Source organism: Rhipicephalus microplus, chromosome 10 (genome assembly GCF_043290135.1).
Source record: "Rhipicephalus microplus isolate Deutch F79 chromosome 10, USDA_Rmic, whole genome shotgun sequence".
NCBI classification, from domain to species: domain Eukaryota; kingdom Metazoa; phylum Arthropoda; class Arachnida; order Ixodida; family Ixodidae; genus Rhipicephalus; species Rhipicephalus microplus.
In genome coordinates, this window is record NC_134709.1 from 1,166,085 (window position 1) to 1,742,800 (window position 576,716).

Consider the following 576,716-nt stretch of genomic DNA (forward strand, 5'->3'; position numbering starts at 1 on the left):
CGCAGTGTTTGCATGACGGCTGATATTTCTACTGAATCAAACGCCTTCTCGTAATCTATGAAGGCTATGTATAGGGGTTGGTTATACTCTGAGCATTTCTCTATTACCTGCGTGATAGTATGAATGTGGTCAATTGTTGAGTAGCCTGTTCGAAATCCTGCTTGTTCCTTTGGTTGATTGAATTCTAATGTTTTCTTTACTCTGTTAGCAATTACCTTTGTAAATAGCTTATATACTACAGAGAGCAAGCTGATCGGCCTGTAATTCTTCAAGTCCTTGTCATCTCCTTTCTTATGTATTAAGATGATGTTAGCGTTCTTCCAAGACTCTGGTACCCTTCCCGTCAGGAGACACCTCGTAAACAGGGTGGCTAGTTTTTCTAACACAATCTGTCCTCCATCTTTCAGCAGATCTGATGTTACCTGATCCTCACCAGCAGCCTTGCCCCTTTGCATGCTCTCCAAAGCTTTTCTGACTTCTTCGATCATTACTGGTGGGGTGTAATCTGGGTTACTGCTAGTTCTTATAGTATTAAGGTCGTGGTTGTCTCGGCTACTGTACAGATCTCTGTAAAACTCCTCCGCTATTTTAACTATCCTATCCATATTGGTAGTTATTTTGCCTTCTTTGTCCCTTAGTGCATACATCCGACTTTTGCCTATCCCAAGTTTCCTCTTCAATGCTTTGACACTTCCTCCGTTTTTCAGAGCGTGTTCAATTCTCTCCATGTTATACCTTCTTATATCGCATACTTTACGTCTATTAATCAACTTCGAAAGCTCTGCCAGTTCTATTTTGTCTGTTGTACTTGACACTTTCATGATTTGACGCTTCTTAATTAGGTTCTTCGTTTCCTGGGAAAGCTTGCCAGTGTCCTGTCTAACTACCCTGCCTCCAACTTCCACTGCACACTCCGTAATGATACTCGTCAGATTATCATTCATTGTATCTACGCTAAGGTTGGTTTCATCACTAAGAGCCGAGTACCTGTTCTGCAGCGACACTCTGAATTCCTGTACTTTCCCTCTCAGTGCTAGCTGATTTATTGGCTTCTTGCGTATCAGTATCTGCCGTTCCTTCTTCAAGTCCAGGCGAATTCGAGACCGCACCATTCTATGGTCACTGCATCGTACCTTGCCAATCACTTCCACATCTTGCACGATTCCAGGGTGTGCACTCATTATAAAGTCTATTTCGTTCTTATTTTCGCCATTAGGGCTCCTCCATGTCCACTTGCGGTTTTCTCGTTTTCGGTAGAAGGTATTCAAAATCCGTAAATTATTGCGTTCTGCGAATTCTACTAGTAGCTCTCCTCTGGCGTTTCTACTACCAATGCCATAATCTCCTACTGCCTGGTCTCCAGCCTGCTTCTTCCCTACCTTTGCATTAAAGTCGCCCATCACTATAGTATACTGTGTTTTTACCTTACTCATTGCAGATTCCACGTCTTCATAGAAGCTTTCAACTGAAGCGTCATCATGGCTGGATGTAGGCGCGTAAGCCTGTACTACCTTCATCTTGTATCTTTTATTCAGTTTAATTACGATACCTACCACCCTTTCATTAATGCTATAGTATTCCTCTATGTTGCCAGCTATGTTTCTGTGAATTAGGAACCCCACTCCCAGTTCTCTTCTGTCTGCCAAGCCCCTGTAGCAAAGGACGTGCCCATTCTGTAGCACCGTAGCTAGTCCACCTTACGACAAAATAAATATTGCTTTTCTCTCTGAATTTTGTGCGCTGTAATGGATTACGGTTGCTTGTGACAACACGCGTGTGCGAAAATCAGGGAAAGCTGCCGGAATGGTTGCGACTGGGTAAGCGGTGCTCTCAGAGGTCGACTATACCATTTTAACCTCATCACATGCAACGACCGAGCTTTATTGTGTGGATAAAACGTTTATCTTCAAGAATTCAGGCGCCGCAGTTGGTTCTGTTCCTCGTACTCAGCGCTGTTATGATGGCCATAGCGCTGTGGCGCGCACACTGCGCCCGTGAACGCGCCTGGAGGCGGCGGAGCAACAGTGGTCTAGCAGCGCCACCCCAAACTTGCGGCGGCAGGCAGCAAAACGCCCCAATGCAAAGGCCGTAAGGGGAGCGCCGGGGAAGGAGTCGAGTCCGGCCGTGCTGCAACTGAGAATGGAATACCAAGTAGATGGAGAGGACATCTCTCCAGAGGATTGCACGGAAGAAATGGGTTGGAAGGAAGCCGAAACGAGACGCTCAAGGAATAAGCAAGCCGCGGTTAGCGTTCCTGCTGCCAAGGGTTCGACCGAGGCCGGCGTTGCGGGAGACGCTCGAGCCAGTCCTAGTAGGTATGACACCAAGCATACAATCGTGCGAGCTGGACGCATGCCGCCACTACCTAAGGACTTCAGCAAAATTGTGCTACGACCACGTGGAGGATTAAATATCTCGAGAATTGGCACTGGAGCCGTGGCAGACGCGATAGTACTGGCGGCCGGCGTCAAAGAGGAAGAGGCCATGCAGGACATCATCTGTTCCAACTTGCAGCAGAACATTATTGTGGCAAGCACTCCGGACCAAGACAGAGCTTCAAGATACCTCAAGGTCAAGCAAATTGACATTGGAGGCAAAGTTTTCGAGGTTAGCGCGTACTCCGCGGCACCCCACGACACTTGTAAAGGAGTGATTCGCGGGATCCCCGTAAGCGATACTCAGGACATTTTGACCCGAAAGATTGTGAACGCGAACAACCCGCTCGCGCTGCAGGCCAAGAGAATCAAAGACACCGGGACAATCGTCATAGCGTTCGAAGGACACAAGGTGCCCAGATTCGTCAGATATGGACCTTCACTTTTGCAGTGCTCCCTTTACCGCAAGAACATCGATATTTGTTACGTCTGCGGAAAGCTGGGACATCGGTCTGACGTCTGTCCGAACCCAGCTGAAACAATCTGCAGAGGCTGCGAAATCAATAACCCAGATAGCCTGCACCAGTGCAATCCAAGATGCAGGCTGTGCGACGGTCACCATCCCACGGCAGACAAGGAGTGCAAGAACAGGTTCTTAGTGCCATACGTCGTCAGACGCAGACGTTGGGAAAGATCGCGAGCAGCCGCAGAAGCCCGGGACGCATCAATCACATCGAGTCCGGACATCAATGACAAGCAGCTTATTCCAGCCTACGGGACCCAGAGCATCCAGACTACACAAGAACAGCAAAGGCGGCCCCACTCCAAGGGGAGGTCGCGTTCCAGAAGAGGTTCTAGACCCAAGGCCCGCTCCCAATCACGGGGGCGCCCGAGTTCTCAAGGTCACCATCAGGGTCGGGAGCAGCCTGGGCGGCACCCGAATGGCCAGCTGCCTGGCGTTCAGTTCGAGATCACGGCTTCACACCCGGGGAGGACGCCTGCAGTTACTTCGAAAGGCAGCTGGGCTGAGCGAGTGCGCAACGGCGGGGCAGAGGTGATGACAGGTGAGCTGCCAGAGCATGATAGAATTGCACAGCTAGAGCAAGAAAACGCGAGACTTACAAAATCGAATGAGAGGCTATCAGCTGAGTTAAAGGAAATAAAAATTCTTCTCACTAAGCTAACCAGCGCGCAATCTTCACAGCTAATGCCTCAGCCAGTTGATGTCCCTGTGACTGAAAACGTGGGGGACTCGAGAACCGCGAAAAAGAGGGCAGTCATGGCAGAACACGTGGAAGCCAACCAAACGACCATGTCAGATATGAAAGAGGTGTTTGACATGCTCAGCAAAGTAGTAGCCAATCTTAGCGAGCAGATGGGTAGGCTACAATCAAGCGTGGCGGCACTGGAAGAGCATATGACTTTGCGCATTACAAAAGTCGAAGCATATCTGCACAACACAGCAAGGCCTCCTCATGCACCAAGCTCACCCCTTCGGCCACCAATACTAGTGGTACCAAACCTGTCGACAGGTGCAGAATCAGGCTCTGGCCGCCCATGTAATAACCATGATGGCAGCGCTACGTGAAGCATTTCGTATCTGGCAATGGAACTGTAGAGGTTACCTTAAAAAGAAGGCAACCCTGCAGCAGTATATCAGGAGCAGCCAAGAAAAGCCTCATATTATATTATTACAAGAGACCCTTTCACCGCAAGCAACGTTGCCTGGATTCCGGCCTGTAATAGGGGATACTGAAGGGAGGGGAGTCTGCACCTTCGTATGCAACAAACTAACGCACGTAACCCATGACCTCAAGATAGAAGCAGGCCGATTGGAACACGTCTTGGTAGAGATCGTGCCGGGTACCAGCAACCGTCAGAGCATTTTCATTCTTAATATATACAGCAGTCCAAATGAACAAAAGCAAGGGTTCAAGACGGTTCTAAAGAAAGCTGTTAATATCGCCGGGGAATGTCCACTCGTCATAGCAGGTGATTTCAACGCCCCTCATCATACATGGGGTTACAAGTACAACACTAGGAAAGGAAATCGACTTTGGCAAAGTGCCAGTGAACTTGATCTCACCCTAATCACAGACCCCAGCCTACCAACAAGGCTTGGTACATCTTGCTGCAGAGATTCCACCCCGGACCTTACATTTGTAAGGAACATCAAGAAGGCCCAGTGGATGAACCTTGCTGTAGACCTAGGGAGTGACCTTTGCATTCTTGCCACTACCTTCTCCGTGGAGCGTAAAAAGCAGAGAGAATTCCACTTCACAGACTGGGATAAGTTCAGGAAGATAAGGATGGAAAGGGAACAAGATGGCCACAGACAAGGCTTGAAGCAGTGGGTCAAACAGATTAAAGATGACATCAAATCCGTCTCCTCCACCATTACCACAGATCTTCCGGTTGAAAGAATGGATAGCCGGCTTGCTCATCTTCTTGAGGCAAAGCAAGCACTACTGAACCGTTGGAAGGGTTAGCGCCTGAACCGAAGACTGAGGAAGAAGATAGCTGAGGTAAACAGATCAGTCGAGGAACATTGTCGCGCACTATCGAGGCAGCAATGGGACGAAATCTGCAACTCCGTCGATGGTCAGATGCGCAATGGCAAGACATGGAATATGTTAAAGCATCTCCTCAACGAAAACACCACCAAAACAAATCAAAAGCATGTTATCGCTCGAATTTTGCATAAAGAGATAGGACGCACTACAGAACAGCAAGTTGTCCAGCAGCTCGTGCATAAGTACCTCCCAATCAAAAGAGGATTGGCACCACCAAGTAGACAGTACCAGGGCACGCCAAATCCAGGTCTTGAGGGCGACTTTAACATCGAGGAGATCAGAAGAGCCTTGCATGATCTCAACGGCAGGTCGGCCCCTGGCCCGGACGGTATATCAAACAAGGCCCTGCGTAACCTTGATAATGATTCAATTGAAACCCTGAGGGATATGATCAATTCAGCATGGAAAGAAGGCAGGGTGCCAGAGCAGTGGAAGCTGGCCAGCACGATCCTTATTCCTAAGCCAGGAAAGCCCCCTAACTTGGACAACATGATGCCAATATCCTTGACATCATGTATCGGCAAGGTCGCAGAACATGCCATACTGCACAGGATAAACAAGTAGCGCATGCATAATACAGCCGTCGATTAATAAAGATGAAATTAAACGCCTTGACAGTTCTCGTACGCATGACCCTCGCGCGTGTCGGATCGACAAGTTCGTTGATTGCAGATAAGTCCTGCTTTACATACCCCCGTTTTAGTCGTCGTTTGTAATGTCTTGACTTCCTTCCGGCATCCGTGTTTGCATCTCTTTGAAAATGAACACGTACCAAATATAGCTCCGTTGTCACCTTCAGGCATGAATTCAAACTCACGTCACACATTTTCAAAGCGCCAGAAAAAAAAATCAAGTAATGCAGCGTGTTGTGTGAGTTTTAGCAATTATTTGCAGTTAGCATGCAATTAAACACTTTATTATTCCGCAGTCATTCGTGTGTCATTTTGACACATGAAGAATGCAATCATATACTTCTGATGCGTGCGCAACTAGTTTTTTATTGCATCAATTTCGAGGAAAGAAAAAGTAATTCTCTTGACGTCAAAATCAACAGGAAAATGTTGGGAGAGAACAAATAAGTGAGAAGGAGGGTCGGCCTAAGCTCGCAAGGTCAGAGGTTCGAAACCATGCCATTTTTTTTTTGTTTAGTTGGAAATATCAACTTTTAAACGGTTAAACAAAAGCCGCGCGAGCTACGAAGAATGTGAAGTTAGAGAGCTGATATTCGACAGCACTAAGGATAGCGCAGCATGCAATGACAAAATTTGGTTGTAATGCTGGATCACTCATTATCGTATATTTACTTAAAACGCATGATGCCTGCGCGGAAGGCGTAGCACAGTCACAGCGAAAGCTAGATGAGCGGCCTTTCAGAGCCTATTCTAAACAGTCATTGGGTAACTGCTGCAACCATACTTGCTTGATACCCACTAGGACATTATTAATAAAAATTTTACGTTAGTAGGCCGGCATTCACTATGCTATTTTTCGTCATTCTTCTGAGAAGCGTGGTATCGCTAAACTATTGCGAGGAATTTCGTGGCAATTCTTCATTCAGTGGCTGACAATATTGGGGAATTATGCCTGTAGTTATGCATCACAGTTAATAGCGGAACAAAAACAAGCTTTTGTGATGGGTTGGAGCATAGGACGATCCACTCGTTACGCTATTTACATTGTGTGACGCCTATGGTTGTTGTTTTGCTGTTTTAAAACTCTTTATAATTCGAATAAACACGATTTCTTTCCCGACATCAAACCTGTCTGAGGCAAGTTTGCCAACAAGTCCGAAGCACCGGCATAGCTCAGCAAATAAAAAGAAAAAAAAACGGCATAGCTCAGTGGTAGAACACTCGGCTGGCACCCAGCGGGCTCGGGCGGGAGATCCACTGCGTTATTGGTACTAGTTTTTTTTTGTTTAATTTCGCGCTATGTGGTTACGGACCCCGGCAGCGGCGGCGGACAACTACGGCACTGCGCGAGACCCGAGTTGTGATCTCATAACAGAGTTCACTGTAAAAAAAAATCACAGCATATCCACGGAAAGAGTGATGATGAGTGGGGCGAAGCGTCCATCAATCCGTCCGTGCTTCCGCCCGTGCGTAAGTTCATACCTTCGTCCGTCCCTCCGTCCGTACGCCGATCTAGTGAACACTTCAAGTACCGCCATCTCGCTTACTTTTTATCATATCGTCATCATATACAAGTACCGCTATCCAGCGGACAATCCAAGGACTAAACGAGAGTAGGTGCCACATTTCTGCTGTCAGCGCTTTGTTAACCCCGAGTGCGTGATAAAAACGCAGGGCCACGTTTTTCGTAACATGTGGATATGTGCCACAGGTCACGCACGACAACGACGGGGGACGCGACGCACAAGAAACGCCATAAGGAGGTTCGCCCCTAAAAAAGAAGAGATCTCGAGCGAGGCCTCACTCGCGACCACCTGCCGAAAGTGCCCTTCCTGACCAGAGCAGGATTGGCCACCCTGGTGCCGTACTTGGTCAGTACACCTCTCTCATGGAAGTACCAATTAACGTTTGGCCCTCAGTCTCCAGCAGCTGCGAAGCAACTGCCCAAGGTCAGACCTGCGACGCAGTGGAGGGTGCCAAGAATGTCTGGTTCCGGAGAGGCCGCAATAGGAATCGGAACTTGACTACGTTTAACGCGAGAACGCTATCTAGTAAGGCTGGTCTAGTTGCGTTATTCGGGGAATCGGAGGCTGTTGGCTCGGCGAAGTTCAGAGGACAAGTGAGGCTTATACAGTGCTGAAGAACGGACACGTCCTATTCTACCGTGGATTAGTTGACAGAAAAGAACTATAGGGGTGGGGTTTATTACACACAAGAATATCACTGGTAACATAGAGTAATATTACAGCATTAGTGAGAGGGTGGCAAGTATCATAATTAAGTTTAACAAAACATAGAAAATGAAGGTGGTACAGGCCTACGTGCTTACATCGAAGCATGATGGTAATTTTGCTGAACGCTTTTGTGAGGTCGTAGAGTCAGCCATTAATAAAATAAGTCACAGTATACTATTCTGATGGGCGGCTTTAACGCCAAAATACGCAATAAACAGACCGGAGAACAGGCAGTGGGGAATATGTCATCGGCTTGAGAAATACCAGCGGGGAGTTATTAGTAGAGTTCTCAGAATGTAATATTTACGGATTTTGAATACCTTCTACAGAAAACGGGCTTACCGTAAGTGGACGTGGCAAAGCCCCAATGGCGAAACTAAAAATGAAAAAGACTTCATTTTGTGTACACACCCAGGCATTGTACAGGATGTAGAAGTAGTTGCCATGATCAGATGCAGTGACCATAGAATGGTAAGAGTTATCATTTACCTAGAATCAAAAAAGCGAAGAAAAAAACTGATACGCAAGAAGCCAATTAATGAACTGACGGTGATAGGGAAGATACAGGAATCCAGAGTTTCACTTCAGAATGGATCCGAGGCTTTAAACGAGGTAACCAATGCTAGCATTGACACAATGAACGATAATGTTACTAGTCACCATCAAAGAGTGTGCCCTGGAAGTCGTAGGTACAGTCAGGACACTGGCAAACTATCTCAGGAGACTACAAACCCTGAAAGCGTCAAATGTGTGGGAAACACGCGCACTGGCTATCAAGTGAAAACGCCACGTGTTGCGCGGCCCTTTTCAAAAGGGCCAGCCTGCCCTGGGGGGGAAGTGCCGAGGCTGCCACGAGGAACGGGCAAGGTGTATTTAAATGGATTGCGAAGGCTCGGGCAAAAAGCGGTTCGGAAGCATCAGCATGACGATTGAAGCGCGTGTGGAGGGAACAAACACTAATAGTGAGATTTCTTTTGCCCAGCAATATTACGTAGGTGTAATGAGCAAAACATTGTGGCTGTTCTTATTATTCTCGCGCCCTCTGCCCACGCTATTATTACTCAGTGCAGCCTTTGCACTGCATAGAAGGCAAGGCTCGCTCGTAAAATTCGTTTTAGTGTTCTGCGCTTGCTTGCGTTCTCTGTTGTGCGAGAAATTGTTAGGCGCATTTTATCGTCGGAGAAAGTCTTCAGTGCAGTATCAAACGGGCGGCGGAACGATGCGAATATCATTTAACACCGAGTGCTTTCGTCGGTAGCAGCGATAATGGTGTGCTCTGCAAGGGTGCAATAGCAACAGACGTATGCCTGGTGACCCATGTCTTCAAGATAAGAAACAGGGACAATGGTTCAGAATGCACTGCTCGCTGGCCTTTCATCCGCCAGTATCTCTGCAGCACGGCTTCCTTATTGGGCATGCGGTTCCTACTATTAGTGTTATCAGTGAGCAAATTGCGAAGTTATCTATCACGGTACTATTCGCATGTCTTCATTCGCATACGTAGCGGTAATTTATCGGAGCACAACGCAAAAAAAAAAAACAACAATGTAACGCAGAAAATGAGCGTATATTATTTGTTCTCGTTACTATTTTGTGCAGTGTAATAAATGCGCGTTATATTGAACATTGAATAAAACTAATATGTCATCATTTAGGCGTGACTAGGCGTAGTTTTTTCCTTTTAAAAGAGAAGCTCACAAGCATTGTGCATGCTAAGTGCCTGCGTATGTGTGAAACAAATAAGCCACGCTGCGTATATCACATGTATACGCTGCTACGCTGTTGTTTGCCTTATAATCCATCGGCGGCCCCGCCGCGGTGGTCTAGTGGAAGGTACTCGGCTGCTGACCCGCAGATCGCGGGTTCGAATCCCGGCTGCGGCGGCTGCATTTCCGATGGAGGCGGAAATGTCGAGGCCCGTGTGCTCAGATTTGGGTGCACGTTAAAGAACCCCAGGTGGTCAAAATTTCCGGAGCCCTCCACTACGGCGTCTCTCATAATCATATGGTGGTTTTGGGACGTTAAACCCCACAAATCTATCATCAATCCATCGGCGAAGGATGCCACGAACGGCGAATAAAAGTTCGAAGAATAAGTTTCTTTGTAGAAGCGAGGCGAAATGAACGGTAGCACACTTAAACATCACTATTTAGTCACGAGTTCGTATTAGATTAGCTGGCGTTGACTTGATGCGTACTTGTGGATGACTCGTCAGCAAGCGCCTTAGCGCGAGTCCTTAGCAATCAGGGGCCCATGAAAAATAATTTGAGATCAAATTTCGCGCTAGTGCACACAAAATGACGTCTCTTGTTTACAAGCTATTGCGTCACATCCACTTTATTTTTTTGTTCCGCCGGAAGTGTTCTCTCCTCATAGAGATGGCGCTAAGCCCCATGCGCAGCTGATCAGCCGCCATTTTCTGAACGTATGGGCTTCTATAGAGATTTCGCTACCAGTCTATATATACCTTGGAACGGATGCTATCAGCCAAGCTGGCTGATTGCAGCTGCCCGAAGATCATGGGCGCCACGCCGCTGTCTCGTCCCAGGGCCAACCGTGCCATATACCGCATTTAGGTAACGATTGTTTTGACTTGGAGCCTCTGTTGCTGATTGCAGCTGCCCGAAGATCATGGGCGCCACGCCGCTGTCTCGTCCCAGGGCCAACCGTGCCATATACCGCATTTAGGTAACGATTGTTTTGACTTGGAGCCTCTGTTGTCCTTGCTTTAACTACGAACGGGGCGCAGCAAGCCGGATACCAACCGTTGGCGCCCAACGTGGTTTTTGCTCCCATCCGTAGAAATGGCACGGCGGACTTTGGTTTTGGTTGCAGAGCTTTCATCTGCAGGAACCTTTTTGTGCGCGTGGTTTTGTTGCGCGTTATTGTTTTTTCCCATGGCGCGGGCAGACGGAAAGCGACTCCGTTCCGAAACGACCTTGCCTACTGGCGACAAAGAGGATTCATTTCCCCAGCCGGAGGAACAAGTGCTGGCACATCACCTGGACACATTTCAGCGTGTCGCTGGGTTGTCCAACACGGTCACAGACCGCGTGAGCACTCTGGCCGTGGAGCCACAAAGGGTAAGGGAGCTCCGACCGCAAGTCGAGCTATCCACGTATACGGGCGACGAAGATCCTAAATCAGTAGGTGACTTCCTAGACGGAGTAGACACCTATGCCAGAGCTACTGGCACCTCGGAAATGTACGTGATGATTCAAATCCGGCGGTTGGCTTTCTGGGATGCCGCAGGACGATGGTGGAAGGAAGGAAGGAAGCAACAAAAGGGAGAAGGCGGGGAGGTTAAGCAATAAGACACCCGGTTGGCTACCCTACATTGGGGAATGAGGGGACACTTTCTTGGCTCTTTCTCGTGGTGATGGTGGAGGCTACAATCGCCTTTCACCACATGGGCAGACTTTGAAAAGCGTTTCCCACAAAAATTTCTACCCCCTGGGTACGAGCAAAGCTCGACTTGAGAACCCCGCATCCGGATCAAAGTTTGCTCGATTGCATCCCTAACAAAGTCGCTCGGGTCATCGCAGATTCAGGCTATTCTTTTACGGGCGCACATTCGAAGCCCTTGATCATCTCGCACGGGAGGCCGGCCTGTCCCTGCTTTTGAGCCGTCACTGGGGCTTGCCAGGTCGCATGAGGGGCTCACCAGTTCCTCGTGCGACCTGGCGAGCCCCGGCGCAGTCACGACTGCCTGCTCCTGTGCCTTGGACCTCTTCGCGTATGAGCAGCGCAGGTCCCGATTCAACACCGTATCACGGTCAACGCAAAGTATTTCACCAGCAAGCTGTTCACGGATTCCTGTGACGCCCTGATAATTCGTCGAACGTCTGTGTATCACCCACAAGCTAACGTCACCGAAAGGGTAAACCAAACTTTTAAATATATATGCTTCTCACACATACCGAGCATCACAAGCATTGGGATCTGGCAGCATTTGCGACTGAAGTGCCAGTGTCAACAAGTTTCACTTCTGCACAACTTAATCTGGGCAAAGAATTCAGTTTTCCGCAGGACAACGCTGAGAGACCTTCTGAGAGACCTTATGCAAAGTTTGCAGATGAGGCACCGGTTGGCCGTGCGGCACAACAAGCCAGAGAGCACCCGCATGAAGCAGGCCGGAAAATGCGATAAGTGTCGGAAAAATATTAATTTTGAGCTTGGTGATTTGGTGTTACACACTCATTCGGTCATGCTCTGAAAAGCTTTTCAGCTTCCCAAGCAAACAGGTGGGACGGGCCTTATAGAATAACTCAGAAATCCTAACTTTCGTACATGTTAACAGAGCCCACGACTAAACAAGTGTATGGCCGTAATCATGTCTCCGATCTCAAACCGTTTTTTTTGCACGACAAAATTCAGCTGCTGGAAATCCAGACATCTCTCATCGAAGCCTGGCCACCCAGTCACTAATACCACCGAGCAAGTGGTACAATCTGCGTCCGCAGTAGCGTAGCAAAAAAAGGGTTTTAAAGATGGCACATTTCATTTCCTTTGTGCCTACTTTATTATTTTCCTCCTTGGGCCGTTATAAGTCGTAGAGGAATTTGCCCACTTAGGGCAGGTTGTAACCGCGGAGCCGAACCATGAGCCTGAAATAACAAGAAAAATAAACATGGGGTGCATCACATTCAGAAAGTATTTTCGAATCATGAATGGTAATCTGCCACTAACCCTTAAGAAGAAGGTGTATAACAGCTGCATCTTACCAGTGCTCACCGACAAAGCAGAAATCTCGATGCTCACAAAGAGGGTTCCGCTTGAATTGAGGACGACTCCATGCGTAACGGTAAGGAAAATGACAAGTGTAACCTTAAGCGACAAGAAGAGAGCAGAGTGGGTCAGGGAACAAACCGGGGTTAAGGATGCCATAGTTCAAATCAAGAAGAAGGAATGGACATGAGCCGGGCACGTAGCACGTAGGCGTGAAAACCACTGCTCATTAAGCGTAACTGACTGGATTCCCAGGGAAGGCAAGTGGGTGAGAAGGAGGCAGAAAGTTAGGTGGGCCGATGAGATTGAAAAGTTCGCGGGTATAACGTGGCAGCAAAAAGCACAAGACCGGGTTGATTGGCGGATCATGGAAGAGGCGTTTGCCGAGCACTAGGCGTAGTCAGGCTGATGATGATGACTATTAACGTTGGTCCTGGAACGCGACCCGACGAACATCGCAGTGCCTCCACCAGCGATCGTCCATATACACGCAGCACGCGAGGTTAAGTCATGCCGTCCATTCATCTCGTGATCTCGCTCTCTTTTAGCCACAAGAACAAGCAGAAATAAGGTGCGTACACAAACATCGCCGCTGTCACTGAAGGGATAGCAAAGTGTGCTACTGCCCAACGCTTTCTTATCTTTAAAGCAAACCTCGCATCTCATTAGAAAATACTAAGCCATTATAAAAATAACAATTAAATATTTTTATTTTTTTTAAGGAACATTTGAGAAAAAATATTGCATGTAAAAGGGTGACATCTTTTCTGGATTTACATGTGCCCAGGATTATCCTTGTGAACTAAAGACTAAATATAAGTATGGTTATTCTTCAGTTAAAAGTTTAGATGCTTGATGACTTGAATTTTAGGGCCTTTTGCTTGAGAAATTTTTGTAAAAACCATTCTGGTGAGAATACCACTTTTTTGGTTCACTAAAGGTGCATGTTATTCAGAAAATAGTCACAAAAGGTTGCACTTGATAGCTGCGGTGGTTACTGTGAAAACATTCTTTTTCTGGCGAAAACTAGTGCTTGGAAAAACCATCTCTTAAAGTTGGAGTCTCCACAGTTCAGTCACGGGATGATGTACATTTGGGACCATTTTTAAATGCTTTACTCTGCGCATAGAAATGCTACACTTCGTGGAAGCACTTGTCAGAAACGCAGGAATATCGAGCTATGAAAAGTGGAAAATCGCATTTTCAGTCGATTTCGCCTCTATCCCCCCCTTAAGCTTCGCGTATGCCTGCACGCGGTCCCGAATTTCTTAGTCCTCCCTCCTGCCTGGCGTGACAAAGCGCTTTCAGGAATTATGACACCGAGGTAACCTTCGAGAAACATTTAATGAATGAAGCTGCGGATACTGTGTTCCAGACTGCCACGCCACCATCGCAGACGCAAGAGACTTCCGCAAAGAGGAAGGCAATTAATAAAGGCCACGTCTGCGCCAGGAGCCTCCTTGGTTGGATGGAACTGCTCGTTCGCCGGATAATAAGCGAGCCAGGATTAATTGCTGTCGCGTTCCGCAGGTTGGTTCTGGCTGTTTTGAAGCACGCCCTGGTTGTTGCGGAAAACGCACACACTGTCGTTTTCTTTCGCATATGACTCTCACAGCGACACATGTCCGCGGTGCGGGGCAACACCAACATTGGGCCATGTCCGGAGGCTGCCTTTGTTGAGTGCCGGAAGCCCGGACCGGCAAGCCGCAGTGGGGCACCCACGGCAAATTTCATGTCATTCGTTTCTTTGCTGTCACACAGGGATGTCAATTGATGAAAATGACATTTTCGGTCTAATGAGTTCCTGAAACACATTCGCATTCGATTTCGGACCGAATGAGTAGTCTCGACGCCGGGACTTTTAAGGGGACGACTGTTAACTTGAGTAACTTTTATCATTTGTAAATATATTGCTCCTTACCAGATCCCCTTATCACTGGTCTGATGACATAACAGAACGCACGAAAGTTTCTAAAAAAAGCTACTCTCATCTACAGCGGCTGGATGCCGACCATGTTTGATTTTCGCTCTTTTTCTTGAAAAAGAAAATAAACGAAGGAGTTTTTGTCACCGTTACTTGGCGACGGCTACACCTTTCCGCTTGAATGTTACAAATAAGGAAAAAAAAAGCAAAATAGCTCTTTCATTCTCGTTGCCTGAATCGTCAATGTTGATCGTTCGATTGCACGTGTTGTGGTTACAGAAGAGGCGACTACACGAAGACGCTGCCGCCGTCTCATTTCTGCATTCAGGAAGTCAGTCGTGCGCCTCGCTTCAGCTGACTGTTTAGCGCCCGATCGCGCATATTGTCGGCCACGTTGGTTTTCGAGTGTGTTCTGCAGCTGTGGCAAGGTGTGTAAAACAGCCACGTTTATATTTTATGAGCACCTTTTTGCGTGTATCCAATAAAATAAATTTTATTGAATACACGCATGTTGCATGCAAGTTTCAGTTTATTCTTTTCTCACATCTATGGCTCAGTAAGGCTAAGGTCATGGTCATCATTTCAAAATGAAATTTATTTTCGTCGTGTGACAGCGCGCAGGTAAAATGACATTAGGTCCGCCTCATTTGTTGTAAATGACATTAGCTTTGTCGGGTGACAAAGGTGACGGTGTGCTCCACTAACACGGACGAAGACGAGAATTAGGCTGGGCGCAGCGCTGACTTGACACTGAATATTTTATTGAAAAAAAAAAAAAACAGCGCACACAAAAATATCCAGTGACGACTATACGGTACTGCCTACAGTGACTACGGTACGAAGTGAACTCGAGCCGGTTTATTCATGATTATGATAGTGTTTGTTCGCGACTTACGGTCTTTCTTGGAAATTAAACAAAAACAGTTCTCGATTATATTGCTACAGGACCTTATGTTTTAACAGGACTTCACTACACTTTGCTACACTGCTTATCTTTCCATCTTACTTTACTCATTTCTGTTTATCTACGTTCTACGTATGCTCTTTACAAACCCTCGTTGCAATTTGTACACTGCTTGTGAAGACCTGTAACGTTGATCGGTTTTTGTAGTACCCCTGGTCACGGATCGACAAAAAAAAATGTAGCTCACTCAATGAATGCATTTCTTCTTTGTACCTCAACCAGACTGACTCCAACTCACAATAATTTTTCTCAGCGCACTCTGGCCAGAACATTACTCATTCGAGATCTCGACATGAATTAGTCGACTAATGCGTGAGTTTGCCGACCTCCACAAATATCAAACAATGCCGCAAAGAGCACGTACAGCTGGCAGTCAAGAGAAGAATATGGCATTGAATTTGTCTTTGCTTGCTAGGTTGTGCATTGCTCACATGCATTCTGTTTGATGCAAGTGCTGTGTTGTTAGCAGCACAGCGATTAAACAATAGCTGTGTGCAGTTGGTTAAAGCAAGCAAAACTATTTATTGTTCAACAGTTCTCAAGCGCGTCGCCAGTTTTAATATTCGTCCCTTAGAAACCACTAAATAGAAAAATAAACTGCATTCTTTTGCCAGAAAAATGTTTTATAAGGTGGATATCAATAAGCTGAACCGGAGTGTTGCAGTTGCGACCTCCCAACAAACACCCAATATCTGCTAATGAATGCATAGGTATGTGAATCTACCGGCGTCAAGAACTAATAAGTATAAACAAACGTAGCCTGTGCAATTGAACTGCATCAGCTGTTGGGTGCGGATAGCAAGGCAAGACTGAGGGTGAAATTACGCCCCGCGCGTGTCAAGGGCGGAAGAACAACAACAACTAAAAAAGTCAGGGCTGTTCCCACCTTTTGCAAGGCGGCAGCAATGTGCCTTCAAAGATTGCCAGGCGATGTGATGCCCAAGGTGATTTCGGGAAGCAGTCCGTCGCAGCCAGTTCCTTGTCCCGATGGAAGACAGCAGAGGAAGGCTGCAATGAGTAACGGCAGCATTCTTCAATGGACCACGTCCTGGCAAAGAAGTAGCGCGATATCCTCTTAGAGGCACTATTTGTGAAGTACGCCAGCTGTTTGTTCACGTGACGTCAAGACAGAATAAGCTCTCGATTGGTCGATATACAAGAAGTATCTGTTTTGAATTGCAATCGCATGCCAGCTCTGCCTGGTGTCGCATCACTATCGTGCGCGATCTCACTGCGTTTTAGACTGCGCAAGCGGAGAAAGCCGCACATAGCGTAATCCTGACTGGCTCAATGTGTAGTTCTGACAATCCAAACGTGTTATGACGAGACAAGCGGCGAGGGGACGCTTTGTAGGAGTGAAGGCTGTCTTGCTTTTCAACTTTTTGGGCACAGCATAGACATGGGACTCCCTCCTTCAGACCAGCCACTCAATCAGGAAGTGTTCGACGCAAACACTTCCGGGTACTCGGTCAGGGACGGCACATCTGAAGGGCTGAACGGGTGCAAAAACCACCTGTTAAACAGTGGCAATGAAAAAAAAATCACCATGTCCAGAATAGTGACTAACTCGCCAGCCTGGAACGCCATTTCACTGGCAATTTTGGGAATAGTAATCACCGCAGTGACGATGGATGCTCGGATGATTTGCCGCGTGCTCAGACACCTTAAAGGAGCGCTCTTTTAGAAATACGAAAGTAGGAACCTTGGGAGGTTTGCACGCGTTAAACAAAGTGGGCAAACACACACAGAGCAACAAGATTGACGAGCACTCGCATTGGCGGTGTTACGAAGGCGCACCGCCGACGAGGTTACGAAGGGTGATGATGATGATATCTGGTGTTTTTTGGCGCAAGGGCCATTTGATGGCCAAAGAGCGCCAGTTCATAGGACATGGGATGTGGAAAATGATTGTGATTAGCGGCTGTATAAGGGCCATAAAATTCCTCGCGGTAAGGCGGGTAAGAACATACAAGTAATAAAATCATGACCATGCCGTGGAAGATGTGTGTGGTGTGAACAGATAACAAAAGTTGGTGATAATAAAAGACGATGGTGGATATGTATGGCTTTAGCACAAGTGCCTCACTCGTTCATACCCTTGCGTCCAAGGGCCGTGAGGCAAGTGCTTTCTTGTGTAGCCACCGCAGCGAAAACCTCTCTAGAGAGGTCGTGCTACGGAATGACCGGGTATATAATATGAAAACTATGAATTTCTTTTAAAAACGCTAACAACAATTTATGACTAAAAAGCGGGTCCCTACCGACGAACATTGCAGGGTGTAAAGGTATATGTTGTCGGTAGGGTAATGGAAAATGTTGTTTTCTTATAGTGTCCAATTGTTTGCACTGAATTAAAATGTGAAGAACTGTTAGTGCTTCACCACATCTGTCACACAATGGTGGATCGCCACCTGATAAAAGATATGAGTGTGTCGTGTATGTGTGTCCTATCCTCAGCCTCGTTAATGTTACCTGTGTATGACGTGATTTTGATACTGGTAGCCAATGGCCAAGGTGTGGCTTGATAACGTGTAGTTTGTTTTGTATGTGTGTATCCCACTTGCTCTGCCAGTAGTCTCTGAGCTTTCGTTTGAGAGACGGCTTAAGATCAAGGGCCGGGATTGATGTGGGTGTAGTGGCGGTGCCTTCGTGGACGGATGCAGCAAGCTGATCCGCCATCACGTTGCCTTGAATCTCACGGTGCCCTGGCACCCAGCACACTACAACATGTTGGTTGAGTGTGTAGAGTGTGCATAAAATGGAGTAAAGTGAGACGAGAACAGAGTTTTTTTTTTGTTTTTTAAGACTGTGCAGAGCCGTTACCACACTGAGGGAGTCTGTATAAATTACTGCTTTTTGTATTTGATATTGTTTGATGTGTTTAGCAGCCACAAGTATCGCGTAAGCTTCCGCTGTGAAGATACTTGTGCCTGGATGTAGAGGGCCAGCATCCGAAAAGGAAGGGCCAACAGCAGCGTAGGACACAGAGGAGTTGGACTTAGAGGCATCTATAAAAAACTCAGGACGTGTGTATTTGTGTTGAAGTTCCAGGAAGTATGTTCGGATATGGGCAATAGGCGCATGTTTTGTAACTTCTAGGAACGACACATCGCAGTCTATAATCTGCCACTGCCACGGTGGCGGGTATGCTACAGGAGCCATTAAACTGTGTTCAAGTGACACTCCAGTTTCTTCAGCTAGACCCTTCAGGCGTACTGAGAAGGGCTGCCTCATCGAAGGCCTGTTTTGGAAATGAATGGAGCTCGACAGATCATTAATAGTAGAGTATGAGGGGTGCTTCTTGTCTGCTTTCACCTTCAGGAAATATACAAGGGACATGTAAGTTCTCTGCAGATGAAGCGACCACTCATTTGACTCAACATAAAGGCTTTCTACGGGGCTGGTGCGAAAAGCACCCGTAGAAAGGCGGATGCCCAAATGGTGCACGGGGTCCAGCATCTTCAAAGCACTTTGTGTCGCTGACTGATAAACAACGGCCCCATAGTCTAAGCGGGTGCGAATGAGGCTTCTATACAGGTTTATGAGACATTGCCTGTCACTACCCCACGTAGTACGTGACAACACTTTTATAACATTTACGGCTTTTAAACATTTTGTTTTTAGATACTTGATGTGCGGTACGAAGGTCAACTTGTTGTCCAAGATTAAACCTAGGAATTTATGCTCCGCATTGACGGACAGACGTTGACCGTTCAGTTCAATGTCAGGTTCCGAATGCATGCCTCTCTTTCGAGAGAACAAGACACAGGTGCTTTTTTGTGGGTTAAGTCGAAATCCGTTTTCATCTGCCCATTTGGAGACCTTGTTTAAACCCAGCTGAACCTGCCGCTCACACATTGCCAAGTTGCATGACTTGAAGCCAAGCTGAACGTCGTCGACATATGTACAATAAAACATATTGCGGGGGATGGACAAGTGCAAGGAGTTCATTTTGATAATAAAAAGTGTGCAACTAAGTACACCACCTTGTGGCACGCCTGTTTCCTGGACAAATGTTCGGGAGAGAACACTGCTCACACGGACACGGAATGTTCGGTTTGACAGGTAACTTTCAATTATGTGAAACATTCTTCCGCGCACACCAAGGTGGCACAGGTCTCTTAGAATTCCAAAACGCCATGTTGTATCATAAGCCTTTTCGATATCGAGGAACACAGAGAGAAAATATTGTTTATGGACGAAGGCGTCTGTGATCTGTGCCTCAATACGAACAAGGTGGTCTGTGGTGGATCTACTTTCTCGAAACCCGCACTGAAATGGGTCGAGCAAATTGTTTGTTTCTAAGTAGTGGAGTAAGCGGCAATTAATCATTTTTTCAAATAGCTTACAGAGGCAGCTTGTTAACGCTATAGGTCTGTAACTTGATACAGTAGAGGGATCCTTTCCCTGCTTCAAAATTGGAATTATAACAGCCTCCTTCCAGGAGGAGGGGATCACACCTGAAAACCATATGCGATTATAAAGAGAGAGGAGGGTTTCTTTAGTTTCGGAGGGTATTTCCTTCAGCATCGCGTACATTACGTTGTCAGAACCTGGGGTAGATGTATTACAGCAGCTGAGTGCTGTTTGCAGTTCTGCTAAGCAGAATGGTGCATTATATGCCTCATTTCTTGGGGATTTTCTTTATAACTTTTGTTTTTCTATTCGTGCCTTGTAATTCTGGAAGGATTCGGAGTAGTGTGAGGAGCTCGATATGTGTTCGAAATGTGTGCCAAGAAAGTTGGCTTGATCCTCCAAGCTTTCCCCGAGGCTATTTACTAGTGGAAGAGAATACGTTTGTTGGCCCTTAATTTTCTTTACCTTATTCCACACTTTTCCCTCATCTGTGTACGAGTTGATACTCGATATAAACTTTGTCCAGCTCTCTCGTCTAGCTTGTCGACGCGTTCTCCGTGCCTGCGATTTGACCCGCTTGAAATTTTCCAGGTTTTCTGCTGTAGAGGAATCGCGAAGCAACGCCCATGCTTTGTTCTGAGTGGTCCGTGCTTTCCTGCATGCGTCGTTCCACCATGGGACTCGCCGTTTAGAAGACATGCCACTCGTTTTGGCAATACATTTAGATGCGGCATCAAGTATAAAAGCTGTAAAATACGTGACAGCGTCATCTATGGTCAGGGCAGACAGCTCAGTCCATGTCATGTGTGTAAGAGTTCTATACCCTTCCCAATCAGCTGAGTCAATCTTCCATCGAGGAACCTGCGGGGGTAGTTGATCTTTGTTCGGCGCACTCAGGATGATTGGGAAGTGATCACTCCCATAAGGGTTTTTAAGAACGTTCCATTTAAAAACAGGTAAAAGGCACGGTGATGAAATGCTAAGATCTATGGAGGAATATGTGTTGCTTGCAAGGCTAAAATACGTAGGCTCCTTCATATTTAAAAGACATAAACTAGAAAAGAAAAGGAGCTGCTCAATGAGACGTCCTCGCGCATCACAGTGAGCATCGCCCCACAGGACATTGTGTGCATTAAAATCACCTAGAACCAGAAATGGCTCTGGGAGTTCATCTATTAATGATTCCAGATCACGTCTGTGTAGCTGTTGATGCGGTGGTATGTACACAGAACATATGGTAATGAGTTTGTTAAAAAGTACAGCTCGAATGGCCACTGCCTCCAGGGCCGTTTGGAGCTTCAAATGCTGGCATGCTATACTACGATCGACTATAATGGCTACACCGCCAGATGGTACGACAGGATCCTCCCGGTCTTTTCGGAAAATAATATATTGTCGTAGGAAGTCCTTGTGCTTAGGAGTTAAGTGCGTTTCTTGCACACATAGCACTTTCGCGTTAAACTTACACAGAAGTTCTTGGACGTCATCTAAATTTCTAAGTATTCCCCTTACGTTCCACTGTATGATTTTGTCCATAGTGGAAAAAAAGGGAAAAAGTGCTGTGTGCAAAGAAGACGGGGATTAACTCATTTTACAGGGCCTTTGTCAGGCCCTGTAATCGGCGTTCTGTCCTTTTTGGGGCGGTCGAGCGAAGCTCGCCGCTCCTTCGGCGCTTCCTGCGCCGTTTGGCTTGAACTGGTGTCCATAGCCTCTTGCGAGGCACTGGACACCCGCTCTAAAGAGCGATCTGTGCGTCGCTTAGACTTCGCCTCGATCGACGAAGTCTTTGTCCCCACCGAGCTGGGGGTTGATGGAGCCCCCTTGGCCTCGTGATTGCCCTGGCTGCTGCCAGAGCTTGTAGAGGTCACTGGTGTGGACAGGCTGAAAGTGGGCAGGGCAGCGCTGGCTGCTCCCGCCGCAGGGGCGTGTGGCATTGGCCTCGGCACGCTAGGCGTGGTCCGGGCAACTGCCAAGGGCTTTTGTGGTGCCGCCCCTCGTTGCACCACTTCGGCAAAAGGTGTTTTTAGTGCTAATGATAACGAGACTCGTTGTCTTGCTTCCCTGAATGTGATATTTTCCTTAACTTTTATAGTTATTATTTCTTTTTCTCTTTTCCAGGCTGGGCACGCTCTGGAGTATGCGGGGTGGCTACCTTCGCAGTTTGCACAGAGGATCTCGTCATGACTACATTCATCAGCACTGTGGCCGGTTGTGCCACACTTAGCACACATCAGCTGTCCTCGGCAGCTCTGGGATGCATGACCAAATCGCTGGCATTTAAAACAACGCCTCGGGTTTGGAATGAAGGGTCGGACATGGAGTTTTACATAGCCAGTTTCGAGAGTCTCGGGTAAAGTGGTTGAGCTGAAGGTGAGTATCAAGTGCTTTGTTGCTATTTCATTGTTGTTACGTCTGATTTTGATGCGCTGGACTTGTATTACACCTTGATCCTTCCATCCATCAAAGAGCTCTTCTTCACTCAGTGTCATCAAATCTTCGTCCGACACCACGCCCTTCACTGTATTCATGGTACGGTGTGCGCTCACAGAGACAGGGATGTTACCAAAGGCCACGAGGTGCGAGAGTTTATTGTACTGTTCTTTGTCTTTTAATTCGACAAGAAGATCTCCACTTGCCATCTTCGTGGCCTTATAACCGGTTCCAATGGTCTCTCTCAAGCACTTGGCCATAAGGAAGGGTGAGATTGCTCTAGCTTTTGTAGATGATTGTTCGCAGTGGAGGACATGGTATTTTGGAAAAGTTTCTCTGTTTTTGGGCCAAAGTAGGAATGTTGCATCGGTGCGTACCCTTTTCGAAGCACGATCAGTTAAAGAGGGGGTCGGGGATCCCATGAGAAAATGTGTATTTTTCGGTAACGGCGCCTACCACCCACCACGGAGTCCAACGAGGGACGTGGCAGATCATGTGGGCATGTCTGCGCAACGCCAGCAGTACGCAGTTACTATAACCCAATATGGTTTACCCGCCAGGAAAAATTGGAAGTAAAATGAAGTGAGGAGAAGACAGGAAAGATGTAAAGTGAGAACAAAAGACGAAGATATAGGGAGAGAGAGATAGGAAAAGGCGACTGCCGATTTCCCCTGGGTGGGTCAGCCCAGAGGTGCCGTCTACGTGAAGCCGGGGCCAAAGGGGTGTGTTGCCTCTGCCGGGGGGCCTTAAAGGTCCAAGCACCCAGCGTCGGCTCAACCCCCAGGATCCCCTTTTCCCCGGACACGGCAAAGCCACGCACGGCTAGGCGTGGGAGGGAGTTAAAACTCCCCCGTTAGCTCGGGTCCGTGGTGTCGCTACACACCAAACGCCTGCTTGCAGAGGCGCCCCTGCGGGGAGGTTACGAAGGGTGCCACGAAACTCGCCGCTTACAAGGACACCGGCCGCGCCGACAGCGAAAGGGCCCGAAGAAACGAGATGTCTTCTTTCACACGCATCCGTCGGCTTCTCTCAGCCGCATAGGTCAACTACTGGCGGCGCGCCGCAGGGCTTTTTTATAGGCACCGGGAGGATCTTTTGAGTCACCAACGTCCAACCAGAAGCGCCACTGGCCGTGATGTCAGAATCCTCCAATGAGGCCCGCCGCTGGGCCGCGTCATGCTCATCAAATCCGGAGCCGCTGCTCGTGGTTGCATCCAAGGACGAGTGACATTGCCACGCATTGCGCAAGACTCGCCAGACTGGAAGGCGCCGATTGCTTCAACGGGCTCGCGGGCTGAGGGAGCTCGCTGTGCGTTGCGTCAGACCGGCACCGCCGCTTGATGACATCGTTGAGTTGATCGCGTCAGGCGGGTTCGATCGCTGGCCTTGACACAGATTGCCTTTGCAGAGGCATTGACGTTCGGTGTGGACCCCCAGCCGTAACAGCACCCCCGCCGCCAGAAATACACCCGAAAGACGAGCTGCTTCCACGTGGCTTGGATGTCAGGCGCGCTCGTTAGCCAGGTCCTTCCAGGTTTGCCTCCAGGGCCATGGGGAGAATGTAGCTCTAGGCTCAATTCCGTGAACACATCCATTCCTTGAGGACGGATCCCAGCTCCGCTGGCTTGTCGCCAGAACTTGTCGGCCAGCTTTACTTGTCTCTTCTGACGATTTTCGGTTTCAGCACTTGTTGATGGTTATGCAACTTGTCAAGAACGGTTCGACAACAGACAACACACGACACAAGCAAGTGCCATCAGTCGCCCGACCTAACACCGTACAAATTATAGTACAACATATACCTAGCTACGTGTCAATCAGAATTTCGTTCCCTCTACATCAAGAGGCACATGTGGGACACAAGACTCTTAAAATGAAAACTCAAGTTCTCACACGTACAACAACGTAACGAAATAGAATACAACATAAAATTCGCCCCTTGAGATTACTCTGGACGAGAGCGCTCAGCTAAGGCCGTGATGAGGACAAAATGTTGCTCCGAATCACCAGCGAGAAACCGAAAGGTGGAGAAGGTACTAACTAAAACGCACGGCTCAATGCGTCTGCATTAGCGTTTAGCTTTCCTTTTTTGTAGCGAACGTCAAAGTTGTGCTGTTGGAGTATCATGCTCCACCTCAGTAACTGGCCACTTTTAGGCGACATGTTATTTAACCAGGTTAGAGAACAGTGGTCCGTTTCGACCACAAACCTCGAACCGGAGACATAACAGACTAGCTTTTGAACGGCGGATTTTTGTTTGTGTTTTTCCGAAATAATCGAGACCCATTTATACGTACTTTTATACAGCTTAGGCTTAAAAGACTGTTGCCAGAATTTGTGGTAGCATCTAGTGACATGAAAGCAAGCATTAGTAGTTTCCTAAAAGAAGTTATTGATTCATGTCTCATTATAAAAACGCGTTTTTCATTGGAATACCTCAGTACGGTTTCGCGTAAAAAGTTAAAAAAAAAGTCTAGTAGAAGTTGCCCTATATAGAACATTATACCGTGTTGGCCCAGGCCAGAATGTCTTCCACGGTAATAAGGGTTGCAGCGCAAGCACGAAGGCGCTAGAAGAAACGTGAAACGAAAGGCGAGGCAAGGAAAGCAAAGAGGACAACACGATTGATTTGTGGGGTTTAACGTCTCAAAACCACCATATGATTATGAGAGACGCCATAGTGGAGGGCTCCGGAAATTTTGACCACCCGGGGTTCTTTAACGTGCGTCAAATCTGAGCACACGGGCCTACAACATTTCCGCCTCCATCGGAAATGCAGCCGCCGCAGCCGGGAATCGAACCCGCGATCTGTGGGTCAGCAGCCGAGTACCTTAGCCACTAGACCACCGCGGCGGGGCAAGAGGACAACACGAGTGCTGTGTTGCTAGAAGAAACGTGAAACGAAATGCGAGGCAAGGAAAGCATAGAGGACAACACGAGCGCTGCTTTCCTTGCCTCGCCTTTCGTTTTACGTTTCTTCTAGCACCTTCGTGCTTGCGCTGCAACCCTTATTACCATTGAATTTAACCAACTAGCCCAAATAGCCGTTCTTCTTCAATGCAGAATGTCTTAAGCCGAGTAAAAAAATGGAGGTATCACCTGGAGCTAAATCTTTTTTTCCTTTAATTGCACACTGGGACCTTGCCCGTAAAAACATGAATGCAAGAAAAAGGCTTATTCGTTCTTTGTGGTGTTGATTGCCTTCTCTGCAAAAAGTCGGAAACAATCGAACATGTTTCCCTGGACTGCTGGGATGCAGTCTTTTTCTGGGATGTTCTCCAAAGGACTTTGAAAAAGGATCTGCCTCTTGATGCCTACGGCATCAGACTTCTACCAGTATCAAATGAAGAAGGAACACCTTTCGACATAGTTATGTTACTGGACTTACACAGTATATGGCAATCTAGAATGGCGGTGCGCCATGCTGATGTTAATGCACGTCCGGATAGGCAACACTTCTTTCAATCTATCTGTTTATTCATGCAATAATAAATTTTCAACAATTAAGGTGTGCCTGAAAGACTTTATCAAGTAGGAACCCTACATGAAGAAAGTTCAAAAAGCCTGTTAAGTTTGATGATTTTTACCTCTTTTCTTTGTTTCATGTTTGTCCTTTGTTTGATGTATATTTGTTTGTGAATGTTGTATGTACACAGGCAATAAATAAAGGAAAAGGAAAGTTTGTAGCCTAGTGGTAAAGACAATCGCTTTCGAAACATGAGGGTACAGGTTCAAATCCCAGCATCAGGAAAAAAACATTTTTGTTAATTTATTTATGTTGAAGACATTATCAGGTCTAACCAGCCACTCGTGGCGCTGAAAGCAGCGAAGTAGCTCGGCCTCAGGGCCCCTACGGGAGTGTCCGTTCTTTACGTAAGTATGTTTCCCTATGCGCACGGCATCTCGAATCGGCAGACGGGCACCGTAGCCCACAATTCTATGCGTGAGCCACGATTTTGCTGTCCACCTATTTTGAGAGAGCGCCCGAGGACTACACCATTTGCGCAGTGAAACATTGCTCCATAAAATAACGAAACACTTCCATCTGTAAAAAAAAAAAAAGAACATGGTAGAGCTCATGTACCTTCGAATACGGCTGTGCTTTAAGCAGAAATCGATTTTTTTTCAGTGATAACTTACCGTCCAAAAACATTTTTAAACTACTGCACGCGACCTAAAAAGATATCACGAGTGGTACCACAAAGCCCCAATCTCTACATCTTGACTGCGTATACGTGCACGCACGCATTGTTCACCTCTGGCTAATATTGCAGGATTTTGGAGGCATGCGAACGCGCTATTAGGCACGCACACACGTTTTTGACACGTGCACACGATCTTGGCATGCGCACGCGCATTTCAGCTAGCGCACACACAAATGCATTTGGGAATGTGCGCGCATACGCATTTTGGCACGCGCATCGCAATTGGGCATGCGCACGCGCGTGCGAATTTGGGCACGCGCATACGCGCTTTCGTATGCGCACTCGCGCATGCATTGTATCATGCGCATGCATTCTAATTTCAGCATGCGAACGAACATGTGCATTTTGGCATGCGCACGCTCAAACGTTTCTTGGCATGCGCAGGCGCACACGCATTGCCACACGCCCACGCACATACGCATGCGCACGCGCACACGTTTTGAAAAGGCGAGGCTCCCTCGCGCGCCCTTGTCTCGCGGAAAGGATCGTACGTCTTGGCTGGCCTCGGGCTTTGCCTGTAGCGATTCTGTAGTAGTTACCGGGCACACAAATGTCAGTGCAATCATTCAAGTCTTCGTTTGCGAAAAGCGCGCGTTTTTCAGACACAGTGAAGTAACAACTGAGACGCCTATTCACGCGCATCTGTACCTGTGAGTACGCGAGAAACGCGGGGCACGTTTAGATCTGCCTTCCATTCTGCGCGTGACCTTCCAATTTGTTGCTATCGCAATGATTGCTTCGCCTTTGCGGCAAAGCTGTGACTTTTTATCGGAGGTCATAGCCAAGATCTTGCAGTACTGTGAAACGAAGCGCAAGCTCACTACCAGCGTCATACCATCCGCAGACCAATGAACTCACGGAGCGTCTGAATCAAACTATATCAGACTTGCTCGCTAAGTTTGTTTCTTTCGAACACTCCGGCTGGGATATTGCTTTGCCGTATGTCACAGTTGCCTACAATTACTCGCGCCATGACACTGCCAGCTATTCTCCATTTTTTATGTTGGTTGGCCGGGAACAAACATTCCCTCTGGACACCGTTATCCCGACCCCTGAAGTACCAACCAGCGAATATGCCATGGACGCTATCACTCAGGCCGCCCACGCACGCGACACACCCGTACTCGCCTTCTGTTCTCTCGAAAGAAGCAACGTCTTATGTATGATCCACGACACCGCGACGTGCACTTTTCACCCGGTTCTTCGGTCCTTGCTGTGGTCTCGTCAAGGTGGCTCGTCAGAAAAACTTCTTTCTCGCTGCACAGGTCCACGCCGAGTCCTTCGTGCGGTTAATTCTGTGACATGAAAATTGTCCTGCCGCACCGTCGCCTTCATCTGCCTACCGATGTCGTACGTGTGGCGTGCCTGAAGCCCTACCACTCTTCTAGTGACGTTCACATATAGATGCGCCTAGATGGCGCTTCTGCCGCCAGGTATTTTGTTACATGCATTTATGTTGACATTACATGCGGCGTCCGCATATAATGTCTTATATTGACATTACATGCGGACAACCACGCTGTGCGTCTCTGGCTGAGAGGTCGCCGGCGCCCAAATCAACGCCAGATGATCAAGCACGTGCCATTAAAGTTGCCTGACCTGCGGCCACCGTTCGACAGTGTGGGTGGTTGGCCCGAGCAGCGACACGACGGACTTGTCGCGTCTCGTTCGCTGGCGGCATGATTCCCCAGATGCGACAGCGTAGCTAGAACAATACATGTGTGTGTGTGTGTGTGTGTGTGTGCGTGTGTGTGTGTGTGCGCGCGCGCGCGCGCGTGTGTGTGTGTGTGTGTGTGTGTGTGTGTGTGTGTGTGTGTGTGTGTGTGTGTGTGTGTTCGGGGCGGTGCCGGAAAAATGACCCTCGACAGTGGTGACCTGATTGGTTGAAAACGTCTTTCCCTGTTTCCCCAGGCCTGGCGTCTACGGACTGCGAAAGGATAAAAAGCGGCAGGCGACTGCCTGAGACGATCCCTGTTTCGAAATCTCTTCTGTAAATATGTAAATAAACCTCTCGTACTCTTCTTCAGCTCTTCAGTCCGGTTCCCTCCAACAGCAGCCCTTCGAGAAGGTGAGGTTCACGACAGCCTGCCTGGCAGCGAGAAGACCTGGGCGGTCGGCAAGACCTCAACTTCAATAATGTGGATGAACTCTGATTTATCTGGGGCACATGGCACGCCATTATCTTCAAAAAAACTCGCGTTGGTTGTTTCTTGTAAGATTTGCTTCTTTTTTTCCCTGTGAGCCTTTATTGACCCACAGAGTGATATTATCTCCATAGAGCGCGATTTCGAGGTTAAGGATTCGCTCCAGCTGCTTTGCTAGTCTATTCATTGCTATAATAATGAGGAGTGCGGAAAGGACTGCCCCTTTATTTGGCATTAGAAATTTTTGGGAGCGTATGTTCTCGATGCGAATCGTTTCTGTGCAGTTAGAAAGAAATGATTTGATATAGCAAAATGTTCGAGCGTCAAAATTAATGATTGAAGTTCTTCTAGTACAGAAGTTTATGAAATATTGTATCCAATGCCTCCCCAGCGCTGCGACCACGTTATCCCCTCCAGTGGTTACGTTTTGAAGTGCTTCATCTTCTATTCGAAAGGACATATTCTGTGTAAATAAATGCTGTCTGAATATATGCATGTTGTCGGACAAATAATTCCCTTGATTTAATCGGAAAGCCTCGTGTTAAAAAAGATTGCCTATAGGCATGATGTCAACGATATCGGGCGAATGTTGTCGAGCATTTTAGCCTTTCCGAGTATTGGCTCGGAAAGGCTAAAATGCCCGACAACTTTCTCGACAAGGCTAAACCCAGACGGCATGGCGCCATTGAGTCAGAGCGAGAGGGGTGCAACGCTCTCGCCTGTAGCGGAAAGTTGGTGTGAGCTGTCGAGGGTTGATCGAGAAACGCTCATTCGAGAGCAGCGTGAGGACCTCTCGATTAAAGCGCTAATGGAAAGCATACACTTGGGAAAAAAGAAAAAGAATGTTTCCTTTTTTGAGAAAGCAGGGCTCCTGTTTCGGAGCTACACAAATGCCCAATGTCGCAAGTATAGACAGCTCTTGGTGCCACAAAAGTATCGTCACTAACTATTAGATTTGGCGCATGAAAACGCGTGGGCAGGGCATCTCGGCATAAAAAAGACCAAAGCTAGAGTTTTCCTTGAATTTCATAGGCCGAAATGCTGCAAGGATATCGAAGACTTTGTACGCCCATGCGACACTTGTCAGAGAGCAGGGAAATCCATGGACAACTAGAAGGCACCCATGAAGCTTGTGCCAATCATCACAGAACCTTTTCGGCGCCCAGTAATTGATATCGTGGGGCCATTGACAGAGTCAAGGCAAAGTTTTCGGTGCATCCTGACGGCCATCTGTGTAGCCACAAAATTTCCAGAAGCGATACCACATAAGGAGCTCAATTTCCCTTATGTCGTGGATGCTCTCCTCTCTATATTCGCACGCGTCTGATTTCCTTCTGAAATCCAATGCGACAACGGTAGTGTCTTCACCAGCTGCCTTACCTCTACCTTTCTGGATAAATGCCGAATAAAAGTAGTGCACAGCTTGATAAGTCACCCGCAGTCTAATCCGGTAGAGCGTATGCATTTTTTTAAACGGATAATGAGAGCTTTTTGCTAAGAGCACAAATGCGACTGGAAAGCGTGTATTCCTCCCGCTATGTTCGCTTTGAGATCAGCTCCTCATGAGAGCACTGGTTTTAGCCCTGCAGAGCTTGTGTATGACAGGAGTTTGAGAACACCATCGCGACTGTTACGTGAGTCCTGGGAAGGATTCGATGAGGACCCTAATGTAGTTGCGTATGTTCTAGACCTCCTTCAGAGGCTTGGAAAAACGAAAAATCTTGTGGAAAGCCACATGAAGGCTGCAGAAGTGTTGTCGAAGGAGTACTACAACAAATCGGCGAAGAAGCGCACCTTTTAAGTATGTAGACAGGTAATGCTGTTGCGGCCGTCCAGAAAGAACAAGCTCGAGGTTCATTGGGAAGGGCCCACCAAAGTAATATCGAAACTTTCTGATAGCAATTATGAAGTGAAATTAGGAAGGCGGCCGAACAAAATTCACCACAATAACTTGATGAAACCATACGTTCGACGTCAAGCGGTCGTAAATCTGCTTTTGAATGCTTCAGAGGAAGAAGGAGCAGAAATTTTCAGCTCTAGTTATGTAATCGAAAGGAGATCGGAGGTAATCTTGGAGCAGTTGAACCTAGAGCCTAGGTTAAGCGAAGTCCAGAAGGAGGACATGAGAAGGATTGTTTCCGAGTATGAAAACGTGTTTTCGGACCGTCCCGGAAACACGACGGTGATTGAACACGATATCGAGCTAACTTGTGAGGAGCCAATCCGTATATAGCAAGCCGTATCGACGTTCCCCTGTGCAAAAGCAGATCATGAAAGAGGAGATCGATAAAATGCTGGAGTTGGGAGTCATAGTACCGGGCGAGAGTGACTATACATCCCCTCTAATATTGTTTCAAGTGCCAGGAAAAGATCCGAGGCCATGCATCGATTATCGGCGTCTTAACGCCATAACTCGAGACCAAACTTACCCGATACCAAACCTAGAGGAGATGGTAGAAACTGTGTCACAGTCTAGTTATATTTGCACGTTAGACCTCATGCGAGGGTATTGGCAAGTCCCCCTTACGGAGCGCGCTAGTCGCTATGCCACATTCGTTTCTCCATTCGGAACGTATCGTCCACTTAAGCTGAGCTTTGGATTGAAAAATGCGCCCTTTTGTTTTTCCCGCTTTATGGACCGCGTTCCTAATGACCTATCTGAGTACGCTCTGCCGTATCTTGACGATGTCGCCATCTTCACAAATAGCTGGTGCAGAGAGGAAGATTATGTGCCGCAGTGGGTCACGCCTTTAGCGGAGCTGAGCGCGAGCCGTTGCCCCGAGTGCTGTGATTCCTGGGTCGGTTGCTGCCGCCTGCTTTCTGCATCAATAGACCTGCTGTGCAAAGCACTTGTCTACGAATTATAATATAGTTAAACTCACAGTCAAGTAGTGATAATGACGGATGGCTGATACAATGATTCTTATTTCTAGAAATGTTATATGCTTCGGAAATTTCACGCGTGGTTTGAACCGGATGCCGGAAAAGTACACTTGTTTTTTCAAACAACGGTTGACATTTTCAGGAATTGCAATGAGAAGCTAAAACGGAAAAACGAATGAACGCCACACTTGCTGCTCACACTATCATCTTATTTCTGTTGATATGCGCACCCTTGTGTATTTATATGTCCTTCAAACGTGAGAATAAACCAGTTGTTAGTTGAGCGCTCGTGCTGTGTGCCTCGTCTTTGCTTTGTGTCTGTGTTTACCCCGCGCTCCCAGTTCGCTGAACCATCAAGAATTACCAACTATCCCACCTTTCCATCCTATTGCGTTCAGGTTACTGGCCGGTTCCAATGGCAGAGTGTGACCGTCCCAAAACAGCGTTCGTTACGCCGGATGGCCTATACGAATTCACAATTATGCCATTCGGTCTGTGCAATGCAGCTGCAACGTTTGAACGAATGATGGACAGCATTTTGCGCGGCCTTAAATGACAGATAAGCTTGTGTTACCTAGATGATGTTATCGTATTCTCTCCTGATTCCCCTACCCACGTCGACCGTCTGCGCAATATTCTTCAGTGCCTTACTAAAACAAACCTCCAACTTAACTTGAAGAAGTGCCACTTCGGGGCTCGCCAACTTACTATACTTGGTCACGTTGTGTCAAAGGATGGAATTTGCCCTGACCCGGACAAACTTCGAGCCGTAGCTGACTTTCCGAAGCCGACCTCACTCCAACAACTTGGGAGATTAATCAGCTTGTGCTCGTATTTTCGCCGTTTCGTCCACAACTTTGTATCAATAATAGCCCCCCTTACGTAACTACTGAACGGTCCAGCAAATCTTCATAAGTGGACCCCGGCATGTGACGAAGCCTTCCTTACACTGCGACGCCTGCTTACGTCATCACCCATTCTACGCCATTACGACCCAAGTGCCCCCACTGAAGTGCACACAGACGCCAGTGGCGTTGGTCTGGGAGCAGTAATAGCGCGACGAAAGCCCGGTATTCCAGAGTACGTCGTCGCATATGCAAGCCACGCACTCACGAAAGCGGAAATGAACTACTCACTAACTGAGAAAGAATGTCTCGCAATCGTTTGGGCGTTAAGCAAGTTTCGTCCTTACTTGTACGTACAGAGTTTCGACGTTGTGACAGACCACCACGCACTTTTTTGGTTGGCGTCGCTAAAAGATCCTTCAGGTTGCCTTGGACGTTAGGCTTTTCGCCTACAAGAATTCGACATTCGTGTCGTCTGCCACTCAGGACGAAAACACTCTGATACAGACGTTCTCTCACGATCACCAGTGAGATCCAGCGCAGACCTGCATTCGGACGCCAACTTCCCCATCGCTCCCATTTCCGTCTCAAGCATGTCGTATGAACAGCGGAAAGACCCATGGATAAAATCTCTCCTCAACATTCTTTCCGACTCCTCAACGTCTGCGTACCCACGCGCTCTTTGCCGCCAAGCCACACATTTCGAGATACGGGACGCGCAACTATACCGCAGAAACTACCACGCAGATGGTCGTAAATGGCTCTTGGTTATACCACGCCACATGCGATCTGATGTATGTGCGTATTTTCATGCCAACCCACAACATGCTCACGCTGGTGTGTTAAAAACATATCGCCGGATCCGCCAGCGTTACTACTGACGTGGTATGTACACCTTTGTGCAAAAATACATTCGGCCCTGTTCATTATGCCAACGACGAAAGACAGCGGCTCATTCACCCAGATTATTACAGTCTATACCGTGTCCAGCGCACCCTTTCGTCCGCGTTGGCATCGATATATATGGTCCCCTTCCATAACACTGCCGCTGGAAAACGATGGATCATTGTCGCCGTTGACCATCTGACGAGGTATGCTGAAACAGCTCCACTACCTACGGCTGGTGCACGTGACGTAGCCAATTTCGTCTTGCGACGCTCCGTACTGCGTCACGGGGAACTACGTGAACTACCGAGTGATCGAGGGCGTGTCTTTTTATCCGAAGTTGTACAACTCCTTCGGGCATGCCGCACGGTTCACCACACATCTACAGCCTACAGCCTACCACCCGCCGACCAGCGGTCTAACTGAGCGCTTCAACAGAACGCTAGGAGATATGCTCGCCATGTATGTCAATTCCGACCAATCGAACTGGGATGTCATTCTCCAATTTGTGACTTATGCGTACGACACCGCGAAGCAGTCAACCACAGACTTCTCACCTTTCTTTCTTCTATACGGGCGCGAGTCATGCTCCACCCTTGACACCATTTTGCCGTATCGTCCCGACGTCTCAGAGTTCAAGCCTCTTTCTGAAATTGTGCACCACGCTTAAGAGTGTCGTCAGTTGGCCTGATCATTCACCTCGGACAAGCAAGCACTCGAAAAAGATTACCACGACCACGACCAGCAAGTCGAGACTTTTGCCGTGGGCTCGCTCGTCTGTCTCCGACTGCCCTTCTACTCCCCAGTCCTGTCCTCTAAGTTTGCCCCCACGTATCACAGTCCTCATCGCGTCGTCGAACGTCGATCTCATGTCAAATACGTGATCGAGCCGGTCACGCCATCTACAGACAGGCAACGTCTTGGTCGTGAGACTGTCCACGTGAGTCGTCTCAAGCCCTATCACGACACCCTTCTACTCTTGCCACCTTGACTTGCCAGGATGGGTTGTCTTCATCGCCGGGGTATTGTAGAGGGGAAGAAGATTATGTACCGCAGTGGGTCACGCCTTTAGAGAGGGGAGCCGAGCGCGAGCTGTTGCCCCGAGCGCTGTGATTCCTTGGTCGGTTGCTGACGCCTGCTTTCCGCATCTATAGACCTGCTGTGCAAGTAATACTTACCCCGATAAATCCCGTTTCACTGGGAAGAACATGTGGAGCATTTACGAGTCGTGCTCAACAGGTTGAAAGAAGCTGGTCTTACCGCGAAACCAACTAAATGTCACCTAGGGTGCGGCGAGGTGTCTTACCTGGGACACGTTGTGAGGCATGGCCGGCGTAGATCTTGAGAAATTAAAGTAGCCGTCGTGAACTATCCACGACCAACCACAAAATCTGAAATAAGGGCATTCTTGGGCCTAGCTGGATACTATCAGCATTACTTGCAAAACTACTCTAGCATTGCCAGCCTTCTAACTGACGCACTTCTAAAGTCCGAGCCGGTTAAAGTGGTGTGGGACCCAGAAAAAAAGAATGTGTTTTGCAAGCTGAAACAGGGCCTAAGCGAAAAGCCCGTTCTCATGGCACCCGATTTTTCTAAGGGCTTTGTCATTCAATGCAACGCGAGTGATCGCGGCATGAGAGCTATATTGTGCCAGGAAGACAGCGCTAGTAACGAAAGGCCAGTTTTGTATTTAAGTCGAAACCCGAGCTGCAGGGAAGAGGCATACAGCACTTCTGAAAAGGAATCCGCTTGCCTCGTGTGGGCCGTTCAAAAGCTAGCCTGTTATGTCTCCGGTTCGAGGTTTGTGGTCCAAACGGACCACTGTCCTCTTGCCATGTCGCCTAAGAGTGGCCGGTTACTGAGGTGGAGCATGCTACTCGAACAGCCCAACTTAGACGTTCGCTACAAAAAAGGAAAGCTAAACGCTAATGCAGACGCATTGAGCCGTACGTTTTAGTTGGTATCTTTTCCGCCTTTCGGCTTTTCGCTGGCGAGTTGGGGCAAAACTTTGTCTACATCACGGCCTTAGCTGAGCGCACTCGTCCAGGGTGATCTCAAGGGGCCAACTTTATATTATTTCTATTTCATTACGTTGTTCTACGTGTAAAATTTGAGTTCTCCTTTAGGAGTCTTGTGTCATACATGTGCCTTTTTATGTAGAGGCAACGGAATTCTGATAGACACGTAGCTAGGTGTATCTTGTACTATATTTTGCCTGGTGTTCAGTAGGGTAGCCGAGGGCACTTGCTTGTGTCATGTGTTGTCTGTTGTCGAACCGTTCTTGACAAGTTAAGAACCATCGACAAGTGCTGAGACCTAAAATCGTCAAAAGAGACGAGCGAAGCTAGTCGACGAGTTTTGGCGACAAGTCAGTGGAGCTGGGATCCGTCCTCGAAAATGGGATATGTTCACGGAACTAAGCCTGGAGCTCTACCCTCCCCGTGGCCCTGGGGGTGATTCTGGGGGGACCTGGCGAACGAGCGCCCGACATCCGAGCCACGTGGAAGCAGCTCCTCTTTCCGGCGCATTGTCTGGCGGCGGGGGTGTTACGCCAGGGAGTCCAGAGCGAACGTCATTGCCTCTGCAAAGGCAATCTGTGTCAAGGCCAGCGAACGAGCCCAACGGAGCCGGTGTGTCTTAAACAACGCACGGCGAGCTCCCTCAACCCACGGGCCCGATAGCAGTCCGATGATGCAAGCTGTGCCATCCAGTCTGGCGAGTCTTACGCAATGCGTGGCAACATCACTCATCCTTGGGTGCAACCCAGCGAAGCAGCTCTGGATTGGAGAATCATGATGCCACCCAGCGGCGCGTCCTGATTTGAGGAAGCTGACGCCACCAGCGGTGGTTCCGATTGGACGTTGCTAACGTAAAGGATCACCCGGGGCTTATAAATAAGCAAGCAGCGCGATGGCAAGCAGCCGACGCATGCGTCAGAGAGAAAACATTTCGGCTCTTCGAGTCCCTAAGCTGTCGGCCCCAGTGCCGAATATGTAGCGCCTCTATTTCTATGCTGTACATAAACCTAGCCTTAACTCACCGTCGTCTTGTCCACTCGTCTATCAGCTCTGCGCAGAAGCAGCCGCGAGCTCAGAAACACGCCCCGGAACAACCGTGGCGGCCCGTGACCTCGCCGCACTACCCAACAGTGTCTGCGGCGGTGCGAGTCGTAACAGCGCACGCGCGTACGCATTTTTGCATGTACAGTCGGGTGCGATTTGAAGGTTATCACGTGAGCGTCAACCAGCCAAGCATCCAGAGGCCCTAGCGGAACGTTTAGGAAGAATAAAAATGAAGATTTCGTTTTCTTCTCTCCCTAGTTGGCTGTTCTATGCTACGACAATCACCCCTTTGACGAACTCGTCCCCCCCCCCCTTTTCTCTCTAAGTGTTCCATTCGTTGCGATCAAGCGTTACTTGGTAGGCTGTTATCTTTCCGCACGACAACAACGTTGGTGGGAAAGCTCTTGTCAACCTTCATTTGAGTGACGTGCTATGTCACGCAAAATATAAGCATCGCATCGTAATACTGACTTCACCAGCCAATAGAATTGTGCCAAACGTTTTCGCACAGAACGTCAATGCTGCAATGCTGGATGTGACCCCAGACCACATGTCGCAAGAAAATTCCTCGACAGGTTACATTAGAGGAACGCCGTGAAATTATTCTTTTGGGAAGGTTTATGTCCCAGCGAGAGATTTCCCGTAAGCTGAAGCGGCCACAGAAGGCAATCAACCGCATTCTTCGAGCATTTTACCAGGAAAACCGCTTGGAAGATGCACCACACCAAAGGAGGCCTAGAAAAACAACTGAGGAAGATGCCTTGATAATAGCTGCCGTGGTCAAAGACCCTTTCTCGACAACAAAGAAAACTAAAGAAGAGCTTGGCCTTTCCCTCAGTCTTTCGGCTATCCGAAGAAGACTTCGTGCTGCCGGTCTGAAAATCCACGTGGCGGCTAGAAAGCCGCTTTTGACCAGTGAAGGAAACGTTTGGACTTCGTGCGTCAGCACGAAAATTGGAGGGCTGAAGACTAACAGAAGGTCATCTTCAGTGATGAATCGACGTTCACCTCTTGCTGGAACCAACGACTTCGTGTTTGGAGAGTCCATGGCAGCCGGTGAGGTTTATATTGCTTGTGTATCATTTCACACAGGCAGCGGCTCAGCACCGCTCTTAGGTTTAGGAGCGTACTCATAATCATCATAATCCGCAGACATCACCCTGACTAACCTAACTGCAGCAAAGGTCTCTCCCATACTACTCTAGATAACCCGGTCCTGTTGCCGGCCATGCACCCGTAATTCACTCGAGCTTCTTAATCTCATCCGTCGAACTGATTTTCTGCCGTGCCGAGCTGTGCTTGCCTTTTCTAGCAATCCACTCTGCTACCATTATTTACGATTGATTATCCTTCTCTCTCATGTTATGTTCGGCCCACTTCCCCATTTCGACTAGTCAGTAACTCACGTTTTTCTCTGACCCACTATGCCATTTTTGTGGCTCGACGAAAGGGTTTTTACATAGTTACCACGCTGTGAATGTTGTGCGTAGAAAACAGATTTATCGCTTTTATTGCAGGTACGAGCATAAAAAAATTCGCAATGTCGGTGCAAGCGGCCGTGTATCGGTCAACGTCTGGGGCGCAATAACATATTGCCACGTCGCTACAAGGGTGTCGACAAGGTTTATTGACGTCTGAGCAACAGGGCTCTAACCAAGCGCGTCGGTTGGGCTTGTTTGCCAGAGCGGGGGCCCACGCACACTTCTTTCTTTTTTGTGGTGTGAGCCTTCGCCTTGGCATACGACCCACTACTAGAAGTAGGTGGCAATATTCCTCCTCACAAAAAAGGAAGAGCATCGTCCCGATGCTGTAAACTTATTGCAAAAAAGAACAAAACAAAGTAGGTTAAACAATGAAAAAGGGTACCAATAATCAAATGTTACACGCGATAAGTTCACCAATGATGAGGCAATTGTCGGAGCACAAATAAACAAACACAGGAAAAGTGGTCTTTTAGGAACGTGCAAAATAAGGCTTCATGCGCACCACGTGAACTATGTCAGAGGTCAGTTGTCTTCGTTCTACCCATCGTGACGACGTAGCATCCGGAACCACTTCGTAGTTTACGTCACTCACGTGGCGTAATACTTTATACGGATTGAAGTATCTGCTGAGCAACTTTTCGGAGAGGCCACGGCGACGGACAGGGGTCCAAACCCAAACTTGGTCTCCCGGACTGTAAGATACGTCATTGTGACGCATATTGTAACGTCGTGCGTCGACCTGTTGCTGCTGACCAATGTGTAGCCGGGCGAGCTGGCGAGTTTCCTCGGCACGCTCTGCAAATTCTTCTGCGTCAGTTGTTAATTGATCGGCGTCTTCACAAGAAAGCATCTCATCCAGCATCGTCTGAACTTCGCGGCCGTAGAGAAGGCGAAACGGTGTAAATCGGGTTGTTTCTTGAACGGCGGTGTTATAAGCGAACGTCACATAAGGCAAAATGCAATCCCATGTTTTGTGTTGGACGTCGATGTACACCGAGATCATGTTTGTGACTGTCTTATTTAGTCGCTCGGTTAAGCCGTTGCTCTGCGGATGGTAAGCAGTCGTCGTTCGATGCCTAGTGTTACTTAGTCGAAAACCTTCATCAATAAGCTGTGCAGTGAACGCTATTCCTCTGTCAGTTATCACTGTAGATGGAGCACCGTGGCGCAGAACAGTGGCACATGAAGAGCTGTGCTACCTCAGAAGCCGTGGCTCGTGGTATCGCCTGTGTCTCAGCATAGCGGGTCAAATAGTTAGTTGCAACAATGACCCATTAGTTGCCGTCGGACGAAGAAGGAAATGGGCCGAGAATGTCCATGCCGACTTGGTCAAATGGCTTGTGGGGTGGATCAATTGGCTGAAGTAATCCAGCCGGCTTGCTTGGTGGCGACTTTCGACGCTGACATTCACGACAGCTTTTAACGTACTGCTTCACGCTTGCCGAAAGTCCGGGCCAGTAGTACGCTTCACTTACTCTGGCGAGCGTTCGCGAGTAACCTAGATGACCAGATGTGGGCTAGTCATTACACGCGGAGAGGACTTCGTCCCGCATGTCCTTCGGAACGACGAGGAGGTAAGCACGGCTCGTAGAACGGGCGTTTTTTTTTACAGCTAGGACATTATCTCGGAGGCAGAAAGACGTCACGACGCGAGATAGATGGCGAGGTATAACGGTGCTATGACCCTGCAGATAGTAGATGAGCGGTCGAATCTCTTCATCCTCTCGCTGGCGTCTGCTCAAGCCAGATGAGCTAAGGGCGCCCAGGAAACCGTCATCATCCTCTTCTTCTTGATTGACTAAAGGTATGGGTGCACGCGACAGTGTATCGGCGTCTTCATGCTTCCGTCCAGACTTATATACGACGGTCACATCAAATTCCTGTAGACGCAAGCTCCATCGGGCCAGTCGTCCAGAGGGATTGCGTATGTTGACCAACACGCAGAGGGCATGGTGGTCCGTCACCGTGCACTTTAAATGGACGACCATAGAGGTACGGGCGAAACTTGGTGATCGCTCACACTACTGCGAGACACTCTTTCTCTGTGGTCGTGTAATTCACCTCGGTACGGGACAGTGAGCGGCTGGCATAGGCTATGACTCGTTCTTTGCGTGTTGATGCTGGACGAGCACTACGCCGAGGCCGATGTTACTGGCGTCAGTGTGCACCTTTGTGTCAGCATCATCGTCAAAATGCGCAAGAACAAGGGCTGACTGCATCCGCTGGCGTAGCTCGGCGAAAGCAGCCTGTTGCTCGGTAGCCCATACAAACGGTGTGTCGTCGCGTGTAAGGCGAGTCAAGGGTTCAGCTATCTTCGAAAACCCTCTCATAAATTGTCGATAATAGGCGCACAAGCCCAGAAAGCGCCGAACAGCCTTTTTGTCTGTAGAATGCGGAAACGCGGCTCCAGCGGCAAATTTTTCGGGGTCGGGTTGGACTCCTTTCGCGTTGACTACATGGTGTTGGGACTCCGGGTCCTGCCGGTCTCGTTTTCGGTAGCTGGCCCCGTCGCAGGATCCATCGTCCAACAATTCAGCGAGAAAAAGGCGCCCGAACAAACGACAGAGATTTATTTACATGTGGAGAAGTGATCAACTGATCCAAGGAGAGAAGAGTGAGAGATACAAAACGTCTTCGGCATTTTATAGCGCCGCGTTGCCGACACTGGGCGCACTGTCCGCATCGTCAGCCAATACGGTGGCTCCGGCACCTCGGCCACGAGAGAGGGGGAAAAACACCTCACAACACATGGAGTGGCACAACCTAACACGAGGTCCATATATGGTCACGGCGCCCTAAAATGTTGCCAAACATGGTCACGAACGCACAGCAGATTCCGGAGTTCTCCCGGCGAGAGGGGGAGCCTGAATGGGGAGGTGGGGGTGGACGACACAGTCGGTCAAGAACCGGTTCTCCCCCAAACTCCTTTTGCTTGGTTTCCTAGGGCCGGTCGTAACAATGGCCATGGAATTTGAGCTCTTCATAACCAAAGTGACACTTCTGCGGTTTGAGTGTAAGATCTGCTGATTGAATAGCCTGTAGCACACTCTTGAGGCGGTGAAGGTGTTGCTTGAAGGTTTCAGACAAAAACGACAACATTATCAAGGTATACGAGACAAGGTTGCCACTTCAGACCAGTAAGCACAGTGTCCATCATTCGCTGCAAAGTTGCGGGCGCTGAGCACAAACCAAAAAGAAGGACTCGAAATTCATACAGGCCATCAGTGGTCACAAAGGCCGTTTTCTCGCGGTCTCGCTCGTCAACCTCAATCTGCCAGTACCCGCTCTTTAAATCCAAAGAGGAAAAATAGTGGGCGCGGCGTAATCTGTCTAACGAGTCGTCAATGCATGGCAGCGGGTACACGTCCTTTTTAGTCACGCTGTTCAGCTTCCGGTAATTGACGCAAAAACGTAGCGTTCCGTCTTTCTTCTTGACTAGGACGACCGGGGAGGACCACGCACTGTTGGAAGGCTCGATGATGCTGTCGTCAAGCATTTCTCGAACTTGCGTACGAATGGCTTCTCGTTCCTTCGCTGACACACGGTAAGGCTGTTGCTGTACTGGGCGGGCGTCGTCTTAAGTCATGATTCTGTGCCTGGCAATCGAAGTCTGGCGCACCTTAGAGGAAGTAGCAAAGCATAACTTGAATTCAAGCAAGAGTTCTCGCAGTGCTGTCTGGTTTTTTTGGTGTGGGGTTAGAATTAATATCGATATTGTTTAGAGACGTATCGGCGTACTCCACTGCGTCCGACGAGAAGCAGATGGGAACGGTTCCTAATTCATCTGCAAACGCTAACGAAGTGCCGCGAAAAAGGTGTCGGTGTTCGTTGCTGAAATTTGTAACGAGCAGTTAAGATCGGCCATCACGTAGCTGTATGATACTCCTAGCCACACAAACACCTTGAGTCAGCAGGTGTTCAAAATTACTTTCTGCAAGCGCTTCACCATTTCGCAATCCACAGCATGTGACGTCGACAATAACACTGGCTCTTGGAAGAAGCGTTATACTTTTAGCAGAAACACGACGAACGTCGGCACGTTGTTGGTCGTCCTGCTTGTCGATTGCTCGGTCGGCTGAGAAGGTCATGCGATTCTCTTGAAGGTCAATGACAGCTCCATACTCGTGCAGGAAGTCAACACCAAGAATAACGTCGCGTGAACATTCACGGAGCACAAGGCAACTTGCTACAAAAGTATAACCGCCGACCCGAACTCTACTCATGCAGGTTCCAAGCGGAGAGACGGTGTGGCCAACCAGCCGTTCAAATCACGGAGCCATGCCAGGGCATGATTACCTTCTTTAGTAGTCTGGTCATTTTCCCGCTTAGTATCGAATAGTCAGCCCCGGTATCAACTAAAGCACCTACTGCATAGCCGTCCATCAGCACCGGTATATCCAGAGAAAGCCGCACATATCGCTCAGTCGAATCTACACCCTTTCCTGTTAGCGTCAATCGGAGGTCTTCAGCACGTCGACTGCCAGTGACCTCGCCTCCAAGGGCCGCTTGCGTTAGTTTTTCGGCAGCACGTCGCTGCGGCAAGAGGAAGCTAGGCGCTTCAAGGCTTCTGCATAGGTCGCACGGTGTGGCGTTATCCCCACCGTGCGGGTGTGGCGGGTGTGGCGTTAGCCGGGGCGGGTGTGGCGTTATCCAGACTCACAGGATCACGAAGGGCATGATGCAGCTCGTCTGTGACGATGCTTGCAATGGAACTCACCGTAGGTAGTGGTGGTGCGGCAGCATTTTGCAGCTCCTCGCGTACTATGGAGCGGATAAGGTCACGCAGACATTCGGTGTTGCTCCCAATAGTCGTGAGAACTTGAGCAGTGGACGTGTTCACTTGCCGCTCATACAGGGTGGATCGATGCTGAAACATCTTTTCCATCGTGACGGCTTCGGACAAAAACTCGGCGACCGTGTTCGGAGGGCTCCGTACAAGGCCAGCGAAAAGCTGCTCCTTAACTCCCCGCATCAGGTGACGCAACTTCTTTTCTTCCGTCATACTCGGATCAGCCCGTCGGAACAAGCGCGTCATATCTTCCACATAGGTCATGACAGTTTCATTGGGCATCTGCATGCGGGCCTGGATCGCTCGCTCCGCTCGTTCGTGGCGATCAGCACTTCTGTAAGTATCCAACAGCCAGCGGCAGAATTCGGGCCACGATGTCATCTGTTCCTCATAATTCATGTACCAGGTAAATGCTCCATCCTCCAAATAGAAGTACACACGCCGTAGTTTGGCCGCGTCGTTCCACTCGTTCAAAGCAGCCACGCGCTCGAAGTCGACCAACCAGTCCTCGACGTCTTCGAGCTCGGTGCCATGAAACGGTGTCGGAACCTGTGGACTTTTGAGGGTGTACCGAGTCACCGTGGGGTTTTCCGTACCTGTTAAAGTGGTTTGAACGGACGTGCTCATCATACTGGTGTGGACTGTAAGGTCAGCTTCGGGTGGTAATAACCTGATCCTGCGGCTTGTCCGATGAACGGGAGTGTTGACTCGCACTAGGCTTGTGGTGCCGCTTTCAGGAGGGGTCTGAAACATCCATGAGGGGCTACCCAGCACCTCCACCAATTGTCACGTCGCTCCAGGGGTGTCGACAAGTGTTTATTGACGTCTGAGCAACAGGGATCTAACGAAACGCGTCGGTTGGGCTTGGTTAGTTGGTTGGTTCCTCAACTCCTTGGCGCAACCCACCTAGGGGGATAGGCCATGAATGGGACGGTGCTTTGCTTTTTAAATTAATTCACTTCTTGAAAGATAGGGTTGGATTAATTAGGTAATATAGGTAATAATAAAAAGGTGTTAAATTTCTAAAAAAACTTTGAAAAGAAAACATAATCAACATACAAAAAGAAAAAAATTATACATAAAACAACTGAAGTTACTTATTTTTAGCATTCCATTCTTTCACATTCTCGTAAGAAATTTGCTTGTTTGCCAGAGCGGGGGCCCACGCGCACTTGTTTCTTTTTTGTGGTGTGAGCCTTCGCCTTGGCATACGGCTCACTACTAGAAGTAGGTGGCAATATGCCGGTCTGGGTGTGCTCTTCTGCATCCCCGGAAGACTCACAGCCGAAGTCTACAATGAGATCATCGACGATGTTCTCCTACCTTTCGCTATCAATGGACCATTTCCTGACGGATGCTTTTATTTCCAACACGATCACTGCCCTGTTCACAATGCATCCACAGTGGAAGAAAATTGGAATGCTCCTGGCATTGCACGCTCTGCTGGCCTCCTACAAGCCTCGACCTTAATATCATCGAGAATGTTTGGGGACTAATAAAGGCACGATTGGCTCGCGCTAATTTGACAAACAATGACGCAGACACTTTGTGGAAACATGTTGAGATGGAGTGGAATGCTCTCAGACAAGACCCTGATTTGGTGAAATCTTTGTTTGCTTCTATCCCGAAAAGGCTAATCGACGTGAAGGAGAGCTCGGGCGGCGTATCGAAGTATTGATTAAGTTGTAAGCACTAGATGTACTATAACAGGGTTTAGAGATACCCCTGAGTTTTTTCGTCTCCAATAAAGAATATTGGATATTAATTTCTGTAGTGTCTGCAAAAAACATGTCATTTTCAGATTTCCGATGGAGGCGGAAATGTTGTAGGCCCGTGTTTTCTGATTTGGGTGCACGTTAAAGAACCCCAGGTGGTCGAAATTTCCGGAGCACTCCACAACGGCGTCTCTCATAATCATATGGTGGTTTTGGGACGTTAAACCCCACAAATCAATCAATCAATTTTCAGATGTTCTTTTGTTATGATGATATAAGATAAGTCATGCTCTCTCGTCCGAAAATTGCGATGCCCTGAGTCCCTCAAACTTCTCGCCAACCATGAACCAAAAATAAATCATGTTTCAAACAATCCTTCTTTCTATTTTTTTGTCAAGTACGTGACTATGCGAAATAAAAAGCAAATTTAAAACTGAAAAGAGCCTGCACCTTATGTAGTCATCACGAGCAGTGTTTGCCACGGCAGCAGTGACGTAATGCACACGCTAGATGCAGCCTTCATGCCGTCCGATTAATGATAATAGCGAAGAATGCGTTGCATGAAACACCATCCCCTTCTATTATCGGAAGCCAGTAAAGAAAAAAAGAAATAAAAAACACTTTCCCCGGACGATAGTGACTGCAGCTTCAGGAACAGCAAAAAGAGTGAGGGAAGTTGCCTACTGCTTCCCTCTCCTGAAAAAAGAATTCTGGGCGGTAGCGCTGTTCTCGCTCTTGGTCGACGCTCCCGCGATTACCTTCATATCGCACCCGACTGTACATGCGCACGCGCATACGCGATTGGGATGCGCCCGCGCTGGCGCATCTTGGCATGCGCAGGCGCACACGCATTTTCACACTCCCTCACGCATACGCGTTTGTGCATGCGCAAGCGCATACGCGTTTTCGCTAGCGCACGCACAATTTCGCATTTGCACGCACATTTTTGCATGCGCGCGCAAATACGCATTCTTGCTTGCGCACGCACATGCGAAGTTTTGCGTGCGCACACGTTTTGAACATGGTGTTTAGAATCAGGTGTTGACACTGAGCGCGCCTGAGCGGCCAGATAATGTTCGGTCTCACGGGCGCACTCTATTGTTAGCCGTCAGATGACGCCGCGGCCAACGTACCGTACGAAGCGGTGCTGGCGCATTGAAATTCATCTGCCTGTCCAACGTTATCGTTCCTAGTGGCGTTACTGACACACAAAGCGCGAAGAAAATTTGTCATTTTAAATTCAAATATAAAGGTTCACCAGGTTTAAGGATTCATTAACACGAAAATGTCTTGTGTATAGGCGGTGACCGTCGTCAACACGGATTGATCGGAAAATGCTTAAAGCTAAGTTCAGCTCGCCTGCACCTGTATATTTGTCTTTTTACAGCATTCCTCAATGTAAAGAGAAACAAACTAAGAAACAACGTTAGTCAGCGTGCTAGTCCATCAAAATATTTCCCTTTGGGGAAAAATGCAAGGAGCTACCACGTTCTTACATGCAGTTGCATGTGAAACAGCCCCGGATGGTCAAGATTATTTAGGAGCCATCGACTAGGGCCGTCCCTCGTAATCGAATCGCGGTTTTGACCCGCAACCCCCAGTAATAATTGTTACTTCACTATCAAAAGAGAATAGTTGCTGCACCAGAAACTTATTTCATGCATATCGCTGACTTCATTTACACAGGAAATTGTTGAACCACAGTTGCGTTTGTTTCATGTGAACGCGATATAAATAATTACTTGAAACGCGCAATCATTCCCTACAAGCACACAAGAGCAATGGAGTTGTTCTGCGAAATATATAAAGATAAAGATTTGAACCACTTAAGTATTTCATAAGACACGGAGAGAGAGAAAGGTAGCACGGGAGGGCATCCGGTTTGCTACCCAATACTGGGGAGTGGGGAAATAGGGGCAAGAAAGAGGGTGTAGGGAGAAAGAGAGAAAAAAACGCACGTGCAGTTAATAGAAGCTAGCACACTAAAGCAATGCGGTTGTTCATGGCTAGATGTTACAATGAAAATTAACATATTCATGCCAACGATCACTTTCAGATGGCACTTTGAATAGAAGCACACGCTCTGCACAAGTCCGATAGCCAGAACGGTAGTCAAGTACAAAACACGTTCTACTCATTCGGGACCTCTAAACAATCTGACGTCACCTTCGTCGATACAATATCGTTAAACAAACGCGGACAAAAAAGAAACCTGGCTTCGACTCTGCGTGGTCACACATGCCAACAAGATCGGCAGAAAGCGCGTTTCTGCCGAGCGTGCCGCAGAGACGGCTGACCCCGCTCGCTTTAGGAAGGCACCGCTGAAGCTGCTACATAACCGATAACGGCCCGAACATTATCTGGTCGCGCTGGGATTGCGCTTTTCAGTACGTTGCGGGGAAAGTGTCAGCATCTGTATATTTTTACACCTTGCGCAGAAGAGAGCGAAAAGTGTGGTCGTCACCGTTTCGATAATCACACGCTTTTAACTCCCCTACTACTGCACCGTTTCAAAACATTCTCAAGGCTCCGTGTTCGTCGTACACTCGTGCACAATTTCCTCTCCACAACTGAATTTCGACCTCTCGGTGGTTTACAGGCCGGACCCCTTAAAGGCCAACTCCAGCGGTTTTTTCGACCATGTCAGGATAATGGTACTTTAATGTTCCTCAAACACTCTTCTCACGCGCCCGATAACTGAAATGCTCAAAAAATTCGAGAATAATTTTAAATTACCGAAAAACCGCAATACCGAAACCCAACTGAGGGCGCTTCTACGTGTGACGTAAACATTTGCCAGACGCTGCCGGAACCTGCCTGATTGCACACATTGCCTGCCTGATGGCATTACCTGTTCACATCGTCCGCAGTGATCGGCTAAAACGCTTACGGTGTTATGGTGAATCTATTGCGAATAATGTGTGGCTCACAACGCAACACCACTTGGCACCTATCGCACGCCCACCAACACGGAAAAGGAAATCGCACGCTCAACCAAGGAAGCGCCGGCCAAGCCCACACAATCCATAGCAGACAAGCGGACGCTGCACTAGCAGATCAGTTCGTTACTTCCGCCAGGCAAACCTCGACGTCGTGCACACACACACAATGTTGCCACTAATTCTAAAAAGTGAGGCGAGCGTTTCGAGGCAAGCTACAAAATTCATTTGAAAATAATCTGCGAAACTCTCAAGCCTGCAATTTGGCGTGAATGGCGCAAACGTGCGGGTGAGCGTACCCAGTGAATTTCATTGAGACCCACTGACCTCGAAAAATCACCGGAGTTGGCCTTTAAGGTGGTTTTTGACAAGCCTAATGAAGAAGCTGAACCAGAAACGTACGTGAAGGCAACGGTGCGATCTAGGAATAAGCTCCACTGTTGTGAGTAAAGCGTTCATGTGTCCCTTACTAGCTCTTCTATGTGTACACCGAGATACTGCGTTTTATCGTAACTCATCTGCAGGGAACAGCACGCACGGGAAGTTTGTAGCTTCGCTTCCAATTAAATTCTCGCATTAGTGAATATCCACTTAAGCGAGCTCGAGACGCTGCCACTGGAGAAGCATTCCGCGCCTTGCTAACAGAGCCAAGAAAGAGAGGGCCCACGCAAAAACGACGGGGGCGGCACACAGGGCCAATCAAACAATGATCGTGCGACAGGTGGTCGTTTTCGCAGCAACCTCGCCTCACCTCCGGAAAGAAAACAACGCGTGCTGTGCGTCGTTTGCGCCCGGGTTCGCTCATCTGCGGTCGCCATCATTGTTGCAGCGGCACCAAACTAGGCATTCTACGGCCGGGAAAGAAACAGAAAAACGGGAATCGCTCAACAGCACACGCGATGCTCCGCCGAGCACTACGTCTATTGGAGCTGGATCCCCAGCTCCAACAGGCGAACATATTTAACAAGAAAGTTGACCATTTCAGCCATGGATTTTTTTTTTGGTCAGTGACTTTTTTTGTGGGCATTTTAATAAAAGTTAACACTTCAGAATACCTTCGCCATTCATTCATGTCACGTAATACAAAATTTGGTATATGTGGAGCAAGCGAAACGGCTGCGAGCAAGCTATTGTCGTGGCATGTAGTCATGTTTCACATAACAGGCATGATGATTATCATGTTTGCACCAGTCATATACCTTCGTCATCCATTCCCTTCGGTAACATAAAATTTGGTATATGTGAAGCTAGCGAAACGCCCGCGAGTAACTTCTAACTTTCTAGATTGACTCCACTGAGGTTTCTAGTGATATCTGATGTGCTGATAGTCTGTCCAATTAGTAATACTCTCTATCACATCTGTACAAATGGCCAATTTTCTATATCTGATCGATGTTATGTATTTTATTTCTGGGAGTACCGAAACCACAGGACCATCAAGCGAAGCTCGGGCTTACGAATCGGCCAGTTCGTTTAATTGTATGCCACAGTGGCCTGGGACCCACACTAACGTTAGGCTTTTCAGTTGAGGCGAAACTAACGTGCGCAAAGTGAACAGGGCTCTTGATTGTTCCGAAGCTGTACACACCGAAAGAGAATCCGTAATAATGATTTCCCTGGCTTCGTTTGGACGCAGTTTCCGAAGCGCCAAAATAATAGCCCTGAGTTCAGCTTCAAAAACAGAAGTGAAGTCTGGAAGCCTCACTAAGAATGGCCAGCCGAGGTAATTAGAGGCAATTCCTGCCTTTTCATTATTCACAGAAGCTTCTGTCGCCATTAACTATATATGTAATCTTTTATTCTGCCATTCAAAAATCTCAGAAATTGGAACATAGATTATGGGGGGAAATTTTCATCATATATTGTGATTTAATCCAGTGGTTTCAATAACCGATCTAGTGTCCACGTTTATGCTTTCCCTTTAGACAAAAACAATCTGGGGAGTACGATATCGCGGACAAGAAAGAAGGTGTAGGGTTGACTAATAAAGAGATACTTCCAGCCGATAGGCTGTAAAACTTGAAGAAATTTTGCACAGTTAGGATACGGAATCGGCAAAAAATAGTTGGCGTGCGAGCTTCTTGATACAATAGCCACGAACATCTCAAACACAAACGTTGATTGATTGATATGTGGGGTTTAACGTCCCAAAACCACTATATGATTATGAGAGACGCCGTAGTGAAGGGCTCCGGAAATTTAGACCACCTGGGGTTCTTTAACGTGCACCCAAATCTGAGTACACGGGCCTACAACATTTCCGCCTCCATCGGAAATGCAGCCGCCGCAGCCGGGATTCCAACCCGCGCCCTGCGGGTCAGCAGCCGAGTACCTTAGCCACTAGACCACCGCGGCGGGGCTCAAACACAAACGTTCTCTTTCGCTGTTCGTGCCTTCTTTTCTGACAATACATTATCGCGGTGTCGTGACGAAGGGAGCAGAGATCGAAGATGAAACGGTTTATTTGGGCTGAACAAACGAAAAGTAAGATTACAGTGACACAACAGCGAACAGAGCCTTCGATCAACTGACAAGCGGCGTCGAATTGATACACGTGCTGTGGAATACTACCGCCAGCGCTCACGTAGGTGCTGTAATGCTCGCGGAGTGGGCGTAATGAAAATATCTACTACAGTCCTGAAGCAGGAGTAAGCCCAAATACTGAAAATACATTATGGAGACTGCACAATAAATCAAGAGAACCTCAAAAGGAAAGCATACACAGTTTATCAGTGAACGAAATTCGGCAATTGTTTCTCAAATTATTCATTACACAACTTGCGCAGGGAGCGGCCGAGACCATCCTAGTAGGAGGAAAACTAAGCAATCCGTGCAGGATTGCAAGGGAAACAATGTTATCTTCTCTTGGTGAGTCTAAAAAAAGAGTTGCATCGATGTTTCCCCATGAGCGTTGAAACCTACTTGAAAGCTCTGCCCTCTCCTGGCTGACCCAAAGCCGGCCTACCCCCAAAGCACTTTAGAGCCCCCAAAATCCCTGTTACATTCTGGCATCCTGCGCCTCGATCATTAAATCCGGACGTTCAAAAATTCCTATTCGCCACCCGAATATACAGAAGCCACGTCATTTTACCCACCGCGCGTTACCAACCCTTTAGTTAGAGCTTGTCGAAAGGACGACGTCGGCGGCGTGAATCCGGAAAAAATTCAAGACCGACACATCGGCGTGAAGGCCAATTTGTTTTTAGAAAAGTAGGCTTTATTTTACTTCTGTAACAATTAAAAATAAGCTTTCAAATCAAATTGAAAAAATGAACAAGGGTTCCCAGCTAGCGTGATTACATCGCTTTATCTATAGTCCTCTCTGAAGCCGGTCGAGCGGCTCCAGTTTAGATTTCGATATTCTCACACGCTGATCGGCATTGACCACACGCAGGCACTATAACTATAACCAAGCCATAGAGACGTTGAATGTGTTATACATAACCGTCAAGTAATTCAGATATATGATGACCGGGACCACCTGACCCCCCCCCCCCCCCCGTGATTTAAGCTAGACAGCATCATAGGATCAATTCATTATTATTTTACCCAGTTAACTGCAATGCAGCAGAGAGTGCTAAGAATCTCGGGATCCGAACAGCGCACCATTGGAACCTGAACTTGGCAACGTTTAACGCTAGAACCTTATCTAGTGAAGGAAGTCTAGCTGTACTATTCGAGGAGCTAGAGGGTGTTGAATGGGATATAATAGGGCTCAGTGAGGTTAGGAGGACAAATGAGGCCTACACGGTGCTACAGAATGGGCACGTCCTTTGCTATCGGGGCTTGGCAGACAGAAGAGAACTGGGAGTGGGGTTCCTAATTCACAGAAACATAGCTGGTAACATAGAGGAATACTATAGCATTAATGAAAGGGTGGAAGGTATTGTAATTAAACTGAATAAAAGATACAAGATGAAGGCAGTACAGGCTTACGCGCCTACATCCAGCCATGATGACGCTTCAGTTGAAAGCTTCTATGAAGACGTGGAATCGGCAATGAGTAAGGTAAAAACACAGTATACTATAGTGATGGGGACTTTAATGCAAAGGTAGGGAAGAAGCAGCCTGGAGACCAGGCAGTAGGAGATTATGGCATCGGCACTAGAAACGCCAGAGGAGAGCTACTAGTAGAATTCGCAGAACGCAATAATTTGCGGATTTTGAATACCTTCTACCGAAAACGAGAAAACCGCAAGTTTACATGGAGGAGCCCTAATGGCGAAAATAAGAACGAAATAGACTTTATAATGACTGCACACCCAGGAATCCTGCAGGATGTGGAAGTGGTTGGCAAGGTACGATGCAGTGACCACAGAATGGTACGGTCTCGAATTCGCCTAGACTTGAAGAAGGAACGACAGAAACTGATACTCAAGAAGCCAATCAATTAGCTAGAACTGAGAGGGAAAATACAGGAATTCAGAGTGTCGCTGCAGAACAGGTACTCGGCTCTTAGTGAGGAAACCAACCTTAGCGTAGATACAATGAATGATAATCTGACGAGTATCATTACGGAGTGTGCAGTGGAAGTTGGAGGCAGGGTAGTTAGACAGGACACTGGCAAGTTTTCCAAGGAAACGAAGAACCTAATTAAGAAGCGTGAAATCATGAAAGTGTCAAGTACAACAGACAAAATAGAACTGGCAGAGCTTTCGAAGTTGATTAATAGACGTAAAGTATGCGATGTAAGAAGGTATAACATGGAGAAAATTGAACACGCTCTGAAAAACGGAGGAAGCGTCAAAGCAGTGAAGAGGAAACTTGGGATAGGCAAAAGTCGGATGTATGCACTAAGGGACAATGAAGGCAAAATAACTACCAATATGGATAGGATAGTTAAAATAGCGGAGGAGTTTTACAGAGATCTGTACAGTAGCCGAGACAACCACGACCTTAATACTATACAAACTAGCAGTAACCCAGATGACACCCCACCAGTAATGATAGAAGAAGTCAGAAAAGCTTTGGAGAGCATGCAAAGAGGCAAAGCTGCTGGTGAGGATCAGGTAACATCAGATCTGCTGAAAGATGGAGGACAGATTGTGTTAGAAAAACTAGCCACCCTGTTTACGAGGTGTCTCCTGACGGGAAGGGTACCAGAGTCTTGGAAGAACACTAACATCATCTTAATACATAAGAAAGGAGATGACAAGGACTTGAAGAATTACAGGCCGATCAGCTTGCTCTCTGTAGTATACAAGCTATTTACAAAGGTAATCGCTAACAGAGTAAAGAAAACATTAGAATTCAATCAACTAAAGCAACAAGCAGGATTTCGAACAGGCTACTCAACAATTGACCACATTCATACTATCAATCAGGTAATAGAGAAATGCTGAGAGTATAACCAACCACTATACATAGCCTTCATAGATTACGAGAAGGCGTTTGATTCAGTAGAAATATCAGCCGTCATGCAGACACTGCGGAATCAGGTCGTAGATGAAGTATATATTAACATTCTGGAAGAAATCTACAGGGGATGAACTGCTTACATAGTGCTTCATAAAGAAAGCAACAGAATACCAATCAAGAAGGGTGTAAGGCAGGGGGACACAATCTCCCCAATGCTATTTACCACGTGCTTACAGGAGGTTTTCAGAAGCCTAGAATGGGAACAGTTAGGGATAAGAGTTAATGGAGAATACCTTAGTAACCTGCGCTTCGCCGATGACATTGCATTGCTGAGTAACTCACGGGACGAATTGCAACTCATGATTACGGAGATAGACATGGAGAACAGAAAGGTGGGTCTTAAAATTAATTTGCAGAAAACGAAAGTAATGTACAACAACCTCGGAAAGGAGCAGCGCTTCGAGATAGGTAATAGTGCACTTGAAGTTGTAAAAGACTATGTCTACTTAGGGCAGGTAATAACCGAAGAGCCTAACCACGAGATTGAAGTAACTAGAAGAATAAGAATGGGGTGGAGCACATTCGGCAAACACTCTCAAATTATGACAGGTAGATTGCCACTATCCCTCAAGAGGAAGGTATATAACAGCTGTATCTTGCCGGTACTTAGCTACGGAGCAGAAACCTGGAGACTTACAAAGAAGGTTCAGCTTAAATTGAGGACGACGCAGCGAGCAATGGAAAGAAAAATGGTAGGTGTAACCTTAAGAGACAAGAAGAGAGCAGAGTGGATTAAGGGACAAACGGGGGTTAAGGATATCGTAGTTGAAAAAAAGAAGAGGAAATGGACATGGGCCGGGCATGTAGCGCGTAGACAGGATAACCGCTGGTCATTAAGGGTAACTAACAGGATTCCCAGAGAAGGGAAGCGGGTTAGGGGGAGACAGAAGGTTAGGTGGGCAGATGAGATTAAGAAATTTGCGGGTATAAATTGGCAGCAGCAAGCACAGAACCGGGTTAACTGGCGGAACATGGGAGAGGCCTTTGTCCTGCAGTGGACGTAGTCAGGCTGATGATGAACTCATGACCAGAGTTGCCAATTTATCTTATTAGGAATATATTTATTATTATTAGGAATAAGTATTAGGAATATTTATTATATCAGGAATAAGTGAACTTGGACATCTTTTTTTCTCCCGTAGTCACTTGTGGATCTGCCAGTGACCTGCAGCGTTTTTTTATTTGTTTGTTTTTCTTGGTGGGGGGGGGGGGGTATTTGCATTTTTTCAGGAAATGTAGTGCATCACGTCTACTAATATCGTGTATATAGTTGTTCGCTAATAGAACGTACGTTTATCGATGACCATTACTATAGTGCGTTATGTGAAGTCAAACATCACTGGAAATCATGCTCCACAGCTGCAAAAAGAAGCATGCGCGGCTGTTCACGAAGTGCACCACTGAAGTGGTCTACGCAAGCGCCTTGTTGGGGCACTGCATCAAAGTTCGATCGAGGGAACGCTCTCTCGCGGTAAAGAATGGTGCGCATTTAAGCGCACATGTCCCTTCATGTGGATACGCGTCGGGCACATTAGGATGCTGGTATAAGCAAGGCATCACAAGAAATTTTGGAGGCTTTTGACATAAGGAAACGGGGTGTTAGCGAAACTTCGCGCTTAAGACGCTTAAGTCTAGGTGCTCTCGTGATCAACCCCCTTAACTTGGCGTAAGCCAAAATTAGTATGGGAGAGTGGTGGCGTATTTGGTTGGCCGCTCTGGCTCAGAGTCGCCAGATGCAGCGGCAACTCGCAATCGGAGCGCGAGAGGCAGCGTACCAACCGAATATATCGGCGATCTCAGAGCGCGCATAGCAACCAAGAGCAGCGCGCCTGCAGCGCCACCGCTCAGCGAGCGTAGGAAGCTGCCGGGTAAATATTGCTGCGCCTCGACAACAAATGATGCCGACCAGTTCAGTGGACATCTAGTTTGACCTTTCTGAAATGTCTGGGTGCAGCGAAAACCTCCTGAGCACAGCGCATAAATCTGGCAATCATGCTCGTCCGAGCTGCTAGGCAAACCACGAGGCTTCTGCGAGCTGCTGTAACGACCGCATTGACGTTTGCTCCACCTTTGCTAGCCGCCTTGTTATCAACACCGTGCATTTATGGCTTCGTAGATGTGTATTCGCCCCACAAAAGCGCAAAAACGTCATTAACAAGGCACGTGTACGAAGTACACCCCCTTCCGAAATGCCTCACCTCGTTCACCTGCCGGCAGCAGCGTGAATGGCTGGCTTGTGTCACGTGATCTGTCCTCCCAGTCAGGTCGCGCCACGCTCCCACATCGAAGCCAGAGCGGTCGAGAGCGCTCTGAGTCAGAGGCTGACGCTCTGAAAGAACCAACCGAATGTATTCGGAGCACTCGAATTCCGCCAACCGAAGGCACAGCTACTTCTCAGAGCACTCTAGGGCGCTCGAAAACGCCCAACTGAATACGTCATAAGATAGTTTGGCGAATATAACGCGCTGGTCAAGATACGAATTGTGTCACAATCTTGTCGCGCACGACCTCAAACACTTGCCACCAGCCAGTGGCACATAACCGCGGGAGGATATGTGCCACTGGTATGCGGGCCTTAGGTGATTGACGCTTATTATGTAACTAGGAACGACGAGAACACACGTGAGCATTTTAGCGCGTCAGCGTTATGAAACAACTGACATCGGCCGTTAAGCCGACGGATGCAAAGCATCAATGTCCGGTTCCAAGTAGGAATCGAACCCAAGCATTCTGCGTGGAAATCAAGCATTCAATCGCAAAGCGACGCTCTCGAAACTACTTTTTTAACAGACCCTAATGTTCGTGAAACGTCAATTGTGGTTGCAGTGCTGGCTATACAACTTCATAAACATTAAATATGTGCTCCTACAATACAGCCGTGACGTAGGGTTAACGTCTATTGTAGTCAAATGTCACGCACTGAAGTTCATTTATGTAGCAGCGTCCAGGACTATGATCCTCACGAGCATCAGCGCTTCACATCAGCTTATCGCTTCTGCATGGTGTTGCTAATATTCATGTTCCTGCTGGCACCATTGCACGGAAGTGCAACCAACTGGTAATATAAACATTTTCAACTGAACATATGACTGTGCGTGCAACATTTCTACATATTTTCAGAGTCATTTCATGGCGTGTCGCTATATAAATATTGCAACACGGTCATCCTCCGCGTGCTTCGCATATCGTTAATTCCCGTGGGATCTGCCAAAATTTTCATGTTTTGACCAGCGCGTCATATTTGTCAAACCAGCTCACCATACTAATTTTAGTTCACGCCAAGTTAAGGGGGTGAAGACAACGGCCCCAAGACGTAAACGGCTAGATTAGAATAGAATAGATTAGATTAGACAGACAGACAGACAGACAGAGAGACAGACAGACAGACAGACAGACAGACAGACAGACAGACAGACAGACAGACAGACAGACAGACAGACAGACGGACGGACAGACAGACAGACAGACAGACAGACAGACAGACAGACAGACAGACAGACAGACAGACAGACAGACAGACGCCAAAAATGCTTGCAGTTTGCAGAGAAATGCCTCGCATCGTTTTCGAGAATAGGAAAATTCATAAAGCTTCTGCTTCTTTTCTTATGATTATTTGCTTGTTAGCTCGGTATGACCTGGCAACTCTCTCTTACTGGCTAGATTCGAACCAACTACAATTGAGTGTTAGTAAAACTAAATTTGTTTTAAGAGCAAAAACAAGTGCGAATACTACAAGATTTCTCTCTGGTTTAAAAATAACAAAATCCAACGAGTCCCTTTGTTCAAATTTTTAGGCGTACGTTTCAATGAGCATCTGAGCTGGACACCTCAAATAAATAAAGCACACGAGAATATGTCTCGATCGATTTCTGTTTTAAACAAACTGAGGTACCTGGTTTCAAACTGGTTAAAGCTCCAGTTATATTATTTTTAGCTCATTCCTATCTACAATACTGTCTTTTGATTTGGGGCACAACTTCAAAAACCAATCTAGGCTGGCTGTTAGTTTAACAAAAAAGGTCTGTACGCTACATCGAAAATCTGCAACCTAAGGAACATAGTCCTTCATTTTTCGGCAAGCTTCAGATACCCACTGTCTACCAATTATACAATTTATATGTCTTTAATGAAATAGGAAACACAATAGGCGGTTATATGAAGCATTGCTACCGGAACGGCACTCTCTATGATCAACGCTTTCATCGTTTTCGATTGCCTTTATTCAGGACAACTTATGGTAGGGGCGTAGCCGGAACTTTGTTTTTTCGGGAGGGGTTCACTCCGACCCGACGGGGGGCACAAGCATCCGCTTTCCTTTATGACGTGACTACAGGCGGTAGTTTGAGCAGGCTGTTTACATGCATATCAAAATCATGAGACTCCCCCCACCCCACTCCCCATGCGTATGCTTGTAAAGAGAGTAAGTAAAAGTAAAGTAGTCGCAGTAAAATACAGCAAATAACAGGTACAGTGACTGTTTGGAGCAACGGCCTCTCGTCGCATTGATATGTGGGGTTTAACGTCCCAAAACCACCGTATGATTATGAAAGACGCTGTAGTGGAGGGCTCCGGAAATTTCGACTACCTGGTGTTCTTTAACGTGCACCCTAATCTGAGCACACGGGCCTACATTTCCGCCTCCATCGGAAAGGCAGCCGCCCCAGCCGGGATTCGATCCCGCGACGTGCGGGTCAGCAGCCGAGTGCCACCGCGGCGGGGCGGCCTCTCGTCGCACCATTTAATGAACTTGTCTGCGAAAACGCATTATTACCATGACCCGGCCAATCGAAGAAGACGTCGCTTATCTACTCCTCGTTGGGGCGAAGTGTGTTTCACAAGTCAGTGACGGCTTACAACGAGGATCGAGAGGTATACACATCTTTTCGTACATTCATAATTACATTTCGGTTTTGTTATACTTTGCTGAGCGAATTTTCTACTGTTGCTGTTTGAGACTGCATGCCTCTGGGAATGATGTTTATGTTACGCTCTATATGTCAAGCAGTCCTGACTGACGCAGTAATAGCTTTCAGTCAACTTTTCTTTTTTACTTTACTGGGCGCGTCCCCACATGCTTGCGATATGCATCAAGTAATTTTTGTAAGTTATGCTGCACGTACGCAACACGATTTCGGAAATCGTGTTGCGAACATGCAATCGAAAATCGAAAATGCACCTGAGACCACACTGTACGTACTCACACAGAAGTAGCTTGTTCGCCTAGTATATGCGCTAGAAAACTTAAATATGCGCAAGAAGGCGTAATGTCCACGTTTTTTTTTGTTCTCGTGCATTTCGTTGCTCTGTTGTCTGAAACGATAGTGTCCCGGCAAGGTTTCTTCCGTAGTTTTCAAGCGTGCAGCCATGTCACGGGTCCCGTTAATTAGGGAGGCGATCGCCGGGCTAATTCCAAGGACCGAAGTATCGGCCCCCCGAACCGCACCACGAAAGCGTGTACAATTTAGAAGTGGTCCTATTTGGCGCGCCAGCGGACACCGGCTGTGGCCCAAAGAACAAGTCAGAGCCGAGAGTTGATAAACAAACGAAACTACATTCTCAATAATGGCAGATCAAAACAACACACAAGTATGCACACTCCACAATAGTTGAGTGCAATATGTCACCAAACAAACAACGTACTACACAGTACAATCAGCCACACTGGAAACAACGGACACAGACAACAATACGCACTACAATACAGTCGCATGCATTGAACAACCAAGACACTTAAAGACTAAAGAGATAGGAAACCTATTCAGTCTAAAGTTCTTGGAGCAAAAGTCTGGATGATACTCTTCCGAGAATCACTCACTCAAAGTCCAGCGTTGTTGTCGTTCCGCTGCCCTTGAAGTTTCTCTTCCAGGAAACCTCGCGTCTTCAATTTGGCCACTCTCCAAGCTTCAAACTTCTTCGCCGGAAACACGCCGGCTTCACACACGCAGCTGTTGCCACGCGTCTTCGCTCGATAGCGGTAAACACACACTCTTGCCTGTAGCTCGAGTCGTCACCCCTCAGGTGGAAATCATCTTCTTCTCCCGCTTTGTCTCTACGGACAAAACCTTCGCCGACTACACGGCGGAATCCCTAAGCGCTCTGGCGCTAACTTCCGTCTTCTCCTGATCTTTCGTCTCGACTGCTCGATTAACCGCGCGAGATTCCAGAAAGTTCTCGTCATTTCGTCGGCGCGATGCGCAGCGAAGGCTGGGGGAAAGGTCGAGACGATACGAAGGCCGTCCGCGACGGATGACTCATCCCGGCATCACCACGCCCCTTTCCATCTAGAAATTTCGAGGGCTTGCTCGGCCGCCGATGTGGGGTGAGGAGGTTCGTCGCGAACCTACGCTTCCGAGGGGAGAAGGTCGCGCGCCCGGGGAGTTTTTCGATGTTTTTTTCTTTCTTTTCTCTTTTTTTTAATCGTTGACCTCGCGGCGTCACTCCGGCGTTTCGTCGCGAGAATTTGGCGGCGCGCCCTTTTTGAGCGCTCGTTCTGTGACACTGCCCCCCACTTCAAGAATATTATCTCATATTTTCAAAACCACACAAACGAGCGCGAACAGTCACCACACACTCTGAAAGACTGTAACATAGTCCGTCGCTCATGACACGTCACAGTCACAATAGAACACTCAATACAACTGTACATTGCAATTCAATCTAACAACACATAGAATATAGCCACAGGTACATGAATACAATACTCCATCACATATTCCAAACAATACAAATATACAAAGTTCTCTCATTACCACAATTGCACAATAATATACATCACATCACCGCAACAAAGATTTTGATTCACTCGACATACAGTTGTGGCACAGGAAAACAACCACATTAACTTAGCATATAGCACTGTCAAACACATTCCGAATCGACTTTGACACCTATCCTGTGCATTTCGAGCGGCGCTTGCGCCTTTTCTTGCGGTGCTCTCTCGATCTCTTCTTATTGTTTTTCCTCGTTTTGTTCCGGCGAGCCCCTTCCAACGACAGTATCTGAGGCGGCGTCTCAGCCATCGTTGTCACTTCCGACATTGTTAACGTGTCATGACGCTCAACTGACCCTGCCCGGTTATTCACCCGCTTGTTCATGTCACGACATTTGGCCTGGCTGGCCGACTCCGTCACCTTTACATTGTCGCTCGGTTGAGGTCGTGCCGACGTAAGTCCAGCTGCCCAGCATGTGAACTCATTCAATACGATGATGTTCTCATTCACTGTCTCTTGCGCCCAGGCTTCACCTTGGGCTCGAGTGAGATCCTTCACGGGATTTTTCTCCGCTGTATCTCGCGGCCCCTGCGTCGGCGGGGGCTCCATCTTCGGGTCTTCCCCCGAACATTCTGGTTCATACGGCCCTCGCGCCCCGTCGATGTTTCCGATGACGAGGCCGTACAGGGGAGTCGTCATACATAGAGCGGTAACCTTCCCGCTGAAGCACGGAGTTTCAACCTCAATTTCTGCTTCGGGAAGCATCCGAACCGTACGGTCAATTAGGCAAACCGGTCTCGTTCTGCTTGTAAACTCACTTTTCCGTACCGAATTTCTCCGCACGATAACCGTGGAGCTACCGGTGTCTCTCAACACCGTAACCTTCTTCTCCGCAACTTTTCCAGGCAGCGTTGGCATTCCCTTCGTAACACCGGTTGGCTGTTTTGTCATTATAGCACCCACAATAGGAATTTTCTCCCCATTTTTCAACTCTACGAATCCATCGGTGACGTCATCAACGGTTTTTGGTGCCACTTGCGCACAGGATACCTGGTGAGTTTGACTCGCTCCGTTCCGACAAGCGTCTGCTTTGTGCGCAGTCTGACCACACTTGAAACATTTTACTACCGTAGGGCTCGTAAAGTTAGTACGACAGTTGTTCGCGCGATGACCCACTCGGTTACACAGAAAACATCGCGAAACACTCTCCGGTGCGCGCTTCTTTTGTTCGGGTGCCGATTTCTTCGAATCTTCAGGACACTCCTTCTTGACTCTGGCCAAATTTGTGCCACCTTGCGCTTCCAAGAATTGATCAGCCAATTCAAGCATGCCTTCAAGTGACTCAGCCTTCCTCTCTTTGAAGTACAGCGACAGGCTTGGGTGGCAACTAGTAAGAAATTCTTCTCTAATTAGGACCACTCTAAGCTCATCGTACTCCTGCGCTGTCCCTGAAAGTTCAATCCATCTGTCGAAATAATGGCAAAGTCGGGCGGCATACTGCGTAGCCGTCTCACCATCAGCTGGCTTTCCTGCCCGAAATCTGTCCCGGAATCCTTCCACAGTAAATCTAAATCGCTTCAGCAAAGCAGTTTTCACCTTTGCATAGTTGGCTGCATCGGTCGGCGTCAGCCTACCGTACACACTGAGCGCTTCAACACTCAAGCAAGTACTCAAAGCAGTTGCCCATTGATGTTCCGGCCAGTTCTGGCTCCTCGCAATCGTCTCAAATCGGTAAAGGTACGCGTCAAGGTCGTCCTTCCTTTCATCAAACGCTACGAGCAGCTTGCTTGGGTTCAAGCGGAAGCTGTGGTCCTCCCGTTCGCTGCTTTCAACTCTAGCTTGGACCGGAGTTTCACTTCGCTGTTGCAAACGGAGCCGCTCGAGTTCCATCTCGTGCTGCTGCTGCCGTTCCCTTTCAGCCATCTCCGCTTCTCTTTCTACTTTCAGCTGTCGCTCCTTTGCTTCTCTTTCTTCTCTCGCCCTTTCAGCTGCCAACTTTTCTCTCTCCAACTCAAACTTCAATTGTTGCTCTCTTTCTTCCTTCGCTCTCTCAGCTGCCAACCTCTCTCTCTCCAACTCAGCTGCTTTTTCTTCCTTGGCTCTCTCAGCTGCCAACCTCTCTCGTTCCAACTCAGCTGCTTTTTCTTCCTTGGCCCTTTCAGCTGCCAACCTCTCTCGTTCCAACTCAGCTGCTTTTTCTTCCTTGGCTCTCTCAGCTGCCAACCTCTCGTTCCAACTCAGCTGCTTTTTCTTCCTTGGCTGTCTCAGCTGCCAACCTTTCTCTCTCCACCGCCTCTTTCTCCTTCTGGCTTACCCATTTCCGTAGTTCAGCGCCAGAAAGACCCACCTTCTCACCAAGAGCTACTAACTTTTCGAGATCCGTGGTGTCTCGCAAATAAAGTCTTGCTGCGTGCCAAAAAGTATCTGCCTAAATCAGTCTATCGGAACACTCTCCTGCACTCGTTAACGAGAACACTGCGCAACACATAAAATCGTTCCGATAGAAGTATCAACAACTCGAGGCTCTTTCTCACTACTTTGGACACACGGTGCACCAAAAGGTCCTCGTCGCGAACGCCAGATTAATTGTCACGGGTCCCGTTAATTAGGGAGGCGATCGCCGGGCTAATTTCAAGGACCGAAGTATCGGCCCCTTGAACCGCACCTCGAAAGCGTGGAGAATTTAGAAGTGGTCCTATTTGGCGCGCCAGCGGACGCCGGCACAGGCCCAAAGAACAAGTCAGAGCCGAGAGTCGATAAACAAACGAAATTATATTCTCAATAATGGCAGATCAAAACAATACACAAGTATGCACACTCCACAATAGTTGAGTGCAATATGTCACCAAACAAACAACGTACTACACAGTACAATCAGCCACACTCGAAACAACGGACACAGACAACAATACGCACTACAATGCAGTCGCATGCATTGAACAACCAAGACACTTAAAGACTAAAGAGATAGGAAACCTATTCAGTCCAAAGTTCTTGGAACAAAAGTCTGGATGATACTCTTCCGAGAATCACTCACTCAAAGTCCAGCGTTGTTGTCGTTCCGCTGCCCTCGAAGTTTCTTTTCCAGGAAACCTCGCCGAAGTTTCTCTTCCAGGAAACCTCGCGTCTTCAATTTGGCCACTCTCCAAGCTTCAAACTTCTTCGTCGGAAACACGCCGGCTTCACACACGCAGCTGTTGCCACGCGTCTTCGCTCGATAGCGGTAAACACACACTCTTGCCTGTAGCTCGAGTCGTCACCCCTCAGGTGGAAATCATCTTCTTCTCCCGCTTTGTCTCTACGGACAAAACCTTCGCCGACTACACGGCGGAATCCCTACACGCTCTGGCGCTAACTTCCGTCTTCTCCTGATCTTTCGTCTCGACTGCTCGATTAAATACCTTCCGCGCGAGATTCCAGAAAGTTCTAATCATTTCGTCGGCGCGATGCGCAGCGAAGGCTGGGGGAAAGGTCGAGACGATACGAGGGCCGTCCGCGACGGATGACTCATCCCGGCATCACCACGCCCCTTTCCATCTAGAAATTTCGAGGGCTTGCTCGGCCGCCGATGTGGGGTGAGGAGGTTCGTCGGCGAACCTACGCTTCCGAGGGGAGAAGGTCGCGCGCCCGGGGAGTTTTTCGATGTTTGTTTTCTTTCTTTTCTTTTTTTTATCGTTAACCTCGCGGCGTCACTCCGGCGTTTCGTCGCGAGAATTTGGCGGCGCGCCCTTTTTGAGCGCTCCTTCTGTGACAAGCCGTCATTCCCTTTTACGAGCGCGACCATACCAGCATCTGAATGGAAGCGGAGAAAATGTTCACCCGCGAATTTTTCCACCAGTGGAGAAACGAGCGCTAGTGTTTAAGTCGAAACTTTACTAGCCGACATGTATCGTCGCTTAGAGTTCTCGTTCCTTGCATTTTGTGTCGCTGCCTGAACATTGCTGATCACCTTTAACAGTGCGAAGTCACCCCCTTGAAATACGCTGCCTATACGTATTGCTGCGTAGTTCGTGTTCTGTACCAACCAGCGCCCTCCAATGAGACTCGATGGCCACGCCGTAAGGTGACGCTTGATTATTTCTCGAAAGGTGACGCTGCTTCCAGTACACACTCAAAAATTGGCGGAAGAACTGCAGCGGTCAAAGAAACGGTTCCCAGCTGTAGTTCTACACTGCCTGAACACGACTCGTGTGCCAAATGAACTCCTGAAAACCCATTGGAGCATGATGCATGTACGGAAACCGCGATTCCTGACGACATTGGTATTTACGTCTTTAACGAGTGGAGACGCCAGGAGTTGCTGGACTTTGAGACTAGACGACGTTTGCTAATTATGCCATGAAAACCAGGCACTAAATACAGTTTTGCTTCACTTAGTAAGTGCAGTTCCAATACCTCTGGCAAGAAATGCTTTCCTGGCTGGTGTATTCAAAAAATCAGGAGGGAGCTCTCTGCAAGATACGTGCGCTTTTTCGAAAAAAAAATCAGGCTAGGCAACTCACCAATTTATTAGTGCCTTGGTTCTCTTTCCGTTCACGCGTTGGAAGAACGTGCTCGAAAATTTAAAAAGACCGTAGCTCTATACGCGTGTCAGTCTTGAAAGATGATGTCTCTTTGCTGCATAAAACATTGCTTGCACAAAGTTTATTTCATTTCTTGTAAAAATTATGGTTTTTACCTTTACATAACATGTTCACCCATGTTTCTAGATTCTATTTATTTCTTCAGCATTGTATCACTAGTGGCAGAAATCGCTCGGTGTGTTCTTCCTGATCATGTAAATGTAAAGGGACGAACAGATGAGGCGAATCAATACATCTATTTTGAATTTGTATATTTTTTCAGCATTATGTTCCTTATTCTTCCGCTGTTTGCCACGCTGCTGAGCAATAAAGCTTGCTCTTACTACAACTGCCCACACTTTATGACCATCGTCTTCTTATTAATCAACCTAAATTACATGAAAAGTATGTCAGTAGGCCTTTCTAAGGTTGTCATTGGCCTGCACTTTTGCCTGTGATGCACCTTCATCACTAGATACTTCGGAGTGCCTTTAGCCGTTAGGCCATAGTAAAGATATGTATCACTATATTCTACACTCGCATACAAGCGAAGTTCGGTGGATAAACCAAATATTCTGTCGCGCGCGTGTGTGTTATCTTAGCATACGTACGAAGGATCACACCGAAATATGCTTGAACGTGTCCTGTCACACCTGGGAACTGTGTCTGACTTTTATCAATCAAACAAATCTTTGCCAAGTGAAAATTATCGTAGTGATCGACTCCGACAAGATCTGTTCCGGCGGGTACAAGTATGACCACCGCTGCAGCATTAATTCCATCGCCAAGACAACTTAAAACGCTCTTGGCCGAGATCCTTGCCTAAAATCTCGCAGAGTGCCAAAGCCTTGCAAAACACGTTTTTTTTCGTTTGCAGACATTATTCTCTGCAAAAGCACCCAGAAATGATACTGTCACAGTAGCACTGCTTAGTTTCTAAATCTTTTCAACGCGATTTTGGGAGGGGGGGGGCCTAGGCTACGCCACTGACTTATGATAAGCAAACAATGTTATGTCAAATACCTTATTTACACCACAAAAATAGCTATGTCCGTGAACTTTTAAAAGCAAAACAGTGTGACGAAAAAGTTAAGATGTACTTCCTTACTTTTAATCAGCCATATATATATATATATATATATATATATATATATATATATATATATATATATATATATATATATATATATATATATATATATATATATATATATATATATATATATATATATATATATATATAGTGTCAAAACAGGGGAAAACGAGCCCTTAACACTTCTTTTCCTTATTCATTAACGAGGGTCTCGTACTGGCAGACTTAGTGCCGTTAGGTTGTATACGAGGGACTATTGGTCAGCTGCCCGCTCGTAATAAGTTCACGTGCTACGTGACGCCACACAGGCTCATTAAAGGATGGTCCACACTCGCCGCTTGGCTACAGATGGCGCTCACTGACACTCCCACGTTTTAATTCACATATAAACCCCCAAAAACGTGGTTGGGGGGATGGCCGCCATGATTGCTCAATGGTCAGAGCATCGAACGCGTTATTCGAAGGTCGTAGGTTAGATTGCTGCTCCTGGCAGGTTATTTTTTCACCCACTTTTCTTTCTTCTTATTTACATTACAATTGTTCTAATAACTTCCCCTTGTGAAGAAGAAGATGTGCCTGCAGCGAGCAGCATCGCCAACGCCCGGCTCTCTCGGCTCGTGCTTCGGTTCGTTGCTGTGCCGATCGCTGGACGGTTGTTCACGCTGTCTCGTCGCTGTCTTAAACGACTCATAAACCTCCTCACATTTGGTGGAGGTGCTGTTAATCCCCGTCGCTACACCCTGGAGCTGCGAAGCCGCACGCTACCACCTGTCATGACTGCCAACGCCACTACATCGACGCCTCCGCTCCAGTTCAACTGCCCTGGCCATCCTACGCTACGGGAGCCGAAGGTCTTCAGCGGTGCAGATGGGACCGACGTCGAAGACTGGCTCGAGCACTACGAACTGGTGAGCGCCAACAATAAATGGGATGAAGCCGACAAGCTGGGCCACGTGATATTTTATCTCACTGGCGTCGCCGAATTGTGGTTTAATAACCACAAACACAACATCCCCACATGGAGCGTCTTCAAGACGTCATGTGCTGAAGTGTTCGGTCGGCCGGCTGTCCGCAAGCAGAGGGCAGAACAGCGCCTGCGCGTCCGTTCTCAGCAGACTGGCGAGACCTTTACCAGCTATATTGAGGACGTCGTCGACCTTTGTCGACGTGTGAGTGACACCATGCCCGAATCTGACAAGGTGAAAAACATCATAAAGGGCATCGACGACGGCGCATTTCAAATGCTCTTGGCAAGGAATCCAAGCACAGTTTCTGAAGTCGTCAGCTTGTGTCAGAGCTACGACGAGTTGAAAAAGCAACGCACTCTGACTAGGCAGCCTAATCCTGGTGGTGAGTCGCTGTCCAGTTTCGACTCCATGCCGGACAATTCACCATTGCTCCAGCAAGTCCGAGCCTTCGTCCGTGAGGAAGTCGCCCGCCAACTTTCCCTAGTGCCCTTTACTCACGAGACCACCACCCGTCTACCTGCCCCGCTTCGCACTGCTATATCGGAAGAGGTTGCACAAGCTGTTCCTCTTGCGCACTACGAGCCACCTCTACCTAGCCGTGGTCCCTGCCCGGGTGGCGCACAGCCGGTAGGCGCTCCTGTCGCCTATCCACCAGCCGTTCAGCCTGTGGCCGCGCCCCTAACGTATGCAGCGCAGCCTGTGGCTCCTCCTGTCGCCTTTTCGCAAGAGATGCAGCCCGTAGCCGCGCCACTCACATATGCAGACGCTGTACGTAGGCTCCCGCAACCACCCTACACCACGCGCTCACAGCCCGCACACCCAGCTGCTTATACTGCACCTTGGGCGGCAGCACCAGTCGCCAATCCCTGGAGGACGCCCGATAACCGACCGATTTGCTACGCTTGCTTCACTCCCGGACACGTTGCTCGCTACTGCCGCCGTCGACCTCAGACGTTCGGCAACTATGCCCGGTCGTCGCATCCCGGCAGCCAACCCTTTGTCCAATACGGGCCCGTCTCGCCACCTCGCTACGCGCCTACTGACCACCTTGACTTCCAGCCGCAACGCGCACCCTCTCCTCGTCGGCGATCGCCCTCCCCCATGCGTCGCCGGCCCGGACCCTCCGAACAAGAAAACTAAGCAACGCAGTTCAAGAGGCAAGAACTGCGCCGTTTTCGAACTGTCTAAGCCCTCGCTCCTCTCCTGCTAACGTGGTCTTAGTAACTGTTGAAGGTTATTGTACTTTCGCCCTTGTGGACACTGGCGCCGCTGTTTCTGTTATTGCCGCTAATCTCTGCCGTTTATTACGCAAAGTAACGACGCCGCTTTCCGGACTGTCGCTTCACACCGCAAGCGCACAGCAGGTAACGCCTCTCGCAGCCTGTACTGCAAGAATCTCCATCGAAGGCATTCTTTACATCGTGGAGTTTATTGTTCTTCCTGTCTGTTCGCATGACGTCATCCTCGGGTGGGACTTCCTATCCCGCCACAATGCCGTCATAGACTGTGCACGCGCCGAAGTTGAGTTTTCACCCTTGTGTGATGTCCCATTACTGGACGCTCCTCATCAGCCGCCGAAGTTGCTCGTTCATGAAGATACCGATATTCCGCCTGAAAATTGCGCCCTTGTTCCCGTTTCATGCAACGCCTACACTGACGCTACAGTTCTTTTTATGCCTTCCGATATCTTCAAATGTCGTCGAGCTTTGCCGCTGCCTTTCGCAACAATTGACCTTGCCGCCGGAAGAAGCAACATGTTCGTAAGCAATCCGCTTTCCACACCTGTCACATTGCTTGCGGGGGAATGTCTCGGCCGCGTGCAGGATCTCGACCCTTCCTTTTTGTTTGATGTCCCGGACGACTACTGCGACCACCCAAAAGCACTGTCAGCACTCGGGGAGTCATACAATGATACGTTTTCCAGCGCCATCGCCGACACTCTCACTCCCACCGAACATGCCGACCTGCTGGATCTTCTGCATGAGTTCAGGAGTTCGTTCGATGTGTCGCAACCTCAACTGGGCCGCACATCACAAGTCAAACATCATGTTGACACCGGCCTACACCAGCCACTGCGTCAAAGACCATACCGTGTCTCTGCTGAAGAGCGCCGCGTCATCAACGATCAAGTCGAAGATATGCTTCGTAGAGACGTCATTCGACCATCTCACAGTCCCTGGGCGTTTCCCGTCGTCTTGGTGCGTAAGAAAGACGGATCTATTCGATTTTGCGTGGACTATCGTCGTTTGAATAAGATAACCCGCAAGGACGTCTATCCTTTGCCGCGCATTGATGACGCCATTGACACACTTCACGGAGCGGAATTTTTCTCGTCGCTAGATTTGCGGTCTGGCTACTGGCAGGTCCCAATGGCAGAAGCCGATCGCCAAAAAAACGGCATTTATTACACCAGACGGACTATATGAATTTAACGTCATGCCCTTTGGGCTTTGTAACGCGCCTGCCACGTTTGAACGTCTTATGGATAATACGCTACGTGGCCTCAAATGGAATATGTGCCTCTGTTACCTCGACGATGTCGTGGTTTTCTCCCATGACTTTCCTACGCACCTCCTTCGCCTCAGGCACGTTTTGAGTTGCCTGACCAACGCTGGTCTCCAGCTTAACCTGAAAAAATGCCGCTTCGCTGCACGCGAGCTCGTCATCCTGGGCCACATCGTGTCCAAACACGGCGTATTACCAGACCCAGCAAAACTTCGAGCAGTCGCAGAATTTCCCAAGCCGACGACCATGAAAGAACTTCGCAGTTTTGTAGGCCTATGCTCTTATTTCCGGCGCTTTGTTCGCAATTTTGCATCTATCATGTCACCGTTAACCCAGCTTCTTCGCGGTGACGTGAACCTCACCTCCTGGTCCCCTGCATGTGACGTTGCCTTCACTACTCTGCGCCGTCTGCTCACTTCCCCACCTATTCTTCGCCACTTCGACCCGACGGCTCCTACCGAAGTGCACACCGACGCCAGCGGCGTCGGGCTAGGCGCGGTCCTCGCTCAACGAAAGCCCGGCTATTCAGAATACGTTGTAGCCTACGCTAGCCGCACTCTGACGAAAGCCGAAACTAATTACAGCGTGACAGAAAAAGAGTGTTTGGCTCTGGTGTGGGCGCTTGGAAAGTTCCGGCCGTACTTATACGGCCGCCCGTTCGATCTAGTAACTGATCACCACGCGCTTTGCTGGCTCTCCACGTTGAAAGACCCTTCTGGCCGCCTTGCGCGATGGGCACTCCGCATCCAGGAGTACGACATTCGCGTCGTATACCGTTGCGGACGCAAACACTCTGACGCTGATGCTCTGTCCCGCTCACCTTTACCACCAGACCAGACGTGCGGAAACACTTGCCTCCAGACCTTGTCATCACTAAATCTCGACTCGATTGCAACCGAACAACGTCGTGACCCGTGGATCGCCTCTCTTATCGAATATTTATCTGGCACGCCCAACCTTCCAGTATCTCGATCCCTCCGACGTCAAGCTTTCCATTTCGCCATCCGCGATCAACTTCTTCATCGACGCAACTACGCTCCCGATGGCCGCCGGTGGTTGCTGGTCATTCCACGCACTTTACGATCGCAAGTATGTGCCTCCCTTCACGACGATCCGCAATGTGGCCCCGCCGGAGTGTTCAAAACATATGAACGCCTTCGCCATCGCTACTACTGGCGCGGCATGTACAATTTTGTACGTAAATTCGTGCAGTGCTGTCCTGACTGCCAGCGACGTAAATCAACACTGCCACGTGCGACTGGCGCATTGCAGCCACTTCCACGCCCTGCCAAGCCATTTGATCGCGTCGGCGTTGACCTCTACGGTCCCCTTCCATTGACACCAGATGGTAATCGGTGGATTATAGTGGCGGTTGACCACCTGACACGCTACGCCGAAACAGCCGCTTTGCCGAGCGCTACAGCTCAGGATGTCGCCTCTTTCATTTTGCAACGCTTTATCCTCCGACATGGTGCACCTCGAGAGCTCCTTAGCGACAGAGGCCGCGCTTTCCTTTCCGAGGTTGTCGAAACTCTGCTTTCGGAATGCCACGTCATTCATCGGAAAACAACAGCATACCACCCGCAGACTAACGGACTAACGGAACGGTTCAACCGCACGCTAGGTGATATGCTCTCAATGTACGTGGCATCTGATCATAGCAACTGGGACCGTGTTCTCCCATACGTCACGTTCGCGTATAACACCGCAATACAAACCACCACGGGATTCTCACCTTTCTTTCTTCTTTACGGACGCGAGCCTTCCCATACAATTGATACCCTACTTCCTTACCGTCCTGATGCTTCCGAGTGTCCACCTATCTCCGATGCTGCTAGACAAGCCGAAGAGTGCCGCCAGCTCGCCCGTGCGTTCACCTCGGAAGAGCAACAACGCCAGAAAGAAACCCGTAGCACCTCTCTTCCGGATCCCATCTATGCCCCAGGGTCTCTTGTGTGGCTTGCCATCCCACATCAAACACCGGGACTCTCCTCGAAACTTGTCCCCCGATACGAGGGGCCTTACACCGTTTTGGAGAAAACATCTCCGGTTAATTTTCTAATTGAACCAGTTTCCCGATCGGACGACATGCGCCGGCGTTCACGTGACATCGTCCATGTTTCCCGACTGAAACCGTACCATGAGCCTCTGCCTGAAACTTCTTAAGTCGCCAGGATGGCTCCTTTTTCAGCGGGGGCGATTGTGAAGAAGAAGATGTGCCTGCAGCGAGCAGCATCGCCAACGCCCGGCTCTCTCGGCTCGTGCTTCGGTTCGTTGCTGTGCCGATCGCTGGACGGTTGTTCACGCTGTCTCGTCGCTGTCTTAAACGACTCATAAACCTCCTCACACCGTATACATTCCTTGGCATTATCGTTTGGGCCAAGGCGCTCAACCGACAAGGAATAGGGGATAGACAAAGACAGGACGTTTATACAAGTTAGACATAATTACATACATGAACTAAAACTGCATACATGTACTCCTAACTAGTGCTCGTCCAGTTCGCTCTACAGGTTTAAAAAACGTAGTCACGGTTCATGCGGCCCTGACACAGCGAATCTAGTTCGCGCACCACTCGACGTCAACCACTCACGCCACTGTCGTCGAGATGGTCCGACGTGTCGCCGCGTCTCCTGGATTTGGGAAGGTCTCGGAGTTGCCGACGCACCACGGCCGTCGCTGGGACAGCTGCTCGCTGTGCGGTGGCTGGTCAGATCCGTGCTCGGCCACGCCCGAGAACACCCGATAGATCGGCCCAGCACGCCTCAGCTTCCTTGACTCGGCAACCCACGTAGACGCCGACTCGCCAGCAGGTCTCGACCGTGACCACGAGCACCATCGTTGCCTGGCGTAGCTCGTAGCCCGAGCAGGGGCGGCGCCAGGGTTGGGGGGGGGCAAGGGTGGGCTGGAGCCTCCCCAAAATTCTCGCTTGCCCACCCTATGCCCACCCAAGTGCCCGGAAGCATATATTGAAAACCTAGTAGGAGCAGAGCTAGCTTGCCCCCCCCCTCCCGGAGGAACTCACTTTTCGTGGTTGCCCCCCCCCCCAGTAAAAACATCCTGGCGCCGCCCCTGCGCCCGAGGTCGTCTGCAGTCCAGTCGTGACAGGTTGCGCGCCGTAACGGGCCGGTAGCCGCCACAACCCTCGTTCTGCCACTGCTGCCCGACTGCTTCGGTCCGACTTTCTTCTTTAATGTTCCGAAGAATCTCACGCGCCCGCTCACGAGCGGCGCCGCCACGCACCACACACGCACTTTCGTCTTCCTCTATCTTCCCAGGTCCCGTTTTCACTAAAAAACGTCCCCGAATCGTCACCCTCACCCCGCTTCCTGAACGTCGTGCCGCGTAGGTAAGCAGTCTGTAGAGCGGCACACGGCACACACACAGTAATCACAGTGAAACATGACTAGCACAGGCACATAGATTGCCCTGTTAGCGCAGCGAAGATTAAACACACAGGGTAGCTATGTGGTAGGTCGGCTCAGGTAATCTGCGCCTACATTTTCTGAGCCTCGTATGTAACTAACTGTAAAGTCATATTCCATCAGTCGCATACTCCAACGGAGTACGCGTTAAGATGTTTGGCGGATTGAATGTATGCCAGTGGTTGGTGGTCACATAGCAATATAAATTGTCGACCATAGAGGAAGACATGGCATTTTTTAATTGCCCACACTACGGCGAGGCGTTAGTTTTCGATCGTGGAATACGCTGCCTCGCGGGGCAGCAGTTTCATACTGGAATAGGAGACAGGGTGGGAGCGACCTTCATGTTCTTGAAGTAAGACCGCGCCTAAGCTGCGTGACTATGCGTCCGCACGCAAAACGAACGGTTTTTGCAAATCGGGGAATCGCGATACAGGTTGCGTTATGAGCACGTTTTTCAACTCCTGGAAGGCCACTTCATGCTCATCATTCTAGACGACTTTGTTTGACGCCCCCTTCTTTGTTAGCTCCGTTAAGACGTGCGTCCGTTCTGCATAATTGGGTACAAAATCTCTGTAGTACCCGGTGAGGCCCAGAAATGCTCGCACGTCTTTTTTCGTTTGTGGCCTTGCAACCGTTTGGATCTTGTCAGTGGTACTTTTCACCGTCTGTAGTTTCCCTTGGCCGACGACATGACCCAGAAAACTTGTTTTAGGGAGGCCCACTTCACTCTTCTTGGGTTTTATGGTAAGCTTGGCCTGCCGGAAACGTGTGAAGAAAAGCTGTAGAGTGTCGACGTGCTCTTCCCACGTAGTTGTAGCGATAAGCACATCGTTGAAGTAATGGAGCACGTTTGGGATATCTCCGACGACCGCACGCATCAGTCTGTTAAACACTGCTGGCGAGGTTTTAATCCCAAACGGCATGAACTTGAACTGGTAGAGGCCAGAGTCGGAGGAAAAAGCTGTGAGTTTTTTCGACTCGTTGGCCATGGGTACTTGCCAGTATCCCTTTGTGAAGTCGAACCGCGAGGAGTAGCAGCAGTTTGTCAGCTTAGCAAACATCATGTCAGTGCGAGGAATCAGCTCACAGTCTGGAACCACAGCCTTGTTCAATTGGCGGAAATCAATACATAACCGTATTGTCCCGTCTTTCTTCTTGACGACGACGATAGGCGCGTGGTACGGGGAGTCAGATTTTTCAATGATCCCGAGGCGCAACATCTCTTGTATTTTTTCCACGTCCTCTTTAATAGCGAAAGGTGCAGGGTACTGTCGAACTTCAATTGGTATCTGCGTTGTTAGTTTTAACTGGCACTGAACGAGGTCAGTTTTCCCTGGTAGGTCGGAGAAAATATCATTGTGGTCTGCAAGAAGTGTGGTTACCTGGGTTCTCTGTCCCTCTGTTAGTCCAGGAGCTATATCGATGTCTCGCCAGTCTTGAGTCTGCTTCAGTGAGACGTGACCATCTTCCCCGCGGAAGTTGTCCAAGTCGTCAGTTTCGGCTTCGACAGCTGCAACTACAGCCATCAAAGGCGGGTCGGCGTTGTCGCGTTCTTCATATTTTTCAACATGTTAATGTGAAATACGGTTATTTTATTTCCAAGGTTAACGGCGTAGTCTAGTTCATTACGCCTTTCGACCACAGGGAACGGACCTTTCCATGACAAGATTAACTTGTTTTTATCCGCCGGCAACAAAACGAGAACTTTAACTCCTGGAAATAGGTCTTGTTTCTTCGCTTTTCTGTCGTGATATCCTTTTTGCAACAAGTGCGCTTTCTCAAGTTCTTCTCTTGATATATTACATGTCTTCTCTAGACGTTGGCGCAACTCCATCGTGTATATGTACGTCGCCTTAGTGTCCGGATCCAGATGTGTGTTTGTCCACAACTCCTTTACCACTGTCATGTGTCCTCGGATATATCTGCCATACAAGAGCTCGAAGGGCGAAAACCCTGTACTACTTTGTGGGAGTTCTCCGTAGGCGAAGAGCACAGGTCCTAGATAACGGTCCCAGGATCTTGGACACTCCTGGCACATACGCCCCAACATTCGTTTCAATGTGCCATTGAACCTCTCTACCAAGCCATTGGCCATGGGGTGGTAGGGTGTAGTTGGCATTTGCTTCATGGATAGCAAGCGCCTCAACTCTTTCATTATGGCCGACATAAAGTAGGATCCCCCATCACTGACTATTTCTTTGGGGATTCCCACGCGGGAAAACATTTCAAGAAGGCCTTCTGTCACTTGTTTTAAATCAATGGTCGGTAAAGCGACCACGTCCGGATATCTGGTTGCGAAGTCAACCATTGTTAATATGTACCGGTTTCCCTTAGATGATATGGGTGAAATCGGTCCAACAATGTCGATGCCCACCCTTGTGAAAGGAGTTACGATTACGGGCATCGTGCTTAGGGGTGCTTGTCCTATTAAGTGTAGCGGCACAGTCCGCTGGCACACATCGCGTGACCTTACGAAACGCTTCGTAGAGGACTGCAAACCTGGCCAATAGAATTCTGCGACGATCCTGTTCACCGTTCTGGTCACTCCTTGGTGTCCCGCTAGAATTCCTTCGTGGGCCATTTTTAACACGATATTCCGTAGCTGTTTTGGTACCACCAGCTGTTTCAACTCTTTCTGGTATGGTAGTCGGTGTTTCCGAAACAGAATGCCGTCCTTCAGAAAGAATTCTGTTTCGTGGGACTTCGCAATCACCGTTTTCCCGACTGCGTTGAAACAGGGATTCAACGAGGAGTCCTCTTTTTGACAACGCCGTAAGGTGTTGATATCTATACTGGCAACAGAAGTCGCAAAAACCGGGAGAGGAGCGTCGCTAAGTTTCATTGCGCCCGTTGCTGATATCAGGTCGTCTTTTGTTGCTACCGATCCGTCCCATGAATCGTTATTGTTGTGGAGGTTTGTCTTCACCCCTCCTTTTCGTACTTCACCCTTCTCGACATCATCGCTACTGCAGTGTACCTCCTGTTCAGTGACATCAATGGGGTGATGAGACGCATCCGTTTGTTTTACGTTGTCTTCCTCACCTACACGAGTGGCTCCGTTCTGGGTCCTTGTCGATGTGTCTAGTGCCACAGCTCCTGGGATGTTTCCTAAGACTACATCGTACAAGGGGTCTTGCATGCACTTTGCTCGAACTTCACCACTAAAAAATGGTGTCTCCAAGAAGACCACAGCTTCTGGTAAATATCGTACTGTGCGATATAGGAGCGATACCGGACTATAAGTCCCGGTCATTTTTCCCTTAGCTACCAGCGCCTGTCGCACTACAACAGTGAGTGTTACAGCCTGTGTCTCGCAGCACTGTAACTTCATGTTTATCCAAGAGCCCTTTCGTCACTGGCATGTCTCGAGGCCCACCAGCAGTAACTCCTCGGCTCACCGTCGCATTCACGATTGGGATTTTCTCTCCGTCCTGTAAGACGACATAACCCTCGTGATCCGTCGTGACTTCTGCTTTATCTACTGAGACCGCGCACGAGTCCCCTCTCTTGCCCTCTCCTCCGGGGGATAACTTGTCCCTGTTAGGACGCAACGTCTCGCCTGTTCGACCTTAGTCTCTGTAATTCCCTTTCGTGCGAGACCAACGTCGCATAGGAAACAGCGATTGTCTCCTCGAGGTGTTTTCTTCGTTTGATCCGCTCTCAAGCTGGGCCCTTGGGTCGCTTCCTTCTCTTGTCGCTCTCAACCAAAGTTCAGCAAAGTTTGGGCCTCGACGAAATTGTCGGCTGCCTGAGAGAGTTCCTGTATGGTTTGGCAATTTCTTTCCTCCAGGAAAACCCTTAATGCTGGGGAACAGCCCTTGACAAATTGCTGAGCAATCATCAGTTCTCTGAGTCCCTTAAAGCTTTTCTCCGCGAGCTCCAACCTATGATCGAAGTAACCCGAGTGCCTCGAAGCGTACTGCTTGGCGGTTTCTCTATCTTCGGGCCTTGCATAACGGAATTTCTCCCAGTTCTCGTCTGCCGTGTACAGGAACCGTTGGAGGAGTGCCCTTTTGAGCGTGTCGTAGTTCAAGGCTGCAGTCGGGTCCATGCGTCCGATTACAGTCAAAGCTTCCCCGGTCATACAAAGGCTTAATGAAAGTGCCCATTTCTCGCGCGGCCATTCCTGACAGGTGGCGACACGTTCGAAGAGTTGTAGGTACGCGTCTAGGTCGTCCCTCTTGTCATTGAACGGAGGTATGAGTTTGTGGGGACTGCACACGTTCGATGCAACGGACGCGTTCGTGCTCACAGCATTTATGTTATCGGCGGCCTGCGGACTAGCGGCACTCTCTTAAAGCCGAAGCTTCAGTTCGAGAATCTTCATTTCTTATTCTAGCAGCTGCTGTTGCCGCTCCGCTTTCTCGCGAGCTGCAGCGCGCTCCTCTTCTATCACCTGCTACTTCAGTGCCATTTTCTCTTTTAGAGCATTTCGGTCTTCAGCGCGCTCGTTGCGTAATCTTATACGATCTTGCTCCACCCATGCCCTCAGTTCAGCATCTTTTAGTCCTAGCTCTTTCCCACTACTGGCGACGCTGTTGTCCATGTCTCAGCCCTGTGTCTGAGCGTTGGCTACAGATGTTGTTAGCCCATCCTGGCAGGCTCACCAATTGTGAGAGGTTCGTTTGGGCATCGGCGCTCAACCAACAAGGAATAGGGGATAGACAAAGACAGGACGTTTATACAAGTTGGACATAATTACATACATGAACTAAAACTGCATACATGTACTCCTAACTCATGCTCGTCCAGTTCGCTCTACAGGTTTAAAACACGTAGTCACGGTTCACGCGGCCCTGACACAGCGAATCTAGTTCGCGCACCACTCGAGGTCAACCACTCACGCCACTGTCGTCGACATGGTCCGACGTGTCGCCGCGTCTCCTGGATTTGGGAAGGTCCCGGAGTTGCCGACGCACCACGGCCGTCGCTGGGACAGCTGCTCGCTGTGCGGTGGCTGGTCGGATCCGTGCTCGGCCAAGCCCGAGAACACCCGATAGAACGGCCCAGCACGCCTCAGCTTCCCTGACTCGGCAACTCACGTAGACGCCGACTCGCCAGCAGGTCTCGACCGTGACCACGAGCACCGTCGTCGCCTGGTATAGCTCGTCGCCCGAGGTCGTCTGCAGTCCAGTCGTGACAGGTTGCGCGCCGTAACGGGCCGGTAGCCGCCACAACCCTCGTTCTGCCACTGCTGCCCGACTGCTTCGCTCCGACTTTCTTCTTCAACGTTCCGAAGAATCTCACGCGCCCGCTCACGAGCGGCACCACCACACACACACACACACACACACACACACACACACACACACACACACACACACACACACACACACACACACATATATATATATATATATATATATATATATATATATATATATATATATATATATATGTAGTCCAGTAGATCCTCCGTGAGCGGTCCCAACGTGGTTTATTTCGACGTTTCGGCCTAGAGTCTGGCCTTCATCAGGATTGTATATATATATATATATATATATATATATATATATATATATATATATATATATATATATATATATATATATATATATATATAGTGGGAGTCATAATTCAATGGGCCAGTTAGTCTTCGTGAAGGTATGGCACAACGGGAGCGTTGTCAACAAGGATAAATATATTTATTTCCGAACAGTTTCGGGAGGGGTCCTCCCTTCATCAGGGGATGAGTTATACTGACATGAACTTCCAAACTTCGTACTGCCGCGTCCCACTCGCCTTGAAAGATGTTTGCTTGCGAGAGTGAGAGAGAACTAAAAAAAGGAAAAACAAAAAAAAACAAAAAGAAGGGGGAGAAAACAGACGAAAAAGAAAAAGAAAGAAAAGAAAGAAAGTAAAAAAGAGGAAAAGCCAATGTCAACACTGAGAACGAAACCAACTGTCCGTGTACGTCCACATACGGTTCTTATCACGTGATGTTCAGTTCTCGACGTGTGTCGGGCCACCCAAGATTGTCGCTGCGGTGCCGTGAGGGTCCGTGACGGCGTGGGTAAAGAAAGGGTTTCCCCGTATTGGGTCGGTCGGCGTGCGTAAAGGAAGGGTTTTCCCTTAATGGGTCGGTCGGCTCTTTGCCTTTAATCTTCGTCCGTTTCCCTTCAATGGTCATCAAGTGGTAGGCGAACGTAAACACTTTGTATGTGCATGTGGAAAAAAGAAAAAAAGGAACAAAAGGAAGAAAAAAGAAAAACAAAAAACAAGAAAGGTTCTTATCGTAATTGTTATCACGTGCTGTTCAGTTCTCGACGTGTGTCGGGCCACCCAAGATTGTCGCCGCGGTGCCGGGAGGGTCCGTGACGGCGTGGGTAAAGAAAGGGTTTCCCCGTATTGGGTCGGCCGGCGTGCGTAAAGGAAGGGTTTTCTCTTAATGGGTCGGTCGGCTCTATGCCTTTAATCTTCGTCCGTTTCCCTTCAATGGTCATCAAGTGGTAGGCGAACGTAAACACTTTGTATGTGCATGTGGAAAAAAGAAAAAAAAAAGAAAAACAAAAAACAAGAAAGGACAGTGTACACGTACGAGTCAGTCAGAAAAAAGCATGGTCTCCAGCGATCAATCTTTGTCACCAATTTCCTCCTGGCTTACTTCTCGGAGGCAGTTGAGTTTTCCGGGGTTCTCGTTGATGCCGGCTACTAATGTTCGAAGTTTGAAAATAAAATATGCCTCACGCTGTTCACGCTCGCGTCTGTTTGAGAAACCGGACTGCAAAAGAGTTACGCTGATATTTTCAAAACTGTGGTTTGGCAGGCGCAGATGTCTAGATAAAGGTAGCTTCGCCAGTGAAGTGGCGTGGTACCGGTGATTATTGAACCGCAGCCGAAATGGCGTGTCTGTTTGGCCGATATATTCTTGTCCGCAGATGTTGCAATGTAGCATGTATATTACGTTACTGGAGTCACCATTAAGGCTTTCAGTTATGCAGAATTTGAAATCCGAGAAGTTCGCTTTGGATTCACGTGTTGTGACCATCTGTGGGCATACCTTGCATCGAGCTTTTCCGCAGGGATGGCATCCTGATTGAAATTTGGGGGTGTTTGTTTTTGCTCTGACAAGAATGTCCTTCAGATTTTTATCCCGGCGGTACACCACGTAAGGTGGCTTCGCGAAAATAGAAGTTAGTCGTTTGCTTTGCCTGATTATGTTGAAATGGCGGGAAAGTATGTTGTTGATTCGTGACGCTGATAAGGAGTAAGTTAGTACAAGGTTCGTTTGGGAAGTCGTTTTAGATACTCTGTTTGGTCCCTTAATTATATCATTCCTGTTCACGTTGCGAGCACGTAGTATGGCATTGTCAATGTCTTCCGGATAATTTTGTTTCAATAAGGAATGCTTTAGGTGTTCCGCGTGTCTGTCAAATTCCCGCATATCGGTGCATATTCTTCGATACCGGTAGGCCTGAGAATATGGGATACCCGTTTTGCAATGCTTTGGGTGGCTACTGTTGAAATGTAGGTACATTTGACGGTCTGTAAGCTTTTTGTAAAGGTTTGTTGACAAGCGGTCATTTTTGACCGTGACAGTGACGTGCAAAAAGTTAATGCTAGTTTTGGAAATTTTGTGCGTGAATTTTATTGACGGGTGGCACTTGTTGAAATCCTCTATGAAGCGGAAAAGACTTCCCTCATCATGGTTCCATATCATAAAAATATCGTCTAAGTATCTTCTGTAGTAGAAAAGTTTCAAGGTGCGTCCCTCAATGAATGGGATTTCAAGTGAAGCCATAAAGGTGCTCGCGAAGTTTGGGGCCATTTTCGTGCCCATTGCAGTGCCACTGACCTGAAGGAAATGCTTGCCATTTAACTCAAAATGGTTATAATTTAGTACAAGTTCAAGAAGTGTAAACAGTACCTCGCCACTTACACTAGTTGATGAGTCAGGTTTTACATATTCAGAAACCATAGCCGCTATTCCGTCATGGTGGGGTATGTTGGTGTACAGTGAGCAGACGTCCATGGTCACCAGAAAACTGCCGCCTGGGATGTCGAGACTTGAAGTTACGCAGATGAAGTGGTTTGTGTCCTTTAGGTAATAGGGAAAATTTGGGGGGATGTTTTTTATTAAGGAGTTGATGAATTCTGATATATTTTGTGTTGAGGTGCTGTTACTGGATACTATCGGACGTCCCGGATTACCTGCCTTGTGTATTTTGGGGAGCAAATAGAATCAACCGGGAACAGAATGGGCCGGTAACATTGCTTTTAACACTTTGCCGGTAATTTTCTCGTCCCGGCGGAGATTGTTTAGGGTTACTTTTATCTCCCTTTCAAATTCGGGAGTCGGGTCTGTTGGAAGTTCTTTGTAGAATTTTGTGCCTGATAGCTGTCGTTCCCCTTCATTTGAGTAGTCCGACGTGTTTAGAACTACTATGCAGCCCCCTTTATCAGCTGGTTTGATAGTAATTCCAGTGTTTTTTCGTAGTTCATCGAGTGCCCTTCGTTCTGACTTTGATATGTTGTTTCGAAATGGCCGATTTTTTTCATACGCTCTGATGATATCTTTTTGAACTGCTGATATATACATATCGAGGTGTTTGTCCCTCTGCTCACTCGGACACCATGACTTGTCACCACCAATCACTCTATTCTCGTCCGTACAGTCCCTGCGATCATGAAAGTATTCACGGAGGCGGAGATTACGCGCAAAGTTATCGAGGTCTTGGTACAGTTCAAATTCATTGAATCTACCGGATGATGGACAAAAGGTTAAGCCTCTCGACAAAAGTTGAAGCTGAGCGGGTGTGAGTGTTGTGTTTGACAGATTGAGGACATTTTTCTCATAAGTTTTCGGCTGCTCTTGGCTATCAAGTGGCACGGGAGTGTCAGCGTCATATTCGAGAGTAAGGATGTTTTGATTAGGATTGCACTGTAGTTTCGAGTTACCAATTTTCTTCTCAAAGTTAGGTTGTGGTACGGGTGGTCCCTGGCGTTCTTGTACGGCCTCATTCCTATTTTCCTGTTGCAGAGCAGTGGAGCTACTGCAGTCCCGCTTGAATTTTCTATCTTTAACTACTGAAACTTCGCCTCTCTTCTTTAGTTCATATCTTTCCAGTTCTCTTGCCTCATGCTCTCCGAGATTAGATACCAATTTCTGCGTGGCCTCCGTGACACTGTATTCGGCGGCCTTACGCTCACTATGGTCCGCAATGACCCGTGTCAGTTGCAAGGACGCTTCTAGTAATATTTTTCCCCACTTCCCCCTTTCTGCTTCACTTAGTGTAGATATTGAGGGGTTGCAGGCAAGGCGGAGGCCCTTAGGTGCAATTTCGTGAGATAGATATTTGGTTAGTTGTTCCGCGTGTTTTTCGTATTGCACCCGCTTTTCAATGATTTTCTTAATCGATAGAAATGAGTGGGACCATGCGTGCTTAAGACTGCCCGTACCTTTTGTTTCCCCGTGTCATTTGGAAGCCGCCGCCTTGGTCTTCGCCGCATTCGTCCGCCTGGTGTTGTAAGGCCTCGCTGGTGGGAGTGGCGACGTCGTCACTGCTGGGACCCTGGATAGTTCTTTGTGTCCCTCGGCTCCCTGTTGTTGAGTGGGTTTGGCACTGGAGTTTGTTGTGCAAGCCGTTGCCGCCGATATATATATATATATATATATATATATATATATATATATATATATATATATATATATATATATATATATATATATATATTGTTACGAGACAGTGCCCCACTTAAACAGTGAGATAGGCGCTGAGGAAGACGAGGTGACTTGTGTGTGTGCGCGCTCTCGCTTGTTCGCCATCTTGGCTTGCGCGTTGGCGCTGTGTAAATATATTTTAAAACGCCTAGTTTCCCTTGTGCCTTCACGCAACATTTTGGTGGAAGGTGCTGGGTACAACGCACGACGGAGTTACGCAGCGGACGCCTAGTCTCTGCTCCCAACATGTCCACCGGCAGCGACGCTTCCTCAACTGCTACGCCCACTGCATCAATGGCGCCGACCTCTCCTGTTTATCTCGTGGCCGCTCCACCCCGCGATCCCGGCAACTTTTCGGGAACGGACGGCGAGGACGTGGATGAGTGGCTTAAACTCTACGAACTCTTCAGCACAAATCACAGGTGGGACCCAACCTTAATGCTGGCAAACATCATCTTTTATTTACAAGGAACGGCCAAGGCGTGGTTTAATAACAATGTGGACGGTATCACAAGCTGGGACGTATGCAAGACCAAATTACGCGAGTTGTTTGGTCAATCTGCCGGCTGCAAGCAGGCCGCTAGGAAAGAACTTGGCACACGTGTTCAGACGTCCACGGAGTCCTACCTGGCGTATATTCAAGATGTGCTGACCCTTTGCCGTAAAGTTGACCGAACCATGGCTGAAGCCGACAAGGTAGCGCACGTGCTCAAGGGCATCGCAGACGATGCATTTAACCTCATTGTGTGCAAAGGCTGTTCCACCGTGCAAGATGTTATCTTGGAGTGCCAACAGTTTCAAGAGGCTAAAAGCCGTCGCATTGCTCACCACTTTACGCGCCTTCCCAACACTGCTGCGACGTCAACATGTGCGGATCTCCATGTACCGACCCTGCCCAATTCACACTCCAGTGACATCACGAGAATTGTACGCCGTGAAATCGAAGCCATCTCACCCGCCCCCTTGAGAGCACTGGCACCGAGTGATCCTCAGCCGACCATATCGCTAATACAGACCGTTGTTCGCCAGGAACTAGCCAACGCGGGTGTTCACACAGTCTGTTCTGTGCACCGTCCCGGCGCTGTCAGTTCGTCTACCCCGAGCCACCCACAGCAGTATCGCCGCCCTGCTCCACGTAATCGTGACCCAAATGCGTGGAGAACGCCTGATGACAGGCCGATTTGCTTCCGATGTGAACGAGTGGGACACATTTCCCGTCATTGCCGAAGCACGTGGACCTCACCGTATCGGGCAAACCCAAACTTCTCCAACCCCCATTCACCGGCCCACCTCTATGACCAGGAACCACCACGGCGTGAGGGCTCAGCTAATTACGACCCGACCACTACGACCACTGCCCAGTACAGTCGCTCACCTTCACCTCGACGTAGATTTTCCCGATCTCCACCACCACCTCGTTCCCCGTCCCCGTCCTCTGCCCGGCGGTTTTCTTCGGAAAACTAACGGCTGCAGCTCCTGGAGGTGACGCTGCTGATACGACTTGCTCTCCAATTCCTCTGTTGACGCTCCCGACCAATCAGAACTTGATCGACGTTGAAGTGGACGGTTTATCTGTTAAAGCCTTAGTAGACACTGGCGCCCATATTTCTGTGATGAGCCTGCACATTCGAGACCGCTTAAAGAAAGTACTTACTCCAGCCCCTTCACGCAGCGTTCGCGTTGCTGATGGTAGTACGGCTGCTGTTATTGGCGTCTGTACTGCACGCGTTACTATTGCCGGCCGTCAAACTTCAGTTCTCTTCACTGTTCTTTCTCACTGCACCAATGATGTGATCCTCGGTCTTGACTTTTTGTCCACTCATTCCGCTCTCATCGACTGTTCAGCCGGTACTGTGCAACTTGACCTACCGTGTCCGATTGATCCGCCCAGTCGACCGCAAGCCCGTATGTGCTCTGCTGAACATGTCCGTTTGTTACCGCAAACCGTGACCTGCATCACCGTTACGCCCTCGCCACCTGTATCCGATGGTGACTATGTGCTCGCGCCCATCACATCCCTTCTCTTGACCCACAGTGTTACCTTACCACACACTGTTATTCAGTTACGTGCAAACCACGCCTGCATTCCTGTGCTCAACTTTGCTCTGTGTCCGCAAGTGCTTCCGCGCGGAATCGCCCTCGCCATGCTGACTCCTTCTGAAGAATGCGTCATATCAGCTCTGTCTTCGAACGAGGCTCGACACTCCAGCTTCACACATGCTCGATCTTCGCAAGGAAGCCCGTCTCCTGATGTTAAAAAAATGATCGCGTCAGACCTTTTGCCGCATCAAGCTGACGAACTCCTTCGCGTTCTTGAGTCATACTGGGACGTATTTGACTTTTGTGATCGTCCACTAGGTCAAACCAGTGCGGTAAAGCACCGCATTGACACCGGCGATGCCTCCCCTGTCCATCGACGGCCATACCGCGTATCTTCGACCGAGCGTCACATAATTCAAGCAGAAGTCGACAACATGCTCGCCAAAGACATAATTGAACCATCATGTAGTCCATGGGCTTCCCCTGTTGTTCTTGTCAAAAAGAAGGACAACACTTGGCGATTCTGTGTTGACTACCGACATCTGAACAAGATCACTAAAAAAGACGTCTACCCGCTACCGCGCATAGACGACGCCCTAGATTGTCTTCACGGCGCTAAGTATTTTTCTTCTATTGATCTAAGAGCAGGTTACTGGCAAATTGCTGTCGATGACATGGACCGCGAGAAGACCGCTTTTGTCACCCCCGATGGTCTTTACCAATTTAAGGTCATGCCCTTCGGATTATGCAACGCTCCAGCCACCTTCGAGCGGATGATGGACTCTCTTTTGCGTGGGTTCAAATGGTCAATTTGTCTATGCTACCTTGACGACGTTATCGTCTTTTCCCCGACCTTTGAAACCCACCTCGACCGCGTTTCCTCAATACTGGCCGTATTTCGCAATGCCGGTCTCCAACTGAACTCGTCAAAGTGTCACTTCGGACGCCAGCAACTAACAATGTTGGGCCACCTTGTCGACTCCTCTGGTGTACGTCCTGATCCCGATAAAGTGCGAGCCGTGCGTAACTTCCCTGTTCCGACCTGCACTAAAGAAGTACGCAGCTTTCTCGGTCTGTGCTCGTACTTTCGACGTTTTGTGAACAACTTTGCGGAAGTCGCCCGTCCTCTCACAGACTTATTGAGAAAAGATGTCTCATTCACATGGGGCGCTGCGCAGGCTACGGCGTTCTCTACACTTATTGAATCGCTAACAAAACCACCTGTTCTGGCCCATTTCGACGTTTCTGCCCCTACCGAAGTACACACAGATGCCAGCGGTTACGGAATCGGTGCTGTTTTGGTTCAGCATCAAAGCGGCTGCGCCCGCGTTATCGCCTATGCCAGCCGTCTCCTCTCGCAGGCGGAAAGGAACTACTCCATCACCGAAAGGGAATGCCTTGCTCTCGTTTGGGCAGTAGCAAAATTTCGGCCTTATTTACATGGTCGACATTTCACTGTCATAACCGATCACCACGCACTTTGCTGGCTCTCGTCCTTGAAGGACCCCACTGGGCGCCTTGGTCGATGGGCACTACGGCTTCAAGAGTATAACTACTCGGTGTCCTACAAATCTGGCCGTTTACACCATGACGCTGACTGCTTATCTCGGAATCCAGTGGACCCACCTGAAGCGTTCGATGAATCGCCATGTGTGCTGTCTCTCTCCGCTTTAAGCAACATCCGTGAGGAACAGCGCCGAGATCCTGCCTTGCGTAACATCATCGAGAAGCTTCATTCTGCGGCACCCGATCCTTCTACTCGATTGTTCGTGCTTAAGGATGACACATTGTACCGTTGCAACGTCCGCCCTGATGGACACGAACTGCTCCTTGTGGTACCTTCCCACCTACGTGCGAGCGTGATCGGCCAGCTTCATGACGCTCCCACTGCCGGTCACCTCGGACTGTCTCGGACGTATGACCGCGTACAGCGTCGATTTTACTGGCCCAGTCTTTATCGCTCGGTCCGCAGCTACGTCGCCTCATGCGATCAGTGTCAACGCCGCAAAAAACCTTCTATGAGTCCTGCCGGGTTCCTCCAACCACTTGACGTTCCCTTTGATCCCTTCTTCCGACTTGGTCTTGACCTCCTAGGCCCTTTCCCTGCATCCACTTTGGGGAACAAGTGGATAGCTGTCGCGACGGATCATACAACCCGGTACGCTATCACGCGGGCTTTGCCAACCAGCTGCGCCACAGACGTTGCCGATTTTCTCCTGCACGACGTCATACTTCACCATGGCGCCCCACGCCAACTCCTAACAGATCGTGGGCGCTATTTCCTTTCCCGAGTTATCGACGACCTGCTTCGCTCCTGCGAGACGAAACATAAATTTACGACAGCTTACCACCCGCAAACTAACGGACTCACTGAACGATTCAACCGGACTTTAACTGATATGCTCGCTATGTACGTATCGTCCGACCACCAGGACTGGGACGTTGCATTGCCCTTCGTTACGTTTGCCTATAATTCTTCACGCCATGATGCAGCTGGTTTTTCACCTTTCTACCTGGTGTTTGGCCGTCATCCAACTTTACCTTTCGACACCATCTTTCCGACAGCCGTCGACTTTACGACTGAATACACCCGTGATGCTATCACCAGGGCTCGCAAAGCACGAGAAGTTGCTCGTCAGCGCCTTTTAGCATCGCAAGATCACCAGCGGCATCGTTACGACTCACATCACCGCCAAATTTCCTTTACACCAGGTTCTCTTGTGCTATTGTGGACTCCGACTAGACGCGTCGGACTTTCTGAAAAACTGCTTTCCCGGTACTCGGGACCCTACCGCGTATTGCGCCAGGTGACAGATGTGACATACGAGATAGCCCCGCTCGAGTCTTCCTCCGCCTCCGCTTCGCTGTCTACAGACATTGTCCACGTATCCCGCCTTAAGCTTTACCACTCGGCAACACAATAGAAAGCACCGAGACGGTGCTTCAGCACCCGGGGGTTATGTTACGAGACAGTGCCCCACTTAAACAGTGAGATAGGCGCTGAGGAAGACGAGGTGACTTGTGTGTGTGCGCGCTCTCGCTTGTTCGCCATCTTGGCTTGCGCGTTGGCGCTGTGTAAATATATTTTAAAACGCCTAGTTTCCCTTGTGCCTTCACGCAACAATATATATATATATATATATATATATATATATATATATATCGATTTCTGCTCACGGCTGGTTTTTTCACCCACTTTTCTTTCTTCTTATTTACATTACATTTGTTCTGACTTTCCCTATAAATTTCTTGGCATTATTGTCTGTTAGATCTCATAATATTGTGTCAAAACACGGAAAAGCGAGCCCTTAGGTACAACACACCTCTTTCCCTTATATATATATATATATATATATATATATATATATATATATATATATATATATATATATATATATATATATATATATATATATATATATATATATATATATATTGTTACGCACAAGGAGGACCAGGACGTATCCGGCTGAAGGGGGCTGTTTATTTTGGTCGCGAAGAGAAGCGCCGGAGCGGCCAACAGGTTGATGATCGCAGTGTCGTCGTCTTCTTTCTTCCTCCAGCTTCGGGCAGCCAGCCTGTTCACCCATCTTCGTTTTCTTCCCAGGCATGCGCAACATTCCTTCCCTCGCAGACGAAGCCCGCCGGGCGAGGTAACTGATTCACCTTGGTGTGTACAACTTCAGTCGAGCGACATGGACTGCTTGGGTTTTAGCGGCTCTTCTACCACTTCTCATGAGGCGAGCTATTATGTATGCGACTCCCGTGATTTCGTCGAGAACAACAAACGGTCCGTCGTATGTGGCCAAGAACTTTTGGCATAACCCGCATCTTCGTACCGGAGTTCACAGCCACACTAAGTCGCCTGGATGGTAAGTTACAGGCCGGTGGCGGATGTCATAGCGTACCTTCGATTTTTCCTGCGATGCCAAAGTGCGTAGACGAGCAATACGACGCGCCTCTTCTGCAAGGCAGAGGATTTCGGTGACTGAGAGGTTCTCGTGCGCCGAGAATGGCAAAACTGTGTCGAGTGTGTGCCGTGGCGGTCGTGCGTACATCAAGAAAAAGGGGCTATAGCCTGTTGTCTCGTGCTTAGCGATGTTGAACGCGTACGTTATAAATGGTAGCACGTCATCCTAGTTTTGTGGTCGGATGCCACATACATAGAGAGCATGTTTACAATTGTTCGGTTGGTGCGCTCCGTGAGCCCATTTGTTTGCGGATGGTATGGCGACGAGTGACGAAGGCGGGACTCACTCAATCGAAGCAGCTCTTTTACTATATCTGCCGTAAATTGTCGCCAACGATCACTGATGATCACGTGAGGTGGGCCATGTCGGAGGATAACGTGCTGCAGCAGAAACACAGAGACATCGCTGGCAGTTGCGGTTGGTATGGCCGCCATCTCGCAGTAGCGCGTGAGGTAATCGACACATACAATTATCCAGCGATTTCCCTTAGCGGACTTTGGCAAAGGGCCCACGAGGTCAATGCCCACCTGTTGGAAAGGTGTGCTTGGAGGTGGCAAGGGCTGTAGAAGCGATGATAGCCTAGTGTCCTTTCGCTGTTCATCTTAAAAGTACTGAGGTCGGGAAACTTTGGTGACACAGAAGCTACGAGGTGATCGAGGTCAACGGCGTCACACTCAGTGGCATGCGCGAAAGGTAATCTGCGTCGGCGTGTCGTCGACCACTTTTGTACGAGACTATGGAGTTATACTCTTGGAGCCGAAGTGCCCAGCGCGCTAGACGGCCGCAAGGATCCCGAAGGTTGACGAGCCAACACAATGAGTGGTGGTCGGTGACGACTGTAAAAGGGCGTCCGTATAGGTAAGACCGAAACCACTGAATCGCAAATACTACCGCGAGGCATTCTTGTTCTGTGACAGTGTAATTCTGCTCGGGCCTACTCAAGGAGCGACTTGCGTATGCAATCACGTGCTCGCGGTTACCATAGCGTTGAACTAGGACGGCACCAATTCCTATGCCGCTGGCATCCGTGTGCAGTTCGGTTGGAGCTGATGGGTTGAAGTGTTGAAGAACAGGCCGCGACGTCAGGAGGAACTTCAGTTGACGAAAAGAGGAGTCGCACTCCGGAGTCCACTCGAAGGGAGTATTCTTCCGTAGCAAACATGTCAGCGGATACGCGACATCGACAAATTTATGTATAAAGCGGCGAAAATAGGAGCAAAGCCTCAAAAAACTGCGGAGCTCCTTCACAGAGCGCGGCACATTGAACGTTTCAACGGCTGCTGTCTTCTGGGGATCTGGACGGATGCCCTCCTGATCGACTAGGTGTCCGAGAACAAGGGTTTGTCGGTCTCCGAAGTGGCATTTATTTGAGTTAAGAACAAGGCCAGCGTTTCTTATGCAAGTCAGTACAGTATCCAGACGTGAATTGTGTTCGCTGAAGGCGCGGCCAAAGATGACGACGTAGTCGAGATAGCACATGAAAATGCTCTACTTCAAGCCACGAAGAACAGTGTCCATAAATCGCTCGAACGTCGCCGGCGCGTTGCACAGTCCAAATGGCATCACGTTGAATTCAAAAAGGCCGTCAGGGGTTACAAAGGCTGTCTTATCTTTATCTTCAGGATGCATGGGAATTTGCCAGTAGCCCGATCTTAAGTCTACAGAGGAAAAGTAAGAGGCCGAATGCAGACAGTCTGTGGCATCAATACGTGGAAGTGGGTACAGGTCTTTTTTTGTTACAGCATTCAATCGGCGATAATCGACGCAAAATCTCCAGGATCCGTCTTTCTTTTTAACGAGAATTACTGGAGCTGCCCATGGACTTACCGACTCTTGAATGATACCATTTTCAATCATTTCGTTCACCTGCTCATTAATAATCCGCCGCTCGGATGGCGAAACACGGTATGGCATTTGTCTAATCGGATTGGCCAAACTCGTGTTGATAGTGAGACATGTCCGAGAAGCAGGGATCAGGGGCGCTTTGTCTTTCTGCGCAAAGTCGAATGCAGAGACGTGCTTCGAAAGTACATTGACCAATGTTCGGCGTTCACCCGTGCTCAGCGACTTATTCACCATTGACAGAAGAGCCGTTTAAAAACTGTGACTACGATGCTCTTCCGGCGCATCTCTAAGCTCGGTCACCAGTAAGGCCTCGTGTTGTCCACTGACGACGGCTAACTTTAGACCATCTGGTAAAATCACGGGTTCTGTAGAGCAATTGACAGTCCATAAACCAGCGCGTCCACGTCTGATCGACACCACACAATGCGGGATCAACACATTCTTTTTCATGCAGTTGGTGTACACTGGTTCTACGTTGGCATCAAAGTTGGCGGAATAGCTGTCGCTGCAACCAACAGGTACACGAACGGTTGATAACGGTGGTATGATAGTGTCGCCACAGACACATAATGCCGTCTCACCATCTACAGGGTTTTCCAAGAGTGCTGGCGGAACGTGATCATTCAAGACTATTGTCCCTGTGCGGCAGTCGACAGTCGCACCACACTCCCTCAAAAAGTCCATATTGAAAATAACATCATGTGTCGCCTGCGGAATAATCACGAACTCCGTTGGGATAACGCGGCCTCCGAGAAACACCTCAGCTTGACACACAGCAACAGGATGCAGTGCCTCACCACTTACTCCGCAAAACTTCGAAGCTTGATTCCACTTAAATAAAACCTTCCGCCCCAAGGTATCTTTAAAACACGCACTCATGACCGAAATGGTTGCCCCCGTATCCACCAAAGCCATCACAGGCACATCGTCAACAAAAACGCGTACTTTGTTCTTGAGCATCAACACAGAAGGTATTTCTCATATTAGCACGTCTCCGGCGGCCTCACCTCTATCGGCCGCGCATGCTAGTTTTCCTGTGGCAAATGAGACGTGTTGCGACGCCGTGGTGAAGGAGAACGGGGAACACGAGGCGGTGGAGGCGTCAAGCTCCTGTCAGATGTAGGGGAGTGGTTCCGGAAGCTGCGTGTCCAGTAGTCTTCACGAGGCAGCAGGTGTGTTGCCCTGGGGTCGTCGTGCGGTCGATCATACGATCGTCTGGAGTGTTGTGGTGGGCCATAGTACGTTGCTCGCGGGTCGTCGCGAAGTCGTTTGGAAGGCCGAGCAAAGTGTGGTGGGTGGCCATACCGTGGGGCTACACGTCGACGGTTGCAAAATCGCAAAATATGTCCTGGAACACCACAGGAGTAGCAAACCATGAGAGGTCGAAATTCTGTTTGTTCGTCAATGAATCGAACATCGTCTTCCCTGGCGTAGTGGTTTGGTTCGTCCCGTATATCATAAGCATAGACCGAGCGTCGCGAAGAAGGCGGACGCTGAGGGCGCCGGTCATGGCGAGGAGCTGGCAAGCGTGGTGCTCTCCTTGGTTGTGGGGGTGCGCTGTACTCAACAGCTGCTGCACTGACCATCGATTGCCAAGGGGTCGTAGAAGGCGGCGGCGCACGCACAGCCTCACGTGGCACATATACCGAATCTTGGTCGTTTATAGAATGGTGATCAACTGCTGAGTGTGTCTGTTCTCTATAGCGAAAAGTTCTTCGCGAACGATCTGTCGAATCGTCGAGGACAGGTCTGGGCAGGAGCTCGTATCGATGCTGGCAACCGTTGTAATATTAGCGAGCCGGCCGAACTTTGGAGCAATCTTGCGCATTTTCAGCTGTTCGAAAGTTCGGCAATGCCGAATCACGTCGGACACCGAGCTCAGGTGCTCTTTTCCGATGAGAAAATTATAGACATCTTCGGCTATGCCTTTCAGCAAATGCCCTACTCTGTCTTCTTCTGCAACCTGATCATTGACCACTTTGCAGAGCTTCAGCATATCCTCTATATACGTGGCTCATGTCTCACCTGGTAGCTGCGCGCGTTGAGACAATGTCTGCTCAGCCCGCTTTCTTTTGATGCTCGAGTCGCCGAAACACGCTTTCAGCTCCGCAACAAAAACGTCCCACGTCGTCAGTGTGTCCTCGTGGTTGTCGTACCACACAAGCGCAGTATCCGTAAGGCAGAAGACCACATTACTGAGCTGAGCGGCGGCATCCCAGCCGTTGGACTTGCTGACTCGCTTGTACTGGACGAGCCACGCGTCGAAATCTTCTCCCGATTTTCCTCCGAAGGTTGGTGGGGCTCGGTAGTAGGGCACGGAACCCACTGTAGTTGGCCTTGAAGGGTTAGATGACTGATCTTGGGCCATTACGACCGGCGCAGGCGGGAGTCCGGCAAGGCGACGGCTGCGGCGAAGCCCTGGAAGTGAAGCTCCCGTCGTTGGATTTGTCTTACCCAGCATCTCCACCAATCTGTTACGCACAAGGAGGACCAGGACGTATACGGCTGAAAGGGGCTGTTTATTTTGGTCGCGAAGAGAAGCGCCGGAGCGGCCAACAGGTTGATGATCACAGTGTCGTCGTCTTCTTTCTTCCTCCAGCTTCGGGCAGCCAGCCTGTTCACCCATCTTCGTTTTCTTCCCAGGCATGCGCAACACACACACAAACACACACACACACACACACACACACACACACATACATACATATATATATATATATATATATATATATATATATATATATATATATATATATATATATATATATATATATATATATATATATATATATATATATATATATATATTGTGAGGAACCGGTTTATGCAGCCAGGCTCGAGCTAAATCACGCTGGTGATGATATTTTCAGATGAAGAAGATATACAGGTGATGATGATATCAAAGAGAATAAAGAGTCATTCGCTTGTCGCGCTCACACTAATTCCCCCGCGCGGTGAAAGCGGCCGCCTGGTCGCTTGACAGTATTATGAAATGCGTCGCGCATAAGGCTTTAAACGAGATACGTGCACTATCTCTGTTCCTCGGCAACGATGATCAGGACTAGCGCCAAGAGGAGAAACGCGGTAATTGACAGGAGATGTCTGTTCGACCACCGTGTACGGCCCAATGAAGCGACTGATGAATTTGTCGCATAGGCCGGGGACGCGTAGTGGGGTTCATAGAAGAACGTCACCAGGGGAAAAACTGACAACACGGCGAGACGAGTCGTAGCGAGATTTCCGAGTGTCTTGAGAGAGACCGGTGTTAACACGGGCCTGGTGACGGCAGTGTGCGAGACGAGATAGGAATTCTTCAGAGAAAGGAGCCGTCAAGGGTGCAGGGCCGAAAGGAGACATCCAGAGCGAAACTCGGCGAGCGACCATGGACGAGAAAAAATGGAGAAAAGCCGGTAGTGCGTTGAGCAGCCGTATTATAGGCGAATGTTACCTATTATAGCCGTATTATAGGCGAAAGTTATAGGCGAATATAATCTTGTAAGATGGCGTCGAGTACCCTCAAGACTTCTTTACTGTCTCGAGTATGTGCCCCACAACCTAAACTTGACTGGTGATGATGAGTATGTACAGATGAAAAAACGGGACACATAAATAATGCTCACACTTATTTTCCCCGCGTACTTGAGCGGCCGGCCCGGCCGAGACTTAGGCGGGAAAGGTACGGCGAACAAAGGGTTTGGGACGTGAAACGTGGACTATCTCGGAGGCACGGTAACGACGGTCCGAGGAACCCTCGACGGGAGTAACAAGGTAATTGACAGGAGATGTTCGTTCACAAATAACGTAAGGTCCCAGAAAGCGTGACTAAAACTCTTCATACAATTCGGGTGTGCGAACAGGCGTCCAAAGTAATACTTCATCTCCAGGGCGGAAGGTGATGTCTCAACAAAAGCTGTCATAGCGTTGCTTGCGGTCTTGTTGACTGGCCTCCGTGTTGAGTGTAGCACGTTGCCGTGCCTCAGCAAGCCTGGAGACGAAATGTTCTGGCGTAGTCGTGGACGTTTTTGTCGTTACATTGAAGAAAGAGGCGTCAATGGTGAATGTCGGCGCACGACCAGGGAGGAGCAGGAAAGGTGAATACCCGGTGGTTCGTTGAACAGCGGTGTTGTGTGCAAATGTTACGAACGGCAAGATTTTGTCCCAGTTATCGTGATTCGGTCCGACGTACATGGATATCATGTCGACTAGAGTCCGGTGGAATCGCTCTGTCAGGCCATTTGTCTGCGGGTGTTAAGCGGATGTGGTCTTATGAACTGTGCCACACGTTTTTAGGATTTCGTCGAGAATTATGGACAGGAAGGCCTTAATTGCCTCGGTCACTCAACAACACGCGAGGTGCACCATGACGCAACACAATGGCTTCTAAAAAGAAGGCGGCAACGGCTGTGACGATCCAGCAGTAGCCCGCTGGCGTTACGGAAAGTGGCCCGACGACGTCTATTCCGACAACGACAAAAGGTGTATCGGGACATGAAATGGGTTGTAATAAGCCAGCAGGAGCTGAAATTGGTCGTTTCCGGCATTGACAAAGTGCGCAAGAAGCGACATAATTAGCCACAAAGGTAGAAAGACCAGGCCAGAAGAAACGGCTCCTAACGCGGTTGTAGGCCTTTTGAAAGCTTAAGAGTCCAGCTGATGGGTCGTCGTGCAATGCTTCGAGAACTTGTTTTCGCAGCGAACGGGGAAGTACTGGCACCCACCGATGCCCATCCGCATTGTAAGTATAGCGGTGCAGGACATTATTCTCCAGCTTGAACTGCCGGCTATGGCCGTAGCTGACGACGTAGTCTGGCATTAGGTGGAGAAGACGAGCCATTCAAGTATCCGATGATGCGGTTACAGTATGGGTCGTCACGTTGGCACGCGGCAAACTGGGCGCTGCTGTTTAAAGATAGTGACCCAGCAACTGCCAGGGGTGATAACGTGAGTGAAGAGGAAGCCGCTTGATCACCTGAAAGGCATTGAGGATGCGTGGTGGGAGATAAAAGTAGCAGAGGGCATTGAGAGAGAGCGTCAGCATCCTGATGCTGTTTGCCAGACATGTACACAACGTCAAAAGTGTATTCTTGCAAACGCAGTATCCAGCGACCGAGGCGCCCAGACAAATTCTTCAGCGAGGACAACCAGCATAGGGCATGGTGGTCGGTAATCACAGTGAAGTGGCGTCTATACAGGTAAGGTCGAAATTTCTGGATGGCCCAAACGACAGCGAGACACTCCGTCTCTGTTATCGAGTAGTTCTGCTCTGAAGGTGTTAGTGCGCGGCTGACATACGCAAATACTCGCTCACGTGATGTATCGTCGCGCTGGAAGAGGACAGCACCGATTCCGTGGCCACCCCGCCACGGTGGTCTAGTGGCTAAGGTACTCGGCTGCTGACCCGCAGGTCGCGGGATCAAATCCGGCTGTGGCGGCTGCATTTCCGATGGAGACGGAAATGTTGTAGGCCCGTGTACTCAGATTTGGGTGCACGTTAAAGAACCCCAGGTGGTCGAAATTTCCGGAGCCCTCCACTACGGCGTCTCTCATAATCATATGGTGATTTTGGGACGTTAAACCCCACAAATCAATCAATCAATCACCGATTCCATGGCCGCTGGCATCTGTGTGCAGGAAAGTGAGTGCACTCTCATCGAAGTGGCGGAGGACGGGGTCTGATGTCAGAGCACGCTTAAGGGTTTGGAAAGCACACTCGCACTTGTTAGTCCATGTGAAAGCCGTTCCTAACGTCAGAAGCTTGTGTAACGGCCCCACAATGGCAGCAAAGTGACGGATGAAGCGGCGGAAGTAAGACGCCAGGCCCAAGAAACTTCGAAATTGTTTTTGATTGTCCGGACGTGGAAAATTAATTACGGCAGCAACCTTGTCGGGGTCGGGTCGAACGCCATCTTTGCTGACAAGGTGACCCAATACTTTGATGCTTGTGCTGGCGAAGTGGCGCTTCTTTGTATTGAGCTGTAGACCAGCGTTCGAAATGCACGTTAGAACTTCGTCCAAACGCTTAAGGTGCTGAGGAAAAGTAGAAGAACAAATTACGATGTCGTCTAAGTAACATAAACAGGTTTTCCAATTGGGACCACGTAAGACAGTATCTACCATGCGCTCGAATGTTGCTGGAGCGTTGCATAAGTCAAAAGGCACGACGTTAAACTCGTAAAGCGCGTCAGGCGTCGCAAACGCTGTTTTCTCCTTGTCTGCTTCGCGCATAGGTATTTGCCAATACCCTAATCGGGGGTCGAGGCTGGAGAAATATTCTGCGCTTTGTAGGGAGCCCATGGCATCATTTATTTATTTATTTATTTATTTATTTATTTATTTATTTATTTATTTATTACAAGTACCTACATCGCCCATTGGACATTGTTGTAGGGGGGTTACAGTAGAAAATAGAATAGAAAACAGCAAAATTAAAAGCAAATAAATCGTGCATTACAGTATACAGGAGAAATCAACACTTGTAGTACAGCATTAGAACAAAAGTACAAAACACAGGATTATACAACGAAAGCAGTAATTATACATATAAAAAATCAACAACCAAGAGAAGTACAAAGCCAACGTTAAATATATGGGTTATTTCATGTATGCGTGGCAACCGATATACGTCTTTTTTCGTGATCTAATTGAGCTGATCTAATTGAGCTCTGTAATCAACACAAAAGCGGACAGAGCCATCCTTTTTCCGGACCAACACCACAGGAGACGACCAAGAGCTGGATGAAGGTCGAATAATATCGCGTTTGAGCATGTCGCCGACGTTTCCCTCAATGATTTGCTGTTCCGCCGAAGACAGACGATATGGGCGGCGGCGTACAATGGAGCTGCCTTCGGTTTCGATGCTGTGCTCTGCAACGGAGGTGCGGCCCAGAACTTTGGAATGCACGTCAAACGAAAGGCTGTGCTTTTGGAGAAGGTCTAAGAGGTCTCTCTTTTGCTCGGCAGTGAGGTGAGGACTTATGGTGTCATTCAAAGCAACAGTGGTAGCCTTTGTATATGTTGTAGCAGACAAAGGCGTTGATTCTGCAAGAAGGGGAACCAGCGAAAAAGGCTCGCTGTCAGCGAAGCAGCTCACATCAGTGCCCTGGGGCAGCATCACTGGCGAAGAAGTTGGGTTCAAGGCGGTGACCAATGCTTTACTGTCGTTAAACCGCACAAGACCGGGTGCTATGGTAAGCCCCGCAGGTTTGGAGCGAACTGATGGAGCTATGAACACGTCACCGTTAATTATAGTATCCGAAGCGACCGTGAGAATTCGTTCATCTCCTGGCGAAATGAAACAATGCGCGGCAGCAACGAAACGGAAGCTGTATGGATCGACATCGGATGAACTCTCAGAAGCTGACATTTGAATTATTCATTGACAACACGATATGAAAGCTGATGCCGAAGAAAGGAAGTCCCATCCTAAAATTACCATGAGAGTGTACCAAGGAAGTACGAGAAACTGAATGTGGTGAAGGATGCCATCTATGAAAACGCGGACTGTGCAAACACTTGAATGCTGGATAAGGACTCCATCTGCACAACGAAGGCGAGGGTCATCGTATGGCGTCCTAACTTTTTTCAAGCAGGCACAAAAGTCTGCATGAATTACGGAAAGCAATGCGGCTGTGTCTACCAGTGCCTCTGTCTGTATACCTTCAACATACACCAATAAAACATTCGATGGGCGGTCCGGAGGAGTTTGACGTAGTTCGAAAGATGCAGCTTTTCCTCCCGAAGCTGCACTGTTTAGTTTTCCAGTTGGCGGTCGGGAATTGAAGTAGAAGGTCGGAGAGGAGAAGAGGAACGCCGCATCGGTGAAGGTGAGCGACGACGTGAAAAACGGGAACTGCCAACTGAGCCAAAGTTCTGCGGAGACGGCGCCCGACGTGTGCTGTTCTGATACAGTCGGCGATAGGGTGGTCCAGTGGGGTAGAAGTCGTCTCATTCAAAGTTATCGTAGCTTCGTCTTTCGTCTCGCTGACGGCGTCGGCAAAACCTTGAAATGTGACCACGGATGCCGCAATAGAAGCAAGGCGGCCGTGAAGTGCGCCTGTCGTTGTAAGGCTGGGAAGATGGTCGCGGTGCGAGTGAGTTGAGCGAACCATGCAATTGGGGCACTGGTAGCTGCATTGGGCTTTGCTAGGGTGCAGGTGTCCTAGCAGCAACTTGAGCATAAGTTGGCATGGCCACAGGATATGAGCTCGGAACAGGTGTGACTGTCATCGAGGCCAGGCTTTGCTGGGCGCAGGTGTCGTTGCAGCAACGTGAGCATAACTTGGAATGGGCACGGGATGTGAACTCGGAACTGGTGTACCAGGGATCAAGGCCAGTTCCTCCCTCACGACATCGCGTAAACTATAGTAGCAGGGGGCGTCGTTCAGATATCGAGGTGGTGAGATGAAGCCTGTACATGAAGTTCCTCGCGGATGATAAAGCGGATCAATGCACGCAGCTCTGTTGCGTCACGACTCGAGCTCAGATCAGACATATCAGGTTGCACCCTAGTGGTCTGAAGCTCCTCAAGGCGCTGACAGGTAGCGACAACATCGGCTACGGTCTGGGGATTTTGCACCACATGCGCATTAAAAGCGACAGTCGCAATGCCTTTTAGCAGGTGGCGCACACGGTCGTTTTCCGCCATATAGTTGCCGATGCGGCGGCAAAGGGCGAGGACATCTTCGATGTAAGAAGTGTAAGACTCACCAGGGCATTGAACACGTGCACCAAGCCTCGTCTTGGCGATCTCCGAGCGCACTGACGGGTTTGCGAAAATCTGACGGAGCTGGCGTGTAAAGGCGGGCCATGTCGGAAAATATGTGGCGTGGTTGAAAAACCACGTTTTTGCGATGCCGCTCAAGTAGAATGCAACGTGGGTGAGTTTCACAGGCTCATCCCAGTTGTTGATAACACTCACGCGGTCATACTGCTCCATCCAGTCTTCAACGTCTTCCCCCGGAAGCCCTGCGAACAGCGGAGGATCCTTTTGAGGGCTAGTGACCAGGTGAGAAGGGTTTTTTGGCGGTGGGAGCGGTGGCGAAGCTGGCGCGCTGGGCTGGTCGGCTTGCGACATTACCGAACCCAGGTCGTTTAAGCGGCGGCTTGAACGGAGCTCCAGGGATGTGTTCTAGAAGAAGCTCAGGTTGTCCGAGATCGCGAGAGGACGCAGGAACCGGGCAGCACTCTCTACCACTTGTAAGATAGCTTCGAGTACCCTCAAGAGTCTTCTTTATTGTCTCGAATATGTGCCCCACAACCTAAACTTCACTGGTGATGATGAGTGATGAGTATCTACAGATGAAAAGATAGGACACATAAATAATGCTCACTATATATATATATATATATATATATATATATATATATATATATATTATGCGCCTTTCGCACTTCTGTATATTTGATTAAACTTGCTCATTTTCTTTCTTTCTAAAATTTCTTATGGTTGTATTTTTCATGTATTTTTTATCTTGTTACTGCAAATTGGTGATGCGTTATTTCATAACATATGTTTCGACATGTGTTGTATTTTGGAATTTGATTTTTGTGTCCCCCTTAATGATTCAAAATAAGAATACATTTTGTATATTTGTTCCACTTCAGCTGAGCAAATGTATGGGTGGAGGGACCTTAGTCAGACAGAGGTAATCTGCCTGACTAAGGTCCTTTCATAGTCCTTTCAACCAAGGCAAACCGTTGTTTTTGTTTAAATAAACAGTGAATGAATGAATATTTAATACCCACTTCGTTAAGAGTTGCGCATACAAAATAATTAAAATATTTTTTCAATCCCCCTTCGTGGTCAATCTACAAGTCGTTATCGTAATTAAAGAGATTTTCAAGAATAGGAAAATTCACAGTTTCTGCTTCTTTTCTGATGATTATTTGCTTGTTAGAAGCTCGGTACGACCTGGCAACTCTGCTCCATTGATCAGAACAGTATAATAAGAAAACTCACACAACCCAGAAGAGCTACGATCTGAAGCATACAGGGCAGACGGGCTATAGATACACCCTAGCATCGATGACCACCATCCCGCTTTCCTCAAAATGCACGGATTCGGAATGAAATACGGACAGAGCTCATCACTTCAGCGTAGAAAGGATGGCGCACATCGACGATCGCTCGGCTGATCGCACGTCTCACAAAAGCGCACTCCTTCTTCACACAAAGAAGCTTGGACGAGCGAACAAAGCGGCGCCCCTCTATTCACGGAGCGGTGCGGTGCAAGGGTGGAATAAAGGACGAACATTCTCGAGAAGTGCAACTTTCTATTTGAGGACAGTCCATTTATCACGACAGCTGCAAAACATATCGACGTGTCCTAACATATATAGACTGCCGCCTAGAGACCGAAACAGCGACGCTAGGAACAAACCACTAAACATTTAAAGGAAGAAATGCTACTCAACGTAGCCTCCTTGGCAGAGCAAAATGAAACCATTCGAGAATGTGCAAACTGCAGCGCCGGAAGCAAACCTGGCTGAGGCACAGAATGTACTTTCGTACTCGAACTCAGCCAGGCCCCGGACACCATATTATATATATATATATATATATATATATATATATATATATATATATGAGCACGCCACGCAACCAGAACCCGGGGCCCTGATGGATGCCGTGGAAAACGTCCCAAAACACTACACAATTCTCAGCGCAAACCGCGCCTGCAGTTTTCGAGAAGCTTCCGGACTGTAGTAGATCATTTCGATAAGATCACGCCTACTCTGCGAACTGTACAGATTATTCTGGAACCTACGCCACCGCCAGCAATAACGCTGGAACATTCGACGGCAAGAGTATAAATGCTGACGCGCTTCGCCGCTTGTCAATAGTTGATCGACGACCGAAGCTCCGTTCACTGCTTAACGCCTCTTAACGGCTCCGAGCAAGCCTTTTTTCGTTCGGCCCGGGTCGCGTCACGCCGACGCTGACCCCCGGGAGCGTAATCAAGCGGAAAAAGAAGTGCCTGCTTCAGCGCATTTCCGCGCGAAGCACCGAAGGAGGCGGTCCCCGGTTATCCAGCCGGTGACCCCCCCCCCCCCTGTCCACGAGTGCGTAGCAGCAGCTGCGCGTCACCAGTTTTACGAGACACGCCCACGGCCCTGCTGCCGGCGCGACGGAAAGATTACGCCCACCATAATGGTGTCTGTTTTTGCACCCCCGGTGAGGGAAAACTGTTTCTTATTTAACGCTCCAGAAGGAGACGTTTCCGTAGATGAGCTTATAGATGCTATAGAATTTACGGCAGGTGATGATAGTGTGCTGGTCCTCCAGCACATGGGAGGCTCCAGATTTTTTATCTGTACGCGGAACGCTAGGCAGGCAACCAAACTGATGGTAGCAGAGGGCTTCACCGTTAATGGCACGAAGGTGCGAGTAAAAGCAGTAGGGCAACCTGTCACATATGTAAACGTCTACCGCTTGCCGACGTATGTACCGGATGAAGCAATAACCTCGGTTATGCAACAATTTCGTAAAGTTAAGAGCGTGACGTTCGCCACGGTACCGACCCGGCACACTAAACTGAATGGAGTTCGGGTGGTGAAGATAAAAATGAGCAAGCCGGCTCCTAACTTCACCTCGATTCAGGGCCATAAAGTAATGCTGGAATACCGCGGCATGCGACGCGTGTGCGCACGCCGCCAGGGTGAGGGGCACACGGCCACCGCATGCACCACTCCTTATTGTAAGAGGTGCGCCGCTTTTGGCCATAGCACGGAAGGGTGCGAAGAAGCGTGCAAGCGATGCGGCGGGCGACACGGCACGCGCGAGTGCTTTCGGCGCCGCTCGTATGTGGCTGCCACGCGCGGTTTCCCACCAGTCCATGATGAACCAGCAAACGACGAGCAGAGCGGTCACCCCGTGACCTCGCACAGCGCGGAACAGACGACGGGACGGACTCCAGGTCCTTAAACCCAGATCTCCGGCGCCTACCACCAGCAGAACACCCAACTACTGGGACAACGCCGCAGAACACGAGCGGGTCGATGAGCACGCCACGCTACCAGAACCCGGGGCCCTGATGGATGCCGGGGAAAACGGCAGTGAGTCGAGCCATGATGGCACTGATACGGAGCAGGCGGCGAGCAGTAGCCCTGAAACCAGCTCTGCCGAGACCTCGAGGGAGTCATGGGTGGTTTCGTTGTCGGAGGGCGAGGAGCAAAAAGTACCAAACCACGAGAATGGTGAGAAGTTGGCGCAACTGCTCGTCGACGACGCACACTTCCCGCCTTTGGACGTCGGCAACGCCCCACCTCGTGATACCAGCATTACGCCTAGAGTTGGTAGCGACCATGCCAGGACACCTAACCCGTTGCAACCGGTAGTTAACCCCAGCCCGGCAGACACGACACCGCCAGCAGGCCACGCTAATGAGGCCGACAAAAGCTTTCCTACGAACACGACGCAGCCCGCTCGCGGGCGCAGGGACAGCTCGCGCTCACGCTCGCCTCGGGCGCAGAACAGGCCAGAGTATTCGGGACAGGTCATACCTCAGGGCTCCGACAATATACATCGCCGACAGACCCCTAAGGTATCGAGTAGCGACAGCGATGCCCCTCCCGGAGCAAAGTCTCAAAGACTAGCTAGAAGCCCACATGGGAGAGGGAAATCGCCTGTCAGAGAGGGCGGCGATAGGCCCTGACGCGTCACGAAGTCTCATGCACACCTTAGCGCAAGCGCGCTTGAGGTGCCCCCTCTCCACCTTCCCTCAAAGCAGAGGCCCGAGATTTTTTTTATGCGCAACCTAGCGCAGGTTAAACCTCGACGCACCCCCCCCCCCCTCTCTCCCCGAAGCACCGGTTTGAAACGAAGCGATATGGCGCTCCGAGTTGCTAAATGGAACGTCCACGGGTTCCGTGATAAGATAAAGCAGCCCGAGCTTCTAGCGGTGGCCCAAGCACTTGAGATTGACATCCTCTTTATTCAGGAGACCAACTTTAGGTCCCCACTTGATGTCGCTGTCTTTAAAAAAGAATGCCGCGTCGACGCTTTTTTTTCCCTGACGAGTGCCAGGTCATGCGGTGTTGGCGCCATCTTTATCTCAGGAAGATTCCGTCACAAGGCCCACTGTATCTTTGGGGAGGATGGGCGCTCCCTGATGCTCGACGTCTACATCAACGGCAAGAAGGTCAGATTCGTGTCTATTTACGCACCAGTCACGCGACCGGACACGAATGCCTTCTTCAGAGGGCTGCACGACAACCTGCAGGAACCACTACCCCACGTTCTGTTAGGCGATTTTAACTGCGTGGTGGACCCGACACGGGACATCAGAGGCCCGGGCAGTGGGAAGTCTACTTTTAATGCTAAGGAATTAGTCAGAATCCTGCGTCATCTCAGGCTCACGGATGCTTGGGTACACCTTCATGACAATCTTATTGTACCGACCCGTGTATCCAGGACCACCGCGAGCAGGATCGACAGGATTTATGTTCCAGACTTCCTGCTACCTTCAGTGGTGTCATGCGAAACAGCAAACCTATCCTCCAGGGTAGAAAGAATGACGGATCATGCCCCGGTCGTGTTGACAGTCAAAGAGACAGCCGGACCTCGTCACGACGACTCAGCATGGCGACTTGACCCCCCTCTGTAACAGGACAAAACCAGCCTGCACAATATCAGGTCCTTCCTAGAAAAGTCGGCACAGAAAGCCCCTTCTGTAACACTAGATGTCTGGGAGAGCTTGAAAAAAGAGTGGAAGGGGTTCCTGCAGAGCGAAGGAAGGATAAGAAAGCGCCGCCTGACGGCACAAATGGCCGAAGTGTTACGCAAAATGCGAATCGTTAAAGGCGCAGAGACCCTTACCTCCTGCACAAGGGACTACTTGGCATCCCTGGAAGTCGAATACAAACGACTCCTACAAGAGAGGACGCGTAGGACGTCAGGAACGCATGGATCATTGGGCGAAACGGACGTGACGGCTGACTTGCGCGAGGTTTGCGGTAACGGAAGCTCTAGAATAACACAGGCCATGCGTCCGGACGGGTCGACCACGGATGATCAAGCGGAAATTGCTGCCATTTTCCGAAGCTATTTCAAGTCGCTCTTTCAAGAAGTCGACCCTGAAGATGGCTATTCTCTCTCTCTCTCAACCGGTCGCAGATCTCTGCCGGAACCTCCGCAGACTTGGCGAAGGCGCTTACGAGACCCTGTGCGGCGAAGCGCCAATTGAGGAGGCGCGATACGCAGTCGCCCACATGTCCCCGAACTCGGCCCCGGGAACGGATGGCATTACGGCCGGATTTTACCAGGTCTTTCTTGCCCTCTAAGGGGAACCGCTTGTATCACTTGTGAACGAGGTGCTAAAACAGCACCGGAAACCAGCCTCGTTCGGTGTAGGTCGAATTGCGCTGCTGCTGAAGGATGGGGCCCCCCCGGCCCTACCTTAATCTTGGCGCCCCATAACCCTCCTCAATGTTGACTACAAGGTTGTGGCCACAGTTATTAACAATCGTGTGAAATGGTTCCTACCAGAAATCATCTCTCCGAGCCAGACTTGCGCTGTCCCCGGAAGATCCATGTTCGCAAACCTGACAGTAACTAGAGATGCCTTTGAGTATGCGGCCAGCAAGAGACTCTCGGGTGCCGTCCTGTCACTCGACCAGGCAAAGGAATTCAACAGAGTCAGGCACGAATACCAGTTTGAGGTCTTGCGAGAATTTGGCCTACCAGAGGACTTCATCCACGTTATCAAGTTGCTGTATAGTGACCTGACATGCTGCGTGGCCGTCAATGGCATAGCAACGGCAAGCTTTGCCTACACCAGAGGCATAAGCCAGGGGTGCCCGCTGGGCCCCATGGCATAGCAACGGCAAGCTTTGCCTACACCAGAGGCATAAGCCAGGGGTGCCCGCTGGGCCCCACTCTTTTTGTCCTATCTATCGAGCCGTTGCTGACGAGCCTATCAGGTGATGCGCACTTCAGGGGACTACCACTGACTGGAGATGAGGAGTTGAAGCTACTGGCCTATGCCGACGATGTCTCCTTGTTTGTTAGAAATGGAAGCAGCCTTGAGCGGTTTCGACAGACCAACAGCCGCTATGCCGAAGCGTCGGGGGCCGGAATCAACGAGGAGAAAAGCAAGGCTTTGACTTTCGGTTCGTTTCCATCGAATGCAATGGGTAACATGGAAACGGTTGCTACAGTAAAGGTCCTGGGTGTTTATTCTCAAGGGAAGGCGTAGCACCCACAACGTGGCAGAAAGCCCTGGAGAGAGCTCAAAGCGTTGCCGAAAGAGGCAGCCACTTAACGCTGACCCTCCGAGAAGAGGCCATTATTGTAAAAAGTGCCATGTGTGCCTTCGCGTTCTTCGCGAGTAGAGTGGCAGTGATGCCAGCGGCAACCGCAAGTAAGCTGAACAGCATCATCACAGGCTTCCTGTGGGGAGGAAAGCCGGCACTGGTAAAAAGAAGCCTCCTATAGCTTCCCGCGAAGGAAGGGGGCCTAGCACTGGCACACGTGCTAACTACCAGCAAAGTGCTCGCCTTAAAAACGGCACGCTCCCTGCACCAGATGGGAGACTACATGGGGAAAAATCTCCTTCTGTACTGATCCAGTACAAATAATGGCTTTCCAGGAGCCGACAGGCACCCAGGTCCGTTGGCGGAAAACCCCTCCCCCTCCTACAAGGCTGCGGCGAACACCAAGAGGATGCTCGACAAGGAGGTCGCGGGGTGCGACGTCGACAAAGAACCACCAGTCCGTATAGTGGAGGAGGTGACGAGACGCCAGATGTCGGAGGAGGAGAGAAGCAAAGTACGGAAATGGCGAAGGAAACAGGCGAAGCTTGGGGGCGGCCTACCAAAGGAGATCCAAGATTTTGTTTGGAAGAGGAATTGGGGGGTCCTCTCAACAAGGGACAGACTCCATCGGTTTGGGGTAGTCCCATCCGCACGCTGCCCTAACTGCCGTGCTGACGAGTCAGCGCAGCACACACCCCTCGAATGCCCTGCGGCCAGGCCTATCTGGCGACTGGTGACAAGGGATTTCCACATACGGCCACTGCCGGCTCTTGACCGTAACAAAGGCGCATTCGCTAGGTTGGTGGTCGCTTGCACGCTTTACGTAATATGGCAAAGGCGATGCCTAGCGGAAGCCAAGCACAGGACCATTAGAGCGGCCTACCGAGCGGTATCCCGCATTAGACTTATGGTGTGGCAGCACCTCACAAGAGAGCTCGAGACCAGCGGCGAGAAGTTCCTCCGCCGCTGGCATACCAGGTTTTTCTTTTTAAAGAACGGCAGACTTGAGACCAGTCACGCCTTATTAACCCCTTTCCACCTGGCTTTTCATTTTCTTTCCTTTTTTTTTGGGGGGGGGGGCAAAAGAGTTGCAAACCCACCTTTTACTATGTCTAAATTAGTTAGCCATAAGGTAGTGCATGAGTGTACTCTGCGGGGTGAACATTGTTAAGAGAAAGGGCATGCTTGCATGCTAAGCCGTTATATACATGTTTGCCGTTGTATAACGACAAACTCCAATATATTGTATCAGTATGAATCGCCAGTGCCTATCCGCTATTTTGTACCATGTCCACAATCACAATACATACCCTGTTCATTTGAGCAACAATGTTTGGCCACAGCGCCCCTGTCAATATTCCTGATAAGTTTTTAAAAAATAAAATATGTGCAATGTAATGAGAAGTGTATGTGTATATTTATTACATGTTATTCGTTGAATAAAAATTCCCTTTGTGCTATCTGTGCAAGACTGCTACTGTAATCGAACTTTCGGTTTACCGGGCACAGGTTCGCTCAAATAAACAGTTAAATCCCAACATAAAGTCACCTGTCTTCGGCCACGTCAGGACCCCGTGACATCTGGTGGAGGTGCTGCTTCGTTCATGTACCGGACGCCCCCGTCAAGCCGTGAACGCAGCCCAAGTCGCGGAGAAGACACCGACGCCAACCAGGAGCAGCGAACAAGCCGCCGACAGCAAGGGCTACCACCGGAGTACGGGCTTCTACAAGACATGGCGCGGAAGACCAAGGCCATGACCGCGAATGCAGCGACAACGACAACCGCAGCGTCCCTGCCCACGATGGTCATGCATCAACCCCGGGAAGCACCAATTTTCCATGGGTCATCGTTCGAAGGCCCGGAGTCCTGGCTAGAAACATACGACCGTGTGGCCGCCCTCAACCACTGGGACCATGACGAAAAGCTCCGTCGTGTGTTCTTCTATTTGGAAGACACCGCAAGGACCTGGCTCGAAAATCGGGAGTCCACGCTCCGAACGTGGGATGTTTTCTGCGGTGCATTCCTGCAAACGTTCGCAAGCGTCGCTCGCAAAGAGAGGGCCGCTGCTTTATTGAGACCCGGGTTCAGCAACCAAATGAAAATGTCGCCATTTTCACAGAAGAAATGACCTGCTTATTCCGTCACGCTGACCCAGGCATGCCTGAGGAGAAAAACGTTTCCTCATGCGAGGGGTCAAACAGGAGCTCTTCGCGGGACTGATGAGAAATCCACCAAACACTGTCCAAGAATTTGTAGCCGAAGCGACCGCTATCGAAAAGACCCTGGACATGCGCACAAGACAGTATAATCGTCGCCTGACTGCAGACTGCGCTGCTGCTCAAGCAAGTAACTCCGAAGACCTGCGTGAAACGATCCGAGCGATCGTGCGGGAAGAGCTGCGCAAGCTGTTGCCTTCGGCGCAGCCTAATGTGGATTCGATCGCCAACATTGTGCGAGAAGTAGTTCGGCAATCGCTTCGAATTCCCCAAGCACCGCTGCCCGTGCCGGAAGCTATAAGCTACGCCGCTGCAATGCGCCACAACGCTCCTCCCCGTCCACGCCAAAACGCCGCCCCATCGCACTTCCTTCGACAGACGCCACCGCCGCCAGCACCACCACCGACGTCATACCATTCGCCAGCGGCCCAGCGCAGTGCGCCGAAGAAGACTGACGTCTGGCGCACCCCTGACCACCGCTCGCTCTGCTACCACTGCGGCGAGGCCGGACACACATACCGCCATTGCCAGTACCGACAGATGGGACTGCGTGGCTTCACCGTCAATGCACCGCATCCACAGCCAGGAGAACGGCCACGTGACATCGCCGACTACCTGACAGGAACTCAATGGACACCACGAAGCCCTTCGCGTTCGCCGTCGCCCAGCCGCCGCATGTCACCGCACCACCGGTAGTACTCTGGCCCAACGCGGCGCCGGTCTCCTAGCCCGTATCCGGAAAACTAAGGGCAGCAACCGGTGGAGGTGCGGTTGCTGTGCGACGAACTACCGAAGATCCTCCGACGACGACGACGACGACGCCGCGACAGAGCTTTCCGAACACAACGCCAACCAGGCAAAGCCCTGACCGCGTTGGAAGCAGCGGAACAAGCCGACGCAGCCGTGACCCGACGCCACGCCCTAACTGTAATGCGAGACGGCGAACGAGCGACTTCGACGTTCTTATCGACGGCCACGGTGTGACCGCTCTCGTCGATACTGGAGCCGACTATTCTGTCATCAGTGGGTCGTTCGCCGCGAAGTTAAAGTTCGGACAGCTTGGCAAGGCCCTGAAATCCGCACAGCCGGAGGTCATCTCGTAACGCCTGCAGGAATATGCACAGCGAGAGTCACCATTAACGGCCGTATTTATCCTACAGACTTCGTAGTCCTACAGCGTTGCTCGAGAGATGTCATCCTTGGCATGGACTTCTTATGCCTCCATGGTGCTGTCATCAACCTAAAAACAAAGTCGATAACGTTATCCACAGAAGAAGCACTACCGCCGCGCACGCCGTCAGGACACCATGCCTTGAATGTGCTGGAAGAACAAGTCACCATTCCGCTTCGCTCAAGCGTCATTATTTCAGTCGGCGCTCCTAAATCACCTGACTTGGAAGGCGTCGTTGAAGGCATCTGTTGAAGTCATTGAAGTCAGCATCTGTTGGTCACCTGAAATATTTGCGTCGCAAGAGGAATTGCAGAGCTGCGGGGAGGCAAAGCAACGGTTATGCTCACGAATTTCAGCAATGAGTACAAACATGTGACCAAAGGAACAACGGTCACATACATCGAAGAAATTGTCGAAGCCACCAGTGCTTTCGCCCTCGCCGATTCTGCGGAACCTGCTCAGAGGAACCAAGCCCCTCCCATAGCTCTCGACGTGAATCCCAGACTTCCCAACGATAAGCAAGAACAGCTCAAGGCCCTGCTCCTACAATACGATGATTGCTTTTCGTCGTCATCGAAAATTTGGCAGACCCCAATCACGAAACATCGCATCATAACTGAAGAAAATGCCAGACCACTCCATCAGAGTCCGTACAGGGTTTCGACGCGAGAACGTGAGGCCATGAAGAGACGAGTTGACGAAATGCTGCGGGATGACATTATCCAGCCGTCCAAGAGTCCATGGGCATTCCCCGTGCTGTTAGTGAAGAAAAAGGATGGGACCCTACGTTTCTGCGTCGATTATCGCCGCCTGAAAAAATCACAGGAAAGGATGTGTATCCTTCCCGGCGAATAGACGACGCACTTCATCGGCTCCATAACGCCAAGTACTTTTCGTCAATGAACCTCAAGACTGGCTATTGGCAAATCGAAGTCGACGAAAGAGACCGAGAGAAGACGGCGTTTATAACACCGGACGGCCCCTTCGAGATTAGGTGATGCCCTTCGGTCCTTGCTCAGCGCCTGCAACTTTTCAACGCGTTATGGATACAGTACTGGCAGGATTAAAGTGGCAGACTTGCCTTGTGTACTTGGACGACGTCGTCGTGTTTTCCTCGAGTTTCGACGAGCATCTTTGGAGCCTTAAAAGCTGTACTTCAAGCCATCAAGACTTCCGGACTCGCACTGAAGCCAGAAAAGTGCAGATTTGTGTATGAGGAGCTCTTGTTTCTGGGGCAGGTTATCAGCAAGTCTGGAGTTTGTCCCGATCCACGGAAATCAGCTGCCGTTGCCGACTTCCCGTCACCCACTGACAAGAAAGCCGTGCGCCGATTTCTGGGCCTGTGCGCCTATTATAGGCGGTTCGTGAAAAACTTCGCCCGCATCGCCGATCCTCTCACTAACCTTAGCAAGGCCGACGTGGAGTTCAAGTGGGAAACGCCACAGGAACACGCTTTCCAGGAGCTTAAACATCGCCTCCAGACGCCTCCGTTTCTTGCCCATTTCGACGAATTCGCCGTGACAGAAATACATACAGACGCAAGCAGCGTAGGTCTTGGCGCCGTTCTTGTGCAGAGGGCTGACGGACTTGGAAAAGGTTATTAGTTACACCAGCCGATCGCTATCCAAAGCAGAAGCAAATTATTCCACAACAGAAAAGGAGTGCCTCGCCATCATCTGGGCTACGTCGAAATTTCGCCCCTACCTCTACGGCAGACCCTTCAAAGTTGTGAGCGACCACCACGCCTTGTGTTGGCTAGCCACCTTGAAGGACCCTTCAGGTCGCCTCGCACGATGGAGCCTGAGACTTCAAGAATATGACATTACTGTCATTTACAAGTCCGGCAAAAAACACTCCGACGCCGACTGTCTCTCTCGTTCGCCTGTCGACCTACCGCTACCCGACGACCCGGATGACGACTACTTCTTGGGAACGATAACTACCGACGACTTCGCTGAACGACAGCGGGCCGACCCGGAACTTAAGGTCCTAATAGAATACCTCGAAGGCAGGACCACTGAAGTCCCGAAGGTATTCAAGCGCACACTTGCGTCGTTCTTTCTACGAAACGGTCTTCCACAAGAGAAAAACTTTTCACCGCTTCGAGCTAAGTACCTCCTTGTGGTGCCTTCTGCTCTGCGACCAGATCTCCTGCAGGCCCTGCACGACGATCCGACGGAAGGGCACCTCGGTGTTTCTCGCACGCTCGCGAGGATACAAGAAAGGTATTACTGGCCACGTCTTACCACCGACGTCACTCGTTATGTGAGGACATGCCGGGACTGCCAGCGACGCAAGGCACCGCCGACAAGGCCAGCGGGACTTCTGCAGCCAATCGAACCACCTTGCCGACCTTTCCAGCAGATTGGTATGGACCTACTGGGGCCGTTCCCGACGTCGGCTTTCGGAAAAAAGTGGATCGTGATAGCTACCGACTACCTCACCCGCTACGCCGAGACAAAAGCTCTTCCAAAAGGCAGTGCATCCGAGGTAGCTAAGTTCTTCGTCGAAAATATCGTCCTACGTCACGGCACCACGGAGGTCCTTATCACCGACAAAAGAACGGCATTTACTGCCGACTTAACTCAAGCGATCTTGGCATACAAGCAGACAAACCACCGCCGGACGACAGCGTACCACCCACAGACCAACGACCTCACCTAGCGGCTTAATAAGACGATCACCGACATGCTGACAATGTGCGTCGATGTCGAACACAAGACGTGGGACGCCATTCTTTCGTACGTGACCTTCGCATACAACACGACGGTGCAGGAGACGACGCAGATATCTCCACACAAATTGGTCTACGGAAGGAGCCCGGCAACGACGCTCGATGCCATGTTACCCGACGTCACCGATGAAGAAAACATCGATGTGAGTAAGTACCTTCAACGCGCCGAAGAAGCCCGACAACTCGCGCGTCTCCGTATCAAGAATCAACAGACGACCGAAAGCCGCCGTTACAATCTTCGACGACGCTTCGTGGAATACCAGCCCGGTGAACGTGTTTGGGTGTGGACGCCGATACGCCGACGTGGACTAAGTGAAAAGCTTCTGCGACGGTACTTCGGACCGTACAGGATGATGCGACGTCTCGGCCCACTTGATTACGAGGTTGTCCCCGACGGCATCACGAACTCTCAACGACGCCGATCGCGACCTGAACTCATCCATGTCGCGCGCCTCAAGCCGTTTCATGCGCGTTGACAAACTGAAACAGTGTTTTTTTTATTATTATTGTATCGTAATTTATTCATTGTACTTTCTTGCATTATTGTTGTACCTTCATCTTTAGTTTAAGCATCGGGACGATGCCTTTTTCAGAGGGGGGCAATGCCACGTTCCATTTCCTAAGTTTTGTTATCGTCGCAAAACACTACACAATTCTCAGCGCAAACCGCGCCTGCAGTTTTCGAGAAGCTTCCGGACTGCAGTAGATCATTTCGGTAAAATCAAGCCTACTCTGTGAACTGTACAGATTATTCTGGAACCTACGCCACCGCCAGCGATAACGGTGGAACATTCGATGGCAAGAGCATAAATGTCGACGCGCTTCACCACTTGTCAGTAGTTGATCGACGGCCGACGCTCCGTACACCTCTCCGACGCTCGTCGGAGAGGTGTACGGAGCGTCGGAGAGGTGTATGTCTCATCGGAGCGTCGGCCGACGCTCCGACGGCCGACGCTCCGAGAGTGAATGTTCTGCGGCTTTCGATTCCTTTTTCACGTCAGTATTCACAAGTGAGGATAGCTCTGCGGTACCGCTTGCACACGATTTCGATTATAATCACATGGCACCAATAGATTACGATTGAGGGCATTGCTTCACAAAGAAAAAATCTTAAATTATCTTCATGGTGTGGGATTGATAGAATAAATTCTAAGATACTAAAAAACACCATATCTATGTCAAGCATCATCCTGTTTCACATCTTCAGGCAGTCCTTATTGTCCGGTGTCCTTCCTTCTGACTGGAAAGTAGCAAAAGTAGTGCCTATCTAAAAAAATGGAAGTAAAAATGCATGTGAGAACTACAGGCCCATCTCACTTACCTGCATTTGCTGCAAATCGCTGGAACACGTCATTGCTTCGCATGTTTACAAACATCTCGAGTCGATCAACTTTTTTTTCTCGAATCAACACGGTTTCAGAAAAGACCTTTCTTGCGAGACAATATTACTCGATTTTACAACAGATATCCACATTAACATGAATCACTTCTTACAAACAGACTGCTTATTCCTTGACTTCTCGAAAGCGTTTGATCGCGTTGCACATAGCCGCCTCATATCAAAACTTTCAGCTCTAAAATTGGACTCCTCTACATGGTCATGGCTACGTAACTTCCTATTCAATCAAGAGCAATTTACTTCTGTTAATGAAGTCGATTCCTCTAAATCTATCATTTCTTCCAGTGTGCAGCAGGGTAGCATCCTTGGGCCTCTGTTGTTTTATAAATGATCTGCCTATTAATATTAACATCACCTCTCGCATACGAATATTTGCCGATGACTGCATAATTTATCGCCCAATAACCAACATTGATGATCATATCACGCTTCAATGAAACCTAGAAATAGTAAACCAGTGGTTTAACACATGGCTCATGAAACTACATGTGTCGAAGTGTAAAATTATGTCTTTCACTCGCAAACCTGTTAATTCACAGTTTTCTTATCACATCAACAGTAGTGTCATATGGCCGACCGCTACCCATAAGTATCTAGGCGTGCACTTTACACCTAATCTATCATGGACAAAGCACATAACTTGCGTATGTGCCAGTGCATCCAAACCATTAGGATTCTTGCATCGAAACATGCGCAGTGCACCCTCCCCCTAACGAAAACTTGCGTATCTAACTTTTGTGCGACAGCAGCTTGAGTATGCGTTTCCGATTTGGTCACCCCATCAGAAATACCTTATTGAAGCATTAGAAATCATTCAGGATAGGGCAAGCTCTTTCATTGCTCACAACTATAGTAACCTGTCTGGTATCACAAATAAAAAAATAAACTATCATTACCGTCGTTAAGTACCCGTTGTAATATTGCATTGCTGCCATTGTTCTATAAGGTTATTCCCTCTGACGACTTATCACTACCCTGTTTGAATCATCAAGTCTATACGTCGCGAAGATTGCACAACACTCTCAGTTACGCCCGCCTATATGGTGTGACGCAATCATTCAATTTTTCCCCGCTACCTCCCGCTATTCGTCTCTGAAACAGCTTACCAGACAACATTGCTTCACTTGAAAGACCATGACGCTTTTTGTCTTCAGTTGAACAAACATTTTTCCACACACTTGGCTTAGTATCCTTGATTTTTTTTATTTATAAACCTTCTTTTTGATAAGCTATTGTAAGGGAGCTTTTCAAACTGATCGCGTCTGTCTTTTCATACCACTGTAACACACTTTTTTGTTTCTTTTACAATGATGCCATTGTATAGTGGCTGTTACAATGTGTGTTGTGTCTGTACTTTGTATTATATTACTGGCATGCAATACTTACTATGTCGTGCGCAAATAATAATTTTCTTGCACGTATAAATATCTGTTAATATCTTTTTACTTGTTATTTTATTCTATGTTATTATTCTATGTTATTTTATTCTACTGCCCTGAAATTGTACTCTGTGGAAATTTTCCTTTACAATGTGTTGAATTCTACTCTATGCCCCCTCACCCTATGCCTCTTACAGGGTCTGTGAGGTATTCTTACATATATATATTCAGCGCAGTCAGCGACTTTTGTTTGGCTGTGTTCCAATTAAAGACAGCATCGTAGACAGTCTACGCTGACAGCTTAAAAGACAGCATCTAACCCATGTTGTCCGAGAAATGAAACACGTCTGGACGACTTCTACGCAACGAGACGGCACTTCGCGTCAAGGAAAATAAAGCCAAGACAAACAATTGTAACTGTAATTTTCTTAGCTTATTGCATGTTGAAATCTACGACACTTTGAACGTTATTCACACTAAGCATTTAAAAAATCGTCTGCTTGTGTTCAGACGACCATTCCGCCGAAATTCAGGCCATCCAAGCAGTGCACCGAGCCGCCATCTTGTTTGGACAGAAATGTCTTCTCGATGCTGTCTTCTCGAAGCTGTCTATTTTGCCAGCTATAAGAGAATTGAAATGGGACTTAAGATGGCCGCTGTCCACTTAGCTGTCTATTTTATTTAGTCATCTACGGTGAGTGTAAAAACACACCCTTTGGCAACTGGTTGTGTTATTATTTGTGTAACTTCCTCTCAGTGATGATTACCCCATTTACAATTTCAAGCAATTTTCGGAGCAGGAAAAAGTCTGTTTTGGAACAAATTTGGAGCAGGAGGAACTGTGTTTTGGAGCAGATTCGGAGCAGACAAAACGAAATTTAGTATCACTTGGCACAGAACATATCTAATGTTTCAGTGAATATTCTTACTAGTGTTTAAACTGGAAATGCTGCTACAATGTAAACAAGGAGACAAGGCAGACATCCAGAAAGCAGCCATTAATCAGGTTCTCAGCACCAAAGTGTCACATTCTGGTTTCACTGCACTGCACAAGATGTGCAAAAGTGAAGCGTTAGTGACAAGAACAGTTACATGTGTTCATGACAAGGTAAGTATGGGGCATACTGTCTCTGCGAAATGACAGGTGTGATAAGGTCATTCCGAAAAATAAAATCTAATCAGAAAACCAGCAGTCTAACAATTCTGAACAGGGAATAAACACCCCGCCCGTCCTTAACTAGCGTCAAAAGACGCGAGGGTGAAGGCAAAGGGGGGGGGGGGTCGTTCTAGCACCAACTGCGACCTTTGATTTTTACAAGCGCAGTCGCCACTGGAGCGCGTTATCTCGCCAGCTCGAAGAATGTTCCTGAGGCAGCCATACTTTGTTAAATTGAACCAGTATTTTGCAGATTTGTGTGAGATCGGGTCTTTAAAAGTGTGCTGCCAGCCTCACTTCGTATAACATTGCAATTTGTTTCTATCACATTAATCGCTTCACTCATGCAGTGAAACTGCCTTTTTTTTTTTTTTCGGTGGACTGACGACAACACCAATTGTTCTAACGGCATTAAGGAGGCATGAGAGCATTTGTTCTTTTTGTGGCTGAATTCGCATCTCAATAACTATGTGTGCTGGTTTAGATCCGTCGGTCTGAAAATCAAGACGCGTGACAAGCCCTTGCACACTTTATAATAGACATAGCGAAGAACATTGCGCAGCGTGATCAAGAGGAGTATACTGTATTTTCAAACGATCTAGGTGATGAATTTTATATGGAGGCTCATTCGGAACAGATCGAGCTTGTTTCTTTTGAAGGAGTTTTTGAAATGCTTCTGCGATTAGATCCTAAGTGCACTACTGGCCCGGATGAAATCCCGAACGCCTTTCTGCGTCGCTATGCAGAATCTTTAGCTCGGTTTTTGACGGTGATTTTTCGTGAGTCTTTTCGGACGTCCGTGCTGCCCCATGATTGGCTTATGGCTAGGGTAATTCCAGTTTTTAAAAAAGGAAACCGTTTCCATGTTGACAATTATCGACCAATTTCCTTAACGTGCTGTTGTTGCAAGATGATAGAACATATTGTAGCTAACCATATTCTTAATGTACTGGAAAAAAATAAAACATTGAGTCCCTTCCAACATGGTTTTAGAAGGGGATTTTCTACCGTTACGCAGTTGGTCACCGCCGTTCATAGTTTTAGTTCAATCTTAGATCACTCCGGGCAAATTGATGTTTTGTTTTTAGACTTAAGCAAGGCATTCGACAGGGTTCCTCACGGTAGCCTTCTTTTAAAACTTAAACAAGCAGAAATTCCTTCTACACTTGTAAATTGGGTTAATTCGTATTTGAAAGATCGAACGCAATTTGTAGACATCGATGGTACTTATTCCTCCTCTCTAACAGTGACATCAGGTGTGCCCCAGGGAAGTGTGCTGGGGCCCCTGCTTTTTTTGTTGTATGTTAATGATTTAGTGTCTGTGGTTGGCGATACTGTGAATATTGGAATGTTCGCGGATGATATCATGATTTATACTGAAGTGCAGTCTGCTTCTGATCAACATCGGCTAGATAGGGCTTTATGTGACATATCATCTTGGTGCGACAAATGGGGCATGAAAATTAGCACTACAAAAACAGTTCTTTTACGTATAACCAGGAAACGAAACCCCATAATTTTCCGGTACAAAATTAAAAACACCTTAATCGAGGAGGTTAGTAAGTTTAAATACCTAGGTATCGTATTGAACTCCAGATTAGATTGGAACGACCACATTCAGCAGGTAACTTCTTCAGCGCTAAAAAAACTTGGTCTTTTACGGCATAAACTTCGAGGTACACCTAGTAACGTTAAGCTTTTAGCGTATAATTCCATAATTAGGCCTAAACTGGAGTATGCAGCGGTTGTTTGGGACCCGTACACAAACAAAAACATTAACGAATTGGAGAAGGTTCAGAGGAGGGCTGTCCGTTTTATTTATAATAAATATAAAAGAAGTGATTCTCCGTCAGGTATCATGACACTCAATAAAATCCAACCACTACACATTAGACGCCAAATTGCCCGCTTAGCTTTTATGGAATCCCTAATTAAGTGTAAGACTGGATTATCACCCACTCCATTCATTAGTCCGTCCACCACGAGGAAAACACGACACACACATAGCCACAGTTTATCCCCATTCTTTGCCCGAACAAATACCTTTAAGTTTTCATATTTTCCACGCACGGTAGATGACTGGAATAAATTGCCAGAAAGAATTTTTAGTGGAAATTTTATGACAGCCCTACACGATCTTTTTAGAAACTTTTAATTACTGACGATCGGGTTTTTAGCAATGTTACTTGAAGTTGTGCGTGATTTTCTAGTTTTATTTGGATTGGAAACCCTGCTATGTTTGTGCGAAAAGTCGGTTTCACCGTGGCTTGTTTATTTTGTAGTTCTAAGTGAATTCTGCGTTTTGTTGCTTCATTGTTTTTTTTTGCATTGCATTGTATGTGCATGAACATTCTTTTTTTCTGCCCGTCCTGCTTGGACCATTAAATTGGTCTGCAGTATTGTATAAATAAAATAAATAAATACTTTTTTTGCAAAATATCAAACAAAACGTTTCACGGCCGAAATTTAATTTGCGGGAATACAATGTTTCTAGCACGCAGTGCCGATACCTGCTGCCCATTGGCTATGGTCACTACATTACAGTACTCAAGGTGACTTTTCTTTGCGTTATCACCAGTTTCATAACAAATAAGAGAGGCTATTTATGGCGTGCTGAACTTTCAACAACGAGACACACGCAGAGAGGCAGGCACTTTGGTTAGCAGCAGCATTATGAAAAAGCTCTAGTTGTGTTTGTTCTAACCAAAAATAGTTTTGTTGCCAAAAACGGTCCAACGCCGTGTGCAAAGGCAGACTAGCGAACTTTGGCGCAGTTGGCACAAGCTGTCTTCGAGCGTGGGCAGCAAGGCGCACAGATATAAAATTGTAGCGAAATGGCGCAATTGCCACAGTTGGATCACCACTGTCATCTGTATATAACATCATCAGCGTGTCAGCTCGAGCTCGTCTCGAATAAAGCGCTTCCTTATATTAAATATTTGAAGTGGCAATTCTAACGTGGCTTGGGCATGCCACTTTAGCCTTGAACTTTATCATTACACACCGTGGTGGCCTAGTGATTATGGCACTTAAATGCTGATCTGAAAGTTGGAGGTTCGAATCCCAGCATTGGCTTTCACACTTATATGCAGGGGTAAAAACGTGCATTTAGGTTACACGTAAAAGAGACAGGGTAAGCAAAAGAGTAAAGAAAAAGAATTTTTTTTTCTGTGCACTTTAAAATCAGCAGCCTCTTCTGAACAAGGATTGGTCATAACTACTACAATTCATGACCGAAATTGATTTTTTTGACAGCTTCCATTTCCTTTTGGATGTTATAACATCCATATATAATACTTAACGTTTAAAAAGATTAGTTCGATGTAATGTCATGGCATGCACCATTCTTGTGTGTCATCTATGTTTGTTGGGGCCGCACAATTTCTCAGCAAAATTCTATTTTCAGATGAATCGGTTAGCTATGGCCTCTGCAAATCTTGTATACTTTTATTTTTCACTGTTGTCGCATTTTCATGAAGTCCAAAATATTATTTACTTTCCATCATGAACCTGCCACAGGAACCCTACTTCCAGCTTTGACAAAACAGAGTTGCACAATGTTGCAGTCATCACTGCAGTTTCGGTATGTGGGTGCCAGCTCCAGCACATTCAAGGAGTACAGTGCCGCCCTCCTGTGGGCAAGGTTTAAACTTGGCCTGTCGAGACAACACAAAGCACACACACCATCACTATAACAGTAGACAAAACTGTAGCAAATTAGTGGTAAAAATCAGGGTTGCCAGGCTTGGCTACATTGTGGCAATTTGGCTACTTTTTAAGGCCTGTGGCAGCATAGAAAGGTATAGACTACTTCTTGGCTAGTTTCTTGTCGACCCATTTTTTTAATTGCAAAAGTTTGCCCAGTGGCATTTATACATATATACAAAAATTGTTCAGTTGCATTTCCTTCATAAAGTCTTGGAAGGACCAGTTGTTCAGACCGTAAATCTATCGCTGCAAGTCAGGCAGATGGCATTGACGAGCCGCTTGAAGCCCGTTCAGGTCTGCTCCCCGCATCAGCGCAGGGCAAAGTGCAACACAACCTCAAGGTGAATCAAACATCTTGCATAAGTATGGAAGCTTGATTGACTTAGTCCATCGTGGTTGACGGAGCACACACGACAGCCGCTGTCCTGTGAGCATACTGACGAAGGCTGTTGGAAATGATTGATTTGAGCGTTAATCTGCAGGATAATCGTTTTGAAAAGTTTTCGCAGTGAGTATCTGAGTTTCCACCAGATGGATCTTGAATTTAGCCACAATTGAATAACAGCATCATAACATTTTTCCCAAACGTATAGCTACTCTTGGCACAAACTGACTCCTTTATGGCTCAATTTTTTAATTTCATGGCTTTTGTCATTTTGACCTGGCAACCCCGGTAAAAAATGCTGTGACAAAGCTTTAAAACGTGGTACCAGCAAATACACACAAACACATGCACAAGAAGGCGGTACACACAGACAAACATTGGCCTTTCAACTGTGCTTTGTTTGAAATCACATTGCCGTACAAGATTTCTCATACATGTGCATTGCATCACTTCCCACGTCACGTGACAGCTCACACTTACTTTTCTGCTAAGTGAACACACTATTTCGAAATCAGTGACAAGGCCTTTATGATTAAGCAATGTAAAATGCTTCAGTGAAAGAAGCCAACAGTCCTAGATGTGAATTAACTACAATGCAGAGGAATTGTTGTCCAAGGTAAAATAGTTGATAGCGGGACATTATTTCTTAAGCGTTTTGTCGCAGAATAGAGGCGAGGATGCTGGAGAACCACTCGGGATTGATTCAGGCTGATCAGACAGTCAAGACGTGAGAATAGTTACAGAATGGGCAGACACCTCTATCTGTAGATAAAATGCATATAAAACAGTCTAGGGGCGACTTGGAGAGGATCGAAACATAAGCGCATAGGCCTGGAGAATTGAACTAGGTTGTTTTGTGCCTGGCTACTAATAACATCACCTACACTTGCCTTGGCATCACTGCATGTCAGTTCTCATTATTATCATGTTGTGTTATGTGCGCACAGGCAACAGGTGCGGTGCAACAGATCACAAAATTTACAATGCAGAACTTTTTAGAGCCTCAAGTAAAGAAAAAAGACAAATTATACAAACGCAATCGTATCTTCCATGCACCAAAAAAAAGGCCCGGACTTTCACCATAGTGTACTGAAAAAGTTAAGTGCACGGTAGGCAAACACATGGAAACATACACAATCGAGGTTTGTATGCATTATCTTGTGTCATTTTCCGTGTTTAATACTGAGTAAACAATGAAACTCTAGTCCTACATGTGCTAAGAAAAAGCTTAAAACTTTTAAGCAATCTAGTGCGATAGAAACAAAAAAAACACACAATTGCCAAACTACATTGCAATGAGCAGTTGCTAAGAGTTTTCTAGCCCCTTTTGTAGACATTGCTTGAGCTGTGCAAGTGGTTGAGTAATTCTATTGTTGCCAGTTTTGCATGTGATATCCTAGCTGTCATGTAGCACCATAAATGACATGGTACGGATTCACTCGCACGCGGAGTGCTGTCAAGGGGCAAAGGCTGTATAGGAGGAGTGAATGTTGAAATAGCACGGTCCCCAATGTGCCACGTATTCAGAGCTTCTTCCCCACTATTCCCATTCATAGATAGCGCAGCTCATTTTAAACCATGTTTAGTTTCCTACAATTTCTACTAGAGGGAACTCTGGTGCTGCGATCGTTCAGCCACCACGAAAATGAGGGGTAGCAGTATATAGATTTGCCCAATCTTTGTGCTTGCAGCTTAAAACACACACTTGTGGCTTCATTTATTGTTGTCTCGGACAAAGACTGAATCATTGTGAACTTCGCAAACTGATGCCTCAAAGGTGGCAAAGTGAAATTGCTCAACATTTGCTAATTTTTGTCTTTTGACAAAGTGGTTTCAGGCCAAACAAAGCCCAAAGAACGAAGTTTAGACATATCCGTGCACTACCCATTATTCCCATGCTGGCTGAAGCGTCATGCATTGGAGCTCCTATAGAGTTCCTTTCTGTATATTTATAGAATGTAAACATGGTATGTAGTTGAAAAATTACGTATATGCCCGGATGAACTTTCATTAAAGCGCTGAAGGTTAGAACAAGCTTACCTGTGTTAATAGATGGGCAACATAGATGGCAGTTTCAGTGTGCGATGTCAGAGGTCCACAGAGAATTCGCGATGTTCCATTCGCAAGTGCCATTAACACAATCAACTAAAATGGAAGACAGCACATCTGCATTAGGCTTTGGCTGGCCCTTTTGAATGACAGTTATGACATAGAAGAAGCTTGCTTTTAATACGAAAGTGTTTTATGCCAGGGCCCACCAAGATTTCAGTGCGTATTTCCATCACAGAAATGACAGCAAAAAAACACACATGATCAGAAAGCAAAAAAAAAAAAAATGTTCTGTCGACGAGAATCGAAACAACGACATTTACGTCTGCAATAACAGAGGCTGAGCCCGCTAACCACTGCGCTACGCCCACATACGCTGGAAGCTTTACAGATATGCCTTTTATATCTAACATTGTCATTTCACAGCGCTCATGATGAAGTGAAGTAATGCATGACGACCGTGACATCCACAATTAGTTCTTCAATGCCTCTTTTTTACGTGTCTGTCCAACCCAGCACGTTTACAATAGAATAAGTGCAATTTCGTCAATGCATTAACGTAGCATCAGATGGCGACATTACAATTAGCATTGGCTTTGCCCATAAAATTCATACCAAATAGCTCCAAGTCTGGCTGTAGCAACATATTTTCCACTTACATTCGCCTCGCTAAATATCTCAGTCAGCCAACAGCGTAGAAACGATGCACCATGTGTTGCTCTCTAGTTGGGCAGGCGCATTCAATATTCTAGCATGCCGCCAGTAGGCAATTTTAGAGCAAGCCCAGCATCCATTCACTTACGGCTCTCCTGGCTGTCACACTGCTTTCCCACATTATACTCTCACCGCGAACTACTACAGCTACCACAAGAGTCTGTGACCTGAAGGGCTTGTTTAATCACTGATCATTAACATTAGTCATCGAAATAGAGACGCATTACTAAGCATCAATGTGGGCGCACTCCCGTTAAACAATGGTATAGCGGTCAAAAATAAAGAGACTTTGTGGAAGCTCTCATATCAATGTACCGTAAACACTCAACTACTTCTATAAGGACAAGTTTCGTTTTCGCGTTATGCCGATTTCTGCGAGGGATAAATGAACTACACACAAACATTATAAAAAAGTTGCATCTTGTGGGAATTGAGGCTAGCCCGCTGCATTTGCGCGGGATTTGCCCCCTCTTTCTCCACTCTCATGTCCCGACACGACTCCCCTCCTCTGCTGTCTGCCACGCTGGAAGAGCGGAGTGGCGTTTAACCCCTCTCACCCGGTAGCGGATGTCGACTGTGCCGTCGCGTGCAGGTCAGAGACTTCTCCGGGGCGACATGGCGAAGTCCGAACAAGCGCCACAGGGGTGCTGGGGCTCGTTCCAACGGGGTGGTGGTAAGCACCCCCATGTCGTCCCACCACCCCGTGGGGATGACATGGGGGTGCTTACCACCACCCCGTGGGAACGAGCCCTACAACCCCTGTGGCGCTTGTTCGGACTTCGCCAACAGCGCCTTGCGCTCGTGGCGAACGCTTACCTCATGTCGCCCCCCCCTACCAAACGCTGGGCTGAGGAGTGGTGCGGGTTCCTAGTGCGTGGCCAGGCTACGCCGACCCGTATCTCTCTGAAGCCAACACGAACCTTTGCCCTTGCTCGAGCAACCGGGCCTTGGTCTCAGTGTCTCCGTGAATCACTTTTACCATGGAGACGTGCTCGTGGCACTCTGTGTGGTACTTTGCGCCCGTGGCGTGGGTAAGCCCATTTGCTTTCTCGCCGCGCCTTTGCAACGGGCTGTACTGCGTTTTGGTGTTGCCACAGAAAATAAAGTGTTGCGACCTTGAGCAGTACTGTGTTCTCACCATGGCAACGGTTAACGCGTGCCCTGCGGCTCGCTAAGACTGGACCCACGCTAGTGGCTGTACTCCTTCGGGATATGTGTCACTACACTGGCGCCCAACTCGGTATCAATAGCGCAGGCTATTACGTAGGGGTAATAAATCTTAGATGCTCTCTTTGAGTTACTTGTATGTTAGATTCATGTGGTCAAGTTAAAAAAAAAAAGACAAGCCACTCGAACAAAAAAATTTATAGTGTGGGCCTAATCCCAGCAGATTCGTAGCTTTGCATGGTAGAACTCGTGGCAGGTGAAAAAGAGATACGGACAAAGAAAGTGGTAATGCGCTTACTTCCAACAGAATCTGTTGGAAGTAATGCTGTGATGTCACATGGTCAATTTTGTTTACGATCAGTGCCGATCGCAAGCAAAATTTCATTGATATCTTTGCAATTGACTAAAAGTTAACTGATATCTTTGCCAAATTAGACACTGATTAATTCCTACCGTGTTACAGTGACCAACTTTCATAGACACAAGAGACGGCACCCTTTGCTACGGGACGAATGTTCATCTGACCTTGTCTTCCTATGCTTCTCTCTTTTCATCTTGTTCATGGCGCATACCCGCTGCCCATTTTAAGCTCAAGCCCTTGCGTTGCTCCTTGTCATTACACTCGGCCCCGACCGTGAGCCTAGTGGGCTGCTGACAGCGTCTTCGGCGGGCGGCATTGACTAATCCGGCGCGGCCGGGCTGTACCATGCTCGTACTTCACCTGAAAATTTGCCAAAGGAGGTTTTGGTGGCCAAGACTGGCTGTGCCTAGCGGTTGCAGGTCTGAGACACCCGGGCTGTGCCCCTGCTGCTGGTGTTGTGTACGTCTCACCTTGTCGACGTTAACAGTGGAGTGGTGAATTTTAGAAGACGACACTAGCTGTGACTGGGTGATAGGAGCACGCCTCGTCCACGCTGGGGTCGACGTTATTGACTTGGACAAGAAGGAGCGAGCGGCAGATGCAGACCCATATAAAGTGGCTGCATTAGTTGCAACTCGTTGGTCTCGTTATATCGTCGCAGTTGTATAGGCAGTGCTGGAAATTTTGCACGCTGTACCACCACCTGGTGCACTGAGCGGCGGCCTCTGCGCTGCTTGCGATGTGTCAAGGAATGTCGAGGTGTCTGCCGCAATCGTCGTTTGGTGCATGGTCGTTGGTCGTTGGGTGCAAGAGAGCAAACCTCAGGTCCCAGTAGTTTGTCTTTAATGTCTACAGCCGTGTTGGTAATTCGAGCCTCCATTAACGTGGCATCATTGAATGGTACGGGAACGTCGCTGTATGCAACCACATTTTGGAGCCTGTCTGCGAGACGCTAAAGCTGTCGAATGGGGAGTCAAGGCTGTGACTGTCTTGTTGCAGATGGCATTGTTCTCAGTTGGGACGATACTTGGCAAGTAGTGGACATATGCACACTCGGCCAATGACTGTGCCGACTGTTCGGCTGATTTCGAGGAAGCTGGAATGGTTTCACTGTAAGCCGACGCGTTTAAGCACTCCTGCGCTGGCCAGCTTAGAGGCAGGATCACCGGCTGCTGTGACTTGAATGTGGTTTCAGTCTGGGTCATGTCAAGACAGGAAGTCGATCACAAAGCGGAGTTTGGGTTTTTGGCCGCTAAACCAAGCTTGCTGCCTTTATCGTTCTTTGGTGTTGGGTGTTCCGCAAAGCTTGCTGTGAAGGTGTAACAAGACACAGGTGGATCATCACAGCCGTTTCCCTCAGGAACTCGGTATCTAAGAGTGCGTACGTTGTTACAGGGTGCAGCTGTATTGCCAGCACGGCGCCCTTCACGGTCATCGAGAGATGGGAGGGTGGTAGAGGCCCCAGCTGTCCCGCTGTGGCTTTGTGCCTTACAGCTCCCATGAGTGGTGCACAGAGGGTTGGTAGCGAAGCGGCTGCAGGCACATGAGAGTGGCCAAAAAACAGTAGTCAGTTGGGCATATCATTGAAACCAAGACTGCTGTTGCTCACCTTCAAAATAGTGCCAGGCCTTGCAGCCTCGCGAAGGTGGTCGATGACCACCAGCCATTTTCGATGTTCTGGCCAGGCATGGAGGGTGCCGAGCGTGTTCAGTCTCGATCTACCTGAAGATGTCGTCCTGAATGCCGCGGAACAACGGTAGTTTGAAGACAGGCGGTCAGGGTGACACGGCAGGCGAAGCTCCAGGAAACTGCAACGCCAGACAGCCGAATTGGTGTGAAAGGACTGCGAGGGTATACTGGAGCTTGCTGCGTCTCTCCGGTGAGGTTGTTGCATGGTCTCGCCAGGCGGCTACGGCCAACGCCTCATCGAAGGAGTGCAGTCCTGGCAAGGCTGCAGGGAACAGTGCAGAACTCCATGCTGTTAAGGCGCTGATTGCGAGGTGGAGTCACGCGATGGTGCGGGACAGCTCGGCGGGGCTTTCAGGCAAACTGCATGCAAAGCCAGGGTTGACGTTTGAATATGTGGAGTACTCCCCCTATTAGCATACACACTGCGGCGGTATTCTTGGCCGAGAGGGCCTAGACAGCACTCCTGAGCGGCTGAGGTGCCGATGGAGTATGGAGTGGGAGGTCAGCACGGAACGTGTGGGCACCGGTGCCTGGCAACAGGAGTCTGCGTGGTGTCTTGATGGCAGCGATATATGCCTAGAAAGCCTGAACGGCATCAATTCAAGGCTCACTGTTTGGATGAGTCTTGAGGCCAAGATCGGCGTCACGGGGAGCATACGTGACGTTGCTGAGCGAATGGAGCCCGTACACCATCTCAGACGCAGGTGGTAGTGATGTTCCTATCAAGTGGCATCCTAGAACCATCAAAGAGGCACTGACGCCATCCGTGTATGGTTTGATAAGAAGGGGCTGCAGCGCTCGGGTCGTGGAATCCATGACCAAGGAAGCGTAGATAGCGTCCTACTTGACTCGTGCTGCTGAAGACCTCCGAGGACACGGGCAGGTGGCTGCAGCCGCAAGGTTTAGTTGTCGGACTGTGACATTGTCGTACAATGCAACAGAGAGACGCAAGAAACGGCACCCTTTGCTATAGCCTGGCTGTTCAAGGTTACCTAACCTTGTCTATCTCTGCTTCTCTTTTTGCTCGTGGCACATACCCATTGCCCAGTTGGAGCTTGAGCCCTTGCATATATATATATATATATATATATATATATATATATATATATATATATATATATATATATATATATATATATATACACACACATACATATATATATATATATATTGTAGGTATTGAGGCGAGCCCGCTGCCTTTGCGTGAGCTTTGCCACCTCTTTCTGCATTCTCATGTCCTGACATAACACTCCTCTCCTCTGTGGTCTGTCATGCTATGGGAGCGGAGAGTGACGTTTCACCCATCTCACCAAGTAGCAAATGTCAACTGTAGCGCTGTGCGCAAGGTCTCTCTGGACATTTCGCACGTGCATAAGGATTGAGGGAGAACCTCTTCGGGACAACATGGGGTAAGCATGCACTTCTTTTCCGTCCGTTGCCTCTTTTTGTTTGGGGCTCGTTCGGACTTCGCCAACGGCGCCTTGCACTTGCGGCGAACGCTTCCCTTTTGTCGCCCCTTCCGAACTCTAGGCCGAAGAGCTGTGTGGCGTCCTAGTGCCTTGTTAAATTACGCCGATCCGTACCTCTCGGAAGCCATCGCGAATGGAGTTTTTGTCCTCGCTCGAGCGACAGGGCCCTTTGTCCTGGTGTCAACTTGAATCACTTTTACCCACGGAGATGTGCTCGTGGCACCCTGTGTTAGTACTTTTCGCCTGTGACGTGGATAAGCTTATTTGCTTTCCCACTGCCCCTTTTGTAATGGGCTCTGTACTGCGTTTTCGGTGTTTCCGCAGGCAATAATGTGTTGCGACCTTGAGCAGCATCGTGTTCTTGCAACCCTGCGCTCGGCGCCATGGCTCTCCGAACGTGCGTGTGCAGAGGCGATGGTTATAGCGTTGCCCTGCGGCTCGCTAAGACCGTACCCACGCTAGTGGCCGTAATCCTTCGGGATACGTGTACACTACACTGGCGCCCAACACAGTATCAAAAGCTCTAAGCTTATGACTGCTCTTAGCAAGTCAGTTCGCCTGCACGATTCCGGCTCGTCGCAACATGCCTGATTTGTGGCATTTTCGTTTGCTGACCTTTTTAGGCGGATGCCGCGTTGCACAAAGAGGCCATTGCCTCTATCGACGGGCACCCTTCGGCACCCTTCTGTGTCGTCACCCCCCTTTTGTGATGAACGCACAACCAAAGTGGTAGCTGACGCGCTATCTCGTGGCCCCTGTTGTGTGCCAAGAACCATGATCCCATCGCGACGGCCGCATGCAGTTCCTTTGCATATCCAAGCGTCAGGGGCAAAACAGCGGCGAAAAGGGGTCGTCTCTATGCGGACGACCTTGGCTGCTATTCAGGTAAGCTACGCACCGTGTAGCGGCCGAGTGGGGAAGCTTTCCGAAAACCACAATGTCGAGAGCGAACCCGTGACGCCAATGCATGCAACGGTAGCAGAAACCTTGAGTGGGCGCAATACGAGACTCCCCCCCCCCCCCCCCCCCCTTTGGGAGAATGGGAATCGCCTTCAGCAGCGAAGAGCTGAACCTTCAGCAGCTTATGACTGCTATTAGCAAGTTCAGCAGCTCTTCGCTGCTGAACCTTCAGCAGCGAAGAGCTACTGAAGGTTCAGCAAAGTGCAATATTGGAGAGACAAAGCGCCGTATACTCTGCTTGCTCTGCAGCGGGCGCTGATAACGACTGTCTGGAAGAGATGGAGCGCCGTTACGCTGCTTGCTCTGCAGCGTGTGTTAATAGGAGGCTGAAACCAGCGTGTGTCGCTGAGTCCCCGGCGGATTCATTTTGCGGGACCATGACGGGCTCCTGTTGAACTATATAGCCACCGACAAGAAGTCTGCGGATCTGTTTAAGGTGGCTATGCCCAAAAAGTGTGAGCCGCACTGTTGCGATCTTTTCAAGAGGAACTCATCGCTGGTCACCTGAGTGGCTCCAAAGCTTTCGCAAACTGAGCAACATTTTTACCTGGCCTGGCACGAAGCGTGATATTTATCGCTATTCCATGCCTGCCACGTCTGACAAATAGTGGAACCAAGGGTTGGCAAGTCGCCCAGTTTTAGGAACCGATTGTCAGTGAGCGTCCGTGGCGCATACAAGCTGAAAGATCCCCTTTTGGAAAACTCAGCCTGGCCCACATCGCAGACCTGAAAACCCTTTGTCACGGTCTGACGAGCTCGTGCCAGCGCCCTGCGGCACTTCGCGCAAGAAACGGGCACGCCCTGAGCGGCGGACCGCATTCGGACCCCCGCGCCGGTATAATCTGAGGAAGCGGACACCTTTGTGATTTCGCGCCGGACGGCGGACTTCTCCCCAACCGATGGCCCTCAGTTTACTGTCTAGCCTCAGTATAGATTCGCTTCTTTTCAGCCTTTTCTGGTAAAGAAGTTGACCCCGCCCAGTTTGCTGCCAGTGTTTCTTTTAGTGTTCATGTGTATTTTATGTTCCTTCTGTCTAATATTAAGTGTTATTTGTATTTTATGTTTTTATTTTTTTTTTGGCCAGAGATTGAGTGTCATTTTGCTCTGTTTTACTTTTTTCGTGTTTATTTCGTATACCGTGAAGGGAGCTGTGACCTTGAGTATCGGTGCGTATGCGTGGGGAGACAAAGGACGCTTTGCGCCTACACTCACGCAGCCGTCGGCAGTGTGTATGCGTGCATGCTTCTGTGCATGTGTAAGTGCGTGATGCTTCAGTGCGTGCCCGTGAAGAGTGCGCATCGTGGCTTCGCCTCATCGTTGTGCACACTAGAGATGCTCGGGGCACTGATCTACTGACGCTGTGCTCTGCTAAGGCTGTTGACAAGAAACCCTGCTGCCTTTTCCACCTTGGCTCCTGCGCGAGGCCAGCTGACAGCAGCTATATACTGCCGGTCAACGCCTGGGCGCATCACAGCCAATTCCAGTTCGGCCTCCCTGATTACTGGAGAGGCCCGGCTTCCCGCAACGTCCCAGCTCCGTCATCGAGCCAGAAATGTGGGGCCTCCAAACCACAACTGAAGCGGCGTCCGTCAAACTCGCGGCTAAACAAGAGCAGCAACGAGCCATCAGAGAGCCCTCTTCCGCGCCTCTGACCTCGCACTCGGGCTTTGCAACCAGCGGACATTGTCACGCTCTTCCGCCACTCTGCGCGGTGGACGCCATCCCGCTTCAGCACCACGAATACTACTCTTACTTTCCTGTGCTCCCTTTTGCAATTATTTTTATAGTGTCATGTGTTTATTTTGTTATTATATGTTTTTTTCTCCTTTGTCATCAATTTTTTAGCAGCAGTTACAGGGCTGGACTGAGGTTAGCTGTCGCTCATAGCAGTGCCATTTTAACTGCATGAGTGACGTCCGGCTGCCTTTTACAGACCGGTAAGGGGCAAATTTAGGAGAGGGGGATGTGGGGATTGAGGCTAGCCCGCTGCTTTTGTGCGGGCTTTGCCACCTATTTCTTTATTCACATATCCCAACATGGCTCCCCTCCTCCTCTGTCTGCTGCGCTGGGAGAGCGGAGTGTCGTTTAACTCCTCTCAGCCAGTAGCGGATGTCGACTGTGGCGCCGCGCGCAGGGTCTCCAGAGAGGTTTTGTGCGCGTGCTTCGGGAGCGGGTCAGAGATCTCTTCGGGGACGACATGGGAGTAAGCACGCTTTTCTTTTCTGTCCGTCAGCTCCCTGTGGGGCTCGTTCGGACTTTGCCAACAGTGCCTTGCGCCCGTGGCAAACGCTTACCTCATGTCGCCCCCTATTCCTAACGCTGGGCTGAGGAGTGGTGCGGGTTCCTAGTGCGTGGACAGGCTACGCCGACCCGTATCTCTCTGAAGCCAACGCGAGCGCCTTTGCCCTCGCTCGAGCAACCGGGCCTTGGTCTCAGTGTCTCCGTGAATCACTTTTACCATGGAGACGTGCTCGTGGCACTCTGTGTGGTACTTTGCGCCTGTGGCGTGAGTATGCCCGTTTGCTTTCCCGCTGCGCCTTCGCAACGGGCTGTACTGCGTTTTGGTGTTGCCACAGACAATAAAGTGTTGCGACTTTGAGCAGTACTGTGTTCTCGCCATATCGACGGTTAACGCGTGCCCTGCGGCTGGCCAAGACCGGACCCACGCTAGTGGCTGTACTCCTGTGGGATACGTGTCACCACAATCTTACACCAAAATAACTTTTTTATATCCAAAAATCCATTATAAAGGTTTATACCTAAAACTATAGACGATTTCCTGCAGCTGGTTTGTTCATTCAAGGCTAGATGACGCCACGACACTGCGGCCGTCTCCTTACCATGGTCGACCTCCTACCGTGTTTTACAGCACTTGTATAATGTCCAATGTTATATTTTTGAAACACTGAGCTAAATTGATGCAAAAGTCTTATTATTGCAACAGAAACTATGCAGACACTCTTGACGAGTTTTCGCTGTCATTGCCATGGTCCATCCAAACTGATAACATATACCCCATTACATCGTGTTTTAGTGTGTGTATGCAATAACATCACCTAGGGTACCTTGATGTAAATGCCCTGGCACCCTAACATCATCCAGCTCGGGAGCATGAAAATACGGGAGAGTGGGATTGATGTTGCTGAAGCAGCAACTGTGAATTTAGCTTCGAAGGGCGGGGTCGTGATCACTGGTGCACGCGCTAGCTCGGCAGCCAATAACAGGCGACTCTAATGCACATCGATGTGCAATGCTGTCATCGTCTGTGCAAAAAATGTTGATTTTCCTGACGTGGCTGTATTCTCTTACACCAGCGTTTTGTAGAGTTATGTGAAACAGATCCAAAAGAGTTAGCCTTACTTCATGCATTATAATTCGTTGATATCACATTCGAAGCTGACCCCTTGCTGGGCAACCGTGACTTATTGAGTTATGTACAGCTGCCCATTTTTTTAAAACCTTATTGTGCAAGCATCAACTGTCGAGTCTGTAAGCTTTGCAAACGGCAAAATGAACGAGAACATGCACACGCGCAAGATGAGCAGTCCTGTACACCTGTCTCTATTAGGCTGCTTCGGGAGCTTGACACCAGCCCCGCTTCTCTTGAACACTGTTATCGTCATTATTACTTTATTTAAGTTTTGGGGAAAAGATCTGTTTCACTACAGGAGCGAAAGGGATTGCATTTTTTAAGTTTTGGGGAAAAGATCTGTTTCACGGCAGGGGCGAAGGGGATTGCAATAGCAAAAAATTATGAGGGAAAGAGTTGTAAATTTAAAGGCTCATTTTATTTTGTTAGGCACAATGCCAACAGGCACAAAACTAACAGAATGACGCGAAGAGTTCATTTCAAATGTGAAGAAAGAGAAGTAATCTAAGAGATAGTTGGCAGGAACAACACCTTCGAGTTGAAGCCCGAAGCTCTACCACTTGGCTGCATCATCCCTTTGTTCACAAATGTGCATTTAAACGTAATGCACAACATACCCTACACTTTCCTTGGCAACAGTGCCTATTGATTATGAGCCTTTAATTTTACACTTCATGATTTCTTGCTTCACCCTTGCAGTGCAACTGAGCTCTTGTGGTGAAACATTGCAATAGCAGTGCCGACTGATGCTCCCACATTCGAATTCACATATATACCCCAATAAGGTGGACGGAAGAATTACTTCTACTGTAACTCAGTGGTAGAGCATCGGACATATTATTGAAAGGCCGCAGGTTCAGAACCTTCCAATGGCAACTTATCGTTTCGTCCACTTTTCTTTGTTCACATTTGCATTACAATTATTTGTGATAACAGCCCCTATACTTTCCTTGACGTCACTGTCTATAGAGAAAGTTGGTCTAGTTGGCGGTTCATGCTTGGAATGTAAAAACACTGCAAAAAAAAGGAGACAAGGACTAAAATGAGGTGACACAGTGCCGTCTCATTTTGAGTCCCTGCCTTTACTGCGCTGTTTTTTACAACCCAAGCATTGCCTGTTCCTTCTCAGTGACAAATTCTGTTATACTACAAAATAAGGCTAGCAGCTGGCTCTTGGATCTAATATCGCGTAACTGTACAAAGCACTGGAGGGATACTCAGTCTCTTTGCGTTGAGAGTGTGGCATGTAGAAGGGTTTACGAGCTATTTGTGCAGATGTCTGCTGAAATAGCGTGCGCAAGCTATCTGCACCTTACAAAGTTCACAGCTGCTGCTCGAGCGACGAGCCTTCATTTTTTATTTATTTATTTATTTATTTACACTCATACCCACAGCGTCATTCAGGCATTACAGTGTGGAATAATTTATACATCATACATTTCAAAACAATGGCATAGAAAGGGAAAAAAAAACAGAACTAGAACCATGATTACTATGGAGGAATACAGTCGAACCCTGGTACAACGAACGCCGCTTCAACGAAATTCCCTCTACAAAAAAAAAAAAAAATTCACTGTTTTCCATCAGTAGTCCATAGCAGTCAATGCATAAATATTGTCGCCACAACGAACAGTTTTTCTTCTGCCGACCCGCTTCAAATAAATTTCATGATGCGATTCCAGGCTCAGCTATTTATTGCTATACAGTAAACCCAATCTTTAACATTTTGATGCATTTTCAGAACCTGAAAATACGTCGACAAAGTCTAAAACACGCGTTGGCACCACTAAGAACCACCGCTGTTCAGCAAGCAAGGGCGTCGCCATCGCTACCGAGCAATAGCCGCGCCCTTGCTTGCTAAACAATGGTGGTTCTTGGTGGTAGACTTCGTCGACGTATTTTCGGGTTCTGAAAATGCATCAAAATGTTAAACATTGCGTTTAATGTATAGCCACAGACGATCCAAAGCTGAAGCTCAGTTGCTTTGTTCATGGTTTCCTTCGCTTAGCTGCTGGGTGCATCTGCAGAACGATGCCTTTTCCGATTCCAATGCTTATCATTTCGTTCGCGCTTGGCCAGTGTGGTAACTAATCAGAGCAGCTGTTCGTCCACATTATAAAAAAAATCAGCTAGCCACGAGTGATAGATGACAAAAATGGCATAAAATAAGGCATAAGTCACCGCTCCACGATACCTTGCTGCCATCTCGGCGTTTTGACAGCGAAAAGCTGCTGGTGTTAACGTGTTAATGCAACTGTTTGGTTCGTTCACGAAGGCGGTTTTAGGCGTTGTTTCAGCGTGCTTTTCACCATGGCATCGCTATGCACTTGTGACAATCCCATCGCGACATTGCTGGGAAAGGATAGGAAGCAGTGGAAATTTTTTTTAATTTTGAGAATAAACGTTCCTTTGTTTTGCTAGTTCAGATCGGCTATATTTTTGCTATTTCACTACAATAAAATTTTTGCTTCAACGAAATTTTTTCCGCGCCCCTTCAGTTTCGTTGTAGCGGGGTTCGACTGTAGTGGCATAAACTGTTGTCAATGCACATGAATGACAAAGATTATCTAACCTAGATGAAAAAACAAACATGAAGTTATACTGTACAAACATTAAAAAATACAACTATGTGATAAAAACTAAACACTGGATAAATTCGACTTCAGCCAAAGCAGAATGAGATGTCAAAGACCAGCCGCAAAAGCTTCATTATTTGGTATGCTGACTCGGAAACTTCACTCAGTATTTCACTCAGAAACTGTCTTGGGGGAAAAACAGTACTTCCAAAAAAATTTGTCCAGCAGCTATATTCTCTAACCATGATCTGTTCGTCTTTATATACGAGGCTGTAGAATGTACTGATTCAAGTGTGGCCATGATGTATATTGCCAAAAAGCTTCAAGCGCAAAATTTGCCTTCTTTTTCTCTAGAAGCTTTAATGTTTGCTTTGTAGCAGCAATGCTAAAGTTTCTTTCATAGCTGCCGATAACATACCCTGCACCCATTCTCTGAACTCCCTTGTCGCAATCGGCATTTGTGGGAGAGTTCCACACAGTGCAACCTTACTCTAAAATTGGTCTGACGTAGCACTTGTAAAGAAGATCGCAGGCCTGCTGAGGAAACAGCTTGACGAAAATGCAATAATAACAGTTTCGATGAAACTGAAAACAGGACGTTTTTGGGCACAGGCCACCTTGCAGCTGAATTCAGGGACTGTGGCGCAGTACGACGACGCAGATAAATGAGTTCGGTGCAACAGGAGTGGTTCAGCGCAGGATAGCGCAGGTAAACAAGCTTAACACACAATGGCGCAAATGGGGCAGCTGTTCCACCTCATCATAGCCACCCAGACACAAACCATCGACAAAAACCACTGTAATATATTGCCATGTGTGGTTATCAAGTGATAAAAACTATCTTTTCCCTTGCTTTATTCATGCTCGCTCGGAGTAGTCGCATTAAATTATGACGTGCCTGTCTTATTGAATTTCACGGTAGACGTTAGGTGGGCAATGACCGGTCTCGCGCCACTCACTTTAAAAATGAGCTGCGGGCAGTGAACAGATTCGATTTCTTCTTTTGGGTAGATGGGCGCTCGCTACGCTTGCGGCGAAGCCGTTGCACTGTATTTTTTTCGTTGAGGAAGCACAAGTTCACTCCGAATAAACTATCTTGTTTTCTTGTACCTGCATCGTCTGTCAACTTTACGTAGGTGCTGTATGTCACACATCTGGTGGAGGTGCTGGGTATGTTGGAGCCTGGTTCTTCAAGCAATAAGCTTAATTCAAAGTGCGACGAAGGAGAGCTGGGCAGAAGTTGCCGAAACAAGGGCCTGCCGCCTGAGTACTGACTGTTGCCAGAGATAATCCAAGCAAGGACGAGCACAGCCACAGCTGAAATGAGTGAGCCTTCACAACCAACTGCCTTTCTATTAAGGCAGCCACGAGAACCTCCGACTTTTCATGGCGCGCCATGCGATGACCCGAAAGACTGTCTTGAGACGTTTGAGCTTGTGGCAACACACAACCAGTGGAATGAAGATGACAAGTTGCGTCGCGTATACTTTGCTCTCGACGGGCCCGCGCGTACGTGATTTGAAAACCAAGAGTCCACAATTACGTTGTGACACTTATTCAAGAGCAGCCTCCTGCTCACGTTTGCTAGTGTGGTACGGAAGGAGAGAGCGGGAATGCTACTCCAGTCGAGGCTCCAGTAGCCGAACCAAAGTGTAGCAATATTTGTCTAAGAGATGAAGTGCCTCTTTAACAAGGAGGATCACGCGATGCCAGAGGGGGAAAAACTTCGATACCTGCTCAGAGGAGTGAAAGAAGAAATTTTTTGGGGGCTGATGCGAAACCCACCGAACGGAGTTGAAGACTCCATTACAGAGGCCACAATCATCAAAAGGACGCTTGACATGCAAAGAAGGCAGTATGGTCGTCCTGCACAAGTCTCTTCAATTTCTGCGGCTGAATTTGGTGCATAAGGTGCGGATAGTCTTCACGACAACATCCGTGCAGTCATACAAGAGGAGCTCCGAAAGTTGCTTCCGGCACCGCAGCCTCAGGTCGCAACATTAGGCGATACAATTAGGCAACAAGTCCAGAAAATCATTCGTCAAGCTCCTCCGGCCTTGTCTAACTCAGAGCTTCCTTCAACTCAATGGCGCCGCAGCTATTCTACGCCGCTGTACCCCATAGCCCCGAGAAAGCACGAAATCTATAGGACACCTGACAACCATTTTTTTTTTTCCACAGAGGCAAAGCCGGCCACATGGACCGCCACTGTGACCTACTGTGACCTAGGCCTTCGCGGTTTTCCTGTCAACGCCCCCTGGCAAGGTGAGAGGCCACGCGAGGTCGAAGAATATCTTTTTCGAGATAAAGATCGGCCCCATCACCTTAATTTCGGTGCCCATCTCAACGTGGCTATGTAGGAGTGGCACGGGGCAAATTTCCGGGCCCAAGTATGAGAAACTGAAGACAGCAACTGATGGAGGTTCAGATGCTGCTCGTTGGACTGCTGAAGAGCCTCCCCTAGTACAGAAAAATCTACTAAGAGCACCTGCGACAGCCGTACAAGATGTATCCCTTGGTTTGGACGGCAATGTGTCGACGAGGAAAGTAAATATTGCCACGTTCCATTTCCCAAGTTTTTGTTATCATCCCAAAACACCACACGATTCTCAGCGCAAACCGCGCCTGCAGTTTTCGAGAAGGTTCCGGACTGTAGTAGATCATTTCGATAAGATCACGCCCACTGTGCGAAGGGTACAGATTGTTCTGGAACCTACGCCACCGCCAGCGATAACGTTAGAAAATTCGACGGCAAGAGTATAAATGCCAATGCGCTTCGCCGCTTGTCAGTTGTTGATCGAAGGCCGACGCTCCGTTTGCCGCTATCAGTCCGAGACTGCTATCTGTGCAAGACTGCTGCAGTAATTGGACTTTCCGTTCACCGGGCACAGGTTCGCCCAAATAAACAGTTAAATCCCAACACGAAGTCTCCTGTCTTCGGCCATGTCACGACCCCGTGACATCTGGTGGAGGTGCTGCTTCGTTCATGTACCGGACGCCCCCGTCAAGCCGTGAACCCAGCCCACATCGCGGAGAAGACACCGACGCCAACCAGGAGCAGCGAACAAGCCGCCGACAGCAAGGGCTACCACCGGAATACGGGCTTCTACAAGACATGGCGCGGAAGACCAAGGCCATGACCGCAAATGCAGCTACAACGACAACCGCAGCGTCCCAGCCCACGATGGTCATGCATCAACCTCGAGAAGCACCAATTTTCCATGGGTCATCGTTCGAAGGCCCGGAGTCCTGGCTAGAAACATACGACCGTGTGGCCGCCCTCAATCACTGGGACCATGACGAAAAGCTCCGTCGTGTGTTCTTCTATTTGGAAGACACCGCAAGGACCTGGCTCGAAAATCTGGAGTCCACGCTCCGAACATGGGATGTTTTATGCGGCGCATTCCTGCAAACGTTCGCAAGCGTCGCGCGCAAAGAGAAGGCCGCCGCTTTATTACAGATCCAGGTTCAGCTACCAAATGAAAATGTCGCCATTTTCACAGAAGAAATGACCCGACTATTCCGTCACGCTGACCCAGACATGCCTGGGGAGAAAAAAGTTCGTTTCTTCATGCGAGGGGTCAAACAGGAGCTCTTCGCGGGACTGATGAGAAACCCACCGAAAACCGTCCAAGAATTTGTAGCCGAAAAGACCACTATCGAAAAGACCCTAGACATGCGCACCAGACAGTATAATCGTCGCCTGACTGCAGACTGCGCTGCTGCTCAAGCCAGTAACTCCGGAGACCTGTGTGAAACGATCCGAGCGATCGTGTGGGAAGAGCTGCGCAAGCTGTTGCTTTCGACGCAGCCTCAAGTGGATTCAATCGCCGACATTGTGCGAGAAGAAGTTCGGCAATCGCTTCAAATTCCCCACGCATCGCTGCCCGAGCCGGAAGCTATGAGCTACGCCGCTGCACTGCGCCATAACGCTCCTCCCCGTCCATGCCAAAATGCCGCCCCATCGCACTTCCGTCGACCGACGCCACCGTCACCAAAACCCCCACCGTCATACCGTTCGCCAGCGGCCCAGCGCAGTGCACCGAGAAAGACTGACGTCTGGCGCACCCCTGACCATCGCCCGCTCTGCTACCACTGCGGCGAGGCCGGACACACATACCGCCGTTGTCAGTACCGACAGATGGAACTGTGTGGCTTCGCCACCAACGCACCGCGTCCACAGCCAGGAGAACGACCACGTGACATCGCCGACTACCTGACAGGAACTCGGTGGACACCACGAAGCCCTTCGCGTTCGCCGTCGCACAGCCATCGCACGTCACCGCACCACCGGCAGTACTCTGGCCCAAGGCGGGGCCGGTCTCCTAGCCCGTATCCGAGAAACTAAGGGCAGCAACCGGTGGAGGTGCGGTTGCTGTGCGACGAACTACCGAAGATCCTCCTCCGACGACAACGACGCGACGGAGCTTTCCGAACACAACGTCAACCAGGCAAAGCCCTGACGGCGAAAGCTCACTTACTGAAGGTGGCCTGACGACGCAACATGGAAGCAGCGGAACGAGCCGACGCAGCCGTGACCCGATGCCGCGCCCTAACTGTAATGCGAGACGGCGAACTAGCGACCTCGACGTTCTTATCGACGGCCACAGTGTGACCGCTCTCGTCGACACTGGAACCGACTATTCTGTAATCAGTGGGTCGTTCGCCGCGAAGTTAAAGAAAGTTAGGACAGTTTGGGAGGGCCCTGAAATCCGCACAGCCGGAGGTCATCTCGTAACGCCTGCAGGAATCTGCGCAGCGAGAGTCACCTTTAACGACCGTATTTATCCTACAGACTTCGTAGTCCTACAGCGTTGCTCGAGAGATGTCATCCTTAGCATGGACTTCTTATGCCTCCATGGTGCTGTCATCAACCTAAAAACAAAGTCTATAACGTTATCCACACAAGAAGCACTACCGCCGCGCACGCCGTCAGGACACCATGCCTTGAATGTGCTGGAAGAACAAGTCACCATTCCGCCTCGCTCAAGCGTCATTATTTCAGTCGGCGCTCCTAAATCACCCGACTTGGAAGGCGTCGTTGAAGGCAGTCAGCATCTGCTGGTCACCCGAAATATTTGCGTCGCAAGAGGAATTGCAGAGCTGCGGGGAGGCAAAGCAACGGTTATGCTCACGAATTTCAGCAATGAGTACAAACATGTGAACAAAAGAACAACGGTCGCATACATCGAAGAAATTGTCGAAGCCACCAGTGCTTTCGCCCTCGCCGATTCTGCGGAACCTGCTCAGAGGAACCAAGCCCCCCCATAGCTTTCGAGGTCAATCCCAGACTTCCGAACGATAAGCAAGAACAGCTCAAGGCCCTGCTCCTGCAATACAAAGATTGCTTTTCGTCGTCATCGAAAATTCGGCAGACCCCAATCACGAAACATCGCATCATAACCGAAGAAAATGCCAGACCACTCCATCAGAGTCCGTACAGGGTTTCCACGCGAGAACGTGAGGCCATGAAGAGACAAGTTGATGAAATGCTGCGGGATGACATTATCCAGCCGTCAAAGAGTCCATGGGCATCCCCTGTGGTGTTAGTGAAAAAAAAAGGATGGGACCCTACGTTTCTGCGTCGATTATCGCCTGAATAAAATCACAAGAAAGGATGTGTATCCTGTCCCACGAATAGACGACGCACTTGATCGGCTCCGTAACGCCAAGTACTTTTCGTCAATGAACCTCAAGACTGGCTATTGGCAAATCGAAGTCGACGAAAGAGATCGAGAGAAGACGGCGTTTATAACACCGGACGGCCCCTTCGAGATTAAGGTGATGCCCTTCGGCCTTTGCTCAGCGCCTGCAACTTTTCAATGCGTTATGGTACAGTACTGGCAGGATTGAAGTGACAGACTTGCCTTGTGTACTTGGACAACGTCGTTGTGTTTTCCTCGAGTTTCGACGAGCATCTTTGGCGCCTTAAAAGCTGTATTTCAAGCCATCAAGACTTCCGGACTCGCACTGAAGCCAGAAAAGTGCAGATTTGCGTATGAGGAGCTCTTGTTTCTGGGGCACGTTATCAGCAAGTCTGGAGTTCGTCCCGATCCACGGAAATCAGCTGCCATTGCCGACTTCCCGTCACCCACTGACAAGAAAGCCGTGCGCCGATTTCTGGGCCTGTGCGCCTATTATAGGCGGTTCGTGAAAAACTTCGCCCGCATCGCCGATCCTCTCACTAACCTTACCAAGGCCGACGTGGAGTTCAAGTGGGAAACGCCACAGGAACACGCTTTCCAGGAGCTTAAACATCGCCTCCAGATGCCTCCGTTTCTTGCCTATTTCGACGAATTCGCCGAGACAGAAATACATACTGACGCAAGCAGCGTAGGTCTTGGCGCCGTTCTTGTGCAGAGGGCTGACGGACTTGGAAAAGGTTATTAGTTACACCAGCCGATCGCTATCCAAAGCAGAAGCAAATTATTCCACAACAAAAAAGGAGTGCCTCGCCATCATCTGGGCTACGTCGAAATTTCGCCCCTACCTCTACGGCAGACCCTTCAAAGTTGTGAGCGACCACCACGCCTTGTGTTGGCTAGCCACCTTGAAGGACCCTTCAGGTCGCCTCGCACGATGGAGCCTGAGACTTCAAGAATATGACATTACTGTCATTTACAAGTCCGGCAAAAAACACTCCGACGCCGACTGTCTCTCTCGTGCGCCTGTCGACCTACCACTACCCGACGACCCGGATGACGACTACTTCTTGGGAACGATAACTACCGACGACTTCGCTGAACGACAGCGGGCTGACCCGGAACTTAAGGCCCTAATAGAATACCTCGAAGGCAGGACCGCCGAAGCCCCGAAGGTATTCAAGCGCGCACTTGCGTCGTTCTTTCTACGAAACGGTCTTCTACAAGAGAAAAACATTTCACCGCTTCGAGCTAAGTACCTCCTTGTGGTGCCTTTTGCTCTGCGACCAGATCTCCTGCAGGCCCTGCACGACGATCCGACGGCAGGGCACCTCGGTGTTTCTCGCACGCTCGCGAGGATACAAGAAAGGTACTACTGGCCACGTCTTACCACCGACGTCACTCGTTATGTGAGGACATGCCGGGACTGTCAGCGACGCAAGACACTGCCGACAAGGCCAGCGGGACTTCTGCAGCCAATTGATCTACCTTGCCGACCTTTCCAGCAGATTGGTATGGACCTACTGGGGCTGTTCCCGACGTTGACTTTCGGAAACAAGTGGATCGTGGTAGCTACCGACTACCTCACCCGCTACGCTGACAAAAGCCCTGCCAAAAGGCAGTGCATCCGAGGTAGCTAAGTTCTTCGTCGAAAATATCGTCCTACGTCACGGCGCCCCGGAGGTCCTTATCACCGACAGAGGAACGACATTCACTGCCGACTTAACTCAAGCGATCTTGGCATACAGCCAAACAAACCACCGCCGGGCGACAGCGTACCACCCACAGACCGACGGCCTCACCGAGTGGCTTAACAAGACGATCGCCGACATGCTGTCAATGTACATCGATGTCGAACACAAGACGTGCGACGCCATTCTTCCGTATGTGACCTTCGCATACAACACGGCGATGCAGGAGACGACGCAGATATCTCCATACAAATTGGTCTATGGAAGGAGCCCGGCAATGACGCTCGATGCCATGTTACCCAACGTCACCGATGAAGAAAACCTCGATGTGAGCGAGTACCTTCAACGCGCCGAAGAAGCCCGACAACTCGCGCGTCTCCGTATCAAGAATCAACAGACGACCGACAGCCACCGTTACAACTTTTGACGACACTTCGTGGAATACCAGCCCGGTGAATGTGTTTGGGTGTGGACGCCGATACGCCGACGTGGACTAAGTGAAAAGCTTCTGCGACGAACTCTCAACGACGCCGATCCCGACCTGAAGTCGTCCATGTCACGTGCCTCAAGCCGTTTCATGCGCGTTGACCAACTGAAACAGTGTTTTTTGTATTATTATTGTATCGTAATTTATTCATTGTACTTTCTGACATTATTATTGTACCTTCATCTTTAGTTAAAGCATCGGGACGATGCCTTTTTTCAGAGGGGGGCAATGCCACGTTCCATTCCCCAAGTTTTTGTTATCGTCCCAAAACACCACACGATTCTCAGCGCAAACCGCGCCTGCAGTTTTCGAGAAGGTTCCGGACTGTAGTAGATCATTTCGATAAGATCACGCCCACTGTGCGAACGGTACAGATTGTTCTGGAACCTACACCACCGCCAGCGATAACGCTGGAAAATTTGACGGCAAAAGTATAAATTCCGACGCGCTTCGCCGCTTGTCAGTTGTTGATCGAAGGCCGACGCTCTGTTCGCCGCTATCAGTCCGAGACTGCTATCTGTGCAAGACTGCTGGTGTAATTGGACTTTCCGTTTACCGGGCACAGGTTCGCCCAAATAAACAGTTAAATCCCAACACGAAGTCTCCTGTTTTCGGCCACGTCACGACTCCGTGACAATATCAATTTACGACGAGGCCGTGACTCCAGACAAAGCTGCACCTGCAACGTTATGCCACATTCTTTAGATCTGCAAGTGCTCTTAGATAACCAGAACGTATCTGCACTCGTCGACATTCGCGCCGATTATTCCGTGAGCGCTGAACTTTGTGGAGATAGGTTTGCACTAAGCTTACCTACTAAACGCAACCTTGTAGGGATGCGACGTCCTCCACTGCCGCTGCGTGCGAAGACGCTGCAACCGGGTTCGTCGATTTCTCCGGCACAGCGCAGAAACCAGGCACGAGGCAGGATAACAACAACAATGGGTTTATTAGCTCAAGATGCAGCACAGTGCGACACTCACGGGCTTGCAGGCCGTATAGGGTACTCCGCAAGACCGAGCAAGTATGCTTGCCTAGGGCGCGACGACTCCCGCACAAGAGCCGAAGTCGAACGCACGAACGAGAAGCCGCCTGCTAAGCAGCGCATCAACCTCTCGTGGAGGCCTGAGAGCGTCTGCCGCGATGAGCGAATCGTCGTGCGCAACATTGCTCGTAGGAGAGGAGGATGTCACGCGCGGCTCAAAGGGAAATGGCGCTGCGTTGCGACATAGGCCCGCGCAGCACGCCAACGCAGCGTGCCCGGACATGCCAGCGCGGGAAGGAGCCGACGGTTGACTGGCCCAGACCAAGAGGCGCCCTGGCAGCCATCTTGGTGGATGCCGGTGCTTATGCGCGCCCAAGCTACGCTGTCGGCGCGCACGCGGCAGCACGAGGCGCCAAGTAGGAGGGCGCTCTCGATTCCCACAACTTGCAGCTAGACTGTAGACGGTCCTAACAAAATGGGATGGTCCACAAATCATAACTGCCAGTGGCCATCTGGTGCTACCAGAAGGGAGGTGCACTGTCAGAGTGACAGTTCAAAAATCACGTATACCCGGTTGTCTTTGTCGTATTAGGTCGGTGCTCTCGTGAGGTTATTCCCGGCACGACTTCCTTCAAGCGAACAAAGCTGTCATCGACCTAGACGCAGGGACAGTTAACCTCGCAGCCGACAACGCCAGTAACGAAGATCCGAATGCTTCCATGTGCATCTCACTTGCAATCCTCGATGACCCCGTTACACTGCCACCATTTTCAGGTGTTCTAGTTCTTGTGGGCAACGCTGATTCTACAGACCTTGTTGGCATAGTTGAGGTTCAGTGTAACTTACTTCTCAATCAGGACATTTCTGTGGCGAGAGGCCTCACTCACTTACCCGGTGAGAAATGCAACATCACAATTACAAACTTCGGGCCTGAATACCGGCATCTCAATCAAGGCACCATCGTAGCAACATTTCAGACTGTTCCAGGCATCGCCTATGTCATCACGCTCAAAGAGCAGAAACCTCGAACAGCAAATATGTTCGATGTAAATTCTTCACTACCCCTAGATAAACAAGGATGTCTTCGATCTCTGCTCATCTTCTACTAGGATTGTTTTTCATTATTGTCAAAGGTCTGTCAAACAGCGCTTGGAAAACATCACATCAATACAAAGGGAACAGTATGACCCATACGGCAGTCCCCATATCATTGTCCATGAAATAACATGACGCTATCAGCAGACAGGTGAAAGAAATGCTCACAGATGACATAAACATAAAATTGTTAAGGCAAATGACATATACAAATTCGGGTTTTTACAATCCTATATTAGCGCAAACAACTCGACGCATTCCTGACACTTACAAATCTTGAACATACACAAACCATTTACTTCCATCGATATAAACCCCCGTGGAAAATTCTGTTATCTCGCACCAATTACGGCACCCAAAGGCTTAGCCACATGCTACCTACTATACTGAACTCATGCAACAGCAAGACATAAAAATTGACACAATAAACAATATCGATGTGCAAACACTATTCTTGTAGATTTGTATTGTTTACATAGGTCACTCTGTATTGCTTTGCATCATTTATTGTGTACCTTTATATTTTTTTTCTTTATTATTTCTTTTGTGTAACCTCATTGTGTACCTTTCTTATGTACGAAAGCGATGATACATACTCTGCAAATTACTGTGCTCATGTGTTTATGAAATATTCCTTTTTGTTTGTATACCTTGGCCTGTCATTTACTTTGTCTTCTGCTTGTATTGTTTTCTTGCTTTATAATATTTGTTTTTTCATTTTATTGTATTTCGTTTTTACCCTGTCATTGCTGACGTAGGGTGGACGATGCTTAGTCAAGCTGCAATAACTGCAGCTTTTTTGCCGTCTCCCTATTTTTCGCCTTTGTATCTGTTTTGGTGAAAATAAAAAATAAAATAAATAAAAAATAATTAAAACACCGAGCTGTCTAAAAGTCCATGGTCTTCTGCAGCAGAAAAAAGATGGTAGCTTATGATTCTGCATGGACTATCGCTGGCTCAACAAAATAACGAAGAAGGACGTCTACCCTATTTAGCGAATAGACGACGCATTGGATCGGCTGTGCCATGCAAAGAACTTTTCATGTATGGATCTTAAAACTGGCTACTCGTAGATTGAGGTGGATGAAAAGGACCAAGAGAAAACTGCATGCATCACACCAGATGGTCCGTACCAATTCTAGGTTATGCCATTTGGCCTTTGCTCCGTACCTGCCACTTTCCAGCGTGTCATGGATACAGTGCTAGCTGGGCTAAAGCGGCAAACTTGTTTGGTGTACCTTGACGATGTTGTAGTGTTTGCAACCAAATTCGAGGAACATCTTTGGCGACTGGAGGCAGTATTCCGCGCTTTAAAGACTTCTGGACTGACGCTAAAGAGAGAAAAGGGCCGATTCGCCTACCGCAAGCTCCCGTTTCTCGGCCATGTTATCAGTGATGCAGGAGTTCTGCCAGATCCGGACAAGACTGCCACTATTCGCAAATTGCCGCAGCCCCGCATAAAAAAAAAAGTGTTCAAAGTTTCTTGGGACTGTGCACATACTATAGGCGTTTCGTTAAAGGTTTCTCCAAAATGGCCGAGCCGCTCGCACGCATCACAAAAAATGACGTCCCGTTTGTGTGGCAAGAATCACAGCAGCAAGTTTTTTACGAGCTGCAACGTTGCCTACAAGAACCACCTGTTCTTGTGCACTTTGATCATAACGCTGAAATCGAGATTCACACTGATGCCAACAGTACTGGGCAGCAGCAAGTTTTTTACGAGCTGCGACATCGCCTACAAGAACCACCTGTTCTTGTGCACTTTGATCATAACGCTGAAATCGAGATTCACACTGATGCCAACAGTACTGGGCAGCAGCAAGTTTTTTACGAGCTGCGACATCGCCTACAAGAACCACCTGTTCTTGTGCACTTTGATCATAACGCTGAAATCGAGATTCACACTGATGCCAACAGTACTGGGCAGGGCACTGTCCTTGAGCAAAAACAAAACGGCCAAGAACGAGTGATCGCTTACGCCAGCGGCTCCTTGGTAAATGAAGAAGTAAATTGTTCTACAACGGAGAAGGAATGTCTGGCAATAGTGTGGGCCTTATCCCGATTTCGACCACACATCTACAGCAGACCATTCAGCGTCGTTACGGATCACCACTCACTCTGCTGGTTAATGAACATAAAAGACCCGGCAGGATGTCTTTACGCCTAGAAAAGTTTGACATGACTGTTGTACACAAGAATGGTACAACACATTTCAACGTGAACTGTTTGTCACGTGCACCGACAGAGCAGCCTTCGTCCAACGGCAGCTGGAATTTTCTCGGCACAGTAACAAGCTCAAGCCTCGCCGCAGAACAGCGTAATGACCCGAAACTACAGGGCATCATCGAGTATTTTGGAAAGAAGCAGAGGAAATATTCCACGACTTTTCAAGCACAATGCTTCAACGTTCTGTTTACAGAATGGTCTTTTAGTGAAGAAGAACTTCAAATCGATCAGTACAGCGTACCTTTTGATTGTGCCATCGTCCTTGCGGTCGAAAATTCTGCGGGCCTGTCATGAAGGGCCTGTATCTGGACACCTCGACGTCACACGGACTCTGTCCCGGATTTGAGCAAAATACTACTGGCCTCACCTTGCAGCAGACGTTTCCCACTATGTGCGAACGTGTCGGGAATGCCAACGTTGAAAAACACTCTCCACCAAACCAGCCGGGATCCTAAAACCGATAGCACCTGCTACAAGACCATTTCAACAGATCAGAATGAATTTTCTTAGGCCATTTCAGACGTCGTCGACAGGAAAACAGTAGATCTTAGTGGCAACAAATTATTTGACATGCTACACAGAAACACAAGCACTTTCAAGAGCCACCGCTCAAGAAACTGCCATATTTTACGTCAATAGCATCATCCTGCGTCATGGTGCACCAGAGGTGATCGTTACTGACCGAGGAACAGCCTTCTGCAGTGACCTTATGCAAGCAATATTGCAGTAAACCAGACCAGTCACCCTAGAACGACCGCATACCATCCACAGACTAACGGCCTTACAGAGCGGCTCACAAGACAATGGCTGACAGGCTGTCAATGTGCGTAGACAATGAGCACAGGACATGACACCAAGTGCTACCCTACGTAATGTTTGTCTACAACACGGCGTTGCAAAAGACCACAAAAATGAGTCCGTTTATCCTTTTGTATGGGCGAACACCTACAACACCTGATGCCATGGTGCCTCATGTCAATGACAGTGACGTGAATTCCGAGGTAGCACAATATTTGTGTCGTGTCGAAGAGGCTTGCCAACTCGCCTGCCTATAGTTAAAGAGGCAGCAAGAAGTAGATGCTCAACAATACAATTTTGGACGACGGCAGCAAGAGTACGCTCCCGGTGAGCTTGTGTGGCTGTGGACACCTAATCGCCGGCGCGGACTGAGCCAGAAGCTCTTTTTACGTTACTTTGGCACATACAAGGTCCTACGTCATTTCAGTGAGGTGAACTATGAGACTGTCCCCAAAGGTGCGATGAAGCGGCAGCGGCGTTGTTCGCGACTTGAGGTAGTTCAGGTTGTGCGACTGAAGCCTTTTTACGTACGGTAGAGAACCGATTTATTTGTGTGCCAAATCTCTGTGAGGAACCTTATGCTCGTGTCCGCAAGCACTAGTCTGAATTCATTTTTTAGTGCGTTTCTTCTACAGCAAAAGCTGTTACGAGATCACTTTATGGGTCACGCACAGTTGTTATTGTCCGCTGCCGCAGCAGGTGTCCGTAACCACATCGCACGAAATTACAAAAAAAAACTTGCACTAATGACACGGTGGGGCTTGAACCCAGGTCCACTGGGTGCCAGCCCAATATTCTACCAATGAGTTACGCCGTAGCTTGTACCTTGTTGTCAAACTTGCCTTAAGCAGGCATGACCTAGCACCGATGGCACAGTGGGGCTCGAACCTTGGTCCGCTGGGTGCCAGCCCAGTATTCTACCACAGAGCTACACCGGTGCTTGGGACTTGTTGTCAAACTTGCCTTATGTAGGCTTGATGTTGAAAAAGCAATTGCGTTGATACGACTTATAAAGTGTTTTACAACAGCGAAAAAACAACCATGGGAGTCACACAATAAAAATAGCGTAACGAGTGGGTCGTCCAATGCTCCAACCCATCACAAAAGTTTGTTTTTGTCCCGCTATTAACTGTGACGCATAACTTCAGGCATAATTCCCATCGTCCTCAGCCACTGAATGAACAACTGGCACGAAATTCCTCGCAATAGTTTAGCGAATACCACGCTTCTCAGAAGAATGACGAAAAATAGCATAGTGAATGCCGGCCTACTACCCAAAAGTTTATTATTAATGCCCTAGTGGGTACCAAGCAAGTGTACTTGCAGTAGTTACCCAATGAGTGTATTGAAAAGGCTCTGAAAGGTCGCTCTTCTAGCTTTCGCTGTGACTGTGCTGTGCCTACCGCGCAGGTCTGGCGTTTGTTTGCACTGCCCATTTATTTTTTTTTCTTGTGAATGTGCTTTATTATCTACTTGCATCGAGGCAATGCTGTTTTTTTTTTTTCAGGAGGGATAGTGTCACGTGTGTATCCTTGGATGGGTTGTCAAGTGATAAGGACTGTTTGCCATAAATTGTGACCTGCACATCTTATCGAATTTCGCGATAAATGATAGGTGGGCTCGCTAAATGAGCTGCGGGCAGTGAAAAGATTCGATTTCTTCTTTTGGGTAGATGGGCGCTTGCTAGGCTTGGGGCGGTGCCGTTGCACTGTATTTGCTTTTCGTTGAGGGAGCACAAGTTCGCTCCGAATAAACTATGTTGTTTTCTTGTACCTTCATCGTCTGTCAACCTCACGTACGAGCCGTACGTGACAATATGCCTTCATTTCGAGTGGCTTGATCGCTTGTACAGGAGATTGGGAATAAAAAGAACACTATATTAAAACAACTTTATAATTTTTCAATATATAAATGATGGAAGTTACCAACAAAAAAAACAATAATTGCAAAATTTATATTTTAAGTATGCTCTTTTTGCCTGTTTTATCTTAGGAAGAGCCTTAGGCTTTGATACTATGAAGCATATTTTTTTACATTACATTATATTTCATCAAGAATAAAGTGTATGATTCTATCATTAGAACACTCATGATGTTATGAAGTGTCTAATGGCCATTTCGAACCAAGTAGTAGCACAAAAGACTCGATAGCCTGATTAAAAAATCGGCAAATTTCAGTTGTATGTACAGAAGCCCAGAAACCCTGTACAGATAAATATGCAGAGTTGCTTGGATCGTAGAAGTCATGATGATAATATTAATTGTAAACAACAAATGACCCAACCACATGACCTAAGCATAGCAACGCAATTCGTTCACAAGAACTATGCTTTTCAGAGTGCATTTCACCCAAGAAACAGCACATTTAGTTCTCATCCACCGAAATCGGATCATTACCATACCTGATCTTGGAGATGTTTGTCAACACAAACATTGTGTTTCAGTTCCTGGCAGAGCTCTTCCGCTGCTGCTTGTCCAACAGCTTCAGCCATCACACCTGCATACAAATCACAATAGGCTCACTTGTTACAAGTAAAGGACCCACAACCACGGTGTAAGGTTACTCGACACGGTGAGTGATCGTGGCAAAGCTTTGTACGGTAAACAGGGACAGCCAAATATTAAGGGCACTCATGCAATTCATAGCGACAGCCACATCATAGTTTCATGAAGAAGACGCTGCCCCATCGTCGCGAACAAAGTGAAGTGGCGTCCAGCGAATTTACACATGGTATATTGGCCCTCATGTGCCTGGTGGTGGTGGTGAACCTTATTTATTTATTTATTGGACATTTTTTCCAGAGAAGCTCCGGGGAGGTTCTTGGCATGCGGTGAGGGGAGGGGCCTTAGTTTAGGGCTTCGCTTGCAGCAGCTGCTCGGCGGGCCGGCTCGATCAGACTCGGCTGATCTTCCAGGTTCTCGCTGGCCAGCAGCCATTTCCATTGCTTTGCTGTGGTGTCTGTATTGGCGCTAAGGCTGTAATAGCTCCCCCGTGACGTGGTACAAGGTGGCTTTAGCTGAGCATCATGGGCAGTGACGAGAGTATGCCGAGGGATGCATTTTACTTAGGGTGTGCAAATTTAGAAACGTGCCAGTTTGAGTTTGCCTCCAGCTGACCGATTCCTCTTTATTTAGAGTCTGGCGCTGTAGGGAATAAGCTTGCCTAACTCATCTGTAATGGTTTATAATGGCTGAAGAGTCGCAGTATAATGGCTGAAGAGATGGGAAATGGTTCCACAGGGACGGAGTTGGAAGGAGCTCGGCTCAGATACCCTTGAGCTACCCTATTCACTGCCTAGTTTCTCGCCAGTCCCATGTGACCCAGGGTTCATATAATCCGATGCCAAATTCTGGGTGGGTGTGTATTGGGATGCTTACCAGTGTCTATAGCGCTCAGGATAATATTAAAGGTGGGTTGGCTGATTGTGAGCCAATGTTTTATCTCTCCTTCACACAACGTGCCCACAAAAGAGGTATTGGTTACAGCCAAAGTTGCCACATGCTACAGAGCTATCAAACAGAGTCCCCCCCCCCCCCCCCCCAAAATGCCCCAAAAAAGCGCACAACTTTTACAAAGCTCGAAAAAAATCAGCAATCTACATAATTAATTTTTGCATTTCTTAAATTTTTATAATTATAATATATAAATTTCACTCAAATACACTCAAACCATGCAACAAACATAAATATAACGAAATATAAGTTAAAACAAAGTAAAAGAACAACACTTTAGCCATACAATGCTTCAAATATAAGTATGTGTTTATAACAAATTTTTGGATATAACCAATTACAGTGGAAACTCGCAGTTACGTTCTTAACTGCTGCGTTTTCTCGTCTGTTACGTTGTCTTTCATCGCTACCGGCATAGCTCTCATAGAATCCCACGTATTGCGATCACTGCTCTTATGTCGCAACTGTGAGAATGTTCCTGCATGATGCATCGCAACCTAGCCCGACGAACCCGCCTGGGCACAGGCGATGACTGCCATCTTTCTTAGGCACCAAAACAATTGGAGACACCCAGGAGGTAGACAAGCGACAAATAATGCCAGCCACATGCATGTCATCTAGCAACCCGTCGATAATCTGCTTTTGGCAAGACTGACGGGCCTGGGGTTAAACTTCAAAGAAAGTATGTCGCCAGTTTCGATCACGTGGCTCACAAAATCGGTGCAGCCTGGTTGATCGGTGAAGAGCTCATCGTACCCACGTAACAGTGTCGACAGACGAGCCTTCTGTGTATCATCAAACTGAGTCGCGCAGGCGACCAAAGGATCTAGTGCCTCTTCGTGTCGTGTCTGTCGATCCAAACAGGGGTTTCGAGCTGAAGGGCGCGGAACGCCAGGGTATGACCCCGAAGTTGGCACACGACTCGGCTTGTGCCGTGCTTCTCGCTCCCGAAGGAGGCTGTAAGAGGACGAATGCATTGAGCAGCGGCTTGGCCCTGAACTCTGCGCAGGGCACGTTTCCGACGCTTCTGCGGCAAAGGCAACGGTAAGCGCCGGTGGGCTGATGAACAGCTTGAGCTGGCAATAAAGGCCATCACGATAGCCGCCATTCGCAATGTCCACAACAATCCCGGGTTTAGGGAAAAAGTCCCGACAGAGAATCACTGGAACATTAAGCCCTGGAAGATGAACAAGAAGGCAGCGTCTCATTCGGTCTCCCCATCTGATCTGACAGTCAACCTTGCAGCGCCTGCCGAATGGGCCACGCCTTTCGCTAGGGTGAATGTCGTTCCGCTGTCCCGCAAGCGCACTCAGTGCTTCTACAAGTGGGACAACACCTGTTCGCCGAACAATGAGGCGCTAGCGCCCGTGTCCAGCAACGCCGAAAACGCACAGCCGGCAATATTGACCAGAATGAACAGCACGTACGCATCAGCAAGAAAAGTGCTTGCCCTGCACGCAGAGGGAATAAGCAAAAGTTCGGTCCCTCATACCTTCACGAACAACCCGCAAACCCGTTTCCCTGCCTTGCAGGGGGCCTGAATCCGGTGCACTTCTTTGCTATGCGCCCTCGTTCATGGCAGCGGTAGCAGCGCACTCTATCACGGTCTATTTTCCCAGACAGAGTTGCCACTAGCTGTCGTAATCGTCTCGCTACGTTATCGCAGGATACGTTTCTGTGAGCGTCACCTCCCACATTACGTTGGGTTGGTAAGCGTCCCTGTGTGAAGGTTTCAAGGGGAGCAGCGCAGGCTGCCCGCCTTTCATGGTATAGGGATCGAGAGCGCGATCGCTCAACTCCCACGCGTAGCCGGTGGTAACCGTAAAGGCGGCGTCGAGAGGCTGTTGCCATTGGGGAAGGGTCATGGCCCCTCTCCAAGCGCAGCGCAGCTCAAGGGCATCGCTGGCTGGCGGCGGCGGGCGATAGGCACACGCAGCGTGAAGGTCGCCTTGAATGCGCTTCGATTGATTGATATGTGTGGTTTAACGTCCCAAAACCACCATATGATTATGAGAGACGCCATAGTGGAGGGCTCCGGAGATTTCGACCACCTGGGGTTCTTTAACGTGCACCCAAACCTGAGCACACGGGCCTACAACATTTCCGCCTCCATCGCAAATGCAGCCGCCGCAGCCGGGATTCGAACCCGCAACCTGGGGGTCAGCAGCCGAGTACTTTAGTCACTAGATTACCGCGGCGGGGCCTTGAATGCGCTTCGTCTCGGTGGCTAACTCCTCCGAATCGCCGAAGCAACCGTCGCGCAGGTATGCCGAAAAATGCGAATGTGCCTGCCATACCACCCGTTCGATGCGCTCCTCGTTCTAGGCTCGGGGCTCAGCGATAGAGTAAAGTTCATCCATCGCGCATACATACTCCTGTAAAGACTCATCAGGAGCTTGTGTACAGAGCTTGAGCTCTAGCCGCATCCAACATTCGTAGTCAGGGGGTAGGAATTTGCGCAAAAAGCTTGTGCGGAACTCTTCGAGGGTTGCTGCACGGTAACCGGTAAGCCGATACCATCTCGCCGCCGTGTCAGTCAGCGCAGCTGGAACAACGCGTTTGAACACCACCCGATCATCCAAACCCATTGCTCTCTGATAACGGGACAGAGGGTCGAGGTAATCTCAGGCAGTGAGCTGATCACCGTATCCGCTGTAAGTTGGCACACCCAACATAACAGCGGTGTGACCGCTTTTCGGACTAGCCGAAAACATTCGCACGCCCCCCAGAGAGTGCTTGGATTATCTGCACCACGTTTTGCAGCTACGTCTGCATCGTCGAACCGGCTTCGCAAGAAGCCGTCGGCGCGGTGGAGCGAAGGTGAGCAGTCTCCCAGCTCGATCAGAGTGGCGGTTTCAAACGGACCACCGCCTTGCGCGCCACTCCCAAAGCAAAAGAGGCTGCTTGTGGTATTTGCCTGCTATCGAACATAATGCCCACTTGGAGCGGCTACCGACGAATATTCAGGCACCTGCTCAGCGTGCTGATTGATTGATTGATATGTGGGGTTTAACGTCCCAAAACCACTATATGATTATGAGAGACGCCGTAGTGGAGGGCTCCGGAAATTTAGACCACCTGGGGTTCTTTAACGTGCACCCAAATCTGAGCACACGGGCCTACAACATCTTCGCCTCCATTGGAAATGCAGCCGCCGCAGCCGGGATTCGAACCCGCGCCCTGCAGGTCAGCAGCCGAGTACCTTAGCCACTAGACCACCGCGGCGGGACACCTGCTCAGCGTGCGTTCGAAGTGTCGGTTGCACGGCTGACAGCGGACAAAAGTCGGCGAGGGCCAAAGCCTGCGCTCCGACATGTTGGCGAGCACTTTGCAGACGAACTGACATGCATGCTGAAGGGCACATTAGCAGTCGGAGGCGCTTGTGCGTACCAATCGGGTAGGGCAAGAGGGCCATTTCGAAACGATGCACCATCTTCAAATAAGCGGATAGGCGCCTCATGTCTTCACTGCAATAGGGGATGGCGACACGGATGAATGCCGAAGGGTTCCCGTCAATAGAGGCAATGGCCTCCTAGTGTAATGCGGCATCCGCTAAAAGGAGCAGTGAACCAAAATCCCGCGAAGCAGAGATGTTGAAATGAGCCTGAATCACACAGGCTAACTGACTCGCTAAGAACAGTCAAAAGCTTTGAGCTTTTGATACCGCATTGGGCGCCAGTGTAACTGGCCCACGTTGGGCACCAGTGTAGTGTACACATATCCTGAAGGAGTACAGCCACTAGCATGGGTCCGGTCTTAGCAAGCTTGAGGGCACGTGTTAACCGTTGCTATGGCGAGAATACGGTACTGCTCAAGGTGGCAACACTTTATTGTCTGCGGCAACACCAAAACGCTGTACAGAGCCCGTTGCAAAAGTGCGGCGGAAAAGCAAATGGGCTTATCCACGCCACAGGCGAGAAGTACTACACAGGGGTGCTGCAAGCACGTCTCCGTGGGCACGGAGACACCGGGACAAAGGGCCCGGTTGCTCGAGCGAGGGGCAATAATGGCATCGCATAAGTCGAAAGCGTTTTCCCTTGAGGAAAACTTGGACGTACTTAAAGCAATTGACAAGCACAGCGAAACTGACTGTCACAGTGAAAGCTAGAAGAGGGGCTTTTCACAGCTTTTTCTAAACAATCTTTGGGTAACTGCTACAAGCACACTGCTCAGTGATCACTACACCATAATCATAATTTTTGTGTAGTAGGCCAGCATTCACTATGCTATCCTTCGTCATTCTTTGGAGAAGTGTGGTATCAGCTACACACTTGTTAGGATTTTGTGCAATTTCTTGTGCAGTGGCTGACGACAATGAATTATGCCAAAAGTGGGTATGTGCCACAGTTAACAGGTGATAAAGAACAAGTTTTCTAATAGGTTAGCGTATTAGACAACCCACTCGTTCCCAATTTACATCGTGTGATGCCTGGCTGTTCCTTTCATGTTCAAAAATGCTTTCTTACTCATATTAACAAGACCCCTTTCCCGACATCAGGCCTGCCTAAGGCCAATTTAGAAACAAGTTTCAAGCCCTGGCATAGCTCAGTGGTATAATACTGGGCTGGCATGCAGCGGGAATTTTTTTTTTCTTTTGATACTGGTTACCGACACCGGCGACAGCAGTGGACAACTACCGCGCTGTGCGTTACCCGTGTTCTGATCTCATAACAGCTTTCATTGTAAAACGGTTAAACAGAGAAAAAGCAAGTATGAACGCGGAAACAGCCGATGATTGGAAGTCCAGATTATCTGCTTTAATTGAGAAGTACGAGCCTCATGACATTTGCAACGCTGACGAAACAGGCCTCTTCTTTTGTGTGCAGCCATCGAAATTGTTAAGCCCGAAAGGCGAAGCATGCCAAGGAGGCAAATGCAGAAAAGACTAGTTGACGGTACTCCTTCGCTGCAATAAGGGAGATCGACAAGTGTAAAAACCCATGGTGCTGGACAAACATACACCTGCTGTTATGCCACTACAGAAGTAACAGTCGTGCCTGGATGACGTGCACTTTGTTTGAAGAGTTTCTTTGATGCTTCGATAATAAGATGGGTTCACAGTGCAATTTTGCTGCCCACCCGAGAGATCTTGTTTTGTTTTTTTCCACCAAATACGACAAGTCACTTGCAGCCGTTCGATGCAGGGGTCATAAAATGCGTGAAGCATTCATACAGAAAAAGCATCAATATGTGCTGTCTCGCGCGTGTTGATCGAGCACAGCAGGCTACAACAACTTCTGTACTTGACGCCATGCGTTATGTCGTATCAGCACGGAGTGCAGTGAGCGCGTCAACTGTAAAGCACTGCTTTGCGAGGTGTGATTTCAGTATGGACAGCGAAGGGGACCCTGCCATCGAAGCTCAACAATCGGAAGCAGCCTCTTGTGAGCAGAAGCTCAATGAGGCGATGAATGCACTGGGTGCCATGGGTACGACGTACAAGGACTACGCTGTGGATGCTGCTGTCGTGACGTCGGAGTGCCAGACAATCGCAGAGATCCTTGCAAACTCGATCGCAACTGAAGATAGGGACATCGATGACGATGTCGAGTACGAGCCACACGATTTTGAAGAGTTGACAGTGGAGTTGGCCGATCTTAACTTTGGAGAAGCCGTCGTGGCCCTGGACTACCTTTGCTGGTATGCCCCTCACCATAACGACACTGAAAGCAATGCGGCCTTCCAAATTATTGAGAAATGGGTGGTGCTTACCAGCGAGCGAAAGAAGTGGCAGTCAACTATCTCCAAATATTTTAAGTCTTAGGCTCACTTTCCCGAAATAAATTGTTTGTAGTCAAAGTGCCTGTGCTCTCATTCATTTTCGCAGCTTTCCTCACTCTTGCGTTTTCTCGGCTGTTAGGTTTTTCCTATCCAGTCTGCTGAAAAATGTAGGAACAGGGTTCCGCTAATTTTTATGGCAGGTTCAATTTCGTTATGACTCCCGAGTACACGAAGAGGAGCTGAAAATATCACTAATTATATTGTGCAACAAAATTATGTTTAACAATGAATGAAAGCGCATGTTTACTTGTTAATATTGAATGACAACACCTTGGAATTAGTTGTGGTGTAGTTTGTGAGCTTGATAACCATGTCACAACGCTGGCATGTTCCTCTTTCTGTTTCAAACTCCCGCTCACAATATTCTTCACCCAAATAATTAGAAAAGTAACTATGTTACACATCTTTTTGCCCCAGATTACTGAGTGCTTGCTTCATTTCATAGAGGACCTGCGCTTCCCTTGTATGTGCATTTCTAATGGGTTGACACTGCTGAAAAATTCAGGAGTGCAACAGCCAAAATAGAATTTAGAGCAATTTTTAGAGCAGTAAAATGTTGCTATTGGAACACGAAATCCAAATTAGGAGCAGGTTAGGGAAAACAAAACATTCATTTTTATCGCAAAAAAACAAATTTGAAGCAATATGAACAAGAAGTCTTACATTTAGAAAAAAATTATGCACAAATCATTCACACAGGGCAGTCCGGGCTTGGAAACACTGTGGGGCTGCGCCTCTGCCGGTCCCCCTTTCACCCAAGAGGAAATGAAGCGACTCATTAAGGCCCAGGACCAGACCTCTCAAATCCTGGCCGTCCAGAGGGCCCGCGCGAGGGCCGTCAGGTTTAACCTGATGGTCCCCGAGTGGGCCTAGCCAGGTGACGCTGAGTTTACTCGCGTCTATTGTGGACCGAATAAAGTTGTTTCACTCACTCACTCACAAATCATTCAAAATGCTCTAAATCGTGTGTGTAAGAGCACTGCTATTTCAATAAAATTTGTGATACGAACCTCCTCACTGAGTAAGTAATGATAACTTCCACATTAACATTTGCCGCGTCTGACTCTGCGAATTCACATCTGGATATGCCAAGCTGGCAAGCTTGAAATTCAGATTTGTAGGGGTGGCGAAAAAATAAGAACTGGCACATTTGTATCAGGGCATCAAAAATGTCCTACACTGCACCAAATAATTGTCAGTAACTTTTTCAGACATCATCTATTGTACTAGTACTCACAATTATGCGCCATATACAAGCATGAGTAGTTGAACAAAATGTGCCGAGTCCTGTGATTAACGCTAACAGCCCTTTCAAAATCAATCGCGCTTTTCCGCAGGGCACCTCTGTACTGCGGCGAAGGTGGATTAAGCAGCATTCTGCATGAGTTAGAACAAGTCGTAAAACATTGATAAGCCCCCCCCCCCCCCCCGCCCCCTCTCTTTCTTTCTTTTTTAAAGACGATAGACTTTCTTGGGGACCTTCGACGCAAAAATTTCGGTCTGTCTGTCTGTCTGTCTGTCTGTCTGTCTGCCTGTCTGTACATTTGTCTGTTTGTCCACTCTTACCGGCATCGTGAACTTGAAACGGCCGACCCCATCCACAGCGACCACCAATGTTGCTCAAGGTTGAGCGTTCATGCTTAGCAATTGTCAATTAAAAAGCAATTATTGCGCATGTCTGGGGCACCATAACAACAAGCATATATTATGCATATGCATCTCTTACTAGAAAACGCATACATAAGTAATTTTAAGGACCGTAGCGCTTATCACGCTGTGCTTACCATGCAAGACTTGCACGGAACGGGGAGAGTTTCCAACACTTTGCTAAGACGAGATGGTGGTAGCACCTACTCGTCGCCTCGCGTTTTACAGCTTATCACCTCTGAGACGGGCGTGCACGGCAACGCGCTGTTTTTCGAAAAGAAACTACCAGATGGCGCTCATGTCTCACGTGTGACGTGACTTGATCTGTTCGCGCGCAGGAAACGCGGCATATACTTCAAGTTTTAGTTGATAACATGCCATAGCCATGTTTGCCGACTAGGAAGTACATATTTCCCGCGAAGAGTTGGTGGTTACAGGAACGCTTTTTTGTTTTCAAGATGTGTCGCCCTCTGATAGGTATCCGCAGTAGTGAGCGGACCGATGGCGCGCCGCTTTGATACCTTATCTAATTGATCGCGAAAGTGCCAAGTGCCCTGACCTAATGGGGATATATCTTACACCGTGGTTTAGGGTTAAGGTCTGAGCGCTTGGACTAATTAACGCAAACTGCAACCAGATAGCTAACGTGGCCGCCGTTTCTCGCTGAAATTAGCGCAACTGAGAAAACTTTAAGGCTGGTTGGCAGCATTTTAGCTGGCTGGGAACTTAAGCGAACTTCATGGTTTTGGCGCAGCTATGCGCAAGAATGGGGAACTGTATCAAATCAGTGCAATTGATGTAGCTGTTGCACCCCTGCAAATCTATTGTATATAGAAATGGCTGTGAGCAAGTGTGAGGTTGACAAATACTGGTAAGATATTTTGTTGTGATAATAAAGCCAACTTTTTCATGGCGCACATACCGACAGTGTCACTAGCTTGACGTCAGGCCACAGTACGAATTCTGGCAACTTCACGCAGCAGTATGGCTAGCTGTGGTGACATCAGGCCCTAAAGCTTTCAAAATGGCCACTTGCGTGTCACAAACAGAGCCACGGTGTGGACCAGCTGTGGAAACGTCTATATCTTTCCAGAGCACACAACAAGAAGCTTAGAAGAGAGCTGAGCTAGTTGATACGTGTTTGCTCTAAAAAACAAGGCATTCAAACACAAGAAAAAAGTCATGCTTTGGCGTCCCGACTTTCTTCATGTGTCCACTTGAATAAATTCATACCTTGTAGTGACGTCAGGGTACAGTAGGAACCAAAACTAGTTTCATAAACACACTGTCAATACTTTCGTTAGTGTGCACTAACACTTATCAGGACATTTTCTTAGCCCTTGAAGGCTTAGTCTCTCATTTGACACAAGAAAATTAGCCCTGAAAATTTCTGCGACAGGGTGCCTTAAAGCATGTCCTGAAAATTGTCAATGCAGTCACCCTACCTCGTTTCATAAACGCACTGTAAATACTTTTTTTAGTGTGCACTAACAATTAGCAGGACATTTTCTTAGCCCTTCAAGGCTTAGTCTCTCATTTGACACAAGAAAATTAGCACTGAAAATTTCTGCAACAGAATGCCTTAAAGCATGTCCTGAAAATTGTCAATGCAGTCACCCTACCTCGTTTTCCAAGTGCACTGCCAGCAAGCTTCATCCCAGTTGAAGACTCTGCAACCAAACTGTGGATAAAAAAAGTAATAAACACAACACCTAATATTGGTGATTGTATGTCAACACACAGAAAATAATAAATGACAGGGTTAATGTCCCAAAACTACGATACGATTATGAGAGATGCCGTAGTGCAGGGCTCCGGAAATTCCTACAACCTGAGGTTCTTTACCTAAATCAAAGCACACAGACCATTGTTGGCGACATTAGAAATGCACAGCTGGGATTCGATCCCTGCAGTGAAGCACCATAACCACCGTGACACACACACACACATTTGGTTTGACATCCAGCAAAAGGAAGCCCACAAGCAGAAAGGCCTCACACCACAAGCTCAACATTATTGGGCTTAGCTTTTTGAACTACAATCAAATCTAAGCCATCAACAGTATGTATGTTGAATTCTCATAGACAAACGATGACATGTTCAAGTATTACCGTAAAATTCCAAGCAAGCGCCCCCCCCCCCCCCCCCCACTCGGAGATGGTGATAATGACCGAGGTGAAGGAAAGGGGCGCTTACACAGAAATGCTGCAGAATTCAAGACTGCGGCCGGTCGTTTTTTTTTTTTTTCTAAACAATGATAATGGCTTCTTACAACGATGTACAGAGTGAACAAAACCTTTATTGGGTATTCACTTTCAAATCCATCAAAGGACTCGTCAGAGTCGGTGTCAAACAACAGACTGTAGCAGCCGGCAGTTCCTCGGGACGTTGTGGACGAATGTGGCCAACGTCAGACAACCAGCTGTGTAGAAGGCCCTGCTCAGATTCGTCCAGTGCATTCAATGATTTGCAGTTCTTGAAACTCTGAATAATGCTCGCCTCTGGTACAGCATCCATGCTGCGTCCACAAAATTCAGTACGTCCTGACGCGACAGTTCCCGTAGATTTCCTTTCGGAGTTCTTTCTGCTCTGCGCATGAATTCCTCTCAGATCCTTCGAAGGCTGGCTTTGAAGAACCGGTTCCAGTACACGTTGGCTGGCTGCAATAGGTGCATTCAGCCGGCACATATGCAATGTCTATCTCGCTCCTTCACGGCATTCTTTCCTGCCTGCGTTTCGTGAATAGGAGCATGGTCTGATACCAACAACCGCCTAATGTCTGGTGTTTGGACCCCACACCTGTGACAGCCACTCCTGGATTTTTTCGGATGTCCTCCGCCCGTTCTTTGATGCTGTCACATGGACGTTCACTATAAGAAAAAAATAACAACATAGCATGATCTTGCTACCCCCACTAACAAGAAAAAAAAATAAATAAATAGAAACCCACCTGGTACACGGATTTTCGTGAAAGCTTTCGTTGAAATCCTGCCGCTCGGCTCCTTCAAAATAACGAAGGGCGGAAGTTTGTGGCCTGACGCACAAGCAGCGAGCGCGACTGTGAATCCTCACCTTGCACATCCAGCATTGGCGATCCGGACAGAACTTTCCCGATGATGTTTGTTCGAGATGACGGGCACTCCATGCGGACCATTGTCTGGTCCGTGTTGGCCATATTGAAAGGCATGTAGTTGTGCATCAATCGCAACTCGTTCACGGACAACCGAAAAGGCACATGTGGCTTTTGCGTAGTCATCCGGCGTCTTTTGGCTTTCATTCGTTGCCTGTCGCATGGAGATGCCGAAACGCTTCTTCCATCTGGCAATATAATGGTCCGACGCTACGAAGTTTTCGAGCTGCAGGCTCCTGGCTACCTGCACAGCCTCTTCTGCAAGCAACCTGTTGCTAACAGCGCACCCGGCACTGCGCTCACATTGAAAAAACTCAAAGAGGGCATCGTCGACTTCTTCGCTTAATAAGGGAGCACTGTTGCTCAGCTTGCGCTGTGACTTCGACTTGCCGAATTTTTGTTGCAGCAAGCTATATACTTGCTGTCTCACTCACGAATCCTCCTGCGATCGATGTTGAAGTGTTGCGAGGTCGCGTGCACATTGCTGCCACCTTGGCGATGCCACTGAACCACCTCAACTTTCTTCGTAACAGTGTAAGAACGCATCGACGGCATCGTGCAGCAAAGCCGACCACAAGGAACAACGAAAAAATACCGACTGGCTACGTTAACACATCGCACACACTCCAAGCCTAACGGCTATGGCTAAATCCAGCAATGGCTAAAGACGGAGCAAGGGCGCCAGTTTTTATAGGGGGCACTTTCTCAGAAGTGGGCGGCAAATTCAAATTCCCTAAACAAGAAGGAGGGGAGGGCGCTTGCTCGGGTTTGGGCGCTTGCTCGGAATTTTACGGTACATACATCTTCTCACACATTCAAGTACACATGTTTTTATACAGTAATCAGTAATCACAGACCTGCTTATTTTTCTTTATGATACAGTCGCCGACCAATAATTCGGACACCAATTCGGACCAGCTCAGTTATGCGTTACAGCAGCCAGTCCCACACAGAAGTGGCTCCTGCGCAGCACAGAAATGGCGTCGCATAAAAAGTTATCTGAAAGCTATTTGTTTAAATATACAAATTACTTTTGTTGAGAGAGGGATAAAGCCCATCGTCCACCTCCTCTTTCTTCGAAAATCGGGAACATCAGGGCAGAGGATGTTGGAAATCGTACGCGGCGCCAACGTAAAAATGAAGAAGAAGGGTAGTGGAGTTGAGGCAGGATGAGTGGACTGAGTTTGGGTATGTTCGAATAAAGAGGAGGTGGACGGTGGGCTTCACTATGGGGATGAAGGCTCGTCCTTTTCTCATCAACTATTGCATAATGCATCGAACCTGCAAAAATGTTGCTAAATAAGTGTTTGACGAATCTGTTAACGTATATTTGTTAATTAAACACATATCGCAAGCATTTAAATCTAGGAGGTGCCATGGGACGCTGCGGCTGCGAAAGGCAACAGTCGCAAAGATGGTAACTGCAATGTGTTGATGATGTTTGATGTTTTGTGGCGCAAGGGCCATTTCATGGCCAAGAGTGCCAGTTCATCTTACTAGAAATATAATGATTGTGATAAGCGGCTGTATAAGGGCCTTAAAATTCCTCGCCCTAAGGTGAGTAAAAACGTAGAAGTAATAAAATCATGACCATGCTGTGAAAGGTGTGTGGTGTTAATGGATGACAAAAGTTTGTGATAATAAAAACGATGGTGGACATGTATGGCATTAGCACAAGTGCCTCGCTCGTTCACACCCTTGCGTCCAAGGACCGTGAGACAAGTGCTTTGTTGAGTGTAGCCATAGCAGCGGAGACCTCTCTAGAGAGGTCGTGCTATGGAATGCCCGGGTATATGATATGAAAAGTGCGAACCTATCTTAAAAAAGCTAACAATGATTTATGTGTAAAAAGTGGTTTCCTTCCGACAAACATTGCAGGGTGAAGTGGTATTTGCTGTCAGTAGGGTAATGGGAAGTGTTGTCTTCTTAGCGTGTCTAACTCTTTACACAGGATCAGAATGTGAAGTAACGTTAGTGCTTCTGGACATCTTTCACACAAAGGTGGATCATCACCAGACAAAAGAAATGAATGTGTAGTGTATGTATGTCCTGTTCTTAACCTTGTAAATATTACTTCTTGTGAAGTAACGTGAGTGCTTCTGGACATCTTTCACACAAAGGTGGATCGTCACCAGACAAAAGAAATGAATGTGTAGTGTATGTATGTCCTGTTCTTAACCTTGTAAATATTACTTCTGTGTGACGTGATTTTGATACTGGTGGCCAATGACCAAGTTGCGACTTGATGACAGGCAATTTATTACCTCTGTGTGTGTCCCATGTGCTCTGCCAATAAACCCTGAGCTTTCGTTTTAGAAAAGCTTTCAAGTCAAGTGCAGGAACTGGTATCGATGTATTGCTAGCCGTTTTGTTGGCGGATCCAGCTAGCTGGTCCGCCAGAATGTCACCTTGTATTTCGCGGTGTCCTGGCACCCAGCAGACTACAACATGCTGCTTGGATGAGTACACTGTAGTAGTAACAACTCTATTGAAAACTCCAGCAAATTCGTGGCCTGTAAATAGGCCACCACCGAGGACCGGAGGCCCTGTCTCCTTGCCACCTCACGGTCTATCAGGATTGCGCACAGTTGGCACTGGAGGTTGGAGCTGCGCAGCGTGGCCGTGCACTACGCTGCACCTTCATCTGGGTGTGTGCGCCATAAAGTACTGCTGTTGGACGTATTGCATTTTCTAGATTGCTATGTGTGAATGCAATATGATTGCAACGTGGTGTTGTCAAAGGTGAAAGTGTCTTTGCTGCCAAGTACCTCATTTTGCTTGTCCCGAAGAGCAAAGTTGATGATGAAATAAATGTTTTTCCACTGTTCATGTGGGAATGTCCGGATCCACATGACACCCAAATGCGGCTGCGAAGTGTTTTTACGAAGCCTGTGATCTCTGAAAGCCAAAGCTTCTGCATTGCAGGCTTTTTCACTAAGCGAAAACACGTACAGCCGTTCTCATAATTTGTAATGTGAATGCTGCCGTGCTGTCACAAACCTGTTCGACACTGTTTTATAGGTAAGTGGGCTAATGCAGTCGGCACTTGCCCTTGGGCATCGTTTATCAACTGCTGATCGCCTAGAGCATTATGGTGGCATGTCAGTATTTTGAAGCGGCCTACCGATTACCTTGTGAGGTGGTGACTGTGCGCTGAGTGACATAAAAAGGTTTTCTGTTGCATATTCTGCATAGCTACGGTGCAGTGCGCCTTTGTCATCAAAACTTGGATAAACCGTGCAAATCAACATTCTTGATGCGTGTGCCAGAGAAACCGATGCAGCCAGCTGCATTCAAAATCAGCGCCGCTGAGGACCATTACTTCGCAAAACAGTTTATCATAATAATATAGCCACTTCTGTAAGAGTCCTCAAACATCCAATATAAAAGGACCTGTAGACAGGACCACGAGCAGCGCAGCAGCAGCAAGTCAGGCTGACGGGAGGCCAATGGGGAGGTGCACTGAAAGTACTGAAAGTCGCGTCGTGGAGTCATTGCATGCTGACTCGGCCAAGTCATGTCTCATTCGAACTATTCAAACAAAGCAACTAACCGGAAAAATGCATGATGTCACTTCCCTGCGGCGTAGCAGCCGTTCCTGTGTGGAGGTGGCTCGTGCGCTGCACGACACAGCAGTCTCTGCCTAATTCGGACAGTCGCATGGCACTGCCAATGGCCCCATAAAACTACTGTGTAAAGACTACCGATATTTCAGACTGCTTCCAGATCTGCACTCGATAATCTGCGCGCACACCGAATTGGCAGCCATTATCTCCTGATACCACACTAAGTATGGTCTTGGAGATGAAAAACGAAAGCAAACTGGTGATTAATGAGGCTTCCCGATCTTGGAGGCACTGCTCAATTGTGGGAGGCAGTATCGCGAACATCCTATGTTCCGGTATTCCCGTGCTGCTACTGGCGCCATTCTGTCGCATGTGTCTGCGGTACTCCGTCCTGCTAAATTCCGCGTGCGTTCAGTTTTGTCTTGAGACCTGCTTTATTTTGCCTTCTGCTGTCCCGAAATGTCTGTGTTAAATGACGTCAACGATGCCCTCACAGCCAGCGCCGCCGCCGACAAAACGCGGCAGACATACACAACGCTAATCATGGCAAGGAAAGATGCCAAAGTAAGGTTCTGTTTGGCGTTCATAAGTTTGTTGCCAGATTGAGAGGTCAATGTTGCCAGACTGCCACCATATATGGCAGATAATTTGGTCCCTGTAGCTGTGCCTTTCCTATGAAGGCTTTGTGCCGTCCACACTGCATTTCACGAGTGCCTGTGCAACGTTCGCCGTTTTAATTAACAAGATGAATGGACAACACACGTTGCAGAAGTTCGGGCATGTTATCTTGCTGTGTGCGCAGCTGTGTAATTAAGAAGTCAGCCTCGATAGTGTCTCAGAATCAGGGAATCAACCCACAATGACGCGTATGAGTACACGCTCAAGGGGAACTGAATTTGTGTGCCGCGTTTCAATACATTGGACACGTGTCGCCGAAGCTTGAAATATCTCCGCAGCTGTGAATACCTAGTCAACAACACACAATGACGTGTTTTCTGAGGAAATTGAATAGAGTTGCAGCTGGCAGTGCGCTTCTTCCAACAGATTGTGCATGTCTCAGAAGTAGGATCTCTCTGCACAGCTGATTATGCCGCGTCGACCACGAGCAAGAATGGGGACGCTACGTCGCTTCCCCTCGCTGTGTCAGCACAATTCATATCTTTTGTACTCGTGTATATACCGAAGGCTCTACTCGCACGTACTTGAAAACAGGATCACGCCCAGTGAACTGGCATTGCCTGCGGGGGGACTCACACACTGTCAATACGTTGAGTGTTGGCTCCTGTTACAGGGTCGATGAAGTTGACAGTACATGTGGTTTACGGTGTGCCAGTCAAAATTTAGCAGCCTTCTATTGGCATCCACAATGGTGGGTATGCCCTGGTACGTGGTCAAGCATGGCCGCATCCCTGTTGTTAACCTCGGAACAGGCTCCCTTCGTGGACACGCACAGCATACCGAAAATCTACAAGCCCTTGTTCGACAGACCGCTGCATGAATTATCCATCTTTGGCATGTTTAAGCCGAGTTCGAACGATATGTATTGTTTTGACACAGCAGGGGAAGCTTAAAATCCCTGTTGTCGCGCGTCATCGACGTGACACGATCAGATATGGAGAGAAACTCCCTACTTCTGAGACACGATCAGAAAAAAAAGGGAAGCAAACCACCTGCTATGGCTATTCAGTTTCCCCAGAAAACGCGTCGTGCGTAGTCGACTAGGTATGCACAGCTACGCAGATATTCCGTGCTTTGGCAACACGAGTCCGATGTATTGATAAGCGGTGCACTAATTCAATTCCCCTTGAGTGAGTACTCTTACGCATCCTTATGCGTTGATTCCCGATTCTTAGGCATGATCGAATCCGACCTCTTAATAGCACAGCTGCGCTGTGCACACAGCAACAGAACGTGCTCTGACTTTTCGGACCACGTTCTCCGTAAACGTACAACGAGCAATGCACGTTGCACGTTTGTTCTCTTAATTAAAACAACCAGCGTCACACACAAACTCTGGAGACGCACCGCAGGCAACACAAAGCCGTCAGGAACAAGGCACAGCTATAGAGGCAAATTTATCCGCCATATCTGGTGGCAGTCTGGCAACACTTATGCAACGCCAAAGAGAACCCTGCCCTGCCATTATTCTGCAAGTGCTCAGTGGTGGCTTGCAAGTCAAGGTTGCCTGAGAGTTCAGCGTTTCAAGATTGAGGAACCAAACCTGCAACTGAAGAGCCGAGCCTGCCGCCCAGCGCAACGAGCTCAAGTTCAAACATTACTGACGACCTAGAGGCTGCTGTGTGCAGATTTCTGATGCAGTTATGTTTGAAGACTTCCGAAACGTCAACAGTGCTGTGTTGTCATAGGCCAAACTTAATATGATGACGTAATTGAACAGGTTCTGCAGCCGCCAAACAGTAAATCCAACTCTGATGATGATGATGGTGTGCTCCGGAGCCGTTGCATGCGGCTCTTTCTCGAGCTCTCGCAATCCTTTCGTCGTCCTACCTGTGGTTCGACAGCGAGCATACCCCACTGGCGGAAATACAGACGGACTTGGCTGCACGTAAGTGGAAGCGTGTGCAGCAACGCATCGACAGCTATTCCTGGCCTTCAGATCACTGAAGCATCAACAAAAGTACTTTTTTCTAACGCGTTAGTTTTATCAGACATTCGATAATTCCGACTTATTTGTGTTCCCCGTGAAATCTGAATTATCAGTCTTAGACTGTATGTTACATATACTACTCAAATTTGATTAATAACAAAGTTCATCTAACACAAAAATTAATTTGTTATATATGAAAATTCGTTATAAAAAAGTATTCTTAACACTATCTATTAAAAAATTACATATTCATTACTTCATTATAACCAATATTTCGTTATATATGTTTATTATATTTAGATTAGAGTGTACTTGAATTCAACTCAAAATTATTTGACCAAACTACCATTAACTTCAAATTCACTTCAAACCAAGAACGCCAGGCCTGCACGGATGGCACAGCACAGTCACAACGAAAGCTAGAAGAGCAGCCTTTCAGAGCCTTTGAAAACATTCATTGGGTAACTACTGCAAGCACACTTGCTTGATACTCACTAGATAATTACTAATAAAATTTTTTGGGTAGTAGGCCAGCATTTGCTCTGCTATGTTTCATCATTCTTCTGAGAAGCGTGGTATCCGCTAAACACTTGCAAGGAACTTTGTGCCAATTGTTCATGCAGTGGCTGACAACGATGAGGAATTATGGCTGAAATGGGTGTGTGCCACAGTTAATACAAGAACAAGAACAAGCTTTTGTAATGGGTTGGAGCATTGCACGACCCACTCGTTACCCTATTCGCATTGTGGGACGACTGGTTGGTCTCTCGCTGTTTCAAAATGCTTTATAAGTTGTATAAACGCGATTGCTTTTTTGACATCAAGCCTGCGTAAGGCAAGTTTGCCAACAAGTCCCAAGCACCGGTGTGGCTCAGTGGTAGAATACTGGGCTGGCACCCAGTGGACCCTGGTTCGAGCTCCACTGTGTCATTGGTGCTAGTTTTTTTTTTTTTTTCTAATTTCATGCGATGTGGTTACGGGCACCAGCGGTGGTGAACAACTGCGCGTGACCCGAGTTGTGATCTAATAACAGCCTTCGCTATAAAAAAAAGCCTAAAAAGAATACAGGTGATAAAAAGCACGCACATTATACCGTTTCCTGTGCCAAAAGCCTTCTCCTCGGGTTCTTTGAGGCGTTCCACAGACACAGGGACAGACGACAGGAGTTGCTCCCTCAGAATGTCCACCGCCCGATCGGCCATCATGTGGGCCACCTATGAAGCAAGAGCATTGGCTGCTAAGTTTACAGCAGGGCAAAGGCCTCTCCAATATTCTGCCAATTAAACTGGTTCTCTGCTGCCACGCTATACCAGCTAATCTCCTCTGCCCACCTAATTTTCATTGTCCCTCTCCCACATTTGCCTTTTCTTGCTATCCAGTCTGTTACCCTGATAATGTTGTTACCTCTACTGCTTTTGTTTTCTTCAAAAACACCGCCAAGTGGCGCAGCTTGGCTTGTTCACGTGCTGCTGCACCTGCACATCCTGTGTTTTTATTGCATATAGCTCTCTTCGCATCTTAATAGAATTTGTTGAGTTGGTGTTTTTTGATGTTTTCATTTATGTACAGCATAGGTCGGCAAAATTTGTGGAACTCACTTAGACTCACTGAAAGAGTATATCTTGTGCTTTAGACTCGCACTGAGGAAAAGTTTCTTGAACTAGACTGACTAGGACTATAACTCACTATTATGCTACTCACCCAGACTCCAACTTAGACTCAAGACTGGATCTGAGTGAGTCAAAACATGAGCAAGTTTATCGACCTATGATAAGAAGTTAGCAATGTGAAGTGATGTTGCATGAATTGTGATCACTGTTTATGCTGAAAATATGTATTTTGTAAATGTGTGTGACAATATGCATTATATTTAAAAGTACCATGTTTACTTACATAATAGACACACTTCTTTTCCAGAAATTTCAGCTCCGAGTTCAGGCTGTGCCTGTTACGCGGGGTAACATTTCTGAAAATTTTATTTTTGACTATGGCATAGACTGCTGATAACATATGTCACCGAAGTCACACATATTCGCACTACAGCCAAAACAACCTGCTTGTAAGGCTACACTTGCACAAAACGTGTTGAGCATGCAGTCTCACATGTCCACGAATCACGGCATGCAACACGGTGCGATTTCAAATTTCAAGAAGCTAAAATCGAAAGATCTGTGGTGCCAACCAAAAATAACGTGAAAAAAAAAAACTACATAAAGAAAACGCCATCGCAGAAACTGATTATATTTCAGGCCACCTAGATTATGTGCATTGTCCCGACCGAAATTTTGTGCACTGAACCGAACCAATTGTTCGATTTCACGGGCTCACACACCCTATATCCTGGACATCACAATCTAATTGCAAACCACTAATCGGGAGTTACAAGTGCCACCCAAGCCCTATTTCCTTTAAGTAGGGCTACCGAAACGAGTTTGATTCCACACAAAAGCGCAACTTTGATCGCCCGCGACAGTCACTGAAAAGCACCAACAGTGGTTAGATCTAGGTAGCCTATGTTTCGGCATTCTGTGACGGGAAGTTTGTACAAGACAACATAAAGGTTTAGCGACGGAAAGACCACATACAAGCAACTGATTCAAGAGCAGCGCACATAATATAATGTTTAGGTTCGTGGCCAGGAAATCAATGCCGACAAAAGTCCACTGAGCTAGTGCAAGTTCGCGTAGCGGCAGCAAGGGCGAATGCTTGCGTCAGAAAGCCAAAAAGCTTTTAAATTTGAGGATTATGTAGCAAACTTGACAATGGCGACACTTTTCTGGACAGGAAACTCAATGCGCATTTGACAAAAACGCAATCGCATATTCCATGCGAAGTGCGCGCGGCCAAGCTAGTAGCCAGAGCCACACCGGCACCAGTGCAAAGGTTACTAGGACACCCAAGCAACCTCCCTTCTTCCACACTCGACGAGCCCACTGAGCTGGCATAGCGATGCCGAAATATTTTTTCTTTTCTTTTTTTCTTATTTCAGTTAGCGTAAAAGGGCATCAAACAGCAACCGTGCAAATACAGTACAGAACTACTGATAAAGGCCAAGTTCGGGGTGTACCTATTATGCTCGGAAATAAAAAAACTAATTTCTAGGCACCAAACTGGGGGTGCGCCCTATTATGGGAGTAAATACGGTATGAGACCGTACATTGCCCATCACAGAAATTTCGAATGTCACCAGTGAATTTTTGAGAGCAGTAAATCACAGTGAGGGTTAGAATTGTTAAATTACCTTACTTGGAGAACCAGCTTTTGCGGGCACTGAATTTTTTTTACATGCATTGGCTTTTGAAAAGAGAATGACAATAACATAAAACAGATGTTGAGGCTCGTTATGTCTTGCATCAAAATTGGTCAAGGACTACGTTGACAAACTGACTGAGGTTCAAATCGGTTGTTGGAACAAACCTAGTCATGAAAATTGGAGCCCGCTGTTGAGCGGTCACCTCCGCAATATCTGGGTCAGGTGACCACTCACCATATCCGGTCAGTTTCAGTAAAGGCCATGCCTTTTGGAACAAGACACATTTGGCAGCAAAGCCTGACCTCTCATACACAAGAGCATGAGCTCTTGTGTATGAGAGGTCAGGTGTATGAGAGGTACGAGAGGTCTGTTGTTGGGTGCCCTCAAGGTGATTTTGAATGCTTATGCCAAGGAATTCTTTTTTTTTTTCAGAAATAGAAATGCTTAATGCACCCCCATTGTTTTATTCTTCACCACCCGCACATCGTCCTATTTAAAAAAAAGCGTACTCAGAGTTGCCAAATCTTGAATGCACGTAGTCTCAGGTAGTGCCCCGCTGGCAGGCACTAATTTCTTATGGTATTTAGGCGTTTCAAACTGACGCAAAATCGTTCTGAGATAATGACTTTAGCATTAATTATATGATGCATTAGAACTTTTCAGATTTTTTTTAGCATTACCAGACATAAAGCTGTTAATTACCGTAAAAAAGTCGCGAACAGAAGTTTTGCTGCCAGGAGTTTTTTTCCTCAATGGCTGCACCAGTTTTATTTTTTTACAAGAGTTTTCCTGAATATTAGCAATTGATTTCATTTATTGATTCCCATTTACCACACAAGAAGAATGTAGCCAGAAATGAAGGTGAATGAGGGATCAAATCAAATCAAATATTTGAAAACCCAGGAGTGCTCAGAAGAGATGTATGGAAGTACTAGTGCGCTTGAAATTTTGCAAAGAAAAGTGTCATTGGCATGAGTGAAATGACAAAAAATGACAGGGTGTGGAAGATGGAAGCTTGTAATGAACAAATCTGTACGCAAGCTAGAGCTGACGTTTCAAAACGTCTGCTCAACGTCGACAGCGGAGCACACAACCCTTGTTCTCAGGTTCTCTTCCGCGAGTAACGACGCACCTTGAGGGGGAGCTGACCTGCGACGAAAGACCTGCCCGTCACTCTGACCACACGGCCAGGTTCAGTGAGGACTAGTGGTTGAAGGACCCCTGCAAGCGGCTGGGCACACACCTCGACCAGGCCACCTCCCTTAGGGTAGTAGCCCCTGTGCAGAGCAGTCAATCAGCTCATTTTGTCCACCCAGTGTAAACTAGGCTTGTGAAGCTAGCAAAAAATTTTAGATTCAGAGTGAATAGCGCAAATAGAACACATCACATAAAGAAACTAACATAAGTGTCATAAGCCAACCACTCCGCACATTTATTCATTTTCTAAATCAAGGCATGTGCAAATGTGATTCTTTTTGGTTCAAGGGAAGTAGAAGCAATATTGAAGAGAAGTGGTAGAGTACAAGCGATAACCGGTAAAATATGTTATATTTTGACAATTCCTATACTTTAGAGCATATAAGCTGGTATAACAAGCTTTTGAATTTCAAAAATGATGAATGAATGCAATGGTAATATGCTGATTTATTCTTGAAGTGAAACTTTGTGGCAGTGTGGATTTCACCCTGGAAAAGTTCTCCTGGAATATTCCAAATATTTGCACAAGCCTGACACCTAACACACATACACAGTGCTAACCTTCAACAATACTGCTATGCCCAGTGCTTGCTTTATTTTTATGTACTTGAGTTTCACCCACAAAAACTGTTAGCAATGCTCAGCACGAACTGCACGACAGTGTTCGTGAAGCTTCACAATTTTCTGAGATCATTCCGTCAAGATTATGCCCAAGACTCAAATAATCAAGTTTTTTTTTAAGATTGCTCGCAAGTACCAGCAATGATGCCACGTGCACAATTACCAATGTACATTACAGCAGATCAGGTTATTGACAACCTATCCTTGTAGAGAGTGAATCGCTTGTACCTCGTCTTTTCAGTTCCTGGGCATAGGTTCATCCAAAGAAAAAGCTCCGCTCTGGCACATATGCTGCTGCCTTCGTCAACATCACAACCATGTGACAATACGTAATATTAAAACTTAGCCCTGCGTATGTGTGTTACATGTCTTTCTTTACACCCTGTCTTAGATTGTACGGTGGCAAACACATGCCGAAACATGTGCTGAATATGAGAGCAGCATGGTCATTCACGATCAGTAGTCTTATGCGAACATTTGAGCACTTGAAATATTTGAACTTGCTTCGGTTCAAATTTAAATTATTTGAAATATATATATAAAAAACAAGTGTGTTAATCTGCACGTAGCTCGCCTGTAAAAATGGTTTCACTACAATAATAGGGTGCTATAATGTGAATACATCTATCCATAGGATATTGCACTGCCGCGATGCCCCACTTTAAGGAATCTACAAATACCATCACATTGATTCCACATTTTTTAAGGGGAAACGTGGGTTCTAAAATTTAAAAAAAATTTTTTTTGCTCAATCTTAACCAAACTTCACTACCTAAGCTAGTTTTTCATGCTGATTTCAAATCTCTAATTTGTTTCTTAATATTTCAAGTGGCTTAGAAAATATGAAGGTCTGAATCTTAATTATTTGCGTACTTCTTACGCGACTTCTTGGCAATTTATTCTTGCTAAATCCAAAAAGTGAATGCATAATCCCAATGCTGGAGACTTGCTGTAAGGGGTGATGCTATTTTTATCCATTTGAAGGCATTTTACAAGCAAGAAAACGTACGCACTATATTACAATAAATTTCTCTCACTAAAATCTTCAATGGTAATTTTTGAAGTGATGCTAGAGAAATAGAAATAGCACCACCCTCTAGATCATGTCAAGGCGAATAAAATGATACCAACTTTGTCGCATTCACTCAAGTTTAACATAGGAAAAACCCCCGTAAAGCCGAGTGCAATGTGCAAAAACAACGAACTGAAAAAAATGCGTTTGAAGTTTCTAGCAACTTTAACTTTTGCTAAAGTGAAGCTACAGCGATATTAATGACATCATTTTGTAGCTCTATATTATAGGATAAATGACCATGCTAAATTTCACTGTACCCACCCAGAATACTGCTCACAGCTTGTTCTAAAACTATAAAATAGTCATTGACTCAGCATGAGAATTATTATTTTTTTACTTTGTGGTCATTCCAGTGCCTTGCAAGTGAAAGGAACAAAAAAAAATCATGTAATAATGTTGTCCTTGGATAGACAATAGATTTACACAATGTTTAGGTCTAAAACCAAGACTAGTTATTTTTGCGAAAATTCTCACTATTTGCCATCATGACTCTTTACAGCAGACCAGGGCTGTAAGCAGAATCCCCTGCTGGCTTGTGACGCTTTGAAAGTCTTTCCTTTATTCAACTGCTGTCGAGATGCTCTCTTCGCGATTTTTGCAGTTTGCCCTTGTCCTTCTCAAGGCTGCGACGCACCAAGTTATTGCCAGCGCTGTAGCCCAGCTTCTCGGCAATTTCCACGTTGCTCTTGGTTGTGCCTTGGTTGAAGCGGCTGATGGCTTCGGCAACTGCCCTTTCAATGCTCCGCAAAGATGCATGCTGAGTTTTGGGGGCCTGCTGCCAAATCATAGCGTGCAGGCTCTCACTTGCGTTCTGGGTGATCCCATCGCTGCACCTTTCCAAGAGGGCATTGTCGCTCAGCCGCCTAAACACAGGCTCCAATGCCTCAGTTACGAAATCAAGCAGGCTGTCCTTGTGTGGTGGTGGCTTCTCATTTTTCGCAAGAGCTCTCTGAAATTTGCACCAGGATTCAGGGCCTTCAGGGCAAAGGTCATGCTTTGGTGCCTCGTCAGTTGAAGACATGTGGTTCAATGTTGCTAAACAGCCTTCTGCATACCTGGAACATCGTTCCTGTGGCTTCTCAATGCGTAGCCATAGTATGATGTGATATTCTTTCTCGTTTGTTGCGTAAGTCTACCCTTTCCACCAAGTGAGCCAGCCACCTTGAGCTTTTTTTTTCTCTACAAGGGTACGTAAGGCAGCTCCCATATGCTTGTGTACATGATTTATGCAGTCATTTTTGGCCACCTTTATGAAGCCGCACACCTCTTTTTCTGTGAGTGCATGGAATGTCCTGCTATCGCCGTCCGACAGCATTGTCGTATAACGAAGCTTTTGCTTTTCAAGTGACCGCTCAAAAGCGTAGGGCTGCCTCCACTTCCATCTGGCCAGCATTACAATCAACATTCTTCTGGCACAGAGGGGCAAGCTGAATGAGCCAGGCAGAATGTCCTGCTTCTTCTTCCTTGTGTCCTGTGGTGCACGCCAGGCAAAAGTTCGATAGCACGATATGGTCTATCACGAGGCCACTATACATATCAACAATGCAACCAACACATATATGCGAGCTATGTCCACGCGTAAGCCAGGTGCCGTCATAAATGACGTCGACGTTTTCGGGCGCGTTGCCGAACTCCGCATAGAGCTCCTTGACGTGAGCACCGCTCGCCGCTTCGCATTCCGCAGCAGTCGCACAACAGGCTTTTTTCATTATATTCATGTGGCTTTGGTAACTCCTGTGGTGAAGCCCTCGATCCGAAATATTCATCCCGGCGAAGAAGTCCGACAGAGCCGTTGCCCCCTTGCCGGTACTGTTGATAGCCTTCATGGCACGCATATTAACTTCGAACTGCCTTATTTTGGCGTCGGTCTCGTCGGCTAAACGTGGGGACGAAAAACGCCCTTCGCGAAAGTCACAACTGCCGCACGTGACTATGAGCTTCAAACACAGCCCGTACTCTTTCTTGGCCTTTGAAATAGTGACGCTTCTTTCACCGCATTCTGGGCACGGGACAAGTCCAAATAACGAGTGTATCGCTGCCAGATCAACAATAACGAATTCTGTCCCGTTTTCTTTGCCACCATCCTCCAGATCAATATTTAGTAACTCGAACTTACGTTCCGTCACGCACTGTGATGCGAGAGATGCCTTCAAGCCCGCTGCATGTCTCGCGCACTCAGCAAACTCGTCCGCCGAATAAAACGTCGTGTCAATGCCGTCTAGGATGCTGCTGGAAGTGCAAGGTGACGATCCGACGACGACGCAATCCGATAAGGTGCTGCTGCAAGGCACAGGAAAGTGCACCGCTTTGGACACAAGCGGCCGCCGTCGTCGGAATGCGCCGCTTCGGCGGCATCGGGCGAAATCAGCTGCACATTGTCGGCTGCTTTCTTCTGGCGGGCGTTCCACGGGCACCTCCGTTTCTTGCCGTACGCTTGGCACGTCTTCTTTAGACGAGCGTCTCCAATCATGCCGGCAAAAGACGGAAAGTCGGTGCGTCGGTCGCGTAGCACAAGCAGGTACGTGTGGGAAGCAGACGAACAATGTGCGCGAACGGGAACCGGTGGCAGACGAACAATATAAAAAAAAAGCGCGGGCAACTTTGGCCACATCGGCCAATGGGAAGCGAAGAACAGGGGGTGCGCGCTCCGGCCAATCAGCGGCCCAGAAGGGGGCTCCGGAAAAGGGGCGAGAGTAGCCGTTCTGTTTAAGCGACGCCATTTTGAAGGCTGGCAAAATGCGCACAAAGGAATCAGCTTCAAAACAAGCCCAAGATGGCGGCGATCGGCCGACTGCCTTGCCGGCGGCGCGCGCGGGAAGCTTGAACGAATTCGACCTGCCGTGGGTTGTTTTGCGGCTCCCGTGGCGACTTCATAATCAATTTTAATCCATTTACTGATCGAATTCAGCATTCACAATTTGAGGACACGTGCTTATAGGTCTAAAAATTTCAAATATCGCATTTTCTCAAAATCGACTTTTTGGCCATTTTACACCATTCTAAGACCTGCGTCCCCCTTTAACGTTCAAAGGCTTGTTATACCAGCTTATATGGTCTAAGCAGGATAAATTTGGAAATGTAACATATTTTACAGGTTATCACTTGCGCTCTACTGACAGTCAAAACCTGCAATTATTTAAAGTTGCTTACATTTCCTTTGAGCCAAAAGGAATGAAACTTGCATCCCTAACCTTAGCCACCAAAATTTGTATTCCCCCTCCCCAGTAATAAATGTCCCCCTTAAGTTCATCCCCTGCAGTCCCGCTAATCGACATCTGGCGCCTCCTCACTCATTGGATCTCTTCCATTTTTCATTACTGTGCCGACCCCCCTCAACCATCTCGGCTTGCTTTCTCTCCTCTTTCGCCAGTTGCCACATGCGGTATTGCTTTTCTTTCTGTATTCGCACGGCACAACCTCCGTCTTAAGGGCGTCCTGCAACACTTTTTGAGCATGGTCAGAAAACGCTGCCGATCGGTAGTAGAGGCTCCCGACAACACGGGAGCCAAATATTATAGCACAGCACAGAGTCAGAAATTCACAATAAATTACCAAAGTCAGCTAAAAATTGCTTTCTCTTCTCTTGGCCAATGGCGAAATATGCCCGAAAATCACACGTGAACTACCCACCTATCAGCCATTGGCTGATTTGAAAACAACGCGCGCGCGCTCGTTACAGAGATCGCTGTGGGAGGCCGCAACTTGTCCTCGCATGCGTGCGCATGATCACACTGAAAAAGCGGCGCATTCGAAGAAAAAAAAAGAAGAAAAAGTGCTCAAGACCACGAGGCGCATGTGATGTTTTTCTGTGGTCCTGCCATCCTTCCCTGCTTAGCTTCCAGCAATTTCATCGGGAGGAGAAAAGAGAGAATAGAATTGCAGCATGCGACAAACCTTTGTAACTCCACTCGCACAGGACGGATTCTTGAAATTTTTGCAGAGTTGAATTCGTAAGGCAATAAGCTTTTCTGGTGAAGTCATTCCATGGTTACTTGAAAAAACATTTCAGGGCATCTTTAACTGTGCGCCACAGCGGGGTTCACAAGCGGTGCGAGTGTAGAGACATCGCAGCTGATAAGCACACAGCGACAGAAGCTTCACAAAACTGACCGCGCCAACTGACATCGGTCGCTTCCTGCTAATACCAAAAAGCCCAGCCATGTCGCGATTTTCGAGCGACGACGACAAGATTTGCTGTCGCGAATGGTCATTCGTTGCTATCACTTCGCAGGTTTCTGGAAAAACAGAGAAACTCGCTTATTGTCCAGAGAAGATCGTGACAAAATCCACAACATGGCAGCACCCCTGATTTTCGCTTCGCTTGAGATCCACGCGTAGAGGCACACTTCTGATGCAGAAGCGAGGCGGCGGCCTTATTTTCTCGTTAATCTTTTTATCGACCGTTTGTTTTGATGCTTCGGGGGTAGCTTGCTGCAATGTTGGTTACTTGCTACCATGACCTAGTCGTGCTTGTTACTACGTTAACTGTTAACGGCGTCGTCACAGTCATCGTGCAAGGTTGCCGCAAAGTTGGCAAAAAGCATTGTAGCCTCGTAGCGCACGCTTTTGAGCGCCCCTCCAGGTCACAGCAGATACCACTGTTGCAGGGAAAGATAACCGCAAAATGGTTTTATAGCATGCGCAGGTGGCCCAGGGACAGCTCGCAGAAGTTAGCGCCATCAACCACCGAAGATGAGTAAAGTGCAACAAAGAAGCTGTTTCCAAACAGTGGACGCGTATGTCAATTGCGAAAGGCTAAGCGACCAAACTTTTTTTTTGCAATACCGCATTATTGCTCCTCCCGAGAAAGTTTTCACAAATTGTACCACATAATGAACGCACCCCCCAACTTTGCTCCATTTTTTCGAGAAGAAAAGTATGTTCATTACGTGAGTAAATATGGTATGTCCCACCTTGGTTGCAATGGTGGCAAACACACGTTGAAAATGAGAGGAGCATGATCATTCGTGATCACATGCGTACACAAGGCACACCCCTTCAGGCAGGAATTATGATGCACTGTCTACAAATGTGTCATATTCACATAACATCTTTCTAAGGCACACACTGTTACTTTTCAAGGAAAAAAGTGAAATAATGTGCTATTTTAATTGAGTTTCTATAATCAATTGTAATAAGCATGTAACAAAATACCTCATTGTTTTCCATTCAGCCATGCTTCACATTGCCATAAAAATGATGAAATCATGGGCTCTAAATGTGTGCCCAATTACTTTTTGGTTGCATTCATTTCGAAAAAAGAGAAGTAGCGACATCTACTGTGGCTTCTGGAATGCTGCACACCAAACAACATGTTTAACATGATTGTGCCTTCATCAAAATGAGAGGCTACAGAGCTTAAGTCGGGGCATATTGACTATGCAAAAGACTCGAATCATCCAGTGAGCAACGTATACCCCTCTCTTTTGGCCACAAGTTGACACAACTAGAAAAAACAAGTTGCATACACAAACGCCGCCACCTCAGGAAGGGATATACGCACTTACAAGAGGCTTTGTGAGGTCTCGTGATGGGGCACCGCTCTCAAAGCGGACACAGTAGACGCGATTGAACCAAACCAAACATTGTGTACATTTACTTAACTATTTTTACAAAAGATGACATTAACAGCCAAATCAATTATGTCACTAGTCACACGCTAAAACAACCTTATACAATATTCCAACGCACTGGATTGACATTCGACTCGCCGACCTTTAACTCGCCATTCACAGGGTCGACCCACAGTGCGCCTCCATGGAGCTACCGCAGGAGACGTCTGTTCGCGGCAGCCTACAATCGGTCAGTTCCCAATCTTTTCTGTGTGGGCCACCTAGCCTTGCCACTGGGTGGCACTGTTACCGCGCTAATCATAACGAAGATAATTGTGAACTCGTGTGAGCACTGCGCTACCAACCGCTCGGCGCACCACCTACCCCACAAAACATCCAGCTTGCATCTTGCAGACTCATTTTAGGGGGGACACGGGTCTTGAAAGGACAAAAATCGCAAAAAAAATTGACTTTTTGAAGCTGACATTTTCGAAATCTGCGCCTGTTTTTGCACTTATCTGAGAAGTTTCTAGCTTCTCGCGTCATTATTTCTGGCGCAAAATCAATTTATAACATCCCTGTGAGATGAATGTGAGCGCAAATTGACGCTCGTGCTTTTTTCGCGCCAAACTGTTGCCATTAAACACGAGCTATCATGTTCATCTTGGTCTCGTTTGGAAGGGTCGTTCTTCATCTTCAATTTCAATTTCCCGCCACCACTGGCTTACCTTGCTCATTGGTTTTTTAGCAAAAACGCGTCATCGAGAAGCACTAGCGCGCGATTCAATTGGCTGCTTGGGTCACGTGACCAAATTTAGGCATTCGTATGACCAAGGGGCGCTTTCGGCATCTGCTTCACGGTAGGTGTTCTATGGCTTCACCATCGTGACGCGCACGAACATGCGCCATTTTGTGACGGTGCTACTGACTGCTTGCGGCAGTAAAGAAGTTCCGTGCTACAGTAATTTGTGAAGCTGGTGTGGCGGTCGTTCGTTCGCTGTGAACTTCAGAAAGATCCCCGCTATGGCTCAGGACGAGGATAACGAACTCGACGCGGTCAACGGCGGTCGCCGAGTCACTAGTGTAGGCCTAACTCACGTACGAGCCCGTTGGTTGCCGACAACGTTACTGAGAACGGCTGTGTTTTGCAGCCTCATCAGTTAGAGGACGGCAAGTAAAAAGCAGAAGTGAAGCTACCAGAGATATCAATCTTTGTAGTGACGGAACGGAAGTGCAGTCTTATTGCTAAACCCGTCAATGTTGTGGTTCTTCCCGCTTGACGAAAGGACCTTGAACTGCGCGACGGGTCGTCAGAAAGGAGTACGCCGCGCGTCGACCAACAACAGAAAGTCAATCCGTTCTCAGTGAACATGCTCGCGGCCCTCGCAATAAAGGCTACTGGCAACACGTAGACTGCTTTTAACAACGTGTTCGCAACGTTGTCGCGATCTCCACTCGAAAATGCGGCAGTCTTACGTGAAAAAGAAACTAACGCCTCGGCACTCGTGTAGCCTCAAAATTGATGAGTGAGGGGGCAACTTTGGTTCGCAGGGTAACTTATTCTGGACAAGCCGGAAAACATCGCCGCGTTATTCGACGAATCGTGGATGACGCACGCATATTTGTCGCACATCGCCGTCAGTACAGTCACGGAACTGATAAGCGGCCTCGTGGCAGACGAGCACAAGGCGACAACTTGCTACAGGACTAGAAGAAACGACACGCTTGTACAAACAATCAGTCCTATTACATTCCCAGTGCATATTAACTGACTAAAAGTATGTGTGCCATGATATTTTCCGTCGGAACGGCGAAATTAAGTTTAGCAGCATTATTCTCGAAGCACAGATTTTGACCACTTTCTTTTGCTTGTTCGGTAAAAGTGGACCTAGGACAGCTAAAGCTGTAATTTTTTTTGCACAATGTAGCTAAATGTGCACAAAAAACAATGCTGGGAGCCTATTTTTAATGGGCAGCTTCATTTTTTTTATATAAAAATTTCTGTATTTGGTTACATGCAATGAACTTTACTATGCTGCAATTCGAGAAGTACTCGTTCAATTTTCAATCAGCTTGCAGCATTGCACTCCTTAGGCTTTCTAGCATTCATTTATATGTCAATGGCTATGTAAATATAAGTGCATACATTTTTACAGTTAAAAATATTAGAAATTTTTGTTTTCTTCATTTTCTCAAAATGGCATTTTTGTACACCCTGCATGAAAATTACAGCAATATATCTGAAAATATTACAGATAGCAGAATATTTTATTTTGCAGCATGAAGCTATATGTTTGGAGCACACAACATAGGAAGCAGATTTTGATTTCTCTTGGTGCAAGTTTTTCAAACTAGTCTTTTGTGTGGCCATACAATGGCCACATTCAGGGCTGTGAAGTTTAGTGTACTGTAAAGTTAGAAATGATGACCCATTCAAGAAAGTGCTTCTTATATTGCATGTCTTATGCTCTCTACTGTCAATCCCTATGTTAATTAAAATTTTTGACAGGTGCTTATTTTTCTATTATGGTAAGAAAAATAGAAATTATTATCTTGATTATTTATTTACCAATGAAGCTACAGAAAAAATAACTACATTTTTAGAATCTGGAGAACAAACTAAGTAAGCATGCCAACTTTTGTCACACTTGGTTCAGAAATAAATGAGAGAGCCCTAAGAACCACGTCCCCCCTTAACAAATTTTTCTCTGAGGTAGGGCACAGTCAATTTAACGCTTTTTAGGCGACAAACTAATACCATCCATATTTTTTGCACCAATCGATGAAACAGCTATTGGGAGTGAAGCTCCATATGTCGTGGGGCGTGCGTCGGCGATGTATGTAGTAGTCGTCATAGTAGTAGGTAGCCACCTGTACACTGGACTAGAAGAGGAGCAGCACGCACTCACCCTTTTCAATTGAGAAGGAAACATGCGCACATTAATCATAAATAAAATGACAGTTGTTTCTGATGAAATAACTTACATAGACGAGTATTGTTGACTTCATCTCCAATGAAATTTGCCTTGAAGATGATGCTTACTAAAAAAAAAACTAGTATCAGAAGGACGCACTTTAAGCACTATCTGACTAGAAAGGGTTGCCACATTAAACTCGGTTGACGTAACCTCCTTGGTTTAGCAAGATGAGTTGGGCCGCAGTGCTATCAATATTGTGAACTAGTATATAGCCATGAACTAGAGACGGTGAAAGGTGTGAAGTGCTGGCCGTAATAAAGTGCGCGAGTGCCACTTCTCGTTTAGTCCTTGAAATGTCCGCTGGATGGCAATACTTCTATATGCTGAATATATGATGAAAAGATGCGAGGTGGCGGTAGTTGGAGTGTTCACTAGATGGACGGACGGATCAATGGACGGACAGACACACAGACAGACAGATGCACGGTCACACGAACGGATGCACAGAGGGACAGACGCACGGATGGATGCATGGACGGACGGATGCTTTGCCCCACTCATCATCATGCACTCCGTAAATAAGCTGTGATTTTTTTTTTTTTTCAATGTGTAGAAATCTAAATGATACCAGTAGCCTCGATGCGCACAATATTCAAAATCAGCCAGTGAGATATGTTCTCGACACAATTATGCCATGTCTAACATACACATAAAACATCACACTTACAACAGCTTAATTGCTAGCAAGCGTGGCCATGATTTAAAAAAAAAAAACAAAGAGATGCGGACATTTTGGGAAAGTACAGGCCAATGTGTCTGCTTTCGTATTTTTCTAAGGGTTTAGAGTAACTAAGCCGTATTCGTCTCAACGGCATTTTTCTCAAACATTCCATAATAACTGACGGCTAATATGGTTTTACACAAAACAGGTCAACGGAGCATGCACTACTTGTGCCACAAAAATATATACTAAAGAATGTTGAGGCACAGCTATTGGTACTTTTGTTGGTTTCAGCAAAGCCTTTGACTTTAAATCACAGCATTCTTTGCCTCAAATTAGAGCACTATGTTGTACGTGGCCAGGCCTTTAACTCTTTCATTACCACACTTATTCAAATCGATCACCGGTTATCGACGCTTTGTATCATAGATTTTAGCATGTTAAACTTGTTCCTCAAGCACCCCGCACTTTTTAGTAGTTAGTCCAACTACCCAACTTTCAGAATCAATTAGAATTTGGCCGTTTGGGCCACATAGTGACTTTTGGCAGACCTATACACTAACCAATGTGCGTGTATTGTTGGAAAAGTGCACTAGGCTGGCAAACTTAACAGAAGTGCGTGCCCCTCGTGATTATGCTACAGTAACATCGAAGTTCTGTAATGAAAAGAACCTTTGCAAGCCAAACATCGAGTTGAAGCGATAGCTTTGCAATTTGATAGTGTTTAGCAGTAATAGTTGCCAGAAATTTATGCGAGCTTTTAAATAGATCATCATCATCATCATCATCATCAGCCTGACTACGTCCACTGCAGGACAAAGGCCTCTCCCATGTTCCGCCAGTTAACCCGGTCCTGTGCTTGCTGCTTCCAATTTCTACCCGCAAACTTCTTAATCTCATCTGCCCACCTAACCTTCTGTCTCCCCCTAACCCGCTTCCCTTCTCTGGGAATCCAGTCAGTTACCCTTAATGACCAGCGGTTATCCTGTCTACGCGCTACATGCCCTGCCCATGTCCATTTCTTCTTCTTGATTTCAGCTATGATATCCTTAACCCCCGTTTGTTCCCTAATCCACTCTGCTCTCTTCTTGTCTCTTAAGGTTACACCTACCATTTTTCTTTCCATTGCTCGCTGCGTCGTCCTCAATTTAAGCTGAACCCTCTTTGTAAGTCTCCAGGTTTCTGCTCCGTAGCTAAGTACCGGCAAGATACAGCTGTTATATACCTTCCTCTTGAGGGATAGTGGCAATCTACCTGTCATAATTTGAGAGTGCTTGCCGAATGTGCTCCACCCCATTCTTATTCTTCTAGTTACTTCAATCTCGTGGTTCGGCTCTGCGGTTATTACCTGCCCTAAGTAGACATAGTCTTTTACAACTTCAAGTGCACTATTACCTATCTCGAAGCGCTGCTCTTTGCCGAGGTTGTTGTACATTACTTTTGTTTTCTGCAGATTAATTTTAAGACCCACTTTTCTGCTCTCCTTGTCTAACTCCTTAATCATGAGTTGCAATTCGTCCCCCGAGTTACTCAGCAATGCAATGTCATCGGCGAAGCGCAGGTTACTAAGGTATTCTCCATTGACTCTTATCCCTAACTGTTCCCATTCTAGGCTTCTGAAAACCTCCTGTAAGCACGCGGTAAACAGCAGTGGGGAAATTGTGTCCCCCTGCCTTACACCCTTCTTGATTGGTATTCTGTTGCTTTCTCTATGAAGCACTATGGTAGCAGTTGATCCCCTGTAGATTTCTTCCAGAATGTTTATGTATACTTCATCTACGCCCTGGTTCCGCAGTGTTTGCATGACGGCTGATATTTCTACTGAATCAAACGCCTTCTCGTAATCTATGAAGGCTATGTATAGTGGTTGGTTATACTCTGAGCATTTCTCTATTACCTGATTGATAGTATGAATGTGGTCAATTGTTGAGTAGCCTGTTCGAAATCCTGCTTGTTCCTTTGGTTGATTGAATTCTAATGTTTTCTTTACTCTGTTAGCAATTACCTTTGTAAATAGCTTGTATACTACAGAGAGCAAGCTGATCGGCCTGTAATTCTTCAAGTCCTTGTCATCTCCTTTCTTATGTATTAAGATGATGTTAGCGTTCTTCCAAGACTCTGGTACTCTTCCCGCCAGGAGACACCTCGTAAACAGGGTGGCTAGTTTTTCTAACACAATCTGTCCTCCATCTTTCAGCAGATCTGATGTTACCTGATCCTCACCAGCAGCTTTGCCCCTTTGCATGCTCTCCAAAGCTTTTCTGACTTCTTCTATCCTTACTGGTGGGGTGTAATCTGGGTTACTGCTAGTTCTTATAGTATTAAGGTCGTGGTTGTCTCGGCTACTGTACAGATCCCTGTAAAACTCCTCCGCTATCTTAACTATCCTATCCATATTGGTAGTTATTTTGCCTTCTTTGTCCCTTAGTGCATACATCCGACTTTTGCCTATCCCAAGTTTCCTCTTCAATGCTTTGACACTTCCTCCGTTTTTCAGAGCGTGTTCAATTCTCTCCATGTTATACCTTCTTACATCGCATACTTTACGTCTATTAATCAACTTCGAAAGCTCTGCCAGTTCTATTTTGTCTGTTGTACTTGACACTTTCATGATTTGACGCTTCTTAATTAGGTTCTTCGTTTCCTGTGAAAGCTTGCCAGTGTCCTGTCTAACTACCCTGCCTCCAACTTCCACTGCACACTCCATAATGATACTCGTCAGATTATCATTCATTGTATCTACGCTAAGGTTGGTTTCCTCACTGAGAGCCGAGTACCTGTTCTGCAGTGACACTCTGAATTCCTGTACTTTCCCTCTCAGTGCTAGCTGATTGATTGGCTTCTTGCGTATCAAGTTCTGTCGTTCCTTCTTCAAGTCTAGGCGAATTCGAGACCGTACCATTCTATGGTCACTGCATCGTACCTTGCCAATCACTTCCACATCCTGCACGATTCCAGGGTGTGCACTCATTATAAAGTCTATTTCGTTCTTATTTTCGCCATTAGGGCTCCTCCATGTCTACTTGCGGTTTTCTCGTTTTCGGTAGAAGGTATTCAAAATCCGTAAATTATTGCGTTCTGCGAATTCTACTAGTAGCTCTCCTCTGGCGTTTCTAGTACCGATGCCATAATCTCCTACTGCCTGGTCTCCAGCCTGCTTCTTCCCTACCTTTGCATTAAAGTCGCCCATCACTATAGTATACTGTGTTTTTACCTTACTCATTGCCGATTCCACGTCTTCATAGAAGCTTTCAACTGAAGCGTCATCATGGCTGGATGTAGGCGCGTAAGCCTGTACTACCTTCATCTTGTATCTTTTATTCAGTTTAATTACGATACCTATCACCCTTTCATTAATGCTATAGTATTCCTCTATGTTGCCAGCTATGTTTCTGTGAATGAGGAACCCCACTCCCAGTTCTCTTCTGTCTGCCAAGCCCCTGTAGCAAAGGACGTGCCCATTCTGTAGCACCGTATAGGCCTCATCTGTCCTCCTAACCTCACTGAGCCCTATTATATCCCATTTAACACCCTCTAGCTCCTCGAATAGTACAGCTAGACTTCCCTCACTAGATAAGGTTCTAGCGTTAAACGTTGCCAAGTTCAGGTTCCAATGGCGGCCTGTCCGGATCCAGAGATTCTTAGCACCCTCTGCTGCGTTGCAGATCTGACCGCCGCCGTGGTCAGTTGCTTCGCAGCTGCTGGGGACTGAGGGTTGTGAGTTATTTGACGTAATCATGTGGGAGGTAGTGGCCAGATACTGCACCAGGGTGGCCAATCCTTCTCTGGTGAGGGAGTGCGTTCTCGGCGGTGTTTGCCGGTGAGGCCGCACCCCAGGCCTCTTAATGCAGTTCCATCAACACGCGGATTTTTTTTTTTTTTAATCCGGTTGGGAACTGCGCGGTACCGGGATTTGAACCACGGACCTCTTGCATGCGAGGCGGATGCTCTAACCACTACGCCATCGCCGCACCTTGTGGATGGTAGGCCGTCGTAAATTAATGTTTCGTTTCGCAAGAGCGAAGCAGGTCGTCAATAACTCGGGAGAGGAAATAGCGTCCACGATCTGTGAGGAGTTGGCATGGAGCACAATGATGGAGGATGACATCCTACAGAAGAAAATCAGGCACATTTGTGGCACAGCTGGTTGGCAAAGCTTGCGTGATGGCGTACCAGGTTGTATGATTTGTAGCGACAGCTATCCATTTGTTTCCGGAGGTAGACTGATGGAACGGGCCTAGGAGATCAAGACCAACTCGAAAGAAGGGGTCAATAGGAATATTAAGTGGCTGGAGGAGTCCGGCAGGACTCATAGGGTTTTTTTTTTTCGATGTTGGCACTGGTCGCATGGGACGACGTAGCGGTGCACGGAGCAATGAAGCCTGTGCCAGTAAAATCGACGCTGCACGTGGTCGTAAGTCCGAGAGAGACCAAGGTGACCGGCGGTGGGGGCGTCATGGAGCTGGGCGATAACACTCGAACGTAGGTGGGAAGGCACCACAAGGAGCAGTTTGCGCCCATTTATGTTGACATTGTAGCGGTACAAGGTGCCCTCTTTAAATACGAACAGTCGAGTAGACGGATGGGGCGTTGGAGAGTTCAGTTTCTCAATAATATCACGCAAGACGGGATCTCGGCGCTGTTCATCATGGATGTTGCTCAAAGCAGAGAGAGAGAGCACACATGGCGGCGCTTCATCTAAAGTCTCAGGAGGGTCCACTGGATGGTGGGACAAGCAGTCAGCGTCATGGTGAAAACGGCCAGATTGGTGAGACACTGAGTAGTCATATTCTTGGAGCCGTAGTGCCCAGCGACCAAGACGCCCAGTGGGATCCTTTAACGACGAGAGCCAGCAGAGGGCGTGGTGATCAGTTGTGACAGTGAAACGATGACCATGTAAGTAGAACCGAAATTTGCCAACCGCCCAAACTAGAGCAAGGCATTCCCGTTCAGTGATAGAGTAGCTCCGCTCGGCCGCAGAGAGAAGACGGCTGGCATATGAGATAACAAGGGCGCAGCCGCATTGATGCTAGACCAAAACAGCACCGATTCCATGGCTGATGGCATCAGTGCGGACTTCTGTTGGAAAGACATGTCAAAATGGGCCAGAATAGGTGGTGTTGTGAGCAACGCAATGAGATTGGAGAATTGACGACGCGCATTGACGACGCGCATTGACGACGCCCTGGATTGCCTTCATGGTGCTGAGTATTTTTCCTCCATCGACCTTCGCTCAGGGTACTGGCAAATTGCTGTCGATGACATGGATCGTAAGAAGACTGCTTTTGTGACCCCTGATGGTCTTTACTAGTTTAGGGTCATGCCGTTCGGAATATGCAATGCTCCAGCCACCTTCGAACGAATGATGGACACTCTCTTGCACGGGTTCAAGTGGTCAATTTGTCTGTTACCTCGACGGCGTCATTTTGTTTTTCTCGACCTTTAAAGCATACCTTGACCGCCTTTCCTCCATCCTTTCTGTTTTTCGTAACGCAGGACTGCAACTGAACTCATCGAAGTGCCACTTCGGACGCCAGCAAATAACCATGTTAGGCCATCTTGTGGACTCCTCTGGCATTTCCCCTGATCCTGATAAAGTTCGAGCTGTGCAAAACTTCCCCGTCCTGACCAGCACTAAGGAAGTCTGAAGCTTTTTAGGTCTATGCTCTTACTTCCGACATTTTATAAACAATTTTGCGGACGTGGCCCGACCTCTTACGAACTTGCTGAAGAAGGATGTTTCATTCTCTTGGGGCACTGTGCAAGCTTCGGCGTTCTCCAATCTCATTTAAATAGATAGCTGTGGCTAGGTGTCGGAGAAAATTTATTTCGCAAAAAATATTTACGATGATCTGCCGCATGTTTAAAGTGTCGAGCTGGCCTTCTCAGCATGTTTCCAACAGCACTGGTTTTGCTTGTATCATTATATCAGCCACAGGGTCGCATATAGTGTCATTAGTCGCTCCTATGGTGTAGTCATCACGCACGCATGAGTGCGCAACAACGCTGCAAAACACAAGCGCTGCTTGAAACTGGCTTACAAACCCACCTGAATTGAGTGAGGGCGAACTTGGAGTTCGAGGATGACAGCCCTCAGCTTCAAGTTTTATGGAGACAATGTTTTACGTCAGCCTGAGACATCCACAGCCATTCATGGGTTTGTTTTGTTTACCACCTTAAGTTGTCTCCTCCGCCGCAAGCACGCAGCTGCTACCCTTTGTGCACAATTATATAGCTACTCTGCATGGTTACCTGTGAAATCCACACAACGCTGGGGCACAGTGTGCTGGCCCCGGCGGCTGAATTTCTCCTAACACAAAGCACATCTTGGCCCTGACTACGAAACAGCGCAAAATGATTTAAAACTGCGTGCGATATTCTTCTTTTTGTAATACGATTTGCAATATATAGAGAAATATGCTTGGATGCATATATATGAATGCCAACCTTTCGTCTAGCGTCACGCTAGACGAAATAGCAAAGTTCATTAGACATCTAATTTATAGAATAAGGGTTAACATCACGGGCATCTACCTATATTGGAACACCTGGAGGCTCTTATCTCAAGAAAACAAAAACTTACTCAGAAATGTGTACAATTTCACTTGTGTCTCACGAAAAACCAGGCAATGCTTCACTGCATGGCTCGAGTAATGAAGCAGCACCTCGGTTTTGATTTTCTTCGTCTATGCGAATGGAAACATTTTGCAACACATTTATTTTTTTTACACTGTTCCTTTGTCATTTTACTTCAAAATGTTACTTCAAATGTTTATTCCGAATTTTCTTTGTTTTGAATATTTTTTTCACATATAGTGTTTTTTATTGCTATGTTTACTAGCTGGCAACCAAAAATTACACAATGTTTTTTTAATTGCAAAACATTTTTGTAGCCCTATAACCTATACTTTTTCGAAAGAGCATTTCATTGCACAAAAATTGGTATGCTGCAATGCGTGCTGGAGTACGTTTCGAACTGGCAAAAACGATCTTCCTGAGAGATATGAAAAATAACCATTTTCGTAGGGTAACGAAAAATTGACCTAATAAAGTCACACCTGGTTACGAAGTCTCAATACATAGTCATTAAACACTACGCTTCACAGATGCCAAGTATTTCAAATAGCGCCCCTCAGGGTAGCATCTTGGGGTCACTGCTGTTCAATTTATATATAAATGATATTCCTAATGTAGCAATGGTATATGGCACAGGCAGGAGCGCCAGTGGAAGAAGAGAAGGAAGAGTGTTGTTGCTGCTCGGTCTTGCTCTGCTTGACAGCTTGTTGGCTTTACCTCTGCGTTTCCCTCAATAAAAGTGCCTTCGGCTCACTGCTAAAGACGTACTAACAAGCGGTTGAGAGTGCTGGATCCATTTTCCACCCTGGAACTCCACAACCGAACTCTACCTTTGCCATCAACTATGTCCACCGACGCTGCACAGCAGACCATTCCTACATCCCCACCTGCCCGCTGTCCCGGTGTCCGGAGAGAGCGAGACCTAGTCATCTTTAGCGACACCGACTAGCAGGACATCGAGGACTGGCTCTCGTCGTACGAGAGAGTAAGCGTCAATAATAGGTGGGACGAAAAACGACAAACTTGGCCGCGTCCACTTTTGCCTGAGAGGAGTAGCGGAGCTTTGGTTCAACAACCATGATGCTGAGCTTACCGACTGGGCCACTTTCAAGACCACCTTCGCGGACGTGTTTGGCCGACCAACAGTGCGCAAGCTCCGCACAGAACAGCGCTTGCGAGATCGCGCCCAACTGTCTAGAGAGGGTTTTACGTCCTACATTGAGGATGTTGTGGGCCTCTGCCGTCGCTACGATCCCGACATGTCCGAAACAGCCAAGGTCAAACAAATTATGAAGGGCATTGAAGATGACGCCTTCCACATGCTGGTGGCGAAAGACCCGCGAAGAGTTGCAAAAGTTATTCAGCACTGCCAAAACTACGATGAGTTGCGGAAACAGCACGTTTCAATGCGACGCTCTACTTTCGACATGACCACCACGTCACCATTGACCGTAGGTGAAATTTCACCGGAACAGACGTTATTGATGCCGCAAATACAACAATCCATCTGGGAGGAAGAGGCTCGCCAGTTGTCTTTTGCGCCCTTCCTTTCCAGCAATACTCACGGGCTGACCTCGTCGCTGCGCCAAACCATCGAAGAGCAAGTCTGCGAGGCATTCCCGCTTACGTACCAGCCACCGCCTGTGTCCGCTCCCCTGACTTACGCTGACGTCCCGCGAAGGCCGGCACATGTGCAGTCAAACGTCGTCGACTCTTCCCACCAAACGAACGCCTTCTACGCAACACGCATGCCAGAAGGTTCGTATGTTTCCCATTCCTGCTGTCCTTCAATGCTTCCCAACAATCCTTGGCGCACACCGGACAACAGACCCATCTGCTACTACTGTCGTCTGCCTGGCCATGTTGAGCGCTTCTGTCGCCGGCATGGCCCTCATCCAGGTACCATTGATGAAACCTACAGCTACGCCCACAAAGAGCCACCACAGATGCAGCCTCTCGATGCTACTTCGGACACCCCTCCACCGAGCCGCCACACCTTCAAACAGCACCGATCGCCCTCCCAACGCTGACGTTCGCCTTCACCGATGCTTCGGCGTGCACCACCTTCCCAAACGGAAAATTGACCATCACAGTTCCGGAGGCAAGAACTATGCCACCGTCGAACTCTACAACTCCTCGTCCCCTAGCCACTAACGAAATAACTGTTTTTATTGAAGGTGTTGCCATTCAAGCATTAATCGATACTGGAGCTGCCGTGTCTTATTGAGTGAAGCAATGTGTCGCAAGTTAAAGAAAGTTACGATTTCACTTTCTGGCTTCTCCCTGTGTACGGCAATTGCGCATCAAGTAAACCCTTCCATGACGTGCACAGCTCGGCTACTCATCCAGGACGTTCTGTACGTGGTCGAATTCATCAATTTTCTACACTGCTCGCACGACGTGATATTAGGCTGGGACTTTCTTCCCACACATCATGCCGTTGTTGATTGTGTCCGGGCCGAACTAGAATTATCATCACTCGCCGAGGACGATTCTAACAAGCCTGCCATTTCTCGTGTTGTCGCCGCAGACACGGATATCCCACCTATGTCTTTGGTTATTACACCAATCTCCTGCGACCATGCTGCTTTTTCGAACGTCATGTTCACGCCGTCTGAAGACTTCACTTCTCGAAAAAACGTTTTTCTTTCTTTCTACCTTTTGCTCTTGTGATGGTTGAAAACACTTCTGCAACCATTTACGCCACAAATCTCCTTTCAGTGCCAGCCAGATTATTCAGTGGCGAATGCATCGGCCGTTTTGAGGACATCGATTGTGTTTGCGCCAGTCAACTGCTCGGTCGCGCAACAAGCCTTCAGATCGCCAGTGTTACTCCCGCTCCCACGTCCACCACATCTTCCCTAGACGCCTTCCTTCCATCGATTGATTCGGACCTTCCTGTTGTCCAACGGACCCAACTCTTGACACTCCTCGACCGCTTCCGGATGTCTTTCGACTTCAAGCAAACCGATATGGGCCGAACATCTGCAATTGTTCATTGTATAGACACCGGCACCCACACACCATTGCATCAGCGTCCATACCGGGCCTTTCACGCTGAATACTAAGTTATTGACGAGCAAGTGTCTGATATGCTCAATCATGGCGTCATACAGCCATCCAACAGTCCGTGGGCCTCCCCAGTGGTACTGGTCAAAAATAAGGACGGGAGCATCCGATTCTGTGTTGATTACAGGCGCCTTAACATGATCACGCGCAAAGATGTTTATCCGCTCCCCAGAATTGACGTTGCTCTCGACTGCTTGCAAGGAGCAGTGTTCTTTTCCTCTTACCAGAATATTGGCAAGTACCCATGGATGAATCTGATCGCGCCAAGGCTGCATTTGTAACTCCGGGCGGCTTGTACGAGTTTAACGTGATGCCGTTCGGTCTTTGCAACTCCCCTGCCACCTTCGAGCGTCTGATGGACAACATACTTCGAGGCCTCAAATAACAGACGTGTCTTTGCTATCTGGACGACATCGTTGTTTTTTCAGAAGACTTTGATACCCATCTTCTGCGCCTCGCAAGTGTCCTGGAATGCCTAACGTATGCTGGGCTCCAACTAAATTTTAAAAAGTGCCATTTTGCCGCCCATAAGCTCACCATCTTAGGGCATGTTGTCAGCAAGGATGGTGTTCTACCTGGCACTGTGAAACTCTGTGCCGGCGCCCAGTTTCCGAAGCCATCGATACTAAAGGGACTCATGAGCTTTATCGGCTTATGTTCATACTTTCGCCAATTCGTCCGTAATTTCGCATCCGTAATAGCCCCTTTAACACGGCTACTTTCTGACAGTGAAGGAATTTCGACGTGGCCTTCCGCTTGCGATGACGCATTTGCCAAACTACGTCATTTGCCGACATCTCCACCTATTCTGCGTTTCTTTAACCCTGATGCTCCTACCGAAATCCACACCAACGCTAGTTGAGTCGGCCTTGGCGCTATTCTTGCTCAACGCAAGTCTGGCTTCGACAATTAAGTGGTTTCTTATGCCAGTCGCACTCTTACTAGGGCTGAGGGGAATTATTCGGTCACGGAAAACGAACGTCTGGCCATCGTTTGGGCAATAAGAAAATTTCGACCCTACGTCTATGGCTGTCCATTTGACGTTGTGACTGATCACCATGCCTTCTGCTGGTTATCGTCACTAAAAGACCCGTCTGGCCGTCTGGCTCGTTAGGCATTGCGTCTCCAAAACTATGATATTCGTGTCGTCTACAGGTCGGGCTGCAGACATTCAGATGCCGAGCTATTTCCCGCTCTACACTTCTCCACGAACATGTAAGTGCGTCTGTTTCCAGTCTCGATGCTGCGGCACCTTCGTTCACTAACATGCACTCCGAGCAGCGCCAAGACGCTTGGATAGTCTCTATGATAGACGTACTGTCTCAGCCACCCCAAGGTACCACCAATCGTTCACTACGACGTACAGCTCGTAATTCCCCATCTGCGATGGACTCCTGTACCTTCGCAACTACCTTTCCGACGGCCGCAAGTGGTTGCTTGTGAGTCCTCGCCACCTACGTGCTGCTATTTGCAACTACTTTCTCGCCGATCCTCAATGCGGCCACACCAGTGTGATGAAAATAGATGCACGCCTCCGGCTGCGGTACTATTGGCACGGAATGTACCGATTTGTCCGACAGTACGTATGTTCGTGTTCGAAATGTAAACGCTAAAAAAGCCCACTGAACATAGCCGATGGACTACTACAGCCATTGCCTTGCCCATCTCGACCTTACGACCACATCGGAAATGACTTGTACGGTTCCCTTCCCTACACTCCTAATGGGAACCACTGACTGGCTGTCGCTATCAATCACTTGACACGCTATGCTGAAACTGCTGCGCTGCCAGAGGCCACATCACATGAAGTTGGCTTGTTTACCCTTCACAATCTTGTTCTTCACCATGGCGCGTCTCGTGAGCTACTCAGCAACTGCGGACGTACGTTTCTTTCTGAAGCTGTACAAGCCTTTCTTCGTGGATGCAACGTTGTGCATCAGACAACCAGCTCGTACCATCCACAAACGAATGGAATGACCGAACGGTTTAACCGCACACTGGGCGACATGCTGTCTATGTAAGTGTCCGCTGACCACACCAACTGGGACCGCATACTCCCCTTTGTTATTTACGCTTACAATAGCGCCACTTAGTCTACAACAAGATTCTCTGTGTTTCCCTCAATAAAAGTGCCTTCAGCTCAGTGCTAAAGACGTACTAACACTAACATCAAAACTCACGCAAAATACATTTTATATACGGATGACACTACCCTATTCTTTCCTTCTAATTATATACAACACTTAGCAGATATCAAGAACAATGCACCCTAATCCCTTGCCACATGGTCATTGGTTGATTCACTGAAAAATCACCAGGCCTGCGGGAAACGCACAGCACAGTCACAGCGAAAGCATGAAGGGTGGCCTTTCAGAGTCTTTTCTAAACACTCTCCTTTCAGAGTCTTTTCTAAACACTCTTTGGGTAAATGCTAGAAGTAGACTTGCTGGGTACCCATTACGCCTTAAACAATCATAATTTCTGTGCAGTAGGCCGACATTCACTATGCTATCCTACGACATACTTTGGAGAAGCGTAATATCCGCTAAACACTTGCAACTGATTTTGTGAGAATTTTGTGTTGCATTTAGTGGCTGACAACGATGAAGAATTACGCCTCAAGTGGGTATGTGCCACAGTTAATAGGTGATGAAGAACAAGCTTTCGTAATGTGTTGGAGCATTGGACGACCCACTCGTTATGCTATTCACGTTGTGTGACGCATGGTTGTTCCTTTGCTATTTAAAAATGCTTTATTACTTATATCAATGCGATTCCTTTCCCAACATCAAGCCTGCCTAAAGCCAGTTTGCGAATGTGTGCCAAGCGTCGGCGTGGCTCAGTGATAGAATACTGGGCTAGCAAGTGGTGGACCCGGGTTCAAATCCAACTATGTCACTATGTGTCTTTGGTGTTTTTCATAAGAGTTTTTTTTCCTATTTCGTGCGGAAGTGGTTACGGACGCCGGCGGCGGTGGACAACTACCCGCGCCGCGTGTGACCTGTGTTGTGATGTCAAAGCAGCTTTTGCTGTAAAATAAACAGAAAACAAAAGCAGTGCTCTTTCTTCCGAAAAGAAAAGTATTTCTACGGCCCTTCTTATACCTAAGTGATACTGTAATTGAGTACATGGACACGTTTAAATCATTAAAAATAACCTTCAGCAGCACAATGTGATGGGATGTACATGTCGATAATCTTTCTTCACCCCTCATGAGAATCATAGGAATCACTTCACGTAACGGATATATTTTTCCCACCAAAACCACCCTTACTTTGTATTATGCGTTCTTTCATTCCCACACTAGCTATTGTCTGTTCGTCTGGGGCAACACAACTTCATCAAACAAACTAAAACTGCAAACTCTGCAGAAGAAAATACTCGATACAATTTTTAATGGGTCTCATGATTTCCCCACTGAGCATGTTTTTTTACAATACAATATTGAACCTATAACAAAATTATTTGACTACAGGTTTGCATACTTTTAAAAAACAACAAGAAAAAATTATTCATTTCTTTCTAAAATTGTTTCACTTGCACTTCGCCATTCACTATATGATACCAGAGTACAAAATAGTTTCGTACTACCAAAGTGTAGAACAAACTATGGTTTTCCTATGTTAAATTATATTGTGCCAAAGTTCTTGAGTACCTCATTTTATGACTGCCTAAATACTTTGTGTTATCGTGCCATCCACAAAAGCACTATTCAGCAACCTTTGTTGTCTTAGTCACAATGTGGTTTCATGTCTTCACACATTGTATCACTATGTCTTATTGTTTTGTACTCGCAGTAGTGTTACTAATGAAGATACGTACATATCTCTTTTGTACTAGATTTATTATTTTTTTTGTAACTACATAGTGGTGGTGTGTTTTCTTTCTTTTTTTCTTTCTCTCTTTTATTTGTATTTTTAATGAACCTCCTGTGCAGCAATTGTTTTCTGCTTGGTGCCTACTGCTGACATGTACAGATGATGAAGCACATCAAGCAACGTTAAATTCACTGCTTTTTTTTCTCGCTTACCGCGGTTTGTGTGTATAAGCTGAAGTGCAGACTTGATTGGCTAGTTGTTGAACCTAAATTCACCCTATATGCATGACATGTGCGTGCCACGAGGCACAAACTACTTCACAGGGAAGTGATAGTACCCCCGTACAACTCCTACGGGAGTCTGTCCTTTGTACTGTGAAAGAAAAAAACACATTTATACTCACCTTTTGATAACTTTGATGTCGCATGAAGCTCCAAATTTTCTTGCTACGGGCAGAAACACCTGCATAATGACACAAAACATGTTGCACAATGAGCGTCTATATCAAAGATTCCAGATTCTACCAAGCTATAATGATGATGAATGGGGCTTTGTGGCGCAAGGGCCATAAGTTGCCACAGAGCACCATGTATTTTATGTGGTATTAGTGGTCACCAATGTTTGCGATGACAGGGTGTATTTACGGCTGTATAGAGGCCTAAAATCACTTGCTCAAATTTAGTGTAAAATCTGTGTATAGATAGTAAAATTATGGCAATAATATACAGGAAAAAGATGGACAATAGGACCTATGCCTCCTCAAGGCCTTTGTGGCTAAAGGCAGGGATGATGGTGCTCTCTCGAATAAAAAAAATCACAGCATATCCACGGAGTGAATGACGATTGGTGGGGCGAAGTGTCCGTCCGTCCATCCGTCCACTTGTATTTTCGTCTGTTTAGTGAACACTCCAAGTACAGTCATCTCAAATCTTTTCATCATGTATTAATCATATACAAGTGCTGCCATCCAGCGGACATTCTATGGACCGCTCTTTCGGGTATGTACCGCCGGTGGTTACGCACTACAACGAGGGACGCACAAGCTACGCCATAAGGAGCTTCGCCCCTAAACTATTACAGCAGCAGCCTCTCTTCAGAGGTCGTGCTACGGGTTGCCTGCATATGTGACGTGAAAGTTCTCAACTTCTTTCAAAAACGCAAACAATGACTGAGGTTTAAAACTGGTTCGCTGCCTATGAGCACCAATTAATGAAGTGGCACTTGTTCTTCGAAGATAGATGGGAAATACTTTTAAAGACGATAGTCTTTCTTGGGGACCTTGGACGCAAAAATTTTGGTCTGTCTGTCTGTCTGTACATTTGTCTGCCCACACTTAACGCTAACCTAAACGGCACCAAACTGACCAAACGATACTTCAAACGGCTGACCCCATCCGCAGCGCCCACCAATAATGCTCAAGGTTTATCGTTCATACTTGTGCGATTGTCGATTAAAAAGCAATTATTGCGCATATCTGAGGCACCATAACAACACGTCAATATAATGTATGTGTATTTTTTTATTAGAAAAGGCATACATAAATAATTTAGGGATCGTAGACTTTAAAACGCTGCGCTGGCCATGCAACACTTGCACGAAACGGCAAGTGTTTCAAACGCTTTGCGAAGACGACAGGGTGGTGGCACCTACACGTCACCTTGCGTTTTACACCTTATCACCGTGCGCCACATTTTTCAGGATAACTGCCAGATAGCGCGCATGTCTCATGTGTGACGTGACTTAATGCGCTCGTTCACCTCTGCTGTACGCTCGAGGCACTCTAACGCAGCACTTCCAGATACTAGTCACAGATTTTCTTGCGCAATACATCAAATAAACGTTTTGTTCACTCTCTCCAGATGCAAGACTATAATCTTTCGATGACATTTGCAATGTAAACATGCAGATACGGGGCCTATTTTTTCCTGATGTGATCAAGTTAAGTGTATTGGATAAGAAAATGTGGCACAGCAAGTGGTTCCCAGCACTTATCACACAGAGGTGGATCGGCACCGGACAAAAGGTAGGAGTGTATACTGTATGTTTGTGTCCTATCTTAATCTGGTAAGTGTTACTTCTGTGTGACGTGATCTTGATAGTGGCGGCCAATTCTCAAGACGCGGTTTTATGAAATTAAGTTTATCCTGTGTTTGCCTGTTCCGTGATCACTCCCAATGATCCCTAGGCTTCCCTTTAGGATAGGTTTTCTAGTCAATTGCAGGGACAGCTATAGGTGTATTATGAACGCTTTCATGGGCAGATGCTGATAGCTGATCTGCCAACACATTACCATAGATCTTGCGGTGCCCTGGCACACAGCCGACCACGACATGTCTGAGCGTGTAAACTTCGCATAAGATTGCATATAGTGAAGTAAGGACTGACTTTTTGGGTATTTTCATTGTTTTTAAAGCTTTTACCGCACTCAAGTAATCAGTGAATATTACTGCCTTCTCTAGTTTCAGTAGTTTGATGTGTTTTATGGCTGCAAGTATAGCATGAACTTCTGCTGTGAGAATACTTGTACAGTTGAGCCCACATATAACGGCCCCACTTAAAACGAAATTTCATTTAAAACGAACAATATTCGCATGACCGTGAAAACATACATTGGTTCAATGGCACAAAATCGCACTTACAACGAACGTCTCTGAGCGTCGCTGATCGGTTACAGCAAACGAAATCGGCGGTCTGCCGACTTCCCAGGAAACCAATTTCGACCACCGATCAAGAATAGGCGAGTTGCCCATACATTCTTATTGTTAAACGCCGACCCTGCCTCCGCGAGCCTCTAGTTGCCGCTCTCCCCAACCCATGGAGAAGGGAAACCCGTTTCCTTCCTCCTGCCACGACTGCTTTTTCTTACGCACCCCTCCATTCTTTGTCCCCCCCCCCCCCCCCCACAACTAGTTCTAAGCACCCCACATCGCCAGATGAGACCCGTGTTTTCACAATGGCCACCGATCTTTCGAAGACCTGTCGGCCATCTACCCTGTTTTCGATCGCTGGTACTGTCGTTGGCATCGCAAGCCTGGAGTGACCAGACCATTTGCCACCATCGTTAGCCACCGACTGTATCCGATAGTCTCCGTCTAATGCACGCGCATACGCTACCCCGCCGACTCTGATAATTTGCGATTTGTTTCGTGTTTAGGACTTGTTCTCACTAAGTTCGCACTCGGCTCAGCATGCCTTCCGCTGGCGTGTGAAAGCCCGAAAACGGTTGTTAATTTGCGCAGAACAAATCGCAAAATATCAAAGTTCGTGAGGCCACGCAAACTCTCCGGCGCAACAACAAAATTCTTTCACCACGGCCACCGATTTTTCTAACACCGCCGCGCACACCGATCCAGGTGGCCATGCTTTGAATTCTGCGCGTGCAGGCTCTCTTTCGAAGTTTCTTACATGCGAGTTTCGCGGACCTTTCAAGCAAGCTACCCAACCTGCCTCCTTCCTGTGTGTTTTGGTTTTCAAGGTTGCCTTCTCGCCGCATCCTCTCCTCTCTTTATCGCAACTCCTTGCCCTTCTCTCGCATGTCTGCTCTTCTCTCTTGATCACAACTGTTTCGCTTGTCTCCTTCGCTCCGCGACGCCCGCCACGCTGGCTCGAATTAGTTTCGTTTTCTTACTGGAAACGGGCCCAGAGCTGTTCCACGCGTTCTGGCATGTGTCGCGTGTGTACGTCTTACTCGCTCTTGGTGTGCGTGTGTAGTCACGATGGCCGACGGGAGGACTAGCACGCTTTTTCCCGCCGCTCAACAAAACGTTGAAAGTGTGACCGCTTGGCTTGAGCGTAATCCGCGCGTTAGGTGCCACGTTGCGGAGCGCTTGCTCATAGCTGTTGACCACCTGGCAGCCAACTTGCCGCTTCAGGCGTCCCGGTATTCAGCTGTGGAAATGGCGAATATTTCGTGGGTCGCGGTGACGGCTACATGCGCGCGAAACTGTTTTTGCGAGGTCGACGTCGGGCCCGATCCCGAGCCTGAAGCTTCCGAACAGGATTACTGCGGCGGCAAATTTGTGGCAGCGCGTTGTCGACCCCGACCTGGGAGAGTGGGTGGGACATCTGTTGCGATGGTTTGCTTACAGCAGATGATGGTGCCGACACTGCGGAATCGTGCACAGATTGGGGCATTGTGAATGAAGAATGTGGCGAGAGCGATGTGGACGAATCGGATTGCGAGAACGACGAAACTTTGGAGCCAGTGCCTCATGCAGCTTATGCCACGGGCCTCGGCGAACGAGCACTCTGCCGTTTTAAATGAACTCGAGACCGCCCTTATCGCTTCTGCTCTTCGGAACACATGCATCACGAACTTTTTGGGGCAAAAAAAGTTTGTGTTTTCAGTCGCAACTTTTTTAAAAAGCTGTGTTTCATTTACTACGAACTTCGGGATACAGCGAACAAATGCCACGTCACGCTCAGGTTCGTTATAAGCGGACTCGACAGTATAAGTGTGCAGAATGCTGACATCTGAAAAAGACAGACCGACTGCTGCGTATGACACAGACGTGTGAGATTTAGCGACATCCGTAAAGAATTCAAGACAGATATACTTGCACTCAAGTTCAAGGAAGTATGTATGAGTTATGTCCAAAATAAATGCGTTTTGGAATTTCTCCGAAGGACACATCAAAATCTATTGAGTGTCACTGCAACGACGGAATATTTGTAGCAGGGACCGCCAAACAGTGTTCCTAAGTAGGCACACTCATTTCTTCGGCTAGGCCCCTTGCTTGTACTACGCAAGGCTCTCCCACAGAAGGACGGTTATGAAAATGGGTAGAAGTGGATAGTTCTTTGACAGCTGAGTGCAAAGGGTGTTCGTTGTTTGAGTTTACCTTGAGAAAATATACAAATGCTAAGTAGGATCTCAGCAGATTGAGCAATCACTCATTCGATTCAACGTAGAGGCTCTCTACAGGGCTTGTGCGAGATGCACCTGTAGAGAGGCAAATGCCCAGATAATGGACCGGATCCAGAATCTTCAGCGCACTCGGTGTGGCCAACTGGTAGATTGTGGTTCCTTAGTCTAGTCGCGTGCGTGCAACAATTTTGTACAGGTTAAGGAGACACTGTCCGTCACTGCCGCGTGATGTACGCGGCAGGACCTTTAAGACATTGTTTTCATACACTTGTTTTTGATATATTTTATGTGTGACACAAACGCTAGCTTCGTGTCTAAAATCAAGCCTAAAATTTATGATCTGTTTTTGCAGATAGACGTTGACCTTGTAGGTCTATATCGGGTTTGGATGCAAGCCCTTTTTTCTCATAAAAAGTACACGTGTTTTTTGAAGATATATGCGGAAACCATTTTCACCACCCAATTCCCCACTTTGTTTAAGGGAACAGGTTCAGCCTTATACCCGCCATGTATTTTATTTAGGCTAACTTTATGTACCTCTTTCTCCATAACCATAAAAGTTGAAGTAATTATTTTACTATGATTGTGATCATAAGCATTCCTCTTTTCACTGAATCACAATTATCCCTGACACTTGTAATACTAATTTTTAGTTTTTTTTTACTTGAGGTACCTAATTATCACCCATTATATGGTATTAAATGTGATGTTAATAAAGTACTTCCTCAAACAAGAATAATTCTGCTTCAGTATACTCTCTAGCATGTTCTCTAAATACTGGCTGAAATCTATCTCTAGATACAGTGGTTGCTGAAAAAAAGGTACATAAGTACAAAAAAGGCAGATTTTGAGATAATCGCGTTTAAAGTGGAAAACATGCTTTATTTCATAAGTGCCACGAAATAACCACAAATTGAACGACATTTTTAATAGGCACCAGCCATATACTCAGCGCCAACATCACTTTATCTTCTTGAGTTGAGGCGTCTGACCTGGCGGGCCTCCTTTGTCACCTGCTTCACAGACCTGTCAGTGAACTACTTACTGTGAATGCAGCTCAAGTGTGCGTAGGCCCTGCACTGAGTAGCGACCTGGCGAAGCTCCAAACGAGTTCAGCACATTTACACGAGTTATATTGCCGTCATTAAAGGTAATTACAGTATCAAGAGTGCATATTTTCAGTGTTATATGTCCGAGAAACACTTTTTTTAGAACATGTTCCCACACGACATTGTTGAACGTTGCCTGCACATAGCGATAAAAATTATCACTGGTGCTTGGAACAAAGTCAAGTAAAACACTGTGGTCACGGTGTAAGAATAAGTTAAGTGCTGACACTCGCTGCTCCGCGTAGGGCGAGGGCACGGGCAGATTGTGTTCGCCGATGACCTTGAGCTACATGTAGTTGCCGTCACGCTAGTTGAGATGGCGCCACTGTATGGCGTGCCAGGAAATCAAGCTCATTTGGGGTCCGGGGCGCTGTGGGAACTCAAGAAATGAGGCCACTCACCAGACAGCCCGAGGGAACATAAACCAGGCAGTGGTGCGGTCCCAGGAATCGAATCCGAATGACCTGGCAGTCAGCTACGGAGACCGGCTCAGCCGGCACCAAGAACAAAGAAGGCTTTATCCACCTCCAGATGAAGCATTAACCCGGGCACAAGCGACTACACTGCGAAGGGCTCAGACTCATTGTATACTCAGCCCAAGGAGGCTGGCCGCAATAGTGAAAGATGAAAAGCTACACAAGTGTGATAACTGTGGCCTAGCACAGGTAGGACAAGACCACGTATTATGGGGTTGCCCCAACAACCCTCCACCCGAGGAGCTCCTGCAGCCATCTCCCTCACTGGAAGCCTGGGAGAGGTCCTTAAGGAGCCGGAATTCGCATATACAGGCCAAGCTGGCCGACTGGTCTGCTAGTGTTGCGGCCCCTTGGGCCCCAACCTAGCCCCCGTCAAACTTGGTTTCCCCCATTTCCCCTTCCCTTTATGAATAATAAAGTTTATTCTTCCTCCTCACACAGTGCTCATTCTGAAATACACGCGCCAAAGAACATCTTCTTGAAAGCTTTGAGTGCATGAGATTTCGTGATTTAGAAACGCGTCACCTTGTGTCTGTCAGCCCTGCCAGTGCATTTGTTCAGCTGATTCGCGCTTTCCGATTCAGTGCACGTATACCTCGGCGCTGAATACGACTCCGAGTGCGCGTCAGTGGCCTTGTCGCTGGCGGCGCCCGGAAGTGGGCAAAAGGTGTTTTCTCTCAAATTCCAAATCGGGGTATCAAATTTGTGTGGAGCGTGTGTCACTTTTCAAGGCTCTGCGTGAACCAGAGTGCTTGGATAAGTGGTGACGGGCAATTCCGAAAGCGAACGGAGCCTTGCAGCCTACTGACCATATAGGCGCGAAGCATTTCCCGGTAGAAGCGATCCCTGCCATATATCGTGCAGAATACAAGAGAAATGTCCTGTTGCACGCACCAAAGAAACCTACGCTCACTTTAGATACTGAGCCTGCAATTTTACCGGGCTGTCCAAAGTACCTGACCGCATGCTGCGAAAAAAAAAAAAACACAGAAAAGCTCAGCAAATACGGCTGCCTCTACTTCCGACTTTTTGGAAGCGACGAGGCCAAAAGGTTCAACTGCACCTTAAGTGCCTGATACGGCCGCTGGAAGAACACCAAATTTATTGCGCGTAGAGAGTTTTTCCACAGAATGGTGATGAATCAGCAGGTACACATGCAAAAGGTAGCACTTTGACTTCAGCAGAGGCGGGCCTCCTACACGTAAAGACGAGGTTGCTTCTCAACACGACACTGATAGTGTGGGCCTATGCATTACCAACTCAGTTCTTCATCATGCCAGAAAATTTCTTGTTTTAAATTGAGATGCCACATTTTTTAGCTGCCTCATGCCTATTTGGACGAAGCAAATATGAACGCAGAGTAACCAGTGAATGGAAATCATTGTACATACTAATTCTGTGATGCAGCTGTCGAGATTATAATTAGTTTTCTATACTTGATGTGGTCAAGCCATATTTTCTCGTTTTTTGGATGTCTCTAGTGCTTCAAGGTCACCATCTTTGAACATTGCAGGCACACTTCCGACCGCGGCACTTATGACACAACACATTTTAATTAATGAGGCGAAGACCTTATATAGATATCCTTAGATGCCTTATCATATGTGGAACATGATTGTTGGCATTCCGCTTCGGCGTCGAGCTGCACAAAATAAACTGCTTTAGGTAGAGCGCTCGCTTCCCCTGTCTCATAAGTACTTCATCAAGTTTAACTCCGCAAGGCCTAATAAAATAGTGCAAAGTATGGCTGATGACGCTGGCCCAACAGTCCCGACATAAGTGTGGTACGGGTTAACCCAGGGTCGACTTTCGGGACCCAATGAAGTTTTCCCACCATATCATGCTGCGTACAATGCCAGAGGCCAACATATGCATAAAGCTAAAAGCTAACAGTAATACTGCCAATGGTAGCGTGTCAACTTCACTTCTTAATGTAATGCATGTAAGTTTCATGATACATTAGATGAGAGTTTTCTGACGAAGTTTTTCATTCATTTTGCTGAGCAACAGAATGCAACATTAATATTCGTGCACGCAATTACACAAACATACACACACGCACATGTGCACACGCACGCAGACCATCGCCTTCTTAATAGCTAGCACGCCTTTGCCCTCCAACTGCAAACACCTCAAATTGCAAACACCTCAAATTATTGCAAACACCTCAAATTTTCTCTCGCAAACAATGTTTCATTTTTGTTCTGAACCAAGGACACCCACACCACTGACACCAGAATTTCAACGAAACGAGATATTTAATGCTGGTGCGTCAAAATGCAACCGCTTTCCATAGGCAACATTATCTGCTGTCGGTGCATTTATATCAGAAAGACACTGTTAGCAAAAGAGCTGCACATAAAATTACGAAATTAATTTCGTTACAGCAGAATCACAGGGTATTCATTTATTGACATCTATGTACATCTGTATATCGAGCATATTAAACCAGCGAGGCTCCGCAGCAATAACCTCCACACGCGGATCGAGTCGCTCACCAGTGAGTGCCTTGGACCACCCTTCGCTGCGAGCGTCATCTGTCACATCAAACGGAAACATCTTAAGTGGCGAACACAATCTGGACGTGGCGCCGGGCACAATGTCATCACCAAACTTATTCTTACATCGTGCCCGTGGTGGAGAGAGAAAGAATAAGGTTGAGTGAAAGGCAGGGAAGTTAACCAGAAGAAAATACCCGGTTTGCTACCCTGCACTGGGGAATGAAAAAAGGGCATGAAAAGGTAAGGTGGCAAAAGAGAGGAAAAGGGATGGTCAAAGAAAAGAAAACATAAAACATGCACACTCAAGCAAGGGAATGTCACAGTCGTTTAGAGAGTCCTGTTGACCACAGGAACTTGCGCAGTGCCTTGGTTGCTTTCTGGCTGGAAGGTCAAACTTTCCGGTACTCTAAATTTGACTGCCCCAAAAGTGGCCGGTCGTTAAGCCATGCTAACGTTGCCGAAAGCTGTTGTCTTTGGGAGCTAAAATAAGGAAAGTCATAAAGGACATAGGCAATGGTTTTCTTAATGCCACAGTGATCACACGTAGCCCTGTCAGTCATCCTGGTCTGGTAAAGGTGCACTCAGACGACAGACCAAATCCGGATGTGGCCGGACGGACAGCGGGTCACGTGTCCTCACATTAGCCATTCCCCTCGTCCGCGCAGCTTGTGGACAGATGACCCCCACTTGTTTCTCACATCGGAGTTTCTGGCAACTAATACACGTTTTGTTCGCTCTCGGCATTTCCTCAATGGCTCGCGGACAGCTGCATGACCTGTCGGCATCATCTATGTTTGAGCATGGTTTACTTAGTTTCCGGAGGCTTTGTACTCACTTTTGGTGATGCCACCGCCATCGCTGGACACGCGAGATGCTTAGCTACCATGGTGGTGAACTATTTTAACTTCTGCAGCCGGTGACGTTCCGCTTGTAAAAAAGGGACAGGAGACGCGTTCAGAAGTGCCACACGTGGGGGAACAGTGTAGTTGTAAGAACGCCTAATTCTTTCCTTCCCATCCAGTCCATCTGCCAGCAACTCCGTTTTCTTCTGAAAAAATAACACTCCTCCTTCACTTCACACAGCGCGACAGCCATCGCAGCCAAGCATCGCTTCCTGTCGGCATCCATGTTGTCGAATACTCTCAAACCGGCCTGCTGCCAACGGGAGCAGGTGAGCGCGGAGTCTGCAGTCAAGAGTAATCCAGCTGTTTTCTCTTAGGATACCGTCCGTCATGTAGATGCACCTGCAGGCAGATCATTTGGGGATAAGCCGTCCGCATTCACGACAAATATGGATTCGGTCCGTCGTCTGAATGCGCCATAAGCAAAACTGTTCGTGAATGCTACTCTAAGCCACAAGCACCAGAGGACGGTTGTTTCGGATCAGGATAGTCTGGATAGAATTTGAAGTTGAAGTGACAGATCTAAACGGTGTAGGCGGGTATGCAGAAAACTGGTCATGCTCCAGATTGAGTGTTTTATATCATGTGCGAGCAAGCGAAATTTGAATGCTGCATTGCTTCTTGATAGTGGAATGGATTCCTGTACGCCACTTTCATGAGCATTCCTGACACAATTATCGGCATGTTCGTTGCCGTCAATGCCACAGTGACCTGGAAGCCACTGGAAACCGTAAACCGTGGTGAACTTTCCTTGTGGTCCAGGTCCCGACTTTGGGTACTTCATTACCACTGGGGTACGGTGCCTTAATGAATTCTCCAACTAACAGCATGCCTAGGTGTGAGCAACTCATCGGTGCAGATGGCGACATAGCTGTTTCTAACTGCATCGATGCCGAGACCGTGGTTGTCGTTGCCAGTGCCGCGGAAGTGTACCCGTGCAGTTATTAATATGCCATCGCTGCCGCCGCTAACCAACCTTTTGCCGCATCATTGAGCTTGCATAAGCGCTCTGCGTCAATCAACGCTTTTGAGGCTAAAGGAGCTGAATTCGCTAACTCGAAAAGCTTCAGTGATATTGAGGATGACTGGAACTTGATGGGGCGCAAGAAGCGAGCCAAGTTTACAGACTATTCTTATGCGAAACATGCTGCGGTAACTTGCAGTTCACACCTTGCTCTTCATTATACTGTAAGCGAATCGTTATGTTAGCATCCCTTAATGATTTCCGAGGCCAAAAATTCTTAAATTTAGGCCTTAAATATGCATATTTCTGTTTCGAATTATGGATATATCGAAATATTCTAAGATACCCTTTGAGTTCGATATATTGGAAATCGACTGTATAAAAAACCGCAATCGTATGCACTGCAACAAAAACGGATGTTATAAACCCAATAAAAGAAAAATTATGGTAGGTTGAACATCAGTGAGTAAAGTCCCAACTTGAAATCGACTCACTTGCAAATGTTCAACCAACCATAACTTTTGTTGTAAGGGACATAGAACATTCACTTTTGTTGCACTGCACACAGCTCTGATTTCAGTTATTGCGGCATGCTCATTTACTCTGCAGCTTTCCCAGCTTAGAAGGGTCAACTTGTCGGCTAACACATCATAGGGAAACAGCACAAAGAAAAAAAGACCACGGCAATAAAGGTACAACATAAAGCAGCACTTCGTGTGTAATTGCATTTTTGCAATCAGCACACAATGAAGTCACTCAGTTTCAACAAAACAAATCAAGGAATAAAAAAAATCGGTGTCCCTGCCTTAATCTTAGAAGTAAGGCATGATGTTGGGCTGTTGGTTCATGGATACTGAAGGCAAGTTTGAGAAGACAAGATGTTAAGAAAGATAGAAGACATGCCCACATGAAACACACACTTCCAATCGTGTTTATTTTTCGAAGGTAGAACATTTGTAAGAGTTGACAAGGATCACCGTTCATCTTGCAACAGACTGCGAGAACGTGGCAAGACCGCATGTGTATTATAAGCCCGGAAGGATCCTAATGCTTGTGCAAATAGTATTTTAGGTTTGAAGCTAATAGTGACTTGGTAGAATAATTTTGAATCGAACCTGTATAGCATATATTGTATATTTCGAAGAAAACTGTGCACATTTTACATGACCCAACTACTAATATGCTTAAATTTAAACAAGACCTGTAATGATTGCAGATCTTCCTCACTACAGTAGCACACATCTAACAACTGCTAATCAGCTTCTTGTAAAATAAACACTGCGTGTCCATTTCTAACACACAGGCAGAGTGTACTAGAATGGGGGAATGGGTCCATTAGAGCAGGTAGCAAGCGACGCGGGTGAAGCAAAATGTGCGAAAAATTTCCAGTGCCACTGCAGTCGCCTTCACTTGAAGCTCCAGCTCATAGGTGTTGTTGGGCCTCAGCAGCACGCGTGGTGACTGCGAGAGCGCTAAGCTGTTGTCTGCCCAGCGGGGCATCGTACGTGCGACGCACTGCCGCTTGGGCGTTGTTTTCACCATTTGTCCGCTAGCTAGTTTCAACCATGTTGGTGCGATGATGATGATGATGATGATGATGAGTGGTATTTTATGGCGCAAGGGCCAAATGATGGCCAAAGAGCGCCATTTCAGTAGGCTAGAGATATGAACAATGATATGATGCGTGGCCTTAAAGGGGCCTTAATATTTCTCGCGCTAATGCAGGTAAAAACATAGAAGTAATACAATTATGATAGTGGCGCGAAATATTTGCAGTGAAAGTGGATGGCAAAATGTCATGATAATAAAACCATGGCAGAGGTGTAGTCATTGCAGCCCCACCCACGGTACAGAGGTCGTGCTATGGATCACCTCGAAATATGGGGTGAAAGCTATGAACATCTTTTAAAAACATGAAAAGTGATTGCAGTTAAAAAAAACGAATCCCTAGCGATGAGCATGCCAGGGTGCAGCAGGAACTCCTGCCAGTATGGCAGTAAAAAGTGCTTTTTTCTTAAGAGCATCTAACTCATTGCACTGGACAAGAATGCGGAGAACCGTATTCGCCACATCTATCACACAATGGTGGATCACCGTTAGACAAAATATATGAATGTGTAGAGTGCGTATGTCCTGTTCTTAGCCTTGTAAGTGTTACTTCTGTGTGTCGTGATACTGATAGTGGAGGCCAATTACCTAGTTGCGGCTTAATAGCATGAAGTTTATTGTTTTTATCCCACGTGCTCTGCCAATACCTCTAAGCTTTCGTTTGAGAAAAGTCTCAAGTCAAGTGCAGGGATTGGTATTGATGCATTGGAAGTGGTGTCGTTGGCAGAAGCAGCCAGCTTGTCTGCCAAAACGTTCCCTTGTATCTCACGGTGCCCTGGCATTCACCAGACAACGACATGCTGTTTTGATGTGTACAGTGTGCACAAAAGTGAGTAAAGTAAAACCAGCACAGGGCTTTTGTGTTTTTTAGAAGTTTTTAGGGCTTTAGCCACACTTAGGGAATCTGTGTATATTACCGCCTTTTGTTTTTTTATCTGTTTGATGTGTTTTACTACTGCCAGTATTGCATAAGCTTCTCTTGTGAAAATGCTTGTATCAGGATGAAGAACACCAGCCTCGAAAAAGGATAGGCCTACTGCTGTATATGCCACAGAAGTGTTGGACTTTGAGGCATCGGTAAAGAACTCGGGTCATGTGTATTTATGTTGTTCTAGGAAGTATGTATGTATGTGTGCAAGTGGTGCGTGCTTTGTGACTTCCACGAAACAGAGATCACAGTCTATAAGCTGCCACTGCCACGGTGGCAGATATGCAGCAGGAGCCAACAAACTGTGTTCAAGAAGAGGCACACCTGTTTCTTTGGCCAGGCCCCTTACATGGAGCGAGCAGGGCTGCCTCAATGAAGGACGGTTCTCAAACAAACCAGAACAAAACAAATAGTTAGTTGTGAAACGAGAGGAACGTTTCTTGTCTGCCTTCACCTTCAGAAAGTACACAAAAGACACATAACATCTCTGTAGGTGGAGCGACCATTCATTCGAATCCACGTACCGGCTCTCCATGCGGCTTGTTCGAAAAGCACCCGTATAGAGGTGAATACCTAGATGGTGGACAGGGTCAAGAATCTTTATGGACAGGGTCGAGAATCTTTAAGGCAGATGGTGTCGCAGACTGATAGATTATAGCACCGTAATCTAGGCAAGTGGGTACAAGGCTTTTATATAAATTAATAAGACGTTTCCTGTCACGACCCCATGTAGTGCGAGCAACACTTTCAAAATATTAATTGTTTTTAAGCACCTGTCTTTTAAATACTTGATGTGTGGGATGAAGCTTATTTTTGTGTCTAATATTAGTCCAAGAAACTTGTGCTCGGTCTTCACTGACAAAAGTTGACCATCCAGGTCAATGTCAGGGTCAGAATTGAGGCCCCTCTTTTGGCAGAACAAGGTGCAAGTGCTCTTTTGCACGTTGAGTGTAAAACCATTCTTATGTGCCCATTGAGATACCTTGTTCAACCCTAGTCGAACCTGATGTTGGCACATTGCGATGTTGCACGATTTGAGACCAATCTGTACGTCATCGACATATAAAAAAAAACATTACGTGGGAGAGAGAGGTGCAAGGAATTCATTTTAACTACGAAAACTGTGCAACTCAATACACCTCCTTGTAATACTCCTGTTTCTTGGACAAATACTCGAGATAAGACAGTGCCAACTCGGACACGGAATGTCCGGTTTGACAGGCAGCTTTCGATGACTGTCAGCATTCTGCCCTGCACACCTAAATGCGACAGGTCTCGCAATATGCCAAAGCGCCATGTAGTGTCATATGCCTTTTCCATATCGAGGAACACAGAAAGAAAAAAATTGCTGATGGAGAAAAGCGTCGCAAATTGTGTCTCAATACGAACAAGGTGGTCAGTGGTGGACCGAGCCTCTCGAAACCAACACTGGTATGGGTCAAGTAAGCCATTAGTTTCAAGGAAGTGCATCAGGCACCTGTTTATCATTTTCTCAAGAACAAGAACCTTGCAAAGACAGCTGGTTAAGGCTATTGGCTTGTAGCTGGAAACTGAGGATGAGTCCTTGCCTTGTTTTAGAATCGGCATAGCGATAGCTTCCTTCCAGGCTGAAAGTAGCTCGCCGGAAAACCATATTGCATTATACAGGGAGAGGAGAGCTTTTTTTGGGTTTCAGTGGGAAGATGTTTCAACATTTCATATGCCACATGGTCCGGGCCTGGCGTAGATTTATTCCTGCAGGCAAGTGAGGCTTGTAGTTCAGCCAAACAGAAAAGTTCATTGTATGGCTCGTGTGTTGTGGGTTTGCGCACTAATCTCTGTTTTTCTATTCTGGTTTTGTATGGTCGGAACGCTTCACTATAGTGTGATGAGCTGGAGACCTGTTCGAAATGCCCTCTGAGAGTGTTAGCCTAGTCTTCCAAACTCTTCTCTTGTGTGTTCAATAAAGGAAGTGAATGTGCTTTTTGTCCAGCTGCCTTACTTACTATGTTCCAAACTCTTGCCTCATTTGTGTATGAACTAATGCCTGATAAGAATTTATGCCAACTTCCTCTTCTCGCCTGTTGCAGCGTCCTCCTTCCTTACGACTTGATGTTTTTAAAGTTTATAAGATTCTCGGCTGTAGGTGAGCCTCTAAATAATTTCCATGCCTAATTTCGTTTTTCGCACGCATTACAGCACTCATTATTCCACCATGGGAGTCCTTGTTTGCCTGGCGGTCCACATGTTTGTGGTATACATTTCGTTGCAACGTCAATCAAGAAAGCTGTCGAGTAGGTCACAGCAGCTTCTATGCTTAACACCCCCATGTCAGTCCAAGTTAGGAGAGTCATTTTATGAAACTGTTCCCAATCGGCTTTATCGGTAAGCCATTTGGGAATTTGTGGAGGGCATATATTTGATATTGATTTTCTGAGAACTATAGAAAAATGGTCACTACCGTATGGATTATTGATGCGTTTAAATAGAGTTAGGAGTGATGGAGATGTTATGCTGAGGTCTATGGCTGAGTACGTATTGTTAGCTATGTTGTAATATGTTCGCTTTTTCCGATTCAGAAGGCACGCACCAGAAGAAAAAAGGAACAGTTCGATCAGGTGACCTCACGCATCGCAGCGAGTGTCGCCCCATAAACTATTATGTGCAATAAAGTCCCCTAGGGCAACATAGCGTTCTATGAATAGAACATAGCAATCTATGAATGATTGGAATTCCTGCTTATTGAGTAGGTGATGCGGGGGTATGTAAATAGAGCAAATTGTGACCAGTTCGTTGAAGAGGACAGCCTGGACGGCCACCGCCTCATGGGGTGTCTGAAGCGGCAAATGTGCACAGGCAGTTCCTTGATCAACTATAATGACAACTTTACTAGATGACGTGACAGCATCATCTTAGTCCTTCCGAAAAGTAGTGTAACAGGGTAGAAAGCTGGTGAGCTTGGATTTTAGGTGTGTTTCTTTTACACACAGCACTTTTGGTGTATGTGTAAAAGTTCTTGAATATTGTCGAGGTTCCTCAGCCGTCCTCTGACATTCCATTGTAGTATTTGTGTCATTTTACTGTTGCGTGGCATTGCGTGTACAAAAGTGTTGACTTAGGTTGCAGGGCCTTTTGGGGGACCTGTAATTCTGGGTTTTCTTTTTATGGTGCGCTCCAAAGAGTTGTGCCTATCCTTCGGCGCTTGAGGCGCCGGAGGAGGGGGACTTGTATCCATCACCTCTTGCGAGGTGGCGAATGGTGCCTAATGAGCAGACACGTTCACAGAAGTCTCGGACCTAACTGCGGGTGCAGTGGTCCGGGGTCCAGCAGACTTCTGTTTAGCAGGAGGCGAAGCAGCACAGGCTACTCCAGCCTTGGGCACAGACGGCGCGACCACTGTCACGCTTTGTGTGACACTCACGGGTGCGGAAAAATATGATACGGTGCCCTGGCGCGTCACATCTGCAAAGGAAGGAGAGTGCTTGTTATGGAGAGAGAAGCGCTGGCGGGCCTCTTGAAAAGACAGATTGAATTTAACTTTAAGTTGAACAATTTGTTTTATTTTTTCTAAGATGGGCACGATCGCGAATAGGCAAGATGGTCTCCTCCACAGTTCGCATAGCGGGCTGCAGCAGTACAATTGTTCGATGGGTGTTCGTTGGAGCTACAGTTTGCGCAAGTAGCACGCCCTCTGCAGCTTTGGGACCCGTGTCCAGACTGCTGACATTTGAAACACCTTCAAGGATTTGGTATGTTGGGCCCGACACAAAGCTTGCAGTAGCCGGTCTCAATTGAATCGGGTAAGTCACTGGTACCAAAGGTGAAAATTACATGTTTTGTTTGTGTTTCTTTTTTGTTTGGTTGTGTCACTATTCTTTGAACCTTCACAACATTCTGGTCTTGCCAGCCTTCCAATAGTTCACACTCTGATAATCCAAGAAGGTCATCATCAGAAATAACACCGCGAACTGTGTTCAAGGATCTGTGGGGGCCTATGGAAACTGGGACATCCCTAAACGCTACTAGTTTAGATTGTTTGTCATATTGAAGCTTGTCGCGAACCTCCAAAAGGAGGGTGCCGCTTCCCAACTTGGTTACACGATACCCCAGGCCGATTACTTTAGTGCGTTGATTGATATGTGGGGTTTGTTGTCACGAAACCACCATATGATTATGAGAAACTCCGTAGTGGAGAGCTCCAGAAATTTCGACAACCTGGAGTTCTTTGACGTGCACCCAAATCTGAGCACAAGGGCATAACATTTCCGCCTCCATCGGAAATGCAGCCGCCGCAGCCGGGATTCGATCCTGCGACCTGCGGGTCAGCAGCCGAGTACCTTAGCCACTAGACCACCGCAGCGGGCTACTTCAGTGAGTGTTTTTGAGACAAGAAAAGGTGAGATTGCTCGGACTGCTTTGTTTTCTTTCTGACTATGCACGACATGAAACTTGGGGAAAGACTGCTTTGGTTTTGAAAAAAGGAACGGTTCTTCAGTGCGCCACCTTTTCGGGCAGCGATCAGGGAGGGGGGGGGGGGGGAATTTGGCCATACAGATTGTGTAAAGTTCGGCGGCGATATTGGTCACTCACCACCGAGCCCAACAAGGGGACGCTACGAGGTTTAATAGTAAACACTTGGAGACGGCAGCCACGCATCGCCGCTATAACCGAATATAACTACCCAAAGTTAACCCTTCCCGTCAAGAAATTTGGAAGTAAACAGAAAAGAGAATATGACAGCACAGATAAAAAGTGAGAGATAAAGACGAAGATGTAGAGAGAGAGAGAGATAGGAAAAGGCGACTGCCGATTTCTTTTGGGTGGGTCAGCCCAGGGGTGCAATCTACATGAAGCTGGGGCCAAAGGGTTGTGTTGCCTCTGCCGGGGTGCCATGAAGGTCCAAATCACCCAGCGTCGACTCAACCCCCAGGATCCCCTTTTCCCCAAACACAGGAAAGCCACGCAGGACAAGGCGTGGGAGGGAGTTGAAGCCCCCCCTGTTGGCTCGGTTCTGTGGTGTTGCCAATCCATTTGGTGGGAAAAAAAAAACACACTGAAGCTAGCGCTGCTGCTATTAGCCACGAGCAGGGTGTTCGGTGAAATTAACGTAGTGCCTCCCGTTACTTGAATTATTCGCGAGACTTGCTGCAACGCTGTCCACGGCTTCGCGCAAACACTGCAGGATGTGCTTGAGACGCCACTGATGCACGCGACGGCGAACCTGTCACCGCCGGCCACCACACATGGCCGTAACCATGGCAGCATCAGCAGTAACTATGGTAACCTTCAGGTGAAGGTGACAGAGTGAAGGTGAAGGTCACCTTCAGAGTGAAGGTGATGCCCTAAAGAGCCTAGAGCAACGACATCAGTTAGAGTTTGCTTGGAGCTAGCATGTCACAGAATGAAACGGAAAGAGAAGTTACCGAGATTGTGTAGTCAATCTGGGGTGCCATCTCTGCATTGGTTCCACCCCGAAGGCGTAACACAGATGGTGCGTCGGCAAACAGCAGGCACGGCAGGGCAGCTTGAAGGAGCAGCACAACACTCCTAAAAATTCAAACACCAACACACATTTTTTAAATTTCAGCCAAATTCCCTTCCCCTATTGCAAAATACATAAATGCAACATATATGAACTGTCAACATTTGAACACATCCCCTGCAGGTGTGAATTGTGATGCAAGGTGCACAAATGCATAAAATTCCCATAACATGAATTCCGAGGCACTGAATATTATATTCCATGAAATAAATTGAAGGAATGTGTTACGTGTGAGTTTCAATGATTACTGTTAATTGACAAGTAATTAAGTATTTAATCATTCTGTAAACAGCAGGCACAGCCCGGTAGCCTGAAGGAGCAATGCCAATTTTTTTAAAATAGACAACTCAAATTTCTTTCAATTTGAGCCTAATTTACATCCCCCAATGCAAAATAAGCCAACAGTAGATATGTGTATATACACTCAAACCTTTTTATAATGAAGTTGAATTATAATTCATAACAGAGATATAATCCTAACACTGTATATAGTGCTAAAATATCCCTCATTTACTTCATTATAGCCAATAGTATTTTGTTATATGTGTTCGTTACATCAAGGTTTAGAGTGTATCACCTTCACATATAAATTGTGATGTACGGTGCATTAAATTCACAAAGTGTAATTCCAAAGCATTCAATATTACATTCAAAGAAAAAAAATGAAAGAATGTGTTGTTACGTGTGTGTTTCAGTACTCATGTTCATTAGCATGTATTAAATGATTATTCTATAATCAGTCTTGCTTTTGTGTAAAATAAAAATCAGATATTACCGTATATACTCGTGTAAGGGCCGCCCTCGTGTAAGGGCCGCACCCCAACTTTGAAAGCGGATATTTCGAAAAAAAAAAAAACAAAAGTTCAAAATGTCCCGCCAGAAAAGTGTAGTTAGTTCATTTACAGCCAGATGGCGCTGCACGCTTTTCCGCTTTTATTCTATTTCCGCCGACGCGCCGACCACGCTGTTGACAGCGCGCCGCCATATTTGCCTTGTGCAGCCTCTTTGTTGGCATCGTTCCTAGCATCGTGTCGATACGTTGGCAGCGCGACTTCAGATCGGTGTCGTCGGTGTCACTTTGTTGGTTGTAGTGAACCCTGCAGAAGCCAGCGCACGTGACGGACGATGGGCCGGCATCTGAGATCATTCACTGCAGCATTTAAGCTGCAAGTGATTGACTATGCCGAGGAGCACGGGAAGCGGGAAGCTGGACGAAAGTACGACGTCGATGAGAAGCGCGTGCGTTACTGGATGAATCAGAAAGATGCCCTCGCCGCTACTAACAGGAGCCGAAAGGCGTTTCGCGGGAAAAAGTGCAAGTACCCGCAACTCGAAAGCGAGCTCGTCAACTACGTCGTCGACACACGAAGGGACGGCTACGCCGTATCGACTGACATGATACGCGTCAAAGCCCTCAGCATCGCTCGCCACATGGAAATACCCCCGGCACAATTCAAGGCAAGTCGGGGCTGGGCTACGCGGTTTATGAACCGTAACCAGCTTTCTATTCGGCGCCGAACGACGATTTGCCAAAAACTGCCGCGCGAGTACGAAGACCACGTCATTAAGTTTCATCGCTTCGTGAATGCTCTCAGGAGGGAGCATGAATACGACCTGTCCCAAATTGGGAATGCGGACCAGACACCTGTGTGGTTCGATGCACCGGAAAGCACCACAGTGGATTTAAAAGGTGCGAAAAGTGTGTCTGTGCGCACGACTGGTGCAGAACGCCAAAGGTGCACTGTGATGTTGTGCATCACGGCAGACGGCAGGAGGCTTCCGCCGTACGTCGTATTTAAAAGGAAGACTCTCCCAAAAGAGAAGTTCCCTCAGGGAATCGTCGTACGTGCGCAAGAGAAGGGCTGGATGTCCGAGGAACTGGTCGTTGACTGGATTAAGACCGTCTGGGCAAACAGACCTGGAGGGCTGTTACAACGGAAAGCCCTCCTTGTTTTGGACAGCTTTAGGGGCCACTTGACCGACCGCGTCAAGAACCGAGTTGCCGCAACTCGTACGGACTTGGCCGTCATTCCCGGTGGCCTGACGAGTGTGCTGCAGCCGCTCGACGTATGCGTCAACAGACCATTCAAAGTGGAATTTCGCCGATGTTACTCTGAATGGATGGCTGGAGGCGTCCACGAGAAGACCCCTACAGGACGGCTGAAGCGGGCGTCGCTCCAACAGGTGTGTGAATGGATTTTGAATGCGTGGCGTGCCATGTCAGTAGAAGTAGTTGCTAAAAGCTTCAAGGTAACGGGAATTTCGAACTCCATGAACGGCACCGAAGATGACCGTCTCTGGGAAGACGCGGACGCCGAGGCGAGCTCCTCCGAGAACGAGGACAGCGAAATGGAATCCGAATAAAAACATTTCTGGCATGTCATTTGTGACTCTTGCACTCTGCTACTGTTGCATAAACAGTACAGACCTTTGGCCTGTACTGCCTGTACTAAATCGGCCTGATTCGTGTAAGGGCCGCACCTAGCAAAATTTTCGAAAAAAAAGTGCGGCCCTTACACGAGTATATACGGTAAGCCGTAAATGCATGCGCAGTTTGTTTTTTGGTTGTATTCATTTAGAGCAATAGAAGAAAAATACTCCCAATGTTTATTCTTGAGCGGTCGGTCAATCTTCAAATATGGTAGTGTATCCAGCTAAAGGATCCTCTGCACAATGTGTATCAGCTAAAGGATCCTCTGCACAATGAAGTTAACTCTTTTTTTACCACACCTATTCAAATCGATCACTGGTGATCCAAGCCTTAAACTGCCGTCTTCTATGCATTAGAGGGGTCTCTCGTACACATAACTCCTCATATAGTTAGTTCAAGCATTGCTCTTTCCAAATCTGCAAAAATTTTTTTACTGTGGCAAAACCGCGATTTTCGGCAATTTTTTTGTCGACTAAAGTGTGTTGTTTCAAAACAGGACGTGCTTGTCAAGAGTAAGAAAAAAACATTCCTCTGAAGTATATGTTGCATGACCTTCAACTTTCAGTGTTCATATAATTTTCATAAAGTGAACTATGACATTCTGTAGTGCCGTGATATAGATTGACATGAAGACCAAAAATAGTGCTGAATGAACAGGGACAGAAGAAGTGGACACAACACAGGTGCTAACTTCCAATATAATTATTACCACACTGCCTATATAGTCCGAGGATACAATCACATGACATATGATGAGCGCAACAATTATTTCTTAAGAACAACAGTTCTTTTTCACTCAGGATAAGCCATGATGCACACAGAGCCCAGAGATGAGATAGCCTTAGCCTCAACAATCTCTTTTGTAGGCGTGTCATTCACCCTCTTTATTACTGTATATGTTTTGAAGAGTGGTGTGCGGCCACAGCATTTACAATGAATGGCTAGCCATTTACCCAATTCATATTGTCGCTAGGAGAAAATAACAGAATACAGGACGACGGTGCGACCAGAAAAAACGAGGTCTGTATTAACAGAACAAAAGAGCAGCCGTTTCGACTTCTTCCTCGGAGGAACCGTGGGTGCTGTCCACGCTCATCACTTCATCGTCCTCTGTCTTCTTTCCCAGCCTTTAGTCGTGACATTAGCCTCCCATTCAAGAAAGCGTCGTCCCGATGCTTTATAATCAAAGCGGTTTGTACTCGTTGGAAACGCACGAGTTCATTCGGAGAAATAAGGCTTCATGCGTACCACGTGCACAACTTCTGGAGCATACCTTCCACGCCTTAAGAGTGCGCAGTATCAGGAACAACCTCATAAATAATGTCACTGATACGTCGCAGAACTTTATAGGGACCAAAGTACCGTCTTAACAGTTTTTCTGAGAGGCCACGGCGCCGAATAGAAGTCCGTATCTAAACTTTCTCTCCTGGCTCGTAGGAGACTGGTCGGTGATGAAGGTTATACCGTCTTGAATCGTAGTCCTGCTGGCGACTAATACGTAGGCGTGCAAGTTGTCGGGCTTCTTCGGCCAGCTGAGTGATATATACAGCATCCGTTTCAGCGTCTTTGCACTCGTGCGGCAGCACAGCATCCAGCATAGTGTTGACTTCACGACCATGAAGAAGGCGGAATGGCGTTGTTCTTGTTGTTTCTTGATGAGCCGTGTTATAGGCGAACGTGACATACGGCAAGATCTCGTCCCAGTTTTTATGCTCCACATCGACGTACATGCAGAGCATAACCGCTAGTGTCTTGTTGAGACGCTCCGTAAGACCATTCGCTTGCGGATGATACGCCGTTGTTCCCCGGTGGGATGTGCCACTAAGTTTTAAAACTGTCTGTAATAGTTTGGCTGCGAATGCAGTTCCCCTGTCAGTTATTACCACTAATGGAGCACCATGCCTCAGCACCACATTCTCTACAAAAAATCGGGCTGCTTCACTTGCCGTGCCCCTCTCCAAAGCCTTGGTTTCGGCGTAACGAGTGAGGTAGTCGGTGGCTACTATAATCCATCTGCGACCTGCTGATGAGGTTGGAAATGGGCCCAAAAGATCCATTCCGACTTGAGCGAATGGAGTAACAGGCACGTCAATAGGATGGAGGAGGCGTGCTGGTTTGACGGGTGGAACTTTCCTGCGCTGGCAATCAAGGCACGTTCGAACATAGTGTTGAACGGTCGCCGTCAGTCTTGGCCAGTAGTATTTCTGCCTCACTCTGCACAACGTACGCGTGTAACCCAGGTGGCCGGATGTTGGTTCATCATGGCATGCCTGTAATACTTCGCTCCTTAGAGATGTTGGGACGACGAGTAAGTAGCCGTTTCCGTGTGGCGTGAAGTTCATCTTATACAGGACGTCGTTGCGCAAGCAAAATGACGAAAGCCCTCTCGCAAACAGTCTAGGTACAGCTGAAGTGCGACCCTCTACAAAACGTATTATGGGTTCTAGTTCGGGGTCGTCTCGCTGCAGCTGTGCGACAGTTGTCGTGTTTACAACTCCGACAAAGGCTGTATCGTCATCTTCTGCCGTCACAGGTTCGTATGGCGCACGAGAAAGGCAATCAGCGTCTGAATGTCACTTCCCCGATCTGTAGACCACCGTCATGTCAAATTCTTGAAGCTTCAGGCTCCAGCGCGCCAACCGTCCTGAAAGGTCTCTTAAATTCGTAAGCCAGCAGAGGGAGTGATGGTCGCTGACAACATTAAAAGGACGACCATACAGGTATGGGCGAAATTTTATAACCGCCCACACCACCGCAAGGCACTCTTTTTCCGTAGTGGAATAATTTTCTTCCGCACGTGAAAGAGTTCTACTCGCGTAAGCTATTACTCGTTCGACGCCATCCTGCCACTGCACGAGTACAGCTCCTAAGCAGACATTGCTAGCGTCGGTGTGCACTGTTGTCGGTGCATCATCATCAAAGTGTGCGAGGACTGGTGGCTTCTGAAGGCAATGCCGCAGCTCGTCGAACGATTTTTGCTGCTCTTCATTCCATACGAATGCGACGTCTTCTCTGGTAAGGCGGGTCAACGGCGAGGCAATGCCCAAGAAGTTCTCAATGAAGCGTCGGTAGTAAGCACACAGTCCTAAAAACCGTCTGACCGCCTTTTTGTCAGTTGGCGCTGGAAAATTCGTAACGGCAGCTATTTTTTCAGGGTCAGGCCGCACACCTTCCCTACTGACAAGATGCCCCAGGAACAGAAGCTCTTCGAAGCCGAAATGGCATTTTTCCGGCTTAAGTGTTAGTCTGGCGGAACGGATAGTTAAAAATACTGAGTGCAGTCGCCTGACGTGTTCGTCGAATGAGGCAGAAAATACGATGACATCATCTAAATACACTAAGCACGTCTGCCACTTGAGGCCTGATAGTACAGTGTCCATTAGCCGCTGAAACATTGCCGGTGCTGAGCACAAGCCAAATGGAAGTACCTTAAATTCAAAGAAGCCATCAGGTGTCACGAAAGCTGTTTTCTCCCGGTCTCTTTCATCGACTTCTATCTGCCAATACCCACTCCTTAGATCCATCGACGAGAAATAACGCGCGTGGCGTAGTCCATCGAGTGAATCGTCGATACGTGGAAGTGGGTAGACGTCTTTTTTTTTGTCACCTGATTCAGCTTGCGGTAATCCACGCAGAAACGTAAGGTGCCGTCTTTTTTCTTCACTAATACAACCGGCGAAGCCCACGGGCTTTTCGGCGGCTGAATAACGTCGTCTTCAAGCATCTGTCACACCTGCTTTTCGATGGCTTCACGTTCTCGCGGAGCTACCCGGTATGGGTTTTGCCTGATGGGTCTGGTCATGTCGTCCGTTATAATTCCATATTTCGTCAGCGGCGTTTGACGGACCCTGGAAATCGAAGAGAAACAATCTTCAAACTTGTTAATAAGCTGCATGATACTTTGCTTTTGCGCCGGCAGCAAACTTCGGCCAATATCAACAGATAGAGGTGCGGGGGTCAGATCAGTTGAGTTATCTTTTTCAAGAGTTAGGCAGTCTGTGATCTCGGCGAGCTCTTCCACAGAGCTGAAGTTCGTAACAAGGACGTGCGTGTGTCCGCATTTTATGCTTACGACGCCTCTTGAGATAGATAAACCATGGCTGAATAGCAGTGTTGGAATTTGCTCGGCGATGTTTTTAGAATCGCTCGACTTGCCACATGTCACAGCCACGAGCGCACTCGACCGCGGTGGAATGGTCACGTCGTCTTCGAAGACGCGCGAAGGCTGACGTCGCTGGTCTGTACAGGGCACATCCAAAACTTGATCTGGGGCCATCCAAAACGTAACCGATCTCTCAGGAATGTTGATAATGGCACCGTATTCACGCAAGAAGTCCATGCCCAAGATCAGGTCTTTGCAGCACTCCGGTAAAATTACAAAAGTAGCGACGAAATCTTAACTGCCGATATTAATTTGACCTGTACATTTGCCTGTCGGTGTCACCAATTGACCCCCTGCGGTTCTAATGTTTGGGCCCGTCCATATTGTTCTTACTTTCTTTAGGCAGTCGGCGAGTTTACGGCTTATAATAGAGAAGTCCGCACCAGTATCTACCAGTGCTGTTACTGGGGGTCCGTCTATACAAATGTCTAGATTGGCGCTTACGATTTCCGTTGATGTCGGTGACGTCGTATCGTCCTTGGTATCGTGCGTCGTACGATCCGTGGTATCATTCGTCGTATCGCGTCGTAGAGAAGATGTTGGGGGTGTGATAGCATCTCGACGGGCGGCAACCTTCCCCCCAAAGGTCGCAGCTGTTAGTTTCCCCGACGAGGGCTAGGAGATCTGCCCCAGACCACCTTGGAGTAACTGCGCTGCGGCGGCGAGTTCGGTGCAGGTGAAGGAGAGCGGGGTCGACGATACGGCACTTCGGGTTGCTGTGCTTGCTTTCGGGCCTGCACTGCTGTCACGGCGGTTATCGAAATAGGCACGAGGGGAGGTTTGTAGAAAGTTATGATGTCTACGGTCACGGTACGGGCAATTGCGGAAAATATGGCCGGCTTCTCCGCAATGAAAGAAAGTGGTCGACGGTCGACGGTGCGCCACAAGTCCGTCTTACTGATGAATGGTCTGCTGGTGGGCATACCTTGCGCCCAAGATGCAGATGTCGGCGGAGTGTACATTGGCGCCGTTTGCATAGGCATGTTGGACTGTGGATACGGCTGCAGCGGATTGGGAGCTGGGGCCAACGGCTCGTTGTAAGGCCCTTGGCTCACGTCACGATAAGCCAGTGGTGACGAGTTGTAGGACACTGGAGTGTGTCGACGGACAGCTGATGCGTAGCTCACAGACCGCTGGTCTGAAGGCGATTCGGGCAACGAAAATGCCTGGCGGAGTTCTTGCCGCACAACTTCTGCAACGCAAGCCATGGTATTTTCTTGCGGAGTCACAAGGAGGTTTCGGATCTCCTCCCGAACGACCTCACGAATGAGTTCGCGCAGAGAACCCTCACTACCGGCACTCAAAGCAGAGAGACTGGGAGATGTTTTGATTGGTTAGTAATGGTATCGGCGCCATTGCTGCAGTGCTCGCTCGATTGTTGTAGCCTCTTTGACGAATTCCACTACGCTTGTTGGTGGGTTGCGTAGGAGACCGGCAAACAGCTCTTCCTTGACGGCCCTCATTAGATGTCGGAGCTTTTTAGCTTCAGGCATCTCGGGGTCGGCCCGCTGAAATATGCGGGCCATGTCTTCCGCAAACATGGCGACGCTCTCGTTTGGTTTCTGTATGCGTGCCTCGATGAGCTGCAGAGCAGAATCACGGCGGTCGATGTTTGCGAATGTCCCGAGAATTTGCTGCCGAAATTCCTCCCACGAAGACAGCGTTGACTCGTGGTTCTCGTACCACGTACGAGCGCTGTCTGCCAAAGCAAAGTAGACGCGCGATAGCTTTTGTTCAGTGGGCCAGCGGTTGGCTTTGGCGACTCGCTCATACTGGGCTAACCAGTCCTCGACGTCTTCATAAACCTCACCGTGGAAGGTCTCAGGAATTAGAGGCTGATCAACAGTAAGCTGTGAAGGCCCTCCGGTAGCCATTTCTCCTGGTACGGTGTGTTGCTGGAGAAGTTCGAGCGGGATCGCCTCGGGACTAAGGCCTCGTTGTCGGCGACTGTAGCGGTGGACAGGAGTATCCACTGCAGGAACGAATTGCGGTGGTGGACTGGATGTGCTAGGGCGCGGAGTTGTCCCAAGCATCACTTGGAGAAGTCCAGTACCTCCACCAATGCCGCTACGTGAAAATAACAGAATACAGGACGACGGTGCGACCAGAAAAAACGAGGTCTGTATTAACAGAACAAAAGAGCAGCCGCTTCGACTTTTTCTTCCTCGGAGGAACCGTGGGTGCTGTCCATGCTCATCACTTCATCGTTCTCTGTCTTCTTTCCCAGCCTTTAGTCGTGACAATATTAACATTGTTTGAATGTTCCATTTATCTACGTGGCAAAGCTTTTTCTGTGCGATATATTGACCACCACGGGAAATCAGGATATCATATAAAGTGCTACTGAACAACAAAAAAATGCAGTTTGGTGCTTCTTATCACAAAGGCTAGCCAACCTTTTGGGAGCTGCTTAACCTCAGAAAGCACAGCTGACTTCTTCAGATTGTGTGAAATCACTAAGCACTATTTTTCATCATTAGTAGCTGCAGCAAGCTCAAATTTCAACAGTGTTGATGAATTGGAAGTCTTTACATACCTGAGTAAAAGCAGTTATAATCCCTGTGCCCAGTTTATAACATCACCATTGATACACTCACCCAGCTGTGCCAGTGTCGGCAGAGAAGACGCCACCCCGAATGGGACCGGGATACAACTCAATCTCCGTCGAACCAATGACGGCGTTCACCAGGCGGCCTCCACAGATGTCCCTCACCAAGTTTATACCAGTCAAATGCTGTGGCCTGCAATCACAAATCCGGCGCGAACCATGATGCACATGTGTGTCAAATTTACATACTCATTCCAAGAAAAAAAATGACGTATAGTTTTTTGTGAGTGACTACAATGAGCATGTAATTAAATACTTGATTATAGTCAGTCATGTTCCATTTTGACATAAAAAAAATGATATCATAGCCTTCACTGGTCTATACAATTAGTTAGTGGGTTCGTTTATGTCGAGAAATGAAAATTAATACTTTTGACCTTGGCTCTGGAACGCAGCACATCGAACGACCTGTCATACTTTAGAGTGCCTTCGCAAAAAAGTAATCAGCTGAAGTCAAGAGATGCTGACTATGCGAAATGAGCAATGCTCTCTTTTAGCCACATGTCGATACAACTAGCACAAACAAGTTGTGTATACAAACGACGCTGGAGTGCTTATGACAGCGCTAAGAATTAAACAGTGTAGCCATTACCTGAGGCCCGGGTTGCTCCTCCCAGCTCGTATGTTAGTTACATGCACTGGCTTTCGGAACAGTGCACTGAACGCAACGGCCATCCGCAGAACCTGCCCTCCCTAAGAAAAAAATATAATGAAACAACATTGCTATCCCGTCGTCATAGGAATCACTATAACGTGTCCTTACGAACTAAGTTGAACATTTACTGTGTGTTGACATAAGAAAGCTCGCACTTTTAGAGGGAACACAGCAACGCGTGGCTGGCAGCCCGCATGGCACGAACTGGCGGCGAGATTTATAAACACCGCGCATGGGCACAGGCGCGAAAGGGTGGGGCTTGTTGCGTTTTGTCTGCTACTTCCCGCTTCGGCGCTGGCAGTGCACTGGATACCGCGTTCGCTTTTCCGCAATGCGATCCATGTCCCTGCCACTCTCCCTGCTCCTCCCCGGGTAATCAGCGCGCAAAAAAAAGTGCCGTTTTTTGTTGTTGTGCTTTCTCGGCAGCTTTGTTGCGATTCCATTCATGGCCACAGCATCCGACTTCAATATAGAAGCGAAATACAAATAAAAAGCATGTGCCTATAGTATTTAGGTAAAGGTTAAGGAAACACGTGTTTGGAATTACTTTAATGTATCCCACTACGGCGAGACACAAAATTATATAATTATTGAGGATTGCAATACCCAGCAAATGTTAGTTATAACTTACGTTACATTTCGTTGTTTTTTTTTTCTACATTGAAGCGAAAACGCTAGAAGCTCCTCATTCGGAATATGTGATAGCATTCACTTTTCTGAAAATCATTAGGTTTCACTAATACGCGCGCTGAAAAGTGCTGTACGTAAAACAGAACGGAGTAAAAGAAAATTTATTCCTAAAACCTTAGTAACAAACAGGTCGAGGGAGCTCAGATCTGTAGCCTCGAAACATTTGAATAACGCAATGGTAATGAAACACATCTGTGCCCTGCGAAACAAAATAAAATGCAGATCTGTCTAAGCAAAATAAAACTATGCATGACAGAACTAGGCACTACTAAAAATTACATTTGTAATGCTGATGATTACGCTGGTGATGAGAAAGTGGCCTTTTCGCGACGGCAGTGACAGCCCGCTGGCTATATTCTTTGGTGTACAGCTCAACTATTTGAAGCCTTTCGTCCTCAGGTACTCTAGCCATGCCGCTTCTAAGAACTAGCTCTGCCGAAAATGCAATCAGCGAGTAAATACGCCCCTAGCTGTGCAATTCTGCGAAAGTGATAATGAAGCCCATCACTCGCGCAGCCTGGTGCTTGTGCTCACCAAAAATGTAATTATAAGCTTTCCAAATGCTGTTCGAACCGGGCAGTCGCTTTTGATAACAGACATGAAAATCGATGGTCGATGAAGCGAGCACAGCAACCTTGGCGCTAGCACGCGCGAAGCGTAGGGCAAGGAAGAAGCAGACGATGCAGGCAAGTACTGCCCTTGCGATTCAGCACGCATGCCCCGCATTCTCAAATCTCGCCAGCAGTTGGCGCCCCACGGACTGCCGGCCACGCGCTCGCGTGTTCCCCCTAACAGTGGACTATACTGTACATTCATGTGCGACAGCTATAGCACCATTTAATGCGAATGCATCCACATTTCCATTCTGATGACTAAAGTCCATGATCAATGATTAAACAAACCTTTGTTGTGGTCATAAATGCTTGTGATAGCTGCCGTAGTTAAAGTGGCCCTCAACACAAACTAAGCGTGTTTTCATCGCTTCTCAAAACTGTGTAATACACCGATATTGTTATACACATAGCAATGCCAAAAACAAAGCTGTCAGGATTTTATTTCAATACAGAAACCACACGGTTTTTGAACTAGAGTGACACACTGCAGCTATATTTGTGATCCAAAGAAATTCTTCCCCAAGAGGGAGCGACAACATAGGCTGTGATTTTGACTGGTATGACGCAACAAGTAACACATAATATTTACACGGTTCCAGATAGGTGTGCTAAAAATTATAAAAGGCACCCTTTATACATCCTCAGATGCAAAAGGATTTCTCTTTTGAAAGTGTGAAAACATACACAAAACGACACTAGGAACGCTGCATAACAGCCACCGCGAAGCAAGTCATCCAGTATGTCTTTGTAGGAGACATGATGATTAGAAGTGGCCCTTGATGTCAGTGGGGAGTGAAATGCGAAAGAGAAATTTTTTTTTCCTGATCTTCTGCTAGAGTTCTGAAGTTTAAAGGCCAATGACTTTTGTCACCATGTGCGGATTTCTATCCTTCTTTTTGCATTCATCTCAGTATTTGGCACTACATTGACTCCAGTTAAGCAGAATGCAGAAGAAAAGGCGACGCAGGGCCACTTTAATGGTGAGATCGGAATTTGAGAAAGCAGCGTGACAGCCTGAAGAGCATCACTGATTGGACGCCGATCGTGCACTAAGGTTAGCTACTCGGGGAACGTAAAACTTGTTGAACACCACTGCCCGACCAGAGGGAAACGCACGGCGCGTCATGTCTTCCCTGTTGGCCAGCCGCGATTTTGCACGGTTTTCAGATAAGAAGGAATGAGGAGTTACAGCCAGGCGAGGCAGGCACACGTCACAGAACTTTTTTTTGTTTAAGGATAAGCGCTATGAGCGAGGGCAACGCTTGGGCTATGATTGTCACCTGGTGATGTGTTAAGGCGTCTACATAAACTGCACTTCTAGTGGAAACGTGCCGAATAAGATGGGCGAATATAAACAATGCACTGAAGCAGCTAATGGTGGATGACACTGTCGTGATGCATTAGTTCACTTTACCAAAAGCACTGTGAGACGAGAGTGTTACATGTATTTAAATCTTACAGTGTGTGTGACCGTCGCGCAGTGGATAGAGTGCCCGTCATCTGTTGACGGGCACTCTATCCCAGGGGTCGTGGGTTTAACTCCCATTGATGGATTTTTTTTCTTTGCCTTCTGATCGTGTTGATTTTTTCAACATCATTTTCGTGACGAAAACACGTAACTGTTGTCTTGGTGGGCCCGGTCGTATGAAACACTTCATGTTGAAAACGAATGCCATCCGGCATTGTCAATTGAAGGATGTCTGCGCATAGAACCTGCTACTCCTATATAGAAGCGCTACACAACGGACAAAGCAGTAGCACGCGCCTAAGCGTGCGCAGGGTTCTCATAAAGGGGGGAGCGAAAGTTCTTCCCAGCGCTCCCCGCTCACTATGAAGCTCATGCATGAGGCCGAGTTTCTGGCCCTCCTAAGTTCACGGAGCCGCTTTCCTCCCCCACCCTTGTTCGCACGCCCATGAGCATCTGTTTCAGGGCTACTTAGTGCACTCCACACAAAACATAGCGCACGACAGACAGAGACGCAAATGCCTGCGCAAATGCCAGTCTTTCGTTTCTGAACGGACAAAGTGAAACCATGAGCGGCACAGCACGTGGTTGTAAAAGCTGTTGTTCGCAGCCGCTACCTCACGTTAGCTGCAAGCTTACGTTGTGGCTTGAATTGCAACACAAGGACCTAGCATGAAGTACGACTAATAGGTAAAGAATCATCACTGCGCGTCGGTTTTAGCCTATTTCTGCAGAAAGCGGCAGCTCAAACGGCCTGCTGGGCGCTCTCGACAAGTGTCATTCCGCCTGTACTAATGCTGCAAGACAGCGCATTACAAGTGATAGCCCTCATATAAGGTGACTCTCATTTGACACTTTGGAGCGAGGCTATCTTCGTCAGTCGGTACTCACGCCTTCCATAACGCTGCCATCGACGGTAAGTAGCTTCTCACTCGCTTCACCTGACATTCTGATTCGCCGACAGCTTTTAGGAAGGCGAACGAGATAGGATACTCGTTGGTTCAACACAGAAACGCGCGCGCATTTGCCGGCGACAACGCGACCACTCACACACCACCCGTGCACACCACCAACTCGCAAAAGAGAAACTGGTAGGTGTTCTGTGGGGAAAAATCATCGTGGGAAAAACTGTGCCTTCACATCAGTTCTGCCAACCTGCGGAGCCACTTTTTCCCTCTCTGGAGAAAAAAAGTTCCTGATATTTCTAGTTATTTGTGGAGAGCGGTTTTTTGAAGACTGATATGTTTGTGTTGTGCAAAACGATTTTAAAGTTCACTTTTACGATATAGAGGTACATTTGTTCATGCATAGGTTTGAAAATATTCGCTAAAATCACCGGGATGAAGGTGTAAAAATGTTGCAGTACACATTGCAAAGCTTTAAACTTCATTTTATTCTATGAAATCACAAAGATAAAGCGCTAATGACATTGGGGGGGAGGGGGGGATCATGTAGTTTCGCAATATTTTGGCAGAGACTGCTACGCCGCGCGGTGCACAAGCAACCCCACACAGCAGAATGTGACAGAAAGAGCTGCTGCACCGCACGGAAGTGACGTTATGCATTTTTTGGCTAGGCGCTTTGTTTGAATAGTCGGGAGTGTCTAGCGGTACGTCTAGACATGACAATAAAAGCAGTTAAAATTACGTCCAAACAAAAAAGTGAACAAAAATGTTTGTTAGGTTTAGCGTGACAACTATACAGAACCGGCTTGTTTGCCCTCGCAAAGTGATCGGCAGTTGTGGCGTAGTTGGTTAAAGTTACACATGAACTGGTGAGGTCGGTGGTTCAAGTCTCATTGCAGTTATCGATACTTTTTCTTTTTTTGTTCACGCATGTAATGTTTTAACATTTGCGCCTCCTCATCAGCCCGAATTACTGCTGGTGGTGGTCCCATCTACAGGCCCTTTATTATTGGATCTTCGATGACTCTTGCAGGATTGACTATATTTATTATCATAAATGTTTTGCGAATTAGTGCTCTTAATCTGCGAGACGCAAAAAGACACAAAAAACTCGAATGCAGCTGGCTGCATTGGTTTCTTTGGCACAGGTGTCAGGAATGTTGATTTCCACGGTTTATCAAAGTTTTGATGACAGAAAGGTGCACTGCAACGTAGTCTCGGGTAACTTTTTTTATGTCGCTCAGTGTACCATCACCTGACGAGGTATCCGGCAGGCCGCTTTCGCTAAATATACTGATGGGTCACCGCAATGTTCTAGGCGATCAGCACTTGATAAACAATGGCCAAGGGCAAGTGCCGATGGCGTTAGCCCATCTAACTACAAAACAGCTTGTCTGCCTTGCTCAATAACACGCGCGGCCTGTGACAGCACGGGAGCAGTCACGTAGCAACGGATGAGAACGTCCGTACGTGTTCGCACTTGAAAAAACAGACGGCAATGCAGTAGCTCTGGCCTTCGTAGATCACAGGCCTCGTAAGAACATTACAATAAAGTTGTTTCCATCCACCGTATGAACACTTCGCCGACGCACTGGGGTTTCATGCATGTGCGTCCGGTCAGTCACACGTGAACTGTGCGAAAGCATTTATTTCATCGTCGCCCTTGTCCTTCGCGACAAGCAAAACTCGGCAGCAAGAACACTTTCACCTTTTACAACACCACGCTTGGCATTGCAATCTAGAAAATGCAGTACGTCCAACAACTGTAATCCGCGCATCATACTGAAAAACTTTATGGCGCACACACTCAGATGAAGCTGCGGCGCGGTGAACGGCCGCGCTAGCTCCAACCACCAGGTTCAACTAAGAATCCAGCAATCACATAAAGCAGCGACGACAGTCCAGTCCTCCTTGGGAGTGGCCTAGGCCATGGCCACGATTTCAGCGGAGTTTTCACCACCTACACACATCGCAGGCGGCTACCATCTCGCAGTGCATAGCCTCCTATATACTTTCTGTGCCCGCTCGATCCCCACGCTTTCCATTCTATTGCACCGTCGCGTCTAGTTCGAGCCGAGCCAACAGGAGGCGCTGGCAGCCCTGGTAAGTTATCTGATTGGTGGCTAAAGTCAAGGCACGAGTGAAAATTAAACCCTTCACTGTGAAATACGAATCCTCCACTTCATTATTTAAAGGGAAAAAAAAGATAAATGTAATGATTAGTTCACTAAGTATTACGGCTAGGTGGCGTTAGCCGCCGCCCGATCTAAAGGGTACAGCCACATCCATCCATCCATTCATCACGGCAGCGGGCGGTACCAGCTAAGCGTTTTTTATCTGCGGCCCATACGGGCGTGTCAGTTGAGAGTTGTTCGAGATCTGCAACTGTACACCGCTATTTCGGAGGCTATGCAAAGTGTTGCGTTGTTGCACTATCCGCCACAGGGGACGCTAGCAATCGAGAACATTCTAAAATAAAAGAAAGAAAGGATGTGGCAGCCGTTTTTCTTCTCATGCGGCAGGCATCTTCTAGAGGAGGCGTTGGCCAAACCAACGCCTCCTTTAGAAAGATTTCTGAGGAATGGCTCACGCTCCCGGCGGAGTTGGCCCGCCTTCAGTTTTAAAAAAGCTCCGCGCGGTGGCGCTCGCGACTGACACTATTATGCAATGTGGTCTTGTGCATGAGATCAGAAGTTCAAGCAAGATTAGAAATTAAGCAACGTGGAATAGGTAGGCTTGCTTTAGAAGCTCACGGGAATACACCAAATCAGGGAGTACAAGGTGATATGGGATGGACATCATTTGAGGGCAGGGAAGCTAGCAGCAAGATAAAATTTGAGAAGTGATTGAGAGAAATGGGGGAATAGCGTTGGGCTAGGAAGGTTTTCAGCTACTTGTACATGAAGAATGTCGATACAAAATGGAGAAAGCGAACCAGGAAGTTGACTGGTAAATACTTAGAAAACAGCAGGTGGCCAAACCAAAAAGAACTATCGGTTAAGAAGAAAGTGAAGGAAACGGAGACTGACATGTGGAAAATGGGCATGATTAAGAAGTCCGCACTAGATTTGATTGATTGATTTGTGGGGTTTAACGTCCCAAAACCACCATATGATTATGAGAGACGCCGTAGTGGAGGGCTCCGGTAATTTTGACCACCTGGGGTTCTTTAACGTGCGCCCAAATCTGAGCACACGGGCCTACAACATTTCCGCCTCCATCGGAAATGCAGCCGCCGCAGCCGGGAATCGAACCCGCGACCTGCGGGTCAGCAGCCGAGTACCTTAGCCACTAGACCACCGCGGCGGGGCAAGTCCGCACTAGAGATATATCGAAATTTTAAGCAGGAAATTGCCAAAGAAAGGATCTATGATAACACTCGGGGTAGTTCTCTACTGTTTGAGGCCAGGACGGGAGTATTGCGAACCAATACATATCGGGCCAAATACGAAGGGGTAGACACAGTATGCAGTGCGTGTGGAGAGGAAGAAGAAACTGCCGAACACTTGATAATGTTCTGTAAAGAGCTTCACCCTGTAGTTCAAATTGACGGCGCAGAGTTTTTCAAAGCACTGGGGTTGAGGGACAGTTAGGGCAAAATAGACTTTAAGTGGGTAGAATTCACTAGAAGGAGGTTATCTTATCGGTGGCTAAAGTGAAGGCACGAGTGAAAATTGAACCCTTTGCTGCAAAGTACAAATCCTCAACCTCAATTTTAAGGAAAAAAGATAAATCTAGTTTTTAGTTCGTTAAGTATTACGTCTTGGTGGCGCTCCACCGCCTCATTTAAAGGGTACAGCCAAATCCATCCATCCATCCATCCATCCATCCATCGGTCTGACGTTCGGCAATGCGGTCTTGTGCATGAGATCAGAAGTTCAAGCAAGATTATAAATTAAGCAACGTGGAATAGGTAGGCTTGTTTTAGGAGCTCATGGGAATACATGATGAGTGATTCTTAAGAGAGAAAGTGAGCCCCGTTACTGTCTGCTCCAGTGAGCGATACCTCCACAGTAGCTTACAAGAGATTGGGGTGAGGAGGGATAAAAAGGGTTGGAGTAAAGGTGTAGAAAAGAGGACGAAGAAGCGACAACAAACTGAGGGGATAGGAGAGATAGGAAAGATGGAAGCACGGTCACTGGAGTCCGAGGACGGGGCACACTTGCGAGAGCTCTAGTCGCCGTCGGTAGATGGCGTAGATCAATCCAGTCGGTCAGAGATACACTGTCGTTGAAGGCCGTCGACGGCAAGAGGTGACGTAGGACGAGCCCAGTCGGCCAGAGCTACGCTGACGCCGGAGATCGCAAGCGCGCGGAGAGCGCGCGCGCACAACCGGTCGGCACGGAATCCAGCAAGCGACTCCCGCGGGAATACACCAAATCAGGGAGTAAAAGGTGATATGGGATCGACATCATTTGAGGGCAGGGAAGCTAGCAGCAAGATAAAATTTGAGAAGCGATTGAGAAAAATGGGGGAGGAGCGTTGGGCTAGGAAGTTTTTTAGTTACTTTTACATAAAGAATGTCGATACAAAATGGAGGAACTGAACCAGAAAATTGACGAGTTAATGCTTAGAAAATAGCAGGGGCTAAACCATGAAGAGCTATCGGTCAAGAAGAAGGTGAAGGAAACGGAGACCGATATGTGGAGAAGTGGCATGATTAAGAAGTCCGTGCTAGAGATCTATCAAACTTTTAAGCAGGAAATTGCCAAGGAAAGGATCTATGATAATACTTTGGGTAGTTCTCTACTGTTTGAGGCCAGGACGGGAGTATTGCGAACCAAGACATATCGGGCCAAATACAAAAGGGTAGACACGGTATGCAGTGCGTGTGGCGTGTGATATATATATATATATATATATATATATATATATATATATATATATATATATATATATATATATATATAATCAAGTTATATTTCTCAAAACAAAATGCGCCAACACCTGCCTATATTTTTGACATTTAACAAAAGAACTACACCTATATTACTAAACATTGTCATAAATATAAATTTCCCGCTTGCAACGTCGTTACGACAATATATTAGGAAAGCAGTACATTTTAAGCTGTCGATGCAAAATTAGAACTGGTTACAGTGAATTTACACAGAGTAACAGACGGGCTATGTATACTATACAACTGGCACTGTTTAATATGTTTAAGATAATCCCTTTCGCATAGAGTTCTTGACTAGAAGGTTGGCGTCTCTCATAATCATATAGTGGTTTTGGGACGTTAAACCCCACATATCAATCAATCAATCAAATCTTGACTAGGAGGTACAGGCGTTCTTTCAGCTCGGCTCCCTGGCTCGGCCTCCTGGAGATTGCATAAAAGAAGCAAAGTGAGCGCGAAAGCACGCGGTTAAAACAAGAAAGCCTTTCAGAAAGCATTAATTATTATATTCCGCAAAACTGAGATGATAAAACTAAGTCGTCATCGATATAAATGTGGTGACAACATTACTTTTAATCAGGTTTCTCATTAAACAATCGAGAGCGTGTGGGCTTATATGAGGAAGAGTGCTCTGGATATAGAAACTGCCGACAAAACGAACGTGTGATTTATTCGTGGTTTTGATACTTCCCTCTTTGTAGCTCACCAGTAGCCACTTATGATGCCAGCGCCGCTCAAAGAGCTGTTTGAGTGAAAAGCTAGGCAGATCCGTGCAAATTCTGATTGTACTACATTTTTTTTTTTTTTTTGTCGGCATGCTCTTGAAACAGTGAATGTGCCGACGCAATATTTGTGTGTCTGCATATTTACTCGTGTGCTATTGCGCTTAGCAGGTGTGCGTACCCTGATAAAGGCTCCGAAGTGCACTCAACGCGCTAAAAACAAGCAAATACACGCTTTCGCGGGCTACTAGCGCGCGCTCCCAATGCAGACGCTTCTGAGATCTTCAGTGCTATGCGACTCTAGCGCCGCCGCTACTGTCACCCACCGGAGAATCAGCCGAGAATCGGCGCGGTCGCCTTGTTCACTCCACTGCCCCCTTCTAGTACACTGTAGCGAGGCATGGTCATGCCACTCAACACCTAGTGCACTCTACCACAATGGCCAGCCAAAGAGTGTTGCGCGGCTGCATACAGAGTTTGTTGCGTCAGAACGTGTGGTACTCAACGTGAAATAAGTATCTTGGATTTCTAGTCTCTAGTCTTCATTTTAAAGCAACACTAGCAGCTGGAATTGCTGACAGCAGAAAATACCGTCGACACCAGCCACGTTAACACCTTCAATTAGCGTCTTCTTGGACTAGTCGATGTCTATTTATATAGGTTAAAGGTACGTATTTTAAAGCAACACTAGCAGCTGGAATTGCTGACAGCAGAAAATACCGTCGACACCAGCCACGTTAACACCTTCAATTAGCGTCTTCTTGGACTAGTCGATGTCTATTTATATAGGTTAAAGGTGCGTGTGAAACACACGCACCTAAGTCGCATGATCCTTCAATGTGTCTGTGTTGTGTGCCTTCCACAAAAGTGTAAAAACAGTTTGCCGTTTGCCGGCTGGCTGAAAAAAAAAAACGAGTAAGAAATACGTCCTGTCGTGAGAAAAGAGAAAAATCGCAGCATATGCATCGAGTGAATGATGATGAGTGGGGCCAAGCGTCCGTCCATGCTTATGTCCGTCCGTCCGTCTGTACCAGGAACGTAGCCACGAGGTGGCACAGCGGGCACGTGCCCTTCCCCTAACTTGTTTTGTCATGTGATAAAGAACAGGAAATGGCCATTTCATGGGGGTGCCCCTTCCAAAATCAAAATAATGCCTCCCCCCCCCCCTCCAGAAAAAAATTTCTGGCTACGCGCCTGGTCTGTACGTTCTTGCTTCCGTCCATCCATGCGTACATATGTGTGTTCGTCCGTCCATCCATGCGGCCGTTCGTCAAGCATCTCCACGGAGTGAATGATGATCATGAGTGGGGCGAAGCGGACGGACAGGTGGACGCACGGACTGACTGACGGGCGCTTCACCCCGCTCATATTCATTCAGTCCGTAGATATGCTGTGGCGCCGTTTTTATTGACATGTAATGCAGTGCAACTGGCTACTACGACTACGATGACACGATACATACGACATGGCTTTTCCCCTAAAAGAAATTGTTGAAGGCACCGGTAGCAACAAGCGCAGAACGTAGGCGCAAGTACATCGTCCCGCAATTGCAGCTTATGTACAACAAGCAATTAAGAACAGTGCATTTTGTGCTATCCAAAACGAACGAGTTAAATACGCATGTACACAGCATGTAAATAAACGTGTTTTGCACCCGGTGCACTGGTGATCGCAATTAAGTCTGATCGGGATCAATATTCTCAACAGTGATTGGCACCCTTCTGCAGCTAGCGTAAGAGAGTCAATCACATTAGACTTGATCGCGATTGAAAGTGCCCGTGTGACAGCGCTTTAAGTTATAACTTCAAAAATGCCGAAATATCAAAACTTACGCTGCACAAACACGAACGGTCCGTGGGTTGCCACTTGCCCCGCTTGATCTTTACAAGTTTTTAGTCGCTGTTTTGGATATTTTGGGAATCTAAACATCTTATAGCCATTTCGCGAGTGGTTTGTGCACTGTGGCATGTAACACCCTGGCATTTCGCCCGAGAAAACACCGCACACGTGTCTCACTCAACCAGCCGCGACGAGACAAGGGGAGCCGAATGGCAGCCGCTGATCGGAAGGCGGCACTACATAACACCTACCAGTTTGAAGGGCACTCTTCAAAGAGTGGGGTTCTCCGATTTTCAGGCCTCTAGCAGCTCTCTGGCAGCCAGAGCTAGTCAGTCAGCTAGTTTCGATCTGGACAGAAAACAGCGCCGGGGTCAAGTGTGTGGGGAACCCAAGACAACCCGAAGATCGCAAAATCGAATGCTGGGACAGCCAGCGTAAACGTAAACAAACTCTACCGTCGTGGCAGCAAACAATAAATGCGCCGCTTGCGTGTTGTTGTTGTTTTTTTCTGCATTGTCCACTTGGAAATACCTAACTAAGCTCGTCAAAAAGCTGAAATCATATCATCGAGTGTACGCATTTGGGGGACGACTTCGTATGCTCGCACGATCACTCGCCGCGTCCGCGAATGAAAGAGCCAGCTGGCGCACGCCGCCTTGAGAACGATGCAAGGTGAGCTGCCACGACGGTGACGGCTTAACAAGCTCACGTCTCTTAAAGGGCCACTCACAAGGTTTGACAATTTTGAGCTGACAAGCACAATGACTAGACGAGGCGTTCATGATCACGTCTGCCAAAATTTGCAACGCTACGCGCCGCGGAAATGGGTCAAAACTCAAGATGTATGCTGCTCCCCCTCCCTTGTGCCAGCGCGTGCCCAGAGAATGAGGGCATGATGTGCGCATATGAATGGCCCTACGTACATGGCAATGCAGTGACCATGGTCCTCTACGTAGACGACACTGCTCTGACGTTGCAAACAGTGGCACGTGACATGGCTAAATTATTTAACAAGACATGAGTAGTTTATGTAATTTGTTGCTTCAAGAGATTAATAAAGCTCTATATAAATAATGAGACGCAATAAGGTAATGCGAGCGTCTTTTTTTTTTCATTTTTCTCCCATGAATTGCAACACGATGCTGAACTAATCTGTCGGCGTTTCGCATGAGTTCGTGTACCTGCGGTCAGCGCATCGAGCAGACGACCGCTGTGGAACGCTCCTACGCGTTTGCGCACTTATTGTGCTCATCTATTCTACCACGTCTAAGCCAGCGTTTCCGAACCATTCCGCAGAAACAGGCAGAAGACCACAAAATAACGCTGGTCAACAAATTAAGCAACACCGCTCGCGTGCTCGTGTGGCAGCTTGGGCTAGTTGGTATAGCATGACGATAGTTATAGCGCGAGAATAAAACGACGACACAGAGACAAGAAGGACACGAAAGACACGAGCGCTCGTGTCTTTCGTGTCCTTCTTGTCTCTGTGTCGTCGTTTTGTTCTCGCGCTATAACTATCGGCGTGCTCGGGTGTTGGACTTGATTGGGCACGTCATGCGCACGTGACCTCTTGGTCGGATGCCGGAGAGGGTGGAAAAAAGATTTGGCTTGCAAAGGCTACGCGAAGAAGCGGCAAGGGTTTCGAGCTCGCGACTCCTCTCATCCTCGTTTCGCACCGCTTCAAAAAACCCGTTTTCTCTGCTCGTGATGAATCGATTCAAAAAATTTTTGTGGCAAATTGTTCACCATTGGACACCCAACAACTTCCACTGACTAACTAAAACTTGGTATATGGGGCAATGGTGAGTGGCTCTTTAAGTATACATGCAACAGTCACTTATTTTCTTCCTCCATGCTTCGTGGTCCCCATAGACGTGACCACGACGTATACGTAGTTTCCTGTTCAGACTGGAACTATCTTACTGACCTCTGGCTAGCTCTGGCTGCCAGAGAGCTGCCGGAGGCCTGAAAATCAAAGAGCCCCACTCATAATCGCCTCATCTCCCAAGACGTAATATGCTTTAGAAGATAACGCCACGCGTAGTGACAAGCGAAGGCACAGTCCTCAAGCGCCCACATTGCAATCCATCGAGTCCTCACAAATATGGCATCGAGCGCATCATACCTTTTCGGCGTCTGCTAGCCTAAAACCTGCCCAATATCTTCCAGAAAGCTTCCACGACTAAATTGTTCTGGAAGCGTTTGGCGACCCTGGGGCTCCCCGCGGGTCGCCAGAACCGTCCAACCTGAGAAAAAAAGAGCGCCAACCGGAAGTGCGCCGCGGGGAGGACGAAACAGCCCGAAAGAAGCGAGCCCGCTCTGGTTGGCTCTGGCAGCCCACGGGTAGCCAGATGTGCACGGGCGGGCTAGACTGCACCTGCACTTGCGAGCAGCGCTGCAGTCTAGCTCGGCCGTGACCCTGCAAGGAAGCGCACGCAGTGAGGAACCCTAAAACGCACGCACGCCCCCCCCCCCCCCCCGTTCAGCCCGGCCACAATACGCCCACCCACGCATGACGCGAGACGCTAGCATCGCGTTCTATTTTGACTGACCCTGTCTCAATGCCGTTTTTTTTAATGTGAAACATTTCTTAGCGAACTTCTGCGAATTTTAGCGTACCTATATATCTATAGCCACCTATGACTTTTATGTCTCCTGGCCGTTTCGAGAATGACATCGATACTAAAATTGGTATGGCAAAACATCACTGTGCAATGAGCATAAGTGACTAGTCCTAACATAAAAACCATGACATGCATGTCATGATTTACATTTCACAGTCTTGCAGTGGTTTCGTTCACATGACATATTGCAAAACTTGTATGGTATGACATGACTGCATGGCGAAGATAAGTGACAAACCCTAGCATGGAACATTTTACCATATCCAACTTGCTTTGCGAATTGATTACATACGAAGCATGCGGATGGAAGGTGACTGGGTTATAAAAATTTTATTCAGCGAGGCATTACAAAGTAGCGCTATTGATACATGTTTTCTTTTCTATAACCAGTTGTTTACAGTTTCGTAACGATGCCAACAGCAACATTTATATTAGCAACACCAGACGCGGTAAGCTGATATGAAGCACTGGTGCACCCTAGGATGGTAGTACTGAACACTTCTACATAAATCAACTTCAGTGAATGGCGCCTCACTACGGTTGATGTCCACTCAACATTTGTAAAAAGCCAGTACTTTCAACCAAAAATGACGTTTCACAAACATTAAGGTCTATTTAAAAAGTAGTTCCGAGACTTGATGTTGTTCTGCGGTGGAATATGACCAAAACTGCGCTGCCCTGACTACCACCTACAACCTCATGTCCGGCTTACAGTGCACCAAGTTCTGCGCCCGACTGCCTACCCGACGAGGTTCAGGACGTTCATGCTGCATTAAACCAGTCAGTCACGAGGTGCGTTTCTTCGACGTCCTCGGCTGACAACACATCAGGCATGCTCGCCCAGCCACACGTTCTGTCCGACCTCGATTGGCCACGACCCCTCTGATATGTCAGACTCCATGACGGCTGCATTGCCGCACGCCCTGGAGTCGGCCAAGACCACAGACGTCGTCGAGCCCGCTATTCGCGCCTCGTTCGTGGAGGTATCGCCGTCGACGTTGTCTGACCAACCCATCTCTTACGAACTTTACCTTTTTGACCATCTCGCCAGTAGGAACAACCATCGTCCTCAAAGCCTATCCGCAACTTTTACAACCTATAGATGGCATGACTGTACATCCAACATGGCTGTCATTGAGATGATCGCCCCGAAAGAAACGGTACCGATTCAAAAGTACACGTTTGGCAGTGACTGCAATTTTTTGCACTTCGGTGGCCCTTCGATTTATGTTTTTGAAAAGTAGGGGAGCGCTAACACAATATGTTAAGTAAATAAACGCTGGGTAGCACATTTGTACGTGCAGTGCCTGGTATATCACACGCAACACCTGGTATAATGGGAGTCTCAGTACAAATTTCTCAGTAATGTCAGAAGCATTTTTGGAGACGCGGTTTGTTTTACAGTTTGCTAGCATTGCATTCTGCGCAAAGCTTGTTCAGCTCACCTAAAAACACGAAGCAGAGTAAGCTGACGAAAAAAAAGTTGTTTTTTAATGTCAAAGCACGATCACCATGTCATATTACTGGCAATATGATTTTAGGGTGCTTTATTGACTAAAATAACAACAAAATATCAATGAAATGAATTCGGCAAGCAGCACGAACGGAACCAGTGGTAACATACAATTTTCAAGTTTGAGAGGGAACATCCCCGTTACTATTCTATGTTTCGATGTTTGAGAAGTACAAAAGATGACATGATACGGGGCAGGAACGACAAAAAAAAAAAAAAGAAGGCGCCATCAGCAAGTAAGACTGAACACCAATTACTGCAGATCAGAAAGTCATGGAGGCACTTCGCAGACACCTCAGATGTGTAATGATGCAATAAATGTTATGAAACCGGTTCTTTCATTCTATTTTAGAGGCGGAATGCATTCCCTATTTAGTTCTGGTACTGTTTGCACAGCGACCGTGTCGAGCAGACGATCTAGGCACGAGAACTGCAAACCTGGAAGTAGCTGTACTCTTACACAACATGGGTGCTGCATACGTTCAGGGGCTTTGGTTATTTGCTTGTTAATATTAACCCTCTTAACCACTCAAGCTATAACTATAATTTGAACGGGAGACTTACTTTTCCTCACGCTGTATATCGGCTGTGAGCATCAAGGCTCGAAATCAGTCGGTCTTTGTTGACTGAAAACAGTCAGTATTTTCTTTTTCAAAAGGTTCCCGTTATATCGTGGCCGTTCACAATGTTGCAAAACTACCACTAACGCAGGAAAACAAGCAGCAACAAGTGCTTTTTGAAGCAGGTACAAAACTTCAATCATCTCAACAGAGCTTCTGGCCACCACCGCACAGCGGTTCCACGCTACCTGGATGTTGCGAATACCACAGCGGAGGTTTGCGCCACCCATATAGTTTCCTAAATATACACTAGAGGGAACTCTGGTGCTAGTGTCTATAGAAGCTGCAACGCATGGCCCTTCAGCGAGCATGGGAATTATGGGTATGACATGAATTAGCCTAGTCTTTGTACTTCATGTTCGTTCTAGATTCATGTGGCTTGAAGCTGCTTTGTCGCGAAACAACAATCGGCTGATGTTTGGCAATCACGCTTCACCACTTTAATCTATAGGCTTACCACTTCAAATTGGATCACGAAGTGAAAAACGATTTGTTCTTTTCTTTGAAACAAAACGAAAACACATCAACAAACGAATCCTCAAGTGCGTTCACCGCCGCACGAAGACTTTCTTCATCAGTCTTCCTCATCAATTATTTGTCACAGCACTGCGCCTCTCGCACAACTTGCGCACAGAGCTCGAGGCACGTGCTAGATGAGAACGACTCCTCACGCTTTGCGGCTAGGACGCAGACAGCTGTCGCCGCTCCACTTTGATCTTGAATAAAGTACACTAACATACATGTCTCTACAAATATCGCTACAACCTTCCCATAGTAATTTTGCTTTACTGCAAGTGAAAGGGATGATCACGAGAGTGCCCAGACGTAGGCAGACAGACAGACAGACAGACAGACAGACAGACAGACAGACAGACAGACAGACGGACAGACGGACAGACAGACAGACAGACAGACAGACAGACAGACAGACAGACAGACAGACAGACAGACAGACAGACAGACAGACAGATAGATAGATAGATAGATAGATAGATAGATAGATAGATAGATAGATAGATAGATAGATAGATAGATAGATAGATAGATAGATAGATAGATAGATAGATAGATAGATAGATAGATAGATAGATAGATAGATAGATGTATGCTCGAAGTGCCTGTGGTACGTGAAGAAATGCTTCGCATTTAAAACCTAGGTACCGTTTGAGTTGCTGTTAGAGCAGCCAATTACGCTACAGCAGCGAATTCACGCGCGAAAGTTGCAATTCACTCATAACGCTTCATAAATTTCGTTTATATAACGCGTCATGTGCATATGACGTCGAGGTTTTAGCTTTAATGGAACCGTGGCACTTTGTCACCACGCTCGCTTCCAAAGCACCCATTAGCTTATACACTGACTGTCACCCCTGCTCATGCGTTCTGCATCTATACCACATAGATATGTATTGGCACCCCGCTGGTCGTCCAAATGAAACACCAGTTCTCCCTTCATGACACTGCCCTTGTAGGGAACGAGACTACTGACAGGGCTGCATTCTCTGCTCGAACCTCCGGATTAAGAAGGAAGCTTACCCTTTCTTACATCCGTAAGCAATTTTACAAAACTGTGATACTCCATTGCATGACGTTTTAATTGGAAAAACAAGGGTCCTAGCACTTCCCTCTTTCGCTGCTTCCCCAATGTTTTTTATATACCACCTTGGTTTCCACCCACTTACTTAAACACTTACGTATAGGCCACAGACATTACCAATCACCTTGAACGCTTTAACATTACCAACACCTGCACGTGTGGTTCGCCATGCACAGACGAGTAACACTATTTCAACCACTGCCCTCCGAACAAGCATATCTCGGTCAGCTTCTATACTATCCGAAACCAGTTTTATATCCCGATCCTACTTCTAAACCCTTCTAAAAACCAAATGTTCCCGTGCCCTACTATTACAACTCGTATCCGTCATGAAATCTTCTGCTACGATATCACTGCCACCACTGTGCTGATAAGTTTTATAGCGTTACAATCTGACGTTGGACTTCGCCCCATTGCACTTCTGACACTTCAACTACTTGCGCATTCCTTTTTTTCTACATTCCGCCTTTTTAAACGCTCTTTTTTCCAAACTTTCCTCACATTAATTCCCTCATACCCTCAACTGACACACGCTTTGCTCGTTTTGCACTCTCTTTCAATCATCTACATTCTCTCCACTCGCCACTTTATTCATGGTGTGCATTCGCCGACCAAGGTGTGGTTTCCTCCGCACACAAGCATCAAAACCCCTGTCACAGCATTTCTCTTGCCACCCAACTAATTCGTGCCTTGACCTTCTCACTAATCAGCTCGCAACCTTTTTCTCCTTCCAACCTCCTACGACCTTTTTTTGCTTTCTTCCAATGCTATATTTTTAATTCGCCCCCTGAGTTACTCAGCAATGCAATGTCATCGGCAAAGCGCAGGTTACTAAGGTACTCCCCATTAACTCTTATCCCTAACTGTTCCCTATCTAGGCTTCTGAAAACCTCCTGTAAGCACGCGGTAAATAGCATTAGGGAGATTGTGTCCCCCTGCCTTACACCCTTCTTGATTGGTATTCTGTTGCTTTCTTTATGAAGCACTATGGTAGCAGTTGATCCCCTGTAGATTTCTTCCAGGATGTTTATATATATTTCATCGACGCCCTGATTCCACAGTGTCTGCATGACGGCTGATATTTCTAATGAATCAAACGCCTTCTCGTAATCTATGAAGGCTATGTATAGTGGTTGGTTATATTCTGAGCATTTTTCTATTACCTGATTGATAGTATGAATGTGGTCGATTGTTGAGTAGCCTGTTCGAAATCCTGCTTGTTCCTTTGGTTGATTGAATTCTAATGTTTTCTTTACTCTGTTAGCAATTACCTTTGTAAATAGCTTGTATACTAGAGAGAGCAAGCTGATCGGCCTATAATTCTTCAAGTCCTTGTCATCTCCTTTCTTATGTATTAAGATGATGTTAGTGTTCTTCATAGACTCTGGTACTCTTCCCGTCAAGAGACACCTCGTAAACAGGGTGGCTAGTTTTTCTAACACAATCTGACCTCCATCTTTCAGCAGATCTGATGTTACCTGATCCTCACCAGCAGCTTTGCCTCTTTGCATGCTCCCCAAAGCTTTTCTGACTTCTTCTATCATTACCGGTGGGGTGTCATCTGGGTTACTGCTAGTTCTTATAGTATTAAAGTCGTGGTTGTCCCGGCTACTGTACAGATCTTTGAAAAACTCCTCTGCTATTTTACCTATCCTATCCATATTGGTAGTTATTTTGCCTTCTTTGTCCCTTAGTGCGTACGTCTGATTTTAGCCTATCCCAACTTTCCTCTTCACTGCTTTGACGCTTCCTCCGTTTTTCAGAGCGTGTTCAATTCCCTTCATGTTATACCTTCTTACGTCGGATACCTTATGCCTATTAATCAACTTCGAAAGCTCTGCCAGTTCTATTTTGTCTGTTGTACTTGAGACTTTCATGATTTGGCACTTCTTAATGAGATTCTTTGTTTCCTGGGAAAGTTTGCCAGTGTCCTGTCTAACTACCCTGCCTCCAACTTCCACTGCACACTCCGTAATGATACTCGTCAGATTATCATTCATTGTATCTACGCTAAGGTTGGTTTTCTCACTAAGAGCCGAGTACCTGTTCTGAAGCGAGACTCTGAATTCCTGTACTTTCCCTCTCAGTGCTAGTTCATTGATTGGCTTCTTGCGTATCAGTTTCTGTCGTTCCTTTCTCAAGTCTAGGCGAATTCGAGACCGTACCATTCTATGGTCACTGCATCACACCTTGCCAACCACTTCCACATCCTGCACGATGCCTGGGTGTGCACTCATTATAAAGTCTATTTCGTTCTTATTTTTGCCATTAGGGCTCCTCCATGTCCACTTGCGGTTTCCTCGTTTTCGGTAGAAGGTATTCAAAATCCGTAAATTATTGCGTTCTGCGAATTCTACTAGTAGCTCTCCTCTGGCGTTTCTAGTACCGATGCCATAATCTCCTACTGCCTGGTCTCCAGCCTGCTTCTTCCCTACCTTTGCATTAAAGTCTCCCATCAGTATTGTATACTGTGTTTTTACCTTACTCATTGCCGATTCGACGTCTTCATAGAAGCTTTCAACTGAAGCGTCATCATGGCTGGATGTAGGCGCGTATGCCTGTACCACCTTCATCTTCTATCTCTTATTCAGTTTAATTACAATACCTACCACCCTTTCATTAATGCTATAGTATTCCTCTATGTTGCCAGCTATGTTTCTGTGAATTAAGAGCCCCACTCTCAATTCTCTTTTGTCAGCTAAGCCCCAATAGCAAAAGCCCCGAGAGCAGAAAGGTAGGTCTTAAAATGAATCTGCAGTAAACGAAAGTAATGTACAACAACCTCGGAAAAGAGAAGTGCTTCGAGATAGGTAATAGTTCACTACAAGTTGTAAAAGACTATGTCTACTTAGGGCAGGTAATAACCGCGGAGCCGAACCACGATATTGAAGTAACTAGAAGAATAAGAATGGGGTGGAGCACATTTGGCAAGCACTCTCAAATTATGACAGGTAGATTGCCACTATCCCTCAAGAGAAAGGTATATAACAGCTGTATCATGCCGGTACTTAGCTACGGAACAGAAACCTGGGGACTTACAAAGAGGGCTCAGCTTAAATTGAGGATGATGCAGCGAGCAATGGAAAGAAAAATGGTAGGTGTAACCTTAAAATACAAGAAGAGAGCAGAGTGGATTAGGGAACAAACTGGCGTTGAGGATATCATAGCTGAAATCAAGAAGAAGAAATGGACATGGGCCGGGCATGTAGCGCGTAGACAGGATAACCGCTGGTCGTTAAGGGTAACTAACTGGATTCCCAGAGAAGGCAAGCGGGTTAGGGGGAGACAGAAGGTTAGGTGGGCAGATGAGATTAAGAAGTTTGCGGGTATATATTGGCAGCAGCAAGCACAGAACCGGGTTAACAGGCAGAAAATGGGAGAGGCCTTTGTCCTGCACTGGACGTAGTCAGGCTGATGATGATGAATGCTATACTTGCATCTCCAACTGGCTCTCTTTTCTCACTACTGTGATGGACGAGTTGTTGTGATCAACCCCCGTGTACTGGCCCCACGTGGACGCGCGGAAAAATTGTTGACATTGCCGCGCTTCCTGTGCGTCCAGAAAGCGACAGCAGAGCGAATTATTTTGGTCCGTCAGCTCGCCTCAAGCCCTATGGTCCCGCACGACCGACGGATTACCTGGAAAGGGCTGTTTTGCTGTCTGGGCTGCCTATAAAGACCGGCAGCAATGCCTCATTGATGAGTCACCTTTGAACCTAGCCAACCGGTTGGTCGACTCGGCACGTGGGGGTTCCAGGTCAATGCACCGTGCCAGATGTGCCGTACTGGTCTCCTGAAGTGTTGTGTGTACTTCCCCCTCCCTGTATGATGAACTGGGCGTGCCTTTCCCCTTTCCTGGGAGGGGTTTGTGACATTGCCTCTTCATAAACGTGGTAAAAGACGTTGGTTCATGAGAAGAGCGAAAGACAATGACTCATGAGCGCCGTGGAAAGCGATGATGCCATTGCAGGGTCCTGGACTCAATTGTCTTCCCTCGCTGGAAATCTTGGGAAGACGGAGGGTATAAAACGCAAGTGCAGAAATGCTCGGTTGTGCTTTTCCTTTTTGTCATGTGTCACACTACCTAACCATGTAAATACTGTAAATAAACGTTTCAGTGTCCAGTCCCGGCTCCTCTGTCTTTGTCATCATTCTTTGATGCATGTGGGTCTCTACGAAGTCCCCCAGTTACAACAGTGGATGGCAGCGGTGAGATGATCTCCACAGGAATTCGACTCCGGCTTGGTGAGTGCACTACCTTTTCTCCTTGATAGTTGCCAGGCTTAATGTATTTAGTTCTTTCTGGTAACAAGGGTCCGGTGTTAGAAGCCTGTTTACAAGAACCTTATTTCAACACTATTTCTTGAGAAACTTGTCGGCATAAGAGTAGCAGCCAGGCTTGGAGAAGTGGCGCGGATGAGACCTGGACGTGATACGCGGAAAATCAGAGATTGATTGTGGAAAATACCTAATGAAGGCAGTAGTCATCGAGGCAATAGAGGCAAGCGGCAGAGGTGATGAGGAGATCGTGGAGCTGAGGGAGGTTATTCGATGAAACGCAGGTAAGTGTTGTGTAGTTTGACAGAGCTTAGCCTAAGAATGAGGTCACCATGGACTTAACAATATTGACAAGGGATAGTCTGTAGGAGTTGTGTTGGGAGCTCGACATAGACGTAGGTAATGATATGCTTGAATCTGAAATCCGTGAAATGATCATTGAAAGCAAATATAAGGATATCGAGCACTATGATAATTGAATTCTTACAGTCTAGCAAGAGAGAGAAAAGTAATTAGAGAGAGAGCATAGGTGATTCAAGCGATAGAACGAGAGCTTGAGGCAATAAGACAGGAGTCTGAAAGAGTACGCGAATCGAGAAGACGGCAGGAGTTAGAAAGCGAGGCATGTCGCAAAGTGCTTTCATGCAGCACTGGATAAGGTTCCCTAAATGGCAATAGAAGCTGAGGCTCTTCGCAAAGCAAAAGAGAGAAAGAAGGCGCGGAAGGCTAAAAAAAAAAAAAACCTGTCGTATACCACCGTTGCCAAGAGCCTGGTCACATTGTGATCGGCTGCCTAGTGCATAAGAGTGTTCTTTCTTTGGTGGACAGCCACGAAATTCCGGTAATAGAAAGAGCTAATGATCCGGTGGCTGAACACGATGAATGCGTGGGTAACGAGACATCAGAGTCTTAAGAAATGGGAATGGAAGAGAGAAGTGTGCCTTTACTGTCGGCCCACGTAGGGAGTGAGGAACCTTCGGACTGCCCGCAAATGAAGCTGTCGTGTCACAAAACCTGCCAAAGCATAATCTCCCTCTGTTGAAGGACTCGGATAAGCATTTCAAGGGCCGTTGTTTTGGTGACGGTTCGGCGAAAGCTTTGGCTCCTCCGAAGGCTTGTGAGTCTACTCCTGATAATCGGGGAGCAGAAAGCAGGAAGGAGGGGCACATAGACTGTGCAAAGTCTAGACGATGAGGCTCTTCAGATAGCGCGAAGAAAAGAGGCGCTTCGCATAACGCAAAATAAGGGAGCTCATCGAAAGGAGCAGGAGGCCGAATGCGAAGGCGCTAGAAAAGGGGCTATCCACAACAAAGATAAATCCCGACACGTAGAAGGCGAACCGGCTAGCTTAGAAAGTGTAGAATGCACCCTTGTGTCAGACACACAGACACCTTCGAATGCAGAGGATAAGCTAGTTTAGCCACCGGGATTGTTGGAAGAGGTGAAAAGCAGTGTGCTTGTGAGTGCTAGTGCCGAGGAAGAGAGTATTCCTTGCCGCCTCGAAAGGAAAAGGCTCCGGTGAAAACGTAAAGTGAGAGCGACAGGTCAAAGTTGCCACGATCAGGCTGAGGGAGCTAAACGCAAACACCGCGTTTTGGGCTCTCAGCTCATTACGCACAATGCTAGGACACAGATAGGGAAAGGGCCCAAGGAGATACGATTGAACTTCAGGCCAGCGATCACGCAAAAGCGAGCTGGAACACCGAGGTCGAGGGTTTCATTGAGATTGGGCGGGAAATGCGGCATGAAGGAAAGCGTTTCAAAGAAATTGAGCCGCCGATGTGGAAGCTATGCGAAGTGGCGCATAGGTGAGAGTAATGAAATACCGTATTTACTCGCATAATCGGCGCACTCGCATAATAGGCGCACCCCTAGTTTGGTCGCGGAAAATTCGATTTTTTTTTTGATTCCGTGCATAATAGGCGCACCCCGAAGTTGGCCGTGATTAGAAACGATTCTACCCCCCAGCGGTACAGTTGGAACGTGGTCCCCGTACCCTGAAGAAAAAAAGAAGGCAAATCGACGAGCAAATAAAAAAAATTCGAAGTGCAACGACCTAACCAACGTGTTTGTCGAAATAAAACTTGAAAAAAAAAACGTCCATGAGCGAAAAAAAGAACGGCTGTTCCACCAATTACTGATACCCCCCACATCGCCGCGCTTTTTGGAGGTCACGTGTACAACGCCGGGGGCTCGATCGCCATCACCACCATCAGAGAAAAAGAAAGAAACGCCATTTTGCAAGAGGTGTGCGTATGTTGTGGTCGTGTATTGAACTTTGGTTCCACCATGGGGAAGTACGCGAGCTACACGGCTGGGTTTAAACTGAAGGCAGTGCAGTACGCGCTGGAACGATCTCCGACGAAGTCGTCAGGAAAAGCTTCAAGAAGACGGGTATCTCGAACGCACTGGATGCGAGTGAGGATGACATGTTGTGGGGTGCGGATGATTCGGACACCGAAAACGAATCCCCGCTCGGCGAGGATGAATGTGTGATCTCCGACTCGGACTCCGAATAGGGAAAAGGAGGAACAGCTACGACTTTTGTGTAAATAAATTTTACGTGTGTATGTGCAGTTGACGGCTCTCGCTTGTTCATTAAAAGGTACGTAGGTACGTTTGTTTTATGCTGAATTAACTGGTAAACGATAAAGTCGCCTTTTACTTGACAAGTGTGCAGATTTAAAGCGTGAGAACCGAGTTGAAAAAATTTTCGAAAGTTTTACCCCGCGTAATTGGCGCACCCCTAACTTCGAGCCGGATTTTCTGAAAAAAAAGTGCGCCTATTATGCGAGTAAATGCGGTAATGTCCCCCACCTTGGCATAAAGGCCAAATCTCATAAGCGCGAAAATGCACGCGACAGCGACAAGCGATGCGACGTAGATCGGCTTCGCGCGATCAGTCGCTAGCGCAGGCAAACCTCATTCACGCGACGGCTTCGGTGAGCGAATTCCACTGTTGCTGGCATGAGGCCGTCTACTCGCACCAAGAAAACCGCGTAGCGAGCGGTATGCAATTTAAAAATAAGATATATTGTTGTGTAATCAAACGGAAAGTGTTTATTATTGCCTTGCAGCACTTTTTTATATGCACATGCGTAATAAACATTGCGTTATTTCTTGTTGCGCATACGTGACTCGGGCAGGGTCACGTGCACCTATGTAGTCTCTGTCTTTTCCGGTTTTTCGCTATTGGCTGCTTGAGCCCAGCACTTCCGGGCGATGAGCGACGGTTTCCAATTCTGGAGAACCAAGCGATCGCGCGAAAACGAGCACGCGAACGCCCTGTTTCGTCGCTCATAGCGTCGCTCGTCGCTGTCGCGTGCATTTTCGCGCTTATGAGGTTTGACCCTAAGGGTGACCGCTTGACCAGGAGGCGTACAATTAGGAAGCGAAGATGTCGGTATGCCTGTGTGTCATTCGGGTGCCCCAGAACGAGGGTCACTGCCACTGAGTGTGCCAGACAGGTTAGCCCTTTGTCCCTCCGTCAAGCTTTGTTGCCTTGACTGCGCATCCCCCAGAGCTTGTCTGAAATGGGTGCGTTGGGAGACGTCCTAGGCGAACGCATAAGTAGATTGCTTCGGGGCAAGGTTCCTTTTGGCGTTGCATAAGTGGTTGCTAGACTGGAAGGGTCAGTGTTGCCAAATTGCCGCTAAATTTGACTGCAAAAGTTTTTTCTGTACTTGTGGCTTCTTCGTGAGAATTTGGTGCCATCCGCGGTGCATTTCGTGAACGAGCGACGCTGGCTGTTTTAATTAACGGAATGAACCGCGCCTAGCAGTAGTCGAGCGTGGCGCTGCTGTGCAATTAAGAGGCCGTTTTAATTAATGGAATGAACCGCACATTACAGAATTCGTTTTATCGGTATCATGAGAGAGCGCGATGAAGCAAGGATTATACTTGTGAGCCTCTTCAGAATTCATGCGAAGGTTCTTCTTTGTTCGTTTTGTTTTTTTCACACTTTATTGTGTATTTCCATATTTTTTTAATTTTTGTGTTGTTTTGAACTATTACTGCATTGTACGCCTTTACCCTTAGTCTGCCGAGGCCAAGCTTTGAGAAAGGGATATTTTTTCAGTTGAGTTTTCCGATCTTCTCACTCGCCATTTGCCTCGAAGCTAGGTGACTTACGTCTTGGATGAGATAAAAATTCAGGCAAGCTTCTTCAAAACGCTAAAGGCATTGACATATTGTTTTTAGTGCCGTTCCATCAACGTTATAGGGTGGCAGCTACTCTGCCTATAACTGGTTCAGGTATAACCTTTCAGCAAAAAGTTCAGTAGCTTGGCATATCTCGAGAGGAGTTGTGCGCAGCCTTACTTGGGTACTGAGCGGATTTGATCACTAATGTTAGTCTCAGCCTTCGACCTGCGGGAACGCCTTCAACAAAGAGCACCACTGACGGACTTGCTGACCTCACTGGGGCATGAGAGAAAACCTGGACTGCAGCTATTCCAGACCTTCTTTTCCACCAGGCCTCATCAAGGTGCAGCGTTGGCTGCCCATCTACGAGTCCTTTTTCCGGCGGTGGACGAGCTCTTGTGATTAGCCCCCGTGTCTTGGCCTCACTGGACGCGTGAAAGGATTTTGACTTTGTCGTGCTTTCTGAGGGTCCAGAAAGCGACAGCACTGCGAATCATTTAGGTTCGTCGGCTCGCCTCAAGCACTCTGGGCCCGCACGGCTGACGGATTACCTGGAAAGGGCTGTTTTATTGTCTGGGCTGCCTAGAAAAACCATGGTTAACTGTGCGATGTTGGAGTCGACGGAATGCATTTGACAATGAACCAAGTGCTGGAGGAACCGGAGTGCCTTTTGAGTGTTCTTTTCCTGCGCACCACGGACTACCTGGCAATAAGGCCTCTTCAATAAGTTATCCTTGAACCTTGCCGAAACCGGAGAGATCGACTCTGCGCATGTGTTCAAAGTCAACTCCTTGTGCCAGCTGTGCCGTGCTTCTTGTGTGTACTGCCCCCTCCCTGTAAAACGATCAGTGCGTATAGTTCCCCTTTTCCTGGGAGGGGTTGTGACTGCCTCTTCGCAAGCGCAGCAAAAGACGGCGATCCCATTGGAGGGTCCTGGACTTTAGTGTCTTCCCACGCAGAGAATCTTGCAAAAACAGAGGGTATAAAGCGCAAGCGCAGAGATGCACAGGTGTGCTTTTCCTTTCTGTCATGTATCACGCTACCTAACCATGTAAATACTGCAAATAAAGGTTGGGGTTTAGCTCTGTTTCCCCAAATCGTCTTCGCCTTGACCCTTGGATGGCTCCGAGTCCCGACGAAGTCCCCCAGTCACAACAACCACACTAAAGTTTTTCACCTATTTATCCAACCGACCATACACAAGCATGTCTAATTTTAGCTTGCGTGCTTGTCGACTCCAAGTCCCACATACGTGACAAGTTCCGAGACAGTCATCAAAGGTGCAGTCTCAATTCTCAACACTGCGTTTCAGATATTCAAATGCTAATCTTTAGCAATGCACCACATTAAAGAAGACAAGACTTGGGTGTTTAACGAGTTCTGATTCAATATGTCATCGTGAGTAGAATATAATGTACAGGATACACATTTGCAACTTAATGAAGTCACCTGTTTGAAGTCGGCTGACACATTTTTGAGTATTTTTTCTTTGTTTTTCTGTCTTCTTTGTTCTGTCACTTGAGAAATCTGATTGAGGTTGATCTAGAGATTTCTTGAGACTCTATTTAAACCGGGCATGCCTTTCCCCCTTTCATGGGAGGGGCTTGTGAGTTTGCCTCATCGTGAGCACAGTGAAAGACAATGGCTTGCGGGCACCGTGATAGACAACGATCCCATTGGAGAGTCCTTGACTCACTTGTCTTCCCTCACAGGGAATCTTGGGAAGACTTAGGGTATAAAAATGTGAGCACAGAGACGCTCGATTGTGCTTTTTTCTTTTTGTCATGTATCATGCTGCCTATAACACGTAAATACTGTAAATAAGTGTTTTAGTTCCCAACCCCAGCTCCTCGATTCCTCTTCACCCTGACCCTTCGATATCTGTGGGTCCCGACGAAGTGCCCCGGTCGCAACAGAGTGTATACCATCAGTTCGCCACACACTGCCGGTCAGGGTTCCCCCTGGCTGCCACCCTGAGCTAGGGCTCACTCTGATGCTGTTCACAGATCAACCACTTTTATCTATCACATTTTATACACATCAATAATCAGAACTGCATCACCTCCTGTTCCCCGCCTCCTTGTACACCACACTTACTATCCATTTGTAAGCAACATTACTTTACACCCCACCAACCTTTCCTGCTCCTCTTAATTTACTCTCCGTTTATTTTGTTTTTCTTTTCTAATCGGCATTTCTCTCCAAGCAATTTTTTGGGCATTTCTGCACTTTTTTTTTAATTTAAATTGGAGAAGGCACAAAAGCCATATGGAATACGCGCGTTTTGACAGGTATTGAGGTTTGTACGCGTGGGATCTGCACTTTGTCAGGTTTTACGACGATCCACTAGGCAACTATATGTATGCAAGTTTTTTGAAATAAATGTAAAATAAAAAAAAGAAAGCACACAAGTTGTTTATTCTTCTCAGAGCCTGCTCAGCGCCAGGTCGATCCACCTGCGGTTGGGTATGACGCCGCTCCAGACGGTCCCGGCCCCCATTCCGCACAGGGCACTGGTCATGGTCACCGAGGTGCCCTGGCTGGTCATGCCCGCCAGCGACCACTTGGAGCGGTTCAGCCGGCACACCAGTGGGCCACCGCTGTCCCCCTGGAAAGAAACAGCGCTGACTTGAGCACGCATTTGGCTTTTTCTTTTCTTTTACAGCGAAAGCTGTTATGAGATCACTTTTTGTTTCACGCGCAGTTGCATGTTGTCCACTGCCACCGGTGTCTGTAACCACATCGCGCAAAATTAGAAAAAAACCTTGCACTAATGGCACAGTGGAGCTTTAACCTGGGTCCACTGGGTGCCAGCCCAGTATTCTACCACTGAGCCACACCGGTGCTTGCGACTTGTTGTCAAACTTGCCTTAGGCAGGCTTGATGTTGGGAAAGCAATCGCATTATTTCGACTTATAAAACGTTTTAAAACAGCGAAATAACAACCAGTTGTCATACAATGTGATTAGCAGAACGAGTGGGCCGTCCAATGCTCCAACCCATTACAAAAGCTATTAACTGTGGTGCATACCTACCACAGCCATAATTCCTCGTTGTCAGCCACTGCATGGACAATTGGCACAAAATTCCTTGCAAGTGTTTAGCGGATACCATGCTTCTCAGAAGAATGACAAAAATAGCATAACAAATGCCGGCCTACTACCCGAAAGTTTATTATTATGCCTCAGTGGGTACTGTTGCGAACGACGGACCGATCCCGCCGAAGCCACCTCTGTTGCGAAAGACGGCGACGCCAACACGGCCTCGAAGCGAAGGCGCCACTGCTTTCAACTCCGCCGGGAAGGTCACCAGCCGTTTGGTAGCGTATGTTTATCAGCTCGCGACTGCTTCTGCGCAGAGCTGATAAGACGAGCGGACGAGACGACGGTGAGTTAAACAAGGTTTATGTACAGCATATTTACAGAGGCGTTACAATTTCGGCACTGGGGCCGACAGAGACTCGAAGAGCCGAGCTCTCCTCTCTAACACATAGGTCAGCCTTTCGCCTAAGACCGCTGACTCACACACATGTCGGCACTCCGACACGGGGACTCCTCTCCTAGGACCTCCGATCGCGACGCGCCGCAGGGCTTCTTTTATTTACACCGGGTCCAACCAAAATGTCCAATCAGAAGCGCCGCTGGTCGTCAGGGCAGATTCCTCCAATGGCGTCGCCGCGCCACGCGTCAGACCACCAGACACGAGGACGCCGGCTCGCTGTCACGTGCGCAGCTGACTCAATGCACGTGGGCCAGAGAGGCGCCGCGCGTGTTCACGCCGTTGAGATGTTCGCGTCCGGGCGGACTGCGGGCTGGCCTTGACCCAGATTGCCTTTTTCAGAGGCACGGACGTTTGACGAGGACTCGCTGGCATAACAGTACCAAGCAAGTTTGCTTGCAGTAGTTACCCAATAAGTGTTTTGAAAAGGTTCTGAAAGGCCGCTCTTCTAGCTTTCGCTGTGACTGTGCTGCACCTACTGCGCAGGCCTGGTGTTTTTTTGCGCTAGCAACTACACTCGAACCCACATATAAAGGCCCCACTTAAAACCAACTTTCGCTTAAAATGAACAATATCTGCGTGACCGTGAAAATATACATTGGTTCAATGGCACAAAATCGCACTTACAACGAACCTCCCCAAGCGCCGCTGATCGGTTACAGCGAATGGAGTCAGCGGTCTGCCGGCTTCCTGGGAAACCGATTTCGACCACCGATCAGGCATCGGCGAAGTGCCCATACATTCTTATTGTTAAACGCAGACCCTGCCTCCGCGCCCCTCTAGTTTCCGCTCTCCCCGACCACTTTTTGTTACGCACCCCTCCGTCCTTTGTCCCCCAGCTACTCTGAGCACCCCGCATCGACAGACGAGGCCCGTGTTTTCACACTGCCACCGATCTTTCGAAGACCGGTCGGCCATCTACGCTGTTTTTGATCGCTGGTACTGTCGTTGGCGTCGCTGGCCTAGAGTGATCAGACCATTTGCCAACATCGTCGGCCACCGACTGTATCCGATAGTCTGCGTCTAGTGCACGCGGTTACGCTACCCCACCGACTCTGATAATTTGCGACTAGTTTTGTGTTTAGGACTTGTTCTCGCTCACTTCACACTCAACTTCCGCGCACGTGCGGAAGCGCGAAAATGGCTGTTAATTTGCGTGGAACGAATCGCGAAGTATCGAAGTTTGTGAGGACGCGCAAACTCGCCGGCGCAATGAAACAATTTTTCGACCACGGCCGCCGATTCTTTGAACACCGCTGCGCGCACCGATTAAGGCGGCCATGCACTCTTTCCAAGTTTTTCTACGTGCGAGTTTCGCGTACCTTTCAAGCAAGCTAGCCAACCTGCCTCCATCCTTCTCGTGTGTTTTCATTTTCGAGGTCACCCTCCCGCCGCATCCTCCCCTCTCTTTATCGCAACTCCTTGCCCTTCTCTCGCAAGTCTGCTCACCTCTCTTGATAACAATCCCTTCGCCCGTCTCCACCACTTCGGCCATGCTGGCTCGAATTAGTTTCGTTTTCTGACTGGAAACAGGCCCAGAGCTGTTCCACGCGCTCTGGCATGTGTGTCGCGTGTGCGCGTCTTACTCGCTCTTGGTGTGCTTGTGTGGTCATGATGGCCGACGGGAGGACTAGCACGCTTTTTCGTGCCGCTCAACAAAACGTCGAAAGTGTGATCACTTGGCTTGAGCGTAATCCGCGTGTTAGGTGCCGGGTTGCGGAGGGCTTGCTCATAGCTGTTGACCAGCTGGCAGCCAACTTGCTGCTTCGAGCGTCTCGGTATTTAGCTGTGGAGATGGTGAATATTCGTGGGCGCGAAACTGTTTTCGTGAGGCCGACTTCGTCGACGTCGGGCCCGATTCCGAGCCTGAAGCTTCCGAAGTGCAGCGGCGGTTTGTGGTAGCACGTCGTCGACTCCGACCTGGGAGAGTGGGTGGGACATCTGTTGTGATGGTGTAATTACAACCGATGATAATGCCGACACTGCGGAGCCGTGCACAGATTGGGGCATTAGGAATGAAGTATGTGGCGAGAGCGATTTGGAGGAATCAAATTGCGAGAACAAAACTTTGGAGCCAGTGCCTCATGCAGCTTATGCCACAAGCCTCGACGAACGAGCACCCTGCCGTTATAAATAAACTGGAGACCGCTCTTATCCCTTTTGCTATTCGAAACACGTGCATCCCGTATTTTGGGGGGCATAAAAATTTTGTGTTATCGCTCACAACTTTTTTTAAAGCTGTGTTTCATTTACTACGAACTTTGGGATACAGCGAATGGATGCCGCATCACGTTCAAGTTCTTTATAAGCGGGCTCTACTGTATGCATACACCGTCAGCGAATTTATGATGCCGCGGGTAGGTATATATATATATATATATATATATATATATATATATATATATATATATATATATATATATATATATATATATATATATATATATATATATATATATATATATATATATATATATATCGGTGGACGGGTCTTTGTCAGGGTTTGCGAACAAGGTCAAGCGACGCTATGTGAGCATCCCACATCGTCATGGTGATTCAAAAAAGAAACGAGAAAAAGAGCGATAATTTAGTGATGTTTTTCAGCACTGACATATGCTGTGCCAAACAGTTTTCCTCTTCTTATTCGCTGGAGTAAGCAAAAGAGAGAAGGGTGAGAGAGGCCCCGTTTAGAGTGGCGCACCTGTCGCATACTTGGGCGAAACATGATTGATTTGTAGGGTTTAACGTCCCAAAACCACCATATGATTATGAGAGACGCTGCAGTGGAGGGCTCCGGAAATTTTGACCACCTGGGGTTCTTTAACGTGCACCCAAATCTGAGCACACGGGCCTACAACATTTCCGCCTCCATCGGAAATGCAGCCGCCACAGCCGGGATTCGAACCCGCGACCTGCGGGTCAGCAGCCGAGTACCTTAGCCACTAGACCACCGCGGCGGGGCATTGGGCGAAACATAAATAAACGAGACAGCACAATGCAAAAAAAACAACTAAAATTCAAAATAGTACAAAAAAGGAAGTAAGAGGAGAGGAGGAAAGAAGAGGGGGATAGGGCGGCTTATGCGACGCGCCCTTGAAGGTGGCAGGCAATTACTTGTAGCGAAAGGTGGACTCCGGCAGAGAGAGCCCCCGATCTAGCCCCTTCTGTGGTCACTTAGGAAAAAGGAGAAACAGGTGCTTCGTTTTTGCTGAAACTACACTTACACGTTTCATATGTGTGTATGTGAGTGTGAGGGCAGATTTTGGGGTAAAGATTGTGTTCCACATATGGCTGTTGCGTGCGGGACAGTTTGAGCCACGCAGCCGCGTTGCTAGTGGCAGGTCCTCAGGCCCTGGACAGAGAAGAGCCATAAATATGGAAAATGTCTTTGGGGGTTCTGACTGCTCATCGGTATTCTTTGCAGGTGTTGGTGCAGCTGCGACTGGTATGCTGGAGTGCGTATGTTTCCTACGGTCGGCATTGGCTATGTAGATGAGATCGCTTCTCTGTTCATATTTCTGGAAGTGCTGTGATAGAATCGCATCGACAGAAAGACGATAGCACTAATGTGGGGTGGCCGCAAAGAGACTGTATGTTCTCTGCTTGCATGCCTCTTCTCTTAGCTGTGCAAGTTATAGACCAAATCTCCTCGATGTTCTCCCCCGCACAAGCTAAGTGGAACTTGAAAGCATGGCGGTTTGGGCTAGTTGGTATGACACGAGGATTGTTATAGTGCGAGAGCAGAACGACGACGAAGGGACAAGAGAAGAGGAATGCTAGACTTCTCTTGTCCCTTCATTGTCGTTCTGCTCTCCCACTATAACAATCGTCATAGCTAAGTGGATAAGCGTTACCGAGTAACTGGCGTTCACAGTTTTGAGGCTCGAGGTAGGGGACAGCTGCATATGCCCCAACACTTGTAGTTGCCTTCGCTGAGAGATGGACATGTCAGGTACGAGAATATCTTGCACCTTCATGTGATCCAGCAGTGCCGCGCTCAGAGGCAGCATTGCCAAGCACTGCGGCTTGTGGGTGGTCTGGTCAGGCGCGAGACATTTGGCAAACTTTCGTCGTAGCAGCTGCTGTGTCTATCTCCAGTGCCGAGGTCGTGTCCTCCACAATCTTGATCAGCAAACTTGGTGATCAGTGCCTTGTTCTCTGTCACCACCTCCACTGTGGGCGCAGAGGCGTGGCCAGAAATGTTTTTCAGAGGAGGGGGGGCATTAGCTTTGACATGACTATCGGCAGTATTTTGAGCAGATTGTGCACATGTATACCAAAGTCATAAGACTTTCCCCCTCCCCATGCATATTATTGTGAAAAGAGTAAGCAAAGGTAAAGTAATTGCATTAAAATACAGTAAATGACAAATGCAGTGGTCGTTTGGAGCAACGGTTCCTCGTCGCATGATTGGATGGACTAGTCTTCGAAATCTCAACATCACGACGACCAACCCGATTGGAAAAGACATCGTTAAGATGGCCTAGTCCTCGTCGGGCAGGTCAGGGTCATACCGCTTACAGTGAGGAATGAGAGTGTATGCATGGCTATGAGAACAATTTTTATGTTCAGCTCCTTATGCCAAGCAGCCCCGACGCAGTGATAGTTTTTAGTCAACATCTTTTAGTTCACTGCGCGCATTCACGCATGCTTGCGATACGCAATAAGTACTTTTTTGTAAATTATGCCGCACGTTGGCAACACGATTTCACGCGTGTCATTTTTCGAGCAGGCCTTCACGCAAACTTGGTTGACATTACAGTTGCACCGTGACTCTTGATAGCAATGAAGTATTTCAATCATAGAGGCGTTATCGTGTAATCTGCGAGGGCAAGGTAATCATTGTTGAGAAATGTGTCTCAGCCAAAAAATGCACCTAGAACCATACTATACCTACTCACATTGAAACAGGTTTTTCGCTGCTGATATGTACTAGAAATCCTGAATACAGCCACATTCCCTCTTCAATAAGCTTTGTTATTGCCTTATTTCACTGTCAGTAATTCTCAGCGAAAACCATGCCTACAGTGCTTGAGAAGCTTCAGAACTGCAGTAGATCATTTCGTTAAGATTTCGCCAACTTCATGAACATTACAGATTATTCTAGAACCTATGTCACCGCTTCCGATAACGTTAGAATATTCGATGTCAAGTGTATAAATGCCTACACACGTCACTGTTTGTCAATTGATCGACGGCCGACGCTCTGTTGGTTGCTATTATGCAGTGCCAGTGGGCATTGCTGTAATCTGACCTTCAGTTTACATAAGCCACATAAACAGTTTCATCTTGTAATTACAGTCTGCTCCCTTTGTCCATGTAAGGACCCCGTGAAAATATACGCAAAAACGTGTCATGTTTTCGATAATTTTTCATTTTTTTCGTAGCATTTGTCACTCTGCTCTCAGAAAGAATAGCGCTGCGGCAAAGAGTCTTCCGTTGTTCGCTACCGTGTAGCGGTCATCATTTTCTACTGCGTCAACAGATTCCCAACTATACAAAATATTTCACCGTGCAGCGTCTATATGCCATGCGATATACCATGTATACACTGTTCTAACTACTAGTATGCGCATTCATGTCTGCAGCACTTACCCGGCTGCGAACAAGAGCAGCCTTGTACCGCACTAAATCTCGAGTGAACAGTTTAGTGATGAAGGAATAAACTCCAGTCTCGTTCAGAGCATAGTACATCATAATAAATTTCTCAGAATGTGTGAACTCCGACAACTGCCAGCGCATGCAACGCGAGTTTACTCACGCTATACTGTGCCCCATTCATGCCTGGCTGTTGTTCGTTTCGGGAATTCTGTTGCGAGTCGCTGGAATTTCACTGCTGGCATCAACTCCTTCGCGTTAATTCAAGTTTGTGGTGTGGGGTCACAATGCTACAGAAAGTACCAGCAATCCGTAGGGGCGCAATCACAAGAGCGAGACATTTCGCGAGCAGAGTAAGATACTGGGTGAGTGCGACCTTACCGGCACCTGAAAGAAATGGGAGGAAATGGATGCCCGCGAACCTTTTCGCCAGGGGAGAAATGAGTGCTAGCATTTAAAGCGGAACTTTACCAGCTGTCATAACCGGCAATACAAGGAACCGGCATGCAAGGGACGCTCATCGGCGTACCTGCCATACGCTGTCCGCGTTCCACAGGAACGCGGGAAATCTTTTGGCGCGCTGCGAGGAACGCGCATCGGCAGGCCTGCTGTACGCAGTCAGCGTCTAGCGCGTGCACGGACGGGTATAAAAAGTGCGTCGCGTGTGCGGTCGGGGCTCTTTCTCTGGACTTCGCTTGCCCGCTCGTCTTGAGTGCGCTCTGGGCCCTTGTGATGGAAAGGCGCGTCAGTACGCTCTCGCTGCAATGTACTTCTCTTGCAAATATGTAAATTCAACGCATCTTCTACTTGTTCGTGAGACGCGTCGCAAGAGTCGTCCTTCGCCGGATCCTGGATGGCAGCCTCAACCCCTCCTCGGGCATATTACAGCCGACATGTATCGTCAGTAAAGTTTTCGTTCCTCGCATTCAGTGTCACTGCTGAGTACGTTACCTGCACGCTGCCTACACGTATGGCTGTATAGTTTGTATTCTGTGCCAATCAATGCCCCTCTATGAGACTCAATAGCCGTGCTGAAACAAGGTAACGCTTGATGATTATTTCTCGAAAGGCAACGCTGCTCCCAGTGCACACACGACAACTGGCTGAAAAGCTACAGCAGCCAAAGAAACGGTTCCAAGCTGTAGTTCTGCACTTCCTGAATGTGACTCGTGTGCTGAAGAAACTCCTGAAAGCCGATCAGAGCATGAGGCATGCAGGATAACCGCAATACCTAACAACGATATTGGTCCTTACGTGTTTAACGGGCCAAGACGCCAGGATTGCAGCACAACGAAACTAAACAACATTTGCTAATCACATGAAAAACAGGCGCCACCTACGGCTTTCCCTCAGTTAGTAAGCGCGAACCTCACTGGCAAAAAATATTTTTCTGGCTGCTGGTATATTTCAAATATCAAGAGAAAGCATGACATGGGTGCTTTGTTTTGAAAAATGAAGCTCAGGCAAGGGGACTCGCCAAGGTCTTGGTGCAAGCTTGGTCCCCTCTCTGTTCACACGTCAGAAGAACGCGTAGAAAATTTCAGAAGCCACAACGAGTGCGACTACCACAATACCACCGCTCTATGCGTGACTTTCTAGAAGCACTCAGAAGGCAAGTCAATCATTCAAAAGATGGAGTCATCAGCACAAGCACAAAACCAATTAAATGCACAAACAAAAAAAACTGATATCTATCATAGACACTCATGTTCTGTTCTGTGGGTGACAAGGTGCTGAACAGCTAGCGGGCAGGCAAAAGACACAAGAGAGAACTGGCGCGCGATTTCCTCATGTGTGAAAGACTTGAGGTCTGCCAGCAACGCCACCTGTTCACAGCTGGCCTCCAAGCCAGCAAGCATTGCAGCGTATGATGGGGAGCGACGGGTCATCGAACGCTGCCGCAGAGCTCCTCGTAGCTCTGGCACAGGGTGATGACCTCAGCCACTGTGCCAAGGTTTTAGAGCAAAAGCTGTTACAGGATCAAAACTCGAGTCACGCGCGGCGCCGCAGTTGTCCACCGCAGCCGCCGTTATCCATAACCACAACGCATGAAATTAGAAAAAAAAAGTCTAGTACCAATGACACAGTGGGGCTAGAACTTAAATTCGCTGGGTACCAACCGAGCATTCTATCACTGAGCCACACTGGTGCTTGAGACTTGTTGGCAAACTTGCCTTAGGCAGACTTGATGTCACGTTAATACGACTTATAAAGCATTTTGAAACAGCGAAAGAACAATTAGTCATCCCAAAATGCGATTAGCATACTGAGTGGGCTGTACAAGGCTCCAACCCATTACAAAAGCTTGTATTCCTATTAACTGTGGCGCATACCCTCCACAGCCATAATTCCTCGTCGTCAGCCACTTCACGGACAATTGGCAGATTCCTTGCAATAGTTTAGCGGATACCACGCTTCTCAGAAGAATGACAAAAAATAGCATAGAGAATAACGGCCTACTACCCTACATTTTTATTATTAATGCCATAGTAGGCATCAAGCAAGTGTACTTGTAGCAGTCACTCAATGAGTGTTTAGAAAAGGCTCTGAAAGTCCGCTCCTCTAGCTTTCGCTGTGACTGCACTGCGCCTTCCGCGCAGGCCTGACACCCCGCCGCGGTGGTTTAGTGGCTAAGGTACTCGGCTGCTGACCCGCAGGTCACGGGATCGAATCCCGGCTGCGGCGGCTGTATTTCCGATGGAGGCGGAAATGTTGTTGGCCCGTGTGCTCAGATTTGTGTGCACGTTAAAGAACACAGGTGGTCCAAATTTTCGAAGCCCTCCACCACGACTTCTCTCATAATCATATTGTTACACGACATCGGCAACAAGAGAGCATCAGGTAGACGACGAAGACGATAAATGCGATCGCACTCGTGTTGCTCTTGCTGTTGTACCTCCATCTCGGCTGCAGCTGTCTCTGACTCTCCCTGTAAATTTTGTAAATATATTTATTTCATTCATTCTCTCACCCACGTTATATTTGGTGGTTGTGCGGGGTACAACACGATATAACGGAGCTCCACAGTGGCTGACGTTTGGATTTTTTCACCATGGCAAACCAGGAACCCACTCCCGCCAAGGCAACTACAACAGCGACTGTTGTCCTTCCGCAGCTAAAATATCCTGGCACGTTCTGTGGCACTGATGATGTTCACATTGAAGAATGGTTGCCGTTGTACGAACGTACGAGTAAGAATTACCACTGGGATCAAACTCTTATGTTGGCCAACATCCTGTTCTACTTGAAAGTAACAACAAAAGTGTGGTTCAAGAACCACAAAGATGAAATCAGAAGCTGGGATGTGTGCAAGGAAAAGATGCACGCCCTTTTCGGTAAGTCTGTGGGTAGAAAGGCAGCGGCCAAGAAGGAGTTGGCATTTCATGCACAAACATCAGTAGAGTCCTACATGACTTACATATAGGACGTGCTCGCCCTTTGCCGAAAAGCAGAAAATGGTATGGAAGAAACCGAGAAAGTAGCACACATATTGAAAGGCATTACAGATGATGCGTTCAACCTTCTCATATGCAAAGACTGCAACAGGGTCGATGCCATCATCAAGGAGTTCCAGCATTTTGAGGCCGCAAAAATTCGACGTATCGCCCACCATTTCACTCGACTACCAAACACAGCAGCAACCTTGTCGTGCAAAGACGGGCCTGCACTACAGACGCCGTTAACTGCAGAGCATGTGACCAAGATCATCAGACGTGAACTTGAAGCTTTGTCTCTTGCGTTCACGTGCTCCCATGCCTGCGACTCTAGCCTTAAAATGGTGCCACTGGTACATGCCATTGTGCGACAAGAGCTTTCCCATTCTGGACTGACCTCCGAGTGCACTACAGCTCCCTCTCAGTCTATCAATTGTCATCGACCCTCTGTTTCATATGCCCAAAGCCAAAACCTTCCAGTGCGCCCTCGCAATCCAGCCGCGTGGAGGACTGCTGACGATCGTCCGATTTGTTTCAATTGCCACCGTACTGGGCTTGTGGCCCACCATCGCAACACTCGGTGGTATTGACATCAGGCATCCTATGGGTACACCCATTGCCCAGAGAGGAATCATAGACGCTTTCAACCTTACCGAGAATCACCTCAGGCCACCAGTGAAGACGTTACTTCTATGCCGCCATACCTTCGTCATTCTCCATCTCCCCATGCTCACCAGTTTCGTTCACCACTATCCCGTCGCCCGTCGTCTTGCTCGCCCCAATTTCGCCTACCAACGTCGCCGACTGACCACCTGCCGCGGGAAAACTAGATGATGCAGCTCCCCGAGGTGATGCTGCATCGACCACTTGCCTGCCAAATCCTCAGACCATGCTGCCGACTCGACGCAACTTTATTGACATTGAAGTAGACGACACACCCGTTGTTGCACTTGTGGACACAGAGGCTCACATATCAGTGATGATTTCAGAACTTCGTTGCTGCCTTGGGAAAGTTTTAACGCCACCCACTGTACCACTCATCCAGGTGGCCGACGGTAGCACGTTTCACGTGCTTGGTATATGCTCCGCGCATATAAGTGTTGCCGATCGCTCCACGACAGCGCTATTTGCTGTGCTCGAGAAATGTTCCCATGAACTTATCCTCGGCATGGACTTTTTATCCGCTCACTCTGCCCTTATTGATTGTGGAACCGGCATGCCTCAACCTGATTTACCGTGTTACCATGACGACCCAACACCAGCTCAACCACGTCTTTGTTCTGTAGATCACATTCGCCTAGCACATCAAGCCGTTACCTACGTGAACCTGAGATCTGTCCTTCCTGTTCCTGACGGTGCCTACATGTTGAGACCTATTGCTGATGTTCTGCTGGCCAAAAATGTTGCCGTGCCTCACACAATTTAGACAGTCACGGGAAATACAGCATCTCTTTCGATCCTTAACTTCAGCTGGTGCGCTCAAGTTATCCCAGATAGTATGACTTTAGCAAATTTTTTTTTATAGATACTGCCACTTCGGCGTTCGTTGCCGAAGCTTCTTCGTCCTCTGCTCCATTCACCTTCTCCAAGAGCGCAGCGGATGCCACCATCGACAAGATGATTGCCCCTGACCTTCTTTCAGCACAGACAGCTGATATCCGGCACCTGCTGAAATCCTACCGTGACATCTTTGATTTTGATAACCGCCCTTTGGGTCAGACATCTTTCGTAACTAATAGGATTAACACTGGAGGTGCCAGCCCCATTCGACGACGTCCTTATCGCATGTCTAATGTTGAGTGAAAAGTTATCCAGCACGAAGTTGAAAAAATGCTCACAAAAGAAGTCATCAAACCTTCCTGCAGTCCATGGGCATCGCCGGTCGTGCTAGTCAAGAAGAAGGATGGCAGATGGTGCTTCTGCGTAGACTACCGTCACTTAAACAGAGTAACACGTAAGGACGTGTATGCACTGCCGCGGATTGACGATGCTCTCGACTGCCAACATGGGTCTACCTACTTTTCATCTATCGATTTACGATCAGGATACTGGCAGATTTCTGTCAATCAATGAGACTGTGAGAAAACCGCATTCATTACACCGGATGGACTTTTCCAGTTCATGGTTATGCCATTCGGATTGTGTAATGCCCCAGCTACATTTGAAAGGATGATGGACTCTCTTCTGCGTGGATACAAATGATCCACGTGCCTGTGCTATCTTGATGACGTCATCGTATTTTCACCTACGTTTGAAAGCCACCTTAACTGCCTATCGGCTGTTGTTGAGGTTTTGCGGACAGCAAGACTTCAGCTCAAGTCTTTTAAATGTCGCTTTGGCCGTCAGGCAATCACTGTGCTGGGCCACCTTGTCAGTGCACGAGGCGTGCAACTTAATCTTGACAAAATTCGAGTTTTCAAAGATTTTCCAGTACCACGTTCCGCAAAAGATGTACGCAGTTTTATCGGCCTGTGTTCTTGCTTTCGACGTTTTGCGAAGAATTTCGCTGACATTACCCGACCACTTACGGTACTACTGAAGAAGGACATACCTTTTTATTGAGGTACTGACCATAGCACTGCCTTCAGCTCCCTTACAACATTACTTACTTCCCCACCCATCTTGGCACATTTTGACCTGCCAGTCCATACTGAAGTTCGTACTGATGCCAGCGGACATGGAATCGGTGCTGTTCTCGCCCAGTAGCAACGAGGACAGGATCGCGTCATCGCTCATGCCAGTCGCCTCCTTTCTCCTTCGGAGAGCAAGTTTTCCATCACAGAGCGTGAGTGCCTCGCACTAGTCTGCAGACACGAAAAATTTTGACCATACTTGTTTGGCTGCACCTTTTCGGTAATTATGGATCACCGTACCTTGTGATAGCTGTCGTCCCTTAAAGATCAAACTGGACGACTTGGCCGTTGGGCCTTAAAACTCCAAAAAATACAGCCTTGACGTAGCATACAAATTTGGCCTAATGCACCAGGATTCCGTCTGTCTATCCCGTTACCCCGTGGACCCACCCGACATTTCAGCACACGATTCGGACCCTTGTGTCTTCACCATGTCTGCTTTCACCGACATACGCAAGGAACAGCTCAGCGATGTCCACTTGCGGTCTATCATGCAGAGTCTACGTTTGCCCCACGTAGACCCGTCGCTACACTTGTTCATTCTACGCGATGGCATTCTTTACCGACGCAGCATCAGCACCGAGGGACCAGAGCTACTACTCGTAGTTCCTGCGACACTTCGTTCCGCTTATCTCAAACAGCTTCACGACGCCCCAACCGCTGGACATCTCGGGGTCACGTGCACGTACGATTGCGTGCAGTGTAGATTCTTCTGGCCAGGCCTTTAACGTTCTGTATGCCGATACGTTGCTGCTTGTGAGCCCTGCCAGCTCTCCAATTATTCCACCTTGCCACCAGCTGGTCCACTCCCACCAATAGAGATATCCACTGTCCCCTTCTACCGCGTAGGTCTTGATCTCGTAGGACCATTTCCTACTTCTCTTACTGGAAACAAGTGGATAGCTGTAGCCACTTACTACGCCACAAGGTACGCTATTACACGAGCCCTACCGACAAGCTGTGCAATTGACGTTGCGGACTTCTTGCTTCATGACATAATTCTTCACCATGGCGCAGCTCGACAGCAGCTGACCGATCGTGGTCGCTCATTTCTTTCAAAAGTAGTAAGTGACATCCTTCGCTCATGTTCGACACATCACAAGCTCACTAAGACGTACCACCCACAAACAAATGGTCTTACCGAGCGCCTAAATCGAACCTTTACAACAATTCTCTCCATGTACGTTTTCAAAGATTACCTTGATTGGGATAGTACTTTGCCTTATGTGACATTTGCATACAATTCGTCACGCCATGACACTGCTGGCTTCTCCCCCTCCTATTTAGTGTTCGGCCGCCATCTAGCATTACTCTTCGAGACTCTTCTCCCATAAACTACGCAAAAGGTAACAGAGTACGCCCGGGATGCCACTGCTTGGGCTCAAGCGGCCCGCCAAATCACATAGGAACATCTTCTGGGCTGGCAGCTCTGTTAGAAGGCCTGCTATGATAGCCATCACTGAGTAATTTCCTACTCTCCAGGTTTATTGATCCTCCTCTGGACACCATGCCACCACGTCGGCCTCTCTTCGAAGCTCCTATCTCGCTACTCGGGGCCTTACAAGGTTTTACTCCAGCTTACTGAAGTCACATATGAGATTGCTCTGTTGGACAGTCAGTCGTCGTCGCCCGCACCCGCCACTGACCTCGTTCACGTGTGCCATCTGAAACCATACATCCCCGCATATGATGCTACTCTCCTTTAGGCACCAAGGCGGCAGGGGGTTATATTGTCATGTGCTTGTCAAAAAGAAAGGCAATGGCAGTTGTGCATGTGCCATGAAGTACAAGGAAATAGATGAAAAAGAAGAATTCTCTTGCGCGTTCTATTAAAAGAACCAACCTGCTTCTGGTGTCTCAATCTCTGCGGCAAGACCTCTGTTTTGACGTCTGGACACTGGTGGAGGTGCTGGAGCCTACAACCTGATGCAGGACAGTCTTTCTCGAACCCGTTCACCTAGTCCAGAGACTCAGCCCCTCGTCACGACTCCAGTGCACCGATTCAGTCGGCGCCTACTAGGCCTAAGTCCCGAGTCCACACCTGTTCCACCTCTTTCCAGCATGGCAGCTCCTACGACATCCACGGTTATCCCGCCATCGCAGACCACTCTTCCCTCGCAGGTGACTCTTGAAATTCCTCACGTTCCTGAAGTTTTCCGTGGGGAAGAGTACGAGGATGTCGAGGACTGGCTCGAACAGTTTGAACGGGTCGCTGCATCCAACCACTGGAGCGAACAGCACAAACTTAGCCGTGCATATTTCGCACTAGAAGATAGCGCTCGCACGTGGTATGAGAACCGCGAGACTACATTCCAATCTTGGGAAGACTTCCGTCGAAAGCTCCTCGCTACATTTTTGAACTCGGACCGACGGGATCGCGCACAGCAAGTGATTCAGGCCCGCGTGCAAAAACCCAATGAAACAGCCGCCATGTACGCAGAGGGTATGATCCGTCTGTTCCGACGAGCTGACCCTGACATGCCCGAGGCGAAGAAAGTGCGTCACCTAATGCAGGGCGTTAAAGAACAAGTGTTTGCGAGCCTCGTACGAAATCCACCTACCACAGTAGATGAATTCATAAGAGAGGTGACTGTCATCGAGCGCGCACTGCAACAACGACGCGAACACTTTGACCGCCTGCAGAACCACACGGCAGTAAGTGCTGCAGCTCAGAACACTGCTGTATGCGAAAGTTCCCTGCGACAAATGATTAGGGAAATACTGCATGAGGAACTTCGGGCCCTCTCCGTTCCCCTTGTCCAACCGCCGGTCGCATCTGTTGCCGAAATCGTCCGCCAGAAGTTGAGGCAAGCCATTACACCACCCGCGGCGCGCCAAGCCCTGAGCCACATCCAGTGAGCTACGCTGATGTGGTCCGTCGCCCTGCACCGACATTTGTGACGCCGACCTTCCAGCAACGACCCGCTGCCGTACCTTGGTGGCAACGGGATTCTACGAGACGACCACCAGTTCGCCGAACTGACTTATGGCGCATGGCCGACCGTCGACCTATTTGCTTCCGCTGCGAAGAACCCGGTCACATTGCCCGCTACTGCCGTCATGGCGATTCCGGGTTTGGGAACTTTTCTCGTCCCGCTTCTTTTCGCTCCGAAGACCGTCATGCCCACGAGGCCGATCAACTATCGCCTGCCCAAAAAACTTCACCGCGTCGCTGGTGATCTCCATCACCTGCGCGTCCCCGTGACTTCCCTCAGAGCTACGCGGACGTCAACAGAGGCCGTTCACCTAGCCCGCGCCGGGGAAACTAACTGACGCGGCCTCGGGGGGCAAGGTTGCCAATCGTCGAGACACTGAAAAGTTCCCCCAATCATCACAAGAAGGTATGATGACTACGAGGACGAATACGACGACGAATACGACGACGAATACTAGTGCTGATGAAGTTGTACGTACCGATCTGAGCGTTCTCATTGACGGACATCACGTTACAGCACTGGTCGACACTGGCGCCGACTTCTCAATAATGCGACAAGAGCTCGCCGACCGCCTTAGAAAGGTCAAGACACCGTGGACAGAGCCGCACATAAGGAGTGCTGGTGGTCAGCTGATGACTCCCACGGGTAAATTCACCACTAGACTTCGCATCGGGGATTCTAGTTTCGTGGCCACTTTCGTCCTGTTGCCAGACTGCTGTAAAGAGTTAATTTTGGGCATGGATTAGCGTCATGCGCGCTATTTCTCTTCAATGGACCTCCGAAGCGACTACTGGCAGATAGAAGTCGACGAGAGAGATAGTGAAAAAACGGCCTTCGTGACGCCTGATGGTCTATACGTATTTAAAGTGCGTCCTTCTGGGTTGTGCTCGGCGCCAGCCACTTTTCAGCGTCTCATGGACACCGTACTATCAGGCCTGAAGTGGCAAACATGATGCTTGGTCTATCTGGACGATGTTATTGTATTCTCAGCAACATTCGAGGAACATCTCAGCTGTTTATTCACCGTCCTCCAAACCATACGTTCGGCCGGCCTTACTTTAAAAGCGGAAAAATGCCATTTTGGTTTCAACGAACTCAGCTTCCTAGGCCACGTCGTCAGTCACGAGGGTGTTCGACCTGACCCGGCCAAAATAGACGCCGTAGTGCAATTTCCTGCACCACGCGACAAAGAGGCCGTGAGACGCTTCTTAGGGTTGTGTGCCTACTACCAGCGATTTATTGAGGACTTTTGGTCTATTGCGGCGCCATTGACACGACTCACACGTGAGGATGTCCCCTTCTTTCGGGGTGAACAACAACAATTGGCATTCAATGAACTACGACAACGCCTGCAAACACCTCCAGTTCTCGTACATTTCGACCAGGAAGCCCCTACAGCACTTCACACTGAAGCCAGCAATGTAGGTCTGGGTGCCGTTCTGGTGCAGTGGTAAGACGGCTGTGAAAAAGTAATAGCCTACGCCAGCAGAACTCTCTCTCACACGGAGGAGAACTACTCGACCACCGAGAAGGAGTGTCTAGCCGTGGTGTGGGCGGTCATCAAATTTCGTCCCTATTTGTACGGCCCCTCCTTCAAGGTTGTTAGCGACCATCACTCTTTGTGCTGGCTCACCAACCTTAAAGATCCATCTGGCCGTTTGGCGCGCTGGAGCCTAAGGCTTCAAGAGTTCGACATGACCATCGTCTATAAATCTGGGAAGCGGCACACCGACGCCGACTGTCTCTCTTGGTCGCCAGTGGAAACTGTCGCTCATGATGACAAAAACATCGACGCGGCATTCTTGGGAGTTGTCAACATGGCCACCATTGCACAGGAGCAGCGCAGTGACCCCGAGCTGTTACCACTCATTGAATATTTAGAAGGACGACATAAGGATGTGCCGCGGTTATTTGCCAGAGGACTGCCATCTTTTTGCTTGCGAAACGATGTTCTCTATAAGAAAAATTTCTTACCAACCGGCAACCTGCACTTGCTCGTCGTGCCTGCCTCTCTTCGAAAAGAAATCATGAAAGCGTGCTATGATGAAGCAACTTCTGGTCATCTAGGCTACACCCGAACATTGTGCCGACTACGATGCAAGTGCTACTGGCCAAAGTTACCCGCTGCTGTTAACCATCACGTGCGAACTTGCACCGACTGCCAAAGACGCAAAGCACCTCCCAGCAAGCCAGCTGATTTTTTACATCCAGTCGAAGTACCAGCGAAACCGTTCACCCAGATTGGAATGAATTTCCTGGGTCCCTTTCCAACTTCCACAACAGGAAACAGATGGATAATCGTGGCCACCGATTACCTCTCCCGTTATGCGGAGACTAAAGCTATGCAGCGCGGCACAGCAGCAGAAGCCGTTCAGTTCTTCATTGAAAACATCGTCCTTTGGCATGGCGCTCCGACAGCAGTGATCCCAGACAGAGGACCTGCCTTCACCGCAGGGGCGGCGCCAGGATGTTTTTACTGGGGGGCAACCACGAAAAGTGAGTTCTTCCGGGGGCGCAAGATAGCTCTGCTCCTACTAGGTTTTCAATATATGCTTCCGGGCACTTGGGTGGGCATAGGGGGGGCAGGCGAGAATTTTAGGGGGGCTCCAGCCCACCCTTGCCCCCCCCCTGGCGCCGCCCCTGCTTCACCGCTGAGCTTTCGAAGTCGGTTTTCAGACTCAGCGGTACAGCTCACCGGAGAACAACTGCATACCATCCGCAGACAAACGAACTGACGGAGCGTCTCAATAGGACACTCACAGGCATGATCAGCATGTACGTTGACACAGAACATAAAAACTGGGATCAGATATTGCCGTACGTGACCTTTGCCTATAATACCGCTCGACAAGAAACCACTGGAATGACGCCGTTCAGGCTGATCTATGATCGCGAAGTCACGACAACTTTGGATGCCATGTTGCCGCATGAGTTTGACGACATCCATGTAGACGCCGAAGAGTTCACTCAGCACGCCGAGGAAGCCAGACAGCTCGCGCGTGTGCGCATCTATCATCAACAGCATCAAGATGCACAACGGTACGACCCCTGACCCAAGTTTATAAGCTACACACCAGGCGACAAGGTCTGGGTCTGGATTCCGATACGTCGACGTGGACTGTCGGAAAAACTGCTAAGACGCTACTTTGGCCCATACAGCGTCACGCGACGCTTGAACGACGTGAACTATGAAGTTGTTCCCAACACTGACTGTAGTTCTAAGCGCCAAAAGCATTTACCCGAAGTCGTATACGTCGTGCGTATGAAACCGTATTTATCCAGTTGACGCGACCACTTCATACGCCTTGTAGAGTGCCTAAGTTGCGCATCGGCACGATGCCTCTTTCGGAGGGGGGCAAATGTCACGTGCTTGTCAAAAAGAAAGACAATGGCAGTTGTGCATGTGCCATGAAGTACAAGAAAATGGATGAGAAAGAAGAACTCTCTTGCGCGTTCTATTAAAAGAACCGACCTGCTTCTGGTGTCTCAATCTCTGCGGCAAGACCTCTGTTTTGACGTCGGGACAATATGTTACACGGCATCGGCAACGAGAGAGCATCAGGTAGACGACGAAGACGATGAATGCGATTGCGCTCGTGTTGTTGTTACCGTTGTACCGCAATCTTGGCTGCAGCTGTATCTGACTCTCCCTGTATATTTTATACATATATTTATTTCATTCATTCTCTCACCCCTGTGACAATATCATGGTTTTCGAGCGTTAAACGCCACGTATCAATCAATCAGGCCTGGCGTTTTTTTTTTCGCAAGCAGCATCGTGAAGGCATCATCGTCAATGCCTTTCATGACGTTTCGGATCTCGACAGACTTGGACATGCTGTGCTTGCATTTGTTGCCCAAGTTCAGGACATCTTCGATATAGCAGGTGAATGACTCACCGGCCTGCTGAGCGCGTTCGCGTAAGTGCTGCTGGGCTCACAGCTTATGAACGGCAGAGTGGCCAAAAACGTTGATGACAGCGGTTTTAAAATGAAACCAGGTTGCAAAATCAGGTGCAATCTTGTTGTACCACAAAATAGCTGTGCCCACACGGTAAAATAATAAGTTGGTCAACTTGCTGTCCTCGTCCCACTGGTTGGGAACGCTCACGCGCTCGTACATGGCGAGCCAGTCCTCCCTGTCAAGGCCATCGGCATCAGTGAAGATGGGTGGATCGCAGATTTAGGGGACACCGGGACAAGGAGGCGGCACGGGAGGAGGGGTTTGCTGAGAGGCGTCGTGGGGGTGGGGCATGGTAGATGGCAGGATACTTGATCAAAGCTCCAAGGGCATCGAAAGAGAACCCCGCACTTCCACCAATTCGTTGAGGCGTTTATTAGCCGGAACCCAGCGATCCTATGATATGGTGACAGTCACGGCCAAGCACGGACGGACTCACAGCGCGTGCGGCGTCCCTTTTGGGTAGACCCACTAAAAGACACTCGAGAGTTTGACGAAAATTGGAAGGCTTCGATATATATTATGTGTGTGTGTGTGTGTGTGTGTGTGTGTGTGTGTGTGTGTGTGTGTGTGTGTGTGTGTGTGTGTGTGTGTGTGTGTGTGTGTGTGTGTGTGTGTGTGTGTGTGTGTGTGTGTGTGTGTGTGTGTGTGTGTGTGTGTGTGTGTGTGTGTGTGTGTGTGTGTGTGTGTGTGTGTGTGTGTGTGTGTGTGTGTGTGTGTGTGTGTGTGTGTGTGTGTGTGTGTGTGTGTGTGTGTGTGTGTGTGTGTGTGTGTGTGTGTGTGTGTGTGTGTGTGTGTGTGTGTGTGTGTGTGTGTGTGTGTGTGTGTGTGTGTGTGTGTGTGTGTGTGTGTGTGAATAAAAGCGGCTACGGGACTTATGTCCTCGCAAGCGGCCAGTGCGAAGAAAAGGAAGTAAAGAATGACGATGTTACATGCTTTTTTGGCCATCATCATCATCAGCATAATAATAAGAACAGCCGGCCTGCAGCAAAGGTTCTGTCTCTTGTTTGTTTGTTTTTTTCATGACAATGGCGCAGTGGACGAAAGGCTTTGGAGAACCTCACCTGTTAGCTTGAGGTCCCGCGTTAGCTTGAGGGACACCGTCACACTTCCTTGCTAATGAAACCCGCATGACGATTGTCATGGCAGGAGTCAATTCCACCACTAGCGGACGGCGTGTGTGTGTGTGTGTGTGTGTGTGTGTGTGTGTGTGTGTGTGTGTGTGTGTGTGTGTGTGTGAATAAAAGCGGCTACGGGACTTATGTCCTCGCAAGCGGCCAGTGCGAAGAAAAGGAAGTAAAGAATGACGATGTTACATGCTTTTTTGGCCATCATCATCATCAGCATAATAATAAGAACAGCCGGCCTGCAGCAAAGGTTCTGTCTCTTGTTTGTTTGTTTTTTTCATGACAATGGCGCAGTGGACGAAAGGCTTTGGAGAACCTCACCTGTTAGCTTGAGGTCCCGCGTTAGCTTGAGGGACACCGTCACACTTCCTTGCTAATGAAACCCGCATGACGATTGTCATGGCAGGAGTCAATTCCACCACTAGCGGACGGCGTTCAGACCTATGTTGTGGTCCCGAGAAACTGGTTCGGCGACTCCATATTTCGTGCCCACCTTGCGCACGAGCTCCTTTCGCCTGAAGATGGCCTACTTGTCTCCTCCACGCCTGGCAACCTGTCGGCACTTCAAGCACCGTTCGCGGACAGCGTCCAGGCCTCCTCAGTGGCTGAATGTTGCTTCGTTAATGCCACAGTACCAGGTCCTGAAACGACATGACACGGAGTCCGCCTGCCGTTGGCGCTTCCAATTGTGTGGATCACACTGCCACGATTTTGACCAATACTAAATCTCTAAGTGATGCCGTCCACGCATCCTTGGTCCTGCATTCTACCACCACGAGGACAGGAGTTCCTGTATCTTCTACGAATGCTGGCCCTATGTCTTTAGTCGAATCGTCCTACAGCACCATTAAACGGAAGCACACCATCGCTCAACTTTGAGTGACTACTGACACTTTGCTAGCGCTCAGTTTCAAGCTGTCACCAGCCATTGCCAACTTTGTGCGCACTCAAGGCCATGTTGGCTGCGGCGGCGTCATAAAACCTTGAGCCCAGCCCACACCACAACCGTCGCAGGCTCCGGTGTTCTCTCACGAAGCTCTCGGAGCAACAGGCCTGCTTGGCATCGACATGCTCCAGAGTTCCGGTGGCTGTATCATCATTTCCGGCTGCCTGCGAACTACCGCCATTCCGTTGCATCACCAATCATGTCTTTGGGTGGCTCGAGACCATCGACTCACTCGCCGAACTCCATGCCTGGCTGGAATATCGGAAATAGGCAGTTGTCATTGACAGCCTTCGTGGTGTTGCCAAGGCACGGCATGGCTACAAAGTGTCAAACAACAATCTTAGCCGAACTGGTGTGCCCAATTGATCACTGTCTTTCGGCCGCTGTCAGACAGCAGTAGCACCTTCCCTAACGAACCAGAGTGTGCGACTCCTAGGAGCTGCGAGACGCACAACCTTGATGGTGCAGCCCCAGTCCTTATGAACGTGCCCTCCCTTGGTGACCCGAGGTCAAGCGAACCGCCACGAAGCCGTCACTGCGCCCTCCAGTAACATCCCTATCCTTGGACTTGGAGCTCCTGACAAGTCACCACCTAATGATACAGCGGTATTCTGCAGCTTCTTCACGCCAAGCAGCGTTGAAAGTGCTGCAACAAACACTGATGGAGACTGCCAGCCGGTGAGCCTGCCTCTAAGGTGGCCAGCCCGAAGACGCTTGAATGCGTCCCCCTACAGCGTGACGCAATCATTGGCCAAGTGCATGGACGCTCGTGACTTGCCAAATGCCGTCTCCCAATACGGATCTCAAGTGCCTATTATGACTGTGGATAATATCGTCAGTCATGCCACTGCAGCTCACAGTTGTACCTGATGACAAGGCAACTGGTTAGTTTGGCTTCATAGTACGTGACACATTGCCAAGGACCCCCATCTCGACCACCAGTACATCAGCGATGCCACAAAAGCACGACTTGCCTCGCAAGTCCGCGTGTAAAGTCTGCACAGCAATGTCTCTGATGTCTAGCAGGATAGAACATCGCAACTTTACTCGCCCTGAACAGCGCAGACATCCTTCATCACTGTGGGCAGTCGCCGCACTGCATTCCAGATTTCTTGCGATGTTATCCAAATAGCGAAGAGGTTGTCGTCATGATGGCCTGTAACCAATGCGATTGCTCCGCATCAGCCAGTATGAACTGCTGAGTTCAGATTCTCCAGGTGACTACATTGATTCGCTGCGTAGACGTGACCTGCAACAACCACCTCAACACAGCCAGAGTCGTCCACCAGAGTACAGTTAAACCTGGGTATAACGAAATTAATAAAGTCTCGAAAAAATGTGTTATAAAGAGGATTTCGTTATATGCAGGTTTGGTATAAAAATTCGGAAAATAAACGTGCAAATTAAACAAGAGGGGTACTGAAGGAGAGCTAACCCATAAAACTTATTTTACAGTACAAAAACTGCGTTATTATTGCAATAGCAATTGCATTGACAGACTCGGCAGGTTTTTTCCGTCGCCGCCATGTTCCGTAACAAGTCCGAATTGATAAGATGCCCCCACGCATCGTAACTTTCACGAGCGGGTAAAAACGCGCGAGCACTGCTGAAGCAGAGATCAAATGAGTCGACCCATTCCCATCACCTGGAAAGTGCATAAGATAACATCTCCCGTCTGTTAGAACTGCCGTCAAATGCTCAGAGATTAAACCACCCGTTTTGAACGAGCCTGAAACAACACGGGGAGGGCGGGGGGGGGGGGGGATTGATCGACTATACAGCATTAATGAGCTTACTTTTTAAGGGCGATTGCTTGCACACTTGCTATCTCGGTGAGTATCAGTGCGATTTCAGCGCAAAGTGACTGTGTGAAAAGAGTACTTCTTTCTGGAGAGGCCTTATTTGCTTACAGCAGCGTTTTGTAAGAGTTTTGCGATATCCAGTCCAAAAGAGTTGGCTGCAGCCTTACTTCGTATAACATTACAACTTTGTGCTATCGTGTTTATTGCATTGCATTCAAAATGCCGTCGTGTTGCCAGAACTAATCAGCTAATCGCGAAACCAGCCTGCGAAATCGCGGCGCGGCGCAAGATAGAAGCGCATGACCTCCGAAGAGCCATCGTCACCGTCCATGGTCTCAGAGGTTTTCCATCAGTGCCTCATTTGACATCCCCTCGGTGACGACGACACGGTTGTCCGAAATTGAGAAAAGTCACAGTTTCACCGCAAGAGCACGGCAATTAATGACTGCAATAGCAACAACTTTGAATGTAACGCTAAGAACGGCAAGCAGATCGAAACGTGCAACCCGCTGCTCACTCAAAAAACCCGCTGCTCACTCAAAAATGATGCACGAAAACAATTCACAGGACAAAAGCAAACAAACAACGTTTATCGCTCGACACCTAACGCGCTCTTAAAGCAAAAATGAGGCACAAAATGTAATCACAGGCACAGATATGAGTGCACACTAACAAGTGCCCCAGTTGTCACTTCGCTGTTTTTGAAAAGCGCACTCTTTTGGCAAACGGTGCCTGTCCAGCAAGTGAAGTAATCTTTGTGTGCCCGGCAACTAAACGCAATCGTTCCGGTCAATGGCGCTATTTTCCCCACCGAAGGATAAGCACGTGTGCATAAGCATCTACCCCTTCTCCTCTCTATTCATGGGGCACAGTATGCGTGGGAGATAAGCGCGCGTCGACGCATCATGACGAGCTGGGTGCCGAGCGCGGGCGGCTTTTTTTTTTTTTAAAGACGATAGTCTTTCTCGGGGACCTTCGACGAAAAAATTTTGCTCCATCTGTACATTTGTCTGTTTGTCCGCCCTAACGATACCTCAAATTGCATTAAACGGCCAACCCCATCCACAGTGCCCACCAATATTGCTCAAGGTTTAGCGTTCATAGTTGTGCGATTGTCAATTAAAAAGAAATTATTGCACATATATGAGGTGCCACAACAACGCTTCGATGTTTTGTATGTCTGCCTTTGTACTAGAAGAGGCACACACAAGTAACTCTGAGGAATGTAGCGTTTAATCGCACTGCGCTGACAGTGCAACGCGGTGCTCAAAAAGGTGTTTCCAACGGCCCGCCGCTTTGCGTTCTACACCTTATCACCTCCGAGATTGGCGCACATCTTTATCCACAAGCTGCACGCTTTCATCTTCGAAGATAACTGCCAGATGGCACTTGTGTCTAAAGTGCCTCGATGCGCTCGTTCGCCTCCGCTACACGCTCGAGGCACTCTAACACAGCGCCTGCAGAATACCATTCACCGATTTTCTTGCGCAGAACATCAAATAAACGTTTTGTTCACTCTCTCCAGATGCAAGACTATTATCTTTCGACGACATTTGCGGTGTAACATCCAGATTTGGAACCGATTTCTTCTTGAATTTTCATATTAGATACATACATATACGGTGAATGACGGCTGCGGCGGCAACAGCAATAAATCAGCCGGGACTCTCGGCATAAATGCTATGGCAATGAAAAAAAAAAAGCAAAGCTGAACGTCATCAGGGGCCACACCATGCACGTACAGTGAAACTATGCACGTGCGCACGGCGTCAAAAACAAAGAGCTAACGACACGGACACATACATGGATACCTTGAAAACTATTCGGTAAAGCGCCCTCCATATATAGCGCGGCCCCACGTATGTGACACTAACTAAAGCGTGGCACTGCCGAGGCGCAAAAGTAGTTTTTCTTTCTTTTTTTTATGTTAGTTTGGAGTGAGCGGGGTGGGAGGGGGAGGAACACTCGCGTATGCGCCCGCGGCGGCGAGAACAGCTGCAACGTGGCGCTCACTCTCGCCTGGTGCGCTGTGCATGCCGCGCCGCTTTGTGCTTGCTTCGCCGGCGGCAGGGCAGCCGCGGAAGATGTATTCTCCTAACAGAATGCGGAGCAAAATACTAGATTGCCCGTGGAGAAAATTCGTTATATCAAGGTTGTCTTCCGCTGTTACTTTGTTACATAGAGGTCGCAAATACATGTGCTTCTATAGAGCAACGGCGGGGAATATAAAAACTTCGTTTTATCGAGGAATTCGTTATATGGAGGTTCGCTATAAGCAGGTTTAACTGTATATTACAGTTCAACAAGACATCTCGAAACGTACAAGTGCCCGACCACCACCACATTCCCAGTGCCACCCTCCATAGACAATATAGGCACCTGCGCACACTCGCAGCAGTCATGGCCAAGTGTCATGATGAAAACCGGCAATGGGACTCTCGCTCTCGCGGGCCGAAGAAATAGAAGACGACGTGTATATATATATATATATATATATATATATATATATGTTGCATGATAAATAAATTTTCAGTTGAAAGTCTGCGCTTGTCCTTGTATACTTATTGTCCGTGTTTTCTATCGTACAACATACATTATTAATGAATCTCTAGCTGGCCCAATTGTCCACTTCGATCGCAATATAAAATGCTCATGGTCACAAAACGTTGAATGTACCAGCCCAAGCTTTTTCGTGTGCACAAGTTTTTAATAATTTGATACGAATACAAAGACGCAACATTTTCAGTGAAAGACGGTGATGAAACTCGCCCCATTCATGTTTCTGCTGCTTCTCTATAGTATGTGCAGTAATATCTAGTGTTTTTTTTTTAGATGCGGAGCATCTAATACTCGAGGCTTGTAGTGCGGCGCCGTCCGCAAGCTTCCTCCTCCTTCTTCCACCATCTGTGCATCCCTTCCTCCTCTACACACCGCGCGCGCTTCACTCCTCCACCATCTGTGCACCCTTCCTCCTCTACACACCGCGTGCGCTTCTCCTCTTCACGAACATTCGCTAGCTGTATAATGTAGCGCGCATGCGCCGTCACGCTTCGAGAACATCGGCAGCTGACGCGCGCGCATGCGCCGTTGCGCTTCTCCCCCTTCTCGAACATTCGACAGCTGACAGTGCATGCGCCGTCACGCTGTATATATACTCAAGGTCGGTGCTCGCTCGCTCAGTTGCCGCTCGTCGGTTGGTTTGTACGGCGCGTCGACGTGCACTTAGAGAACGTGAAGCCGCTGAGAGACGTCAGCGTCGAGCAGCAGCACCGGATTCGGCCGCTTTGAAACGTAAGCGTCGACAAGAGGACCCGGACTTTCGAAAACGGGATACGTGTCGTACGTGTTCACTCATTTAACACCCCTCCTACAACCACGTTAACCAATTTAGCCAGCGACCCAAGTAAGTCGCAATTTAACACCCCATTTCACAACCACGTTAACCGATTTAGCCATCGACCCAAGTAAGTCGCACTTTAACACCCCGTTAACCAATTATATGCTCCGCATCCTCCTCAGTGTTCCCCCGAGGGAAGCTGCGGGCAATTTTTTTTACGGCTGAAAATTTTCACCTTATGATTATGTGAGGAACGCCGTAGTGGAGGGCTCTGGAAATTTCTATTACCTGGCTCGCTCACTGATGTCGCACATTAAACGGGCCTCTAGTATATCGCCTCCATCGAAATACAAACACTGGCATCAAACCCGCAACAACCGGGTCGGCAGCTGAGCACAATTACTTCTCCACTGCAATGCACCTTCTGTACGTGCGAATACAAAAACTAATTGTTCCATCATCCCCGCGCGGCTTTCGAGAATTTATCGGGGTGCATAAGGTCAGATGCTTCGAAAGTATACGTCTGGCAACCAAGCCAACCAGTCAACCGTGAAGCGAACACAAAGGTTCTGCAGCACGCTTTCTGGACAGCTGCGAACTCGGTAATACATTGTATGACATATGCAATCGGGGCACAAAAAGGGCTGCGTATGGTGGTGAATATACATTGCGCCAAATTGGCTGCGTCGTCTGGTCGACAAATGCTTTAGGTTAGCGCTATGGCTATTTTCTGACTTCTACGAACTTCCATGTTGGCACATTTCTATCAATTTTATTTGATTACCAGGAGATAAGATTCGAAAACCAAAAGAATAACCATTGTTTTCAAGATTATTGTTGGTAGATGCGTGCGAATGACCCCTGCAGCTTGAAGGGGGGCCAGCAAGAGGGAAAAAGGGATAGTATATTGTGCTCTTCATTGTTCGTATTTTACGCTAACTGAGCTCGCCGCTTCTTCGTGCCTCAGATGCAGGGCTCACCACGCCTTTCACTCTTCCCTTCTAGCCTAAACGCACTTTACTTCCCCACGGTGTCCTTTCCATTTCTCCCTTTCTCTATCATATGCAAAATTCAAATCATATTAGATGTGTTCAATAATAAAAACTCCACTCGTAATAACGCATTTGCTTCATTTGGCTTCAAATATGACTTGGCTACTTTAGCCACATTTAGCTTGAATTTTGGCTCTTTTTCAAGTCAACCGAACGGCAGCTTTGGGCACCAACTTCTTGCCACGTAGGAGTGTATTAGGACCCTTCTGCCCTGTTATGCTCAAGGAAGATAGAGAAAAATTTTATAATGCTCCTTGGTTTTGCTTCATAGCTTCGCTTTTAAAAGAGTACTGACACGAATTTTAAAATTTTACGGATTGTTGCTCTAAATAAGGATACTGGTGTAGAGGAACCAAAACGGGTATTGTCCATAGTGCCTGAAAATCCATCAAATGTTTCGGTATCAATATCGAGAGGGCGGCTTCTCAGTGATGTGTCACAGCAGTGTGACGTCATGAGGAGACAGCAACTCGCGACGCGGCAAATCTGTGATGCGCTCGTGATGCACGTAATTAACAATGAGTGAATTCACTGTCATATGCTATATAGGCTGCATGCAGAACGCAGAGCCTTGGTGCAACTGTGTTAACTTATTGGCCCATTGCGGCAGAGCTGGCTTGCGAAAACATTAATATCAAAATAACTGAATTATACAGGTAAGAGGTTTCTGTATTCTGTCTTAGTTGTGGTGCAGGCAGCCTTTTTTGTATCCATGCACGGTGCATTGTTTTCACAGTAAGCATATTTTTAGATGTACGCCACCTTCTGTGTGTCATCTTCGTGCTGTCTTCTAAGCAAGGCAGAATGTCATACACCTTCAATAATGATCGACAAGCTGAATACATAGCTGAACTGACGTGACACGGTCCGGAGTCATCAGACTCGTCGACGGCGCACACCAGGTACTCCTTGCGGAGGTTTGGCTGAATGCTGAGGATGCCGGCGCACGCCTGGTTGAAGTCGCGCACCACAAGACGAGCCTGCTTCAGCAAGAAAGAATGGCCACTCCCTGCGGTCAAAAGGAAGAAAATAGATTCATGTGAAGACAAACACAACATCTACGAAATATCAAGAAGGGCAAACATAGCCCAGCGGTTCGTGCGGCCACCGGCGAGACGATATGAAAACACCATTTCCTTTGTCACTTCTCATCAGACATGGCACTTTTGACTACATCAGTGCACGGGCCAAATCTCAAAGCCCGGCCTGCTGACTGCGTTGAAAGCCCACCCGAGCCCGACGTTAAAGGGCTGAGAACCCGCTCGGCACGGCGTACAAAAACTAAACCCCGAGCACAGCCTGGCCTGACATTATGAACGTTTGCTGTGGGGACAAGACGTCATTTTTCGATATTGTGGCATTTTATTCAACATATCAAAGTGAAACCTAAGCAATCGACACACGACAGTCAACATATGCTCTCCAATGATTCGAGCTTCAGTCAAGTGCGGCACTCCTGTGTCACATATCCTGTTCAACTGAAGAGCTAGTGGTAGCCGGAATTGCCAATATTGTAAGACAGTAGCAGCGTTGGAGTCTCGACGGCGTTTATTAGGCCGAATCACCTGATCAACCCTTCGAACGAAGACGTCGTTTTTCATGATGGTGATTATATATATATATATATATATATATATATATATATATATATATATATATATATATATATATATATGAAGAAGATGAAGGTCAAACGTTGTCAATATTGTGCTTACAATATTAAGAGGATTGTCTTGAGCGGACATTGCAGGTGTAGTACGCGATGACCCGAGAGAAGCTCCAGTGACATGGGGACCGAAAATCACCGTCTACCACTCACCAGAAATCGCTTTATTCGAGACTACACATGATGATGATGATATATACAGATGAGCAAGTTGTACACATGATGATCACAAATCCAGTTGACAAGAAGAGTTCGCGACTCCTCTTTTGGGAGCGTAGCAAGCTTGGACTATTTGATTGTTTGCGCTTCCAGAAGTTGATGGTAATATGTGGGGTTTAACATCCCAAAACCACCATATGATTATGAGAGACGCCGTAGTGGAGGGCTCCGGAAATTTCGGCCACCTGGGGTTCTTTAACGTGCACCCAAATCTGAGCACACGGGCCTACAACATTTCCGCCTCCATCGGAAATGCAGCCGCCGCAGCCGGGGTTTGAACCCGCGACCTGCGGGTCAGCAGCCGAGTACCTTAGCCACTAGACCACCGCGGCGGGGCTACAACCTTAGGGAAGAACAAGCACCTTTCAGACCACACATTCGCTCTCTGCCATGAAGGAACATGCAAGGTATTTACTATATGCCATGACGCTGATAAAGATGATGACGATGGTCATGAACTGGCATGTGCAGTAGGCGACGTCTCAATATCAAATGACTGAAAACAACCAACAACCACAAGTGGAACGTACTCAGACCTTGTCTTTGCCAACTTCAGGATAGATATGATACCACAATGCAGTAATAATGCAGGCAAAACGACATTTACAATTCAACAGTGCACATTAGTTATGACCAATAAGCATTTTATATAACTTTACACCGCTTGACACAAATTTACATGCGTAAGTGACCAATGTCACTGCTGATTCACGGCCACAATGAACGATACCACTGCTTCGTCCACTCATCATCAATCACTTCGTGAATATGTGGCAACTTTTTTATTGTAATTTGGCTTATTACAATGAATTACCGAAATTCTTTACCCCCTCCCTTTAGACTTCCTGGCCTAAAACATATTTAAAATCAACTTTAAAGTGCATGCTGCGTGATTAGCAAGATGCAGTGCACCTAGCCATGTCGACATCAACGCGGTGGTGCTAACGAAAAGAAATTCATGTCACGAGTTGCTGGTCAGTGCGGCACCAGCTCATGCCTGTACGCACGCTACTCCACGTCACGTGTTTGCGTGGTCACGTGGCCAGCTGTATTTACCTAGCCATCGGAACTGCTCCTGCCTAGCTAATTGCTCTTTGAAACTGAAATGACGAGCAGGACTCTGAAAACATCTCTGAATAAATAACTGTCGCACGCATGCACAAACGAGGTTTCTAGCGGCGATAAGTAAGCAGCTACTTATTGCGACAAATAAACGAGACGCAAAATTTTTGTCAGTGCTCCTTTGAAGAGGCCCTAGGACACAAATTAAGCATGAAGCAACATAAATTAAGCGGCACACCGGTACACGAAAAGAATTTTAAAAAATTTTGCTATAGTGGTGAACTAAACAACTTTGACAAAAACGCTGCATGCATAGCTCGATGAAAAGAAATGAAGAACCTCGCGTGTTTCCCCATCCAGTGGCGTAACAGGTGGTGTTCAAGGGCAGGTGCTCTCCGGGCCCAGGCAGGCACACAGGTCGCACGTGCGCCGTGTAGTTCACCGGCAGCGAAAGCTTGAGTACCACCACGTCGTGTGTCAGATCGTTCGGCGTAAAGTTCTGAGAAAAAGAAAAAAAAAGCTTTTCGTGATATGCACTCGTGCCAATTTTCTATGTATACATAGTATTCACGTGACATCACAGGCATGCTTTCTGTGTTTGGTAGCCAAACATGGCGGCTAGTGCTGCTTTTGATCTCATAACAAGGCAAGACAAACAGTAGATCTGTCCCCGCGTGTTTTGTCCTCGGTTTCTTCTGTTCGCCAGCTGCACCGAGGGTGAACGTAGATGTACGTGAGGGGGCACGGGCACTATTCCGTTTTCGATATCAGTTTCTTGCTCCGCACAGCGTCTCAACCAGCTGTTTCCCAAAGATCTGTGCAATTATCTTTATCAGTGAGCTTCTTAACAATCACGTCTACATACATCACAATGATGACAACAAATGGTGAGGGGAATTTCAAACGACCTCAATGTAGATTGTGAACGAATTCGTGAATGGAGCAGGAGTTTCTGTCACACCTCTGTGCTTTTTGCTCTTGGCACCTTTCTTAAATGTTGCAGAAAAAATAAAGCCTTATTTATTTATTAGTTTATTTACATGGGTGTTGAAATAATGAATGCATATTATCATCATTATCACCACTACTTTCCTCCACTGTATGCTCTCTACCAGTGACCAAATTGCTGCAGCATGCGTCACATTTCAGTTTCTTCAAAACTGCATGTGTGCAGTAACCACCAACATAGGAAATGACAGCGATGTGAAAGCTTGAATTATGGGGGTCATTGGCTGTGACAGAAATACAGAAAGTGCTCTGCGTGCTGCTACAGGTGCTCATTTCAATGTTCTGCATGTCTTCAGCAGTGATTAAAGGCAGAGTGTTCTGCAGACGGATTCATCCATAACTCTCATACAGCTGACGCACAAATATGTAATACTGGCTGCCTGCCAGCTGCCTTTATTACCGAAAGCGGCTCTCCAAGCAGTCTGTCTGTACTTTACCGAGCAAGAGATAACCGTGGCCAAGCTCCTGCAAGCAGTATTTAGCGAACTCTGAAAGCGAGTACACAGACAGCCTCAATGCCATGAGCGTTTCTTTCGTCAAAACTCCAGCTTCACGAATTCCCAGACATCCAAACAAGTTGCCATGGCATGCAGAAAAACAATTTTAGGGTCATTAAGAATGTTCGAGACTTGATTGATTTGTGGGGTTTAACGTCCCAAAACCACCTTGTGATTATGAAAGACGCCGTAGTGGAGGGCTCCAATTTTGACCACCTGCGGTTCTTTAACGTGCACCCAAATCTGAGCACACGAGCCTACATTTCCACCTGCATCAAAAATGCAGCCCCCACAGCCGGGATTTGATCCCGTGACCTGCGGGTCAGCAGCCGAGTACCTTAGCCACTAGACTACCACAGCGGGGCGAATTTTCAAGACTGGTTCCTCGAATATGTTGCAGAGGTGGATGCCCTTGAAAGGCATTTCTACGTTCACATTGCTCCACAGTCGGATGCGACACAGCTGCTGCACTTTTATTGGCTCTAAATGCCTCTGCTGCGAAGGGACTGAAGATCTGTATGCCAATTCCTATTCTGGCATTCGAAGTTGCTTTGATTGAGTGCCTTTGCTGTCTTTAAGAGTTCTGCTGTCTTTAAGAGTTCTGTTGCTAGAATGTCAAAATGGGGATAAAATTGGCATGTGCCAGGGTTTTTAGGGGCGAAGCTCCTTAAGCCGTGGGTCATGCGTCCCTGATGTATGTATGTATGTATGTATGTATGTATGTATGTATGTATGTATGTATGTATGTATGTATGTATGTATGTATGTATGTATGTATGTATGTATGTATGTATGTATGTGTGTGTGTGTGTGTGTGTGTATGTATGTATGTATGTATGCATGCATGCATGTATGTATGTATGTATGTATGTATGTATGTATGTATGTATGTATGTATGTATGTATGTATGTATGTATGTATGTATGTATGTATGTATGTATGTATGTATGTATGTATGTTGTAGAAACGGGTAGCCACACACATCTTGTTTAGTTCTTGGAATCTCTACTGGATGGCGGTACTTGTATATGATGGATATATTGTTGCATACATGCACGAAGACAAAGAAGCGTATACGGTGAACGCACTTGTCGCTCAGAGCGAGAGAGGAAGAAGAGGATCAGGAGGATCTTTAACCAGTCGGCCGCTTCTGAGCTGCCCCTCACGACCTAATAAACGGCCCCTTTCAACGTCTACCAGTCTCTTTCAAACATAACAGAGTGGTGGAGGTGCTGGGTAAGCGCTTCAACTACGGAACGATTACTGCCACAGCTTCGACGAAGCCGTCGACTTGCCGGTCTCCCACCATCTGCCGTGAGTGACTTCGACATGCCCGTAGAAGCAGGCGTTTCCAGGACGGCACCACCTGGCCCGCTTCCGTACTACCAAGTTCCACCGCCCTTCGAAGGAAAAGCCGAAGAAGATGTCGACACCTGGCTCACCAAGTATAAACGTGTGGGCAAGTCCAACGATTGGGATGCAGCCGCTATGCTAGCCAACGTAGTGTTCTCCCTGACCAACACCGCACTGGTATGGTACGAGAACCACGAGGACGCACTCACGACGTGGGACCTTTTTGTTGAAGAGCTCAGGGCGTGTTTTGGCGACTCGGTTGCTAGAAAGAAGCGGGCTGAGCAAACACTGTCGCAACGGGCACAGCTACTAGGTGAGACATGCACCACTTACATAGAAGGAGTGTTAAGGCTGTGCAAGGTGGTCTGTGCTACCATGTCGGAAGAGGACAAAGTTGGGCATCCGCTCAAAGGGATTGCTGAGGACGTGTATAATTTTCTAATTGGAAAAGAAAGCCTCGGTTCTGTGTCGGACGTCATTCAGCATTGCCGAACCTTTGAAACGCTCAAGATGCGTCGAATTGCGCCCAAGTTTGGTCGGCTGGCTAACGTTACAACTGTTGCCAGTGTGGACACGAATCCTGGCCTCGACCTTTTTTCTACCATTCGACAGATTGTTCGTGAGGAACTGTCCCAACGAGAAATGTCGTGTTCGACAGCTGACCATCGCGAGTTGTGTCTGCCACGTGAGGCTATGGACGTGCCTCCTTTGACCCTATGGCAACCAACAATGAGCGCGGCAACTGTGGAGTACAGCCCAGCCCCACAGTCAAGGATGACAACCAGATTCCCCGCGTCGCGGTATGACTGACGCTCTCGGCGCATGCCTCCTCGACACCCGACGTCTCGGTATGACGCACCCGACCAGTACATCCGTCACAAAAGAGCAAATGATGACGCTCTATTCATCGACGAGCGACCGACGTTTCGATCTCGGCCGGTGTGCTATTCCTGCGGTGTGCCAGGAATAGCATTCCTGGCACACCAGGAATACTATTAGCGATTCTGCAACCGTCGCGATTTTGCAACCGTCGGGTGACTCCTCGGTATCACCAACCATCCGACTTTTCACAACCCTTCGAACAGCCTCATGGTGTCCGGCGGCTGGCCCACATACCACCTGATGACAACTATTGGCCCAGCAACTTCCGCAACCACTCCCCGGCATCTGACAGGAGTGTAACGCCCCCACGGCGACCTCGTGCTCATCGTTCTCTTTCACCGCTGCGTCGCAAAGCACCCTCTTCGCCACCGGAAAACTAGCGAGCGCGGCCAATGGGAGTGAAGTCACTGAAAACGTGCTACTGAGAGAAATACCTCCTGTGTGTATGTTTAAAAACAAAGTGCGTGTTTTGGTGGATCATGTGCCTGTGATGGCCTTGGTGGACACAGGTGACAGATTTCTGTGATGAGTGCTTCCTTTAAAGACGTGTTAGGGCGGCAAGTTGTTTTTACCTGGGATGAAACTTCCGACGTTCTGTGGGGTGAGTGGAGAGCCATTGCGCCCTATTGGTGTGTGTAGTGCTGAGGTATCTTTGGGAGGCCTTATGATAACGACAGAGTTTGCGATTATTCCTCGGTCGACACATGATGTCATTCTCGGCATGGACTTCTTGCGAGAATGTGGTGCCACTGTAGACTGTCGCACGGGGAAAGTCTTTGTGAGTGGCCAGATGCCTTCAGAACTTCTGGAAACTCCAGCGAATGACCAAACTACGCTGTGTGTCTGTGGCGATACGTTCATACCTGCGTTGTCTACCGTACGTGTTCCTGTTGTTTGTCGCGGTGCGGATGCTGACAGCTTCGATGCGAGCGTAGAACCAATGCACATAAACTGCGTGAAGAAGAATGTGTTTGTTACCCATTAAGTGGTGTCGATTAATGGCGGACGAACTGGCCTATGGATTGTAAACTGTTCCTCTGAGCCCGTGACACTACCCAATGGTTTGAAATTAGCTTCGGTCAGCAAAAAACACGCGACCTTATCAGTGGTCAAGCTCACAGGCGTGCCGGAAGAACGTGACACAATTTGGACGGGGCGCTTATGGCAACGATAAATAAGTCACTTAGCTCAAGTGAGCGCCGAACTTTAGTGAATGTGCTGTTGAAGCACGTTTTGGTATTTGACTTTGCGCAGAAGGGCAAAATAATCCCTATCCCCCTGTCTCGAACGCGCCATACCATCAACACTGGCGCAGCAAGTCCGATTTGCCAAAAACCCTATCGTGTTTCCCCGTCAGAAAGACAAATTATCAACGACCAAGTGCAGGAAATGATGCAAAAGGGAGTGGTACAAGAGTCGGCCAGTCCGTGGGCAGCACCGGTAATCCTTGTTAAGAAGAAAGATGGATCTTGGAGATTTCGCGTCGACTATCGCCGACTGAATGCCGTGACTAAAAAGGACGTATACCCGCTGCCTCATATAGAGGACGCACTAGACTGCTTACATTCGGCCTCTTATTTTTCCTTCGTAGACTTACGATCTGGTTATTGGCAAATTCCGATGCACCCAGAGGACAAGGAAAAGACTGCCTTTGTGACCCCTGATGGGCTCTTTGAATTCAATGTGATGTCATTTGGACTGTGCAATGCACCGGCAATGTTTTAGAGGTTTATGGACACCATTCAGCGTGGCTTGAAGTGGAACATCTGCATGTGCTACCTCGACGACGTCGTCATCTTTGGCCGCACGTTCAGTGAACACAACTCTCGTCTGGATACTGTTTTGAACTGCATCCGAAACGCTGGCCTAATTTTAAACTCGAGGAAATGCCACTTCGGAGACCGCCAGATGCTTGTGCTCGATCTCGTTGACAAGGATGGCATCCGCCCAACAAGTGGGCATTGACTTTCTGGGCCCCTTCCCGAAATCGGCTAAGGGCAACCGATAGATAATTGTTTGCGTCGACTACCACACACGCTACTGCGAAACGGCGGCCGTCCCCTCCGAAACTGCCAGTGAAGTCTCGTCGTTTTTGTTACAGTACGTCATCCTCCGACATGGCCCACCTCGCCTTATTATCAGTGATCGTGGACGACAATTCACAGCGGATGTCGTGTAGGAGCTACTCTGTTTATGTGAATCCCGCCTGCGTCACTCGACACCATACCACCCCCAAACTAATCGGCTGACGGAGCGTACCAACTGCACCATTATCAACATGTTGTCTATGTATGTCTCATGTGAGCACAAAAACTGGGATGACGTACTCCCGTTCATTACTTACGCGTTCAACACCGCGAAGCATGAGATTACAGGCTATAGCCCTTTCTTTTTTCTTTATGCACGTTCGCCCCGGCACACAATGGACAGAATATTGCCTTTCTTCGACCACGATAACGTCACTGTCGCCGAGACTCTCTGCCTCGCCGTAGAGGCGCGTCGCATAGCTCGACTACGCACATTGGCATCGCAAGACAAAGCGAAGGCACGCTATGACATTCACCATCGACCAGTGATTTATCGCCGTGGTGATCTGGTGTGGTTGTGGACTTCGATGCGCAAGCGCGGGTTATGCCAAAAGTTTTTGGCCACTTACGATGGACCTTTTGTCATTGTTGACAGACTTACAGAGGTCAACTATGTAATAGCTCGTCTCACGGCGAGTGGTCGACGAGCTGCCAAAACTCAAGTGGTTCATGTTGCCCGCCTGAAACTGTACACGCCACAACAACTCGACTGACTCGTCCGGCGGCCTTCGTCTGCGCGGAGAGGAATGTTGCGTACATGCACGAAGACAAAGAAGCGTATACGGTGAATGCACTTGTCGCCCAGAGTGAGAGAGGAAGAAGAGGATCAGGAGGATCTTTAACCAGTTGGCTGCTTCTGAGCTGCCCCTCACGACCTAATAAACAGCCCCTTTCAACGTCTACCAGTCTCTTTCAAACGTAACAATATGATGAAAAGATGAGAAATGGCAGTTTTTGGAGTGTTCACTAGATGCACGGACAGACAGACAGACAGACAGATGGACGGACAGACGCACGGACAGATGGACAGACAAGAGCAAAGGACGAAAACCAGAGCAGACGCAGCAACTCCACGCTCTACGAAAAAAGACCCCAGTCGATGCCTCTGTTGCGTTGTGAATTGCTACAGAGGCAAAGGACTTCGGTTTTACTGATTTCCGCTGCTTTCGCATGCGTTTAATTGATATGCACATTTCTTTTTCTCGCACTGTATACTCACAGTCTGTACCAAAATGGCTGCCTTTGCATCTTTCTCACTGTTTATTATAGTTTATGTGCCTGATGTAAACACCATATTTGTTTGAGTATTTTTATTATTGTACTCGTACATGACTGTGTGAAAAATAATGTTGTTAAACTGAAACCACGAATATTCTACTTATATGTTCTTTGCGCACTACACTATACGCCGCCAGCATGTGGCGTTTTTGAAGACTAACCTGCCGGCATAGTCCCCAGACCTCTTTTTAGGGGCGAAGCCTCTTATAACATCTCCTGGTCAGCCGTCGATCGGCGTCGCACAAGCCAGCGTGCCAACCCAGTGGCATCTCCCATACCATTAAATGGACGGCGCTGTCCCATAGAGATGCACGCAAAGTGCAGTTGCGTGACATTATCCTAAATGGCGCTGTACACATTCTACGTCATCATGGCCATGTTTAGTCTAGTTTCCTAGATGGCGCTGTCCGATAGAGATACATGCAATAGGGCGGTTGGCCGAATGTACACAAGATGGCGGTGGAGATGCCACTGCTCTCCGATTGGCTGCTGCGCAGGGTGCGAGTGCCATCACTTGCGTCCGTTATATCTCATTATCCTGGATTTCCGCCGTACGTGGAGTGCGCTTGACGGATCATACTTGGTCAGACACATGGATGGATGCACAGATGGACGGATGCTTCAGCCCACTCATCATCATTCACTCCTTGGATATGCTGCGAATTTTTTTCTTTACAATTTATCGGCTCCATGCGTAGTGAACACAACGCGCTTCTACTTTAACCACAATACTTGGTTTCAATGCGAGAAACTCGACAAGGCGTATGCTGACGCGTGCGATCAACACGCACGAGCGAGCGGCTGCGCCTTTGGAGGCTGTATCGTAAAATTTTCAGACTCGTTCACGACACTAGAAAAACTTTCCTAGCGCAACGTGGTCAAGAGCACACTACGCTGAAGTAGACATGTCCACAAATTGGACACCGCGAAACGGCAGCGGCGCTGACCCTGAACTTTGTGCAAGAGAAGCTGAAGCTCGACGAAAACACCGCTTTGGAAGAGACGTAGTTGCAGTGTGACGTGAACACAGACAAGCTGACCCGGTGCCAGAGAAGCTGCAGCGACACGTAAAAAATGCAGGGCAGTGTATCCCAAAGCAGCACATGCTCGCGAGGCTGCAGTGAAACCGATATGGAACGACTGAATGAGGAAGCCGCTGCCCACGTGAACGTGTGTCGACGTGAGAATGGGCATGTCGATCGTCGCCGAGCCAACTGTGATGTTCGCACTCAGAGAGGCTCAAGTTACTGTATATTCTGTCTTTAAGGTAGAATATACTGTATATGCTACCTTCAAAGTAGTGTATACAACAACTATATGATGAAGGACGAGCTGATAAGTTAGCTGTTTCCGCAGTGTCCGCGAGTGGAGATAGCTGGAATTAAATATATTTATTTATTTACTTGTGTACACTGCTGGCACTGAAATATAAGAGTTTTAACACGCCTATCTACACGATGTGACCAGAGACTTACGCCATGTATTGCGTAGGTGGAGACTCTCCTGACCTGCACGCCGGGGTCATTGTCCACGAGATTATGACTGCCGAGTTTAACCACGAGGTCGCCAGGACGCTGCCTGCAAAGAATAGAAACAGCGTTTAACACTTAGCTGCATCTGGCACCTCGCGGCCCAAGGTTCTGTTTTACCAGGAGTCATAACTCATTGATTGATATGTGGGGTTTAATGTCTCAAAACCACCATATGATTATGAGAGACGCCGTAATGGAGGGCTCCGGAAATTTCGACCCCCTGGGGTTCTTTATCGTGCACCAAATCTGAGCGCACGGGCCTACAACATTTCCGCCTCCTTTAGAAATGCAGCTGCCACAGCTGGTATTCGATCCCGAGACCTGCGGGTAAGCAGCCGAGTACCTTAGCCACTAGACCACTGCGGCGGGGTAAGTCGAAAACTCAGGCGTTTAGCTTTTAGAGAGGCATCTGTGTTGAGCCTTGGTAGTGTAACAGCTACACACAGAAAAAAATGACAAAAAACAATATCGAGCATCCAATGGTATTTGAACCGAGGGCCTCTGCATGGAAGTCGACAGATAAACGCTGTTTTTGTTTGTTTTTTGTTTACTTCTCCTTGAGACATACCCGCTGTTGTGGATTGGCCAAGACTGCATAGTTGGAAATTTAAAGGGTCTTTCTTTATTGTCTAACAGATGAGTTTCAAGCACCAGTGTGGCTCTGTGTCAAGCGAGCTTCACCAGTGCTTAAAACTTATTTGCATAAAGGCCATGTACGGGCGTCCTGTCGGACAAGGAATCGCGTTAACCTATGCAATATCGCGTGGCAGAAGAGCAAGATGACATTGCACAATGCGAATTGTGGAACGTATGTGTGCAGTTTAGTGCTTCCCACCCACTGCAAATGTAAGCACTCAACCGTAACTCGTCATGGGCCACATGCAGCAGAGTGCACATAACAGATGAGTGGCGCGGGTGTCCAGCTTGTCTGCAGGAAGACGAATAATGGCATAGTTGTCCTGCTTTACAAAATTATGATTTATGCTACAGTGGATACTTTTCCTAAAGCCATAACTACAACCACATTTGGCCGACATGAAGCTGCACTCAGAATTCATATCAGACAGTGTCACAATCGTTATAAATTGTTATCGCCTTCTCATCCGTGAATGCTGAAACTCCACCGCAGGCAAGCTAACAATAAAACTATCAGCGTATCGTAGTGCTCTACAGTATATATTCGCAGCGATAAGACGAACAATGCCAACTGCAAAGCCACTTGCCAAAACTCTCTGTAAATATCTGCATTGCACTACGCCGTGAGTCACGCAGTTCATTTATAATAATAATATTCATAATTTTGGAAATTTAATACCTGTGTCACACGGGCGCGCAAAAAGTCTTTTAAGTAAGCGGTCTTTTACGAAGTTGAAAGACTTTTAACAAAGAGGTGTTTGCGGCGCAGACACACGGCAGCAACGATCTCCTTTTAGTGTTTTCGTTCGAAGACGCTAGCGAAAGCGTGGCGCTAGCAGTTAAAAGAGAAGCAATGAAAATTAAACGATGTATCACGATGTACAAATTAAAGACTTGTTGCACTGCTCGTTTCTTCAAATAAATTTAAGAATAAGAGATGAAGAAACACCAATGTGAATGTTTTTTGCACTAGATAAGGAAGCATTCCCATAACTAGCGACGTGCACAAGTTTGTCTGGCACCACTGTGCTTTTATTTACCGTATTTGTTTTTCGCTGCTCTCAACTGCTCTCGACACGTTATGGGCGACCGTACGGGAGAAAAAGCGAGGATCGCAAGCCTCATGGCCTGCCTTCTCGCTCTGGAAAGCGAGGCAGACGCTGCAAAAGCCGCCAAGGAGAGGATAAAGCAGCGCAAGACCGAGCGTCACCACGTGATATTGCCGACGCGTTGTAGCTGCTTACGAGAGTAGAAAAGGAAATAACCATTAAAAGAGTTCATTACACCTTCTGCAGGATATGAAATTTGTTTTTACAAAGAGTTTTGGTGACAGAAAAATAAGCATTCGCTCTTTTTTTCCCACCACTCGAAAATTGCTGGCGCCCACTGGTTTCGAGGCTACTCATTCGGAGCCGTAAAAGAGATCGACGAACGCCGTTTACGAAAAAGACCGCTTCTGAAAAGGAGTTCGCTCTGTGCCGTGTGTATGCTGTCAGGAACTCCTTTTCGGAAAAAGACCGCTTACTTAAAAGACTTTTAAGTGCCCGTGTGACAAGGGTATTACATCTATAAACCACCATATGTCTATGAGAGACATCGTTAGTGGACGGGTCAAAAAATTTCGACCACCTGAGGTTCTTCAACGTGCACCTAAACCTAAACACACAGGCTTTAAGCATTTTATCCTTCAACGAACACCGTGGCAGGAGATCAGCCTCTATGACTTTTTTGTGCCCTTTCTTGCTTTGTGCTGACATTATGCACCTTATCTATTGCGCTAAATTGTAAGCATCAAAATTTTAAAACTAAGCAAGACGCCTGCACTTGCGAAATGCGGTCATTCTTTCCCGATTAAAATTCTAATTTTAGGTTAATAAGAAACATCACGATTGCCAATATAATTACTTTTTTCTCAGTATTGCAGAAGAGAGGAATCACCCAGAAATTACTCCATTCTGCATAAAAAAAAACTTTGTTTCAAACATTTCTTCTTTTCCAGGACTGTGACAAAAAAAATCCAACACCAAAGCTACTAAACCTTCACTGTGTTCATTTGGTACAACTACCTGTCAATTACATTCTGATTTGCAATATGACCTTTTTCATAATACCTCATTTTTTCCACCGAGTTTTATTTATTTACCTGATGTTTTGCATACATGCTGTATTTGTATGTGGAGTAGCATAAAAAATGTAATTATTCTTATAAGCGATGTATTTGCTGTATTTGTATTTTTCTTAAAGCATATGTATTCTACCCTGCTTTACTGTGATTCTGCCTTAATTGATATATGGGGTTCAACGTCCCAAAAGCACCATATTATTATAAATAAAGCCATAGCGAAGGGCTCCGGAAATTTCGACCACCTGGGGTTCTTGAAAGTGCACCCAAGTCTGAGCACACGGACCTACAGCATTTTCGCTTCTGCTGAAACTTGCAGCTGCCACAGTCTGGATTCGATCTCCCGGCCTACGGGTCAGCAGCTGAATACCTTAGCTGCTAGACCACCGCAGCGAGGCGTGATTCTGCCTTGTTGGAACAGATTCATCTTAACAGTTTTCAAGGAAGCACACCAAAACAAAGAACAGGAACACATAAACAAATGCAATGTAACAACTTGTTCATTTTATGGAAAGCACATACTGAACAAACTTCAAATCTGCACGGTCCGGTAAAAAAAAAACACGTGAAAAGCACATGTGGCAAAACTTGTGAAGACAATTCCTTAATGAAGAGATGGCGTTTTGCTCTTGTCACTGTGAAAGGCTCTCGAAGCTTGGTTCATTGTTTTTCTTTGGAGATACTAAAGAGCGAAAATACATATTTCTTATTATTGAAATGATCTTTCACTCTACTAAAAACACTCTACTGGCGGCGAGAAGCGAGAAAACATGAAAAAAGCAAATTCAAGCAACAACGCCATCTACAGGTTTCCACACCATTTGCTGTGATGTCACATATTTTGATGGCCTCTACAAGGACCTACGTAGTTCCCAATCGGTAAAAATGAAGTACCCTATCCTCTGAGGGTGCCTTATAAGCTTAGCATATTAAGTTTGAGTAAATTTTCTTTACACAATGGCACCACAATATTGGTTAATACACTTTGTAGTCTGTGACGTCACGCGCGATGATTTTGGCGTGCGTAAATCATAGCACTTGCCCCTGAACGCAGTGAGCCGCCGTGATGACGAGGTCGTTGCGTAAGAGTGCTCCTCCACAGAAGTGGGCTGCCGGCCAGAAGTTCTTCAACTGGACACTCGCCTGCATTGGGCAGATCAGCTCGTCAAAACCGTCCATTATTATTTATAGCACTAATAATAAAAAAGCACAGGCAAAACGTCGGTATTAAGCGCAATACTCTAAACTGAAACATTTTACTGCGTCATATTAGTATATACATTTGCTGGCAAGAAGGTCACCTGCAGCGTCTGCAGCAGCTGCAGACAATAAAAAAAACTCATGGGAAAGTTTATGCAATGAGAAGAGCGAAGGAAAAAAAAGGCACCGTATCTGCATGTTAATCTGCAAATGATGTCGAAAGACGATATTTTTGCGTGTGGAGAGAGTGAACAAAACATTTATTTGATTTTCTGCGCAATAAAATTGTTGAATGGTATTCTGGAGGCGCTGTGTTAGAGTGCCTCGAGCGTGCAATGCCACGCACGGTAGCGGCCTATTTGGCAACACACCAACACCTGCGGCATGTGGCACGTTTGCACGGAAGAACAGCGTTACAAAGGGTAGTCAAAGAGCTGCTTCGCATCCAAAAGAGAGAACGAAATTGTGCATATTTGATGCGCCACTTACGACAGAGTCGTATTCTAGGAATCTGCCCGAGCTGAGCAGCCCCCTACCCGACGAATCCGGCTGGCATGACCTGTGACTGTATCAGCCGCGCTCGCCTTCAGCATTCGCTCGCACGTGGAGCATACAACAAGAGCAGAGGTGTCACAAACTTGGACTTAATGGGGAAGGCAGTAATACGCCTTGAGTGTTCACATAACGGCTATCGTAACGAGAACATGGTATGATACGGGCTTCATTCGAAACGAGATGCAAGCAATGAATTTAAATTTTCAATAAAAATCTTGCCACCAGCCAGTTTAAAGGCAATGCCAATAAACTTACCACGTTATTAGACTCTTGAGTTTACTCGGCAAACCATTCATATATGACTCACATTTATTAATTTCTCTCAACCTATAGTGTCGTATGAGTGTGAGCGTCACAGAGCAGCTCAGTCGTGGGAATTACGTACTCGGACTATGTATGACAATTGCATTACATACTCAGACTGGACATAGACAGCCCACAGATTGTAAACACACAAGTACTGATGATTGAGCAAGTTGTAGGGTTTTATAATAAACACGAGTTAGAAGGCTTGCGCTTAATTATGGTGCCTGCGCTTCCCTTCCTTTGCTTTCGCCCCTTATCTTCATGCTCAAACTAAGCTGCGTACTGCAGTTGTAAACGTCAGTCGCATACACGAATCCCTGATTCCGACCGAAACAGCGCTATAGCAAGACTGCATAAAATGACCTAAGAACCTGGGCCTAAAAGAAGCTAGAAATGCAAAAAAGCACGAAAAAAAAAACATGGTTCATCCCTCTGTCATAGGAATCGATAAAACCTGAAAGTCGGATGTGTCCTTACAGAAAAAGTTTAATGTAAATTGATAAAAAAGAGTGTGCCCAATGTCCATTGGTGTTTGAAAGCTAATGCAATGCTTAAGGATGACGCATCCACGCTGACACTTATTCATACATCTACATCCAGACAAGTAACATCCATAAACAAACGCTTGAGGTCATAAATGCTTGTGGTAGGAGCTAACGGTGAGATCAAAACCAGATGAAGCGATGTGACAGCCAGAAAAGCATGATTGACTGAACATTAAACCTGGGCTAAAGTTGCCTACTCGCGGTGTAAAATCCAAAGACTTGTTTCATAGAAAACCGGCTTCAAAGAACTAATACACCTGGAGATGAAGAGCAGAGCGTCTCGATGTTTGTTTATTGCAGCGTAGATCCAAGAACCCCCTCACCTCCCACCCGCATTCCTTGTCTTTCTCTTCATCTCCTCCACCTTATGTCCACTGTTTTTAACGCTCCCGGCCCTCGAATTGCTGCGGGCACATTTCTAGGAAACACAAATGTTGAATAAACCGCGTTACAATTTTGCCGCCTGCTAACTTTAGGCAACATGCACGAACAATGCCGTCGTGTCCTGTAATGTTTTTCAGAACGCGTGCAAGTTTCCAACACAACTTGGGCAGAGCATCGTCGCGCATTATCATTATATTGCTTTCTGCAATACTAGTAATGTCCGCCACTAGTCTATTATGAGCGCTTCTAAGAAGTAATAAATATTCCTTATACCAGCGATTTCAGAAATCTTTCTGCAGCTTTTGTCGCTGTATCCAAGTTTTAAGAAGCTCCGTATGGGAGCTGGGCACCACGTCTGCAGTTTGCAAGTCGGGGAGCGCCGTCAATCACTTGCCATGTAAGAAATGGGCAGGTGTTAAGACATCTGGTTCCTCTGGCGCAGAATACAAGTACGTCAACAATCTGCTATTTATGATCGCTTCAATTTCTGCTGACCATGCTCATTTGCCCATAATCTAGAAGAGACCTTCTAAATCTAGAAGAGCTTTTCTTAAGTTGTCTTTCACTGACCTCATTATACACTACCGAAATCCGCCTCACCAAGGAGCACGGTCAGCCGAGAATTTCCATGTGATCCTATGAGCAGACAGATAATTGCCGACTTCACTTTCTCTAGTAGTGTCATACACAGCACGAAGTGTGCGAGAAGCACGTTTAAAGCACAAAGCATTGTCAGAGTAAATCACTGAAGGGAATCCACGACGTGCAGTGAAACGTCGAAAGGCTTCTAAGAAACAGTCTGCTGTGGAACGTAAACCAAGCTTTAGATGAACAGCACGTATTACCGTTTCTGTGTTGGCACACTTTTTAAGTACACTGGTCCCATAAAATCTACACCAGTAATGTCAAACGGTTTGGACACATTCACTTGGTCAGTAGGTAGCGCTGCCATAGGAGCTGTCGCAGGCTTCACCCTTAATCGCGCGCACCATGTACACCGCCCGATCACTCTTTTCACACACTGCTTCGCCTTCGTCACCCAGAAGCGCTCTCAGAGTTCTGCGATGGTTGTTGCAACTCCTGCGGGCAGAAGCATCAGGTGTAAGCCGGTGGCAATGAGTTCAGTGACGATATGGTCACCGGGAAGCAGAATTGCGTGTTTGATGCCTTCGCGGTACGTGAGATTCCGAAGCCTTGTGCGCATTTTCAGCAATCCATCCTCTTCCGCAAGAAAGGGGTGCAAATCCCAAATTGTTGACACCTTGGGTAGATCTCACCCAGACTGGAGGGCTGTTAATTCAGGGCCAAATTGTTGCTTTGAATAATGGACAGTCAATACCTTTCAGAGGCGATAAGCTCCTCCGTTAGTAGGTGTCCCTTAGGGGTTGGCCGGTCAAAGCAGGCTGCGACAAACCTCTCTATCCAAGCCGTGACGCGTAGCTCCCGCAACCAGGAACTACACTTTGATAGGTCCAAAACAGCGTTCACCGATGTCGAGGACGGGTAGAGCGTAATGATGTCTACTTCGTACTTCCCTTTTAGATCATCTTTAAGAGCATTCAGATAAGTATTCGTGTGCTTAGGCCATTCTTCGCTTCTGGCCAACCAAACTGGTCCTCTCCACCAAATCTCCATGTCAATTAGATTTTTCACCCATGTGCCCCGGGAAACTAGGTCCGCTGGGTTCTCTTTTCTAGAACAATAGTTCCATTGGCAAGAGTCAGAGAGGTTTGGGATTTCTGTTACTCTGTTTTTTACAAACTGCTGCCACCTTGAAGGGATGCCTCCGATCCAACCCAAAGCCACTGTTGAATCGGTCCAAAAATAGCATTTAGAAGAAGTGATTTCCATTGCGTCAGTTATGAACTTTGCTAGTTGGGCACCCAATTAAACTCCAAGAAACTCGAGCCGTAGAAGTGAAAGCTGCTTTATGGAAGCAACTTGGCCCTTTGCCATGAGTACCTGACCTGGTGCACCATCGCGGTTGTGCCGCAGATAAGCAACAGCCCCGTAAACAGCTTTGCTTGCATCAGTGAATACAGGCAGCTCATAATCTATATCACTGATTGACAAGCAAAACCTGGGCACTGAAAGAGTCTTGATGTCATGAATTTCTCTGCGCCACATATCCCGTTCTTGGGAAAGTTGAATGGGAATTTCACAATCCCAATCAAGTTCTATTTGCCAAACGCGCTGAAAAAATATTTTGACGCGTATTAGAAATGGTGCTGCAAGGCCGAGAGGGTTGAACAAGCGAGCAGAATTCTGTAAAATGAACCGTTTCATTGGCTTATTTTCTTGTAGACATTCAAGAGCAGGGTCGATGTTCAAGCTTAGCCTATCTGACCTGGTGTTCCACAGTAGGCCCAGTATCTTCACGTTGTATGGTTGTTCTACGCAGTTTTCTAGGTCAGTGCAGTTAGTTGCCCACTTTTGTAACTTCATTCCAGCTTTCGCGAAGATTTCTGTAGCTTGGTCGTAGAGCTTAAAAGCGTCCGATGCGGTAGGAACACTGGTGACAATGTCATCTACGTAAAAGCAACGCATCAACTTCTCAGCTGCCTGGCGATACTTTCCAGATACGCTCTGCAGATGATACTGCAATGTCACACTCAGTAAGAAAGGGCTTGCCGTAGTGCCAAAGGGCACTCGAGTCATGCGGTATTCGCAAACGGGATTCATGTCCTGCACTCCTGTTGGTGTTCTTTCAAACAACAGGAATCTCAGAGTGTCACTCGGCTTAATTCCAATCTGCAGAAATGCTTTCTGAACGTCAGCCGCGACGCCGAACTGATGCTGACGAAAACGCAGTAACGTCTTCAACATATCGTTGCTCAGGTTCGGGCCTTTTTCAAATGGTCATTGAATGAAGTCACTCCTGAGGCATGAGACGAGGCATTGAAGACAATTCGGAGTTTCGTTGTGGTGGACGTTGTTCTAATTACTTCCCGATGGGGCATGTAATATTTAGTGGTGGTCACACCCTTGATGGCGGGAATTGGCTCAGCATGACCAACAGTAAGGTACTGCCTGACTGCTACATCGTAGTGAAGCAGTACTTCTTTGCTCTGAGACAACTGGTGAAGTAAGCAGCAAAGTCGCTTGATTGCTACCGCACGATTATCATGCAGGTCTGATTGCCTGTCTTTCCAAGGCAGACAGACTTCGTACCTTTCGTCTCGCAGCTCAATAGTTTCATTGAAAGCTTTTAGCACCTGCTTATCGTGGGAGGATGGTTCATCTGCATCTGTGATCCCGAAGCTTTCGAGCTACCAGAACTTTCGTAGTTCTGAGCTTATGCGTTCTTGCATCAGGGTGTCGCTTATGCAACAACTTGTCCGTAATACACAAACGTTGGCGATTGTGAGAGGAAGAATAGTTACATCATTTTAGGGTCCTTGTACTGTCCAACTCAGTGCCGTCTGAATGGAAAAAAGACTTTTGCTATCTTTATTCCAAGTGACTTCGCTCCCAAGAATCTTTCCCAATCGGTCTGAGCCAATTAATAAGCTAATGCCTTCTTCCTGGGTGATATGCGAAAAGCAAAGTGCATCAGCTAATTGTTGACGACGATTTCGCAACTCTTTAATAAATTCATGGCCTTGTACTTCAGCAACCACTTCACAGGTGTGCTCGATTTCTATTGCTTCCATGACATGCTGAATATTATCGTATAGGCTTTGTAGAGTTACTTTGACTAGTCTCCGACGTGCAAAGCGACCATGTTTGTTTCCAAACACATTGACGGTAATGTCAATTTCTCCTAACACCTACAGGTTCAATTTTCTTAAAACATCTTCTTGAATGAAAGTGCGCTGGCTACAATTATCCATGATGCCTCTTAAATAGCAGCTCTCCTTTGCGTCTTTCATCCATCCTCTGAAGGTTTGCAATAGTATTGCATCAAGGCTCCTATTGCTATCTGACAGAGCGTACATGGAGGTACTGCTCGTAGCGTGTTGTAGTGGCGTCATTATTTCAACATCTGTACTAGCCTGTCTATAGCACATCGAAGAAGCGCGTCTTCCTTGACAATCTGAAAAGCTCACCTTCTGTCAACGGTCTCTTGCTCGATGTCCTTTTGTGGTACATCTGAAGCAGCAGCCAGTCGTCGACAGAATAGGCTTATCACCGAGTCAGAAAGCGATCCATCGCAGTCAAACGTTGGGGGTGATTTCTGGCAAAAAAGGCACGCCTCCTTTGTAACGGCACTGTTGAGAACTGCCACTGATGCCATAGGCTGATTCTTGTGGCTGCCGGAGGTCTGTAGTTCATTGCGGTGCGGCATCCGTCATTGGTAGGTGGCCTGCTCCCTGCAATCGACCTCGATGCGCAGGTACTTGAGCAATTGTCGAAGTTCTTCTGATCTCGGCGGGTCGTTCACACTTGTCGCTTCAAGTCGCCGTTATCGGTGATATTCCACCATTATGTCTTGTGGAATCGCTTTCATTAGTACCTCGCACAACATGGCAGAGTAGTAGGATTCCAAGATGTCGAGGCCTTTGAGTCCTCTTATGTTGATTTGAACAAAAGTCATAAAGGCTTCTCAGGGCACTAGCATTCGCCGACGTAGTGACGGGACGTAGAGTGCGAAGATTTTTAAGATGCCTCTGCTCACTCATGCGCACGTCTTCAAACCGCTCCTCAAGTATAGAAACGGCGTTCTCATAACTGTTGTCTGTTGTCGGTACGCCTACAATAGCCTTCGCCGCAGGGCCGTCGCGAAGAGATCGGAGGAAGTGAAATCGATCGACGTTATTGAGACATGGGTTCTCATGTACGGAGTGTCGAAAGAGGCCCCAAAATGGTAGCCATTTCATGGGGGACCCGTCGAACCTCATTAGGTCTAGCTTAGGAAGCCTTGCTCCTGTGCCGCCAGAAATATCTGACTGGGCTGCTTGACGCGGCAGAGAAGAGTCGGTTGGCAACTCACCGTTGTACCTGGCCGGCCCTGACGTTCAGACAGCCAGCTCCTGGATGTGATGTTTAAGAAGGCAAACGCTCCTTGCAGTTCGGTACTCGTACTCTAGCCCCTGGTCTATGTCCTCCAGCACCTCGTCATCCGTTATGTGGGCGTGCAGTGCTTCGTTAGCCTTGGCGAGCTTGTCGGTGCTTTTCTCCAGGCACTGAAAAATTCTGCGAAGCCCCATCAAGTCAATTCATTGGAGGCTGGTAGCTCATCAACCGCATTGATGATCTTGGTGTTGTGTACCTTTCTAGCTGTTCTCGTGTTTCTGAGGCGTTCCGTGGTTCTCCTTGAAACCGGGTCAGGTTTCAGCACCAATGTAAAATTCGAAAACTTCTTTCATAGAAACCGGCTTCAAAGGACTAATACGCCTGGAGATGAAGAGCAGAGTGTCTCGATGTCCGTTTATTGCAGCGTAGACCTAAGAACCCCCTCACGTGCCACCCGCATTCCTCGTCTTTCTCTTCATCTTCTTCACCCTATGTCCACTGTTTTTAACACGTGGCATGTTGGCTACCACTACCCGACCAGAAAGAAACGCAACGCGCGTCGTGTATTGCGTTTGTGCTGCCACAATTATTTGCAAAGTGAGCGTAAAGGATGTTTCACGTGCCGCAATTGCAGCGAAGAAAATCGTTCTGTTCGCTCTGTTCACAACCGCCGCTAAGGGTGCTTTCATTTCACATGGTCTGCATTGCCCCACAACTTTCGCTCTGCGACTGGAGCGGTGAGTTCTTGCCACCGTTCTTTGTGGCAGAAACGAATGTAATGTAATGATCTGTGTAATATATCATTAAGTTTCCATGAACATTAATGAAGGGCCCACTTGTTTCATCATTTAGGAACACTTTCCAATTTAAAATAAATTTAAAATGCACAAAATCGGCCATTGCCAAAACAAACGCGTCGACGAAATTTCGACAGCTTGGCTGGCCCGGCCCTATTTCCATGGGTCCTGACCAAAAATCCCTCCCGCCGTAGTGATCACAGCGAAAATTTCCAACATGTTCGTAGTTTGCCGCAGATCGTCGCGGCGGGAGCGAACTGCCATTTTCTTCGCTGCGAGCGAATTAGGCAGCCTGAAAATCGCTATTTTTTGTGTCATGTGAAACAGCCTTTTATGGGTAACACATAGCTATATCTAGGCGAAACAGACGCATTTCAGAGGTCTCAGACACTTTCAGACAAAGAGGTTTCAGAGATATATGTATGGCATGGGTGAATGCTATATGAGCGAAGCCGATGCTCGTGGTAAAAGTCGCCGCGCTGACAAAATTGCACTTTTGCTATTAGAAACGGGCCGAATGGGACGGGCGCTTAGAAATAACGCGTCGGAGGAACTAATCGCAGATGTCACGGTCGTGATGCATTACTGCGCTTTACCAAAAACGCTGTGAGAGGACATTGGTAGATAGAAGAGCCGTATTTTTAAAAGCCTAAAAAGTATGTGATTGTGGCGCATAAGTGAGATTGGTTAATGCACATTTTGTTGAACAGATCACGAAGCTAGAAAAAGTGCTGGAGCACCAGGGAGAAGCGATGAAATATCTGGTATATTAGATACATTGTAAGAATTAAAGGTGCATAAGTAAATACAACCAGCCTTATGCATGCTGGTGGGTGATGTGTGACATATGTGTCTATGCATAAAATGTATTAACATTGCAATAAAGAAAAAAAATGCCAGCATATCCACGGAGTGAATTATGGAGAGTGGGGCGAAGCATTCGTCCGTTCATGCGTCCGTCTGTGTGACCGTCCACGCGTCTGTTCGTGCGCCCGTCCCTGCGTTCGTTCATGCATCCGCCCCTGCGTCCGTTCATGTGTCCATCCATGCATCTGTCTGTGTGTCCGTTCGTCCATCTATTCAACACTCCAAGTCCCACCATCTCGCATCTTTTTATCATATATTCCCCATATAGAAGCACCGCCATTCAGTGGACATTCCAAGGGCTAAACGAGAGGTGGCACACGCACACTTTCTTACGGCTTGCGCTTCGGGTCTACTTCCCACCTTCAACCACCTTGAGTTCATGGTATATACTAGTTCACTGTATTCATGGCACTGCGGCCCAATGCTCGCTAAAGCTTTCTAAAACCAAGGAGGTTACGCCCAGCGAGTATAACGTAGCAACCTTTTCCTGTCAGATAGTGCTCAATGTACATGCCAGTGGCTGCTAACGTGAAATGAGAGACAGGAGGATTCGGCTTTTAATTTCTTATGGCTTGCGCTTCGTATCTGCTTCCCCCCTTTAACCACCTCGAATTCATTCATGGTATATACTAGTTCATTGTATTCATGGCCCTGCGGCTCAACGCTCGCTAAACCTTTCTAAAACTAAGGAGGTTACACCCAGCGAGTATAATGTAGGAACCCTTTCTTGTATGATAGTGCTCAATGTACATGCCAATGGCTGCTAATGGGGATCGCAGCGTGCGCGTTGACTAAAAGCCGAATGCTCCTGTCTCTCATTTTCCATTAACAACCATTGGCATGTACATTGAGCACTATTTTTTTATTGTTAAACAACGCACAGAAGAAATCTCTCACCGGCACCACCTTGGAGGTCAAATGTTATACCTATTTCGGGTATGTGCTACTGGTGGTTACGTACTACGAGGGACGCACAAGCCACGCCATAAGGAGCTTCGCCCCTAAAACGTAACCATGGTGCAGTGGATGGTGTGCCCGGCATCTGTAGTGGCGGAGCCACGATCATGGGCTCGACTCCCGTTGCAAAATTTTTTGTGTATTCTTTGACGCTATTTCCATGACAGAAATACGTCACTGAAATCTTGGTGGACCCCGGCATAAAACACCTTCGTGTCAAAAAAAAAGAAAAAGCTACCGTAGCGAATACCCAGATGTACAGAGTGACAAATATACCTGCCAGGGCCAGCTGTGTGGCACCGCCTCCTGTCCTGCGACGATACGGTCGGCGAGCTCGAGGTTTGGCTCGACGCTGGGCCTGCCGCATTCCGTGCTCCTGACCAGCTGCTGCGACCACTGCTCCACGCCTGCGAGACGCGGTCACACTAATGATGGCGTCTTTCGTGTGCCTCAACGGATTGGTTGGCCCTTAGATGCCTGGCGCAACCACAGGGGATCAGCCACGAAACGGGCGTCATCTCATCTTAGGAAGAAAATTGTTTTACCAGCCAAATACCTTTAGATAGGGATTAAAAAACAAATTGGTAAAACACTAATTAAAAATATAACAAATAAAGCAAAATAAAAAGAAAGCCCAACAAACTAATAGGGCTGGAAATAAAGTGAATTTATACTTAAGCCTAATGTTCTACTCGTTTTGTTTGTTTTTGAAAATTGCATAGGGCTTCGCAAACATTCCTGTGGCTAAAGCCTTCTTTAATTGCTCCAAAGGAAAATACCACCGGAGGGGATGTTTCAACCTACAGAGAGGTTCTCCTAACAGTCTTTTCCTTTGATTTGCAAATAGCTTGCATTTTAAGAGGAAATGATGCAGAGATTCACTCTCGTTGCAGTGGAAGCATAAGGGCAATTTAACGAGACGAGACCTACACAGGTGAAAATTCATTGAGAGGACTCGGAATCATAATCTCGTAATTGATATTTCTGCCCTTCTAGAGAAGCATGCACCATCGATAAAATTTTTCAAATCGTGCCACGGCAATAAATGGTAGCATCAGCAATATAGAATTAACTGGACCATAATGTAAGGCTCCCGCAAGCGCATCTGCATATTCATTGAGGGTTAAACCTTTATTACCTGGAACCCATACCAATCAAATTAGATGCAAAGGTCGTGGGGCGAGGGCACAAAACACTTCTATAGCATTTTACATATTCGGTGCAGTTAATGAACAGACAAACAGGCACTCTGTATGAATGACAGCATCTGTTATGAATAGAGGCAATTTCCGTAATGCTAAGACAATTCGAAGTAACTTTATTTGGTAAATAGTGTGAAATAAGGTAAATTATTTGAAAAAAGACCAAGTCAATACTGAAGATGCGATTCCCCCGCCTGCCTTTTCTTTACAAACTGAAGCATCAGCTACTATTACAATCTTTAATTTTAATCTTGCCAGGTGGTCTTTCAAAATGGCATTCAGGTACCTACTGGGAAGATTTTAGCAATTGTTAGGAAACATATTGGAGATTTCTATTTTAACTGTTTGAGTAGGTCTCCTTACCAGCACCTCACGACTTGGAGGAGATGGATTAAAGAGCTGTAATTGATTCAAGAGTTCAGTGTACCACGATGGTTTGATGTAAGACAAAGGAGGAAGCCTATTCACACGGAACTTCACTTGTTTTCAGATGCAAGTCCATATGCATACAGAACAGCGGCCTATTTGATAAATCACTACGAGAAGAAAAAGGAGGCTGAAATACTAATTGGAAAAGGAAGGATAGCGCCAATGAAGCAAATCTCGTTACTACGACTTGAGTTGATGGCTGCGTTGCTGTCTGCATGCATTTCCAATTACGTCAGAAACGGATTTGTAAGAAATATAAATGCTACAAGATACTGGACGAACTCGACCATTGTTCTTACTTGGCTACACGGAAAGAAAGAACGAGACACATTTGTAGAAAATAGGGTGAAGGAGATAAAAGAGAAAACGAAGCTATCAGAGTGGAAATACATTGCAAGTGGAGAGAACCCAGCTGATCTCATAACCAGAGGTGTAAGTGCAAAGGCTTTGATACAGTCGGACCTATAGTGGCATGGTCCAAAGTGGCTTGTTATGGAAAACAAGACTACAGGGCTAACGGAAACGGAAGAAGACAGTGAGAGTAGTGAATGTTGTGCAACGAATATATACACCTCAGTTACGGTCGTGATCGTCGCAGAGAAGTATGGAACCTACATAAGATTGCTCAGATTAACAGCTTGGGTTCTTAGATACATAAAAATTATAAGAGAGAAGCGGATAATCGGCGATCTGAGTTTTGAGGAACTAAAGAATGCAGAGACAAGGATAATAAAATTGGAGCACACAAAGATATAGGAACATATTATACTCAACAAGAGTAATACGACTAAGACAACAAGGATGTTTCTTTGTGGGTGGGAAGTCTTTGAGGATGAACAAGTACTAATAAGGCACAAGGATCGTCTGTCTCAAAGTGAACTGACGTACAACGAAAAACATCCAATCGTGCTACCAAAGTGGACCGCTGCTACAAAGCTGCTAGTACGACATGTGCATCAGCTCGCGTTGCATGGAGGAGTCAGTGCAACACTGTCGCAGCTTAGAATGAAATATTGGATAATCCAAGGAAGGCAGCTGGTGAAGAAGGCTATTCATGGATGTTTAAAGAGTCAACAATTTGATGCTAAACCAATTAAGCAAGACACAGCACCTCTGCCTGCTGACAGAGTAAACCACCGACAACCATTTGAAGTGACTGGTGTAGATTTTACAGGCCCGATGCTTATAAAAGACGCCGTGAAAGGCATAACAAAACTATACATCGCAGTGTTCGTGTGTGCAGCAACAAAAGCTGTACATCTCGAAGCTGTCGACTACTGTAAAACAAAAGCATTCTTACAAGCATTCAAAAGATTTACAGCGAGAAGAGGCTTATGCCGTACAATATATAGTGACAACGCAAGGACATTCAAGAAAGCCAACAAAGAAATCAATCGTATGCTGAAAGAGTTACAAGAAGAAGTCTCTAGAAGAGCTAACCAAAAAAAATAAAATAAAGTGGAAGTTTAGCACCGAACAAGCACCTTGGAGAGCAGGCTTCTATTCTATGAAAGAATAATACGAAGCATGAAATCATCAATGAGGAAAGTCATCGAAAGGAGACTGCTAACCAGAGAAGAGATGGAAACAATAACCACTGAAGCTAAAACAGTGCTGAACAGGCTGTTAACTTATGCATACAGCGAACCAGATGAGCCAGTTACGGGCCATAGATTCGGCTAAATAAATAGTTTCATCTCATAATTACAGTTTGCTTCCTTCGCCCACGTCACGACTTCGTGACAATATTGTCGCTAGGTGAAAATAACAGAATACAGGACGACGGTGCGACCAGAAAAACGAGGTCTGTATTAACAGAACAAAAGAGCAGCCGCCTCGACTTCTTCTTCCTCGGAGGAACCGTGGGAACGCTCATCACTTCATCGTCCTCTGTCTTCTTGCCTGGCCTTTAGCCGTGACATTAGCCTCCCATTCAAGAAAGCATCGTCCCGATGCTTTATAATCAAAGTGGTTTGTACTCGTTGGAAACGCATGAGTTCATTCGGAGAAATAAGGCTTCATGCGTACCACGTGCACAACTTCTGGAGCATACCTTCGACGCCTTGAAGAGTGCGCAGTATCAGGAACAACCTCAAAATTAATGTCACTGAGACGTCGCAGAACTTTATAGGAACCGAAGTACCGTCTTAACAGTTTTTCTGAGAGGCCACGGCGCCGAATAGGTGTCCACATCCAAACTTTCTCTCCTGGCTCGTAGGAGACTGGTCGGTGACGAAGGTTGTACCGTCTTGAATCGTAGTCCTGCTGGCGACTAATACGTAGGCGTGCAAGTTGTCGGGCTTCTTCGGCCAGCTGAGTGATATAATCAGCATCCGTTTCAGCGTCTTTGCACTCGTGCGGCAGCATAGCATCCAGCATAGTGTTGACTTCACGACCATGAAGAAGGCGCAATGGCGTTGTTCTTGTTGTTTCTTGATGAGCCGTGTTATAGGCGAACGTGACATACGGCAAGATCTCGTCCCAGCTTTTATGCTCCACATCGACGTACATGCAGAGCATATCCGCTAGTGTCTTGTTGAGACGCTCCGTAAGACCATTCGCTTGCGGATGATACGCCGTTGTTCGCCGGTGGGATGTGCCACTAAGTTTTAAAACTGTCTGTAATAGTTTGGCTGCGAATGCAGTTCCCCTGTCAGTTATTACCACTGATGGAGCACCATGCCTCAGCACCACGTTCTCTACGAAAAATCGGGCTGCTTCACTTGCCGTGCCCCTCTCCAAAGCCTTGGTTTCGGCGTAACGAGTGAGGTAGTCGGTGGCTACTATAATCCATCTGCGACCTGCTGATGAGGTTGGAAATGGGCACAAAAGATCCATTCCGACTTGAGCGAATGGAGTAACAGGCACGTCAATAGGATGGAGGAGGCGTGCTGGTTTGACGGGTGGAACTTTTCTGCGCTGGCAATCAAGGCACGTCCGAACATAGTGTTGAACGGTCGCCGTCAGTCTTGGCCAGTAGTATTTCTGCCTCACTCTGCACAACGTACGCGTGTAACCCAGGTGGCCGGATGTTGGTTCATCGTGGCATGCCTGTAATACTTCGCTCCTTAGAGATGTTGGGACGACGAGTAAGTAGTCGTCTCCGTGTGCCGTGAAGTTCATCTTATACAGGACGTCGTTGCGCAAGCAAAATGACGAAAGCCCTCTCGCAAACAGTCTAGGTACAGCTGAAGTGCGACCCTCTAAAAAACGTATTATGGGTTCTAGTTCGGGGTCGTCTCACTGCAGCTGTGCGACAGTTGTCGTGTTTACAACTCCGACAAAGGCTGTATCGTCATCTTCTTCCGTCGCAGGTTCGTATGGCGCACGAGAAAGGCAATCAGCGTTTGAATGTCGCTTCCCCGATCTGTAGACCACCGTCATGTCAAATTCTTGAAGCTTCAGGCTCCAGCGCGCCAACCGTCCTAAAGCGTCTCTTAAATTTGTCAGCCAGCAGAGGGAGTGATGGTCGCTGACAACATTAAAAGGACGACCATACAGGTATGGGCGGAATTTTATAACCGCCCACACCACCGCAAGGCACTCTTTTCCCGTAGTGGAATAATTTTCTTCCGCACGTGAAGGAGTTCTGCTCGCGTAAGCAATTACTCGTTCGGCGCCATCCTGCCACTGCACGAGTACAGCTCCTAAGCCGACATTGCTAGCGTCGGTGTGCACTGCTGTCGGTGCGTCATCACCAAAGTGTGCGAGGACTGGTGGCTTTTGAAGGCGTTGCCGCAGCTCGTCGAATGATTTTTGCTGCTCTTCATTCCATACGAATGCGACGTCTTCTCTGGTAAGGCGGGTCAACGGCGAGGCAATGCGCGAGAAGTTCTCAATGAAGCGTCGGTAGTAAGCACACAGTCCTAAAAACAGTCTGACCGCCTTTTTGTCAGTTGGCGCTGGAAAATTCGTAACGGCAGCTATTTTTTCAGGGTCAGGCCGCACACCTTCACTACTGACAAGCTGCCCCAGGAACAGAAGCTCTTCGAAGCCGAAATGGCATTTTTCCGGCTAAAGTGTTAGTCCGGCGGAACGGATAGCTTGAAATACTGAGTGCAGTCGCCTCACGTGTTCGTCGAATGTGGCAGAAAATACGATGACGTCATCTAGATACACTAAGCACGTCTGCCACTTGAGGCCTGATAGTACGGTGTCCATTAGCCGCTAAAACGTTGCCGGTGCTGAGCACAAGCCAAATGGAAGTACCTTAAATTCAAAAAGGCCATCAGGTGTCACGAAAGCTGTTTTCTCCCGGTATCTTTCATCGACTTCTATCTGCCAATACCCACTCCTTAGATCCATCGACGAGAAATAACGCGCGTGCCGTAGTCGATCGAGTGAATCGTCGATACGTGGAAGTGGGTAGACGTCTTTTTTGTCACCTGATTCAGTTTGCGGTAATCCACGCAGAAACTTAAGGTGGCGTCTTTTTTCTTCACTAATACAACCGGCGAAGCCCAAGGGCTTTTCGACGGCTGAATAACGTCGTTTTCAAGCATCTGTCGCACCTCCTTTTCGATAGCTTCTCGTTCTCGCGGAGCTACCCGGTACGGGTTTTGCCTGATGGGTCTGGTCATGTCGTCCGTTATAATTCGATGTTTCGTCAGCGGCGTTTGACGGACCCTGGAAATCGAAGAGAAACAATCTTCAAACTTGTTAATAAGCTGCATGATACTTTGCTTCTGCGCCGGCAGCAAACTTCGGCCAATGTCAGCAGATAGAGGTGCGGGGGTCAGTTCAGTTGAGTTATCTTTTTGAAGGGTTAGGCAGTCTGTCATCTCGGCGAGCTCTTCCACGTGCGACTGCCATGCCCCTCGTTAGATGTCGACGTTCAGAGCTGAAGTTCGTTACAAGGACGTGTGTGTGTCCGCTTTTTATGGTTACGACGCCTCTTGCGATAGATAAACCATGGCTGAATAGCAGTGTTGGAATTTGCTCAGCGATGTTTTCAGAATCGCTTGACATGTCACATGTCACAGCCACGAGTGCACTCGACCGCGGTAGGATGGTCACATCGTCTTCGAAGACACGCAAAGGCTGACGTCGCTGGTCTGTACTGGGCACATTCGAAACTTGATCTGGGGCCGTCCGAAACGTAACTGATCTCTCAGGAATGTTGATAATGGCACCGTATTCACGCAAGAAGTCCATGCCCAAGATCAGGTCTTTGCAGCACTCCGGTAAAATTACGAAAGTAGCGACGAAATCTTGTGGTGTACACGTATCCCGAAGGAGTACGGCCACCAGCGTGGGTCCGGTCTTAGCGAGCCCCAGGGCACGCTTTAACCATCGCCGTGGTGAAAACACGATACTGCTCAAGTCGCAACACTTTATTGTGGCAACACCAAACGCAGTACAGCCCGTTGCAAAAAGGTGCTGCGGGAAAGCAAGTAAGCTTATCCACGCCAAGGGCACAAAGTACTACACAGGGTGCCACGAGCACGTCTCCGCGGTAAAGGTGATCCACGGAGACACCGGAACAAAGGCCCGGTTGCTCGAGCGAGGGCAAAGGCGCTCGCGTTGGCTTCGAAGGGAGACGGGTCGGCGTAGCGAGGCCACGCACTAGGACACCGTACTGCCCTTCGGCCGTGAGTACGCAGCGGGGCAACAAAAGGTGAGCGTTCGCCTCGGGCGCGAGGCGCCGTCGGCAAAGCCCGACGAGCCCCGAGCGACGGGAGTCGCCGGACGGAAAAGGTGGCGTGGCTCACTGTTTGCAGTCCCGGAGAGTACTCTCCGCTCCCGACGCAGCGCGCGAAAACCTCTCGGGAGGCTCCCCGCGCGGCGCCACAGTCAACATCCGCTACCGGGTGAGGGAGTTAAACGTCACTCCGCCCTTCCCAGCGCGGCAGACAGCAAAGGAGGGCAGACATGTAGGGACATGAGAATGGCAGAAAAGGCGGCAAAGCCCGCGCAAAGGCAGCGGGCCAGCCTCAATTCCCACAATCTGAACTGCCGATATTAATTCGACCTGTACATTTGCCCGTCGGCGTCACCAATTGACCCCCTGCGGTTCTAATGTTTGGGCCTGTCCATATTGTTCTTACTTTCTTTAGGCAGTCGGCGAGTTTACGGCTTATAATAGAGAAGTCCGCACCAGTATCTACCAGTGCTGTTACTGGGCGTCCGTCTATACAAATGTCTAGATTGGCGCTTACGATTTCCGTTGATGTCGGTGACGTCGTATCGTCCTTGGTATTGTGCGTCGTACGATCCGTGGTATCATTCGTCGTATCGCGTCCTAGAGAAGATGTTGGGGGTGTGATAGCATCTTGACGGGCGGCAACCTTCCCCCCAAAGGTCGCAGCTGTTAGTTTCCCCGACGAGGGCTAGGAGATCTGCCCCGGACCACCTCGGAGTAACTGCGCTGCGGCGGCGAGTTCGGTGCAGGTGAAGGAGAGCGGGGTCGACGATACGTCACTTCGGGTTGCTGTGCTTGCGGGTCTGCACTGCTGCCACGGCGGTTATCGAAATAGGCACGAGGGGAGGTTTGTAGAAAGTTATGATTCTACGGTCATGGTACGGGCAATTGCGGAAAATATGGCCGGCTTCTCCACAATGAAAGCAAAATGGTCGACGGTCGACGGTGCGCCACAAGTCCGTCTTACGGATGAATGGTCGACTGGTGGGCATACCTTGCGGCCAAGATGCAGATGTCGGCGGAGTGTACATTGGCGCCGTTTGCATAGGCACGTTGGGCTGTGGATACGGCTGCGGCGGATTGGGAGCTGGGGCCCGCGGCTCGTTGTAAGGCCCTTGGCTCACGTCACGATAAGCCAGTGGTGACGAGTTGTAGGACACTGGAGTGTGTCGACAAACAGCTGATGCGTAGCTCACAGACCGCTGGTCTGAGGGCGATTCGGGCAACAAAAATGCCTGGCGGAGTTCTTTCCGCACAACCTCTGCAACGCAAGCCATGGTATTTTCTTGCAGAGTCACAAGGAGGTTTCGGATCTCCTCCCGAACGACCTCACGAATGAGTTCGCGCAGAGGACACTCACTACCGGCACTCAAAGCAGAGAGACTGGGAGATGTTTTGATTGGTTGGTCATGGTATCGGCGCCGTTGCTGCAGTGCTCGCTCGATTGTTGTAGCCTCTTTGACAAATTCGGCTACGCTTGTTGGTGGGTTGCGTAGGAGACCGGCAAACAGCTCTTCTTTGACGCCCCTCATCAAATGTCGGAGTTTTTTACCTTCAAGCATCTCGGGGTCGGCCCGGTGAAATAGGCGGGTCATGTCTTCCGCAAACATGGCGACGCTCTCGTTTGGTTTCTGTATGCGTGCCTCAATGAGCTGCAAAGCAGAATCACGGCGGTCGGTGTTTGCGAATGTCCCGAGAATTTGCTGCCGAAATTCTTCCCACGAAGACAGCGTTGACTCGTTGTTCTCGTACCACGTACGAGCGTTGTCTGCCAAAGCAAAGTAGACGCGCGATAGCTTTTGCTCAGTGGGCCAGCGGTTGGCTTTGGCGACTCGCTCATACTTGGCTAACCAGCCCTCGACGTCTTCATAAACCTCACCGTGGAAGGTCTCAGGAATTAGAGGCTGATCAACAGTAAGCTGTGAAGGCCCTCCCGTAGCCATTTCTCCCGGTACGGTGTGTTGCTGGAGAAGTTCAAGCGGGATCGCCTCGGGACTAAGGCCTCGCTGTCGGCGACTGTAGCGGTGGACAGGAGTATCCACTGCAGGAACGTATTGCGGTGGTGGACTCGATGTGCTTGGGCGCGGAGGTGTCCCAAGCATCAGTTGGAGAAGTCCAGCACCTCCACCAATGTCGCTAGGTGAAAATAACAGAATACAGGACGACGGTGCGACCAGAAAACGAGGTCTGTATGAACAGAACAAAAGAGCAGCCGCTTCGACTTCTTCTTCCTCGGAGGAACCGTGGGTGCTGTCCACGCTCATCACTTCATCGTCCTCTGTCTTCTTCCCCGGCCTTTAGCCGTGACGATATCATGTAGGGCCTGACATGGCATCTTGCAATGTTAGATAATTTTTGATCGATGATCGATGTGTGGGGTTTAACGTCCCAAAACCACCATATGATTATGAGAGACGCCGTAGTGGAGGGCTCCGGAAATTTCGACCACCTGGGGTTCTTTAACGTGCACCCGAATCTGAACACACGGGCCTACAACATTTCCGCCTCCATCGGAAATGCAGCCGCCACAGCCGGGATTCGAACCCGTGACCTGCGGGTCAGCAGCCGAGTACCTTATCCACTAGACCACCGCGGCGGGGCTGTTTGAGAATTTTGATTAGTTACTAACCTGTAAACAAAACAGTGTGACTAGCCAGTTAACCTTAGAGAGCTGATATTGTAATAACATTTATGTGTTACCAATAGCGCTGCTCTCATGTGCTACTGTATTTAACTCTTCGATGTTACACCCTTATTCACTGTTTACCAGCAACCGTGTTTCTTAGTGCCATTTATGCAGACAAATAAAGAAACGTTTCAGTGAAGTTTTTAATAAAACTCGTGCAGGGAAATCAGTGCACCAAACAAGCGCCGAGAATAAATTATTACTGCTGTAAGCAGTTGCAGAATGAAGCTTCATACTTCTTTGTCTCTGGGCGACATAAGGCCCGCTTATCACATCATGTCTTTTTTGGCTCGAAACGTTAGCCCACTACATTAATTTCTTGTGACCATTAAATTCTTAGCGTGGTCAAACTTTTTCTTTTTTATCGCCGCATGATAATAGGGCTGCATATTTTCGGTAGTACTTCATTTCAGTATTGCCTCACGACTGAAGGACCATGCCAGAAGAGAAAAAACGACGCATAGTAGCTTTATGCCTGTGCGAATATTCTCAACATGCTGTATCTTCTATAAGAAACCGTCCTCTTGCGATTGTGAACCGCATAGTTCAAGTGTCCCGAAATGATGGATGGATGGATATATTGATATGGCTGTACTCTTTAGATCGGGCAACGGCTAACATCACCTAGCCGTAATACTTTGTGAACCAAAAACTAAATTTATCAATTTTTTTCCTTTAAATAGTGAAGTTGAAAACTGGTACTTAGCAGTGATGGGTTTATTTTCACTCGTGCCTTGACTTTAGCCACCAATAAGATAACCTCCTTCTAGTTAATTCTACTCGCCTAATGTCTATTTTGCCTTCCCTGTCCCTAAACCCCAGTGCTTTGAAGAACTCTGCGCCATCATCCTGAACTATAGAGTGAACCCCTTTACAGAACATTATCCAGTGTTCGACAGTTTCCTCCTCCTCTCCACATGCACTGCATACCGTGTCTACCGTTGCGTATTTGACATGATATGTCTTAGTTCGCAATACTCCCGTCTTGGCCTCAAACAGTAGAGAACTATCTTGAGTATTATCATAGATCCTTTCCTTGGCAATTTCCTGCTTAAAAGTTCGATAGATCTCTAGTGCGAACTTCTTAATCATGCCGATTCTCCACATATTGGTCTCCGTTTCCTTCACCTTCTTCTTGACCGATAGCTCTTTATGGTTTAGCCCCCTGCTCTTTTCTAAGCATTTACTCGTCAATTTTCTGGTTCACTTCCTCCATTTCGTATCGACATTCTTCATGTACAAGTAGATAAAAACCTTTCTAGCCCACCACTCCTCCCCCATTTCTCTCAATCGCTTCTCAAATTTTATCTTGCTGCTAGCTTCCCTGCCTTCAAATGATGTTGATTCCATATCACCTTGTACTCCCTGATTTTGTGTATTCCCGTGAGTACCTAAAACAAGTCTACCTATTCCACGTTCCTTAATTTCTAATCTTGCTTGAACTTCTGATCTCATGCACAAGACCGCATTGCCGAACGTCAGCCTAGGAGCCATGACCCCTTTCCATATTCCTCTCACAACGTCATACCTATTGTAATTCCACAGTGCCCTATTTTCATCACTACTGCATTCTTGTTACCTATAGTCGTTAAGTATATTTCGTGTTCTTTTAGGTACTCGGTCCCAATGCTTATCCATATGCCCAGATATTTGTATTTGCAATTTCTAGCATGACCTCTTGTATCTTAACCTTCATTATCATTAAAAATCATGACTGCTAATTTTTCTTTAATGAATCTGAAATATAACCTATTTCCCTCATTACCGAAGATGTCCATCAATCTCTGCATATCTTCCTTGTTTCGGCCATTAGCACTATATCATCTGCGTACATCAATGCTGGCAGTGCCTGTTCAATGAGTTTTTCTTGTTTGACAAAAGAGAGGTTGAAGCCAAGTCCACTTCCCTCTAATCTTTGTAGGTACATCATGAATAACAAGGGAGACGTAGGACACTCCTGCCTAAGCCCCCGTTTTTCCTCTGTGAGCTAGGATACCAATTTTTCCCCCTTTATAGCTACCTTTTGACTTTTATAGATATCCTTTAAAAGATTAGTGACTCCATCTTCCACACCTAGTGTGTCCAGTATTCCCCACAAGTCCTCTTGAACCATGATATCGTACGCTCCCTTGATATCCAAAAATGCTAGCCACAGGGGCCTGTGTTCCTTTTCTGCTATTTCGGTGCACTGTTTCAGTGAGAACACATTGTCTTTCAACCTCCTGTGTTTCTGTAACCCATTCTGCAGTTCCCTCAGCACCCTCTCATCCTCTATCCATGCCTGCAGTCTTTCTTTTATAATCTGCATCGCCAGCCTGTAGACCACTGATGTGACTGTTACAGGGTGGTAGTTGTTTATGTCAGCTTTGTCCCCCTTTCCTTTATAGATGATGCTCATCCTGCTAAGTTTCCATCCATCGGGGACTTCACCATCGATTATTATTTTCTCACTGCCTCTCTCAAAGTCTGCTTAAACTTTGGACCCAATGTCTTTATCAGCATAATTGGAATGCCATTTGGGGCCTGTTGATGTACTACTAGGAACCCTCTTCTCAGCCCTCTCCCACTCTCGTTGTGAAAATGATGCCATTGCGCCACTTTATCCATCCTTGTCTACTGTGGTGCATAAGGCACTTTTTTGTTAAAATTTTTCTGTCACCCTTGTTTTTGTATATTTAATAGCTCGTCTCCTACTAGTCTAGCACCTTGAGCTGTAGTTATAAATCTCTGCTCTAGGCTTGTCCCATTTTTTAGGGAGTTTAGATGGTTCCAAAATCTCACAGCTGCCTTTCTATCCTTTTTATGTACTTCTGGCAGCCACTGAGCCCCCTTTCTTCTAATCTTTTCATTGATCAGAAGGGATTTTTCCCTTCTACAGCTTAGAAAGATGTCCCGTTTTCTTTCAACAGCAACTGTCGGTTCACCACGCTACTTAGCATGTCTGTGCTCCCTAGAGGCTTCCTGACGTTTTACTATGGCTCTCTTAACTTCCTCATCCTGCCAACTCTTAGGTTTGTGTCTTCTTTTCCGGGGTGACTTGTCACGTGCCTCAGCAACCTCTAGCTCAAACAATCTAATTAGATTTGTGTATGTCCACACTGTTTAATTATCCTCAGTGATTACTTTCTCAATTTGTTAAGTAGCTATTTCTATTTGCCTTTCTAAATAAAAATGTTCCTGTAGTTGCTCATTTTGTCTCCTTCCCACTTTCACAGTTCTTCCAAAAACTTAGCTTGATACGTTTGTGATCACTACCCAGACTTCTGGAGCCACATTCATCTATGTGCATTCCCCTGAGCCTATCATACATCCTATGTGACATCAATTCATAATCTATCGTCGACTGCAGCCTTCTTACCTCCGATGTTATTTGCCCTTCATACTTCTCTGTTGCCAATGACCAAATCATGCCTTTGACACATATCCATAATTATTTTGCCTGTTGCGTCAATATACATATCTATATCTTCTATGTGCGCATTCATATCTCCTAGTATAACTATCTCCCACTCTCCTCCTAATTCCTCAATGTCCTTTGATATGCACTCCACCATTGCTGGTTTTCCTCTCTGTCCTCTGCTACGGTCCACAAGTACACCAAACCAAGGAGTGTCATCTGCCTAGCTACTTTCCCTCTTAACCATAAATGTTCCATGCATCCCTGCTTGACTCTTTGCCAACCCATACTTTTATGTACAAATGCACCAATTTCAACCCCCTTTTTGCTGCCGTCTGTTCTATTGCAATATTCCCATACATAGTCCTTATTGCAAGGTGGTTCCCCCCTGTGCCGACGATGTGTCTCCACAACCCCATTTACCATCAGCACCTCCTGCCTTAACTGCTCTTCTATCTCTTCCCACTTTAACCCATTCCTGCCACCCTGCATGGTAATATAGCCTATGTGTGACTTAGCTCAGCCTTTGTGCTTACGTCGATTTCTTTTCCCATGAACCCCGTGTGGCTTGAATATTTGTGCTTCTTTAGAACCGTCTTCGGCTACGCTGTTGGCCTCAGGGCTCTGGGTCCCCCTAAAAAAGCTGTGGCTTGACGACCCATCCTATTACCAACACTTCTTCCCGTCACGCCACTGTAATGAATGCCATCCTGTGCAAAGGGGCGAGCGCCAGGCTCGTACACGTCTTGGTTCACCTCCATCATGCTGTATCTGAGCTGGCGGCTCATACCCTTGATCCCACAGTTGGCCTCCACTACCCTCCTTTCCATCCCAGGAGACTGCCCCGAGACCTCTGGGACTGTGCATATAGTCACGTACACACTCCCAGAGGCATCTCGGAGCTTACGCATCCCATCCTCTAACTGTCTCTGAAGATTCTGATCCTTGCCCTTCAACACATCATTGACACTAGCATGAATAATGACGAGATTTTCGCCTTCCATGCCGTCCTCTACAACCTCCTGAGCTTTGGCCAGTATATCCAACATGCCCTTCCCTGACTGGGCCTCCACCCTCACTCTCCCATCTTCTTTCACTGTCGTGAAGACGTCATACCTAACCCTGGCCACGGTACGGTCCCCCACCATTAGGACCCTTCTATGCTCCAATCGCTGGCTTCCTGTTTGTTATGGCGCCCCCGTTTGCTTCACCTGTTTCTCTCTCTGCCGTATGTCGTGTGTTCCTGCCCTGCTCGATGACTGCTGCGCCACCGAGCTGTATGTTCTCGGAGCCTCCGTGCTGTTGCCAGACACTGCGGCCCCCCGACCTCCCTTCTCGCCTGTTCCTTCCCGTCTGTCGCCTTCTCCGCTACCCACGCCTTCTGTTTCACACCACTCGGAGCCGGGGCAAAGTGCCATTAGCTCCTTTACCCACTGCTCGAGCTCGGTCCGCCATTTCCGTTCTTATAGAAGGTCGCCCTTCATTTGCTCTAATAGGCTGGTGGTAGCCTCCTCCCGCTCACACAACGCTCCGAGCTGTTTTTAGAGTTCTGTCCTCTGCTCCCGTTCCGCCCTAAGCTGCCCTTGAAGCCCCTCGATGCAGGCCTCCATGCGCTGCACGGCCGCCTTCAGTGCCTCGCACAGCCTTCACATGAAGCTTGCCTTCTGCGCTTCTGCCAAACTCGTGAATGCCATCTCGTCCAAGTAGCACCACCACTTGCATTCTTTGCACTGCACCAGCTCGCCCTCGCTCGTGGTTTTCCTAGCCTCCTTAGCCATCGCCTGCCGGCCATCGGATTGAGCGCCCGACAGCCCTAAGTTCAACCCTAATCCCACTATCAAGCTTCCTCCGCTAACTCTCCTACCTCCTTAACAACAGTTTGAAGCTGCTGCCTACACCGTACACACACGTGTTCAATTTCACTAGTAGCCTCTCATTAGGTCTACTTTGTGTTCGGTTCTAGCTGTTTAACAACTAACCGGGTACACCGAACTTTTTCAAAACAGCCGCCTACCCCCTTCATGTGGTCAACGTCACTGCAACGTTGCCTGTGTCCCACACCCACAGTACTCGCAATGCAAGTTATTGATTAGAAGAGAGAAAAGAAAAAGTAATGGTGTTCACAAACACAAACAAGTAAAGGAAAACTTATCTCTCGTTGCCCGCGACCTGTAGGACGCATTGGAGGCGTCCTACAGGTCGAATGTAGTCACCCGGCGATGAGGCTGCCGAAGGGCAGCCTCATCGCCGGGTGACTACAAAGGACGAAGACCTGCAAATTGTGGCAGCCATAGCAAAACAGCCGAAAAGTACAGTTTGGGAATTACAGGCTGAGCACAAACTCAACCCTGTTTCAGCTACAACCGTGAAGCGCCGCTTCTACGCAGAGGAACTTAGAAGCTGAACGGCTTCCAGGAAGTCACTCATGCGAGCTGAGAACAAGGCGAAGCGGCTCGAGTTTGCTGAAGATTACGCCCACTGGTCTGCATCTCACTGAAAATCCGTAGTATTCGTGGACCAGTGTACGTTCAGGACTCGGTGGGATCAGAGAAAACGAGTTTGGCACCCCATGAACACGCGGTATGCAGAGCAGTGCATTTAAGCTTTCAAGGCGCAGTCGTCTTCAAGAAGAAGTTGTGTGGATTGTGTGTAAGCACAATTCACACAAAATTGTCTAAGCTTTCGAGAAGCAATTGCGTGAATTAAGGTCGCTGCTTTTAGCAGCGCTATTTACCGTGATATGACTTCAGTTCGTGGTAATGCTTTATTGATTCCTAGTTAGCAGCTAAATATTGCCAAAATCTTTTTTAGTTTAGTTAATGCAAGGTGCGAGGAATATCTAACAGGAAGGTAATTCACTGAAGTTTATTAGACACTGAGAACAGCCCCTCTAACTTTTGTTGTTATATAGAACACTAAACAATGTTTTCTAAAACACATAAGTGCATTTTTTTAGTACACTTGATGAAAAGTGTACGTATATTAAGCAACTTTATATCGAAATTCTTCGTAACTCAGATTTCGGGAAGCACGTCCGCTAACCTCTGTAGATGACCCACAGGCCAACTGGTCGGCGGCTATGGCATCTCAAGCCTAGTCTACTAAAGTTCGTTGTCTCTATTTTTATGGGGACCTCATTTTGCCGTCAAAGTCCCTTTCATGATATCCATGGCACAATAAAAAATATGAGTAGCTATCACGAGTGCTTGGCCCAGCGCCTAATGTCACCAAGGCAACCACAAAAAAATCATCTATCATTGGCTCAGTCGGTACTTTGTCGCGCTACTATTTCCCGCATTTAAATGTGCAGCATCATAACCCTACCTTTGTCCATTAATGAACTATACTTATTCATTTTTTGCAACTTTATGCAGCAATACATACAGTGAGTAGCCGCCAGCGGCCGAAGTTCAGTGACTGCCGGGGTGCAATCACAAAGGCTGGCCTCGGTCCTATCGTCAAGGTGCATGGCTGTTTTATGGCTGAGAGCTAATGTTCCATTCTAGACGATGTGGCGTTGCCATTCCTTTTGGAGAAGCAACAAGATCGCTCCCCAGCACACACGTGCAAGCTGACCTCCCCTTTCTTGCAAGAGCGTGGAGTTGCCGTGCTGGAATGGCCACCACAATCCTCAGCCATGAAGATCATTGAGAACATTTGGGGAAACATGAAGGCAGCGTTGTGCTCCCGCAGCCTACATGGCTTGTCTTCGGACAACCCGTAGTCAGCAGTACAAGACTGCTGGGAGGAAGCCAGGGCGAACGTTCAGACATGCGACGCCTTATATGTGTCTCTTGCGGATAGGATGAGGGCAGTGATCGAGGCTCATAGTGATGCCAAACACTTCTAAACAATCCAATATAATTATTTAAGTACAACAGTTGAGTTAACTGAAAGGCATTTGTAAATGTCTCAACATTTTATTTTTAGATAAGCTTGAATATATTTATTTATTTTAGATAAGCTTGAATATCACATTTTTTTCTATTCTTTCTTCACAAGATGAGAGTAAATCATGGTTATGCACTGTTATATGAGTTCTTTTCAATAACAGTGCATCGCAGCCAGTACATTGCTACAGCGTTCACAATTAATACCTGGCGTAATACACCCAGTTATATTTTTGTTGTGCTTTTCGCGGCGCCCAACTTTGAGTTGATCAAAAAAAGCCGTGCGAACTGTGGGAATACTCTTCATGTTCTGTCGAATGACTTAGTTGCAGCAGTAACAGTGTGGCTTGAAAGTTCTGCTCATGTATGGGGCGAGGTTTATTACTTGTACGATCGCTTGCAGAAAAAGCTCAGTCGCTTCGCTTATCGAGAACCACGCTGGCTTCTCCATTTGCGTGAGCGCATAACAAGAGCGATACTTGCTTCACCGCAAAGCAGGTGCTATTTGGTTGAGCGGCCGCGCTTTAGCAGATGACTCGTCGAAGGCACCGTATATAGCTGTCAATGCGCTTGCGCGCTATTTTCCAAAGCACCCGGCAGAGGCGCTCCGTGGAGCGCACGCCGCACGGCGCAGTGTTCATGGTAGAAGTGGACGGCTCTGTACTTCGCGGGAAAGATGACAAATCCTTTCTGGTGTGCAATGAAGGATGGCCTGAGCATCCTGGGTGGCCGAGCTTGTTCCGAGCTCGCTTGCGGTGGCCATGGCATGAAGCCAGTGCAGAGCACGTGAGAGCAGCGTTGATAAAAATGGCTGCACAAATGTGCGTGCCATTGCAAACGCACGAGGGAAATTTGTGGCAGTTATCAAAGAAACACCGCGTGCAAGCGCGTCCGCGCAGCCACTCACTCAAAATTTCAGCAGTGCCGCAACATAAGCGCGATTGTCGTGCTGTCTTTTTGCCAACTCAGCACGCACCTCCCACAGGCGTGTTCATGGGCGTATGTCCTCTTTAACACAGCTTCTTTCGTTCCACCTGCAGCATGAAAATTTTCACTCTCGAAGGCAGCATGGCTGCACACACAGCCCTTTCGTGGTGCTCGTTTCGCTTCTGTCAAGTATCGCGGATAAATGTAATGTAGGAAACTATGCGAACGACGACGAAGCAGCATGAAACGGCAAGCCACAGCGTTGGTGCACGCGCGCGACCCGAGCTTGCGTTTGTTTTGTATTTTCGGCCTGTTGGCGTTCCTCGCTCTTCTGGCGTTCCTCGGCCTTCCAGTAGGTCTGTACGTGAATAAACTGCGTGACATCTGGTGGAGGTGTGTGGACTCCCGTACAAACCTGGAACTTCGCTCCCGTAAGCTTCCCCCTCTACGTGACACGAACATGGCCACCGAGACGCCTCTCCAGGTAGGACCTTCGACCGTCCATGTCACTTGCGGTGCCGTGTATCCTCAACGAGTCCCTCCTATCTTCACGGGCTCCACTGAGTCGGACGTCGAAGATTGGTTGGCGAGGTACGACAAAGTCGGCGCAAGTAACAAATGAGACGACCCAAGTAAGCTGGGCTACGTCACATTCTACCTTGCGGACACCGCGTAGCTGTGGTTTAATAACCATGCAGCTGACATTACTACGTGGTCTGCATTCAAGACGGCTATTACGGACGTCTTTGGACGACCTGCGGCACGCAAGCTTCAAGCCGAGCACCGTTTACGTCACCGTGCGCAGCAACCAGGCGAGACCTACACGGGCTACCTTGAAGATGTGTTGCATCTATGCAATCGCATCAACTCTATCATGCCTGAGGAAGAAAAAATCAGGCACATATTGAAAGGCATTGACGACGGCGCCTTTCAGATGTTGCTCGCGAGAAATCCCCCCACAATTGCTGTCCTCGTTTCCCTCTGTCAAAGCTTCGATGAATTGCGTAGGCAGCGCGCAATTGCTCGTCAAGCCCTCACGACGCCAGACACGCTCGCAAGCTTGCACCTAGCTGCCCATCCTACCGATCAGCAGCCGCTGCTTTCGACAATCAAGGACTTCGTCCGCGAAGAGGTAGCGCGCCAGCTGTCACTGCTGCCACTGACACATGAGCCCACGCAAGCTTTGGCACCGGACCTCCAACACGTCATTCGGGCCCAAGTCGCTGAAGCCCTTCCGCCGGTGCATCAGCAACCACCAGTCACTACGCCTCTCACGTACGCCGCCGTCGCTGCTCGTCCTACGCAACAGCGTATGCCATATGCTCAACCTGCCACGACACCCTATGTTGTGCCTACAACCCCAATTGCTGCACCGTATCTCTATGCGAGATCTTCAGCTCCATTTTACCGTCGCTCAGACGCTTGGAGGACGCCGGATAATAGGCCCATCTGTTTCGCCTGTGGTATCGCTGGACACGTCGCCCGCCACTGTCGCCGAGATCCCCCTCCAGTCGACACCGTGGGCAGGCCAATGGCATCGTCGTCTAAGACGCCATCAAGGTACACCACTGACGGTCCTCGACCCTACGCAAACCATCGGTCACCAGCGCCCCGAAGACGCTCCTGGTCACCTATGCGTCGCCGACCTGCTACGGAAGAGGGAAACTGATCGCTGCAGCTCCGGAGCCAACAGCTGCATGCAATTCGAACTGCTTAAGGCCTCCATCTTTCTCGCCGCAAAACGTTATTGACGCCAATGTTGAGGGGACCGCCGCACAAGCGCTTATCGACACAGGGGCTGCCGTTTCCATAATCTGTGAGACATTATGCCGCAAGTTGAAAAAGGTGACGACGCCTCTTTCGGGCCTGATGCTCCACACGGCCAACTCGCAGTGCATAGAACCTACAGCTGTGTGCACTGCACGTGTCATTATCCAAGGTGAACTTTATGCCATTGAATTTTTTGTGCTGGCATCCTGCTCCCACGAAGTCATTCTTGGATGGGACTTTCTTTCACGTCATCGGGCCATCATAGATTGCTCACGTGCAGAAGTTGCCCTTACACCGCTGCCAACCTCTTGTTTGGTGGATTCTCTTCCTGAACCTTACAAACTTGTCGTTGTTGCAGACACGGAAATAGCACCGAGAACATCCACCCTTGTAGCCCTGACCTGTACGGCCGCTCCAGCCGAAACTGTTTTGTTCACTCCGTCTGACGTATTTACCCGCCGCCGTAGCCAACACCTGCCCTTTGCCGTACTCACCGTGGAATCCGGTGCTACCGCCATGCTCGTCGCGAACTCGCTATCGTCGCCAGTTACCTTACTTTGCGGAGAATGTTTGGGTAACATACAAAACGTTGACCTCTTGCGCCCTCTAGAGTTCACCGAACACGGACCTCACCTCCAGCTCAATGCTATGACGCCACCTGTGGCCGCACTGCCCGCGCCAGACTCATTCCAGCCCTCTGTTGCCGCTGAGCTATCGCCGACACAAAGAAGGAAACTCTTGTCCCTTCTTCGAGAGTTCCGTTCTGCCTTCGATCGCGCTCAACCATCTTTGGGTCGCACAGCGAACATCACGCACCACATTGACACCGGTACTCATGCTCCCTTACGCCAACGACCATATCAAGTTTCAGCGGAAGAGCGCCGTATTATCAACGAACAAGTCGACGATATGCTCAAGCGTGGTGTCATCCAGCCATCGCAGAGCCCTTGGTTGTCCCCTGTTGTACTTGTGCGCAAAAAGGATGGGTCTATCCGATTCTGTGTCGACTACCGCCGGCTCAATAAGATAACTCGGAAGGATGTGTACCCGTTGCCACGAGTCGACGACGCTCTCGATTGCTTGCAAGGGGCAGAATATTTCTCCTCTTTAGATTTACGCTCAGGATATTGCCAAGTTCCAATGGCTGATCCTGACCGATCGAAGACTGCATTTGTAACACCTGATGGGCTGTATGAGTTTAACGTCATGCGTTTGGACTCTGCAACGCCCCAGCTACCTTCGAACGGATGATGGACACCATCCTTCGCGGCTACAACTGGAACACGTGCCTTTGCTACCTAGACGACATCGTCATTTTTTCTCGCGACTTTTCGACCCACCTTGTTCGTCTTCGTGATATTTTCACGTGTCTCACCTCTGCTGGCCTTCAACTTAACATCAAGAAAAGCCATTTTGCCGCACGTCAGCTCACTATACTAGGTCACGTCGTCTGCAAAAAGGGTGTTCTCCCGGATGCGGCGAAACTCCGCGCCGTGGCCGACTATCCGAAGCCCAATTCCATCAAGACGCTTCGAAGTTTTATCGGCCTGTGCTCATACTTCCGTCGATTTGTGCGCAACTTCTCTTCCATCATCGCGCCTCTTACCAACCTGTTGACAACTTCCAAAGGCATTTCTGCTTGGTCAAAAGAGTGCGACGAATCTTTCATCGCGCTTCGGCGGTTATTACTATCACCTCCAATACTACGTCATTTTGACCCTGACGCGCCTACGGAGGTCCACACCGACGCCAGTGGTGTCGGTCTTGGTGCTGTATTGGCTCAACAAAAACCAGAGTACCAAGAATACGTGGTCACTTACGCGAGTCGAACCCTCAAGAAAGCCGAGTGTAATTATTCCGTCACGGAGAAAGAGTGCCTCGCAATTGTCTGGGCTTTGACGAAGTTCCGCCCATACCTTTATGGCCGCCCTTTCGAAGTCGTCACGGACCACCACGCTCTATGCTGGCTATCATCGCTCAAAGACCCGTCGGGGCGCCTTTGTCGTTAGGCGCTTCGCCTACAGGAATACGACATTCGTGTTGTATACCGATCCGGCCGCAAGCACTCCGACGCTGATGCGCTATCCCGCTCGCCGCTACCGGCTGACCTAACCCCCTCGTCACCTTCTTCAGCTGTCATAACACCAATCGACTTCACAGACATGGCATCGGAACAACGCAAAGATGTGTGGATTTCCCAACTCCTCGCCTTTCTGACTGATCCGTTAGCTAATTTGGTCTCAAGAACTATTCGCCGTCAAGCCACACATTTTGCTATTCGAGACGACCTACTCTATCGGCGGAATTACACGTCTGAAGGTCGGAGGTGGCTGTTAGTGATACCCAACCACATGCGCTCGGAAATCTGTAGTGCTTTCCACAACGACCCGCAAAGCGCTCACGCTGGCGCTCTCAAAACGTACAACCATCTACGTCAGCGGTACTACTGGCGTGGCATGTACACATTTGTCCGCAAGTACGTACGTGCTTGTACTGCATGCCAGCGACGTAAAGTCCCACCTCAACGCCCTGCCGGTACACTTCAGCCTCTGCCTTGTCCAGCGCGTCCGTTTGACCGCGTCGGTATCGACTTATACGGACCACTTCCCACGTCGTCTTCTGGAAATAGGTGGATAATTGTCAGCGTGGATCACCTCACGCGTTACGTGAAGACGGCAGCACTACCCGCAGCAACCGTGAAGGAAGTTGCGTTTTTCATCCTGCACAACTTTGTTCTTCACCATGGTGCTCCCCGCGAACTTTTGAGCGACCGGGGGCGTGCTTTCTTGTCTGACGCCATTCAAGCGTTGCTCGCTCAGTGTAACATGGTTCATCGCATGACGACAGCATATCACCCGCAGACGAATGGCCTCACAGAACAATTTAATCGCACTCTCGGTGATATGTTGACGATGTACACAGCTTCAAACCAGACCAATTGGGACACTGTCCTTCCATTCGTCACGTATGCGTATAACACCGCTACGCACGCGACAACAGGGTTCTCCCCTTTCTTTCTGTTGTACGGACGCGAACCATCGTGCACGCTGGACACTATCCTCCCATACACGCCCGACTCCTCTGAGTACACTGCAATTTCTGATGTTGCCAGGTACGCAGAAGATTGCAGACGATTGGCCCGTTCACTGACAACCGAGGACCAAGGCCACCAGAAGCTACGGCATGACACCGACCGACATCTCTCTACTTTCACGACTGGTGCTCTCTTTTGGCTCTGGATTCCACCGAGCATTCCTGGCCTTTCGTCGAAATTACTGGCACGATACCACGGGCCCTACCGCATTCTCGCCCGTACGTCACCAGTCAATTATGAGATGGAGCCTTTGACACAGTCTCATGACTTACGCCGTCGTGGCCGAGAAATTGTGCATGTAAGTCGCCTGAAGTCGTATTAAGACCCCGCTTTAGTGACTACGCCTTAAGTCGCCAGGTTGGCTACGCTATTCACCGGGGGCCAATGTAGGGAACTATGCGAACGACGACGAAGCAGCATGAAACGGCAAGCCACAGCGTTGGTGCACGCGCGCGACTCGAGCTTGCGTTTGTTTTGTATTTTCGGCCTGTTGGCGTTCCTCGCTCTTCTGGCGTTCCTCGGCCTTCCAGTAGGTCTGTACGTAAATAAACTGCGTGACAGTAAGGACATGTGGTCACCAAGGGTGCTCGCATCTCATCGGCAACGCAGCTGTGACTGGATACGTCCTGAGCGCGGTGAAATTGAATGCGAGACATTGTAGCGGCGTGGTGATATCACTTTTACTTCTGCGTGCGTGTGTGCATAGTCTGAACGCGGTGAAATTGAATGTGAGGCATTGTAGACGCGTGGCGATATCACTTTTACTTCTGCGTGCGTGTGTGCATAGTCTGCGCGATAAAGCTGATAGATTAATCGTGCCACTCGATGTTAGTACTGCTCCTCGGCACGAGTAAACGTGGTGGGACCACCTGATCTTCACCGCGGGCGTCTGTAAATCAAACTGATGGACACATGAACTCGTATACAAACTCGTTCATTCTGAGAAGGCCCGAGTTCAACTCGTGACTGTGATGGTGCCGGTGTGACTGCCAAGCGTTTGGTGCGGTAAACGCTAAGCGGCAGCTTCTTTGCATATAAAATATCCTGGTGAGATTACACTACTTGTGCAAGCACCGCCACGGTGGTCTAGTGGCTAATGTATTCGGCTGCTGACCCGCAGGTCGCAGGATCAAATCCCAGCTGGGGCGGCTGCCATTTCCGATGGAAGCCGAAATGTATTTAAACGTATTTAAATTTAAACGTATTCAAAAGCAGTATCGTATTATTGCGATGTCAATTATATGGACATTCTCGGCTGGATTTCGCCGCCGGCATCGGCTTTGATGTCATGCACCATATATGTATACTTATCTACATATATGAAAACGCAAGAAAGAAGTCCAGGAAAAAACTTCGGTGGGCGGAATCGAACATGGGACCTCCACGTCGTGAATGCGAGGCGTTAACCACTGAGCCACCGAGGGGTACTTCCTTCAAGATGGCGCAATGAGCGCGCGGCGGCTGTCATCTCTCTCACGTACTTTGGCCCGCGGAGAGAAGAGGAGTGGACGATCTCTCGCGCGCCCTTATTTCCCGATGAGGAAGATCATACGTCTCGGCTGGCGTTGAGCTTGCACTAGAATGATTCTGTTGTAGTAACGAGGCACACAAAGGTCACTACAATCTATGCAGAGCCTCCGTTTGCAAAAATGGTGCGCTTTTCAGACACGGCGAAGTAATATAACCTAGACGCTTATTCACGTTCATATGTACCTGTGAGTACGTTTCGAACGTTTCGAACACGGGGCATGTTGTGATTTGCTTGGCATTCTGCGGGTGACCTTTCAAGTTGTTGCTATTGCGTTCATTGTTCGCCTTTGTGGCAAAGGTGCGACTTTTTTTTATTCCATTCCTTCCATCATTAGCTGCAACTTCGCAGTGCTGGCGTCATTCGAAGAAGGCCATGCGGTGTAGCGTTTGAGGTAAGAGTGCTGACTTCTGTAGAGTTGTCAGCAAGCTTAACGCGAACGCCTGGACTACTTTGAGGGATGCCAGGCGCCAAGCGCTGTTGCCAAGTTAGGGCCTCGATATTCTTGGATGCACGAGCGACATCTCGGCAACATGACCCAAAGCTACGCTGCCCTAGCATCGATTGAACACAACTGACAAAGAACGCAAAGCTCGCTTACGGCAGCGATCTTCGTCAGATCCATCGACGCAGTCGAAGACTCCGTCGCACACACGAGCCCTTGGTATGCACTCCGAGTTGTCGCATTCGAAGAGGCTTGGGCTGCTGCACACACCTACAGGGAAAAAAATAACGCCATTTGTTGGTGCGCGCCGACAACGGTCATCGTGACTGCGTCCACGTAGAGCGCACAAGCAGCCGGCCTGGCTCTAGTCTGATGTGGTGCACCCAGGACAGCCGACGCTAAAAGATGCGCTTGTAGATGCACGCTCCCCCGGGGCGGCATCTCAATTCAGTCGAAACATCTCTAGCACGTCATGCACTCAAGCCGTGCAAGGCCGACATATATGCTAGCTGGGCAACGAGGAACCAAAGGACATTACATTCCCATAACATACAGCAGGTTGCTGCACAAACATTCTTACACACAACCTAAATGACACACTACTCACTGCTGTTTCTGGTGGCGGTGAAGCGGATCACGAAGCCGCGACTGGCTTTTATCTTATCCGTGACGAGGATGACGGTGACTGCCGACTGCCTGCTCAGGTACGGCGGCGGTCGCAAGTCAGAACACAGCGTCCTTGTCGTCACCTGCAAAATCTAACTCTGTCATGAAAGCAAACAGCTACGTAGTTCTTTAAGCAGCCAGAAGTAGTTTGCATAACGATGCAGTTGAAGGACGCATAGTGCTCTCGCCTGAAAAGCGGAGTAGGAACATCTTGATGATGATGATCACTTGACACTTAGATTCTCTGCATTTCTTCTCATTTTGCTTCAACCAGCGTGGCACCACTACACAACATTTGTATGGAACAAAGACTACGAAGATATACGTTGACTGCATGCAGGGCAGCATTCCGGCTGGGAACGTTTCGAACGCATGGTCTCCCGACTTGTCACCCTCTGGAAGTGCGCCATATTTCAGTAGAAGCTCGAGTGGCCCTGCGCTCAATGCTATTCCACTGCACGACGCAACTACTCCTGTCCCCTCAGTGAAATTCGCCGTAAGAGGGAAGCCCTTAAACGTCAAGAAAGAGCAGATAACGCTGCCCATCGGTAGTCGAGGCTCCCGAGAACACTTGAGCCAAATATTATAGCGCAGCATGCGGCCTGGAATTCAAAATGAATCCTCAACGTCAATGAAACACCACTTTTTCTTCTCTCGAAAAGCGACGCTACAGGCTCAAAATCACTACGCTCCAGGCCTGGCTCGCTACTGGAGTCCCCGCAAGCTGTCCACGCAACTGCCCCGAAAAGCCGCGAATTCAAGGAGAAAAACACACACACACAGAAAAAGTGCTGAAAGTCATGAAAAGGGCATGAGGCATTTTCTTCCCCCACTGCGCTTTCGTCAGGACGAGAGCAGAGAGACTGCAATTGCAGCATGCCACAAATCTTCAACTCTGATTAACGAGCCGGTGAATTCGCGAGGCAATAAGTGCCTTTAGTAAATTCATTCTACTCAGCAAAGTGTATCAGGACCCCTTTAAAGCTTGGTGTAAGACGTCCGCAAAAACCCTCCACGCCGTGGCAACCTGGGTTTAGCCTGAATGTTTGCTCCGCTGCGAAACGGCTGCAAAGCAGGCTTCTCTGTGAATCTGCAAAACCCACCCGAACAAAACCGCTAAACGTTACAGAAAGCTTTACCTGCGCATCTGCTTATGTTATTTCCGGTCCATACTCGACTATGCAATTAAAAATACCCTTGTATTGCAAGCACACTTGCCGAGTGCCATAGAGTTTCCTGAATTTATCTACAGGGAACCATAATACACGGATTTGCTTAGTCTTCGTACTTGCGGGCGGCGGATCGCACTTGTGGCTTCGTTTATTGCGGTGTTTCGGTTTTGTTTTGAAGGAAAGAACGAACTTTTTTGAACTTTGTGACCCGGTTTGAAATGGTAAGCCTAAAAGATTAAGGTGGTGAAATGCAACTGATGAACATTCATTGATTTTGGTTTCATGACAGAACAGCTTCAAGCCACACGAACACACATGGAACCAGAAGTACGAAGATTAGAGAAATCCGTGTACTAGCTGAAGCGCCATGCGTTGCAGCTCCCATAGACACAGAGTTCTCTCTATTGTATATTTAGGAAAGTCTGTGTTGAGTGCCCGCTACGCTACAATCATTTATTTTGGGAGTCCTGACGCATCCTTAGGGCAACACGTGAACATACTCATTCGTTGACTTTTTTTATGGTTCTGCTGCCGATGATGGTTTTTGAGTGCTTTATAACGAGTAGGAACTCGCTTGTTGCTCAATTCACATGTTTAGATGCCTGGCGTGACTCTACGGTTCTGCTATGCAATTTATTTATTTTTACAGCAGAACCAGGAAATCTCGTGGCTGGATCTGTGTTCTATAGCACACATTCTGGCCACGCAAACGCCCTGGCTGCAATACTCATCCAGACCTGGAAATTTGTATTATTTCTTGTAGCCGCGTCTTTCTCGAGTGGAAGTGAGGTACGTTTTTATCTGAAGGGCAGCGACGAAAGCCGGCTCCCAGGAACCATCGAAGTAGGGAAAAAAGGAGACAGGTATTCTATGCTAATTCAAGGAAAAGTGCATTACTGTATGAAGAAAGATCGTGTTGTCTCAGCGAAATTCACGTCTGTGACAAAGATAAAGAAATGATGGAGCATGCTCTTATTGAATGTGGAGCCTACACGAATACTTAGATGCTAAGAACTACGAAACGCTGAACACATCCGCAATGAAAATAAGTAAGAAATGGTTACAGTAATCGTGACAGTAAAATATATCAAAATGACAAAAATAAATAGTGTGAAAAGTAATTACATTCTGTTGTAGACGGCAATAAAGTGGGCTGTGGATTCATGTTCTTTTTCTTTATAGCAAGATATAGTTAGTCGAAGTAGACAAGGTATTAGGCCACTTGAAAAAAAAAAAGAAAGAATGAAGATTTCCTTTTTTTTTGTTTAGCTTGGTACACATGTCACTGGCCCATTATAAAGAGGACGTTCAAAGCATTCGTCTAGAATCAGTAAGCTTTTTCAAAGTAGGTGTTTGCAATAATTATTCATTGCTAATTTCAGCGAGCAGAATTTAGGGCCACGGACAAAAGATGTGTGCTTGGATGCAGCAAAGTAAGGAATGCATACGCACCCCGTTCTCTTGGATGATCACCTTGTCCGCGTTGCACTGGGCACTCGTCTCGAGGTCAAACTGATCGAAGTCCAAGCGAATTCTCTGCGTAGTCATTTTGACTAACAATGTTAGTAGCCATTTATTTATGGAAAAGTGCTTCTTGGGCGTTGTCATACGGACAATATTAATCAGGGCCGATCAGTGTCGATCTGCGCAACGTGACCTGGCTCCCAGATCGCAATTTTACTCGATCAGTTAAATTAGATCAAGGTAATTGGGACCTTGTATCAGCGATGATTGTTATCGTGATCAAGAAATCCTACCCAGGTCGACTCTGATCGCAACTGAAAGTGCCCGTGTGACAAGGCTATATAAAAGAGACTTAGCAGCGGAAAGCTTCCGCTTTACTTCTCCATACCTTTTCAATGGCGTCTTTTTATTCCATTTTCACAATTTCATCTTTGTCTCATGTAGCTGCCATAGCTTGCCTGCTTTTACTACGTTTTTCAGACGGTTTTGGAATTAATCACATTTTCTACTTTCTTTTTGAATATCGGGAGCTTCTTGTCTGTCTTTTTCAGTGATAACCTTGAAATACACACAAGAAGAAAAAAAATTGGCAGATCCCACATTCAGTAAGAATAGCTGATATGCGAAGCACAAATGAGGAAGCTTGATATGTCATTTTCAAATCAGCACAACGTTACGAGGCCAACGCAAGTTATGCTATACATGATTGGACGCGTCATTTACCTTTGTCGTCTATTCACGTCATGTGATACGAAATTTAGTATATGTGGAACTAGCTAAAAATGGCAGTTATAACACGGCTTTTTGCAGATGACTGTGTACTATACCATGAAATCCACAGTAATGCACATCAAGCTATCGCAAATTCATCTTGATCAGTTTCAGCTACTTGGTGCTGAGAATGGCAAATGAGCATTAATAAAAAAAAACAGTACCGATGACCATAACACGCAAATGGAAGTCGTTACCTTTCGTGTATAGCATTAATGGTCAGAACTTATCGTCTGTTAAGCAAAATAAGTACCTCAATTTAGCAATCCCGTCAGACCTTAGGTGGAATAACCATGTAGCTCACATTAAAAAAAGGCCATGAAGAAACTTGGATACCTGGAAAGAACCTTTGCTATGTCTACGAGTAATATAAAATTACTGGACTACAAGACATACATAGGACCACTCCTAGAATACGCTGTCTGGGGCCTTTCCAACCAATCAAACATAAGCAAAATCAAAACATACAGCGATAGGCAGTTATTTTTAATTCCTACCGTCGTCACACATCCGCTAGTGCTCTTTTACAGGATGCGAACCACGGAACTCTAGAAGTACGGCGCTATCAAGAAAGACTCAAGATGATATATATAATTTATTGTGAACAAGTCAAAATAGATGGGAGATTGTATATTAAACCGCGTAACCCGCACCCTATATACTCGTTCATCTCATTCGTTCAAGTTAATCGAATATTCGCACCAAACCAACATATTCAACCAATAGTTTTTCCCCCGTGCAATCCATGAAAGGAACGACCTGCCAAACAATGTACTGTAGAGCCCAACTTTGTCGTCACTCGTGAACACTCTCGCTAATTTACGACGCGAGATGTTTCACCTGCCGCTTTCAGATGACGTGCGATATTGAAAAAAAAATCGATATCAACACTGTTCTTTTCGTTGTCTAGCAGACCACTATGCGACGCTGCGCTCTTTAGCACTTTATTGTCATTTTTTCTGTGTAATTTTTTTTTGCTTTAAACTGTCAATATCTTTTCGCGATGTTTTTGCAATTTCTGTGTTGTATTTTCTTGCCAATATTTCTCATGTGCATGATCATGTGTGGGTTTTTTTTTGCGAGTTTCATTGCCTCCCCTGTTTTCGCATAGTGTCAAGATTGTTGAACACTGTTATTAGTTAGACTTGACAGATTTGTTTTGAATGAATGTTCAGCAATTGTTCAACAATTTTTTTACAATCTAATCCTGACTATTCATTGTAATACCAGCTAGATGTATGAAATAAATGAATAAATGTGTTGCTCTAGTCTTTGCTATTGCTTATTTTTCTCGCCACGGTAAATTCTACCGCAGTCTGCGCCCCCACCATCGTCCTTCCCGGGCGTCCGTCCCCATGTGTATACCCGACCGCTCAGGTTTCCATCCGCCAGTGGCATAGCCAGGAGTGCTTGTTTGTTTGTCCCTTTTTATCCTGGCATAACCCATCATGGGGGATCGGCTATGAAACGAACGGTGTCTTGCTATTTAAAAGGAAACGTTCATCATTTCAAAATTTTAAGTTTTTAATGAATATGCTTGATTTGAATATTTTTTTGAAGATGAACTTAGCATTTTATTCTTCTCATCTCCCGAAGGAAATCGCAAACGGCTTAGAGCGCACAAAATAACGGTCGCCCACACCTGCCTGCTTAGCCCCCCCAGTTCTACTCAAGATAGTGCCCCTTCTAAAAAATAATAATAAATTCTGCCAACGTGCCTGCCTTACGCGACTTCAGTTCACAGGCTTCCTCTTTTGTAGCATCGTTCGCGTTCGTTGAAATAAATACCGACGTGTTGTTCCGGCAATGAATAACTAGTTATGAACAAAAAATGGCGACACAGACGTACAATGAATAAATGAGTTCTCGACATGGAGGGCGATTTGCCACTGACTCCGCCACCACATCATCTCCTCTGCTCTCCCTCTCCTCCGGTGGTCAAGCGTAGTCCCGTGCTCTGCTTTCTCTTCACCAGCAGCTGCCCCTCAGTGTCAGGTTACAACCATCACAGCGCATCCCGAGCTCGGAGGCTGTAAAACGGGCCGTTTTCCTGGGCTTGGGGACCATATACTAACTTTCTCCTGATTCTGCTTCTTCCGAGAATTTCGTTCGCAACATATAGATTACAACTGTATTCAATGGGCCCATATCCACTGTCACTTGCTCCTAATGTTTTTTGGACCTACAGGCGAAAACGTAGTCAGCTTCGAAAACTGGTTCGTCTTCGAAGACCTGCCATAAAATATGACACAGCTTCTGAATGAAAATGAAAAAAAAAAGCCCTGGCCATAGGCGATTTTACTGAAACATGACACTGCTGTTTAGATTCTGGTGCACATGACCTCGCAGCATGCTCAAGGGCGTAAAATTACATGGCTGGCTGATCTCATTTTTAAATCACAATTTACCCCTTTGTAGAAGCTCTAGAACTGAACCAATCATTCATAATTTTCACCCATGTGTGGCTAGATGGCGATAGAATGTGCAACATGTGACCACCGAAGGAATTTTGTGCAATAAATATTAGGGGCGTGCCACAGAGAAAAGTTACAACTCAGAATAAGGGACGCACGTGCGGGATTCTCACGTTTGCCCACAATCATAACAGAAAGGTTGCGGCTGCTTGCGGCTGTAAGAATGCTGTCTTGCTTCCCACAAACTGGGGAATTCACTTGCGCTATGCTTCGTAGCGTTGTGTGCTAAAACCAAATGTAATTTGCGCATGCTTGTCATGTCAACCGCGGCCCGCCTTTAGATACAAACCTACAATTAATGAAGTAGCGTAGTCATGCGCATTTCTTGTAGCAAAGGTGTTCCCTTAGCGTTCATATCCATTTGATGCTTCAATTGAACACGAAATGAGTCTTCGGCTTTTATAGAGGTGGTGCGCTCAACCACCGTGTTTTTTTTTTTTTTCATTTAGGTGGCCATAGCAGACGATGCCAGCAGTCAGGCATTCTGACAAGCGTAGCACTTTTCCGGAGGAGTTACTTAGCACTTCGTACAGTAAGGGAAGCAGCTGCAGCAGTATTTTACTGATTTCATGGAGTACAAGAATAATATTAACAAAATCACAGCATATCCACGGAGTGAATGATGATGAGTGGGGCGAAGCATCTGTCCGTCCGTATGTCCGTCCATCCGTGCAAGCGTGTGATCGGGTTCGAGAATGCAGACGATGCGCGGGTAACACCAACGAGACGCGAGCCAAGGAAGCCGAGCGGAAGCATCTTCAACGCGCCCGCCACTCTGGTTGTGCCTAGAGTATACTTACTAGTTTGCCGACCGCAGCCGTCATGGTGGCACGGAGAATGATGCCTTCCACCGGCAGCCACCAGACGGCGATAGCTGCAGGAACTGTGCTATATCGAGCCGATGACCGAGCAGCCAGAGACAGAGCCCGAGAAGTGTGGTGTCAATGGCGTCTCTACCACGGCCGCGGCCGTTTCTCTGCCAACGCGCGCATGCGATTGACGCAGATGGGCTCTCCCGGGCCACTCAGAGCTTTAAAACGCTGATTGGGAGGCGATGACTAATCAAAACAACATTTTTTTGTTGCACTTTCACAAACGCATGTACACCTCGTTGTCATTAATACGGTACACGATATTGAGTGTTTGATAAAAAATTACCAATAAATAAATACACATTGTTTCCAAGGAAAAAAGTAAACTTCAATGAAGTTCGACGAAATTCAACAGTGAAACACGTGGCATTTGGTTGATTTAATTATGCCACAACATTTACTTATTTAAGCCAATTTTTCTATTGCTCAAAGGTAGAATGAGTTCTTCGCATGAAGATCAATTCTCCAATGAAGTTGACTCTAGCTGAACTTATTAGGCGTAAATAGCTTAATTTTATAACTAACTTGGTCCAAGTGCTACAGCACATATCCATTTTTTTTTCAATTTTGAAGATTATGGACACATTTATTGAAACACCCAGTACCAATGCGAACATTGTCGAGTGGTGCAAGAAAAGTAAGAATATTAACGCAACAGCATGAAAGAGCTCATTTCGCAGAAATGCCGGTGTCGGCGATGCCAGTTCAAGCGAGAAATCATCTTGGCCATGAAAAGAAATCGAGAGTTGCATATAAAATCATCATCATCATCATCATCATCATCATCATCATCATCATCATCATCATCATCATCAGCCTGACTACGTCCACTGCAGGACAAAGGCCTCTCCCATGTTCCGCCAGTTAACCCGGTCCTGTGCTTGCTGCTTCCAATTTATACCCGCAAACTTCTTAATCTCATCTGCCCAGCTAACCTTCTGTCTCCCCCTAACCCGCTTCCCTTCTCTGGGAATCCAGTCAGTTACCCTTAATGACCAGCGGTTATCCTGTCTACGCGCTACATGCCCTGCCCATGTCCATTTCTTCTTCTTGATTTCAGCTATGATATCCTTAACCCCCGTTTGTTCCCTAATCCACTCTGCTCTCTTCTTGTCTCTTAAGGTTACACCTACCATTTTTCTTTCCATTGCTCGCTGCGTCGTCCTCAATTTAAGCTGAACCCTCTTTGTAAGTCTCCAGGTTTCTGCTCCGTAGCTAAGTACCGGCAAGATACAGCTGTTATATACCTTCCTCTTGAGGGATAGTGGCAATCTACCTGTCATAATTTGAGAGTGCTTGCCGAATGTGCTCCACCCCATTCTTATTCTTCTAGTTACTTCAATCTCGTGGTTCGGCTCTGCGGTTATTACCTGCCCTAAGTAGACATAGTCTTTTACAACTTCAAGTGCACTATTACCTATCTCGAAGCGCTGCTCTTTGCCGAGGTTGTTGTACATTACTTTCGTTTTCTGCAGATTAATTTTAAGACCCACATTTCTGCTCTCCTTGTCTAACTCCGTAATCATGAGTTGCAATTCGTCCCCCGAGTTACTCAGCAATGCAATGTCATCGGCGAAGCGCAGGTTACTAAGGTATTCTCCATTGACTCTTATCCCTAACTGTTCCCATTCTAGGCTTCTGAAAACCTCCTGTAAGCACGCGGTAAACAGCATTGGGGAAATTGTGTCCCCCTGCCTTACACCCTTCTTGATTGGTATTCTGTTGCTTTCTCTATGAAGCACTATGGTAGCAGTTGATCCCCTGTAGATTTCTTCCAGAATGTTTATATATACTTCATCTACGCCCTGATTCCGCAGTGTTTGCATGACGGCTGATATTTCTACTGAATCAAACGCCTTCTCGTAATCTATGAAGGCTATGTATAGTGGTTGGTTATACTCTGAGCATTTCTCTATTACCTGATTGATAGTATGAATGTGGTCAATTGTTGAGTAGCCTGTTCGAAATCCTGCTTGTTCCTTTGGTTGATTGAATTCTAATGTTTTCTTTACTCTGTTAGCAATTACCTTTGTAAATAGCTTGTATACTACAGAGAGCAAGCTGATCGGCCTGTAATTCTTCAAGTCCTTGTCATCTCCTCTCTTATGTATTAAGATGATGTTAGCGTTCTTCCAAGACTCTGGTGCTCTTCCCGCCAGGAGACACCTCGTAAACAGGGTGGCTAGTTTTTCTAACACAATCTGTCCTCCATCTTTCAGCAGATCTGATGTTACCTGATCCTCACCAGCAGCTTTGCCCCTTTGCATGCTCTCCAAAGCTTTTCTGACTTCTTCTATCATTACTGGTGGGGTGTAATCTGGGTTACGGCTAGTTCTTATAGTATTAAGGTCGTGGTTGTCTCGGCTACTGTACAGATCCCTGTAAAACTCCTCCGCTATCTTAACTATCCTATCCATATTGGTAGTTATTTTGCCTTCTTTGTCCCTTAGTGCATACATCCGACTTTTGCCTATCCCAAGTTTCCTCTTCAATGCTTTGACACTTCCTCCGTTTTTCAGAGCGTGTTCAATTCTCTCCATGTTATACCTTCTTACATCGCATACTTTACGTCTATTAATCAACTTCGAAAGCTCTGCCAGTTCTATTTTGTCTGTTGTACTTGACACTTTCATGATTTGATGCTTCTTAATTAGGTTCTTCGTTTCCTGTGAAAGCTTGCCAGTGTCCTGTCTAACTACCCTGCCTCCAACTTCCACTGCACACTCCATAATGATACTCGTCAGATTATCATTCATTGTATCTACGCTAAGGTTGGTTTCCTCACTGAGAGCTGAGTACCTGTTCTGCAGTGACACTCTGAATTCCTGTACTTTCCCTCTCAGTGCTAGCTGATTGATTGGCTTCTTGCGTATCAAGTTCTGTCGTTCCTTCTTCAAGTCTAGGCGAATTCGAGACCGTACCATTCTATGGTCACTGCATCGTACCTTGCCAATCACTTCCACATCCTGCACGATTCCAGGGTGTGCACTCATTATAAAGTCTATTTCGTTCTTATTTTCGCCATTAGGGCTCCTCCATGTCCACTTGCGGTTTTCTCGTTTTCGGTAGAAGGTATTCAAAATCCGTAAATTATTGCGTTCTGCGAATTCTACTAGTAGCTCTCCTCTGGCGTTTCTAGTACCGATGCCATAATCTCCTACTGCCTGGTCTCCAGCCTGCTTCTTCCCTACCTTTGCATTAAAGTCGCCCATCACTATAGTATACTGTGTTTTTACCTTACTCATTGCCGATTCCACGTCTTCATAGAAGCTTTCAACTGAAGCGTCATCATGGCTGGATGTAGGCGCGTAAGCCTGTACTACCTTCATCTTGTATCTTTTATTCAGTTTAATTACGATACCTACCACCCTTTCATTAATGCTATAGTATTCCTCTATGTTGCCAGCTATGTTTCTGTGAATGAGGAACCCCACTCCCAGTTCTCTTCTGTCTGCCAAGCCCCTGTAGCAAAGGACGTGCCCATTCTGTAGCACCGTATAGGCCTCATCTGTCCTCCTAACCTCACTGAGCCCTATTATATCCCATTTAACACCCTCTAGCTCCTCGAATAGTACAGCTAGACTTCCCTCACTAGATAAGGTTCTAGCATATAAAATAGAGGATACAAATTATTAGTTTGAGTTTTTCACGGGGCATTTCACTGATGACACCATTGACTGTAATTTTGAAGGAGCGCTTAATTTAGCAATCACTAAAATGTTTGTCACCAATGAGAGCCGCCGCAGTTAGTCTTCGATCCTTTCGCTTTATGTTTTTATCCTACTTGGCTCAGCGTCATGTGTCTGCAGAGCCACTGAATAATAATATGCCCTCATTATTAAAGCAGTATCCCCTCTCACAGTATGAAAAAAAAACGGGTGCTCTCCTCGCGCCTCTTTTTCAGCGACGACATCCCAGTTTCGTGAAGGGACACAAGCATGAACAACCCGCACAGTAAAGGAGCACGGCAAAGACATGCGCTATGTGCGCAACAGAAGAAATGCCCCTCAACTACACCGCAACCATTTACTAACGCACATGCGAAGTGCTTTCAAAGCACAAGCAACGCGCATGAAATGCGGGCTCTCGGTGCGCCCCGCCACTCAGATAGCATGGTCCCTAAGGGTGTCGCCATCTGGTAGCCTTAGGGGGAAGACATCATCGGCAGTGCCAGTGTCTCCCATTGGAAATGCTCGGCGGTCGGCACACTATAGTAAGTATATTCTAGGCACTATAGCTTTGCCCTGTCTACGCCCCACCAACGATCAACCACGTACAGCTACTATCCAGGAGACAGAGAGGCACTCGTTCACACACTCGCGCAAAGCGCGCGAGCAGCAGCCAATCGAAGAGTAGCAGCACGAAAACGGTCATCCATTTCTTCTGCCTTCTTTCTTATCTCTTCTTCTCTCGGTTACGCGTGACTAGTGACAAGCCTATACAGCGCCTCCTCAAACCCATCTAGCATGCGAGAAGCTCTCTGTTTGCATAGAAGGTATACATGCGGCTGCGGTTTTATCGTTTTTTCGGAGTTTTTACACGGTGAATTTCAACTGAAGTGATGCAGGTTCTTTAGAAAATGAGTCTATGAGACGTTCTGACAAGGTTCAAGTCATTGAGGGCCACTTGTTTAATTATACATTGCCGCGAACGAGTCCGCCTCTGTTGATGCAGTATATTCACAGCACCGACTTTATGCTCGAAGAATGCGCAGTATGTTTAGGTCTTTCTTTTCCACAATGAGCTGCAAAACTTCCAAAAGCACAATGAATATCTTTCTTGAGCTACAGTCGTCCGCTTTCCTAACAAGATTGCTTTACGCCATGCCGTCGCATCAGCTACCACTCTTGCACGACGCCGTGCGTAGGAGTGTACCGATTCGTCTTTATTTTGAGGCACGGATGGTTTTTATTAACCTAAGTTGTTTCTAAACTCTGAAGTAGTGACGATATCTTACTCTCTCACTTGTTTTTACAGGTGTGCACTTGAATTACAGCTTTTACATCAAACGATGCTGACGTGCCTGCAAGTCCCATTTTTATGTTCTTTTATTAATCACGAAATTTGAGTGGCTCTTGGTGGTGCCTCGGTACTTTGACCTGCGATAGAGAGAAATTCTAAGCGGGGCTATTTATCAGGGAAGTACCACCATCGTTGGAATAGCTGTAGGTTGAGTACCTTCTGTTCATAGCCGAGGTTGAGCATCGGTGTCGAAGTCGTTGCGGTTTGTTCACCTGTGAAGTGCTCTGAAAATACCCGAGTACGCGCGGAATGTACACAGTTTTTCCTCTTTCGTTTGCAAGCCACAGAAGCCACTGCTCCTCATCAACAGGAAAATGATGCAACTTGAAAGAGTCCACAGCCACAAAAACTCCGTGTCTGGTGATGCACACGGTATATTTCTTTCAGTGGTCTAGTGACTAAGGTACTCGGCTGCTGACCCACAGGTCGCGGGACCGAATTCCGGCTGCGGCAGCTGCATTTTCGATAGAGACGGAAATGTTGTAGGCTCGTGGGTTCAGATTTGGGTGCACGTTAAAGAACCCCAGGTGGTCGAAATTTCCGGAGCCCTCCACTAATGCGTGTTCAAACTTGGCCTCGAAGAGAGCGAAACTGGCCAAACTCTCCGGAAGTTGGCTTGTTTCGCCGCCCAAGCGGCCGGAAAACCAAACCACGCGGCCGGCGCACAAGAACCGCTTTGTGACCGATTTTCCTGCCACACGAAACCGGATCTGATTTCCGCTTCACAGCCTTGGCTGCACTAGATCAAACCACGTGACCTAACCAGCTGGCCGCAGATTCATCATGGCGGCACAGGCATCAGCAGTGGGTCACATCGGCTCAAATCGCAAAACAGCCATGGAGCATGACGAAGCTTGATGGCCTCAACGAGGACACGTTCATCAAGAGCCTGACTTCAGTTACGATCGCCGATGTGAGGACTCGGCAACGTAGACAAGGCGGCGATAAGGCGAAAACGACTTTAATAAACAGGAGCTACGGCATCAATACAGTCATAAAGTACGTGCGCGTCTGGGAACAGCTCTACGAAACCGCGTCCCAATTAGCTGAACATGAAGCACAGGGCTGCCAGATTACATGAGGTCTCATATCCAACCCCCCCCCCCCCCCCCCGTTTTTAATGGTCCATGGGCTTTTGAGATCACACCTCACCCCGTTTTTTTAATGTCTCATAGTCTAGCAGCAACCAAAACACCAATATCTTCCCAGAATCTTGGAACGATGTGGTCCTCCTTCTTGAAACTCTTCATCTTTGTCTGAGGCTTGGTATTTCTGTGTAACTTAAAGTTCAACTTCGGTGATTTTTCGACCATGTCAAGGTGATGGTGTTTCTATGTCCTTCAGACACTCTTGTCACGAGCCCAATAGCTTAAATGCTCCAGAAATTCGAAAACAATTTTTAACAAGCAAAATAATGCAAAACCTTTTTTGGTGCAAAACATTGATTGATTGCTTGAAACCGAAACTGAAACACGACTGGGCGCCCTGTCTACGTATGACGTACTATTTGGTAAGAACCGGAGGCCGTATACTGGTTCAGCCGGCGCGTAGTACGGAAATTGTTAAAGCCAGACCTGCGAAGCACCAGCTCAACCACAAAGGAAGAAGAAAAGCTTTTCTGTACTATACCCGTGCCAAACACCGCCGCCGTCGCCTTGTGGCCATCACAATAAACGCTGCAGCAGCCAAAGTAGTGATGCCATCGGCTGCGTCACTTCCGTTGACATGCCCAACATGAAGTCACACAGACAGTGTTGTCAATAATTCTGGCAAGCGAGGTGAGCTTTTTTGAGGCAATCTTCAAAATTCATTTGCAAACAATCAGCACTTCTCTCAAACATGTAATTTGGCATAAATGACAGAAATTTGCAAAGGAACGTACCCAGTGAATTTCATCGAGATCCACTGACCTCGAAAAATTGCCGGAGTTCACCTTTAATGTTGACCCGAAGTTTCTGCTGGCGCTCTATCTGACGTTGTTCCACTTGCTTAGTGGACGAATCCCACATTTTGCGCTGGTCTGCTGGCTCTTCTCGCACCATTTCAGCAATGTATTCATAAAAAAATATGGGCACCTCTGACCTTGACCTTTTCTTTCTTCTCCAGAGCCCAGTGACATTTCCGCTTCTTCTGAGCTTCTTCCGCACAGCTGTCACGGTAGAAGGCAGCTGCCTCCTGTGACATCTTTTCCTCTTTCATATAGTGCGCAGCAGCTAGGCCTCCTTGACTTGGCTTGTGTTGCTTATTCTGGGTTGGCTCTGCAGCTGGCTTGGTGGTTTGTTTCTTGGTCTTCCGCTCATCACCTACTAATCCCTTATATCTGAGAGCCTCAATCTTACAGCTGAGATGCCATTGGGGCTCATTCAGAAAACTGACACAATTTAGTACGGCTGAGTGCATGCTTTCATTGGCTTTCTTTGTGTCTCCGTTTTCAATTCATTGGTTTGCAGTGGCTGGCTAGCTGTCTGGTACGGTCCTTGTTCTAGCTGTGCCGTCTTGGTGACCGGGCCTTGAGCATGAAACACTTGACATTGGCGCTCCATGAAATCGTGATTCTTTTTGCCACATCTACATTCTTGACGTGCATATGGCAATGCATCTGGCAAAAGGTCGGTGGAATGCTCAGCCCCTTTGCAGAGCCTTAAATTATCATAATTTGTGGCGAACAGGTCAATAAGCTGATGCGAGGCATCGTTAACTGCAATAACTTTTTGTTGCTGTGGGCCTATTTGAGTACAACGTACACATGGCATGTCCAACATAGCATCCCTCATGCAAAGTGCTGCGTTCTTCGGTTTGTTTGGCTTTTGCTCAGGCGACTCTTCATTCTGGTCGACAGGTAAGCATGAGGTTTGGGTGTTGTCTGGCAACAGCGAAAACGGTGAACAGGCTGTAGAAGACGTTGCTTGTGTAGAGAAAAACGTGGAGCTATTGGACTTGTCCCCAAACTGGTCCTCGAATGCAGCTTTGAAATTCTCCAACGTGCCCAACTGGTTTCCTTCCACGCTTTTCCAATCTGCAGCAGGGCCATGGAGCTTACCAAGTGCTACGGCGAGGAGAGTAGACGGTGTCTATGACGTCAAGCCTAGAGTATGCTCGCGTTCTTCAAGCCACCGGTGAGCCGAGACGCTACTGTTACCATTAAAGGTTGGCAGCAAGGCCGGAAGGTCGCGCAACGTAGTGACTTGAACTGAAAACTTTAGCCATTGTGACAACGTCAAAACCTGCTTTAGTGGGTGACTCAGCACTTTCGTACTTAAAACTGACTGCTCAGCTGTTGAGTCGGGCCCACCAAGTTGACGGTTCGGGGTGATGTCATGAAGCAACGGTTTAATCATGTCTTCCTTCGAGCCAGTCGTCTCCAGGTTACGGCATGAAAGTTCATGGCGTATAAAGCCCTATTAAACATCTCAGCGCAAAAACTTCCGACAACTAACACAAGAGACGAGGATAGTACAAAGTGACAAAAACGCCGACCAAGGTGAAGTACACAAAACTTAAAAAAACGTTTCGGCTCCCCACACGGGAGCCTTGTTCGAGCCGAAACGTTTTTTTAAGTTTTGTGTATTTCACCTTGGTTGGCGTTTTTGTTATTTTGCATGATGTTTGTCCCCGACCAGACGGGATTCTGTCGGACTCTTGACTATATAAGAGACGAGGACGAGCGCGGACTTTCAACTAAATTTATTACTACTACGTTGCACATATACATGTTACAAAAAAGACGATGCGATCACTTGCTTAAGCAGAAACAAAAACGCAAAACCCGAACATCAAAAGAGACTGCGAGAAACCACGTGCTTACCCCGGACGCTCACAAGCCAAATTTGAAAACGAGCACCAGCGAAAACGAGAACCGGCGAAAACACAGCAGCAACTGCGGTAGACGCCGCGGCTTTTGTCTACCAACTGAAACTAAACGCGCGACAACAGCGCCACCTCATTTTTGCGATGCGTTTCCAGTGGAATAATCTAACCACGTACGTCACAGGGATGCTTCCGCATGGCGGTGCCACGATATGTCAGTGGTGTATGCTGTCGGGTTACTTGATGTATAGCTGTGTGAAACATAGTTGGTGCAAACTTGAAGACGAAAGATGACTCACAGAAAAGCACATACTCGCGATTGACTTACGTTAAACCGAGGCTCATCTTCTGGAACCCTCACCCATGCATACAACCACTCAAAAAGCACAAGCAACTATCATTATAACCTATCAGATAAAAAAGCAAATTCATTATCATATATTGACAGGGATAGGACACTGAAGTCCCCTGCGGACTTTATCGCAGCCCCGGAAGCCCCGTGCTTCCGGTAGGTCGCCTGGCCGTAAAAAATTACTGAGCTGCTCGCGGGGCAACCGCTCCCGCATCTGCTAAAAATACCTCTGCTTTTCAATGTACTTATATTAGATTTTGCTACTCGCTATGGCTCTAACCTTAAACATTCTAACCTTTAACGTTCAGGGTTTCAGCAGCCCACAAAAACAGGCTGAAGTATTGCATTTTACGCGTTCAGTGTCATGTGACTTGCTGTTCATGCAAGAAACAATTCTTTTTAAGCTCTCTGATGTGCTCGCTTTCAAACGCGCGTTTGGTGTGGATTTTTCTTTTTCCGTACGCCAGCACGCGTTCAACTGCCTTCAGAGTTATTATATTTACCCAAAGTATTTTGCGTGATCATCATGTTTCTTTCGATGCCTTCGGACACGTGCTGGCGTTCGACTGCACCTTTTTTGCGTTGCGTATAATATTTGTCAGCGTGTACGCCCCAGTGGCGTCTGTGAATTCTAGCACATTTTTTCGCTCTCATTCATTCATGCCTTCCTTTTAAATTCACGACGTATTGTACTCTTAGGAGACTTTAATTGCATCTTAGACTTGCACACAGACGTTCGAGGTGGTCGCGGCCGGCCAAACTAAAACGCCAGAGAACTTGAGCGCTTAGTGCAGCAATTGGCATTGACGGACATACATGAAAGTGTACACGATAGAAATTATGCCTACACTTGGTGGCGAGCAGCGTCGAGCAGCAGAATTTATCACGTATACACATCCCCCGGTCTCACTGCCTACGTTCATGACACCAGGGTAATGTCATTACCACTGACAACAGTGTAAATTAGTGACCACCGCCCAGTTATGCTTTCTCTCCGCCTGCCAGCGTGGACGCCGATGATTCACAGACAGTGGCGTCTTGATTGCCACATCCTTCCAGACTCTCAGTCTACGGAAAAATTGTCCAGAGCGTTATGCACATCCCTCATTGGTGCGGATATAGCTGATTGGGATCGCCTCAAAGAATAGTGGCGTCACCATAGCAGTGCATCGGGCAGGGGACTTCGTGCCCATATGTCCAAAGATGCTTCATTGTTAATCCAAAAAATACACATTGCCCACCGCGATCCCAGCCCTTCATCGGTTATGCGGGCATGCCAAAAGGAGCTCGTTGAACGATACCAACGTACTATGCACGCTTCTTCGCTCTCTGGAGCAGCTTGGCGCTGTAGACGTGTACCGTGTACGCACCCTGAGGTGCTGACGTATGCACGCAGAGCTCTGCTTTGTCCACCAGGCTCGCCTGCCCACTCACTAAACTCTACCACACCAGCTGCTGTCAGTACACGTGACTTTCAGGCATTCACTCAACACTTTCAGACAATGGCTCAGTCTGTTGCTCGTGTCAGTTACGCAGGATCCCTTTCTTTGCATCCCCTGTTGAAAGACTTACCACATGATTTGAATATGTCATACGACGTTCTGCTATCACCATCTGACGACGAAATAAAGGATGCATTGGACGCAATGAAGAAGGGTTCAGCCCCCAGGCCTGACAGACTCCCTGCATAGTTTTATGTACAGTTCTAGCCTATCACTGGTCCATTTATGTCACGGGTAATTCACAAGTGTTTCTGTGATATTATCCTTCCAACCTCTTTCCACAGAGGCCATATAACACTAGTCCCCAAGAAAGACCAAATGCCCATGTGACCAGAAGATTGGCGCCCTATAACCCTGCTTAATGTAGATTACAAGCTTTTGGCCAACATTTTGGTGTGCCGAATCAGATCGTCTGTTGCCACATTAATCGCTCCCCACCAAGTATGTTCCATTCCAGGCCGAGAAATACACACCCATACTTGGTTGACGTCAGACATGATTCAGCACAACACTAGCGAATGTGCACAGGGACTGTTGGTTTCCCTAGATCAGGAGAAGGCTTTTGATTTCTTAGAACATGGCTACTTACTAAATGTTTTACATACATTCGAATTCCTGGATAAGGTCATTGACCTAATTTATGCGATGTACAATATTTCAAAAAGTACCCTTTACATAAATTCCTGTGAGAGTCACCCCTTTCAAGCAATGTGCGGGACTCGTCAAGGGTGTCCCCTCCTCCAGTTCTATTCATCCTAGCATTAAAGCCCTTCTTAAAGCCGTTGAACGTGACCCGCAGATTCGAGACTTGCTCCTACCTGATAACGCTCAAGCAAAGGTTGCTGCATATGCAGATGATATTACTCTATATGCTTGTCACGCGCTAACCCTAAATGGCGCACAACACACCGCTACGTCTTGCCACTCCCCACAACCACGCCGAACTCCCCTTTTCCCCACACACGCAATCCCCACAACTCCCTATCCCAATGATGATGATGGTGCCATCATGAAGTGCCCTCTCTTGGCCAAGTCCCGATGTTGATGATGATGCCGTCACGTAACACCCTCTCTCGGCCACCCTCACAGGTTTCCCCTTTGAAATATGAAGCCACCACTACACATCACCTGCAGCTTCATGGTAAAGTGTCAGCTGATCTGCGTGTCTCACACTATGGTGACGACCCGTTTTGGGGTCCACTAGAACAAAGTCATTCTGTTCTACACGTCTCACTGCCCGAAAGGAACCGGAACACCGGAGTGCAAGCTTCGAGGAGAAGCCCTTGGTGGCATCGCTGAGGGAGTGGCTTTCGAGCAGAAAAAGATCACCCTCCTGCATTGTAGCGAGTCTAGAAAAAGATCACTCTCCAGCTGTGCTAATCGTAGCGAGTCTTTTGGACGCGTCACATGTGGTCCTGGTGTGCCCTGAAGAAGTTAAGCACCTTCTGCAGACACTTGGAGACCTCAGTAGCAAATGCACGGTACGCTGTCGCAGGAGTCTCCGCGTCGTCTTTGGCTTCAGCCTGTGTCAATGGGGTTCTCAGCTCCCGGCCATAACAGAGGAAGGCAGGCGCGTAGCCCGTGACAACACTTTCAGCCATGCGCATGGCCAGGGAAATTTCAGGGATGTGCTGGTCCCAGTCTTTGTGGTTGGGACAATAAGCCCTAAGGCACTGCTTGATAGTGCCATTGTGGCACTGCACCATTTGCCCGGCAAGGCGGTACAGAACAGTGTGTCGGTCTTGTAGTGCTCAAGGAGGCCCAGTGCTCAAGGAGGCCCTTCCACAACCTGCTTACAAAGGGCTTTTTATTATCACTTGAAATGGAGACAGGTGTGCCATGCCTGCAAAAAACCTGGATCATGCAGGCCACCACACTTTTGCAGTTTGCTGCTCGTAATGGGAAAACTTCAATAAACTTGTCAATCACCACGAGAAGGCACTGGTGGCGTTGATGCATCATAGGCAAGGGCTCAATTATGTCCACACTGAGCTGTTCTATGGGGGCAGTGACCCATTGGCTGCTCATCAGCCATTCTGGCGGTGGGCCTTGGTGCGCTGACAAACCTGGCAGCATCGCACATACTTGGATATGACCGCGCGCATACCCAGCCACACGAAATTCTGAGAAATGCGTTTGAGGGTCTTAAAAAAGCCGGAGTGGCCGCTAATTGGGTGGTCATTGGACAGTCGTAGGACCAAGTTGCAGAGATAGTTTGGTAGCCAAGGTACTTCTCTGTTCCTTCGGTGCTGTACAAGCAACCCACTCCTTTCCATCTCGGTCGTCTCCGCCAGGTCTTTAATCAAAGGTTGATCACTGTCAGTGGGCGCAAGCTTCCCTCCTTTCATCACAGCTCGTAGTTTCGACAGTATGAGGTCCTGCTCTTGTTCCTGGGCGAGGAGCCCTGCATCATTCAAGACAGTATGGTCGTCACCTTCAGATGCTACAGCAGCTGCCTCTAAGCCGATTTGTGGGCTGGGCCATGGAACACCAATAGAGAACAGCGTCTCGTGTAGACTCGGGCCTTGAGCTTCCTGGTGCTGAAGGGGAGCTCTGCTCAAGGCGTCAGCTGGCACATTTGCAAGACCCCGCCTATGCTTGATCCTGCAGTTGAAACCTTCCAGCCGCGAAACCTGAAGCTTTACACGTGGTGAGGCCTTGGTCTATGGTGAACATCCAGGACATAGAGGAGTGATCACAGTGTATCTCAAACTCGGTGAACTCAAAGTATGGCCGGCACTTGTCCACTGCCCACACCACAGCCAGACACTCCCATTCTTTCACTGTATAGCGCTGCTTTGCTTCAGTGAGAACCCTTCTAATGAGGCTTATTGGACGCAGTGAAGCATCACTTTCAGCTGCCTACAGAAGCACCGCTGCAATGCCAACTCCACTGGCGTTCGTTTCCATCACGTATGGTCTGTTGAGGTCCGGCAGGTTTACAATGACATCATCGGCCAGGGACTGCTTAAGTGCTCTAAAGGCTTCCTTTTGCTGCAGCTCCCACCGCCAGCGTTGGTTTTTCTTAAGGAGTTCTGTGAGTGGACGCGCAGTGACAGAAAACTCAGGTATGAACCCTCTGTAATAGCCTGCTAGTCCTAGGAAGGCCTGCAGCTGTTGGAGTGTTGTTCGTTGAACATAGTCCAGCACCGCACGCACTTTTTCCTTGTTGGGCTTACACTGCCCGGGCGATATTTCATGACCAAGGAACATCAGGTATTGACAGCACACGTGCACTTTCTCTGGATTAATGGTCAGCTGTGCCGAACTACTTACCCTCTTCAACACCTCCCGAACATGCTCGAGATGATTCTCTAGGGTTTCCGAATACACCAGGACATCATCGAGAAACGCCATGGAAAACTGGTGATTGATTCCTCACAGTAGTCGGTCCATCAGGGTCTGGAACGTGGCAGGACCTCCGGCAACTCCAAAGGGCATTCCCATAAACTTGAAGGTTCCCCGATGGGAAATGAATGCTGTCTTTGGAATGTCCTGCTCTTGAACAGGGCTTTGAAAAAACCTGTTAAAGATCAAAACTTGAGAACCACCTGCCTCGTCCCAGCTGTGCCAGCAACTAATCAGTCCTGAGCATGGGGTAGATTGGCACCTTAGTGCGTGCATTCAGCTGGTGGTAATCCACAGCCATGCGGTAGCCACCAGACTTCTTCTTTACCAGGACTGGAGCACTGGCATGCTGACTTTGGCTAGGGCGGATGAGGTTCTGTGCCAGCAGGTCATGAATGCAGTTGTCCATGATAGCCTGCTTCTTGGCATTCACTAATCGCAGTTTGAATCGAACAGGTGGGTTGTCTCCCGTGTCTATGCGATGCTCTGCCAGGGTTGTGAGCCCGGAGTGGTGGTGAAGATTTTACTAAACTCTTCTAAAACACGTTTCATGCGTGGGTCTAGGTCCAACGAGTGGCCGGGAATGATCACATTGCAGGCTGCAGTCACCTCCCGCACACTGGCACACACATTGGCATTGCCCTCGGTAAAAATGCAGCGCAGACTGTCTCCAAAATCATCCACTGCCTCTGGCTGTTCCTTAACGGCCCTGACAAAGGGCACAATTTTTTGTGGTGCTGTGCCGACAGTCCAGCCACCACGTGACACGTGCAGAGAGATGCCACTCACCGTCAGGAAATCACTACCAAGGACGTCACGGCACAGGTCAGGAACGCACAAAAACTGCTGCCTGCGGCAACCGACAGCCCATTCGATCTGACACGTTAGAGACATGATTGACTGCGGCCAGCCTGATGCCAAACGCAGCATGCGTACATCCGCCTTGGTTTTGCCTCCAGAAGCTTGGTTGCCGCCGCCGCGTGCGGTACGAAGAAGCTTACACTTGAGCCTGTGTCTAGCAGGGCCTTGAACGCCGACGACCCGATACGAACGTCCATAAGGGGCTCTTTGCTACAGGCTGTGGTCGCTAGTTGGTGCACACTGCCGTAGGTGCCCGCCAGGGCAGCAGCTACCGCCACTGGTTTCCCGGGCACTCTGCTTGCAGGTGACCCGACCGCTGGGTGACCCGACCGCCCAGCACCCCCTCACTACATGAGAGCAGCACATGATGGTACCATCATTTAGTGCCCTCTCTCGGCCATGTCCAGATGATGATGATGATGCCGTCATGTAACGCCCTCTCTCGGCCACCCTGACAAGTTCATAATGAACAGTCGCTGCAACATGCTCTTGATACTTTCCATCATGTCGGCATTATCTCCGCTGCAAGGATAAACTTTTCTAAATGCCAGTATTTATTGGCAACCCCAATGGTCGTATCAGCATCAGGTCGCCTTTACAGTGGTATCCTAGCATTACAATACTAGGCGTTACTTTCCCTACATTTGGTGTACAGGACAGCATCTTGTCATTCATCGTACGAACTCTTTATTGTAACGTTAAAGAAGCCAGACACTTCGATTGCCCCCTCCTGGAACACCGATACCTAGCTCAAACGGTTTACCTCGGAAAATTTTGGTATCTTTGCCATTCTGTATGACCACCGTTCCACGTGTCTAAGGAAGGGCAAAGCTGCATCAATTCATTTTTTGGTTTGATGGCACAGAATTGTAATCTCGTCCATAGTTAGCACAATCGCGAGATAAAGGCGGTTTTGCATTCCTCTACGTTTCTGCCACGGCTTCTACCTTGTGCCTCCGCACTTTACTGCAAATACTGAGCAACGATGGTACGCCGGCTCAGACACTGGCTTGCTACCATCTGGGCCCATAACTATGCGTCTTCCTACCGGCTAGCCAAATTAACCAAGGTTCCCAATCAACTGAATTACCATCTTTGTATTGAGCCCTTCTGGCATTTCACCGACGTATGGAAGCTACGTGCCCAGAGATAGAGGTGGCCGATTCTAAAGTGGTGAACACAATGGCCGCCCTTCCACGGCCCTTGGTGCCCCAGCATTGTCAATCTATAATGAACCATGCTTGGAAACCAATAACTGCAGCAGTTTTGCCAGGGCATCTCAGAGACTTTGTCTGGCGTTTGGGCTGGAGTTTGCTCACCACGCGATATCGGTTGCAATGGTGGCAGGTGGTTCGCACCAACGTTTCTTCGCACTTCCACTTGCCCCAACTGCGGCATTGGTCGTGCCCTTTGGTCAAGGTCGAACACGAAAGGATACAACTCATTTTTCGACTGACTTGGTGCTAGGCAGCGCCCGTTGAGTTGTTATACATAATTTCATTTGTTACAAATCGCGTTTCATTGCATCTATCGTATCGTTATACCATTGTATCATGATTTGGCATTGAGTTCTTGTGTACGTGTATGCCAACATTGTCATGTATAATAAAGGTAATGTCTTCACTGCAAAACAGTGATGTTGGTCGTGATACATAGATGTGCCGAAGTGTATGTGCCCTGTTACTGGAATGTTATGAAGCTTTTGTGTTCTGCACATACTGTAAATAATTTTTTTCTACACAGGAAGATTCATCTTTAAAATGAATCGCTGAAACAGGTCTTGAATGAGCTCTGAAAATCCTACCTGTACAATAATAACCAACTATTTCATGTATAATTCAGCAGAAAAACTTGTTATTGAATGATAGGCACAGTGAAAAGCAATCCATGTATAATTCAGCAGAAAAACTTGTTATTGAATGATAGGCACAGTGAAAAGCAATCCATGTATAATTCAGCAGAAAAACTTGCTGTTATTTGATCAGTAGACAGACAGACAGACAGACAGACAGACAGACAGACAGACAGACAGACAGACAGACAGATAGATAATTTTCATCGATAGTTGAGTAAAGAGTAAACCAGAGCAGCAATGAATCTTACACTGCCCCGCGGAGCGAGAATTGTGACGGCGCCTTGGAATCCGTTGGGTGTGCTCTGCCCACGTCGAAAACCGGGCGTCTCCAACACACCACTGGCCAAGCCACGGATCTGCAGGTGCATGCCTTGGCGAAGCGTCGTCGGAACTCTTTGAGCCGCAACTGCAACAACGTTCACGAAGAGCAACAACTTGTAGGTTCGGGCCGGTCAGCTTAACCATGCGAGCAGAAATTTTTAGCTTGTCCACCATGCCTGTAACGCGAAAACGTTGTGCAATAGCGGGTGCCGTCGCTTCCGCCACGTGAAGTGGCGCCGTCTACGGAGGATGAAAGACCACAGACAAGCGCGTAATGTATATTCTTTGGGACCCCAGGAGCGCCAACCGTTAAGCCTACTCAAGTATTTCTCGAAAACGGTGCCAAAACCAAGCGAGTTTAAATAATACCCTTGTCGCACGTGGTAACTTAAGTGCACTTTGAGCGAGTGTACTTACGCGCACGAAGTGTCATTTTGCCGGTTCGCTGCTACACGATAAAGTTAAGTGTGCTTTGGAAATGATGGCAGTGGCGATTGACGAATTTGTAGTACACCGTATGTTTGTTATTTTTGCGCCTGTGTCTCATGTTTGCGACCATGCTGTCTTCGTGAAAGTAGCACATGTGGCACATGCCATCTTAAATGACTAGAGAACAACTCACCTACACATGTGCAAATGTGCCTGGAAGTAAACAACGCGACGGACACAGCCATTGCTGTGCATGTGCTCTCGCATCCGCCTAGCGGACGTGGCCGCAAACAGCCCGAGGGTGAAAGCAGCATGGTTATTGTTGTTTTTATGATTGTTTTATACATAACAATATCCATCATAACAAACAACGGTTTAAATATATTATGAGCACCACTTTAGGAAACAGCGCCTTTCTGTACAAGCCACTGGTAACGAGGCTATACACTTCATCGCAAACGTCGTAGTGAAGTGAGGTTGGGGAACGCACTTGCCAGCAAGTGTACTTTGCAGCGAGTGACACTAAACTTGCTCGTGTGACAGCACGCAAATGACACTCGCGGCTCAGTGCACTTATGTTGCTATGTGCGACAGGGATATAAAACTTGCAGGAGTGGAGGCCGCATATACATACCAATAAAGCGCAGTGAAGCCGCGCCGCATGCGCGGCGACTATCTTGCCATAGCCAAAATACGCGAGCCAAAGCTTGCTCGCCACGTCTCACCACCGTGGTTATTAACTGCTGTGGCGGGAATTCAGAGAAAGTTGTCTAGAATAAGAAGTCAAATGGCAGGCAAGAATACAGTCAACTTTATTAAACGCAAAGCATTTCTTAGCAAACTTCGGCGACATTGAGTGCATACCTATCTGTCTATCTATCTAGCCGCCTACGGCCTTTAGCTCTCCTGGCCGTTTCGATACTGGGATCGATACCAAAATTGGTAAAGCATAGCATGACTGCATCACGAGCATAAGTGAATAGTCATAACATGAAAATCATGACACATATGTCATGAACGTCATTATTTGCGTGTCATGGTCTTGATGCTCTTGCGGTGGTGTCGTTCCCATGACATATGGCAGAACTTGTATGGTATGACATGACTGCATGGCGAACATAAGTGACAGACACTAACGTGGAAATTATGACATGCATGTCATGTAAGTCATGACTACACACCACACTCATGGTACGCTCACGGTTGTTTCGCTAGCTTCATATATACTAAATTTGGTATTACGGGACGTGAAGCGATGAGGACGGTATATGACTGGTGCAAACATGATAATCATGACATGCGTGTAATGTAAGAACACGACGACATGCCACGCTCGTGATGTACTCGCGGTCATTTCGCTAGCTTCACATACACCAAATTTGGTATTACGTGATGCGAATGGACGACGAAGGTAACTGACACGCGCAAACATGATAATCATGATATTTTCACGTGCGTCCCGCGAGAAAGACGAAGACGACAGTGCATACGCGCATGTGGACGCTTTTATGCAGAACGCAACAACTACAACGACGAGGAACTCTCTGGCACGCGGTAAATAAGAAGACCGACCCGCTGCTGCTTTCTCAGCGTCTTTAAATACGACCTCTGTCTTCACGTCGCGACAATATGCGTGTCATGTAAAACATGACTACCTGCTACGCTCATAGCGCGCTCGCGGCCGTTTCGCTAGCTCCACACATATACCAAATTCGGTATCACGTGACGTGAATAGACGAAGGTAAATGACACATCCAAAATTATCATCATGACATAGAAGTCATGTACGGAACAATTTACGCCCACCTCGTAATGTTGTGCTAATTTTATCAACCTTCCTTATTCGTGCTTCACATATCATCGATTCCCCCTGTACGAGAAATCTGCCAATTTTCTCTTTCTTGTTTGCGTTTTGCTTGCAAGCATGCAGACCTGCTAAGGGTGTTGCTGGCTTTCAAAAAATAAGCATACTCGCGAGAGCAGGCCCCACAATCTGTGTGCTCATTTTCCTATTTATTTCGTGCATGTAACAGAATCTTATTCATATGTAGAGTTCGGCCCATTTTTTTGCATTGAATGCGAATGTGGCTGTCCTGAGCATCACATGTAAGGACATGCTCACCAAGAAAGACATGCACATCAAAGCTTTCGCCGAAAGCCATTACTTTTCTCAAGACAAGCTCAATAGCTTTAGAACCAATAATTTTGTTTTGCATAGGTGTGCTTAATTAGGGGATTCATCTAGCTGTCGACACCATTTCAATACCTTCTACCTGCATGACGAGGCACGAACAGCGTGATATTCCACACGGGGACACAGAAGAGGAGACAGGCGCTCTCTGTGTTTTCTCTTTTGTGTGTAGAATATCACGCTGTCCGCACTTCATGCAAAACCAAGTAACCCAAAGGTTCGCTTTATAAAGCTCTATATACAGTTTTCCGATACAATTTCGTTAACTAGGCTTTCTATGCTCCCGCCAATGAATCAATTGAAAAACACACTAGTGACATCCTAAGTCGTCAGTTTAAGTCAACGAGCGTATACACATGCAGACTATCATCCTGCATTCAAGATCCAAAGTTCTCATATCTAACTATTGCAGTCGCCCACAATCTCACATGTTTTCTCATTTGTCATGGACGATCATCGTATAGTATGAGTCTCTGTGCAGCATTGGGCAAGCTTTTTCGACACGATGACTCAGCTGTTGATGGAGTCTTTGACACTTGACACTCTCAGCTGGATTTTGCCGCCAGCGTCAGCATGGGCATCGTTGTCACTCATCGTATATGTATACGTACCTATATATATTAAAATGCAAGAAAAAATCCACAAAAAATACTCCGGCACACAGAATTTTAAACGCAGGTTTTCTGAATCGTGAGTGCGACGCGTTAACCACTGAGCTACCGCGGAGCACATCCTTCAATGCTCAAACGGCAAGCTATCTATATTGCCACTTTCATTTCCTCAAGCTTTGTTATCACCCCGTTACACTACGTTCAGCGCAAACCGCACCTACGACATTCAAGAAACTTCAAGGCTTTAATTGATCGCTTTGTTAAGATTACGTCCACTTCGGGACCTTCAGAGATTATTCGGGAACCTTCGTCGCGGCTAGCAATAACGCTAGAATATTCGATGGCAAGGGTATAAATGCCAATACGCTTCGCCGCTTGTCAGGTGATCGACGGCCGACGTTCTACTCGCAGCTATCAGTGCCAGTGTCTTGCTGTAATGTGATTTTCCCTTTTACGTGCCCACAAGTTCGGCTGAAATAAACAGTTTACTATTCGACTTGCAACTGCTCCCTTCTTCCACGTCGTGACCCCGTGACATATGGTGGAGGTGCTGCTTTTTCAATGCACCGGACGCCCCCCTCGAGTCGTGTACCCAGCCCACGTCGCGAGGAAGATGCCGACGTCAACGCCAAACAGCGAGCAAGCCGCAGGCAGAGGGGACTGCAGCCAGAATACGGGTCTCTACCCGAAAAAAAAAAAAACAGGCAATCCCGGATTGCGACATCGACAGCAGCAACAATGACCGCCCCCATGCGGTTTGCCCCAGTAGTTCTCCGGCAACCCAAAGAGCCGCCAACTTTCTGTGGTTCGCTACTGGAAGACCCGGAAAGCCGGATTTAAAGGTTCGACCACATCGCCATCTTCAATGAATGGTATAACTGTCGACGATGACAAGCTCCGGCATGTGTATTTCGCTTTACAAGATGCTGCTCGGGCCTGCTTCGAGAATCAAGAGCAGAGCCTCACCCACTTTCGCAAGTGTGGTTCGCAAGAAGAAGGCTGCAGCTTTCCTCGAAACCCGTATGCAGATGCCAAATGAAAACGTGGCGATATTCACGGAAGATATCATTAAACTCTTCCACCACGCTGACAACGACATGTCCGAGGAGAAGAAGGTCCGTCTGCTCATGCGAGCTTTCAAGCAAGAACCCTTCGCCGGGCTGATAAGAAACCCGCCAAAGACGGTCGCCGAATTCATTTCAGAAGCATGTACGATAGAGAAGACGCTCGAGATGCGCACGTGGCAATATAACTGTAACTCCTCGTCTACAAGTTACGTCGACATGCAAGCGCTATAAACCACCAACTTGCGTGAGACGATTCGAGCGATCGTGCAATTAGAGCTGCGGAAATTGCTTCCTTCAGCGAAGACGCAAGTAGACTCCATCACGGACGTCATACACTAGGAGATCCAGCAAACGCAGGGCGTTCCTCGGCCTCCACAGCCGCAGCTGCAAGTCATGAGCTATGCTGCTGCGGCCCGCCGTCACGCCCCTCCCCACGCCCACGCCAAAACGCCGCCCCATCACACTTCTGTCGCTTAACGCCACCGCTGCCACCACTGAGGTCCTCCCGTTCGCTAGCGGGCCAGCGCAGGGCACCGAGGAAAACCAACGTTTGGCGTTGTTACGAAGGCGCGACGCCAACACGGTCCTGAAGGCGCCACAGCTCCGAAACTCACCGCCGAGGTCACCAGCCGTTTGGTAGCGTGTGTTTCTCAGCTCGCGACTGCTTCTGCGCAGAGCCGATAGACGAGCGGACAAGATGACGGTGAGTTAAGGTGATGTTTATGTACAGCATAGAAATAGAGGCGTTTCAAATTTGGCACTGGTGCTGACAGCTTAGGGACTCAAAGAGCCGAGATGTCTTTTCTCTGACACATACGCTGGCTGCTCTTTGACACTTAGGTCAGCTGATGGCGACGCGCCGCTTGGCTTTTTTTTACAGGCACCGGGTGGACCTTTGCGTCACCAACGTCCAACCAGAAGCGCTGCTCGCCGTGATGTCAGAATCCTTCGATGGGGATCCGCCGTGGGCTGCGTCATGATCATCAAATCAGGAGCCACTGCGCTGGGTTGCACCCAAGGACGAGTGATGTTGCCACGCATTGCGTAAGACTCGCCAGACTGGAAGGTGCCGACTGCTTCATCGGGCTCGTGGGTTGAGGGAGTTCGCTGTGCGTTGTGTAAGACAAAGCGGCGCCGCCGCTTGATGACGTCGTTGAGTTGATCGCGTCAGGCTAGCTCGATCGCTGGCCTTGACACAGATTGCCTTTGCAGAGGCATTGAAGTTCGGTGTGGACTCCTAGGCGTAACAGCACTCCCGCCGCCAGACAATGTGCCGGAAAGACGAGTTGCTTCCACGTGGCTCGGATGTCGAGCACGCTTGTTCGCCAGGTCTATCCAGGTTTGCCTCCAGGGCCACGGGGAGAATGTAGCTCCAGGCTCAGTTCAGTGAACACATCCCATTCTTGAGGACGGATCCCAGCTCCACTGGCTTGTTGCCACAACATGTCGACCAGCTTCGCTCGTCTCTTCTGATGATTTTTTTCAGCACTTGTCGATTGGTTCTGCAACTTGTCAAGAACGGTTCAACAACAGACAACGCACGACACAAACAAGTGCCCTCGGTTACCTGAAAAAACACCAGACAACGTATAGTACAACATATACCTTGCTACGTGTCTATCGGAATTTCTTTCCCAAGAGGCACATGTGGCACATCAAGAGGCACATGTGGGACACAAAACTCTTAAACTGAGAACTCAAATTTTTACGCGTACAACAACGTAATGAAATAGAATACAACATAAAGTTGGCCCCTTTTGATTACATCTCTAGAAGTCAAAATTTCTGCTCCTTCTTCCTCTGAAGCATTTGAAAGCAGATTTACGACCACTTGACGTTGAACGTAGGGTTTCATCGAGTTACTGTGGTGAATTTTGTTCAACCGCCTTCCTAATTTCACTTCATAATTGGTATCGGAAAGCTTCTATATTATTTTGGCAGGCCCTTCCCGATAAACCTCAAGCTTGTTCCTTTTGCACGGCCACAGCAGCATTACCTGATTACTCCCTTCAAAGGTGCGTTTCTTCGCCGATTTATCGTAGTACTCCTTCGACAACACTTGTGCAGCCTTCATGTGGCTTTCCACAATATCATTCATTTTTCCAAGCTTCTGAAGGAGGTCTAGAACATACGCAACTACATTAGGGTCCTCATCTAATCCCTCCTAGTGCTCGCGTTGAATTTGCAATGGTGTTCTCAAAATCCTGCCATACACAAGCTCTGCAGGGCTAAAACCAGTGCTCTCATTAGGAGCTGATCTCAAAGCGAACACAGCGGGAGAAATACAAGCTTCTCAGTAGCTTTTGTGCTCGTACAAAGAGCTCTCAGTATCCGTTTCAGAACAGGATGCATACGCTGTACCAGATTAGATTGCGGGTGATGGATCGCGCTGTGCACTACTTTTATTCCGCATTTATCCAAAAAGGTAAAGTTAAGGTAGCTGGTGAAGACACTACCATTGTCGCATTGGAATTCAGAAGGAAATCCGACGCGTGCCAATACAGATAGCAGTGCATCCACGACATGAGGGAAACTGAGCTCCTTAAGTGGTATCGCTTTCGGAAATTTTGTGGCTACACAGAGGGCCGTCAGGATGTACCGACAACCTTGCCTTGACTCTGGCAATGGCCCGACGACGATATCACTTACTAGGTGCCGAAAAGGTTCTGTGATAATTGGCACAAGCTTCATGGGTGCCTTCTAGTTGTCCATGGATTTCCCCGCTCTCTGACAAGTGTCGCATGAGCGTACAAAGTCTTCGATATCCTTCCAGCATTTCGGCCAATGAAATTCAAGGAAAACTCTAGTCTTGGTCTTTTTTATGCCCAGATGCCCTGCCCACGCGTTTTCATGCGCCAAATCTAATAGTTAGCGACGATACTTTTGTGGCACCAAGAGCTGTTCATACTTGCGACATTGGGCATTTGTGTAGCTCCGATACAAAAGCCCTGCCTTCTAAAAAAAGAAACATTCTTTTTCTTTTCTCCCAAGTATACGCTCTCCACTCGCGCTTTATTCGAGAGGTGCTCCCGCTGCTCTCGAATGAGAGTTTCACGATCAACCCTCGACAGCTTACTCCAACTTTCCGCTACAGGCGAGAGCATTGCCCCTCTCTCGCTCTGACTCAATGGCGCCATGTCATCTCCTCCACCGACAGAGACCGCGCCAGTCACTTCGGCGACGGGCCGCTCAAGTGACTGCTCAAATGACTCACACAGAGAATTTCCTGTCTGAGGTTCCATCGACTTGCCGCGAAGGTCACACAGATCAGCAGCTTTTGCAGGTGGTGTTTCAGCACATTGAACAAGATCAAGTTCTTGCGAAATCTTCTGCGCTTGCGATCGCGTGAGGGCCATGAATGCTAAGTTGGAGAAGAACAATTTACCCTGCTCTTTGAGGAGCTGCTCAGAGTTATTGAAAAAAAGATAAAGAAAACGATCGGGAAGCGCGGCAGACACAGCCGCTTCGGTGCGAAGCTTACCGAATGGGCCTTCAACGACAACCGTAGCGATTGGTAAGCAAGCACTCTGCTTCTCGACGACTTGCCTGATCCACGCGCATTCTCCTGTAAAGTCATCCGGAGACACAAACGAAGAATGGACAACGTTCATGGTTGCCGCTGAGTCTCGAAGTGCTCAACACGTTTTCCCATTCACACTGATTTCTTGGAGATACGAATCTAACAACCGCATGTTCTTTTCCGATTCTCGGATTGTTGCGAAAGCAAACTTTTGCTTACAGTTTATCGCGACGTGCCCTTCCTTTATGCAGTTGTAGCAGATTAGCGGCATCCATGATTCAAACGCCCGTGTGGTATCAGTGTGTTGTTTAGGAACCTCACTCGATTTCTCCGCTTCCGTTTGCCCTTCCCTTACAGTGTCCTTCGTAAGAGACGGGTCCTTCTTGAAATTACGGTGCGGAGCGGGTTTCCGTTGATCAGGTTTCTTTTAAAAGCCCTCTTTCCTTTCATCCTTTTCAACGCGCACTGCCCTGCTATGCAACTTTCGGCGAGTATAATACTCCTCAGCTAACTCTGCTGCCCTGTTTAGCTGTACTTCACCAAGTTTGTCCTGCAGCCAAAGCTTGACATCCTCCTCGATACAGCGGTAGAATTGCTCCAATGCAATGCATTCTACCACTTTATCGCGGTCGTCATAAACACCTTCGCCCTTGAGCCATTCAATTAAATCGGCTTTAAGACGAAACGCAAAGTCAACGTGTGACTCATTCCCCTTTTCAGAATACCGGAACATTTGCCGGAAAGCCTCGGGTGACAGCTTATAGCGTCTCAAAAAGATAACTCTCAAAGGCTTCCCTCGACAAGCACATTATCCCGTCGGACACTTCGCCAGGAAGAAGAGCTTACAGGTTCTGCACCCAAAGAGACCGCTCCAAGGCATTTCGCTCACAGACGTGTTCGAACTTGACGAGATACTTCGCCATGTCCTCGCCTACTACGAACAGTCGCAGTTGGCCACAAATTCTCTGACCGCTGACCAGAGCGGTCGCAGAAGCTACGCCAGGCGCCTGCGAACACTGTAGGATTGCCAATTCTATTCGTTTCAACTCAAGGTGCTCCTGTGTCTCGGCCTTCTCACGACGTTCTCGCCTTTCAGCTTCTTCACGTTCGCGAACTCCTCGCCTTTCAGCTTCTTCGCGTTCGCGAACTCCTCGCCTTTCAGCCTCCTCATGGCGTGCTTTGATATCCGCCCAGACCTCATCGACTTCTTCAGTTGTCACTCCTGCATCCCTCATGATCTCAAGGATCGCTTGCTTTCGTTTCGTACGGCCCAAAAAAAGGCCAAGTTCCTCACAAACTTCGACGAGTTTTTTCACATTAGGGTTCTCCATCGTTTACACTAGCCTCTCGCTGTTTGCCCCTGTTAAGAATCTACTTGCCATGCCCACAATAAGTATACTAGCAAGACGCGCAAGTAACTTAATTTTAACACTGCCATGTTTACACCCTCCGCATTAACTTTGGTTTCAAAGCGCTCTCACTTGGCTTGAAACGATCAAAGGTCACTCTAATGTTTCACACAGCCCTTCTCTAAACTACTATAACCTGTGCTAGAGTAGTCTGATTAACTAAGGGGAAAACATCAGGCACTCACCACATCGATGTCGCTGACGCCGTCCGATCCCGCAGCTGCCATCTACTGTTACGAATCGCGCCGCCGCCGACGTTACAAAGGGAGCCACGAAACTTGCCACTTACAAGGACACCGGCCGCGCCGACAGCATGGAGACTCGAAGCAACGACATGTTATCTCTCTGACGCATACGTCGGCTGCTCTCTGACGCATAGGTCAGCTGCTGGCGATGCGCCGCTTGGCTTTTTATAGGCACCGGGTGGACCTTTGCGTCTCCAACGTCTAGCTAGAAGCGCCGCTGGCCGTGATGTCTGAATACTCCATTGGGGACCCGCCGTAGGGCTGCGTCATGATCATCAAATCCGGAGCCGCTGCGCTGGGTAGCACCCAAGAACGAGTGATGTTGCCATGCATCGCGTAAGATTCGCCACACTGGAAAGCGTCGATTGCTTCATCGGGCTCGTGGGCTGAGAGAGCTCGCTGTGCGTTGCGTGAGACAGACTGGCGCCGCCGCTTGATGACGTGGTTGAGTTGATCGCGTCAGGCAGGCTCGATCGCTGGCCTTGACACAGATTACCTTGGCAGAGGCATTGACATTCGGTGGACTCCCAGACGTAACAGCGTGCACCTGAAAACCACTCGCTTTGCTACCACTGCGGCGAGGCCGGGCATACCTGCTGTCGTTGCCAGTACCGACAGATGGGTCTACGGGGCTTTGACATCAACGCGCCATGCCCACAACGGAGTGAACGACCGCATGACATCGCCGACTGCCTCGTGGGAGCGCAGTCGACACCCCGACGACCTTATAGTTCGCCGTCGCCAGGCCGCTACGCCTCACCGCACCACAGGCAGTACCCCGGCCCTGTTCGGGGCCGATTTCCGAGCCCTTACTCAGAAAACTAAGGACAGCAACCGATGGAGGTGCGGTTGCTGTACGACGAACTACCGAAAATTTTCCGCAGCCGCCGACGACGATGACGACGCCGCCACGAAATCGAAAGGACCCGCCGCAAGACAAAAAGGATCTTGACGTCAAACCTTCGCAGCCTGCAGAAGACGTCACGACGTATTGGGAAGCAGCGGAGCAAATAGAGGTAGCCTTGACCCTACGCCACGACCTAACCACAACGCACGACGACGAACCAGCGACCTCGACGTAATATTCAACGGCCACCTCGTCACTGCTCTCGTCAAAACTGGAGCCGACTATTCCGTCATCAGTGGGTCTTTCAGGCCGAAGTTGAAAAAAGTGAGGACTGCATGGCAAGGTTTCGAAATCCGGATCGCCGGAGGTCACTTAATAACGCCGACTGGAGTCTGCACAGCAAAAATCATCATCAATAACCAGACTTATCCTGTGAGCTTTGTAATCTTACAAAATTGCTCCCGGGATGTCATATTTGGAATGTACTTTCTAAGTCAACACGACGCTGTCATCGACCTGAGGTCTGAGTCAATCCCACTAACCTCACAAAACACGCTGCCGACTCCTACAACACCAAGGGATCACGCAGTACATGTGCTAGAAGAGCAGATCACCCTGTCGCCTTTCTCCAGCGTCCTCATTTCTACAGGCACCGGAAAGGCCGAAAACATTGAAGGCGTCATCGAGGGGGATCAGCACCAACTTCTTAACCGTCAGATTTGCACCGCAAGAGGCACAGCTGAGCTGCATGATGGCAAAGCAAATATAGTGCTGAGAAACTTCAGTCACGATTATAGGCACCTCAACCATGGTGCGGCGGTTGCCCACATCGACGAATTCGTGGAGGCCAGCAATGCATTCATCCTCTTCGACGCTGCCGATGCTGCTTTGACGAATCGAGGTGCCGAACCAGATTTCGGTGTCAAGCCGAGCTTTTCGAAGTGCAGGCAAGACCAGCTCAAGTACCTGCTCTTGCAATTCAAGGACTGCTTCCCGTCATAATCGCGAATTAGACAAACCCCAGCTGCGAAACACCGCATCATAACAGAAGACAGTGCCCGACCAGTTCGACAAAGCCCGTACCAAGTCTCGACGCGTGAACGTGACGCCGTGAAAAAAACTAATCGACGAAATGCTACACGACGACATCATTCAGCCATCCAAGAGTCCCTGGGCGTCACCCGTGGTATTAGTGAAGGACGGGACTCTACGTTTTTGCATCGATTACCGCCACGTGAACAAAATCACAAAGAAGGACGTGTACTCTCTCCCACGTATAGACGATGCGCTGGACCGTCGCCACAACGCGAAGTACTTTTCTTCGATGGACCTCAAGACGGGCTAATGGCACGTTCAGGTTGAAGAGAGAGATGGAGAGAAGACGGCCTTCATCACACCAGACGGCCTCTTCGAGTTTAAGGTGATGCAGTTAGGTATTTGCTCGGCACCTGCGACATTCCAGCGCGTTATGGACACCGTGCTGGCTGGATTGAAATGGCAGACTTGCCTCGTGTACTTGGATGACGTCATCGTGTATTCCTCTAGCTTCTACGAGCATCTCAGGTGCCTTGAAGCGGTACTTCAAGTTATCAACACCTCTGGACTAACCCTTAAGCCAGAAAAGTGCCGCTTCGCGTACGAGGAGCTGTTGTTCCTGCGACACGTGATAAGCAAGTCTGGAGTACGACCCAACCGGCGGAAAACATCCGCCATCGCTGATTTCCCGCAGCCCACTAACAAGGAGGCTGTACGCCGATTCCTCGAGTTGTGCGACTATAACAGGCGTTTCGTCAAACATTTTTCACAGATCACAGAGCCGCTAACTCGCCTCGCGAAAAGCAACGTCGAATTCCGGCGGAAAGCGGCACAAGAGGAAGCATTTCATGCACTTAAATGATGCCTCCAAACACTACCGATACTTGCGCATTTCGATGAATATGCCGAAAGAGAAGTACACACCGACGCAAGCAGCGTAGGACTCAGCGCCGTTTTTGTACAAAAGACTGGTGGCGTAGAAAACGTCATCAGTTATGCTAACCGATCGCTATCCAAAGCTGAGGCCAACTATTCCACACCAAAAAAAGAGTGCCTTGCATCATCTGGGTAGCGTCAAAGTTTCGCCCCTCCCTCTACGGCAGGCCCTTCAAAGTTGTGAGTGACCACCACGCCTTGTGTTGGCTAGCTAACTTGAAAGACCCTTCGGGGTCGCCTCGCACAATGGAGCCTCAGACTTCAAGAACACATTCTGACGCCGACTGCTTGTCTCGTGCCCCCGTCGAACCACCGCTGCCCGACGGCCTGGATGAGGGCAGCTTCTTAGGAATAATAACTGCCGACGACTTCGCCGAGCAACAGCAAGCTGACCACGAACTCAGAAGCCCTGTGGGATACATCGAGGGTAGCAGCACGACTGTTCCGAATGTTTTCAAGAGAGGACTGGAGTCGTTCTTCTTGTGAAACGGAAATCTCTTAAAGAACTTCTCGTCCCTTCAAGCCGACCACCTTCTCGTGATTACTTCAGCAGTGAGACCAGAAGTACTCGAGACCTTACACGACGACACAATGGCTGGACACCTCGGTGTTTCTCGTACGCTCGCAAGAATACAAGAAATGTACTACTGACCACCACTTTCCACCGACGTTACTCGTTACGCCAGCCGGACTTCTCCAGCGCATCGAGCCACCTCGCCGGCCGTTCCAGCAAATCGGCATGGACTTACTGGGGTCGTTCTCGACTTCAAATTCCGGGAACAAATGGATCGTCGTAGCTTGTGACTACCTCACACGCTACGCCGAAACAAAGGCCCTCCTCAAAAATAGTGCAAAGCAGCAAGGTTCTTCGTCGAGAACATTGTTCTGCGTCACGGAGCTTCACACGTCTTCATTACTGAGAGAGGTACAGCCTTTACGGCGAACCTAACTCAGGATCCTGAGGTACAGCTAGACAAGTTACTACCGCACCACCGCCTACCCTCCACAGACCAACGGCCTCGCCGAACGTCTTAATAAGACCATCGCTGATATGCTGGCTATGTACGTCGATGTCGAGCACAAGACGAGGGATGAAATACTTCTGTACGTGACAGCGAACCTAACTCATGCGATCCTGAGGTACAGCCAGACAAGTCACTACCGCATCACCGCCTACCCTCCACAGACCAACGACCTCGCCGAACGTCTTAATAAGACCATCGCTGATATGCTGGCTATGTACGTCGACGTCGAGCACAAGACGTGGGATGAAATCCTTCCGTACGTGATCTTCGCGTACAATACGGCCGTCCAAGAAACGAAGCAGATGACGCTGTACAAATTGGTCAATGGAAGAAGCCCGGCAACGACGCTAGACGCCATGCTTCCAAACGTCGCTGACGAAGAGAACCTCTACGTCACCGCCTACCTTCAGCGCGCAAGAAGCTCGTCAAGTCGCCCGCCTGCGCATAAAGAATCAGCAGGCAACCGACAGCCGCCGTTACAATCTTCGATGAAGCTTCGTTGAGTACCAGCCCGGGGACCATGTCTGGGTATGGACGCCAATACGCCGACGTGGGCTCAGTGAAACACTTCTGCGACGGTACTTTGGACCATACTGAGCAGTTCGCCATCTCGACCCACTCGACTACGAGGTTGTTCCCAATGGCATTACGAACTCTTAACGGCGCCGGGCTCGCCTCAAAGTCGTCCATGTCGTGGGCCTCAAGCCACTCCATGCGCAAAGCTGAGGACTGTATTTTAGTGTTGTTGCTGTACTTAATTACTTGTGCTTGTTTATTGTCTTTATTATTGTACCTTCGCCTTTTGTTAAAGCATCAGGACGATGCCTTTTTCAGAGAGGGGCAATGCCCCGTTCCTTCCCTCAAGTTTTGTTATCACCCCGTTACACTACGTTCAGCGCAAACCGCGCCTATGATGTTCGAGGAGCTTCGAGGCTTTAGTAGATCGTTTTGATAAGATTACGCCCAATTTGAGAACTTCAGAGATTATTCGGGAACCCACGTCGCCATAGCAATAACGCTAGAATATTCGATAGCACGGGTATAAATGCCGACACGCTTTGCCGCTCGTCAGTTGATCGACGGGCGACACTCTGGTCGCCGCTATCAGTGCTAGTGTCTTGCTGTAATCTGATTTTTCTTTTACGTGGTCACAAGTTCGGCTGAAGTAAACAGCTTACAATTCGACCTGCAACTGCTCCCTTCTTCCACGTCGCGACCCCGTAACAACATCTATCATTTGCCGCTACTGACAGGCATCTCGGGAGGGACTATCGTGTTTTCAGCATTACCAGCAAGATGGCGCAATGAGCACGCGTACCAACATCGTCACGACGCGGCGGCCACGATCTCATCTCCCACGTTTATTTTGCCCCGCAGAGATTGGGGGGGGGGGGGGGGGGGGTCGACGTTCACTCGCGCGCCCTTATCTCGCGGTAGGGAGGATCGTAACGTCTTGGCTGGCGTTCGGCTTTTACCGGAACGATTCCGTTTTAGTTACCGAGTGCACAAAAGTTACTGCAATCATCGCCCAATCCATACATTTGTGAAAAGAGCACGCTTTTCAGACACAGCGAAGTAACAACTGAGACGCTAGTTCGCGTTCATCTGTACCTGAAGAGTACATTTCGTGCGTCATTTGTGCGTGACAAACACGGGGCACGTTTCAATCTGCTGACCATGTTGCGCGGCGTGACCTTCCAATTTGTTGATATCGCATTCATAACTAGTCAGTTTGTCGCAAAGGCGATTGATTGATATGTGGGGTTTAACGTCCCAAAACCACTATATGATTATGAGAGACGCCGTAGTGGAGGGCTCCCGAAATTTAGACCACCTGGGGTTCTTTAACGTGCACCCAAATCTGAGCACATGGGCCTACAACATTTCCGCCTCCATCGGAAATGCAGCCGCCGCAGCCGGGATTCGAACCCGCGCCGTGCGGGTCAGCAGCCGAGTACCTTAGCCACTAGACCACCGCGGCGGGGCTGTCGCAAAGGCGAAACCCGTGACTTTTTTGATGATGAAATAGGAGAGGGTAGTGCCATTATGGTGTAAAATCTAAGATAAATAATAACGAAAGAAATTGCGAGACTGTACAACATACTACGTGAAAGTACACAATAACTGAACGTCACATGTCAGTTCACATACGGCTAATAGGCTCATATGTTCCACAAAAGGTCAGTTCACATCACATGATACGCCTTTTAGATTCGTGTGCACACAATTTCCACTGGGGTAATTGATCAAGAACCAACCGTCTGGCTGCATGAGATCAATTCGTTGATCCGCTGACATGTTTGGACTGACGACGTGACATTATTGCTAGCCGTAAGCCGGCTGCGTGATTCCGTCAAAGCATAGCATCAATACGATGGCTACAACTACTGGAGTGACTGGAATGCAGCCTTCCAACCGCTTCCATCCACATGCGACGATGATTTCATGTGCATGCGATTGTGTCATCAACCATTGCAGAGCAGAATTCACTACCAAACCTCTCAAATAATTCGGATGCCAGTTCATGTTGAGAGAATAGGTGACACTGGTGCGGATATCGGAGCGTCATGCTCCGAACACTGTATATCCGGCCTTGGGCGCAACCTCCCCTCTTCGGACTTGGAGGACTTGCCATGCCATGCTTGACATTTCAGATCGGACGTGAGCTCTTCCAGCTATTCGCGTCTTTGAAGAACTCCCTGCCTACGTGATTCTTGAAGGAGATTTATTGGTGTTTGTTAACATAGTGCTTATATTTATACATCGCGGCCACGTCGCGACAGCTGGGGCTACCGCCACAACACTGCCACTACCGACAGGCGAGCAGTCTACTCCGCCGACCTGATCTTCTATACTGGCTCAACATCGGCCAGTGTTTGCTAGCTAGAGAACAGAACTACCAAGCAATACCGACGGGAGAGCATCCGCCAATACTACTGCGACGACACGAGAGCGCGCAATTATCGCACAACAGGTAGACGAAACGCTTGCCGCCGGCATTATTAGGCCATCATCGAGTCTGTGGGCAGCGCCAGTCATTCTTGTTCGCAAGGAAAACGGATCACTACGCTTCTGCGTTGATTGCAGGCAGCTCAATAAGTGCACAACGCCTAACTCGTACCCTTTACCCCACATTACATACAGTACGTCACTGCAAGTTCTTTTTGTCGCTTGATTTACGCGCAAGGTACTGGCAGGTTAACGTCGCGGAGAAAGATAAATGTAAGAGAGCCTTTCGCACACCTTCGGGCTTGTATACATTCAACCGCATGCCGTTTGGACTGCAAACAGCTCCCAGCAATTTTCAACGTGCGATGAATTCAGTGCTTGGACCACTGAAAAACCATGCCTGTGTGGTGCACTCAGACGACATGCTGGTCGTCGGCAAGACAGAGAACAGCTTGCCCGACGAACACTGTTATGTCTGTCTCGCTCACAGCTTGAGGATAAAGCACCGCTCTTTTGGTTTACTCTACAGTTTCTCTGCGGCTGAATTTTGTTATGGAGCAGTTTTATTTCCCCTTAGAAAACATAAAGCTTTCTCTTTGTTTGTAAGAGACACCGTGCAAGTACAGCGTCCCATATTCAACAACTTTTTCAAGTTGAATACATATACCGGCAGCAGTACCCTGGGTCTCGCCCATGGCCACTTTCTTTGCAGCTGGAACGAGTACCGCACAGTTCAGACATACTGATTTTACACGCTGCACTAGAAATAGCAAAATAAATGGCCCGAATGCAAGAAAAGACAGGTCTCTGTGTATTGCCCAAACAATATGTTAACTACCCTCGTAGTAGCAAGCTACTCTTTTAATCAACAAAACAAGGAACTAATAACAAAGTATTGGGAGTCGATCGGCTATTTAATTCCAACGAATAGTTAACAGTGTGTTCGTTTCCTATTCGTACACCGCTCCAGTGGTATCAACAGGCCCAAAGATGTGTACCTCTGGACTTTGCAAGTGTTCTAGAAATGCATCAAGCTCAGCCGGACAACTTGCCGGTCGCAGCCCAGTCCGGTAGTAACAATTCGACCAGAAGTGCCTCTAACATAAGTGATCGCCGTATTTAGGCTTCTAGTCATCCCGTCATCTTAAGGTCACAAGTGTTCAATAGCACACCCCGACCTGCTTTGAACATTAGTGTTCTTAAGAAACCTTTAAAAAAATTTTGTGAAATATGTGAAGAAAAAGTTCGAGCTGGTAACAGGTGTTCCGGCATGCGGAGAACTTTTTATCAAGCTCGAAATATAATATGCTCACAACTAAAACGTTATCCCAGAGCACCATCTAACTTGATTTATGTACCCTTAACAAAGGCACAATGTATCCATTACGACGTCCGAATCACCGCAACGCCGGAAAATATTATGTGGAACATTCGTGCGGCCGCAGCGGCTAGAGTTGCGGAAGGCACGCCTCCTCCACTCCACCGAAAATTACTTCAACCTCCTTGGCCGAAACTTCGGGACATAAATCTGAAGCAAGCAAAATAATCTGTTCGGGGTGCGCACGACAGCAGGTTCGAGGTAAACAGCCGCTTTTGGCGGCACGGCCATGGATGTGTTCCGGGCGCGCGCATGCTCAGTACATGCAGCAGGACAATCAGCAGGAAAATCAGTTGGCTAAACTGCCAACTGATTTTGATTGATAAATGGGGTTTAACGTCCCAAAACCACCATATCATTATGAGAGACGCCTAAACTGCCAACTGAATGTTTATTGGAAATTCACCCATTTACATGCGTCACCCAACACGCCTTGTCCCCCAAAACGACACCAATATTCAACTATTGCGGGTATGCGTACTGCTGTCAGCAAGTGTTTATCAAGAAAAACATTTCTCCTGAGTAGTCAAAGTGACGCTGCGCTGGCGCACTTATCTCCAGCTTTATTGGTACAGTATAGGCTTCCACGTTCTCTTTTTTTCCACACACAGCCATGTTCCGGTACACACACCGAGAGGTTATTCTATTCTGATTTGATTGATATGTGGGGTTTAACGTCCCAAAACCACCATATGATTATGAGAGACGCCGTAGTGGAGGGCTCCGGAAATTTCGACCACCTGGGGTTCTTTAACGTGCGCCCAAATCTGAGCACACGGGCCTACAACATTTCCGCCTCCATCGGAAATGCAGCCGCCGCAGTCGGGATTTGAACCCGCGACCTGCGGGTCAGCAGCCGAGTACCTTAGCCACTAGACCACCGCGGCGGGGCATTCTATTCTGACGAATACATTCAAGGTTACAGAATGTGCCCGCATAACGTGTCCGGGTGTGGCCAGTATAGGTTAACGTCTGTGTATCCTCGCATTATAAAGCACTTTCATAAATAAATAAATAAATAAATAAACAAACAAACATAGGACACGGAGTGACGAACTTCCTTTGGAAAGCCCTCACTTTTTATACACTCTTAAAAAAAGTAAAAAGGTAGCAACTGTAAGCAAATAGGCAGTAACTGCAGTGGTTACTACCTTTCTTGGACCATTACTACGTTTTTGCTACCTATTTACTACTTACAATAGTAAACAGTTACAAACGGCAACTGTTACTAATGTCTTGCAACCTGCTTACTACCTACGTTAATAAAAAGAGTTAGTAGCTGGAATGACAGAAGTAGTACCTGCAGCCGTTACTAACTTTCTTGCCCCGTTACTACCTTTTCGCTACCAGGCTGTTGACTATTTTATCCAAAGTAGTGTGCGATTTCACTTCTGATAATTTATGAGAGGAATCGCCTCGACGTATCACCATTAAAGGAAAAAATGATGCAGAAAATGCCCATAGATCAAGAAAATACATTTTGTTTTAAATTACGCAGCCGAAATATTTGAACGTCATTCTGATATTGTAGAAACGGAAAAGTATAGTTAACAAACCATAAGCAAGTGCTACATGCGTCGTAATAGACAATTACTACAAACTTAGTAAGATACAACAAATTAACAAGACCCGAGGATAAAAAAAAACAGACTATCACTATCAGCCCCGAGGACGGTCACAATTAACTTTGGCGTGTCTCCAAATATTATCATTGTTTTGGCACGTCGAACCCCAAGAACGATTATTACCTTTTCACCGCTGATATACTAGCCGTGTGAAGCATTGAAATGCACTGAGAATGAGTTCGGTACCTTGCTTCGGCCACAGTACATAACGCCTTTTTGTGGCCCTTTTATAATGAATAGATATGACGTACTTTTTCATAAGTAAGGCTGATTAAAAGTCTTGTGCTACGTCCCCAAACACACGTAACCAGGTAGCATAATATAGTGCTATAAGTTAACCTTTCTTATAATTCATCATGAAACACAAGTGCTCCCCTGTGCCAGAAATGCACCTGCAAAGTAACGGCTACATTGCTACGGGGTGCCACTAATGAACATTATAGGGAAGAATACGATGTTTAATGCGAGCTCGTGCAGACTGGGCTCCATATTGTATGCTCGCCTGTTTACCTAAAGTAAGGGTATTTTGCAGACGCCTCCTCCCCGTAACATTTTGGTAGAGAGTGCGGGTCTTCCCACAGTCAACATCCACGACGATTCTACGCAGCGGACGTTCCTTGGCTGCCTGTGCGATGCCTGATCAAGACAAGAACGAGGATTCTTCGGAGACTACCCCAACCGTGCTTCGTCCAACTACGCAGCAACCAACAGCACCGAATCCAGCCGCTACTCACTGCACCATCGTCCTGACCCACCCGCGTGACCCAGGCTCCTTTTCGGGCAGTGACAGTACTGACGCAGAGGAATGGCTTCAGCTGTACGAACGGGTGAGCACTCTGTACAACTGCGATCCGACGCTCATGTTGGCCAACATTATTTTCTACCTTGATGGCACAGCTGAAGTTTGGTTTTCAACCACGAGGAAGATATCACGAGTTGGGACACCTGTAAACAGAAACTCATCGATCTCTTCGGCAAGCCCATTGGGCGTCGTCGTGCTGCGCAGAAAGAACTAGCATGCCGACTCCAGTCCTGCACCAAGTCGTACGTTACATACATACAACATGTGCTCGCCCTCTGCTGGAAGGTTGACGACAACATTCCGGAATCTGAAAAGGTCGCGCACATCCTCAAAGAAATCGCCCATGACGCCTTCAATCTCCTCGTGTTTCGAAACTCATCGACTGTAGACGACGTTATTATTGAATGCCGACGCTTCGAAGACGCAAAAAGTCGCCTTATCACTCCACACTTCTCGTGTCTTCCCAACACGGCTGCAACATCTACCTGCGAGGACGCCCGTTTGCCACCAGCCCTGCTGCTTCCGACAATATCGTGCGCCACGAAATCGAGGCAGCATCTCCCCTGTCGACCAAGACCGGGCCCCCGACGACTCTCACACCACGACTTCTTTGATCAAGAGTGTCGTGCGCCAGGAACTGGCCACCGCCGGACCTCAGACGCTATGCCCCGTTAACCGACCTGACTACCGACTGCCCAGTACACCTAATATGTTCCGCGGACCAAACAATCGCCCACGTTACTGGAACTCGGCAGAATGGCGAACTTCCGATGACAGGCCGATCTGCTTCAACTGTGGACGAGTCGGCCATATTTCACGTCATTGCCGCACTTCCTGGGATTGGCAGCTATGGTCACATTATGCCAACACCCGACGCCTACCTGCTGGTTCTCGGATGCCGATATAAGCGGAACGAGACGATGCTTCACAATCCAGGACCGCCCAACCGAATCGCTCCCCGTCGCCCTCTGGACGCATGTCCCGCTCAACTAACCGATGTCGCTCCCCCTCACCCTCCTACCACCAGTCCTCCGAAAACTGACGGGCGCAGCTCCTAGAGGTGAGCCTGCTTCGACGACCCGAACCGAAATTCCTTTACTCACAATACCCGACATAACAACTTGATTAAAGTAAATGTTGACGGCACTTCTGTGGCAGCACTCATTGACAACGGCGCTCACATATCAGTCATGAACTCCAGTCTTTGTGCTCAACCCAAGAAAGTGCTCACTCCTGCTCCAATCACTGTTGTCCGAGTAGCCGATGGTGCAACACCAGCGGTCACTGGGATGTGTGCCGCCCGCGTCACTGTCGCTGGACGTCATACTACTGTTCTGTTTTACGTACTGGACCACTGCCCGCATAATTTTGGGACTAGATTTTCTGTCAGAGCGTTCCGCCCTGATTGACTGTTCTGCTTGTGTTGTTCAGCTCGTCCTACCACACGCCGTTAACCCTCCTGTTCCTGCGCCGCCAAATCCATGCTCCGCCGACTTTGTTCGCCTATCTTGTCGAGCTGCGACGTATATCGACGTCTCTTCTGATCCAACTGTGGCTGACAGCGATTATTTCATTTCACATAATCCTACAGTCCTGTTTTCGCTTAATGTTGCGTTCCCCCACAGCATCATCACAATGAAAGACAACGTGGCATGTCTCCCTATTGTGAACTTTGAACTTTGCTCTGAAGTGCTGCCTCGAGGGATGTCCCTTGCAACCCTTGCCCCGGCCGCCGACTATTACATATCTGCCTTAACAGAGGATACACCATCATCTGCCAGTATTCAGTCGGGTAGTACACTAGACTGCAAAACTAAAATGATTGCCTGTGATCTTCCGGCCGAGCATGTGTCTGCGCTTCGTGGCCTTCTTGCGTCGGGTCAAGACGTCTTTGATCTCCACGACCGACCCCTAGGTCAAACGACCACCGTGAAGCATCGTATCAACACCGGCAATGCAAATCCAGAACACCGGCGACCCTATCGGGTTTCCTTCACCGAGCGCCACGTGATCCAGCAAGAAGTCGACAAGATGCTCACCCGAGACATCATTGAACCTTCTTCAAGTCATTGGGCTTCGCCTGTTGTGCTCGTGAGAAAGAAGGATAACAGCTGGCGCTTCTGTGTCTACCACAGAAATCTTAACAAAGTTACAAAAAAAAAAGACGTGTATCCTCTGCCACGGATAGATGACGCTCTTGACTGCCTTAGTGGAGCAAATTATTTCTCTTCCATCGACCTTCGTTCCGGGTACTGGCAGATATCAGTTGATGATCTTGACCGTGAAAAGACAGCATTTTTAACTCCCGACGGGCTATATCAGTTCAAAGTAATGTCGTTCGGGTTATGCAAAGCCCCGGCTACATTCGAACGAATGATGGACGCTCTTCTTCACGGTTTCAAGTGGTCAATCTGCTTATGCTACCTTGATGACGTCATTGTTTTTTCGCCACCTTTCGAAACTCACCTCGAGCGTCTCTCAACAATTCTTTTGGTTTTCCGCAAAGCAGGGCTCCAGCTAAACTCGTCGAAATGTCACTTCGGCCGCCGGCAGCTCACTGTCCTTGGGCACCTTGTTGGTTCTTCTGGTGTTCGTCCCAATCCTGAGAAAGTCAGCGCCGTCAAGGATTTCCCTGTGCCGACCTCTGCGAACGACGTTCGAAGCTTTGTGGGCCTTTGCTCTTTCGTAGATTTGTGCAGAATTGCTGACGTCACACGCTCGCTGACACAACTACTAAAAAAAATGTGACTCTTGTGTGGGGACCTGAACAAGCCAGAGCATTCGTTGAACTGACGACTAGACTTACGACGCCACCAATTCTCGGCTACTTTGATATATACGCTCCAACGGAAGTGCGTACCGACGCCAGCGGCCACGGAATCAGAGCCGTTTTGGCACAACGACAGCATGGCTGCGAGCGCGTTATTGCAAACGCTAGCCGTCTTTTATCGCCAGCAGAGCGAAATTACTCCATCACAGAACGCGAATGCCTCGCGCTCGTCTGGGCAGTGGCTAAATGCTGGTTGTCGTCCTTAAAAGATTCTAGTGGACGTCTCGGCCGGTGGGCTCTACGGCTACATGTATACTCCTGCACGGTTGTCTACAAATCAGGCCGCCACCATGAGGATGCTGATTGCTTGTCTCGCCATCCAGGAGACCCAGCAGACCTTTTTGAGAGCGACGAGTCTACTTGCGTTTTGGCAATTTCCGCGTTCAGCAACATCGGAGATCAGCAACGCCATGATACTCACCTCAGAGATATAAACCTCCGGCTCGGTGGTCCTACAACTCCTGTGTCTCTCCGTATGTTTCTGGTCCAAGATAGCGTATTATATCGCTACAGCATGCATCCTGACTGACCTGAGCTGCTGTTGGTCATACCACAACATATGCGTCAAACTGTCCTCTCACAGTTGCATGATATTCCGACAGCTGGTCACCTAGGAGTTTCAAGAACTTATGACCGCGTTTGACGTCGATTCTTTTGGCCCGGTATTTACCTGCCGTTACGTCGCCTCATGCAAATCCTGTCCACACCGCAAAAAACCAGCCACCCTTCCAGCGGGACGCCTTCAGCCCATTCAGATCCCATCCGAACCATTTTATAGGGTAGGTGTTGACTTACTAGGACCGTTACCTTTATCGACCAGCGGAAACAAGTGGATAGCAGTCGCCACGTATTACACCACTCGGTATGTCATCACGCGGGCCCTTCCTACCAGTTGTGCGACCGACGTCGCTGACTTTCTCCTAGAAGACGTCACACCATGGCGCTCCTCGGCAACTGCTTACCGATCGAGGTCGCTGCTTTTGATCAAGAGTTATCCAAGACATATTACACTCTTGCGCTACAAAGCACAAGTTCACAACGGCGTATCATCCTCAAACCAACGGGCTCACGGAGCGGCTAAATAGAACCATCACGGACATGCTCGCCATGTACGTTTCTTCCGACCATCGGGACTGGAACTCCGCCCTCCCATTTGTGACATTTGCCTATAATACGTCTCGGCATAATACTGCAGGTTTCTCGCCATTTTTTCTCCAGTACGGACGAGAGCCTACGTTGCCTTTTGACACGCTCCTTCCTGCCGTTAGCCACACGTCAGAATATGCCCACGATGTCATCTCTAGAGCTCTACAGGCACGCGAGATTGCTCGCCTGCGTCTGAGCGATTCGCAGGAACGACGACTGGTCTATAAAACCCGTGCCATCGTGATGTCCACTTCAGTCATGGTGACGCAGTCCTTCCTTGGACGCCGTCACGGTGAGTTGGCCTGTGCGAAAAGCTGACTTCGCCGTACTCGGGTCCATACCGTGTGGTGCGCCACGTCACCGACGTGACATATGAAATCGAACCTCTAAATGCCACTAGCGCGCGATCGTGTTCTGACGTTGTTCACGTCACTCGGCTGAAGCGTTATTACTCGGATCAACCAAGCACCGAGACGGTGCCTTCGCCACCGGGGGTGATGCTACGGGGTGCCACAAATGAACATTATAGGAAAGAGGACGATGTTCAGGTCGAGCTCGTGCAGACTGGGCTCCACATAGTATGCCTGCCTATTAAACTAAAGTAAAGGTATTTTTCAGACGTCTTCTCCCCGTAACAATATATACCACACGCTTACTTTGTACTGTATGCGTAAATAATAGTGAATCAATAAAGAAAAAAGTAAAAAAAATGTGAACTTGTTAGGTCTATGTAATATTCGTGATCATGGCACACCACGCTACATTACCCGAAGTTGCGTAGTAATGAAACACAGATTAACCAACATTAGCAATGGAGAAATAATATGCCAAAATGAATGAACAAGGTAGTATTGGTTACTGCTTTTTTTCTTGAAACATTTAAATGTTATTAGCCATGGGCGGTAACGGCTAAGGTAGTGACAGTTACTAAATGCTGGTAGTAACAGCAAATGTAGCATCTGTTACCGCCCTCGCCATTACTAACTGCGCTTACTAACAGGGTTGTAACATGAGTGGCAAACCATTACTACCCCAAAGTTAACGAGTACTACTACCTTTTTTCTAAGAGTGTACAGTTAAACACTAGCAACCCACATCCCAAGTCCTTTCTTCTCTCCCATTCTGTCTGTTGAGCTGATTTGCACACGTAGTCATCTTCTACCAACGCACCTACAGTTTCTTAAGACAAAATGAATGTGTTATACTTGACTGTCAAGTAACTAAAGTATGTGATGTTTAAAGCCAAATTTCACCAGACAGGAGGAGGGACACTTGACTGGGAGGTTTGCCCCAGCCTGAACTGAACGGAGTTTCCCAACCCCCTTAAGCCAATGCTACTTACCGACAGCAACCAGGACGATGAGGATTGACCACCGCATTTCAGCCGTTGCCGCAAAGACCAGTTCACTATACAGGCAACGGTCTTTTGTGATGAAGCAATACGGACTGTATTTAAGGACAGAGGCACAATGGGTGACGTAAAATATTGCGTTGTCCAATGCGTGAAGCGACACGCCGCAACCAGCGGAAGCGATTTCACAGCTTCGATAACATTCGTGGCAATCGTGGAGGGAGGGGGCGGTTTCTCAAGCTTACTTATTGTCTTCGGCGAGAGCAGATAAGAGACGGTATCTCCGAAATTGTCACGGTCTGTTATGAGGCTGCGGAGTGCGACGAGCTTTTACAGCCCACAATGCAAACGCCGCCCAAATTGTATAGCTGCCAGCCACGCAAGACAGGGCCTCGTTGGTTGTGCACACTCGCAACGCGCTGCTTGAACACACGTAAAACACAACACGGAACATTTACACAATAGCCCCTTCAGGCGCTAGTTACGATCTTCGAGTGCCTCAAATTGACAGCATAATTTCAAGGCTCTCAGTACTAATGCTACTAATAACATGTGGTTTTACGCGCCACGATGTTATAGACGGCGCAGTCCACGGAGTGCTCGTGAAATTTCGGCCACCTGAAGTTATTTAACGTGCACTTACAACACGGGCCTCGAACATTTAGCCTCCGTCAATAGGGGCTTTTAGAATAACGTTAGCAGGCGCTGCGGGCATAGCGGGCGCCATATGAGTTTCAGAATAGCATTCGCCCTCCTGCAGACCGCAACGCACGATCGCAGCGACACCGTAGCCTCGAAACCAGCGTTTGCGGGCCGCATACGCTGCCCGCCCTTTCAGATTTTCCTGCGGACGGGCTGCGAACGGCGGCTCGCGTCACGACGCATGCGCAGTGGCAGCGACCGCACAGCGAGGGCTTGCGGTGCGATATTCTAGAACTCCCTAATATGTGACCGCCGCAGCCGGAATTGGACCAGCGGTCAGCAGCCGAGGACTGTAGCCACTGATCCACTGAGGTGGACATCAGGAAGCGCGAAAGAAAAAAAGGGACGAAGAAGAGATACAGGCAACACAGGCGCTTTCTGACAACTATATATTAAGAAACATTCACACTTGGTATCCGAGCAGAATTGCACAATGTATACTTGAACACATCGATAAGCGCAGCGAATCACGCGAAATGGCTAAACTGTCACAAAAAAAAAAGCAGATAGTGGTGACGTTTTTAAATGCATTTTGTTTAAAACCTGTTTAAATACCTTTTTCTTTTATTGTGTGGTTAGGTCTCTGTTTTTTTATCGTGCCATGAAAGGTTGATGATTATTCAATGTTTGCTACTGTAGGGTCAAGGCGGTACCACTCTCAATCTGTAGTATAGAAAAAAAAATCTCTGAATAACGAAACATATTTTTGAATTTTCAAACTGCCCAACGGGCGTAAAAAGTTATATGCAGATAAAGTCTCTATATATACGTTAACAGTGTTCTATCTGGTGGGGTTCATAAAAGCACAAATCAGGAACGCGACCACCTTCATATCTAGGCCGAAGGCCAGTGGACACTGCTTGTTCTACAAATTTTATCATTCTCAAGCTAGGCCACTCAGTCATCGTAGCAGCTGATACAGCCCTTCCCGTCGCACAAGCCACTTGAAAACTATTTATCTCAGCCGCCATTTCGCCCATGTTGTATGCGCTTACGAGCTGCCAAGGACGGCGACGACCTGTCTTATCCCCGCGTCATGACGCAATGCCATTCCATTTAGAAGGATCGCATTAAAAAGAGCAATGTGGAAATTTACGCAATTCATACGTCATAGCGTCGCATAGCCGTACAGCAACGCCCGGGCGTTATATACCAGTTAAGTTGTGGAAATAGTTACGTATACCGCAGACGGGCAGCTGAGTCAACGACGGGCCGCGTGAGCATATAGCAACAAAGAAAGGCCGCTAGATGGATTCCTCTCTGCATTGCGAGAAATGTAAATGTAATCCACGCTTTCAAGATACCACCATTTTATAGGTAGGCCTGGGTGTTAAGTAACAAGCTTATTTGTAGACGCTGAACGGATAATCCACGCAAGAGCTCTCAAGAAGTGGGTTACAATACCTGCGCATGAGTTGAAGTGAGCATAAGTTTTTGTTCATTGGAAGGTTACGCCGCAAGCTGAAATTTGGATTCACTATAAATAACGTTTCATTATAATCATCTCTGCTGACTCAGTTTTGAGACATTGCAGAAGAGACGTTTTTTTTTCATTTCGTTGATATGCTACCCCACACCAGACAAAGATAAAATGCATACACTATTTTCTTTGATATAAAGTTTTCGTGACTAAAATTTAGTAAGTCAGTCCCACTGCAATGTAGTGAACACACTAGTGTATCTGGACTTTGTGAACTATTGCATGGAGACAATTCACTCATCGTGTGTCGCGAGCAGATCTACCGTCTCCCCGTGACGTCGCACTGCCATGAAACGTCTCACAGAGGAATCCGCACCCTATAATGACACTGCCTTTGTAAGGTAGCGAATTTATAGACCCAAGAGCACTTTTTTTAGATTTCTCAGAACATTTATTTAAAGTAAAATATTTCGATTTCGTGTCCAGACTGACACAAAAAATCCAGACTGTATGATCCGCACGGCTGATTTCTCGCAGTGGGTAAGTGCCTCCAAGGAGCACCATCAGACGAGCAGGAGGAGGAACCGGCCACCATGGCCGAACGAAGCGAGCCGCAGCACCGGTTTCACCGTGCCTTCCTGCTGGCCTTGAACGTCCTGCTCATGGTCAGCGCAGGCTCGGTTGCTTCAGTGGGACTGTTCGCCTTCTCGGAACGAAAGCGGCCCGCGGTGAGCCGGGTACGCAAGTGCAGGCGAGACCTTTCCTTCCTCCTTGGCACTTTTTTCTTCACAAAACACGTGGAACGAGCAAGTCAGGATCTCCGCAGTAGGAAAACAGAGGGACCATGCGAGACAAGGTCACGCGATTGTGTGGCAAAGCCAACGCCTCCTTCAATGCTAGTGCAAACGCGCGCTCTTTAGCGATTAGGGTATGCTGCTTGTGTCACAGGTGCGTTCGCCCGCCTTCCCACGGAGATGCGATAGACGTGTATCCCTCTCAAATATCACACATCTGTCAGATTTGTTCCTTCCTTCTCTGTCGCTCCATACAATACCACAGCACCCCGAAGGCAGCGCATGCAGCAGTGTAGTTGCCCATTTGGCTGCGCGCATAGTGCCGCGAACGGAGACACGCTATCTCAAAACACTGTACCTCTTACATGCCAGCGTGACCGCTAACATTGTGAACACGGGCAGGGTACGTGCCTCGATATGTGCGCACGTCAACACGAGGAATGCAAGGCGCCGCCCCACGGATCTGTACACAACTGAACAAAAAATTACTTCCTACGATTTACGTCGTGAGGCATCCCACGAAAGCTCCCTAGCTTCACTTGGTGGTGGTAGTGGTTAGAATGAAGAGGAAAAAGGCACCTAATTTCTGTCTGCCTTCAGGCGACACGGCGCAGTGCCTTATAGGGGTGGGGAGAAGGAGGGATAAAAAGAATAGAAGGAAAATAGACGGAGAAGAAGACAGCCAAGCGAGAGAAAAAAGAAGGAGATAGGAAAGTGGGGATCCGGTCGAAGCAGTCCAAGGGCGGGGTGCCACAATGCGAGAGCTGCACGGCGCCAGGAGACCGCGGAGGGCGAACCAGTCGGCGGGAGCTACGCTGACGTCGGAGATCGCGAGGGCACAACCGTCCAGCTTCGTGTCCTGTTCGTGTCCTGTTCTCGGCACCGTTCAAATTAATCAGCCTCACCAAATCTACCAACCCCCTGAAAACGAAATCATCAACAAAATGCAGAGTTCAACATCGAAACAGGTATGCGGCCTGCTCCCGGGAAGTCGTCTATAGGACCCCCCTTTCATATGGTGCTTGTTATGTCGGAACGACCGGAAGGTGTCTGAACGATCGGCTGAGAGAGCACGCGAACAATGTTAGAAACGGGAAAGATGGTTTTCTTGCCCAGCACTGCACTGAGTGCAATTGTGTTCCCCTCTTCGAGGACACAGCGACGCTGTACAAACACAGAGATGTAAACACCCGGGTCATTGTCGAGGCTGCGCAGATGGCACGCGAACAGGTGCCTTGTATTAGCAAGCCCTCCGTGGCTTTGTCCGAGAAGGAACGCAGGTTCCTCGAAGGTTTCGGTGCGGGCAGGTAGTTATTTTATCTTTACCTTTCTGTTTCGTTTTCTTCTAGGTTTTTTCTTTGCTGTTTTTCAGTGCCTTTGTTTTTGTGTTGTTTGTTTTTTTTTGCTTACTCATGTTCTGCTCTTGTGCCATATGGTTTTTATCACATGGTCACTGTCTCCTCTATATATTTTCGTGCTCTGCGCAATAAACTCAGTTGGAAGTTAGCGCTCGTGTCTTTCGTGTCCTTCTTGTCTCTGGGTCGTCGTTTTGTTCTCGCGCTATAACTATCGTCATGCCATACCAACTAGCCCAAGCTGCCACACTTCCAGCTTGAAATCCTGCGAGCGAATCCATAGCTTCACTTCCCCATGACTGAAGAGCACACGCGAACGCTAGGCGATGGGCGAGAGCAGGACAGGAGAGGGTAGGTGGGTCGGACCGACACCCTCTAGACTAGCTAAAGCCTCTCCACTTCCTCCTCTCCTTAGCGCCTACGTCACCACACTCCGACGGAGCTGCTTCGCCGTCTCTCGACCCGCTTTCGGGAAGCTCCCCTTCCGAAGCAACCCGTCTCCATCGCTCCGCCCTGCTCCGACCGGTTTTGTGGTATTTGCACAGAACACCTACGTATTAGCGCTACTGTGCACGCACGGAATAAAACAGACGCTCCCTGGATTTCGTGCCGACCGGTTGTGCGCCCGCGCGCTCGCGACCTTCGGCGTCATCGTAGCGCTGGCCGACTGGGCTCGTCCTACGTCACCTCCTGTCGCCGACGACCTTCGACGACAGCGCAGCTCTGATTTACTGGTCCTGCTCTACGCCATCTACAGACGCCGACACCATCTCTCGCAAGTGTACCCCGTCCTCGGACTCCAGTGACCGTTCTTCCATCTTTCCTGTCTCTCCTATCCCCTCAGTTTGTTGTTGCTTCTTCTTCCTCTTTCCTATACCATTACTTCTACCCTTTTATCCCTCCTTACCCCCATCCCTTTGTGAGCTCTGTGGCGGTGTCGCTCACTGAAGCAGACAATAACGGGGCTCACTTTTCTCTTCCTTTCTCTCAACATAGCCTCCTCTATAACAATATAGGAGGCTATGCTCTCAAGAACCACTTCACGGAATAAAACAAGCCGGAGTGCCGAATTTTGGGAAATCCTTTGTAGCGTTATGCTTTAAAATTTAACCTCAAAATTAATTTATTATTGCGTGAAACACGTGCGTATCAGTAAACGTAGTCTTTTGGAACGTTAAAATTGGGTTTTACGCCACGTTTTGTTTCTATTTTTGATATTTTAGCGCAATGCTGAAGGGGGTGAAGGCATCCGCAGGACCATAAACATCAGTGGACACGCGGTTCATGTGGCTGATTTTTCGAGCTGTTGCGTTGTAAAACTGCGTTTGTGTGTTTTCGTGCTCTGTGCATCGGCGAGAGTGTTGGTATATTGCCTTATTAACGATGGCATGAGTGAGTCCAACCAAGAGTGTGTGCGTTGAGTGGGCAAGCTGTGATAATGCCTGGGCATTGCTGTGTATCGCGGTGCCACGGGGACTATGACGGTGGAGAATCTGTGCGTGTGTTCACGTTCCCCTCGGACCCTACAAGAAGAACTCAGTGGATTAAGGCTATTTACCGTGCGGACTTCACACCAGGAAAGCGATCAGTGGTAAGGCTAACTTTCCTATTAAGTGTCGTTTTCTACACTTCCTGTGCATTGAATAACACCAAGGGGATTGATGTGAGAGATAACGAAAACGCCCACTCTAGATAAAAAGAATGTTTGCGTGGCAAATATGAGGGAGTGACCTTGTATAGATGACATTCGGCACCACGGGCTTCTTGATAAATATTCGAAGTGTCCATTACTTTGCTGCCATGAAGATGAGCTACTGCTTCTTAACTTAAAATACTACGTTATTCTGTCTTTTTTTCGTATACTAGGTCTACGAGCGCCACTTCAGACTATCCGACATGGTAAACACAACAAGCTATGTGGATACAAAGACAGGCAGAGTAATTGAAGCAAAGCTGAGGCTTACCCGTCTTCGACCTGATGCAGTTCCAAGCATATTGCCGAGCTGTCCAGCTTATCTTTCCGCCACAGCCGCAACAACATCTCGAGAGGCCCCACATGAAAAGAAAGCTCGTCGAGAGGCAGCTTTACTGCAAGAAGCCGTCAACCTGACCATCGAGACGCATCTCGAGGAGGAGCGAAATAACAGAATTGACACTTTTCAGGCACTCTTGAACTGTCTTCCGCATATCAAGGTTTCAAAATTCTGGACAGTTTTTACGCAGCATGACTGTGTACTCTTCCTCAACCTGACTTTTGATGGTGCCCCAGCTGTCAGAAAATCAGTGAAAATCACAGAGGACCTCTCTTTCACGCTGTTTTTTCAAAACGTCGAGGTCACCAAACTTGATGGCATCGACATTCCCAAAACTGTGAATGACATTCGGTGCTTGACGCGTCTTCTGGAAGCTGTTGAGGGATCTGATGAGACACCTACCTTGAAGTCCGAGGACAAGACCAGTGGCATACTAAAGCTCGTGGTGTCGCTTCTTGAGGACGTAATGAATCAAGAAATGCAAGACGAGGAGCGACGCGATGCTTGTACATTCTTAAGGGAACAAGTCATGCTCCTTTTAAGCAAGTCACCCTGTACTCTTCAGACTTGCTAGTATTTTCGAGCCTCCTATTTACCATCTCTCCTCAAGCCTATAGATACTTGAGGAACTACGGAGGTCTCAAACTGCCGCATGAGTCAACAATCAGATGTGTATGCAATTCTCATGTTGTGAATCCAGGAGCTGAACAACAGGATGTTTCATTCTTGTTGTATGCGAAGAAACTCGTGACTGCAATGAAGGATCATGAAAAAACTGTGGTACTCATGATGGATGAAATGCATATACAACCGTATTTAGATTACAAAGGTGACACAATCGTCGGCGTTACCAGTAACACTTCGAATGCAGCCAAGACAGCACATGTATTCATGATGCAAAGCCTTCTTTCAGCTCAAAAAAGTGTTGTTCATATTTTGCCAGTTGATAAAATCAACGCTGAAAAGCTTCACACTGTCCTCCGGAGCATCATAAGTGAGCTTGAAAAAGTTGGTCTTCGCGTCATTGCTGTTATCACGGATAACAATTCTATAAATCGCAGAACAATGTCTCTTTTTGGAAATTCATCAAAAGTCAGCAGCTCCTACCCGCACCCATCAGATCCGACACAACCTCTTTTTTTGTTGTTGTTGATCCCGTTCACCTGTTAAAATGTGTTCGTAACGATTGGATTAATCAAAAGAACAGTGGCACATGCATGTTTTTTCTTTCTCTTCTGGATCTGCATGGCAGCCCGAAAATTCTCACAGCATCCTTCAAGACCCTCCGGGATCTTCACTCAAGGGAACAAGATCAACTTGTGAAGGCTGCTCCAATGCTCACAATAAAAGCTCTCAATCCTTCCTGCATGGAGAGGCAGAATGTTAAACTTGCCCTGAAAGTGTTTAATCCATCCACGACAGCTGCTTTAGAAACATATGACCAGTGCTATGACTTGCAGCACACACCTGGAACTGCAGAGTTCATAAGGATTGTAGAAACGTGGTGGAAGATTAATAATGTTAAGTCTCCCAACAAAGGACGACGGCTTCGCGATATTCTGCAGACTCCCATCACGCAAACATTGTACCCACAAGTGGAATTCCTTCGAAGCATCATGCAGTGGCTTGACGTGTGGGAACAATTGAAGTTCGATAACGGAATTCTCACACGGGAGACCCACAGTGCTTTTCGACTCACTACAGAGACATCGATCAAGCTTGTCGCATATTGCCTCGAAGACCTTGAATTTGACTATGTACTCCTGGGCAAGTTCCAGACAGACTGTTTGGAGGAAAGATTTGGCAAGTATCGACCACTTTCCAGGTCTCAATACCATGTCTCCATTAGGCAGATATATGAATCCGAACGCAAGCTTCGTCTACAGAGTGCCCTGAAGTTGCCAGAGATGGACGCGGAAACGCCTCCAATCAAATTTGATGAGGCCATTTTGCAGAAATTCAAAATTGAAGTGAATGCTAAGGACATTGAAATGAAGGCCCCTAATCTTCCTGCCATAACATACGTCGCAGGCTATTGTGCCCATGCGGCACTTAAGAAGCTGTCATGCACTACGTGCAGAATAAACTTAGTGGAAGAAGAGGACATCGTGTTGGAAAACGCAGAAGTAATAGAGAGCATGAGTCGTGGAGGACTTAAGTTTCCCCAACCTGCAGTGGTGAATGCTGTTATGACCGCCGAAATAATGTTGGACAAACTACGAAGTCACAAGTATTCTACTGTCTTTCATGCACTCCCCAATCAAAAGCAAGTCCTTTTTTCGCTGACGTGCAACCTCTTGATGGAGGTCAGCCATTTGGATGAATGTCATAGCGGTCACAGCCCAGGATTAGTGCTACAACACCTACTTAGTGCTGCAACCAACATTCTGCTGAAAAACTATTGTAAACTTAAAAACGATCAACTTGTCCAAAAGAAAGTTGCCGAAAAGCGGAAGCTGAACACCTTAAAACCTTGACGGTTCGGTACTTTCACTTGTCTGTAAAACGTCACGTGCACTTGACCATTTATATATTTTAATAAACATTTTTGTTACACCTGTAAAGGGGTTTATTGAAGGACTCAGCAAGCGGGTGGTAGCTCTAAAGGAAGGCAGGCGAACCCAGGTGGCGGTGCTTGATCACCGATCTCGTGCCTTTTTCTTGTGCTGATGATAGCTGACCTGATGGTATCAACGTCTTTCTTATTCACTACAATTACCCCCGGCGAAAAAGTTGAAGCCATCCTGGCGATCTAACACGTGGGGACAAGCGGGTCAAAGTACGGCTTCAGACGGTTTACGTGAACGATATCACGTCCACGCCGACGACGGTCGCTCGGTGGCGTGAGGGGTTCAATGACGTAGTTCACGGGTGAAGTACGCTCGACCACGCGGTAGGGACCATGATAATTGGAGAGTAGCTTGGGTGATACACCAGGGGCGCAGCGCGGTACATGAAGCCATAAAAGTGCTCCAGGAATGAACGTTGGTGCAGAACGATGGTCGTCGTCATGGATCTCCTTCTGGCGCTGTTGGTCGGATGTAGTAAGCCGCTTGGCTAGCTTGCGGCACTCTTCTGCGTAATGAGCGGCTTCCGAGACAGGCTTGTATTCGGAGGGATCTGGCGAGTATGGCAGTAAAGTGTCGATGGTGTGTGATGGTTCGCGACCGTACAGGAGAAAAAAAATTGCCCGCAGCTTCCCTCGGGGGAACACTGAGGAGGATGCAGAGCATATAATTCGTTAACGGGGTGTTAAAGTGCGACTTACTTGGGTCGATGGCTAAATTGGTTAACGTGGTTGTGAAATGGGGTGTTAAATTGCGACTTACTTGGGTCGATGGCTAAATTGGTTAACGTGGTTGTAGGAGGGGGTGTTAAATGAGTGAACACGTACACACGTATGCGAAAGGACGGCGCTGGTCGAAGGGACGTCGATCATTGTGTTTGTGGATTCGTTGGAATTCATTTCACCGCGACCTTGGACGTCGACGCGCCGTACAAACCAACCGACGAGCGGCAACTGAGCGAGCGAGCGCCGACCTTGAGTATATATACAGCGCTACGGCGCATGCACTGTCAGCTGTTGAATGTTCTCGAAGGAGAAGCGCGCGCGCGGCACAGATGGCGACGGCGCGACGGCGCATGCGCTGTGAGCTGTCGAATGTTCTCGAAGGAGAAGCGCGCGCGGCACAGATGGTCGACGGCGCGACGGCGCATGCGCGCGCGTCAGCTGCCGAATGTTTCAGAAGCGGTGCGGACGGCGCGGACGGCGCACTACAAGGCGCGAGTATAAGATGCTTCCGCATCTAAAATGGGGAAAACCCGGTAGTGACTTGCGTAGCGGTGTTATACGCGTATGTAACAAATGGGAGAACGAGGTCCCAGTTTGTTTGATCAGAAGCGACATGCGTAGCGAGCATGTCCCCCAGAGTATGATTAAACCGCTCAGTCAAGCCGTTCGTCTGTGGGTGGTAGGCTGTACTCTTCCGGTGAACCACATGGAACTGTTGAAGAAGTGCTTGTATTACATCGGAGAGGAAAACACGCCCTCGGTCACTGAGGAGTTCTCGAGGAGGACCATGACGAAGCACAAAACGATTGAGTATGAAAGTTGCGACGTCTTGTGCTGCAGCTGTGGGGAGAGCAGCAGTTTCAGCGTACCGTGTTAGATGATCCACTGCCACGATAGCCCATCGGTTGCCTGCCGTTGTTAATGGTAGTGGTCCGTAGAGGTCAATTCCTACTCGGTCGAATGGGCGGTCTGGGCATGGAAGTGGCTGCAATGAACCTGTTGCAGGATGTGGCGGGCTTTTCCGCCGCTGACATTCGTGGCAGCCGCGAATGAACTGGCGGACGAAGGTAAACATTCCGCGCCAGTAATACCTTTTTCGTAGGCGCTCGTAGGTCTTGAAAACACCGGCGTGAGCACATTGCGGGTCGTAATGAAACGACGCGCAGATGGTAGAGCGCAGCGTTCGGGGAATGACTAGTAGCCATTTCCTACCATCTGCTGAATAGTTGCGCCGGTACAAAAGGCCATCCCGAATACTGAAGTGCGGAGCCTGGCGGCGCAGGGTTCGAGTGGTTGGAAGTGTCGGTGCCTCGGATAACGCGTCAAGAAGCGAAGCAATCCATGGGTCATTGCGTTGTGCAGAAGAGATGGTGTCCTCGTCAAGCGCTGACAACGTGTTGTCCGAGGAAACAGATGCGATGTCCGGGGATAGGGGAGATCGTGACAGTGCATCAGCATCGGCATGCTTGTGGCCGGAACGCTATACCACGCGAATGTCATATTCTTGAAGCCGAAGAGCCCAACGGGCAAGACGACCCGATGGGTCCTTAAGCGAAGATAACCAGCATAATGCGTGGTGGTCCGTTACTACATCAAAAGCACGGCCATAAAGGTATGGGCGGAACTTGACAAGCGCCCAAACGATCGCCAAGCATTCCTTCTCGGTGACGCTGTAGTTTGATTCAGCCTTGGTAAGAGTTCTGCTGGCGTAGGCGACGACATACTCGGCGAATCCATGCTTGCGTTGCGCGAGAGCCGCACCGAGGCCGACACCACTGGCGTCGGTGTGGACCTCAGTTGCTGCCGTAGGATCGTAGTGACGCAGTATTGGTGGCGAAGTGAGGAGACGACGAAGGGTACAGAAGGCTTGGTCACACTCAGAAGACCATGACGAAATATCAGTGGTGCTGCCTATAAGTTTGGTCACAGGCGCAATGATAGAGGCGAAGTTGCGCACGAACCGGCGAAAGTAGGAGCATAACCCCACGAAGCTCCGTAACTGCTTCATAGTCGTTGGTTTGGGGAAGTCGGCGACAGCACGTAACTTAGCCGGGTCTGGAAGTATACCGTCCTTTGATACGACGTGCCCGAGAATCGTAAGTTGCCGAGCAGCGAAGTGACACTTCTTGAGGTTGAGTTGGAGCTGAGCATTCTTCAGGCACGTGAGGACGTGTTTGAGGCGCTCGAGATGTGTTCCAAAGTCTGGCGCAAAGACGACTATATCGTCGAGATAGCAGAGACAGATTTGCCATTTCAAACCCCGAAGAACCAAGTCCATCATGCGCTCGAAGGTGGCAGGCGCATTGCAGAGGCCGAAGGGCATGACATTAAACTCATACAGACCGTCCGGTGTCACGAAGGCTGTTTTTGGTCGATCGGCATCTGCAAGGGGGACCTGCCAGTACCCTGAGCGCAAATCTAATGATGAAAAAAACTCGGCACATTGTAAAGTATCAAGGGCATCGTCAATCCTGGGTAAAGGATACACGTCTCTTCGAGTGATCTTATTGAGGCGCCGGTAATCCACGCAGAAGCGAACGGAACCATCCTTTTTTTTAACGAGCACTACAGGTGAGGCCCATGGGCTTTGTGTAGGTTGAATGACGCCACGTTGCAGCATCTCGTTCACCTGTTCGGTAATAACTTGGCGTTCTGCAGCAGAAACACGATATGGTCGCTGTCGTAGTGGCGCATGGGTGACAAGGAGCGTCGATTGGGTGAAGGTGAGCGACGAGACGAAGTTGCTGGATAGTCACGGGAAGACGTGTTTGACTGACGATCCAAACTTTCATAACCAAAACGTGGTCGGTCCATGTAGTTGCTTCGTGGTCGGACGTCTGTGTAGGCGGGCACGCGACGAAGGCAGTATCGGGAGATATGGCCAGGTCCGCCGCACGCAAAACAGATCGGCCGGTTATCGCGCGTTCGCCAGGCATTTGCAGTAAGGGGCGCCGCCCACACGGCATACGGCTGAGTCGAGGCTGTGGTAGCGAGGGGAGGAGCCCATGCTACGGAAGACTGAGTAGGAGCGGTGACATGCGGCAGTCCATTGAACGGCGAGGGCTGGTGTGGCTGCTGCCTCTTTACTGCGTCAGCATAAGTAAGAGGTGCGGCGACAACTTGCTGCTGAAAGGGCACTGGCATAGCCTCGGCAATCTGGTCCTGAAGTGCATGTCGGAGCATGGGAGCTAACGGTGTCGGTGGTTGCTCTTGCTGCTGCTGCGGGAGCTCTTGGCGCTGACAAAACGGCAGGAGGGAAAGCTGACGTGCGACCTCCTCACGCACAAAGTCTTTCATTTGTGCTAGAAGGCGGGAGTGGTCAGGTACGACGTCCAGTGCAGCGAGTGGTTGGTTAGGCTGAAATGGACGACGGGTGAGAGTTCGTTGCCGTCGCAACTCGTCAAAGTTCTGGCACAGAGTTACCACTTCAGACACCGTGCCAGGAGACTTCGCCAGGAGCATTTGAAAGACGTTGTCATCAACACCTTTCATAATGTGCTGGATCTTGGCACTTTCGCTCATTGCGGCATCGACGCGCTTGCAGAGATCGAGTATATCTTCGATGTAGGCGGTAAACGTTTCGCCAGGTTCTTGTGCCCGTGAGCGCAGGCGTTGTTCGGCGCGCAACTTCCGCACGGCAGGGCGACCGAAAACCGAGGATATTGCCTGCTTGAAAGTGGCCCAGTTCTCGAACTCGGATTCGTGGTTTGTGTACCACAGTTTCGCCACATTAGCCAGGTAAAAGTTGACGGTGCTCAACTTAGCAGCGTCATCCCACCTGTTTGGTCCACTGACTTTTTCGTAGGACGACAGCCAGTCCTCGACGTCCTGGCCATCGGCGCCCGAAAAGATCGGGGGGTCTCGCTGGTGAACCGGGCCGGGGCAAGTAGGAGCCGCGAGAGGTGCTGTCTGTTGGGCAGCGTCAACTTGCATGGTCGACGGCAGGGTGCGAGATCGGAGTTCCAGGGTGTAGGTGATGCAGTTACCCAGCACCTCCACCAAATGTAAAGGGGGTTTATTGAAGGACTCAGCAAGCGGGTGGTAGCTCTAAAGGAAGGCAGGCGAACCCAGATGACGGTGCTTGATCGCCGATCTCGTGCCTTTTTCTTGTGCTGATGATAGCTGACCTGATGGCATCAACGTCTTTCTTATTCACTACACACCCAACATAGTTCATTTGTGTATTGTTGAGTGAAGTAAATATATATAGATTATGAAGAGTGTGGCTTTAGTTGCCTTAAAACAAATAGAAAAGACGCATACGCTTCTAAAAGACTGTCGATTCTACAATATATGACGCTATGATGCATGGGTGACGTGGCCTGGCTCATACCCCGTGTTTATTCCATTCTCACTTCTTCCTTCTCGGCTTCTACCAACCATCGCTACCTTCATACGTCACATGATTCCCCCTCCCCCCGAAAGAATGCGCGAGCTACAAACTATGAAGCATGAACAAGTGGTGTCTCATCATGGGAAAAAATATCACAAAATAGAGTAGTTCCATGTAACACGGCAGTTCCATGCACTTGCACAAACACATTCACAGGAAAGGCAGTCCAGTGACATCTAGGAGACCTCAGGTGGGCGAGGTTGGCTGTTGCGTTCTGGAGAGCTTGACCATGCATTCGACTTGGAAAATGATGATGATCCAGCCTGGATAGTAGCGAAAAACGAATAAGGTTGGGAGTCCTTACGTTGGAAGGTTGGATGTCTAATACGTTGGATTCTGAGTCGTGGCTACGACAGATGCATTGTATCTAGTATGCGTGTTTTTTGAGAGATGGTGACGGCTAAATGCCTGTGTGCTGGCGGCGTGCAAGAAGTAGCTCCGCGTATTAATGGCCGTTTTCCATGGTGTTGTCGTCTGTGTAACCGCTGGTGCAGAGAGCGTCTGTGGCGATGTTCCTTCATCCGGAAACGTCTTTCTTCTCGAAATGGCCCTTGGATCAAAGTTATTAATTTTTTAAGTCGTTCAAGTTGGGAGCGTGCTTCCGTTGAAGTTTTCATTCGTTGTCTTTTCTTGATTTGGTAATTGTGTTGAGAAAATTGCGGGTGGTAATCGTAGTTGAATAAAGAGACGCTGTCGGTAGTACCAGCATTATTTACGAGTGGGATGCAAGCATGATTTGTGTCAAGGAAAGCAGTAGATACATTTTCGTTTTTATCGGCAAGACTTGCATACAATAGTGACTCTGTACTGCTTCGACTTTCGGTTGTTCTGGTTCCTGAGGATGACATCACCGCAAACATGGCTTGACGTGGTTTCGATTCTGTATGTTGGTTTCTTTGCGGGAGAATTGAGCCAAGCGTTCTTGAAGTACAACCGCTTTCGGAATGGCAGTGGCTTGAAAAGTTATTTGGCCGATATTTCAGGTGGTCTGTTGCGTATGTGGCGATATCTTGAGGGGTGCGATGAGAGTGACGAGCACCAGATGAGCTACTTGGCACAGAACCAAATGATGGCTTCCGTAAGCAAGATGAAGAGTCAAGTACATTGGGTGCTTGAATATTGTCTTGATTTGTGTATTGCATGGAAGAGGTTAGCGTTGGCGATGTTCGTGCAGATGCGAAACCAGGTGGAAGGTTGGGCCTAGCAGAAAAACAGCTCGGATGTCTTTCTATGATCAGATGACTGACTTCGCCTGGCGGGAATAGCAAACTTCTGCTCTGTGCTCGAATGCGTGAAGGCTGTTTATGACTGCGATGGCTGAGTTGGAATGCACTGAGAGTGTGTGTTCTAATCGAATCTTCATTATTGTCTTGAAACCAGACGATCATTTCTTCTTTTATCTTTTGCCAAGACTCGTCGTTGTCGAATATGTGGGTGAGGTAAAATTTAAATGCCTCACCGGTGACGTAGTCACTGAAGTTCGTAACCATCTCCCGTTCCGACCAGGATGCAGCGGCTGCGTGGACCTCGAATAGGTTGAACCAGTCCTGTACGGGTCCGTCGTCCGCTGATCCGGTGTACTTGGGGATGTCGAGGTCAGCCGATGGTTCTGTCATGGTGCTGGTCGTTGTCCTTCTAGGCCATGATTCAATAGTCAATGTATGGTCGGGGTGTCTTCTGGGGAACTTTGTCGATGATGAGTGACTGATGAAGGGGCAGGCAGGTCTCCATCCTGTCGACCCGTGTGACGCTATGATGCATGGGTGACGTGGCCTGGCTCATACCCCGTGTTTATTCCATTCTCACTTCTTCCTTCTCGGCTTCTACCAACCATCGCTACCTTCATACGTCACATATATATATATTTGTGTGTGTGTGTGTGTGTGTGTGTGTGTGTGTGTGTGTGTGTGTGTGTGTGTGTGTGTGTGTGTGTGTGTGTGTGTGTGTGTGTGTGTGTGTGTGTGTGTGTGTGTGTGTGTGTGTGTGTGTGTGTGTGTGTGTGTGTGAGTGAGTGAGTGAGTGAGTGAGTGAGTGACGCTACGATTAACGGGTGACGTGGCCTGGCTCATACGCCATGTTTATTGCATTCTGCTCTTCTTCCTTCAGAAGGAAGAAGAGCAGAATGCAATATATATATATAAAGCCACGGCACAAAAACGAGAACGAATGGAGAGCTTGCAACGCGCCATAAGTGTTGCGTCTTTCTGAAAACGCGTCCCCCGCGCCCGTTGTGGTGTGACATAATCACAGCTGACCAAACAAATACTCATTTCATCGTGACGTCACGAATTTGTCTCACGAATTTGTCTCAGAAGGAAGACCACTCAAGACGCGTGCATTCTCTTGTTGTCAATGATGAATTGGTGACCGACTGCTCTTCCATCGCTTACCTACACAACAGATTTTTCCAGTCAGTGTTTACTGCTTGTCCTGATGATGGTGATGCATCCATGCCACTTCCTTCTCAGTTGTCAGTTATGCCTGACGTTCAGATCACTTATGAAGGCATCGTATCATTATTACTGAACATGAACGTGAAAACGTCGATCGGACCAGATGGCATACCAAATGATTTACTGCGAAGATATGCGGAATGGGTTGCCCACTATTTATACATAATGTATAATGCCTCAATAGAGCAAAAGCGTGTCCCAGACGACTGACTTGTGGCGAAGGTTGTGCCAACGCATAAGGGTAGAGACTAACAAAAGGTGGAAAATTACCGTCCAATTTTTCTCACCTGTGTATGCTGCAAGCTTTTAGAGCATATTATATCCAAAGCTCTGTATGCGTATCTTGAGGGCACAAAAACATTTTTTCCTAATCAGCATGGTTTTCGGCAGAATTTATTTACTGTAACCCAATTAATCGAAGCAGTCAATGACTTCACGTGTGCCTGAAATAATAGTGTTCAGATTGACGCAATATGTTTCGACTTCTCCAAAGCCTTTTACAAGGTTTCTCACAGGGAGTTAATTAATAATTTAGCACACCTAGGCATAAATTATAACATAATACAGTGGATAAGTGCGTACCTGACAGGCAGAACACAATATGTAGAAATAAACGGCTTCAAATCTGAGTCATTAAGCGTTACCTCAGGGGTACCGCAAGGTTCAGTTTTAGGACCGATATTATTCTTAACTTACATAAATGACATTTCATGTGGCATAGATAGAAGTACTATGCGGTGCGACTTTTTGCAGACGACTGCCTAATTTATAAAGAAATACACAATTAGGCTGACCAAAAAAACGCTTTATGATATTCTTGATGCTGTCAGTAATTGGTGAACTGAATCTAAAATGGAAATAAATCAAACTAGAACAGTTGCTTTGCGCGTCGCAAACAAAAGTAAGCGTGTCTTCCATTCCAATTACACTCTATGTTCATCCGCTTGTCTACCGTCAATGAAATAAAACATTTAGGTGTAACAATATCCAGTAATCTAAATTGGAGGACCCATTTGGAAAACATTTGTGCGGTGGCGGAGATAAAACTATGGTACTTGCGAAGAAAATTAAGACTTGTATACGACTCCCGTTAAGCTAGCAGGGTGGTTCCACGAGAGATTGACATGGGTCCAAAAGTTGATATTTTAGATTTCATTGAGTGTATTATATTTCGTGCACCTCTCACCAGGTAGCCCGAAAGTCAAATTCGTTTTATGATTAACGGCATAACTTAAGAGAAAAAAAAAGATCAAACTTCACCAGCACGAAGGCACCAATTGTATCACCTGTCATTTTCGAAAATTGCAGATGCTATAAAAAAAACAAATATTTTTGTTTCAGGGAAGATATTTTTTACCTGAAATGCATGTCTAATGAAGAATGAATTCATACGGTTTCAAGTTTCTAGACTTTAAGAAAATAGCTTTTAAAAATGTCTAATTTTGCGACAGTTTAAAATAAGTTACGTATTCTCCTTTTTTTTCTCCAAAAGTAATGCAAGCAGCATTTTCAAACTTGACACGTTTTAAGGATATAGTGTGTTCATTAGGGACACACATTATTGCTGCCGTAGGGCAAATGTAAATTTTTATATATTGCCTCAAAGTTCTCATATTGGCAAAAGTGTACTCCACTGAAATTTGAATAATAAAAAAAAACCGTCTTCGATTTTTCTTAAAATCTCGTAAACAGACAACAGAAGGCCATCATACAGTAATATAGAAAAACATGTTGCATTATTTTGTTTTTAGCGACCATATTCGTGGTACAAATCAGAGATTTTCGAGAATGCGCTGATAAGTTCAGAAATTTAGAAATCGGAACGGAAAAGCGGCAATGAGCTTCAAACGCGAGTAAACGTGACCGCATTTGGTGAAGAAAAGCTGTTTCAGCAGATAGGAGTAACTATTTTGAACACGATATTCTACAGTATCTGAATTCACTCTTATACGTAAAGCACTGAGTGTTCTAATCTGTGGCGCCTCTCCATTACTGGCACACAGATGGAGCTGCTGTGATGGCCATGTGTTTGCAACACGTTGGGTAAGAGAATTGAATGTTGAATGAGTTCATAAATGATTCATAACAAATTTTTATCATTTGGGGCACGAAAACTGCCGCATTGGACTGAAGAACACGCTTTAGAGCAAGTTTTAGAACATATGCGACTGGAGAAGCTGCATGCGCAAAATAGCAAAGTTCATGCAGAGCCAAGACAACTTAGCAGCAATGCTACAGTAACCGTGAAATGCCACCGTAACGTGTGTAACCGCCACTTTCAACCATCAGATCTAAAATGGAGTGTGTGTGCCCAGTGGTTCAAGAACTTCAAGCAAGCCTATGAAGTCTGTTCTTCTTATCAAGAGCGCATGCGTTTGTTGACATTGTTGCCGAGCGATATAGAGCGCCGAAAACTCCAAGCGCTTATGCCAAACTTGTCAGCTTACATGATATACAGATCCCGACGCTGGCGCACAAAACACGGGATATGGTTAGCACCAAATGCGGTAAACAGGACACGACTGAACCAATGGACGTCCAGGCAGCTATGGCTTACTACTCCAAAGATGAGTACAGCTGCTCTCGGCAGAGTCCCAACAAAGAAGATGTATCTGTTATCATTGACGGAAAAAAGGAGCTTGTTTCGAAAAGGTTTATGACCCGTTCGGTGCGAGAGGCTCACCGTCTCTTTAGAGAAACTAATCCGAACACGTCTATTGGGCTCTCAAAGTTTTATTCACTGAGGCCGAAGTGGGCTCTTCTTACACCACACCAAAAAGTGTGCCTTGTATATACTGTGCTAATGCCACGGAGTGTGTTTCTGCCCTACAAGAGGTCACCGATGGTGCCTACACGGCGGACTTCTTGAAAGAACTATGTCTTTGCAGCTCCCCTACAAGTGATTGTTCTTTAGGCCACTGCGACTATTGTGCCGAGGAGGGCGCTCTGACAGTCACATGTTTAGTAATCCCTGAAGATATCGAGGTAGCTAATGCAGTACGGGAAAATGGCGATCTAGTAAAAAAAAAAAACAGCCCAGGCAAGTGCTTTTCTGCGAGAGCTAAGTCTATGGTTCGTGAAGTGGATTACCCATGATTACATAAGATACATTCAAGAATCAGCAATACGCCAGGCGAAACAGAACCAAGAAAAAGAATCTTGCATTTTTCACTTTGATTTCGCCGAAAATCGGACAGCCATTTTATCGAATGAGGTACAGTCGTATCACTGGCACAAAAGACAGGTGTCTATATTCACGTGTGTCGTCACAAGGAAGCAATCAATTCAAAGTTTTGCCGTCATCAGTGATGACACGTGCCATGATGCTGCGCATGCCTGTTTTGCTCTACAAATAATCCACAACTATATGAAGGAACAACTTAAGCCTGACACGCATGTTACTTATGTTTCCGATGGTGCATGCAGTCACTTCAAAAACAAGTACCAGTTGTTCGAGTTGTGTCAGAAAGATCATATATCAACAAAGTGGATTTTTTCGGCCACAGGACATGGCAAGAACTCTTGTGACGGCGTTGGTGGCCTACTAAAGCATCAGGCTATGCTCCACAACCTCAGAGCGGCAAGCTCAGCTGTGATTATGTCAGCATCCCAAATGGTGGCTCAAATGAGCGTGAAGCTCAAGAATGTCAAGCTTCTGTGTGCAAATGCAGACGAGCTAGAAACATTCCGTCAGTTTAAGAAGAGCCAGTGCAAATCGTTGCCACATGTTCCAGGCACACGTTCTTGGCATGTTTGGTTAAGCACATCTGAGGGCACTGATCGCGGTCGTGTTTTGTTACTGTCACGTACTGCTAAACGTGATCTGCAAAAGATGCAGTCATTTTGAGCGCATCTCTTGGTTCACGCAGTCACCACCAATATACCAGTGCGGGTACTTCAAGCGCATATGCTTTTTCTAGCGAGACCCAACACTTGCGTTGGAACATTTTCATGTTTGAGTTTATCTGCAAATATAGACAGATGTTTTGCAACTGAGTTACAGTGTCGAACATTTCCTCCATCAGAGCTGTGTTATCAGGAGCATAAATGCGCCTTTGTGGGTACGTATTTGTCACAGTGCTAAAACAGCCTTTTTTCACCAAATGCGGTCATGTTTACTCGCGTCTGAAGCTTGTTGCCACTTTTCCCGTTCCGATTTCTAGAATTCTCAACTTATCAGCGCATTCTCGAAAAGCCCTGATTTGTACCACGAATATTGTTACTAAAAACAAAATAATGCAACATGTCTTTCTACATTACTGTATGATGGCCTTCGGTTGTCTATCTACAAAATTTTAAGAAAAATCGAAGATGGGTTTTTTTTATTATTAACATTTCAGTGGAGTACCCTTTTGCCAATATGAGAATTTTGAGGCAATATATAAAAATTTACATCTGCCCTACGGCAGCAATAATTTATGCACCTAATGAACACACTATATCTTTAAAATGTGTCAAGTTTGAAAATGCTGCTTGCATTACTTTCTGAGAAAAAAAATGGGGAATACGTAACTTAACTGAATTCAGGAACAGCGCAACCTACAAGTAGTTACTTCGTAACTACGGAAACGAAAAAACAAGAACAGAAAAGAGCGCTGACTTTCAACAAATATTTTATTTTATTTATTTTATTTACAGATACTGCAATCACCTTTGGTGATTTTAGCAGGGTGGTACATGAAGTTAGTCATGAACAAATGGCAAGTACAATGTCATATAATATATACAGGTTATACAATGTCTATAGGGCAAATACAAACTTCAACTGGCAATATCATACAATAAAAAATAGAAGACTACAATTATACAAGCATGTACAGTGGTATGTAATACGATTCAACAATTCAACTGGTTAGTGCACTTTCTAATTTCGAGGAAAACAATGCCAATGAGGGTGCTGAAACAATTGCATTAGTTAGTTTGTTCCACTCGACTATGGTGCGAGGAAAAAATGAATACTTAAAGCAATTATTGTGTGTGGGAAAGGGGGTTATGGTGAGGTCATGTCTCTGCCTGGTAGAGTAGCCAGAAGAAAAAGAAAAAATATTGGCTATGTCTACTTGATATTGGCCGTTAATTAGTTGGTACAGAAACTTAAGCCTTAAGTTACGGTATCTTAATGATAAAGGTGAAAGTTGAGCTCTGCTTAATAGGTCAGTAACGGAAGTCCTCGAAAAATTATTGTAGACAAAACGAACTGCTCTTTTTTGCACTTTTTCTAATTTGTTAATGTTAGTCTTAGTAAAAGGATCCCATATAATAGCGGCGTAATCTGATATTGGTAAAACAATTGATTTGTACGCTAAAAGGCGGACAGAAGGAGTGGATAGTTTGAGAGCACGACATAGAAAAAACAGTTTGTAAGTTGCATTGGCCGTTACATGTGTAATGTGTTTGTTCCAGCAGAGATCATTCGATATGAAAAGCCCCAAGTACTTATAATTAGTGACTTCAGTCAAAAAGGTGTTGTTAGCATTTGTATCTGAAATGCAAAGGTTTTTTCTTGTGTGTAATTCGCATAAAAACAGTTTTATCAAAGTTAATGACCATCTGCCATTCCTCGCACCAGGAGGCTACTTTTTGAAATGCCTGATTTAACAGAAGTTGGTCGGATGTGCTATGAACCTCAGAGTACAAAACACAGTCATCTGCGTAAAGTTTCACTTTAACAGGAATTTGTTCTACAATATCATTAATGAACAAAAGAAACAGTAGAGGCCCTAGAACTGAGCCCTGGGGAACGCCAGAACCAACCATTACACATTTTGAGTTCCAACCGCGAAAAGAAACAAATTGTTGTCGTTTAGTTAGGTAGAAAGAGAGCCAGCCCATTAACTTTTTGTTTTTAAGTATTTTCTCACAAAGATTTAATATCGGAGTGATGTACATATATAGGCGAAAAATTAGAAAAAAAATGGGCATGCGTAGAAGGGTGCAGGAACAAACTGCGATACACTGTCAGCAAAACTCTTGTCTCTTGTTGAAAGGGCTGAGAAAACAAATACATATGTAACTTAAAAAGATCGAGATACGCAATCTCCTTTTTCAACAATGCAACCGATGGGCAACTTACACATTTACCTTCAAACTTGTTTATTTGATAAGCTTCAATTATCTCACGCGTGGCCTGCGAGTGGTGCTTGCTTAATACCTCGCAACGCTCAAAAACTGGCACGCAGCTGCAGTCTCTGCAGTGGATTCTGAGGTGTCCTTGAACTGCGTTGTGAACATTGTTATTGGGCTCTCTTAAACGGTCATTAAGGCACCTTCCGGTTTGCCCTATGTATACCATTCTGCACGAAAGCGGAATGAGATATACGACACCAATGACACAAGGTACAAAGCGCATTCTGTGTTTCACAGTGCATCTTCCTTTAATAGCAGCTGGATTATTCACCAGCTTACAAAGCTTTGTAAGCTTTTCTGGGGCGGAAAAAATAACAGTGACACCAGCGCGTTTACCAATTTTTTTCAGCCGATGCGACACGTTATGCAGATACGGAACTGCAACATATTGTAGCGATGCTGAGGCAGACAGGTGAAAAAACAAGCGTATTTATTAGGGCGAACTTGTGCCCACTATTCTAAAGACTATGGTCGTCAAGTCCGAGTAGCCGAGTGGCACAGATACAACTATCTTCCTCTTCCTCGTTGCCGGAGCGCACGAACGCGTGGCGCATGCCAGCCGGGTCTTGCTTGTGCTCTTGCCACGATGATTGCGGCGGGCTACTTGAACGTGGCCAACCTGTCGCGGCATTATCCCCCTCCTCAGACGCATCGTCCCGATGCTTAAGACAGTGAAAAGATACATGCGCACTCTCACTCGTTTTTCGACGATCTGTCATGATAGGGTTTCATGCGGACTACGTGTACCACTTCCGTGGGATTGCGGTGTCTTGAAGTCACGTGTCCAGCGGTTCTGACTTCATAAGTGACGTTGCTGATACGGTTGAGTACTTCATAAGGGCCGAAGTATCGGCAAAGAAGCTTTTCAGAGAGTCCGCGGCGGCGCACTGGTATCCATATCCACACTTTGTCACCGGGATGATAAAGTGCGTCACTGCGTCGCTTGTTGTACCGACTAGAATCGACGTGCTGTTGGTGGCGTATTCGGTATCTCGCCGTTTGCCGTGCTTCTTCGGCTCTTTGCAAGAAGTCATCTAAGTCAGGTGGATAGCTGCTTTCGTCCTGTAGTGGTAACATGGCATCCAGCGGGGTGGTCACTCTTCGGCCGAATACTAGTTCGAAAGGAGCAACGTGGGTTGTTTCTTGAACGGCTGTATTATATGCGAATGTTACGTAGGGTAATATTTCATCCCACTGTTTATGTTCAACATCGACATACATTGATAGCATGTCGGTCAGAGTTCGGTTAAGGCGTTCGGTTAAGCCATTTGATTGAGGGTGATACGCCGTTGTTCTTCTGTGATCGGTATTTGTCATGCGCATCAGACATTGCATTAGGTCTGCAGTAAATGCGGTGCCCCGATCCGTAATAACGACCATGGGCGCACCATGTCTGAGCACTATGTTGTTCACAAAGAACTTGGCGACTTCGGCTGCTGTCGCACTGTACAGAGAGTCAGTCACAGCATAACGGGTCAGATAGTCTGTGGCTACGACTATCCATTTCTTGCCTGCACACGACGTCGGAAAAGGTCCTAGGAAGTCCATGCCGACTTGTTGGAATGGGGCATCTGGAGGGTCTATTGGCTGGAGAAGGCCGGCTGGTTTTACGGGTGGAGTTTTGCGCCGTTGACATTGACGACAAGTTTTCACGTAGAGCTGCACTGATGCGAGCAACTTAGGCCAATAGTATTTCAAGCGAATCCTGGCGAATGTTCGGCTCACACCCATGTGTCCAGATGTTGGCTCGTCGTGGCATGGGTGCAGAATTTCCTCTCGCATGGCTGTGGGCACGACTAGTAAAAACGTTTCACCATTAGGTTCGAAGTTCCTCCTGTAAAGGACACTTCCTCGCAGGCAGAACGCGGAGAGCCCTTTGGAGAATATGCGAGGGACTTGAACGTCGAGACCCTGCAGGTGTTGTATAAGCGCCAGCAAATCCGGGTCATCTCGTTGTAGTTGAGCGATTTCGGACGCGTCGACAATGCCTAGAAACGGGAAGTCTTCCTCTTCAGGTACACTTGGATTGACGGGAGAGCGTGACAGACAGTCGGCATCACTGTGTTTCCTTCCAGATTTTTACGCGACCGTAATGTCATACTCCTGCAGCCTGAGGCTCCATCTTGCTAGTCGACCTGACGGGTCCTTGAGATTTGCCAGCCAGCATAGAGCATGGTGGTCACTGACAGCTCTGAACGGTCTGCCATAAAGGTATGGTCGAAACTTGTTTATTGCCCAGATGACTGCGAGGCACTCTTTTTCAGTTGCAGAGTAGTTAGCCTCAGCTTTTGATAGTTTGCGGCTGGCATAGGCTAACACTTTCTCTTGACCATTTTGCCATTGGACAAGGATGGCGCCGAGGCCGACATTGCTGGCATCGGTATGGACTTCAGTGTCGGCTGTCTCATCAAAATGGGCAAGTATTGGTGAACACTGTAGTCGTTTTCTCAATTCGTCAAAAGCTTTCTGTTGTTCGCTTTCCCATGTGAAGGGCACGTCGTCTTTCGTCAGTTTTGTAAGAGGATCCGCAATCTTTGAGAAATTTTCAACAAATCGCCTATAGTAGGCACATAAACCCAAAAATCGACGCACTGACTTTTTGTCTCTGGGTGTCGGGAACCTCTGAACAGCGGCTGTCTTTTCGGGATCAGGACGAACACCATCGGAACTAATGACATGTCCAAGGAATCGCAGCTCTTCGAAGCCGAAGTGGCATTTTTCGGGTTTGATTGTCAATTTCGCTGACCGGGTGGCTTTCAATACTGTGCGTAGTCGCTCTAGATGTTTGTCAAACGTTGTAGAGAATACCACCACGTCATCCAAATACACTAGGCATGACTGCCTTTTCAATCCGGCAAAGACAGTGTCCATCATTCGCTGGAACGTTGCTGGTGCGGAACAGAGGCCGAATGGAAGCGCTTTAAATTCGTAGAGGCCATCTGGTGTTACGAATGCCGTTTTTTCACGGTCCCGCTCGTCGACCTCTATTTGCCAATATCCGCTTTTCAGATCTAAGGAGGAGAAAAACTTTGCGGATCGCAACCGATCTAGTGTATCGTCGATACGTGGCAAGGGGTAGACATCTCGTTTAGTTACACTGTTCAGTTTTCTGTAGTCGACACAGAATCTAAGTGTGTTGTCTTTCTTCTTAACGAGCACTACGGGGGACGCCCATGGACTATTCGAAGGCTGGATGACATCATCCGAAAGCATCTCCTCCACTTGCTTCTTGATAATTTCCCGTTCTTTCTGTGACACCCGATATGGATGCTGGCATATAGGCCTCGTGTCGTCTTGCGTTATAATTCTGTGTTTCGTGATTGACGTGCGCTGGACCTTCGAGGCACTCGAAAAGCAATCAGAGAATTCTTTCACCAAGGCGTAAATCTGTTTCTTTTGACTGTCCGGAAGACTCTGACGGTCACGGATGTGTCGATGTTGCAGGCCACTGGTCGAGTGGTTGATGTCGTTAAGCTGCATAGTTCAGTCGCCATACAGAAGTCGTGTAAATAGGCAATAGCCGTGCCTTGAGCGATGTGTTGAAGTTCATTGGAGAAATTTGTGAGCAGGACATCTGCACGGCCTTTCGTCAAGTGAACAAGACCCCTAGCTACGCAGACACCTTTGTTCAAAAACAGCCCTACATTTGTATCCGCTATGCCTTCGCGGTTGTACAATGCGTCATTTTCTACGAGCACCATTATACTGCAGCGTGGCGGCACAGTCACGTCATCATGAACAACGCGTAAAGCAGTTAGGCGTCGTTCCTCAGATTCCTCCACAGGTATAGCTTGTTCAGTCGAAAACGACACGCTGGATCTACGCAGGTTAATTACGGCGCCATTAGCTCGCAAAAAATCCATTCCTATAATGAGTTCCCTTGAACATTCTGGCAGCACAATGAAATCGGCCACGTAAATAAAGCCCCGTATTTCAAGTCTTGCAGTGCATCTGCCAAGGGGCGTAATAATGTGACCGCCTGCCGTGCGTATCTGCGATCCACTTCACTGTGTCACAACTTTGTTTAGCTTTTTCACCATCTTGTGACTTATCACTGAATAATCAGCACCGGTGTCGACTAAGGCATTCAACTCCCATCCTTCCATCCTCAACCGCAAATCTGAAGTAACGTTTTCGTTGCTGCACCCATCTACCGGAAATACACCGTCATCACCCTCAAACCATATTGGAGGATCTTCGTAACTGACGTTATCAGCGGCCTCACCTCCACAGGTCGCTTGCTTCAGTTTTCCGGGAGTGGACTTGGAGAGCGATGACCAGGCTGCCTTGAAGGTCTACGTGGGCTGGAAGACCGGTAGTGCATAGGCGATGGTGACCGTGACCGGTGTTGGCGTAGAGTTGGCGAGTTCTGGCGCGTAGACAAGTACTCCTCAATCTCCGCTGGTCGTTCGCCGTTTCGGGGGCACGGTGCATACGACGGGAAGCCTCTTAATCCAGCCTGTCGGTAAGGACAGAATCTGTACAGGTGGCCCGCTTCCCCACAATCAAAACACAGAGGCCGGCGCTCGTGATCACGCCAGACGTCACTTTTCCTGGGCCTACGCTCCATATAGTGATGGGTGCTACGTGCTCCTGGGGGCAGATAGGTAGCTGTTGGTTCCCGCGGACGAGGTGCGCTGCGTGCCGCAGGTGGGAGAGGAGTCGTCGCCATCGCAACTGCTGCATTGCTGTGTACGGTGGGTTGTCTGACAACCTCAGAGTATGTTCGGATAGGTCGAACCGGCTGCAGCTCACGCTCTGGCTCTCGTATCACCTGCCTCAGTTCGTCACGAACAACGTCCGTAATGGATAGTGCAGTTGGAGTCTGGGGCATTTGCAGTCTGCTCAGTTCTTCTCTAACAACTGATCTAATGAGCTCTCGCAGGGCTTCAACGTCGTTTCGGACGCCTCCGGAGAATACCTGTGCTGATGCGCAGTTAAGATTCCGGTTGTACTGCCGAGCCCGCTGTTCCAGTGTTTTTTCGATGGCTGTCGCTTCCGAGTAAAACTCAGCAACTGTGCTTGGAGGGTTGCGGACGAGAACGGCGAACAGCTCTTGCTTCACTCCGCGCATTAGATGGCGCACCTTTTTATCCTCAGCCATGTTGTAATCCGCCCGCTTGAACAGACGGACCATGTCCTCAATGTACATAGCAGCACTCTCGTTCGTGAGCTGGTTCCTCGATTGAAGAGCAGCCTCCGCCTTTTCTTTCCGGTCTATATTCGCGAACGTAGCCACCGCTTGTCGACGAAATACCTCCCAAGTAGACAACGAGGTTTCATGGTTCTCAAACCATGTCTTTGCGAAGTCTTCCAGGGCGAAGTATACGCGACGGAGCTTCTCTCTTTCGTCTCATCCATTCAAGCTCGCCACTCTCTCGAACAGGTCCAACCAATCTTCAACATCCTCGTACGAGTCGCCGTGGAACACTGGCGGCTGGTGAGGTTGGCTAATGAACATTTGTGCCGGTGTTACCTGGGTAGTCATAGTGGTGGTATCCATCGTTTGAATTCCCCTTGGTGTAAAGTGAAGAGGACCGAACTCAGGTGAGTCACCTCAAAGACGGCGACTTGCCCTCTGGTGTACAGGAGTCACTTCCACGGGGTTGATACGCTGGTCGTCAGGGCTACGCTGTCTTGAGATCGCGGGGCTTCGATTCATAACCCAGCATCTCCACCAGAAATGTAGCGATGCTGAGGCAGACAGGTGAAAAAACAAGCGTATTTATTAGGGCGAACTTGTGCCCACTATTCTAAAGACTATGGTCGTCAAGTCCGAGTAGCCGAGTGGCACAGATACAACTATCTTCCTCTTCTTCGTTGCCGGAGCGCACGAACGCGTGGCGCATGTTAGCCGGGTCTTGCTTGTGCTCTTGCCACGATGATTGCGGCGGGCTACTTGAACGTGGCCAACCTGTCGCGGCAATATTTCATGGGAACAGACGCGCTTTGAGGCTGAGATCGCCCTCCTTGATATTTAATTTGCTTCAAAAGTTTTTCCGCAACAGCAGAAATCAGGGCGCTCGAGTAACCGGCGCTTAAGAGGCGCTCTACCTGTGCTTTAAAACTGCATTGCATCGAGTGCGGGCATGACCTCTTGAGAGCGTTTACCAGGCAACCTTTAATGATACCCCTTTTCACCAATTTTGAATGAGCTGAGTGGAAAGGTAAAAGGGGTTTACCACTTCTCGGTGAAAACAGCCAGCACAAATGAGTACTTCTAAGACAGAGTGTTAGGTCTAAGAACCTAATCAAATTTCCAGACGGTAACTCATGCGTAAGTTCAAGAGGAAACAAGTGCTTCTTAAACAAATCTAGAACAAATCTAGAACAAATCTAGAACAAATCTAGAACAAATCTCTGCTATATAGAAAAAACAGTACCACATGCAATCTACACAAACTTGCTCTTCACGACAGTATTCACGCCTTTGAAGAAGCTGTGCTGCAAGTACTCGTCACCTTTATGCTTTATTATTTTAGGAGCCCCCATTGAACATGTGTGTAAAGCTAAAGAAATGGAGTGCAGCCTTATGGGCTTTGGTGCATCTTTTTGTAAACTTGTATGAGCTAAATACAGCTAAGACAAAACAGTTCTGGGTGTTGTTCGTAATTTGTCACAAGGCACAACAAAATATCGGAAAGCCTGTTAATGCCCCTTTCTGCTGGTGTGTTCATTTTGCAATTTCTGACGATTCACATGCCAACTATGAAGTGATCGTGAGTCACACAGTAGTGGGCAAATTTAGATTAATTCTGGCTTCCAGGGGTTCAGACAAATGACATTGGAGCCTCACAGGAGACGAGAGTGCTTGTCGAAATATTTGCTGCGACACCTTATGTTAACAGACTTTTCATATTTTCAAGCTTCCATCTTTTAAGGGTCAGTTTAGTTCACCTGCACCCATCGAAACTGGTTCACAGCTGTGCACAAGACGTTCAGAACTTGTGCAGCACGAGTTCAGCAGTGCGATATCACAAGTGAATGACAAGGTGCCAACAAGGTGGAATCCTTATTTTTGTTCGCTTAAATCAATGAGGTGCAAACATCACGGCAAAACACGCCGCATTTGCAGAGGTGGGTACAGTACCTACGTCTGAAGCTATGCTGTTTGTTAAGCTGTGCGTGTGGCTGCACCAAAGCAGCGCCGTCAGAGCAGAAGGTACAGGAAAGTCATGAACTAGTATTGGTGCTGTACCTCTCCTGCGCTTTCTGAAATGAATGGCACGATTTAGAAGATGCTATTGCCGCACCACTGAAACGAATGGCGAGGTGCAGCATTTTGTAAAACGGATCATGTGGTGCAACCCCCAAGTACACAAGCGTCTTAGCCTTTCACCCCCATCAAAATATGGCCACTGTGGCTGGGATCAAACAGCGTGTTGTTGAGCTCAGCAGTGCCACACAATCTAACTAATAGTGTTACAGTTTCAACATTATTGAAATATAGACTTCATGCCACGGTAGACAGCCAATGCTTGTGGCCAATCTGAAGCACCCCTCCACGATATGCACGGTAAAGCATTCACAAATACAGCATTAAATGTGTGAAGTTCGAGATGACCTGTTGTCATGGACATTCAGGGGTAGTCATCCTGTCCTTGCATGGCAGTTTGGAAAACAAGTAACTTTACTAGATATTAATGTATGTATTCACTGCATAATCAATGCATAAAATTTTCCAAAGTAAGCAAATAAACTCAGTTAACTAGTAAACAGCACTATTTTATACATATATGTACTGGTACCTCATAACACGTGTATCACTCAGGGCTGCTTCTTCACAAGGCATGTCATGTAGCAGGTTCCCTGCCCATTGTACACAGCTGCTTCTATGTCAGGTGGGCCAGGAGGCTGTGGCAGAAAAAGAAGTATTTCTCATTTATGTGATGCTTTCTTCGTCACGCTATAGCAAAACCAGACCCATAATTATGTGATGTTTCTCAAACGCGACTGCAGTAAACTATTAACAAGTAGGTTTTTTGCACTAATTAATGGTCTAGCTAGCTACGAAGACACATGCGAGGTGACAGTGAGTTATTTGCCTTCTTTCATCGCAACGGCCTGGTTGGTGCTACCTGGTGATAGATTTTCAAAATTAACATTTGAGTCAGCGACTCGTTCCCACATGAAGCCATGCCGCAAGTAACGCACGCTTTTCTGGTTACAGATTGAGACGTTAAACAATTTACAAATTTAATATTGCAATGCGCTGCCACCGTGTAATGACTACGCAGTCATTGGCAAAAAAAAACTACATATGTTGAAATGAACCAACTAGCCCCGCAAACAACCGTCCTTAAACAACTGAAGTGGTTTCTACTCACCGGCCCGGGCTTGCAACAGGTGTTCACCCGATGAAAGCTTCTACGGTTGCTTCGTTCCCCGGAAGTCACTTGAATTCGCTTCGTGAAAGCATTTGAACGAGTCAAAATAAACGGAACGAGAAAGACTGTGTCGGTCGGCAAAAGCTCGAAATATTTACAGCGAAACGAAACAGTTCGAGACACATCCGAACGTACCGCGAGCCGTTACCTGCCGTCGCAATCGTTGGCCGCCGCAAACTTTGAAATGAGGTTAATGATATCAGTAGGCTGCTGCTGACCTCGAGTCAGCTGGAGCAAAAACTATTACAAAAAATTGATGACGTGGCACATGTTTAAGAAAAACTACTTGCTAGAAGAACAAGCTGTTTTTTATGTGCAGCGGTACGAAAAAATGTAGTATTTGATCATTTTAAAATTAAAACTTGGCTCCGACGAGGGCGCCCCTACAAAAAAGTGTAACAGCGCGAGTGGCGAGAGAGGTTAGTACATCCACTCTGGGTATTTGAAGCAGAAACGTGTCACGGTTTGATTGATTGATTGATTGATTGATTGGTATGTGTGGTTTAACGTCCCAAAACCACCATTTGATTATGAGAGACGCCGTAGTGGAGGGCTCCGGAAATTTCGACCACCTGGGGTTCTTTAACGTGCACCCAAATCTGAGCCCCGCCGCGGTGGTCTAGTGGCTAAGGTGCTCGGCTGCTGACCCGCAGGGCGCGGGTTCGTATCCCGGCTGCGGCGGCTGCATTTCCGATGGAGGCGGAAATGTTGTAGGCCCGTGTGCTCAGATTTGGGTGCACGTTAAAGAACCCCAGGTGGTCTAAATTTCCGGAGCCCTCCACTACGGCGTCTCTCATAATCATATAGTGGTTTTGGGACGTTAAACGCCACATATCAATCAATCAATCAACCCAAATCTGAGCACACGGGTTGACTTTTTCGCTCCCTACAGGTGATCACTTGAACTTGAGAGTTTCCGGGGCCTGGTACTGCTCTCAAACAAGTCGCAACACTTTATTAGACAGTTGTAGTATACCACGGATGATCCTTCCTCCGTGTAGTATACCGAGTTTAACGGGATACCGGGCGTACCGTGATACCGGAATCGAAGTGCGCATGCGCAGATACGTACGTTACCCATACCGCTTACCGTACGCGCGATATTTTTCAGATTTAAGGTCACCGTGGTATCAGAGTGTACTAGAACTTTTGAGTGGCGCGACCGAAACACTTTCCCCTTGCTTTCTCCATCCCCAACTTGTGGCGAAAGTAGCGGCTGCGCTGCCATCGCCCAATCTACCCACTTGGTTTACTCGGCTGGCTCGGCGGCATGGCCGGCATCTCGGTTTTAGTCGCGAAATGACGAAGAAGCAGCATCTAAACCATTGTTACGCGCCAGGTTGCACAACTGGATATCCGCGTGTGCAACAAAGTCGGAAGTTATCGCTTTTTAAGGCCTCAAAAGACGAAGATCGACGACTTCTTTGGGAGCGGAACCTCCATCGGCTTGACAAGCCACTTGACGCCGATTGTGCTGTGTGCGAGTTACATTTCCAAGCGCATTTCATTGTGAGAGACTACGTACATGTTATCAATTGGTGTTCAAGTTCGAATTCCTGGGGGAACGCCGACACTTGCCCCTGATGCAGTCCCGACGATCTTGCCCAACCTGCCTGCATATTTGACGCTCAAAACTCCGGCTGCGTGGACCCAAACAAAGCGGCGGCATCAGTGTGTGCCGGCTGAGAATGACAACAGAAAACGGCGACGCATTAGCACTCCTGCACAGCTCCTTGTGGATACCAACGGTGCAACTTCTTCAGATGGCGACGAAGCTGACGAGGCAAGCTCAAGTCCCTCGTCTGACGCGGTTGTCACTCTCGGTGACCTTCGGGGTCTTGTCCCACCATCAAAGTGATGGGCGCTGCACGAGTTTCCTGGATTTGACGGCGTGTCGTATGTAGCGTGCTCACTGAATCCTAGCACTCGTGAACTTTGCATTCAACGAGCCGTACACTTCACCTGTGCAGACAATGGAAGCGTGCAATGTGAAGCGTTCGTGCAAGAGAAACTGATCAGTAAGTCCAGTTTAGTAACTGTTCGAGAAGCCTCGGATGCTCTGCAGCTTGTTGCAAGCGTCCCACTCTGTTGTGGAGCAGCAGAAACTTAATTTCTGCCACCATCGGACCTTACCCACGGTCTTCACGCGCAAATGAAGTCAAGAGGAGAAATCTTCTACAGTGTCAAATGCATCGGAAAATCAGCTAAGGAAGGTGAGTGTATGACATGAAAATTGTCTAGCATAAAGCCCTAGCACTAAGCGTGACAGTCCTAAGTGAACAAGAATTTCTGATTTTTTTGCTATTGGGACAAGTTTCGATTGCTTTAGCCTAGCTTAGTGATAGTTACTGAGGAAAATCAAGCTGTATGTTCTAGCTGAGATGCATTTTGTGTATGTTTGCCAAAATGTTCTTCGTGTTTTTTTTTTCTTAGCATCTTTAGCTGTGTGCAGTGTGGCTAAGAATGGGAATACATTCCTCTTTAAATGTTTCTTTCAGGATCCCCATGCGTGTCATGTAAATACCTCCGTAAAGCTCTGCAGACGAGGAAATCGCGTCTGAAGAGAAAAGCAGCAAAGAGAACCTGCAAGAGGGTCAACAGGCTCCGAACTGTTACCAAGAGGGTCAAGAGACTGGCCTCAAATGTGCATTGTTTGAGTGACACCATCTCCAGAATGAAAGATGCAACAGCTGAGGACATTTTACAACAGAAGTTGCAAAGTCTGTCGCAGGAGCAACAGCTAGCTGTGAGACAGTGTTTTGAAGCGCCAAAAAAAAAAAAAAAAAAAGCACACGGGGCATGAAGTATAACAAGGAATGGATGCTGGAGTGCATACTTCTTCGAATGCGCAGTCCCAAACTGTATGACTACATCCGGAGACAAAATATCCTAGTGCTTCCAGGAAACACAACTATCAGAAAGTATATATCAAGCTACATGGCTAATTTCGGTTTTAATGAAAACATGCTGCAAACACTAAAAAAGAAGACTGCAACTATGGACAGATTCAAGTGTCAGGGAGATATCGTAATAGATGAAATGAAACTGTCTGAGCACTTGTCTGTCAACACAGCTGGCAAGGTCAATGGTTTCGTCGACTTGGGTACCTACACACCTGAAGAACAAAAGCAACTGCCTTGTGACCACGGTCTTGTGGTAATGTTTGTGCCCCTCATTGGTAGCTGGAGCCAAATACTGGGAACATTTGCCACACGCACCGACATCAAGGGGGAGTTACTTGCAAAGATAGTGCTGGAGGCGACAATTCTGGCAGAGAAAGCAGGGCTTTTCGTCAACTATGACACATGCGATGCCGCGACATGGAACAGAAAGATGTGGCGCATGATGGGTGTGAAGGCAAATTCAAAAGAAGTTATTGCTAAGAGAGTGCATCCTTCTGACGACAAGAGGTCTCTGTACTTCCTATCGGATTTTCCGCACCTTGTGAAGAACATTCGCAACAGACTTCTTCAAACAAGCTTCCACACACCAGATGGAAAGGTGAATATGTTATTCTTTTAGAAGGCTGCAAATTTACTTGAGACGCCCTTCAGATCTCGCTTGCACCTTGACATGTTTCTGAAAACAATGTCGAGCATGCAGTATGGAAGAGCTACAGAACTCTTGCCTAATTTGGCAACCATTGCATAAATATAGTAAGGTAACAGGACTTGGTGTTCAAAGCAAAGTAAATGTCAGATACCAAATGTCATTTTTATGCTACATTTTTCATGTATTTGCCATTGGATAATTGCACTGCATGCCACATTTTTTTTCTCTTGCTCCAGGTTTCTATGGCGCCACTGCGAGAAGCTTTGAAGCTTGACGAGAATAACCTCACCTTGAAAGCCATGCCTCGGCTTACGAAGACCCACTTAGAGCCAAATGATTTTGAAAAAATGCGTGTGTCCCTCGCCTTCCAGACTTTCGGCTCTGATTCTTTGAGAGGCCTTCAGCTTTACAAACCACAGCTTGAGAAATCTTGTGGAAACATTGAGCCAACGCAGAAATTTTTCAGGTCAGTGCTATTTTTTAGAACTCATTTTACTCAAGCATGACGTTTACTGTGGTGAAGCATATATTGTGAAGCTGCATTAAAATATTGATGTGGCCCATTTTCACAGTAAATTGTTACAGCAATTCTTCAATGCATATTTAAAGTGAAATACACATAACATGATGCAGTGCGCAATGCAGTGACTATAATACATAATGCCAACAATACGTCCAGTTCACCTATTACTGAGTATTGTGGAGGTTTTTTTTATGTTTTGGACAAGTGTTGAGCATTATGACGTTCATAATTCAGAAACTGCACCAAGACCACACATTAGACAATTTCGCTGTGTAACTGTTTAGCGGTTAGGGCAACCTCCTTACTCATGCATCTGCAGGAGGATGAAGTCTCTCATCACAACTATGACAACGCGTTATCCAGCGGAAGCGTTGAGGCCCAACTCTCCGGCAATACGAGACCTCGAAGAATTCTTGGAATTCCTCACAAGATGGGAACAGACTGCTGATAAAAAGAACTTTCTGAGTGAATCTACGACAGAAGGACTGAGGGTCACTATTAGGAGTACCTTGGGTCTTCTAAGCTACATACATGAAGAGCTTGGCTATGCATACCTGATGACAAGCCGCTTAAGCCAAGATAAAATTGAAAACCTCTTCGGTATTGTCAGGCTCTCATCTGGGTGCAATGCTCATCCCACTTTGCAACAATTTCTCACGACTATTAATTGTCTGAGCTATTATAATCTTGCCAAAAGTGTTCCTGGATCAAACGTTCCAGAGGGAGTTGTAAGCTCGCTTTTGACTGTCGCAGACAAGACTGTTAATACGTATAAGCAGCAGCAACTGATTGACTTGTTGCTTGATGAAGGAGACTTGGAAGGTGCTGAAGGTTCGCTTCATGGCAGCTCTTTGACTGCACAATGCAGATCACCCATACGTCAGCCAGCATAGCGACTCGAGACTTACGTACTATGTGGCAGGCTATGTTGCTAGGAAATGTGTGCTCCAAACAAAGTGCAGTGCATGCATGAATGAGCTTCTGCTGCCTGCATCAGATGGCCAGTCCCTGTATGCTGCTGCTTTCACAAAATCTTGCGATTTCGGTGGTCTTCTGTACCCTTCAGTGAAACTTTTTGTTTTTATTAGTGAACTTGAGGACATTTTCACTGGTTGTTTTAGTAAAAGTGACTTGCACAAAGACAGCATCTTGGATGTCTTGGCAGTAATCAACAGGAGAAGCATTGGGAGTATTGGCTGCAACGAACATTGCAAGCCATTAACTGCTAAGCTGATCAGCTTTTATGTGGTCACACGTATGCATTTTTATGTTAAGGGTTTGAAAAAGTCGTGGGATGAGAAACGAAGAAGCGCACAGCAGCACCTAAAATAGAGTAGGCTATAAATTGCTACAGTGGCGTAAAAAGGATGTCATTTTTCGTGCATATTTTCTTACACACTTAATTTTTGGACGGTACACCAAGAAGAAAAACAATTTTTCCTAGAAGAGGCTTGTAAACGAAAGAACGTGCAAATAATGATGCGAAATCTCAAAATAAATCTTTGATCTTGAATCTTTTTGTATTAAACCTGTGATGGTAAATTTAGCAGCATTAGGGATCTCGGTGCATAATTAATCAATCTAAGCCAATTCATTGTTACACTTCAGTGTCCCTTCAAACGATGTTTCGACCATAACATCTTTTTTTTTATTTAAATGCATTTTGGAAAGACAACCTAAACTCTGTCGTTTTGTTTGCTTTGTTTTATGTTATCTTTTGTATCCTGGCTCTATATTTTACGTTTTTTTACAGTTTACCTAAGTCCAAATATATTGTTTTTTAAATATGTAAACCTTGCATTTTTATATTATCAATTAAGATTATCATTAGTTACGACTTTGCTTTGCAGTACTGTTGCGTTTTTTAAACTCTCAAAATCTTCGACTACTATGTTTCACCTAAGACATTCTTCTGCAGTATTACGTATTTGCATTTCTGTGGGTCCTACAACAATGAATCTATTCCCATATTTCAAAACCAAAAAGAGGTTTGGAAAAACTCTGCTGTTCTTCAAATAATATCAATAAAGCCTACTTTTTTGTCGTGTGTGCACGCAGCCACAAGCAACGAGCCTTTTATTTGAGTCTAGCTTTGGTGTTTTACGTGGAATCGACCAAGAGTTCTTCGTTTTGTGTGCAGCATATTCCTTTTCTTTTTTGGGGGGGGGGGGGGGGGCGCTTCTGGTGTGTACCGGCCAGCTGGTTTCTCGTATAAAATATGTACACTTTAAAAATTAAAAAAAAAAAACGCGCTCGTTGTATTGTACAATGTACTATGCTGCTTCGGGCTGCAGTGCGGTCAGCAGCAACTTCAATAACAATAATGTCAAATAACGTTTATTTGCGCGGAAAAGGAGAGGTATGTGAATAAGAAAAAAAAGAGGGAGATCATCTTCACACTTGGCGCGACAGAGAGGTACCAACACGTACGCGGAACGCCTGCCAGCCATCCGCCCGGGTAGATTGGTCGACGCCAGCGCCACCGCATCATTCCACGCCGAAACGGCCGCTCCCAGGCAGCCGCTCGCGCCACTCAAAAGCTTCTAGTACACTCTAGTGGTATCGTAAGTGTACGTAGTGTACGTAAACATGGCGGCACTCTCGGACGCCCACTTCGAAGTGATTTTGGCGTAGTTGTTGAAAGATTCACCTTGTTCGCAGCAAATGACTGTTTAAAGTGGCTTCTCTTGTCTTCAGTTAGCTTCGATGACCGAGTATTACGGATAAGTTAGTGCAGTTTTTGAGATGGCTTCCATTTTGAACGCATCTAGGCCGAACTACAAGATCGATGTAAACAAATCGGTAACATAATTTTTTTCGCATTTGGTACATGGTTCACATTTGCTTTTATTATTAGCACAATAACAATGTAACAATAATAAAAATACCATTGTAACAATGCTTCGCGCGGTGGCATAGGCAAACATTCACGTTTTCTTTTCCTTTTTCCTGCCTTTAATTTATTAACCATCCGATAGGTGGCGCCACCGCCCCAGCTAGGGCACGTAAACCGCGTAAACACTGTCACACAAAACTATAAGACACTCTCTACCACTAACGTTTGCTGCACGGTAATGCCGTTACCTTAACCTCCGCTATCACGCTAACAGTAAACTATAACTGTGTATTGCCTGCGGCGACACCAAAAACACGGCAGAGCGTCCGCTGCAAAAGGAGGCGGGAAAGTAAGCGAGGCTTATCCACGCCACGGGCGAAAAGTACAACATAAAGGTTGCCGCGAGCACGTCTTCGTGGGCAAAAAGTTTTATGATGGCACGCCGCTGAGCGAAACGGGCCCACGCGACTATGCTGTGCGCTCTCACGATCAGTGAACACAGGGCCCATTCGCTCGAGTGAGGGCAAAACCCACTCACATTGGCTTTGAGAAGTATGGGTGAGCGTAATACTACCACGCGCGAACACACCACACAGCTCTTCGGCCTAGCGTTCGGAAGAGGCAACGAAATGTAAGCGTTCACCGCGGGCACCGTTGGCGAGTATGAGCGAGATCTAAGAATAAAGGGAGCCGACGGAGGGAAAATAAATGCGTGCTCATCCTTTGATGTCCAGAGAAAATATCTCCCGGCCAGTGATGTTTCGTACTACGCCGATGAATTCCCATTTCGAGAAATGAAAATTCCCTATTTTGAGCATTTTTTTTTCTGCATACGCTGACAGACTTCTCAGCATTTCCCGCTGCACATTATTTGTATTATACGAGCGCCCCTACACACACATTTTGGGTGCACCTTAAAGAACCACAGGAGGTCGAAATTTCCGGAGCCCTCCACTACAGAGTCTCATAATCATATGATGGTTTTGGGACGTTAAACCCCAAATATAAATCAATCAATTTCACACACACACAAATGCACGTGCTTGACGTGTTTTTGACTATTGAAATCAAGACTAGTGTCTGTGCTCTTGAACAACAACAAAAGCATAATTTTCTTGAGTCATGTGCTGTAAGTGCTGCATTACGAACAGTGGTCACAGAGTCCACACCAGCAGTACTCTAGAGTGCTTCAAATAATATCAGATAAATCCCAAGGCCTATGCTTGCATGCTGCATGTGCCAGAACCAATCACAGAAGCCGAAGCCACGCTCTGATGGCGATAAATTGGTCTTTATTGATGAATACAACCACTTCCGAAATTCCCTGCAATATCATAAATATTCTCTTTCGTCCGTAATGATGGCTGAAAATCCCCTCCCCCCCCCCCCCCCCCCCAAAAAAAATTTTTCTTGCACGGAACATCATTGCTCCCGGATCTCCTACCGGGCCCACATCGCGAGGCGGCACCATGGTCAAGAAACCCGGTATGAACCGGTGCCAGGTGAAAGACGTCAACTTGACTCCCGCTCTCCTACATCTGACGGACCATGGAAGAGGGCAGAGTCACGTGAAGACACGAGGAGAAAGAGATTAATAGAGAGGAAAGGCAGTGAGGTTAACCAAGATTGGCTCAGTTGGCTACCCTACACTTGAGGTGGGGGAAAGGGGGAATAACAGAAAGGAAAGAGGTAGAAAAAAGGAGTAAGAAAGAAGGTGAATAGTCAGCTTGAGACTACGCAGCACGGTCTCGCACTATTCTTTCACAAGCGCTCGTGAAGTCTGGTGGTCCTTAAGAAGTACCAGAGGGCTTTCCTGGCATTGCGCGTATGCGAAATCGTTGGCCAAGGTCTCAGGATCTTCTTTTTTGTGCGCAGCCGTGAATCCAGCTGACAGAGCTTGGCTTCCATAATACGTTGTTCAGACTGGTGTGCTGGGCAGTGGCATAGAATGTGCTCAAGCGCTTCCTCGCAGGCGCAAATGTTGCATGCCGAACTGCTCGCCATTCCAAGGAGACGAGAATACGCATTCGTAAATGCCACGCCCAACCTCATGCGACACAGCAAAGTTTCAGCACATTGTGGGAGCCCGGATGGCAAACGAAGTTGCAAGCTTGGGTCGATCGAATACAGGCGCACGTTGGAGAAACCAGGTGTATTCCATTGTAGGAGAGTTATACGGCGATAAAGGCTGCGGAATGGCGACGGGCTTGCCTCGATTCCCACACACTTCAACCCGACGTGGTTATTTGTGCTGATCTGAAAACAAAATTTCCCAGCAGCTGTACTTGCTACAGCTAAGGTTGAGCCCTCATCAAGCCTACCACATTTTGATGGCCCAGCCATCACGCTTGTAATTCTAAAGCAGACGGGGCAGCACTCGCAATGCTGTGTAGCGTGAGCTCATCAACAATGCAGGTTTTGTTCGCGAAGAACGTGAGTGTTAAACAAGCGGTGATCATTACATATAACAGCATACAGGTAAAATCTCGCGGAGAGGTGGCAGCCTTGTTTATATTCACCCCTCAGGCGATATCCCAGCCGTCGGGTAGTATATCGATAGAGAAGCGCTTCATTCTAGTAGCGCTTCTTGTTTGCCAACCCCCAAAGATGACTCAGTACACCACAAGAAACAGCAATCACAAATCCACAATACACCGCTACACCAACGAGGATTTGCTTGCCAAGAACACTACCCCGTGCAATGATACAGCTGGATTGATTGATTGTTCAGCGAACTGGGAGCACGAGGGTAAACACAGACACAAAGCAAAGAGGAGGCATGCAGCACGAGCGCAATGGATTGATTGATATGTGGGGTTTAACGTCCCAAAACCCCCCTATGATTATGAAAGAAGCCGTAGCGGAGGGCGCCAGAAATTTCGACCACCTGGGGTTTTTTAACGTGCACCCAAATCTGGGCATACGGGCCTATGATACAACTGGAGCGTGAGAACTTTTTTTAGGAGAGGGGGCTTATTTTAATAACATCTGCTTATTTTAATGCTATATAAACAATAGTACTTTGCTCCGGACGTAGTCGCCGTAGTTGTCATGACCATTTAAACTGAATGAACTGTTAACAGCCGATTTCTTTAGAAACTATATGCTTACGTGCATGCTGCCCCTTCCTTCGAGGCCGCCACTGCACCTGAAAGTTCCATGAGAGTAAATGTTGCTCCATGTGGCCTAACTGTTCCTCCCATCATCTTGCGCTTAATCCCTCCATGGACTAACTGTTGGTTGCGGGGACAAAATGCAGCGCTTAGTCCCATTTCGCTCCTTTGTGCAGGTGTCCGAGATCGCAAAATAAAATTTGCCTAATTAGCTGAGACAGCAGTATTACAGGAATACGTGTGGTTTGATAGAATCAGAGGTAAACCAAGAAAAATCCTCCCAGCTCCTCGAACACAATCGTGAGGAAATGCGAATGCAATGTGTAGCATTTATAACGGCGCTTCACACGTGAAAACCCAGCGTTAAAAAGAAGTTGTCTTTTTCAGACATTCGCCTTACCCAACTTCTGCCATCGCTTTGAGAGCCAGCCAGCCAGCGAACGGTCGAGAGTGCGACGCGCGCTCCACAATTTCCTCTAGGTGGTGTTAGCTTCCCTCTATTGGACGGGAGAGGGATCGCAGAGAGAAGAGAGAGCGCAATGGCGAGAGAAGGAGCGGCGAAGCACTGCCCCTGTCATTGTCATAGACTTTCCTAAAATTAACTAGAGGGGACTATGGCGCTGCGATCGTTCACCGGCCATGGGAACGATGGGTAGTACACACATTTGCCTTGTCTTCGTACTCGCTGGTGGCAAATCGTACTTGCGCCTTCGTTTATTGCTGGTTACGGTTTTGTTTTGAAGGAAAGAACAATCCCTTTTGAACTTTGTGACTCGGTTCAAAATGATAAGCCTAAAAGAATAAGGTTGTGAAGCGAGAAACTCTGAACATATCTAATTTATTTTTAAAGAAAAAACAGCTATAAGCCACACGAACACACACAGAGCCAGAAGCAGGCCAGAAGTACGAAAATAAGACAAATGTGTGTACTACCCATCATTTACATGCTCGCTGAAGTGTCGTGCGTTGCAGCTCCCATAGACACTAGCGCCAGAGTTCCCTTTGGTGTATATTAGGAAACTCTATGGTCATTGTACCTCACAGCCATAATGTCAGCGTCTTATCAACACAAACGCTACATAAACGCTGGCAGCACAAACACTTCAAATGTGTTTCAAACACACAGCGTTTAGGTGGTGCCAAGCCCCGTTCAAGCGAAGGAGGTGGGGGCCCCAGTTGCTGAGGGCGAGGAAAAGCTCGCGCCTGCGACTGTTGCTGGCAGCTCCCGACGCCAAAGCGTGGCATGGTGGGGGCTCCGGTTGCTAGAGACGTGCGCGCTCGCAGCTGCTGCTATGGGGAAGGCGGTAGACGGGTCCCGACGGATGCCTGCCAGAGCCCGGCTAAGAAATGAATTAGCATTTGAAAGGCACAACAAACAATACCATTAAAATAAAATGTATACATCAGATGACAATTCTTCGGACTACCTTAGGAGTGGAGACTACTATTTGAGTCCCGGAGGGGTATCTCCACGATTCGTGATTACTTTATACAGTTAAACCGATTGTTTGACGTCAGATTGTAGAGGATATGAGACAAATAATAAGCAGTTTGCCGATCGTACAGTTACAGAGCGTCGTTCGATGCGCAGGAGGCGACATACTTCAGCACGCTGCTGGCGCGGCTTATCGCGAACGTGGAGCTTGCGGCGTGCATGGGCGGCAGTGCTATGTTCTTGGTAGCAGTGCTCGGATTCCTGGGTGCGTTGCGCGAGAATACAGCCGCGCTACGCCTGTACGCACTCGGCATGACCGGCGTCACCATGGTGGCGTTCCTCGGCACGGCCACCATCACATTCACGCCTTTCCTCGCCGATAACGTCTTCCACAGGTCAGCATATCACTCAGCGGGAAACTATTTCAAGAGGGCCGGGCTGGAAAGGCGCGATCCACCTCAGTCAAGTTCAAGGCAATAGTAGCGTTTCTCTGTGATGAGAGCCCCTGCTCAGCCAAGTCATGTTGGCTCGACGCGAATGGCGCCACGACCCGGGGTCTGACTATTGTTTTAAATGCTCGTTTTAAGTTTGTTTTTAGGTGGGGCCGTTATATGTAGGCTGGACTGTATATATATATATATATATATATATATATATATATATATACAGTTGCGCTTCAATAATCACAGGCCACACGTCAGGTGCCTGCCTAGCCTTCCCCTGTCCAAACACCTCGCTACCCCAGGCCACTCTTTCGACAACATAACTGCCACAATACTCGAATCTGGTTTTAAATCGCACTACGAAAGGAAAGTCCGTGAATCTTTTCTTATTCATAAATTTAACGCCATAGCGTCTGGAATAAACGAGAACCCAGGGAGGTTTACGTTTTTACCGGCAAAACAGATAAATCAACCGCCGTAGCCCACATACACGTTTGTTCACTGCCGTGATTACGTTGCGGTGTCATTGGTGACACATTAGTTAGTTGACCAGAACGCATGCACACTCTGTTACCACATTTGTGACATCAATGGTGATATTATGCTCATGTATATTTCATTGACAACGAACGTAACTTACCATGGCATTGCCTTTTTTTGTTCATTCACAAATGTTGCGATATCACAAGTGTCCATCATATTATTTGTATCTATGTTTTCAAGTCACCTTGCCCTACCATATTCTGTATAGCGCACTGCTGCTCTGCTATCAACAAAATGCTGCGCATGTTTGAATATCTTTTTGTTAACATGTATGTCAATATTGCTAAAAGTGATTATTCACAATTGGGGGCCCCCATGCTATGTCCTTAAGAAGTGCGTGTTAGTGTAATATGCACGTAGGCCCTGACCAAGGCCGGTCCCCGGCCGTAACGTTGGCAATAAAGCATCGTTTTTCGTTTGCTCGTTCGCTTCTTCTGGTGACTTATAACTCGACCGGAATCCAGGAAGACTTTCAAGAAATATATATATATATATATATATATATATAGTGGGAGTAATAATTCAATGGGCCAGTTAGTCTTCGTGAAGGTATGGGATATGGCACAACGGGAGCGTTGTCAACAAGGATAAATATATTTATTTCCCAACAGTTTCGGGAGGGGACCTCCCTTCATTAGGGGATGAGTTATCCCCTGATGAAGGGAGGTCCCCTCCCGAAACTGTTGGGAAATAAATATATTTATCCTTGTTGACAACGCTCCCGTTGTGCCATATCCCATATATATATATATATATATATATATATATATATATATATATATATATATATATATATATATATATGTATGTATATATATGTGTGTGTGTGTGTGTGTGTGTGACGCTATCAAGAATGGGAGACGTGGCCTGGCTCCTACGCCATGTTTATTCCATTCTGACTTCTTCTTTCTCTGCCTCTACTACTCATCGCTTGATACGTCACATTATATATATAAATATATATATATATATATATATATATATATTTATATATGTATATATACATACACACATGCACTAACAGGCCTCGCATTAACAGACTAGTCCACTTGCCATCTGCTCGGCGTCTGCAGGTATTCTGCCGACTAGGTCAATACGGGGGTGACTGGTGGGTGACTGAAAGGTGAAGTTCATTTAGTTATTGTCAATTGTGTCATGACCCAGAATATAAAGATATAATATGTGTGTAATATATACATCCACACAAGCACACACGATTCACATAAACAGATAAGTCTGCTTGCCGTCTACTCGACGTCTGCAGAAACTCTGCTGGCCAGGTCTGTAAGGTGATGACTGGAGGTTGCCTGATAGTGACTGAAAGGTGAAGTCCATTTAGTTAATGTTATCAATTGTGTTATAATCCAGAATATATAGATACGTATGTATATACTATATGCATTCACATGTGTGCTCAAAGGACTCAGATTGACAGACAAGTCTTCTTGCCCTCTAGTGGCCATCTGCAGAAAATCTGCAGAATATATCTGTACGGGGGTGACTGGTGGGTCACTGATAAGCGACTGAACGGTGAAGCCCAGTAAGTCATTATCCTCAAATGTGCCACCTTCAAAACTCTGTAGATACATATATGTTACATACGTCAACATGCACGCACTATAGATGCACATTATCAGAAAAGTCTGCATGCCGTCTTCTCAGTGTCTGCAGAAAATCTGCAGACCAGGTCTACAGAAAGCTAGAGTCTAGAAGAAGGTGACCGGGGTGACTGATAGGCGACTCATGGGTGACAGGAAGGTCAAACCTATTTTTGTTAGGGAACCACAAAGAACAACCGTGAACCACGATGTATGAGCGCATTGAAAAATCCCAAGCGGCCACAATTAATTCTGATAACTACGCTACAGCTTGCCTCAAAATCATATCTTGTTTGGCACATAAAAGCCTAGCAATTGATGTTGAACAGACAACTTTATTTTAAGCAGACAGAAGCAAGCAGAAAAACTAACACCGTGCATTAGGCAAAATAAACGACGAGTACAAATTAAAGACATTTTATGCTTCTCTAGAAAGGCATAAATTTCGATGTTACTTAGCCATGGCCACCAGTGAGAAAGCAGCTTACCGCATCGGCTGACTCCAGAAAGCTAGCTGCGAGTAATCTGCTGCTGTATTTGTATGAAAAACCCTGTATTTAGCACAACCCTAGTTTAACAGAGGCACCTTAGCACCGATTATACATCGCGAGCGTATCTTTTATAACCGTTCAGCGGCTTAATTATGTGAACGTATACCCCCACATAAATCTTGTGGACAAGGCAGCTTTCCTCTCATGTCATTGTTTGGAAATTATGTGGACTACTTAATTGTTTCATTCACATGACATGGGGGCACAAATAGAGTTTGGTGGTGGTTACTTATAAAAAAAAATTTACATAAGTTGTACGTATGCTGCATAATAGGCTAGTTTTATTTCTGGCAAAAGATCGTGTAAATTCGGCTGTTTTGTCCTGGTTACCACTGGTGGTTGTGTTCATTATCGAGCAAATCTAACGGACAGGCACGATTCGATTTAAAAACCAGCCTGACACCACTAGACAGGAGTGCAAGAGCAGAACATACTCTGCTTGTCTGACCACTTGGATGCAACGCCACCTCCTTTGTTATTGATATAAAGAATGAAAAACGTGCAGGGATATGTCTTCCTTCATTTCTAAGTATTGTCGTACTTGAATATCAGCAGTACCACCAGCGCCATTTGGTTTTGTTTTGGCGCTCTCTACGGGCCACCACACTCGCCTGCGGGAGCAGCTGAGCATTGCGCACTTTGGCTGCCAGGGCACCACGGAAATTCCAGCGCTGGGAGAAGAATAAAAATAATATACTGTCTCTAGAGGAGAAGCTGGGCCAAAAAAGCTATAACCACCAAGGCGCTGACATCTTAGAACGTTGTCATTGTTACCATCACAATACTTTAGAGAAGCACTAATTTTAGACATTTAAAACACTCAGATTTTTGCAGTACATACCTGAACCACAATGCAGGGTCGCTAGCGACAACTCGGTGCTGCCTTGATAGGCGAGAACAGACGCATTGCGAAGGCTGTAAGAGGAACGTTCACACACCTTTTCAGTCCCTAGTTGGTTTTTCATGACTGGATGTATTACTGCATATCACACGCTCGTAACATTCAGCAAGCAGTTCAAAAAACATTTCCTTGAAAGTGAAGCTCGTGAACCTTTATAAATGCAATTTTTTAATGTTTACTCATTCAGAGCTCCATTTAGTTACTTATTGAGTATTTCTTTTTTATCGGTTGCAATTCGTGTTATGTAATGCCACGAATGATAGGCCAGTAAATCTGTTTTTTTCTGCCAATGTTTCTGTATTATGTAACTTATACATTTTTTACAAGTAACAGTTTTGCATATTATGTATCCCACACAAGCGAATATTCTGTGTGGGGAATGCGTGTATGGTGCTAAGTCCGAGTGCAGGTGACGTTTCTTCCACATTTTGCCAAAAGCAGCATCACAATCTTGTATTGTTGTGCAAATGAAGAAATAAAGATGGTTTTTTTGTGCTTATGCAGATACAAAAAGTAGACTATTAACGAATGTATCCGTCCGAAACCAGTCCTATATAAGTCGCCGGCTATGAACTAGGCCCATCGCCTATTTACCTTGGGCTGCATCGAGCAAAGAAACTCATTCAGCGCCAAGGCAAAGCAAGCTAAGACATCTCGATTTGTCACGCAGATAACCACAAAAGAATAACCGCCTCAATGCAGATGCTTTCACAGATGTTATAACGCGGATAGCAAGTGCACCAGTGTTGTCCGACTCTCGGGCCGCTCGCGTGTTTATAAAATTATAAGTGCTCGACCAAATGCACTGAAATTCCGCCAGCATATTTATGAATGCACAAGGACGAACCCACATCGCAAAGATTATGATCGAAAATTGGGTGTCACAGTGCCGCCTTTAAGTATGAACTTGATAAAGATGTCAAAGAAATTGACCATAAAAAATAAATGTGAGCGCCGAATTGTTTCTGCGGAGTAAGTAAATGTCCATTCGCTGCCGTGAACTCAGAGATAAAGCGAGTGCGCATGTGCAGATACATGAAGCCGGACTTGGTGAAATACTACCGGCACAGCATCGACTGGGACGACATGGTTGACCACATGCAGAACAGCTTCCAGTGCTGCGGCATTGGACCCTTGGCCTACCAGGATTGGGACCGAAACAGCCATTACAAATGCGCACCTAGCAACCCGAGCCACGAGCGATGCTCTGTCCCTGAGTCGTGCTGCCGAGTCACGAGTGCCGGTAAATTGGTTCTTCCTGATATGCTAATTACTTCAGAGAAGCAATATTATTGAGAACTAACAAACACAGCCAGGCTAGACTGCACCTGCACGCCGGTGCAGGTGCATAGCCCGGCTGTGGTCGGCACTCTCGTTTTGATCAACCTCTTGACTTCCCTCTCCAACGAGAGTGGGTTCCTCGCTGAGAGAAGATAACCGGTTTTGCGAGCTCAGAAAGGGAAATAGCGTGTGCTGGCCGTGGGCTGACCGGTTTCTTGATTAATATGAGGGGGTTAACGTTCCAAAACCACCATACGATTATGAGAGACGGCGTACTGGAGGGCTCCGGAAATTTCAACTACCTGGCGTTCTGCACCCAAATTTGAGCCCATGAGCCTACAGCATTCCTGCCTCCATCGAAAATGCAGCCACCGCAACCGAGATTCGATACGGGAGAGTCTATTTGCACCTCAACAGCTCGTGGTCACGTGACCCAAGTTGCAACGTCACATATGACGTCATTGGTTAAAACGATCGGCTTCAACTGGCTACGTCTTATTGTGACTACGTCTTGTCAAGCGACTCCGAGGTCACGTGATAAAAAAAAAATAAGGAAGGCGCGTTTTGTTGTCATCACGGTTCGTGTGCACGAGTTCCAGTTATCATGTGACCGTCATCCACACTTCCACGCTGCGTGCCCTGGATTAAAGAGCTCGACCAAGGAAGCCCGCGTTATCGAAGTCACTCCACTGTGCCGCTCATGAACTTAGTGCTGTCGAGGAGAGTGCCAAGTGTGTTGTGTCACAGGTTGCGTGTAGGGAGCCTACATGAACTGCCGGTCATGTAGGCTCCCTAGTTGTGTGGCGCTACGAAGGCTAGGGCACGCGATAGGAACAGGTATGTTTGCCGGCATTTGCTGCTACCGCTGTTAGCTCCATATGCTCTACATCGAAGGAATTTACTGAAGTCTACAGGTGTACAGCCCGAAGTCCTCCCGATGACCATTCGGTTGAGCTTCACGTCGTTACACAGATAGCTGATTCTCATTTTCTGAAGAACCAGTGAGCAGTCGACTGTTAAATTTCATGTGCAACCTACAGAGGTCAAGTGGAAATTATAAGGGCTCGTTTTTCTTTGTTAGACACAATATTAACGAGAGCTGGTCGCGTACTGTGAACTGGTCGTGAACTGAAACTTGTCTAGAATGCCGGAATGGCACGCACCAACACTCTCTGGCGCCATGTATACCGATAACTAGTTGACAGCCCTCACTCAAGCATTAAACCTTAGCGGCTTTGCATGCAAGAATTTGGGCTCTTTCTAACCAGTTGTAATCAGAAAATGCCGTCAGCGCAGTCCGGAGCGTGCCTTTTCGGTGTTTTAGACAAATGTGCTCACTAGTGACCTGTACTGTACTACGTTACGTATCCGCACGGCAACACACCTGACTCGCCAGTGAGACGAGCACTCGCTCTGGTCCCTGCTTAGGTGATCTAGTGGTTATGGCGCTCGGCTGGCGATCCGAAGGTCGCGGGACGGAATCCGCGGCGGTAGCATTTTCGATGGAAGCAAATATTTGTTTGAGACCCGTGTGCCGAGATTTAGGTGCATGGTAAAGAACCCCCAGGTGGTCGAAATTACCGCAGCCCTCCACAGCCTACGACGTCCCTCATAATCTTATCTGCTCTTGGGGCTTTAAACCCAAACAAATATTACTCTTTGGTGGAGTGGCGAGGCGGTATGAAGAGGTGCAAAAGAGAACAGGGTACCGTGGCGCAATGTAGCAAACTAAGGGAAGAAGCAGGAGACCGTAAGTGAACTTGGCCCGCATCCTAGCGTCTTTTTTTTTTCTTTATAGTGTAGTCTACGTACATTGCATCATAGTTCACTGATTGATGTGCACAATCTTGTACTACTTGCCGCACTTGAACAACTGCAATATTCTATGAACTTGCCAACGCACATGAATAGTTGCAGTACACAGTGTCAGTTCAGGAAGCACTACTTTCTTGTACGTCAGTGCTCGTATCGTACCATATGTAGTTCCTGAGCCACAATATTGGCATGAGGCTGCAAAGCTATAGCTTCTTTAATGACAACATGCACGAGGAGGTATAGTGCTTACCAGTAAATACTTGGCAGGCATTACCTTGGAATTCAAGGCGACTTTAGGGGTATGTTTTTACTTGCAGTTTGTCACATTGTTTCTGAACCTGTATCTTGAAGCTTGAGTTCGGTATGGCATGACTGGGCACTTACTGTAGTTCCCGCTCAATTGAAATGCTCAAAGCAGACGTGTGTTTTACATTTTCATCTATAAACTAACTTATATGTAATTAAATATTAGCAAACTTTAAACTGAAATAAAGGTGCATAGAGGACAGAACACAAGTAGAAGTAGACATGACAAGTGCAATCCTGTCTACTCCTTCTTGTGTTCTATCCCCTGCATGGCTTTATTTCAGTACCAACTAGCCCCTCAACTGAACTATGTTGATTGTTTCCAAGTGAAGAAAAGTACTAAAATAAGAACTGCCAGATATCTAATGTAATGCATTATGTTCAAGTCTCGTAACACTCTGCCACCTGTTATACAATACCATAGTTTATAATGAGTTCTGACATGACACTTATGCACTGTACACTTTAACACACTTCGGTCAGACCCCGCTGCTCAAACAACAGCGTCTTGGCAGACTCACACGCTTCAACTTCAGGCTTGGCCCTGCAATGCTTGAAAGGTCTTGAAGTGGTACATTTCAAATTTTCGTTGACCAGTCGACCTGTGTGGGGTGTGTTGTGATGTTCAGGATGACTGACAGATTCATTGAGAATACAGAGATATGTGATATAAGGAACAAGCAACCGTTTAATTAGAAAGAGGGCAATGGCAAGAGACACACAGTTAACTAAGAGGAAACAAAAATATGTGCAATGAAAGAAAGAATGGCACCAGAAACCACACTGAATAACTACAGATACAAAATACAGACAACGGGGTAGGTTAATAAAATAGAGGATTGACTTGAAAATAAATGCAGAGAAAGAAACACTGTGCTTATACTGCAGAGCTTCTCGTGCAACTCAAATGCAAAGTTGGCTAAATAAAATAGCAACAAAAAATAAAACACTTAAAAGACAGTGAAGCTGGTCGATTCTCAAGTTTTTAGAAGGTTTTTGCTAGGTTTTTGCAGATGTGACAGGCGTGCCCAAATTCCGTGCTCAGAAACTCTTGACGAAACCAGTTATCCGCTGAATCAGTACTCTGCTGGACCCTGCCATAGAAGCTCTCATCCACATGCAGGCCGGGCACGTACTCGCAAGGGTTTCTGTATGTATTCCCTTTGCCAAGCAGCACACCTTGGCTCTTCCGCTTAATGGCGAAACTTGGTAGCAGCCTCTTCGGCTTGATGTCTGAACATATTCCCACTTCGCGGCACGTTGTCATTCTTTATATGTGGCTTCTTCTTCCGAAGTTGATTTATTTACGTCTACCCATGGCGAAAGCAAAGATTCAGCACATGATGACGACATGGCTCCTGCTGGTACAATGTGGTGACAAGTCAGTGCGCAGGAACGGTCATGCTTAGTATCAAGGCAGGTGCGCACAGCTTCGTGAAGGTTGTGGGCGATGTGCAGATGGCCTGGTTGCCATGGCTATGCTAGGCGACATCATAGCGAGGCAATGTTTTTGATCGACAAGCACTGTTTTGTGGATAGCTCGAACAGCTCTGCTGTTAAAATTTCAATAAAAGGTTCCTCACAGACCATGCCAGCTTAAAAGAGTGTGAATACGAGCCAGTTGGTACGTATCTATAGTTAAAAATAGCGCGAAGTAGACGCGGACAAGAATTGACACAGGACCGCGCTGCCTGTGTGAATTCTTGTCCGTGTCTACTTCGCGCTGTTTTTAACCATGCCAGCTTACAGTACTCGTAGACGAATCGACGTGGTGCCCGCCGCTCGACTCTCTTGCCAGCTTCTGTAGACGAGGATTCCCGACGGGACAGTCAACTCTATTCGTTGCACAGGACACTCCACACTCGCTGCCTACTTGTGACACCGATGACCACACTCTTCACTGGTTCAAAGACAACTGCCAAAGCAGCCAAAAATTCTTCCCTGGCTTGTGCATCTCTACCGTAGGTGCACTCCCCCAACACATTCCATTTGTTGCAGCTGTGAGAAAGTCCCGGAGGTGCCGATTACCCAAAGCCAGCCATGGGAAGTTTCTTTTCCAACAAGTCGCCCTTCCCTCGACGAAGGGTCCATCGCGGTGAAGCAGTGGTTATGGTGCTCGGCTGTTGACCCGAAGGTCGCGGGTTCGATCCCGACTGCAGCGGTCGCATTTTGATGGAGGCTAAATGGTAGAGGACAGTGCTGTGTGATGTCATTGCATGTTAAAGAATACCAGATGGTTGAAATTTCCGCAGCCCTCCTCTACGACGCCTCTCCTAATCATATCATGGTTTTGGGATGTAAAACCTCAGATATTATTATCCCTCGATGAAGGGGCGCATGCGCGAGCATCAGACGTTTATGGTGCAACGTTAAAGGTTGCTCTAAGTTCGCTGGCTTGCTTGCCTACTCTGCCTCTTGTTTTCCAGCTCTCCGCATGGCGTCTTGCATGCTGGAGTGCTTTTAGGCGGATTCGTTTTGCTTGTTGTGTAGTGCTTGCCTGGCCAGAGCAACCCTTTGTCGGAGATCCACGAATGACTAAGCCACTACTTGAACTCTCACACCCACTTCTCAGAATGTTGTATGCTTGAAGCATCAGCTCATGTGCCTCCTTTCTCTTTCTTTCATCTTTGCAGTAGATGACAACACTTGTAATTTTGTGGGCTGTGTCTGTGATCATTCTCCTGGATAACTTGCTAGTTTCCCGGATTTTCTTTGGCAGTTCAGCAACACATTCCTCTTCTGAGGGCACCTGCAAAATGTTGTCATCTGTGCCTTCGGTAGAGAGTGCCGGTAAAATGCACCCACTTTCTGGTGTGCTGAGAATGTTGCTGTGCAAACTTAGCATTGGGCCTTCAATGTATTCTCTTGGGAGCTGTTCAAATGACCATTCTTTGAAAAACCGAAAAATTGCACAGAAGTGCTTGCATGGCAATTTATGTCGAAGAAAATCCTGGCAGGTACACTGTGGTGTATGGAAGTTTACCGTGTGTAGCAAGCCTGGATTGCTTGACTTCACAGAAAAAACGCCAGGTTCAGTAAATACAGCAACATCTTCAGGCTCATAGTCTAAGGCTGTGTTGATACGAGCCATGATATGCCTTATTACTTTTGGAGGTCTGTTATGCAGGTACTTTGGCACATATTCATGGTACTTGCGGTACATTGCCGATCTTTCTACATTCTGCTGAATAAAGACGCTTTGTCTCTCTGGAAGAAACTTTTTCACCACTACTGTAATAAGGCTCGAAAGGCTCCTTCTCCCGTGACTCCACCTCAGGTAATGCTCCTTGAGGATGCGGTTCTGTGTCTCTGTTCCGTTGTTTGTTGTAACGACGACACCAAACTTCATTCTGTGGTATTGAACCCACATCTTGGCTGCTGGCATCCACTGCGTTTCAAAGTAGCTAGCTACTTTGTCGTTCCTCCAAAAAACTGAGTTCTTCAGACATTTGTAGGCCTCGTCAAATTCCTCCCTGCTGCTTGAATTGGCTATTTTGCGAAAGAGACCAAGCAGGGCATCTTTTTGGTCTGGAGGGACATCATTTTCCTTCTTTTTCACCCACCTCTCCCAAGCCTGTTCACGGTGAAAGTTGCACAGCATGACTTCACTCTGTGGGAAGACTTCAGAAATCGCACTTATTTCAGCCTGGCAAAAGTCCACCATGAAATACTTGGGCAAGTACTCAGGATCCCAGCTTTTAAACACACTGAGTGCCTCACTGATGCACGCACTTGTTTCGTACTGCACCACAAAAACACCTGCCACCATGTAATTCGTGGGTGTTTTTACAACAAGGAAAAACAGTGGCAAGCTGTAATCTGTTGTCTTGTTTGTGGCATCAAGGCATGTCACATTGTTGCCATACTGCTTTAGTAGTTCTGCCATGAAGCGAGACTGATAGCAGAACAGCGAGGTCCTGTCGCATTGTTTTGCCAAGGTCTCCTCTACATTAATCTGGTCATCGTCGGCCTCGGGGATTGTCGTTTTTGCTTCACTTGTGTAGCAATATGGCCGGAAGAGCACCTTTGATGTTGGTTCTTCTCTCTCCAGTGCAGATACCAGCATTGCAACATTCTCCTGATCCAGATTGCTACAGCGCCCTTGCCTCAAAGATTCCTGAATATGGTTGCGGATGTCTTTGGATGTCGGGTAAAATGCTCTGCAATCTAGATCAGGTTTTTCCTTGCCATTGAAGAGCACGTCCTGTACATAGTAGCGAAGGCATGTCTTCACTTCATGCACAGACGTAATGCCTTCCTGAACGAGGTCATTAATTCTTTCAATAATACTGTGGTCCACCGTCTGTCCATACTTCATGAAGTTGCCAAAGTCATGTTCTGTGTGGCATGACATCTTTGTTATTGTGACGTAAAGTCGCATTTCTGACCTTGGTGGATTGTCTCCATTAAGTTGTTGTGACAAGTTAGTCAATGCAGCAGACTTCAGCATGGTGATCCGGTTCTTCGTACATCCTTGCACTGCAATCTAAGGGCGATCAAGAGAACAAGTTACGCAAACATGTTAAGAATTTTTTCAAAGGCACTTTTCTTGGCAAATATGTAGCACTACCATAAGACATGCAGACTTTACAGTAATGTCACCGCTGTTAACATAGTGAAATACAGCTAGCATTGTGAAGTGTTATTGCTGCACCTAATTCACTAGTGATCACAAGCATGCCGAAAAAATTGGGGGACCTTTAAGCTTCGCCTTTAAGAGTTGAACGCAACAGCGAAATCGGGCCCCTAGTACGCACTTCAACCACTAAGTGCATACTTATTAATGTGTGTTGTTACACACACACGCACATAGACGCGCGCGCGATGTATCTATAGTAATGGTACAAGTTTTCGATCTAAAGCACTTCCCTGTGCTAGTCAAGACATATTTCTCACAATGCCTCGCAGATGGCAGCACATTATCTAATTTTTACTGTTTGCTTGATCAATGCCTCCTCTAGAAAGGAGGCGTTGGCTTGATATGTTTTCCGCTAGATGGACATAGTTGTCCATTTTTGGAGCTCTTTGGAAGTTCGTCTGTGTTTTTAGCGGCGATGGCTGCACTATCCCGGCTTTTTTCGAAGCATGGCGTCGCGCAAAAAACGTAGTTTGATGGCCTCGCCAATGCGCCTACAAATTGCCGAATGGGCTCATTTTCGTCGCGACACCTGCCAAACAAAATGCGTTAAGGAGACTCCTTCCACTACATGACATTTATGTAGTGTTTTTTTCCAAAGCAGTTGCAAGTAACATCGTGGCTTTGTGGTAGGACGCCTGCTTGCCACGCAAATGGCCCCGGGTTCGATCTTCAATGGGACCGAAGATTTTTATTGTTTATTTTATTTGCACCTTTCTCGATTTTTCACTCACAGGCGACGCTGTTACCGACGTCGGCGACGGGATTTATGCGAAACGAGCTCTCTAACGCTATCGCGTTAATATAGTCGCTAGGACATTGTGCACAAGCCTGAATGATCTCCACGAGGTAGATATATGTCGGCCGTAACCCACCATGAATAGGTCTTGTGTTGGCAAAGAGTGCTATATATGAGAGCTGAGAATATAACAAAACATGAGGGCAGTGCTTTTGTGCTATTCCGAGTCCTGCTTTTGCACCATTTACCGCAAGATGCAATACGAAGGTGTGACAAGTATGGTGAAACACTTGAAACAGAGGCTTATTAAACTACATCTTGGGTTAGAATATTTATGAAGCTCTTTAGTTGAACAGCATGCACATTGAATGCATTGAACAGAAAACTAGATAATGTAGATGGAATGGCCGCCATTTAATGGATATTCATACCTCAAAGTCTGGGAACACCTCAACCTTCTTAATGTGCATAGTTGCTGTGCATCCCTTCTTCTTTGTGCTTTGGAGTTTCACTCTTTTTTTCTTGAACGTCTCTGCTGTCCAGTCCACATCAGGTTGGCCTCCATTGTCTGCCATCTGAGTGGAAGCCATGCAATGAGCATTAAAAAAATGCAAAAGCTATTCATTGTAGCGTTTTATTAGATGGCAGTAGGGAGCAACTTGTTTTTTATGCTTGAGGGTAAACATGATATAATGCAGTATAAAATGTTCCACTGTTCAATTAACTGAAGAAATTGTTTGCCAGCTTTTTTGCATACATTGGCTTTCTTGAAATACCAAACTAGTTTTTACTAGTTTCTCATAATCTGAACATGTGCAGGGGTGCAATAGCCAAAATAGAATTTGAAGCAGTTTTTGTAGCAGCAAAATGTTGCTTTTGGAGCACGAAAATCAAGATTCGGATTCAGAAAAGCTTGTGTAGGGGCTAGTTGCAACATAGTGGAAGATAAAGGCAGTGCCGCAAAGTTAGAGTGCCGACAGGAATGAGACACAAAAAGTGTATCTCTAACAATTGATTTAATGAAACAAAAACACCAAAAAGGGGAGGGCAAAGACTTGAAATTCAAAAGAGGGCGCTGTGGGCAAACTGCGAATAAGCAAACATGAATGCTAAGAGTAAAAAAAAAAATTGCATTTATCTCTTGGAAATTAACATTTAAAAAATGCCTTATCAAAATCAAGGTGAAACATGTGCAGCATTTAAAATTATCTTTGTTTTCCTAGAAATGCCACTTGCCTGTCTGTAAGTGCTGTGGACGGAAAGCTCATGCATGCGGTTAGCTTCTCCAGCAGCATACAAGATGTTTCTACAATTGTTCTTTTAATTTTGTCCTTGCTGTATACCAAAATAGTTGTCTCTGAAATTCGGGTTACACTTACAGGCAGAGCAGTGCTAAGCAAGATTTCCGTCGATTTAAATTCTACTGCATAAATTCTTGTGTTCCTGAAGCCTTTTGTTGAGGCACCTGCTCTTCTGTCCAATGTAGGGTGCCCGGCAGGACAGAGGGATTCTACAAACTTCTAACTTGCACTAAAAAAATTTCTTGACATGTTTGATGTTACATGTTGCACCTCTAGTGCCCTTCATTACTGCTCTGCATGTTACCTTTTCAATACACAACACTACCAATTTTTGGGGTGCTGGGAATATCACCTGCACATCGTACCAGGAAGACACTTTTTTTAATATATGTGCTATTGTGTGCATGTACGGTAACACAATAAAAGTGCCCACATGAAAGCACGCAACCCTTGGCAGCTGCAACAGGAGCCAGCTGTTCTGGCCGTCTTGGCGGCAAGGCACGTTGATGCAGACAGCACTACTGCATTGCCTTTGAGCAGTCTTGACCTGGTGTTTTGTCATTGAGTCTGCAGACAAGCCACCTGTCTAGGTGTGGATACAGGGCTTGACAAGCACCAAATGCCAGTGATATCAACAAGGGGTGGTGTCGCCAGTGCACGGACATGCTATAATGACATTTACGCCACATGAACTGCCTCCTGTTCACAGAGCACATACATAGTGTGTGCTTTACTGGGGGATGTAGGGATGCTCTCGTTCCCTGATAGCGTTTACATGCCTTGTCAGCCAGCTCCCCCACAGTGGTGCTACCTGATAGTGAGGACACGTAGGGCCCAAAGGAATGAATGCCTCTTTTTTGTTCTTTGGAGCGCATTGCATGTCATAAGGAGCTCCACAGGCTCCTTTCCATTGACCCGAATACACCTCTATTTGTGATACATGACCCCAAACTGCATATGCTTGGCTTTCTTGCAGGGTTAAACTTTACTCGCTGCTTAACTGGGCATGGTGAGTCAAACATTGTCGATTCTACAGCGTGTTACACTGACATGCTATTATTTGTATAACTCCGCTAGCGGGCTTGCTGTGTAAAAGGTGCAAATAAATGCCTATTTCTTGGTTTGCACTGTGATGTACTGTGTCCTTTGTTCCTTAAGTGTGTGGAGATAGGTTTGCACGACGCTTAACCTACGAGGCGACCGGGCAGGGACGCGACGTTCTCCACTGCCGCAGCGAACAAAGACGCTGCAGCTGGGTTCGTCGACTCTCCAACACGACGCAGAAAAGGCACTCGAGGCAGGTTGTCAACAAACACGGGTTTATTAACCCAAGATGCAGCACAGTGCGACAATCATGGGTTTGCGGGCCGTCAGGGTAACTCCCAAGACCGATCATGTACGCTTGCCAGTGGCGCTACGACTATTACACAAAGGGGCAGCAGTCGAGTGCACGAACGAGAAGCCGCCTGCCAGAGCAGCGCGTCAACCTCTTGTGCGGGCCTGAGAGCATCTGACGCGGGCAAGCCCGCGCCAGACAGAAGCGAGCTCAGGGGGAAGGGGGTTGTCACTGGCGGCCAATGAGGACAGGCGTTGCACAGTGACGTAAGCTAGCGCGGTGGCTTGTCCAGACATGCCCGGACGTGTGCCGCGCGCCGGGAAGCCGACACATGGCTCGCACCAGACAAAGAGGCCTGGCGCCACCACCGTGGTCGCCATACTGCCGATTAGCAGCGGTTCCCGGCGCTCGAGCCGCGCGGGGCTAACACACACGCTAGCTGGAGAACGAGGCGCCAAAGGGGACGGCGCGCTCGATTCCCACATTACCCCCTCCTAAAGACCGAGGCCAGCCTGTGAAAGAGGCTGTCCGAGGCCAAGTGGCAAGGTCAGCTCAGCCGCAAGGGGACTGGCAAACGGGGCAAAGTCCAAAAGGGTGGTGTCGTCTTCCCGAAGATACGAGTCCATAGGTCGGCCATGGTCACACTTAACGTCCCACCAAAAGTTCCACCACCAGGGAGAGCCCACTGCCGGGAGAAGGTCCACAGCCCAGGAGTAACGGGGAAGACTGCACAACAAGGGCGGGCAGCTAGCCTGCTTGAAGTTCGCCGGTCTGGAGAGGTTGGCAGCCGGGAACGTACGAGGCGTGGCTGCAAGTTGCGTGTGGCAGCCAACTGCCGAAAGTCGCTGGGATGGGGGCCTCACAGGAACGGCAGGCCGGAACAGCAGACAGCCAGGAACGGAAGCCGGAGCGACCACGCTCGGGCCTGGGCCAAAGCTTGAGTGGGCGAACCAGCCGCCGAGGCGACTTTAGAGGCTGTCAGGTGGATTAGGCAGGGTGGAGGTGGCTGCAGGGCCGAAGGCAGGAACGAGACCACAGCAGGGAGGACCAGGGGACAGCTGGTCAGGAACAGGCTGGTGGCAAGTGCCAAAGATCCCACACATTCAATAGTGATAAAATGATGTACATAAAAATATCTTTCAGCGAAATCACTGTGGTCGAAAGAAACTTTTAATGCTGGCTGAAATCACTTTTATAAGCATTCAACAGTAGTCTCATTTGTACACAACAATCTTAATTCATTTACTTACAGAGTCCTCTGATTGACCTTTGTGTGAGTGCTTGTCTTTTCCATACAGGCACCCTTTGTCAGTCAATGATAGTACTCTGAAGGGCAGCTGCAAGTTCAGAGGCACAGCTCCCCGGTTGATGGAGAACATAAGCTTCACTGCAGAAACATTGAACACAATTTTTTTTATTGCTTTACAAATTTTACTGTGTAGCATTCATTATAATATAATGCAAGGTGTTGTTAACATGCTTGATCAGCACAGACATAGTGCTTTGAATGCAGTCTGCTTCTATTTTAGCTCTGGCAATAAAGACGAATGCCCTACGAACTCGTAGGTTGTACCACCAAGGAACGTCATTAACTGTTGAGTGCACTATGTACAAGAGCACTAATAGTGGAACATTCAGACAGACTAATATCACAAAAATGCCATTTCTCAGTGAACAGTGAATTTAGCTCATTACTACATAGTACTGGGAACACTGCAGTAATTGCTACAGCTATGCTACAAGTAGAGAAACTGCTCCAAAACGTGGCCTTCAAGATTATGTATTACAGCGAAAATTGGCTTCATCCAACCCTAAAGTTGGGCCCTGCAACGCATTTCGGGCATAGTCAGAAAACGCTGCCAACTGGTAGTCGGTGCTCCCGAGAACATGTAAACCAAGCATTATAGTGCAGCACCCGGCATGGAATTTACAATTCGTTCTCAAAGTCGGCTAGAAACCGCTCGTTCTTCTCTCGACAAATGATGCCACAAGCCCATATGACCATACAATAAACCCAAGTCCACAGCTACTGGCTCGTTTGAGCATCGAGCAGTCACAGAAGCTGCCACAGGCAACGCGATATGCCCGTGCGCTTGCTCACTATCATACTGAAGGTAACCATGTGCTCGAAGAAAAGAAAGCGCTCACATGCGCATGACATAACTTCTTTTTCCTGTGCGAAATTCCCCTGCTTAGCTTCCAGCGTGCTTGTGGAGACGTAATAAGAGAGGAAGTGCCTACAGAGTGTGACAAACCTAACTCCACTCGTACTCAACAGATTCTAAACGCTTTTGTGGCAGTTGATTCGTGAGGCGTGCACCTCTAGCAGACGCTGCCTGCGTTGAACGGTTGTGCAGCGCGAGCGAGGAAGAGGGGGGGGGGAGATGCGAGGGAGGGGCTTGCTGCCGGCACGAACCGAGCCGAGCGTGCGAGGGAGGGAGAGGAGAGGCTTGCTGCCGGCACGAGCCGAGCGTGCGCAGTGGGGGCGTGGACGGCGGCCGACGCCACAGGTGCGGCTAAGAAGTGCTCCGCATTTAAAGGAAAGAAAGAAAAAACGGGACAAGATCGAGGTTCGAACGAAGGTCTTCCCAGTTCCGAACACGACACGTTAGCATGACGATAGATAGCCCGCTGCGCCACTAAAGCTGATCGGTTCGGTGGGTCTAACAGACTGCATTTGTGTTGTTGTCACGCTGGAGGCTGGACGTAACTTTAAGACTCGTTATTCTTACGTCCAGACGTAACTGGAACGGCTCCTATCGTTACGTCTAGAAGTAGCTCTTGCGTAAGGTGTAGTTACGTCCAGCCGTAACGATAATCAGCTGCTAAGGTTACGTCCACCGTCTGCTTCACAATGCACACTTGAGTTTAATAATTATCCAAGGCGATTTCCTTTAAAAAAAAATATTACGGCGCCCGGGAAGAACTAAAAAAAAAACGAAAAGAAAAAAAAGTGTAGCACAGCAGCGAGGTTCGAACCAACGTCCTCGCAGTTTCGAGCACGACGCATTACCCTCTGCGCCACTGGAGACGATCGGTTCAGCGAGCCTAACAGACTGCATTTGTGTTGTTGTCACGCTGGACGTAACTTTAATCTTACGTAAAGACGTAACTGCAACGGCTGCTGTCGTTACGTCTAGACGTAACGCTAGACACTCCCTTTTGTCTAATGGTGCACGCGCGTCAATCCCGGAGGTATAGTGAACTATGGGGTTCGCAAAGGAACGCAGATTTTATCCTTGAGAAGCGCGCAAGAAAACACAGGGACAAAGAAGAGATACACACCGGACAAGCGCTTTCTAACAACTAGTTTTATTGAAGAAAACTCAGACTTCTTATCCTAATAGAACTGCGTAAGGTACATGTACATATCACCGCGCTTAGTAATACTCGTGAAAATGGCTAAACAATCACAAAAAAAGCAGAAATGCCCTTAGATTTTAATAATCAACGCTTATATACTTACGCTTTCCTGCCTTATGTAGGTTTTCTTCGGCATGTTTCCTGGAGGATGTCACCTTGAATGACACTCCTAGGCCGAGAAGGGCTCTTTCTAGGTGCTCCAGTTCTTGATCGGTCTTCACGTATCCACGCCAGTTGTGTTCGCCACTCTCAAAGTCCAGGAGATGCGATCGTACGATTGCTTCATCTGCCATAATCAAGCCGCCAACGAACTACGCAGCGTGGATGACGACCACGCGTAGTAAAGTAGAGTAGATCCTAGAAACTATAGGCACACAACCACGCTGGGGGATTCGCGAACCATGACAACAAAACAAGCCTTCCCTCTTTTTTTTTTTTTTTTATCACGTAACCTTAGCAACCTTAGAGTCGCTTAACAAGACGTAGTCACAATAAGACATAGCCAGTTGAAGCCGATCGCTTTAACCAATGACGTCATACGTGACGTTGCAACTAGGGTCACGTGACCCCGAGCTGTTGAGGTGCAAATAGACGCTCCCATTCGATACCATAATCTTGGCGTCAGCAGCGTGACCAGTTCTTTCAAAAGAGGCTTGTCTCGTTTTTCGAAGAGACAGACATGCCCTCGCAACTAGGTTGCCGTAAAAGGGAAAGGAACCATGGGCGCACATGCTTCCTCATAAATGGTAGATCATCGCAAGCGTTTCAGCGGGTATTTGCATGTACACTAATACTATCTCCTATACTTTTACTGGCATAAGTGTCTCATTATTGTATCCAACAAACAAAAACGAGCCTTCGAAATGTCCGCGTTTTTCATAGAGACTGTGAGACGAGCTCGTTCGTATTTCATTTCAAAACTTACTGTACAGAGCGCTTGCTCATGTTATCTTCGTGTTTCTCGAGGCGCGTTTTTCATCGCATGATGTCGTTTCTTCACAGCATTATTTATAAGTTGCTTGTTGTTCACATTAAAGTTTTAGTTGAAATTCAGCACTCGTCTTTGTTGGTCTCCTAGTTGTGTACGTGTTCCCTTGCACTGTAATCACTTCAGTTGGAAGTCAGAGTTTGTCTTTTGGCGAATTCCATTGAGAGAACAGGAGTAGAGGGGCAGGGCAGTGAGGAGTGGAGGGCAGAGCCCCGAGAGCAGGGCCACTCAACCTGCCGCTGGAATGCGGTGTGCTTCCGGACAGCAGTTGAAAGGGGTGATGATTGGGGAGACCATATGATGGAAACGTTTCAAGCCCCGGCATATTCTCTGTGCAGTAGCAGCAGAATACGCGTGAATCGCTCAGCCGCATGTTCTTCATTATCCTAACACATAGCAAGTTTGTGCAACCACTCATTCGGCAGACGTTAAGCTGTCATCTTAGCCATCTGTACAAAAAAGCGGTGTCAAACTACACAGGGTTGCTACCATTGCCGCCGCACTCGCCGGCTGAAGAAAAATTGGGAGACAGTGACGTTTAGAGGTCACGTGACTCATCATACTGCGCCTACTACGCTTTTCAGGCGAGAGCACTGCGAACTGCTTCTGGCTGCTCGCAGCGCAGCAAAGGCACCCTCGCTCTACCAATGAATGACAGTGCTCCTGCATGTGTCCGACCACTGAAACACGCCGGCTCTGAAGAGAGCACTTTTAGCATGCTTTTGAGAGCTCCTGCTCTCCCAATGGAATTCGCCATTTGCTCGTCTCCTAGCTAAGTGTACCTGTTTCCTTGCACTGTAATCACTGTTTGAATGCACGATAGAGTTCCTCACCATAATACTTAGAGGAAAATCTAAGGAGTTTGGCCACGATGGCAATGGCGGTGTTCGTGCCTGCGAGGCTTGTGTTAGCTGATGTTGACCGATGCTTCGGCTAAAAAGCAGCTGCGACTGCGCAACGAAAGCTTGCCCAAAATAAAGCCTTTATAAGCGGAACTCTTTCAGGCGTATATATTCTAGAATAAAAAAGTTCACTCACATTTACATCATAACCAAGCGGCGAAAGAAACAGACGACTAACAGTGGAACTGTTAACGCTGGCCTTGTCGTCTGATTTCTAAGTATAGCGGCTGTTTGTTACTTATACGCTCGGTCAAATTTTAGATTGATGCAGAAGTTTCGATTGTTAAATGAAGCTCGTTTCTCTGCAACAATATTAAAAAAGAAACAATGGCTCTTCATACAATATCAATATTTTTTCCGCAAGGAACACGTTGAAGCCAGGTGCGTTCTCGAGGTCTCCAGGATCTTCGTGAACGATGCCGACCTTAGTCAATTCTGAATCTCACATATCACAGCATTCCTCTAGGTATTGTGTATGATGGAAAGGAAGAGCAATGGAAATGAAAACGATAGGTGTAGAGATGGGAAGACAGCAGCGTTGGTTGGGGAGCAAATGGGGTGAACGATACCATATAGTTGAAACCAAAAAGAACAAATGGACATGGGCCGAGACTTAGCGCTTAGACAGGATAACAGCTGGTCATTAGGGGTGACCGAAGGGATTCCAAAAAAAGGCAAACACGCGAGCGGGGAGACGGAAAGCTAGGTGAGCAGATGAGATTAAGAAGTTACAAAGTGTCAACAGCAAAAACATGGGAGAGGCTTTTGCCCTATAGTCAGGCTGATGATGACAATAAATGTTCCCAGGTTGTGGCAGGAACGTGCTGTCCAAGAGCTGGGATGAAGCAAAGCAGCTGATCTATGGCGACAGCTGCCTGGACAGCGTCCTTAGTTCGGTGCGTCGCAACGTGGTCGTCGGCGGCGGCGTGGCGCTGCTGCTTTCCGTAGGGCTGCTGCTCGCAGTGGCCACCACACGGGACTACTCAAACGCATTACGCCGGCAGCCCAAGCTGCAGACGCCGGACGACGGCTTCTATCAGTGAAAAGGGGCTACACACTCTGCGTGTTGTTCTTCTGTGATAAGCGTGCCTCGAAGCTTGTGTTTAGCTGATATGGCTGTTTATTATAGCAGAAATAATCAGACGCCGACTGCGGCATAAGGACTAATGGCATTTAAATAAAAATCACGGTTCCAGCCGACACTGAACACATATTGGTCACCACTTTTGGGAAAATATTCTATACGCATCTTCACGAAGTGAATCATGGCAAGTGGACAAACCTTTGCGCAGTTAAATGACCTGCACATTCGCGCATGTAAATGAGTGACAACGGATGTGTGCAGTATATACAATGTCATAACTCGTACGTTGTGTTCTGCATTGAGCAAAAGCCTCAAGTTGGCAAAGACCCTTCTCTAGGTACTCAGACGAGGGCGTTCGCTTCATGTGCACGTCGATGGCTGCAACGCCGGGTGAGGAATGCATTGCACCACCTTCCGACGGGACGTTGGCCACTTGACCTTTGATTATCGATACTACCCACTGCTGCGTGATGCCGTAGAGTGATTAATCGCTGCTTCCCGAGAGCTCGCCTCCGGGGTGGTTTGCTGTCTACCTAGACGTTGAGCCGCCGCATGCCTTACTCTCGCCTCCAGAGTAGCAAGCAGCACCTTGACAACATTGCAACTTTGTCGCTGCTTCCCGAGTTCTCACCTCCGGGCTATAGCTTGTTTTCTGCATCGGCATTGCCTGTCGCGGGCGAGAGTGTGCTCACGGTCGTTTTTATCCATGGTAGAAAGAGAATGTGTGGTCAAAAACGTGCTTATTCTTCATAGTCATCACAGGGTCGCTGGATAAAAAACAAGGTGCGGCCATGCTGTGTGCCACAGAAGCGAGGGGACGAGCCTCGTTCACCTCGCGCCCGCTCTGGTGCCACTGCTTCTCCCAGGAGAAACGCGTTCACACGCATCTATACGCAGCACAGTAAGCCGCAAATGACGTGTTTTATACCTGAATATCCCAGGTTCGATTCTGAATTGTTATTAGGAGTACCCATTACACCACATATGTGAACACTTTGTCCTAGGAGGGCCAATCATTCGTAGAGTATAGGCCTCAAATTGTAAAGTGAGATGAATTGGGCTGGTTAATTTTTCATGAAATTTATTTGTTGATTTTTCATTAAAAAGAAGTTAGGAAGGAGACTGTCCACTATTTTCTTTTTGTCCTCCCTAAATTCGGTTTACACAGCAATTTCAGCGCAGCTTTTTCTACCCATTTGACTCACCTGAAATGAAAAGGGTAACATTCCGTTCATGGGGAGGCAATCGAGAAGCAGATTCTAAGGGCTGACGTATCGGACAATCTAAATACACCGCGGAAGCACACGTTGAGCGTGCAGGTAACGTTTGGCAGGGTGATTCAATGCTGCCGTCTAAAGGCGGCAGTGCACGTCAGCTTTAGCACTCGTTTGCGACAAAAAGTAAGTGCTCTGCTTCGAAAAATACACATCACGATATGCTTCTTGAAGCTGTAGACCGCAGGGGAATACGTTATGCTTCAATGTAGCATCTTCTTTCACGTTTGAGCTGCTCAGTGGCACACAACAGCTTCGCGACATCACACTACTAAAAAACCATCTGCCACCACGCGCGCACCAAAGATTGGTACTGGATCACAGAAAACATGAGGCAAACTGCCCTCCACACACGATTGCACACAAAGTAAGCACGAGAAAGCACACGAACATGTAGAAATCCTCGCACAACCAGATTGAAAGAGGAAGTGCCATTCGCTTCGACAGGTGGAGCATCAGCGCTCTCCCCAAAAAAGCGGCCAGAACTGTCAACTGCCCAGACGCGCTTGCCCATTGACCCCGACGTTACGCAGCAGGCCGCACCTTGTTTTTTTTTTTATCCAGCGGCCGTGACACAGCACAAAGAAAGTGCACATAATTCCTTAGAGATGTGTAGCGTGTATCTCACTGATTATGATCAATTGTGATGCGATTGTGACGAACGCCATGCTAGTGGAGGGCTCCAGAAATTTTGACCATCTCGTGTTCTTGCACTGACATCGCGCAGCTAGTGCTCAGGCCGCCACCATTTCGCTACCATTGAAATGCGACCACCACGGCTGGGATCGAACACGCGACCTTCGAGTTAAGAGCCGAGCAACCTATAGCCACTGTTCGGCGGACGTCACCTAGAATGCATCCTACAAACTTCAGGTTCCATTGTGGTAAATGCCTTGCTTGACATAAGCGTGCGCAGAGTTCTTCTTCCCAGAGGATTGGGAGACTTTGTTGCAGGGGCAAACTTTGCGCCCACGCTCCCTTGTGTTGTTGCTTGGTAAGAAATCAGAGAATACATATATGCGACACAGACTTGTGCCGACTTCCAAACGAAATTTATTGCACCTCTCCAGTTTTTTTTAAAATACATGCACGATTATTAACAACTTTGAAGCGCAATAATAAGTGACACACCAAAAACTGCAATTGTTTCTTAGTTATGGTCCTATTTACACATCTTCAGCATTAGTTCCAACCTTATCTGGATTCATGTTTACACTCACGCCTATTTAAACATATTCAAAAGCAGTATAGCTTTTCATTTCAATATTCATCGATCAGAGGCATTAATTACGCAAGGGGGTGTCTTGAACCGAGGTACGATAGGCGCCAAGAAGACCACCTGTTATGTGAGATTTAATGAGCTGGTAGAACAAGCTACTTCTAGACTAATGAACTCTAGTAGACTCACTCGGTCTCACTCAGATCGAGCCGTGAGTCTGAGTATGGGTGAGTAATATCTTTCTGAGCCTGAGTCTGAGTGAGTCCATTTGAAGAAACTTTTCATGAGTTCGAGCGAGTACGACTCATGAAAATTATGTTGAATCGGAGTTATAGTGAGCCCTGTGAAAAATATATTTCATGAGAGTATGAGTAAACACTGAAATTTCTGCCTACCTATATTTATACTTACAGCGAAGCCCTTACGGATTTGAAACCCGATTCCGTATGTGAGTGGCCTCTATTATTTCTCTTTTTGTTTTTGCACACTTGATGGTGCATTAACACTCCTCGCAGTGATCTGCAAGATATGGCCAGGGCTGCTATGCAGAATGGTCCGAGCTTCTCGGGCAGACGAGTTTCCTCTACGGCGGCCATGGCATCAAGATAGTGCAGAGCGCTTGACAGCGGCGCTTAAAAAAATGACTACAGTAACGTGCGTGGTGACAAAAACGCATGTTGGACATTAGCTGTGGTTATCAAAAGACTGTTATAATTGATATACGGGGTTCAACGTCCCCAAACCACCATATCATTATGAGAGATGTTGTAGTAGTAGAGGGCTGCGGAAATTTCGGCCACCTGGGGTTCTTTAAAGTGCACCCAAATCTGAGCACACGGAAAAGACAGTTATAGTTTGCCGTTAGCGTAATAGCGGAGCTTAAGGGAATGGCATTACCGTGCAGCGAACGTTACTTGTGGACAGCCTCTTATCGTTTAGCAAGGTAGCATTTATGTGGTTCACGTGCCCCTGCTGGGATGGTGGCACCACCTATGTGAGGGTCGATAAATCAAAAAACAGTGAAAAAAAAGACCATGAGAGTGTTTGCCTGCGTCACCGTGTAAAGCGCGCGTTGGCGTCACTTGGCGTCACTCTTTCTCTAGCCTGTTGCCGCTCGCTGCATGTTATCTCTCTTGCTTCACCTTCTCCAGCGCTCGCAACGCTAAAGCCCCCTCCCGTGGGCATCATCTCGCCCGCACCACCTTTCTCCCTGTGTAGGCGAGAAGCCGCGAGCCAGAAAGTGATCGCGCTGCGCTTGGCTAGAGAATCATGCCGTGCTGACTATTCGAACAGCGTGCCGCTGCTTCCCGCCCAATCGCGCCGACGGGCAGGACGCCGTCGCGGCCTGCTTCCCGCTAGTATGCGCTCACCATTACCGGCCATCGCTGGTGTTTCGAGAGTTTGCGAAGCCGATCGTATTCATGAATGGCGACGTCAACACCGACAAAGTGCAAGCCAGAGAAGCTGAACACAAGCATTGGCAGTGGGAGACCAGCAACACCAACGAGGTGAGAGTCGAACTCCGATCGCATTTGACAATACAGACGGCGTGCGACTAACACCGACCGACAAGACTCAAGCCAAGGAAGCCGAGCGCAAGCATCTTCAATGCGTTCCGCCTCCGTGTCGTTGCGTTTCAAACAAATGTTTACTCGAGTGAACACCACACCGAGTTTCGCTTCAAGCTGTTCTTCCAGCTCCCGCATCGACGCCCGTTTCAATCGGGTCAACGCCATGTGCACCACTGCTACTTCACATCCCTTCATGGTTCCCTTTAGAAAGATGGTCCATAACTTTTTTTAGTAATAATATAAGTAAATGAATATGAACCACGCACCAAACGCGGAAACATTTATGCTGCCAATTTGTTTACATCGATCTTTTAGTTAGGCCTAGAGGTGTTCGAAATGAGAAAATATCTAAAAAATTATGGTAGCTTATGTCATGCTCCTACTCAAGAACAAAATAATCAATCATAAGACAAGCAACACGCGAGCAATACTGGGACTAGTGAAACATGGTTTATTGGCACAAGTAGTACTTGCACCACAGGTCTATTGATGCGGAAAGCGGGCGGCAGCAACGGAACCAGGGATCACAGCATTCGGGGCAAATGCTCTCGCTTGGCTCCTCTCGCTAAAGGCGTGACCCACTGCGGCACATAATCTTCTTCCTCTCTACAATACCCCGGCGACGAATACGAGCCATTCTGGCAAGTCAAGGTGACGAAAGTAGGAGTGGGTCGTGATAGGGCTTGAGACGACTCACGTGGACAGCATCACGACCAAGGCGTCACCTGCCTGTAGATGGCGTGACCAGCTCGATCACGTATGTTACATGAGATTGACGTTTGACCACGCAATAAGGACCGTGAAACTTGGGGCCAAACTTAGAGGACAGACCTGGGGAGTGGAAAGGCAGTCGGAGCCAGACGAGCGAGCCCACGGCAAAAGTCTCGACTTGCTGGTCGCGGTCGTGGCGGTCTTTTTCGAGTGCTTGCTTGTCCGAGGTGAATGATCGAGCCAACTGACGACACTCTTCAGCGTGGTGCACAATTTCAGTGAGAGGGTTGAACTCTGAGACGTCGGGACGATACGGCAAAATGGTGTCAAGGGTGGAGCATGGCTCACACCCATATAAAAGAAAGAAAGGCGAGAAGCCTGTGGTTGACTGCGTCGCGGTGTTGTACGCATAAGTCACAAATGGAAGAATAACATCCCAGTTCGATTGGTCGGAATCGACATACATGGCGAGCATGTCTCCTAGCGTTCGGTTGAAGCGCTCAGTTAGACCGTTGGTCTGCGGGTGGTAGGCTGTAGAGGTGCGGTGCACCGTGCGGCATGCCTGAAGAAGTTGTACAACTTCGGATAAAAGGACACGCCCTCGATCACTCAGCAGTTCACGTGGTGCCCCATGACGCAGTACGAAGCGTCGCAAGACGAAATTTGGTAATTCACGTGCACCAGCCGTAGGTAGTGGAGCTGTTTCAGCATACCTCGTCAGATGGTCGACCGCGACAATGATCCATCGATTTCCAGTGGCAGTGTACGGAAGGGGACCATGTAGATCGATTCCAACGCGGTCGAAAGGGCGCGCCGGGCACGGTAGAGGCTGTAATAATCCGGGTGAATGGGCCGCTGTCTTTCGTCGTTGGCATAATGACCAGGACCGAATGTATTTTTGTACAAAGGTGTACATACCACGCCAGTAGTAATGCTGGCGGATCCGGTGATATGTTTTTAACACACCCGCATGAGCATGTTGTGGGTCGGCATGAAAATACGCACATATATCAGATCGCATGTGGCGTGGTATAACCAAGAGGCATTTACGGCCATCCGCATGGTAGTTTCTGCGGTATAGTTGCGCATCCCGTATCTCGAAATGTGTGGCTTGGCGGCGAAGAGCGCGTGGGTACGCAGACAATGAGGAGTCGAAAAGAATGTTGAGGAGAGATTTTATCCATGGGTTTTTCCGCTGTTCAGACGACATGCTTGAGACGGAAATGGGAGCGATGGGAAAGTTGGCGTCCGAATGCAGGTCTGCGCTGGATCTCACTGGTGATCGTGAGAGGGCGTCCGCATCAGAGTGTTTTCGTCCTGAGCGGTAGACGACACGAATTTCGAATTCTTGTAGGCGAAGAGCCCAACGTCCAAGGCGACCTGAAGGATCTTTTAGCGACGCCAACCAACAAAGTGCGTGGTGGCCTGTCACAACGTCGAAACTCTGTCCGTACAAGTAAGGACGAAACTTGCTCAATGCCCAAACGATTGCGCGGCATTCTTTTCCAGTTACGGAGTAGTTAATTTCCGCTTTCGTGAGTGCGCGGCTTGCATATGCGACGACGTACTCTGGAATACCGGGCTTTCATTGCGTGAGTACGGCTCCCAGACCAACGCCACTGGTGTCTGTGTGCACTTCAGTGGGGGCACTTGGATCACAATGGCGTAGAATGGGTGGCGACGTAAGTAGGCGGCGCAGTGTAAGGAAGGCTTCATCACATGCCGGGGTCCAGTTAGAAAGATTAGCTGGACCATTCAGTAGTTGCGTAAGTGGGGCTATTATTGATGCAAAGTTATGGACGAAACGGCGAAAATACGAGCACAAGCCGATGAAGCTCCTAAGTTCTTTGAGTGAAGTCGGCTTCGGAAAGTTGGCTACGGCTCGAGGTTTGTCCGGGTCGGGGCAAATTCCATCCTTTGACACAACGTGACCATGTATGGTAAGTTGGCGAGCCCCGAAGCGGCACTTCTTTAGGTTAAGCTGGAGGTTTCACTGAAGGATTGCGCGCAGATGGTCGACGTGGGTAGAGAAATCAGGAGAAAATACGATAACATCATCAAGGAGCATAAGCATATCTACCATTTAAGGCCGCGTAAAACGCTGTCAATCATTCGTTCAAACGTTGCAGGTGCATTGCACAGACCGAATGGCATAACCGTGAATTCGTATAAACCATCCGGCGTAATGAACGATGTTTCGGGACGGTCGCACTCTGCCATCGGAACCTGCCAGTAACCTGAACGCAAGTCCAGCGAAGAAAAGAATTCGGCACCTTGTAGGCAATCGATAGCGTCGTCGATGCGGGGAAGAGGGTACACATCTTTCCGTGTAATTTTGTTCAGTCCCCGGTAGCCGACAAAAAATCTAATCGAGCCGTCGTTTCTTGTAGGAAACGTAATCATTACGTTTCCTACAAGAAATACAGATATTTGGTTCGTACCGCGTTTCCGCACTACATATAGACACCAAGCCTTGGCCTACAACGTTCCCACAACACTTAACACACACGAAAGTACAATCTCCTGCAACAAAAAACAACTTCACTCACATTTCTGCTCTCTGGCTCCATAGGAACATTCCTAGTCCAGTCCAGTGTAAATAAATTGTATCATGTTATATCTCGTTATCTTGCGTTGTATTAGCGATATGAATGTATGTGTTTTCACATAAATGTATATATGTTTCTTTTTAGGTTGATAAGTGTCAATGTATACGATCTGTCTGTGCATGGTGTATTTTGCTTATTGAAAACCCTTTTTTACACATTTTATAACAGGTATTGTAAAATAATCAGTTAAAAAATCATTTTTGAATTGTGTATTGTTCATATTTTTTTTTTTTTTTTTATTGTACTTGCATGTTATGTACTTGTAATCATTTCCGCACTACTGCCATGTGTATATTCAGGTCACCAGGGCCTTTGTCAAGCCGTTTCTCACGGCTTTTAGCCTTGGCGACCTTCCAGTTTGGTCTGGTAAATAAATAAAGAAATTGAAATTGAATTGAAATTTTTTCTTCACTAGCACAACAGGTGAAGACCAGGGGCTAGAAGATGGCTTGATGACACCACGCTGAAGCATATCGTCCACGTGCTCTGCAATTACACTTCGTTCCTTGGGTGATACGCGGTAGGGGCGTTGCAGCAAAGGAGGGTGCGTTCCAGTGTAGATTGTGTGAGCGACGGTGTTAGTTTGACTCAGTGCCTATTGAGGAAGGTCAAATGAATCACGTAATTCATGCAGAAGGGTTATTAGCTGGTTCCGTTGATCCAGAGGAAGCTTGCTGTCGATGGAACGATCGAAGATATCCGAGGAGTAGTCATCCCGTGTAAAAGAAGGAGTAACAGCGTTCAGTTGAAGTTGCTGGCCAGGGTCGCGGGACTCAATAGGCACAATAACGTTGTCATCAACAGGAATAACATAGCCCAGTGTTTCGTGAGCTCTTAAGGTGAGAGGGCATGAGCTAGGATTGCAAACGACAATTCCGGAAGTATCTTGGTGAGGTGGCAGAACGGCGTATGGCAGAGACGTACCGTGGCGGCGACTGAAAACGTCAGATGGGGAGAACACCACGGTAGAGCCGGACAATTCAGTGCGATTGACGGGGACAACGATGACACTAAGAGGGGGAACATCTATGTCGGAAGCAACAAGAAGCTTGCCAAGGTGAGTGAGCTCATTGTCGGTAGATGGTGCATCAGAAAACAGAAAATTCCACCTGCGCGCGAGTGCAGTCAATTACGGCATGGTGGCGTGACAAAAAATCCCATCCAAGTTTCACGTCATGGAAACAAGTGGCCAACACAAGAAACTCGATGTGGTACAGGACGTCCTGAATGATTACTCTCGCCGTACATGCTCCGACTGGTCGAATAGGTTGCGCGCTCGCGGTATTCAGCAATACGTCGGAAGGTGGCGGCGTTACTTTTCGTATCGAACGGCAGAGTTTTTGACTCATCACAGATACGGCGGCACTCGTGTCAACAAGCGCAAGAGTTCGTAGACCTTCAACAAACAGTTCCAGAACTTTTGTGGGAGACGGGCGAGGACTTCTACAATGCGACGATTTCGCAGCTCGTGCCTCCGGAGCTGCGGCAGTCAGTTTTCCGTCTCTACGGGGTTCGGACGGCGACGCAGTGTGGACGGAGAACGGTAGCGGCGTGGTGAGGATGAGCGACGGGGACCGAATGGTCGGCAGTCAGCAGCAGGGTGGTGGTCTAGTTCGGATGGGGACGGGTCGCGTTGCACTGATTGTCGGTCGTATTGACGGGGCGTTTCTCGTTGCACGTTGTACGGGGCCGGGAGAGAGCCGTCAGAGTACCTCGGAGCTGCAGCCGGGCCCGTTGCGAAGCGCCGGCGACAGAAGCGCGCCACGTGACCTGGATATCCGCATGCATAACAGATTGGACGATTGTCAACTGTGCGCCAAGGGTTTCCGTTATAGCGCTGTTACCTCTGAAACGGGGTTTATTGGCACAAGTAGTACTTGCACAGCAGGTCTATTGAAGCGGAAAGCGGGCGGCAGCAACGGACCCAGGAATCACAGCACTCGCGCTTGGCTCCTCTCGCTAAAGGCGTGACCCACTGCGGCACATAATCTTCTTCCTCTCTACACTAGACATAAAGAAAAGCTTTGATAATATCCATCATACGTTCATACTCAAAACCATTTGAAACATAGGTTTGGGTAGTAATTTTTATTAATACGTCGAAGAATTTCTCAGGGGAAGGACCGCAACGCTCATGACTGGGGACTTAAAATCGGACACAGTGAAGCTAGGCAACCGGGGCACACCTCAAGGAGCGGTCATCTCGCCTACCCGTTTGAATATCTCTACAATAGGTTATTGAATAATTGTCTTTCCTTGAGAAGATAATATAGAAGAAAAAGCTGTCAAAAAGAACGTGTGAACTTTCAAGAAAGAAGAGAAAGAAGAAAGCGTCCGCCATGAACTGTTCCAACTGGTATGTGTAAATAATGAAAATAAAGTCTTGTTTCTTCAAATGCCATGACCAGCTATTTCCCAAAATGGTTCCAAAACCCATCTGGAGTACTAAATGGGACAATATATGTTACCAGTTGTTATATTCAGTTTCGGTTTTTACTTTGTGTTCTTTCACCCCCAGGGGGCGCGTCTGTCCTTTATGTATATGTCCTGTCCTTTATGTAGCCTCCCAAGTGGCGACCCGATTGGCAACGATAGCAAACAGCTTTTTATGGTATCGAGAAGGTCCTCGGAGACGCGACAAAAGGGGCCCGAAGAGAAAAAAGGAAAACGACACCGGTACAACTGGCCACGGGAGTTCGGGCGGGTTGACACCTACTGCCTTAGACGTTTGCGGACAGGGGAGCGAAGGTCATCCAGCTCGGCCCCAGACGCAGCACCCCGTGCTTCTCCGGCATCCACAACCCGGCACCACCAAATACCCACAGGAGCCGACGGACCCCCAGAAAACAGAGCATTGGGCCAAAGTGTCCCCTGTGGGGCTACTATTCCCGGAGAGGCGATCAAATGACGTGATACCACAAGCTGTCCAGCCCCAGCAGTCCCCGCCCTGGCAGGGCAACATACCGCCGCCATACCTAACCCAACCGATAGGAGCACTACCTATTGGACTAGACCTGGCTCGAATGATAGCCGACATGGTCCAGCACTACATGAGGCAACAACATCCCCAATGACATGCCCTCCGTGCCAAGCAGGACATGAGCTGGAGAGCTTTCGCAGTGGGGAGTATAGGAGACACTGTGGTCCAGAGGACATTCGGACATGTCGATCAAAGTGCCATAGGCACCAGGCGAAGTGGCAGTGCTTCCGATTGGGTTTTCTTAACATGCACGGTGCCCGCCGGGAACAAAAGTGGGGAGAGCTGTATAATGCCCTGAGAGACGAAGAGTTCTCGTTATATGCAGTGACAGAGACCCACTTACGAGATCTGGAAGAGCCACCAATTCAGCCAGACTGGCACTGGACGGGTCAGAACAGATCTGGCCAGAGTCGCAGAGGGGGAGGGGTTGGTGTGTTATGGCGCCACGACCTCCATTGGCAACGTTTGGATGGGGAATGCAGAGACCACATGTGGGTATCAGGAAATGTGCTTGGTGTGAACACTGCGGTGTGTGTTGTATACTTGTCTGTGCAAGGCCTACACGAAGGAAATGTAAGGCTTATTGGATGTGTACGCGAGGACGCACGACGACTGCGGGCAGACAACGAGCTCATCGTTATTGGCGACTTTAACGGGCACCTGAGTGAGCTGGACGGGCACCTGGATGCCAACGGGAAGCTGCTCCTGCAGTTGGCTGAAGACTTATACCTCGTCATTATGAACCTCGAGCCACAGTGGGAGGGACAGTTCACATGGTGTGCTCGCGGCAGCGCCACCAATATTGATTATGCCCTGGTCTCTCTGCGTTTGCATGCAATGCTACAGAGGTGCGGTGTGGACGAAGAGGGAAAGTACAGTCTTGGCAGCGACCATAACCGCCTCAGGCTCGACTTCGGACACTCCTGTCATAAAGGAAAAATAATTTCCAGACGAAAGAAGATCAAGTGGTACCTACCACACCATTCCATCGAGGCTGTCGTTGAGAACTTCGAGGCTTGTGCCGAAATGCACGAGGCTACCACTTATGACGAGTACATGTTGGCCCTGCGACGGGTGGTGGAACGACATATAGTCCCAGACAGACGGTCGACACGAGCGTTAAAGAGTCCGTGGTGGGATAGCGATGTTGAGGAAGCCTGGAAAAGGCGTCGAGAGGCAAACAGGGAGCATCGAAGGACGGTGCGGTCGTCGGATACAGAGGCATGCGCAGCCACCTGGCAGAGATATCTTGAACTGAAGCACGAGGTACAGGCATTGGTGCACGCGAAAATTGCCGAGTACAACAACAAGCTATTTCAATCTCTGCGCGAAGAGGGCAAGAACGCAGCCCAGAAGTTCTGGCAATATGTGCAAACACTGGACAGGCGACAACAGGATTCGCCCCAATTGAGGGATGCTGACACCAACCAGCCAGTGGCACATGTGCGGCAGCACCTGACACGATACATCAGTGGACTGTTTGGCTCGATGGGAAATGATGGCGACAGGGATGCTTCCGCGGCCGCGACACTGCACCCTGCCCTCGGCGAAAGGCAAGAGGAAGCGGAACCGCGCTGGGCGGTGAGCAGTGTGACAGTCATCCGTGCCTTAGCGCGAATGAGTACTCGAACTGCAACGGGGCCCTACGAGGTGCCAGCGCGCCTGGTGAAGTGCCTCCACCCACAGGCTAGGGAGAAGCTTGCAGACCAGCTGTCGAGCATCCTTTCTGGTGCTGAAATCCCGAACGACTGGCGTCAGGGTCGGATAACATTGATCCTAAAGCAAGGCGGCGCGGCGGACCTGCTGCAGAGCTATCGCCCTATCACGGTCACTAGCGTGATGTACCGAATGTTTGCCGGTATCCTAAGGGAATGGCTAAGTGACTGGGCGGAGACGAAGAACTTGCTGACGGAACTACAAAATGGGTTTCATTCGGGTCGTAGATTGGAGGATAATATTTTCTCTCTGACCCAGTGTGCCGAAATAGCGAAGCTAGAAGGGCGATCTCTGCTATGCTGTTTTCTGGATGTACAGAAAGCATACGATAGTGTCCCGCAGGCAGCATTGTTTGATTGCATGAACCACTTGGGCCTTCCAGAGATCCTCATCTCGACCGTGAGACGTATGTACAGAGGTAACACTGTAGTGGCACACTTCGGGGATGTTCAGTCAGACCCCGTTGTAGTTGTGAAAGGCCTGCGTCAGGGTTGCCCACTCTCACCATTACTGTATATTCTTTACGTCTCAAGCCTCGAGAGGAAGCTTCTTAGTTCCAGCCTTGGTTTTCGGCTCCACCACACGACCAGCGGTATCGACGAGAGGCGTCGTCTACCGGGCTTAACGTTCGCAGACGACATTGTGCTCATGGCAGAAAGCACCGAGGAAATGCAGGCACTGCATGCTGGACATCTGCCAGGATGAAATCACCCGCCTGGGGCTCTGCTTCAACGTTAAGAAGACAGCCCTTCTCAGACTTGTGGGGGAGCGCACCAAGGAGAGTGTTGTGACCCTGGGAGATGCCGAAGTGAGCAGCTGCACCGAATACAGGTACCTGGGTGTAAAATTGTCAGCATCAACGGACATGTACAGCCTACATGAGGCGAAGACGCGTGAAGCTGGACCGCGGGCTCAGAGCATCCTCCGGCGCCGCTGTTTGTGGGGCTGCAACCGGTATTTAATGGTACGTGACCTTTGGAAGCTCGTCCACGTGCCTGGGCTGACATTTGCGAACGCAGTCGTGGTTATGACAGCGGCCACCCGGGAATGGTTGGAGCGGCGACAGCGGGAAGTAGGACGCATCGCTCTGGGCTGTCATGGCACGGTGGCGAACGAGGCGGTCCAGGGGGACATTGGCTGGTCGAGCTTCGAAGCGCGTGAGGCGGCCAGCAAACTGGTGTTCCACTGCCGCCTGATGTACATGTCCCGCGAGAGGTGGTCTCGACGAGTTTTTGACTACCTCATGGCGACATGTATGCGCACCAAGTGGGTACGACGAGTGTACCAACTTGAGAAAAAGTTCGGGTTTTTCCAGGCGCCACTGACGGCCGAAAACCAACGGGGGCGCACTAAGGAAATTCGCCAACGTATTAAGGAGGCCAAGGAGGAGAAGTGGAGGCAGGCACAAGTGAACAAGTCAAGTCTCCTCTTCTACCGCCAGCACAAGGACACCACTGCTCCAGTCCCACTGTACGACAATGGCCTTGGAAGTGTGCTGTTGTTTGAGGCGAGAGCAGGGGCCCTGCGTACTCTCGTCCGTAAGCAAGCCTACGACGGTGAACTCGTGAGTGTGGTGTGTCGCGCGTGTGGTGGGGCTGACGAGACCATCGCACACATCGTGACTGAGTGCCCGCAACTGAGCCCATCCAGTTCGAACACAAATCTCGCTGCCGCACTGGGTTTTGTGGACACAGGTGATGTGGTGGACTACGCCGCAGTGAGGCGCAGCAAAACTCGCCTTGAACAATGGAGGAAAATAACTCTCCGGGGACTTCGGGAGGGTTCTTAACTCGGCAACCCGCCCAGTCTATATTTTATTTTCTTATTTTCTTTGTATTTTTTACTATCGGCTAGGGTGCCAAAGTGTGCCCGCCCGCTACAAAGGGAATGGCCTCATTACCATCATATTGTCACCAATCTTGTCTTACTCAAGGAAACCTTCCGCAGAACTGCTCGTCAAGCTAGGAAAAACAAAAGCGGCCCAGTCCCAACTTCTTCGTCCTCTTCCACACGAAAACCACGCGAATTCATGCGGCATTAGTCCCCCCTTTTAAAAAGCATCGACTCGATGCTTCTAAATAAAAGAAGAAGAAAAAAAAACCCATAATTAGAACACGCGTTGACGCAGAGAATCACAAAGTGAGTGCCAGGGAAAACAAAGAGGGCGCACAAGCACTTGGACCATGCGCGAACACAACAGCACCAGTGGAAGAGTCAAGAAGAAAAAAAAAAACACCACATGAGATCACTGTCACGTTTGCGAAGTAACTCGCAAGCACAGAGACTATTGTGTGTAGTACGGCTTGAGTCGTACGACATGCACAGTTTCGGGCCGATGTTGTCGACGTGACGACACTGTGCCGTCCGGAAGTACTTCGTATGTAAGGTCACTCACACGTCGGATAACCTTGTATGGTCCGAAATAACGGCTCAGAAGCTTTTCAGACAAGCCTGGTCGTCGGACAGGAGTCCACACCCACACTCGTTCACCCGGGTGGTATGCGACGTTTCGACGGCGAAGGTTGTAACGTCGTGCATCTGCGTCTTGTTGGTGACCGATGTTCACGCGAGCCAGTTGACGAGCCTCTTCGGCGTACTGCGTGTATTGCTCGGCTTCTGGAGAAAGAGCATCGCTATTATCGTACGGCAGCATAGCGTCAAGCATCGTTTGTACGTTGCGTCCATAAACAAGGTGGAAAGGTGAAAATCGGGTTGTTTCCTGCATTGCCGTATTGTATGCGAACGTGACGTATGGGAGGATATCGTCCCAGGTTTTGTGCTGCACGTCCACGTACATTGACAGCATGTCCGCTATGGTCTTGTTGAGCCTTTCCGTCAGTCCATTACTTTGTGGGTGGTAAGCCGTTGTTTTTCGGTGACTCGTGCAGCTCAGTCTGAAAATGTCCTCTAGCATTTGTGCCGTAAATGATGTTCCTCTATCCGTAATCACACATGACGGCGCGCCGTGCCGGAGGACGATGTGCTGCACGAAGAACTTCGCCACTTCAGACGCCGTGCCGCGGGGTAATGCCTTTGTCTCAGCATACCGGGTCAAGTAATCGGTTGCCACTATAATCCATTTGTTACCAGTGGCCGACAAAGGGAAGGGTCCTAGAAGGTCCATTCCCACGAGGTCGAAAGGTGTCCGTGGTGGTGTAATAGGGTGGAGAAGGCCCGCAGGTTTCACGGGTGGCGTCTTGCGACGCTGGCACTCGCGGCAGCCTTGCACGTAGCGGTGTACACTGGTCGAAAGTCGTGGCCAATAGTACTGCTGGCGCACTCTGGCGAGAGTCCGCGAGTAGCCCAAGTGTCCCGACGTGGGCTCGTCGTGGCACGCGAGTAGGATGTCATCCCGCATGTCGGCTGGTACAACGAGGAGGAAGGCTTTGTTGCTACCTCGAGCATTTTTCTTGTAAAGAATGCCCCTCCTTAGACAAAAGGATGACAATTCGCGAGCGATGCGCCGAGGAGTGTGAGAATTTCGGCCTTCTAAGGAATCAATAATAGGGCGCAATTCCTGATCGGCTCTCTGTCTAGACATAAAGTCAGAATCACTGAGGGCTCCGAGAAAACCATCAGCATATTCCGAGTCCATATCAGGATGTCCCACGGGTGCTCGAGAAAGTGCGTCGGCATCTTCGTGCTTGCGCCCAGACCTATACACAATCATGATGTCGAACTCTTGTAAGCGTAAACTCCACCGAGCGAGACGACCAGACGGATCACGGAGATTGGCCAGCCAACACAGCGAATGGTGATCGGTCACCACCTTGAAGGAACGGCCGTAGAGGTAAGGTCGAAACTTTGCCGTTGCCCACACGACTGCGAGGCATTCCTTCTCTGAAGTGGAGTAGTTGGCCTCGGCTCGAGAGAGAGTACGACTGGCGTAAGCTATGACATGTTCTACGCCGTTGTGCCGTTGTACAAGGACAGCGCCAAGTCCGACGTTGCTTGCATCCGTGTGAACTTCGGTATCAGCGTCCTCATCAAAATGCGCAAGAACAGGTGCCTCTTGCATTCGCTGCCGTAACTCTGTGAAAGCTGCTTCTTGCTCTGTAGTCCAGGCAAACGGTACATCATCTCGGGTGAGTCGCGTGAGCGGTTCGGCTATCGTCGAGAAGTTGGTAATGAATCGGCGATAATAAGCACACAAGCCGAGAAAACGCCGCACCGCTTTTTTGTCTGACGGCACAGGAAAGGTGGCGACTGCTGCAGTTTTTTCTGGGTCAGGCCGCACTCCATCCGCACTCACAACATGTCCCAAAAATTTCAGCTCATCGTAGCCGAAATGGCACTTCTGGGGTTTTAGCGTGAGTTCGGCCGAACGAATAGCTTCCAGAACCATTCTTAGACGCTTCAGATGTTCTTCGAAACTCTCGGCAAAGATGACCACATCATCAAGGTATACAAGGCAGCTTTGCCACTTCAAGCCAGCGAGAACGGTATCCATCATTCGCTGGAATGTTGCGGGAGCCGAACAGAGGCCGAAAGGAAGAACTCTGAATTCATAAAGCCCATCGGGAGTTACAAACGCTGTCTTCTCTCTGTCTCGCTCATCGACCTCTATCTGCCAATAGCCGCTCTTCAAATCTATCGATGAAAAATACTTCGCGTGTCGTAGCCTGTCGAGAGAATCATCAACCCGTGGGAGCGGGTAGACGTCTTTTTTTGTGACGCTATTGAGTTTCCTGTAGTCAACACAGAATCGCAGCGTTCCGTCTTTCTTCTTTACTAGAACGACTGGCGAGGACCACGGGCTGCTCGACGGTTGTATCACCCCGTCGTCAAGCATCTCCTTTACCTGCGTCTGTATAGTCTCGCGTTCTTTAGCCGAAACACGGTAAGGTTGCTGGCGGATTGGGCGAACATCATCGTCGGTAATAATTCGGTGCTTTATGAGGGGTGTTTGACCGACTCTAGATGAAGAGGCGAAGCAAGATTTAAATTCCTTCAGCAGGGTATGCAGTGCGGCCTTCTTCTCGTCCGAAAGCTTCGAACTGACGTCGATGTGGTCCAGAAACTTATCTCCATCAACCATTTCCTCGGATGCGAAGCACTCGGTGACATCCGCTACACGGTCTCCGAAGGCCACGGTGGTGCCGCGGAAAAGATGTCGGTGCTCGAAGTTAAAATTTGTGACGAGTATCTGCGACCGTCCGTCACGCACACGCAGAATGCTTCGCACTGCACACACACCTTGAAGCAGTAAAAGGGATACGTTGCTCTCGGCGACCACGTCACCGTCTTGGAGGTCTTCACAGGTGACTTCTACGAAAGCAGTCGCTCGGGGAGGCAACGTCACGCTTTCGTCGGCAACACGCAGCGCAGGTCTACGACAGCTATCAGCGCCTCGATCGGTTGCAAGTTGCGTCGAGAAAGTCACCATTCGCTCGCGGAGATTTATGATCGCGCCATTCTCTCGAAGGAAGTCCATTCCAAGGATGAGCTGACGAGAACAGTCGCGTAGTACGAGGCAGGTTACCACAAACGTTGACTCGCGTATTTCCACTCTTGCGGTACAGCGACCCAATGGAGTAATAACGTGGCCTCCAGCAGTGCGAATACGCGTCCCATTCCAAGGTGTCATCACTTTCTTAAGACTGGTTGCCAATTTTCCGCTCATAATAGAATAATCTGCACCTGTGTCCACCAATGCGCTAACCTGAAGACCGTCTATCAGCACGGGAATGTCGAGTGAGACTCGGCCACTGGGTTCAGACGCACAATCCGGCATTTCTCTCGCACTGCACTCAGACGTCAATTCAATGTCTGCAGCGTTTTGTGGAAGCGTCGATAGGAGGTCTTCCGCACTTTTAGTCCCAGCGACCTCGCCCCCGAAGGTCGCTGCCTTCAGTTTTCCCGACGAGGGCTTGGGGAACGTCCCCGTGCCATCGTACTGAGACGTGGTCCAATAGCTGCGGGTCGTCGTGGAGATGGAGACCGCGATTGACGCCGTGAGAAAGGCAGGCGTTGCTGCGCGAGGTAGTCCTCAATTTCTCTTGGCCTCTGACCAACTAGGGGACGAGGCGAATGAATAGAGAAACCGCGCAGTCCAAGTTGTCGGTATGGACATTCCCGGTAGATGTGACCGGCTTCACCGCAATGGAAGCAGAGGGGTCTTCTATCCGACGTACGCCAAATATCGGACTTCCGCGGAGGGGCACGGCGACCGTCGATGTCCAAACCAGCATGCGCAGATTGAATTGAAACTGGCGGCATCGTCTGGATTGGGACTGCAGGGCTTGAGACCGGCATGGAAGTGCGCAGAGCTTCGGCATATGTGCGGTTCCCAACATCAGTGGACGCAGGAGGTGGTTCTAGATTTGTAACCGTTGGTTGAGGGCGACGGCTGTGAAGCACCTGCTGGACCTCGTCCCGAATAATATTGGTGATGCTGCTTACCTCCGGCTGTCTCGCCCCGTGTAGTTTCGCGATTTCCTCGCGGACGACGGAGCGGACGATTTCGCGAATCCACTCAATGCTGTTGCTCCCGAAGCTGGCGGAAAATTCAGTAGGTGATGCAGAATTCACTTGCCGGTTGAGTAGGGCTGACCGCTGATGAAGTACCCTCTCCATCGTAGTGGCTTCGGTCAGGAATTCTGCTACACTCTTCGGAGGACTTCGCACTAGACCAGCAAAAAGCTGCTCCTTCACGCCTCGCATCAGATAGCGTAGCTTTTTTTCTTCTGGCATTGCCGGATCCGCTCGCCTGAAAAGCTGCGTCATGTCCTCCACGTACATGGTGACGGTCTCATTAGGCATCTGGATGCGTGAATGCAATGCACGTTCAGCACGATCGCGGCGGTCGGGGCTCCGGTAGGTCTCCAAGAGGCGATGCTGGAACTCGCGCCAGGATGTCAAGACATCACTTCTGTTCATGAACCACGTTCGGGCGCCGTCTTTCAAACACGCGTAGACGTTGCGGAGTTTGGCGGCTTCGTCCCAGTAGTTGATCGCTGCGACGTGTTCGAACTCGCTCAGCCAGTCGTCCACATCCTCAAACAGCTCTCCGTGAAAGGGACTAGGCATCAGCGGGTTCTGGACAGTGCAATAAATTGGTGCCGACGACGTAGGAGTTTCCATGACGCCTTGAGGCGAAGTCATAGTCGCTCTATGGATAAGCTGTGCCGGTGTCTCTGGTGGTAGGCCTCGTTGGCGGCGGCTTGTTCTGTGAACTGGCGTGTCCACGGGCACAGGGCTTGTGTTCCGGCTCCTGGGCGGGCTCTTGTGCATGGGGTGCGTCGTCAGTTGTCGTACCCAGCAGCTCCACCAATCTTGTCACCAATCTTGTCTTACTCAAGGAAACCTTCCGCAGAACTGCTCGTCAAGCTAGGAAAAACAAAAGCGGCCCAGTCCCAACTTCTTCGTCCTCTTCCACACGAAAACCACGCGAATTCATGCGGCAATATATATTCGATGTGTTGCGTACAATAAACGTCTTTTTGTACGGTGGTGCTGCCGGTGCTTCTTACGTCTTTCGCAAACACCACATTGGCGACGAGGATGGGATAAACATGTCAAGCTACCTTCAGCATCGAGTGTCGTCCGGGTCCGCCCGCCATGAGTTTCTCCGGCCTTTCTCCGCCGCCGCCGTTCCTCCCGACGCCCGGCCGGCCGTCACGTCCATGGGAGGAGTGGGCGCAGACTTTAACAGTCTACCTTCTAGCGTCCGGAGCAGCTGAGTTCCCACCAGCGCGATGCAAGGCCATTCTTCTGCATTGTTTGGGGGCAGAAGGGCAGCGTGTTTACCGGACTTTACCTGCAGGGTCAAATGCCGCAACACCAGCAAGCGCCGCAGCACCGGAAGTACAAGAGAAGCCTCCCGTGGCCGCTACTGACGAGTACGAGGCTGCACTCATCGCCTTACAGCAGCAGTTTTCCACGTCGTGTAACGTCGTCGTCGAGCGTCATCGTTTCTACCGCCGCAGCCAACACGCAGGCGAGTCCGTTCATTACTTTGTTGCTGCTTCACGGGAGCTCGTTTCGGATTGTTCGTTCGCTTCACAAGATGATGCTCTGCGGGACCGATTTGATGCCGGCGTTGTTTCCAACCGCGTACGTGAACGGTTGCTGCTCGAGGGTTCGTCTCTTTCGCTCGAGAGCGCAGTGCGGGTCGCTCTTTAGTTTGAGCAAGCAGCTGAAGAGCTGAAAGAATTTTCTGCTTCGGTCGAGCCTGTTTCTGTACGGCGTCGTTCCCAGTATTCGCATTCTTCGCGAAAATTCAATTTCCAGCCAAAAGCGCATTTTCAGCAAAACTCTCCAAGCGCTAGCGGTTCGCGTGCGCCGCAGGGGCCCCGCCCCCCTCGGCGCATCAGTGTCACAGTGCCCTGCGCAGGGAAAGAAGTGTTTGTTTTGCGGTATCAAGGGCCACTTTCAGAAAGTATGCAACCGCAAGCGTCAAATGCAAGGCAGGATTCGTGAAGTTGGCATTGATGACGATGCTTTGTCAGGGGGAAGTTCTAAGCAAGTTTTGACTGTGCAGCATCCCGCTCGCAGCGCAATTTACATACAAGTACGCGTCGCGGATGTCAAGTTGTCATTCCTTGTTGACTCAGGGTCGTCTGTTTCAATTCTATCAGAGCAAGAATTTCACCAACATTTTCAAAGCGGTTTGCTCCTCCCAGCTCCGCATGTCACTTTGTTTGACTATTCGAAGCGGCCAATTTCCGTGCTAGGCTGTTTCCAGGTAGACGTTCAGTTTAAAGGGCACTCTGCACCACTTCTTTTCTACATCGTTCGCCAAGGAACTTGTCTGATTGGCCTTGACGGCATTAAGGTTCCAAATCTTCGAATACAGGGCTCCACTCTTGAGTGCCTGCCCACGTCCGTTGCCCCGCCGTCGCGTGTTAATGACCCGACACTTTGTCACATTCCGATGCAGTCAATAGAGCAACCCACGCAAGCAAACCTTCCACCAGCCTTGGAACACGACTTCGGTTCACTTTTCAGTCCCGAGTTGGGTCTTGCTAAGCAGTTCACGCATCGTGTCAAGATTCGGCAAGGCGTGCAGCCGGTATCTTCGAAGCTGCGCCGTCTTTCATATTCACTTCGGGAACCAGTGTCAAATGAACTTCATAGGTTGCTGAGCCTTGACATCATCGAACGCATCGATGCTTCTGAATGGGTTTCGCCCATTGTTGTCGTTGACAAGAAAGACGGCACCATCAGAATTTGTGTTGACCTCCGGGAGCCTAACAAGGCTATTGTACCAGACAGCTTCCCGTTGCCTCATACAGAGGAACTCCTTCATGCCTTGGTAGGCGCGACAAACTTCTCAAAACTTGATTTGGCTTCTGCCTACCATCAGGTTCTTTTGCACCCTGACAGCAGGGACCTGACAGCCTTCATCACGCATGAAGGACTTTTTCGGTTCAAGAGAGTTTGCTTTGGGTTAGCTTCTGCCCCAGCGGCATTTCAGAAGATGATGGCCACAATTCTGGATGGCTGCCCTGGTGTGTTGTTCTACATTGATGACGTGATAGTCTTTGGGAAAAGTGCAGAAGAACATCTTTTGAACCTAAGAAAGGTATTGCAGAAAGTCAAATACGCAGGCCTGAAATTGAACGACAAATGCCTCTTCGACGTTCCAGAACTTTCTTTCCTAAAGCATAAGGTCACTGCACAAGGTATCTCGCCGCTTCCACAGAAAGTAGACTCGGTAGTTAACACTCCAGTGCCAACAGATGTTGCTGCCCTCAGTTCATTCCTGGGTCTTGTAGAATACTATTCCAAGTTTGTTCCCCGCTTGGCCCAGGTGGTCGAGCCCATGCGCGTTCTGCTTCGCAAGAATGAGCCATTCATTTGGTCAGCCGAAGCAGACAGCAGTTTCCGGAGGGTCAAGGAAATGCTTTCTTCAAGTACAGTTCTCCACATGTTCGATCCATCACTTCCAGTCATCGTGTCGACCGACGCTTCTGACTGTGGGCTGGGAGCCGTTCTGCAGCAGCTAAATGGCCATGAGCTCCGCACAGTGGCTTTCGCGTCTCGTACCTTGTCACCAGCGGAAAGAAAGTACTCGGTCGGCGAACGCGAAGCGTTGGCATGCATTTGGGCGTGTGAACGATGGCACACTTACCTTTGGGGTCGCCATTTCAAGATTCGAACGGACCATCAGGCGTTGGTATCGTTGCTGTCTTCGCAAGGACGTGACAGAAGGCCACTTCGAATTACACGCTGGAATGCGCGAGTCCTATGCTAAAATTTCACTGTCGAGTACCGCAAGGGGTCCACCAACACTGTGGCAGATGCTCTTTCTCGGCTGCCAGCTCCTGCCGCGCAGGCACAGCTGGCCAAGGATGAAGAAATTGTGTCGTTGGTCGAGTCGGCTTGCGTGACGAAGGAAGAATTCAAGCAAGCCGTCCTCAACGATGGTTGTCGGCAAACGGTCAAGTCGTTCGTGCTCGGTTCTTGGCCACCACAAAAGTCCATACCAGAGGAGGCAAAACCTTTCTACTCTGTGCGCGAAGAATTTTCTGTTGTGGATGACCTTATACTGCGCGCAGAACGCCTCGTTGTTCCGTCCTCACTCACGGCTCAGTTCATTGCCGTTGCCCACGAGGCACATCCGGGCATCACGCGCACAAAGGCGCGACTTCGTGAGCTATTCTGGTGGCCACGGATGGACAAGCAAGCTGAATCTGCCGTGAAAACTGTCACATCTGCCTGGAGGCAGATAAGTCTGCCAAAACATCGCCAGCGCCATTGCAGCGTATTAACTGGCCTGAAAGGCCATGGCAGAAACTGGGCCTAGACATTGTTGGCCCATTGGAACATGCACCTCACAATAGCCAGTTTGCTATAACACTGGTCGATTACCATTCCAAATGGCCAGAGATATTTCTGCAGCGAAGTGGCCACAAGCACCGTGAAAGACTTCTTAACCAGTGTTTTTGCCCGTGAAGGATACCCGGAAGAGATTGTTTGCGACGATGGGCCGCAGTTCACTTCAAGTGAATTTGTAACCTTTCTTCAAAACCGAGCCATCAAGCTGTCCCATTCGTCTGTATATTACCCCCAGGCGAATGGGCAAGTCGAGAGGTTCAATCGAACTCTGAAGAACTTCATCCAGGTTTCACTCCTCGAAAGGAGACCTATCCGACAAGCAGTTACGGACTACTTCTCTATTTACCGCTGTACTCCACAGGCTACCACTGGAGTTGCCCCAGCAGTTCTGCTGCATGGGCGAATGCCCCGAACCAGATTGGATGTTGTGGGGTTTTCGGCACCAGCGTTTGCAAAAGACCCAGCAAAGGAACTGGCGCGACTGCGCCAAAGGGTCCGCCTTCAACAGCGAAGCAGTAAGGAGTACACGGACCGCAGGAGAGCTGCTAAGGAGCCAAAGATAGCTGTGGGTGATCTCGTTCGTATCAAGAAGCCGTCCGTTCGCTTCAAGGGGGATCGCTCTCTTTCCTCGCCAACTGAGGTGTTGGGGAAGAGGAGACCTGCCTCTTTCCGACTTGCAGACGGCCGCACATGGAACGCCTCCAAGCTTCCGGTTCAAGTTCCGGTTCCGGTTCAAGTTCCGGTTCCGGTTCAAGTGCCGCAGCCTGCCCTGCCGCCGCCGCCTTCTCCCGGGTCGCAGCCGCCGCCTCCTGGCGTACTGCAGTCTGCCGTACCACAGTCGCCTGATCCTGATCCGCAGCTGCCTGTACCGGAGCCTGCCATGCTGCAGCCACCTTCTCCTGGGCCGCAATCGCGGTCTCCTGGCGTACTACAGAGCTCTACAAGCTCATTACCATCTCCGGCCGTGCAGCATACCCATAGGCCGTCCCGAGAGCGCTGGCCACCGGTCTGGCTCAAGGACTATCAGACCCACTAGTTGCCTGTGTGTATAGCACAGTGTGTATGTAGTGTAAATATGTATGTGTATACAGCGTGTAAAATGTACAGTGCATGCATAGGGGTTTCTTACTAACACTTACTAACAACTGATCACTACATATAAGGGAGGGAGTATGTTATATTCAGTTTCGGTTTTTACTTTGTGTTCTTTCACCCCCAGGGGGCGCGTCTGTCCTTTATGTATATATTGGATGTGTTGCGTACAATAAACGTCTTTTTGTACGGTGGTGCTGCCGGTGCTTCTTACGTCTTTCGCAAACACCACACCAGTGCTCATCGGAATTTTCGAACGGAAGACAGCACGTCATGAGGACAGCGGCAACCTTAGAAGAAAGCCAGAAATGAAATCATGAAGGCCACATGCCGCTGCTTTTTGCCATAACAGCAAACTGACCAGTTGATTGAGGTGAGCATAGTCAGGCATTGTTCAGCAACATGAATCGCGTCAGAGCGCTGAAAAAGATGCGAACGGCACGACGACAGATGAATGTACGTCTCATCAATGAAGCCGAAGTTGTGATGGAAAGTGCTGACAGTGCAAAGATTTCATCTTTGATTGAACGGCTACAAGGCAACAACGCAGATTTAGATAACGTTAACACCAAGCTGGAAGAGCTTATTCCAGAGGACGAGTTCGCTACACAGTTTGAAGCTGTGTTGACATATCAAGACGCTGCACTAGAAATGATGGGACAGCTGAAGGCTTGGGAGTGGCAACTGCGTCAAACCCATTGTCCTACGACAACCCAGTCTCTACCTGCAAGGCCATCCCTCACGCCTGAGGATCGCACACTGCGAAAGGTAATCAAGCTTGCCACACTCCAGCTGCAGACATTTGACGGACAGCTCTACCACTGGCCTTTGTTTTGGGAGCAGTTTAGGACCGCTCTTGAGGAAAACGAAAACCTGACAAAAGGAGGAAAGTTTCAATATCTCAAGACTCTTCTGAAAGAGGACAAAGCCGCCGGAATTTCTGGACTGCAAGCGACGGCCGAGTGCTATGACGATGCCATCGAGATTTTAAAAAGTCGTTTTGGAGATAATCGTCGTATTGTACAGGACCATCATGCTGACTGCGGGCTCTAACAGCAGTTGATTCTTCAGAAGACGTCTACAATCTTCAAAAGCTGTTGGATTATGTGCAGTGTCACATCAGAGATCTTAAAAGATTAAACATCAGTCCTGCCAGTTATGCAACTATGATGATGGATATTTTGATGAAGGCATTGCCAACAGACATCGTTGTTGGTTATTACCGAAAAGAAACAAACCTAAGGTTACCACCGTCTACGACAGACAATGCAGGCTCGGGACAACAACAGCATGACTCATCATCAACAGCCACAGCCGAGAAAGAATTGCAAGAATTCCTGAAGTATCTTCGCGTAAAAGTTGAAAGCTCCGAAAGAAGTGAAGCTCATGAATTTAAAGGGAAGAAAGGCACCTGTCAACCTGAAGAGAAAAAGAACTTGAACGCTATTCTACCAACAGCAGCGGTTTTGCAGTCTTCGTCGAAAGCGAAGGATAAAGACTATTCTGTGGGTGACAGCAGTATTACCCACGAATAAAAGTTGGATAAATTGGCTTTTTTTTGTTATAAGCACTTTCTTTTGTCACTCCTTGAAATGAGCTTTCAATGTATGCGTCTTTCGACTAAGTACGACTGCCTCTACCGACAAGATTCTGTGAAGTTTCAGGGACTTGGAGAGCATCGGTATTATGCCAGCCGACAACACTCCAACCAAAGAAAAGAATACGGTAAAAGATGGATTTGAACAGGACGTTACCTACTTCAATCGTTGCTATCAAGTCGTGCTTTCTTGGAAAAAAGGTTGGTGACTACTAGATGGTAACTGAATGCAAGCAATGAAGGGACTGAAGTGTCTGGGAAAGAAAATCAAGAACAATCTGGAGTTTGCTGTGGAATGTGAGACTATGACAACCTATCCAGCTTCTGTACCTGATGGAACTGTCTGCGATGTAATGAACTCAAAGTGCGCGACTTCGCGGTGGGCGGAGGATCTTGAATAATTGTCTTTCCTTGAGAAGATGATGAAGAAGAAGGTATTGAAAGGAATGCGTGAACTTTCAAGAAAAAAGAAAGCGTCCGCCATGGACTGTTCGAACTGCTATGTGCAAATAATGTAAATACAGTCTTGTTTCTTCAAATGCCGTGACCAGTTATTTTACGTAGGTCTTGCCAGGAAGCTCGAAGATTTCGAAGGCATAGGGTTATGCAGATGACGTCACGATATGGTGTACTGGAGGCAGCGACAAAGAAATAAAAGAAAAATTACAAGAAGCTGTAAACATGACGGAATAGTACCTTATTCCAGCGGGACTCCGAAACTCACCCAAGAAATCTGCACTCCTGCTATAATGACCTAAGAAAAGAGGCTGCAAACCCAGGGGATGAATTCCAACAGAGGGGAATGAGATAACACTTTATACCATGAGCGGAAGCGCCATTCCAAGGGTGGCTTTATTACAACAGCACTTGTGAATGGTAAAGGTCAAGTAATCAACTCGGCTTCCATCTACACCACAGAGCCAGAAATTGACGAGCGAAGAGCCATTGCATTGGCACTTTTGGACCCAAACAGATCGAGGATCCACAGAGACTCTAGGGCAACCATGCGAGCATTTTCCAAAGGAGTAATCTCTAGACAGGCTCTGGCAATGCTTAAGGGAAAAGTATTCAAGCCACACAAGATTATTCGGTTTCATGCTAACATGCGAGAAATTAACGGTGCTCCTGCAAACCTCAACCAATCTGCCCACAATGCTGCACGAGGAGTTGTCAACATTGCAGCCACAAGGCTAGAAGATGCTGAGGTTTCAACATGCAAGTGTTGACTTCGACTTCGTAATAAAAAGAAATAATTTACTCACACATATAAACACACGCCACACAGGCTACACTGAAAACGCCACACAGGCTACTAGACTCCACACAGGCCAAACACTGCACGAGAGTCTCTCTGCTAGTCGTCCTCTTCCTTCAATACCTACAAAAAGGCAAGTGCATTTCTAACATCGACCATCCTGCAACGCTTAACGTCCTCGTTAAGTCTGTCCCGAGAATGTTCTTGGCTGACTTAACACACAAACTTTCAGCCATTCTCCTATATGAAATACTTAATAAATGACACACGAAGGAAACAAAATAAATAAAGAACAAACAACTAGATATACACCTACACTTTATACACTGGAGCATCAAGGTCTTCATGGCAAGCAGAAGTTCGCCCGTTCGTAGCGTGAAACGTGCAAGAGAATGTAGTTGTTTCCGGCCATCTTGACTGGCTTGACCTTGAGGAACGCCACGACGAGCACAATGTCAGTGTCCTCCTTTCTGGACTTCAGCTTCGGCGCTTGGTCTGGCTTGGGCTTTCGCTTTTGTCCCCTCTGCAGTGATTCTTTCTTCGAATTTGCTCTGGCTTTTCCCACCTACTCAGTGTCATCTGGTTCTGTTGGCTTGGGCTTGTTACCCTGCTTTGGCTTGTTCCGGGGCTCTTCGTTCTACTTACTTTCCATCTGTTCTCAGGCACTTTTTACCAATTCTTTCAGTAGCTTGTCTTTGGTTTTGTCATCTTGGCTTGGCTGGCTGTCCTCTTGCTGATCCTTATCAGTTACGTTTTGTCCGTTGGCTGCTTTTTTATCTTTTTCCTTGTTCTTTCCTTCGGTTTTGTCGTCTTGGTTTAGCTGGCTATTCGGCGTTTTGTCTTGTGCAACCATGCCTTCCTCCTGTGTATCCTTATGTGTCCCCTTTTGTCCCTGGGCTGCTTCTTCGACATCTTCCTAATTCTTTTTTCGCCGCATTGCCCTGCTGTTCAATCGTTCCGGGTTTTCCTTTCACTATCTCTGCCTCGCTGTCTTTTCTTGCAGCACCAGGTTGAGAGTTCGTCTGTTTTTCCTTGTTATGATCTTCAGCTTTGTCCTTTCCTTTTGGTTTTCCTTCGCCCTCAAATTCGGCTTCGCCCCTGTTCTTTGGCTTTCCTGTTGCTCCGGCCAACATCTTGGGATTTATATCTTCGCCCTCTTTCGTTGTCAGTGTTTTACAGTCTCCGGAGTTTTCGGCATGTGACAGGGTTCGTTCGGAAAACAGGTTCACGCGTCTTCCGGGGGTTGCAGAAGGCGCGACTTCTGGTCCCTGTAGACCCGGGGTGTCGCCTGCTTCCGCCGTGGCGCTTCTGGTTGAGAGCAAACAATGGCCTGTTGCGTAAATTCTGGAGCCATGGTTGACGAAGGTACGACGGAAACTTGCCTCGAAATCTTCCCACGATGTAATTTGGGAGTTCCTCGAATGGTACCTGTCATTGGCAGCTCCAACCAGTTGGGCCTTGGCAGCTTCTAGCGTGTACGCAGCTCGCCATCCATGAAGGTTAGACATGCGAAAAATATTCTCTATCCACTCGCGCACCGAAAAAGTGCCTTCGGAGCCGTTGAAGGGACTGATGTTGCGGCTTAAGTCGGGAATCACCTGGAACGTTGGTGCTGGTTGAGGTTGCGCCACGCCTGCCGCAGACAGTCGTTCGAGCAGCGGTGATAGCAGACGGTCCTTTTTTGGAGCATTCGTAGAAGGTCACAAGCCGTGATCGTGTCTCCGTGGTTGGAGTCCGCGTCTCCACTACCAGTCGGGTTGACTAGTTCGTCGGCGTGTTTCAGTAGGGTTATGTTAATGAGCCACGTAGATTGACCAAACTTATTTTTTCACCGTGGTGATTGGATGGCGATATCCCACTTCTGAATGGTTGACTTCGACCTCGTAATAAAAAGAAATAATTTACTCACACACATAAACACACACCACACAGGATACTAGACGCCACACAGGCCAAACGCTGCACGAGAGTCTCTCTCTGTGTGTCATCCTCCTTCTTCACTACCTACAAAAAGGCATGTGCATTATAACGCAAGAATCACCTCCTTTCGTACAAGGAGCTAATGAAACATTTCTACCTAAGATGCAGAGTCTTCCCCTTCCACACAGTAAACTAAACGGAGCTCAGGCCATTACCCTTTGGCGGTTACAAACAAGAACCTATCCGAACTCGCTGTTAAGGATTCATCCGGAGTTGAGTGTTCCTACAACATGCGACAAATGCCACGGCCCCATAAATCTTGCTCATATGCTCTGGCGTTGCTGCGTGTTACACAGCGACAAAGAAAATACTGAAGAACGATGAGATGCAGCTTTGTGCAGTACTACATAAGAGAAACAATTATGGACAGTCGAGCGGGCCCGCCAAGCGGCTAGGACACTAGCATGACCTATGGGACCTTAATAAAGTTGTTTCATCCATTCATCCGTAATACTCGGTCATCGAAGCTAACTGAAGGCAAGCGAAGCCATTTTAAACAGTTGTTTGCTGCGAATGAAGTGAATATTTCAAAAACGATGTCAAAACCACTTCGAAATGAGTGTCCTAAAGCGTTACCATGCTTACTTACACCAGGCTAACACGGTCTGAAATCTGAAAAGTAGACACTTTTAGTTGGGCATACAATGAAGTTGCGTATGCTGTGAAAATTATGTTGCGTACGCTGCAAGTGAAGCATGCGACAACACTTTTAGTTTAACGTACCTTGATGCATTTCACTCAATTAGATATGTTAGACGGGAGGGTTTGGAATGCTTAGCAGCGCCAGTGACACTCGAAGTATGCGAGGTCCCAGTACCGTGGTCCCAGTAATAACGTGGCCTCTGTGATCTGCTCGAAAAGCATCATCACTGCCAGGGCCACCAGCATACAAGTCAGGCCGTGGGTGTTCGCTGTGCAGATTTTTAGCATCGTTCCTGGGTGCACTGAACGTGCACATTCTTTGCTGTTTCTAACTTGGGTGCGCAATGTAAGAACAGCATCTGATCAGGCATGGCCACGCTGGATCGACCCCAGCATTCTAATACAGCGCAGCTGTAATTGAGGCTTAGTGTACACCACAGCAAGTGGTCGCGTTCCAGGTATTCATGACCTTACGGTGTACTACTGGCACATTTAAGGAGTGAAAGCTCACACAACGTCCAAGGCGTGTTACGTTGCACCATGAATAAAAGTACGCACCAAGCTGCCATTTTATTTACGGGTTCATTTGCTGAGAGGCCTGGCAGAAGGAGACCCATTCCTGCGCACAACCCAATGAAGGCGATTCTTGAAGATTTTTGTGAGACCGCTGCCAATTTCTTCTGAATCGTCAGGATGCCAAAACGTGCCGCTTGAATTTACCTTGTCTGGCATGAAAATATCGCCTTTCATTGTGAAGTACGCATGGCTTGCATCAGGTCCGCTGTTGCTGTCTGCGTCTAACGCCACTGTACACTCTCGTTGTGCTTTCTTCGAGGTCTCGCGAGAACGTAACGTAGTAAGCGTTGATTTACGTATGCAGCGTCTTGTTATGGGCGATCTAGAATCAATACGTTATGTACTGGACATGCCCAGTTCCCCCATGTGATAGTGTTGTGCACGTGGGCTCGTTACGTACACCCAACTAAAAGTAGAGAGCTTTAGAATAACGTTTGCCGGCACTGCTGGCGTTGCCAGCATAGGGGGCCCCATACGAGTTTTATAATAGCGTTCGCCATCCTGCAAATCGCAACGCACAATCGAAGTGACACAAGAGCTCGCGATGTGCTATTCTTAAATTCCCTAGTGTCTAACAGTAGGCGTACGGTAAGCGGTACGTGTAACGTACGTATCTACGCATGCGCACTTCGCACCCGCTATCAAGGCAAGCCCACTGTCTGTCCGGGGGTGACGGTTAAACTCCGGTATACTATAACCATGGAGGAAGGAATAAACTGAGGAGTGCCCGTTGGGTGAAGCCAGACGTAGGGAAGAGTAGAGGACATAGTGGTAGAGGAGTACTCCTCCTCTCAACTGTGGGCACGCTTCGGCAGCTCGCGCATGCGCAACGGGCGAGAGGGAGGCGAGCCGTCACGTCGGGCGGCACCCCCGCCATCAACTTCTCATAATCAGCATAACTGTTTCGCTTTTCCAGATCAGTTGGTGGCGGGGGTGCCAAATACTCGCTTGTGAAGTGCCTGTGTGTCATTCACAGTCTCATAACGGCTCAGATTGTGAATCTACAATAAACTTGCAGCTTCGCACTTCGTGTTTATTCTACTGAATGCAAGAGAGCAAGAAGGTGGCTGGATAATCGCCATAACCGGCTGTTCTGCAGATACCGTATAACCTCAAGGTAAAGAACATAATGCAATGTAACAGTGAAATGTTGTCTAAAGAAACACCGCGCAACTGCGTAACGTCAGCGCCGCCACTCAATCAACATTTCAGCAGTATAGCACCATCCACTTGATTGTTGCACTATATTTCTGCAAACTCAACACACACCTCCCACAGGCGTGGGCGTTTGTCCTCGTTCGTTCCACCTGCAGCCCAAAAATTTCCAGTCTCAAAGGCAGCACGCTGCTCGTTTCGCTCAAATATTGCAGATAAATATGAGGACAAATTTTCACCAGGGGCACTCGTACAACGCAGCTGTGAGCAGGAACGTCGTGAACGCGGTGAAATTGAATGTGCTACATAGTTGCCATGTGATTATGTAACTTTTACTTCTGCGTGCGTGTGCACTGCTCCTCGGGAAGAGCAAAAGTGGTCGGCAGACCCAACCTTTGCCGCCCCTGTGTGTCAATAAAACTGATTGACGCGTGAACTACTCAGATACAAACTCGTAGATTCTGACAAGGCCCCAGTTAAACTCGTGACTGCCATTGTGTCTGTGTAACTGTAACAATTGATGCGGTGGACCCGGCCCCGACGTGGGTGTTGTTCACTACATGCTATTAGTGCGCCTCCCGCAGGACTTCAATGAAGTTAGCCCTGCCGTGGTAGTGTAGTGGCTAAGGTACTCGGCTGCTGACCCGCAGGCCCCGGGATCGAATCCCGGCTGCGGCGGCTGCATTTTAAATGGAGGTGGAAAAGCGGCAGGCCCGTGTGCTCAGATTTCAATGCACGTCAAAAATCCCAAGTGGTCAAAATTTCCGAAGCCCTCCACTATGACGTCTCTCATAATCATATAGTGGCATCGAGACGTTAAGCCCCAAATATCAGTCCATTCAATAAAGTTAGTTCACTAATTAAGTAAATAAATAAATCCCGAGGGCTGCGCAGAAGGAGCAGCACAGTCACAGAGTAAGCATGAAAAGCGGCCTTTCAGAGTCTTTTTCTAAACAATCTTTGAGCACACTTGTTGGGTACCCACTACTCCTAAAATATTTTCTGTGTTGTAGGCCGGCATTCACTATGCTTGCATTCTTCTAGAAGCATGATCTCTGCTAAACCATTGCATTATGATAACAGTTGATCTCCTGTAGACTTCTTCCAGGATGTTTATATATACTTCATCGACGCCCTGATTCCGCAGTGTCTGCATGACGGCTGATATTTCTACTGAATCAAACGTTTTCTCGTAATCAATGAAAGCTATGTATAGTGGTTGGCTGTATTCTGAGCATTTCTCTATTACCTGATTGATAGTATGAATGTGGTCGATTGTTGAGTAGCCTGTTCGAAATCCTGCTTGTTACTTTGGTTGATTGAATTCTATCGTTTTCTTTACTCTGTTAGCAATTACCTTTGTAAATAGCTTGTATACTACAGAGAGCAAGCTGATCGGCCTGTAATTCTTCAATCCTCGTCATCTCCTTTCTTATATATTAAGATGATGTTAGCATTCTTCAAAAATTCATGTAATCTTCCCGTCGGGAGACACCTCGTAAACACGGTGGCTAGTTTTTTTAACACAATCCCTCCTCCATCTTTCAGCACATGTGATGTTATCTGATACTAACTAGCACCTTTGCTTCTTTGCATGCTCTCGAAGACTTTTCTGACTTCTATTATTACTGGTGGGGTGTCATTTGGGTTTCTGCTAGTTCTTATATTAAGGTCCTGGTTATGCCGGCTATTATACAGATCTTTGTAAAACTACTCGGCTATTTTAACTATCCTATCCATATTTGTAGTGTACTCAAGAAGATGAGTGCTACTCAGAAAGGCAGAGGGTATCACTCAGTTTGTGAAGAAAACGACGTTTGGTTGGGGCTGGTTCCGCCATTACCACTTGACTTGTTGTGACCACTCTCCTGTTATATAAAAAGGTGCCGCTCTAAAACGCCTCATTTTAATTGGTGGAGGTGCTGGGTAACGCATAATCCTGGAATTGCGAAATCGTACGTTGCCTTCAGTTGCTACTATGTCCACAGAAGACCATCAGCAGGCTGCCGCCACGACTCCAACTACTGCAGCTCCTATCTGTCTCGGCTCCGTTCGGCAACGCGATCCACCTACCTTCAGAGGGACCGATGACAAGGACGTGGAAGACTGGCTCGACGAATACGACCGGGTGAGCAAGCACATCAAGTGGAACGATGCGCACAAGCTTACCGTCGTCCAATTTTATTTGATCGCCGTCACCAGTCTGTGGTACCGTAATCATGAGAGAGACCTTCCCTCCTGGTCGGCCTTCCGAACGGCGTTTGCGGACTTGTTTGGCCGTCCAGCGCTTCGCAAACTACGGGCCAAACAGCGCTTGCGTACTAGGGCTCAGCAGAATGGTGAAAATTACACCAGTTATATAGAAGATGTGGCCGACCTTTGCCGGCGTGTCAACTCGGCCATGACTGAAGCCGAGAAGATCAAACACATCTTGAAAGGCGTGACTGCAGACACATTTCAGATGCTCGTCAGCAAGAGCCCACAAACGGTAGCGGAAGTGATCCAACTTTGTCAGAGATATGGCGAGCTTTGGAAACAGCGTGACACCACTCGTCGAGCCAGCGCACCATGTGCAACAATCTCCCCTTTAACGTTGCCTGGCATCACTATAGACCACACCACTTTGCTTCTCGAGATCAAGCAATTGTACGAGAAGAGGTTGCACGCCAGTTGTTCCTCGTGCCTTATACCTCCGAAGGTGCCCCATCTACTTTAGCGCCATCAATACAGCGAGTCATCCAGGAGCAATTTAAGTGTCCGAGGTGCTACCAACAGCTCCCACACCACCTGTGGCTGCTCCACTGACCTATGCCGAAGCACTGAACGAAACCCGACGTCCGCCTGTCGCGAACGCCTACGTCCACACGCCCCTTTGTCGTATCGCCTGAGCCTATGCACGAGGCTGCCCGTACTTTCTCCCGACCACCACCACCACGCTTTCAGAACCCTTGGCACACTCAAGACCCATATGGCCCTATATGGTTCGCCTGTGGAACTGCGGGTCACACAGTGCGGTTTTGTCGACGGCATGAGTTTTTCCTGCATGACGACGTCCGGCCCAACACTTATGATTTCCCACCACGACCTGAGCCTGCTGTGTCTGGTGAGCCTGCCACCATGGAAACATTTTCACCTTGCTGGAACTTCAACAGACACCGGTCGCTTTCCCCTCAACATTATTCCTTTTTCCCTGTGATACGTCGACCTCGCTCTGTCTCTGAAAAAAACTAGAAGCTGTAGTTCCGGGGGCAAGAACTGCGTACCTTTCGAACTCCACAAGACCTTGTTTTTGGCCGTCTAACGCCGTTGCTGTCTCCGTTGAAGGTATACCTGTGTTTGCATTGGTCGATACTGGTGCTGCAGTGTCTATAATGACTGAGAAACTTTGCCGTCGACTAAAAAAGTCACAATGCCTCTTCACGACTTGGTTTTGAGCACTGCGAACAAGCAACGAATTCGCCCTTTTGCTGCATGCACAGCACCTGTTGTTATTGCTGACGTTATTCATGATGTCGAGTTTGTAGTGCTCCCGTAGTGTTCCCATGACATTATATTAGGCTGGCACTTTCTCTGCACTCATCATGCAGTCATCGACTGTGCTCGTGCCAAAGTGGAGTTCTCGCCGTTAAGCGACGCTGCTTCACTCGACTTGCCCTTTTAACCTGCAAAAGTTTTTGTTGCCGCCGACATTTCAATACCCTCGTTCTCATGCGCCCGAGTTCCACTTTCCTGTGACGTCTCTCATGGCTCAACTGTTCTCTTTACGTCTTCTGAAACCGCTGTCCGCTGGAAGTGCTTCCTGATCCCTTTCGCCGTTCTGAACATTCACGATGGATCAAGTGCCATTTCTGTTTCAAATCTGTTTCTCTCACCTTCCAAGTTACTGTGCGGAGAGTGCCTGGGCTTTGCCAATGACATTGATCCCTCGAGTGCACATGTAGTTCCTGACCACTCGACTACGCTACCTATTGGTGCTGTTGATTTCTCCGCGTCACCCTCTTCCCCTTTATTCACCGATGCAAATTTGCGCTGCATCAACACGAACCTTACGGCCCAGCAGCGCCGACATCATCGCCCTCCTCGAGCGCTTCCGCGCCAGCTTCGACCATCAGCAACTGACTTTGGGCCCTGCTTCCACAGTATCTCACCAAATCGACACTGGTCTTCACGCTGCTTTACGTCAGCGTCCGTATCGGGTATCGGCATCTGAGCGTCGTATAATCGCGGAACAAGTTGACGACATAATGAAGCGCGGCGTTATTGAGCCCTCTAACAGCCCATGGGCCTCCCCAGTTGTTCCAGTCAAGAAAAAGGATGGCTCAATAAGATTTTGCGTCGACTACCGCTGGTTGAATAAGATCACGCGCAAAGACGTTTACCCGCTACCTCGAATAGACGATGCCCTTGACTGCTTACAAGGCGCGGAGTTCTTCTCGTCACTAGATCTGCACTGAGGTTATTGGCAGGTTCCTATGGCTGAGCCTGATTGCCCCAAGACAGCTTTCGTTACCCCCGATGGCTTATACGAATTTAACGTCATGCCATTCAGGCTCTGCGATGCGCCTGCCATTTTCGAGCACATGATCGACAACATCCGCCGAGGCCTGAAATGGCAGACATGTCTGTTATTTAGACGATGTCGTGATAGTTTCAAGTGACTTTTCAACGCATCTTCAGCGCCTCGAGACAGTGCTCACTTGCCTCACTTCCGCCGGTCTACAGGTTAATTTGAAGAAGTGCTGCTTTGGCACTCGAAAACTCCTAATTTTCGGCTATGTTGTATCTAGAGATGGCATTCTTCCGGATCCGATGAAACTACATGCCGTTGCCGAATTTCCTAAGCCGAACACCTTAAAAAAACTGCGCAGCTTCCTCAACTTACGTTCATATTTTCATCGTTTTATTCACCACTTCACTTCCATCATATCGCCTTTGACTGACCTTCTTGCCGGCAACAGTGACCCTTCTAGTTGGTCGCCAGCTTGTGATGATGCATTCGCGACCCTCCGCCACTTTCTTACGTCACCTCCAATACTGCGACATTTTGATCCTCTTGCCCTGACAAAAATACACACGGATGCTAGCGGAGTTGATCTCAGTGCTGTGCTCGCCCAGCGTAAACCTGGATTTGATGAGTACGTCGTCTCTTACGCCAGCCGTGCGCTCACAAAAGCAGAAGCACTATTCAGTCGCTCAAAAAAAGTGTCTGGCCATCATATGGGCCATAGGCAAGTTTCGACCCTATCTTTATGAGTGCTCATTCAGCGTGGTTACAGATCATCATGCATTATGTTGGCTCTCCTCATTAAAAGATCCTACCGGCCGGCTCGCTTGTTGGGCACTTCGGATACAAGAGTACGACATTGATGTCGTTTACCGATCTGGACAAAAACATTTCGACGCAGACGCTTTGTCCCGATCACCTCTACGATGTGATGACAAGTCGCTGTCCTCGCATGCCCTCGACGTATCTGCACTTAGTGTCAGTGACATGCTACAGGAGCAACGAGAAGATCCTTGGATCGCTTCACTTATCAACTTGTCGAATCGAACTCCCTCGCAAAACATCCCTAGAGGTATGCGCCGTCAAATACAGCATTTCGTCATCAGAGATGGTTTGCTATACAGACGGAATTATCTCTCCGAAGGACGCCAATGCCTCCTAGTTATTCCCAGGTGTCTCCGCTCAGACATAGGTGCCTCCTTTTATGCCGACCCACAATGCGCCCATGCTGAAGTGTTAAAAACCTACACCTGCCTGTCCCACCGCTACTACTGGCGTGGAATGTATCGCTTCGTTCGTCGCTACGTACGTTCCTGTCTCGCTTGCCAGCGCTGAAAGAATCCCACTCCACGTTCTCCCACTCCACTACAACCCTTACCTTGTCCTGCCCGACCGTTTAACCGTGTTGATATCGATATGTATGGACCTCTTCTGATTACACTGGCTGGAAATCGCTGGGTAATCGTCGTTATCGATCACCTTACACGCTACGCATAAACTTCCCTTCTCTCTTCTGTGTCAGTAAGTGACGTCGGTCGTTTCCTATTGCATCGGATCTTTTACGTCACGATGCACCACATGAACTCCTGAGTGACCGAGGGCATATGTTTTTGTGGGACGCCGTCGAATCACTTCTCAAGGAATGCCAAGTCATTCATCGCACCACCACCGTGTATCATTATCAATCTAATGGCATTACAGAACGATTCAACCGTACATTAGGAGATATGCTGTCAATGTATGTTGCAACCGATCACTCCAACTGGGACAGTATTCTCACTTTTGTAACGTACGCGCATAATACTGCTGTCCAGACAACCACTGGTTTCTCTCCATACTTCCTTACCGCCCGGATGTTGCTGAGTCGACGACGGTGTCACAAGCTGCTGAATACGCGGAAGAGTTTCGTCAGCTTGCCCGCTCCCGCACAAGTGTTGAACAGCAACACCAGAAACACCACAGCGATAGTCCGACGCCTTTGGCTTTTTATGCATCGGATGACCTTGTCTGGCTTCGCAACCCTTCAACCAGCTTTGATCTCTCAAGAAAACTAATGACAAAGTATACGGCCTTTACCGTGTGGTTAAACAAACATCACCCGTCAATTACATTGTGGAGCCGCTAGAGCAGCCCTATGATCAACGACGCCGTGGACGTGAGACCGTCCACATAGACCACCTAAAATCGTATTACGATCCCTCTATTGGTTCCTGCCCATGAGTCGCCAGGCTGGCTCTTTTCCGGATGGGAGGAAAATGTAGTGAAGACGACGAGTGCTACTCAGAAAGGCAGAGGGTAGCACTCAGTCTTTGGAGAAGACGTTTAGTTGGCTGAGTGCACAGGCTGGTTCCGCCATTACCACTTGACTTGTTGTGACCACTCTCCTGTTATACAAAAGAGTGCCACTCTAAAACGCCTCATTTTAGTAGTTTTTTTGCCTGCCTTATCCCTTTGTCCATACATCCAACTTTTGCTTATCTCAAGTTTCTTCTTCACTGCTTTGACGCTTCCTCCGTTCTTCAAAGTGTGTTCAGTTCCCTCCATGTTATACCTTTTTACATTGAATACCTTATGCCTATTAATCAACTTCAAAAGCTCAACCAACTATATATTGTCTGTTGTACTTGAGGCTTTCATGCTTTGATGCTTCTTAATGAGATTCTTTGTTTTCTGGGACAGCTTGCCAGTGTCCTAACTACCATAACTCTAACTTCCACTGCACACTCCGTAATTATACTCGTCAGATTATCATTCATTGCGTCAACGCTAAGGCTGCTTTCTTCAGTAAGAGCCAAGAACCAGTTCTGAAGAGAGACTGAATTCCTGTACTTTTCCTCTCAGTGCTAGCTCATTGATTGGCTTCTTGTGTATTAGTTTCTGTCGTTTCTTCTTGAAGTGTAGGCAAATTCGAGGTCGTACTATTCTATGGTCACTGCATCGTACCTTGCCAAGCACTTCCACATCTTGCACGATGCCTGGGAGTGCACTGAGTATACAGTCTATTTCATTCTTATTTTCGCTATTAGGGCTCTTCTATGTCCACTTACAGTTCCCTCGTTATCGGTAGAAGGTACTCAAGATCCGTAAATTATTGTGGTCTGCGAATTCTACTCACAGCTCCCCTCTGGTATTTCTGGTTCCAATGCCATAATCTCCTACTGCCTGGTCTCCAGCCTGCTTCTTCCCTACCTTTGCATTGAAGTCTCCCATCAGTATAGCATACTGTGTTTTTACCTTACTCATTGCCGATCGAATTGAATCGAATTGAATTGAAGTTTATTTCTTTCTGATACAGAAAGAGGAGATTGCACGTCTTCATAGAAGCTTTCAACTGAGGAGTCATCATGGCTAGATGTAGGTGCGTAAGCCCGTACCACCTTCATCTTGTATCTCTTATTCAGTTTAATTACGATACCTACCACCCTTTAATTAATGCTATAGTATTCCTCTATGTTGCCAGCTATGTTTCTATGAATTAGGAACCTCACTGCCAGTTCTCTTCTGTAAGCCAAGTCCCGATAGCAAAGAACGTGCCCATTCTGTAGCACTGTATAGGCCTCACCTGACTTCCTAACCTCACAGAGCCCTACCACATCCCATTTAACACCCTCGAATAGTACAGCTAGATTTGCCTCACTAGATAAGGTTCTAGCGTTAAACGTTGCCAAGTTCAGGTTCCAATGGCGGCCTATCTGGATCCAGAGATTCTTAGCACCCTCTGCTGCGTTGTAGATCTGACCGCCGCCGTGGTCAATATCTTCGCAACTGCTGGGGACTGAGGGCCGTGAGTTGACGTGTGTATGTGGGAGGTAGAGGCCAGATACTGTACCAGGGTAGCCAATCCTTCTCTGGTTTGAGTGTTGAAATCCTCAGGGGCGAGCGAGAAGGCAGGGGGCTGGGTTACATGGACACAGGTTTATTCCAAAACAGTGTTCTAGCTTAGGAGCCCTGCCATGCACCACGTGCACCTCGAGCACACATGGTCACCAGCTTCGCCTGGCTTGTCCTAGATGGCAGCATCTACAACATCTCCCGATGCAACCGAGCGATGTTTGCTGCAACAGGTGGCTTCACGCACCTGACACTTCTGGTATGCCCATGGGAAGTGCTCTCGCAACGCGAGCGAGTGTCTATAGCAGAATCACTGGTACTGGCACTATCTGCGTTTTTGTGACTTCGGGAATATGGGACTAGCTCCGCTTGGTTTTTACGCACATCACCAGTGACGTGTTGACCCAATAAGATCGAGGCTCATCGGCTGGGGCTAGTAGTGTCCCTTTGCTCTTGAGATCTGTCTCCACGGCATCTCCATAAAGAAGTTCCGGCAAGTCGCAGACTCCGTGACGTCTGTCGAAGTCTTTACTTTGATGCTGTCTGTATCTTCCCTCAAAATTCCGAAGGCTGTCTTTATCTGGCAATCGGGGTGTCAGCTTGGTGGAACACAGAGGAAGCCTGGATCTCAGCTGATGACCTATGAGCAGTTTGGCAGGGCTATATACATTCTTCAAAGGAGTCGACCTCTAAGCTAGAAGTGTCAGGTAAGGGTCCTTGGTCTTCGTCATGGATGTCTTGATGATTTTCACTGCAGCCTCTGCAAGTCCATTACTCTGAGTATAGTGAGGGCTAGATCTAATGTACTTGAAACGATAGTCTTGTGCGAAGAGTGAAAACTCAGTCGATGAAAAACTGCGGGCCATTGTCGGAAACCACTTCTTCAGGAATTCCGTGGCGTGCGAAAATCGACTTGCAGTGGTTGATTACGGCTGCGGAAGTGAGCTTCTCAAGTCGAACTAGTTCGGGGTATCTTGAATAATACCCGGTAGCTATCTACCACCACTGGTTCTTGAAGTGAGATAAATCCATCACAATGCATTGCAAAGACCTCTCAGGAAATTCGGAGCTTATTAGTGACATTTTCCTGTTTACTTGTTTCGATGCATTGCTGACATCGCTTCACCAGGGACGAGACGTCAGATCTTATGGTGGGCCACCGGAAACAGTCTCTGGCTCGAGCCAATGTCTTTGTTATGCCAAAGTGCCTTTCGTGCAAGAGTCATAGGATTTCTTTTCAACATGAGTTGGGGACGACAACTCGTGATGCGTAGAGGAGTAAATCATTCTTGACAGTGGTGTTGGTGGTCGTAGAATGGTTTTACGTCAAGTCCTAAGTCTCTCCTAGAAGGCCATTCTTTTTTGCACAGCAGACGAAGTTGTGTGCAAATAGAGACTGATTGTTGCGATGCCTTTAACCCTTGTAAACAATGTTGCTTTATCAGAATAGAGGTTGCATAGAGCACAGAAAAACTTCAACGCTTTTTTCGAGCTCGCTGTCTCCCGTCTCTCACAGATGCGTTCTCGAAAGTGCATCTGTGGCTAGAAGTTTTTGCCTGGTGCATATGCAACCTCATATCGATATCGCCCCATTCTTATCTTTATCCGGTGTAATCTAGGCGTCAAGTCGTCAAGACTCTTCGAAGTGAAGATTGGAACCAACGGCTTGTGATCCGTCTCTAGCTTGAACCGCTTGCAAACAAGGTAGTCGCTAAATTTATCGCATGCCCAGGCTAAAGCAAAGCCTCTTTTTCAATCTGAGTGTAGCGCTTCTCGGTTTCCGAGAGTAACCTTGAGGCGTAAGCGATGACAGAAAAATTGCCATTGGTTTGCTTCTACCGGATTAATGCCCCCAGTCTGAATGATGATGCGTCAGCGGTGACGATTGTTTCTTTTGATGGGTCCTAGACTCCAAGGACAGGACGAGATGAGAGCACCGACTTCCACTTGTTGAATGCGTGCTCTTGTGGAGAACACCAAACAGTCTTGCTTTCTTGACAACAGGAGTGTGAGTGGCTGCAGAATGTCAGTGAGATTGGGAATGAATCTCGCGAGGTACGCTGCCATTCCGAGAACTCTCTGCAGCTCGGTTCTGTTTTTGGGACTCTCCATTTTCATTATGGCTTCAACCTTCTTTTCGTTGGGTCTTATTCTGTTTTCATCGAGTCAGTGTCCTAGGATTGTAAGGCGCTGGACATTAAACACGCACTTGCTGTCGTTCCGTGTCACTCCAGCCTTTGCAAAAGCCTGCAGCACGTTTCAGTGTCTCATTGTGCTCTTGGCTGTTGGAACCCCAGATGAGGATGTTGTCCATGTGACAGACAACTCGACTGATGCCTTGTAATATGTATGCCATCTGCTTCTGGAAGTGTTCAAGAGCTGACGCAATGCCAAATGGTAGTCGGTTGACGTAGTAGCGCTTAAACGGTGATGAGTTTCCTTGATTCTTCACAAAGTGGAATTCGCCAAAATCCAGAGTTGGCATCGAGTTTAGAGAACACCTTAGCTCCATGAAGAAGTCCGAGAGTGTGTTCCACGGAAGGAATAGGATGCCATGTTTTGAGAACGTGGCGGTTCAGCTCTGTAAAGTCTACGCATATTCACACGTCTACGGAGGGCTTTGGTATGACTACCATTGGTGCACACCACTTGCTCGACCCATCAACAGGTGATATGACACCGAGTTTCTGCATACTTTGAAATTCATACTTGTCTTCTCGTACAATAAAAGTGGGACGCGCCTCAGGGAGCCGATTGCGAAAGCTTTTGCTCCTGGTTGAAGCTGAATCCTGTGTTCTTTGAGCAGCTTGCCGAGTCCTTGGAACACCACTGGAAATTCTTCTTTAAGGTTCACTTTCTTGGCAATGGCGTTTACGAAGGTCAGCATCTGTAGCTTTTTGATGGCTGGCTTGCCTAGCAACGGAGTGCAGATCTAATCTAGTACGCATATATCCTGAGTAGTGGCATGGTCGCAGTAGACGAGCTGGAGTCGTGCCACTCCTGCTGCTGAAAGAAGCTTTCCATCTTGGCCATGCAGCTGAAGAGGAGGAGCTGATAGAAGCGGCCTGTCCTTGAGTGCCTGGAATACGTGCATCGGGAGGATGGTTTCATCGGCACCAGTGTAAATTTTGATGTCTACTGGCTGGCCTTGAACCAAGACTGTTGCTTCCCAGTTTCCAGCAACCCTCGTCTTGATTGCTTCAAAAAATCCTGCTTATAAAGTTCCGTGCTCGGTTTTGACACAATAGAGGCACCGCAACATGCATACGGAGGCACATTGACTATTCTTTTGGCGATTCCTGCAGACTTCCGAGCATGCTGGGCAGAGAGTGCGAAAGTGTCGCTCTTGAGCTTACCAACGGCAGGGTTTCTGCTCTCTGTTTTTACCGAGGGGTTAAGATGACTTGCTTGCTCTATGTAGATAACTGCCACTTTTGTCTTGCATTGAAGCACGTCGACTGCGCACCAGATACAACTTTGTTCAAAGATGGCACTTCATGGTGGAGCTCCGCTTGTTGCTGACAGACACGTTGGATCTGGCGAACAGAATCTAGAGCCTTTTGTTGTGTGAGCTCTGCATGGAGTTGTAACCTGGCGGATAGCTGCTTGTCTTTTATCCCAACCACGAGGCGGTCGCGCACGAACTCCTCTCTAAGAGCACCAAACTCGCAATCTTTTGAAAGCATGTGAAGCGCAGTGACGAAATCTTCGGCAGACTCGCCATCTTGTTGCAACCTGGTGTTGAATCTGGCTCGTTCGAAGATTACGTTGCGTCACGGAATGAAATACTTGTGGAACAGCTCCAAGGCGTTGTCGAATTTCTCGGAGTTCTCTTCGGGTAAAGCGAAGACGGCATAGATTTCCTCGGCTTGCTCACCCATGATCTAGAGTAGGGCGTCTACTTGATGTTGCTCGGGCTTTACGCACAAGCCTGAAAAAGTTCGGAAACATTCAAAACACTGTTTCCACTTCAGCCACTCATTCGGCGACGTAAAATTGAAGGCATCCGGCGATTGAATAACGAATGATGCCATGATCGGTGCTTTTTTGCTTGCGGCGTCCTTCACAAGAATGATGACTAGCAGCCGATATTCCCTGGTAGCACCTGTTTTTCTGACACCATGTTGAAGTCGTCAGGGACGAGCGAGAAGGCAGGAGGCTGGGTTACGTGGAGACAGGTTTATTCCAAAACCGCATTCTAGCTTAAGCGCTGCCCCGCGCCACGCGCACCTCGAGCACACGCGGTCACCAGCTTCGCCTGGCTTGTCCAAGATGGCAGCATCTACAACAGTGTGGGAGTGCGTTTCCAGTGGTGGTCACCAGTGACGCCACACCCCAGGCCTCTTAATGCAGTTCCATCACCACGGGGATTTTTTTTCTAATCCGTATGGGAGCTGTGCGACACCAGGATTCGGTACCACAGTCCTCTTGCATGCGAGGCTGATGCTCGAACCGCTACGCTATCGCTGCCACAGTTAATAGGAGATCAAAAACAAGCTTTTGTAATGAATTGGAGCAATGGACGACCCACTTTGTTAAGCCCTCGGTAGTCATCGCAAAAGCGTAGGGTGTATCTTTTTTCTTTACTGGGACAAAAAGTATCGCTCACGGACATGTCGAGGGTTAAATGATGTTATCATTCAGCGTTTCGCGAACTTCACACTTAATCGCGTCTTTTTCTTTCGGGGACACACAGTATGAATGTTGGCGAAGAGGTCCCGCCGACCCCTCCGTAACAATGAGGTGTTTGGTAACGGCAGTGTGTTGAACTTTCGGTGCTGTGGAGAAGCAGTCCAAGAATTCTGTCACAAGGTCTAGTAGCCGCTCTTTTCGTGGATCTGGCATTTCAATTGGCGTGAATGCGGCTGCCCAGGTCAGCAAAAGTTTTTGCATCCGGTGAAGCCGTCTCCAATGTGCTGACATCAAAAAAGTCAGCGATTTCGCTAAGAAAAGCGACAATGGTGCCGCTAGGGACGTGCTGAAAGTCGTTGCTGAAGTTGTTCAGCAGAACATGAGAGCGTTTATTCCGTAACCGAATGAGGCCTCGAGTTATGCAGATGTTTCGTTTGAGCAGCAGCGGAATATATGCCTCTGCAATACTTCATAGTTGAATTTCTCGAAAACGTCCCAGGTTACCAAAGTCAACACCCTATTCTTCAGCGGTAATGTGACGTCATCGTTGACAATCCTTAAAGCATTGACGTAACTGTCCTCAGGGTTGCGCACTAAGGCGTGTGCCGTGAAAAACGTCACCTGTGACTCTTGCAAGTTAATCACGGCTTTGTCATCCTGCAGAAAGTCCAGTTCGAGAATTAGGTCCATTTAGCAAAGTGGCAGTATTACAAAATCTCCGAGATAAGTAAATCCATGAATACTATGCGAGACTGCACGTAATCTGGCCGCCCTGTGCCACATGTCGACGATAATTATAGCGCGAGAATAAAAAGACGACACAGAGACAAGAAAAACACTCTGTGTCATCATTTTGTTCTCACGCTATAACTGTCATCATGTCATACCAACTAGCCCAAGCTGCCACACTTCTAAGCTACATGTCGAGCTTGTCGTGGCAATGCGTTTTCGTATGTGGTTCCTAGGCGCGCACGTGCACCACAACTGTGTTGATGCCGTAGCTGCTGCTTATTAAAGTAACTTTCGCTTTATCATCACCTTGTCTACGCTGCCGAGTCCTCACATTTCGCGCAGTCGTTGACGAACCATGCCGAGAAAATAGGAGTCACTCGTCCATTTCGTGTGAGTTAATGTTTTGTGCTGGCTGCCCACCTCACTGCCTTTGCCTGCCTTAAGCCTTCTTCGATCTTGCCCACCTGTCCATCGACCGCAATGCCGCTTATAAACTGAAATGACGCCACTGTGGAAGACCTCCACGGGTTCACAACGGGCTTCATACGCCATAAACTTTGGCACCGTAACCTTGAGACGACTGGCTCGAAGGATGAAATGATTGAACCCTTGCTTCATGACGTAGCCCATAACAGTTAACCATCTGGTGGGTCGACTCGACAGCTGAGCAGTCGCTTTCCAGTACACAAATTCCGAGTGACTTACTAAAACAGTTTCTGGCGTTGCCACAATGGCCGACGGTTCTAATCCAAGTTCCTCTTTTGCCTGACCTCTCAACTTCACTGCCAACCTTTAATGGTGACGGTAGCATTTCAGCACACCAGAGCTCAAGCGTACGCAGGTATTGGTGTCATGAACACCGTCTACTCTCCTCGCCGTAGCGTTCGGGAAGCTCCGTGGCCCTACTTCAGATTGGAAAAGCGTGGCAAAAAACTATTTCAACACGTGGGAAAATTTCAAGACTACGTTCGAGGAGACTGCCTCTTCGTCCTGTGAGTTTGTACGCTGTTACTACCCATAATGTATCACCGAATAGTTCAACTATAAGTCCCGCTGCGTTCGAGAGCCAGGTTGGGGACAGCCACTCTTGCAGTGGCAACACAGTCACCAGACGCATCAAGTCACCCAGTGAGAGCCTCGTTGACTACTCTTTAGTGAAACCACCCGTAATTTCAAGATGTCCCGTCCATTTGGCAGATCCTCGGCATATTGAATATGCCCTACAGGGTGTGCGAGATTCACACATGGCAATAACTATCGCTGCACAGCGGCCACAAACTGTGAGCTCATTTCTTGCCATCGCCACGCAACTCGACCGAACTAAAGAGCATGCCTCTCTTTTCCCAAGTCGGTTACCCATTTCAGTCAGAACATCAATGTTACGAGTGCCTCCCTTGCCTGTGCTGCAAATTGGTTCTAGGAATGGCATAGCTTCTTCACAAGGCAGTCCACCTGCTTCATCAGCACCACATTGAATTTCGTTGTTACCCTTGAATCAACAAGACACTCGTTATTTTAATTGCAATTAGTTCCCGAAATGGCGCACCTGCTTATCGTCCCGGGGAAGATATAAGCAAGGCCATATGTTACAACTGTCGTCAACCGGGCCATCTTGCATCGAAGTGCCCCCGTTCCAGAACCAATGTCCCGCTACCCAGCTAGCAAACAAGCTTTCCTTCCCTGGCATACCTTCAACCTTCATAACCACTCCAAGGATTTTTGTGCAGTGCGCTGTGATTCATGCAGATATTCTACTTATTGGCACTGTAGATGCATTTTCGGACAGTGGTTCAAAACACACCATACCATCGCTAGATGTCATTGGGTCTGCCAACCTGTTACCATGGTCCAAGCCTCCCATATCTGATGTAGGTGGTAGTGCCGTTATGCCAGCTGGTACATTATGTACTCATATCGCTGTGGGGCCTATTTCGGCAGTACTTGAAGTTCTAGTTCTGGCTAGAAATCCCTTGCCTTTAATCCTCAGAAAAGACTGGTTTGAAGCCGCCCGTGCTGAGCTCCTTGTTTGAGCGCCTCATCCAACAGAAATCCACCAACCTGGCACAGGTATTGTCATGCAATGCTTGCAAAAGGTGCTACCACAGATGTCTAATGTCGTTGAGTTGTCAAGTAGCCCCGTGTCTCATACAGGCTACTTGACAGGCCGTTTGCAATTTTCGCCATTGCTGGACAACAACCAGCCCATATGGTTACCCTCAAACACAATGAAGATGTAGGCTTACACTGCAGGAGCGAAGGAAAGAGACGCCTGAATGACAATCGACGCCAGCAGGGTAAGCGAGTCTTCGCCTCACGTGCCACTGCCAAGCGCCGTCCTTATTTTTCTCCGTTTGCAGGCGCGCGTTCCCCTCGTTGCGCACCATCCAAATGAGGGCGCTACAAAGATTTGCCTGAAAAGCAGCCACTTCAACCAAAGGCACTTTGCACGAATGATACTACACTGGATAAGCTACGTGACGCTCACATAGATCGACAGCTGCAAGAAGTAGTTATGGCAGTTCAACACGTCTTGCGTCAGCGTGTTGACCTCTTCGCCACTGATGACAATGATTTGGGGCTATACAAAGGGACAGAACACGCCATCAAGCTTGTGCCTGATGCATCGCCATATGACTGTTAACCTCACAGATACAGCAAAGAGGATTACGACTTCATTTAGCGCCAATGCCAAGAGGTTCTCAAAAAAGGTATTATTGTGCCATCTTCCAACCCATGGCTCTTTCTAGTTGTCATTTTACAACCTACAAAAAAGCGATTCTGTCTAAACTATATACCACTTGACAAACAAGCCTTTAGTGTTGCACAGCCACTTCCACGAGTTATTAATATGATGGACGACATTTCCGGCCGCTCCCTGTTCCAATGTCTAGATTTGCGATTTGCTTATCGGCAAATGGGACTACGTCCACAAGATCAACCCAAAACATCCTTCCTCACGCATCGTGGCACATCTCAGTGGACTTGTATGCCATTTAAACTCAAGAATGCCCCTGCACACCGTATTCGAGAGCCTGCAGCCTCGTCACCCAAAATGTGGAGTTCGAGTTTATTTAGACTACATTCTTCTCTTTGCCACAACTTTTTTTGGAATTCATCGACTTGTTAGATGAATCACTTACGATCTTGCAGAATGATAATTTTAAAATTTCGCGTTCTAAGTGCCAATTCAACGTTACATCCCTGACATTTCTGGGTTTTGTCATTTCAAAAGACAGAAAAGGTCCAAACCCAGCGAAGATAGAAGCCATTTTGAAGATGCCTGTGCCCACTACTTCCAAGGCAGTGCTGTTGTGGATTCAAACTACCAAATTTTACAGCGAAAGCATTTATGAGATCAAAACTCGGGTCACGCGTGGCGCAGTAGTTGTCCGCTGTTGCCGGTGTCCGTAACCACGTTGCACAAAATTAGAAAAGAAACCTAGTACCAATGACACAGTCGAGCTCAAACTCGGGTTTGCTGGGTGCCAGCCCAGTATTCTACCACTGAGCTATGCCGGTGTTTGGGATTTGTTGGCAAACTTGTTTTAGGCAGGCTTGATGTCGGGAAAGCTATCTCGTTAGTATGACTTGTAAAGTGCTTTAAAACAATGAAATAACAACCAATCGTCGCATGATGCAAATAGCGTAAATAGTGGGTCGTCCAATGCTCCATCCCATTACAAAAGCTTGTTCTTGTTCCCTTATTATTGTGGCACATAACCGCTTCAGGCATAATTCCTCATCCTTGTCAGCCACTGCTTGAACAATTGGCACAAAGTTCCCTGCAAGTGTTTAGCCTATACCACACTTCTCAGAAGAATGACAAAAAATAGAGTAGCGAATGCCGGACTATTACCCAAAAATGTTTATTATTAGTGCCGTAATAGTTATCAAGCAAGTGTGCTTGCAGCAGTTACTCAATGAGTGTTTAAAAAACGCTCTGAAAAGCCGCTCTTCTAGCTTTCGCTGCAACTTTGCCGCACCTTCCGTGCAGGCCTAGCATTTGACAGCGAAAGCTGTTATGAAACCACAACTTCGGTCACGCGCAGTTGTCCGCCGTCGCCGGTGTCCAAAACCACATCGCGCAAAATTAGAAAAAAAAACTAGCACCAGTGTCACAGTGGGGCTCAAACCCGGGTCCGCTGGGTGCCATCCCAGAATTCTACCACTGAGCTACGCCTATGCTTGTAACTTGTAGGCAAACTTGCCTTAGGCAGGCTTGATGTTGGCAAAGCAATCGTGTTAATTCAGCTTATAAAGCGTTTAAAACAGTGAAAGAACAACCAGTTGTCGCACAATGCGAATAGCGTAATGAGTAGGCCGTCCAATGATCCCACCCATTACAAAAGCTTGTTCTTTTGAGAGAGGGCATGGTTTAGTGCCGAGGGCATCGTAAAACGAGTGGGCTGTCCAATGCTGCATCCTATCACAAAAGCTTGTTCTTGTTCTCCTTTTACTGTGGCACATACCCCATTCAATCATAATTCCTCATCTTCGTCTGCCACTGATGAACAATTGGCAGAAAATTCCTTGGAAATGTTTAGCAGATACCACGCTTCTCAGAAGAATGATGAAAAATAGCATAGCGAATGCCGGTCTACAATTCTAAAAATTTTTTAATGCCCTAGTGGAGATCGAGCAAGTGTGCTTGCAGTAGTTACCCAACGAGTGCTTTGAAAAGGCTCTGAAAGGCCGCTCTTCTAGCTTTCGCTGTGACTGTGCTGTGCCTTGTAAGAACAAATTGTAAGAATGGGAACTTTTCAGTGGTCTCCAGAGTGTGAATCAGCCTTTTATGCCAACCGCAAAGCCCTCACTTCTGCACCTATTCTTGGCTATTTTTATCCGTCTGCCCAAACAACTGTGACCACAGACGCTTCCGCATCAGCCCTTGGAGCAATACTCTCACAATGTCAAGATGGCAACAATGTCGTAATTGAGTATGCCAGCAAGGCACCAACCCCTGCTGAAAAAAACTGCATAGCAATGTATGGGACTGTCTTTAGTACATTGGGCCATTTGTCACAAATTTCGCCGTTCTTTGTTGAACAAGAAATTTTGTCTTCTGAAAGACAACTAAACAGTAGCATGCCTCACCTCAAATATGAAACCATTGCGGTGCTTTACCAGCATGCTGATGGACCTTGTTGAGTTTTAATTCACTGTGCAACACAAGCCTGGTAAGCAGAATGTGATCGCTGATATGCTATCACTTTTGTGATTCGCAGTGTCAACCCTGATATGATATATTCTGCGGACGTAAAGGTGGCCCATGTCACCTAACTGAAGCCGTTCCATCAGCGATACATTGATTCAGCACTTTTTCAAGCCCAGACTTTTCAGCTTACAATTCAACCGCTAATATTTCTGATGGATTGCAAGCTGAGACAGTTTTTTATGGCGCTTCCGGGGGTGATGATTCTCGGGACTGTCAACTCATCTGTATGCTTCTACTTCCTGGGACAATACACACGACGAGTCACACCGTCATGACCGCCCTCGGCGTATTGTTCAGCTGCTCCGGTGGCTCCAGGACAATGAGACTTAAAAAAAACCGTAGAGGAAAAAGAAAACAGGAGTTGGATTTGAGACTTCACGTAATCTGGCAGCCCTCTGCTACATGTCCAGCTTGCCGTGACGAGTTTTGGTATGTGGTTCCTAGGTGTGTCTGCATGCACCATAACTGTGTTAATGCCGTAGCTGCAGCATGTTAAAGTAATTTTCGTTATATCATGTCTTTGTCTACACTGCCGAGTCCTCACAACTAACTCGCGCTGTGCATCGTCCCACCGAAGTGAGAAGATGACTTCCTGTTGTACGTATAAACGTCGGACTCTGCCCAGGCGACGCTCCGAAAAATGCCGCCACCAGCGCCCCCATCGACGCTCCAGCTATAAATAGATAGTGCGAAGAGAGCCTTCCGCAAGCGAATGTGCCTCCCGCTTCGTCACTTTTGAGGCACGGTTTCCTGAAAATCAAAGACCTGGCAAGCTTCTTCCGTCAATCCAACCTCGCTTCAGAAAATTAGGAAGCTCATCAAAGCCAACTGTGGGTACAATGCAAAACATGCTTCAGTTATTTCGGCGTGCTCCAATTTAAGTGCAAGTGAGCATCGCATGACATCGAGTTCAAAGCAAGCACTCTGACGTGTATTCTTTAAAGGTGAACTGGAACGAAATTTGGCACTCCGCAAAAAGTCAATATATAGGTAGTCTAGCTAGAGGTAGTGCTGCCTGCTATATGTCCCCTTCGAAATACAAGCGCTTACCTTATAAAAAAGCTTACAAACGACGGTATTTTTGAGACCGAAACTAGAAAGAGGGACGCCATTACAGCTTACCAGAAGTGACGTGAATAACAAAAATCGTCTGCTTTGCGCTCCTCGAGCACGCACATTGCGGACCGACCACTTATAGTGTTTGTGTGTTTTATCTACATTAACTTAAAGGGGCCCTGAAACACTTTTTCAAGTAACCATACAATGAATTCACTGGAAGAGCTTATCACCTTACGATATTAGGCGCTGCAAAAATTCGAAGAATCCATCCAGTGCGAGTAGATTTGCAAAGATTTGTCACATGCTGCGATTGCATTCTTTCTTTTCTCGTTCTGACGAAAGCACTGGAAGCTAAGCAGGAAGGGATGGCAGGGGGCAAATAAACTACGTCAACCGCGCCTTGTGACCTTGAGCACTTTTTTCCTCCTTCGAAAGCGCAGCTTTTTCAGTGTAATCACGCATTTGTTGACAAGGCGGCCTCCCGCAACGATTTCTGTAACGGCCGAGCGCGCCATGTTCAAATCAGACAATGTCTGATAGATGGGCTTGCTACGTGTGATTATTGAGTGTCTAGTGTCGTTTGTCGAGAGAAGGGAAAGCAAGACTTAGCTGACTTTGACAATTTATTGTGAATTCCAGGCTTGTGCTGCGCTATAATATTTGGCACGTGTGTTGTCGGGAGCATGAACTACCGATCGGCAGTGTTTTCTGACGAGGCTCAAAAAGTGTTGCAAGGCCCCTTTAAGAAAGCTGCATAAACATGTATCTTATCGAAAGCTGGTCCGGGCTTCCCACAGGTGGGTTTGGAATGTCTGAGCCCCGCATTCAGTAATGCTGCTCGACTTAAACTTCACTTGCCATCGACTTCAATGCAGCCCGAACGCGTTTCGAACGCACTGTCTTTAGGTAGTGCCAAGGCAGCACAAACACACAGACGTGTTTCAAACAAGCTGTACTGAAAGCGTTTTCAACGCAGGAAAGAGTGATTCAGTGGCAGGAAGGATTACTCAAAAGGAGCGACGCGGCGGCGTTTTGTAGCAATCGTCATATTCAGTTCTGTCCGATTTGCCTGGGCACACCGCTAAGCTACGCGTCATCTGCTTGCTGAAAATGAAAGCACCAATTATAAATTAAATACGTAACTACTAGATTTTTCACTGTCGTTATCGTACCTCACCGTATATATACTACGTATTTATGGCCGTTTCTGCCAAAATAAAATTTCGTTGCAGTTGGCCTTTGACACCTTAATGCATTAAACGTGGGCATACACATGATGCCAAAGCGATGAAGTACATACACGAGCAATCTATCTTACAATCAGTGGTACAAAACTCGCTTTATGAATGAACCAGACTATTTTCGTCTTTGCAGCTGCATTCTCTATCAATCTCTCGCTTCCTGTGCATTGAACTGTTGCTAAAATATTAAGTTGACGGTTGTCTTCCGTTTCTATATACTGCAAATAGGAATACATGCGTGCTCACTTTCTCAGTGAACACCGAAAAGCAAGACCGAGGTCCCCAACATGGCTCCGGCAATCACGGAGACCAACGTAAAAAATACCAGATTGTGATCACGATAAACACTTTTGGATTTACCTGTTTGTGGTACGTGATCGGATTTCCTAGTTAAAGCCGGAACTTACAGCCTTCAAAGCCCTATGTGCGTAATGCTGCGCGGTGCTGACCACTTCAGATTATCGGTGATCGTTGCGTGTGCAATGTTTATCACGCACGTCAGCTGTCTACTGTTGCACGGCACGCGCCAGGGTCAGAGGCTCTGTTAAGCTTTATAATCAGCGTTACCACAGTTCTCTGCGATGGCCCGTATCCAGCGCTCTCGCTGTTCTATTTCATGAAAGCTGTAGAAATCAGCAAAGCTGAAGTCTTTTATGTCCATGGCAATTCACAATGCAACAGAAGCATCGACCGGGGTCTTTTTTGTAAAGTGCACAGCTGTTGCGTCTGCTTTTGTTTTCGCCAGCGTTCTGGCGAGTGAACCAGCAATCACTTTTGGCGGTTCGGTGACGCGTCCAATCAGCGGAGAGAAATTCGTAGCTCTTTTTTAAGTGTTCAATGTGCAAATACACCTAATAATTAGCTGAATGATCGTTTCATACACTGTAGTTACACCTGGTTGTGCAACAAACTGTGAAAGAGAGTCTGCCTTCGCACTACTCAAAACTGCCTCGATAGGTGGCGCTGTGTGTCTGCAAAATTTAGGGAGCCTACATGAACGGCCGTTTTTAGGGTGATGTCAGCCTTTGACCCACTACATGCCGCCAACGCCCCGCCGCCCGCCAAAACACAATGTTGCCAGACAGCAACGCCGCGCTGTCGCCCCATCTTGGTGCCCGCACTGCGTCTACGCCCGGTTGCGTTTAGTTCTCAATAATACGGCGTCGAACGTTGCGGTAGCGTGTTAAACGCTGCCGGTGAAGCCTAAGAATGCCTGGATGCTGCGTACCGCTCTGCACTAACCACAACAGAAAGGGGGTGCGAATGTTCCGCTTCCCAGCGAGCCCTGGCCGACGACAACTATGGCTGGCTCAAGTGAAGCGAGACGGCTGGGAGCCCACCAGTGCGTCTCGTATTTGCTATGTGAGTACTGCGTATTTCGTTCACTGTTTTTTCCTGCGGCACACGTATATGTGTTTCGCGGTGTTCGCGAATGAGTAGATAACCGAAGTTGTCGTTGCTGCGTCCACGCATTGCGAGTAGGAAGCCCACAAACGGGACGCATCCGCGCGTTCGTACGGAGACGCGCTCGCTAGTCTGAGCTGTTGCCACGCTTGCGTTCGTGTCAGCGTAACCTCAGTATTATGTCGCAAGTGTTTGTGTGTGGGCTGCGAATTTCTTCGTGCGCTCACTTTGAGAACTGGGTCGCTTACACGACCCTGAGAACCGCCGCTGTCACTCGGTCGGCTCCTTTTTGTTGCGCCGTACTTCGCGTAGCTGGAGGGAGCGGCGGCTGGCTCCAAAATGGCGGCGCACAGAAAACTATGCTGAATTTGGTGAAAGCTGGCAACAGCGTGCCCCGTTGCCCGCTGGTTTTGGCTGAGTTTCTTGAAGGCACTTATTAAGATGTCTCCACCCTAAAAACGGTCGTTCATGTAGGCTCCCTAGCAAAACTCCAGAGTCTGACGTCTATCTGACCTAGCCTACTGTGTAGAAACCTTCTTCAGCCTGCAGGCAAGACCCATGCTCATAACAGAAGTGTCTGCTCCAGTGTCGATTAGCGCCATTACTTCTTTGTCATCCACGATTACTGCAATGTTTGATGTTACCACTTTTCGTACCACGTTTGATTGCGTCTGTACATCTTTTTGCTGCCACCGCTGTCGTCATAGTGGGGGATTTTCCGTACAGTGAGCCTTAGCGGCCTCACCTCCGGAAGTGGCTGAACTCAGCTTTCCCAACCTGCAGGACAGGGTGAGTGGCGTCTAGGAGCGCCGCGTGAACAGGCTGGGCTCTGAGACCTGCAGCGAGCAGGCGACGACGAGCGGGGCTCGTGCGGCCGATGTTCGATATTGCGACGATTCAAAATGAAGATCTCTATTTCCAGTAGTGACTCGCCAGGTCGTGGACGAGAGGCATTTGGCGAAAATCCACGTAGACTGACACTACGGTATGGACATGTTCGATAGACATGTCCGGCTTCCCCACAGTGAAAACAAAGGGGCCTGCGGTCAGGTGTAGGCCAGATGTCACTCTTTTTCGGTCGTGCTTCGGCGACCAACAGCGGGCTGCGAGGACTGCCTACCTCCATTTGATGAGTGCAACGCTCATTGGGGTAAAACACGGATAATGGAGGGCATCGCATTGCTTCCGAGTAGCTCATTTCGACGCAGTGTCACTGTTGTTACACCTCGTTCTGTAGGAGAGCGTGAACGGCTTGTCATAGCTCAGCGCGTACCATCTTTGCATGGCAGTGGCTTCCTTACAGAAGTCTGCAAGTGTAGTAGGCGGGTTTCAAATTAGGCCAGTAAAAATCTCTTTGACACCACGCATTATGTGGCGAACTTTCTTGGATTCGGTCATAGAGGGCTCCACACGCCTGAAAAGCCGATCCATGTCCTTTATGTAGGTTGTCACCCTTTTGTTAGGACCTTAAACCCTTGCCTCTATGGCACGCTCTGCTGTCTCCTTCCTGTCCACTCGAATAAAGGCCTTGAACTCATCTTATGACGTAAGCGTTGCTTCGTGGTTCTCAAACCAGGTTTCCACGGAGTCTTCGAGAAAGTAGTACACATAGCGTAGCTTACTGTCTTGGGTCTAATCGATGATGGCGACCCGGTCAAAATGCTCGAGTCAGTTGTCAGCATCTTCAAAAGCATCTCTGTGAAATGTCTTCGGCATCTTGGGTTAGTTGACAACCAGGTGCGCTCGTACTGGGGCGGTGACGTTAGGGGTGTTTGGTTCATAGTCCTGTGTCGTTCAGGCAGTAAACAGTGCTGTGGCTCGAGCCCCTGGAGACAACTGGAGTGTACGTGCACAGGGGTAAGCTCGGTTGAGCTACTCAATGAACTTGCGTCTGGGGTGCTCTCTGGAGATTGTATTATCTACCGTACCCAGCACTTCCACCAGAAAATGTCGCAAAGACACAGGGACGCGGGTGCAAAACGGGGCGTTTACTCTCGGCACAAAAGGCCAAAACAAACACCAGAGCATGTCTTGTCTTGTCTCCTAGGAGATCTTGGCTCATACCCACATGGGGGATTGGCCACACTGTACCTCATAATAGATCATTTTTTACAACGCTTGCTAAAAAAATAAAGAACAATAATAATGTTCCTTTGAAAAAACGTGAAAAATTGCAGAAGAATGCGATAAACCAGATTATATAGAACAAAGTAACAAGAATGAGGAAGGGGGAGAAAGAATTGGATATATCTGGCAGTACCACTAGCAGCGTATCCTTCTGGTTGCCTGAATGAATTTTAGCGCTGACAGAATAGCACTGCATGTGCACATCGAACTACTTTGTCATCCTCCTTCGAGATGCTGTCCACTATAACTGCCAGCCTACCTTGCATCAACATTGCAGTAATAGCAAACTATTTTTGTAATACTTTGTTAGCCGTTTAGCAACGTGTGCATTGTTTCACGATTGACCGCACGCTGTTTTCTTGTTTTATTTGTTGTTTTTCTCTCTTTGTAGTTTGCTTATTTCATGTAAACCTGAAACTGATATAATTGTGATGCATTTTCTTTTTATTTCCTAATTTCTTGAAGTTTTGAAAATGGACGTCAAATTGTTTTTTCATGTTTGTGCTCTGCGGATTTGTAATGCCAATTGAAAAGGGGTAGGAGCCTCATCAAACTGCTAACATAGCAGCTTTCTGCTCTTATCCTTGCGTTTTCTTTTTCACAACTTCGTGAAGAAAATGCTCAATAAAAACTGAAACTGAAATGTGTTGTACAAGTGCCCTTTGCCAGCAGGCGCCAGAACACATGATAATCATAGTGGCTTCGTGGTTCAAACCAATTACCCGCTACAAAAAGCACACACACTACTGCACCTATTCTCTTAAGGCCACATAGTGGGTGCAAAAAAAGTTCGAAAAGGTTTCATACACTAAATGTTGAAGTATGCACTAGGAACAGGATGTCTTAGGATCCCCTAATTTTCTGTGGTTTGACGTAACTGCCTAGTGATGTTGCAGAGGTCAAGCAAGTATTGTCGGCATCAGAGAACATTTGCAGGGCACGCACAACAGCCCAAATGACACCCGGCGATGACTATTGTTAGTCACCGCTCTAGCTCTGTTAGCTGCTGTCAAGGTGGGTTTCCTCGCTGCCTACTCCAGGATTGTTTTTCTTTCTTCTGAGGGGCACACGCTCAAAGTACCCACATCCCATCCTTTCATTCTTCACCGCCCTTGAATCCCCTTTTTTGAAAACAGTGCATTGAGCGACACCAAACCTTGAGCGACTATAGTTTCAGGCAACAGAATCGAAAGTTGGGCTAGTTGGGCTCTCTTCCTTTCTGTTTATTCGTGCGCTTGAACTGACAGTGTTATAGTTCTAGGCATATAGAGTGTGCAGGGTTACCCTTCAAAGCTATGGTTTGTGGTAGCACCCCCTTCTTATCATGTATGGGTAAAGTGGCTGACTTTGCGCCCTCCTCTCGCTCTCTCTCCCCAGGTGCACACGCTCATGGTCTCGGACACTGCCCCGGTGTGAGGCGCTAGTTCCTAATGGTATTTATGCAGGCATTTTGAACTGACACAAAATTAGTAGTGGTAGAGTATTCACAATTCAATTTTGGCATTACCAGACACAAAGTTACAAATTACTGCAAAAATGTCACGAACAAAACTTTCGCTGCCAGGGGTCCTGTAAAAACTTGAACAAAAAAATACTCATCGACGATCACGATAATTATGCGAATTACGTTGGGCGAGCTTCGTGTTAGGGCAAGGCCAGCTGTGTTTGAAGTTTTGGCTTTCCATAAAGTATGCACTACACCGCCCGTGAACAGGCCACAAAGCTCGGCTTGGCAGTCTCTACGTAAGACTAGCCAAGTGGTGCAAGGTCTCACCTGCGTTTTTCTGGACCCCAATAAAGTTTCAATCATTATCATCACCAATCATAAGTTCTTGTGAACTAGAACAGCACCCACCATGCCATTATTCACCTTTCTGTGCGAGGTACCCGCTACACGTTTGTATGGTATTGTATGGTATTGTGCGGGATTCACATGAGGGAGAAATCCCCGGAGGAGAGGCGAGGCGCATCACATGAGACAACGACGTCACGGGTTAGTGTGTCGATGCAACCTTCTTGCGGCTCCTCGGGGGAGGCGGTGGTCGTTTCTCCGAACGGTCGAACGATCCCCATGCAGCGGGGGATGTAGTGGAATTTCGGGTGGGTCTCCGGCCACATCCTAGCCCCCTCTCCTGCAGTGCCTGCAAAGCCCGGCGGCGGTGGATGTTCCAAATATTGCTCCGGACTTGCGTGCAACGTGATGGCGAAAATGAACGACGAAGTACCTTTTTTTCCTTTTCTCTCGTGAAAGAATATCATCACTTGTGGGACATCCCTGCAGATGACTATAGTAAAACTAACCTAAAGAATGGTGTGTGAGAGACTATAGTCAAACAGATGATGGAGCACTACCATCTCTATGAAGTGATATTTAGTTTTGTTTTAAAGTGGTTCTTCTGATAAGAATTGTGACATCGCCTGCTTTTGTTGTTGTTACTGATGCTGCTACCGCTTGTTCAGCCTGGTGGAGATGTCTTTTTTTATAACGAAATTTTTCTAACGGGCCTCATTATTCAAGATTGGACACCTACAATATAGGCAGCAGTTGAATCTGAGAGCTGCTTTATATTTTCAGAAACATGAAATACTTCACATTTTACTTTATCAGCAGCACTGATACAGCAGAATCTTAGGCTGAGTTCACATAGTGAAGACAGAATTGGTCTTCTATTACAATGTGTTTCGAACTTATAATGAAAAGCTTGTGCAGATAATTATCAAATATTAATAGGCAAGATCCCTTTCATTCTCGGTTGTTCTCATGAGAGAAATGCTATGATAGCATAATTTCTTCGTTCACGGAAAGCCAACCAATTTTGAAAGATACTGAAATTGCTATCGAACAACTCAATAGTAGTATTTGACGAGTCATAGAAACTGTGAGTAATTTCGTAGTAAAAAAAAAAAGCCGTTGTCAATGACGCAGCCCGCAATGTCGTTTTCGGTGAGTTCGTTTATGAAAAAAAAAAAAGCCTGTGGTGGCGAGTCAAACCAAGAGCAACGCCGCATCTGCATTTCGCACAAAAAAATGACATATAAACAAGAAAGTTTCTAAAAGCAGCAAGGCAGCAGGTGAGTGCAAAACGGGCACTTCTTTCGAACCACACTCGCACTTTTCTGACCCAAGAAACACCAGCGCTTTCCTCCTTCTCCAGTCAAGACAACGCGGCTTTGAAACCCCTCCAAGATGAAAGCTTGCCGATATCTATGGCTGTGATCAAAGAATTCTTCAGCGCTCCCGCTCCATTATATGGTGGAGGCTCTGGCCACACTGATCTCCCACACTGTTCGCCTTGTCAGTGTGAGTAAGGGATTTTTGTGGGGACTTATCTTCGCCTGTTGACGTCACTAGGCTCCGCCTTTATCCCCCGTATATTTTTCCCTCAAGTGAATCCCGCCTTAGTTGATGTTGCATGTGGCTGATGACAACGAACAATTGTGGCAGAGGGTGGGAAGCAGTCAATCACACACTCATTGAGCTATTAACATTTTACGATAACTGTTGTTAGTTTACTCTCCTGCTATACTATATTCCACAGGTTAACGCAAGTCCATACATAACATGACACCTTTTTCGTGTCTCTCAGTTACTTCATCAGTGCTCAATACAGTAATGAGCGCTCAAAGGCAGCGCTCTAAAAAAAACGAACATAAATTATTTGTGGCGGCAATGCTGGTCCATGTTGGTCCACGTTGCTGAACATGGGCCAATATCTATCACAGTTTCGCAACATTACTTCAATATTGCGTGCAAATGTTGGCATAACACTGCTGAATGTCAGGCCATAAGTCACATTTTTTTAACGATGAGAAACTTCATGTAATTTTGGCAATGTTTACTACAATGAGATGTCAAGAATAACCATTCGGGCAACAAGCTATGGCATTTTCGCATGCGGAGAACAAAGGAGCTATGCTGTTTTGAAGATCAGTCGTGGCACAAAGAGGCTCTTAAGTTGCTTGGCAAGCAGTCTTGACTGCCAATCACCAGAGCAAATTTGCTACTATTCAATATTTAAATAAAGAATTTTAAAAAATGTGCATACCAAAGATGAATTCAAATTTACGTACCATCTCACAATGATTATTTATTGTAGTCACTGTAATGCCACAAGTGTGGCATGCAAACCATGAGTACAAGACCGTGTGTTAAAACTAGTACCTCCTGCATGACCCAGAACACAAACGGCGTGCATTGGAGCTGCAAAAATTTAGTGCCACTATTCTAGAACTATATACTTTCTCATATACTTTGCAAGCTGCGGCCTTTGGTTGTTCGGATAAGGCATCTATGTTCACACTGTTATATTAACAATAATTGGCTAGATTTGACATCCCGAAATTATATCATTATGAAAGACACTGTAGTAGAAGGCTCCAAAAATTTTGACTACATGGGATACTTTAGCATACACCTAAACTTAAGTACCCAGGCCTTAAACATTTTCGCCTCCATAAGTTCACATTCTTGGTTGCTTTTATGCAGAACATCAGATTCTCTGCGAAAAGGAAATGTACCAGCCAATTCCAAATCTGAAGACGACTTTGTGAAAATAAAAATGCAACTCCAACTTAACGAGGTCGGGTACTGCTGCTTTGTAGACATGGCATGAAAAGCGGCTGATGTGGGAATTTAGAAACTGCTTAGTGGCATAAATACAGAAATTTCTTAAAGAGGGGCCCACATCTTGCCATGATGGCCATTTTGTTTTTATAAATGCAGGCTTCATTTTCAATAACATAACTAAAATTGTGTTCTGAAGTGCAATTTAAAAGGTAACATGGGTTCTCAGTTCATGTAATTGCATTGTTCTTCCGAGTTCCCTAAAACTAGTCGAGCAATACTTCTAATTTAAGTAGTCTCACACATAGAGGTGAAGCAACACAGGTACATGCGACAAGATAAAAAGGCATATTAAAGAAAATTGAATGCCCTACACTGAAGTGTCGACTAATTCAAATATATGATGTCGAATAGCTAAATCTCAAGGGGAGACACTTGTAGAGGGCGTTTCCAGCCTCCCCCCACCCCCACCCCCCATAGGTATTTGGACCACACTGGAGCTGTTTAAACATCAGACATGTCAACGATAGCATCGAAAGTTGAGTAGTTGGTACAGCAGCATGGTTGGGTGTAGCGCATGTTAATGTGAAGTATGCATAAGCGAGGCATCGGCACCTTTTACAGACAAAGAGTTTGCCTATATTCTCAGCACTTGTGCCATTATTAGGTGTTAGTTTGGCTATGTTACTTTTTCCATTAGTTTTCAACACTTCTCCACAATGCAGACACATTTTTTGTATTTTTGCTTTTATGTTTATGTATTCTTGAAATAAACTTTTCTGTTGTGAGTCGGAGTTCGACAGCAGCCAGCCATTTATTCGGCCACGGCTATCCATCACAGGCTGTGAATGTGCAGGCGGCACGGAAGTGCTGAGAGGGTTCCAGTAGAACAGGCTGAACCACATGACCCGGTTCCACGCACAGCATGTGCATGTACTCATTCACATCGAGGTCTTCCAGTTTAGCTGCCATTTTAGCCCATGGGTTCCACACGACTGCAAATACAAGCACACAGAAGGTCTATACAACCTCATTGTAACCAAGTTACATCTGCCCCAAAAATATTTTATTGTATCCGGAAACACCTTAAAAATGTATATGTGAAACACTGCATCTGTGACAAAACTAGTTTTCATTTACTTCATTATAGCCGATAATTCAATATACTCGCATTCATCATATCGAGGTTTAAATGTAAACTCACTCAACACACTATTCTTGTTTATGCATGACGAGTACCAAATACTGCCTCGTTTCTCACCATTTCAAATTTCATCCCCAGATACCATTTCACAGACCTCATAATCAAGACCTTTGTACCATAGTGCCACATTCCTTCCTCAAGTGTTATTCCCGCCCCATTACACTGTCAGTAATTCTCAGCACAAACCGCACCTGCAGTGTTCAGCTTTAGGAATGTAGCAGATCGTTTTTAAAGATTGCACCCACTTCGGGAACATTACAGATTATTCTGAAACCTAGGCGGCCGCTAGGGATAATGCTAGATTATTCGACGGCACGCGTATTATTGCTGACACACTTCACGGCTTGTCAGTTGATCGACGGTCGACGCTCTGTTCACGGCTCTCAGTGCCAGTGGGCATCGCATCGCTGTAATCTGACCTTCAGTTTATGGGCCACAAGTTTCTTCAAATAAACAGTTTCATCCTGAAGTTATAGTAGTCTGCTAATTTCGACCCCGTCGCGACCCCGTGACAATATTAGTTTCCCGCAATGAATATTGCAGGGTACCATAGTACTGTGACCAGTCAGCTGCAACAATTTACTTTGCGCCCATGATGCAAAGCCCGAAAACTCTCCACGAATTTCACTCACTCTCTTTTTAGCCACGCATAGCCAATCAAAGTTCCTTGGTTTCATGCAATTTACCCAGGTAGTCTGCAGAGCGACCTCTGAAAAGAGGTCTCTGCTGCAATAGCTATTATCACAATCGCTTTCCACCCATTTACACTACACACTTCATGTCACTTTTATGATTTTATTGTATATATATATGTCCTATCCATCTTTAGCGTGAGAAATTTCAGGTCTCTGTACATCCAGTAACCATACCCATAGCCCACTTCTCCTGTCTCATGTACTGGCGCTCTTTGGCCATCAAATGATGCCTGCACCAAGAAATGCTACATATCATCATCATCATCATCATCATCGTATTTGCGTTACGTACTTCCGTAACTTTCTAAAACTTTTTTCTGAACACAATACTGCCAAACAAGCAGCGCACTCCAAGAGAAGGGAGACACAAAGGAGGTGCCGTCGGCGATGGCACCGCCTCACCAAGACTGGGGCCGACGTGACAATGCACAGCGGCGGCACCAGGCCACACATCGGCACGACATACACAAATGGCATAGAATAGACATAATGCCAGCCACGCGATTTTCAGCGTATCTGGCGGCGCCTTCGAAACACTGGCCAATCGAAATTTGCAGCACAAGTGACAGTTATCTCTCGATAAAAATTCAAATATTTTCCAATTGCTATAGTTCTGCTACCTTTTTTTCTTCCAACTTGAAACATCTGTTACCGAGCTAGCATGACATCGCAATAAAACCTTTTTGCAGCCTCATATTGCATGTCTTGTCAATGGCCACGAGATAACGTCAGCACCATTAGGACTTCTCAATTCCTCAGCACGACCACTCCCTGTGTGTGTGTCGCCGTGTCTCTTTATGCTCACTGGTGCTTATACTCACATTCATTCACACTCATGAGTTCTCACTCGCATTGACACTCACGTCCACTCACACTCATGAGTTCTCACTTATGGCCACTCATACTCACTCACTCACGCTCATACTCACACTCATGAGTGCTCATTCATACTCCCACTCACCATGTTCAAGTGAGTGTGAGTGAGTGTGCTGAGCTATGCTTGGCCTGCTCTGCCAAAACAGCGGCCATACTATCTTCAAAAACTGTGTGCATTGTAAAGCTTTTGCTTTGATTTATTACACTGCAGCATTGTCCTCTCCGTGGGATAATGAGTGATCGTGGTCATCAAATTGTTGGAGACGCCGTAGAAGAACTGGTTTGTCTATGCGATTCGCAGTTCCACCATTGAACACCTTATCACCGTCGCACAAATGGACTTGTAGAGCGCACGAAAAAAATTCTAATATGGTGGCCATGTATGTATCTTTTAACCACAAAGACTGGGATTACATTGCCCCTTCATCACTTACGCTTACAATACTGCAAAACATGACACAGAATACAGTCCTCTTTACCTCACTTATACACTTCCACCACTAAGCTGCATCGACACAGTACTACCATTTGACTTTAATAATAGTCTGCCAAGATGCTGCGTCTTGCAGAAGCCTGACGAATAGCTCTTCTTCACACAGCAGCATAGGAGCCGCGATCAAAAGAACGCTATGACCACCGACATCAGTCTGCCTCAAACAGCAAAAGAGACTGTGTGGCTGTGGACCCCCCTCCTCCCAACGCAAGCGTGGTTTATGTGAAAGTTGTTTCCCCAGTATACGGGCCTGTTCCTCATCGTTGATCGCTTGAGCGATTTGACACACATAGTTGCACGCTTGACATCGGCTGGTCGTTGTTCAAGCCGAACCTAGATGGTACATGTTGCCCGTCTTAAGCTACTTTACCCGATGCATTCACAGTGATTCACTCGCTCAGAGGGCTTCGTCTGAGAACTTGGGAATGTAATGAGTATGAGCTGAGCAAAGGGAAGGAAACGAAGACGTGAGCTGGTGTAGTTTACCGACGCTATAATTACCTGACCATAAATGTTGCTCAGTTAATTAATATCCTTCAACCATAATGGCAACAATATGTTCATTTTTCCTTGAAAGACCACTAAAGGCAAGTATTAAGTCAATGTTAATTGTTGAAATAGCGATTCAGAAACTTCATAGTGTTACTTTTTGCCAAGAAATAAAATCACGTTTAAGTGGTCTGCATCGAATTAGCACACTTCAAATTACCCGCCTCAAGCGGAATGTCTCATGTCACTGTTGCTGTGCACAACATTGCCCGGCTTTACTGCGTGGCCGCCGACATTAGTAACAGCAAAACGAAAGTAGCAGGAGGCACTGCAGCAACAACGACCATTGAACAATTTCGTGCCATGGCCTCTGAGATGGCAGACGGGCTTGGTTCAACTGGGCCCCGCTAGATGGCACGACCTAGCCAGTTTAACCAAATGAAAATTGAACTTATAAACCACTAACGTCATTCCCCACACTAACGTCGGTTCTTTCTTCCATGAATTAAACAGAAATGAACAAGCAGCGTTTTATTACATCTCTTGATGCACGGAAGGTTCTTAATTGAGTGCAGCTTGTTTTATCACTAGTGATTTATTGTAGGCGGTACCTCTCACGTCATCTGGACCATTTTGCGAATGTGCTATGTGTAGCGCATGTGTTCTCATGCATTTACTTTGATTTCTCGGTAAGTAGGGCACTGCTTTTGATAATACTGTCGTTTTAGAGGTTGCCATACGTTAAGCTTTCACTCTGACATAAATTATTATTTTACTTTAATGTCCCTTTAAACGTGAATTTAGCCTGAATAGGTGTAATCACGGTATATCAGCTCTTTACTTCAGTGAAACCACCTTTGCAGGGAGGGTATTCACACGCAATGTATGTATGTATTCGTTCATCTCGAATACTTCGAAATTTTGAATAATTTATATTCGTCCTGAAGTAAATTCGAATATTCATTTGAATATTTGAAGTGCTCAATTATTTGCACAAATATGCTCTATAGAGTTTCTGAATGAGCGCAGAGTTATACCACATGTCATCCCTCACCTGTGTCCGGAAGGTTCTCTTTCTCAATCTTCAGAGTCTTTCCTGTGCCAACTTCAGTGAGCATGTGCACACGTTCTGTGCTCTTATAAATGCTGCACGAAGAGATGAAAACATCACTATTACTTGTCACATGAAAATCGGTTTCTCATATTCGAAAATTCATTAAAAATGTAGACTTCCAAGAGTATTTTATGAATACTTCATTAAAATCAATATTTCGTTGTATCCATGTTCTTTATATCAAAGTTTGTGTTGTATCAATCGAGGAACAGGAACATTAATGCTTTTGCCACTGCAGACAGTCATTACACCTACACCTACATTTCTAGTTGATTTCTCATCTTTTCTCATTTTCTTCTGCCTTATGTACACCTTATTTTTGAGGGTATGCCGATTTCACAATGTCTCTGCAGCTGCATTTTATTTATTTTTTATTTATCTATTGTACCATCGAGGCGCAAGGGCATTAAAGAGGGGAGAGGTGAACGGGAAATAATATAAACTTGGGTAGTAAATAACAACAAAAACGTAATACAACAGTGCAATAAAACAATACACTAGAAATAGCAGTACATACTATGTAGTAAGAAAATGCTTTGCAATAATATGAACAAACAGGGTAACATTACATTAATTCCTGCTCATACAACTTTACGACAATAACAAGATGTTATGAATTCCAAGTTAAACAATGTTAGCTATAGCCTTGCGAAAAAGTTTGATATCATTGATGGTGACTGTATCATTGGGAAGGTGGTTCCTTGCCGTGATGCTTTAGGAAAAAAGGAATGACTGAAGGTGTTGGTATGTCTTGCTTGAATCCCACTTTGAAGCGATGGTCTACACGATGCGATAAGTAACGTGGCTGTGAAATAAAGTAATTTTGAAAAAATGAATGATGGTATATCTTATGAATCAGAGTTAAGCGAGCTATTTTTTTCTGTGATGCTGGTGATAGAAGACATAGGTAAGCTTCCATTGTAGATATGCTGGAAGTGCGGTTATAATTGGAATAAATGAAACAAACAGAATTCTTTTAAAAAAGTTCTTGAGGGAAAGATGAGGTTTTCGTTGTGTGGGTCCCACACTACTGCGGCATACTCTAGTTTGGGGCGCACTAATGACTGACAAAGTAGTAATTTCAAAGATGATGGGGCGTTCGAAAATTTGTGACATAAGTAGCCAAGCGTGCTGTTATCTCTGCTGATTATGTATTCAATATGAAGAGACCATACTTTGTAACTAGAATTGCTCATGTATTTAGTTGTGTTTTATTTTTTTCCATGTAACCACATGTCTGCAGCCAAACTGCTTAGGGTCAGAAATCCTGTCAAGTTGCTTTTTAACAGCTTTCAATTCCTGTCCTTGAACCTTCTCACTATTTATTCAGATGTGCATTTTGTTTTGTATTGACCATTACCACTGTATGAAAATATTGAATGGTTGTGAAAAAAAGATTGCTAATTAAACTGAACTGAACTGAAGCCATGTGCTGCCACACAAGCTTGACTGACAGTACAATGAAGCATTGAAAATGCTCATGAAAATGAAAATCCAGAGGCATCTGTCCATCACATTCCAAGAGGAGCAAACGAGACTGAAGTGCATTATATTGCCGCAAACCATGCATTGGGTTTGTTTATTCGTGTTTTGCTTTTTCGGCCTGGCTGCGCCGGCCTGTGCTATCACTGTTGGCTGTGTGTCAAGCACGTATTCTGTTCTTTGTGCGCGGCATGTATTATCTCTTGTGATAGGGACAGCGTTTCGAGCAAACGTGAAGCGTCTAGCATAATCTCAGTTTTTCTAAAGTGTTCTCGATACAATTCGACTATTCGAGAAACCTTCGCGCCGAGGGATATGAATTCCCGCACAGCCGATGTCGCGACATTCGATTGCCGGCGCTCACTAGCGTGCACGTCGTTTTACCGACCGCTGCTTCGCCGCCTGTGTATTCTTTCAGTTGTTAGGGGAGCACAAGTTCGCTCCAATAAACTGGTTTTCCTTATAGACAACTGCGTCGTCCTTTGCTGCGTGACATCTGGTGGAGGTGCGGGGTACATGAACCCTAAGCCATCGCCAAGCCGACAAGCAAGCCCAACTCGTGTCAGCCGCCGACAGCAAGGCCTTCAGCCAGAGTTTGGACTGCTCCCGGATAAAAAGAAGAAAGAAGACGTAAAAATTACGATGATCAACGCAGGCACCATGACCAGCGCTACCAACCCTCCCATCGTTCTGCAACAACCTCGTGAGCCCCAATCATTCCGAGGATCTCCTGGTGAAGACCCGGAAGAGTGGCTGGAGAAGCTGGAGCGCATCCGCATCTTTAACAGGTGGGATGACGAAGAAATGTTTCGTCATGTCTTCTATTTGGAGGATGCAGCTCGAACGTGGTTTGAGAACCATGAAGGCTCCCCAACCGACTGGACGGTCTTTAAGAGCGAATTCCTCAAAACATTTGCTACGGTTGTGCGGAAAGAACGAGCCGCCCTTTTGTTGAAGACGCGAATGCAACACCCTAACGAAGGTGTTGTACTGTTCGCTGAGGAGATGAAGATGCTGTTCCGGAAAGCTGACCCCGAAATGGCAGAAGAGAAGAAGGTGCGCTTTCTGATGCGGGGAGTTAAACAAGAGCTCTTCGCTGGACTCATCCGCAACCCCCCTAAGACCGTCGCTGAGTTCGTCACCGAGGCTTCGGTGATCGAGAGGACCTTGGATATGCGTTCGCGGCAATACGATAGACCACTCAACACCCTTTCGGTAAACCCGGTAAACGCCCCTGGATTGGCGACGGAAGACTTGCGGGAGACCATCCGGGCCGTCGTTCGCGAGGAACTGAGGAAATTGTTCCCAGCAACGCCGCAGCCCCAAGTCGCCTCCCTCACTGACGTCGTCCGCGAGGAGGTTCAGCAAGCACTGGGGAATTCTACGCCGTCGGAAGCATCTTACGAACCACAAGCGATGACCTACTCCGCTGCTGTTCGTCGACCCCAACCCGTCCCAACCCGTTATCAAGAGACCCCGCCGTACCGCCGCCCAATGTCACCCGCCCGACCCCCTGTAACCCGAAACCAGGCGCCCAGGAAGACCGAGGTGTGGCGAACGCCAGATAATCGTCCGCTGTGCTACCACTGCGGAGAGGCCTACCACGTCTACCGCCGCTGCCCGTACAAGAGGCTGAGTTTGGGTGGGTTCTCCGTTGACACACCCAATGCGCAATAAATGATCTGAAGACCAGGTCGATAACGTTTTCTTCCGATCACTCCACGACGCCGCAGCCGAACCTCGGACACCGTGCTGCTGTAAGGATCGCCGACGATCACGTCACCCTGCCACCCCACGCAAGCTCGATGATCGCCGTCTATTGTGAAGGTGCTGCTCCTGACGTCGACGCTATCGTGGAGACTGACCAAAGGTTGCTTCTAGACAGCGGTGTGTCTGTCGCAAGAGGCATTGCGCGGTTTAAGCAACGCAGATCCTACGTTTTGGTGACCAATTTCACCGAGGAGTACCAGCATCTAAACAAGGGCGCTGCAATTGCGTTCCTCGAAGAAACGCAAGAAGCGAGTCAAGTGATCGCGGTCGCCACTTTTGAACGCGCACGCGCAGATGCTTCCAGGCTGCCACATCCTTTCGACGTGAACCCGGCGCTGTCGCAAGAAAATCAGGACAGATTACTGGAGTTGCTCCGTCGCTACAGCGAGTGTTTTTCCTCGAACTCGAAGTTACGTCAGACAACTTTGGCGAAGCACCGGATAATAACCGAAGATGGAGCCCGACCTACCAGACAGTCACCGTACCGCGTTTCTTCACACGAGCGCGAAGCCATCCGGACTCAGGTAGATGACATGCTCAGCAACGACATAATACAGCCATCGAAAAGTCCGTGGGCTGCACCGGTTGTACTCGTGAAGAAAAAAGATGGCACTTTAAGATTCTGCGTTGACTACCAGAGACTAAACAAAATCACCAAAAAGGACGCGTACCCCCTGCCACGAATCGACGACGCCCTCGACCATCTCTGCCACGTCAAGTACTTCTCATCCATGGGTCTGAAGACCGGCTACTGGCAAATTGAAGAGGGCGAGAGAGACCGAGAGAAGACTGCATTTATAACCCCGGACGGTCTATACGAGTTCAAGGTGATGCCGTTTGGGCTGTGCACGGCGCCTGCAACGTTTCAGGGTCATGGACACTGTGCTAGCAGGCCTGAAGTGGCACACTTGCCTCGTATACCTCGACGACGTTGTCGTATTCGCCCGGACTTTCGACGAACACCTCACAAGGTTGGAATCTGTACTCGAGGCCATTCGTACGTCGGGGTTAACGCTGAAGCCTGAGAAGTGCCGTTTCGCGTACGAGGGACTCAAGTTCTTGGGTCACGTCGTGAACGCCGCGGGAGTCCTACCTGACCCGGCAAAAACACCAGCCATTGCGAAGTTCCCAAGGCCGAAAGATAAGAAGGGTGTGCAAAGGTTTCTCGGACTGTGTGCATACTACCGGCGCTTCGTCGCAAACTTCGCGCGCATTGCAGAGCCACTCACGCGCTTGACGAAAGAAAGCACCCCTTTCAGCTGGGAAAACGACCAAGAAAAGGCGTTCTGCGAGCTGCAACAACGCCTGCAAAACCCGCCCGTGCTCGCTCACTTCGACGAAAATGCCAAAACGGAAATGCACACGGACGCCAGTGATATCGGTTTGGGTGCCGTCCTCGTCCAAAAGCAAAGCGGTTGCGAAAAGGCAATCGCCTATGCAAGCCGTGGTCTGTCAAAGGAGGAGAGAAACTACACTGCCTCCGAGAAAGAGTGCCTGGCTATCATATGGGCTATTTCAAAATTTCGCCCACACGTCTATGGTAGACCGTTTAAGGTTGTGACAGACCATCATGCGCTGTGTTGGCTCGCCAATTTGAAGGACCCCTCTGGCCGTCTTGGGCGGTGGAGCTTGCGCCTGCAAGAGTTTGACGTTACAATAGTCTACAAATCCGGCAGGAAACACTTCGACGCCGACTGCCTGTCCCGCGCCCCCGTCGACCCACCACCACAGGACTCCGATGAAGACAGCGCGTTCTTCGGAGTCGTGACAGAGAGCGACCTAGCCGCCCAGCAGCGTGCCGACCCTGACCTTCGTGCCATGATCGACTACCTCGAAGGACGCAACGCCGCCGTGCCTAGGGCGTTCAAGCGCAACTTACCAGCGTTCAGCCTCAAAAACCCTATCCTAGTGAAGAAGAATTTCAACCCCGGAACAAGAACGAATTATCTACTTGTCATCCCCGCAGACCTTCGTGACGAAATTTCGGAAGCGTGCCACGACGACCCGTCTTCCGGACATCTCGGAACAGCTCGCGCGATTACAAAAATCAAGGAGAAATACTTCTGGCCCCGCCTTACATCCGATGTCACCCACTACGTCCGGAGCTGCCGTGACTGCCAGCGACGAAAAACACCACCGACGAGACCCGCAAGACTTCTGCAGCCGATCGCCGTCCCAACGAGGCCCTTCCAACAGATCGGAATGGACCTTCTGGGCCCGTTCCCTACATCCCGATCCGCGAACAAATGGATTTTCGTAGCGACAGACTACATGACGCGCTACGCAGAGACCACAGCTCTTCCGAGGGGAACTGCACAAGAAGTTGCAAAGTTCTTTATTAACCAAGTTGTGCTGTGACATAGAGCCCCCGAGGTCCTAATCATGGACCGCGGAACGGCCTTCACTGCAGAGCTCATGCAAGGAATCTTACGCTACAGCAACACGGATCACCGAAGAACGACGGTGTACCACGCCCGAACAAACGGACTAACGGAACGGCTGAATAAGACAATCGCGGATATGCTGTCTATGTACGTCGACGTTGAACAGAAGACGTGGGACGAAGTCCTCCCGTACGTCACGCTTGCGTACAACACGGCTATTCAAGAAACCACGCAGATGACACCGTTCGAGCTCGTCTATGGAAGACGGCCGACTACGGTGCTCGACGCCATGCTTCCGCACGTACAAGACGACGACCTCAACGCTGACGTCCAAGGATACCTTCAACGTGCGGAGGAGGCCCGCCAGCTCGCTCGAGTTCGTATAACGGATCAGCAACTGGTGAGTGCCGGACGCTACAATCTCCGACGCCGAGACGCCGAGTACCATCCTGGAGATCGTGTGTGGGTTTGGACTCCCATTCGACGACGTGGACTCAGTGAGAAACTTCTACGACGCTATTTCGGACCCTACCGGATTCTACGACGTGTTGGCGAACTAACGTACGAAGTGATCCCCGATGGTGACTCCCGTACATCACGACGACGCACGCGGCCCGAAGTAGTCCATGTGGTTCGCTAAAAACCTTTCTACGGACCATGACGAACTTTTATTTTAGTTTGTTTGGACTGTCCCTTATGTTTGCATCGGGTCGATGCACTCTTAGAGGGGGGGTAATGCCGCGAACCATGCATTGGGTTTGTTTATTTGTGTTTTGATTTTTTGGCCTGGCTGCGCCGGCCTGTGCTATCACTGCTGGCTGTGTGTCAAGCACGTATTCTGTTCTTTGTGCGCGGCATGTATTATCTCTTGTGATAGGGACAGCTTTTCGAACAAACGTGAACAGTCTAGCATAATCTCAGTTCTTCTAAAGTGTTCTCGATACAATTCGACTATTCGAGAAACCCTCGCGTCGAGGGATATAAATTCCCGCACAGCCGATGTCGCGACATTCGGTCGCCGGCGCTCACTAGCGTGCACGTCGTTTTGCCGACCGCTGCTTCGCCGCCTGTGTATTCTTTCAGTTGTTAGGGGTGCACAAGCTCGCTCCAATAAACTTGTTTTCCTTATAGACAACTGCGTCGTCCTTTGCTGCATGACAATATGTCATCAGTAGGGGTATGCGAATACCTACTTAAATATTTCGAACGACAAATCGAATAGCATTGTATTATATATTATATTCGGTATTTCAATCGAATAGCTCATATTCGAATTAGCAACTATTTTTCTAATGCCTTTCAAATAGTTAGTACTGACAAAAAAAACCCAAAAGAACAACAGCTGGAAAAAAAAAATTATCCATTTTTCTCCATTCAAGTAGTCGATTGCTATGATGCATGCAGTGGGAGCTTTAAATGGTCTATCAAAGTTTCACTCATTATGTTTGAACTACAATGTGATTGAAATGAATGTATCCTCAATATATCAGCTTGAGATTCATTTGTGTAAGTACAGCGTTCCTTGTTCATTCTCTTCACCAGTACATCATCAGAGTCTCCTTCGTCCAAAGAATCCGTCTGGCGGCTCCGCTGAGACCACAATATCGCTGCTGTCTTGCATATTTTAACATTTAGGCCCTAGTATTACTTAAAACTGATGGCAAAGTACCAGTTCCAAAACTTAAGTAAGCGCTGTATACATCTTAAATTTACAAAGTACACCGCAGGCTCTAGTTGCTACTGTGTATGACATTACCTAAGTTGACATAATTGTGGCATCTTTTTTTTCAGTTAAATGTAAAAGTAATGCTACTTTGTTAAAATTTATTTATGTTTGTTTGAAACAAAAAAGGTTGTAGGATTCCAGGCCTTTCTTGAAAATGGTTGTCTTGCTATTCAAAAACTATTCGAACAAAGTTTGATTCATATTCAATATGGTGGGATCACTTATTCATCATGATCAGACCAAAAAAAAGGAAAACGAAAACACGAGTAAGTGCATGGCGCTTTTTCGATTCGTATGTGATTCTGTTGTAAATATCGCTAAATATCACTATGGTGAGGAATAACCCCTTCAGCGGCTGTGGCTAGGTTTGTGTATGCACGCAACTTGCTTATGTCCATTGTGCCCACTAGTGGCCAAACAAGAGCAGATACATGAGACGAACTGCATAGTCAATATGTCTTGACATCATTATGCTGCATACGACTGTAGCCAATCACTTCGGTGAAGGGACTACAACGTTCAATGGGTCATTCAACGCGCCATATTTCAGAATCAAGATAAAATGCATTACTTTTCTCCTCTCGAAAAGATTTAGAGCAAGAACTAGTACTGTACTTACTCGCATAATGAACACATTCACATAATAAACACACCCCCAACTTCAGTCATCAAAATTTGGATTTTTTTTCCCGCATAATAAACGCACCCCCTACATTCATTCACTGTAGTCCCGCTAACCACCACATGGCGCCTCCTCGCCCATTGGATCTCTTCTGTTTTTTTATTACTTTGCCAACCCCCTTCAACCACTTTGGCTCGCTCCCTCCCCCTTCGCCTGTTGCCACGTGTCGTATTGCTTTTATTTCTACCTGTAATAAATGCATCCCCTACATTGATCCAATGCAATCCCACTAACCGACACTTGGGGCTTCCTTACCAGTTGGCTGCTCTCTTCCGTTTTTTATTACTTTACGAACCCCCTCAACCACCTCAGATTGCTCCCTCTCTCCCCTCCTTCACCGGTTGCGGCATGCCTATTGCTTTTATTATTTATTTATTTATTTTACAAATACTGTTAGCCTTTCGGCTGTTACAGGGGTGGGACATATTAAAAATGACAAACATCAATACATTCAAATCATACAGCAATTTAAACAGCAACACTTGAACTTGGAAATGTTACATGACGTACATTAGAAACACCGGCTTCGAGGCTGAAGAAAAAACAGTGCAGTCGTAGTAAGCATATAAATAAATTGCAATAAATTAACATAGTAGACCATGCAGAAAAATATCTTTGAGCCCTTCCTCAAATTTTTCCAGTGAATCACAATGAACCAGTGGTAATGGCAAAGCATTCCACTAACGAATTGTTTTTGGAAAAAATGAACGTTGTTGTGGCACTTCGTATGTGTAATCGTTTACACGTTTACACTTCTTAGGTTTCTTCCACGGCGTGGCGTTAAGTATTTTATTGTGTCTATGTTTAATTTATTTTTTGACAATAAAAACAAGAATTTCATCCTTGCCAATTGCCATCATTCGGCTAAAGTGGGCAGTTGAAGAGAGTACAGCATTTCTGTTACTGACTCAGTCAAGGAGTACTTTGAAAGAATGAACCTGGCAGCTCGCCTTTTTACTCTTTCTAGCATATTAATGAGGCCGATTTCCGAGGGACCCCACACAATGTTGGCATATTCCAATGTTGTCCAAATATACGTAAGATATGCTGCTAGCTTAACGGGAGTCGTAGCAAGTCTTATTTTTCTTCGCAAGTGCCATAGTTTTCTCACCGCCACCACACAAATGTTTTCCAAATGGGTCCTCCAATTTAGATTACTGGATATTGTTGCACCTAAATATTTCATTTCATTGACGGTAGACAGACGGGTAGAACATAGAGTGTAAATGGAATAGAAGACACCCTTACTTTTGTTTGTGACATGCAAAGCAACTGTTTTAGTTTGATTTATTTCCATTTTAGATTCAGTGCACCAATTACTGACAGCATCAAGAATATCATTAAACGTTTCTTGGTCAGCTTCACTGTGTATTTCTTTATAAATTAGGCAGTTGTCTGCAAAAAGTCGCACTGTAGTACTTCTATCTATGCCGCATGAAATGTCATTTATGTAAGTTAAGAATAATATCGGTCCTAAAACTGAACCTTGCGGTACCCCTGAGGTAACGCTTAATGACTCAGATTTGAAGCCGTTTATTTCTACATATTGTGTTCTGCCTGTCAGGTACGCACTTATCCACTGTATTATGTTATAATTTATGCCTAGGTGTGCTAAATTATTAATTAGCTCCCTGTGAGGAACCTTGTAAAAGGCTTTGGAGAAGTCGAAACATATTGCGTCAATCTGAACACTATTATTTCAGGCACACGTGAAGTCATCGACTGCTTCCATTAATTGGGTTACAGTAGATAAATTCTGCCAAAAACCATGCTGATTAGGAAAAAATGTTTTTGTGCCCTCAAGATACGCATACAGAGCTTTGGATATAATATGCTCTAAAAGCTTGCAGCATACACAGGTGACGGAAATTGGACGGTAATTTTCCACCTTTTGTTAGTCTCTACCCTTATGCGTTGGCACGACCTTCGCCACAAGTCAGTCGTCTGGGACACGCTTTTGCTCTATTGAGGCATTATACATTATGTATAAATAGTGGGCAACCCATTCCGCATATCTTCGCAGTAAATCATTTGGTATGCCATCTGGTCCGATCGACGTTTTCACGTTCATGTTCAGTAATAATGATACGATGCCTTCATAAGTGATCTGAACGTCAGGCATAACTGACAACTGAGAAGGAAGTGGCGTGGATGCATCACCATCATCAGGACAAGCAGTAAACACTGACTGGAAAAATCTGTTGTGTGGGTAAGCGATGGAAGAGCAGTCGGTCACCAATTCATCATTGACAACAAGAGAATGCACGCGTCTTGAGTGGTCTTCCTTCTGAGACAAGTGACACCAAAAACGATGGGGGAAGATTTCATAAATGTCGGCAATATTTCTTTGTAATACTTTGTTTTTGATTCTTTCAGTTCAGCACGCAGAAGCCTTGATAAATTGAGTATCTTGGATCGATCTTTGTTTACTTTTTGTCTCTGGCAGTTAATGGCGCGCTTCAAGTGTATTATCTTCCTATTCATCCAAGGATTCTGTTTATTTTGTTTCTTTTTTTGCAAGGGCACAAATTTGTTGATACATAGCGTGACAATTTCTTTAAACCTTATCCACATCTTATTGATGTCACTTGCCTCACTGAACGCATCCAAAGAAAGCGACAAGTAATCAATTATGCTTGTATCATCGGCCTCGTTCAAGTTGTGCACATGTCTGAAGCTTTCTTTCTTGCATGGCAAGGCACCATCAATGCTTATCTCAACTGAAACAAGTTTGTTGTCCGACAATCCATGTCCAATTGCAACGTTGTATGTGTCGATTCGCCCATCAATAAAAACTAGATCCAGTATGAAATGCGGATACCCTGTTTCACGTGTACTCTCAGTGACGACCTGCGTGAGGTCATGGCTGAATGCCATGTCTAAAAGCCGTTGGCAGTCTATTGCTTCCTTCGATTTAGTTGAGAATATGGTCCAATTAATTCCAGGAAGATTGAAATCTCCCGCAATAACCATTCTACGAGTCCGGGTTGCAATACCATCAAGGTATTGCTGCAAACTTTCTAGGTATGAACCAGGGGCACCTGGAGGCCTGTAAACGGCACCCAAAACAAGGGAAGTTTTAGGTAATTTTATATCTACCCATACACTTTCATGGTGGGGTATTCCTTCCATAACGATTGCTTCAACATTTTCTGCAAGTAGGATCGCCACACCGCCATCTCGTGTATCGCGGTCTTTCCTAAATATTTTGTAGCCGGGTGGTACAATTTCGCTATCCGCTATTTCCGGTCGCAGCCACGTTTCTGTGATGGTGATTACGTGTGGGTTCTAGCTTGCTAATATATATTCTAGGTCACTAACTTTATCGATAAGGCTCCGAGCATTTAGATTAATTAAGCGAAGGCTGCATGCACTTGACTGCGAATGACATCAGTCATCGTCGTCAGAGTGATGTGGTTTTTTCTTTGTATGCTTAAGCTTAACTCGGCAGTTTTTGTCGTAGTCCCAGGAATACACGTCTTTGTCTATGACCAACTTATCGTAATTCAAACGCATGCGTTTTCCTGCATCTCTTTCTTCTTTTCCTGATTCCCATAATAGCTTACGCTTGGCTAGAGTTTCCTTGCAAAAGTCGTCCCCAACTGATATACTGCTGCCTTTTAGCTTTTTGCAATTTTTGTAAACTTAACTTCTCTCGGGAGTCGTATAACTTCATAATGACTGGACGCGGCGAACGGCCCTTTTTTTGGCCTATTATGTGGATTCATTCAACTGTGTTTAGTTCGACGCCAAGCGTGCGAACAAAAATGTCCTGCAGTACCGCTTGTTCCAGGTCTTCTGTGGTTTCTGCCTCGCCCTCTTCAACCCCAAAGACCAAAAGATTATTCCGTCGACACATATCCTCTAAGCTTATTAGCCTTTCTTGTCTTGATAGTGTCGCGTTAAGGTTCGTGACGGTTTTCGTTAGCTGGCCTATTTTTTTACCCTGATCTTTGATTTTTTTTAATGGCGTCTTCCATTTTAGTCATTCTTTCTCCTAGAGCGCTCAGATCTGCCTTAATTGACTTTTGACCTTCAGACAGTTCCTTTAGGAGGACTTTCACATCAGGACCTGGGTTGAGTTCAACATCGCCAGACAATAGCAGGCACAAAGAGGAAAATCCAGAGAACAGTACACTTGGGCACGGCAGCACAACAACAAATCTGTTATCAGTTTTGTAACACTATTCTGAGTACAAACTGACCTGTTCGAGCAACAGAAGCCGCAGATTAGGCGACATTGCTTTCGCAGTGCTGCCGTGCCCACTGAACGCTGCTGGCAGGGAGTCCAACTTTATAGGTCCCGCGAAGAACCGCTCTATGCGCGTTCCAGGGTGCTTGCGCTCGAGGGTAGTGTCGACGATGTGTCCGTGGTCGATAACAGCGGTGTCAGCAGCTGGTACCGCCATGCATGCGCTGTATGCCTTAGCTTGTAGTCCCACGAAGAGCCGCTCTATACGCGTTCCAGGGTGCCTGCGCTCGAGGGTAGTGTCGACAATGTGTCCGTGGTCGATAACAGCGGTGTCAGCAGCTGGTACGGCCATGCATGCGCTGTATGCCCCAGCTTGTAGTGATGCGCAGACGAAGAAAAGCTGTTCGAGCAACAGAAGTCGCAGATTAGGTGACATTGCTTTCGCAATGCTGCCGTGCCCACTGAACGCTGCTGGCAGGGGGTCCAACTTTATAGGTCCCGCGAAGAACCGCTCTATGCGCGTCCCAGGGTGCCTGCGCTCGAGGGTAGCGTCGACATTGTGTCCGTGGTCAATAACAGCGGTGTCAGCAGCTGGTACGGCCATGCATGCGCTGTATGCCCCAGCTTGTAGTGATGCGCAGACGAAGAAAAGCTGTTCGAGCAACAGAAGCCACAGATTAGGCGACATTGCTTTCGCAGTGCTGCCGTGCCTATTGCTTTTCTTTATATCTGTGCGTGGCACATCCCCCGTCTTATCTGTGCGCCACAGCGGGGTTATCGCAGCTGATAAGCACACAGCAAGCGAAAATCACAAAACTGCCCGTGCCAACCAACAATGGTCGCTTTCTGTGTGAACTCCCCCCCCCCCCCCCCCCCGTTTCTTTTTAGGGTACTTTCTTTTTTCTTCACTTTAAATTTTCCTTCATTCTTCGTTCCCCTGTGAGTGCACGCTTTTGGGTGTCCCTGAAGATCCCAAGCAGATAACACTGTAGTGGTTAAACGATTGGGAGAAAATATAGTCGCCAAACGTTTTCACGGCGTGCACAAGCGGGACAGCTTGCAGAAGATCAACCACCAAAGATGAGTAAAGTGCAATAAAGAAGTTGTTTCTAAACAGAGTACACATATGTAAATTGGGAAAGGCTAAGGAATTAAACTTTTTTTGCATTACCGCATTTTTTCCTTCTCCTGAAAAAGTTTTTATAAAATTTACCCCGCATAATAAATGGGCCCCCCAACTTTGCTCAGATTTTTCGAGCAAAAAAGTGCTTTCATTACGCAAGTGAATATGGTAATTGTGCACACACTCCAAGCCTATATTCTTTTTACGTCAAAATGGAACATGACTGACTGCAGAATGAAGCACATGATTACATGCTAATTGCCCTTGTTAGATGAAAATCATACAAAACATTATTTCCTTACATGGAGTGTAAAATTCAGAGGCTTAGAATTACGTATGAAAATCGCACACATTGTAGACCGTGCATCATAATTAGTGCCTGAAGAAAATAAAGAAAGGATGGCGTGAAGAAGCGATAGGTTAGTGTGACATCATACATTATGAGGGATACAGGCAGTACATGGTGTATGCTTCAGGGCAAAATGATTGTTTTCCACAAATTTACTCACATGTAAAAAATAAGCACATGTGTTTACAACCACAAATGAAGTGAGAGTGAATCAACTAGGTTACACTGTATAGACCATAGAGTTTCATACAATAATACCTAAAGAGAATCTGGCACTAGTGTCTACGGGAGTTCCTTCAGCAGCGCTTGTACCCCTATAGAAATTATGGAAAGTGCAGGCTTCGGATCCACTTCGGTTGGATTACGTTCTTGAGATTAGCAGTGCTTCTTTTGCAAGTGTAAAACAAAGTGATATGAAGTTATATTTAACTGAAACTTGCTTAATTTTTTTGTATATGACGAGGTGGCAAAAGTAAAACCTGGGCAAACTTAACCATCAGGGTATGCATTGCTCTGCCATTGCGTTCCAGATTTGGCATTAAGATTCAATTATTTTTTACAACACTTGCAAACAAACATACTTCTTTTTCTTCTGAAAGTACACATTATCTATTTATAGAAATAACAGTACAGTATTAAGTGAAACACTGAACGCTTCGTCTTCTACAATGCTAGGTGCGTCTGTCCAAGTGGTCTGCCCCAACACACCTCTGGTTTGTAGTGAAGTCGAGTCAGCGAAGGGTGACCGTGCATCTACTAAGCTTCGTTATCGTTTCACAGTCGATATAAAACGAGTTTAGGCAAGTTGTGCTCATGAAAAAACATGAACTTGATGCAATATCCTGCACTGACATCAAGCGCTTCATCTATGCACAGTGATGAGTGGACGACCTTTCGTTTAAACTGACGAATACCACTCGTAAAGCTCCAACGTCGCAGCAAACTTCAGACCTACTGGTCTTCAGTCTCTTTGAACAAAAAAGTCGCTGCTTCAGTGCTTTTCACCGCACCCCACTACCCACACTGCGCGAAGAATGATACTGAAACTGTAAAGAAAATCTGTAGACAGTTCACTAGCTAACCCTATCCAATCTGAAGCCCGTACTTTGTAGTGTACATGTTGGGCGCCAGTGTAGTGTACACGTATTCTAAAGGTGTACGGCTACTAGCGTGGGTCAGGTCTTAGCGAGCTGTAGGGTATGTGTTAATCGTGGCCGCCGCACACGCGCGTTCGGACAGCCATGGCGTTGAGCGCAGCGTGGCAAGAACATGGTACTGCTCAAGGTTGCAACACTTTATTGCTTGTGGCAACACCAAAAACGCAGTACAGAGCCCATTGCAAAAGGGGCGGCTAGAAAGTAAATGGGCTTATCCACGACCCGGGCAAGAAGTACTACACAGGGTGCTGCGGCTGCTGATGATGATGATGAGTGGTTTTCAATGGCGCAAGGGCCAATTGATGGCCAAAGAGTGCCATTTCAAAAGCCTAGATATATGAACAATGATATGATGCGTGGCTGTAAAAGGGCCTTAAAATTCCTTGCGCTAACGCTGGTAAAAACACAGAAGCATTAAAACCATGACATTGACATAAAATATGTGTAATAATACTAAATGACGAGACATCGTGATAGTGGGACAGTGACGGAGTTGCAGCCACCGCAGCAGCGACCTCTCTTCAGATATCGTGCTACGAAGCGCCTGAATATATGACATTAAATGTATGTACATCTGTTAAAAACACCAGCAATGATTTATCAGGAAAAAGGGGTTCTCTACCGATGAACATTGATGGGTGCAAGGGTATCTGTTGTCGGAAGGGATATAAAAAGCGCTTTTTTCTGAGAGAATCTAAATCACTGCACTGGGCAAGGATGTGGAGAACCATGAGCGGTTCTCCACATCTCTCACACAATGGTGCATCACCACCAGACAAAAGGTATAAATGTGTCGAGTGTGTGTGTCCTATCTGTAGTCTTGTAAGTGTGACTTGTGTGTAGCGTGATCTGTATACTGTTGGCCAATTTCCAAGTCTCGGTTTGTCAACATGCAGTTTGTTTTCTGTCTGCCGATCCCATAGGCCCTGCCAGCACGCCCTGAGCTCCCGTCTTAGAAATGGTTTCAGATCAAGCGCAGCGACAGCTACAGATGTATTGGCGCCAGTGTTGTCTTGGGCAGATGCGACCAGCTGATCTGCCAGCACGTTTCCAGCGATTTCGCGGTGCCTCGGCACCCAGCAGACTACAACATGCCGTTTAAGAGCGTAGATCGTGCATAACAGAGTACAAGGACACAAGGACAGGATTTTTATGTTTTCGCAGAGTTTTCAGAGCCATCACTACGCTCAGCGAATCTGTGTATATTACCGTGCATTGTAGTTGCAGTTTCTTAATATGCTTGACAGCCACAAATACCGCGTGAGCCGCTGCTATGCAGATGCTTGTTTTGGAGTGCAGAACACCGGAGTTGGAGAAAGATGGGCCAACAGCTGCATAGGACACACCAGTGTGAGACTTCGAAGCATCTGTGAAAAATTCTGGGCAGGTGTACTTGTGTTGGAGTTCGAGGAAGTGCGTGCGGATATGTACAGAAGGTGCGTGTTTAGTGACTTCCATGAAAGACGGATCGCAGTCTATGACTTCCCACTTCTATGGTGGCAGATATACTGCTGGAGCTATCAAACGTTGTTTTAAAAGTAGCACAGCTGTTTCCTCAGCGAGCCTCCTGACAAGAAGTGAGTACGGCTGTCTCAGCGAAGGACGGTTATTGAACAAGGTACAGTTGGACAGATTATTTGTGGAGTGAGCAGGATGTTCCTCATCAGTGTTAACCTTGAAATAGTATGTAAAAAACAGGTAACATCTCTGCAGGTGGAGCGACCATTCATTTGATTCTACGTACAGACTCTCTACGGGGCTAGTTCGAAAAGCACCCGTAGAGAGGCGTATGCCTAGATGGTGGACAGGGTCGAGAATCTTTAAGGCTGATGGTGTCGCAGACTGAGAGATTATAGAACCGTAATCTAGGCGCGTGCATACGAGGCTTTTATATAAATTCATCAGACATTTCCTGTCACTGCCCCAAGTAGTTCGTAATAACACTTTCAAAATATTCATAGTTTTTAAACACCTGTCTTTTAAATACTTGATGTATGGGATGAAGGTTAGTTTTGTGTCTAATATTAGGCCCAGAAATTTATGCTCTGTCTTCACAGAGAGACGTTGACCATGCAGGTCAATCTCGGGATCGGGATCAACGCCCCTCTTTCGGCAGATCAAGATGCAGGTACTCTTCTGCGCGTTCAGTTCAAAACCATTTTCATCTGCCCATTGAGAGACCTAGTTCAAACCTAGTTGAACCTGACGTTCACACACAGACGTTACAGGTCTTAAAGCCGACCTGCACGTCGTCAACATATGTACAGTAAAACATATTTCGTGGGATAACGAGGCGCAAAGAGTTCATTTTCACTATACAAAAGTGTACAACTCAATACCCCTCCTTGCGGCACTCCTGTTTCTTGAACGAACGTACGGGACAACACAGTGCCCACTCGAACACGGAATGTCCGATTAGACAGGTAGCTTTCGATTATTTTCAACATTCTGCTCCGCACACCTAGGTGTGACAGGTCTCTGAGTATGCCAAAGCGCCACGTAGTGTCATAGGCTTTCTCCATATCGAGGAACACTGACAAAAAGAATTGTTTATGAATGAAAGCATCACAAAGTTGTGCCTCGATATGGACAAGGTGGTCAGTAGTGGATAGCCTCTTGGAACCCGCAGTGGTATGGGTCAAGCAGGCTATTTGTTTCAAGGAAATGCATCAATCGTCTGTTCAGAATTTTTTCAAAAACCTTGCATAGGCAACTTGTCAACACTATGGGCCTGTAGCTTGATGCTAAAGATGGGTCCTTGCCCTGCTTAAGAATCGGAATAATGGGCGCTTCTTTTGAGGTGGAAGGAATCTCACCGGAAAACCAAACGGCATTATACAAAGAAAGGAGAGATTTTTAGTCCAAAGTGTGCACCAAGGGAGTTTGCTTGGTCTTTCAAACCATTGCCTTGTGTGCTGACTAAAGAAAGAGGATGTGGTCCTCGTCCTACTACTTTACTGACCAATCTCCAGACTCTTGCTTCATGTGTATATGTATTGATTCCTGATAAAAACCTCTGCCAGCTCTCCCTCCTGGCCTGTCAATGCGTTCTCCCGGCTTGGGGCTTGATGTTTTTAAAATTGACAAGATTTTCAGCGGTCAGTGAGTCTCGAAGCAGTCTTCATGCTTTGTTTTGTTGTTTGCGAGCATTTCGGCATTCGCTGTTCCACCAGGGAACTCGTCGTTTTCTGCCCAGTCCAGATGTTTGCGGAATGCACATAGCTGCAGCTTTGATAACAAAAGCAGTAAAGTATTGTACAGCTGCATCTAAGCTAGAACCGCATATGTTAGTCCAACTTGAGCTAGCAGCCTTGTAAAACTGGTCCCAGTCGGCTTTTTCTATCAGCCATTTGGGAACCTGCAGAGGACTTTCATTTGGTTGAGCTCATAGCTACAGGATAGTGGTCACTTACAAAAGGATTATCAATGACTTTCCAGTGAATTAGTGGAAGAAGCGATGGAGATACAATGCTTAGGTCGATTGACAAGTAGGTATGGTTAGCGAGGCTATAATATGTTGTCTCTTTCCTATTGAGGGGATACGCACCAGAGGAGAAAAGAAACTGTTCAATCTGACGACCTCGTGCATCACAGCACGAGTCACCACACAGACTACTATGTGCGCTAAAATCTCCAAGGAGAAGGTACGGTTCTGGAAGTTCATCAATGAATGCCTGGAATTCTTGTTTACTAAGTTGGTGCTGAGGAGGTATATAAATAGAGCAAATTGTGACCAGTTCATTCAAGATAACGGCTCAGACGGCTACTGCCTCAAGAGACGTCTGAAGTGGTAAATGTGGACAGGTAGTTCCTCGATCCACAACAATGGCAACACCACTGGATGACACGACTGCATCATTCCGATCCTTTTGAAACATAGCGTAATGATGTAGAAAGTTTATGTGTTTCGGTTTCAAGTGTGTCTCTTGTACACACAGCACTTTTGGTGTATATTTGTGCAAAATTTCTTGAATATCGTCGAGGTTTTTTAGCAGTCCTCTGACGTTCTACTGTAATATTTGTGTCATTTTAATCTGTGTGGTGCTGTGTGTACAAAGGTGTTGCCTTACGTTACAGGGTCCTTAGAAGGCCCTGTAATTCATAGTCTTTCTTTTTTTTTGTGCGCTCCAAAGAGCTGCGCCTCTCCTTCGCTGTGTCGGGCGCCAGAGGAGTCGTACTTGTATCCATCACCTTTTGTGAGGTGGTGGATGGTGCCTGCTCGGCAGGCACATTCACAGAACTTTTGGACCTAACTGCGCTTGCAGTGGTCCGAGGTCCGGCAGACTGGGGAGTCTGCTAGCCCCCTTTGTTAGGTGGTGGAGCAGTTCTGGCTGCTCCAGCCGAGGCCCTTGTGGCGCGCCCGCAGTCTCACTCTGTGTGACTTTTGCGGGCACGGAAAGTGCGGCGCATGAGGGACTGGACTGATGGATGGAGAACCGTTTACATGCTTCTTGAAAGGACAGAGTGAACTTCACTTTATTCTCAAGGATTTGTTTCTCGTTCTTCCAGATAGGGCACCATCTCGAGTAGGCAGCATGGTCTCCTTCACAGTTAGCACGGCATGATGTGTTTGAAGTACACGTATCTGATGCGTGCTCGTTAGATGCACATTTTGCGCAAGTAAGGCGCCCTCTGCAACTTTGTGACCCATGTCCAAAGCGCTGGCACTCGAAACATCTGCGAGGGTTCGGCACATTGGGCCTGACACGAAGCTTGCAGTAGCCAGTTTTAATTGAATCAGGTAAGTCACTGGTACCAAAGGTGATGATTATGTGTTTCGTGCGTGTTCCTTTTTGTCTCGTCGTATAATTATTCTTTGGACCTTGATTACATTCTGGTCTTGCCAGCCTTCTAATAATTCACTTTCGGACAATACAAGCAGGTCGTCATCAGAGACTACGCCGTGCACTGTATTCATTGACCTGTGTGGGCCCACTGAGACTGGGACATCCCCAAACGCTACCAGTTTAGATAAGTTGTCGTATTGGAGCTTGTCGCGAACCTCCAAAAGGAGGTCGCCGCTTCCCAACTTCGTTACATGGTATCCTGGGTTGATTGCTCCGGTGAGTGTTTTCAAGACAAGAAAATCCCAAATCTGTCCTCAGAATTTATAATCGTTGAGGGTGTTATTAACATGTTACTCAACCTAAAAATTAGATCTTCCGTTGGCTCCGACAACATACCCAATGCCTTCTTGCACCGATACGCTGAGCCGCTAGGGCATATTCTTACTCACCTTTTTAGGTTATCATTTGACTGTACCGAAATTCCTGACGACTGGCGCATGGCCTGTGTCGTACCAATCTTCAAAAAAGGTGACCGCCTCTTTGCAAACAATTACCGCCCTATCTCCCTGACTTCTAGCATCTGTAAACTCTTCGAACATGTAGTATCAGATTTTATTGTCTCGTTTTTAGAAGCCAACAATATTCTAACGCCTTGTCAGCACGGGTTCAGAAGACGCTTATCTACGCTTACCCAGTTAGTAACCACTATTCATGAACTTGCGTCTTCACTCGATAAGGCTGAACAAATCGACGTCATTTTTTTAGATTTCAGTAAAGCATTCGACCGCGTTCCTCACAGTAAACTAATCCTAAAGCTTCAAAAAATTGGCTTACCAATAACACTCATAAAATGGATCCAGTGCTATCTGTCTAACCGCAAGCAGTTTGTTAAAATCAGTAGCTGTTTTTCCGATACTCTCCCTGTAACTTCCGGTGTTCCTCAGGGCAGCGTGCTGGGACCCGTACTCTTTTTAATTTATATCAATGATATTTCTGACGTTATCGACGCATCGTCGATTGGTTTAAAGTTGTTTGCGGACGACTGTGTACTCTTTAAACGAATTTCATCCTCAAGTGACCAAAGTAACCTGCAATGTAACCTTGATGCTGTCTCTGAATGGTGTGAAAAATGGTCCATGGAACTGAACTGTGACAAATCTGTATTGCTCCAAGTAACTAACAAAAAACAAAAAAAATGCATTCACGTCCTCCTACAGGCTCAATAACCACACGCTGAAACAAGTAGACGAATATAAATATCTAGGAGTTACTATAACAAGCCAACTCACTTGGACCAGTCACATTAACAAAATTTGCGCATCGGCCTCCAAAAAACTCGGGTTCCTCAGGCACAAACTAAAAGCCGCTCCTCCACGTGTTAAATTGCTAGCTTATAATTCCGTTGTCAGGCCGCAACTCGAGTACGCAAGCGCAGCATGGGACCCATTCCTTAAAAAAGACATTCACAAATTAGAAATGGTACAAAGAAAGGCAGTCCGGTTCATCTTTAACAGCTATCATAGCCGAGCTTCTCCATCGCTTCTCATGGAAAACAACAATATAATGACCCTGGAACACAGGAGGCAGGTTGCGCGTCTAAGATTTCTGTTTTTGCTTAATTTCCAACAATTCAATATTAATTCAGGACTTTATATTCAGCCCCGCTTATCTCGTTCAACTCGAAACACTCATGAGCACAATCTAACTCCAATTTTTGCACGCACTAATCTTTTTAAGCACTCCTTCTTTCCCCGCACAATCGAGCAGTGGAATAGATTGCCTGTTGATGTGTTCTCGGCGCGTGATGTGTCGGATTTTGAAAAGCGTGTACTTTCTGCAATATTTTAAACATTCAATGTGCCGCTATGTTTCTTTATGTACTGCTATCTTTTTTGTTTTTTCACACTTGTTGGACTGTTTTCAGAATTGTGTACCAATTTACCATGCGGATTGATGTTTTCTATGTAATTAATCCCTGCCCACCTGCTTGGTCTTCGGACTGCAGTATGTCTTAAATAAAATAAAATAAAAAAGGTGAGATTGCTCGGACTGTTTTGTTCTCTTTTTGGCTATGGACGACATGAAACTTGGGAAAGGACTGCTTCGGTTTGGAAAAAAGAAACGGTTCTTCAGTGTGCCACCTTTTGGGGCGGTGATCAGGGAGATGGGGGAGAAAGTTGGCCATACAGATTGTGTACAGTTCAGCGGCGATGGTGGCCACCCACAACCGAGCCCAACAAGGAGACGCTACAAGGTTGAATAGTGAGCACTTGGAGACGCCAGCCATGCATCACTGCTACAACCGAATATAACTACCCAAGGTTGGGTAACTACACAGGGTTAACCCTCGCCGCCAGAAAATTTGGAAGAAAATTTGGAAGACAGATAAACAGTGAGAGATAAAGAAGATGTAGGTAGAGAGAGATAGGAAAAGGCGACTGCCAATTCCCCCTGGGTGGGTCAGCCCAGGGGTGCCGTCTACGTGAAGCCGGGGCCAAAGGGGTGTGTTGCCTCTGCCGGGGGGCCTTAAAGGTCCAATCACCCAGCGTCGGCTCAACCCCCAGGATCCCCTTTTCCCCGGACACAGCAAAGTTACGCACGGCTAGGTGTGGGAGGGAGTAGAAACACCCCCTTTGGCTCGGGTCCGTGGTGTCGCTACGCACCAAACACCTGCTTACGCAGACACCCCTGCGAGGTACACAGGGTGCCGCGAGCACGCCTTCATGAGCAAAAATAATTAGTGGGGACACCGGGACAAAAGGGCCCGGTCGCTTGAGCGAGGGCGAATTCCGCTCACGTTGGCTTCCAAGAGGTACGGACCGGTGTAGTTTGACTACACACTAGGACACCGCACCACTCTTCAGCCTAGCGTTCGGAAGGGGCAACAAAACATAAGTGTTCGTCGCGGGTGCAAGACGTTGTTGGCGAAGTCTGAACGAGCCCCATAGAAAGGAAGCCGACGGACGGGAAAGAAATGCATGCTTACCCCAAGTCGTTCCGGAGAGGTTCTTTCTTGCTCCCAACGCACGCGTACAAAACGTCCCGAGAGACTCTGCACACGGCGCCACAGTCGCTGCCGGGTGAGAGGAGCTAAACGTCACTCCCCGCTTTCGCAGTGCAGCAGACCGCGAAGGAGAGAAGAGTTATGTCGGGACATGAGAATGCAGAAAGATGGGGCAAAGCCCGCACAAAGGCGGTGGGCTAGCCTCGATTCCCAGAACTTCCCATAATTGCCATGCAGATACACGATCGCAGTGCCAGATTACTCTCTAGGTATTATTGCATGAAACTTAATGGTATAGACTAAATCTGTTAAATGTGCTTACAATAAACACTAAAAAGTGGGAATTTAAAGGGCCCTGTGATACTTTTGGGACAGCTTTATTTAGTGTCGCAATGCATGCAGTGATGGTTACCAAGACGAATGCAACAATAATTATGGAAATTAGTGCACGGAAAGTAAAGAGTCCTCAAAGTTCAAAACTTGAGCTGACGATGACTAGAAACATTCTCTTTCGTATTTCACTCGCATGGTGACGTGAAAGACCGCTTCCAATCACAGCACGCGTCTCATAAAAACATACCGGAAATGTCACCTCATGGTGGCCTTCGCATAATACCTTGCTACTGCTATTTTTGACGGCGTCGTAAGCATGGTTACTACGAACCACGTGCGTCGGGTTGCAGACGCTCCCATGGTCAAACTGTGTAAGATACATATGCTTTGGGTGGAGTCACTTCTCACCTTGCTTGGAAGATTCATTCTATGGCAAGGGTATTGCCCACTGCCTGTCTCATTTTTGGCTCGCTGAAATTGTGGCATGTGTTTCCACCATTACTTGCTGGCGTGTTATAGCTTAGTTTGCAGGCTAAGTGTTGCGTTCGTTGTTCTACATCATTTAGAAACAGAAATTATTTCTTTCTGAGAAAGAGTAAAAAAAGTTTTTGCTGTTTTTAGCATTCACTCCTATAGCCTAGCTACCACCTTATGATTATTGCACGCTATTTGTCTTGTCAAGCCACTAAAAAGCAAACGGTCCTTGTCGTCACGTCACATGACATGACGTCACTTTCCATAACAAAAATAGCCGATGTGCGTCGCTGTGGTCTGAAATAAAGGTAGTTTGTCCCGTGAATTAAAATTATAACCATGTCGATTTCGACGTTGCCATTTGCGCGACGATATCGGCGCATGCCTCAGCACTACAAAAACCGATGAAATATACATGCTCAAATACTGTCGCGGGGCCCCTCTAAAGGCTCGTTCTTCCTAGTTAGGCCCAATATTATCAGGACTAACAGACAAGAAGCAAGGTATAGGGGATGTTATTTGTCTGAATTGTGATGTAAATGTAGACATAACGACAACTTGCCACTGGCAGGGACTGAATTTGCAACCTTCGGTTAATGCATCAGATGCTCCGAGTTACAGGGGCGGCATGGGGTACGTATATGCATTTTAACATGGAATTGTTGGTCAGGTCGCATGTTCAGTCCCTGCCAGGAGCAAGTTATCTTTTTCATTCACGTTTCTACTTTCACATTTACATTACTACTAATAACATCCCTATACTTATCTTGGCATCATTGTCTGTTAGCTCTCATTTTCATTAGACACTGTAGGTTAAATAACGTATTGGAAACTAAGCCCAGCAAAGACTTGCAGTTGTGCATGGTACGAAAAAATTAGGAGCAGAGTACAAAGTTGCCATTGCCTCAGGCACCCTTTTTTCAGACAGAGGCCTGTGCTCTTCAGCACGTGCAATCGGATAAGATGCAGTGAGATAAGTGCATCAGTGGTTTTGCTGGCATGTTGGTAAGACATAACTAATGACGTAGCGCATAAAATATGCGAGACACAGGACAAGGAAAGGGACAAAGGGGAGCGCTTACTTCAAACAAAATTTATTTTCAAGAACGGAATTATATAATGCTCACAAAATGCGAGAAAACAAGCAAAATAAATTAGAAACCCACTATTACCATGCGTTAAAATCTCGCATAGGGGTGTGTGATTGAAGAAACAGATAAAGTTTGCCAAGCAAACTTGGGCTGGCAATGGAGCAAAGTAAAGAAAAATTAGCAAGACGAGTTTCAAGATTTAGGAATGATGTGCTTACTGCAAGATTCTCAGCAAGCACCCCCCTGCCTTGTACAGGAAATTTCAAATATGCCGCCTCTTCCCTCCTCCCACCATTCTAACTTTTATTGCGATAGCAATTACATGGACAGTCTCAACGGGTCTTTGCCATCGCTGGTGCTATCGATGTGATGTTGCGTATAAACTTCAAATTGATAAGATTTCTGAGCACAATGTGCGTTCTACCGGCCAGTAATAACGTGCGAGAGGGCATGTGTGTGAAAAACGCAATTGAAGCAGAAACCAAACAAGCCAGCCCATCTTTGTCCCTAAGAGGGCACATGTGACAAGATCCCCCTGCCTGTTAGAGTGTCTATCGAATGCTCAAGCATAGAGGAAGCGTCCCACATGTCTTCAACGAGCATGAAAAGACACGAAGTGGAGGAGGGAAGGAGAGAGCAGTGCTCCTTGAGCAATAACTGCTATCTTTGATTTTACAAGTGCGGAAATGTGTGCCTGGAGCAATAGAATTCTTTTACACCAAAGTTTTATAGAATTGCGTGAAATCGGATCCAGAAGAGCTGCCAACGTCACTTCATATAATATTACAATTCATTGCTACGCAATCATCGTTCCACCATTGCGATGAAGCTGTGACTTCTTCATTCAGTGTTATTATACGTCTGACATAGGAGAATGAAAACTGATTGCATGTGTATGCAGAAAACATTCCATGAGAAGCACAGCTGTGCACCTATTCCTGAGCGGCTGTTCCACCACTATCTTCGATTTCCCTAAGTGATCGCTCCTTCGAAATCTTGTTGAATTATTCTTCACTGTGGGGGGGGGGGGACTAGGAATTTTATGGTATGTCCTATGAATAATGAATGAACCTAGTGGCATGGTTTTGTAAAGATTCGAGTTTGTTCATTCCTAGATGCATACTGTAGTTAATATCTGATGAGAGATTTGTACGCAAGAACGTCTTGTGATGTGTGATGCAAATGATACTTTAGAAAACCAGGAAATCTGTTCATGGATAATATGATGCAATACGGTCTTGACAGACTTCTCTCTTGTTGGGAAGCAGATAACATTTGAAAGTGGAAACCAACCAATGTGTTTATTAAAAATAAGAACTTATATTTTTTTTTTAATATGAGTATTCTCAACACTTAAGGCCCCTCCACAGGGGGCAACTATGGGGGCAGCATCAATAGGCAGACCTGCAAGGATGCAGATGGTGCTGCCTGGCCAACCTGCTTTGCTTACTCGCTTGCACGTTTAATGCCAATGTGACAAACTCTGAAACAATTGGTATAAGCTAAAATCCTAGTGTGTACTACAGAATGAATGCATTTCCGTTGTGCCCCGTATACACTTCAGCTGTAATGTGACCATGTGTATCTTCCTCTGCAACATCTGAACATTTGAACAGTTTGTCACAAAAAAACCTTTGTGGCAAACTGTCCCACATCTTTTTAACCAATTTAACAAATATTGTAGTGTGTAGGTAAACCTCATGCAGATCCAGTGAAGAACAAGCAGCTTAAAAGCCTGATGAAATTTGTTACCTGTAAATCTTCGCTGAAAATTTCAAGCAAACAAAATAATCACAGCAAAGCTCACTGCCAAGTGCCCATGTAGAAATTTGCAAGTCATTATTACGTACTTGTCAGTCCACTGCGAGATGGTCACATACTCTCGTTCTTCACGTAACTCGCAAAAGTCTTTAGTCTGAAAAACAGAAAGGAAAGAGAAGCAGACAAACTATAAGACATATATAAATATCATTTGAAATTATGAGCGTTGTACCAAAAGTAAGGTCCCCATATTTTTCAAAAATAGAAAACATCTTTTTTTGTTATTATTTATTACATCATTGAAAAACCTGCACTTCTGTGTATTCTTTAACAAGGTTTTCATTTTTTTTCTAAGCACTTTTAAAGATGGTGTTTCAGCTTTTGTATTCCTAAGTCTCTTCACCACAAACCACAGTCAGCTGCCAATGAATCTCTACGGGCGGTAACATCCTTGTGGGGAGAAAACGGACTTCTGCTGAAGCCTAGAACTTGACGGGAGGAGTGATCAACAATTCCATTTCTGATGGCTGCCAAGTGAACACTGAGCAAGATAGCAAATTGCGTACAAGTGGGCTTGAAAGAGGTGGAGCCACTGTTCAAGGCACTGTTGTCGGATTTAGCCTAGCACCTTCCCTCGAGGCTGTAGCTAAGCGGGAACCTTGCATCTGGTACAAAACTTCTACATCAGATGACAGCACCACATTCAACCATATTCATTCAACCAACATTCAACCAACCAGCGCAGAGTAAAAAAGGCATGCCAGGTACTGAAATAAATTACTAGGCTTGTGCAAATAGTAGATTTTAGGTTTGAAAAATTTGAAGAAAAGGTGGTTTGCACAAGTAATTTCAAATCTAATTTGAATAGCATATATATACCATTTTATTTCATGAATAGCATATATATCCAATAATCGAAACAAAGCATGCGCAAATGTCATCTTTTTGGTTCAGAGAGAAGTGGCAACAGCCATAAATAGTCGCAGGATTTGACTTTTGATAGAATGCAAGTGATAACCGATAAAATATGTTACATATTATAATGTGCTGCAGTTAGGGCATATAGACAGGTATAACTCTTAAGCATAAAACATCAATAACACATTTATGTAACCTTCACACCAGTTTCTCCTGCATAGGAGCATTAACAGGTGCCCGCTTCAGTGAAGCCACTTTACAAAAGTGTCACTGTGGTAAAGGTAGCTTCACTGCACACCTATTCATTATTAGAATACTTTGAAATTTACAAAGACTTCAATTCGAATCGAACTGAGTTGGAATATTCAAAGCACTCAAATATTCACACAATCCCACAAATTGCAGTGATTTTCGTTGCACACTCTTTTCACTCGATACTAGGCCAAAGGCATTATGATAACCGCTTCACCATGATTTCCATACACCCATCATAGGGGTCTAAGTTCTAAGAGGACAAAACATGCAGCCCAAAAACAGCCAACAAACCAGCTTTCTTCCACAGCACGAAATAAGGTTACAAATAGGGATTACATATGCAGAATACAAGTCAAGAGCTCATACAGAGGACCTCTTAATAAATTAGAGTAGAATATGCAAAAAGCAATATGCACATGCAGATCAGCAGCGAGAAGAAATCTTTAAATAATGCAAATAAATGAATAAACTGGTAATGACAAATTGATCACATCAACTACATGTATCTATGCAGATTTGACTGAAAAATATAAAGATAAAATGTATTTGAGTAAAACTCTTTCTTGGCCATGTGTTTTCAAAACGCTTGAAATTGAAAAGTTGCGTGAAAAAACCTGTACCATCCCTTCTGAACGTATTTTTTTTTTGTGCAACCTTTTAATTTCCTTCATAAAATAGTATAGTAATACAACAAAGGCATAGAGTCCCAAAATAACATGGCCAGAAAATTGGCAGTAACCTTGGGACATTTAGTTCTAGATTTTAGGAGCTGGCTCGCCGTGTTCTCAAGCAGGGGCAAAGTCTCACGCTGTAACTTTAGTTCCAGAGGGGAATGCTAGAGCTGTTACTCTGTTTTCAAGAATGCTCACTAGACAGTGTGCCTCTATTAAGCGCTTGCTTTCGGTATGCTTCCTTTTTCTTTGTTGAGAGACTGATACTATATGAAGTTATAGATCACGTATATCGTGCTGCAAAATATAAATTCATAAACATTCTGTATATAATGCGAGTGTGTGAGTGTATGTGTGTATATATATATCAAAGTGGTCACATCTTTATATAGAGGTAGAGGAATTCGTATGGATTATTCGTAGGCACACCTATATATGATGGTACACAAACTTGTACAGATGATTCACGGGATTCAGTGTGGGGGTGCTGGGGGGCATGAGCCCCATTGGGCAACTTCATTAGGGGGCGGAGCCCTCCTTAGCCCTGGCCATAGGTTAGAGCTTAACTTAAGTCCTCGAACATTGACAACGGGCTGTTGGCCATCCTGTCCGACAGCTATTTCACAGGGGTTCATTTATACTCGCTTCTTTTTCATTTCAGGCTTTGCAAATACGGATAATGGACCCTTGACAAGTAGAACATTCAGTTTAAAATGTCTGCATTTGTATATGCAGAATATGTGTTCACAAACTACTGAAGCGACCCCTTAAATTTGATGAAGTCTCTAACTGCATGGCGAGTGATTTTCAGAACACAATAATTCAACTGTGGACACTAAGCAATCCCTATGACTTTGGGAATGGTTTATTTCGTACAGACTTGCTCGCTAGGTAGTTTCTTGGTTGTCTACAAGTTCTTACCCTTTGACATGACTGCTATTAAAGTTACAAGAAATGGTAGCATGCACTTTTTATTTCTCAGCAAAAGAACTTAATGCCAATTGGCTCCAGTGACCTAAATGCAACTTTAATACTCGTCCAGAAAACAATCTTCAGTGGCAAACTTCGCAACTTCAGATTCGCAGGAGCTGTAGTGGTAGAAAATGGTATTTTCTACCACGTGACAATTATTATTGCCTGTCCTAAATTAAATTCACGGGCATAATTAAAGCTTTCTGTGCTCGCGTTAGCACCCTTCTTCAGGCTGGCAGCCAGGCGTCTTTTAGGAGAGGTGGCAAGCACCAGCTGAAGACTAGTTTCGATTAACAGCCATTTTAATTACTTATCTTTGGTAAAACACACCCTGTATCAGAAACTCAGAAGAAAGGAGGGATGGGCCACTGGGGCAAAACCCCCAGTGACGGGCCTAGCCTTCTCTCCTATCCTTGGTGCATATCACTGAAAAAATTGGTAAATGCCACACATTATGGGAATTGGTTTCATGTGAGGCAGTCAGTGAGTAGCAGTTTACACGGCCTGTTTTGCTTTGAGCCAAATGTTACAAAGTTACAAGGTGAATCTATGTTTGCCTAAATTAAAATACAAGTCTGGAGTCTCTCAATAGGAGTACTCATAAAGGTATCGCGGTGTCAGCACCCGAGAGACCGAGGTTGTATTGTATACAGTAAACTCCCGTTAAGATCAATTATTACTCAACACGAACAACGTGGTAGTGTTTGTTTGGTTTCCCATAGACTCAATGCAAGAAAGATCTGCTTAAGGCGAACCGCGTAAAAAGCCTCTTCCGTTAAGACAAACTGTCGCAACGGTCAACAACGATGAGTATTCTGTGCAACGAACATTATAGTCTTTATATGGGGATTCAGGCGAACAAGAGAAAGCAAAATAAAAAACTTCCTGGCACTAAGACTCAAAGCAATTCTAATACAAATTGTGACATTGAGGGAGAAAGCAAATAAGTGGAAAAGAAAGGTCAGTGCAAAAAGCTGGTATTTCGGTCACCCCTAACCTGTAGCTGGAGAAAAGGCCGGCTTTATCAGTAAAGAAGGCAACAAGAAGCATTCGTCCTTCCATATCCTCGCATTTTTTATTCCCCAACAAGAGTACTGTAGAAAACAGAAGAACACAAGAGCATCGTTAAAGGGGAAATGCAAGAGAAGGCGGGTGAGAAAAGTCACATGAAAGTGAAAGCGAGAACAACAAGGATTGTCTTTCATTTATATTCACATGAAAGGTAAATGTGGCACAAGCACTCTTTTTAGAGGAGTCGGATGCATCGTCATTGCTGTCACACAATGGCACCTGAGCACATGTTGTAGTCAGTTTGCGTTGTTCTGCATAAGGCCTATGTGCGTCGTATCTGTTACCAATGAAATGTAGCAAATTCTGATGTGCCATTTTAATTAAGAAAGGGCATGACAAAGGAAGGTCATTTTGTACACTAAATGTAGCTGCGTCTTGTCTTTCTTGTGTGCCTGAGGGTCGTGATCGTGAGTAGCATAAACGAAGGCATTCAGCTGCATGTCCTTCGTGAAAACATTACTGCGTGCTGAAAATAAGAAAATATCCAAACCTCGAAAAAAACTACCAGATTTTCATAAGCAACTTGGCGTATATTGGCTTTGTCAAGGTGTCGAGGGAACAGTATGCAATGAAGGCATATCCAAAAGCAATAGCAAAGTCAGCAAAAGAGCCTCTTTAAAGGTTAACAGCCAGAAGAATAAATTTTCAATTCTTTGAAAAACTCTTGCTTGTCTCTCCCTTTTTATCTTTTTCTAATCATCAAAATAGGGTTGTGCAACAGTTTTATTGTTAAAGAGACACTAAAGGCAACTACTTAGTTGACGTTTATTATTGAAATAGCGGTCCAGAAATCTCATTGTTACTTTTGTGCCAAAAAAAGGGCTTATTTTCAAATAAAATTGCGCTTTAGGAATGCGCTTGGGTTAGCGCCTTCAAATTATCCGCCTCAACGTAACGTCTTACATCACCGTTGCCGGGCCAACATTGCCAGGTTTTAACGTGTGGCCGGCGACAGTGTAGCAGTAGCAGAGAGAAAGAAGCGGGAGCTACAGCAGTAATAATTGCCATTGAACAATTTTTATCCATGGCCTTCAAGATCGCAGGCATGCTTGGTTGAACTGGGCCTCGCTGGATGGCACGACCTCACTAGTTTAACCAGTCGTGCCATTCCCCATAGCAACGTCCGGCAGTTCTTTTTTTTTTCATTAATAAAACAGAAACGAACAAGCAGCATTTTATCAAGTTTCTTGATGCATAGAAGGTTCAGTGCAGCTGGATCTATTACTAATGATTAATTGTAGGTAATTTTTCTGACATCATAGGGATAATTTTGCGAACGTCCTACTGTGCCGCATTTGTTCACGTGCATTTTCCTTAATTTCTCGGTATGTAGGGCACTGCTGTTGATAATATTGTCATTTTACTTAGGTGTCCCTTTATAATGTGGCAGCAATTTATTCATGACCATATTTATCACAAGCTCACGAAATCCAGTACTCATTAAATTAGCCTATATACTCCACTTCAAAGCATAGTTTTCATGAAGCTGAGCCAAATGCTTTTTCTCGTTCCTTTTCTTCTCATTATAAGCATACTTCATTCAGTGTTTTCAAGCAACATATTTGTGCATACTTGGCATATTAGCATTTAGTTTTGGGGGCCACTTATGATAAGACGAACTTCTTATATTTTGGTGGTCTGGAACCTTATTTATATGCATGTATGTATGTATGAATGTATGTATATATATATTATTACGACGTGTATGTGCCGGATTGATAAGAGGGAATAGAAGTGTGGACTTGGGAAGAAGAAGATCTCTCGGCAGTTTTATCCGGTGCGGCCTCGCCATCCCAGCTTCCGTTCAATAAACCCCCGTACCCCTACTTCAGGCGTAACAGAGTGGTGGAAGGTGCTGGGTACAGTATACGTCGACGAACCACGGAGCCACAGCTGTTCGAACTTCGCCGGAGCCGTCGTATTGCCGGTCTGCCACCGACACCAACTGCCATGGCCGAGAGCGAAGGTCACGCCTTCTCAACCACACAAAGGTCAGTGCCAGCTGCACCTCGATATCACTATATGGAACCCCGCCCGTTCGCGGGAAGAGCAGGAGAAGATGTGGATGCGTGGCTGACACAGTACAAAAGGGTGAGCCGGTACAACTGCTGGGATGCCACCGACCAACTGGGAAATGTCGCGCTGTTTCTCACGGAAACAGCTCTGATGTGGTACGAAAACCACGAAGATTCCTTAACAACGTGGGATCGTTTCACTGAAGAGCTCAAGAAATGCTTCGGCGACTCTGATTCAAAAAAGAAGAGCGCGGAGCGCACGTTGGCTCAAAGAGCTCAGACTCCTGGAGAAACGTGTACCACCTACATAGAGGAGGTCCTGATGCTCTGCAAGATCATAGACCCGTACATGACTGAAGAGGACATGGTCGGCCACCTTCTGAAGGGTATAGCAGAGGACGTCTACAACTTTTTGATAGGCAGGGAAGACCTCACTTCCGTCTCCGCCGTCCAACGTCACTGCCGTACTTTTGAGAAGCTAAAGACCCGTCGTATTGCCCCGAAATTTGGTAGGCTGGCAAATGTAACAACGGTCGCCAGCGTCGACGTGAGCCCGCCCGCCGACCTTGCCGCTACTATCCGGACAATAGTGCGGGAAGAACTACAGCGACAAGACACACTGTTCCACGACACCATCCGCCATACGCCTACCTGTTCATCCTACTACCCGGCCCCGTTCGCTCCTCTGCCACCATCAGTATGTGTGACAGACGTTCGCGAAGCTAGGGCTTCGTGGCCACGCCGAGACTCATTCGCGTCTGACCAGCGGTATGACCAACGTCTTCGTCCCGGCCCCGCCCCACAGAGGCGCGCAGCTCCCGTTCAGCAATCTGCTCCACCCCGTTCGGTTAGGCGACCCTACACAGCCCAGCGCTCTCAGCAGTGGTTCGGCGAGCGACCCCTACCCATCTGCTACAACTGTGGCGTCGAAGGCCACATTGCCAGGTACTGTAACTACCGGCAGCCGCCGAGGTACGACTGGCCACCGAGATCCCACCTGTCCGACTTTGCACAAGCACCAACGTTCCCTGGAAGCGCATCTTACGAGACACCAAGGCCGCTGCGAAACCGTTCTCCAGCCTCTGACCGCAGTCTGACACCCCCGCCAGCCCCTCGCTCCAATCGGTCGCCGTCTCCTAGGCGCCGCTACCCTTCGCCGCCTCCGGAAAACTAGGCAGCGCGGCCGCTGGGGGTGAGGTCGCTGGTGATTCGCTGCAAGAAGAGATACCTCCACCGGTGCTTATGTTTAAAAACAAAGTGCAAGTTTTTGTTGATGGTGTACATACGATGGCTTTGGTGGACACTGGAGCCGCCGTGTCGATCATGAGTGCTGCGTTCAAAGCTCGTTTGGGAAGAAAGGTGACCTTTTTGTTGGAGAAAGCGATAACGTTCTGTGGCGTGGGCGGCAACTCGTTGTGTCCGATTGGTGTTTGTACCGCGGCAGTGTTACTGAGTGATCAAGTGTTTGTGACAGAATTCACGGTTCTTCCGCGGAGCACTCATGACATCATTCTAGGCATAGATTTCTTGCGAATGTGCGGAGCCACTGTAGACTGTCGAAATGGCGAAGTTATCATAAGTGACGCTGTTCCTCATGGACTTATCGAGAATTCGGGTACGGAAAGCGGTGCGCTCCGAGTCTATGAAGATACCGTTATCCCGGCCTTCTGTGCTGTGCGCGTTCCAGTAGCTTCTTCGCATATTAACGACAATAAGACCAGTTTCGATGCGCTAGTGGAGCCTTTCCATCTAAGTTGTATAAAGAAGAACACGTTGGTACCCCACAGCATAGTTTCAGTGAGTGAAGGTCGTTCAGACCTTTGGACAACGAATTATTCAAACGAACCGGTGCTGCTACCAGGAGGACTTAAGCTAGCGTCGTTTAAAGAATACTCGCCAACAACAGTAGCTGTCCTCAGTGACGTTCGACGGGATGAACAAGTGACCGCCTGCTCAGACAGTTCGAAAGTTTTACCTATGGTTGATAAGGCGCTGACTGCCGACAAGCGCAGAATGCTTGTGGACGTTTTGTTAAAGTACTTGCAAGTTTTTGATTTCTCCCAGAGTGACCATACGCCTTCCATTCCTCCATTTCGTATACGCCATAGGATAAATACACAAACAGCACAGCCAATCCGACAAAAACCGTACCGAGTATCGCCGTCCGAGCGCAAGATAATAGACAATCAAGTGCGTGAAATGCTCCAAAAGGGCATCATTCAAGAATCATCGAGCCCTTGGGCAGCTCCTGTGATCCTTGTGAAAAAGAAAGACGGTACCTGGAGATTTTGTGTCGACTATCGCCGTTTGAACTCCATCACGAAGAAAGATGTTTATCCTCTTCCACGAATTGATGACGCCTTGGACTGTCTCCATTCGGCGTCATACTTCTCGTCTATCGATTTACGTTCAGGCTACTGGCAGATTCCCATGCATCCAGCGGACAAGGAAAAGACTGCTTTCATAACTCCAGACGGACTTTATGAATTTAACGTGATGCCGTTTGGATTATGTAATGCTCCTGCCACATTCGAAAGGTTCATGGATACCATTCTGCGTGGCCTAAAATGGAACGTCTGTATGTGCTACCTAGATGACATCGTGATCTTTGGGCGCACATTTCGTGAGCACAACGAACGCGTGGACATTGTTCTGGAATGCATTAGAAACGCTGGCCTTGTTCTTAATTCGAAGAAGTGTCATTTCGGCGAGCGACAAACCTTAGTACTTGGGCACCTTGTGAACAAAGATGGGATCAGGCCTGACCCGAGCAAGACAGCAGCTGTGAAAGCGTGCAAACCACCTCGCTCAACGAAAGAGCTTCGCAGCTTCCTAGGCCTGTGCTCGTACTTTCGCCGATTTATTCCCGCATTCGCCGACGTTGCCTTCCCCTTGACCAGTCTGCTACGTCAAGGTACTAGCTTTGAATGGACACATGACTGTGAGACGTCTTTCAACCAACTCAAGTTCTTACTCACATCGCAGCCCATTCTCCGACACTTCGACCCTTCGGCGCCGACCGAAGTTCATACTGACGCCAGTGGCATTGGCATAGGTGCAGTTCTAGTACAACGACACAGTGGAAAGGAACATGTCATTGCGTATGCCAGCAGAACTTTAAGTAAACCAGAACGGAATTACACAGTGACTGAGCAAGAATGTTTGGCACTCGTCTTCGCTGTACAGCGATTCCGTTCATACCTGTACGGTCGTCCCTTCCAAGTGGTCACAGACCATCATTCCTTGTGCTGGCTTGTAAGCCTCCGAGACCCATCTGGCCGCCTGGCACGCTGGGCCCTCCGCTTGCAAGAGTATGACTTCACGGTGTCATACAAGAGTGGCAGGAAGCACGCTGACGCTGACTGCCTTTCGCGGATGCCGCTTACTACAACACTTTGCGATGCCGACAATTTCGATCACCTAATTGCGTCAGTGACTCCAGTATTCCCGGACAAGACCACCTTTGAAAATGAACAGCGGAAGGATGTCAGCTTGGAGCCATTATTTGCTGAAGCACGAGCGTCCACTTTGGCCGGACGCTTTTGCGTTCGTGAAGGATTACTTTACAAGAGGACCTTCTCGGCCACGGGTTCCCGCTTCTTGCTGGTGGTGCCGCACACACTCCGTTCCTCCATTCTGCGCGCCATGCACGACGACGCAACTTCGGGTCACCTGGGAATGACGCGAACACTCCTTCGTACACAGGAGCGATTTTACTGGCCACGCATGCGCCAGTCAGTTGAGCAGTACGTGGCCAGTTGCACTCAATGCCAGACGCACAAATCAGTCACGACTGCTCCGGCTGGACTTCTACAGCCTGTGACGCCTCCCAGCACTCCCTTTGAGCAAGTTGGCATTGACCTCGTGGGCCCTTTTCCACGCTCGGCAAAAGGCAACCGTTGGATTGTAGTGTGCGCCGATTACCTGACCCGCTACTGCGAAACGGCCGCCCTGCCATCTGCGACTGCTGGCGAAGTATCCTCCTTTCTCCTGCACTCTATCATACTGCGCCACGGACCTCCTCGCGTCATAATAAGCGACCGCGGCCGTCAGTTTACGGCAGACGTTGTTGAGGAACTGCTCCGTATGTGTGGCTCGGAACTTCGTCATTCGACACCTTACCATCCACAGACGAATGGCCTTACTGAACGAACGAACCGGACACTGGTGAATATGCTTTCAATGTACGTGGCGTCCAATCACAAGAACTGGGACGACGTCTTACCGTTCATCACGTATGCCTTCAACACTGCCCAACACGAAACCACCGGCCACAGCCCTTTCTTCCTTCTTTACGTTCGACCCCCTCGTTATACCCTGGACACTATCTTTTCGTTTTATGACAATGACGATCCTTCATTAGCTGAAACACTATGCCTTGCAGAAGAAACTCGGCGTCTTGCCCGCCTGCGTACTATAGCATCGCAAGACCGCTCAAAGCTCCGCTACGACAGCAAGCACCGCCACGTCACATATGAACCGGGAGACCTTGTAATGGTGTGGAAGCCTATCCGCAAGCGTGGCTTGTCCACAAAACTTCTCGCCCACTACACTGGCCCATTCGTTGTCCTTGAGCGCCTCAGTGCAGTAGATTATAAAATAGCACGACTGACAGCTAGTGGGAGACGATCAACCAAGACCGAGGTTACCCATGTGGCTCGCCTCAAAGCTTTTAGACTGCGGGACGATGCATGAAACGCGCGGTGCGCTTCGTCTGCGAAGGGGGAAATATTACGACGTGTATGTGCCGGATTGATAAGAGGGAATAGAAGTGTGGACTTGGGAAGAAGAAGATCTCTCGGCAGTTTTATCCGGTGCGGCCTCGCCATCCCAGCTTCCGTTCAATAAACCCCCGTACCCCTACTTCAGGCGTAACAATATATATATATATATATATATATATATATACATATATATATATAAGGGAAAGAAGTGGATACGTAAGGGCTTGTTTTTCTATGTTTTGACACAATATTAATGAGATCTAACAGACAATATAGCCAAGGAATGTATAGGGGAAGTTGTTAGAACCGATCTAAAGTAAACAAGAAAGGAAAGTGGGTGAAAAAATACCTTGCCATGAGCATATATATATATATATATATATATATATATATATATATATATATATATACACACACACACACATACAGGGTGTTCCAGGTAACTTTAGCTAGAGTTTAAAAATATGCCGACACACGCAATTATGACGCGACCAAATGCACATTGCTCACAGTTTCCTGGAGTCAGTCAGACTACTTTTTCGTTCTGAAATATTGTTTAATTAGGTCTGTTTAATTACTAACTTTTGAAAGAACAAAGATGAATAAAAATTTTTAATGAGAAAGTTCTAGATCCGTTTCCAAAACGTCCAAATGGATAGTTTCAAACTTTATATCTGTTAAGTATTAGTGTTTTTCTGCTAAGTACAAATGGCCGCAAAATTTTAAAAATACCACGTGACAAACTCGCTTGGGCGGCGGTGCGCACGATGATTCTAGTGCTCCCTAATGTTTCGCGCACAAACGACACGCTTCTCTCGCACTGGTTCATGACAGCGATAAGTAGTCACAGCGGTTATCAGTTTTGTGGCCAACCGCAAGACGTGTTCATCGTAAAGCCACCAGCATCGTTAGGGCCCTACCGAGACAACACAATAGGGCAAATGCTATGGTCGATCGTACGCAAAACGTTAGAGAGCACTATAACCAGTGTGCGCACTGGCGCATGAGCGGGTTTGTCTCGTGGTATTTTTTGTATTTTGCAGTCATTTGTAATTCCCAGAAAAACACTAATAATTAACAGATATAAAGTTCAAAAATGTATAATCTAACGTTTTGCATACCGATCTACACAGCAGGTAAATGTGTCACGGTGATTCTGCAACAACAGACAGTGCAATAAAGCATCGCCATTTTGGTGTTGTCCACCCTAGTGTGGCAGTCGGAGCACCCGATGGTTTAGATGTCCTGACAAGTTCCTTAGAGAGGACAACCAACAGAGCACATGATGATCCGTCACGATCGTAAAATGGCAATCGTACAAATAGGGGCAAAACTTTTGCACAGATCATATGACAGCCAGACATTCTAGTTCAGTGATGCTTTATTTCCATGCCGCTGGCGAGAGAGTACAGCTCACGTAATTCACGACTTGATCTTGCGAAGCCTGGTCATGCTGCAGTGGGACACCGCCAATTCCATGCCCGCTAGCAGTGTGTGAGGTAATAGGGGCTGTGGGATCAAAATGGCAAAGAACTGGCCCTGACATGGGGCGTCACTTCAGGGTCTGAAAAGCAGCTTCACAGTCATATGTTTATATAAACAATCTACTTATGATGAGTTTGTGAAGAGGAGGTGCGATAGTGGCGAAATCACAGAAAAGCCGGTGGAAGAAAGGTGCTAATCCGAGGAAGCTGCTACGATCTTTTAGCGTGGTGGTTTTAAGAAAATGCGACACAGAGGCCACCTTGTTGGGATCAGGTTCAATGCGAAGCTTGCTGACGACGTGGCCTAACACTTTGATGCTGTGGCTCCCGAACGGACACTTCTTGGTTATTTATCTGGAGACCGGTTTTGACCTCGTCTAGACATCATGTGACGTTACCGACAGTTCTTGTTTATTTAGCTGGAGACCGGCTTTGACCTTGTGTAGACATCGTGTGATGTTCCCCAAGTGGGTGGAGTCGTAACGACGGGCTACGCCTTCGGGGACAAGCGTGGCAAGCAGCCGTGTGAAAATATAAAACCAACTGAAACGGACGTTTTAAGCCCTGTAACTTCCTTATTATAGCACATATTCACAAAACACTTGTGACACCACATAGAAAAAGTGCGCATATTTCTATTCATTAAAATCTTAGATCTTACATTGTTTATTTCTTTATTTGTTTACAAATACCTTATAGGCCTCTGTTGACGCGTCGTGAAAAGGGGGCAATACAAAAAGCGAATTTCTGTAGCGCTCTCAAAATGCAATATGCGTGTAGTACAGCATCTAAACATCAAAGAACGTGAAAAGCAGTACAATATAACGTAATTAGCTACAGCATTGCTGGTAATAAAAAAAGGAAGCCCGAGACTTGCAAAGCTTAACATATACTAGGGAAATAATCACAGAAGGTAATAACAATACAAAAATGCATTCAAAAAAACTTGACAATCTGTACATTCTAACTATTCACAGACGAAAAAAAAAAGAACAATAAAGAAAAAAGCAACACCACGGTGCTATAAAATAACAAATTTAGAAACAAAGAAAGAAAGAAAGAAAGAAAGAAAAAGATTGCAATAACACAGACGTCACTAACACAGAGCTCACTGCTATAAAAGTAAATATATTGTCACGAGGTTGTGATACACGCAGCACTTGAGAGGAAGCACGCAGGAGTCAGGGCGGTGTCAGGCGAACTGTTTATTGGGCGAACTTGTGCCCAGCAAAACAGGGCCAAACACAACTCACAGCAACAGCGGCGTGAACAGTCGTCGGCCGACGGAAAAAAAAAAAGACCCCAGTGGCGCACTGCGCCGGCTTTTTATACACGCGTCGTAACGCGTTCCTAAGTGGCATACAAGATAAACGCGGCCTGCGTTGCGCTTAACAGAAAGTGATAGCGTCTTCCTTCGCAAACGAAAAGAACCGCACGTGTCAGTTTTTTATACACGCGTCGTAACGCGTTCCAGAGTGACATACAAGATAAACGCGGCCTGCGTTGCGCTTAACAGAAAGTGATAGCGTCTGCCTTCGTAAACCAAAAGAACCGCACGTGTCACGCGGTGGTTCGGCGGTGGCTTGTCTGACTGTACCTCAAGATCGCTTGCGTTAGGTCAGCCGTAAAGGCCGTACCTCTGTCGGTGATGAGGACCTCGGGGGCTCCGTGGCGGAGGACGATGTTCTCAATGAAGAACATGGCGACCTCGGCGGCAGTGCCCTTGGGCAAAGCCCTTGTTTCGGCATAGCGGGTGAGGTAGTCAGTCGCTACGACAATCCATTTGTTGCCAGAAGTTGACGTCGGGAACGGCCCCAGTAAGTCCATGCCGATTTGTTGGAATGGCCGTTGAGGTGGTTCGACGGGTTGCAGAAGTCCGGCTGGCCTAGTTGTCGGCGTCTTGCGTCGCTGACAGTCTCTGCATGTTTTTACGTAGTGGGCGACGTCGGCAGCGAGGCGAGGCCAATAGTACTTCTCTTGTATTCGTGACAGTGTGCGGGAAACACCAAGATGTCCGGCTGTCGGGTCGTCGTGTAATGCTTCCAGAACCTCTGGACGTAATGCTGAAGGTACCACGAGGAGGTGGTCGGCGCGGAGCGGCGAGAAGTTTTTCTTCAGGAGGACGTTGTTTCGCAGGAAAAACGAAGCCAGTCCTCGGCGGAATACTTTCGGCACGTCGGCGGTCTTGCCTTGCAGGTAGTCCATGAGGATCTTGAGCTCCGGGTCAGCTCGTTGGCGTTCCGCGTAGTCGACGGTACTTATGGGTCCCAGGAAAGAGTCGTCGTCCTGGTCATCCTGGGGCGGCGGATCGACAGGGGCGCGAGACAAGCAGTCGGCGTCGGAGTGCTTTCGTCCGCTCTTGTAGACGACGGTGATGTCAAATTCTTGTAGTCTGAGACTCCACCGTGCGAGGCGCCCTGATGGATCCTTCAAGTTAGCTAGCCAACACAAGGCGTGGTGGTCACTCACGACTTTGAAAGGCCTGCCGTACAGGTAGGGGCGGAACTTTGATGTAGCCCAGATGATGGCAAGGCATTCCTTTTCTGTCGTAGAATAATTGGCTTCTGCCTTCGAAAGTGACCGGCTAGCGTAACTGATGACCCTTTCAAGTCCGTCGGTCCTCTGCACGATCACGGCGCCGAGCCCTGTGCTGCTTGCGTCCGTGTGAATTTCGGTGTCAGCTTCTTCGTCGAAGTGTGCCAGTATTGGCGGCGTTTGCAGGCGTCGCTTTAATTCTTGAAATGCCTCGACTTGCAGCGTTTCCCATTTGAAGTCGACGTCGGCCTTCGTGAGGTACGTCAGTGGCTCGGCGATCCGCGAAAAGTTCTTCACGAGGCGCCTGTAATAAGCGCAGAGGCCAAGAAATCGGCGTACTGCTTTCTTGTCGGTGGGTGCAGGAAAGTCGGCGATCGCAGCTGTTTTCTGTGGATCAGGGAGCACTCCCGACTTGCTGATAACGTGGCCAAGGAACAATAGTTCCTCGTAGGCGAAGCGGCACTTTTCTGGCTTCAGGGTAAGTCCTGAGGCTTTGATTACCCGAAGAACAGCTTCAAGGCGCCGGAGGTGCTCGTCGAAGTTGGAAGAAAATACGACTACGTCGTCCAAGTAGACGAGGCAAGTCTGCCACTTCAAGCCTGCGAGTACTGTGTCCATAACCCGTTGGAACGTCGCAGGCGCCGAGCAAAGACCAAAGGGCATGACCTTAAACTCGAATAGGCCGTCTGGTGTTATGAAGGCAGTCTTCTCTCGGTCTCTCTCGTCTACTTCGATTTGCCAGTAGCCGGTTTTGAGATCCATCGACGAAAAATACTTGGCGTTGTAGAGTCTGTCCAGAGCATCGTCTATCCGTGGGAGGGGATACACGTCTTTCTTCGTGATGTTAATCACGAAGAAAGACATGTATCCCCTCCCTGATGATAATCACGATTATCAGGCGACGATAATCGACGCAAAAACGTAGGGTTCCGTCCTTCTTCTTCACCAACACCACGGGTGATGCCCACGGACTCGTAGACGGCTGAATGATGTCGTCACGCAGCATTTCGTCGACTTGTTGCTTGATGGCCTCGCGTTCCCGTGCAGAAACTCGGTAGGGGCTCTGACGGAGCGGACGGGCATATTCGTCGGTTATGACGCGATGTTTCGCGAGAGGGGTCTGACGAAGCCTCGACGACGACGAGAAGCAGTCCTTGTATTGGTGGAGTAAGGCTTTGAGCTCCTTTTGTTGCTGCCTGGAAAGGCTTTGATTGACGTCGAAGGCGGGCGCGGACACTGTTGTCGACGTTGCGGCTCCCTGAGAATCAGTGAGGGCGAAGGCATTGCTCGCTTCCACAAATTCGCTTAGATGTGCTACCGCGTGCCCCTATTTAAGCGCCTATATTCGTTGCTGAAGTTCGTCACCATTACCTTGGCTTCGCCGTTATGAAGCTTGGCTATGCCTCTTGCGACGCACATCTGACGGTTTAGGAGCAGGTGCTGGTCGCCTTCGATGACACCTTGTAAGTTGGTAGACGCTTTGGTGCCGACGGAAATGATGACGCTCGACAGTGGCGGGATGGTTACCTGCTCTTCTGTCACATTCAAGGCATTGTGAGCGACGTTGCAGTCTGACGCCGTTGCATTATCCGTGGACAGCGTGATTGACCTGGATCTTAGGTCGATTACTGCGCCTTGCTGGTCCAGGAAATCCATGCCTAAAATGACGTCTCGCGAGCATTGCTGCAGGACCACAAAATTCACAGAATACATCTGGCTGTGAATCGTGACTCTTGCCGTGCAGGTTCCAGTCGGTGTTATAAGGTGGCCCCCTGCTGTTCGGATATCCGGTCCTTCCCATGCAGTCTTTACCTTCTTGAGCTTAGCGGCGAAGAGACCACTGATGATAGAATAGTCGGCGCCGGTACCGACTAGGGCGGTGACGCTGTGGCCGTCGATGATCACGTCGAGGTCGGTGGTTCGTCGTCTGGCGTTCCGGTTAGGTCGGGGCGTCGGATCACGGCTGCGTCGGCTTGGTCTGGTGCTGCTATGTCGCGTCGGCGGCGAGGCTTTGTCGTAAAGACTCTGCTCAGGCGGCGTACTGCGACTACGTCGGGAAAGTTCGTGCGTCGTGGTCGTCGTCATCGGCAGCGGCGGCGGCGGCGGAGGAGGATCTTCGGCATTGCGTCGTGCAGCAACCGCACCTCCATCGGTTGCTGCCTTTAGTTTCCCGGGTAGGGGCTTGGGGATCGGCCCCGGTTAGGGCCGGTGTACTGGCGGCGATCCGGGGAGACGTAGCGGCCAGGCGAAGGTGAACGGGATGGTCGTCGTTGTTGCCACTGCGATCCGGCGATGTAGTCGGCGATGTCGCGAGGTCGCTCACCTGGGCGCGGACGCGGCGCGTTCACGTCGAAGCCACGCAGTCCCATCTCACGGTACTGGCAGTAGCGGTAGGTGTGCCCGGCTTCGCCGCAGTGGTAGCATAGTGGGCGGTGGTTCGGGGTGCGCCAAACGTCAGTTTTCCTCGGCGAGCGCTGGATTACTGGCGAGCGGGAAGGCGTCGGGGGTGGCGGCGGTGGCTGGCGACGAAACTGCGGAGACGTTGGGTCCTGGTGTTGGCGAGGAGCGGCGACAGGTCGTCGTGCAGTAGCGGCGTAGGTCATCGCCTCCGGTTGGGGCTGTGGCCGTTCAGGAACGCTCAGTGAGCGCTGTAGTTCCTCGCGGACTACGTCTTCGAGAGAGGCGACTTGGGGCTGAGACGATGGCAACATGCGGCGCAGTTCTTCACGAACAATAGCGCGTATGGTCTCGCGCAGGTCGTCGGGGCAGAGTCCTCGAACTTCTGCAACGTCTGGCGACATGCGCCGATCGTATTGGCTGGTCCGCATTTCAAGAGTCTTCTCGATGGTGGTAGCCTCGGAGAGGAACTCATGTACCGTCTTTGGCGGGGTTCTGATCAGTCCGGCGAAGAGCTCCTGCTTCACTCCTCGCATAAGCAGGCGAACCTTCTTGTCCTCAGACATGTCGGCGTCGGCGTGGCGGAAAAGTCGCGTCATCTCCTCCGTGAAGATCGTTACGTTTTCGTTGGGGAGTTGCACCCGAGTTTCAAGCAGTGATGCGGCTCTTTCCTTCCGCACGACGCTTGCAAAGGTGCGCAGGAAAGCAACGCGGAAGTCGTCCCAGGTTCGAAGCGTTGACTCGCGGTTCTCGAACCAACTCCTTGCGGCGTCTTCCAGGTAAAAATACACATGACGCAGCTTGTCGTCCGGGTCCCACTTATTGAGGGCTGCGACGCGGTCGTAAATGTCAAGCCAGCTTTCTGGGTCTTCGTAGGTCGATCCGCGGAAGGTAGGCGGCTCTTTGGGCTGGTTGACGACCACGGTTGCCGAAGACCTTGCTTCCGTCATCGTGGATGCCGGCTTCGTAGCAGCCTTTGTTTTCTTGTCCTTGTCGGGGAGCGGCAGGTATTCGGGCGGTAGTCCTTGTTGTCTTCGGCTCACTCGAACGACCGCGTCGGCGTCGTCCTCTTGGCGGCTTGGGCTTGGCTCACGGCTGGACGGAGGCGTACGGTACATGGACAGAGAAGCACCTCCACCAGATGTCACGAGGTTGTGATACACGCAGCACTTGAGAGGAAGCACGCAGGAGTCAGGGCGGTGTCAGGCGAACTGTTTATTGGGCGAACTTGTGCCCAGCAAAACAGGGCCAAACACAACTCACACCAACAGCGGCGTGAACAGTCGTCGGCCGACGGAAAAAAAAAAAAGACCCCCAGTGGCACACTGCGCCGGCTTTTTATACACGCGTCGTAACGCGTTCCTAAGTGGCATACAAGATAAACGCAGCCTGCGTTGCGCTTAACAGAAAGTGATAGCGTCTTCCTTCGCAAACGAAAAGAACCGCACGTGTCAGTTTTTTATACACGCGTCGTAACGCGTTCCAGAGTGGCATACAAGATAAACGCGGCCTGCGTTGCGCTTAACAGAAAGTGATAGCGTCTTCCTTCGTAAACCAAAAGAACCGCACGTGTCAATATTTACACTTTCTTAACCAGATAACTGGTCAATGTGTCACGGTACACAACAGCCTTTTCCTAACGTGTGATACTATCTGGTAGAGAATTCCAACATTAGACTGCAGCGCAGAGCAGTCAAATGCATGTGCTGATCCGTAAATGCGCATATAGCTAAAATGATTATGAAGCCTGTGTAACATAGAAAAGGGCTGTTTCAAGCTTGCTATTAATCGAGATGAATGAACAAATTTGTGAAGCTGTCAGCAAGGCAATGTCACGGCAAATGCTCAAAGGTTGCAATGAAAGGTTAAGTTTGATTTGTGTAACACTGGACTGATTGCTGCGATTGTTGGAAGCGAAGTGGCTTGTCCTGTTCTGAACTTGTTCAAATATATCAGTCAGGTATTTGTGGCGAGGGGACCAAAGAGAGAAAGCGTGTTGGAGTTGAGGGTAAACGAAAGTCAAGTATGCTAATTTTTTAACATTTCAAGGAGCATTTCCTAAATTTCGCCGCAAAAAACCCGAGAAATGGGAGGCTTTGGTTGAAATGAAGGTGATGTGGTCTGACCATGAATGATTTGAAGTGAATGTAATGCCTAGATACTTATATTGTGTAGCATTTGCAAGAGTGTCCTGCAATCGCAGAGTGACCCTTTAAACGTGTGATAACGTTTCAGTTGCTTAGGTATACTTGACTTGCGCGCAGCGATGGCGTAGTGGTTAGAGCATCCGCCTCGCATGCAAAAGGTCCGTGGTTCAAATCCCGGTGCCCCCCAGTTCCCAACAGGATAAAAAAAAAACGCGTGGTGATGGAACTGCATTAAGAGGCCAGGGGTGCGGCCTCACCGGTAACCACCGCCGGGAAACGCACTCCCTCACCAGAGACGGATTGGCCACCCTGGTGCAGTATCTGGCCACTACCTCCCACATGCATACGTCAATTAACTCACGGCCCTCAGTCCCCAGCAGCTGTGAAGCAACTGACCACGACGGCGGTCAGATCTGCAACGCAGCAGAGGGTGCTAAGAATCTCTGGATCCGGACAGGCCGCCATTGGAACCTGAACTTGGCAACGTTTAACGCTAGAACCTTATTTAGTGAGGGAAATCTAGCTGTACTATTCACGGAGCTAGAGGGTGTTAAATGGGATATAATAGGGCTCAGTGAGGTTAGGAGGACAGATGAAGCTTATACAGTGCTACAGAATGGGCACGTCCTTTGCTAAAGGTGCTTGGCTGACAGAAGATAACTGGGAGTGGGGTTTTTAATTCACAGAAACATAGCTGGCAACATAGAGGAATACCATAGAATTAATAAAAAGGTGGTAGGTATCGTAATTAAACTGAATAAAAGATACAAGATGAAGGTGGTATAGGCATACGCGCCTACATCCAGCCATGATGACGCTTCAGTTGAAAGCTTCTATGAAGACGTCGAATCGGCAATGAGTAAGGTAAAAACACAGTATACAATACTGATGGGAGACTTTAATGCAAAGGTAGGGAAGAAGCAGGCTGGAGACCAGGCAGTAGGAGATTATGGCATCGGTACTAGAAACGCCAGAGGAGAGCTACTAGTAGAATTCGCAGAACGCAATAATTCACGGATTTTGAATACCTGCTACCGAAAACAAGGAAACCGCAAGTGGACATGGAGGAGCCCTAATGGCAAAAATAAGAACGAAATAGAATTTATAATGAGTGCACACCCAGGCATCGTGCAGGATGTGGAAGTGGTTGGCAAGGTATGATGCAGTGACCATAGAATGGTACGGTCTCGAATTCGCTTAGACTTGAGAAAGGAACGACAGAAACTGATACGCAAGAAGCCAATCAATGAACTAGCACTGAGAGGGAAAGTACAGGAATTCAGAGTCTCGCTTCAGAACAGGTACTCGGCTCTTAGGGAGGAAACCAACCTTAGCGTAGATACAATGAATGATAATCTGACGAGTATTATTACGGAGTGTGCAGTGGAAGTTGGAGGCAGGGTAGTTAGACAGGACACTGGCAAACTTTCCCAGGAAACAAAGAATCTCATTAAGAAGCGTCAAATCATGAAAGTCTCAAGTACAACAGACAAAATAGAACTGGCAGAGCTTTCGAAGTTGATTAATAGGCATAAGGTATCCGACGTAAGAAGGTATAACATGAAGAGAATTGAACACGCTCTGAAAAACGGAGGAATCGTCAAAGCAGTGAAGAGGAAAGTTGGGATAGGCGAAAATCGGACGTACGCACTAAGGGACAAAGAAGGCAAAATAACTACCAATATGGATAGGATAGGTAAAATAGCAGAGGAGTTTTGCAGAGATCTGTACAGTAGCCGGGACAACCACGACTTTAATACTATAAGAACTAGCAGTAACCCAGATGACACCCCACCAGTAATGATAGAAGAAGTCAGAAAAGCTTTGGAGAGCATGCAAAGAGGCAAAGCTGCTGGTGAGGATCAGGTAACATCAGATCTGCTGAAAAATGGAGGTCAGATTGTGTTAGAAAAACTAGCCACCAGTAAAAACCCCACCAGTAATGATAGAAGTAGTCAGAAAAGCTTTGGAGAGCATGCAAAGAGGCAAAGCTGCTGGTGAGAATCAGGTAACATCAGATCTGCTGAAAAATGGAGGTCAGATTGTGTTAGAAAAACTAGCCACCCTGTTTACGAGGTGTCTCTTGACGGGAAGAGTACCAGAGTCTTGGAAGAACACTAACATCATCTTAATACATAAGAAAGGAGATGACAAGGACTTGAAGAACTATAGGCCGATCAGCTTGCTCTCTCTAGTATACAAGCTATTTACAAAGGTAATTGCTAACAGAGTAAAGAAAACATTAGAATTCAATCAACCAAAGGAACAAGCAGGATTTCGAACAGGCTACTCAACAATCGACCACATTCATACTATCAATAAGGTAATAGAAAATGCTCAGGATATAACCAACCACTATACATAGCCTTCATAGATTACGAGAAGGCGTTTGATTCAGTAGAAATATCAGCCGTCATGCAGACACTGCGAAATCAGGGCGTCGATGAAATATATATAAACATCCTGGAAGAAATCTACAGGGGATCAACTGCTACCATAGTGCTTCATAAAGAAAGCAACAGAATACCAATCAAGAAAGGTGAAAGGCAGGGGGACACAATCTCCCCAATGCTATTAACTGCGTGCTTACAGGAGGTTTTCAAAAGCCTAGAATGGGAACAGTTAGGGATAAGAGTTAATGGAGAGTACCTTAATAACTTGCGCTTTGCCGATGACATTGCATTGCTGAGTAACTCAGGGGACGAATTGCAACTCATGATTATGAAGTTAATTAATAAAATTAATCTGCAGAAAACAAAAGTAATGTACAACAACCTCGGAAAAGAGCAGCGCTTCGAGATAGGTAATTGTGCACTTCAAGTTGTAAAAGACTGTCTACTTAGGGCAGGTAATAACCGCAGAGCCAAACCACGAGATTGAACTAACTAGAAGAATAAGAATGGGGTGGAGCACATTAAGCAAGCACTCTCAAACTATGACAGGTAGATTGCCACTATCCCTCAAGAGGAAGGAATATAACAGCTGTATCTTGCCGGTACTTAGCTACGGAGCAGAAACCTGGAGACTTACAAAGAGGGTTAGAGGGTTCAGCTTAAGATGAGGATGACGCAGCGAGCAATGGAAAGAAAAATGGTAGGTGTAACCTTTGTGGAGATAGGTTTGCACAAGGCTTACCTACTAAGCGCAATCGTGTAAGGATGCGACGTCCTCCACTGCCGCTGCGTGCGAAGACGCTGCGGCCGGGTTCGTCGATTTCTCCGGCACGGCGCAGAAACCACGCACGAAGCATTATAACAACAACAACGGGTTTATTAACCCAAGATGCAGCACAGTGCAACACTCACAGGCTTGCAGGCCGTACAGGGAACTCCGCAAGACCGAGCAAGTACGCTTGCCTAGGGCGCGACGACTCCCGCACAAGGGCCAAAGTCGAACGCACGAACGGGAAGCCGCCTGCTAAGCAGCGCGTCAACCTTTCGTGGAGGCCTGAGAGCATCTGCCGCGAAGAGCGAATCGTCGGGCGCAACATAGTTCGTAGGAGAGAAGGATGTCACGCACGACACAAAAGAAAATGGCGCTGCGTTGTGACATAGGCCTGCGCAGCGCAGCGTGCCTGGACATGCCAGCGCGTGACGGAGCCGAGGCATGACTCGCCCAGACCAAGAGGCGCCCTGGCAGCCATCTTGGTGAATGCCGGTGATTATACACGGTCGGCACGCGTGCGGCAGCTGGGGAACGAGGCGCCTGGTAGGGGGGCGCTCTCGATTCCCACATCCCCCCCTCCCAAGACCGAGGCTGCCCTAAAGACGCCGTAATAAAAGCATTCACTGACACTGAAAAAACTGAGGTCCAGCTCCGTGTCATCCACGAGATCGACGGGGACCCCGGTGTCTTCGTTCGGCGGCGTCTTAGCAGGAACCTGGGCCCGCGGGAGGGCGGCAGACACCGCAGCAGCGATGGCCGACTTGAATGAAGAGTCCGTGACGAGCGCCGCTACGACCGCCTGAACGGAGTCGGTCGACAGGACAGGTTGAAGGCCCGGGCCAGGCGGCACCGCCGGAGCGAACAGGACCGCAGGGGCACCGCCAGACTTTGCTCGGTGAACCCGCGAACGGAGGTGGGTAGCCTCGTGCACCAGCAGGACACCACCAGCGTCGCAGTAGGAGGCCTCAGGAACAGGTGGCATCGAGGCACCTCCGGAAGCGTCGAGCAGGTCCGAAAGGGTGCGTCCGCAGAAACGATGCGGGACGCACTCGGGGTCTAACCCCACCCAGACTTTGCGTTGCTCGGACATGCCACGAGTCGATACGAAGGAGACTGGGGCCTCAGTGCCTTGTTGAAACGTCCACGTAGCAACTTCACGACGAGGCGGTGTCTTGTTAGGCGGGGCCAGAGGAGCATTCAACGGAGGCGGCATGGATGCGGCCGGTGCCTGAGGAACGACCGAGCACGCAGCTGGTCTCCCGGGTTTTTTTCTTGGAGGAACGGGCCATCAAGAAGGACATCGCAAATGCTGGGGTGTCGGTGAAAAGCAGAAACGCACTGGAGGTGCGGCCCCGGAGGCGCGAAAGGCTGGCCCAATAAAGAGAGCCTACTCCGTTGGATTGAAGATTGCATGAGCCTATAGGGCGCACGCTTCCCTTTTCCCGCCGACTACGCGGAAGATACCCAGTGAGAGAGTGAGCCACCGGGGAAAGGGCTTTTCTCTCTCGAGCAGCCGGGAGCGCTGGGAACAGGGTGGATATTCCGTGCGCAGCACGTGTAATGGTGTTACCAGGGAGAAAGCTCGCCAGGTAGCCGTTACTGTTGCTGCTGGATGGGCAATCGCACAGCAGCTATAATCTCCGCTCCCTTACATTGAGGGGATGATGTTTCCGCTATACGCCGGGAGCAAAAATCAGCCTAGGTGCGTTTTCCCAGGTCGTACCGGTGGCCACAGTTATCCCGGTTTCCCTGCGGTTCGATTGACCACGTCCCCCTCCCCGAAGTCGTTGCTGCGGGAACCAAAAGGTTTGAGGTGGGAGACGTTAACTGGACCGCCGACTGGTCTCCCTTGGGAGTCAGCCAGCTTGTATACAAGGGGAGACACTTTGGTGTGCACTCAGTATGGGCCCAACCACTTGGCCGAAAAGAAGGCCGAGATGCCTTTGGCGGCGTCACTCAAGACGCGATTGCGCCTGAGGACGAGATCACCGACTTTGTAACGGACATCTCGATGCAACCGGTCGTATTGAGCCTTCTGACCAGCTCGCGCTTTTGCCAGGTTGGAACGCGCCAGGTCGAGGGCCGCGTCTATTCATGAGCGCAGTTCCGCCGCGTAGCCAGACGGGCTGACCTTTGAAGCGCTTGCCCTACCTCCACCTGGTAGGATGCGGTCCATGGGGTTAGGCAGCTCTTTCCCAAAGTTGAGGAAAGCGGGCGTGTACCCTGTCGAGCGATTGACAGTAGACCGCAAGGAGAAGCCAATCTCGTTAAGACAAGCATCCCAATCCCTGTGTTGCTGCGCAAAAGCTGTCAGCAAGAGCTTGAGGTTCCGGTTGATCCGCTCGGTCGGGTTGGCCTGTGGGTGATACGTGGTTGTTTTATGGTGCTTAATGCCAAAGGCAGCACACACATCCACAAACACCTTGGCAGTGAAATAGGATGCATTGTCCGTGATCAACTCCGCCGGAAAGCCAAAGCGGGTAAAGACCTCGGTCAACTTGTCCCAGATTACGCGTGCCGTTAACTTCCAAAGGGGAAACAGTTCGACCCACTTCGTGAAGTGATCTGTGACAGCCAGGAGAAAAGCATAGCCTCTTCGGCTTCTTGGGAAAGGTCCCATAATGTCACAAGCCGCGAGCTACCAAGGTTGTTGGCTGTCGATCGGCTGCATGAGCCCGGGAGGCTTGCCCCCGCGAGGCTTCACGCATTGGCACACACGGCATGAGTGGGCGTAGTGAAGGGCATCGCGCTTCATGCCAGGCTAGGTAGCGCAGTGGCAACAACTTTTGAAAAGTCTTAAGGCCACTCGCGTGTCCGGCCAACCACGAGTCGTGGAAATAACCTAAGCTGGCTTTCCTTAGACTGCGGGGTATCACCACCTTGAAAGACTCCTGGGGAGCTTTTTCAGACAGGACGTAGCTCAGGAGAATGCCGTCGGCATCAAGCAGGTACGGGTCCAACGTGCCCCCAGCAATACCAGCCTGTGTACGGCACTCGGCGCCGATAGCAATACCAGTTGTCTGTTCGCGCCCGGCGGCTTGACCGCCCCGCTCCACTTGGGAGCTCAACTCTTCGAGCTCGTCAACGATGTGTAGACAAAACGGATCGTCCTGCTGTGCCTTGAGCAGCTTCTCTCTGCTAAAGACGATACTAGCAGACGTGACAGGGTCTTCCAGGTATGCGTCCTCACCCGAGGCTGTCGACTCGAAAGTCACTTCGCCATCGGGGTTCGCGCCTTTCGACCCTGTGGAGCCAGAGGGCCCGGGGTCTACTTGATGTGATTGCTTACGGGAGTGGTGGACACAAGTGTCGGACGCCGAAACGGGGGCACGCAACAGAGCGTCAGTCACGACGTTCTTTCTAACTCCCTTTCCGGTAGTGCACAATAAAGTTGTACCGCTGCAAGGTCAACGCCCAGCGCGCGAGGCGGCCCGAGGGCTCGCGCAAGCGCTTAAGCCACAGGAGTGCCATGTGGTCCGTTTCCACCACGAATGGCACGCTGTCGACATAGCAGTCGAACTCCTGGAGAGCAAGAACTATAGCTAGACATTCCATATTTGTGACGCTATAGTTACGATGGCGGCGTTAAGTGACCGGCTTGCAAAAGCGACTGGCCAGAGGACGCCGTCGTGCTCTTGAAGCAGTACCGCGCAGAGACCCAGGTCGCTCGCGTCCGCTTGGACGACCAACTCCCTGTTCAGATCAGGCAGCTTTAACACGGCTGTGGCCACTAGACCTTCGGAAAGCGCCTTGAAGGCTCGCTCTTGTTCTGGCCCACAGCTCCATCATGCTGACTTTTTCAAGAGTGCAGTCAAGGGCACTTGGAGGGCCGCACAGTTTGGGATGAACTGTCGATAGTAGTTCACCATGCCCAAACAGCGCCTCAGGCCCTGAATGTTTGCCGCCGTCGGGTACTCCACAATGGCACGTACCTTCTCCTCGCACGGCAGAACACGACCGCTCTGAATGGTAAAACCTAATAGTGAGGTGGGAGTCTCAGCTATTTGAGCTTTCTTCGGGTTCAAAGTCGACCCGGCAGCACGCAACCTCCCGAGGACATCCTCCAAGTGGTGAAGGTGTTCCTCGAACGTTCGAGAGAAGATGACGATGTCGTCGAGGTACGCCATGGCGTGTTGCCATTTAGCGTCCCCTAGAACGCGGTATATCGATTTCTGGAACGTAGCTGCACTTCCAGAACAGCCAAACGGCATGCGGGTAAACTCGTACAAACCTCTGTGAGAGGTGAACATAGTTTTCTTCGCGTCAGCCTGCTCCATCTGAATCTGTAGGTAATCGCGGCTAGCATCCAAGGTGCTGAAATAGCAAGCACCGCCTAGAGCAGCCACGATCGAGTCAACGTTAGGCATAGGATAAGCATCCTTCCTCGTGACCTCTTTCAGCCGGCGGTAGTCCACACAAAGCCGGTGAGAGCCGTCTCTTTTGAGGACAAACCCCAAGGACTGTTTGAGCATGAGCATTGGACAACTTTGGTCTCAATCAACTCATCCAGTGCCTGGTCAATTGCTTTCCTCTTTGCCGCACTAACAGGGCGAGGATTGCATTTCCACTGTTGTGCGTCACCTGTGTCAATCCGGTGCCTCACCAGAGAGGTGCAACCCAGGCGTTCCGTGAACGTATCGCTGAAACGTGTCAATAGCGACGACAGGCGTGCTTTCTTGCGTTTCGACAAGCTGTCCGGCTAAGGCAGCAGCGAGCCATTCGAGTTGCTGCTTAGCGGGGGGGTCACTGGCATAGCCGAGACCTCGTTCACTGCGGCAGCATTATGCTCGAGGGAAAGCTGTACGCACGGACCGTTTTTCGGCGCGCCGGCCAAAGGACCAGTCTTGGCGTCGGAGGGGGAGACGCGGGCCGCGGAGGCAACGCTTCATCTCCTTTTCTCCTTCTTCCTCATGGCGTACCTGTGCGCGCGATACCTGTGCACGATACCTGAGCACGATACCTGTGCGCGCGAGAAAGTCACGACCGAGAATCACAGGCACCGAAAGACTAGGGAGATGCACAAAACGCTGTTGGCGTGCACGATTCCCCCAACTCTTGACCAGCGATCGTAAGGGCGATGAATGGCGCCGGCCTGGCTGGAATCTTATATCGAGCACGACACGCCATCGGTGCCACAGGTTGTGTTAAACTCCCGTGCTCTCTTACTGTTGCAGCCGCCGGCAAGGGGGAGCTCACAGATGGCTCACCCCGTTTCCTGACGGGCGAGGAGGCCCTTGTGTCGGTTGGGTGCGTTGCACTCACGCGCGGTGTGACCACGCTTACGGCAACGAAAGCAGACAACGCCTTTTCTTCCAACAGAGGGGAATTTTGGCGATCCTTTAGAGCTACGAGGTGTCTGTTCGCTAGCCGCAGTGGGGGCTCCGCGATCCGATATCCCTCGTGCACTGCAGCATGGGATTTCCGTTCTTGTTCACGCTGCCGGGCAACGGTGGCCGCCCGGGCGTACGACTAGGGGTACAGAGCTTGGTCCGACACATCGAGCGCGTCTCGGTCTCTCGCGGCAGAGGCCGCCTCATGGTTCGGGGAACAACAGTGTGACGAGTCACGACCAGCCCACGCGCAACGAGGCTCGAGAGACATGGACGGCGGGGGCAGCGGGCGATAGGGTCGCGCTGCCAAAATATCGTCCTGAATGCGCTTCGCATTGGGTGCCAGCTCGTTTAGATCACGATAACGGGCGCTCCAAAGGTAAGTGGCAAAGGTTGGATGAGCCCGACGTATGGCTCGCTCCACCTTCTTGGCGTCTGATGCCGTAGGATTGGCAAGAAGGTAGAGCTCCTGCAAAGCCTGAACGTGCTAGAGAAGAGATTTGTCGGGATGCTGTGTGCGAAGCTCCAACTTGCGACGCATGCGGCGCTCGTATTCAGGAGGAAGGAATTCGCAACGGAAGAGCGCCCTAAACTCCTCCATCGAGCGAGCTTGGTGGCCGACGAGCCGGTACTACCTCGCCGCTTGGGCTGTCAGCGACACGGGCAAAACAGAGCCTAGCATAACGCTGTCGCTCTGCCGCGTAGCCTGCTGATAGCGGTGCAGCGTCTCGAGGTACTCTGTGACAATGATGCGGTCCGAATAACCGCTGTACTAAGGCAGACGTACCCTTAAGCTACTCGGAACGCTTGGCAGAGGGGACTCGGGGTCTCCCTTTAAAAGCACAAGGTTGCGAGCGCACCGTTTCCAACAGAACGTTTAGGAGCTGCGCCGCAGTCGCATGCAGCGGTGACTGCTCTCCGACGTGGGCGCGGCCGTAACAGGTGCGCGCGCCTGTTCCCTAACATGTGCATCCGCCCGAAAAAGGCCAGTACACGGCATGGAGGAGGGTAGGGTTTGCGCTCCGGCTGATGCGACGTGCTTGAGGCCTCACGCGACTGGCAAACGGGTCGTCAGAGGAGCACGGTGGCCCACATCCGTCGAAAGCGTAGCCCACGCGAGTCTCAGGCCAGCGAGCATCAGTGAACGCGGCGACGTTGTCAGTTAAGCGAGCAGGCTCGCAAATGACATCGTCAACCCTTTGTGCTCGCGACCACAACGGGTCAGTTAGCGCATTCCCGCCAACACCTGAGTTCCCCCGGTAGGAAGGACTGGGTGGGGCGATTTGAGCTGTCAACCGTGTTGCTGGCGGGGAAAGGCCAGCGAGCGGAGACTGCGTCGTTGACAGGCCCGTAAGCGTGCGAGTCTCGAACAGCTGATACAGCCCGTTACTGGCTTGGCTAGGACTGTGGTCTTCGTTCAAGCGACTCGCATCACCGTAGGGGGCCCCGAAAAAGGGATCTGTCCCAGTGAACGAAAGCAGAGGGTCGCCGAGAAGGCCGTACCCCGTGCTGTTGCAGCCGTCCGCCTCGAACGAGATCAAGTCCATCACCACAGGATCGAACAGGAACGAGTGCCTCGAAGGCGTCTGCTCTGAAGTCATGCCGAAACCAAGTTGGGCGCAAGTTATGTGGAGATAGGTTTGCACAAGGCTTACCTACTAAGCGCAACTGTGTAGGGATGCGACGTCCTCCACTGCCGCTACGTGTGAAGACGCTGCGGCCGGGTTCGTCGATTTCTCCGGCACGGCGCAGAAACCACGCACGAGGCAGGATAACAACAACAACGGGTTTATTAACCCAAGATGCAGCACAGTGCGACACTCACGGGCTTGCAGGCGTACAGGAAACTCCGCAAGACTGAGAAAGTACGCTTGCCTAGGGCGCGATGACTCTCGCACAAGGGCCGAAGTCGAACGCACGAACGAGAAGCCACCTGCTAAGTAGCGCGTCAACCTCTCGTGGAGGGCTGAGAGCAACTACCGCGACGAGCAAATTGTCGGGCGCAACATAGCTCGTAAGAGAGGAGGATGTCACGCGCGGCCCAAAGGGAAATGGCGCTGTGTTTTGACGTAGGCCCGCGCAGCGCAGCGTGCCCGGACATGCCAATGCGGGACGGAGCCAAGGCATGACTCGCCCAGACCAAGAGGCACCCTGGCAGCCATCTTGGCGAATGCCGGTGATTATACGCATCCGAGCTATGCGGTTGGCGCGCGCGCAGCAGCTGGGGAACGAGGCGCCTGGTAGGGGGCACTTCCGATTCCCACACCTTAAGAGACAAGAAGAGAGCAGAGTGGATTAGGGAACAAACGGGGGTTAAGGATATCATAGCTGAAATCAAGAAGAGGAAATGGACATGGGCCGGGCATGTAGCGCGTAGACAGGATAACCGCTGGTCATTAAGGGTAACTGACTGGATTCCCAGAAAAGGCAAGTGAGTTAGGGGGAGACAGAAGGTTAGGTGGGCAGATGAGATCAAGAAGTTTGCGGGTATAAATTGACAGCAGCAAGCACAGGACCGGGTTAACTGGCGGAACATGGGAGAGGCCTTTGTCCTGCAGTGGACATAGTCAGGCTGATGATGACTTGACTTTCATGCAAAATACATTTCTTTAAAGAGAATGTGAAAGAAAATGCCTTTTGCACCACAGTCAGGTGTACCTAAGCAATGTAAGCTCAAGAAGAGGTACTTCCGGAATAACGTTTTACACCGAAGCCTGTGGGAATTGAGGCTAGCCCGCTGCTTTTGCGCGGGCTTTGCCGCCTTTTTTGCCGCTCTCATGTCCCGACATGTCTGCCCTCCTTTGCTGTCTGCCGCGCTGGGAGAGCGGAGTGACGTTTAACTCCCTCACCCGGTAGCGGATGTAGACTGTGGCGCCGTGCGCGGAGTCTCCCGAGAGGTTTTCGCGCGCTGCGTCAGGAGCGGACAGATACTCTTCGGGACTGCAAACGGTGAGCCACGCAATCTTGTCCGTCCGTCGACTCCTGTCGTTCGGGGCGCGTCGGACTTCGCTGACGGCGCCTCACGCCCAAGGCGAACGCTCACCTTTTGTTGCCCCACTGCGTACGCACGTCCGAAGGGTGGTAAGTGTCCTAGTGCGTGTCCTAGCTACGCCGGCCCGTCTCCCTCCGAAGCCAATGAGAGCGCCTTTGCCCTCGCTCGAGCAACCGGGCCTTGGTTCCGGTGTCTCCGTGGATCACCTTTACCGCGGAGACGTGCTCGTGGCACCCTGTGTAGTACTTTTGTGCCCGTGGCGTGGATAAGCCTAATTGCTTTTCCGTCGCGCCTTTGCAACCGGCTTTACTGCGTTTGGTGTTGCCACAATAAAGTGTTGCGACTTTGAGCAGTATCGTGTTCTCGCCACGGCGACATTTAACGCGTGCCCTGCGGCTCGCTAAGACCGGACCCACGCTGGTGGCCGTACTCCTTCGGGATACGTGTACACCACAAGCCTTGTTCACTAAACAGCCATGCCATTACATCGTACTATGACATTAATAGGCCATTACATCCCATATGAGATTTCGTCCAATGCTCGATTTCAATGTAATAGCTGCCAAGGTTTTATGCGCAAAACCACTAAATGATTATGAGACATGTTATAGTGGTGGACTCCAGAAATTTCAAAGACCAGGAGTTTGAAATGCACCTAAATCGATGTATTTGTGGCTCTGCACCTAAAAAAAAAACTATCCACGTTGTGTTTCAGAGTACACGAAACAGGAAAGCAGCCGCAGTTAAGTAAGGCACGCCAGGATCCTCCCAACAAGCATTATTCGGAGGACGCTTCGGAGCTGCTGTGCCAAATGTCCCATGATCACAGAGGATGGCGACGAAATTTATGCTGGGTAGAGCCTACGTTCTGCGACATCGCCACAAGTGCCTCAGGGTGTAGACCGCACCTGCCTCTATTTACAAACATGACCTAAATCTTATACATAAATTTTGTATCCACTGTGATGTTCAAACAAATTTTGAAACAAACAGTGAAACTCTCGCTTACAGACCCACCTTGTCAGCGTAGAGGACGCCATGACAGCCAGAAAGTGTGCATTTACGGACATCTTCCATGCGCCAGTAAGGATGCATCAGGGTCGTGAACTCAAACGTGCTTGTGCCTGCGTTACAACATTGGTTTCATTTTGCAAAATTCAAGTAGTTTTTTTCCCCTAATCACTGGTCATATGCAAAGAAAAAGTATTGCAAGTGATCCTCTTCAGATAATTACACAGCACCAGAAGATGGCATCACGTGCTAAGTGACAACAACAGGGAGGAAAAGAGCCCTCCACACTTGCCGTCATGGTTATGTTGACAAACACTCTGAAGTTTATATGCACATACCACATAAAACAGACTGCCACTTTAGCCCAGTTGGTAGAGCATCGGATGCATTGTTCGAAGGTACCGTCCTTGCTATTATCATGTCCTTTCATCACATTACAATAATTACTAATAGCATCTCTCATACTTTCCGATCATTGTTTTCTCATTAAGATCGTGTCTAAAGTGGCATTCAACATTCCTGTTACATCGATGCTACTGCAGCATTGAACTGCACCAGAACTCAAATTCATTGTTATACAGCAGAGGTCATCACAGGTGTCGGCAGGATTTTGTCTCAAAAGGTGCCAATCCATGCAAATCTATGTTGCGTCGTGGTGGGGACGCTGCTGTGGCTTAAGCTGAGAAGAACAGCACGTGTGACTAGTTCTGCTATTGCACCTTCTTGCCGAGATTGATCACACCAAGTAATAATAGTTGCACGAGTCAACTGATAAGATGGCAGCATTTGTACATCTGCTCAACTTTTATTGCAAATGATAAGCTTTTCTATAAATATTGCTGCTAGCGAGTTAGTTCATATGACGGTTGTGCCAAGAGTAATGTTCGCAATGAGGTACTGCTTCAAGGGAAGGTGCTAGGCTAAATCGTGGACAGTGGTGTCACCTCTTTTGAACACGCCTGTCTGCAATTTGCTACATCGCTCACTTGGAAGCCATCAAAGATAGAAGTAGTGTTTGGGGCAAGCGAAGGATGGTCAGTCAGTAGACGGTGCTTGACGAAAAGAGAAGATAATGAAAAGAAGCTGCGCAGATGCAAACTAAGCCATTCACCTACGCACGCACCTTTCTTGCCAAACCCCGTAAGCTTTTGCTCACCTTGTGCTGGTGAGTCACCTGCACGACAGAAGCATTCTCACGGCGAGACAGACTGAGAAATAAGGGCTCCCCATCGCAACACCACTCTCGACAAGATAATGCGGCAGCGTGCTGTCACAAAATGTGTGGATAGACGGTAGCATCGTGTGTACTAACTCCAGATAGCTGACTGGATATCTAGCCAGGCTTGTTGTCGCACAAAAGTATTTTTTAGGCTGTACGTTGATGGTCGGTGTAGCGCCGAGTTCAGGTTTCGTGAACTGCATATCTTTCTCTCTCCTCTGGCGTTGCCTGATTTTTTTTTTTTTCCATAACCTTTGGCTTTTAGTGTGTGTGTGCCAGGAAGGCAGGATGTCTCATTGTCCTCCAGGAAGTTGCCGCGACATCCTGCCGACTGCGCCAGTCAAGTTTGGGATTATGAATGTAATCCTGATGGCTCAGATGGCCCCGACGACATGTTGAAGGTCTGGACAAGCTCGGTTGCTCACTTCCTGGCAAACTCCAGTTTATTTACACACTGACACTTATTTACAAACAAAGACCGAGGTGGCCACTAAAGCGACCAGACAGTAAGCAATAGGCTGTATTAATGTTGGCATTACTAGCAGAGTTCTTTTTATACTACACACATTGACACCTACTTCTCGATGTAACACAAACCTTCGATAAGAGTCGGCGCCAAGCACCACCTCTGTTCTCACTTCCCGATCTCGTTCTCGAGCACCATGCTCCTCTCCTCTCCATTTCTCCTCATTAATACCTCGCATCTCATCTGAGACCTTGTCGTGGGATGAACCCCTTCTCGATGCTCCACCAATACAGCAAACAACTCTCCTTTCCTCATAGAAATGTCTCCACCTTTGAGTTCCCACACAAGCTTTCCTCATGCTCCAAGAAATCGGCTAAAGAACTCCATCATTTTGTCAACATAGAGCAACATAGTGCCCCGTGTCGTATATCGGCGAGACGAAAAACCTACCGAAACGACTGAAGCAACACGCCAATGATGTGTGGAAGTTCTACAAAGAGCGCAGCGCAGTCGCCAAACATGCTGAGACATTGAACCACCAGATAAATTTAGTAGCGACGGCCATCCTCGAAAGCGAGCCGAACTGGAGGAGAAAGTTGTTACTAGAGTCGTGGCACATACAGAGAACAGCCCATAACATTAATCGCTCTTTCGGAACCTTTCCCCCAGTGTACACACATGGACTGCGCTCCACGGCAAAACAAGAGAGAGAGAGAGAGAGGAGGGGTCATTAGCCACCCGTCGAGTGCTTTGAAGACGCTGCTGTTACGTAGCCTACGCAATCACCCCTGAGGAAGGAACCAAGTCAGTTTCGAAACGTCGGGTTTCTTTAAAACTTTTGGTTGGAGTCTATATCATCTCCCAGTTTCATACCCAACCAGACAGACTTCTGTCAAATGTTTACATTCAACTTCATGGCGTTGCACCACTTTATTGTAGTGAAACCCCCTTCACAATTAGTTACATGTGGATTAAAAGGAACCTAAAGCAGTTTTTTAAAGCTTTGTCAGTGTTTTGGCTAGAGCATCACCAAACCATTCGCACCACCAAATTAGTGACACGCCGTGTACCAAGGCCTCTACAGACCATTATATCAGACCCTCCTTCTCACGTCTGCCTAGCCGCTCAACCCATGAGGCAAGCTGGCATCGCTGGCAATCGCAGAGCTATCATAAGCGCGCTCGAAGATTTTAGCTTTTACCAGTCTAGACCATCGAGATGGCACACTGACAGGTGGCCCAGAGTCTCTGAGGCCATCACATAGTGCGTCTGGCAACAGAGACGAAGGTTGCAGAGTGGTTCATATCTGCACCGACAGGTGGCGTCACCCTACCAGCAGATATTTACGTGCATTTTACAGCCCAGGACAGCCATCAGATCAGGAGCCACAGTGACGTGGCTGCTGACGTGCTCTGGCCTTGTCAAGTGGCCAGAGCATGTCACTCAGTGAATGGGTGGTTCAAAACACATTTGGCCAAGTCGTGATAATCTGGAGCAATTTGCACCTTTAAAGCGTTTTAATAAAGTACACAGTTTACATAAAGTTCAAATCAGTCTCTAAACAACCCTTGGGACTTAGTCTACCAGTCCAATGTGTTTGTATAAAATTGCCAAAATCGTTTCAGGGTCACTTTAATAAACATCTATTTGTTCATTTTGTTATTGAAAATTTTCCATTATTTAAATTCGAATCGAAGCAAACTCAAATATTGTAATCTTGTTAATTTCAAATACCCTGAAATTTAGTGCAATTTAAATTCATTTCGAAGTAGAATCTGAAAATTCATTTTGAACCCGAATATTGTAATATGCGTTCCAATATTCTATGTGCTCGAATATTCGCACAGGCCTAGGCTCTACAACCCTTTCTTAGGCAATCACTGCCAACATCAACGACACAAAGTGTCAAGTCAATGCTGTGTGTTTCGAGAGGCACCATTTATAATGCACATAGCTACTAGGCACATACCTGTGTTCTCCACAGTCAGCTCAAGGCGAAGCTTGGCCTTCTGCAGTTCGATGCGATACACAAGCCGGAACCTGCACCAATGAACCCAATGAAAGTTATGCCCAAACACATTGAGAACACCTTCATGTACCTTTTTCTCTGGCCCTAGGCAAGTACAGTAAAAGCTTCTGAATTCAAATCTCACAGGACTTTGACAAACGTTCAAACAATAAGCATATGTCTATTACATAAACACACACTCATTTTCTTGATGAATACATAAATGTTGCTTTTTTTATTTCTGTGTAACAGCAGCATGAAAGCTGAATTTTCCATCACTCTGCTGTCTTCTTTCACAGTGCTACTGTCGAGCACGCAGCCTTATTCAACCCAGAATGTGCTCCGACCATATTACGCACCGCCAAAACCCCCACCACCGTGTACACATGATACTTTTTTTCCCTGTAAACGAATGACATTTGCTAAATCTGTTGTAGCGCTGGTTCCTCAGATTGCAATTGTAGGTTGCGACCACGCCTTTTTGATCGCGCATGGCTAATGAAGTGTCGCATGCAATGGTAACAAAAGTAGACATGAACCGTTCTGGACAAGGAGGTTAAAAAAAATGCTGGAGCAGAAGCTCCTACAAAGCCTAGCAAGGGAAAGTGAAGTCTGCTCTTACCCACCAAAGATCTCAGAAACATGCTTTGTTCTGGTGGTGATCGTTTATAGATCAAGTGGCTCTGATCTGTTTGTGTAAGTGCTACATTATTAGCCTAAGAAAAATGCTTTGTTTCCTTGGCTGAATGCCGCCAGTTTATCATGCCACTACTGAGATAGTTCTTTATGTCAAAGTATTCATGCAGCCTGTTGCGTGAAATTCGAGCTAGCATTTTAATTCACCCACGACACAGGCTGACTAATGCGACCTGCAATCTTGCATTTTGAGGCGTTCGTTAAACTTGAGCTGCATTTGAACAAATCCATGTCTGTTTATGACCGAATCACTGTACCTTAAATGTGCACACAAAGAAAAAATTTGTAGAAACCTTGTAACCACAAGCATAGAGTTAGTAACAGAAACTGTTACTAACTTTCTTGGGCACTTGCTATCTTTTGTGGCCATTTTACTACGTCGGTTCGTATGTTGCAATGGTTCTTTTGCGCACTGTTACTAATGTTTCTCCATGCAAGAACTTGAACTGGTATAGCGCATTACGGGGGAAAAAGAAACGGCCGAGCAGACCGACACAAGAGGACAGAGCGCTCTGTCCTCTTGTGTCGGTCTGCTCGGCCGTTTCTTCTTCCCCCGTAATGCGCTATACCAGTTCAAGTACGACGAACCAACTCGCCCAATCTTCAACACTCGTGGAGTTCCCCATGCACCTGTTTAACGAGGCGGTATGATGCTAAGTAGACTTAACATTCCAGTGGGTCACAAAAATCCGGTTGTCACAAAACGAGCGTTCAAAAAGGGCGCGCCGCCAAATTCTCGCGACGAAGCGTCGGAAGATGCCGCGAGGTCAACGATAAAAAAAAAAATAACCAAAGACTCCCAGGGCGCGCCTCCCTCTCCCCTCGGAAGCATAGGTTCGCGAACGAACCTCCTCGCATCGGCGGCCGAGCAAGCCCTAGAGAGTTCTCGATGGAAAGGGGCGTGGTGATGCAGGGTTGCGTCATCCTTCGCGGACGGCCCTTGTACCGTCTCGCCCTTTCCCCAGCCTTCGCTGCGTATCGCGCCGACGAAATGATGAGAATTTTCTGGAATCGCACGTGGAAGGTATTTAACCGAGCAGCGGAAATGGGAGATCAGGAGAAGAAGGAAGTTAGCGCCAGAGTGCGTAGGGTATCCCGCCGCGTCTGTTGGTGAAGGTTTTGTCCTTAGTGACAAAGCAGGAGAAGAAGGTATGCGCCAGAGTGCGTAGAATGTTCCGCCTTGAGGGCGAAGCCTTTTGTCTTCCGTGACAAAGGAGGAGAAGAAGAGGATTTCCACCTGAGGGGTGAAGACTCGAGCTACAGGCAAAAGTGTCTGTCTACCGCTAGCGAGCGAAGACGCGTCGCAACAGCTGCGTGTGGGAAGCCGACGTGTTTCCAGCGAAGAAGTTTGAAGCTTGGAGAGCGGCCAAGTGAAGACGCGACGTTTCCTGGAAGAGAAACTTCGAGGGCAGCGGAATGACAACAACGCTAGACTTTGAGAGTGATTCTCGGAAGAGTATCATCCAGACTTTTGTTCCAAGAACTTTGGACTGAATAAGTTTTCTAACTCTTTAGTCTTTAAGTGTCTTGGTTGTTCAATGCATGCAACTGCATTGTAGTGCGTGTTGTTGTCTGTGTCCGTTGTTTTGAGAGTGGCTGATTGTACTGTGTAGTACATTGTTTGATTGGTGCCATATTGCATTCAACTATTGTCGAGAGTGCATACTTGTGTATCGTTTTGATCTGCCATAATTGAGAATATAATTTTGTTTTGTTTATCAACTCTCGGCTCTGACTTCTTCTTTGGGCCACAGCCGGCGTCCGCTGGCGCGCCAAATAGGACCACTTATAAATTGTCCACGCTTTCGTGGTGCAGTTCCGGGGGCCGATACTTCACCCTTGGAATTAGCCCGGCGATCGCCTCCCGAATTAACGGGACCAGTGACACCGGTGGACACTCAACTTATAGCTGAACGTACATGTCCGGAGCTGGTTATTTAAGGGACGACCTAAGGCTGTTGCATTTCTGTTGTTCTTTACGAACGTTGTTTTTTGTCTGGAACATCCAAAGGATATCTACAAAGAATTTCCCGTGGACGCAATAATTTGGGCAGCAGATGGACATCAACGAGACATCCCAGGAAACAAAACCTTAAAGACTTTTTGAAACGGCTACAAACTGTTGTATACGTCTTGGTCCAAAAGAAGACCTAAAACATTTTCAAAAGGGAAGAATAGCACCTCAAATGTGCTACCTTGCTGTTTAATTATTAGTATTCTTTAACAACTCCAACATAGCCTGATCTGCCAAACAAGTTCATATAGCATATTTGAAGACATTGTTTAGGCACTATAGAGAGCCAGCGTTCAACGTCCACCTCAATAATTCTGAGAAGTTTGCGTAGAAAAAGTGTCAAATTGCCGAAACGTCATGTCAAAAAAGCAGTGACTGTCGGTTTTACTAACGAATGACAATTACTAACATCTCCTAATTAATTGACATGACACCACAAGCACGAGTGTACAGCTGGCCATTTTATTAACCTGAACGTGCGAACTCCGACTGCAGACTATTTCCCTATTCCCAGTCTCCCGTTGTCCGAATCCAAGAGCAGCCTAGGAGACGACAGCTGAAGACTTAATAGTGTGCATGCACGTATTGTAGTAACATAGTTTTGCCACTCAGTTATTATGGTTTTCACAGACTGGGCGGTGAACGCTAGCACGATCAGTTTTTTAAATTAAGGGTGGCTGTACGTGCGTGTGGCATATTCTTTTCAAGCCAAGGCACAGCGTTATTCACCGCCCTAGCGAAAAAAGGGCGAAGCTCCGGTCACTCTAACGGGCCGCGCTTGCTGGGTTTTCCCATGGCGCGCTTAGAAAATGTGTTCCTTGGAGCACTTATCTCGCATTTTGCATGCTATGGACAGCGCTCCTTAGTCATTCTGGGAAGTAGGCATGCACTACTGCTGCATTGTGAGCTCCTACAAAAGTTTAAACATGACGAAGACATGAAAATTGCCCGTCAAGTTCTACAATTTCCAAGGCAAGCAGTGCGTGAAGCAAAGACGTCAAGAGTTGGCCGATGCTCCGTGGTCTCGTTACTTTGGAAATTTTTTGTCATGCACAGTACTACAAACTATTAATTAATTAAAAGAAACGTGATGGCCAGACTCATAATAAAAGAAAGAGTGTTTGTAAACTGAAAAAAAAACAGCAAATAGACAACCGCAGTACATTTTGCGATTAGGCTCTGGCTTTCAGAGACAACCTTTGGTAGTGCGAAAGTGGTGGAGCTTACAAGCTTAATACACTTAAAGTACCGTGCTGTGAGCCCTGCAAGTGTATTATTCAGCTGATGGTTGTACACTTCTTGCACCGCTCAGTGTAAACAGATTTGTGCTGTGGGTTCGCGCTGAGCGCTTATACGAATAGGCCTTGCAAGCAACACCTACCAAGAAGTTAGCATGATAAGGTGTTGTGATCCTAGGATCGAAGTCATGAGTTCGATTCCCCCATACGCCAGCTGTATTTACATGGGAGCGAAATGCAGTGACAGTGCGTTAAGATTTTGGTGCATTAATGACAAACAGGGCGTGTTGGTGTTATCAGGGCCAAATCTCGGCGTAACTAAAAAAATGCTTGATCCTAGTGGGTACTGTGTCATATGACGACGACCAAGCGAGCTGTCAAAATAACCTAATCAATATCGTGAATCGAATCAGTGAATACACTGTATGACAAGGCGTGGATATTATCCGAAATGAAACATGTGCTGAAAGAAACATGCATGGTCGATTAGTGGGCATAAAATACTTTTTTGTGCGCATCATTATACTTTCAAACGAGCTGCAAAATATCAAAGGTGTCATTCAACTCGCGATATGACTTTGTTAACATCCCATGAAAACCTAGGCAAAAGTAAAACTCTTATGAAACTGAACACTGCGTATTGCATTATGCCGGAGACTCAACAAAGCAGACGTAAGTTTAGTCTCTTCACAATGACTTCCTAATAAATTTAAAACCGCGTGACAAACTTGGCATCCAAGCAATCAAAATGCGAACGCTATATACAAATGCACGCAAAAGCATGGTGGTAGTTTGTGACAGCTCTGAGAAGACATGAATTCCGAAGCAAGTGGGCGTTTTACCGGTAACATACATATGAATTTGCGCAGTCACCTCACTTTTATTGCCATAGAAAGGCGCATGTTCATCATTGACATGCACATAGCACTCGCTCAAAAAACAGTGTTTCACTTGCTTGGTCTTGCAAAGGTTGTCAATGAACCGCTCTCTCTTCCGATAAGATTCACACCGTGAAAACGTTTATATAATATTTTTAAACCTCCGGAGCAAGTCACAGGTGACGCTACACGTGGAGGGGGACCAGATAACGACGCGTGCAGAGCGTGTGAACGTGCTGACAGCGCAGGCAGAAGGCGGGAGTGGGGTACCGAGCGACCGGCTTTTGCTAGAAAGGCGGGAAACCCGCAGCGCAGCGCCCCCTGGCCGAGGTTAGGAGGCCCATAACAATCACTTGCGGCAACCAGCTCACGCAACTGCGATCGATACAATAATGCGTGTAACACGTGAGCGAAACACAGGCGCTCATTGGCGCACGTGCCAGCTGGCATCTGCTTCGAGCACTGCGTGGCTTCGGGCACGCGGTGCCGCAGTACAATGTCACACGTGTTGGAACTTGCACGACCATGTTTTTTATCCAGCGGCTGTGAAACTTGTCCCTCTCCCCACCCCCCCGCAACGATGCACAATGGCTCGATCGGCAGGCCGGCGGTCATCGCTTAGCGTGTTCAGCTTTCTTGTACGGATTACAGCAGCTGTTATCCGAAATCAAGCAATAGTCCACATTATGTTTTCCGCATATTTTGCAACGGTGTTTCGTGAAACAAGTTCTACAGCGTGTTTTCGTTAATGGTTCATTTCATTCAATGGCTGGATCTGCTTGCCAGCTTCGTTGCCGATATAGGTTGCAGCTAAAATGTCGCCCATTCGGATAACGTACTTCTTTTTGTAAGTCCA

The 576,716-nt window shown here is 47.8% G+C and overlaps 9 protein-coding genes across 32 annotated transcripts in view; 3 read left to right on the forward strand and 6 right to left on the reverse strand.

Annotated features, from left to right (window-relative positions):
• Positions 1–111,702: 111,702 nt before the first annotated feature.
• Rtca (RNA 3'-terminal phosphate cyclase) lies at positions 111,703–227,736 on the reverse strand. Of its 6 annotated transcripts, none has more exons than XM_075874847.1 (11): positions 226,528–226,629; positions 223,702–223,802; positions 223,099–223,242; positions 213,790–213,913; positions 195,436–195,494; positions 170,618–170,762; positions 167,319–167,446; positions 158,551–158,609; positions 148,450–148,544; positions 120,810–120,914; positions 111,703–112,009 (listed from the first exon to the last, which is right to left on the reverse strand). In XM_075874847.1, the coding sequence occupies exons 1-11, from the start codon at positions 226,612–226,614 to the stop codon at positions 111,938–111,940; spliced, it is 1,119 nt and encodes a 372-aa protein (XP_075730962.1). In that variant the 5' UTR covers positions 226,615–226,629; the 3' UTR covers positions 111,703–111,937. The 6 variants fall into 6 exon arrangements, with proteins under 6 accessions (XP_075730962.1, XP_075730963.1, XP_075730961.1 ...); XM_075874848.1 differs by lacking the exon at positions 111,703–112,009 and adding an exon at positions 113,932–114,141; XM_075874846.1 differs by lacking the exon at positions 111,703–112,009 and adding an exon at positions 118,097–118,332.
• LOC119167672 (uncharacterized) lies at positions 158,631–160,119 on the reverse strand. The gene is made up of 3 exons (XM_075874849.1): positions 160,001–160,119; positions 159,879–159,930; positions 158,631–159,798 (listed from the first exon to the last, which is right to left on the reverse strand). Exons 1-3 carry the CDS (start codon positions 160,113–160,115, stop codon positions 159,639–159,641), a joined length of 327 nt encoding a protein of 108 aa, XP_075730964.1. The 5' UTR covers positions 160,116–160,119; the 3' UTR covers positions 158,631–159,638.
• Positions 227,737–252,073: 24,337 nt separating the features above from the next.
• Positions 252,074–426,257, reverse strand: LOC119180620 (chymotrypsinogen A-like). Of its 3 annotated transcripts, none has more exons than XM_075874857.1 (11): positions 426,190–426,257; positions 354,331–354,488; positions 333,207–333,290; positions 330,524–330,665; positions 330,073–330,186; positions 305,184–305,314; positions 295,379–295,483; positions 291,526–291,624; positions 283,284–283,443; positions 280,855–281,006; positions 252,074–252,282 (listed from the first exon to the last, which is right to left on the reverse strand). In XM_075874857.1, the coding sequence occupies exons 2-11, from the start codon at positions 354,448–354,450 to the stop codon at positions 252,100–252,102; spliced, it is 1,290 nt and encodes a 429-aa protein (XP_075730972.1). In that variant the 5' UTR covers positions 354,451–354,488; positions 426,190–426,257; the 3' UTR covers positions 252,074–252,099. The 3 variants fall into 3 exon arrangements, with proteins under 3 accessions (XP_075730972.1, XP_075730971.1, XP_075730970.1); XM_075874856.1 differs by lacking the exon at positions 426,190–426,257 and adding an exon at positions 379,791–379,941 and having other exon boundaries at positions 280,760–281,006; XM_075874855.1 differs by lacking the exon at positions 426,190–426,257 and adding an exon at positions 379,791–379,940.
• LOC119167675 (tetraspanin-33) lies at positions 382,464–444,127 on the forward strand. 5 transcript variants are annotated; one of them, XM_075874851.1, is made up of 5 exons: positions 411,359–412,967; positions 413,253–414,255; positions 414,543–414,772; positions 427,281–427,492; positions 443,724–444,127. In XM_075874851.1, the coding sequence occupies exons 2-5, from the start codon at positions 413,554–413,556 to the stop codon at positions 443,957–443,959; spliced, it is 1,380 nt and encodes a 459-aa protein (XP_075730966.1). In that variant the 5' UTR covers positions 411,359–412,967; positions 413,253–413,553; the 3' UTR covers positions 443,960–444,127. The 5 variants fall into 5 exon arrangements, with proteins under 5 accessions (XP_075730969.1, XP_075730967.1, XP_075730968.1 ...); XM_075874854.1 differs by lacking the exons at positions 411,359–412,967; positions 413,253–414,255; positions 414,543–414,772 and adding exons at positions 382,464–382,658; positions 422,370–422,608; XM_075874853.1 differs by lacking the exons at positions 411,359–412,967; positions 413,253–414,255; positions 414,543–414,772 and adding exons at positions 385,102–385,661; positions 422,370–422,608.
• On the forward strand, positions 387,114–388,667 carry LOC119180650 (uncharacterized). Its single transcript, XM_037431763.2, has one exon. The coding sequence runs from the start codon at positions 387,321–387,323 to the stop codon at positions 388,578–388,580; it is 1,260 nt and encodes a 419-aa protein (XP_037287660.2). The 5' UTR covers positions 387,114–387,320; the 3' UTR covers positions 388,581–388,667.
• Positions 432,008–435,919, reverse strand: LOC142774841 (uncharacterized). Its single transcript, XM_075875982.1, has 2 exons — positions 435,458–435,919; positions 432,008–434,137 (listed from the first exon to the last, which is right to left on the reverse strand). The coding sequence occupies exons 1-2, from the start codon at positions 435,614–435,616 to the stop codon at positions 432,008–432,010; spliced, it is 2,289 nt and encodes a 762-aa protein (XP_075732097.1). The 5' UTR covers positions 435,617–435,919.
• Positions 437,630–441,819, reverse strand: LOC119179523 (uncharacterized). Its single transcript, XM_075874858.1, has 3 exons — positions 441,130–441,819; positions 438,914–439,050; positions 437,630–438,736 (listed from the first exon to the last, which is right to left on the reverse strand). Exons 1-3 carry the CDS (start codon positions 441,317–441,319, stop codon positions 438,632–438,634), a joined length of 432 nt encoding a protein of 143 aa, XP_075730973.1. The 5' UTR covers positions 441,320–441,819; the 3' UTR covers positions 437,630–438,631.
• Positions 444,128–468,356: 24,229 nt separating the features above from the next.
• On the forward strand, positions 468,357–469,007 carry LOC142774856 (uncharacterized). Its single transcript, XM_075875994.1, has one exon. The coding sequence runs from the start codon at positions 468,357–468,359 to the stop codon at positions 469,005–469,007; it is 651 nt and encodes a 216-aa protein (XP_075732109.1).
• A 30,738-nt stretch (positions 469,008–499,745) lies between these two features.
• LOC119180580 (uncharacterized) overlaps positions 499,746–576,716 on the reverse strand; it is a 161,873-nt gene continuing 84,902 nt past the window's right edge. For 11 of the 13 annotated variants that reach the window (XM_075876058.1, XM_075876054.1, XM_075876060.1 and 8 more), the window contains 5 exons: positions 570,996–571,066; positions 567,348–567,454; positions 535,744–535,808; positions 509,280–509,371; positions 499,746–502,045 (listed from right to left, as the gene is read on the reverse strand). In XM_075876058.1, the coding sequence (XP_075732173.1) occupies positions 501,834–502,045; positions 509,280–509,371; positions 535,744–535,808; positions 567,348–567,454; positions 570,996–571,066 (547 nt within the window). In that variant the 3' untranslated portion in view covers positions 499,746–501,833. Of the gene's footprint in view, positions 502,046–505,263; positions 505,464–509,279; positions 509,372–535,743; positions 535,809–567,347; positions 567,455–570,995; positions 571,067–576,716 lie in introns of those variants that run through there. The other 2 variants (XM_075876052.1, XM_037431685.2) reach the window with 1 other exon arrangement.

Coding starts and splice junctions, on each gene's coding strand:
- LOC119167672 (XM_075874849.1), bottom strand. CDS start 160,115: ATGCCTTTCAATATGGCCAACACGGACCAGACAATGGTCCGCATGGAG. Junction 159,931..160,000: donor GCCAATGCTGGATGTGCAAG/GTGAGGATTCAC, acceptor GTTATTTTGAAG/GAGCCGAGCGGCAGGATTTC. Junction 159,799..159,878: donor CACGAAAATCCGTGTACCAG/GTGGGTTTCTAT, acceptor TTTTTCTTATAG/TGAACGTCCATGTGACAGCA.
- Rtca (XM_075874843.1), bottom strand. CDS start 226,614: ATGGGAGTTAAACCCACGACCCCTGGGATAGAGTGCCCGTCAACAGAT. Junction 167,447..170,617: donor CAGGTCAGCTCCCCCTCAAG/GTGCGTCGTTAC, acceptor CTTGCTTCATAG/GTGGCCCACATGATGGCCGA. Junction 118,831..120,809: donor TTGCCCATCTATTAACACAG/GTAAGCTTGTTC, acceptor CATTTCCAACAG/CCTTCGTCAGTATGCTCACA.
- LOC119180620 (XM_075874855.1), bottom strand. CDS start 379,827: ATGCGGTGGTCAATCCTCATCGTCCTGGTTGCTGTCG. Junction 295,484..305,183: donor CACACAGCTGGCCCTGGCAG/GTATATTTGTCA, acceptor TGCCCAATGCAG/GCGAGTGTCCAGTTGAAGAA. Junction 283,444..291,525: donor CCACCTACGCAATACATGGC/GTAAGTCTCTGG, acceptor TCTTTTTCTCAG/AACTTTACGCCGAACGATCT.
- LOC119180650 (XM_037431763.2), top strand. CDS start 387,321: ATGTTTTTTCTTTCTCTTCTGGATCTGCATGGCAGCCCGAAAATTCTC.
- LOC119167675 (XM_075874850.1), top strand. CDS start 413,554: ATGAAGTATAACAAGGAATGGATGCTGGAGTGCATACTTCTTCGAATG. Junction 414,256..414,542: donor TCCACACACCAGATGGAAAG/GTGAATATGTTA, acceptor CTCTTGCTCCAG/GTTTCTATGGCGCCACTGCG. Junction 414,773..415,148: donor CCAACGCAGAAATTTTTCAG/GTCAGTGCTATT, acceptor ATGCATCTGCAG/GAGGATGAAGTCTCTCATCA.
- LOC142774841 (XM_075875982.1), bottom strand. CDS start 435,616: ATGGCTTCCACTCAGATGGCAGACAATGGAGGCCAACCTGATGTGGAC. Junction 434,138..435,457: donor AGGTGTTCCCAGACTTTGAG/GTATGAATATCC, acceptor GATCGCCCTTAG/ATTGCAGTGCAAGGATGTAC.
- LOC119179523 (XM_075874858.1), bottom strand. CDS start 441,319: ATGGCAGATGAAGCAATCGTACGATCGCATCTCCTGGACTTTGAGAGT. Junction 439,051..441,129: donor CCTACATAAGGCAGGAAAGC/GTAAGTATATAA, acceptor ATGTTTCTGCAG/TGAAGCTTATGTTCTCCATC. Junction 438,737..438,913: donor AAGGTCAATCAGAGGACTCT/GTAAGTAAATGA, acceptor ACTTGCCACCAG/CCTGTTCCTGACCAGCTGTC.
- LOC142774856 (XM_075875994.1), top strand. CDS start 468,357: ATGAATCGCGTCAGAGCGCTGAAAAAGATGCGAACGGCACGACGACAG.